Consider the following 562,424-nt stretch of genomic DNA (forward strand, 5'->3'; position numbering starts at 1 on the left):
CAAAGTATTAGGCGAGGGCAAATTAATACTAGGAAAGATCCCAAAAGTAAATAAAACTTATACAGTGATACCTCAATTTATTCACTGCTTCATTCAATCCAAAGAGCATTTGGAAGTCTACCTACATATATAATACATTCTGTTAGATTCTGGGCCTATAAAGGCAAAAATGAGATAATATTTTGCTTCAGAGGAAATTATATTTGTATGAATTTTCCTTACTCTGATGCATATTTCAAAACATCTACACCTTCTTATCTTAAAAGATTTTTGTCCTAACCATTATATAATAAAATACTCTCATAGACTACTTGACAAGTCCATATATGACCAAAAGTCCCTATTACAATATACTTAACAAATGAATGATCATAAATTCTCCATAGGTTGTGCTCCCAAGATTCTAGGAGCCTTTCTCTCATCTCATAACTTAAATGAATCTCAGTGAATAAGCAGGTTATTTTCAGGCTTTACTCTATCAATAACTCAATCACTATTGCTTCTTGGCCAACTTACCTTCTTTAGTCCTGAAAAGTTGCATTGCAACCTACAACATTCTTGAATATAGTGCAAAATAGAACAAATGCAATTGAAAAATATTTAACAAAATAAATGAAAATACAAAAGAACATAGATAACATTAATATTTTGCTGTCTAAGTCAACATGTGACCTACAGAGATTCTTGTAATAGATTACTGTCCCTGTATTTGAGTTTTACAATATTACTGAAAAGCATTGGATTGATTTAGTAAGGAAACTCTCTAAAAACCATTGAGGAATGAGTCTGCTAGTCATTATTGAAACATTAATTTAAAGCCACATGTATCTATCATGTGACCAATAAGATAAGGAGTTTTCTTTTCTTCAAACATCTGCAAACCAAAAACCTCGATCACAAAAAATATGCTGGAGTTATAGAATAACTCTAACTCAATCCATGAGACAAAATTACAAAATGATTTATTAAAATAAGGAGCAACTTTAAAAATTGGAGAGATATTGAGTTGTTATGGAAAGAACATAGAAATATAACAAGAGTTATATTGCCTTTTTAATAATAAATACCTAACAATAATGTAACAAAAATGTGTATCTCATTTATTGTGTCAGGCACTGTCCTAAGTGCTTTACAATTATTATCTCATTTGAGCCTCACAAAACCTAGGAGGTAGATACAACATTATCCCCATTTAATAGATAAAGGAATTGAGGAAGACAACAATTATGTAGTTCACATAAACTGGGAGGTGTTTGAGGCCAGATCTGAATTCAAATAACCTCAGAACTTACATTACTTAGGAAAGAAATGATTTATTAGATAAGAATTTCTGGGAAATTTTGGAAATAGTTTAGCAGAAATTATGTTTAAATCAATAGTATCAAAGTGAACTAGAAATAGATCCATATGTGTCACAAATGGACTTAGAAAACCAAAAATTAACATTACTTTATATGTTTTTTTAAATTTTATCTTGTTAAACATATTTGATAAATATGTTAATCTGAATCAACCTCATTGAGAATCTTTGGCAGCTATATATGTAGTCTATGGGCTATCAATTTGATGCCTCTAGTTAGACCAATATTTTATATCATTCACAATTATTAACTGAAAATCTATGCATAACTACAATATTCAAAATCACAAAAAAGAAGAGGAACCCTATTAGCTTTACTTTTTATAACTATAAGAAGAATCTTTATTTAAACAAGGAAGAGGAAATAAATCATTTAATTGAATTAAATTTGAGAAAATTGCATTAAATTAAATGAGTAAGATAAAAATGGAAGAGAATTGGAGGAAAAATTTTGTATCAAATATATCTAATAAAGACACAATATCCAAAATGTACAAAAAGCTAGGACAGTTATATTACACCAACAGTTATTTCCTCAACTGATAGTCAACAGAAATGAACAAATAGCTCTCAAAAAGAAAACACTTAACAACTATATAAAAGATTTTTCTCCAAATTACTAGTATTAAGAGCAATATAAATCATAGCAACTCTGAAATCTCACCTTCATAACCAGAAAATTGTTTTAAAAAATGAACCAAAAATGGGAATGGGCAATATAAGAAAGACAGGTTCACTAATCCAGTGTTGGTTGAACTATGATTTAAACCAATTTTACTGGAAGGCAACTTAAAATTATATTTTAAAAATTACTATGTGGTCTATTCACTTTGATATAGAGATCTCATTTCTAAACATGGACCCCCTAAAGATATATGATTAAAAAGTTAGGATTCCATATTCACCAAAATATGTAAAATATCTTTCTTTGTGATTGGAATGATTTGGGAACAATGTAGATGTCTATCAATTAGGGAATGTTAAAACAGTTTCTGTGCCATAAATGGCATGGAATATTATTGTATTTTTTAAAAAATAAAGAATATGAGAAATAAATAAAAGCATGGGGAAGCATATGAACTAGTGCAAAGAGAAGTAAACAGAGCCAGCAATATAAATGGAAAGAAGTTCAAAAATGATATTAAAAGCTATTAACTTATAATTACCAAACGACTTCAAAAAAGATGCTTTCCTCCCTTTACAAACACTAGCAACTATGGCTCTAGAACATTGAACTTGATACTACAACTGTTTAATATGTTGTTCAGTTCCCCCTTTCTGAATTACTTTTTGCTATAAAGAATGACAATTTGGAAGGTGGACAGGAAGTGAGTTATTAGAAAATAAAAGAAAATGAAAATTATTCTTAAGCCCATAAAAATTACAATTGTTGGGAGTCAATTGTTTGAGGCACGCGCACACACACACACACACACACACACACACACAAGAAATAGCCAATCACCAAGCATTAAACACCTACTAGATACAAGATTCCGTGTTCAGTGGTAGGGATACAAAAAATTAGTATGAAATAAGATTAGTCTTTAAGGGGCTTAATATTGTTATTGGACTAGACAACAGGTAATGATATGTGTATATGGAGTGTAATTAGGTAGTCCAGTGGAGAGAGTACCAGGCTTGAAGTCAGGAAGACCTGATTAGCCTCAGACACTTTCTAACTCTGTGTCCCTACTGTCACAAAACCCTATTTGCCCCAGTTTCCTCATCTCTAAAACAAATTGGAAAAAGAAATGGCAAACCACTCCAGTATTTCTTCCCATAAAATCCCAAATGGGGTGCCGAAGAGCTATACAGGACTGAAATGACTGAATTACAATAAAAATCAATCACTTCATGACATCAAGATAGTCTTCTTATAGACTGATATTTGAACAGAGTTTGGAAGGAAACAAGGGATTCTAAGAAGTAAAGATGTGGGAGGCATGTTTTCCAGATATATAGAAAAGCCAGAGCAAAGGCAAAAAGAAAGAAGGCAGCATGAGGCCCACTGTAATTTGACTCTAATATAGTCATGTTGTTTTGGTCCTCTTTGAGAATGAAGTACAGCCACCAATCAATTAACATGTGTATCGTAGAAAACATATTTCCACTATGAGCATAAAATCATAACAATACCAGATTTTAAAAATTTTACTAAATTAATTTGAAAATTAATGCTATATTAATCAAATTCTCATCTTATGGAGCCAAATGAAACAATAAATGACATTTAAAGGAGGGAAAGGATCTAGAATCTCATGAGAAATAATGGGAAACTAAAGGATTTAAAGAGGAAAGTCACTTTCAGACCTAACAGTAAATTACAAAGTAGTAATCATTGAAACTATTTCTTATTGGTTAAAAAGAAATTTGAAAAGTATACCTATGTCATAGAAAAGATAAGGAAGAATCAAAAACAGAGGAACTCAGTAACTTAGTGTTTGATAAAGCCTACAATATAACCTACCCAGAAGAACTTCTCTTTTCACAAATGCTAGAAAAACTTGAAAGTAATTCAGAGGAAAAAATAGGTTTAAACTATATTCCACAATAATTTCCAAATGGATACTTAAGTATAACAAGTCATATGACTTATTTAACAGAGGAAAATGGATGAGATATTTTTACCATTGATTGCTATGGAGACAATTCTTAACCATAAGGGATCATGAAAAATAAAAGAGATCATGTCAATTATGTAAATTGAAATGGTTTAGCAAGAATAAAATCAATAAAGATAGGATAAAAAGGGAAAACTTTAACTGAAAACATATCAACTATTTCTTATAAAGGTCTCATTTATAAAATTATTTATAAAATAAATATGACCAAAAACCATTCATTCACCACAGGATATGTGTTCAAAAAACAGAAACATTGAGTAATTAAAAGAATTATAAACTATTAATAACCATATAGATTATTCCCCAAATAATTAATACTAAGAAAACCTTAAAATGAATTTCCATTTCATTTTACATTCATCAAATTAACAAAGAAGAGAAAGATAGAAATATGAGTTACTGGAGAAATTAGGAAAATTCAAGTCCCTTAATAAGCTCCTGGCAAAGATGGGGATTGTTACATTAGAATTATGCTAAATACTATATTCTTTGACGCAGAGATCCAATTGTTGGGAATATATCTCCAAATACTGTCAATGACAGACTGATCTCACAGCCAATCAGGTGATATCAATCATGTCACCTTACCTCTCCCTTAAACTAAGTGCTAAAATATCCAAATAATCTAAATCATTGGAGTGGATTAATATTTAAAAGTTTGTGAAACTAGGGTGATATTACACAAGACTCTTAATAGGATAGACCAAGGAACAGGATCATACCATGGGCATTATTTATAAATTATCAAATGATCTTAGATAATTATTATAATAACAATTTCCAAAACATACATAGTATTTAATATATAGCAGGAACTGTGCCAAATTCTTTACAATTGCCATTTCATTTGATCCTTATAACAATCCTATATATAGGTATATATATATATATATATATATATATATATATATATATATATATATGTATGTATATATGTATATATGTATATATATATGTATGTATGTATGTATACATATGTGTGTATATATATATATATATATATATATATATATATATATATATATATATATACCTATAAGATAGATACTATCATATCCCTACGTAAAAATTAAAGAAACTAAGGCAACTAGAAGTTGAATGATTTACTCAGCAAGTAAATGTCAGAGATTGGATTTGAACTCAGGCTTCTATTACAAAACCTCTGATCTATATACCATGGCTTCACTTCACTGCCCCTGGAGGTGTGAAGTTCACTAAATGTTTGGAGGAAGTATGACATTCCAGTAAAATCCCTGAAGAGAAACCACTGGGTTATGAAGGAGGGAAACTGGAAGGAGATACCTCACCTTATGCCTTGGTCTAAGTTTGTTTCATTACTTTCCATTAACTAGAAGGTGGATTGTAAAAATTCAAATGGCCATGAAAATATTGTATTTCCCATTTTCCCATCAGTATCCTATTGGCACTGCTAGGTCAGCAATTGATAGAGTATGCTCTAAGACTTAAGAAAGATGAAGTATAAAGTCATCATTGATCTCCAAGGAGCCAAATAAAGTACCTATATCATGTCTTGTGGGAATGTTTTGAGAGTCCCAAGAAAAGGACAGAAGGTCTTCCAGCAAGCAGGAACTGTGAACCATCCCTTTACACATGTGCTGGGAAATTAAGCCTACTTTCTCCTGCAGTCTATGGTTCCAGAGCCACAGACACCTTTACTGTATCATTTTAGTAAATATATTTTTCTAAAAGTTACTTGAGTCTGCCTGACTAAAATGATTCTCAAATTATAACCTCGAGAGAAAGCATAAATGGAGGCCTGGGAGACGGATATTGGCAAAAGCTATTCAGAACCCCCCCCCCCCAGGAATACTCATAAAGTAAAGAATTAGATATATAGCCATGGTCTTGGAGTCTGAGCTCATCAGTGTACATCAGACAAGGTCAGATAAGATAAGGATGTCTCAGAGCTTACAAGGGATATATATATATATATATATAATTGGATATATATATATAAAATTGGTAAAATTGGTAAAAATGTTTAAGTATATATATATATATATATATATATATATATATATATATATATATATATATATATATATATATATACTAAAACATTTCATCACTTTTTATTTTAGCTAAAACCTAAAAACAAAGTAGATGTTCATCAATTGGTAAAAGGCTAAAAAAAAAAAGGAGGGAATGCACGATATAAGGAAATATGAAAAGTTCTGAGAAGCACTGAAAGATGTGAATTAATACAGCTTGAAGTAAGAACTACAAACAATACATCTAATGGATTCAACAATGTGAATGAAAACAACAATAAAAATGAAACTGAATAATGTGAAATTACAGTGATCAAGAGCAACCCCAGAGAATTGGGAAAATTTCTCTTCTGTGCAGAAGGTGCAGATTATGCATTTGGAATATTGTAATATTTTGGCAAACATAAATGATATATTGAGCATTTCTTTTTCTTTTTAAAATCTTTGTTATAAGATATGACTTATTGGTTGGGAATGGAAGAAGGACATATTCTGAAACAAACTTGACATAAAGACAGAAGCCATCAATTCAAAATAATTATTATTGGCATTTATGAATAGTCTGCTTTTTTAACCAAGAGCTCAGAAACAGAAAAGTCCCTTCCATTTTGAGTAATGTGGTTAATGTTAAAAGACCTAGACTACATTATGAGAAATACAAGGATTAATTTCACCCCAGAAGAAATGTAAGGAGAAGAGAGGAATCTGAAATTAATACTGCTTCCAATTGACAGATGCTCTAAATTTAATATTTGAACTTAGAAATCCAATGTTATTGTGCATTTTTTTCAAGATGTTATTAAGGTTAATATTATTAAATCATCCATTTTAGTACTGTTCTTTTGATTCAATTTTGGCTTTTAATACATTTCTCATTTATATATGAATGTAAAATATAACATGGCAAAAGGAAAGATCCCAAATTAATTAATCAAGCATGTATTAGCTGTGTAATACTGAACAAATCATTTAATCTCTGTTTGCCTCAGTTTCTTCAACTGTAAAGTGGAAACAATAGCAGTAGTAATGTTGCAGAGTTGTTGTGAGGGCCGAATGTGATAGTATTTATCAAATGTCTGGAAGATAGTAGATATCATACTGCCTTCTTTATTATTTTCCCTACTTGAGGCTGCTCATTCCAATTGTGTCAGCTTGAAATACCATAAAAAACTTTAGATCTTATCCTAGAATTAAGACAGACACGAGAATCTATTTAACAGGGTGGGGGTAAATAAGAGTCATATGGGCAGATCAGACTTTGAGAAAAAATGACATTGGTAGTGAAGAGGAGAATTAATTTGAACAAGCAGAGAAAGAGAGTTGAGACAAGAAAAGAAATCCAGAGACTTGCAATAATCCAGGCAAGAAATAATGAAGGCCTAAAATAAAGTGGTGATTTGGGATTAAAGAGAGCAGAACATGTTAAAATATATATATATATCATGAAGATCAAAATGAGAAGATTTAGTGAAAGATTTAGAGTAAATGAGAGTAAGATCTCAAGGATGACCCCAAGATGCCTAAATGATTGAGAAGGTTATGATTTCCTTGATACTTGTTGTTTGTTCTTTTTTCTTAGAAAACCATGACATCATGGAGGTGATGCCATGATATGCAAATGAGTTAGATTTAAGTAAGTGTGGGCTGTGCAAAATCACTTTCTCCTCCAGAACCATTTGGGGCCACTAATAAGGTATAGATCAAAAACGACTGGAGTTGGCCCTGGATGCAATGGGAGATTGGTCTTGATAGTAATAAGAAACTTTTAGAAGATGGGAGGATTTAGAGAGAAAGTTAATTGAGTTCTGATTTATAAATCTTGAGTTTGAAATGGCAATGAGAACATCCAGCTTATGATGTCCAAAAGGAAACTGATGATACAAGAGATTAGGGATAGACATGTAGATTCAGGAATCACCTGCATAGAGATGATAATTGAATCCCTGGGAGATGATGACATCACCAATAGAAATAATACATTTAGAGGGAAAAGAGAAATCTCAAAACAACCTTAAAAATATTCACAATGAGATTTCAGGACATGAAGAAAGAAGGAACAAAGGTTCAGTCAGAAAGGAGAGAGTAGGCAGGTAAGAAGAGAACCACAAGAGAGCATCAGCATGAAAACTCAGAGAGACTATATAAGGGAACAAAACATGATTGACAGTGTCAAATGCTACTAAAAAATTCAAGAAAGATGAAGAGTGAGGTTGCCTTTCTTTCTAGAAGTAAAATAAGTTTGGGGCTACCATAGAGTCATTCACATGGCTTCCTCTTTTCTACAAGGCTTCTCAACAACCTCCCAACCACTCATGAATCACAGGTATTCACAATAATTCATGCTTTCTGCAAATGCAGATTTAGGGGATTGCTGAAGAACCAATGTTCTTCCTAAAAGACTGCTATTGTTCAAATAATTCACTATAATAGCATGACATAGCAATGTCACGTTCCCTTGATTCCCCAAGTCATAATTCTCCTCCAGCGTTAGGGAAGCCATTTAGACTACCTTCTTGGTTTTCCAATAAATGCAAAATGTGAAGAAATCTTTTTCCCTCCCTAAAATATTTAATCCATAAATATTTGAATTTGAGATTTCCATGAGACAACCCCAAGACTGGCAATGCCCTGAAAAATCTTTCATTTACATATAAAGTCAACTTTTCTGACCATGTTATCTTTAAAAAACAAATCAAAATCCTGCCCTCCTTGGGTCAGGAATATGTTCAATAAAGTTTCCTCTTGGAAAGTGGATCTTCATGTGCTTGAGTGAATACTATTTGTGTCCCAGCTGCTATCTTATCCTTGACTTAGGAACTCCATTATCAAGATTTACATGTGTATTTGTAATCTTATCATCGAAAGTGGATCCATTAGTGATTCAGATCTCAACCTCTCAATGCCAGAACATCCCATGTCCACAATCTTCCATAGATCCTACACAAGAAGTCTGTCCATCATGCTGGCAGGAAAAGGTCTTAGACACTGAAGTCTTGTCTTGAGCTAAACTGTCAAGCATTCAAACTACTTAAGAGAACACACTCCAATGGGCAGGCCACATTATTCAAATGCCAGATATTTAGCTTAAAAAAAAATAATTTTAGAGAGAACACACAGAAGGCAAATGCTCACACAAAGGTAAGAAGAAGGAATACAAAGATACTCTGGGAGTCCCTCTGAAAAACTTTGGAACTGATTGTGAAACATAGGAGATATTGGCTCAAGATCGTTCATCATGAAATGTCCACATTAAAGAAGGTGCTTGCTCTACTCTGTGAGCCCAGTAGTATTTCAGTCACTTAGAAGAAACAGGAGATGTTTAAATTTAGAGAAACTCCACTCCAAACATTAATATGAAGTATATGTGTATGATGTATGAAAAAATTTGAGCTCATACTGGTTTGATCAACCACAGTTGGACACACTGCATCTTGACCCCAACATAGACCCCAACAATGGAAGAGAGAATTGTAGCCCTCATCAACTTCACATAGTGTGGTTTAAAAAAAAAAAAAAAAACTTCTCTGGGAAGCATCCCATCCCCTGGTGCTATTGTTTCATAGATTGGGGATCGAGGGAAAGAGTTTTCTGTTCATACCAAAGTAGTTAGTCATCCATGTATGTTTCTGAGTTGTTCTGCACAAGAGACAGGCAGTCAGGTCACTGGTTTGGTCCCTCAACTATTTAGTGGCTAAGGGGTCTTACCAACATGGCTGGAAGAAATGTGGATGAGATTATAGGTCTTACAATTCTAAAATACTGAATCCTCTTCAACCCATGAGTCTTGGATAAACTGTACCATCATTTTCAAGTTCCTTTAATTCTTTCTTCCATGATAGTCTTGAGGAGATTTTTGAGCCAAGTGACCATGTTGCTAGTATTGCTCATAAGAAATTGGTCCTCTTGAAGAATGAAGGACAAGAATCAACCAATCCTGATCTGGATCTGGACAAGTCACTGAACAGATCATCACCCCCCCCCCAGATTATCTATTATAGAATAGGAGCCAATTTGCTTTGGCAGAAGCAGTAAGCAGTACCCCACCAGAAATTCCCTATACCAAAAAAAAAAAAAAAAAGCTCTGGTCTAAAAATAATCTACAATGTTCTGTCACTGACACAAATGGCACAATCTTATGCACAAAGAAGAAATTCTGAAGATAAAAGGCAATTTCCATTTTACTGGGGAGTATAACAAGAGCAATGAAAATAATAACACCATCATTATAAGAAGTATTTACACAGTTCTTCAAGGTTTGCAAAATATTTTTGTATAGTATTTGATATGATTCTCCTAATTACCCTATAAAATAGAAGCCATTATTATTCCCATTTTGCAGATGAGGAGATTGAGGCTGATAGAGATTAAGTGATTTGTCTAGAATCTCATAATTGAATGTCAGAGGTATGATTGGAAGCCTCAGTCTGATTTCAACACTATCCATCGTGTGTCAGGTAGTTGCCTGCTAAAATCTATATATAGAGAAGTGATTCAAGGAAAAATTACAAAGAAAGAGATAGAGTACAGATCAAAAAAAGTTTCATATTGGAGGTGCCATAAACATTAATATCTAAAGAAAACTCAGGATTCTCAGAAGCCAGATAAGCAAGGTGGCCATTACAGGTATGGCAGGCAACCTGTGCAAAGGTATGGAGATGGGAGATGGGAGATTAGTTTAAATGAGTGCAAGGAGCCAGAACATAAAGGGTGGCAAGAAAAGTATAGTGAGCTAATTCTGGAAAGGTAAGTGGGAGTCAAACTGCAGAGGGCTGTGAATGCCAGCAAGATGAGCTGGAAATTCATCATAGAAGCAGAATAAATCCACTAAAGATTTCTGTGTGGGAAGAATGATGTGGTCAGAGAGCAATTTGGACATTTGCTCTTCCCTTTATGCTTTGTAGATCAGAAATGTTGCTCTTTCAAATGGAAATTATATTAGAAAAAGACATACATGCATATATACATATGTATGTGTGCATATATATGTGTGTATGTACACATTTGTATAAATATGTGTATATACACTCATATATGGACATACATATATTCTTATAAATGTAACACATAAATATGCTTTTTAAATAAAGAATTATTTGAGTCTGAATCCTTGTTGAATACTTAAGAAAGTAAACCACAGGGATTTTTGCAATTCTGCCAAATATTCCAGCAATACAGAATTCTTACCTCATTTTATAGTTTTGTCACATTTGTCACCTGCATGCTATATATATAAATATGTGTATATATATATGTATATGTATATGTAATATGTATATATGTGTGTGTATGTATATATATGTGTGTATGTATATATAGATATATACATATATATGTATATATATGTGTGTGTGTTTGTGTGTATATATATATATATATATATATATATATATGTCTGTGTGTGTATGTATATAGATATAGATATAGATGTATGTATATAATCCTATATGGCTTCCCTACCATCCTCCCAGGGGCAACAAGGGCTACCAAACTCATTAATTCAATCCAAGTCCCTGATAAGAGTACCCTTTGGTTTCCAGTATAATGATTGGGAAGTATTACTTCAGTAAAAACATTTCTATTTCTTCCCCACACATCCTAAGAACCACAGACATAATTTCCATTAACAGAAAGAGAAAGCATTTTCTCTGAACATTTTGGCACTCACCATTTCTTATCCATTTGATGAATTCAATCACAGAAATATGGAAAATGAGTTGAATATATTATGTGTATCCTGAATAGATGGTACTGTTTCTGGGAATGTTTCAGTCTGTCTTATTATCCAAAACAATTCCAATTCCTTCTCTAACTAGGTGTGCAAATAGTTTGGGGGGGGGAAGAAGAGTAGATATTTAAAATGTCAGCAAAAATCTGAGAACTACAGTTGTCTTGAGTGTGACTTGTAATAATTTTAAAATCCTTAAAAAATCACAGCAACCATGCCTTTCCACAAAGTATCAAATAATCAACCAATTAACGCGTATTTATTATGTGCCTACTAGATATCATGTAAGGTGCTAAGTATTGGGAATACAGAGACAAAAAATGAAATAGTCCCTCCTCCTGAGAACTTTTCATATATGTTTACATAGCCACATATGCATGAGCATATATCTATAGCCATATTTGCATGTTTCAATATACTTATATATATATATGTGTGTGTGTGTGTGTGTGTGTGTGTGTGTGTGTGTGTGTGTGTTTGTGTGTTTTATATGCTTATTTATAAACAATAGGGATATGGCTTGGGATAGCAACTGGACTTGTGATTTAACTGATATAAGGAATTCCCAGATTAGGAAATTTCCTCTGCCAATGCAGGTTGGCACACTCTCTACAATTAAAAATCTTAGAGTTTTGCCTAGGGAACTGAGAGGTTAGGTGACTTATCCAGGCTTGTTATGGCCAGTATGGTGCAGAAAAGGGACTTGAATGCTTATCTTTTTGACTCCAGGCTAATTCTTTCAGCCTTACATTACACTACATATATGTGTATGTATAGCAAGGCTTTGGTTGGCAAGAGCATCTGACATGACACTTTTCTACAAAGAAAAGCTGGGAAGTGTGCTTTGGAGATATTCTTGATGATGTGTAAGGAAACTCTTGGTAGGAAATGGAAAGTGCAGAGGTATTCTGTATGGCCTTTCAATCAGTTAATAACAGGGAGAAGTAGAGACATCAATGATGAGGGGCTACTCAAAAAATTCTGTCAACTTCTCTTTACCACATTTCTTTTGGGAAGGAATGCAGACTAATGAAGAGAGACAATTCTACGACCTTGTCAGTTTGAAAAATCCACAACTCTCTTCAATATTTCCCATTATTCCAGAATTTGAGTTTCCAGCCAACAGATTATTCATACAGCACCTTCCTCATCATCTTGGCACAAGGGATAGATTCTACTGGAGTCACTCAAACTCTGTCTGCCTCAGTTTTCCTCAACTGTAAAAAAAAAAGAATAATAATAGCATCTTCCTCACAGGGTTGATGTTAGAATCAAATGACATGATATTTGTTAAGTGAATTATATAATGCATGTAACATAATAAGAGCTTAATAAATGCTAAATAAATTTAAACATTTAAATATTAAAAGACTTTAATGTTCCATCAGTACAGCCCCCCTTAAGAAGTAAAGAGTAACATTCAATAGTAATCTTCAAACTGCCAGTCTAATATTAGGCTGGGTTCATACAGCAGTAATGTTCCCTCTAGACCTGAATTTAATAGGAGTCATACTATATAAGAAGTTGGGCTAAGATGATCCAGCTCCCCTGAGAGACTAGGGGGCATAGGGATGGCTCTCATGGTATTGGACATGGAAGAAAATGTATTTTGTTTTTAATATATATTCCTTTTTATTTTTTATTTATATTTTATTTTTTAAATTTGTATAAATATTCCTTATAAAAGTTATCCAATGTTAAGTGGTTAAATGGAACTAGGGTGATAGGCCCCTGACAAATGAAGGGAATACAACCTATTCAGGTTTTAGCCAGTGACAGTAGGGAAAAAAAGACTTTCCAATCCCCTTAGGATACCCTGGAACTCTACAGAGAATTGCCTGGAATTCTGAGGGAGAAATGTAACTTAGAGAGCACATACTATATATGTGTGTATGTATATCTATGTGTGTATACGAATATATCTAAGTGTATGTGTTTTATATATATATATATGTATATATATATATATATACACACACTACATATTCATATATGTGCATTGGCATCCACATGAGGTAAATCTTTAAATATTTAAAATGTAATTTAATTAATATTTATTTAATTTAAATAAATAATTTGGGTTAGTAGCTAGGAAAGTTCTCAGGAGCTGAGTTATATGGAACAGTGTTATCAGAATAAAATAAATACAGAGCAAGAAAACTGTTTATAAGGATTCCCATAGCTGCATTTTGACCTAGAAAACCACATATTAAAATTATCTACATTTTGTTACATTTTTTATTTATTTTGTTCAATATTTCCCAATTATATTTCAATTTGGTTGGGCCTACTCAGGAGCCCTGCAGCCTATAGACTGTGTATTTTATACCTCTGAAGTAGAAGATGATGCTTGCATTAAACTTTTAAGATCTACTAAAGATTTTAAGGGTCAAAGAGAAAAATTCTCAGGAACCCCTCTGCTTCACAATGTTGTATGTCTTGTTTGATTTTTCATTTTTTAACTTCTGAATGAAAAAATTGTTAGCAATTTTGTAGTGAAACTTTTTACTCCAAGTCATATTTACTACAAATATTTAATCTTGATAAAAAACGTAATGATAGTGCCTTCCCCGATTTCTGAAGCAAATGACATTAGGTTTGTGTCTGGAGATGCATCTATATGTATGGGGTAGAAGGGATACAGTAAATAATATTCTCTTCTTGTTTTCCCCTGCCTACTCAGAACACATCAAAAAAACATCTGTTCAATTCTATCAAATAGGGGTCGCTTCTGGGAGAGCCTTGATGGAGTGCCTTTCTATACAGGTGATCCCTGTCTAGCCAGGGGCACTTTTCCAATGACCAGAAGTGATTTCCCTTGGGATGTTTTCACTGGATATGAAGTTTTACTGAAATTAGTGCCCAATAGCCAAGGACACAGGAGGATAGTGTACCAGCAATATTTTCAATTCTTCAGGTGAACTCTTTATAGAGATAGTTATATTTAACCCACAGTCACCCCCTCAATCTATTAGAGATTAGTAGCAACTGAAAACAGAAGCTGGGGGAGTATTAGACACAAGTCTATATCTGAAGGATCTCATAACTCTTGCCTTTGCCTGCATTTCTTACAGAAGTTGCTTCAGGACAACCTCCAGGAAGCAAACCAGACACATGGTATTTTGGGCATATAGTCAAGTTAGTTCCTAGTCCCATCCTGATAAAGGACAGAATGAATACGCAAGTGCCCTCTGAGTGGTCCCCCAGACAGCTATTATTTTGCCTTGAAAATATTGGATGTTAGACATGTTCTAAGGATGAATGATGTGATGAAACATCCTTCCTTTATTTAAAAAGTCAGGGAGTCATGGGGGCAAGAGGAGGGGCATTAGCTTAATGAATTGGTTTGTTTTGCTCCTCTTTATTACAAGGGAGAGTTCTAGGAAGGAAGGGGAAGTAACTGTTCTATGTAAAAAGAAAATTTTAAAATAAAACTAAAGGACAATGAAATTAAATGATAGAGGTTGTTTTATTCTAACCCCTGTGCCAACATACACATAAACTTATGTGTAAATACATGCATGTATGCATATTCAGAGAGAAAGAATCATCAAATCAACAACAATGTAATGAAATCCATTCCAGAAAAGGAATCCCACTATGATATAATCAAGAAGTAGTCATCTAGTTTTTACATAAATACCGCCAAGGAGTGGGAGCCCACCATCTGTAGAGGCAGACCATTCTACTTAGGGACAGATTTAATTGTTAGTACTTTTTTTCCCCCTGACATCAGGTCTATACAAGTTTCCTTCCAAGGAACTGGAATCTGCATGTGTCATTCTGTTCATCTCAGTTCTGTTTCTTCCCATCTGTTTTTGCTTTTCTTTTCAAAGGCCAAGTCCAAGAGTGTAGTTGAGGTATATGAACTGGCTGTGAATCCGTCATCCTTAATGCAGGGTAAAAGAGGGAAGAAAATACACAGCCAAGAAATGTTCAAATAATCAGAGTTCATACTGTCTAGGGATTAACATCTCATTAAGAAGGCAGGAAGAATTTGGAAGGACCTAACTAGGTTGCTGCTGCATACAATTTTTACTTTTACAAAGCCAGTACCTCCCCTTTTGTGGTATAATTTTCAAAATAATAGGACTCCATGACCTCTTTTCAATCACTAAATTTTTTTCTATACACAGACATGTCTTCATATTCTTTTGTATCCTTCACATTTTTCGTCCTTCAAAAGTTTCTTTTTTAAAATTGGAGGGTTTTTTAAACTTTTGTTTTTTTTTTTGTTTTTTATTAATTAGAGATTTGATTACATTGGTATGACAAACTCACTAGTGAAGAAATCCCCAATATTAATACTGATCAGCATCACCAGCTCTGTAACCCAGCCTTAGATGATTTCCTAGGGTCAGTAAGACGTTAAATGACTTATCACATAGTCAGAGTGCATCAAGAATTAAAACTCAGGTCCTCATGATGCAAATTTTCCTCCCTCTCTCACACTACTTCTCTTTTTTTTAATATATATATTTTAATAGTTTTTATTTACCAGATATATGCATGGGTAATTTTACAACATTGACAATTGCCAAACCTTTTGTTCTAATTTTTCCCTTCCTTCCCCCCCCCCAGATGGCAGATTTGACCAATGACATGTTAAATATGTTAAAGTATAAATTAAATTATATATATATATATACATATATATATATATACACACACACACATATACACATGTCCAAACAGTTGTTTTACTGTAAAAAAAGAATTGGACTTTGAAATAGTGTACAATTAGCCTGTCTCACACTACTTCTAAGTACCATGTTGAAATAATCACATAAATTACATCAACTCATGAGTAGAGAAAAAAAAAAAAAATGATTGAAAGCTAGCTGAGTCCATCTCATGTAAAATAGTAATTCAAGACAATTCCAATAGACCTGGGATAGAAAAATGCCATTTGCATCCAAAGAGAAAACTATTAAGACTGAATGCAGTTCAAATCATGGTATTTTCTCTTTTTGTTTTTTTGTTTTTTGTTTTTTGGTTTGTTTGTTTGCATTTTCTTTCTCATGTTTTCCCCCTTTTGATTTGTTTTTTCTTATACAACATGACAAATTCAAAAATATGTTTAAAAGAATTTCACATATTTAACCTATTTCAAATTGCTTACTGTCTTGGGTGAGGAGGAAAGTGAGAGAAGGAAAAATATGGAACACAAAATCTTACAAAAATGCATGTTGGAAACTATCTTCACATGTATTTGAAAAAATAAAATGCTATTGAGAAAAAAATAAAATTAAAAACAAAAAAACCAACGGTAAGAAGGTCACTAAGACTTAGTTGACAGTTAGCTCATTCCTGGAGCCCCTCTGTCACTTGATAAATATCTAAACTTGGTCAAGGACAACTTGTATTGCCTCCAATAACTTCTCAGGACTCATGCACTAAGTCATCAGCATCAGAATGTAATTTGCTCCATTAGCAGAAATAGTTCCATATTTGAATTTTCCTGTTGATGAGTTCTCTTTGTAGCTGCACATTTATGACCAGGACTGAAAAGAGACAGACTTTGTTCTTAAAAGTTATGGGGCAACCTGGTGGCAAATGGAAGGAATTAAGAAAAGCTTTTTGGATGCAGTGAGAGGAGAGTGCCTGTAAGGATTCAGGGTCTACAAGAAGCAATATCTTACAATGGAAAGAACACCAAAAGTTGTACAACTTGAAGTGCGATTGCGGTTTTGCTAATGATTCCCCATTTGACCTTGAGTACATTATTTCACATCTCAAAGTCTCAATTTGCTTATCTATAATGATCAAAGAGAAATATTGCTTATTACTATAAAAGCACTAATAGTAGCATGAAAGAGTACTTGATTGGGAATCAGAAGAGATGGGTATGAATTCTGGCTTTGTCCGAATCTGTCTAAGTTGGAGCCAGTCTCTTAAATTCTTTAGGCTTCAATTTTCTCACCAAAGCTTCTTAAACTGTGGGTTGTGACCCAATATGGGTCACATAACTGAATGTGGGGTCATGAAATTATGATTCATAATCAATAAATGTTTGATTTATATACCTATTTTATATATCTCTTTCCCCAGGTCATGTAAAAAGTTCTCAGGTGAAAAGATGTCATTAATGGAAAAGGTTTAAGAAGCCCTGCATTAGAGAGCTATAACACTTTCTGTCTTGCTATGATTATTCCTGATTCTCCTAATCCTACTCCCCCAGTGCAACATTGTGGTGCAATTAATGTGGTATAAGCTCCTCTATTGATGCAGAGTCTGATGTACCTGATAGAGAGCTGACTTCAGAACCAAGATAGCTGAGATCCAGATCCCTCCTCTGACATGTACTATCTGTATGATCCTGGAAAATATGACCCTTAACTTCTCAGTGCTTTAGGCGTCTTTTAAATAACTGATTAAGTTGCAGAGAAAAATGTAAAATAGTACTCTTATAAGAAATTCCCATATCTTTCTAATCTTTAGGGTTTCAAGAGACTCACAAGTCCATTTCCTGTCCTTATATTTTTGTTGTTGTTTAGTCATATCTGACTTCATGACCCCATGGTCCATGTGTCCATGATGTTTTCTTGGCAAAGATACTTGAATGGTTTGCCAGTTCTTTCTCTAAATAGATTGCCAAAGGTCACACAACTAATAAGTGTTCGAGGCCAGATTTAAACTCAAGTATAACTGACTTCAGACCCAGGTCTCAATCCACTGAGCTATATAACTGAACTGTTCAATCCTTATATATTTTATATTTAATTAGTCTGCAAATACATTGAAAACCAGTATAGAATATAAGTTCCCTGGGATAAGGAGATTTTTGTCTTTGTACATATCCTCAGCACCTTGTTATTATAGTGCTTGTTTGTCCTTTGCTTTTGAAAATGACCAATGACATCATGAGGATGATGTCTTAACTTTGGCATGAATTGGATTTAACTGAAACAGAACTATGCAAAGTAGCAACCCTCACTTTCTACTCCCAACACCCAGAACAATATGTAATTTAAATTTGTGTTGATTGATTGTTTTTAGCATAATATATTGCAATCTATTGATAAAATCCACCTAACACATATGTTAAATCCACCTTTAAATTTCCCACATTGAAAATGTTATTTAATTCCTTAACAATGCTTGAAAGGTTATAAAAAGAGACAGGACATTAATCATTTCATAATCCTTGCCCTCAGTATGTACTTAAATACCTTAATCAATAAATTCAATTCACCAATTGCCATTAGGGGTTAAGCGATTTATCAAAACTTCCACATGAAATCCCCTGGACTCTAGACCTATAATTCATCCTACCAATTTGACTACACATCCTTAGATAACTGGCATTCACCCTCAGTGTACAAGTGATATTCTAATTATTCTTCCTATAAATTATGCAGATAAAGGTGAAGGTGTAAAAAAAATTTTAATGGAAATTGCAAAAATTGCAGTGTATATACTATAAATAGGGTAATCTTTATATCAGTAAACACAGAGAAATAAACCTGAATGGAGCATCACAAATACCACACACACACACACACACACACACACACACACACACACACACACACACACACACGGCATTTGTGAAACCTAATTATGGTCCTCATCTTATCTCAGTATTGTGGTTCAATCATGTCCAAATCTTCATGACACCATTTTGGGGCTATCTCAGCAAAGATACTAGGGTATCTCCATCTCCAGCTTATTTTATAGATAAGGAAACTGAGGAAAACAAGGTTAAGTGACTTGCCCAGGGTCACACAGCTATTATGTGTCCAAAGCTAGATTTAAAATCATAAATTTGAGTCTTCCTGATTCCAAATCTGGCATCCTAATCTCTGTGCTAACTAGCCACCCTATTAGAAGGATAGTAAAAAATAAATCTCTATAGTCAGAGAATCTCAGAGCTGAAAGGGAATTTTCAGGCCATCCAAAACCAACTTTCCTCAATATGGATCTTTTCCATATCACAAAGAGAATACGTTTGAGGGATGAAAGAAACCTTAGAAATTATCAAGTCCAAAGCAAACAGATTTATATGACCTACCCAACATCACATAGATAGTAAGCACCTGAAGATTTAAACTCAAATTTTCCTGACTCTAGGATATATCATACCTTCTAACTGACATCCATATACTAAATAATACCCAGTGAAATGGAACCAGTTATCTCCTGAGGCACCCCATTGCAGATTGAGATGAGTTATAATTGCTGTTTTTATTTTTTAACATACTTGAAATTTGCTTTTTTGCCACTTGTAGCAATTCACCGGTCCTAGCTCTGCCCTTTGAGGCCAAGCAGAAGAAATACAATCCTTATTACTATAGCCCTTCAAAATGTTATTCTGAAGAAAGAATGTAGCCTCTGAGGTCAAAAAGCCTGGATTCAAATCTCCTCTCAGAGACTGACTACCTCTGTGATCTTGGGTATCTTGCTGGCCTCTGTTTCCCCATTTGTAAAATGACAAATGTAGAGAAGGCTTCTAAATCCTTTTTCCAGAACTAGATCCATGATTATATGAAATATTCAAAAATATATAGCATGTCTCCCTAAGCCTTCTGTTCTCTAAGTTAACGATCATTAGTTCCTTTATCCCACCTTCACATGCTTTAAACCAAAGGCTCTTTATTATCCTGATTCACTTCTCTATAACCCTTGAGTTGGTAGGTTACTTATCATTCTAAATGTTCATAAAGAATGAAAAAGCATTCTAGGAAATACCTGTATATCTGATCAATCAATAGGAGTCCAAGGAGTGGAGAAGAGGAAAAGAGCAGGGAAAATTCCATTAAGTAAGTGACAGAAGCAAGCATGGAGATGAGAATGGATTAGATTTCAAAGGAGATGGATTCAAATCCTACACTGCCTCTGTGGTTTTTGGCAAATGACTCCCTTCTTTGAGTTTCATTGTCCTCATCAATGACATTAGGACTTTCTACTGATTAGCTTCTCAGGTTCCTTCCTATCTTAAATCTATAATTTTCTCTGATTAAATGTAGGTCACTTAATCTTGAAATCTAATTAAAATGAAGATCAAAGGCTGCCATGATCAATGGAATAAAAAATCTTAAGTAAAAATGTGTGTTTCAGTGAGCAGGGTATCACAAAAGTTAGAGTAATTCGTGAGCAAGAAGAACTGGACACCATGAGCAATCCTTACACATATTTCCTGCTCATGATTTGTGATATCCTGGGGAGACTCTGAGACAGGGTGGGTGGGAGTTCAGAGAGTTCTAGATGGGATAGGCAGGGTAGAGAAGGAGAAAAGCCTTTTGTTTCTTTCTTCATAGGCCCCAGGCTGAAGTCAGTTGCTGTTATGTCAAGAAAAAGAGCTAACACATCCCAGCCAGAAGAATTACTTTAGTGAGACCATGAGAAAAATATAAGGTTTTGATGTTGAAAAGCTGAGATTGAGGAATTAGATAATTGAATTCTGTTTAATTATGAAAAGGGAAAAGAAGGCGAATATAATTAGGAGTATTATTATCCCCATTTTGTAGATGGGAAAACAAACTATCCTTTCATCATCTGTAAAATTCAATAGGTCTGGGGTAGACTTGATTCTAAATCAAGATATCACCTATGATGTCTTTAGTCTTCATTAAAAATAAAGAATAAACAACAATGTTGTTTCTACAGTTAAACACCTTGAGAAGTAGGAAAATAGCTAACAGTTACATAGTCTTCTACAATTTGCAAAACATTTTATATATTATCTCATTTGATGCTCTTAACTCTGAGGGATGCACCGTTTGGTTGCCTTTTTACAGATGATAAAACTGAGGTTAAGAGTGATCTTTTGACTTGCCCAGGGTTCATAGCTAATAATAAGTATTTGAAGCAGGATTCAATTCCATCTAATTTCAAGTTAGGAACTATGTTCACACACCATGCAGGACTCTGAATATATCAACACTAAAATTAGTTCATAAAAATATAGGTGAGAACAATAATAATTTGGCCATGAATATACAAACTGTTAAGGAGCAGATAGGAGGCACAGTGGGATAAAATGCCAGGCTTGAAGTCAAGAAGAATTCTTGTCCTTCCTGAATTCAAGTCCAGCCTCAAACACTTACTAGCTATGTAACCTTGGGCAAGCCACTTAACCTTGTTCGACTCAGTTCATTATCTGTAAAATAAGCTAGAGAAAGAAATGGCAAACTACCGGTATATTTCTGCCATAAAAACCCAAAACAGGATCACAAAGAATCTGAAACAACTAATCAGAACTAATCAGAAACTCAACATCTACCACACCCCTTTGAGGTTTCTTTAGTAGAGAAGTAAATCCTATCACAAAATTTCTTTTGTTAGAACAATTAATACTGAATCCTGAGTTAGATAAAGCAAGAACCGGACTCAAGCCAACAATTAGCATATTGTTACACAAGTAATTGAGTGGAGCCAGAACAGAAGAGGTTCTTTTTTTAGACCAAGTTCAAGTTGTAGGAAAGGGATTCCACAATCAAATGTGTTGACCAATGCTTGAACACTATATATTAATCATAAAATCCAATTCCACAATTCAACAATCACCAAGCTTAGTCTATGTGCCAGACCCTGTCTATAAAAAAACAACAAAAATGGAAAAGAATCCTTTCTTTCAAGAAATCCCTGTTCTAATTGAAGGGAATTTGAAACTTTTTAAATCTAACCCAATCATTTTATAGATAGGAAAGTGTCACTTTTATAAAAAGACCACATATTTTATTTGACTTACACATGGAAATTTCATCCCCACGGCAATACATAATAGGTAAGGGGACGTTGATAGAATTCTGGATCTAGAATCTGGAATCTGTTGAGTTCAAATGTAGCCTCAAATATTTAGTAGCCACAGAATATTGGGCAAGTCACTTCTGCTTGCCTCATTTTGCTCAAATGTAAAATAGAAATAATAGAATCAACATCCCAGGGTTATTGTGAAATAAAATGAGATAATATTTGTAAAGTACTTAATGCAATTCCTTATACATAATTAAATAAATATTAGTTATTGGTATTCTAGTCTTTTTGTTTGTTTGAATTCAATAGACTGTTGAATTCAATGAATTAAACTGAATTGAAATCATACTGAAAAGTTTTCTTGATTTGTCCAGATCCTTGTTTAGGGTACTTCCTCACTCCCTACCAAAAAAAAAAAAAAAAAAATAGAATGTAGTCTAAACTAGGAAGTTTCTAACTAAACCAAGAAGCTTGATTGATTTATCCCTAGGACTCATTCCAGAGTTAGGGTATTAAAAAAATAGATGCTTATTAATACCTTTCAATGCTAACACATTGAACTGAATTTCAAGGTGTCCAATGATGTGTCTGCATAAGCAACTGAGGCAGGTGTGGTCTAATGGCTAGAGAACTGACCAGGGAGTCAGAACAGATTCACTGTTTCTTATACCTGTTGAAGTGTGGCTATGAACAAAAACTTAATTTCTTAGTGCTTGAGGCAATTCTTTAAGACTTTAAATTACAAAGCAGCTACTGAGCAGCCTGGGTAGAGGCTTTTTTTTTTTTTTTTTTTTTTTTTTTTTTTAACCAAACTTGCCTTATATCATTAAATCACAGGTCTGATTGAGAAAACAAACAAATATAGTAGTCTACAGGTGGAACAGTGGAAAGCTAAATGACCCATACGATATCAAACCTTCAGCTTTGAGGCTTAATGGGACTATTTAAACAAATTTAGATTAACTCTGTAATAATGCCTTTTGTTTTTATTTTTATTCTAAGATATTAGCACTCTGTGCCCAGCACATACATGCCAAGTGCTTAATAAATATATATAAATATATATATATATATATATACACATATATATGTATATGTAAATATATACATATATATATTGAATCACAATAAATCTGCAAAGTAAATTATATTATTATCCCCATTTTACAGTTGTCTATATTGTCTTTGTTTATCAGTAAGGAAGGGATTGGAAATAGATTTCCATCATGGCAAAGAACTAAAAAAAAAATACCCTTTCCTAAATTGACTTCACAAAAATAATGCACTTTTCAGATGTTTTGTTGTTTATAAAATTTGGAAATAGGCAGGTGATTGTGTTTGGTGTGTGTGTGTGTGTGTGTGTGTGTGTGTGTGTGTGTGTGTGTGTGTGGTTTGTATTATTTGAAGTTTGATTTTTTTTTTTAAATTTTTGACATAACAGCCCTTGTTTTTGGATAAGACCTAAATAATTTAAACTGCTAGATTAAAATATCAAAACCAGAAACAAAGTTCATTTTGGAGCAAGGGGGTCAGAAAATAGAAGGTGGGGTCCCAGAAACTACTTCTTTTACTATAAATTCTTCTTCTTTAACTAAGGGAAGGAATGGACTATGACACATCAGTAAAAGGAAAGATTTCCTCTCTTACCAGAGAGAGGAAAAGGAAACACATGCACTTAGTGTATCTGGGTTTGATCTCAATCCTTGATGTTTCTTCTGATTCATTTGTTTGGTAGGTCAGAAAGAAAGTTTTCTCTTGATGGAATGAATGTGTGACATGTGCAGCATGCCCCAGGCCTCCTTCTCCCCAACCCCTAGCCCAGCAAAAACAACATTAAAGCAACTAATGCATCTGTCCTTATCAGGGCAGTCAGGGAGTGTTTAGAGCACCTGGTGGGTCAAAATTCTGAGGAAGAGAATAAGAAAGAACAGATAACAGGCCTTTGCACTGTCAAGGCTTCCCAAGCTAGAGGAAGAAGCGGAGGAAGGAATATCATTTGAAGGCACTATCAAAGGCTTACACATTTTAGCCTCTTCTTTAGTCTTTCAAACCTTTTGTTTTGTTTTTTTTCTACCCAAAATGTTCAGAATCTTTTTTTCTTTTTTTTTGGGGGGGGCGTCCTTCTTCACCAAATCAGGTATATTTTAAAACAAAGAAAATAACCTCAAATAATACAAGAAAATGATGTATGTTGGGGAACAGAAAATATGCCCTTCCAACATTATTACTGCAAACGCTTCAGAGTGCTTAGATATAGGAATTACATTTTAGGATGGAAAAGAGAAATTTAGAATCAAGAAGAAGGGAATTTTTGAATTCTGTCTCATATTCTTATCATTTGAGTAACCAGGAGCAAGGCATTTAATTTCTCATGACCTCAATTTCTTTACCTGTAATATGGGGATAATAACAGCATTAACTTTGCAGATTTATTGTGATTCAGTATACAATATACTTAGCATGTGTCTGCTGGACACATAGTGCTAATATCTTGGAATAAAAATAAAAACAAAAGACTAAACTCTGGTCTTGAGGAGTTTGTATTCTATGGGAGAAGCAACATGAAAATAGCTATGTACAAATTAAAAACAAAATAAATTGGAAATAATGGAGAGAAGGTACTGGAAATTAAAAGAAAGTAGAAAAGACTTTTTGTAAAAGGAGATTTCATGGGGGCTATCAAAGAAGCTAAGGAAACTAAGGAATGAGAATGAAGAGAAAGTATTTAAAATGTGGGGAAAAGTTAATGAAAATAGAGGACAATATTATGTTCTTTGATAAAGAACAAAGAGGTCAATGTCACTTGATCAAAGAATATGTTGATCAAAGAATAGGAAAATTGGGAATGTGTTGGGAGGCTCAAATGAGTTAACATTTCTAAGTGTAAAACACTTTGTAAATTTCAATGCCCTACATTAATGCTAGTTATTATTATTAATATGGTAGCAGATATAAAGTATGAGGTAAGATGTGTCAAGTAATTGAGAAATTGATCAATTAACAAGTATTTAATAAAGGCTTCCTATTTCCTTTTTTTCTTTTTTATTAAAACTTTTTATTGCCAAAACATATGCATAGATTTTAACATTCAGCCTTGCAAAATCTTGTGTTCCAAATTGTTTTCTCCCTTCCTTCCCCCCATCCCGTTCCTTAGATGGCAAATAATCCAACATGTTAAACATGGACAATTCTTCTATACATAATTCCATAATTATCACACTGTACAAGAAAAAGGGAAAAATGAGAAATAAAACAAAAAGCAAGTAAACAACAACAAAAAAGTGATATTATTACATCGTGATTCACATTCAGTCCCCACAATCCTCTCTCTAGGTGCAGATGGCTCTCTCTAGAACAAGACCATTGGAACTGAAGGGAATCCTATTTTCTAGGCCCTATATTAGATCCTGAAGATAGAAAGAAGAAGCAAAAAAAGTCTCTGATCTTAGAGAGTTTACATTCCATTGGGGAAATAACATGTGCCTATGAGATTACAGAATCCTAGGCTCTAAGATCACAAGACCATGGAATCCCAGATCTAGAGCTCAGAAGGATTTCATAATTCATCTCATTTTACAATGGGGAAATTGAGATACAGGAAGGTAGTAAATTACTCAAGCTCACTCAACTGGTGAGCATCAGATATAAATAATGGAAATTTATATGTACACATATGTATATGTACATATGCATAATATATTTGCATGTGTTTATATTATATATGTTTATGTATATGTATGTATAATAATTTATAATAATTTATATTTATGTATATATGTATAATATTTATATGTATAAATATAGATACACAAATTTGTGTGGATGTAACAAATAAAAAGTATTAGTAATTGAGGAATTCAGGGAAGAATAAGAATGTGGCATTTGGATTGTACTTTGAAAGAAGCTGGTAGTCAACAGTAAGAAAGAGATTCCAGAATAAGACAATAAAAATACTTCTATGTGTGAACTCATCTAGACTGTGTCAACTTTTATGTCCTTAAAAAAAGGGGAAATGAAGGAAATTGGGGATTAGATATTTAATCCTTTATTTGGAACACCTAACTTTTGTTTTAAATAAATTCCTTTTTTTTTTTTACAAAGTCAGATTATAGAGGATGTCTATGATCTCCCATCATGACTGTTTCTTACACGTAATACTCCGTCTCCCTTTTTTGTACATTTTTTTCTGGTTGAAACCTATGTCTAGAATGTTCTCCTTCCTAATCCTTGATTCTTAGAAATTTCTAACTCAGCTCAATCAAAAGTTCTGGACTTTTTTGGTTACCACAGGAGATAATGTCTCCATCTCTGAAACTTCCTTCCATCTTCCTTCCATTATCTCACATACATGTGTTTATATTGTTTTACACATGCTATTTTCCCAATTTAAATATAAGGTTTTGGAAAGCAAACACCATTTTTGCTTTTTCTTTGTGAAACCAGAACTCTTTTTGTGACTCAAGCACTATGATCCTTGCGTGTAGTAAATGCTTAATAAATACTTAGTGGTTAATTGATCCTGATGCAATGAAACATTATTGGATTTGGAGCCAAAAGACCAGAATTTCTGCTTTCCTATTATCTATATCTTATTCAAGTCACTTAATATGTATAAACTTCAGTTTCCTTATCTATAAAATGGGAAGCTTTAGTTAGATACCTATATGGTCCTTCCTAACTCTAAATCTACCATTCAATGAATCTAGATACTTGTACCTGTTAAAGTGAGTTACAAAATTATGTATTGATTTGAGCATTGAGAAGACTGAAACACAGCCCATCACCTCCCAGTCATAATTTCCAAATATTGCTGATACCGTGTAATTGAGCAGCACCAATAGACCCTTGGACATTAGGAGATTTATTCTTTAAATAAAAATGTCATTTTTTCTAAACCGTGGAGGACCTCTGTATATATGAACTAACCCATGTATTCACCCAGCACAGTGAAAATCAATAGAATATGAAAGCACCATTTATGATACTTAATATGTTTGCTATAAATGTGACACCTCACTTGATTGAATGCATTGGAGTTTTTATGCTCCATTCAAGCCTGGGCTGACATAGAGGCTGTGGCAGCCCCTGCAGAAGGAGACATTTAAAAAGAAGCATCCAACCTGCCAGCCTCGTTGTTTAAATATTCATTGCATAATTTTACATTTCAATTGTTAACACACCTTATTTCCTTTGTCAGTGCACAAGAGACATTCTAATAGCCTGCCACGAGGTTATTGTGTCACAAAATTTCTGAGCTCAAATAAAAAAAAAAAAAAGCATCCACATGTTAATTTTGCTAGAAGATGCTAATTTTTATACCCACTGAAATCATACTTTTTGGGTTTGTGGTTGTTGTTGTTGTTGTTCTGGAAAATACATTCTACTTTTGCTGCATTTGGTCTGTTTTCCCAACTTATTTGGACAAGATGAAAGAGAAGGAAAGTAATGTAATTAAGTACTCTAAGTTCTTATATTTTAGGGATTATTCTGTGATCCAAATGTACTCTCCCAATAGGAAGATAATAGTTATATTCCAAAGAGTTGCTTCATTTGTTCTTCAGCCAGTGCAGATTAAAAAGGAGAAGGAGCATCAAATTTGGACCTACCCAATGAGAAAAGAGAAAGAGAACCTGGTGAATGGTTAAGGTTGACTCTACTCTGTCTACCAGAGACATCTCTAAACAATATCTGAGAACAATATGGCCCAGTCCCACCTTCCTCAATACATCACTAATTCCACCTTTCTGAAAGTCAGAGTCAATAAAGCTATTTTAAAGTTAATTTAAAATTACTCTCACTAGATTCATGCCAGTTGATTATTGGAATAGGATAGATGGCATGAAGAAAAAAGGAGGGAAGGTAAAAAAGAAAATCGTTTTTACCTCATACTTTACTCACCTACCTACCCATCAGTATCATTATGAAAGAAATGCTTTATATCTACTTATAACACATAAATGCACGCTTTTGCTATTACATTCATAGTAACAATGCTCTCAGTTTCATATGCATGAATGATTGCTCTAACTGAACTAAAAATCTTTGGTTACCTTCAAGTCCAAAGGTCCCCGTCCCTCCCCCCCCAACCAGAATTTTTACTCTTCAGGTATGTGGTAGCATCCTTTGGCAGTGAAGAAGAAGCCTTCTTCTCAGAATTTTCTTTTAATTCCTAATTCCTAAAAAGTACAGGATTACCACAGAAACCTTTTATGATGAAATATATTATCAAATTATTTAAAAATTAAACAAGTTCACATTAAGAACCTCTGTCTTATAGCAAGACTTTCCTGATTTTTTCCCACTCTGTACCTAGTTCATGCTCTAACTTTCTTCAAATTGTCCTGAGGCAGCTAAGTGGAACAATATTTAGAGCCCTACACCTATGGTCAAAGAAACCTGACTTAAAATTCAGTCACCAGGCATTTTCTGGCCATGTGACCTTGAGCAAGTCTTTTAACTCCTACATGTCTTAGTATAATAACAGGTCCATCTCCAGGGCTGTTGTGAGGATCAAATGAGATAATAGTTTAAAGCACTTTGCAAATATTAAGGTACTTTATAAATGGTATTAGAATATGTTATATGTGTGTCATGTATACATGTTATATATATATATGTATAAATTATATATGCATATATGCACACATATATATAACATGCATATATGTCATAATGCCCTAGGTATACTATATGATTAATAAAAATTTGTGAAACTAAATAAAATCAGGTTCATTAAAGAACACTTTGAGAGATTTTGCTTTATCTCCATGACCACAACTCCCATTCCTCTTGGCAGTTTATATACATGGAAAGACAGACAGACAGAGACAGAGAAAGACAGAGACAGAGACAAAGAGAAACAGAGAGAGAGACATAGAGAAAGAGATACTTAGAGAGAAAAAGACAAATAAAGACACAGAGAGAGACAAAGAGAGAGGGAGAGAGAGAGACAAAGAGTGAAAAGGAGGGAGAGAGAGAGAGTAATCACATTCTAGATCTCTAGCCTCAGTCTGAAATGTCAAGGTCAGGTGTCAAGGTCACTACCAGGTGGTAGTGAATAAATAGCAATCAGGAAGACAACCATCCCTTTTTATGGGTGAATGAAATAAATCACAGAAAGGAAAATAAACTAAGGTCACAAAGGTAGTAAGTATTAAAAATAGAATTTGAACTCAGATCCTCTGACTATAGTATCCTTTCCATTGAACCATGATACATCTTTTAACCGATATAAAAAACTACCAAGATTTATATTTTAAGATGAATATAAAAGAGAACAATTTTATTCTTTGGTAGTATGATGCTTCTTTGCATTTAAACAAACTCAAATTATTGTTACAATGTTTTTTTTTAAGTATGAAGTGACTACAATAAGGAATAAACTATCCTTTCTAACAGATAATAGAACAGCTTTGGGGAAATAAAATTATAAATATAATCGTTCCCTGGCCACACCAAGAGCACAAAAGTGAAAAAGAAAAAGCTATCTTTATGCAAAGTAAATCAAAGGGGAAAAGAACTTGGAAAAAGGCAGTAAAGGTCCTGGCAGCACTTAGGAGATTCTTACAAAATGTATCTGAAGATAATGTGTCAGTATCTTCCCTTTTTCCAAATAAGAATGAAGACTGCTACATCTATATATTATATAATTACTTCAATTTTCTGGAGATGTAAGTAAAGTTCTTAGTATGTTTAGGATATTAGAGAAATACAGCAACCAAGATTTGAAAAAAAGACTATCTTACCTTAAAAGCAATATAACAGATGAGATAAGTGGGTCAACCAGATTCCTTTGCTTTTACTGGATCCTGCAAGAATGGGAAAAAAGCAGTTGTCATTCAGATTATTTTTCTTTTTCTATCACATATTCCTTTAAGAGCATCTTTTCTTCTTCATAGTTTTAATCAATCACTCAATTAACATCTATTTATTTAGCACTACCAAAGTACCAGGAATTGTATTAAGTTACAAAGAAAGACAAAAGATAGTTGCTCTCCTCAAGAAACTCATAATTTAATGAGGGAGACAAAATGTGCACAGCTATGGACAAATAAGATACAGGATAAATTCAAACTAATTAACAGAGGAAGGGCATCACAACTAAAAGGCATTATTAGCAAAGGCTTCCTATAGAAGGTGGGACTTTAGTTAGAACTTGAAGGAAGCCAGGGTAGCCACGAGGCAGACGTGAAGTGGAAGAACATTCTAAATATGGGAAATAGCCAGAGAAAATGCTCAGGAATCAAGATATGGAGTGTCTTATTCCATAAACTTTCAGGAGGCCAGTCATAGAACCAAAAAATACATGGGAGGTATAAATTGTTGGAAGAATGAAAAGATGTTTATTGTTGGACAAAAAACTCAAAGCTATCACATTCCTCTCCACTTTTCTTTGAGTCATACCCATTTTAAATTAAGAATTTATGTTGATATATGATGCATAATTCTACAATACCAGGCACCAAATAATTGTATGAAAAGATTGGGTTTTGTTTCTGTGAAAAGTTTGTTTTTTTTTTTAAAAGAGGTTTATACTTTCCCAAAAGGATTTCATTTGGAGAGAGAAAAGCTTTTTTTTTTTTTTTTTTTTTAATGGCATATGATGCAATTTACATCTTTAAGTCTCTCACAAGTTAGTAAAGAGAATGTTACTTATTTATCAATATTCTATTTGAGATATTGTCATTACTTTAGATTTTCTAACATATGATTATCTCTGGCTCCCAAATCAGGCCAATTTGTTCTTTCTCAATGAAAATAAGGATGAATTCTAATTCCTGTTTTAACTTTGTTCACATGTGTCATAATCAAGTCCCTTTGTACACATGTTTTCCCCATAGCAGATTTTTGATACATCTTTAGTAGAATGTTCATGTGTTCTTTTCTGAATCAACTGTTAAGATAACTTAACTATTTTGTTATCCAACATAGAGGCATAAGTATTCCCACATTCACATGGACTGACAGGCAGTGTGATTAAATTGGATAGAATTCTGGACTTGAGCAAGAGATAGGTTCGTGTTTCACTTAGTAATACTAACTAGCTATGTGACCATGCCCATGCCATTTTTCTTTTTGAATGTAAGTCTCCACATCCATAAATTAGGGGTAACAATACCTCTGGTACCCACTGTGAGTGTGGGTATGATATGAGGATCAAATCAGATAATGTCTGTAAAGTACTTTGTAAACCTTGAAGCATTATATAAATGTCAGTTACAATTAAAGTTAATTATATATCTAGCCTTACATGTAGTAGATTCTGAATAAATATTATTTGATCAGCCCAATAGTAAATGTAAGTGATCCCTAAGATGGAAGTTTTTCTCCTTCAAGATGATTTTACAAGGAGTCTAGGAGGAGGAAGAGGGGAGAACGGGGAAATGACCATTTTATTAAAATTGATCTGGCGAAATGGAGCATAGTTTCATGAGACTCTTAATGTGAGCTCAGAAAGCTATGAAAATATTGTAGGGTGTACCATTAAAAACATAGCAGACATACTGAAAAATAGGAGAATTGAGATACAGTGATATCCTAATTGCACAAAAATTAAACATAAGGAATTGTAATTATGTAGAAAGTTATAAACTTATAGCACTCGAAATATATAGGAACAAGTACATAATGTGGTAATTAAAATATCCATTAAAACACATATGGACTTAAAAGTCTCACTGAAATTCCACTATTAAGTTTTAAAGAGTCTTAAAGCTGCCAGTTCAGCTGTTTAAATAATAGGAAGACCTGAAACAGGAACATATTAGGTCATTGTATTAGTAAAGCCTACATTTTATGCCTTTCTAATGTTATTCTTCCCAGTGCAGTCCTTCCATTTTTTATTTTATTTTATTTTGGTCATGGCATAGTCCTTACTGAGTGCTATTTCAATTACCAAAAGAAGTCCTTCTGAAATCCATGCAAATGAATTTGAGAGGTGCACAGCAGACAGGAGGACATTTAAAATATCTTTAAATCAAGCTGGCAGCCAGTCTCCTGTGATGCCTACTTTTTGCTCTCAATTGGAATTCCATAAGCATTCATTAGTGAGAAAAAGATCAAAGGGGTGTGCAGTGGTTTTCCCATAATGAAGTCCTTTACAGCAGACATTTTGGTTAATAGATGGAATGAAATTGTAGAGTAACCATTCTAAACCTCATGAATTTATTTCCTTCTGGTTGCTTATGTCTTTTGTGGTGAGTGAAATCCTGAACCAATTATTTATAGTAATTTCAAATTGTCTTCCCTTGGAGAAAACATTTCTCATGAGTGAATACCAAAATTTTTTAAGACTGGATTTTAAATCAAGAGACACCCATGTTGAAAATTTATTCCCATCACTTAATAGCTGTGTCTAATCTTGCAAAGTAAATCTATTCGAGCCTCAGTTTTCTCATCTATAAAATGGGACTGATGTAAGGAATAGCTTCCCTTATACCAGTGAGATGATGGCACATACATGCACACACATGTATACATATATATGTATAAATACAGATGTGAATATGTGTATACATAATATATATTCTAATTAAACTATTCCATTATTGTTCTATGATCATACAAAGTTTTCTTATTCTGTGTTGTTATTCTTTTGATCTAAAAGTTTTTTATCTTCTTGTGACCTATCCAAATGCCATTCATTCTCCAAAGACCAGGTCAAAGAAATATTTCTCTGACAATTCCAGGCTTTATAGATCTCTTTCTTGCTATGTTGCTACAGCAATTATAACTTTCTTCATTTGTATAAAAATCAGAAGAAGAGAAATTTATATTTATTTATGAGTTTGAAAATCATTTTATACATATAATCTCATTTGATTTCTACTCAGAAGAATCCTATAATTATTATTATCTTCTCCATTGTGCAGATTAGGAAACTGAGGGTGAGAAGAGTTAAGAGACTTGCTGAAGGTCACAAAACTAGTAAGTCATTTTAGGCAAGATTAGAACCCAGAATTTCCTCACTCTATATTACCTCAATATGCTGTTGTTAGGTCCAAATTAGATGATGTATTTAAAGTGCTAAGTAATTTTAGACTATTTTTCCTTTGTTTCTTCCACTATACCCATCATGGAAAAATTTTTAAATAATGGCAGTTGGTGGATTTATTATTTCCTAGAATTTTTCATATTGGATTTATACTCAAAATATAATATTGTTTTTCCAAACATGAATACTGTAAAATTTTGTTTTCTCATAAAAATTTCTATAGTTGCTACTTACTTTTTGACTTCGAAAAAGTTCAAGTCGACTTCACTTTCCTATTATTACTGAATTTACTAATTCAGTCACTCATTCAATCAACAAATTAGCATCCAGAGAAAGAATTTATAAATCGAAGTATGTACAGAGTGATTTTTACATACATACATACATATTTGTATCTAATGGTAGTTTACTCTAGGGCAGAGGGGGAGGAAAAGAGAGAAGAAAAAAAGAAGAAAATAAAATTGCATAATAACTTTATTTTAAAGGAATATAAATTGTATATAATACATTTGCAGTTTCATGTGCAATCATCTTTTTTCTATTCTACTACTATGGAAATGTTTGTTTTATTTCTAAAGTGAATAATATAATAAATTTATATATTTACTGAACATTTACTATGGGCCAGATAATTTTCTAAGCTCTGAGGATACAAAGAAAGTCAAAACCAAAATAAAACATAACAAAAACCACATAGATACTAACCTAACTCCAGTGGAGATGACAATGTAATAAAATCAACAAATAATTGTAAGCATCTACTATGGGAAAGGTGTTAAACATTAGCACAAGTATGAAAGAAGACATGAATCATGTATTCTTGGATCCTCAGTTTTAGTAAAAGAGATAATCATGAAAATAATAACTGAGTTGAGATATATAAGTTGAGATAAGAATCCATTAAGGAAATAAAATTGACAATTTAAATGAAGGTAGAAAGAGAAGGGACAGAAATTGTACCCTTCCTCTACGGCTCTTTCTGAATATGCTTTTGCATATTACTAGGGTTTTTTAAAAGTTTTGTATTTATTTATTTGTATTCCTTTTTCTATGTTGATTTTCTTTCTGAATGTAAAAGAGGATAAAAGAGGCAGCATATCATAGTCCTTAGTAGACAGCATTCTATACTTGGAGTCAGAAAAGATTTGAATTTATATTCCTGACTTGTATCTCTGGCTAAATCACCTAATGTGTTTGATACTCACTCTCCTCATCAGTAAAATAGGCATAATAAAACTTGCACTTGTACTTCACATGACTGTTAAGAAGTAAGTGTTTTCTAAGGTTCATGGTGCAATAAGTATGAATGTTTGCTATTAACAAATGGAAACTATGGTAAACAATCAACTAATTCCCTTTGAAGTCTAAAATGCTATCATTCAAAAGGTATATCAAAACTTTATTAATAAGGATTCAACTAATTTGAAGGTTGCAATAATTCATGTGGAAGCTATAGAGGCAGTCTGGGAGTAGGATAGTACATAGTATTAGACCTGGATTCTGGAAAATCTGGTTTTAAAATCTGCTTTTAATACTGGCAGGGTAATGATGGGCAAGACAGTTGATCTCTCTGAGATTGTTTTCTCATCAGCAAATATTTGAACTAGCTGGTCTTTAGGGCTCCTTCCAGTTTAAATTGATCCTAGGAACAGAATGCTACTTAGTAAGCCACTTTCTTAGAAATTCTACAAATCATTGTTATAAATAAAATTGTAAGGGAGAGGGAAAATGATTAAAGTATTAGAGAGAAGTAACTGTTTCAAAGAATAGTAGAAATTGCATCCCAAGAAATTCTGCCACCTCTCTTTAATGAATAGTATGTTTTATCATTAGTCCTCAGGAATCACTTTAAAAGACATTTTTAATGTTGTTATTATATAATTTTTTCTTGAATCTGCTCATTTCCTTCTTCATCAATTTACAAAAATCCTCAAAATTGTACACCACTGATGTTAGACAACATTTTCCTCTGGTTCTGCTCACTTCTTTCTCATCAGTTTATATAAATCTTAATGTCTTTTTAAAAATCATACAGTTCATCATTTCTTAGAGCATAATAACATTACATTATATTTATATTCATATACCATAATTAATTCAGTCATTGCTCAGTTATTGAGCATCTTCTCACTTTCCAGGTTTTCCACTATTGAGAAAGCTACTGTAAATATTTTGGGATGTAAAGACATTTTCCTCTTTCTTTGATAGCTTAAGTTATAGGTCTAATAGTGGATATAACTGGAGCAAAGGGCATGCATTATTTAGAAATTATTTCTGTATGTTTCCAACATCATCATACCCATTCACAAGTCCAGCAACAGTTCATCAATGTGCCTGTCTTCCCACAGCTATTCCAGAATTTATCATTTTCCTTTTTTGTCATCTTTGCCACTCTTATGGGTGTGAAGTACAATCCCAGAATTGCTTTAATTTGCATTTCTCTAATTAGTAGTGATTTGGAGCATTTTTCTACATAGCTATAGATAGCCTGTTCTTTTCTTTTCCCTTGACAACTGTCTGCCCATAACCTTAGACCATTTATTTATCAATTGCAAGATGACTATTTTTCTTATAAATGTAAATCAGTTACTTGTAAAATTTAGAAATAAGATCTTTATCAAAGAAATTTGCTGCAAAGATTTTTCTCCCCAGTTAATTGCTTCTCTCTTAATCTTAGTTTTATTAGAATTGTCTGTGGGAAAATTTTTAATTTTATACAATCAAAATCATCCATTTTATCTTCTCCAATCCTCTCTTTTTTGTTGTTTGGTCATGAACTTTTGTCCTGTCTACAGACCTGATAGGTAATTTTTTTTCGTTTTTCTTTAATTTGTTTATGATGTGACCTTTTATATCTAGGTCATACATCTTTTTGCAGCTTTTGTTGGTTTATGCTACACAGTGTTAAATTAAATCTAATTTCTTCCAGATTGCTGTTCAGCACATTTTGTCAAATAGTAAATCCTAATCCCAGTATCTGGTGTCTTTGTGCTTATCAGAAACTAAGGTATTATATACATTTGTTTCTATGGGGTATATAACAAATCTATTCCAATGACCAATTTATTCTTTAACCCAAACCAAATTGTTAATTATGGCTTTGTAGTACTGTGCAACAAGTAGCCTGAGGTCATATAGTCTATATGTTTGAAAGGTGAGTCTTCTTGACTTCAGAATTAGTTCTCTTTACAATATTCTATAGTCCTACATTCATTGTCTGATAAGTTTCATAATAATTAGAATTATATGGAAGTAAAATGAGCTGCTTCAAGAGGAGCAGTTTTTAATAAAGACTATGTCACCAAGTGAAATGTTATAAAGAAAGGAGTGAGAACTGGAAAAAAAAAACATTAAAGGACATTTACAGTTAGTGGACATAAATTGTTGAGTATGCTGGGTCAGAGGGAGAGAAAACTGATTTCAGATGTGAATTGGACAAGATAGAAAATTCTTGAAAATGTTGATACTTTGAAAAATTTTGAAATTCTGATTCCCTTCTTAAGGAAAATATTATGATTAGAAAAAAAGTGCCCCTCCCATCAAAGATTCCCTAGTGCCTAGCAAATAAGTCAAATAATTTAAAATAGTATTAAAGGTTTCCCAAAATTGAGCCTTTCTCATCTATCATAGCAATCTTTTCTCAAAACTATTCCTCTGTACATACTCTAGTTAGAAACCAAACTATGAATCATCCTTAAATAGACACTTTACTTTCTTCTTATAGAACATACTGTTCTATAAGCCTGAAAAGTTCTCATATAGCATCTCCATCTGTTCAAATCTTATACATCCTCTAAGGCTAAAATGGCACTTATTTAATGAATGTATCCCTGATGGCCCAAATTAATATCACACACTCCATCTCTTGTCTCCTTGTGCACTTACTTGATCTTAAAGCATTTCTAGTAATCTGCTTATTCTAATGAGCATTCTCTTATACTTGTTGACTCATAAAGCTATAAACAACTTGAAATTAGGGGCTACCTTTTAAGTTCATTAGAATTTGGCAGAGTGCCTTGAAAGTAATTAAAGAGTATACAATGTTTTAGAATTATATGGAATCATTCAGTCCGTCAATAAGCATTTGTAAAGTTGTTACTATATACCAGGCACTGTGCTAAAGTAAAGATACAATTACATATGAACAAAACATATATAGGAAAAATTGGGAGTGATCAATAGGGGGAAGGCATTTGTAATAATGGAAATCAGGAAAGGAAATGGAAAAGGGAAAGGATTTGAAGGAAGCCAGGAAAAAGCAAGATCTAGGGATGATTTAGGAGGGAATTTCAAGTATAGGGGATAGTTGGTAAAAATATACAAAACTGGAAGATGAAATATCTTGGGTGAAGAATAGCAAAGATAGAAAGCTACATGAGAGAAGAGTAAGGTATAATGAGAGTGGAAAAACAGGAAAAAGTCAGTTGTGATGAACTTTGAATACCAAACAAAAGATTTTCTAGTTGATCCTGAAGGTGATAGGGAACTACCTATTGAAGAACATAGAGAAAGATGGAGACACATGCACTCTTCCCTGTTTGGCATTCAAAGACTGTCCTAACCTGACATTTTCCTATCTTTTCACACGCAATCATATCCAATATATGGCCAAGTTGAGAATTCAATCTCAGGGTTGTAAGCCTTGGTGAAATGCAGGATAAGAGTACCCTTGATAGTAATATAGACGTTGGAAAGAAGAGAGGACATGAGAAGAAAAACAGTGAGTTCCATTTGGAAAATGTTGAGTTTAAGATAAATGTGGGCTATAGGATTTGAGATATCAAAGAAATCAGTGTAGATATGAGACTGGAGTTCATGAGAGGCATTAGAGCCAGATAAGTAGACCTAAGAATCATCAGCATAACATGACCATAGAATACCAAGTGAAATAATATTGAGGAAAAAAAGAGCCCCCCTACAATTAGGGAGCATGACTTAGATGAATAACTAGCAAAGGAGGATGAGAAGAATCAATGAATAAAGTAAAAAGAGAGAAAAAAGGCATCTACTATAGTTAACTTTGTTGAGATTTTTAGCTAAAAAGAGAGAAGAGAAATGTGGTAGTAGTTAGGAGACTTGGATGAATCAAATGAGAATTTTTTAAAGAATGAGAGAGACATGAAAGCATTTTTAGTCAACAGGGTACTGGTCTAACTTTCTCACTTTACAGATTTAGAAACTGAGGCTAAGAAAAGTTAAGTAACTGTCCCGACATCACACAATTTTTAAATCACAATCTCAGCAAATTAAGTCCAAAAGAAAAAAAAAAAACATAAAAGAATTTTAGATCAACAAAAGCTGAACCCCATTAAAAGCCTATCATCTCTTCAAATCAAAAGTCAGTCTGAATAGAGTTGTTTGATATTTCCTTCTCTAAATCATTTTACAGATGAGAAAACTGAGGCAAACAGGGGTAAATTATTTATCCATGCTCACACAACCAGGGTATCTGGCAAATTTGAATTCAGGTCTTTCTGACTCTGGGTCTGGCATTCTATATACTAAACCACCTAGCGCCCTCTCTCTAAAATACACCTGAAAAATATTCTTTTTTTTTGAGGCAATTAGGGCAAATCTAGGGTTACACAGCTAGGAAGTGTTGTGTCTGAGGCAGATTTGAACGCAGGTCCTTCTGACTTAAGGGCTGGTGTTCTATTCACTGTACCACCTAGCTGCTCCTACCTGATAATTATTCAACTTAGTCTTTGATCCAAGTTCTCTGGTAAATGCATATCTACTGATGTATATGTAGTCCCTATCAACTTGCTTGGCTACTGCAACTTCTGCACATAAACTTTGTTGGGGAGATGGCTTCTGGGAGACTCAGTTATTTTTAGAAAAAAAATGGAGAGACAACGGAACTTTGTGCATTCTGTAACTGGTTCTATGGGCTAACCACTGAGAACGTTAGAGGGAGGAACTCTATGATTGTCTACATGATCTTAGCTTTGGGAATTTTTGTGAACATCTGAGTAAGTTTTGACCTTCACTTTTTTTCATTTGCATCTTGAGGAATTTTGTGGCTCTCTGTATCATGATGTCCAAAAAGAGACCATGAAGTAAGGGAAGGCTTATTGGGACCTTCCCCCTCTGAGATCAACTGGCCCAAAGAAATGGAGTCTCAAATTATTTTTTCATTTTTTCCTATTTGAGGTGAGGGAAATTTAAAGGTGGGAAGGTGAGCCACACCAAGTCAGGAGTTGGTATCCAGGCTGGGTTTTGCAACCATTGCTGTATCAATGCTTTTACTGTGCTGTCATCTCCAGAGACTTCCGGTTGCTTTCTGGGAGGAGATCTGCTTGTCAACTCAAATCTCTCAGACAGATTCTTCTTCCTGTAGAGAGCCCTTGTCTCCAGACAGTTGCCGCCAATGCTGGTCCAGAGTAGAGAGTCTTCTTCCTCCAGAGAGCTGCCTCAAGTCTGGCCCAGACAAGAGACTCTCTGTCTCTTGAGTGCCACCCTCTTTTATCCTCCCAGAGAATGGGTGTGGGATAATGCAAGGGCTTCTGGGAAAAATTACTTCAACCAAAGAACTTGCTCCTCCTAAGCATGTAAGCTCCTCCCTAAGAGTTCACAAGTAAAACTCCCAGTAGAGTCCGGAACTAGAGTATTGTTAAGTACCGACTTAGCACTTAGTAAGAACCTAATATCTCATTATCTCATTAGCACTTAGTGAGAACCTAACATCTGCTCTGAGGAGCAAGGAATAACTTTATGAAACAATGGAAGTCAAATTGAAACAAGGACTTAAACAGCATAAATGATGCTACCTTTGGATATGAATTTAATGGGGCCCAAATGTGTAGAAACTGAACTAATTTGACAGCCTACCCCCTCAGAGATCAAGGTGCTCTAGAGGAAAGTGTGTCCCAAGATGTATTGGAATGTTTATATATTTGTTCTATATCCCTTTGTAAAAGCTAATAGATGTTAAATGGCCATATGGAACCGGGGCACTATTCACTAGTATCTAATAAATGGGCGAACATAGACAATGAGGATTTGAGCCAATGATAGCAAGTGAGAGACATCCTAAGTATTCCTCAGGGCACAATAAAACCTCCTGAGCCTATGTAGCCTCCTGTCCCTGAGTTAGTGGAGTCACAGCATCTCTGTTACAAAACAAATGCCAAAGTCAGCCTATTTCATTTTGGGACAGTGCTAATTGTCAGAAAGTTTTTACTTAAAGCAAGTCAAAACTTGTGTCTTTTAAGCTTTCATCCATCACTCCTGAATCTGTGACCAAATAAAAGTGTTTCAAGGAGTTGGAAACAGCTACTATGACCCTCTTGAATCTGCTTTTCAAGCTAAATATACCACAATCTATCCTGAGACTCTGCTCTTGAAACTCTTCATCACCCTGATAAAATTCAGAAACAGAAGAAACAAGACATAAATATTTTCAAAGCCACTTCTGCCTCAAAATGCATGGATATTATATATATATATATATATATATATATATATATATATATATATATATATATATATATATATATATATATATATATATATATATATATATATATATATATATATATATATATATATATATATATATATATATATATATATATATATATAGAGAGAGAGAGAGAGAGAGAGAGAGAGAGAGAGAGAGAGAGAGAGAGAGAGAGAAATCGAAAAGATATATTTCAGATTCAATATAATGGGAAGAATATTACCAATTAGAGCAATTCAGAGGCTGTAACGGGCTACCATCACAGATAATGAGTTCCATGGTATCAAAGGTCCTTAAATTGGAGCTGGAGTAATTTTTTGGTAATGTTATAGAGAGGTTAGATACCTTAGGTAATAGAGAACCTCAAATACCTCTTCCATTTCTAAAATTGCACAATTCTCTAAATAAGGGGTTCTCAAACTATGGTCCATGGCGAGATGTGGCCCGCTGAGGACGTTTATGCATCCAGCCCAGTTATGGAAAATGGACTGAGGGGCAGAGATAGAGTGTGAGTTTTGTTTTTACTATAGTCCGGCCCTCCAATAGTCTGAGGGACAGTGAACTGTCCCCCTATTTAAAAAGTCTGAGGACCACTGCAATGCATTCTCTTTGAAAAGGGGACCGACTTGGACTTCAAAAAGAGAAGGTATATTTATACTTTGAGTACACGTGAAGACATTTAAGTAGTCTACAACTATTGATAAATTATTTTGTATTTTTCTGTATGTTTACTATTTAGTATTGCAATAAATCTATGATCTCAATTTGGAAATGCTCTCCTCTGACGCAGAATATAAAACATTCAAGTTTTCTCATCCTATGGGACTCTTGCCCATGTTCTCCCATAAGTTTATCACAGATAGTCAACCCAACTTGTTTTCTCTTAACATTGTGAAGGTACCAGTGGAGCAGTGCAGTTATTCATTCTTGTCACATAAAAAGCCCATTTTTCTTCTTTTCATACAATTCCTTTATAATGTTTCTTGTTCCTGAACACATTCCATTATGTTTTCAAAAAAGTTTAAAAGGAATATATAGAAAAAGGCCACAACAGCTATAAATTGTCAGTGTGCTATTCTCCCCAGGGTCTTCACACTTTTAGCTTTATTTTTCACTTCAACATTTCTTATAAGCTTGCTGTAGTGAAAAAAAAACACACTAGTTTTAAAGACAGAAGACCTGAGTTCAAATTACAGCTCTGATACTTTTTTTATCTATATTTCCTTTTGACAAGTCAATTAACGTCTCCAAACCTCAATAATTTCCTTGTCAATAAAATAAGGAGTTTGGATTATGTCTTCTCTAAGGTCTATTTGATCTCAGTCTAAGACAGTAAGACTGCCATGAACTTCTTAAAAATTACAAGTCTAAGAAAATGCATTGGACTGTCTTTGTAAGCAATAAAGCCCTTCTTACCAAATATGTTCAAGCAGAGTCTGACTCAGTAATGTCAAACTCAAATAAGAACAGATCCCTGGAGGCCTTCATTACTTAAAATAACACAAATTAACCAATGCCATATTTTATTTTATTTATTTTGTTAAATACTTTTAATCTGGTTTTGTTGCACTTAGAAATTTGACACTTCTTGGATCCTATATAAGATGGAATGAATAATATTTAAGATTCCTTCAAAGCACGATGTTCTGGGATCCTGAACATTTCCTAGTGTGGCAGAGGACATAGATTTTCTCTTCATAGGATGGGAAAACTTGAATGTTTTATATTCTGCATCAGAGGAGAGCATTTCCAAACCTATGCGTTTTTCCATTTGATTCTAGAATCTAGATCTTCACTCATTATCATGACAGATTTTAAGTCAATGGAGGGGGCAATGCTTTAATATTTCACTATAAATTTATAGAATCACATCTCTATCATTAATTAAGTAGTTCTATCCCCTTTTAGAGAATCTTATTTTCTCATAAGTTTTTGCTCATCTCTCTTTATACTAAAACTTTACAATTGTCTAGAATTAAAAAATTTTACTAGCTATACAATTACCAGTATAACAGGCAAAAAAAAATCTAAGAACATAAATAATTATTTAATATATCAGCTTCAAAGAAGGTCAAAGTTAGAATTGTAATGTCCTGTCATCTCTAAAGTGTGATCCTTCTCTGGGAGGAGGTTTCTTTTCTGTATAATCTTTTCCTCTGTGAGCAGGTTTCTTGAGAGGTTTCTGGAGCCTTCCCCTCCAAAAGTGTGAGATTGCTGGACTTGAGAATCCACAGGACATCTTCTCTTTGACTCTATCCAGACTGCTCTTCAGACTCAATGTTGCCTCTTTTTATCCTCCCAGAGAATGGGCTTGTGAGTACTGCCAACCAATGAATTTGCTTGTTTGAACTAAAGGTGTGAACTCTGATCTAAAGAACTGTTAAGTATCAATTTAGCACTTAGTAAAAACCTAACACAGAATTACCTTTACTCATCATTATACCTCCTGACTTCTCAAATCTGGAAATATAATCCTACCATTCAGTTCTCTCCAGATACCCATTCTCTACCTCCTAGCTTCTTTAGCTTTTCTGGCTTCTTTCAAGTTTAAGCTAAAATTCTACTTTTTACCAGGCCTCTCTAAGTGCATTTCCTTTAAGATGACCTTCCATCTACCCTGTATATTTTTTATGCATTTTGTCTTTCTCTTTAGATTGTGGGCTTCTTGACAGCAGGGATGGTTGGTCATTTCTTTTCTTTATATCTGTAGCACTTTAATAGAGTGCCTGACACAGTGATTACTTCATAAATGCTTATTGACTTGACTTGGTCACTCATTAATAGTAATAAGATACTAGATCTGTTGGAGTTTGGGGAATATTGAAAAGTATTTTCTTTTATATCTTTTATATCATTTTTTAATATCTTATATCTTAAATTCTGAAATATTCTATAAATTCCATAAATATTCTATAAAATACAAATCACAAGAGTCTATGAAATGTATGGAAGAGTGAAACAGTAAAAAAATAGTGAAAAAGATCAAGTCTTGGAGTCAGGACCATTGGAGTTTAAATATTGCCTGTAACGCATACAGGCTGTGTGTTACAAGACAAATCAAGTCTCGCTATTCTAGTCAGCTCTGTAATCCTATAAATAGAAAATAGTTTGTCAATCTACATTAGTGGACTTGGTTTATTAGCAGTAGATTTTATATTGATGAAATCCCAACTCTCTTTCACACACAAAAGCTTTTATTACTCACGGTTTATAGTTACTTTTCATCTCATTCCATAACTTCTGCAACCTGCCAATTCCCAACCCTTAGAGCTCAGCTAGGTCTTCAGTTAGAATTGACCTAAACAAATAATTCATGATATGTCCCAGAAGTACTTTTATTATATAACATTATATAACAAAGAATCTTGCAAATGGAATGTCACTAGTGGTGGAGTCTTAAACAGTTGGTGACTAATGTATCATAGGGACATACTTCAAATTACAAAACTCAAGCAGCCTTTTAGCTTGTGGTAGATCCAATGACTGATAGAAAGAAAAAAGTAATTCTCCATTCTCTAATGCAAAAGCTGTATTATTTATCCTATGGTTAGAAAGGGTAAAATTGGGGCTTAACAATTCTGCCATTTTTTTACTAATTATGTAAAAATGGCTTTGCTTTTCAATCCCCCTATCTCCCTCCTACTTCAGATTATAGTTTCATTTAGCCCCCAATGTTTTAAAAGGATTCACATCTCACTACTACTTGAGAGAAAATTCAGACACTTTAAGATCCTATACTTCTTAAGATCCTATTCTTGTTTTGGTTCCATAATCAAACATTTGCAGAGACAAGGGTGGGGGGAGGCAAGATGGCAAAGAAAAGGCAATTTCTTGTTTGAGCTCTTCCCAAAGCCTCTCTAAACTTTACCTTTAATAATGCCATAAATCAATTCCTGGGAAAGTAGAACCCCCCCAAAGAAGAATAAAATAATTTTCCAACCAGGCAACTTAAAAGTCAGCAGGAAATGTCTGTTTCATCTAGGTAAGAGTGGAGCACAATCTAGCACAGACCATGCTAGCAAAATCTCAGCCCTAGCAAACCAGGAGCAGGCCTTTGGAGCCAATGAATTAGCAGCAACAGTGGCTATCACTGAAGCAGAACTCTGTTCCTTTAACCATACTCAAATGTAGATCACATTCTTGGGAGGAAGTCCCAGAGCAAGGAGGAGCACTAGCATACCAGAGGTTGTGGTCACAAGAGAACAAGGACCCTTCTCACAATTCCAGGGCGAAAAAAAGAATGCATGTGGTCACTCACAGACCATAGCACAAACCAGGAAAGTAGTAAACACACCTCTCCTAGATCTTTCTATCTTAGAAGATGGAACTTAGAAGAACTGAAAATTTACAGGTCCCTAGAAATATCTGAAAACAGCTATACAAAACCCTCAAGCTTGAAACAATGTACTTGGAACAAGCTTAGAAACAAAACTTTATTTTAACAAAGAATTAAAAGTCAGGAAATAGGCTGGAAAAGCGAGCAAACAACAGAAAAAAAAAATCTCTCACCATAAAAAGTTACTATGGTGAAAAGGAAGCTCAAAACGCATATTCAGAAGACAACAAAATAGAGCTTATACAGCCAAAGCTTGAAAAAGAGTTAATAAAAAAAAAAACTAAAGAAAATAACACCTTAAAAACATAATCAAACATGCTATAAAATCCCTTATGTAGTTCTGCAAAGCCTCCAGGAACTGGGGAAAAGTCAAATTCTCTATTGTTATTTTTAAAATTTTAAAAGGTTGGATTTGGAGATGAAAACTAAAAAGTTCAAAAATGATGTAGAGTACTATCTCCCTCTCAGGACTAAAAAGACCATTTCCCCACCTAAGGAATCTCTGAGGCATCTTCACTGAAGTGATCTATGATTTTTAAGAGACATTAGGAATTGACCGTTGAAATTCTCTTTTTGAAGATTTTTAACAGCTGATCCTTCCCTTCTTCTGTAGCTCCTTTTTTCCTTAAGAAAATGAAACTTTCTGTGCGAGTCATTTGCAGTATCATATACAAGCTCCAAATACTCAAAAGTGGAAAAAAATTAAACTGAGAAAGAGCAGGAATGTGGGTGGTTCACAGAGCAGCTTTGACCACTTGGCAAGGCTGCTGGTGAGCCTCAAAGTTCTGATTTAATCCATTGGATGTTGATATCTTGGAATCAGAACATCAAAAAAAGAATAAAAATCATTAATTTTTATTACAATAGAAACATGAATTGTCCATCACTTCAGTTGATGAGTTTTTCCATGGAATCTCCATTTGAGGAAATGCCCATCTCATTCGTACACACTACTTCATTCTTCTACTGGCTCTGCTTCTCTACAGATATCTCCACAAAAATCCCCACTAATCTACCCATTTTGCTCTTTTATGTTTTGTCCTCTCCAGTTATAATGTAAACTCTTTGAGGGCTGAAACTTTTTCCCTCTTTTCTTTTTTAACTTATCTTTGTATTCTCAGTGCTTAGCACATAATGAGTGCTTAATAAACGCTTTATCATCTGTCTAATCAGCTGTCCAGTTTTATTTTGACTGCTAATCATTTATTTTTATTAGGCTCCTAATTAGTCTCCTTGACTTTTTATCTTACCCCATTCCAACTCATTATTCACATAGTTTTCAAAGTAGTATTCCTAAAGCACAGATCTGACCATATTATTCCTTTGCTCAAGTAGCTAAGTAATTATTGCCTATGTGATGAAATATGAACTCTTCTAGCTTTTTAATTGCTTCACACTACTTTTCTAGGATGATACACGTTATACACTGCATTCCAGTCAAGCTGCCATAATTGCTGTTTGCTGCACATTATATTCTATCCTATTTTACATGTTCTTACATAAACCATCCTCTAATGCCTGGAATGCAATTCCTCCAGAGCTCCATGTCATAGAATCCCTTGCTCCTTCAAAGCTCAGAATGTGTCAACTTTTACATGAGGCCTTTCTTTATTCTTTTAATTGTAATTAAAATGTGATTGCAAAAGGTAATCTGATAATCATTCCTAAGGCAAGTCTGGTAGAAGACAAAAATAAAAGAATCTGTCCCCTAAGAAGGAATGATTCCTGTGAGGAAAAAATGGGGTTTCTATCTCATCTCTCTTCCTATTTACCACCAACTATAGTATCTAAGAAGAGACATCCTTTCCAATGGTCAGAAAGACAATACAAAAGAGCTTGAAGTACAGTTGAAGGAATTAATTTTCAGACAGACCCTCATACAAGGAGATAATAACATGATGCTGGAAGTAGCTTCAAAGACTATATATGACCTTCGGCAGAAAAAAAAAGCCTGAAAAGAACACAAACAAGATTAAAAGGGAAACACAAAGCTGTTACAGCCAGTGTTTTTGATAAAGGTCTCATTTCTGAAACATATAAAGAATTATGTCAAATTTATAATAATACAAGTCATTCTCCAAGTGATAAATGGTCAAAGGATATGAACAAACAATTTACATTTGATGAAATTAAAACCATCTGTAGCCAGTAGCCATATGAAAAAAAATGCTCTAAATCACTATTGATCAGAAAAATGCAAATTAAAACAACTTTGATATACCTGCTCAGATTATCTAAGATTACAGGAAAAGATAATGATAAATGTTGGAAGAGGTGTGGGAAAACTGGGACACTAATACATTGTTGGTGAAGTTATAAAATGATCCAACCATTCTGGAGAACAATTTACAACTCTGCTCAAAGGGTTATAAAACTGTGTATACCCTTTGACCCAGAAGTACCATTACTGATTTATATCCCAAGGAAATTATTTTTTTAACTAATTTTTTTAATTTAAAAAAATAAAACTGTCCAGACAAGGAAAATACATTTTGATAAAAGTTACAATATATAATGAAGTAATAAAAAGATTATAGCAAATTTCTCTGATAAAGGACTATTTCTAAAAAATATGAGACTAAGCTAAATTTATAAAAATGAAAGAGTCACTTCTCAATTGATAATGAGACTAAGCTAAATTTATAAAAATGACAGTCATTTCCCAATTGATAACAGGTCAAAGATATAAATAGGTATATATATATATATATGTATGTATGTATATATACGTATATATATACATACATACATATATATATTGCTATTCTTTAGTAGTTTATTATTTTTTTTAGTTATAAACATTTTTGTCAGTACATATGCATAGGTAAATTTTACAACATTATCCCTTGTATTACCTTCTGTTCTGAATTTTTCCCCTCCTTCCCTCCACCTCCTCCCCTAGATAGCAGGCATTCCCATATATATTAAATATGTCATAGTATATCCTAGGTACAATATATATGTGCAGAACCTAATTTTGTTGTTGTTGTTGTTGCAAAGGAAGAATTGGATTTGGAAGATAAAAATAATCTGGGGAGAAAAACAAACAAAAAATGCTAACAGTATACACTCATTTGCCAGTGTTCCTTCTCTGAGTGTAGCTGATTCTGTCCATCATTGATCAATTGGAATTGGATTAGCTCTTCTCTAAGTTGAAGATATCTACTTCCATCAGAATACATCATCATATAGTATTGTTGTTGGAGTGTATAAGGATCTCCTAGTTCTGCTCATTTCACTCAGCATCAGTTCATGTAAGTCTCTCCAAGCCTCTCTGTATTCCTCCTGTTGGTCATTTCTTACAATATTCCTTAACATTCATATACCATAATTTCTCCAACCATTCTCCAATTGATGGGCATCAATTCATTTTCCAGTTTCTAGACACTACAAAGAGGACTACCACAAACATTTTGGCACATACAGGTCCCTTTCCCTTCTTTAGTATTTCCTTGGGAGATAAACCCAGTATTAGCACTACTGGATCAAAGGGTATGCACAGTTTGATAATTTTGGGGGCATAATTCCAGATTGCTCTCCAGAATGGTTGGATTCTTTCACAACTCCACCAACAATGCATCAGTGTCCCAGTTTTCCCACATCCCCTCCAACATTCATCATTATTTGTTCCTGTCATCTTAGCCAATCTGACAGGTGTGTCAGATTGTATCTCAGAGTTGTCTTAATTTGCATTTCTCTGATCAATAGTGACTTGGAACACTCTTTCATATGAGTGGAAATAGTTTCAATTTCATCATCTGAAAATTGTCTGTTCATATCCTTTGACCATTTATCAATTGGAGAATGGCTTGATTTCTTATAAATTAGAGTCAATTGTCTATATATTTTGGAGATGAGGTCTTTATCAGAACCTTTAACTGTAAAATTATTTTCCCAATTTGTTACTTCCCTTCTAATCTTGTTTACATTAGTTTTGTTTATACAAAAGCTTCTTAATTTGATGTAATCAAAATTTTCTATTTTGTGATCAATAATGATCTCTAGTTCTCCTTTGGTCACAAAATCCTTCCTCCTCCACAAGTCTGAGAGGTAAACTATCCTATGTTCCTCTAATTTATTTATGATATCATTTTTTATGCCTAAATCTTTGACCCATTTTGATCTTATCTTAGTATGTGATGTTAAATGTGGGTCCATGCCTAGTTTCAGCCATACTAATTTCCAGTTTTCCAAGCAGTTTTTGTCAAATAATGAATTCTTATCCCAAAAGTTGGGATCTTTGGGTTTGTCAAACACTAGATTGCTATTTTTATTCACTATCTTGCCCTATGAACCTAACCTATTCCACTGATCAACTAGTCTATTTCTTAGCCAATACCAAATGGTTTTGGTGACTGTTGCTTTATAATATAGTTCTAGATAAGGTACAGCTAGACCACCTTCATTTAATTTTTTTTTTCATTACTTCCCTTGAAATTCTTGACCTTTTGTTCTTCCATATGAATTCTGTTGTTATTTTTTCTAGGTCATTAAAATAGTTTCTTGGGAGTCTGACTGGTATAGCACTAAATAAATAGATTTGTTTAGGGAGTATTGTCATCTTAATTATATTCGCTCAGCCTATCCAAGAGCACTTAATGTCTTTCCAATTATTTAAATCTGACTTTATTTTTGTGGCAAGTGTTTCATAATTTTGCTCATATAATTGCTGACTTTCCTTTGGTAGATATATTTCCAAATATTTTATACTATCGACAGTTATTCTGAATGGAATTTCTCTTTGTATCTATTGCTCTTGGATTGTGTTAGTAATGTATAAAAATGCTGAGGATTTATGTGGATTTATTGTGTATCCTGAAACTTTGCTAAAACTCTGAATTATTTCTAATATCTTTTTAGCAGCGTCTTTGGGGTTCTCTAAGTATACCATCATGTCATCTGCAAAGAGTGATAGTTTGATTTCCTCATTTCCTACTCTAATTCCTTGGATCTCTTTCTCAGCTCTTATTGCCGAGGCTAGTATTTCTAGTACTATATTGAATAGTAATGGTGATAGTGGGCAACCTTGTTTCACTCCTGATCTTACAGGGAAAGGTTCCAGTTTATCACATTACATATGATGTTTACTGACGGTTTTAAATATATGCTCCTTATTATTTTAAGGAATAGTCCATTTATTCCTATACTCTCAAGCGTTTTTAGTAGGAATCGGTGTTGGATTTTATCAGATGCTTTTTCTGCATCTATTGAGATGATCATATGGTTTTTATTAATTTTATTATTAATATGGTCAATAATACTAATAGTTTTCCTAAAATTAAACAAGCCCTGCATTCCTGGTATAAATCCCACTTGATCATAGTGTATTATCCTGGGGATGATTTTCTGAAGTCTTTTTGCTAATACCTTATTTAAGATTTTAGCATCAATATTCATTAAGGAAATTGGTCTATAATTTTTTTTTTCTCAGTTTTCGATCGACCTGGTTTAGGTATCAGTACCATGTCTGTGTCATAAAAGGAATTTGGTAGGACTCCTTCAATTCCTGTTTTTTCAAATAGTTTATATAGCATTGGAGTTAGTTGTTCTTTAAATGTTTGGTGGAATTCACATGTAAATCCATCTGGTCCTGGGGATTTTTTCTTAGGGAGTTGGTTAAAAGCTTGTTCTATTTCTTTTTCTGAAATGGGACTATTTAGACTAATTACTTCTTCCTCTGTTAATCTGGGCAAGCTATATTTTTGAAGGTATTCTTCTATTTCATTTAAGTTATCGAATTTATTGGCATAAAGTTGGGCAAAGTAGCTCCTGACTATTGTTCTAATTTCCTCTTCATTAGTAGTGAGTTGTCCCTTTTCATTTTTAAGACTATCAATTTCCTTTTCCTCTTTCCTTTTTTTAATCAGATTTACTAAGGGTTTGTCTATTTTATTGGTTTTTTCATAAAACCAACTCTTAGTTTTATTAATTAATTCAATAGGTTTTTTTTTTTTTACTTTCAATTTTATTAATCTCACCTTTTATTTTTAGAATTTCAAGTTTCGTGTTTGTCTGGGGGTTTTTAAATTTGTTCCTTTTCTAGCATTTTTAGTTGTAAGCCCAATTCATTGACCTTCTCTTTCTCTATTTTATGCAAGTAGGCCTCTAGAGATATAAAACTTCCCCTTTTTACTGCTTTGGCTGTATCCCACACATTTTGCTTTGATGTCTCATTATTGTCATTTTCTTGAGTGAAGTTATTAATTATGTCTATGATTTGCTGTTTCATCAATCCTTCTTTAGTATGAGATTATTTAGTTTCCAATTATTTTTGGTCTATTTTCCCCTGGCTTTTTATTGAATGTAATTTTCATTGCATTGTGGTCTGAAAAGGATGCATTTACTATTTCTGCCTTACTGCATTTGATTTTGAGGTTTTTATGTTCTAGTATATGATCAATTTTTGTATAGGTTACATGAACTGCTGAAAAGAAAGTGTACTCCTTTCTGTCTCCATTTAGTTTTTGCCAAAGATCTATCATATCAAACTTTTCTAGTATTCTATTTACCTTTTTGACTTTCTTATTTATTTTGTGGTTTGATTTATCTAATTCTCAGAGTGCAAGGTTGAGATCTCCCACTGTTATAGTTTTGCTGTCTATTTCTCCTTGCAGCTCTCTTAATTTCTCTTTTAAGTATTTAGATGCTGTACCATTTGGTGTGTATGTGTTTAATATTGATACTACTTCATTATCTATGCTACCCTTTAGCAGGATATAATGCCCTTCCTTATCTCTTTTAATTAGATCAATTTTTGTTTTTGCTTGATCTGAGATGAGGATGGCTACCCCTGCTTTTTTGGCTTCACCTGAAGCATAGTAGATTCTGCTCCACCCTTTTACTTTTATTCTGAATGTATCACTCTGTTTCAGGTGTGTTTCCTGTAAACAACATATAGTAGGATTCTGGCTTTTAATCCAGTCTGTTAACTGCTTCTTCTTCACTGGGGAGTTTATCCCATTCACTTTTATGGTTAGAATGACTAATTCTATATTGCTTGCCATCCTGTTAACCCCTGCTTATGCTTTTCCCCTTTCCTTCCCTCTTACTCCCCCACCCAGTATTAAACTTGTGAAAACCACTTGCTTTTCACAGCCCTCCCTTTTTAGTATCCCTCCCCCACCTTAAAGTTCCTCCCCCTATTTTACCCCTTTTCCTCACAATTTCTGTATTCCCTTTCCCTTAGCTTACTCCTTCCCTCCCACTTTTCAATGAAGTGGAAGAAGTTTTACCATAAATCGAATATGTCTATTGATACACACTATGTTCATCTCCCTCCTTTCTTTCTCTCAGATATAATAGGTTACCTTTGCCTCTTCATGAGATGTAGTACCACCACTTTTTTATGATATAATTTCCTTTCCACCTCTGATTTCTAGGACAAATTATGCATGTGTTCTTTATGTATATGTATATCTTTATGGCAAAAATATAGTTCTCAAGATTTCTTTTTACTTTTTTAGAAATCTCTTGAGTTCTGAATTTGAAGATCAAACATTTTGTGTAGATCTGGTTTTTTCATCGAGAATAGATGGAATTCATTTATTTTGTTAAATGTCCAATCTTCTTCCCTGGAAAAGAATGCTCATTTTTGCTGGGTAAGTTATTCTTGGCTGCATACCAAATTCCTTAACCTTTCAGAATATCATATTCCAGGCCCTTTGTCCCTTTAATGTGGACGCTGCTAGATCCTGGTTATACTTATTGTGGTTCCTCCATATCTGAATTGCTTTTTTCTAGAAGCTTCCAGTATTTTTTCCTTCATCTGATGGTTCTTGAACTTGGCCACTATATTTCTTAGTGTTTTGATTTTAGGGTCCCTTTCAGTAGGTGATGGATGAATTTTTTCAATGTCTATCTTACCCTCTTTTTCTAAAATGTCTGGGCAGTTCTCTTTGATAAGTTCCTGGAAAATAGTGTCCAGGCTCTTTTTTTCCTCACATTTTTCAGGGAGTTTGATTATTCTCAAATTGTCTCTCCTGGATCTGTTTTCCAGCTCTGTTGTCTTTCCAATAAGGTACTTGACATTCTTTTTAATTGTTTAGTTGTTCTAGTTTTGCTTGACTACTTCTTGGTTTATCCTTGAGTCATTCATTTCTACTTGTTCCATTCTAATTTTCAATGATGTATTTTCTCCATTCACTTTTCTTATATCTTTTTGTAATTGTTCAATTGAGTTTTTAAGTGAGTTTTTATCTTCTATGGTATTTTTTCCATTTCATCCATTTTATTTTTTAGAGAGCTGTTTTCTTTTTTCCAGCTCACTAATCCTGTTTTCCTTGGAGTTGGTTACCTTTTCTAATTTACTAATTTTATTTTTCAATGATTTGTTTTCTTTATCCACTCTGTCTTTAAATGTGTGGAATGATTTCTCCAGACTCTCTTGCCAGGCTTCCCTTTCCTTTTCCCATTTCTCTTCTAGCTCTCTTGTAAGAGCCTTTTTGATTTCCTCTATGAGAGTCTTATGTATTGAGGAGCAGATCATGTCCCCCTTAGGGGATTCTTCTGGAGACAATCTGCTTTTAGTTTCCTCATTTGAGGTCTGCTCTCTCTCCATATAGAAGCTGTCAATGGTTAGAGCCCTTTTAAATTTTTTGTTCATTTTGTCAGAGCAGGAATGGAAGAAAACAAATTGACAAGAGAAACAATTGGTCTGTTTCTGGGGGGGATGGGGCTGGATGGTTTACTGGGCTTTCTTTACAGACTTCGGGAGACAGCAGTGAAGCACTAACAAGACAGTGATGGCTGTGCTGCATCTGAGTTCTGAGGCTCTAAGAACGTGCTGAGTCACTCTGGGTGGGGGTAGGGGTGGCCGGGTCTGAGAGGTGCTAGCTTTTGGGGGTTTTTATTCTTTACCTCCAGTGTTTACACCTTCTCTGCTGCTCCTGGCTTGCTGACAAGATGGAGTATCCACACTGGGTTAAAGGTCGTTTCACAGAAATGGCAGAGATCACACCCCTCCCCCCTCTGGTCTGAGCTGTGTGAGCTGCCTGTCTCGCTCTTGCTGCCTGCCCTCAGTCTGAGCCCATTCTGTTTGTCCCCTTCCCTGAGCAAACACAGACCTTTTCTGGTGAATTTCAAGGATGTCTTCTGTTGGTGATTATTTGTGGGTTTCTTTTCCTGTCAAGCATTAATTCTGAGGCTTGTCATGAAGTTCTGAGAGAAAATGCAGAGCTCAAGCAGCTGTCTGCCTCCACGCCACCATCTTGGCCAGAAGTCCCCAAGGAAATTATAATGGAGGGGAAAGGACCTATATGTGCAAAAAAATGTTTGTAGCACTTCTTTTGTGGTAGCAAAGAATCAAAAAGGAATGGATGCCCACCAATTGGGGAAAGGCTGAGCAAGTTGTGGTATATTAAGTGAATGGAACATTATTGTTCTATAAAAAAATGATGAACAAGCTGATTTTAGAAAGGCCTGGAAAAATTTACATGAATTGATGCTGAGTGAAACAAGAAGAACCAGGAATATACTGTACATAATAATTGCAAGAATATACAATAATCATCTGTGAAAGACTTGCTCTTCTCAGTGATTCAGTGATTCAAGGCATTCCCAATAAAACTTGGATAGAGAATGCTATCTGCATCTAGAAAATGAGCTACAAATATTGAATGTAAATTAACACATGCTATGTTCACTTCTTTTTTCTGTATTTTTTCTCTCATGGTTTTCCATGTTTTCTTTTGTTCTGATTTTCCTCCCAACATGATTGATAAATAAATGTGTGTTTTTAAAAAGTATAACATGTATAACCAGAAAAAAATTAAAGAAACTAGTCTTTGTAATAAATATTTGTATTTCAAAGAGGACTATATGAAGAGAAAAAGGAATTTAAGTCCTCCCAGGACTAGAAAAGCAAGGAGCTTTGGTCATATTCCTTATTTATTGATCATACTCTTATAATGGTCTAAGATTATGTCCACTTATTCCATGAGTTCTCTGGATATTTGTGGGGACATGTGACAGTTTTCTGAATTGAATGATTTGTAAAAAATAATTTCTTACTATTCTATTTTAATTTTTAAAAAAATAATAAACAAAAGTCTAGTGGCTTTTACTCATCTTCCCATCTAACTCTGTAATTACTATCTATCAACTGGTCTATAAATCTATCTATCTTCTGCCTTTTCCATCACCAAACTGTTCAGTTAATATTAAAGATACAGAGTACCTTTATTATTGAGCTATCTATCTTTATTCAATTTATACTCAATAAAAACTCCTTGAGGGTAGAGACTATTTTATTCTTTGTCTTTCTATCCCCAGCACCAAGCACTATAAGCAGCACATAGTAGACACCTAATAAATGTTTGTAATATAAATAAAAAATTAGATATGCTTGGTTTTTTGTAGTACAAAGACTATTGAACTAAGTTTCAAATTGTAGACTTGACTTTCTCCTCTGACTCTAATGCAAGCATGTGAGGGTAACTTCAAAAAAATAGATTTTGAGCTACAAGAGATCTTACAGATCCACATCTTAAGCTTATAGATAAGTCAATCAAGTATCTGAGTTTTTCAATAACTTGGTGCAAGCTCAAGCAACAAAAAAAGAAAAAGAAAGGCTTGGAGTTTAGATTCTCTTCATTTCAGAACTAGGGTTCTTTCCACAGTATTTCTTTGAGACTTGGATTCCTCAGAAATGAAGTCAATATTTGTGCTCCCCTCCTTCCAGGTTCTTAAGAGCAAGTAATTTTTAAGCTATTATTATTAGCTTCATTAAATTCATAGCCATAATGTCATCAAAGAGGAATCATTTAATCCTGGCTTCAATCACTGTTAATCCTATACTTAATTGGCCATGGGTATTTTACTAGACACTAACATTTGAAGTCATGTATACAGAATGCTTTGTATGAAAGGCTGATGCATTGAAAAGGTGCCTATAAAGCAGATTTATTCATATTAAAATCCATTTTCATATTTATTTTCCTCATATACTTGGAAAATGATTTCTTTGGGAATAAGAGTGATGTGAAGATGTGAGGAGAGAAAAAAGAATATTGTGAATCAAAATAACAAAATAAAATTAAAGAATTTTATAATCTGAAGGGAGAATGGCAATCTAATATACTGAAACATATATTGAGAAAATACCTCTTCTACTATACATCTGACAAATGATCATGCAGCAGATGCTCAAAGAAATCTTATGAGAGGAACCCAGCACCTCTCAAGAGAGCCCATTCCAGTACTGGACAGCTAGAACGGCTTAGAGTGTTCTTAAATCAAGCCAAAATTTACCTTTTTGCAACTTCTATCATTATTCCTAATCTGTTCTCTGAATCAAGAAAATAAGCTTCATATAATTTCTTCCATATATGCATTAATATAGTTATTATTTCTCCCTTTACTTCCACGCCTTTTGCTCCCCTATTCAATGTAACCAGACAAAACATTCCTGGTTTCTTCAATCTGGTCTTTGTATGGAATGATTTGGAGTCCATTCTAGTTAACCCAGTCACGTTATTTAAAAATTTTATAATGTTTTCCTAATCTGTGGCACTAAAAATAGTAATATGGGTAAGTCTGAATAATAGAGTCTAGAAGCAACTATGTGGTTTAGTAGATAAAGTGCTAGAACTAAAATTTGGAAGGTCCAAATTCAAATCCAGTCTCAGACTCCTGCTAGCTGTACAATTCTGGGCAAGTTATTTAATCTCTGTCTGCCTCAGTTTCCTCATTTTTTTTAAATAGGGATAATAGTGCCTGCCTTTCTGAGTTGTCATGAGGACAAAAGAAAATATTTATTAAGTGCTTTGCAAAGCTTAAGGGGCTATATAAATGCTAGTTATTATTACCATTTCCTTATTCTTAGAAAAACAAATCCTCAAATATTTAAATGAATCTTAGATTTCACTGATATGGATATTTTGACAAAAGATATCATAGCCCATCCATTCCTCCTCTTATTCTTGTCTTACATCATGGTCATCAAGGACGTTCCACTTCCATGGCTGGAGCTTACTGAATTTCTTCTACTATCACTAGGATACCAATAGAACAATCACTGTGTCTATTTCACATTTCTTTCCCTCATTCGGGTGATCATTTTTTCCTATCAAATAATTCATTAATGATATTTTATTCATATCCTTCTTCATAAGAACATAGGTCTACAGCAGAAATGGATTTCAGAAGCCATCTGCTTCAGATTCCTTGTTTTACAAATAGAGCAACTGACACTGAAAGAAGCTATAACTTGCTCACATTTATCCTGATCGTTACATTTCCAGGCATGATTTGAAGTCCTATCCTTGGAGACATTGTTTTTCCCACTATACTGCAATGTTACTTTAAAATCACTCCATTATTAACTTGAAACCTTTGGTTCTCTTAATATAACCCAAGGAATAATAGTCTTTTCTTATATCCCTTATTATATTATTTCATTTTTATTCTAGGACAAAATATTTCCCTAAAATATCTAGTATAGTTTCTGACATATAATAGTCAATATATAAATGCTAATTGGTAGAATTATTGATTTATATTGAGTTTGACATCCACTAAAAACTTACAGTCTTTTCAGATAGACTTCTAAACATGTCTTCCCCCATCTTGCACTTCTGGTCATTTTTTTTAACTTTTAACATTTATCCCTATTAAATTTCATCTTATTAAATTCATCCCCATTCTCTAGACTGCCAAGATCTTTTTGGATTCAACTCTGTCATCTATGGAGCTAGATATCCCTCTCAGTTATATATCACCTGCAGATTTAATAATGATATATCACTTATTTAAAAACCCTACTTCAGTAAAATAGTTTTTAATGCTGAATAGCTGAATAGCAACATTCTGTCATCTTCTGCTTAATGTTTTTTGAGGTCTTTAATCTTATAACTTTGAGGAGAAACAATGACCCCAGAAATGGAGAACCTCCTATAAAATCAGAGTCTAGGACACACCACATTCCAGGATATCTTTCATAACACAAAATAGTCTGGGTCAAAAGTGTCTTGTCCATTGAGGTTTAACTTAATATTTGTAAATAGGGAGACCAAGAAAAAATTCTCTCTCACACAATCAAGAAAACACTGCCAGTTGTATTCAAGTGGGAATAAGCATGAAATCTAAGGCATAAATAGTTAGATAAATCAAAAGCCAAGAATGAAGAAAAAGAAACTGGGCATGATAAATATTTACCTTCTTTACTGTAGATAATAGGAAACATTTTTAAAAAATAACTAGATTATGAACACCCAAGATTTTCAAGTTTCTAATAACCCAAATGACTAAAGGATATATAATGTCAAAGCTCCTGGTGGTTTTTTTAGCATTGACTCTATAACAATATCACAGAGAGATAGAAGTTACCATAATGACAGAGATTGATGTCAGATACCTGAAGCTAAAGCTGAAGGTGGTCCATATAATACCTGCATATTCATCATATTCTAAATAAGGTTTTCATGCTTCATAGAAACAAATAATAATATATCACTAGTCATTACATCAACAGGCTACGTAGTTCTACTTTGAGTTCTTTTTCTTTAATTCTTGCTATAAAATTCTATCTTATGTTCTAAAAATGTTTCATAGAATATAAATTGATGGATATTAATTATATAAATAAAATGGCTATTTTTATAGAAAGGGATTACATTATTATTTGCCCTAGCCTTCCAATACTGGATTGTAAAATGAAGGGATTGAATTTGATGAACTCTAAGTTTCCCTGCTACATCAAAGGATTAGAGTTCTCTGATCATATTGATCTAAAGAGAAATTCTGATCTCCAAGGGCAGAATGATACAGCACAAAGAGAAATGGCCTTGAGCAAAAAAGACTTGAGTTTGAGTCTTTGCTCTGATCTTTAATAGATTTGGGACTGTGAACTGCCATTTCCTTGACTTTAAAATAGAAATAATTTGTTCTATAACAGAATTGCTATGAGAAAGAGGTTTGTAAAGTACAATGTTCCATATATATATATATATATATATACCTATTATTAGGCTAAACTGTCCACTTAGACAAACAGTATCAACAGTAATCCTGTAAATACTCTCTGTGTTGCCTGCTCCACAAGTGATAAAGTGATTTCACAAACCTTGTCCTATTTATCTTCACAACTCTGAGATAGGTAAGGTATTATTACTTTCATTTTTTAAATTGAAGGAATTGAAGATAAAAGGATTTTAGTGACTTGCCTAAACTCAGATATCTCATGAGCCCAAGATAGTCCTAGAAGAATACAAAATGATCAACCTAGAAGAGATGTTTCTGATAGATCAAAGCAGCATGTTAGGATAATAATTAGAGTCTTAGATTTGGAGCTAGAATACAAGCCCTTGATCCCATTTGCTTTCTAGATGTAGGATCATGAACAAGTGGTAATATAATATAATATAATGCAGTATTTATGTTTATTAAGTGCTTACTGTATGTCAGATATTATGCTAAGGAAAAGAAAAAGAAAGACAGTACTTGCCTTCAAAGACCTTACAATCTAATGAGAGAAGACAATACACAAATGAAGCTGAAAATCAAAAGGGGAATTTTGTAGGGGATCCATATTATGGACATGTTATTAGTGAAGTTAAAACCAAGCAGAGCAACTAGTAGAAAATGAAAAATTGCCTGAAAATTCTGATTTACTATAAAGGAAGGAATTGGGAGGATTTTTTTTTCCTTCTATTTACCAGCCCTCCAACTAGAGAGAGAGAGATAAACTGAGGATATATATGAAGTGAAGTAATCTTTGTCATGATAAGATTTCTGGTGATATGCTGATTTGGGAGGCAGCATAATACTGATGCAATTAAAATCAAACAGAAGAGGGAAATAAAGGCAGTTAATTTCTTAGTATTCTATAACCAACTCTTCAATAATATAGGTGGCAGAAAAGCTAATAGCCTGTATTGTCAAAGGAAGTTTTCTCACATATTATTTTCCTAGGCCACTGAAATCACAAATCCTATTCCCTAACCCAATTATCTACTAACCAGTATCTTCAACTATAAGGATATCAAGATTTAGGGAAATGAAGGATATAGCCTATGGTTACATCACTTAATGGCAGAAAAAGCATTCCAGCCTATGTATTCTAATTCTCATGCCAAGGAATATTTCATTGCACTAATTTGTCTTTTATGGGAGCCTGAATAAAAAACCCAAAATCTTCTCAATCTAAGTTCCCTCAACCTGAACTACCTATTGTAGTCAAAGATCAGAAAAGAGTTTGCCTAGACAATTTAACCTCAATTGAGTCACTTGATCAACAAAGATATTTGGAATTAAAATGATGGTTTTCTAACAAATTATTTAACAAAATATGTGGAAATCTAGGCAAGTTAAATATCAATATTTATTAGGTTGAGAATGATAATTTACAGATCTGGGGTCAAGAGAATGGCACTTTCATTGAAAACAACAGTACATAGATGAGTTGCTCAGCCTTTCTTAAATCCCTTTCCAATAACCTAAAGCAAGGCCACATAAAACATTCACTTACTCAGACCCTGTTTCCTAGTACTTTGTGGCATTTTCTGGTGTTTAGAAATTAATAGTTTGACTTGAGCTAAGGGGAGCACAGAAGAAGCCATAATTCAAAAGGCCAACAGAACATTTTTCTAGTTCATACACAACAGTAAGCAGAATAATAAAGAAGTATGTCTAAAATATGTCACCAAAGGAAAAAGAAGATTCTGTGAAATGAATCTTTGGGCAGTATATTACATAATTTGGACATCCTACATTGATATAATTAAATGTTGGCATTCAATTTAAAAACTTTTAAAATAATCATTGTTATCACTTATATTTCTTGTATAAGAGTTGTTATTTGCAATCTTTCTGAAGTATTCACATACCATTCGTTATACATATTTCTATGGCCCGAGAAATCTTCTCTAATTATCATTCATTATATTATATAGTATCCACAATCATTAAACCTTATTGTGTTACTGGAAGAATTTGTGGTATTTTGGGGTTTTTATTTAATTTGGGTAGGTTTGTGGCATGGCGGAGTGAAGTGAACCATTGGACATCAGTACCTACTCTGTAATTTATTGTTTTAAAAAAGCTACATAGGTGCACTTTGGAAGTCCTCTGCATATAATTCCCTGAGTCACAAAATAGATGTAACTCAAAGCCAAACCTTGAACTTAAGGTTATTATTTCTATATCTCTCATCCAGGTGGCTTCTGAAGAACAGAGTATTAACCTTTAAAGTGGAGAAATTTTGGGTTTAAATATTGCTTTGACCATTTAATAGCTGAGTGATCCTAGATAAGTTACTTAATGTCTCTCAGAATGAGTGTGCTAATATGGAAAAGAAAGGAAGGAAAGAAGGAAGGAAGGAAGGAAGGAAGAGAAGGAAGGAAGGAAGGAAGGAAGGAAGGAAGGAAGGAAGGAAGGAAGGAAGGAAGGAAGGAAGGAAGGAGAGAGAGAGAGAGAGAGAGAGAGAGAGAGAGAGAGAGAGAGAGAGAGATGAGAGAGAAGAGAAAGAGAGAGAGAGAGAGAGAGAGGAGAGAGAGAGAGAGAGAGAGAGAGAGAGAGAGAGAGGGAGAAAGGAAGAGAAGGAGGGAAGGGAACAAGGAAAGGAGGAAGGAAGGAGCAATACATCTAATATTTACCTCCCAAGATTACTGTGAAGATCAAACAAGAGAAATTTGTTGGGTTTATGCAACAACTTTGAATTCTAGTTTTATCCCCCAAATTAATCATTATACCAAAACTATACTAGATGTTGTCAATGTATGGGCTCAGCACCACTGACTAATAAAAAGGTTCCACATATATAAATATTATGGAATATTAGTGTTCTGTAAGAAATGACCAATAGGATGATTTCAGAAAGGCCTGGAGAGACTTACATGAACTGAGGCTGAATGAAATGAGTAGGACCAAGCTTCAACAACAATACTATATGATGATCAATTCTGATGGATGTGGCCATTTTCAACAATGAGATGAACCAAATCAGTTCCAATAGAGCAGTAATGAACTGAACCAGCTACACCCGGCAAAAGAACTCTGGGAGATGACTATGAACCACTACATAGAATTCTCAATCCCTCTAATTTTGTCCACTTGCATTTTGGATTTCCTTCACAGGCTAAATGTACACTGTTTCAAAGTCCGATTCTTTTTGGACAGCAAATGTATACATGTATTTAATTTGTACTTTAACATATTGAATATGTATTGGTCAACCTGCCATCTGGGGCGGGGGAAGGAGGAGAAAAATTAGAACAGAAGGTTTGGCAATTGTCAATGTTATAAAATTACCCATACATATATCTAGTAAATAAAAACTATTAATTAAAAAAAAAAATCCACATGGGCAACAAGCACTGAGACAATATTTTATTTAGTTCCAGAAAAACATATAATATGAAAGTAAGATCTTCTACATACTGTGAATAAATGTCTTACTATACATACATGCATTGTTATTTTTCAAATGTATGTATGTATATGCCATCATTATTTATGAACTTGTTTAGTTTATGGTAGCTTTGGTTATCATGTATTTTCTTTTTTGTATTATAGCTTTTTTATTTACAAGATATATGAATTGGTAATTTTTCAATTACAAAACCTTTTGTTCCAATTTTTCCTCTCCTTCCCCCCATCCCCTTCCTCCAGATAGCAGGTTGACCAATACATGTTAAATATGTTAAAGTATAAGTTAAATACAATATATGTATACATATCCATACAGGTATTATGCTGTACAAAAAGAATTGGACTTTGAAATAATGTCATGTATTTTCTTAATCTACTGATCATAAGAGAGCAAGAACTAACATGCTGCAAGGGCCTGAGAAATTGTGAAATTGCTTGAGGTTGAACAATGATACTCATACTCAAAAAGATGATAAAATACTGATATACTATAAATGATGGATTTATGCTAAACTGGATTTCTATCACTAATGAAATAGAGAAATCATTTTAATATATTCCTTCATGTTAAAAAAAAATTCTGAAATATTGATAACAAGAGACATTTTTGATTCCACCAGAAACCTCAACACCAATGGCTATTAATATAGCATCATGAATTTGGGGTATATATAGCTAATATATTGTGATTTCAAAATGAATAGCCTGGGAGATATGCAAAAGGTCAGGAACCACTTCTCATGGAATCACAAATTCTTAAAATCAGAATGGATTTCAGAGACCACCTAGTCCAGCCTATATATGACTAAGAATTCCCATGGCATCATATCTAGCATCCAATAACATCTATTTCATCTTGATGTTGTTCAGTTGTCTCAGTCATGTCTAACATTTTGTGACCCCTTTGGGAATTTCTTAGCAAAGATACCAAACTGGTTTGTCATTTATGTCTCTAGTTCACTTGGCAGATGATGAAACTGAGGCAAACAGGGTTAAGTGATTTTGTTAATGTCATACAATTGAGACCATAAAGTTGAGTCTTCCTGACTCCAGATCCAGCATTTTATCTAGCAGTTTCATCTTACAAGTCAGGAAAGTAAGAGAGTCAATCAAATATCTTAAATTAGAAAAGTAGGAGTTAACTGTATTTCCTTAGTTAGTTGATGACTTGGTTAGAGTTATCCTTCAATTTCTGATTTCTTCAAAATGGATGCTCCATAGCAATGTGGCAGATTCTAACTCATCTGTGACTTATCCTATTGAATTTTTTATCATATGTTCCCTCAAGTCCTTCAATGGCAATCTACTCCATATTTCAGAAACCTTCTTCTAGGTCTCCTAAAAGTTCATATGTACTAATCCATAGCATTATCTGTTCATCTATTATTCCTCATATTGGACAGAGAATTGATTCAACTTCTTTTGTAGAAATGCATTACCTAGACAATCTCTTTTATGCCATTTCTAGCATACAAGTCATCAATGGTGATATAGCACAACTGACTAATAGCCACAACAGGCCCTTCTATTACCCTTTGGGTTACCATTATTTTGATATTTCAAAGAATGTTTTAGTCTATGATTCTTGGTCATATTGTATCACTAGAAAAATGTTGATGGGCTTTTGAATCAGGAAGTAGCTTGGGAAAATTAGAAACCTATTCTTTTCTTCCTAGTTAAAGATGGATTAAACTTATACTTTATTTGCAGAAAATATATGGAGAATCAACTTAGTAAGCTATCCATATAATTACATACATAGACACATTCTATCTTCTACCTACTATAGGAATAGAAACTAGACATATATTATTATTATTTGCATAGGGAATTCCCAAATATGGAAACTCCCTCTATAAATGTAGGCCAATTCCTTCCTTCCATCATGTGGTCTAAAAGAATTGCCCAGAGAAGCAGTTCTCTATCCTTTTGGTTAGGAATGGTGTCAAATTTATAAAAATACAAATGATTCCCCAATTGATAAATGGTGAAAGGGTATGAACAGACAATTTTCAGATGACACAATTAAAGCCTTCTATAGTTATGTGAAAAAATGTTCTAAATCAATAAATCACTATTGATTAGAGAAATGCAAATTAAAACAACTCTAAGGTACTACTTCACACCTCTTAGTTTGGCTAAAATAACAGGAAAAGATAATGATAAATGTTGGAGTGTGGGAAAACTAGAACACTAATGCTTTGCTAGTGGAATTGTGAAAAAATCCAACCATTATAAAGAACAATTTGGAACTTTGCCCAAAGGGCTATAAAAGTATGCATGCCCTTTGGCCCAGTAGTGCCATTACTGGGTCTGTATTGCAAAGAAGTCATAAAGGAGAAAAAAAAAGACCTACATGTGCAAAAATGTTTGTAGCAGCTCTTTTTATTGTATCAAATAACTGGAAAATAGATGTCCATCAATTGGAGAATGGCTAAACAAGTTGTGGTATATGATGATAATGGAATATTATTGTTCTATGAAAAATTTTGAACAAACTGATTTTAGAAATGCCTGGAAAGATTTATATGAACTGAGCAGAACCAGGAATACATTGTACACAATAATAGCAAAAATGTTCAATAATCACCCATAAAAGACCCGATTATTTTCAGTGGTTTAGTGATCCAAAGTAATATCAATAGACTTTGGACAGAAAATGCCATTGCATCCAGAAAAAGAACTAAGGAAAATAAATGTAAATCACCACATAATATGTTCACTTCTTTTTTGTGTTTTTTTTTAATCTCTCGCATGGTTTTTCCCTTTTGCTCTGATTTTTTTTCTCTCTCAACATGATTCATAAAGTAATGTGGATTAAAAATAAATAAATTTATTAGAAAAAAATTACTAAGGGTTCTCCTCCCCAAAGAACTTACTTTTGTTAGTTATAGTCAAGATAAGCTGTTTTAATAACTATCTCTTTGAAATTTCAAGACACATTTTTAAATTTAATTTGAATTATTATCATTTTTTCTATCACATCATTAACAATAAACCAAGCCCTGGTTGATAGTATTTGTTGATTTCTGAAGTATACCTACTCAAGCTGAAATTTAACTTTCTAAAGCTGGCTATGACACTGCCTTGGTTATATCAGTCAACATTTACCATTAGAAATTAAAACGTCTTATTATTATTATGAAATTAGTTTTGACTTTAAGGACTTAACTGAAAAGGTCTCAGGCCCTATCCCCATCTATCCCTTATCCCCACCACCACCACATTTTGAGAACTCCTGACCTAGAATGTGGAGAGGTTAATTGTGTTGAACAGCTCATATAGTAAGTCTGGGTGAAATTCAAGACTTGACTTCATGGTTTCCTGGCTCCACAGCCAGCTTTCTGTCCATTTCTCCCCACTGACTTTCATATAGATATGTATTTCTAGATGCATTTTGCATTTATGTGTGCATAGAATAATAATATCTACTTCAAAAATTGATATCAGGATCAAAAGAAGTAATATATTCAAAGTGTTTTATAAGCATTTAAAGCAATATATAAATGTTAGCTGTTTTGTTTTTGTATATAGAAAGACAATTATAAGATAGATAGGTACATAGAAAAAAAGATGATATATGATGATTGATAGATATAGATAGATGATTGATACACGCAGAAAGAAGTATTGTATATGTATATAAGAGTGAGATAGAAAGGGAGAAAAGAAAAGGAGAAAAGAAAAGGAGAACAGAAGGAAAGAAAGAGATAGACAAGATAAATAACTAAGGTCTAGATTTCAGGATACAATTCAATACTGTCCATTTTTATAAATAGTTTGGGTTTCATGTTTTTAATTGTTCTGTTGATCAGCTGCACTATTTCACCAACATGACATGAAAGAGACTGGAAGATAATTATCTGGCAGAATTAGCAGTAAGATATCATCAACTTTTGGTCATGGACTAAGAATGTCAAGAACAGAGTCACATATAAATTTGCACAAGATTAAGAAGAATAGCAAGGCTTCAGTGTGACTAGATTTGTCCTGTTAGCATGAAAAGGAAGTTTACTTAGACAGCACAGCAGGTCAGCCTGGCAAAGGGAGGTGTTAAATAATTCAGAAACCCTGCCAGATCTTCAACATAATAATGGTTTTCATAGAGCTCGGTTACTTTGTTGCTGGATTCACTTAACCGCTTTATTCCATGTTCCAACAAAGGTCTGGACAGTAAAGAAAATCTGTGCTGTGATTCTAATCCCTCCTAAATGACTAATGGATTGAGATGGCTAGTGTCTCTGCATACTTAAATATTCAAAGGACAATTCTTTGGATACACACACAAGTCAAGGTGAAAACTGGAACAGGAGAAAATGTCCTTATTTGTAGTCTATTCCAGCAATGATGTCAAATTCAGGTTAGAGTGGGGGAGAGAGGAGCAAAATGGTGATTTTGGCTGTCAATATTGACAGGGATCACATAACTCTCAAGGTTGAGTTGGCTCACTGCTCATGTTCTACGTGAATATAGGTAACTGTTTCAGTTCCGGGGGCAATTGGTACAAGAATCATTCCAACTATTATTTGCCACTTGAGTATTCACAACTGGAATAGAAATGGACGTGTTATTTGTAAGACATCCATGAATTTCACCATGGGCCTTCCTACCGACATAGCAGCATCTGCGAATCAAACTGTTCCCCAGCTGTTCATTCACTACCTGCAGGTTCTTGTAGCATCAAGGCCTGATTAACACTGCTGCTTACACTCCACCCCTGATGGGTCCTTACAAAAGAGTTCCTCTTACAGTTCACTTTCATGCACAAAATCCCCCAAAGATAAACCCCATAGGATTCTTATTGGAGAAAAAAAAAAGTTCTTGCCAGTTTGAAGAAATATTGCCAGGATTTCAGTGGCAGCTCTCCATATTTTAATCCAAACCCCTATTTGTTCCCTGAGTCCTTTGTAGAAGGTCTTCCTTTCCAGGGAGATACACCCAGGGTAATTTCTCAAACAAAGAAGAGAGAACATTTCCATGAAAGAAAGATTCAAAAGTGAACAGGAATTTAAAAAAAAAAAAAAAAAAAAAAAAAAAAAAAAAACAGACTAATGTTGTTCTAGGCCTTATCTTCAAAAGCACAATTGCTTCAGGACTCCTGAACAAATAGAATTATTATTAAGGCTTTGGAAATTTTTATTCCTTTTTGTAGTGCCACATATAATGTAACTTTTAATTAAAACCTTCCATGATAATAGTTTGTATCATAGTCTCTTATTTGGGGGGGGGGGGTGGAGAAAATTAAAGACAAAGAAGGAGAGGGCAAATTTTATTTCTAAATCATTTACTAAAAGAAATTTAACAATTTTACTTTAGAAAATGTGTCTTAAAATGTTGAAAATAATGACTCTATTTACATTTAAATGGGCCTAGAAATGTCTTTAGAGGCAGCCAGAAGACCATTTAGATGGAGTGCTGTGTCTGAAATCAAGAAGAACTGAGTTTAAATATGGCCTAAGTCACTAGCAGTATGATCCTGGACATTTTATTTAACCTTTATTTGCCTAGAAGGCAACTAGATGGCTCAGTAGATAGTGTACTGGCCTACAGTCAGGAAAACATCAATTCTCATAGTTCTGTGACTCAGAGCAAGTTACTTAATATTGGTTTGTCTTAATCTGTTGGAGGAGGAAATGGCAAATCACTCTAGTGGTTCCAAGGGAATTATTTGGACAGAATAGTTTATGGGATCACAAATAGTCAAATATGACTTGATAGCACAACAATAAATATCTTTACCTAAAATAAAATAACCAGAGTTTTCTTGAATTACAAGAGGGAAAATATTGGATCAGACATTAGAGAGCCTGGATTCAAATCCCCTATACAAATTTGGTTGCGTAAGGAATGAAAATCCACTTCCCCTCTCTGGGCCCCAGTTTCTTTATCTTAAATTGAAGGGGTTGGACTAAATAGCTCCAAAGCCCATAGCCATTCTAGATGAATGAGAGATTCACTGAACTTTGGCAACTCATCAGGTCTCTAACTTTCAATCAAAATATGTAAGCTGTATACATAAAATGATCATCTCTTGTGATAGCTGAATTAAATGAGTCTCAAATAAACTTTCTTCCATTGATTCTTTGTGTTTTAACTTCCTATCAAATGTCCATGCCCATAAATCAGAAGATCATAAATTCAGGAAAAAAAAAACACAATAAGCTGTTTTTTTTTTCCTCAGTTCTCTGGAAGAAAAAAAAAATTAGTTGATCAAAACTGTAGAAAAACCTTCATCAAGGTATTCAATCTACATCAGCTATCCAGTGTTGATCTTTTAAAATAGACAATGTATTCTTAAATTATAAAAGAACCAAAATATTTATAATGGAAAATAATCTATTTCTTGAGGTAGGTTTCCCACAACAGTGTTTGGGTTATTATTTTCTTCTAGTGCTATATTTATGTTGTATACATGGGAAAGGCAAGCTAACACTAGAGACTCTTAAAAACATACCCCATACAACTAATAGCCTGGAGTTTCAGATAAGGCCAACTTTTTGTGAGTTATGGCAAATCCCTCTGCCACACACTTCTCTCACAAATTTATATCAGTTCATAACAAGGAATGTTTAGAGGGTCATTTTTCTAAATGCTTTCATTTGTTCACATATGCTTCCATATTACATATTTCTCTTATTTTCACTACTTCAAGAGGTGTATAAAAGTGAACTGTCCTAATCTCTTGATAGCTTTTATGCCATCAATTGTGCAATTAATGTCAAAGATGAGTCTCTAAAATAGCTAAGCATGGGCTTTTCTTTAGCATAATTTAGAGATAAAGAAGAGTATATTTAGAGCCTATCTTTATACAAGGTAGTTATTGCTTCTATTTTCAGAATAGGAAGAAGAAGGAGAGGAGGAGGAAGAGAAGGATTCATGGAAGAGGAAGAACAGAAGGAGAAGAAGGAAGAGAAGGAAAGGGGAAATGAAGAATAAAAGGAAAAAAATGAAGAGAAAAAGGAGAAACAGTGTAAGAGTAAAGGAAAGAAACAGACAGACAGACAGACAGACAAAGAGAGAGAGAGAGAGAAAGAGACAGACAGACAGACAGAGACAGAGACAGATAGAGAGACAGAGAGAGAAGGAGAGAGAAGGAGGGAGGGAGAAAGAGGGGAGAGAGATGGAAGAAACAAAGAAAGAATGGAATAGATTCTTCAGAATTCTTTTTCACACATAATGGATTAAAAGTAAAATCTTTAAGAAGAATTTAAAAAAACTGTCCTGCTTCCTTCCCATCTAAATCAATTAGGGTATTTAAGTCCTTTTCTCAAAGAATTTTCAAAGATAAAGAAAACATATTTGGCTTGCCATATGTGACAGCAGAAGGAAAAAAATCTGCACTGAGATCATATGTCTATTGAAGTATTTGAAACTTTAATGTTTAATTTAGAGTAAGAGACCTACTATGGACATGTTATAGGATTTGAGATTCAGTTGTCTTTGTTTAGTTAGTCAGTTGGTCAACAAGTATTTATTAAAAACCATGTACTAGATATAATATGCCAGGGGTGTAAATAAATATAAAAGACAGTGTTTGACCTCAAAAAGTTTACATCCTAATGTGAAACACAACACACGGAATTATGTACAACCAAGCAAGATCAATTGGAGATAATCAGCACTGAAAAGGCAGCAGAATTAGGGGGAGGGGAATGCTATTGGGAAAGACTTGCTATAGAAGATAGGATTTTAGTTAGGACTTGAAGAAAGCAAGGGAAGCAGTGAGGCCAAAATAAGGAAGGAGATTGTTCCAGCATGGGATCAGCCAGTAAAAATGTTCAGAATGGGAAGAGATGAAATATCTTGTGAAAAGACTAGCCAGTTGTTGTCACACAGAGTATATTTCTTATATTAATTGATGTAGTGTGGAGTGAACAGAAGTAGGAAGACAATATACATAATGATCATAATAATGAAAATGGAAAGAAACAAAAAAAAAACCTGAAGGAGGCTTAATTATAATGATCAAGGTTCACCCCAGAGAAAAGTTGAAGAAATGTATTTCCCCACCTTTTTATTAGAGATAGAGGATCATAGGTATAGAATGTCATTCAGAATTTTGTTTCTTCAATTTGACAAACTACTTTTTTGTTTTTTGGCTTTGTTTCAAAGGATAACTTTTTTGAGAGGAGATAGAGAAGACAGATTTAGAAATTAAGGTGGTATAAAAACAGTATATCAGCAAAAGTTATATGTGTGGATATTATTTATTTGACCTAGAAGAATTTATCTACTTCATTCAATAATTTATCAGATTTTACTTCTTGGTTAATCTCCATTTACTATAGAAGTTTGAGTTGATCTTTCTCTTATTAGTAACTGCACAATAAGGCAGAGTAAGGTTTAGATTGGATGCTAGACATGGGTGAAAGAGCTTAATTTTGAAGAACTTCACAGTCTAAATGGGGAAAACAACCTATTTTTTAAAAGTTCAATTATAGGAGAGATGGAAAAGTCCAGGAGTTTTAGATTACATAAGGAGGTCAAGAGATTCCTAACATACAGGAGAGAAAAGTCAGGAGGTTGTCTCCAATATTTTAAGGACCCATGATCTCATCAGTGTGAATGTTCTATCCAATGATATGAATAAATTAGAACCCTGAGATTTGTCAGTTCTTTGACAATTATTAGAGCCAAAATATGCATCAACTTGTGACAAACCTAATCTGATGAGTTTCTAGAAATTTACCTAGACTAGTCCTTGAGCAACATGTTGCCAATAAAGAATCATAGATTTTTAGCACTAGAAGAGTTCTCAAAGCCCATTGAGTCTAATCCCATCAGTTTATAGCTGGAAAAGGTCCATAAAGATTGAGGGGATTGGCCAAAGTCATATACATTGCAAGTAGGAAAAATAGCACTCACATCCAAGTCCTCTCTCCAAACCTAGCTTTCTCCATTTGCATAGTGCTGCTACTTTTCCATGTTCAGCACAAGGTTGACAGAACTGTAGAGCCCCAATCACAGAGCTGGCTCAAAGCAGGGCACCTTCCCCCAGAGTTCCACCCTCCTACCAGGGTTCCCTTTTCCCTGGTCCTCATATTATTCCAATTCCTCAGAGAAAACAGAATCGCCAAGTCATGCTAAGCCCTAAGCCCATTCCTCACTTGCCAATAGTGGTGATCCATTCAATAACTAGATGCAACACAAGGACTCCTGAGCCTTGCCATCTTGATCAACAATTGAACTCTTCTCTGTGTATTGATTCTTCCTGTTATAGTGTGAACTCTTTGACAAGATTGTCTTATTTTTCCTATATCTATACCTGAAAATTGTCAAAGTGCTTTGGCATGTAGTGATTAAAATGCTTTTTCATTGATTAATCCAATCATAATTTGTCATTGTCATAAAATGGGGTTTCCTCTGAACAAAGCAAGGGTACCAGAGTGCATTTTTGGAAAAAAGATATTCATAGAGTAGAGGATAGTAGGAGCTTTGGATGTCATCAGATCCAACTCCCTCATTTTACTTACGAAGAAACTAAAATCAAGAAAAGGAAAGCTGCTGAACCCAGGTTACTTAGGTAATTGTTAGAAATGGTCAAACCCAAGTACTCTGACCCTTAGAGCAAATATACTTTCTATAATATAAAAATTATCCCAAACCTTCTCTTCTTTCCTTCCCCTTCACTTCTAGCAGATGGTCTCACCTCCTACTTTACAGAAACAACTGAGAACACGTAATAGCTTTCTCAGCTCTTGGCCTCCATGTGTCTAAACCTCACAGAGTTTCAAAGTCTCAAAGTTCATCCATCATTTTCAAAGTCATCAAAGTTCAGGCATCAGCAATTTATAGCCAGAAGGCATGCCCTCTGTTTCTGTATAGTCTATGAGACAAGAATGATTTTATTATTTTCAAAGAAAATAAAACCTCATTTAGAATGTAAAAAAAAATTTTCTTAACTTTTATGCCATATCATGGTAGTCAGTTCCCTTGACCTCAAAGTAATGTTTTCCAATCTGTAATTCTAGTCCAGAACAAATTTGAAAGAGGATTGTCTTTATAACATTCTAGACAAGTGGTTTTTTATCCTGTTTGAAGAGTTCAGGTGAGGATAAATTCATGACCTATAGAAGCAGTTCATTTCACTTCTGGACAACTACAAACATTAAGAAGTATCTTCTTACATTAAAATCTTCCTCTTGGAAACTTTTTCCCAATATCTTCTATCCTGGAGCCAAGTAGAGTATGTTGAGTTCCACTAATTCATCATAGCTCACCAAGTAATTGAAGAAAGTTATAATTCCTCCTAATTCCTCCTGCCCCTATGAAGCTTCACTTCTTCAGACAAAAACAAAATATTGGTTGAAGTCAGAATTAAAGATGGTACCATTAGCATAACTCTGTTGCATGAAATCCACATTTTTATACAAAAGGGGAAATTTAGCCCATTGTGTTTGAATGTGTTCCTAAAATTCTATTCTGTTTTGTCCTTTCTTGTATTTCATCTCCTCTTCTCATTTAATTCAGCAATAAAAAAATTGTTGAGCTTCTATGGTAGTCCCAGCACTGTACTACAAATTAAACATTTGTGAGGAATACAAAAGCCAATAGTAGATGTGGTATAAATACATTTTGCTTTTTGATAAAAGACAAAATTAGGCACAACAGTTGGAAGTTTCAAGGGGAGACAAATTTAAGCTTATATCAGAGCAAGGAAAACTTCTCCCAAAAAGCAAAAAAAAAAAAAAAATCCAAATTTATAATGGACTGTGTCCAACAACAAACAGCAGGTTCTCCATCACTTGAAATGTTTAAGCAAAAGATGAATACCCATTTTTCAGATATAATATAAAGAGCTAACTGTTCATGTATAGGTTAGACTGCCTGGCTCTGAGGTCCCTTTCAACATTAATATTCTGTGATTCTGTGAACCTGGTACCAACCACTGTCTTCATGTTAAGAAATTTGAAAATGGAATTGAAGTTTTCAGTATCCAAATTGTCTACATTTATACCTCACTCTTAAGAATCTTAGTTGTATGTACTGCTGGGGCATTATTCTGACACTGTCCCATTAAAATATCCATAGTTCAATTTGCCAAGATTTGTTTTAATAGCATTGTAATAGAAAATCCAATACTCCTAGAATCTTCTCAAAAGGCTCCCATCCTGAGCTAAGCTCATACTTAAATAAGATCTTTGTCTTGACTCACAGCATAATGTCTAGTAGGATCTTTTGAATAAATGTACTGTTGGGGTGAGACCAAATTTTTGTAATATGAAGCATAGAATATTAGAATCTTGGAGCCATAAAGGATCTTTAAGGTCATCTTGTCCAAACCTTGCCCTATGCATGAATGCCCTTAATAGCATCCTCAGAGGCGGTCATTCTGCTTTTTCTTAAATAGCTCCAGGGAAAGCATTAGTGTTTTAACTTCCTAAATTATCCAATGTGATCTAAAGCTTGAAGATGCTATTCCAAGTTAAAACCACAAAATATGAACCATAAAACCATTTAAGCTTAATAGATTTTTTTTGCTGTGTAATAAGAGCCAAAGCAATGAAATCTTTTAAAATCTTTAAGCAATAATAGGAAATCATTGCTGATTTTCACTTAAGAAATAATGGAAAATACTTTATAAAGCATATATATTATCAGAAGGTAAGACTTGTCATAGAGCAGTAATAAAGCATTAGAAAAGATTGGCTATTCCCATTGGTATCTTGCTTTAGTTGGGGAGAGAAAGCAATAAATCTGAAGAAAAAGACATGGGAGTTTTAGTGTTCTATAAGAACACATTGAGTCAATAATATTATATGGTAGTCAAAAAACATTAGTAAGACCTTAGATTAAAGTCATAGTGTGCGATACTTAAAGACATAATAATAATTCAGTAGTGTATTCTCAATCAGATCATATCTGGAGAAAAATTCTGAGTGGTGCCTCAGGCAAAAAAAAAAATCATTGATAAATAAGAGATCATCAACTGATGAGTGACCAGATTGGTAGAAGGAATTGAGATTATGCTATAGGAAGAATGTTGGGGGGGGGGGACTGATATTATTAAGCCAGGAAAATAAAAATTATATAGGGAATATTATAACTGTCTTCAAGCATTTCAAGGTTGTCAACTGGAAGTGACATATTTATTCTACTTAGTCTTAGAGGGAAGAAAATTTTGTCTATCCCCAATAGATTGTAAACTCCTTAATAAAAGGAGTTTGTCATTGTGATCTTAATACTAAACCATTCTCACATCTCTAGTATAATTCCAACTTTGGGAATAAAATCTTTGTGGGATTCAATTCCAGGAAGATTTTTATTTTTGTTTCATTTGGTTTGGTCATTTGTCTTTGGCAATTCCAATATAACTCATACTATTTCTTTCTCTGTGACTGGATTATTTATGATTTTAATTTAATTTTCTATTAGTTTAAGTATTTTATGGTTTTTTTTTAAGTATTCATCTATTTTTGAGTTCTCAGTTTTCTTAGCATAGAACTGTGCATAGTGTTTTCTGACAATTCTTTTTATTTCTTACGTTGTGTTATTGTGATTTTAATTTTTTTTTACTATTTTGTTAATTCACTGTTATTTCCTCATCTTTTTAATAAGATTGACTAAATATTTATCAATTTCATTGGCCTTTTCAAAGAATCAGCTTTTAGCTTTGTTTCAATTTTTGTTTTCAATTTTCTAATTTTCCTCTAAATTTTAATATTATCTCTTTTGTTATTATATTAAAGTGGAGCTTTGCAATTCATTAAAAATTACCTCCTTGGTATAGTTAGGTGGCACAATGGGTAGAGCACCAGCCCTAAAATCAGGGGGACCTAAGGTCAAATCTGGCCTCAAATATTTAATACTTCCTAGCTGTGTGACCCTGGGACAGTCACTAAACCCCAATTGCCTCGGAAAAAAAAAAAAAAAAATTACCTCCTTGCTTTTTTTCTCAAACAAGACCCTCCATTGCCTGACTGAGCATTTTCACTAAATGTTCCCCATGCCCAGAATATTTTCTTCTTTATTTCTAACTCTTGGCTGAGCTTAGAGTTAGGATGATCAGAATTCAAATGCAGTCTTAAACATTTACTATCTATGTAATGATTGACAAGTCATTTAATCTGTCTATTTAACTTTCCTCAACTAGAAGGTGGGAATAACAATAGTACTATCTCCCAAGATTATTATAAAAATAAAATTGAACAATATTTGGAAAGCACTTAGTAGAATTCTTGGCATTTAGTAAGCATTTAAGTTCCCCACCCACCTTGTTTGTTCTTTAATCTACCTATTATTCAGAATTGTATTTCTAAATCTCCATTTTGGTTTGTCTATTGTTTGTTCTACCTGGGTTATTTACTATTTTCATTGCACTGTGGTCTGTAAAGGATATATTTGCTATTTGTCTTATTAGAAGTATCCCTTTGTCCTCACAGATACATAATTTTTATAAAAAGTACATGTGAAATTGAGAATTACATGTATGTATCTATGTGTATGTGTGTGTGCATGTGTGTGTTCTTTAGCATTCTTGTTGAGAAGTTGCCATGACAATTTAATTCTAGTTTCTCTAATAACTTGATAATTATATATTTTCCTTTTCTTAGATTTCTCTAAAATAGAAGAAAGGACATTAAAATCTCCTGCCTCTCTCATATTACTTTATTTTCTTGAAATTCTATTAACTTTTGTATTTCAAATCAAATACTAAGGTATTTGAAGCATATATTTAATATTGGTTTTTCTATGTTTCCCTTTAACATAATATATTTTCCTTGTTTATTTTTTTGTTGTGAATTTTTGTTTTTTCTCTTTATGGTGACTAGATTGCAATTCCTTTTTTTCTTTTTTAATTCACCTATTACATAATACTTTTTCAACCATTTTTTTCTTTTTGTAGGTGTGCCATTTATAAGCAACAAATTGTATACTTTTGTTCTAATCATCCAATTAACAACTTTTTTATTTCATTGGATCGATTAATATATTTAAATTTAAACTTATGAATGATAAGCTTTTATTTGCATTCAGTAGTTCCAAGTGTTGAATTTTTCTGAGTTAAGACTTTTACCCTATTTTATTATAAAAATAGCACCTTGTCACTTCAGTTATTTTAGCTTAATTTACTGGAAAACAACTCCATTTCCATTGGTTTCCTTATTTTCATTCTGAAGTCGCCCATTAGTTATTTATTTTCCTACTTCTCTCCATGTATCCTATGGGAATTTTGCTCAGTAGTGCCTTTTTTTCTCTTTATGTAGTTTTATATAGTTTTTTATGGAGTAGTTGATTAGTAAAAAGAAAGCCATCTTCCTCTTCTTCCCTTCAACTTGTTTTGTTGTTAGATTTTTAACTTAATTTTATGCATCTTTTTTTTTTCTTAAAAGTGATTGCTATTCCTCATTCTTGGGGGAATTCTGGAATTTGGTTATAATATTACTGGAAGCTTTCATTTGTGAATCTCTATCAGGAGATGATAAGTAGTTTCTCTCACTTTGTATTTTTAATTATCTCTGGTTCAAATACATGAGGGCAATTTTCTTTTATACTTCCTTGCAATATGGTGTCTAAACTTTTTTTGGTATCATGGCTTTGAGGAAATACAATAATTATTAAATTATCTGTCATTAATCTGTTTTCTAGGTCATTTGTTTTTCTAATAAGATATTTCATATTTTCTTATATTTTTTCATTCTTTTGCTATTGTTTTTTGATGTCATAGGGGTCATTAGCTTTCACTTGGCCAATTCTGATTTTTAAGAAATTCTTTTTTTTCAGTGAATTTTATGCCTCTTTTACCATGTAGCCAATTTTGGTTTTAAAATATAATTGTCTTCATTATTTTTGTGCTTCTTTTGTCAAGCTATTAATTATCATTTTATAATTTTATTACATTTTCTCATTTTTCCCAAATACTTCCAGTACTATTCTCATCTCTTTCTTTAACCCTTCCAGAAATTTTTATTGGCCTTGTGTCCAATTTGCATTTTTTGGTCTTTCAAGGTTTTGCTTGTATCTATTCCATCTTGATGTCTTCTTCTCAGTTTGCAACTTGATCTTCCCTGATCTTCCCTTGTATCCTTTTTTATGGAAAAGTTCTTTCTTGTTGTTTGTTCATTTTTCTAATCTATTTCTTGACTTCAAAGTTTATGTTAAAGTAGGTTCCTGCTCAGTTGGGGTTGAAAAAACACTGTACAAGTCTTCAGGTTTTTTCCCATTTCTATATCCAGAGCTAGTTCTGTTAGATTTATAAATCCTCAGGGATTCCACATTGGTGTTGTATTGGGAGATAGGTGGTCAGTGGTCGAAGGCATCTCTTATCTATTAATCCAGAATTGCATGTAGACAATGAAGTTACCAAAGAGTATATAGTCCTATACCCAGCTCAAGCTGCCAATGATGTGGTAGTTACCTCCAAGAATCATTATTGATGTTGCTGTCACCTACAGTCCAAATATCTCTCACTCCTGTATCACAGACTTCTCTTATTAACCTCTTCAGATGTTCTGGGTTGGAAAAAATGACTCCCCCAAACCTTTTGTTGGCTTTGCCACTCTGAAATTCTTCTTAATATGTTATCTTATGTGGTTTGGAGGGGAATTTTAGGGAATTTACCTGGGGTGATGCCTCTACTCTACTGTCTTCACTCTGCTGCCAATTATGTTTTCTTTCAAAGTTATTGCTTTTGCTTCTCTTCTCCCATTTTTTTCATTTCTGAATATTTGAATTACAATTATTCAATCTCAAAAAGGAGAAAGCTTTCCATTATTTCACTATGCTTTCTCTATTTCTTTATTTCTAGAGATGATTATAAAAATAACATAATTTATATGATATAATAATATAATGTAATATGATCTCATAAAATTAGATAATATAATGCAATATATATACACATATTTTTGTGCATATGTTCATATATGCATACATATGTTGCTTTTAACATTGTTTGCTATGTGTATATGTACACTTATATAGATATAGATATATCATAATTTAAAGTCCAGCACAGCCACTTGCTACAGATGTAACCCTATATAAATTGCTTTACCTCCTCAGACCTTAGTTTCCTCATCTGTAAAATAAGAAAGTTAAACTAGATGGCCTCTAAGATACCTTGCAACTCTAAAATTTAATATCTTTTAACTTCAAACACTATGATAATTGTCACAAAACTTATTCATACTAATGATGTTATTTCTAATACCATTATTGGGAGTGAATAAACAACATGTCTCTTGAATAACATAGATTTGAGGCCCCAAGCACTTATTGGAGCTTTCTAAAGCCACAGAATGGTATATGAGCCAACATTAAAACACAGCTTTCTTAACTCCTTGTAGTATAATCTATGAAAAACTGAGAGCTAATTGATCAAATAAGATTTTTTTAAAGAAACTGTTACATACCAGGCTGTGAGATAAGCACTGGAGATACAAAGAGAGAAAAAAATATTGTCCTTACCATCAAGGAACTAACATTTTAATGGAGGAACTTTTGTGAAAACAGCTATGTATAAACAAAAATATTTACAATATAAATGAAAGATAATTTCAGAGAAGGTATAGGCAGGCGGGAAAGGGCAGGATGCCATTAATTTTTAGAGGTCACCAGCTTATCATTATTTGCCTTGAATAAACAATTTTCTACATTATCCTGGTTCTCTAAGTGACTTCATGACAGATCCTTTCTAGAGAATAGTTTAGTATCCCTGGCTTATCCTAGAATCATGGGATGTTATTCACATGAAGTTGAGGGATAGGGAAAGGATGGAAATAATCTCATCCTTTTTCATTTAGTTCCCCTTCTTGTTTATTTGTACCATCTTTCAACTTTTATTGAAGGGAAATTATGATAATTACTAAGTTCAAAGACAAAAAAAATTTTAAATCCAGAGTTGTAGCATTATATACTTTAGGTGACTCCACATTTTCATTAATGAAGATTCAGAAGTTTCTTTTAATATTTAAAACTTTGCCATAAATGATGAAATTGAAATGCCTAATAATGCAGCTCCTGAGAAGGAGATTATTAAATATATTAATGCAAATTCACAAAGGATTTTTAAAAATCAAAATGAATATTTCTCCTCAATTTCAGCAAATTATTTTAGATAGCTATCTCACAAAGCAAGTAAGAAATATGATAGAAATCAATTTTATGCCAGTGTTGTCTTTATTCTTATAATGTTTCCCCTTATTTACAGGGTATAGTTAAATTCAAAAAGCAAAGTTGTTCAAGGCTTATTTTTTTCCCTGGGTGCAATTTTCAATGGGAATATCCATTCAGGTGTTCATGAATGCATGGAGGCAAGCAATAACACAGTTATGTATTTATTAAGTTCCTACTATGTTCAAAAATTTTTCATACCAAGAATATGTCATCTGGAGTTATAACTGGCTTATTCATTTTTAATACACATTACTTTATGAATTATACTGGGAGAGAAAAATTTGAACAAAAGGGCAAAAACATGGGAGAAAAAAAAACAGAAAAAGAAATAAACATTTTCTGTCCAAAGCCTTTTGGGATTGTTTTGGATCTTTGGACCACTGAGAAGAACTAAGTCTTTCATCACACATTGTTACTGTTATTATGTATAATGTATTCTTGGTTCTGCTTGTTTTGCTCATTATCAGTTTGTGTAAATCTTTCCAAACCTTTCTAAAATTCCATTCCCTTTATTTACCACAATTTATTCAGCTATTCCCCAATTGATGGGCATCTACTCATTTTCCAATTCTTTGCAACCACAAAAAGAACTACTACAAACATGTTTGCATATGTGGGTCCTTTTTCCTCCTTTATGATTTTCTTGGGATACAGCACTGCTAGGTTAAAGGGTATGCACAATCTTATAGTCATTTGGGTATACATTTGTTTTTCAGAAACATTGGATGCAACAATTTTTCTCAGCTTTGTACTTCTGTTTTAATCTTTTTTCTATTGGTTTTGTTTGTTCAAAATCTTTCTACTTAATGTAATCAAAGTTGTTCATTTTGCTTTTTACAGTGTTCTCCAGTTGATCCTAAATTCTTCCCTTCTCCAAATATCTCATAGGTAAATTATGCCTTGTTCTCTTAATTTGCTTAGTATCACACTTTATGCTCCAATCATATGACCTTATTTTGCTATCAGGTGTGACATATAGTGTGACAAGTTTCTGACATTGTTTTTTAGTTTTTCCAGCAACTTTTGTCTATTTAATCTGCTTGTTTTGCTCATTATCAGTTTGTGTAAATCTTTCCAAACCTTTCTAAAATCAGCTACTTTATCCTTTTTTAATTTAATCTTTCCCACTGATCCACCACTTTACTTTTTAGACAGTAGAAAATGATGTTGATGACTGCTTCTTTATAATATAGTTTTAGGCCTGGAACTATTAAGCCATCATCCTTTCTATTTGTTCCTTAGGATTTTCTATTAGGATTCTTACAAGGTGTTAAGTCACTGGAATGAATAGAGACAATAATTATCTAATTTAGTATGATTAATCTGATCCTACAAGGAGATGTTATGGGCCAGAACTTGAAATAAGGTACTAAGTGGAATTGAGGAGACAATGGTTAAATCTAATTTAGCATTGATTTAATCCTACAACAAATAATGGTTTCCTCTTATATAATGATTGGTGTAGACTCAGTGTGGAACATATAAGCAAGAAGCTCTTAGGACTTTGGGAGAACTTCAAGGGAACTTTGGGAGATTCAGAGTCAAGAGGACTTCCGGAGGGGACTTCCGGGAGAATTACAAGTCAGAAACCCACAATCCCAGACTCTTGGAGGTGGAGTCTGATTCATTCCCACTTCTACCTTTGTGCTGGCTGGAGATATTTGGACAAGAGCTCTCTGGAACCAAGGAGAGAGGAAGGCCTCCAGAAAACTAGCTGAGCCCCAAGTGAAGGAGATAAGACTTGGAAAGAGAAAATAAAGGATTTGGATTTTAACTCCTGGCTGCATTTGGAGTGATTATACTGAACCGAAACTTAGGGTGCTTCCAGAAGCTCCCCAAGAAACCTACCCTCAAGAGAACGATTACATTTAGAGAACAGAACATTACAGTTTTCATTGTGGGATCTCTTTCCAAAGGTGATCTATGGATTCATTCAATGACTATTTCTCCCTCTATTTCTAGAATATTGACCCAATTTTTCTTGATAATCTCTTGAAGACTGGCATCCAGTCTCTTTTTTGGTCTTGGTGTTCAAATAGGTCAATAATACTCCTAAGGTAAGAGGACAAGGTTTCCTGTGCAGCTCTGAGCCTTGGCTTTGAGCTCTGGCTTTGTGTTTGCAGGGGATATCTTTGCCTACTCTTTTCAGAAAACAACATGGTTTCCCAGAGTTTGCCTTCTGAGCTGGCACTGGAGACTACTTCACTGGTCTACTCCTTTACCTAGGCAGGACTGAGGATTTTACTTGCTGATTTGCTGTGATTAAGACTATCTCATTGGTTTTCCCAGACTCTGATTGAGCTGGGCTGAACATCCTTTTCACCCCAATGAGACTGATCTTTGTTGAAGTTTTTCAAATCTATCTTGAATTGGAGAATGGTTTCATTCTATCAGACTCTGTTCAGAGGCTTGGTTTCATGTGATTTTCAAGGAAAGTTCAAACAGCTTCCTGGCTTCACACTACCATATTGAATCCACCTTTGCATGTCAACTGGTGTATTCATTGGTAGATCCTTTGCTGTAGATAAATTTCTAATTACAAATTCCCAAATTTCATTTCTTAGAGATGTAAGGAGGAAGATATGGAAGAAGGGAAAAGACTAAAAATTTGCCCTGCTGAATATATGTATAAGAAAAGATTTTCTGAAAAAAAGAAAAAAAAAAAAAAACAAAGGAAGAAAGGGGGAAAAGGCACTAATAATATCTCTGAAGATGGAATTGCTAGTTATTACTTACCCTTCAAAATAATTATCTGAGGCAATCAAAGGAATATAAGAAAGAATGTAAAGGTGATATGGTTCATATGTTCCTAACAGAGCCTATAATTTTTTAAAAATAATTTGATATTTTATTGCCATATAATTTGTACTAGTAGCCATAAAAGTAACAAAAAAAAAAAAGTTAAGAAACCATGATCTAGTCTATTTATTTGAAAAGAAGATGATCAAAGAAAGTAATTGATTTGTTCATGACAACATGATTTCTTTGTGGTGAACCCTGAATTAGAACATAGGTTTGTGCAAGATATTAAAAGACACACTATTAATATCTTCATTGATTCTTTATTTCCATCTCTACTTTTTTTCTTCTTTCACTCCCTTCTTTCATACTGTCCTTTCCCCTCCTTCTTTTGTTCTTATTTTTTCTTTTCAAATCCCTTCCTTCATACCTCTTTCTCCTTCCTTCCAGATCCTTCCTTTTTTCATCTTTCTCTGTCTTATTTTATTTCCTGCTTCTCTTTCTCTTCTCTTCCTTTTTTTATCCTCCTTATTCATTCCCTCTTTTCAGTCCCTTTCCTATTTTTCTCTTTCCCCCAACACATGCCTTTTAACTTTTCTCCTGCCCTCCTTTCTTTCTTCTTTGCCTGCCTCCATTTTCTCTTTTCTTATTCCTTTTCCCTTCCTACTTTCTTTCCTTTCCCTCATCTTCTCTTCCTTCATTTGCCCCCCTCTTCAACACAGATCAGTTAAACCCTGGAATTTACACTTCAGAAATACCTTCATCATTATTGCTCCCCCTATCTGATTGGATGGCTTCTACCAGAACCTCCAATTTTTTTTTAAATTTATACTTTGTTTTATTCTGAATTTAAGAAACAAAATCAGAATTTACACTTAGAATAGAAAAAAGAGATGATTGCTCATGAAACTGCAATCTATTATGCAAAACTTGCTATTCCTTTTAAATATATAACAAAGTTATCCTTTCTTTTTTCCTCTTTTTTCCCCTCCATCTACCCATTTAAGAAGGGATCCCAGATTTGTCATAACTTCTGAACTAGGTACCTTCCTTCATCTCTTTTCAGCTTCCTCATTAGATTGAAGACAGGGATTGCCTTTCTTTTTGTCTTTGTATTTCCAGCACTTAACACAATGTCTAGCAAATAATAAGCACTTAATAAATGCTTCTTAACAGTTCCACCTCTTCCCCTTAAACAGACCCAATCTAGTAAACAAACCCAATCTAGTAAACCCAAATCTGATCCCCTAGTGATGCCCCAATCTCTTCAAACCTTTTATTTCCTCCAGAGAAGTGAAGCCTACAAGTGAAAAATGAAATAACAGTTGGAAAAACCTTACCCACTCCTAAGAGTCAGTTTTTATTCTAATAATCACTGGAAAAGTTTTTCACCTGGTTGTTCTAAATCAGATACAAAAAAGTACAGTGAGTATCCCCTGGAGCATAGATGGGCCAGTTAGTGCTGAGTTAATGAAGACACAACTCTGTTACTTTGGCAATATAATTTTGTTCTCTATCTTGTGAAAATTGAGTGAAGATTCAGCTCTACATTCTTTTCTCATTTGTTCCTAGATGATGCTTCATTAATTTTAGCAGCACAAGGATATAAAAGAAAGGCCTTGTTAACATTGTATTTACTTCATATCTGACTGAACTATCGATAGTCATTGATATAACTAACTTTCAGAATCTAACAAAGGTTTTCCTTTCTGTTGAAACATGTTCAAGATTACAAAGCCCCTGAATCCCTATTATTTCCTCATGAAATCATCCATCCTAGTACATCCTTGGAGGGTTAAGTATAACAAGAGATTTTAATATTGCAAGAGATTTACAGCTCACCCTTAGGGTAACTTGGCAACAGTTTCTTGCTACTAAATATTCAGATCTGTCATCATTTTTTACAATGTTAATTCAATTGTTCAAGATGGTGTCTGTCCACTTGGAGAAAGAAGGCATTTTCTCAATTCAGCTTTAAAGTTTGCCTCAACAATTTTCCCTTCCCAAGAAATTTTCCCTTATCTTAATAACCCACTAAGTGCAGTGTCTTTGGAAGCAAGTAATCAATTAGCATTTATTAAATACATACTGTGTTTCAGATACTATGACTAGATACTGGGATACAAAATCAAATAAAACCACTGCCTACCTTTAAAGAGTTTATAGTCTCTTGTATTATACAACATGGAAATATATAGTCATCCTCAACATTTGCTGGAATCAGTGGCACAGGACCCCAATGAATGTGAACTCTAGGCCTCCAAGCTCAAATCAAATCTTTATTTTTGATAATTCTGATGTTTATTTAAAATAAAACAAGTAAAACAACATATTATGCCCATAAAAATGTGGGTTTCTCCTTAAGTAAGATTTGTATATCACATACTATTCAGAGTCTTTACAAGCTGCATACAATAGCTTCACAAATTTCCGAGACAGAGACAGAGATGGACAGAAAGAGAAAAACAGAGATACAGAGAGAAAGAGAAAGAAAAAGAGAAAGAGAGAGAGAGAGAGAGAGAGAGAGAGAGAGAGAGAGAGAGAGAGAGAGAGAGAGAGAGAGAGAGAGAAAGAATCCCATCACTGAATCTGAATGGTAGAAATACAAAAAGGAGGCTTTCCCTAAGAGAGTACATGGTCTGTCATTCTTTGGCACACTGAAACATTTAGCAAATTTTAACTATTGATTATAATTTTTGTATAAATATTTCTGGTAGTAAATGATAAAACAGATTAATAATATACAATGTTTATGCATTTATGACTCTTTTTTTAAAGTTTTCTTTACTTATGCATGTTGTCTATGATTTTCCTAAATGTCCTAAAATTCCCATTTTATTGTTAATGATGAATCCCAGAAAAAGCAAAACCATGAATGTGAAACCCAATGATCTCAAGGCATCACTGTATAACTATGCTTCACTCATATGAAGGAAGCTAGGAAGTTCAGTGGATAGCATGCCAGGCCTGAAGTCAGAAAGATTCATCCTTCTGAGTTTAAATCTGACCTCAACCAATACCTATGTGATCCTAGGAAAGTCACATAACTCTGTCTCAGTTTCCTCATCTGTAAAATAAGCTAGAGAGGAAAATGGCAAACCACTCCAATAACTTTACCAAGAAAACTCCAAATGGAGTCTCAAAGAAGTAGATACACCTGAAAACAAATGAATAACTAACCCATACAAAACAGATAAAAGAATGGAAGTTACTAGGGTAGTAAGGTTGCTCAGTGGATAAAATGCTAGACCTGGTACCAGAAAGATCTGAAATTAGGGTAAGTGAATTTAATTTCTCTTTGCCTCAGTTTCCTCATCTGTAAATACTAGTACCTACTTTAAAGGATTACTATGAGAACCAAATGAGAAAATATTTGTGAAGCTATTTGCAAACTTCAATCATTACATAAATGCTAGTTGTTACTTTCTGTGGTTTTATTGGAAAGGTAAGGGGAAATTCTGTAACCAAAGCTCGTTTCATGTATCAGTTTTAGTTTTGTAAGACTTTATCACACCTTCGCATTTCGTTAAACCTTAACTCGAATGTGCTCCCTATTCACTTCCACTTGGTAGAATCACTAACTTTCTTGTAAATACCTCGAGTCATTTGTGTTCTCTCCTTGAAATTGCTTTACATTACATTGTTTATATACTACATTTATTTATATTATATTGCTTATATACTACATAAGAGATCATGCCCTATGATTCCAGTGCAATCTAAGTTTCTAGAAGTCATTTTTGTCTTTGTATTACCAAAATGTATTACCAAAACCTGACATATGGAAGGCATTTTTAAAAGTTTTTGGTTAAATTAACAATTAAAATTTTAATTTAATTTTGAATTGTTTTAAAATGTATGCCAATATTTTGTAATATGTATCAATGGAGTAACATATTGATTCATTAAATATCTGACAGTTAAGTTTTGCATATTTAATCTATGTTACAAGCTTGCAGACATCAAGACAAGGTATTGCTAAAGGTAAAACTGAGAATGAATGAAGATTTTTTTTAATATTAAAATTGGCTAAAACATAATAGTCTAATTTTTTTCCTATAATTTCATGTGAAAAAAGATAGAGTATTTTAGCACAAGTTAATCTCTAGGATCATTTTGTTCTTGTTATGTGATTAAATTCTCATCCATTTACATGTTTTGAGAACTAAATTAGAAGATAGAAAATTTTAGTTCTAGTCTTATATCTTCCTTTTTTAATGCAAATAAGTCTCTGTCTTTCTGGGCCTCAGTTACCTCATCTTTAAAATGCAGAATTGGTCATGATGATCTTTCTAGTTCTAAGTTATTGGTCCTATGAAATGAATTTGCATCATTTGCACTTCTTTTCCTCTGAAACTCACGATTCGAATACAGAAAAAGGCTTCATTTTGTAGGTATTGTTAGACAAAATACATGAATATTAAGCCATTATTTTAACATTAGCAAGTTTTCCCCAGGTAGGTTTTTATCATTTTAAGACATTTTGTTTTGTGTGTTACTCTCTTTTTGTCTAATCACCTCTAAAATTATGAACACTCTAAGAATAATACACCCTGAATAACAAAACAGCTTGAAATATTCATAACTAAGAAAGCAACTGGTAAATGTTCATAAACAAAGTTGTTTGGAGACTCCTTTATTAATTTTTAATTTATTTTCAGTCAATTCCTTATTACTTCCAAATTCCTGTAGGGGATTCTGTTAATTAGTCATGTGTAAAATATTCATTAAAACCAGCTTTCTATTTTCTTCTTTTATTGCAAATTTACATTTCTAATCTTATAACCAAAATAAATGCCATTGGGTAGAGAAGCCACATTAATTTTGATCCTCCACTTGAAATACAACCTCAAACAAAAGATATGGTAATATTCAACAGAGGAACATTGGGATACTCAGATAGAAGACATATCAGGTGGTTACCTAGTTAAACAATTGAAAATATGAATATCAACAGTGGAAAAGAATCATTTGGAAAGCTAGTAGAATTATTTAAAATAGAAAACACTAACCTAGCCTTGTTTTACTTGTTCTTGTAAGGGAAGTTTTAAAATTCTAATTCAATCCAATAGGTATTTACCAAATAATCACCAAAAAAGTGATCATATAGCATTTACTTAAAGATATTTCTTAAAAGGTGGGCTTACTTTACTACCCAAGGCAGCTTATTTCACTTTACATAATTTTAATTGCTACAAAATTCTTCCTTTTATTAAGGCTCAAGTTATACAAAGCTTCTTTTGGATGATCTCATTCAGCCTTTGGGGGAAAAAAGCCAAATCTATGAACTAAATGATAGACTTTTAACCAGTTGAAAATATCTATAACATGCTCTTCTTCCCCTTAAAAATATATTTTCTGGTTTAGGGGAATCATCTAAATATCATTGCACTAATCCTTAAATAGGTATTTAGACCCTTAAGAAAGTTGAATGGCTGGAACAGGCTTCCATGTCAGTGATGAAATTAACCCAAAATTTACTTTATTGGTTTGGAGTTTTCTTTATTAAGCCAATAGTTTTTTTATATTTACATTTTTAAATTAAGTTTAAATGATTGATTACAAACCAAATCTCAAATATCAAAATGATGAAATTTGCTTGGAAATTATTTGCATTTAAGTATTCTCACCATGTAAAAAGTGATATATTTTTATTGATTTCCCCTATTTCCATAATTTCCATAATAATTCCATAAGAAATCTTTTCTACCATTATTGCTCATTTCTTCTCTTACATGATCATAGTTAGTATAGACTTTGTTCTAGTTCTGTTTGTTACATTACTATTATTTGCTTCACATTATTTTTAGAGATCATCAAAATTTTCTTCATATTCCTATTATTTGCTAGTCAAAAATTGTGTGATGGGAATCAATCACATCAATTACAATGTTTATAACATTTAGGTTGCTTTTCATTTGTGTTACAATTATGAATAACACATGAAAATATATGAATACATAGGTCTTTTAACTGTTGCTTTTGGTAACAAGGATGTTAAAACCATCTTCATCACGCTAGACCAAATTGAACTGAAGTTTGACAAGGAGCATATTTGCTTGCACAAAAATGTTGTGAAATAAGCCAAAGAAACTTGGCCATGATTGCAGGACTGTCTATAGATTTTCAAATAATTTAGGAAAAAGGGAAGATGAGACTATGGAATTCTAACTAGCACTGCTTCACAAGAAGGGACCAAGTAGAGGCGGAAAGATACTTGACCATGTTTCTTCCTCCAGGTCACTTTGATTGGAGAAGGATCTTGTGATCTTCGTGAGTTTTAAAGCGTTTTGGACCCTTCATCTACACATAAATGGTAACTGTGGTTCAAATGATGTCAGTATTGAAACCAAAGGTCAACCGTATAGCAATTAATGATTCACAGAGTAGCATAAAAAACAAACCATATACTATGTAGAGAAACTCTTGCTACATATGGAGAAAAAGGCTTCAAGAAACCAGGAACCAGATTACCTTTTTGCCACATTTTCTCTCTAAATTTAATGCAACTTTATCCTAGTTCTGTATGTACTTTAGGCAAATGTATCTCAGACCTTGAAGTAGATGGTATTTTGTAACAGAAGTTTGTAATGTGTCACCTTAGTATATATTCCTTTCTGAAAGATACTTAAAAACAATTGAAGAAATGATCCTCAGATGATAATGGGGGAAGGGGGAAGTCCAACAGTGGAGTCTTAAGGAGATTACATTCAAAAATAACTTCCTAACTGCAGAATTGCTCCCTAGCTCACTGATCAAGAAATATCATGAAGTTCTTTGGATCTGATTCATCTCTGACAGCAGAATTTAGGATAAGGATGCCCAGATCTTACAAGAGTTTCAAAAACATTGATATAAGAACTAGTACAGCCAAATGGCACAATAGAGAAGTACTAGGTATAGAGTCAAGAAGACCTAAATTCAGACTTTATCTCAAGAATTTACTATGTGTCCTTGGACATCACTTAACCTTTGTCACGTTCTTCAACTGTAAAAATTGGGATAATAATAACTCTTAACTTAGGGTTGTTGTAAGAATCAAAGGAGATAATTTTTGTAAAGTATAAGTGCAATGCGTGGTACTTAGTTAGTACTCTTATCTATAAATGCTATCTTTATTCCCATCAAAATAATATTGAATGACAATCAAAGGTTATAATTACTTTTGTAATTTGACTCTATTTTCAAGTTATACATCAGCAAAAAAAACTTTTAAAAATTAAGCTTCATTAAGATAGACATAATTCACAAGCACAAATAATAGAGACAAAATTAAGCAATAATTTGTTTGAAAGAAAAATTTAAGAGATTTTTAGTTGACTTTAAGTTTAATATAAATCCAAAAGGCAATATGGGAGTTATAAAAAACTAATGCAATCATGAACTACCTTAGGGGGAGGAATATCTTGCAGGAAAAAGTGCAATGAAAATATCCTTGTACTATATCCAAACTAGACCATCACTACATATAATGTTCAATTTTAAGAAGCATATTTTAGGAAAGACATAAACAGGAGAAACTGCATTGTAGGGGTGGTAACCAGAACAATTAATTTCATGTGATATGTCAATCAGTTGAAAGAAATAAGAGTGTTTAGCCTAATGAAAAGAATACTGAAGGGGTACATGATAGTTGTCTTCATAAATATGATGAATGGTCATTCAGAAAAATAAATAGATATCTGTTCAGTTTGCCCCTGGAGGAAGAACTAGGAAAAGTTGAAAAGTTGAAAAGAGCAAAACTTAATTAAGGAAAATACTTTCAAAAAATGAAGAGTTATTTAGAATGTAGTAGATATTACTTCACTGGTAATATTCAATCAACAGCTGGATGACCACTTGTCAGATGTGTTATAGAAAACTGTGAAGGAGAGAATGATACTATTAACTTTGCACAGCTCTGCCTCACTTAAATGTAATTCATACACAAGTCAAGACATTACCTTGTGATGGTACTGATTTTCTTTTTAAATAAAAATGAGTAACAGTTTAGAAAACTAATTTTCTATGTATGAATTAAAATAGTTACTGGTTTAGAGTCCTTTCAATTCTTAAAATCAATATTCCTTTTCCTTTTCCTTTCTTTTCCTTTTGTTTCCTTTTTTCTTTTTCCTTACTTTCTTTGATTCCCTCTTCTTTTCTTTTCTTTTCTTTTTTGTTTGGTGGCTGGGTCTTTCTCATTTTAAAGTGTAGTGCCCATTCATTGGCCCAATCCAACTGCTGAATTTTTACCTACTCTGATTCTGACCTGGGCCAGCTTACAGATATGCACCATCATGCTTAGAAAAATGTATAACATTCAAAAAGATCTTATCATTTTGCAATTTCAAAAGCAATGCATAAGTATACCTGTTCTCTATAACCCTACCAGTATTGAATTCTGTTGTTTCTTTTAAAAAAAAAAATTTCAAATTTATAACTATAATTTAGTATCTCAAAGCCATTTTAAAAAGAATCTCTGATTCTTAAAGAAACTTTTTCAACTCATCATTAATGAGTTATATTTACTATTTTGAAATTTTTCATAGATTTTGAAGTTATTCTACCTTTGTAATTTTTAAAAATTCTTTATTTTTATATTATTTTAGAATTTCAATGTGAATTGTTTTATTTTTCTGAAGTTGTCAAACACCAATGAATGTGAATGTTTCTATGTGTAGAGAAAATTAGTAATAATACAATAGCAGCTAAATTTTACATAAAACTATATGCTAGCCATTCTATACACTAAGGACTTAATTATTTTATTTGATCCTCATAATAATGATAAGAGTAGGAACTATTGTCTCTGTGTTATAGTTTAGGAAACTAAGGCAAATAAAAATTAAATAACTTGGCCTGGGTTGTGCTTCTTGAATTTCAGGCCAAATTTGAATTCAGATTTTCCTGATTCCAGACTCTGTACTCTATGAATTGTATCAATGCTCTTTTTTCTTCCCTTCCTTTTTCTCTTTACCTTTCTTCCTCTTTTGCCTTTCTTCTTCCTTCCCCCTTTCACTTTCTTCCCTCCTTCCCTTCCCTTCCTTTCTCCTGAACTCTTTCCCTTCATTTCTCCAATACTCCCTTTCTAACTCCCTCCATTTTTTCCTTTTACCCTCCCTTTCTTCCCCCTCTCTCACCTTTCCTCCCTCCCTCTTCCCCTCTCCCTCTTTAATTCCCTTCACTTTCCCCCTAAGTCAGTTTTGTTACTTTTTCCCTTCCCCTTTTCTTCCAGCATTCTTTTCTTCCTTCATTCCATTCTTTCTCCTTTCTTTTCTCTCTTCTGATTCTTTCTTTCTACCTTGCTTTTTCTTTCTTTTCTAGAATCATGCTCACTATCCCTTTTGACACTTCCAACCTACCCCCATCTCTCTCTTGCTAAAATATTCAAACAAAGCCGTACCTTGCCTATGAACAAAAGTGTATATTTCATTCAGCTCCTCTAGAATATCTTCTTTCTGGTAAAAAGTAAGAATCAAACCTTATCATTGTTTTTCTGGAGTCATAGTTGGTCACTGCATTAATCAGAGTTGATAAATTTTTCATAGTTGTTTTTCAGAGTTTATTATTATAATGCTATAGTTATTACATATGTTATATGCTTATCATTTTGTACTACATAAGTTCACCCAAATCTATATACATTCTTCAATTCCATACTTTTATAATTTCTTAAAGTATAATTGTATTCCATCACATTCATATATCATCTATAATTTCTTAGCTATTCTTCAACTTCATTTTCAGCTTTTTGTTATAACAAAAAATTCTATTATTAATGTTTTTGCATATTAGTGCTTTATGTAAATCCTTTATACCTTTATGTAAGTTCATAACAGAACCATCACTGGACCAAAAGGTATGCATAGTTTGGTGAAATTTTGGAATCACTGACTCCCTTCAAAAATAGTTCAAATGTCAATTTCTCTAGGCCTTTCCTGATTCCCCAAGCTGCCAATGCCTTCCCTTCCAAAATTTCTTCCTATTTTATAGTATCTTGCTTTTATTTATGAATATATGTTTGGTCTTAGCCATTAAAATGTTAGTTTCTTTTGTGCAGAAACGGTTTTTGTTGTTTTTTGTTTTTGTTTTTGTTGTTTAATTCCTCATGACTAATAAATTTTCTGGTATAGAGCATGTGCTTAGAGTATGTGCTTTTTGGTTGACTGATAGTTCCAAAGTGTTTTCTGTCATGGATGGATCAATTTAGAGATTCAGTAAGTGTACACTCATGTGTTCATCTTCTCATGCTTCTTCTAATAATTGTGATTTTATATTTTTATTATTTTATAATATCTACTAAATTGATAAGTATAAATTAAAAGCACACCATTGTTTTAATTTTTATTTCTCTTATTATTTGAAGCATTTTTATCTTTGAATTTTTTTTCTTTTCAAAAGATACTCTTCATATACTTATCCATCTATCTATTGTATAAAACTTGCTCTCATATATTTTATCACTTCCCTCTATATCTTAGATACCACCTATTTATCAAAAAAAAAAAAAAACCTTGCTATAAAATATTTCCCAAGTAATTGTTTACCTTCTATGATTAAACTGATTTTGTTTCTGAAAAAACTCCCACTTTCTGTGATCAAAATTGGATATTTTATCTCTTCTGACCCACTTTTCCTCTCTTTAGAACATAGGAATTCCCCTGCCTATATTATATCATTTCTGGGTCCCCTAATTTATTTATAATATCATTTTTAATGTTTAGTCCATGAATCCACTTGAAGACTAATATAGTATATAGTATAAGATATTGGACCAAACCTATTTTTCCAAACTGTTTCCTAGTTTCCCCAGTAACCTTTGTCAGATAGTAAATCCTTACTGTAGAACTTAGAAATCTTTGGTTTATAAAGCATTATGCTCCTATGTTGGTTTATCTCTGCATTACTCTTATTATTCCCTGTGATTCTCACTATCTTCCCCAATTTTTCCCTTGATAAAAAAGAAAAGAAAAAAAGAAAAAAAAAAAAAAAAAACAATGTTCTCTTGGTTCTACTCTTAACTCTTCATTATTTCATGCAAGTCTTTCCATATATTTTTTTCTCTAAAATCATTGAGCATCTTATCTCATAGTAGTCTTCTGTCACAATTTTATACCACAACTTGTTCAGCCATTCCCCAATTAATGAGCATCTCTGCAATTTCCAGTTCTTTCCCATCACAAAGGGAGCTGCTATAAACATTTTAAAACATATAGATTCTGTTCCTTTTTTCCTTAATCATCTTTTAGGTGAATGCTTCTTTTATTCCACAGTCTTACTAGTTTTTAATGCCATATAACTCCTCCTTACAACCTGAATTCACGACCTTCCTGTTGTTCCTCTGAAAAGACACTATCTTCTCTCTCTAGGCAATTTCATTAGCTGTTCCACATACCTGGAATTTTCTTCCTTCTTATTTTTGCTTCCTCACTTCCTTGAATTCCTTCAAGCACCAGCTAAAATCCCACATTCTACAGAAAGCCTTGCCCAATCTCTCTTAATTGATTGCCTTCTGTTGGCTATTGTCAATGTATTCTGTATAGATCCTGTTTCTACATAGTTATGTATATATTATCTGTCCCATTAGACAGTCAGGTCTTTGAGAATAGGAACTATCTTTTACTTTTTTTTTTTTTTTTTTTTGGTGTGCCCAGTGCTTAATAGAGTAACCTGGTACATAGTAAGAGTTTAATAAAAATGTGTTGACTAATTTACTAACAATAAATTTTTTTTTGGATTTCTGCTATATCTGTTCTACTTCACTATCCTATTCCTATATTATTTGCCTAGTACCAGGTAATTTTCATCACTATTCCCTTGTATAAGTCTAGAGAGCAAAAGCACCTTCAATAGCATTTCCCCAATGTGTCCTCTGATATTGAGTATTTTAAATATTAATTTCTTTCTGAATTTATTTAATCTTATCAAGACAACCACTAGTACTTCATTTGGTATGTATGTGTGTGTTTATGTATGTAGTTATATAATTTTAAATATATATACATATATATATATGCTTTTGTGCACATGTATGAATGTTGTCATTGTTATCACAGTAATCAAACTTATTGAGAAACACCAAATGTCTTTTCAATCACATCTTTTGGTTATATAATTTCAGCCTGCTTTTGTTCCTTAAAGGTCATGTGCATTTTGGACAGTTGAATCCTCAAATATTTGGTGGGTTTTGTTGTTATACTAAATAAAGTTTCTCTGTTATGATCTTTTCTTTATCTTTATTGCTAGTGAATAAAATTTCAAATTGTTTTTAATGTTTTCATATTTTTCCTGCTATATTGATTAACTCATTTATTGCCTTCATCATTATTTTTGGCTGAAATAGTTAGATTTTCCAAATGTGCTATCAAGTCATTTGGAAATAATGATATTTTAACTTCATTTCCAATTTTATTCTCTTTAATCTAGTTTTCTTTCTTAGAATTATGCATATCAGGCCAAATAAATTTTTAGATTGGCTATAAAATATATCTTAACTGTTGGTACCTCATTGCAAGATACTTTCCCAAGGATTAAAGAATAAACCTATTATTAAAAGAACTAAATCATATTGATCTTTATATTCACAGTGCAAATGAAATCAGAAGACAAAAAGAAGTTTAAGCAAAGTGAAATGAGGCTCACACATTCTGTTTGGGAAAGAAAGGAAAGGAATTAAGAGGATAAGTTTTATCATGAAATCAAAGGCAACAAGAACTATCATTTCATGGGATACATTGTCAATTTATATTCATGATAAAATTTGAAAAATAATAATAATAAGTAATAACCATGAAAAACTACGTTATCAACCAATATCTAGTACTGATGATAAAGAGATAAAGATAGTCTAGAAAAAAACTCAATTATATAATTTGTGAATGTAGTGAAAGTTATTATTCATGGAGGAAAAACTTCCATATTAAGTCAACATCTTCTTTTATTCTCAGTAACTTTAATGCAAAGGAGGTAATAGATGAGTATAATGAAATATATATTATAAAATATGGAGCATAATGAATAATAAGGACAAAAAACAGACTATACAAAAATTTATCATATCTACATCATTGATAATAATCATAATCATAATAAATGTGATGGGTATGATATGGATAGTTTAGAAAGTTAAAGCTACTCCATTTTGTCTGATTTCTAGGATCTTTCCCTTGAATCTGCTGCAGCTAGTTCTTTTTGTGACCCTCCAATATTCCTATTTATTAGGGTTGAGTTATAAGAGATAGCTAACTCAAAGAAGATCTTTTTTCTGTTATTAGTCTTAACAAGGGAAATTCTACCCCTTAACCCTAACTTGTAATCCTCCAGCAACAGTTATTATCCAGTCAAGAAGCACCCATATCCATTTCATCTTCCACCCAAATTAAAACCTATATAATAAGTTTTCTCCTTTCATTCTTTTGAAAAGTCTCTGCCCAAAGATATTGGGCTTCCTTGCTGAACCCTCATTGGTGTTTCTATATTTTAGTTTTGGTTCCGGTTTTGATTCTAGTTTATTCCAGCATTGACAATTTTACTCACAAGTGCAGAAACCTGAAAAATATCATGAAAAAAAGAAATTGATTTCATGTTAACAGACAGGATATGGTATGTTACTGATATGAGCTACTGATAGATCAAATGTGTTTTTCAATCAGACAAACAACTTGCTAAAGTAAAAAAAAAATTACAAAGTTAGAAAAATAAAAATAAGACAAAAATAGCATGATGTTCAATTTTTAAAAAAAATTTTCACTGTACTATTTAAGCAATTTGTTGTGGGTAAAAGTGTTCAAGAAAAAGACAGAAACATGCTTTAATAATTTTATATAGAAGTTAATCCAAATAAATAAATAGTCAGCAGACCAAAAGAGCTCAAAAAGTGTCTTATCAGCAAAAGCATGTTTACTCACCAAAAATGCAGAAATAAATGCCCAAGGATGAATATCAGTTTAGAAGAAAGACTCATTTATAAACTCTTACATAAACTAAAAGGAGCATAGAAAGTCATAAACAGTATAACTTCATAAACAAAAATAAAAACAAAAGACAAATAGAATTCATTTAAATAAACTTTGGAAAGAGAAACAACTCAATCATCCCAAGAAATGCAAATCAGAACAACTCTAAGTTACCACTTTTTTTTTTTTTCCCTGAGGCTGGGGTTAAGTGACTTGCCTAGTGTCACACAGCTAGGAAATGTTAAGTGTCTGAGACCAAATTTGAACTCAGGTCCTCCTGAAATCAAGGCTGGTGCTCTATCCACTGCACCACCTAGATGCCCCCGCATCCCAAGATTCTTAAAGGAAAATGGAAGGAGGACAATAAATGGGAAAAAATAGAAAAGATCTTTATGTATTCTTGCAACAGATTTTTTTCACCTGCAAGAATAGTACAGATACCATACTTTGACTCTAATTGCACATTCCCATATGTCATATGGGAAAGAAAAGTGTCACTGAAGAAAAAAAAAAAAAAGACAGGAAAAGCAATTGGACTCAATGAAGTATTCATAAAGATAATCCATGCTAGAACTGGCACAATTTTTTAAAACATTTAGGAGCCAAGATATAAAGTGTCAGAAGTAAAAGAAAATAGTAAAAGCATGGGGGAAAAATTTGGACCATAATAATTCTGACAAAAATGTCAGAGAATATCAATATCTGCCCACTTAGATTTCTACTTTTAAATCTACATAAATAAGAATAATCTTCAAACAAGAGTATTCTTGATAAAGGTATTAGTAGAGAAAAAGAAGGTAATGTTAATCTCTATTAAATACATCTTAATTATCACAAAATTAAATGAAAGATGATCATTCAGAATTGTTCTAGTTTTAATGATCTTTAGTAAATGATCAAAATGTCTGCCCCACCCTCATGGAGTCACAGTACATGCCCATCTCAATGGGACTGGTAGTAAATCTGTATAAAATATAATGGCACTCCTGTACAGAAAGCTGTAAAGTTCCTAAACTTCTTCCAAAGACAAAAAGACTCACCTTTTTTTACCAACATACTTGTATGGCAGGAAGTCCTAAAAGATTTAAAATGTATATCACTCAGAGGACACTAGAAAGCTGTATAAAGTATTTGAATAGAATATGCATGTAACAAATCAGTAATTATAAAATAGAACTAGAGTAAGGATGTTATTGATAAATATATATGATCAAAAAAGATGGGAAATGAGCCATGTATCAAAAAAGAAATAAGTAGTAAATGAACCATTGGATCTACTGAGATTCTTGTGATATTAGATGGAACAAAGGAGTTCCTAGCTTCTGGTTTCCCATATCAGACATACGAAAGAACATTAACCAGAGTTCCACATGACTGAGCAAGGTGTATGGGGTATTCAAGGATGCCTGACATCTTTGATATGAGGACTTCTCTCTGTGTCTCTGTCTCTGTCTCTGTCTCTCTCTCTCTCTCTCTCTCTCTCTGTCTCTCTCTCTCTCTCTCTCTCTCTCTCTCTCTCTCTCTCTCTCTCTCTCTCTCTCTCTCTCTCTCTCTCCAGACCTTGTGCTATATATGTCCTGGGATAAAAAAACATCTCCTGCCCTTTAGGTGCTTACTTTCTATGGAAAGAAAATAGCACACAATGAGATAACTAAATGGAAAATGTATTAGTGCAATTTTCAAGAGGGATAATATCAGCAACTTGGGGTGATTAAGACAGTCCTAGATGAGCAGATGACAGGAGCTGAGCCTTGAAGGAAGGTCAGGATTGAATTGAATTGAATTTTGAGATCCTTGAATTCACTCTGGGTTTTAGCCTTCCCTGGCAGCATTATAATTGTACTTCTCTAGGCCATTTCTAGTTTATGAATATGCAATTTGCAAATATTTAGTTTGTGAATATTTCATGACTCTTCTAATAATATATATTACTGTAAAATGAAAGTTTTGAATAGATGATCTTGAAAGTCCTCTCCAGCTCTAGATTTTATGTTTAGATGATTTTTTTTATCAAGTAATTTCTAGAAAATAATGAAATGCCTATTACATCTGAAGGGTGAAAAATAGGTTACCTGGGAAGGAGAGTGAAAGGAAACTAATCAAAGTTGTTCCATTGACTTTTCTTTCCTCTTGTCTGTGTTGTCATCCTTTTCCTACATTTATCGCTATTGAGAACCACTGGATTGTCATAGTTCTAGGCCTGCTGCTAAAAACCCATTGATTTGGGTGTCATTAATGCCTTGATATCAAGATGACTTTGATCCTTCCCATACTCTTTGTGAGGCTCCACTTGTCCAGTTATTTACATAAAGTTTGAATACCCATACTCCTAATTATTCTCCTTTGCCTCCCTAATCTGTTGTTTCATTCATCACTATCCTTATTACATGAAGAATTTTTCTTCAATGTAGAAAAAATATCTTAGTAGATGTATATAATTATCCCTTCCACATCATGATGGTGAGGGGAATGAAATCCCTGTGATCTAGAAAGTCCATGTAAAATTGTTCGGCCCTTCCTTTATACCAGAGAATAAGTTTGAATTATGATAGTGTTAAATGATAAACTATGTTTACATTATATAATACTTTACATATATTTTATGTATTTCTGAGATTCTAAACTTTTTCTGTGTCAACTGCTGGCCTTTTCCTGTAATCTGTGGCTTCCACAAAAATTCACATTTAATTTCTTATGCCAGTCTATGATATATTGAAACTACAATGGAGAAAGTCATGATGGGAAAGGGCTAATGGTATATCTTTGAGGATAAAGCTGGGGGAGCTAGAATTAGAGCAAAGAAAAACCAGGTGAAGACAAAGCATTAGTTCTATCTTAAATTAGATAGATAGATAGATAGATAGATAGATAGATAGATAGATAGATAGATAGATAGATAGATAGATAGATAGTGTTTTGTAAACTGTAAATTGCTATAACAATGTCATCTTTGTTTTTATTTAGTTAGGTGACCATCCTAGCCCAGATGTGTGGCTATACTCTAGTTTTGCATAAGCATAACAGGATGTTTTCTGTTTTGTTTTCAATATGTTCCTGATGATGCCCAGCATTTTATTCTGTTTCTTGGCTGTAACTCCCATCTGGCAAGATTCACTTCAATTAGAGATAGGCTGGGAGCTGGACCAAGGAATAAGCTACAGAGTTTTTACTAAACGGTGCTATCTTTCTCTTGAAATATCTTCAGCTGTGATGGGACACACTCTTAAAACAAAACTGTGGAGCCTTTCCCTAAAATAGCCTGCCAGTATCAGAATCTCCTATTTAAGACATCACCATATGTATTATATTCTTATTCACAGAGATATGTTAGTTTGCCTAGCATATAAAGAAAACCTGTTATTTTCCCTTGTAAAATTTTGAAATTTGGAGTAAAAAGGTCAAATTTTAAAAGAAATCTCAAAATTTTGGAGTCTGATAGATATTCATCTGTTTCATTTTTTTTCCAAAAAATGAATTTTACAATATAAAAGAACACTTAGGAAACCAGATAACTTTATTAGAGTGTGACATTTTGGTATTATTTTCAGCCTCTGAAGTAGATTACCAGGAATACTTTATTTATTTTATTACCTTACTGTGCTCCAGAATCTTTTAAAATATATAGAAAATTGAGAATACTAAAGAAGTATAATGGATAGAGATGTGGATTTGAAGTCATACCTCTGACACATACTAGCTCTGTATTCCTAGAAAAATCATTTGCCTCTCTGAGTCTTAGCTTTCTAACAAAATGGGGATATCCAAACCTATAATATCTATCTTGTATGATTGTGATACAGCTCAAATGGAATATGTGTATAAAATGGGAAACTACTCTAATATCTTTGCCAAGAAAATCCTAAAAAGGGGTCACAAAGAATATAACACTACTGAAAACAACTGAAAAGCAAATCATCAAAACAGTCTGGCACTGACTAAGAAACAGAGTAGGTGACCAGTGGAATAAATTGCTTGTACAAATCAAAGTAGTAAATGATTATAGTATTCTAGTGTTTGATAAAAGCCAAAACCCAAGCTTGGGGGGGGGGACTGATCCTTTGACCAAAATTTCTGGGAAAATTAGAAAAAGTTTGACAGAAATCAGAATAGATAAATGTTTTAGATATAACATACGTAAATTAAGGGAGCATGGAAAAATATACACCTCACATCTATTGATAAGGGAAAACTTTATGATGAAACAAGAAAAAATTACAAATAATTTAGACCATATGAAATTAAAAAGCTTTTGCAAAATAAAAGTACTGCAGGCAAAATTAGGAGGAAAATAGGAAAATGTATAGCACGTTTCTCTGATAAAAGCCTCATTTCTCAAATATATAGAAAATTACATCAAATTTATAAAAAGAAAATTCCATGGCTAATAAATGGTCAAATGATATGAACAGGAAGTTTTCAGTAGATTAAATAAAAGCCATCCATTGTCTTGTGGAAAAAATGTTCTAAATCACTCCTGATTAAAAAAGTAAAAATGAAACCAACTCTGGGATATCACCTCATACCTATCAGATTGACTAAATATGACAGAAAAGAAAAATGATAAATGCTGGAGGGGATGTGGAAAAATTGGGACAGTAATGCATAGTTGGTGGAGTTGTAAACTAGTCCAGTTGCTCTGGAAAACAATGTGGAACTCTGCCCAAAGGATAATAAAATTTGGATACACTTTGACCCAAAACACTATTATTAGGTTTGTACCCCAAAGAGATCAAAAAACAGAGAAAAGGACTTAGGTGTACAAAGATATTTATAGCAGCTCTTTTTGTCATGACAAAGAATTGAAAATTGAGGGGATGCTCATTGTAATGTTCGGCTTAGCTTTCTATCATAGTCAGACTAAGTCTCATTCTGACCCTGTCTCCTCCAGTCACTCCTGATCCAGTCTGACAGTCTGACAGTCCCAACCAATATCCCTTCTGAATCTGACTAAACCCCAGTTTAAATACACTATTACAATTATATCATTACATTATACTGAATATGTGTGAACTAGAGAACCATTCCATCACCATGCTAAGTATTAAGTATATATGTGAACTAGAGAACAATCATCTCATCCATTCCACTGAGTTAGCACCTTGTTTCAAGTATACTTCTTTACAGTTTTCTACAGCTCATCAATTGGAGAATAATCGAACAAGTTGAATGTTTTAATACTATATGAAATGATGAGAAGAATGCTTTCAGAGAACCTTGGGAAAGCCTTATATGAACTTATGCAAAATGAAGTAAGCAGAACCCAGCATGCAGTACAATAGTGATGATACTCAACTGCCAAAGACTTAGCCACTCTGATTAAGAAAATAATTCAAGATAATTCCAAGGAATCTATGAAGTTTAGACTTGTTCATCCTTTGTAATGCCATATTCTTTCTCTTCAACTATTTGGCTTAATTGATTCAAAATAATTTTATTACCATAAGGTTTTTTTTCTTCTCATCTTTAATCTCCACTCCATTTGTTACCCTTTTCTCTAGTTTTGAAATTTTGTTTAAGGTATTAATTGCTTTCTCTTTCCTTTATATAATTCTCTTATTCTTCCTTTTTCCCTCAGTTAAGTAGGTAATTACATTCTTCATCTTCTTTTCAATGTCTTTCTTAGGGTTTTTTTTTTAATTTTTTACACCTTTTTCAAAAAAATATATTTCTTTTACCTTGTTCTCTTTATTGATCCTCTTCCCTGTTATTCTTTGATTCACTGCTCTTATATTTATTTGTTTTTAGTTACTTCATGGAATTAAAGGTTTTTTTAAATATTTAAGAATTTTCTCTTCTAAATAATTTCCATGCTATTACCTTACAGATCTATCTATACCTTTTCTTCTCTTATGCTTCTCTCTTAGAGTTATAAATTCTTTTAGAAGAGAGGATATTATCCCATAGTAGAAATTTTCCTGTGTTTCTGATTGTGTAGTTCATTTCCATACCCTTTGTCTTCCTCATGAGCATTTTCTTTCCCAGATGTCATGAGATTTCCTTTCTAGGTTCATGTCCTCCCTCGTTTCTGGATGGTATTTAGCTCCAGAAGCTCTGGTTCCTCTTCTATGTCAGAATTCTGTCAATAGGGCAGTGATATCTCTGAATACCTAAATTTCTGCAAATTACACATCTCCCATTTCAGAATATATCTATGCCCCCATGGTAGCACCATACAGAGATATATCCTACCCAACGAATTGAAATTTTGCCTTTTCATACGCCTGTTTTAAGCTCTCCTTTTGCCACCACAACCATTTTTCCAGGCTTTCTTCCTGAGAGACTAAAGGACTTATCTTCCATTGATTAAGAATGACTTGATTATATTCCATAGCACACTTCCTTAAGTTTTCTGAGCAACTAGGTATTATTGTAGAGAGACTATGAGACCTGGAATCTGGAAGAACTGAATTCAATATGGTTGCAAAAACTTACTAGATGTGTACAACCCAAAGCCAATCACAACTTCTGTTTAACCACACTTTCCTCATTTGTAAAATAGAGATAATATTAGCAACTACCTGCCAGAGTTGTGAAAGCATAAAAGGAGACAATCATTGTAAAGCATTTAGCACAGTGTTAGATGCACACAAAAGGGGCTATATAAATGTCAGCTATGTTACTGTTCTTATTATTATTGTCTTCTCTCTCTCTTTTTATGTGTACTCCAATTCTGAGATTTGACCCCACATTTATTTACCTGGTTTGGGGCAAAAAAAAAAAAAGAAAAAAAAAGAAAAAGAAAGAAAGAAAAAGAAATGAGCAAGCTTTTATTAGGTACCTTACTAAATGCAGGACATAGTAGGAAGCAGTTTACAAATATCTCACCTCTGGCACTTTAGGTCTATTCCTCTATCATCACTTCTATGTGAGTTCTACCTTCACATTTCTCTTTTCACCTTGTATTCTTTCAGAATAAAGACTCTTGATGATCCCTTTGTTGTTATTTGGAACATAATAGATTCCTTTCTCTTTCTTTTTTGCACCTTTTAATAGTCTCCAGAGATAAGGTAATTTATTTAGTTACTTATCTTTTGATTTTGGTAGCTGGGTTTATTTAACTTTCTTGTGTTTGTGTTGTCTGGGATGTTTGTGAAACAAATAAGCTGCTGCTCTCTTTTATTGAATTTTCATATTTTTCGTTAATAATTAGATTCAGATTTGCAGGGTATGTCACTTTGGTTTGCGTTTTGAATTATTTTATTTTTTGGAATATATTATTCATTTCCTTTCTTCAGTTTCTGGTAGATGTCAAATAGTTCTGTGTTATTTTGAATTTCCTTTATATTTGAAGTTCTTGGAGAATTTGTTGTTTGGCATTGGACTTGTTAATCACTGTATTTTTGGAGTTTGCAGAAATTTTGTTTGATTTTATTTTTTTCATGGAGTTAATTTATTTATTCTTTCCATTTGTACATTATTTTCTTCATTCAGAAATTCTAGATATTTTTCTAGTATTTCTTGCATTACAACATTCAGAGTTTTAGATTCATGTTTTTCTAGGAGACTTGTGATTTTTGGATTGTCTATATTCATCCTGTTTTCAAGATCATGATATTTTTCTATAGAGATGTGTTCTTTAACATAATTTCATTTTGTCTCTCTTCTTTCTCCTCTTTTTTCTTCCTATTTTCTCTCTGTCTCTGTGTGTCTCTGTCTCTCTTTGTCTCTGTCTCTCTGTCTCTGTCTCAGTCTCTGTCTCTCTATCTATCTCCCCCCCCCTCAATTAATTATTCTCTTTCACATCTTTGGAGACATTTGCCACTATGTATTCAGATTTCTCCCTTGTGCCAAATATTTCTACTATACAATCCATAAATTCTGCTTTTATGATTCTTGTTTTTCTCCTAAACCATTCAGAGATATTCTACTATGGTTCCATAATCTTTTTCAAGTCCATCTCTTTCTGTCTCATCTTCTGGCTGATCTCTTTTGCCTTGTAATATTTATTTAGAGATGTATGGATTGGTTTGAATGACTTGATGGCCACTTTCTGTTATGCTTTAACATCTTCTGCTTGTTTTGTATATTTGCAATTACAGATGTTATTCCTTCTGAGATCTTTGATAGTTTCAGACAGTTTTCCCTTATATTTTCCTATTGCTCACTTTCTTATTTCTTCCCTTTCATTATGGATACCTCAAGATCTGGCCCTCAAAATAATCTTAGTCTTTGCCCACATTGGATGCTTCTCTTTTTACCAGTCTCAGTCCCTGCTCTAAATGACTGACTTGGAGTCTGAATTGGAGACAGAATTAACTCCAGCTGATTATCCTTTTCCTTCAGGCCTGTTGTAGCCTTTCACATATGCTGGTATACTGTTCCCTATCTGATCAGTGGAGCATTTCTAAACAGATTAGGTTTCTAATTTCCCATATATCCACTTTACCAGAGGCTAGGAAGAATGAAGGATTGCTGCTTCTTAGCAGAGAATGGTGCGGCAGCAGAAGTACCAACCAGTGGATTAGAGTGTGTAACTTTGAAAGAACACAAGGGCTGGTGGGGGGGAAAAGTGCTAAATTAGTGTGAAAGGGAATATTAATCTCCTCTCCTCTTAATCACTTTGTTGCCTTGTTAAAAATCATTGGCATATTGGTCTGCAAGTGGCAGATGTACTTACTTCATCTATTATGCATAAATCTTATTTTGAGGTGTTTTGAGAATTGTGAGGAATAAAGAAAATGTCCAGGCTTCAATCTTGCTGGGTCACATGACCCACCTCATGACTATATTTTTTAAAGTTTCCAGGATTTATTCTAAAGAGGCTGATAAGATATTCAATAAAATCACAAAAATCTTCTCCACATCAACTAAGGTTGACTCTTGAATTTTGCAAGTGAATTTCTGCCATCCTATAGTTACCTCTATAGGTTAAAAAACATTTTGACAACAAATAACAAAGGTTATTTGTTTCTAAATTTTCAAAATAGCATATATTAAGAATCATAATTTATGTCCTGATCTGCACATGTCAAAATTGTTGTGACAAATAAAAAATTGATATTATTCAATTTTTAAAATTTTTATTTACTTTTAACATTTGGGTCAAAAAGTAGAGGAGATCTTAAAAAAGAATTTAAGATTAAGAATACAGAATTTTACCATGACAACTCTTCCTACATAATATAGTTCAGTTGCCACTCAAAAATATTTCATTTATAATTCAAATGTATCTCAGTATTTATTAATTTCCTGGCCCTTGTTTATTTAATGCAAAGTAAAATAATTATATAACCACTATTATACAGCCAGAATAAATAGTGTTAGTAGAGAATGCTAAATGGAAAAGACTTCTGCAGACAAAGCAAATTCCCAGCTCTAATCACAATCCATTAGGAAAAAAATTTCCTTAGAAATTGAACCCCATGAAAAACTGAAAGAACTACTATTGTCATCACCAATACCCAAGTATATACTCCCATACCAAAATATGATGGCCACAAATTAAAGAGCCAGCTCAAAAATGAGCAAATAATAGACAATTACATAGTACTTTAAGGTATAGAATCATTTAGCTGAAACCTTTATTTTAAGGATTAGGAAATTGAGGCCCAAAGAGGGGAAATGATTTATCCAAGGTGATGCATGTAATAAGAAATAGAAGTAAAACTGGATCCCTTCTGAGCTAAAGATCATTAGTCTTCCTATCAAATAGATTAGAATACTATTTAGATATTTGCATAATCTGAAATATTGCTTTTCAAATATGAAATAAGAAAAATAAAAGTTGATGGGCTATATTTAAATATTCCAAAATAGATTATTTCTATAGCAATTTGTAACACTTTCTATCTTTAACATATCTTGTGAGGTTCTACCTATAACTTTCAACAAAATCTACAAAGAAAATCTTTGGTAAAGATTTTAATTAGGATATTTTTTCTTCATAAAATTTTCCTTGAATTTTAAATGACACTTTGAGTATAATTAAATATAATTTCAAATATTTAATATTAATTTTTTACTCTCTTACATGGATAAATGAATCACATTCTACCTTTTTAATCATGAGGATAATTAATTCTCCTTAATTTACAGGTACTATTACAAGCAGTCTTTTTCCCCCAAAACCTACTCAATTTTCTCATTCACCAGAGCTCCTTTTTTCAGTAGGTCACATAAGGTCACTAAATATGTTAGAGAGATAATCTGGCATCCATATTCCTTAAACTCATTGTTTCAAAACATATTACCATCTTTGATGTCTTTTATATAATTTGCAATACTCAAGAAGAATATATATCACTTATATGTCATAGATTTTCACATGCTACATATGGTGACTCTTGTAGATTTCCCTTCATCCTGTCACATATCTCTGAATGCAAAAAAATTAATTTGAAATGAGATGCAGATAGGGGGGAAAAGACCACAGATTAAGCAAAAGTGAAGCCAATTTACCATTTCTTCACCCCATAAGTTCCGTTTACATAGAAAGTTCAGAATAACTTGAAGATTTTTGTGTTGTTGAGTGACAGCCAGTAGAGCTGTATCACTGCCAAAGGGTATGCTCATTAGCATAAAGACTGAGGAAAGATTGTATTTTTAAATCACCAAAAAAAAAAAAAAAATTCTTTGTGCAAGTTTGAAACTTCTTCTGGGCTGAGCCCTGTCTTAAATGAGTGAAAGAATCTGTTGTCTCGTTAGTTGAATTCCCTTTTACCTCAGAATGCCATGTAAGTATAAATCACATTTTTATTATACTCCATTTATTATCCAGCCTTACAACTTTCATCAGAATGAGCCTTGTGATGATTACAGCTTTGCAGGATTTTACAACTGCTTCACCTATCAGAGTGAATTGAAAAATATCCTAGTACCACAATAAACAAGCCGGCCTTCAAAAGCACTGGGACAAACCCCTCCTGTTGTTCTGTCAGGTGGCAGAATGAGCAAGTCAACTGTGGAATTTGAAGATTCCAGGAGACTCATGGGAATGGAAGATGGGCTTTCTAAGAACTCAGTGCAGAAGGGAAATTTGGCAGAATCCATGTGGAAATTCATTTCATCTGTTTTCATATTGCACTGTCTGTCATGTAGTTTTGATCATCATATGAAAAAGGAAAAAAATGATATTCAACCATATGGATCTAATAAATTTCATTTTAGCTATCAGGTATCCCACCTGCCATCATTCGCCTATTTGATGTATTGTCACCAATTGGTCCAATCATCTTCCTTTGTAACCTATATCATTTTAGAAAACCTTATTTGACTTTTGCAATAAATCCAATTTCTTTCCCATTTATAGAGGCTACCCAAGCCAACCATGTTAACAATTCTACCTAGCACCCACGTGATTGTAGGCAGGATTCTTCATGTCTTTAAGCGTCAATTTCCCCATCTAGAAACATGCAAAGTTGGATTTGCTCTCTAAGACCCTTTCCTGCATTACATCCAAATAGGACTTTATAATTCAAGATGTTTGAAAAATTATTTTATTTTTTTATCCAAATTAGTGTTCCCTGATTATAATGTTTCCATGTAACCTTCTGCAATTCATACAGCAAAAGCATTTAAGTACATAAGTGTGATTGTGGAAGTTTACAGAAAATCACAACCTGTTTCTTTGAATATAAATTGAAGACTAACTTGCCTTAATGTGGGTTTTCTTTGTAACCCCCAATGAAAATCCCCATATGTTTTTAGTTTAACAAAGGGAGAAGGGGTGGTTTTTCATGAAAAAAACTCAATTATATTAAGGGAATTTCAGAAAGGCTATATTTCTAATAAACCCAAATACTTCCCACATTTACTGACAAAGATTTTATTTCTTCAAAGCTTTGTAGGATTTTCTTCTATATTCATGTCCTAGGTAGCCTTCTTTAATTTAAAAATAAAAAATGACTTTTTATATGCATATATACACATATTGCAAGGACATTTCTACTCTGAAACTTGGCTCATTATTTCTCAAATCCATTTGCCATCTCATTCAGTCAGTTCTTTTGGCTTATGAATTTCAACCCATTTCTGTGGATCAGAGAAAGAGGAAAGGAGGGAGAGAAAAATATATAAACAGGAAGGTTGCATTATAGGGTATACAGAAATAGAGAAATTATTTTAAGAGCAACTGAATTAATTTAAATGCTTAGAAAGGAAGCATTTCTTTCAATGCATTTTTGTTTCTTTTGTTTTTAAATGTTGGCATTGAAATCATTATTCAGAGGATTGGTAGAACCAGTAAAAGCAGTGTGATAGAATTAAGATAGAAGAGACTCAGCTTTTCATCTTCTGCTCCAACACTTAATATGATGATCTTGAAAAAGTCACCTAATTCTTTCAGAGATGCAGATTCCACAAACTAATACAGCAGTAATAACAGTACTGCACTACCTTCCCTTGGAAAGGGAAGGGAAAGAGAGGGAAGGCAAGGGTAAGGGAAGGAAAAGGAGGGGAGGAGAAGGAGGGGAAAGGAAGGGAAGGGAAAGGGAAGGAGGGAAAGTGAAGGGGAGGAAAGGGGAGGAGAAGGAAGAGGAGAGGAAGGGAAGGAAAAGGAGGGGAGGGGAAGATAAAGGGAAGGAGGGGAAGAGGAGGGGAAGGAAGAGAAGGGAAAGGGAAGGGAAAGGAGGGGAGGGAAGGAGGAGAAAGAAAGGGGAGGAAAAGTGAAGGGGAGGGAAGAGGAGGGGAGGAGAGAAGCGGGAAGGGGAGCAGAAGGGACAGGATGGGAAGAGAGGGAAGGGGAGAAGATGGGAGGGGAGGACAGGAGAGGGAAGGAGAGGGAAAGGGAGGGGAATTGAGGGGAAAGAGAGGAGAGGAGGAGAGTGGAAGGGAGGGAAAGTGAGGGAAAAAGAAAAGAGGGGAGGGGAGGAAAAGGGAAGGAAGGGGAAAGGAAGGGAGGAGAGGAAAGAGGAAGAGAAGGGAAGAGAGGAAAGGGAAGGAGAGGAAAGGAGCGGAGAGGGAAGGGGAGGGAAAGAGGGTAGGAGAAGGGAAGAGAGAGGAGGGAAGGAGAGGGGAAAGAGAGGAGCAAAGGGGAGGGAAGGGGAAGGAAGGAGAGGGGAGGGGAGGAGAGAAGTCTGTTCTAATTCTCCCAATTGCTAGTACATTTTCCAAAAATGTTTATTTATTTATTTATTCTTAACACTCTTTTTAAAAATATTTTGATTTCCACATTTTCTCCCTTTTTTCTTTCACATACACACCCCATCCATTGAGAAGTCAAGCAATATGATATTAATTCTATATGGGTAATAATGCAAAATATATTATCTTTGTTGCGGAAAAAAAAGCAAGAAAAATTAAGTGAAAAAAGTATGCTTCAGTATACACTCAAATTTTATCTGTTCTCTTTCTGGAGACAGACAACATTTTTCATCATAAATCCTTTGTAATTATCTAGAATAAGTGTACTGATTACCGTAGCTAAGTATTTTACAGTTGATCTTCATTACAACATTGCTGTTGTAATATTATCCTGGCTTTGCTCACTTCATTTTGCATCAGTTCATATGCCTTCCCAAATTTTTCTGAAACCATTTTGTTCATCATTTCTTATAGCACAATACTATTCCATCAAAATCTTCTTTAACCAATCCCAATTGATGGACATATTCTTTGCCACCACAAAAAGTGCTGCATGTAATTTTAACCGTGGGTTAAAAGGTAGGAATAGGTTCAAAGTTCTTTGTTCGTGATTCCAAATTGTTCTGAAATGGTTAAACCAGTTCAAAATTATACCAAAAGTGCATCAATGCCCCAGTTTTTCCACTTTTACTCTAGCATTTGACTTTTTCTTTTCTGTAATGTTAGTCAATCTTATAGGTGTGAAGTGGTAACTTAGAGTTGTTCTGATTTGCATTTCTCTAATAAATAGTGATTTAGAGCCTTTTTTCATGTGACTGTTGGTACCTTTACTTTCTTCTTCTATGAACTTCCTCTTCATATCCTTTGACTTTCAATTAAGGAATGGTTCTTATTTTTATAAATTTTACTCAGTTCCCTAAATATGTGAGAAATTACTTCTTTATCAGAGAAACTTGTAAAAAAAATTCCCCAGTTTCCTATTTTCCTTCTTACTTTGACTGCATTGCTTTTTTTGGTACAAAAACTTAGATTTCATGTAATTTAAATTATCCACTTTACTTCACTTGATCCTTTCTATCTTGTTTGGTCATAAAATCATTTTTTATCTATAGATATAACATGCAAATATTTCCATGCTACAGTAGTTTACTTATGATATCATCCTTGATCTCTAAATAATATGCCAATTTTGACCTTATTTTGGTATTCTGTGTATCTATATTTTTATAAATGTATACAACTGACAAAGTGATACATAACCACTTAATAAATATAGCCCTAAGTCTTGTATCTATTCATAACACCCCCCTCCACTATCCACCCCTACTTAATAAACTCCACAAAAAAATCCTCTGGCATCTTTCCCCTTTCCAGTCTTCTGATACCTTATTGTATCACATCCAGAAATATTTTTCAATCCAATAATCCTGGTCTCCATGCTGTTCCTCGAACAAGTCACTATTTCTCAACTCTGAACAATTCCTTGAGCTATCTTCAATGTGTGAAATGCTCTCTCTCTTCATGTCTTCCTAATGACATCTTTAAAGTACCAATTAAAGATTAGCTGGTAAGATTCTTGAGGGAAGGTACTACCATTTGCCCCTTTTTATATCCCCATTGCTTAGCACAAGTGCCCAGCACATTTTAGGTGCTTAATAAATCTTTATTGATGGACTGATTGACTAAATGTAGTCCCATTTATAAGCTTTCATGGAGGATTTCTATATCACCTTAGGGAAAGAGGGGAACTGTTATATCATAGTTTTGGGAAAGAGAGATGAGATTTAAAAGCTGCAGAAGCTTGTTTATTTGAAGAGCAAATAAGGAATTCATCCAAAAGATACCATGCCTGGCCTGGACAAGAAAACTAGGAAAACAGGAAGAGACCATTTGGAGTAGAGTGACCAATATCATCTCACAGTAGGTTCACAGGACTATAGCAGCCAGATTAAATAGAAAACTCATCTTCTAGTTGATACAACTGAGCATAAGGGCTGATGGCCACCTACTTTCTCTTTCTCTATTTTCACTCTATTTATTTAGGAAAAGCTGAAAGAAAGAAAAAACCTATTTTGTAGTTTAGTATCATTGTTCAAGAATTTTATAAGTCTCAAATGTCTTTTTTTAATAAATTAGTTTATCTTCAATGTCTTTGTGAATATAGTTACTAGAGATCTGAGTGTGCAAGGATTCAAAGACAAAACCACTTATATATTTCACAAATTATCTACTTTAGAACCCTGAAGCACTGGCATTTGGAGGTTAAGACCTTCCTGGAAGCCAGCAATTCACAATTAGTATTATGAATAATCATGAATATATATAATTCCAAATTAATCCTCAAGAGCTTGATTTCAGGACCCATTTAAATTTCTGCTGGGAGAATAAACCATTGAAGCTAGTTACCAGCCAAAGATAAAGAAAGAAACATTTATCAAATACCTACTATATGCCAGAAACAGTGCTATGAGTTTTTATAATTATATCATTTGATCCTCACAACAACCCTAAGAGGTAATCATTACTAATATCCCAATTTTACAACTGAGGAAACTGAGATTAAATGATTTGCACAAAATCCTAGAGCTAGTAAATATCTGCGTCAGAAATTGAACTCAATTCCAGGCCCAGTGCTCTATTCACTGGGCTACCCTAAGATTCTTAGTTTTTTGGGTTTTATTTTTTTGTTTTTTTGTTTTTTCTATCTATAAACATGTTAACAGGCCAATGGAATTTCTGTGAAGGAAACCACCATATTAGCAGACCTTGTTTTAGCACCTGCCCTGGAAACCCTAATAATGACAGCAGAGGGCATAAAAATTCACATTGATACAGTGAGTATACTAAAGCCTTGGAAGTAATAATAAAAAATAATAAAATAAAATTCTTCTGATATAACCATTCCAGAATTCATAATCACATCACGGCAACTCCTGAAATGGAAAGCTACTTCCTAAAGTTACCCTGTATAGTTTATATCCCATGCTGTGAAAATGTATTGGGGGAGTGAAAGTGACAGATGTGAAGTACATTAGCCAAATGAACAGTCACTTCATCCCACCAGATGAAGCATTTCCAGCACAGTCATTTATCGTGAACGAGACGGTGATTTAAGAGGAAACGCTGGGAGTAGTACAGTATCTGTTGCAAAGGAGTAAGCAAGGTTAAAATTGTGATATTAAACATATCATCAGAAACCTCATAACATACCCAATTTGGCACAGAGTTTAAAATATTGATTTTAATTCGATGAATATAACATGAGGCTAAATGCATTAAATGAAATAGGAAACTAAGTCAATTATTTTTTAAATCTTCTCCCTCCTTCATTATCCAGGGATTTTAGGAGAAAGTAGGGGAATTGTAGTCTTTAGTTATCTGGATTATAGCTACTTTTTTGTTTTGTATATGTGAATATTAGCTCTTCTACCAGTTCTTTATAAATTAGATTGAGATTTTCTGTCTGAGTAAAAGATATCATGATACCTATTGAGTTCTAATATTTCAAGAGCAAGTAATGTCTATTTTCAAAGTCCAATGCCTACTATAATCCAACAAGATATCTATGATTACATATTATATATGTATATATTATATGTACATAAAAATATCCAAGTGATTTCAATATTATAATTCATGGAAACAGGAATATAATAATTTTGTTTTGCTCTTTTTCCTAGTCATGTATACTTTGGAATATCTTAAGAATATATTTAGTGTTTTTTGAACAATCATGGAGTTCCATAAAGGTGGCAAAAGATTGAAAAATGCAATCTATTTTGCAGAAAGAGATCACATGAGAACATGCTGGCCAGTCAGCTCACTTTTATAAACACAGAGGGGCAGTCCCTTTGTTTAAAGTCCATCCTTTGAGCCTCCATCAGCTTTCTATGTGTTCTCTTAGCAAACTACCACTGAGTATGCCCACACTTCTTGGGGAGATGTGGTTCACATCAGTTCACAGACTGTAAACTCATCAAATTGACTTGGGAACACAACAACCTGATGAAGATCTCTCCTAAATCAATCATCTCATAAATATATAGAAAAGGGAACAATAATATTAAGAACCATCATGGCTTCACCAACAACAACAGACTAACCTCATTTTCAATTTCTTTATAATATCATTAGTCTGATATAACAGGGAACAGCCATAGACATTGTTTGCCAAAATCTCTCATTATTCTTGTAGGCAACATGGAGACATGTGAGCTACATGGTTAAATGGAATGTCCTAATGTCCTTGGTTTTATGGTATAAACATCATAATCAATGTCTTAGATAAAGGCAGAAATGGCATATTGATCAGATTTATAAAGGACACAAGACTGAGAGAGGTAGCAAAATAAAGATACAAAATTATCTCAGCAGCTTTAATGTTGGGTCAAGTCAAATAAAGTAAGACTTAGACACAAATAGATGGCCCATGGGACAGAACATGCGGTCTGGAGTCAGGAAGATGTGAGTTCAAATACGGCCTCAGACACTTACTAGTTATGTAACCTTGGACAAGACACTTGAAAAGAGGTAAATGGCAAAAAAAAATTAGACACTAGAATCTTTGCCAAGAAAACTCCCTAGACAGGCTGGACCAAAGGGTCACAAAGTCAGGCATGATTGAAAGACTAAACAAAAAAAAATAAATAAAATAAGGAAAAATGTAAAGACTTACATTTGGATTAAAATTATCATCTTCACCAATATCAGATGGGAGAAGGCTGGCTACATATGTGTGAAGTCATACTAGATTTCAAGCTTAATATAAGTCAGCAGTTTAACAACTCTAGAGTGATGGAAGGAGGTAAATAGAGGTACAGAGAGAAAAGAAGGTCCAAGGTAGGCTCTTTAATTAAGGAGTTTTTTAAGGGTTCATAAATGCGAAAAGCATGTCAGGTTGGGGGAATAGTGAGAGTATAGTACTAAAAGAATTAGGGAAGTAAACAGTTGAGTATGGTATCTAGGAAACTAAAAGAGAAGTGAATTATAGTGAAGTATAAATTTAGGTGGTATATAAAGTATATCTACTGCACAACTTTGACTAGGATTAGCACCAAATATGAGCTCTCTATTCTCTTAGATCTTCCAGGTAAACAGAAAGTGGTCTCCAAGGGTACTCTGGTTCTCAAATTTAAAAATATCTTATGTGGTTGTGTTATGTATATGTGTATATTAACATAAATGTACTCATATACGTATTGTCAGTTATTAAGAAGTCATAGAAACAGATTTGGTGAATATTCATTCTGGGGTTCTTTATTTTAAAATAATATTATTGTGTAGCTCATGAAAAGGCATTATTTTAAAGGAAGAATGAATTTTGCAAACACTAACCCCAACCAGTAATTAGAACATGGAATGTTATGTCTACCTAGTGGGAGGAAAAAACTGTAAGTCATACTCGCAGACATTCTGATTTAATCAGTTCATTTTGAGGAGAATGTCAGGAATATGCAATCTCTTTTTCTCATTAAATTATAGTTGTATTGTAAAGCAACTCCATGTTACATCAGTTCAGCTTTCCTGACATCTAATGCTTGTCCCCTGTGGAATGATGTGGTGGATAGTGGGTATTTTCACCAAACATGAACAGTCATAAACAGAGTTGTTATCCTTGTCCCTGAATATCAAGATTATTATGGGGTCCTCTTGCATTCATAGACACAATATAAAAAGTGTTTCTGCTATTTTATTGGGATCCAGAATGGGCTGGAGGACCAGAATCAAAAATTCATAATAGTTTTTAATGATTCAATGTTATATGACAAGAGATCTCCAGTGGCATGCCTCTGAGTTCTGGGCTACTGATCATTTTTTAAATCAATAAGTTATTTGAAAGGATAGCATGTATTTTAACCAAATTTTGTGGAGTAAACTGAGGGTTAGCTAACATCCTCGATGACAATTAGGATCCAAAAGAAACTTGATAGCCTTGAATAACTGGGTCAAACCTAGTAAGTTGAAATTCAACCTATATAAATATAAAGTCTTACAATTAGGTAAGAAATGTCAACTTCCTAAATTAATGAGATGGACATATTTAAATAATAGATTTTCTAGAAAAAAATCTGACAAAAGCTGATCATTTGCCGGCAATGTGATTTGTCTAGTCCTTTCAGTTGTATCCATTTCTGTGTGATTATATTTTGAAGTTTTCTTGACAAAGATATTGGAGTGGTTTCCCATTTTTTTTCTCCAACTCATTTCATAGACGATGACACTACAAAGAACTGGATTAAGTGATTTGCCCAGGATCACAGAGGTAGTAAGTTTCTGAGGTCAGAACTAAACTCATGAAGCGTCCTAACTACTGCACCACCTAGCTATCCAACTGTGTGTGATAGAGACAAAAACAAAACAAAACAAAATAAAACAAAAACCAAAAATGAACTCAATCTTGGGATACATTAAAAGGAATATAACTTTCAGGAAAAGAAAGTGATAGTCCAAGTGTACCCTGCCCCATAAGGAACACAATGATCAGTACATGCGCATTATTACTTAAGAAGGACATTTACAAGAAGAATATACAAAGGAAAGTGAACAGGTGGATGGACATACTAGTGATCATGGTAGGGGATCAACTAAAGGAAAAAAAGACATCTCAGTAGGAAAACAAAAGCTGTAGTTGAAGGAAAATAGATTAAATGTGTTTATTTGGCCACAGAGAGTAACTGTATTGAACACTGTGCTGAAGTAGCAAAGAGAACAGTTTAGGAAAAACCAAAAGAATTCATGCCAAAGTAACAATCAAAAGATGGTGACTTCTCTCTCCTTGTATATATTCAAACATAGACAAGACAACCATTTCTCAAGTGTGTTACTATGATGTTTCTTTTCATGTAGGATTTGGACTTCATAGTCATTGAGGTCAATTTAAATTCTCCAATTCTTTTATTTTATTATTTCTCCCCAAACTGATTTTTCTTATTAAATATTATATATAGAAACACATTGTAAAGATAGCTTTAACTTTCACTGTGATAAGTATGTGTTAGATGCCTATCATATGTTAGTTTGTAGTTTATCATTCTATTTTAGCACAGATGAGGCAAAGAAAAAATGAGAAGCAGTGCTTGCCTTCCAGATGATTCTATTTTTCTGGAAGATATGACATGTCAACAGAAGACTAAGTAAGAAAGAATTTGAAGAGGAGAGAAAGAGCATTTTACAAAGAAGGGGATCAGGAAAGACTTCCTGTAACTCATATAGATGAGTTAACCCACAATTATTGAGCTTTGAAATAGTGTAGGGAGTAAGAAAAAGTTTCATACCTGATAAAGAAGAAATATTATCAGTGGATGTCAATAGAAATTAAGGTGATTAATAGAAGATATAAAAGAGCTTGTGAAGATCAATAAGTTTCACACAGCCTTTTAAATACATACCATTCTTATCTATAAACTAATACTACATCTTGATTGAATTTGAAAGAAAAACTAAACACAGAATATTTTTCTACCAATACAGCTGTCATCCAGTCCTGTACTTTGTACAATTCATCAATTACTTAGAAACCGAAAGACTGTCAATAAACCACATTGCTCCACTCAAACTCAGTTGATGGTGTCATATAAATGTCTTCTTTACAAGATAATAATGATTTCCGTTATCACTTAGCACACTCAGAGATTGTTTTCAAGTTTCTCTAATAAATATTATCTCATTTTTTCCATTACTCTGTTCCTAATCCATTAGTCACTAAATGAATTTAGCAAACTTTGGATTGAACAAAATTTTTCCAGACTTAAAATCTTTGAAATTGTGATTTTTTTTTTAATTTTTCACAGGATTAAAAAAAAAGGCCACAGCCATAACCAAACAATCAATAAACATTTATTAAGTACTTTTTATATACCACAGTGATAAGTGCTTCGAATACAAGGATGAAAGTTTTTGCAATCTACAAGGAGGTAGATTGTGTATATGAGTGTTCATGTGTGCACACATACACACATGTGCATATACATATATATATATATATATGTATATGTATATGTATAGTTGCTGGTGTTCCATCATAACCATACCACTACTATCATTAGCCTATAGACTATACCTAGATCTGCCCTTTTTGGTTTCTATGGATAGGAGCTTTGGCCCCTGCTGCTAGCCCAGTCCTGTAAGAACTTGGCATTTGGTAATGACTTAACAAATATAAGTAGTCTCAATTTGTGATTTCATAATGTAAAGATCTCCTAATATGATATTATTATTTACCAAAATAAATCATTGTTACTCAACAGAAAAGACCTAAGAAGAACCTTGAGACATAATTTGTCACTTCTAGAGTATCAGAATAGATGGCAAATTTCAGAGGTGAAACTTGAAGACTTTATCCTCTAAGCCAAGTACACTACCCACTATGCTATGTTGTCATATACATGCATTCATACATATATGTATATGCATATAGAACCACAACTCCCAGGATCTTTAGCAACTTAGACTTCACAAAGTTGCCAGTCCAAGTCTTGCTGAAAAACTGTTAACAACAAGAAAGTAGACATAGGGGCTGAAGGCTTGGGTGTGATGTAGATATACCGTTTTCCCTTCCACATGAGTTGGGGTAAGGGTACAACACCCATTTAATTTGGAAAACCCACATATAATTATTTGGTCCTATCTTCATCTGGGAAAAAAATCTGATTTTTTAATGGAGTACTTATAGTACCTTATTGTAAAATTTGGGTTAAGTATGTAGTCATAGACTCTGTCATCTGCTGGCCTTCATGTGCCATATGCAGCTTCCACAAAACTCCTGAAAAATTCCCATTCAATTTCTTATACCAACCAGCAATATGTCCCAACCAGAAGGGATAACTGTACAACTATGTTTCTCAATTTGGGCTTTATCACTAGACATGGATTTGAACTCAAATCATTCTGTCTCCAGGTCAGTACTCCATCAACTGAGCCAATTAGTTGCTCATTAGTTGAGACATAGTGAGTGGGAGATAGAGAAAAGTTAGGTCTTCATTTAAAATTAAAATAAAGTTTAATCTATGAAATATTCCAATTTTTAAATATATATATATATATATATATATATATATATATTTGTTGGTTGATTTAGTATCTTACAACAGAAAACAAAAAAATTTTTTAAAAAAAGTTATTTTTGATGTCAATGACCCACCTGTTAAACACACTGGCTGTATGATTTTTAACAAATCAATTAACCTCCCAATGCCCAAAGGCAACACTTTAAGAGTCTGATTAGAAAAGCAGCTATGGAGTAACTAGATGATGCAGTGAATAGACAGACTGTCAGGCCTGATAGACTCCGGTTAAGTCACTTAATCCTTTTGCCTCAGTCTCTCTAGTTGTTTAATGAACTAGAGAAGAAAATGACAAACTATTCTAGCACTTTTGTCAATAAAACCCCAAAAGAGTGATCTCTTTTAGGGTTTTCTTAACAAAGGTGCTAGAATAGAGAATAAAGAATGAGATATAAGTGAAAAAAATGACTAAACAATGACAAAAGAAAAGCAATCGTTTATCTGAATTAGTAAAAGGAGTTCCCTCAAGCTGAAATTCTCTATATCAGTATTTAAAAACCAAAATACTCATTTTATAAATAAGGAAATTGAGCTTCTGAATGTCTGAATTCAAATCTAGATGGACAATACTTTATGAGCTTTATAACAGAAGATATTCCTTTCACATTTGGGTTGGAGTAGAGTGATGCTAATTGCTTCCAACCCTCAAATTCTGTTGTGTGATTCTGTAGTCTGATTCTAGCACTAATATGTAGACCATTAGGGTAGAATGACTTTGAAGAGCATCTTCATCCAACTTAGAACATCATCAAATACATGCTTGATAAAAGTTTGTATTAAAGGATATATGTACCTGAAATTCTTTGTGCCTTGAAAATGGGTGAAATTCTTGGTAGAATTCTTCAAATTCTAATAGAATCTCCATCTGGGAGTTGACTAAAACATTTAGGGAGGATGAACCGCAGAGGTAGGTGGTGCAGTGGATAGAGCACCAGCCCAGGAATCACAAGGACTTGAGTTCAATGTTAGCCTCAGACACTTGATACTTATTAACTGTGTTACCCTGGGCAAGTCACTTAATCCTATTGCTTTATAACAACAGTAAAAAAAAAAAAAAAAAAAAGGAAGTTATAGTTCCAGCAACTTATTTTTACCCAATGCAAGATTCCCTTGGTTTTTACAGTAATATACTTTTCTTAACAATACAAAATTATAATTTAAATAGATTTATCGGTTGCCATTGCAGCCCTCATTATAGTTTTTTGTTACAAAGCCATAGCTGCAAATAGAATGTGAAGCTGCTCAGACTTTAAATTCAGTGATAGCTCATTGTTAGTATAGAATTCTATATGTATGTGTGTGTGTGTGTTTGTGTTTTAATGATAACCAACACTCAAGATTAATCCAGACTCGTGACAGGCTCATGAGTCTCTCAGGAATGGAACATAGAATGTAATGTATCCATCCCATTGACAAGGACAGTGAGGAAATGGAACAAAATTAGTACATTTGCATGACAACCTTTAAGACTATAATCATACTGTTTCTTTCAAATGTTATGGTAATGGACCTCGAGGAAAAAGTATAAACAAGACACATCACTTCGATCGGCATTGTACCCATCAACCTTATCAATCTGAGTGCTGAAAGTATAAGCAGAGCATAAAATTAATTTCAGACTACAAAAATTACATAGTCAACAGAGGATTTGTGACTCTCTTCGATTGTGATATGCTGTACCATGATATTCTAAAAAGCATTTTACTCACAAATACAGAGAAAAGAAAAACAACCATCTTATTCAATAACAGAAAATAGGAAATTAAAATATATCTGAAAAAAATTACTATTGAGAAATCTAATCTAATCTAATCTTATACAAGCATTTATTAAGCATCTATTGTGTGCAAACCACCATACTAGATTCTGCAGCTATATAGACAAAATCTACAAGTTGTCCCCAAGGAAGGAGTAGAGTATTCTACTGGGGGAATAAAACTTAAAAAAAAAAAAAAAAAAAAAAAACTTTACAAGATATTCTGATGAGAATGAGAACACTAGCAATAAAGGGGATAGTGACACATCTCTATAGGGTATTATTATTATTATTATTACTATTACTATCATTATTTTAATGGTTTGGTTTCTTTTGTTTTGGCTTAGTGGCAAAACTACTAAGCTAAACAGATCTCTATCAGAACCTTTTCCCTGCCTGCCAAGGGAACAATTCCATCAATGCTCCAGACTTTCTGCCAACCACACCCATCATTAAGGATCTCATCATAAGGGTCTGTTTTAGAGTTACAAGCGTATTTAGAGACATCTAGTTTTCATTTTACAAATGAGAAAACTGAGGTTCAGAAAAGTTCAAATGACTCACCCAGGATTATAGATATATCTTTTAAATTCAGGTTTTCCTGAGCCCACATTTTATGTACACTTTACTAAACCAAGTTACCTCTCAATTGCATAAAAAAGAATACAAAAGGCACACACATATCTTGAGGCAGTACTGAGTAGAATCTTAAGATTTAGTGCTAAGGATATAATAGACATCTATATCACTCTCTTTAATTTTTAAATGAACAAATTGAGTCCCTCAGAGAAGAGACTCATTTAAGGCCAAACAGTAGTAGGTAGATCTAAGTTTCAAACATGGGTCTTCTAACTCCAGATCAAATGCTTCCTTCAACTATCAGTTTGAAGCTAAAGACTGAGTAACTCAATTGATTTTAAAATGTAATAAATTGTTTGGCTTAATACAGATATAACCTACCTGATACTTTAAGAGAGTTTTTAATCTCATCTCAAGTAACTAGAGAAAATAAGAAATAAACATTTTAAAAATACAAAATGATTGCATGGACTCCAGCCTAAGAAGGTAAAATTCCTGATTTTAATTCAACTCTAAATCTCTACATTTATTCAATTAAACCCAATAGCATTCCAATTACATTTTCTTTGATTATATAGGCTTATATTTCTATAAAGGAAGTTACATAGGATGAATACCCTTGGGTTTTTTGTTCAGTAGTTTCAGTCATATGCAATTCTTTGTGACCCCATTTGGAATTTTCTTAACAAAGATATTGAAGTAGTTTGTAATTTCCTTCTCCAGCTCATTTTATAGAAGAGGAGACAGACAGGTTTAAGTGACTTGTCTAGGATCACACAGCTAGCAATGGTCCTTGGATTTACCCATCAAGAAAAGGACATGACAGAGTAGTATAATCAGTTCACCAGCATCGATACCAGTTCAGTTTATTTGTTAGTTTTCTTAATGGAGACACACACTGTTTCATCATTAATCCATAAACATTTAAGTGATAGTCTGCAATTCTGCAAAAATGAATGCTTTCATTTTCCAAGAGCTCATTTTAACCACTGACTTCCCTCTTCAGGAAACTCATTTGTTATTAATACTTATGAAAGTGTCATTAGAATTAATGGCATTTCACCACTTCCATCACTGACATAAAGGGCAGTAAAACACCCCACAAGTTGAAAGCATTCTATTATCAAGCTCCAATGCATGTACAACACAAAACTTATCCAAATGAGATGAAGCTATATATTTTAGACACAGTGTTCCCTAATAGTACAGTGTAGAGCAGTGGTCCTCAAACTTTTTAAATAGGGGGCCAGTTCACTGTCCCTCAGACTGTTGGAAGGCCCGACTATAGTAAAAACAAAAGCTCACACTCTGTCTGTGCCCCTCAGCCCATTTTCCATAACCCAGCGGGCCGCATAAATGTCCTCAGCAGCTGCATCTGGCCAGCAGGCTGTAGTTTGAGAATCCCTGGTGTAGGGGGTTAATTGTTTATGTTTCTTTGTTTTGTTTTGTTTTTTTATCACACAGTTACTATGTGATGTTAGGAAAATCACTTAACTCCATGTCACCCAAACGGTTACCCCTAGATCCGAGGATCCCTAAGTGCTCTGAGAAACAAAATCTAAGTATGAGTATGACTTAAAGGGGATGAACCCGTAGGAGAAATATACAGAACTAATTTCTAATGAGATGGTAGATAACAGACAGGTTGTGAATGGTTTCAAAAGCCCATCAGTTACAAAACCCATGAAAATCAATTAAACTATAAGGTCAACTAAAAATCATTTGTAAATAAGATGTTTTTGGTTTGTTTTTTTTTAATTGATTATCATAGGGATGGAAACTGTTTTGAGAAATAAGACAATGTGACTTAATAGAAAGATTACTGGCTTTGTGGATTAAGGGTTCAGATCCCAACTCAGATGTTTACTATCATATAAGTCCTTACTACTTTGGACAAAGTACTTAACCTTCCAGGTTTCAGTGTCTTCATTTGCAGAATAAGAAAATTCACCCCTGCAATGCCATTCAGCCCTAATTCTGTGATCCTGAATCTATCACCTTTTGTAATAGACTTTGAGAAGGTAAATTGTTCAGTTGTAAAGTCACTTGCATCCCATTGAATTTCAATGAAGGTTGTATCTGGTTTGGACAGAAATTATTTATGCTCATTATGTCATTAACTGGAAATATCAACAGGACCTGGTAAACATAGTAGGAAATATTTTTTTTAAATGAAGCGAATTAACAAATGGGACCCAGTGAATAGCAATTTATTTAGAACTTCAAAATAATCCTTTTATTTTTAGACAGTACCTTCCACAGAAGGCTATTAAGAAAACCTGTTATGAAAGGAGGAGCAAAATCCTGTCAGAGATTAAAAACTTGAGAGGAAATGGAAGTAAAGGATAAGACTAAAAGGATAATTCTCAGGGTGAACCGAAGTTAATAATGATGTTCTCTTGATATCAGTAGCAAAGACTCATGCTTTCAATAGCCCTTATTAATAATATGGAAGATGGGGGTGAATAACAAGGCACAGAAAGATGCTGACAGCACACAATTATAGTATTTATTTTAGTAAAAAATAAATAAATAAAATAAATGGAAGAACAATGCTGACAATTGCAAAAGGTGTAATAAACTGAGTGATTTTGGCACACGTTGGAAGATAAGATCCTAGGGTGGCAAGTTCATGATAATGGCTATTGAAAGAAATCATTTAACAGACTCATACACCCTGAAGGATTTCAAATTAGCTGGAACTTCTCCTGGTGCCATGGTGGACAGCTTAGTTCATAATAACAGTCAGGAAAGGGGAAAAGATGCTAGCAGAAATGAAGCAAAAAGAAAAAAAAAATGAGAAGGATCTGAAATAAGAGGTGATTTTTAAAAGCATGCCTGTTGTTACCCTTGACAAAATGAGGTCACCTTAATATTTTTTCTCCTTAAATGAAAAAAGGTTTTGAATAGGGTAAACAGTATGATAGAAATGAGAGGATCAAGCAGAGATTTCTTTTTAATGACATGCAACAGGAGTGAGTTAAAAAGCAGCTGGTTATTAACGTGAATCTGGGTATACTTCCAGGCAAATCCTGGCCCTCTGAGAAGGGATTGAGGCAAGAGCCAAGGGGCGCAGGCCAAAAGTCTGAGTTACCAGTTTATTAATCTTCATAATCCAGAACCAAGGAAGAAAAGAGAGGGAGAGGAAACTGGGAGATCTGCAGATGGTGAATGAAACCACAGAGAGGTTAAGTGATTTTTCTGAAGGTCACAGAACAATGGAATGACAAAGCTAGGGAAGGAACTCAGGTCTCCTCCCTTCCAGTCAATCAGCTGTAAAATTTGCCAGATGTGGTTTTTGTTTTTCTAAAGGAGTTTGGAGAATAAAAGCCAATTAAGCCCCCCTGTTCACCCTGTCTCCTGATATAAATGGAAATCTGGTGAGCCTGTAAAAAGATTTCTTTTTTATATTTATAAATAAAATGGAAATGTATGATAGACCTCCAGAGCTCACTTTTACTCTGCTCAGCAATATTGAAGCAATGTGTTTGATGGAAACTTATTTTAACCTCATCAGCCTTGAATCTTTTAAAGTTTCCCGTCTTTGGATTTGAATGACACAGGTCTGTTCTGATTTTTTTAAAAATCTTATTATTAGGGAAGTTCTGGTTAAAAAAAAAAAAGAAAAGAAAGAAAGAAAGAAAGAAAGAAAGAAAGAAAAGAAAAGAAAAGAAAAAGAAAGAAAGAGAGAAAGAGAGAAAGAAAGGAAGAAAGAAAGAAAGAAAGAAAGAAAGAAAGAAAGAAAGAAAGAAAGAAAGAAAGAAAGAAAGAAAGAAAGAAAGAAAGAAAGAAAGAAAGAAAGAAAGAAAGAAAGAAAGAGAGAGAGAGAGAGAGAGAGAGAGAGAAAGAAAGAAAAGAAAGAAAGAAAGAAAGAAAGAAAGAAAGAAAGAAAGAAAGAAAGAAAGAAAGAAAGAAAGAAAGAAAGAAAGAAAGAAAGAAAGAAAGAAAGAAAGAAAGAAAGAAAGAAAGAAAGAAAGAAAGAAAGAAAGAAAGAAAGAAAGAAAGAAAGAAAGAAAGAAAGAAAGAAAGAAAGAAAAAGGAATTGCTGGGTATTAGGGCAGGGAGAAATAGATGAGGAGAGGCAGAGAGAATGGACTCATGAAAGAAATATAAATACCTGTCCCTAATCTCCAGGAGCATACAATCTACTTGGGATGTTAGAATGCTGGAAAGAGTCTTAGTCACAGTCTTTTTCTTCAGGGATTCAGAGCTTCCACAAAGCAAACAAGATGTAAGTTCCTTGAGGACAAACTCTGAATTTTTTCTTAATCTTCATATAGCAACACCCATCACAATGCCTGGCCGGGGGAAAAAAAAAAAAAAAAAGATACTTTACAAATGCATGTAAAATTGAATTGAATTGAATTAAACAATAATACCAAAATCCACAAGTTTCTTTTTTTTATTATGGATCTATTTTATCTCCTAAGATGGCTTAGTAGTAATAAGCAGAAAACTTGGCTTTAGGAATTCAAATATTAGTTCTACTGTTTGTCATTTGTGTGACATTGAACAAGTAATTTCTCTTTGAGTTTAATTTCCTTTCATTCTAAAATGAGGGAATTGAACTACATGGTCCTTGAATTGCCCTCTAAATTGAAAGTTGTGATCCTACCTAGACCCAAATAAATACATCAGAAGCACCAATGAACTGTTATTATGACCAAGAGAAAGACAGAGATGGTAGAAAGAGAAAGAGATGATAATAAGGCAACCAGAGTGTTCACCTGATAGCTTCATGGCCTCCCAAAACTGGCTATACTTTTTATAGGGAACTTTTAGGAAAACATGGAAATGACAGGTAGACAGAAGTAGATTGTCATCTATACCATTAGAGGAGCTTCCAAGAAGATGATATGAGATCCAATTCATGTTTTTGATAAGTGCCTTTATCTTGGATATGATGATGATGATATCTACAATAATTAAATATCAAGAAAGCAATTAATCAGAGGCATTCATTAAGTACCTACTATATGCCAGGCTCTATGCTTGACAGTTGGAATACAAATACAAGGAATGAAACTCACTACTAGCAAAGAAATTATTCTTTTTCAAAATGTTATTTCATTTTTTGCAATTAAAGATAATCTCCTTCCAACTTAATACCTCCACTGGAAGGGGAAATGAAAGAAAAACACTCATAAACAAAATTCATAGTAAAAACAAAACCTATTCCCACATTGGTCGTGTCCAAAACTTTATGAGCATTCTGTAGCCTGAATCTATTACCTCTATACAAGAAGGTGGTTGGCATGCTTTATCATCTTCCTCTTGAATTATGGTTGGTCATTGTGTTTTTCAAAATTCTAAACCAAGGCAATTACTTTACATAGAGGATAGCATGCTGGGCCTGAAGTCATGAAGACCTGAGTTCTATGAAGAATAATACAAGTTCTGCTATTTGTCATTTGTGTGACATTGTACAAGTAATTTCTCTTTGAGTATTAAGTATGGGGCAGCTAGGTGGTACAGTGGATAGAGCATCAGTCCTGAAGTCAGAAGGACCTGAGTTCAAATCTGGTCTCAGACACTTAATACTTCCTCTCTGTGTGACCCTGAGCAAGTCACTTAACTCCAATTGTCTCAGCAAAAAAAAAAAAAAAAAAAAAAAAAAAAAAAAAAAAAAAAAAAAAAAAAAAAAAAGGGAGAAGAAGAAATAATTAAGTAAAATAGAGATATTAGCATCCAACTTCCATGACATTTATAAAGCATTTGGAGTAACTCCTGGCATATAGTAGGTGCTAAAAGATGAAAATGCTATACTATGATCCACATTCAGTCTCCAGAGCCCTCTCTCTGGATCTGGATGGCTATTTACATCACAAATCTATTGGAATTACCTTGAATCATCTCATTGGTTTTTTGTTTGTTTGTTTTTGGGTTTTGGATTTTGGCCATTGAATAGAGGAGTCATATGGTCAGATCTGAATTTAAGGAAAATCACTTTGCTATCATGAATTGGAATGGGAAGAAGGTTGTTGCAATAATGTTGGAGGTAGGCGATGAGGAACTAAACAAAGATGGTAGCCGTGTGAAAGAAAAGGAGTCAGATTGAAGAAGTGTTGTGGAGGGACAAATTGGAAGATTTCTTACTTGCCATGTTGGACAAGGGACAGTGAACAGTCCAGAATAATGCCAAGGTCAGGAACTTAGGAGACTGAAAGAAAGGTGAGTGCTTGACAATAGTAGAGAAGTTAAAAAGAAGGGAGGTTTGGGGAGTTCAGTTTTAAAGAATGTTGAGCTTGAGTATATTATATAGCAGCAGTCACCAAAACCATTTGGTATTGGCTAAGAAATAGACCGGTAGATCAGTGGAACAGATTAGATACAAAGGACAAAAAAGGATACATATATAGCAACCTAATCTTTGACAGACCCAAAGATACCAACATTAGGGATAAAAATTCATTATTCGGAAAAAACTGTTGGGAAAACTGGAAATTAGTATGGCAGAAATTAGATATGGATCCACACTTAACACCATATACCAAGATAAGATCAAAATGGGTCCATGATTTAGGCATAAAGAGGGAGATAATAAATAGATTAGAGGAACAGAGGATAATCTACCTCTCAGACTTGTGGAGGAGGAAGGAATTTATGACCAGAGGAGAACTAGAGATCATTATTGATCACAAAATAGAAGATTTTGATTACATCAAACTAAAAAGTTTCTGTACAAATAATACTAATGCAAACAAGATTAGAAGGGAAGTAACAAATTGGGAAAATATTTTTAAAAACAAAGGTTCTGACAAAGGTCTCATTTCCAAAATATATAGAGAACTGACTCTAATTTATAAGAAACCGAACCATTCTCCAATTGATAAATGGTCAAAGGATATGAACAGACAATTCTCAGAGGAAGAAATTGAAACTATATCCACTCACATGAAAGAGTGTTCCAAATCACTACTGATCAGAGAAATGCAAATTAAGACTACTCTGAGATACCACTACACACCTGTCAGATTGGCTAAGATGACAGGAACAAATAATGATGAATGTTGGAGGGGATGTGGGGAAACTGGGACACTAATACATTGCTGGTGGAGTTGTGAAAGAATCCAGCCATTCTGGAGAGCAACCTGGAATTATGCCCAAAAAGTTATCAAACTGTGCATACCCTTTGACCCAGCAGCGCTACTACTGGGATTATATCCCAAAGAAATACTAAAGAGCGGAAAGAGACCTGTATGTGCCAAAATATTTGTGGCAGCTCTTTTTGTTGTAGCTAGAAACTGGAAGATGAATGGATGTCCATCAGTTGGAGAATGGTTGGGTAAATTGTGGTATATGAAGGTTATGGAATATTATTGCTCGGTAAGAAATGACCAGCAGAAGGAATAGAGAGAGGCCTGGAGAGACTTAAATCAACTGATGCTGAGTGAAATGAGCAGAACCAGAAGATCACTGTACACTTCAACAACAATACTGTATGAGGATGTATTCTGATGGAAGTGGATATCTTCAACATAAAGAAGATCCAACTCACTTCCAGTTGATCAATGATGGACAGAGGTATCTACACTCAGAGAAGAAACACTGGGAAGTGAATGTAAATTGTTAGCACTAATATCTGTCTGCCCAGGTTACATGTACCTTCGGATTCTAATGTTTATTGTGCAACAAGAAAATGATATTCACACACATGTATTGTACCTAGACTATATTGTAACACATGTAAAATGTATGGGATTGCCTGTCATCGGGGGGAGGGAATAGAGGGAGGGGGGGATAATTTGGAAAAATGAATAAAAAAAAAAACACCCTTTAAGTATCTGGTACTGTATGCTAAGATTTACACAAAAAAAAATAAAATCATGGGTCATAACTCTGAGAATTTCTCATATTAATGGAACTATCTTGTAAGTATATATATATATATATATATACATATATATATATATATATTCTTATTGGCTGACTAACTTGTTGAATTAAATTGAATTGACTTAACACCAAAAAAAAAAAAAAAAAAAGAATGTTGAGCTTGTGATTTCTTTTATATCTAGGCTGAAAAGTCCCATAGATAAATGATATGTAATAGAAGCTCAGGTACTAATATTTAATTAAAGAGTGATGGCAAAGTTCTGTGGAAAATTGATTTATTTTTATTTTTTATATTTTCATTTGATAGTAATTCTAAGAAACCCCTAAAATTTTCTTTCAGGTTTTTTTTTTATTTTTGCGATAAATTTAAATTAAATCAAATAATTTTTCCATACATTTAAATTCAATTCTATACATTTCTTCTTCAAAAAGATAAATCAGAGTCAGGGTTTCTTAAGCTTTTTCCATTCATGACTCCTTTTCCATTACATGACTCCAAATATAGATGTATATAAAATACAAATCAAACATTTACTGATAATAAGTCATGATTTTTAACTTCCACATTATGAGATCCTATATGAAGTGCAAATTTTGATCAAAGTTTAAGAAATTTGGAGATTAATGATGATGAAGACACATAGTGACTCCCTTATTTCCTGAATTTTTATAAAGGGGATTCCGGGTGATTTTTATTTACAAAAGAGCAGTCTTAAAACTGAAAGCTTTTTACAAAACATTGTCTATTCATTCTGAGTCCTTTTTCTCCCCTTTGAAGAGAATTATGTTGTTTTTGGTAAACTTCCATCTGCCAACAAAAACAAGGGGGAAAAAATAGACCTGACTGAGAAATTATTTGGGATTAAGGCAAACATTTTCACTTACCTTTTAAACCCCCACCAAGCTTGTTTGGGTATGAAGCCTAAACTGAGTAGAATAAGGTATTTTATAGAATATTTGAATTTGAATTAGCTCTCTCATGTTCATTAGAGCAAAAGTATGTTTTAGGGCACAGGACTAAATGAACCATTTGGTAGTAGTAGAATAACTAATTAGCTATGCTTCCTATCCCCTGCTCCATACAAGACTAAAAAATTGTAGCTTCTACTTTAATAAAAGGTCCTTCTTGGGTCAACAAAATGTATCTTACATAGTTTCTACACCCCATAGTTTTATATGCCCTTGGCAAATGCCTCAACTACCTTACCCTTGTTACCACTGATAGTTACTCTTTATATCATATATGCATGCATGTTCTCTAGAGTCTTACAATCAGTTAGGAAACCAGTTTAGAATTTGGCTCTGTTCTTTGTAAAACAGAGACACTTAGGAATGTGCTTTTTGAAGCGAAGTTGTAAATGTGAGTATGTTGAAACTAAACTTGCTATGTATGTATATTTTGACTATAGATAAGCTATATCCCCTTGAGGTGGAGTCAAACCAAAATATGGAAAATGCTATAGCAGCCTGGAACAAAATTAGGCTAGTTGAATTTAAAATGAAGTGGTTAGTTATTTGAGTTTTAAACCAGAATATATTATCCATTCATATATATTCTGATGTTAGCTATTCAGTTAAAATGCTATACACATGAATGTTTGGGGAAACTATAGAAGCTGTCAATTCAATTCAACAAATATTTCTTAAACTACCATTACAGGCAAAGCAATGGATATATAAAAAGAGTAGTGGTGAGTGAACATCTTGTCTGTTTATATTATGATTGTATTATATTTATATATTATGTTGTGTTACATGTTGTGTTACATTACTTTAAGTAGTATAGATTATTATTTATATTGTTTATAATATATTTGTATGGTATTTGCTTATATTAGGGATAATACAACTCCTCTGTAAAATTAATACTTGATTTGCATACAAACTCAAGACTCAGTTCTGAAATTGAACAGCCTGTGTCTCTGGACAGGATATTTCACCATGCTGATCCTGTTCTCTTCTCTGGAAAATCCTTTTTTCCACTTGTAAAGCTCTAATTCACTTTTTGATGAATCACCCTCCCAAGAAGTTGGTAGCTGAATTAGGGAACAAACCCATTTTACAGATGAGGAGATAAGATTATAAACTGTCAGAAAGAAAAGATTGCCATCCAAATTTGGTCTCAGACACTTAACACTTCCTACCTGTGTGACCCTGGGCAAGTCACTTAACCCCAGCTTCGAAAGAAAGAAGAAAGAAAGAAAGAAAGAAAGAAAGAAAGAAAGAAAGAAAGAAAGAAAGAAAGAAAGAAAGAAAGAAAGAAAGAAAGAAAGAAAGAAAGAAAGAAAGAAAGAAAGAAAGAAAGAAAGAAAGAAAGAAAGAAAGAAAGAAAGAAAGAAAGAAAGAAAGAAAGAAAGAAAGAAAGAAAGAAAGAAAGAAAGAAAGAAAGAAAGAAAGAAAGAAAGAAAGAAAGAAAGAAAGAAAGAAAGAAAGAAAGAAAGAAAGAAAGAAAGAAAGAAAGAAAGAAAGAAAGAAAGAAAGAAAGAAAGAAAGAAAGAAAGAAAGAAAGAAAGAAAGAAAGAAAGAAAGAAAGAAAGAAAGGAAAGAAAGAAAGAAAGGAAAGAAAGAAAGAAAGGAAAGAAAGAGAAGAGAAGACTGCCATCGATCATAGATTTCTGTCCAGTATTGAATATACTAGGTGGGCTGGAGAGAAGCAGATGCTATTGTGCAATGGAGAGAAGATTCTGGGCTAGGGAAAGGGGGTTGCTATGTATAGGATTTGGGGTTAGGCCTGGAGATGCACAGTTTTGTTTGCCTTGAGGACTGAGAGCTCTCTGGGAGATTTAGAATCACAGGACAAAAGTTCAAATCCTGACTGTCTTACTCTCATGGGAGAGTCACTTTACATAGCCTGGCCTGGGAAAATGAAATTGATGAACTAACTGACCTCTAAAAACAGTGAGATGGTATGGAGAGAAGAGAGGGATATGGGAAGAAGCTTCTCCAGGAACACTAAGAGGATGTGCAAGACTTTGAGAGAAATAATGAACATTTCCAGACCAGGCAACAAGCCAGGCTGGGGTAGAGTCCTGGTGGCCGGACATGGGAGGTGGCTTTCGTTGTTTTCCCACATATACACATACACAAAAGGTCCGGGAAGTCTCTAAAGGAAGTTAAGAACGTCATTGCTCTAGCACACTGGGGCCTCCCCCCACCTCAGCTGACCCCCACCCCCACCCCAGCCAGCTGCATCCAGGGTCCAAAGGTAGAACCAGCTTTCTGCAGCCACAACTGGAGCACACAACCCTAACCCAGCGCAGCCAGGTCCGCTCGCCCCCTCCGCCGCCAATGAAACTGATCCCGCTTCTAGGTGAGTTTCTGTCCTCGACCCTGGGAGGGAGCAGGGCCGGCCAGCATTTTCCTGGCCTGCGATTTGGAGAGATCAATGTGACACCGCACCCACAGTCTGGAGTCAAAGATTCAGGACCGATCCCAACACTTAATCCGCCTTTGACTTTAGATAAGTGATTTCCCCTACCTGGACCTCAATTTCCCTGCTATAAAACTCAGTGAGTGGACCAAATATCCTCTTTAATTGGTTCGTAATTCCCTTTGGATCAGAAACTCCTTTGGGAATGTGGCAAGTCTATAAACTCCTCAAAATAGTATTTTGAAATGTATTTTTAAAAATGCAATTCCAAAAGAAACCAAATACATTAAAATATAGTTATTAATTTATTTAATTTTATTTAATTTTATTTTTTTGGTTTACAGATCTCAAATTAAGAATCTGTAAATTACATCCATAGTCTGGTTCTCTTCTGGGCCTCTCAACTTAAAAGCTGAGTCCTCCTGTCTCTAAAACTGAGAAACTATATCTTTCTTCCCTATCTTAACCAAAAAATTCCAAAGAGAGAAGAAAGCGTTAAATTCCAAGCCCTTGCAGTAAATAGGCTCCTTGAAAAGATCTTAATTTCAAGCCATAGAAACAAGCATGTGAACACCACTTTAAATGATGCTCTGTATGAAGAAAATAAATTCTTTGATGCACAGCAAATGGATTCTAAGTTAGATTTGGTCACATCTAGCTCCTGTGTAGTTTTAGCTTGGGAATCTCTTGCTACCAGATAAGGATAATTTTTCTTCTGACTTTTCTTGGAACAATAACATATAACTTATACCCATTCAGCCCCAAGTGGGTTTTCTGTGAGCAGCCTTCTTGGAACAACAATTTAAAAAAGTTTAGGGGGTGTTGGGAGGTGCATCTTCCCAAGAAGTTTTCTTATCTCTTCTTAACAGTCCACTAAAGATTATGTCCAACTTTATTTTCGTTCACTTAGAGATAAAGTTTTGCTCTGTCCTGTGTTTTCATTGTTTTTAAATTACTCCAGATTGTGCCTCTTTCCATTTCCTGAAGATTGGTCTTTGCTCTGTGAATAGTAAAAGCTGAAAATCTTAAAACTTGTGTTAATAGAAAATAGATGATTTGGGGAGAAAGTTTCCATAATTAATTGGACTACAGAAATTATGGTCTTTTTTTAAATGTGTGCATTTAAAAATGTCTGATGTTTTTTTCATATGTGAAATGCAGTTTATTGACTTTATATTATATGTCATGACTTTTTGAGTTAAGAAAAAAGTCCTTTAAAGTTTTAAGAGTTTTCAAGCATATTGTGTATATATTGCTAAACAGAAAAATGTATAGGAATTAAATCATTTTTCTTTAATTTTTAAAAGACCCAAAATGGAGGTATGATCACCTATGTGATCTTGGGATAGTCACTTTACCTGCTTAGGCCTTAGTTTCCTCCTTTTACAAATGAGGAGATTAATCTAGATTTTTCTCTAAGATGACCTTCAACTCTTAAATTTGCAGAGTATTGTAAAATGTAAATTCTATGAAGTTAGAGCATGATATTGTGTTATTTATATACCCAATCCCTACCTCAGAGCCTAGGATATCAATCAATCATTCAGCAAGCATTTATTAAGCACCTCCTCTATGTTAAGCATTGTTTCAAAGGTTGATAATCCAAAAAAAAAAAAAAAAAACAACAACAACAAAAAATAAATCAAAATAATAATAAAAAAAAAGGAAATAGTTCTTGCTATGAAAGAATTACAATTGTGGGGAGAGACAAAAACTTGATAGATAGATCAATCAATAGATAGATAGATGATAGTAATAGATAAAAAGAGAGAGAAATGATAGAAATGGGTAGATGGACAGAGAGGAATAGAATAGATAGATGAAAGATAGCTAGAACTTAATAAGTATTTGATAATAGACTAATTGGAGGTTCTGTGTCCCACCTGAAGAAGCAAGAAAATGTTGTTTTAATATTCTTAACAAAAAAAAAAATGATTGCAATATCTTGTTAGCAGTACCATTTATGGGAGCATAGGATTCATAGATTTAGAACTGGAATACCCGAGAGGCCAATCTTCTCACTTAACATTTTTGAAAACTGAAGTTTAGAAAGGTGAATGGATTTGCCCAATGACACGTAGATAATAAATATATCAGCATGGATTTAAACTTTTGTCCTCTAAACCTCACAAATTTTTCAATAACTGCAGTTATCTGATTTGAATTGTGCACTCTCCAATTGAATTTCAAAAAAAAAAAAAAGCAAAAGGAAAATGTATATTTTAAACGTCTCATTTCATTTAGTGTGCTTGTCCACTTTGCTGGATGGGGCCTTTGCTCAGAACTGTGCCAAGACCCACTGTAACCCAAAAGCAAAATGTGAGTTTCGGAACGGAGTCCAAGGCTGTTATTGTTTCCCCGGATTCACAGGAAATGGTATAACAATATGTGAAGGTAAGTATTCTCGAATAACTATTAGAATTGTTTTGGACAGAAGACTTGACTGCAAACATTGCTATTCCTTTGTTTTACCAATTGTATACAATATGTTTTTTTTTAATTGATCATCATACAGAAAACTTTTGACCTACTGAATATTGAATTTGAAATGCACCAGATCTATATCCTCTCCCTTTGAGGGATGGGGTAGCAGTTATAAGAGTGAAGGGTGTTGCCTGTATCTGTGATTTCACCCTTTGGGAAACTCCCTATGTAGAGACTCCCTTCTATTGAAAGTCTGCAACTCCCCTGTCATGAATTATTTTAGAGCATTGCCTCAAAAGCTGAGAATTCAGTGACTCACTTACTCCTTATTCTTCAGCTGGTATATATCAGAGACAGAGACAGAATTCAAGTGTTTTGGACATCAAAATTGCTCTGTCACTACATTCCTCATACAGATCTAAAGGTAGTTTATCACATGGAAAGAGACCTTCTTAACTGTGCTTAGCTGACATGAGAGCTGCAAAAAATAAAAAATTAAAAATTAAAAAAACCTTATAAAACCTTTCCATAGGATGGTGACATGCTCATGTGTTCCTTGACCACAATTTTACCTCCCCCCATAATATATTGAGATTGATTGTTGAGTCTTGAATTCCTTCCTAGAAAGTTTTCCTTCCTCACCTCTACATCTTGGCTTCCTTTAAGATTCACCTCAAATGCCTTTTCCCAGACTTCTCAGTTTTCAGCATCTTCCTCTTTGAGACTATCTTCCATTTATCTTGTATGAAGAATGTAATAATGAGACTTATGTGTATATTGTCTTCTTCATCAAAATAATAACTTCTTGAGAACAGGGATTCCCCTTCTCCTTTTTTGTGTATGTCCGGAGCTTAACACAATGCTTAGACCATAGTAAGCATGTAATAAATTCTTGTTAATTGATTGGTTGGTTGGTTGATTCCTCAGGCATCCATTTGAGAAGAACCTCTGGACCCCCAGGGATAGCAGAGAAATATGGGTTTTCCTTTGTGAAGCTAGCCAAGATTAATCCTAGTTATCAGTTTTGCATAGAAATACAATATCACATAATATATCTTAACAGACAGTAGGTAAGGTGGGAAAACTTCTGCATTTAATCATAGGATCCAAAATGGCTGAAATGTTCCTTCTTCTAGCAATAAACAATCATCATCTAAAATGTTCTTGAAAGTCCACCTCTTCCACTTCAGTCAACAACATTCATTTAAGCCTTTATTATGTGCCAGACACTATGTTAAGCATTAAAGATATGATGATAAAAGTGAAATAGCACCTGTCCTCAAGGAGTTTTTATTTTATTGAAGGAAATAATATAAAATCTCCCCAGTTTAAAAAAAGCAAGCAGGATTCACTTTGGGAATATAAATATTAACTATAAATAAATATAAATATTAACTAACATATCTTTTTGTTTAAATACAGTCCATATATAATTTATTATTCTAACATTTTTAAGGAATAATAGAAGGGTCAGCTAGGTGGTGCAATGGATAGAGCAGCTGGCCTGAAGTCAGGAGGACCTAAGTTCAAATCTGGTCTCACACTTAATGTTTCCTAGCTGTGTGACCCTGGGCAAGCCACTTAACCCCAATTTCCTCAGAAAAAAAAAAAAGAACAAGAAGGAGAAGAGAAGAGAAAGAACCCAGCCAAATCCACAACCAGGAACTGATAGAATGATAGAAACTCCCATGATTGATATGAATAAAAGTGTTAGCTTTGTTTTTTCTTCCTGTATATGTCTTTTTTTTCATGTCTCAATGTTCTGTCTTGACCACCATTTGCATGACAGTTACTACCAGCTAATCAGCTTATTACACTAGTAGGCTCTGTCTCAACATTATCCATTCTCCATAGGGTCAGAGGATTTAGAGCCAAGAGAAGTCTTATCTAATCCCAGAAGGATAATTTAACTGGCTAAACCCAAAGAACAAAAGAATATCTTGATCAGTTCAATGGTAATTAAAATAGGAAGAGGTAAAAGTGGTCCTTGTAGCACAAGCAGACCACAAAAGAAGGGAAAATTTTGTAACCTGGAGACAAAGCCCTGGTCATCTCACCTTAGTTATCTTTAACACAGTGTCTGGGACATAATGAGGGCTTAATAAATGTTTGTAGACTGAAGTGGAAGAGATAGGTTTTCAAGAACATTTCAGATGATGATTATTTATTGCTAGAAAAAGGAGCATTTCAGCCATCAGGTGGGCCAAGGGAGTGAACTTCAAGATAGCCACAAGCAGCTGAAGGAAGAGCACAGTAAACTTAATGGAAAAACATGGAAAGCAAATGAAATAAATAACTCCGGTAATAATCCCAATAGCCTTTACTTCTTTTGGTTTTTCCCAATGTCCTCTCAGTGTTTTCGGATGAAGGAGGGACAGGATCTCATTCTATACTGCCTGTTCAGTAGAGTTGCCAACGAATGGAATTTTCAAAGAGAAATTTTGGCTTGATTGGTAGGAGAAAAGCAAACAAACAAACAAAAAATAACCCTAACATCTTGAAATTTTACTAAAAAGGAATGAACTGCTTAGAGAGATGATGAATTGCCCTATACTGGATTTCTAGCAAGCTGAGGGTAGATGCTCACTTGTCAGTTGTATTATTGTGCAGGTTCCTTCTCTTTGTGTGAATTGGTCTCAGTGCCTGCTAGGGTTTCTTCTAACTCTATGTGATACTTGTGGTTCCTTTGAAGAGGTCAATAGACCAACTTTCAATAAAGAAAAAAAAAAACACAACCTTCCAAGTTATATAAATTATGTTTAAAATATAATTAAATGGTGAGTTCAGATGAGAACGGCACAATATTATACCTCTAAATGTATTTAAGACAACACTGAGGTTTTTCTAATTAAGCCAGTGTACTGAGCACTGTTAATATTGCATGTGTTTGCTTATAGCATAAACAAGTTGTATTGCGTGATTCAATTTGATAGGCTCTTAAAAAAGATTAAATATACAGCATAGTCAGGCTAAGCCTCATCATAATTAGTTTAATGCTTAAAATATGTAGAGCAAAGCTACAATGGCTTAATAGTACATTAGATCAAGCGTTCGCCTGCTCTGTACATGCAGCAGGAATTTGTAATATGCTGTTCTACAGACTCCACAAAATTCTTTTCAATAAATAATCTTGGATTTTTATGGGGTAGTTAATTGAATGGCATCATCACATTTTGATAGTTCAGTGACCTTCAGAATCGCCCCATCAATCATGTTTGCATATGTTTCCTCTCTAACCATTACTGCCAGGACAACATTTCTTAGTAAGCAGCTTTCCTACTTTGTTCTATAGGTCGGCGGCAACTGTCATAATTACCATTATTAACATCAATAATTTTTCTCCATTTGGACCTTTGCCAAACCAAGCTTTTAATGATGTTTTTAATAGTTTTTTTTAATACCTCCACCATTAACCAGGGTATATATTCTTCTTTCTTTTATTTCCTCTCTCTGTGTTGAGAACCAACTAAACAGCAGTAAATGTTTTCTATGGAAAAAAGAAAAATAGTTCAAGGTTCTTTGGTCTGCATGTTTTTCATGCTGTAAAACATTTTTAAAACATAAGAATATACCAGTTGTCAGTGATTTTTCTTTCAAGCTCCCATTTATATGCTTTAGAAAAATCCTTCGTCTTATCCAAAGGAACTTGCATACTCATTCATTTGTACAGTATTTTTACTGTCTGCTGTTTTTAACTTCCCCACTAAAAATGTCTGAATCTTTCTATTTAAAAAGGAACATTCATATTTTTAAAATATTATTTTAATCTTTGATTTTTAAATTTTTCATAAACACTTATTTTTTTTTTTGTATCTTTCACCTTCAATTCTATTTATCCACATTTTAAAAATGACAAAACAGATTCTGGAAGGTCAGGAGCATTTGGCCATGGTCACACTATTAATAAAATGGCATGTCTTCTACTACTAGCAGAGAATTCAAATTCAGATCTTCCTGTGTTTAACTGTGATATTCTATTCACTGCTTCCTACAAGCACTTTCTTTCCTCTTGCTGGAAGTTCAACTGCCAAATTCTGCATTTAAAAAATAGAGTAGCTACTGAAAATCCCTTAAAACTTCCTATTTCAGAAATCACATAAGAGCAGGGCCTCTGAAACTTCATACATGTGTGTGTGCAAAAAAATAAATAAATAAATATGTATATATACATATTTATGTTATGTGTGCATATATATATGTAGTGTATATGTGTGTGTGTATATATATATATATACACATATAGTTTTATATACACATACAGACACACACATATGATTTTCCTGTACCTTTTTCTCAGAATGTTTTAAAACAATTCATAATTGAATTATCAGTTAGAGGTGAATGATAATAAATGTTTTTTTTAATATCTATGTTTTTTAAGCCCCAATATCTGCCATGGAGATTGCAAAGAACTCCTGTAGGAAAGTACTAAAATCCATTAAAACTGACCATTTGAGAAGTCACAATTCAGAATATTCACCCTATGAAAGTGTCACATAGTCACATAAACTCATGCGCACTCATGAATGCTGTCTTCATCTTTTCTTTCTACTTCCTGCTAAAGTAACATTTGTTTACAGAGTAAAGAGAAAGCTGAACTTTTTTGGAAATTATATTACGGGGACTTGCTCCAATTTGCATAAGAAATGAAAAAATAAGCTTTGCTTTCTCCAATTTTTCTTTAGCTCTATCTCTCTGAGCTATGCAGAGATTAAAACTGGGCCCTAAATGTGGGACTTCAAGTCCATTTTAATCTTTTCATAGTTGGCAATCATAAAACTTGCTGGAGAGCTTAGGGACAACATGTTTGCTTCACCAACACATCTAATGTTCTGTATTTCTGAGTGTCTTGTATAAGCTTCCTGCCTTATCAACATTTTTAAGATTACAACTTATATTTTGTAGAAATAGATGATATTTGCTTTCATTTGGGAATGTCAAGTCCCAGGTTTTTAGGAAATCAATATATTCTATAGCCAACTCTTATTTCAGAAATTGATGACTTAATTTGAAAATTACCCAGTAGAAAACTTTTCCCCCTGCTTCTCCCTTCAAATGTCTGATTTTGGAGAAATGGTACTGCTCCCTAGATTTTTTGCTAAAGGATAGGTTAAAAAAAAAGTAAAGTAGGAAAAACTAATTTTTTAAAAAGTATATTTTTACTAATATGTTTCATCTTCATGTCACCAAAATTTACCAATATGTCCTTACTCTCATTCTTCAATAAAAAGCAATCTCTTATAATAAAGAAGAGGAACCAATATAATAATTTATTATAATAACAATTATAAAAAGGAAGGGAAAACAATGTAGCAAAATTAGCCTATACATCAAAAAAGTTTAAACTGTTTCCAGTGCTCATAAGAGATGGCCTCTCTTATATCTGTTTTTTGAGGACAAAATTGGTTGCTCTAATTTTACAATATTCATTTCCACAAATCACCCAATTTTAATATTCAGTTTCCATATTATGTCCTTCATCAAGGCTTCCTGATTGCCTCCTCTTCCCAATAGGTAACAGATTTTCTCAATCCAGAATCACACAAGAGTTTTATTGCACCTCTCTTATTCACTTATCTTTGGATTATTTTGTATCATAATCATTTGTGTGTTTCTCTCCCCAGTAGAATATGAGGTCAGGGACTATATTTTTTCTTTAAAAAAGTCATTATTGAAATTTTTTATTTGCTACATCTAGCAGACTACTCCTCAAATAGCTGACATATAAACATTTTTATTGGTGCTGATTTATTACTTTAGGCATCTTAGAATCAGAAGATTGATCAAACTTTTGGGGACGATGATGTTTTTGGTAATTTTGTTTATTTCATTTAACTTCTCCACACATAGATAATAGCTATGGGTTACCAGTCTTATTCTAAATTATGTGTAAGTGTAGGGATAATAATACTAATCACTCAAAATTATATGATCCTTTAAGATTTATAAAATGCTTTCCCAATTTTAAAATTAAAAATTAGAAATTATATGAGAACTGACTGGCATCTTGGCATTTGCAACTCGAAGGACCAAGCATTCCCTTCTCAATTCACAACAGTCCTTGAGCTAATTAATAAGACATTATTATCTTTCACTTTAGGGATGGGGAAACTTTGAGAGGCTTAATTGCATGCCTGCAACACAATTAATATTGTGTGTGAAGTATGATTTGAACCCAGGATAATTTAGCTTATTTTCAAGTGTCTGAGTGTCTCTTAACTTCACAAGAATTAGGCCAATAACATAGCAAGATAAAAGAATTAATTTGATTAAGTCCCTTCCCATGAGGATCTTACAGTCCAGAAGGATAAAATCAAATGTGTACAAAAATAACTAAAATGCCACTGGAAATATGAAATTGAATGACTACTTAAAAGTGCTAAAAGAGGACATAATTTCAATATGAATAATCCTATTGTGTGGTTGGCTGTATTGTACCTTGCTCAGACCATATTTGGAGTAATAAGGTCAGTTTGGATGTCAGTTTTAGTGTGTTCAGAAGAGGATCCCTTCTTCGGGTGGCAAAAGAATTAGAAAATTCATCATAATGAAAAAAAAAAAACTGTGTACTCTTAGCCTGAAAAAGGGAAGACTTATAGGGTAAGGGTACAGTACAATAATGACTTAGTCTATTTGGTCCTAGAAGACAAACTAGGTACCATGTGTGGAGATTACAGAGAGACACATTCAGGCTTAATAGAAGGCAAGGCAGAGTAACCATTAGAACAATTCAAAAAGGAAAATTGACTACTTCAGGAGCCTAGATCAAATCACAGATTTGAAGCTGAAAAGGGACTTTAGAAACCATCCAATATGTCTTCCTACCTTTCATTTTTGCAGATGAGGAAACTGAACACAAAGGAGTTACTCAAGTTCATATATTAATGTCTAACATAGAATTTGAATCCAGGAGATTTGCTAGCAGAAGCTAAATGTCCTTTATCAACTTACTAATTGACCTAGGCTTCTAGATATATACTTGAGATATTTAAATACCCTTTTTGTCTCCACAGTGTATTGAGAAAGAAATCAGCAAACATTCATTAACTATGTTAAGCATTGGGGATAGTCCCCCCTTTAAGGGAGCCCACAGTCAATGAACAATTATTTACAAACAAGATTGATGATAAATATACACACATATATACATGTATGCATATGTATACATATGTGTGTATGTGTGTGTATATATATGTATATATATATATATATATATATATATATATATATATATATATATATATATATATATATATATATATAAAGATGCATGTGTCTGTGTCTATGAGTGTACTCTTCATGGCTCCATTTGGGGTTTTCATGACAAAGATACTGAAATTATTTGCCATGTCTTTCTCCATGTCATTTTACAGATGAAAAAATGGAGGCACATAAAATTAAGTGATTAGCTTAGGGTCACACAACTAGGAAGTACCTGAAACCAGATTTTAATTCAAGAAAATGAGTCTTCCTGACTTCAGCCTCAACAATCTGTCCACTGTGCTATTTATCTGCCCGACAGTAAGAGACTCTTAAGTAGAATGAGCTACTTCCAGAGGCATCAGATTCTCACTTAATGGAAATTTTGAAGAAAAAAACAAAAACTTTATTACCAACATTAGAATTAGAATCTCAGATTTAGAAAAGACCTTAGGAACTATGTAGGCTAAAATTTTCACGAGCAGGAACGTTCTCATAACAGAAAACTAAGATCTCAAAGGGCAGAACCTATTTACTGTTTGTCCTTTTATTCCCTCAAAGCCTTATATATAATATGTTTATTGTGCTCTTCTTGAATTATATTGGATCTCATCTGAGAATCCAGAGACTAAGAGAACTGAGAATCACTAAGAACTCCATATTATTATACACATTTTACAGATGAGGTTAAGTGATGTGGCTTAGAGGCAGCAAGTGTCAAGGCTGGGATTCAAATCCAACACTTCCTCACATCAAGATCAGCATTTTATCTAACATGCCCCACTGGATATTAACATCTTGATTTCTGATATAGTATCTGAACTCAGTGCACCCTTTCCAGTGCTACAAATACAATCATAGATTCAGAGTTGGACAGAATCTTAGTGGTCATTAAATTCAATCTTTTTATTATTTTTGGTAGAAAAATAAATTAAGGACCAGAAATTTTTAAGCATCTTACTCAGAATCAAATAGCTCTTAAGTGCCTGAGAAAGTATTTAAGCCCAGATCTTATTAACTTCAAGTTTAAGACTTTATGCATTACACCAAATTGAGACTCATTCCTTGGTAGAAACTGTGCTATAATTGTGGAACATGGACACAGCTTTGCCTGGCCTCCTTGAATTTTAGTCTCCTTGTTACTCAAAAGCATAGACTCTTGTTGATCATATATTCATATTTTCATTGATTTGGTCTCTTAAAATATTATTCCTAATATATGGAATATTTCTAGGGACCTGCATGTTGCTCTCACTCAGTGTTTGCAGAATCTTTGTGCCTGGATGTACACTGTTGGAGGGAATTTTACCTCACCCAATTTTATATTATTTCTTAATCTACCCTAAGTTGGAGTCAGGAAGGAATGAAACTTTTTTTTTTCTTTATGGCTTTGAAAGGACTATTATTAGCATCTGACTACAACTAAACATGTGAATAGTATTGTTGAAAAAACCCATCCCCCAATCACAAGAGGGTTTCTGAAGGTCTAGTTGATTATTCGTATAGGGAGACTTATTTGTTTAATTAAAAATGTGTTTTAACCCATGCCAAGTGTTACTAACTTCCTTTCTTTAGGAAAATTCCTTTTCATCCTTTTCAATGACTCTGAAATCAACCAACAGATTACATATTTGGAGGATGTAGGAAAATTCATTTAAGAAGCTGTTAATATATTATCTCAGATAATGTTCCACTTTCTGTCTGCCAGAGATATGATTTTATATCCTGTGTTCCTGTATCAAACATAAAATTGGTCCCATGGCCCAGAAGTAACGAATAGATTTGTCTAATTTGTTAGGCAGAAATATGAAAAAGTATTGCACAAAATGGATTTCGTAGTTGTATAAATGTAGCGCAAATTTAACAGTAAATTTTGGAAAGGTTTTTACAAAATAAAAATGTGATTTGTTTTCAGTAAGGAAGGTATACTTCACTAAATAATAAAACATTATGGCACAAGGTTATTGGGATAGATTACTGACTAGCAATACTTTCAGCTATCTAGAGCCTTGCCATATAGTGAATTGTAAAGGTCTCAGGCTTTAAATCATCATTGTTATGCTTATATTTGTGAAGTCTAAGAGAGAAACTAGTAGAAAATGTTCTAGTCAGAGGAATTAGAATATGAAAAAGAATGTTGCAGAGAAGTGTAATGGAAGATATCTTTAGATGCAACTCAGATAGTTTTTGCATTAAAATGTGAATAACAAGTATTATTGGTCAGATTGGTTTCATTACTGATAGGTTCTATTACATGGATTATATTTAATGCAATTCGATGCTATTTTCGACTTCAACCATGAAGTTTCCTCTGTGTGTCTGTGTGTATGTGTATACACTCTAATATATCATTATATTACGTGCAGAAATATAACTGGCATATTTTTGCCCAAACTCTTTGAATATAATTGTTTAAACTTATACAATTTCATTGCCAGAAGAGAGAAATATTTAAAAATTGGTCAAATCTTATATATACAAAGCACCTTATGGAGGAAATTAACACTTGGGCCTTTACTTGCCATGGATAGAGATAATGACCTTCTTTAGCAAGATCAGAATCTAACCAAACATTGTATTCTAAATATAGAGCACAAAGCCTTGTGCCATTTGTGAAAATGCTATCAGGAAGAAAACCTGAGGACTGAGTTTCTGCACTGTATTTTTTAGGGACATAGATTTAATTTAGAGATTATAGTTTGAAAATAAAATTTACAGTATGAGTGTTTTTGGCAGATAAGAAATTGATTTTGTGACCTTGGTGTGCGTTAATTGAAATATCTGGCTCTGTGTCTTGACTAGGTTAAAGGAAACCATATATGCCTGGAACCATATTATTCCTTCACCTTGAACTCTGCAATTAATCATAGTTGTAATCACCAAGAGGAAGGAAGCTACTATTTTGCTATAAAAATGGAAGTTCATTGTCTAATGAATAGGATCTTACATAATTAGCATCAAAATCAGTTGAGTCACTCCAGTCTATGATGGATTTGATTTCATTTGAATTAATATTGGCATTGAATGTACATAGAATGTTTTCCAGTAAAATATTCTTACAACATTTTTAGATATGGAGAAAGGAGCTTAAAATTTCATATTTTTTAGTAATTTTGGTAAGAAACTAAGGCCTAGAAAATGTTTGACATGCATAACCAAATCTCCTAAGGAAATTATTCAGGATCATTTAGCTAGAAAGTGATAGTGGCAGGATTTGAACTCAGGTTTTTTAGACCCAAACACAGGACTCTATCCAATTTAGAGCTCTGTGACTGAATGATAATAGTTTTTGAAAAAGTAGACTCGATAAGGAATGTATAGTCTTCTGCCACTATTCATTCTGGAATTCGACTAAGACATCTGCTGATGAATTGTGTTTACATTAAACTAATTGTTTTGCAATTTTTTCTTCTTGTTGTTGCATATGTATGGTCAATTATTATTTCTTTAAGAGAGAGCTGTGTGTACTCCATGTCATAAAGGTTCCAATGTTAACTTTTCCTGTGCCATATGGAAGATGGCTTCTGAAGATTAATTCTAGGCATATAGTCAGAGAAACCCATTGAGAATACCAAAGAAATTAGAACAGCACTCTGGTGCATATGGAGTGCAATGCAGACAAGCAGATGCTTGATTATAGCTTTATGTTTGTTCAACTAATGTTATGTTCATTGCAGCAATTTTGTTATACACCAGGATGTGGAGGAGTATGGCCTATCAGATGTACTTTAGATTTAAATTTTTGAAACTGGTTTATTTGTAGAAAAATGTTTCTGAAAGTTTCCATCAGGAAGCAGTTATTTTTCTGCCAATAGGTTATTTTCAAAACTTTAAAGAAGTTAAATCACAGCAACTGTAAATTTTTTTTTATGGTGATGAAGTAAAGAGTGATTCTGAATTGAGTTTTGATCCTGTTTTTCTTAGTAAATTTAGACAGAAAGTCTGAATAGGTATCTAATCTGGGTTAACAACTGAAAAGACTTTGAAGTCTGCAAAATTTTTATGATCATCATCCCATTTGAACCTCACAACAGTCCTATAAGCTGTATGCTGTGGCTATTATTATAGTCATTTTACAGATGAGAGAACTAGGGCTCAGTGAAGAAGTAGCATGCTCATATTCACCCAGCTAGTAAAAGTCAGAGTTGAAATCTGAACCCAGGACTGCCTGGTCCTGAGACAGCACTTGAAATGACCATGCCATAAAACCTTATTCAATTCTAATTGTCAGTATACAATGATGTCCCATTGGATTTGTGTGTAGCTTTTGCTGTTAGCTTACATTGTTTATTTTTAAATGATTGTCCCAATAATTTAGTAGACATGCTTATACAATTCTTGGATTATACTAAATTGGATGAAAATATCAAAACATTGGAAAATGGAGGATAAAGGAATAATTCAAAGGGATTTAAAATGTTAAGTTATCCTTTTAAGCCATATTTGACTTAAATTTATAATTAATGAATACAAGATAGCAAATTTTGAGAAGCAACTCAAAAAAAAGGCTTACATTTTAGAAATTTAGGCCTCTTAAGAAATAGCCATTTATTGGAATTAAAACTGCTTTGATCTCACTTTTATAAATATAAATTCTCTCTCTTATAATTTTGCAGTATTTTTAAGTAATAAGAAGGACTCACTGCTTTCTGGGGTAGCCCACTGGACTTCTGAAATGGCAATCAAGGCTTGATAAATTTATTCATAATTATGAAATTTATATTTGATTGTAAGTTCTGATTAATACAGAAGAAAGACAGTTTGTTAATTTACATTGAGCAAATACCAAGTGAATACCGAATGCTAATGTTGGGCAATTGTATTTATAATCATAACCTCACTTACCTCCTTTTCAGCATATGTTTATAACATATTACTCTTTTCTAGTTTATAAATTGTTTATGTAGGTCATATTTTAACCAAATTAGATAATGTTAACATAGTTCTTTCAAGGGTATCAACCTGTTTGTATACAATAATGTTATAAGAAAGTATGACAGAAACTATTATCCCCACGTTATTGGTGGGGAAACTGAGAAGTGTTGAGGTTAAGTGACTGATTAGATCCCATAGCCTGTAAGAGTTCTCCAGGATAAAATTCCAGATCTTTTTGCTTCAAATAATAGGTAACATTTATTTAAAGTTTAAAGGATTTAAATCCCCAGTGGTTACTGTTGGCTTCCAGAATCAAATATGAACTTTGTTTGGCACTCAAAGTCATTTAATAGACCTTTCCTGTCTTTCCTGCTATACACTCCTCAATCCCATGACACTGGCCTCCTGGATATTCAAGGAGTATTCCATCTCTCAAAGCATTTTTCCTGACTATTTTTCATGCCTGAAAAGTTATTCCTTCTCATCTCTACCTATGGGCTGCCATGACTTTCTTTAAGTCCCAAAGAAAATCCCACCTTCTACAAGAAACTTTTCCCAACACCTCTTAATGTGCACCTTCCCTCTCTATATTATGATCAAATTATTCTATCTATACCTTGTTTGTAAATATTTGCCTGTCTCCCCCAATTCCAGCTCCAATAGTGTATATTAAAGTTGCTGCAGTTAAAAAGCTCGTAGTTTGATCTTGGGATCGAGCTGGTGGTCCACCGTGAGACAAGCCACTGCCTGTCCCAGCCCCTGCCTCTCGGTGTCCCCTTGATGGTCTTAGCTGAGTGTCCCACGGGCCCGAAGCGTTTACTTTGAAAAAATTAGAGTGTTCAAAGCAGGCCTGAGTCGCCTGGATATTGTGAGATCTTTTAGCGAAGGCCCTTTTTTGCCTCTTTTTTTATACCCAAAGCTTCACACAGTGCATTGCACATGGTGACACTTAATAAATGTCTACTGAGTAGCTACATTATATATGTCTCATCCGATTCTCATAAGAACATTGTGAGATAAGTGCTTTTATTAGAGCCAATTTATAGAGAATGAAACTGAGGGTAAGAAATGTTATGTGCCTTACCCAAGATCATTTAGTCAGTAATTATCTGAGGCAGAATTTGAAGTCAGGTCTTCCTGCCTCCAGGTCCACTGCTGTATCTGCCACCCAGCTGTCTAATGCTCACTGCTTTTTGAAGACAAAAAAGGAGGGGTCTTTTTCTCATTATTGAGTTTTTCCCCAAATCTCCATGTAGGACTAGATACTATTATTCTATAAAATTAATTCACAGAATGCTGTACTTGCTTGAGTTTCTCGTCTTTTTCCTGATGCTTGCTTAACTCATTTTTTCCTACAAATTCCATTTTATTTATGGCCTGTAGTCCTTGTAAACCTGTGTGATTGGATGAGTAATTCTGTCAACATATGTCTAAAACAGATCTTAACCTAGGGTCCATGGACTTTTATATACTTACATAAATAAATACACATGCACATATTCATATATTTATCTTAACAGCTATAGTTCAACATAATTGGTTCCTTTTGTAATCTCATGTGTTTTAATTTATACGTATAAAAATATTCTGAACAGGACCCTGTTTTACCATGTTATCTGAACCATATAGAAAAGGTTGAGTCCTTGATTTAAAAAGGCATTCATTTTTAGTGATATTTTGAAGTAGTAGTTAAATGATAGATAGATGGATAGATAGATAAATAGGTAGGTAGATAAATAGATAGATAGATGATATATGTATGTATAAAATAGATGAATGGATAGATATAGATAGATACATAATATAAATAGATGATAGATAGAAATATAGAAATACAGAGATATATACTGATAGAGAAATAGCTATGGGGGAAATAGAATAATAGGAAATAGATTAATAAATTTAATTTGTGATACCTTATTAAAAAGGAATGTTTCATGATGGACAGAGAGCCAACCTGTGAGGTAGAAAAGTTACCACTGACCATATGATTCTGTGTAAGTCATTTAGCCTCCTATTGGCTCTTGAAAAATCCCTGATACTATCAGCTGAAGAAAAGATATCTACCAACATTGCTAGTGATTTTCCTTATTCTGGAGTTCGTATACCTTGAAGTCACAGGTCCAGTTCCTTTTCCTCTCCATAATATTCACATCTAAAATTCAAATTGAAATTGTCATGAAAAGTGACACAAAACCAATATTTACAGAGATGTTCCTTGCAAAGAAAAGGCTCAAGAAAAAGGAAAAAGCTTTTGTTTGTCCTCTTATTCAAAATTATCCTTAATTTTTTTAACTGTATGAAATTCCAAGGATCTTCAATTTCCTCAGTTTTGGAAATTCCTCCTACCAAAACAGATTTTAGCTAAACTAGGACTCAGGTTTGACCTAGACAGTTGTTCAAGTTACATAAAGATTAAGTGGTTGCCCATAGTCAGTATAACTAGGAAATAATAGAATTAGGGTTTGAACTCAGTCTTCCTGAATCCATGCACAGCAGTTTACTCAAAGTATTGCTATACTGTCTCTACAGAAAACTAAAACTCTGTGCAATTATCAAATATCCCAACTTTTGTAAATATTCTGCTGTCTCCTTACTGTGATCCCAGTCCCCATTTAATTGTAAGCATATAATAACATTATTGATGGACTATAAATTTACTATCATCTAGCTTCCATGCCAAATTGAGAGTATATAAATGTTTTTTCTTTGACATTGTTCCCTTTTTGTTTTGAGATTTAGTTGTAAGATTACCACTGGGCATGTGTGGCAGTGGTCCTGAAGGTAAAGCATGGCCCCACCCAATGAATTATTGGCAAAAAAGATCTTTAAAAAAAGTTTCCATTCTTGAACTTCTTGGAATCACTGGAGTATATTTGTTGTTTAATATAATGAATATATGCCAAGAAAACTCTAAATAGGATCACAGAGAGTCAGATATGACTGAAAATGAGTAAATAATAACAATAGTAAATACAAATGAAGACTCCAAAAAGAAATTTCCCTCTATCTTGGAAACTTAAGCAATCAAATGCATGGATTTAAACTCTATAGAAGAAATTTAAATTTAGAAAAAATAGATTAAAAATTAAAACCCCTTGATACTTGAATTTTTTTTCTTCTCTCTGTTTATTTTTTACATCTCTGCCCTGAAACTATTTCACTTATTCAGTCTCCTATGAAATTATTAAAATATACTTTTAAAGAAAAAGCAAACATTTTGTAACAACTGCATCATATAAAGTACTTCACTTTTTTTTTGAAAGGTAGATTTTCAAACTCATAAAGCCCAGATTCTAGTGGGGTAACTGAGGTCTCTCACTATTTTGAACCTGGTTAGATGTGACCAAGAAAAGCACAATTTTCAGTGAGAATAATCCTATCATTAATGCATGCCCTTAGATATGAAAATAGCATTGAATAACCTTAAAATGTCAGAAATTGTGGCTGCATTTACTTCATCTATACATCAGTATTATAGCATGGTTTATGGCAAATGATGTGGTTCATAAAATAAAATTAGGCAGACAAAGGAGAACTGGTTATAGGAAGTGATAAGTATAAATTCAGATCATGGAATGTCTTCTAATTTATCTTTGAAGTCCATTGGATTTCACCTCCCCAAAAAAGTGAAGATGTCTTGGATCAAAGATCTAGAGATAGATTGAAGAGAATTTTGACTTTAAGAAAATTGGGAATGTCTTTTAATTTGATAAAATCATGTATTAAAAATCTGCTATAGTCAAAGCAGAGTGTTGTGTCTTTGACTTGCAAAGATAAAAATCATCAGTCCCATTCACCTTTAAAGAGATATCAATAACAAATAAATGCATACAAAACCATAGCAACTAGGTGGAATCTGGAGTCTGGAAAATTAATATTCCTGAGTTCAAATTGTGACTTTGACCCAGCAAATGATATGGAGGAAAAAATGGCAAATAACTACAATATGTTTGCTAACAAAGACCCCAAAAGAAGTCATAAACAGTTGAACCCCACTGTAATGATACAAAAACAACAACAGAAAAATCAGTCAGGCAAAGTATTATAAGAAGATCTGAGGTGGAAAATTATCTTTCTGTTGGAATAAGGATGAGAGAGTCTGAGAAGGTCAAGGAGGGATCACCCAATATGAGCCTTAAAAGAAAATAAATGATGTATTCAGATATCAAAAGAGAGCATTCCAAGCATGGATGCTCCTTTTATATCTTTGATCACTTTCAAGTTCTTCTTTAAGGTGTTGCAGAAATGTAAATGAAAAACATTAAATCAAAGGGTATTGAGGAAAGGGTATTTAGATTAGTAATGGGCCTGAGGTTTGTGCCATATGAGCATTACTTGAGGAAATTAAAGGTATTTAATTTAGAGAAGAGAAGAGTGCTGGTGGGGACAATGATGGTTATATTCAAGAATGTGAAAGAATATCTTCTAAAGGAGGGTGAAGGGTGGTACAAATATTGGTTTTCGGATGACTATGTCTATGGATTGGCTTTTGAATATGTCAAGATCCTGTTTCAACCCTTGGATTAGCTAAAGTGGATAAAGAAACTGGGTTATCTGGAATAATGGGTTTGGGAAAGGGCCCTAGAATAGAGAGGGAATAAAGCAGTCCATGAATATACAAGTACCAAATAGCTACCAATGTAAAATACTGACCTCATGGAACCACTATATTTTTCTTAAAAGTGAGTTATAGTTATAGTTTGCCAACCCTGATTCAGAATGTTATATCAAACAGTATATGTTTTTAAAACTGAATATATAGATATAGATACTATAAATACCATAATGTTTTTAATTGGATATATTGAACACATTTAACTATAGAGATTGGCAGCTTATTTTACCCTATTACAGTAGAATTCAAGCTTCCCGAGGACAAGAACTATAAACTTTTTGTTATTGTACATGCCAAGTTCTAAAATAGTGTCTGGCACATAGTAGGAGATTAACACATGCTTACTAAATGAAATTTAAATGAATTGCAGCTTCCTATAGCCATATGCTATGGTAAAGTCAGATAGGATGGCTGAAACCATTCCATCTGGGATGAAAATTTTACTATTAAAAGAGACACTAAAGGCTCCATCCAAATTTCTTAAAGTGATCAGTTTATGTTTGGTTCCCAACACATTTATTGAGTTTAATATGTATTCAAAATATCTCTTATTTTGGGATGTTTCCCTTTGTCCTCGTTTTTTGACTGTTAGCCAACCTTCTTTCTGAATATTTTTGCCTTCTACTTCTGACATCAGACTAATGTTTTAATTTAAAATCATTGACAATTATTTCAAATAGAACCCCAGCTGCTTTTAGCTCGTGACAAGTCAACAATTCAGAAAATGTTCGAATTTGTATTGCAAACATAACATTTGAATTTCAGTTTGATTGTAATAGTTAAAATGCCTGACTCTATACCATAAATTTTGAAAGTTGTGACTATAGAAGAAATGTAGGGAAAAATCAGGTTTTGTAGTGAAATGCTTTAATGAAGTAAGATTATAAATGTCATGCAGTACCAAATAAATTGATTAAAATCTTATAATAAGCTTATTTATGCAAATATTTCCTATATTTTTTATTGAGGTAGTTTACTTTGTTGTTGAGTTCTTTCAGTCATGTCTTCAGAACTTCATTTTGTGGTTTTTCTTGGTAACGATACTTGATTGGTGGGGAAAATAGGAGAAGTATCATTCCTTTTGGACATAGTAAGAAACTGTAGTACATAAAGATTTTATTTAAGCACCAGGATTGAATTTGGCTCAATACATATTTTTGTACTATTAGTGATGAGGAAGGGAACAAGCAATCATTAAGGGTTTACTGTATCAGGCTCTGTGCTAAAAAATGGGGCTTAGACATCAAACATTGGGGTTTGGCCACCAAATGATAGAGAATGTGGAATTTAACATAAAATATGTTGGGGTTTGGGTCAGTGTCCAAAGTATATCAAAATAATTTATAGGTTTAGACCTCCAAAATAGCAAACAAAAGATTTTGTTATGCTGCTAACAGTAGGCCAAATCCATAAGGGCAAAGAAAAGGGGCTTTGGCAAATTAAAAAGGAGAAAGACCCATTTCCTAGCAGAACTCACAATTAACCTGGGGGAAGATGCCATTAGGGAGGAAGATCCCATTAAGGACTAGCAAATTTCTAATGAACCTTCAATTCCATAAAGCAGGTTAAACCTAAAAAGGATTTAGGGTACTAGTCATTGTGATGTCTAGAAAGCAGACTAACCCCAAAAAGGAGTTAACCAGTTCATGAGGTATAATAAATTATTTTTTAGGGGAAATATAATCTCAGGGGTTGACATCATAACTTGGCCTTTTGATTAGAAACAAATTTTTATCTATGCAAGGAATTGACAAGAAACAAAAGATCTCTTAAGGCCCACATAATTCAGTGTTCCTCTCTCCTTGTTTCAGGAAGTAGCTTGGCTTCCATATTGTTTACAGTAATTTAGGGTGTCTCTGTCAACACCCCCTTAGCTACCAAGGATCTCATCTTATATTTACACTTGTAATAAAAGTACAAGAAAGACAGTTCCTGAAACTCAAGGATTTTACATTCTAATGGAGAAAGACAATGTAGAAAAGGAGGGGAAAAGAAGGAAGACAAATATTTGATGTAGGGGACATAGTTTTAAAGTCCAGCATTCAGGAACAGGACTGAGAAGAGAATAAATAATGGGCTTAATCCCTCCCCAAAGTAGATGCTCTAGAAGGAACTCCCCAAGACCGTGTAGTCCACATTGAGAAAGTCTCACAGTGGTTAAAAATTCCAAAATGAGCAGACCCCCAGGCATTGAGAAAAGTTCCATGATAAGACAACCTGATTTGGTCTTATCTTATATTATTTTAACCAGAATAAGACCAAAAAAGGAATGGATGTAGCTAATTACAAAGAAAAAATGGGAGGGGGAAATCCCTGTCTTCAAAGGGTTTGCAGTCAGGAGTGGCAGATAGGATGGAGAGGTGAGAGTTACAGTTTTTAAGGAGATATGGAAATTGAGGATAATTTAAGGAGAGAAATCTTCAAACTAAAAGATTAGAGCTCAGATCTCCCAGCCAACTGCAGTTTCTAGTAGACTAAGTTCCCCATCATGCATAACAATGAGTACAAAGAAAATGTCTCATTCAACAGCAAATGGCTTTCACTATTGTGCAGATGCTAGTTGGGATTTTTCAAAACCTGCACTATAGTTTAAATTCATTGCAATTACTTCATAGACCAAATTTTGCCAAAGACATTTATTGTTAATTATCCTCATAATTATAGGGCTATTCATTTAGTCCTTGTGTTAGATACCTTTATAATGATGCATTCTTAATATGCATTCTTATTATTTAGGATCCTCCATGAATTAATTTCTCTCTCTTTTTTCACTTGGATTTAGTTTTTATTTATTCTTTGTTATATGGATTTATGTGGATTACAATTTTCCACTTTGAAAATCAGCAAATTAAGCTAGGAATTTTACAACCCACACCTCCATTAAGTGAAAGAAGTATAAATTAATCCCTTCTCTTTGTTCTCTATACCTCCTTTTTGTACCTTTTCCAATAGATTTGCCCCCCACCTTTTTTCCTTCAAATATGTTTTCCCTTTTTATTTATTTCACATTTATTCTTTCCATATTGCTTACCACTTCTTCAAGGAGAAAACGTTTGTAGAGCCTTCTGTAATGATAATTCACTGTTATTACTATTATTGTTATTCTTATCTGTTGTTCAGTTCTGTTCAACTCTTCACAGCCCCATGGACTTGTCCATAAGGTTTTGTTGGCAAAGACACTGGAGTAGTTTGTCATTTATTGCTCCAGTATGTCCCCATTTTACAGATGAGGAACTGACGTAAATAGAAGTCAACTTGCCTAGGATCACATAGCCAGTTAATGTCTGAAGCTAAATTTAAACTTAGATCTTCCTGACTCCTGGAGAGGTATTCTATTCACTGAGCCAGCTAGCTGCTCTATCCTTTCTAGTCTACTTGTATTCTTTACTTTCTTTTTTCTCTTTCCCTACTTCCCTACTAGGCTGTCTTCTCAGCAGTCCCTTGCTTCCAAGACCATAGATGATATCTGTTATCTTTCCTCCCTCCCTTCAACTGCTGTCCAGTTCCAAAACTATAATCAAATCAATATTACCTGCTACTGAAAAGGATGAGTTACTTTACTCCTCTAAAGACTTTGTTTACTATCCCAATAACTTTCTAAAGCAAAACACTCCTCCCTAGCTATTGCTCTCCTTTCTTTGTTATGTCCCTATATTAGAATGGAAACTACTTTAAAGTTTAGGACTATCTCTTCTTATATACTTTCTGTCACAAATGTTTGTCACACTGCTTGACACGTAACATTTAATAATCATTCATTTTCATCCTTTCTTCTCTTCTTTGCTTCTACTTTCACCTTTTTATTTCTCATTGGCTATTTTATTCTTTCGTTTTTTCTTCTTATTTCTATAGCTAGTATATGTTTTTTAAAATTTTTTATTAAATTATTAATATTTCTCCCCAGTTACATGTAAAATAATTTTAACATGTCTCTACTTCCACTTATTCTCCTATGTTTTTTTCTTTCTTCTATTTATTTTTCTTTTCTCCTTTTAAATATATTTCTTCATTTTCAATTTCTTTTTACTTCATCTCTTTCACTCTTATTATGTAATCTTTTGCTACTTGTCAGCATTCTTACTGTTTTCAACAGCTTCCAAATGATTAAGAAAGATGAATTATTTCCTTTCTTAAGTCTCTCAATTAATCCAAATCCAGTTCACCAAATGATAGTCTAATTTCTGTTGTCAAACTGCCACTTCCTATTAATGGCTATCATTCAACTGCCCAAAAATAAAATGTCAAATTTATCTGAGAAATTATTTTGGTTTTGTCTTATCCAATGAAAAACCATCCTTTCTATCAAGATTCCACAAATCCATATATAGACATAGTAGAGATATATAGCTATAAGAGAATCATATGAGTCATAGACATAGCAAAAAGTCTTTCAGCACTATCTGTTTTGCATTTAAGTAGGTAAATCATTCCCATTTTTGCCTTTTGTGGAAGAAAAACCAAAAAGTAAGAACACATTGCCTTAGATTAATGAAATTATCTTCTAGCAGAATCATTGTTATTAAATTTATTTTTGAGGATTCTGAGAATTTTTTAAATCATCATGGGACATGGAAAGGGCACTGGAAGCTGGGCAGACAAAATTATGTTATTGATTCATAAATGTTTATTAAATTGAATTGAATTCATTTCATTAATGTTAGCTGTGCCATTTGACTTTTGGAATAGTCACTTATTTTCTCTGGATCTCAATCTCTCCTCATTAATAAAATGAGTTGGGTCAAACTAAATCATCTGTTATATCTTTTATACCTTTAAACCAAACTGTTTGGTTTTTTAAATTGCATAACATACTAACCATTACAAAAGCAAGATTGTGAATAGCATTCATTTATTGAAAATTAAGTTAATTATGCTCCTTGAGGACAAGACCAGTTTGTCATTTTTGTCTTTGTTTCTTCAGTGCCTTACATTTAGTAAGTGTTTGATATAAGGAATATTAAGTGAGAAATCTAAAGAAATGGAATAGGAAATTAAATCTTAGACATTATAATTTAATTTAAATGGTCTGCTATATAGAACATTATATCAAGTAGTGAAATCTATATAAAATTTTGATAGGATACAACTCTGACACTCTCACAAATTTTACATTCTTGTAAGGGAAAAAGACTGATTTTATATATATAAATATATATATATATATATATATAAATAAATATATATAAATATATAAATAAATATATATAAAAATATATATACAAATATGTAAATATATATATATATATATATAAAGAGAGAGAGAGAGATCTATATATATATATATACACATATATGTGTATATATATGGTTTTATGTAGATAGATATAGTTATATAGTTATATGATATGTTTAATATATAATATTAAAATATTACATGATAAATTATTTAGGGAGGGATAAAACAAATTATTCTAAAATTTGAGTGGAAGATTGGCTGATCTACTGAGGACACAGGAAATCCTTCAAAGCAAAGACAGCAGTTGGTTTGACCTTTAAAAAATATGTAAGAATTTAATAAAGAAAAAAGGATAAAGAACACTCTAATATATACAAAAAGATGTATGAATAGACAAACAAATAGAAAGATAAGTAGGTAGATAGATGTGTATATGTATATATACATATGCATTTTATAGATATATGTCTGTATATATTTATAAAATGTGTATATGTTCAAATACATATGTCTGTATAAAGAGAGAATTTATAACCCTTAAAGCATCATATAAATTATATACATGCCTATTTTACAGATATGGAAACTGAGGCCCTGAGGCTATGTGACAATGTGTAAAGAAGGATTTTAAATGAGGACTTTTAGACTCCCCGGTTGCTAAGTGGTGTAGTGGATAGCATGCTGGTCCTGGAGTCAGAAAAAAATCATCTTCCTGAGTTCAAATCTGACCTCAGACACTTACTAGCTACGCCAAGTAAACTATCCCTATTTGTCTAAATTCCTCAAATGTAAAATGAAATGGAGAAAGAAATAACAATCTTCTCCAGTAGTTCTGCCAAGAAAACCCCAAATGGGGTCATGAAAAATTGGACACAACTGAAATGACTCAATAAGAACTACTTTCAGATTCTTAATATAGCACATGTACCACCACAGTACACTAATGTGCCACCACAGAAGATTTTTTGAGGGAGAAGGAGTAGAGCCACATTATATAAGTTATTCAAATATTATTTAAATTAATTTTTAAAAGTTGACAACCATTGATCTCCATGCTCAAGATGATCAGCTTAGTTCATTTGTCAAGCATATTAGGACTTTAGTTTGTTACTGTCTTTCCTTTCTCTCACTAACTGATCCTTAGTGTCATTTGTTATTTCCTAGCAACCTGCCCATTGGCCTAGAGACTGGGTCATAATGTGCTGAAACACTGGTTTGCATTATACAAATGTAAAGAAACTTGTTAGCTGAGATACATTACTTTGATGCAAACAAGAAAAACAAGAAAGAAAATTGAGGAGCAGAGGCAACTATAAAGAAAGAACCTGAGTTCTGAGTTCAAAATTCTAGGATTAGGTAGAAAGAAATTAAATTAAGAAAAATTAAATAAAATCCCACATCATTAGTAAATCATTTGAAGTATGTTAATAGAGAGGAGATATGTGTGCAAAGAAGTTCAGTATAGGCTTATTTTCTTTTCAAAAACAGCATGAGAGTATAAGGGGGTGAGGGAATTCTATGATCAAGAATACGAAGGAATGATTGAATAGATCTATCAAAGAGGTGAGTTATAAATGAGAATTCCATGACAGGTGGAAGTTAAGGCAGATTGTATAAGGGAAGAAAAAGGAAATAAAGGATAGTAAGATGAGAGATGAACTAAAGAAGGAAATTAGATGCAACTTGAAGGTATTGGGGAAATTGAAAAATAGTTTTTAAGTATGTGGCAAGTTGAAGATTAAAAAACATGCTTTTCTTTTATTAAATTATATGATGTTTTGCTTACCTCTACCTGAACCAAAAAAAAAAGGATATTTGGTGACAGGTAAGCAATACATATTTGAAAATAAAAACTATTTATATAACACATTCAGAATTGGAGAACACTTTGCACTCATCATTTTGCTCTTCACATCAACCCTATGGAAGCTATAAGTATTTTATATTCATTTTAGAGATTATAAATCTGAGGTACAGGGAGCCTAAGTGATTTGCCAGGGAGTGTCACAGGATCTAAAGTAAAATTTCCTGACTTCAAGGCCATAACTCTGTCAATTCAAAGTTGTTATCTGGGAGACATCTACCAAATAATATTTTAAAATGCTTATACCACCCTTAAATGTAATGTGGGAAAAGTAGCTATCCCAGAAATCATAGCTTAATTTTTATACCCTAGAAATATTCTGGTAAAAGCAACAAAAACAGATAACTACATATATATATATATAAATGTAGATATGCATACATTCTTTTTGCTATAAGTTCATTTTCTTTTCTTGAAATCAGGCTTATAGTGGAATATCCAGGATATATGACTATATGGCACATTACCTGCCAGATGGTAAGCATTTAATAAGTGTTAGTTCCTCTTCTTCATTTCTTCCTGCCTTCCTCTTTCTTTTCATTCTGCCTTTTTTCCTTTGTCCCTTTATCCTTTCCTCCCGTCTTCTTCCCTCTTTTTTTTCATTGCTTCCCTTTCTCCTTCCTTCTCTTCTTTATTTCTTCACTCTCTTCTTCCCTTTCTTGCTTATTTCTTTTATCACTCCTTCCCTTATTTCCTCTCTCTTTTTTCTCATTTATCTTCTTTCTTCCTTTCATTCTTTCTTTCCTTGTTTCATCCTTTCATTCTTTTGTCCCTTGCTTTTCTTTCTTCATTTCTTTTTCTTTTTTCTTCTTCCTTTCTTTCCTTTCTTCCTTTCTTTTCAGATACAGGAGAGAAAAGCTATCATCAAATGAATTGTGAAAGGCCCTATTGAGAAAAGACTAAAGGCAATTAAAAAACTAACAAATACAATAAAAACAAACCAAAATATGAAAACAAAACAAGCAAGCAAATCATCACATCTTCATACTGAACAAACCAATGAACTTAATCTGTTCTTTTGATTCAGACACTTTAGAAATGAAATAAAAATAATTTAACCATTTTGAATGTAATGTGTGTAAAAGAGACAAACTGTGACACATTTGTAGCCATAACCTTGATGATAAAACTCTTAGAAAGAAGTGTGATTAATTGGTGAGTTAACCAAAGCCTGAATATAAGAATGTATGAATCTCCACATCAAAGAAAGTTGAACCAGAAGGTTAAGGCTGGCCAAAAAATGAAACACTGAATTGGACTTTATTCCTAGAGTTATCACAGTAGAGTCGAGAGAGTAAACTATACAATTTAAACTCAATCTTTCCATTAAGAAAATGTCAGCATACTTCCAACTGGGCCACAACTGAAAGCAGATTAATGAGATAATCTCTTAGAGACTGCCAGGAGAATAATACCCTAGTCAATATCAGGTACATTTTGAGATGCACTAACCCTTTTAAGTTGAATTAGCATTCATTAATTAGCCATGGGTGCACTCACTAATTAGTCATATTACCTGTGTGTTGTACATTTCCTTGGTAATCACCTGGAGATAAGATTACCTGGTGCTTTATACAAAATTACATTGGTACAATGCTTAATCTCTTCTTTGGAATGCATAAAAAAATGTTTATTTGAAAAGTAATCATAAATAGCTTAGGGAAACTAGATGGCACAGTGGATAGAGTGCCATGTCTACAATCTAAAAAACTAGTTTTTCTGAGTTTAAATCTAGCCTTAGACACATACTATCTGTATGATCTTGAGCATGTCATTTAAACTTTTTTGCCTCAGTTTCATTATCTATAAAATGAGCTGGAAAAGGAAAAGACAAACCTCCAGTATCTTGTCCAAGAAAATCCCAAATGACACCTAGTCACATATTACGAAAGTGACTGAACAAACAGCAACAATGCTAACTAGAAGAAAACAGAAAATCAGAAAAGCTGACAGCAGCGACTTGTAGAATTATATAGGAGAATAAAAATATTTATTGGATACCATAGCCAGTTGGTTACTTATGGACACAGAAAATTTCCTACTCAATATATGATATTTTTTATATAGAAAGTACTTCATAAATGTTCATTCTGTTGGTGATTTTTATCCAATTTAACTTACAAGCATTTATTAATCACCTACTATGAACTAGTCACTACTTTAAGCACTAAGTAAAAAAATACAAAAGACCTAGATTTCCAGTAGCTTTCATTTTCTTAGGGGATGCAACATGAATTCAAGGAAATAAATATGGGGACATTTTAAGTAAGAGAAAATACTAACTACCAAGGCTGGGGCCTTGAACAAAGTTGAAGGCTGGGGCCTTGAATTGCACTGAAACTCATGGTTTGGTTTCTAAAAGATGGGGGTGAAGAGAGAGAGCATTCCAGAAATAGAAACACAACCTAGGTAAATGCAAGGAGATAGATGAGCAGAGCTAAAGCTGAAAGAGATTTTAATGTCTTCTCCCATTTTATAGCTGCAGAAACAGAGGAAGCTTAAAAGTTCTCCCCAAGAATATATAGGTAGTAAGTAGAAGAGCTGAGATTAAAAGCTTTGGTTCAACATTCTTTCCATTATGCCCCTATCTCTATAATACTAGTTTTTCATGTAACTCTTTAAAGTTTGCAAAGACTCTATATATGTGACATTTTTTTAATCCTCACAATAAAACTGAGGGAAGCTGAATAGGGTTGAAACTTGCCCAGGGTTATATAGATCACATGCATGGGCCAGGAATTGAACCCAGGCCTTCCACATGTTAGGCAAGAATTCTACTAGTAAATCACTCTTATGAGATGGATCCACAGCTACTGAGTATCTGAAGCAAGATTGTGAACTTGAATTTTTTTGATTAAATCTATAATTATCCATTCTACTAACTAAATACATCTATGGTAGGTTGTGCTTGGGGTGTAGCTAAGAGTCTACTTTGGCTGAAATAAAAGGAAATAAGTATGGAAGTCAGGAAAGGTAGGTGTGAGTCAGATGGAAGAGGACTTAAAAATCAGACTGAGTAGTTTTTATTTTATCTTAAAGGAAACATAGAGCCATTTTGAGAATTTTTGTAGAGGATTGGTCTTGAAAATTTGGAGCCAAAATCTTTTGTTCCTTCATTGAGACAGAGTGCCATCATATATTGATTGATGAATATTTGTCTGAATGGGTACAAGGAAGAATCAGGTTCATTCAGAATCATTTATATTGATATTCTACAAAAGTCAGAACTCATCCCCAATGCTCCTATCATTTTTTTTGGGGGGGGGAGGTGTTTTCCATACTCCATTCAGATGCTGATCAAGAATTGAATTTAAAATAGATAACATTATTCCTAAAATAGAATGGTTAAGGTATACTTTATATATAATAAGTTATAGTTAAAAGACCTCAAGATCAGCTGAGAGTAATATTTTCTACATCTAAGAAGTTGGCTCCAATTCAATTAAATAAATATTAAGTTTCTACTTCTGTAGAAAACTATGACACAGCTTGGGAAGCATGGTTGGGAAAGAACAATATAAAGATTAAGGAAAACTTTGAGCCATTACCATCACAGAACTTATGGTCCATTTAGGGGATATAACAAAAAGAAAAAAAGCATGTATTATGCAGCACCAACACAAATAATAGTAACAATAATAGTGACAATAATAATAATAATAATAATAATAATAATAATAATAATAATAGAAATGAGCTTGCAGAAAATGAGCTTACATATCAATGCTTTTATTTATTTATCCCACCCTGCCAAAAAAAAAAAAAAAAAAAAAAAAAACCATAGTTTGCCTGCCCAAGAATAAAAAAAGTCAGAATTCTATTGAACTAAAATGAGAATGAGGCAATCATAATTACAGTACGTGGTTTCTGACCATGAGTCATGGAATACCAAAAATAATACTGTCTTTGATGCCTTTGGGGGGCACGGATCTAGTAATACTGTTACCTGGGGCTGATTTTTTTTTCTTTTTGTTTATTGAACCATATGTACTTGTTATAAAAAAGCATTCTATTTGGGATGGGGGGGAAAGAATCATGACTGATTTTTAAAAAATGAAAAGAACATAGGTTAAAAAACATTTTTAAAGGTAGCACATAAAAATAAATCATATATATAAATATATAAAAGTGTGTGTGTGAAAGAGTTTATAATGGCAAGGTAGTTAATAAGCATGTTCCCTTATTATTGTTTATTACAATGAGTATTTTGTCAGATTAATTTTCCACATATTTAGTTCAAATTAGCAGTTTTGAAACACTAAACTGTAAATCCATCCTCCTTCTCCTTCATATCCACTGCTTCCTTTTAACATTGAATTTGCAAAAAGTGAATCATAGATTTGATTTTATTTTGATTTTATTATTTTTAAGTAATTCTACTAAGTTGAAGTTGTTATATCTTTGCTTTTTTGTCAAATATTTCTAGTTACAGCTGGTTTATTTGATGAGGATGCCTCTGTCAGGAACATAATCTCCCAATTACAATATCGTCCTTATGGGAAAACAATGATTCCATTCTACAGCAGTTCACCTAACAGGTGTTCCAGAATCTTCTTGTGGGGAAAAGCAGAGACTGCTCCTATTATCCCTAAATTACCTCCTAGCTACCTTTAAGAACTCTACATTTCTTTGCTTAAGGGGGAACAAAATATTCATTTTTTTGTATTGGATAAAAAAGATTTTTTTAAAATGATACCACTATCTCCATTTCTACTAGGAGCCAATATTGTCAATATTTCCCTATCTTCATTCATTTTCCCCATTCTTTTAATAAAATTCTAGGATCATCTTTGGGAAGAATTACAAAGGGATTTTAAAGCAGAGAACTACATACAGTCAGGAAATTCTATTCTAACTTATTAAATAACTAGAATGCTTTGCAAAAGACTAGTGAAGAAGGTCAAGTTTGTGAGATTGTACTAAAATACTTGCCCAGAAGTGACAATCCATAGGTGATTGCCTCCAGTATGTTTAAAGATAGTCATTGAAAAGCCCATGCAAATCAGTTTCCCCAAGTATAAAAATTAACTGGATGAGCTTTACAGACCTTAGGGTAATTTATGTGTCCTAGCAAGTATGTATTATTAACATCATAGCATTCAAAGAATTGATATGACACTTTTATCCATAAAAATGTGGGACTACTATTCATATAAATAAAGAGATTGAAATTAGGTTAGATTATAATGCATGGTCATTCACTACTTAGCAATTTTGTCAGGACATGTATACATGTTTTCCAATAGCATTTTACATAGAGTTTCATAAGAAGATTAATATAGAAAAGAAATCAAGAAGAAATCAAAGCATATGAATATAACTGCCCTCAATGCTCTTTATTATTATTTTAAGATCATTTCAATAGCTATGATATTATATGTATGATATATACATATATACATGTTTATAAATATATTTGTGTATATATGTATATACATGTAAAAATGTGTATGGCATTACCCACTAAATTGTTAGCAAATTGAGGTCAGGGACTTCTTTCGCCTCTTTTTGCATTACAGTATTTAATACAGTACCTAACACTTAATAAATATTTAAGTGACTTGATCATGAATAGCAAAACTTTTTTTTTAATTTAATACACATTTTTTTAACCAGAAAGAAAATTTTCATTAGAAATGTTCATTCTCTATCATCTATATAATCTATGACATCAAAATTATTTTATTAAATTTTCAGTTGTGAAACTTTAAAAAATAAATTTGTCTATTGTAAATTTGAAAAATTGGTAAGCATAAATTTTAAAATATATAAGAATAAGAAAAAAGGATTGCATATGAAGCTGTGAACTTCTATTAAATATAATTAGGTTGGAGTTTTTTTTTTGTTGGTTTGTTTTGTTTTTAGTGTATTTGAATTTAACCATAGATGGATTGTGATCTGCATCATTTGAGGGCCTCTACAATTATGAGATCATGTGAGCACTTGAGTGTATTAAATTATACACAAAAAGTAACAAAACTGTCCATTTGACTATGTCTGCTAGTGAATTTACTTCTGTAATCATTGGTATATTTTAAGTGATTAATCAATGCTTTCTTTTTCTTCTCTTGTTTGAATTATTTCCATTAACCTCCTATATCTCCTGCCCTCCAAATAGAAGCCCTGCCTTATAAGAAATAAGTATAATCAAATAGAACAAATTTACCCTGCCTTATAAGAAATAAGTGTAATCAAATAGAACAAATTTACATTTTGGCCAGGGTAATGGAAAGTAGAGAAGAGGAGAGAGAGAAAATAGATAGGTGAGATGTAAGATAGGCATTACATGCTAGACTATACTAAGCTCTAAGATAGATTTACACTTCTCCTTTGGAACTCTCATAACATCAAGAACCATCTTCACACATAAGTGCCCAATACACAATGGCTGATTGATATACAGAACACAAAGTAAATTACCACATATAGTAAGAGCAAGATCCCTTGTCCCCAATAATGACTAGTCGATTGCCAGATCTTGTTGTTTGAATTTTCATAAAATTCTCCCAATTTGCACCCTCTCTCCACATATACAGCTACCAAGGGTTTAAACCCTTATCGTATGTCACCTGACTACTGCAAGAGCCTCCCAATTCACTTCCTTACCTCAAGCATCTTCCAAAACTAATTAATCATCCACATAACCACCTAAGTAATTTTTCTAAAACATATTTTTGTTTTTTTGAAGCTTGACCATTTTACTCCATTACTAAAAATTTAACAGAAGATCATACCACATCAAAGAAGGCACTGTGCTCTATAAGCAAAGGAGAATTTCACTAATTTAGAGACATCTCCACTCCAAATGTTTATATGGACTGTTTGTGCCAATCTGCAGTAGAGCCTTCTGAACTCATATTGGTCTGATTAACCACAACTGAACACATTATACAATGACACCAATATCATGATGTCATTTTGGTCCTCTGAGCATCAGGAATAAGCAACAACACTGACCTGTAGAATCAAATAGAAGCACCTTTATCTTTTTTGCCATTTAAAACACTTTCCAATGTAGTCTCAAAATGCTTTACCAACTATATTAAAGGAGAGTTCTCCTTCACATGTACTATAGTCTAGTCAATGTGGTCTTTTTGTATTTCCTGACCCCATGCCATTGACCTAACTGTCCCTCTCCACAATGCTATTTCTTAAAATCCTTAATTTCCTTCAAGTTTTACCACCTTCTGCATCAATTCTTCTGTTGCTATCCCCCTACCAAAAAAAAAACTTTTAGCTATGTTTCATATATCTATGTGCATAACTTATATGCACATATAAGTATTAAGCTAAACAATTACCTGCCCAAGAAGTGGGATACTCCAGTTTACTGTTAGTAGCCTCAGAACCTTGCACAATCCCTGGTATCAAATAGACAATAAATGCTTTGTTGATCGGTTGATCTAAAAGATATAAATAGTTTTTAAAAGAACCCCAGACTATCAACTACCATGAAAGACTCCTTCAAATGACTAATAATAAGAGAAATGCAATTTAAAACAACTTTGAGTTTTCCTCAGATTGACAAAGTGACAAAAGATGAAAATTGTCAATGGCAAACAGCTGTGGGAAAATAAGCACTAAGACAGTGTTAATGAAGCTGTTGATCTGGAAACCACTCAGTGGAAAACACTTTGGTATTAGGTGAGAAAAATCAATAATCTATTCATACAGTTTGACCCACAGATACTAAACATATATTGCAATAAGGTCAAAGATAGAAAGCAAAACCCCGTAGACAACAAAATATTCATTTGTGCATTTTTTACAGTAGTATTGTACAACATTGGTAGGTTCTAACTCTTCTCAGAGTCTCTCCCTGGAGATCATTCGTTTCTATTAAACTGTAAGTTTCTTAAGGGCAATGACTATTTTCCTCTTTTTATATCCTCAATATTTAAGACAGTATTGGGTACACAGCAGATGCAAAATAAATGTTGATTTATTTCTTCCATTTGCACCAATTTTTGTCAGATGAGGGTGATATCCTCAGAGAGGTCCCATCCCCAACCACTCAAATAATATTCAAATAACCATTCAGACTTTTATGCTCCCCAAGGTAACCTCAGTATGTATTCTTAGTGATAGTGACAAAGAAAGAATTACATGTTATTCTTCACCATTGTAGTTCCCAAGATCCCTATTGATATAGTTCCTATCTCCATTGATTTTTTTCTTTTGTCTAGGCTGGAAGTTCACAAGCTCAGATATCCTATAATTGACATGGAAGCATCTTGCTATATTTCTGAACTTGGCTGGTTCACCTTTTATTCCTATTTCTGGGAGTCACTATATTAATATCAAATAATCAGTAGCCCATTGCAGCTTTGAAGTTCGAAGTTCAAGAGATTATCCAGGTCATCCTCTCCATAGCAAAGATTATAAGCACAATACCACTATTCCAGACTATCCTGGAAGCCAGGTCTCTCTTTTTACAAGTGAGGCTGCTATTGTTGTTCCTATTTCATTCTCAAAGTGGGCCAACCATTTGAGCACCAAAAGTTTGAGTTTCCAAGAATGACACAGCTAGTGTCTGAAGTAGGATTTTTATTTCATGTACCCTATTAACTTCCATCTGATGGCTTCACAAATACATTCAGTAAGTAGCAGAGCTGGGATTCCTCCTCCACTCACTACCTTATAGATCACAAAGAATGAAGCAAGAGTTGGGTTTTGTACTTTGTGCTTCTCAAAGCTCTTTTACATGCATCTCTTATTGAATGCTTAAAAACAGCCTAGGAGGGTCATAATTCAATTTGATGAGCTTTACAGAGAAGTTGCATGGCTGAACTTAGTTGTGTCCCCATTTGTTCTTTTGGAAATTAGGAGGACATAAAGTGCTTTACTAATTTTTGTTTGGGTGACAGCTGTATTGTGAATTAATTAGCAAAGCAGCTACTATTATAAGAAAAAGTCATAATCTGTTTCTATTAGTAAGGACATTAGAACAAAGAAAAACACAAGAGGGTTGTTCACATTATAAAGTGTGAAGAAAATCAGAAACTTCCAAAACAAAAGTCTTCTTTGAATCAAGCATTTAAGAATTAAAAGAGTAAGGCTTCAAGAGAAATAAGAGGGCAACGATGGGGAAACTAGATATTTGAAAATACAATGCCAACAAGCTAGAAACTGGAGGGTACCACCTGTCTGGCTTCATTTACAATTCTAGCACATGTTTTCTTCATCTTCATTCTGCACAGTATTTGTGGCTGACAAGCCCGCACCTGGTTTGGAGTTGGCCACTGCAGGCAATTTTGTTGGTCTCCCAGATTCCTCCTTGTCTCTTCCCCTCGCCTTTTTTTTTCTTTTTGGTTAAGGAAAGTAAATAAAAAGGGGGGAAGTGTTTTGGCAAGCAGAATGTAACTATGGTGCAAAAAAAGTAGGTATCCTAAGCATTTTCATGACAATAATAAGCTACTGTGAAACATCTTAAAACTTGAGTAATGAATCTGGAGTTGGAGATATTTCCAAAAAGAAATAATAGGAGGAAATTAATGTCCTACATATCTAAAACCAAATATTCTACCCCAAACAATCCCTTCCACAGTCACACACACACACACACACACACACACACACACACACACACACACACACACACACACACACTACAAACTCCCAGAAAATCCTGCTGTAAGATAAAAGTTAGATCAGAATAAAATTGAAATGAACAGAGAGATAAACTCATGCTCTGAGCACAATGGAGAGTTTAGGTATTTGAATAAAAGCTCTTTTTGAAGATATGGGATATTTCACTTTTATGTTTGTGTCATTCACATCTAATACAGTCCCTGGCACATAGCCACTTATTAAAAGTGTGTTGGACTAAGTTGGAAGAATGATAGAGTGGCTAAGTCACTGAACCTGAAAAGAGGAAACCCTGGATTCAAATTCTACTTTTAAAATTTGCTGCTCTTGTGTTCTTTTAAGTACTAAAAGCAGAAATTGAACCTGGGTTGTGTTCAATCTCTTCTTCCCTTGGTTCTTCCTTCTAGAAAATAATTTGACTCAATGGCATTTTAAGGTCTCTTCCAACTTTAAATCTTTTGATTTTTCTCATGTTAAGTGTTTAATTTTGCAAGTCACTTTGGTAAATTCCATCTATCCTTATGTAAAATTAGTTGTTTGCATTTTTGATAAAGGGGAAATAATCTAGCCAGTATTGCTAACAAGTATTTATACTGGAATTATATAAGAAGGTATAAATTCTAGCTTCTGTTAAAATAAAGATTTGTTTATAAATTTGAGCATATTGCTTTTATCCAAATCAACTGTTAATTTATTTTCTTGAATTAAGTCATTAACTTGATAGAAGGTGAAGTTCAAGGGGTCTGGTTCCATAGTTTCAGACATGTAGGAACCTTCCAATGTGGAACTCTCTGGGAATGTAGATTAATCAGTCAATGGTGGGGGCATCACTTATTAGTCATTTATTGTGTACTATCACAGCTACCACTGTGCTAAGCACTAGAGAAAATTTTATTCTGAAATTTACAGTCTCATAAAAACTGTATGCATTAAGAGCTCAGAGACTGAATTTTTAAAAAAGACTTGACTTGTAGTCAGGAATCCCTAGATACCATGTCATCATACATTGCAGTAACTTGGTTTCCTGCCTTGGTGGCCTTGACCCTGCTGTTCCCATCTACATTCCATACATCTTATGTATGGAATCCCACAGAGAAAACAATTTTAGGGATGGAAATTTAGAAAGTTCTTTATGAATCACTCACTAACCCAAAGTTTTAGACTGTTGTTCAACAGAGTAAAATCATGTTAACCAGATATCCATATTGTTGCTGATTTGGCTTCTATCCACTTATGCCATAATATTTCTTATTATTAAGGCAATCTTTATTAAACAAGATTCCAAATCCTATCTTTCTCATACTAAGTTGATGCAACTACTGTCCTTACAATGAAATTAAAATAAAGCTGCTCTACTGAATATATACTTAATAGGATCTATATAACCACCAAGCATTGTGCTATTTTTTTTAACTGGGATACATGTAAAAACTACGTTTATCTCATTCCATCTGGAGAGACTAATATTTAAGTGCAAGTAACAGTTTTTAGAATCCAAAAATTGTATTACTGGAAGATACCATTGTTCATTTAATCCAACCTCTTAATTTCATAGAAGAGGAAGTATGGCATATTAGATAGTTAGACTCGAAGGCAGGAAGACTAAAGTCTGAATCCTGTCTCAGATACTTCCTAAGGAGTTGACTCTGAGCAAATTACATCATTTCCCTCAGACTCAATTTCCTCAATTGTATAATAGAGATGACAGCAACTTCTATCTCAATGGAATGCTGTGAGGCTCGAATAAGAAAATGTTGGTAAAATTTTTTACTATATTTAAAGAATTATTACTATAGTTATTTAGTACTCAGTACTATAGTTACTCAGACCAGAGTGATTAAGAACTTGTCCCAAATTCTACAGCTAATAGGTAAGTACCTAAGAAAGAACCAGAAACCAAAATTTCCAAACCCCACTCTAATACTCTTCATTCTATCATATCAGTTGCAAAAGAAGCTTATAACTACAATACAGGACATCCAAAATACTACAATCCATTAAATCATTTCATGCAATTATTGCAAAATTGATAGTATAATGTGATAAGTGACTCTTTAGTGTTTAATTCCTAAATTTTTCTGTTCTGATCTTCAATAAAAAGCCTCCTTAAAGATTAGAAAATTAAATAAGCCAATATGCTTGTCTACAAAAATAGATTTTCCTCTAGCCTTCAAGAAAAGCAAATGAAAGAAAAGAAATACTCTTTGTATGGTGAGATTTTGTTTTTATGGTAAGTAACTTATCAAAATTTAGAATTTTTAAAAAATTATTTTAATCTACAAAATGTTAGAAGCATAAAAGAAACATAGATTTGGAGTTTAATAGGATCTCAAAAGTTACCTATCCATCCCTTTAATTTTACAGATAATGAAACTAAAGCCTAGGTTTAAGAAATCACTTGTTTCAGTTGACATAGCTACCAAGTCTTTAAGACCAGATACTACCAATGTACTTGATTCCAAAGTCCAAAACTATCTTTGCTATTCCATGTTGCTTCTGCTGTTCTTTTGAAGGATTTTTCATATAAGTAGGATTCATTTCTAACGAAATGATCTTTTCCTTTTTAACTTTTGAGATTGAAACAATTGCCTTCATAGATTTCTTTCTCCTTTTTCCTTATGTGTAAGAAGTAAAACATTGTTAATGATTACTGAAATATTGAGTGATTATTTGTAAATAACAAAGTGATATAAATCCATTCACTTATTAGACATACTGTTTATACTGTTATAGGAAGAATCTCTGGCCTTCATAGTTGTTAATAATACTTTCTATTTTTATCTTTGTTACTGCTGCACAATTATGTCTGACTCTTCCATTTGGTGTTTTCTTGGCCAAGATACTAGAATGGCTTGCCATTTCCTTCTCCATCTCATTTTACAGATGAGAAAACTGAAGCAAACAGGGTTAAGTGACTTGTCCAGGATCACGCAACTAATAAGTGTGTAAGGCCATATTTGAACTCATAAAGATAAAGATGAGTCTTCCTGACTACCTGGCTGTTCTCTACCATTTCTATTGTGCTTTTACCAACTTAATTTTATGCTCAAAAACACCCTAGGAAATTGATGTCATATACTAGACCATAAATTATAAGAGGGAAAGGACTATTTCTTTTTCCGTGTTGTAACATTTACAGTGTGTAACACTTTCTGTGAAACATAGTAGCTGCCCAGTAAACTTTTGCTGACTGACATCCAAGGTATATAGGATTTTAGCACAAATAAATTCGAGAGTCCTTCCCCTATAGAAAAGGATTAAAATGACATGAACAAACAGTTTTCAAAATAAGAATTGCACCCTATCAAAAACATATCAAAGCTGGCACCCAATTACTAATAATAACAACAATATTATATTGCTTTAACACTAGAAGAACTAAAAACTATTAATATCTTGTAGTATCAGCTGAATCTTTTAGCACAGTGTATATTTTTATCAATAAGGCAAAGAAAATAGAGATGGTATGTTGAAAAATTTTTGTATCAATTTTGCCTAGTACCTTTGGTAGGTTCGAAAGTGCTTAAAATGTAGTATATTCTTTGAATTTAAAGAGAGAAGTGCAAATTAAAACACCCCTTAGGTAGCACTTCACAACCAGCAAACTAGTAATGATGACAAAAGGTAGACATGGAAGAAAGGCACACTAATACATTGTTAATTGGGACTGTAAATTGATCCATAGCTCTAGAAAAGAATTTAGAATTATAGAAGAAAAAGTCAGTGAAAAATGTATACTCTTTGGCCAGTGTGCAGATGGATGGGTGGTAGATGAGTGTAGGTGTACACGTGCATAAATATGTGTATGTGTGTGTATATATGTATATGTGTATATACATATATACACAGATGGATAAACAAATATACATACATATATACACAAGACACACTAAGGAGTGTAAAGACAGAAAATTTCTATCTACTAAAATATTCAGAATTATGAGGTAGTAAAAAATGGAAACAAAAATAGATACTTAACTGTGAATGGGGAATATGTGTTGTACAAATGTAATAATGAAAATGAGGAAGTTAGAAAAACATGGAAAGATCTATATGAACTGATGCAGACTTAAGTAAACATAAATAAGAGAGCAAAATGCATTCTGACAATAACAGCATAAATGAAAAGAACAATAAGATGTAGGTAACTACTATGGAATTATAATCACCAACTTTGATATGGAAGAAGAAATGAGGAATGATAGGTCTTTTTTCCCTAAAAGAGGTTTGAAACTATGATCAGCCACAGTTGCTGTACTGATTGGTTTTGCTAAATTAATTTTTTCTTTGTTACAAAGGAAGCCTCATTTAATGGAGGGGGAGGGAAGAATGTGTCTAGAAAGAATTGTGACAGAAAAACAAAAGACATACATAACATTTCAAAAAATATATTGAATTCATTTACAGATAAGGGTGCTGAAGAACAAAAGAGGACAGAATGAATGAAGCTTATTTCAATTGCCATAGTTGCTAGTTTCTCCCCAAATTATTTTTTTAATTTTACTAGTATATATCTTGTATTATTCTGTGTAGATGTCTTAATCTTGTAGAATTTAAGCTCACTGAGGATGGAGACTCATTTTTTTTTATTTTATCTCACTGCCTAGCATGATGCTTGGAACATAATAAACACTTAAATGACTGCTAAACAAGTGAAAATTAAAAAAACTAATAAATAAGCTAATTATTGAAATGAAGTCTCTTCTCAGTTTTTATAAATAAATTCTGTGGACAATGCATCAGCTATTGTATACCTCCTTCATCTAATCACTCTACTCCACCTTTACCCATACTAATTTGGTCCTATAAGTATCAAAGAACTAATTCAGTACTCTGGGTTTTTTGTTTTGTCTTGCTTAAACAAGGACTTTTTAAAAACTTTTTTACACAAAGGAAGAACAAGATTATGGACATACAAATAGATCTTATAGTGATATTCCCAACAACTGGAATATAGAATGTGGATGCCAATTTATAGTTTTTCTACTGTGTTCAGAAAAATGTGGTACAGAGTTGAAATGGTGATGTTCATGGTGATGATGATGGTGATGGAGGTTTGGAGGCTGTGGTAAGTGAGTGGTGGTAGTAGTGGTGATAGGATTCTTATAGTGCTTTGTTTTGCAAAATACTTTACATAAGTTAGCTATTTTGATACAATAATCCTGTAAGAAAGGTGGTATTACCATTCCCATTTTACAGATTAGAAAAATGAATCAGCTGGAGACTTCTATTAAATAACTTCTATTGTGTCACACAGTAATGATCTAAGGCATAATATGATTCTTCTTAGCTCTAAATCTAGCACTCCCAGAAAGATGAATGTGGCACAATAAAATATTAGAGAAGGAAATACAAAATTTGGGAGATTGATGAAGGTGTGCTTAGTGGGAAAAAGGAACTGAATTGCGATTGGAACCTTCTAGGAACAAATCCTACCAGTGAAGAGATGCTTTTCATTGTGCTGTCTCAGAGAGAAATTTTCCCCCCATAGGTGTACTTTTTTCTGTGATTTATTTATGCCCACTATACCCAAGCAGTTCATAGGCCTTAGCAGTGATGTCAAGTTTTCTAAGAGCATGACAAAATTAGTAAGGCCTACAATCTCAATTCCAGACCAACAAGATCTCCTTTCTCTAAGCCATATCTACACAAAGAAATTATTAAGCATCAGCACTGTCTGCACAGCTGCCTTTGAACACACAGCTGAAATACTCAATCCTGATTCCACAACATAACACATCACAGAAGGAGAAAACATCTATTTGAAGAGGGGTAACAATATTTCACCTAATAAATCGGCTGTCATCCCTGTGCACTGCACAGATAAGGGGGGATGAGGACATGTGGGTGCCCTTTTTGGAATGCCAGTTTGCAATTATCCTATGACAGAGTGCATCTTTACCATGATTGATGAAACATTTCAGGAAGAAGGAACTTAAATAGAAGGATTTTTATTGGATTTTAGAATGACATTGCTAACAGTACAGTTAGGGGAAAACAAAACCAAACATTTTAAATATATACAGGGGAAAGTAGTCAACTAAACTGCCTTGAATGTCCTTGCTATTTTCACTTACTTTTTGAATCCTGTGTGCGGTGTAAACAACCTTAATTCTAAGGTTCTTATTTTGACCTTTCCTGCTCTGTACTTTGATCAAATAGAGTGCCTGAAATAAAGATGAGATGCCTCCAAGACTTGAGTGTGGCTTGTCACAAAAGGCTGTTATTAAACATAAGAAGAAAAAAAACACAATGCAACCTTGGGCTAGAAAAGACATTGGGATGATCACGGGAGAAATATATCATCACCCCAAGCATATTGATTGTGAACACCTTGTTTTAAGATTGACTCTAGCACGGGCAAAGTTTTTGAGTCACTTTCATTTCTTTTAAGGACTTTAATATTAATATATAAAATATATTTCCCCATCCCATCCTGGGTCAGACCAGTGGTCCAGAAAATAAGGCATCATGCCTTTTTCCTGGGTCAGTCCAACTTGCAAAATTGTCTTCCCACAGCTAGCTGAGTGTACCTAACCAGTTGTATAATGCTGCAGAAATGATGGAGGAAAGCAATTTCCAACTGACCCCTTTAGGCAATTATTTTATGACCTGATGCCGCAATATTTGATTATCCTTAGCATCACTGTCGTTTGAATAGCAATAAATTAAATTACCCAGGCCTTTTTTGGAACAACAACAGTATTTAACTCAATGAACTCTTCCAGCAGTTGGGGAAAGGTCCATATGTTGATTGTATGCCCCATAAAGCAGTGTTTTTGTATTGTGCTAATTGTTTCTTGGAACCTTAACTTTATTGGGTGCAAGTTGATTTTCAGATTCTTTTGCAATTGAGCCTGATCTCTCCAGGCCTTTCACCACCCTAAGTTTTTGCTCAAAGTAAAATATGTGTAACACTTAGCTACCATGTTGTTAATATGTCCAATGAAGAGAATAAGTTTAATGACAAAGGGTTTTATGATGTGTCATGGAAATATTTATCAGAAGCCCTATGGAAAGGTTAAAGATAAGGAAAAAAAATCATTAAAAGGTAATCTAAGAAAAAATTTCAAAGGAAGATGTTTTATATCTATTTACATGAGAGACAATTATAACTTATAGAGGATCATAGATTTGAACTGGAAGATATTGTTGAATTTACCTTGTTCCAACAACCTCATTTTATAGATGAGCATCTTGCCTAAGATACTACAGAGAGTTAGGGGAAGATCCAAGGTTTTAATTCCCAAGTCAGCATTCTTTCCTCTGAGCTACAATGGCATAAATCCATCCTTAGAAGCATGAAGGTTTGGATTCATATTTTGGGTCTGATATACACTGGCTGGACAAAAACAATTTGGATTTATTTTATTCTTTTTAAAATATATGCATATACTTATATATAAATACACACACACACACACATATATATATACATATATACATATGTATATATATATATATATATATATGAAGAGAAAGAGAAACGTATATGTATACACACACATGGGTACAAGTCACCATTCTCTACTAGAATCTAAACTCCCTAATATAAAGAACTATTTCATTTTTGACTGTGTATTACCCAGTAATGTGCCTAGAACATAGCAGACACCTTATAAATGTTTGTTATTTAATTTGCTCATTAGCTACATATTCCCTTAGTGTTCAAGCAATTCCCTTAGAGATGCATTACAAAAGGAGTTTCAGGTATAACTGAGGGAGTTTTCTTAAAATATAGCACCTTGATGAAATCACAAATCCTGAGCCCTTCCCCAAAAACATTATCATAGGAAACAAATTGAAAAATGAACAGAATCCCTGGGAAGGCAACAGGGATAGTGAAGAGACATGTAGAGATCACCTAAAGGACCTAAAGATATTTAAACCTAAAAGGAGAAGACAGTGAGGAGAATTATGATAGCTCTCTTCAAGTATCTGAACACTTTCCAAGTAGAAAAGGGAATAGATTTTGTTTTTCTTAATCCAAGAGAATATAACCAGTAAATGAGTCCCTAGGATCCAAGAAACATAAGGATCAGAGATACAGGAACATCTGAGGTCATCTGGCCCAACTTCTTCATTTTATACATGAGGGAATTGAGACCCAGGGAAGATAATTGGCTTGCTCACAAAGTCAATGTAAGCTATTCTTCTTTACAATAAGAGTCATCCAAAAATGGAATGGTATGTCTCAGGCAGTAGTGAGTTGATCCTTATTGAAAGACCACAAAGAAAACATGACTGGACACTCCTCTGGTACATTATAGAAGTTTTTTTGTTCAAGCAGAAGGCCACCATGAGATCCCTTCCAACTTTGAGGTTTGGGGATTCCATAAATCACTATTATTTAGGATCCTGTATCTCATAATTTTTTTGTTAGCTAAAGAAATAGAAAATATCTTTTCAAAAAGACCTTTTTCTAATAACAAGCATATGTAACCATTTTATACTTGTTAAAAATATGTTATGCTATCCAAGAATGCCTTCTAATTGCGATATATCATTTGGTTTTCATTCAATCTATGTATTTTATGTGAAATAGATAATTTCTAAAAATCAACACATATTATATTAAAAATTAAATTTGTATTTTAAAATAAAATGTTGTGGATCTCAATTCCTCTTCATACTAATTATAATAATAATTTGTGCTTAAGATTCATTATCTATCAGTACTTCCAACAGCTCTTTTACCTTAAAATTATTTCAAGTTTCTTTGGCAGTTTTTAAAAATTTTATTATAGCTTTGAACATCTGTAAACTCAAATAATCCTTTACATCATGGCTGATCAACTCAGTTACTATTCCATCCAAGTTATTGCTAATCAACAAAGGACCTTCATGAGAAAAAAGAAGAGTAAATATATTATAATCTTTCTCATATCTTCCCCCAGACTTTCTTTATGGCAAAATGCTCCTACCAAAACTGTAGTAGTTTTATTTTTAAATATGTTGGCATGGGTGTTGCATTGTTTAAAAAAAAATCACAGCTGTGCATTAAACATTGATGTTAAGTATTCAATTTTAGAAGTTCAGGAGGACTGTCTTTGTAGTTTCATTTTTGGGTCTGGTTTTCAATATTTAGTATGGAAAAAATGTGATTCGGTAAAATCTTCCTCATTGCTGACATTTTATGAGGCTGTACATTTTGCAATATCATAAATATGCTATCCCTTTTAAGCACCACAACTACCTATCTCACCTAGGAGATGGGTATTATAAGCTTCATTGTTAGAGTAGCATATATTTTAAGTTTGATGAAATCTCGGACACCATCCAGTCAAATTTCCTGGTTATGCAGATTAAAAAATGAAGGCCCCCTGAGAGGAAGTTACTTGTCCAATGTCCTGACAGAAGCAGTATTCAAAGATGCTTCATTTGAAAGAGTATTAGCTCTGTAATTCCCCACATAGACATTTAGTGCTTATGATCCTCTCTTGCACCTTAGTTTCCTCATTATCTCTGAAATGAGGGGAGAGAATGAAATGAGCTCAGAAGCCTTTTTTAGTTTTAAATCTATGGTTCCATGACTTTAAATCTACTCCTCTTTTCCATTTTACCCCACTACCTTCAAATTTTATAGGTAAGAAAATTAACACCAAGAGAAATTAAGTAACTTGTTCATGGATATACAAATAAAAAGCCCAGGTCAGTGATGGGATTTGAGCCCCCATATCTTCTGGCTTCTAATACCAAAAGAAGGTAGTGCTACTGAGTAGTGGTGATGGGAACAGTATTTGCAATGAATACTTGGGATGAATGTCTCAATTTCTCCTCTAGTGAAACTGCCTGCAGTTAGCAAAAATATTCAGAAGAATAAAAGTTTTCACTAAAGCATGTTTAAAAAATAGTTGCCAAGACTATATTAGAAAAACCCTACAAAGTTTGAAAAATGAGTGTAGAGGGCAGGAACTCTGGACAAGTATACTTGAAACAAGGTATTAATTCAGTGGAATTGATGAAATGATTGTTCTCTAGATCACATATATACTGAGTATAGTGATGTAATGGTTCTCTAGTTCACAATACATAGTATACTGTAATGATGTAATTGTAAAAGGGTATATAAGGGCTAAGAAAGACTGGAAGAGAGACATTCTATGTTTGACCATCCTCCTGGTGGCTTTCCTGCCTCCTGTACTCCTGCACTAAGATCAAAGCTGGTCCTGAGGTCCTCCAGAAAGCTAGCCCAAACATTACAAATGAGGAAAAGAAATAGGTAATATCCTAAATGATGAGGGCTGGTCAGGTAAATAAAGGTATATGGGTTAGGTGCTACTAGATGTCTTCAGTTATCTAACCCTTTTGATGTTAGGGTCACCTGAGAAGTCTGATCCACTAGATATGCTGTGAAGGTGCCTATGGTCTTAAGCATGGAGAAAACAAAAAAGAATTAATTATGTTGAATTGTATCATAACATCAATGAAAAACCTGTCTGAGACTATACCTTTGGATTTGAGTAGTTATAGAACATCCAGACAAATGGACAGTTATATCCATTTATGCATTTTTGATATGTAAAGAAAATTCTCATTTATATGAAGTTTAGCCATAAAAATATTTTATATAGCTATTACTATCATAGTTAATATCTTAAATTACTATAAAAATGTGAGTTATTGTTTGTTTAATATAATCACACAAACTAAACTGCACAAAATACGTAAAGGGATTTTTTTTGCTAAAATTTGATATTTAATAATCTAATTTGCTAAGCATTGTACCCAAGCACTGGGGATAGAAATTTTTTAAAAATCATGTCTGCCCTCAAGGATCTTATATTCTTTAGATAGGAGGTATGAGCATAGATAAGTAACAGCAAAAAATATACTTTTTGTTTGAAGAAGTAGGCTTCTAATTTCATAATTAATTTTCTGTGAGATTCATGAGTGCTTTAAAATGTGTTATAGTTTGTACATATAAGTTTGGAACCACAAGCTTGGTCTGGAACTAAATAGATGGGAAGTGGGCTGTATTGTCTTCAAATATTTGTAAAGCAATGTCCTCTAGAAATTCCCAAAAAGAAAGGCCCATCTTGTTCATGGCACCATTCTATTGGTGTCATTGTACAGCAGCATTAGTTTTCAAATATTGAAAATGACAGAGAATAATAGGGATAGAATAATAGGATAATAGGAAAAGTAGGGTAAGAAAAAAAGAATGGTGAAAGAGGGAGCAACATAAAATTGATGAGTTTGAAAGGGAAAAAAGTGATATTAGGAAAATGTATGAGAAGAGAAGACCAACTGGTCACATGGTAATAACAAGGAGTAACAAATGGACAGCTGAGATGATCCACTGTATTCACAGGATGTCAGGAGAATGAGAAAGGATTCCAGAGGATTGGATGCATACCACTCTCTGGCAACTTATAATAGAACATTGGCAAAAGTCATGAGTCATGCAAGAGATACAGGTATGGATAAACTGAGACTTCCATCATTGGATTGCAAATCCTAATTGATAACATTGATCCAGTTCAGTGTTTGAGTATAAATTTGAAGTTAGAATCTTGTAAATCAACATTTTTCTCAAATAAGAGGTTATTTCTAGTGACCAGCATAGAACTGAATCCATATGTAAGCACAAAGTAAACTCTTAGGAATGGGCTTCATTACTTTCATTTGACTTCCCCAATATGGTGAACTCCTATGAGTGGAGATATCTTCTATCAGTGCAGAAAAGATTCTTTTCTAAAATTTATATTCTTAAACTCACAGAGTCAGTATATGTCAAAGGCAAGCCTTGAACACAGGTCTTCCATCACCTACATAGCTACTATTCACACTGGGTATATAAATACTATATATCAATATTGTCTGTATCACAGGATAATTATGAGGATCAAATTGACAGTTTATGTAAAATCCCTGGCAAACCATATAAATGACAATTATTATTTAAAAGTTATATTTACTTTGGATTTTTGACATGGTTGTTATCCTTCCAAGCTAAAGTCTGGAAAAATTTTAATTGAAACAGACTATTTTTTAATAAAAAGAAATGAAGTTGTAAATTAAATTTGGAGAAAAATGCAATCCAACTTTCTAAAAAGGAATTTTGGCTTATTAACATGGGCTAGTCCATAAAAACACAATTTCTGATATTTCTGCTATAGAACTAGTCTCTTCAGTAAGTACCATAAATATATCAAAAGCAGATTTTTATAGAGAAATTGAAAATAATCTAAAGCATAAAGTAACTGTTCCTCATATAAAAATTCATATAAAGAAAACAACATGAAACATCTCATCCTTAGCCTCAGTGAATATCTCCTACTTCTTAAGTGTTTGTAGTTTACTGATTATTACAGTGAGCCTATAGAATCTTTTTAAAATGTAAATCCAATGTATTCTGAAGGAAGTGGAAATCTTCAACATAAAGAAGATCCAACTCACTTCCAGTTGATCAATGATGGACAGAAATAACTACACTCAGAGAAGGAATACTGGGAAGTGAATGTAAATTGTTAGCACTAATGTCTGTCTGCCCAGGTTACATGTACCTTCTGAATCTAATGCTTATTGTGCAACAAGAAAATGGTATTTATACACATGTATTGTATCCAGGTTATATTGTAACACATGTAAAATGTATGGGATTGCCTGTCATCGGGGGGAGGGAGTAGAGAAAGGGGGGGATAATTTGGAAAAATGAATACAAGGGATAATATTATTAAAAATATATAATAAATAATAAAAGTCAAGAAAAACAACAATAAAAAATGTAAATCCAAAATGGAAAAATATTTTAACAATATAAATTTTAAATATTTTTCTTGCTCAAACCATCTTTTGTCGAGGTTCATCTTCCTTGAAGTTTCTGCTGCAATTTGAAGCTACTTACTCAATTCAACAAGAATTTATTATATACACTCACTATTTGCCAGTCAACACAGTGCTTGCCTAAGAAAATCATATATGTAAAGGAAAGGATCCCAAACCTCAGGAAGCTTACATTCTATGAGAGGTACATAAATAAATCAATATAAAATAAAAGATAGGGTGTGGACCCAATATTTATTAAGGCCCTACTATAAGTCCAGTGAGGGCAGCTAGGTAATACAGTGAATAGGAGTTAGGAAGACTCATCTTCCTGAGTTCAAATCTGGTCTCAGATACTTATTAGCTGTATGATGCTGGGCAAGTCACTTAACCCTGTTTGTCTCTTTTTCCTCATTTATATAATTAAATGGAAAACCATTCCAGTATCTTTGCCAAGAAAACCCCAAAATGGGGTCAGAGGAAGGTTTTAAGTCTAAGTCTTCATGACTCTCTAGCTCCTACACCACCCTCTCTAATTACATGTACATGTGTATTATGAGAAAATAATTTAGAGCTAAGAGGAACTGACTTACAAATGAATCATCCAATACAAATTTCAAATGAGATTTAATGATTTATATAGAAGGAAGATTTCTAGCCAGTGACTGAGCTAGGAATCTATCCAGTTCCTTCTTGCATCATATGCTAGCCTTAAAATAGCAAGCTCTTTGAGTAGCAAAGAAGATTCAGTGGATATAAAGAAAAATCTTTATTCAAAGATAATCACACACTATTTCATAGGAGAATGGGGAGGAAAAGTGATCATTTTAAAAGAAATCTGTCACATACAAATTTGTAGCTATAAGGTGATTTGGTCTTCAAGGTAGGCCAGCAAATGAAATTTATATTGAAGTCTGATAAGAGATAGTGGAGAATGAGTGGGGTGAGTAATTTTGGGGGGATTTTATCAACACAGTGTAAGGAAATTTACAATACTTGGCCTAAATTTTTGTTTCTTGAATAATGCCTCTAATATGTTTTCTGAAAAACCTAAATTATTATTTGGTTTACATCAATTGTCAGATAAAATAAAAATAGATCAGATTCTTAGAGTCCTTTAAAGTTTGGAAAGATCTTTGAAACAACTTGTGAGAAACATACAGGCCCACTTTATTCCATGTAGTTCCAAAGGAGTCTCAAACATAGTAACTGGTCCTCATCTTCAAGAACATGTAATATAAAAATTAATAAATTCTTTCATTTATCCACCTTTTGATGCATGAATTCAGTGAATGAATTTTATAAAAGCCCAAATAAACTGCAGGCTTTTTTCTGGTATCTGTGGAATACAGACAAGAATCATATTTGCTCCCTTGCCTTCAGAAAACAAAATTTATCTAGGAAACCAAATAATAACTGCATTAGAAAGTATTTTTCTTTGTTACTTTTATTCAACAAATATTTATTAATCTCCTCTTGCATTCAGCTTTGAGTGTTGCAGGTGCTGGGACCCTGTACAGCATAGATAAGATGATCTTTCCTCCCTCACAGAGCCTTTTGGTAACAATACCAATCCTCTACAAGTTTTCTCTATGACACCTTTTCTGACTTTAAACAAAAAAAACATATTTCTCTCCAATATATTCTCTACATTTCAGCCAAAATAGACCAAACCAAACCTTTTATCTCCCATCCCCCATTTCCATGTATTTACACAAGCTATGCCACTCATCTATATTATATCTCCTCAGATATGGTGAATATGCTAATAATTCAGAAGAATACAGAGAGAATGTGGTATGTTAGTTGGTCTAGAAGAAAAAGAATTCTGAAAAGCATATTCACCATTATTACACATATCCTGTGCTCTCTCACCTCCCTCAGACTATATTGCCCTACATATCCCAAGCCTCTCCAAATACTTTCTCAACAGAAATTTGTCTCCAAGAGCAAAGAATATTTCTTTTTTTGGCTTTTCATTCTTTGGATCTACAGCAGGTACCCTGTACATAGTAATCTCTTTTTTTAAAAAAATTAATTGATTTACTTGAGTTTATGTTATATGATGTTTATTTCTGAATTAAGTCCTCTACTCTCCCCTACACAGTTTCATTACTTCCCCTGCAAAAAAAAAAAATCTACTGATTCTGATTCCTTCACTGAACATTAGTCCACATATCTTCCCTTGATTCTCTGAATTGTCCATCTTAATTGTATCTATTGAATCAATAATATGTCATTATAGTAGTCTATTTCACAACTTGTTTAGCTATTCACCAATCAGTGGGTAAATAATACCTTTTTTCCCAGTTACTATGTTTAAGACTCCTTTGGCAACTCATGGAATAAAGTGGGCCTGTATATATCATTACAAAAAGAGATGCTATTGTCACTACAAAAAAAAGAGATGAATATTTTGATGATGAAAATGGGACTCCTCATTCTCTTTTGACTTCCTTGCTATTCATGTCCAGGAGTGATATCTCTTGAATCAAAGAGTATTAATCTTTTAGTCACTTTCTTCACATATTTTCAAATTTCTTTACAGATAGTATCCACTAATAGTATGTTGAGCGCATGATAGTTTCATGATAAATGTTTGTTGAATTGAATTCAGTTGAGTGTAACATAAAACATTATACATTAAAGATATTTGAGAGGCACAAAGAATATGTGGCATAGTATCCAAAGGGGTAATGGTACTGACAAACAAATGATTTTTACTTTACTCAGACAAAAGGGAGCAACTAGAAGTTTATTGAGTAGAGGTATCAACATGGTCAAATGTATAAATAAGAACAAGGGAAACCAATGACAAAATAAATGTCAGAAAGCAGTTAATTAGATTGCAAATGGGTAACATACAATATAATTATTATCTGACATATCATTTGGTCTTTTAATTATAAGCAAATTAATCAATCCAAAAGAATTAATTAAATACCTACTTTTTACAGGCATTTTGTTGAGTCCTAGAGAAACAAATATGAAGAATAAAATAAGCTTCACTCTCAAATCAAATCCCTACCCTAATTCTTGGATTTCAGTATTAGACAAAAATACCTGGGGCAGGAAAGTGGTGCAACAGTGCATAGAGTACCAAGGCTTTAATGAGGAAGACTCATCTTCCCAAGTTTAAATCTGGCCTCAGAAACTTACTAGCAGTGTGATTCTGGACAGATCACTTTTTAACCCTGTTTGCCTCAATTTCCTCATCTGTAAAATGATCTGGAGAAGGAGATGGCAAATCACCCCAGGATATTCACCAAGGAAACCTCAAATGGGGTCCCAAAGGATCAGACATATACTAAAACAACTGAACAACAAAATACTTGACATTTCAGGACAATATCTCATTTTTAAAGAGAGAAAAATAAATACATCTGTAAGTAAATGATTATGTGATGGTCCTTTTTGAATATACTCTCAGTTCTGCTTATGCAGCAGCAGCCAATCAAAGAGGGTCCTCTATATCACATGGTAAAGGGACCAGAACCAATGACAGAATTTCTGCATATGCTAAAAAGTTTTTCTAAGCCATTCCATTCCATGTCAGTTGAACTCACCTGAAAGTAAGGCTCCCTAGCTTTTCCATAAGAAGAATTACATCAATGTCACTTTGTACATGTTCATAAGAATTGGGCTCAGTGACCAGTCCCCCATTGCAAATGAGCAAATTAATGACTGAATGTTTAATTAAATCTAGATGACCTCAGAGGTTTCTTTCAATCCTAAATCCTATGTTCCAATAGAAAGGAAGAAATGAAACTTGAATTGGGCTTTATAATACAAAAAATATTTTACCAAAAAGAAAGGAGAGTGTGAATTCAAGCAGATGGGGAATGACATTAAGTGGGCTAATGCACCAAAGGGAGAATGTGAATGAATAGTATATTTTGGGGAACAGTGAGGAAGCAAGTTTGCTTGGAATATCTATGTATATGTATGTGTATGTATATGATTTCATATATATACATACATAGATATGTATATGTGTTTATATATATTACATATACATATCTATGTATGTATATATATGAAATCATATACATACATATAAACATATATATATAAACACATACAGCAAAATAATGATACTTAATAATGGAAAAGGCAGGCAAGGATAAAATTGTGAAGACCCATGAATGCTTGTCTAAGGCCTTTGGAATTAATCCTATGGGAGAATTCTGGAAGGAATTTAACATGAAGTGACATAATAAAAGATTTTAGTATTTTAATATATAATCCTATGAAGGATATATTTTTATGATAAAGCAGAAAGGATCAAAGCAAAAATGTGAAAACGATCAGTGAGCAATATGGAAAAAAGGACTAATAACATCCCTAGAGTCTGTTTTCCATATTCCTGCCTTAGGAGTTAGTCAAGTGTATAAAACAACAATAACATCTTGTCAGAAAATCACAGAATCTTCTATAATATCCCTGCCCCTTATTCAGCAGATATTTGTTTCTAGCATTGGGATAAAGCTGATGTGGTGTTTGGTACTTCATTCAACAAATGAAAAATGGAGAAACAGCAAAAACAGTCACAGACATAAAGAAACTTTGGTTTCATTATTTCTACTGCCTCAATTTTTAGTGTAGACATTTACCATTTCATTGATATGGAGACAGCTTCTTGATCAGGAAATTGCATCTAAAAATTAATATCAGCAACTATTTTATACCTTAGAATCTTAGAAAGTTGTATGGGCAATAAAAAGTTAAATAACTTGACCTGGGTTACATGAGTAGTATATATTTGAAGGAAGATTTGAAAAAAGATTATACAAAACTATAGAATGATGCCTCTATTTATACCACAGAAAATCCAAGTTGTTTTTGTCTCCCTAAAATGCACACAAAAACACTGTGCACATTGCACACATCCAACCATCCCCTTTTCCCAGATAAATATCAGAGGGAGTTTTATATTTTAAATGAGTTATAACACTTTTATAAATAAAAATACAACAATCTGGAATGGGATTTGAGCTGTAGACCTAGAAAGCACCTGAGAAATTTCAAAGAAACTCAAAGAAATTGTTTTTTAAAAAAACTGAGACACTTGTCCAATATTATGTAGTCAGTGAGTTTTTAAAAAATAAAAAATCAAACAATATTTGCTCAAATTGACTCCAAATTCCAATCTTCTTTCCATTACAGCATTTCACCCCCTTCAATATTTAGACTGTTGCTAATGCCTTTACTACAATAATATTAACATGTTTTGTGTTAGACTGTTGCTAATGCTTTCACTATGATAATATTGACATGTTTTGTGTTAAACTGTTGCTAATGCCTTTAATATTCACTTGTTTTGTGTTAGGTTGTTGTTAATGCCTTTACTGTGATAATTGACATGTTTTGTGTTAGACTGTTGCCAATGTCTTTACTCTAATATTAGCTTGTTTTGTGTTAAATTGTTGTTAATGCCTTTACTATGATAATATTGACATGTTTTGTATTTGTATCTGCATATTGATGTCACAGATAGAGTGATGGATTTGAGTTCAAATCCTATCGTGAAATTGGTTAGTTTTGTGGTCATGGGCAAGTCTTCATCTGAAAATATGAGGAAATAATCCTAGTACTATCTATCTCAGAGAGATACTATGAATAGTGTTTTGCCAACTTTAAATTGTTATATAAATAGGAGGATATGAGAGAGCCTGGATCTCTGGTTTTATTGGTATTAGAAAACCTTCCAAAGGGCATTTAGCTGGCATGGTGGACAAAATACCAGTCACAAAGTCATCTGAGTTCAAATACAGCCTCAGAAATTTACACTTCTTAGCTGAGTGACCCTGGGCAAATCTCTTAATCCTGATTGTCTCACCAAAAAAGAAAAAGAAGAAGAAAACTCCCAGATGAAGAAAAACCATCTACGAATGCAGGTTGAGATCTGTATTTTCGATTTATGCTTTTGCTTGGAGAATGAAGAGGTAAAATGGCATGTATGTTAGAAGCAAAATTTGAACCCATGGCTTCGCCTTTTGTTGTCTTTCCTATATAATTATGATTTGTGATTATTATAGTCAACCAAATCATTTCAGACATTAATTATATGCCCAGCATCACAAAGCTAGTGTCTGAGGTCACATTTGAACTAAGGGTTTTCTGACTACAGGCCCAGCATTACTACACTCCTAGCCTCCTCAGTACAAATAATTACTTTATTATTACACAATAATGTGACCTGTCTGAAATTTCACTTCATGGTATATGCCCCAAGGAAGTCCAAGACAAAAGCCAAAGTCATATTCTTAGTAATACTCTGGTAGGAAAGTACAGGAAAGAGAATGACTGTCTATCAAGTGAGGAATGATTAAAAATGAAATAATAATGTAATTGAATATTATTCAGTGAGAAATGACAAATATGAAGAATTAGAATCAGCTATGTATTTTATACATCAGGAAAAGCAACCAGTGTTCCTTCTGGTTATTTTACTCACAGCAGCCCAAGTAAAAGTGGTGTATGTAGATTTCAGTATTCTAAGCCCACATGCAAACACATGAAATATGCGTACCTTGAAAGAGACCAACAGATCCTAACACAAGGAGTCATGTTTGGGCTCCAAGGTATCATTGAGCCTTACTGATAAAATGGCTCTGGAGGGGATATCTTATTTAGAAGGAGCAGGATTCATAAAGCCTTCCAGGCAGTTTTGTCACAGGGACAATGTGTGCAGGGCTAATGGCACTTGTCAAACTCAGCAGCTTTTAAGTTGTTATGATGGATGTGAAAATTTCCAGTGGCATAACACTCACTGGAGAAGGGAGAGGAAGCTCATCCCATTTTTAATTAATTTTCCCAGTCTGCAGTCAATAGGTTGGAAAATGGAATACAAGCTAAATGGATGTTCAGATCCTAGGGTGCCAGTGTCTGATCATACTAGCAAAATTCAATCTCATCGTGAACAGAATCAAAGTACAATCACATATTAATGGTGATCACCCTCATGCTTCATTAGTATGGTTTGCAACTCCAATGCAAACTGCAATAACTTTTCCTGCTTTGCTTGAAAAGGTCATTCAGAATCTCATCCTTAATTTGGAAGAAAGTGTCAAGATGATGTGAAAGATAACAGTAATAATAACAACAAAAGGACTTGGTGAGGCGCACTATAGAGAGGTAGTGCTAGGGATAAGTCATACTTTTAAAAATTAATGCAATTTTTGTAAGGAAAAAATGTCATGCCAACAATGAACAAAAAATATAAAGCCAGTATTGGCAGGATTACACTGATATCCTGTTGATATGTCTGTGAAAATGGTACAATTTTGGTCAGTAGTTTCAGCCATGTCCAACTCTTTACAACCCCATGAGAGTTCTCTTGGCAAACTAATTGGAATAGTTTGACATTTCCTTCTCCAGCTTATTTTACAGATGAAGAAACTAAGGCAAGTAGGGTTAAATGATATGCCCAGGGTCACACAATCAGTGTCTGACACCAGATTTGAACTCAGGAATTTCTTACTTTAGACCCAGAACTCTATCTACTATACCATCTAGTTATCTCAGTTTGAATAATTACTTTTCATAGCTTTCTGGACGTGGATGACTTTCCATCACAAATCTGTTGGAATTGTTTTGAATCACATACTTGTTAAAAAGAGCCAAGTTCATCACAGTTGATCATTAAATAATGTTGTTGTTGCTGTGTACAATGTTCTCTTGGTTCTGTTCATTTCACTTACCATTAGTTCATGTAAGATTTTCCAGTCTTACACAAGAGGGTGATTCCACTTCATATCTTTTGAGCTAGAGATTTCACTTCTTAATATATGCCTCAAGAAAGTCAAAGACAAGAACCAGAGTCATATTTATTGTAATACTCTGGTAGTAAAGTATAGGGAAATAGAATTGGGGTTCATCAACTAGGGGATGATTAAAAATAGAAATCATAATTTAGTTGAAAATCATTCTAGTGAGAAATAACAAATATGAGATAATACATGTACATATTTAATACTGAAGGAACCTAAAAAATCATGGTAGAGAACATTTTGCCCCAAAAGTAAGTCAAGTTACTAGGTGGTGCAGTGGAGAGAGCACCAGCCCTGAAATCAGGAGGACCTGAAAACAAATCTAACTTTAGATACTTAATACTTCCTAGCTATGTGACCCTGGGCAAGTCACTTTACCCCAATTGCCTCAGGAAAAAAAATAGGTCAAGTTATAATGAAAAAGGGAAAATGTATGAAGACAAAGGTCAAAAACATGGAATATACCTATATGAATAATGTTAGTGTCTATATAACTAAATGTATATATGTGTGTGTGCATAATATATGGATATATATATATATATATAAAATTTCTTTACAAGTACATATATGGGACATCCAAGTAGTGGAGTAGATATGATCTACTTGGAACCAGAAAAACACAGTTTCAAATTCTGCCTCAAACAATTGCTTCCTGAGTAACCCTGGGAAAATCATTAATTTAATCAATTAAATTAATCATTTAATTTTTCTAAGTCTTAGGTTCCTCATCTGTTAAATGGTGATAACAATAACACTCACCTCATAAGGTTATAATAAGATTGAAATAATCTGTGTAAAATGTTTTGCAAATCTCAAGGTACTATAAAATGTACCTTGTATAAAATATATAAATGTATAAAATATATAAAATCATTGTACTTGAATACTGATGTTTGCATTGTGTTAAAACCCTTAGATACAAATTTGGGCAGGAGAAGAAACCTACTGCCCATTCCTGTCTCAATTTTCTAGCAAGATTGATTTGTTTTCAATCCAATTCAAAAACTAAAAATTGTCCCTATTAACTGCTATTATCCTGGATTTGACCCAGTATAGGTCAAGATATTTTTGAATCCTGATTGTTTCATCTAATATGTTAGTAACTCATTCAAGCTTTAGATAATCTTCAGGTTTGATTCACCAACTCTGTTTTTATTCAGATTGTTGGAGAGGGATGCAAAAACTTTGAAATTCTTTGCTGGTATCTGTCTGTCTTCTCACAACCCCGCCAGCATTGACTATTCCTATTTTTGGTCACCTTCAATGTGCCCTGTTTTGGATATTTGATATCAAACACTTAATAATGTTTCTCTTTGCCTATTGAACCCCTTTTTTATTTTACCCACTTAGTAATACTCTGATAGTCAAGTAGAGAAAAGAAAATGGGATTCTATCAAGTGAGGAGTAATTCTAACTGTTCTATGATAATTGCACGATGGACTTAATTAATATCTTTTTAAAATTTTTGTAAACTATATCTACATTCCCCTGATCTACCACTGTCATCTGGCAATAAAAGGAAATGAAGTTAATACAGTACCATTTGTTCTTAAAGAAATTGTTGGATGTTTCCTTTGATTCCATCAAACCCTTCATTTTATCATATTTACTTATAGACATGCTATATCATCCTGCATAGAATGTAAAATCCTTGAGAGTACGAAATATTCCAGGGCTTTACATCTCCAATACCAAGCAAAGTCTTGCACATAGTTATAAATATTTGTTGAATTTAGATATAAAATGCAGCAATTCTCTACAACCCCACATAAAATAACTGCTAAATGACAAGCATTAACATTTCTTGCCCTTAAGCATGTATCTTCTTAGCTAGCTAAAATTATTTTTTTAATGGAAACAAATTTCTTTACTGATCCAACATGTTTTTGAATACCTACTATATATAAGGTCCTATGCCAAGCACAAAGAAAAATACAAATATGAATGATATATAACCTTAACACAATGAGTTTATAATCTAGTTGATGAAATGCCATCTACACATATGAATTTAAAAGACAAGACCAGATGCACCAGGTGTCATTGCATAAGTCCTTACAAAAATATAAGACTAGAAAAAAATATATATATAAGACTAGAAGAAAGCAATATAAGATAAAGGGATCAGTCACAAAAAGGATTAATGAAACACTTGGCATAATAGTAAAAATCTGAACAGTTGGCACATTAAACAGGAATTGAAGGAGAGTTCAGATATTGCTAGGCAGAGATGATGCAGGAACACAGCAAGCAGAGGGGATGGTGAAAGATCCAAGTTCCAATGGAGAGGAAAATGTTAAATTAGCTAATTAATATTGAACAATCTAGTTTAGTTGAAATATTGAATACATTGTGGGAGGCAGGTGATAGTGAGAGGTGAGATATTAGTGAAGATTAACAACTGTCTCTGAAAATACATGACATGCTTTTAAGTTTAACCTGAATTATTGACATTTTCTCCATCACTTTTAAAATTCTATGCAATCAAGAAAACAAGTCAAGCCTTGAATTATAGCATTTACTAATTTCCAAAATGTAAATGGTCTTATAGAAAATTTCATAATTGACTCTTAAAACTTATTGCAAACTGACTCCAGCATGTTCATTAAGCATGGTCCCACTCATAGAAGACCATAAAAAAACCTCATAAGTGATCTTTAATTTTTCCTTGAAACAGTCGCTATTTCCATCTTAAAATAGTTTTTCTTACTAGTTGAATTACACATAACTTGGAAGTTTTAAATCATATCGAAAATACCATACTAAATTTCCTAAGTCATATTCTAATTGAAACTTTATTATCCTAGATTGCCACCAAAAATTAAAAGAGCTGTTGTAGAGATCTAGCAGCAAAACCATATGATTCAGGCTGGAAAACAGTAGATAAAACTGTGACTAAGGAATTAAAATTCCCATGTTGAAACTACAGCAATATAGCACTCTGCTGGAAATTTAAATATTTGAACCTAGCTGTTGAAAAAGTTAAAGATTTTCTGTAATTAGCAATTACATTTTTTCCCCTTCAAGACATCATTGTCTATCTGTCACTTTAAAATTAAAATTCAATAAGGAGTCCTCACTCAGATAAGCTCTATAGGTTATGGAGAAAAATGAGAAATAGACTATTAACTAATTAATTCACATAACATGTCTAGGAGGGTGGGAGGTAGAAAAGGAAAAGCATCATTAGACCCAATTTGTAGATAAGGGAGCTAAGAGGTTAAGTGATTGGCTTCAAATCACAAAGTTGAGGAGGCAGGGAGTCAATGACAGGATTTTCTTTCTCTTTCTTCTTCATTTGACTTTTTTTTTTTTTTTTTAGTAAGGCACTTAACCTCTCAGTATATTAATTTATTTTTATAAACATATTCAGTTAGGTAATGGAAACTGGTTCATTACCACTTCTTGACTCGGGAAAAGCCTCCTGAGACTTCCATCTCGGGTCTGGTTTGCATCCTTTCTCAGTATACCTCTTTTTTCTGTATATCACCTCTACAGGTGAAATTCACAGGGGATCCAATTCTCATCTTCCTTCATATTACCCATAACTGATCTGAGTGCACAATTTCTTTTAAAGTCAATTCGAACTTCTCCCAGGATTTTATTGTGAAATAACCTAAATTTAGGAATATATGGGAATGGATATGATATATATGTATATATATATGTATGTATGTATGTAATAAAACTATACAAAACTTTTCCAGCAATTTTTTTAATAACTCAATTACATGTTCCTATGTTAACTTACTTTTAGAATATGAACTCTGATTACAGTGCAGAAACTTTGTCTTTCTGATTAAATTTTTACTTATCTCTGGATAGAACCAAATTCACACTTGGGAACTCAATAAATATTTGAGTAATTGAGTGACTGAATCTATGCCCAATTGGAGTAAAATTATTTTCAGCTTCTGTTCAGTTCTGGAACTACTGGAAAGTTTGCAAATGAAGTAGTCACCTGATTTCTGTATAACTCAGTCATTTAGTGCATTAAAGTTTCTGAAGAGTTTGCCTTATAAAACTCTGGGAGGTCATATAGTTATTATTGTTCTCACTCTTCAAATGTGCTAGCTGAGGCTTAGGCTCTTGGAACCACTCATTCAGGGTCACCTGATCTTGAAACTGGAGGTGATTCCAAGACTTCTTAATAGATATAGAGATATATTTAGCTATAGAATTAAGTATAAAGTATGCATGTATATGTATGAGTATATGTATATAATGCATATTATATACATATAGTGTAGCCAATTTATATTTATATTATATACATATATAGTGTAGCCAATTTGCCTATTGTGAACCTGATGGGGAAAAAAAAGAATTTCTTGCAGATACTTTTTGGTCTGTACATATCTATATAAAGTTGGAGGGATCCATAGGTTAATAATGAATTGATCAGGTCAGAGGTAGTATGGATTAGTGATACAAATGCCTCAACAAAACCTCTCTCTAGTCCAAGATTTTCAGACTATATTTATACATTTAGTTTTTTAAATATTTTGATATTTTTATTTTGCTATATATAATTGGTTTCTTTATTCTCCTGTGTATTTTATTTTGTGAAGTTAAGTCCTTATTCTGAGAGGGGTCCCATAGGTTTCACTAGTCTCTCCATCAATTATTTCCTTTGCCAGCTCATTTCACAAAAAAAAAAAAAAAAAGAAAAGAAAAGAAAAAAAAGAAAAACTGAGGCAAACAGGTTAAGTGACTTGCCCAAGATCACATAGCTAATTGGTGTCTCAGGTCAAATTTGAACTCAGGTAGTCTTCCTGACTCCAGGCCCAGCACTATATGCACTATGGTGCCATCTAGCTGCTCCTATGTAAATGTAAACTATTATTATTACCACTAATTAATCCTCCAAACTTTGTTCTGAGCTCCATATTCTTTTGTTAACTTATAACACTATGCCATTTTTTGGAAGTCTTCTTCAGTCATCTTCCTTTGCTCCCATCTTGAGTAAACCTCCTTTTGCTTTAAATTTGAATTTGTTGAGAGATCTCTACTTCTCCCAAAGAAAAGCTATCATCATTCTCCACCAAAATACCTTTTCTTCCAAATCATAATCATTTGTGTTTGTGAGATCAGAATTTCACTCTGAGAAAGATCTATTCCATTCCTTTTGATCCAACTTCAACTTTACAATACTAATTCAGGGATTCCCACACTGTTCCTCTGAACACTCTAAAATCTGATATCCCCAAGTAAATGCCAATTTTCAGTTAAATGACTGCCATAAAATAGAGAGAAAAATTTATTTCATCTAAAAAGCTTGAGCATTATTATAGTAAAGTGAATTGCATATTATGTACTTTTCAGTGTGTATTTTGAATGCAGAAAAACAGTTTTCATCTCCACTATGTCAGTCACAGATAGTTTTCTCTTTCAAAAACTAAGAAAATGTTTGTATATAAAAATTGGTTTTGATTAGAATGTTTTGTATTTTTAAAAAAATTCTCATTATTACAGTTAATAAATTGGATCCAAGTTGATAAAATTAGTATCCCAATTTCATAAATGATTACATAATTAAGTTATTTTCTTATGTTTAAAGAAATGTATCCATGCATAATAAAATAGGAGGTGCTAATTGAAACTGAATTATAATAAAATAATCATTGTGCTTTCAAGTCCTGTGCAAAAAAACTTTAATTTACACCTAGAATAGGAATGACCTTTCCCTTTTTCCTAATGCTGTCCTTTCCCCATAAAAAATTAAAAATAAGGCGTTTTACATATAGAGACTTTGAATAGCCTGTTGAACAAAAATTTCCTTTGATTGAATGATTAGTTATTCATTAATTCTTCCCACATTGATATTTGATAGTTATAAATTGCATAGAAACTAAATATAAAATTTACATTTTAAAACATGACAAACATTTTTAGTGTTAGAAAATGATGAATGGCAGTTTAAATAAGATGGATCTCCTTACATTTATTCATTTATGTTTTTAAAGGTATAATCCTTTGTTATGTCAATTTAGATATCTCCTCCTTACATTGTGATCTAATATTAAATTAGGAATTTACCTTTTAAATGTTCCCCCTTTATCTTGATTTCTATGAATAATTTTGCAATTGCTTAATAACCTGAGTTCTGACTTTAAAACTAATTCAGATTTCATTCAAATCCAAAGCAGGGTTACTTGCTGAACACATTTCCCCAAGAGGAAAGACCGATCATATTCTCGGAATACTCAGAGGGAAAAAAAGAAAAGAAGGAAGGAAGGGAGGGAGGGAGGGAAGAAGGGAGGGAGAAAAGCAAGGAAGGAAGAAAAGAAGGAAGGAAAGAAGAAAGAAAAAAGACAGAGAGATGGAGGGAGGGAAGGATAACAGAGGGACCCTCCTTTTTTTACAGTTGTAGAAACCAATGCTAAGATTAAGTGACATGCCCAGGGTCACACAGCTAGATATCTAAACCAGGGCTCAACCTAGCAACCTGACTCACAAATTCCACTTTGTCTCCACCACTCTATGCTGCTGTTAGGGTCTAATTCTTCTTTCTATTGACTATGATGCCTAAAGTCTTGCCCTGACATTTCATAATGTTATTGAGGTGGCTTTTGGCTGTCATAGTTGTACAGATGGAATGTGAGCTTTGGTTAATCCTATGAAAATGTAAAGGCTTTACAGAAGGGTTGTCATCCCATAGACTCGATACCAGAAGTTTGTTAAAAATAACTCATGATATTAACTAGTAAAAAAAAATAGTGATTTTTTCTTTACATATAATTAGAAAAATAAAATATCATTGAAACTTTAAAGCAAAATAAAGAAGTTGTAGTTTTAAAATGCTTTGGTAAAAGTCAAAGTTGGAAATCTAGCTCAATGTCTTGCACTTTGAAAATATTTAAGAAGTATTTTTAAATGAAGGAATGAATGCCACTTTCAAGCCATTGCAATTCTTTTTTTTTTCCTGAAGAACAATGAGCATAATAGCACTGATTCAATTTAATGTAAAAATATTTCTTAACCCAGGAACTAGTTGGAATAGTATATGGCATATTGGACTTAATGTCAGAAAGGCCTGAGTTCAAATATATCTCAGATACTTACTAGTCATGTAGCCCTAGATGAATCACTTAACTTCACACCATCTCAGTTTCCTCATCTGTAAAATGGAAAAATAATAGCCCATCTTCCACAGTATTCTTGTGATGATCAAATGAGATAAACTATGCATAGTGTTTTGCAAACTTTAGAGTTACCTAAATGTTAACAATAAATATAATGTAATCATTGGGAATACAAATGTAAAAAAAAAATTTATCCCATTTTTGAGGTCCTGAAATTCTACTGGAGAATAAGACTTATTCCCAATTAAGTATGACATGACATAAAGCATGATAAGGAGAAATCCATTCAAAGTATTCTTGAAATTTTAGAGAAATAGAACATTTTTAATTGGGGAGGAGAAAGGAAAAGAATTAGGTTAGTAAAGAAACTAATGAGTAACAAGAGCCTGGCTTAACATGGAAGCTGACAGCCCCAAGTGAAGCAGAACTGACAAGTCAAAAGCTATCATAGAGGGTTAGAACTGTGGTGAGAATGAACTGAGTAGAAGCAGTGACAGTCCTAGATAATTATTAATTTTAGATTAATTACATTAGCATAGATAGTACTAATGGGAACTAACTCTAGTCTCTGTTTCCTTCTGAGTTTGAGTGGCCAAGACTGGTTCTAAGGATATTGAGAAAGAGCAAACTTTTTTTGTCAGGGGGTGGGGGGTAGCATTTTTTATTTGTTTTGCATGGCAAAAGGAGTTAATTGATTTACTCAGGATCACACAAGCTAGTGTCAAGTATCTGAAGCTGGACTTGCATTCAGAACCTCCAGACTCCAGGCCAATGCTCTATTCACTGTGTCACCTAGGTGCCCTGAAGATAGACTTTAAATTTCTAGATAAATACATTTTCAAAGAGCATGATAAGAATAGAAAACTTTAGGACTACATATAATTGCCTGGGGATAAATGTAGTTGTCCTTATAGTTCATCTTAATAGGACATCACAAGATATTATTTCCTCCTTTCTGCATTCATAGTAGATAACCAAATCTTCTCTTGTAGTGAGAAGTTCATCCTGAGATCCTCCAATCTCCTCTCTCTATAACTTTATAATTTTTTTCTTTTCTTTTCTTTTTTTTTGGCAAGGCAATCATGGCTAAGTGACTTACATAGGGTCACACATTTAGTAAGTATTAAGTATCTGGGGATGGATTTGAACTCAATCCTAAGTCTATAGTGGCTGCTCTATCCACCAAGCCACATAACTTTTCTATCTCTTCTTCCACTCTGTCTCTTTCCCATCTATCTGAAAGGAAAATGGAGTCCTGACCCTTGCTAAAAATAATATCTCAGTTTCAGTCTCATATATAGTCTTATTCTTATTTGTGAACATAATATAATCAAGTCTCCATCTCATCTCAGGACTTAGATTCCTGCAGTGGCTATGTTACAGAAGTTAAGTACTTGCCTTGTAGTTTACCTTTGATCATATCCATTGCAACTCCCTTAAGTCAGTCCTCTTTTTACACCTAAATTTAGCCCCCTTCATCTTAAAAATGACCCTTTCCTTGAGCCTTCTATCCCACCAAATTAGTTTCTAATTTACCTCCTTCATTTTTGCACCAAATTTATTTTAAAAGTGTTTTATGTCTGCTGCATCATGTTTTCCCAACCCATTCATGTCAACTCCTTGAATTGTTCTTTGTTTCTTGCCACTTTATAGAAATTGAATGAATAAATCTAAAAAAATGTTTATTAAATATGTGGCATGTGCTAAGCACTAGGCTATGTCCAAGCAGTCTATAAATCACTTTAGGTAGTATAGTAATTCCATGTTTTATATCGCTATGGCTGTAATGTGGTACAATGGATAATGTTGGTCTCAGAATCAAGATTTGAATTCAAATCCTGCCTCAAATGCTTACCCCCTGTGTAAGCCAAGTTCCTTAACCTTTCTTGGCCTGCATTTCTTTAATTTTAAAATGGGGATAATCACAGAGTTGTTTGGAGAATCAAAAGCATTTTGTAAATCCTAAAGGTCTATGTGAGTGCCAGAACAATTCTCCCCCCCTTCTGAGCCCTACTTTTTCATCTTTTTCATCTATTTTGGTGTTTACTTTAGATGCATTCACATAAATCTTACATATTTCTTGATCAGAAAGATCAATTAACTCTCAGGCATTCTATGCATTTGGTAATTCTACCTAATAAAATTTCTATTGTTGCTTTTTTTCTAGGTTTTGTTAATATTGTATGAAATACTAGTGATTTGTGATTTTTTCACTTTTATTCTGACACTTTACAGAAGCTGTTAATGATTTCATTTGGCTCCTCCAATATAGGCTTAGATTTTCTAGGTTTACCTTGTCTTATCTGCTAATAGTTATAATTTTCTCTGCTTTTTATTCTAAATTTCCAATAATTTAAATCATCTGATTAAGATTTTGCAAAATAATAAGGTATACTTTCAATTATATTCAAATAATATATTTTCTGAATTAAGAATAACGTGACTTTTCAATTGATATTTTTCCAGATGATAATGAGTGTGAAAACTCTACACAGCCTTGTGGTGAGAATGCCAACTGCACTAATACAGAGGGAAGTTATTTCTGCATGTGCGCACCTGGCTTTACATCCAGCAGCAACCAAAACAAGTTTGTAACTAATGATGGAACTACTTGTATAGGTAAGTTGTGTTTTTTTTAAATGATTTTTTTCACACAAGTCTTATAAGATAGATTAATTTGATAGAAATTGAGTCAGATCTTCCTCGTGCCTACTTGTAAAATATGTCAGAGATTTCCTATCAATATAGCATTGTTTAATAAAATTTCTAAGCTTTAAAAACACAGGAAATCTGGCCAGAAGGATACCCCAAATAACAGAAGTTCTTCATCTTTTATGGGTTATGAGTCTTTAGTACTTCAAGTCCTTGGACCCTTTCTCAGAATGTTTTTAAACAGACAAAATAAAATATATAGAGCTGAAAAGGATTTTTTTTTAAAGTTGATAGACCCACACTAACAAATTCTGCTATAACATGTATAACAAATGGCCATCCAACCACTAGATTTTAACAAAATGCTTGATAAAGTTTCTCATACTGGTCAAAGAGGAAGGGAAGGGAGCATTTATATAGCATCTACTATGTACCAGCCACTGTGCTATTGACTAGAGAACAAAGAATTTGTTGAATAGCTGGACTGGTCATGGTAAAGACTGATTGCTAATCCTTCAATCCCATGTTGACTAGAAGTCCCCAGTAAAGTGCCTTAGGGATTTCTACCTTGGTTTTTGTTCTTTAACATTTTTAAAATCCAAAAAGGCAATGATAGCTAGAGTACAGGGACGAAATAGGAATGAATTCATATTGGATTTTTGGGTTCAAAAAAAATCAACTTCATTGGTATAAGATGGAAGAGTAATGTCTTAACAGAAGCTTATCCAAAAAAGATTTGGGGATTTTTTTAGTGGACTATAAACTGAATATGATTCATCGCTGTGTTGTGGAAGCCAAGAAAAACTGTGATCTTGGATTGCATTAAAGAAATGCAGGCATAATTTCAATGAAGAAGGAGGTGATAGCCCCACTATTTAAAAAAAAGACAGAGAGAGAAGAAAAAGAAGCAGTAGGAGGAGGAAAAGAGAGACAGAAACAAAGACAGATGGAGATAGAAAAGTAAAGAGAGAGGAAGAGAGACAGAGAAGGGAGAGAGATGATATGTCATTTAAGTACTTACTCTAAGCTAGGCAGTGTGAAGGAAACAAGCATTAATTAATCACCTGCTATGTACCAGCTATAGTACCAGTACTTTACAAATATCATCTTTTTTGGTCGTCATAATCCAGAGGGGTAGATGCTATCATCATCCCCATTTTACAGTTGAGGAAATAAAGGCAAACAGAGGGTGAATGACTTGTCTCACATTATACAACTTGTGTCTAAGAGTGTATTTAAACTCATCTCTTGTTGATTCCATGCCCAGTACTATGTTTATTTCATTTAGCTGCCTAAGCACTGGAAATACAAATACAAGCCAAAAGAAAGACAACATTTACTAAAAAAAAGGAACTTACAATCTAGTGCAGGTAGACAACACAAAAAAAGGAACTGAAAAGCAGGAATGTGTGACAAAGTGGATAAGTTTGGAGAGTCAGGAGTGGAGCTAAGACGAGAGTGAGCATAGATCATTATGGCTTCTCCTCAAAAGGGGGGTACAGAGGCAGGGGAACTCACCATCAGAGGTGGGACCATGGAAAGTTGAGACACAAGTGTACAGGTAAATGTTTAACAACCAAGTCATGATGGGTAAGAGGAATGGTACTACAAACTTTTTATCTTCATTCACAAAATTAAAATGTTCTCCATTACTTTCTTGTCTAGACAATTAAATAACTCATAAATCAAGCCCTATTTTGTAACATTTGCCATTCTTTGAAGTGTAAGCCCTCACATTGCAAATTTAACCAACAGCTCTCCAGAGGCAAAACAAACTGGCTCCAGTACACCCCTGTGTGTAGGAAATTCTAGGATGAAAAAAGTGCTAGCAAAACATAGTCGTAGTAGAACCAAGAGAGGATATACTTTGGTCAGACGACATCTGGAATTTTTTGTTTTGTTCAGTCCATTTTAGAAAGTACAATAATAAGCAACGGTGTCTAGAAAATAACCAAGATGATCAATATATTTGAGTTTATGTCATGCAATTATGGTTGAAAGAACTGGTAATATTAGAAATGAATCAAGCAGAGATAGTTATCTTCAAATATTTGAAAGGCTACCATGAGAAAGAAGCATCTGAAATGTTCCATTTGGTCACATAGGACAAACCAGGAGTAATGATAAAAGACTTTAAATTAAATTCTAATTTAGTCCTGATGTCTAACAATTAGAGCTATTCAAAAGTGAATCTACTTTATTGGATGCTATCAAGGAAAGACTGGTTGAACGCTCCTTAGCCATGCTATAGTGGTGATTTCATTTTTAGTATAGGTTGGACTAAATGGCATCTTCAGTCTCTCATAATTCTTAAATTCTATGATTACATGAGAATTCTTGTAAAACTTAAGGGTGCCTATCATGTCCCCCACCCAAGTCTTTTCTCAAAAATAAATATCTCCAGTTCCTTCAAACAATCCTTATACTTAATAAGTTGCTTTAGAGTATTAGTTTTTCCAATGACTTGAGGAGTAGGAAGAATTTATGCTGTGAAAACCAAATCAAATAACATACAGAGAAAATAATTTTAGAAAGCTCTGAGGTCTAGTGGCCTAGGGTGCAGTTGCAACAAATTGAATAAATATTAAATTTGAAAAATTGATCTGTTATGCCCAAGAAACAAAATATATTCTGGTCACAAGTTGTTGTTCACGTTCGGAGTTTTGTAAATTTGTATTCAGATGTTGGCCCCAGTGGGTCCTGAAAAATATTCAGTTTCGATTTCTGTGTGGCAGATTCTCCCTTTTTTTTGCTACAAGCTTGTTGTTAAGTGACACTCCTATGGAATATGCATGACCCCATGGTACTGTTTAGTGAGTTAGTTCAGGTTCATGAAGATATCTTCTAAAAATATTTGATTTCCTATGAATAAGATAAATTTATTTCCTATGCCAACGGAAGATTATTCCAAACTTGTTTATAATAAACAGACTATCTGGAGGACATTGAAAATGTTCTTACACTGTAATTTGTTCGTTTACTGAAAATCAACAACTAAATTCACTAGGGGCTAGAGGTTTGAATTGGATTCTGATAGGGGAGGGAGATATTCAGGGATTTTAATAGGCACTGTTTTCAGAATCAAATTCTCTGGTGACTTTAATTCTTTGACCTTTAAAATTAACTTTCTTTTGGAACTTGAGAAGTTCTCATCAATCAATTTCCCACCATTTAGCAGCCCACAAGGTACTCAATGGTAAATAATGTAGAATAAAAGAATGCTAGAACTAGAAATAATCTTAAGAGTTCATTTGCTCTGTTCTGATTTTATTGATGAAAGAAACTGATGCTCCAAGATGTTAACTTGGCCCAACGTCATCCAGCAAACCAATGGAAGAGCTGCTCTAGCACCTGGGAAATCATAATGGAGAAATAATTATCTCTTGTCTAGCACATCAATCAATCCTTGAGCATTTATTAAATGCCTGTTATGTGCCAAAAACATAAGGAATTTAATAACCTTTCTCTGGATAGAAGTACAGTTTTTGGTGCCCATTGTGACATTCTCAGCCCTATGCTGGGAAATCAAGTTCTGGAGAATAGTTCAAATTTTCCTAATGCTTTAACATTTTTAAAGTGCTTTGTTCCAATGATCCTTGAGCAATAGGTAATGTAAGTATTATGATCATCATCTCGGAGATGAAGAAACTGAGACTCTTACAGGGCTAAGAGTTGTTTAAGATATGATTGAGGTGTTCTATTTGTTGACCAATCCAGCAATCTTCATTCCTCCATACTGCCTCACTTGTCCGTTTTTTTTGAGGGGTCCTAAAAATTTCACATGCCACTGAAAACAACTTGACGATAGCAATAGACAGTTGAATTGGTGAAATGGATAGAGTGATAAAATTCAAATTAGGAAAACCCAAACTTAAATACTACCTCAGATTTAGCTGTGTAATCCTGAGCAAATTGGTTAAACATTTTCAGCTTATTCCTTCATCCATAAAATGAGTATAATAATGGAAACTACTTTACAAAGTAGTTATAAGGTTTAAGTAAAATGACACATCGAGAACTTCACAAGCCTTAACGTACTCTATTGTTGCTATTATTAGCCAGGATAAGTATCATTATTTTCAATTTATAGAAAATAAAACAAGATTGTTATTCATTGTTCCATTATTTCAAACTCTTTGGGACCGCATTTGGAGTTTTCTGGAAAGGATTGCCATTTTTTTCTCCAATGGATTTAAGGCAATCAGAAGTCAATTGACTTGTCCAGGATCACACAAATAGAAAGTGTCTAAGATTAGACTTGAACTCAGGAAAAAGACTTCCTGACTCTCCACCAGGCAGTCTATGCACTATGGCTTCCTAAAACAAGATTGCAGGCTTCTAAAGCTGACAATCCAGATCCCTGACTCCCAAATCAGTATTCTTTGCACTAGATATTTTTAGATAGATAGAAAAGACAGACTGATAGATATACACACACATACATACATATGCATACATATATATGCATATATGTACATAGGCATATATATAATTTGCAATTTTAAACTACATCAGCAGAGTACTTTGCTTTTCCAAATAAGAACAAATATTTCAACTTTAAAAAATAAAAACCAACTACTTTAACTCAGAATTTTCAATGCATGAAATTCCTGCCAAGAATACGTACTGTATATCAACCAATTCTCCCTAGCAGATTATGATTTGTTAGTTTGTCATGAAAAAAGGCCTACCACCTAAAATGGGAAATTTGCTTTTAATTATCATCTACACTGTAGACATAAATGGTTTAGTTACAATAAAGAAGGAAAAAAACTCTTAATCACTAGTTTAATACAATTTTAATGCTGCTCCATTTCCATGTATATCTTGTTTCCAGAATACATCTTACTTATCTTCTGCTCATATTACTAAAAAAAACCCACATCACAAAGGACCATCTTATTCAGTCCTTGGTAATACCTTTCAAGGATAGAATTATGCATGTTTTCATTAGAAATGAGAGAGACAGACAGACAGAGATGGAGATAGACAGAGACAGAGATTTTTCACTAGGTAAGTTTAAAAGGAAGAACAATTATTTTAGATGTAAAATATTTATTTCAGAATCCATTATAACAATGTTGCTTTACTATTATTTTGTACAATGGCCCTAATACTTTGCAAATTATTTTCCCCAGTTCTACTTTAAATACTCTTTGACTTAGGACATTGATAGTTTATTGAAGTTCCATGCCCAACCCCCAAATCTCAAACTTCCACCTGTGTTTTGTTTGATGGATTATTTTTTGGATTACAGTGCAAAACAGGTTCTCTGGAAAAATGCTATTTCTCCCCAATTTTTGCTGTCCTTAAGGATTACCTTTCTTTACAGCCATGAAACTATTTCTCTTTTTCAATCCTATAGTAATTTTCTTTGTGTACTTTGATCATCCTCAGGGAATTTGAACAAAGAAATACATCTATTACCACCTTATACAAGTGTGCCTCTTTCCCCAGGATTTCAACTAATTCCAAATGTTGGTAGATGCGTAAGCTTGACAGGTCTGATAATTATAGTCATTAGAATCCACTGTAAATAGGAAATGAAAAACTCTAATAGAATAAGACAGGAAGAATGGCATAATTAGTGTTAGAGTCAAGAATTGGCTTTAAATCCTGCATTCTGGCTCATGCTACCTATGCAACACAGGCACTTAGGTTGCTCAGTGGATAGAGGGCCAGGCCTGAAGTTAGGAAGACCTGACTTCAAATGTGGCCTCAGATATCACTAACTGTCTGATTCTGGGGAAACCACTTAACCTCTGTTTGCCGTAATCCACTGCAAAAAAAAAAAAATAACAAATCTTTCCCAAAAATTTCATGGATAGTCTTGGAGTGCAATGGCCTATCCATGAGGTTATGAAGAGCCATACTTAACAACAGCAAAAGCTATGTATCAGATCGACAAATCAAGTGACCTCTCAGTATTACATGATAGTACAAGAATACAATTTCAAATGAGTATAAGGCTATAAATACAAGCTACATACATAAATATGTCTCTCAGATAGAGGCAACCAAGAGGTACCATGGATAGAGCACTGGAAATAGAGTCAGAAAGGTCTTCATAGTTCAATTGCAGCCTCAGGCATTTATTATCTGTGTAACCTTTAGCAAATAACTTCATTTTTCTTTGTATCAGTCTTCTCACCTGTAAAATGGTCATAATACTAGTTCCTATCTCCCAGGATTGTTGTGAAGATCAAATAATATGATAATTGTAAAGCACTTAGCATATGGGGAATGCTTAATAAAAGGTTGTTTCTGCACCAGAGGAAGGGAGCCTTCATATTAGAAATAGCCTACTCTAATGAAATCAAAAAATTCAATTTTGTGAATTTGTAGTCTTTCTAGATGGAATATGTATCTGTCTATATTACTGTATATTTCCATATCTGTGAAAGGAATTAAAATGATCTCTTTTTCTTGATTGTTTCTAGTACTTTGAATAAAAGAGTCATATAATCTGGCTAATATTATGATTTAGCAAAATTCAATCCTACATACATACATATATATATATATATATATATATATATATATATATATATATATATATATATATATGCACAGAAACACACACACACAATATTCATTGGCTAGAAAAGTCATATTGTTTAGTCTTGGGTACCATGAATGTTGTGTTTTTATTCCTTTCCTTTTTGTTTGCCTATCAAGCAAGATTATATTTAAAGTTTCACTCTCTGTAAATTTTAGGAACTATCTAGTTTATTTGGTTGTAAATCCTGGAAAATTCAGTTATTGTGACTTTTAGAACTTCCTCTACTGTGACACTGTTGTATACACAAAAGGATATTCCAATTAATGAAAAACATAAATGTAAACCAGAGTAAAAAATTATATTAGGGCTTAAGTTTAGTGATGATACACAGGCACAAAGGTTGAGTTAGCATAATGGAGTTGCTCTGACCACACACACAGGCAAAAGGTGTTGAATGTTCTACTCTGGCTGAAAAGGAGAATTGTACAGGGCTTCTCATAGGGCTGTTTCCTAGAGAAGGAAAAGGGAAAATTGGATAACCTTCAGAGAATCCTAGAGCTAGACAAAAAAAAGAAAACAATCTCTGGCTTTGAAGAGCTTATATGCTATTGGGAGATATTAGAAATAAATATAATATAATTTGTAGGGAGAAGTCTAAGTTCAATAAAACTCAATCATTCAATGTATGATTAATCTTAAAGCATAAATTACTTGGGAAAGAACTCCCTGTTTGAAAAGAAATATTGGGAAAATAAGAAAGCAGTTTGGCAGAAATTAGGTTTAGACCATCTTATACCATATACCTCAATGAGTTCATACTGTGTAAATGACCTAAATATTAATAATAATAATAATAGCATAAAAGTTTAGAAGGAAATAAGTTCAGTTACTTTTAACAACTATGACTAGGAGACTTCTTTAAAAAAAAAAAAACCACCATGGACTAGAGGTAATCATAGAAAATAAAATAGGTAAGTTTTGGTTTTGTGAAATCGAAAAGGTTTTATACAAATAAAATCAATGCAATGCAATTAGGATAAGAAGAAAAGATGTCAAATAAGAAAAAAATCTTTGTATCACATATTTCCAATAATTATTTAATACTGAAATTATATAAGGGACAAATATATATATATATATATATATATATATATATATATATATATATATATATATATATATATATATATATATATATATAAGATCAAAAGTCATTTCCCAAAAACAACAAAAAAAGAGGTCAAAGGGACATGAACAAATTGTTATCGATCATTTTTATTATACTATGTTATGGAAATGTGGGTTTTATTCTATAAATTAAAAAATAAAGGAATTTTTTAAAAGGAGATGCAAATTGCCAAACATGATTATTAGAAATAGCCATACAATAGAAATCAAAATAATTATCAAAGTAGCAAATACAAAAGATGGGAATATTCAAAGAGAGTAGCATATCAATATGCTTGAGCTGGATTATGAATATCTATAATATTCCATGGATATTCTCTATATCCATAATTCTAGAAAACAACTTGGAATTAAGCTAAAAACAGACATATATACACATACATATATATCCTTTAACACATGGGTGCCATTACCAAGTATTTACTCCAAGGAAACACAGGACAATGTTTACCAAATATTCATTCATAATAGTACTTATATGTAGCATAAGATTGAAAACAAAAGTTTATTATTGATTGGGAATTGGCTAAATAGAGTTCTATGGCAGTAATAGAATGTCATTGTGCCATAAGACATGATAAATATGAAAAAATCAAAGAACTATGTGAAGATATGTATTTATATCTATAGAGTCTGGCACAATGTGTAGAAAATATTAACTACTTAAACTATCATGGAATGGAATGGAATAGGAATATAGGCCTTTCAACAGATTGAGGACAAAACAGATGTAAGGTCAAACAAGGCAAACAGCAAGTCATGAACTTTTACAACTGAAACACTCATAAAACCATCTTCTGATTTATAGAAAGTTTGTTACCTGCATTGATGAAGAAATTGGTAGCCCATTGAAATAAGAACTATAATTGATCAAACAAGCAAGCATTTTTAAGTGTCTGCTATGTACCAAGCACTATGAAGGCACTGACAATAACAAACATCACCAAACATAGAGTAAGTGCTTAATGTTTGTCAGGTCCTATTTTAGTGCTGGAGATAGGAAGAAAAAAGGACTGTCTTTGTTCCCAAGAAGTTTAATTCTAAAGTGAGAGACACATAAGTATGACTGAATTTACTAGTCAATCAACAAGTATTTATTATGGACTTGATATGAGACAGGTACCACGTTAAGAGATACAAAGAAATGTAGAAATACATCCCCTGTCCCACAGTTTTATGAGGGAGACAGTATACAAACATATACATATGTTGTTCAGTTGTATCTGACTCTTTGTAACCCCATTTGGGGGTTTGTTGGTGAAGATGCTAGAACAGTTTTACATTGCCTTCTCAGGTTCATCTTACAGATGAGCAAACTAAGTACAGATGAGTGATTTGATCAGAGTCACACTACTAGTATAGTCACTCTGAGACCAAATTTGAACTCAGGAATATGAGTTTTCCTGACTGCCAGCCTGACACTTTATTCACTGTGTCATCTGCCTGCATACAAGATACATAGAATGTAAATGGCAAATAATTTTCAGAGGGAAACCCCAGCAATCCAAAGGGAAAAGAAAAATCTCTTGTAGAATGTGTGGTTTGAACTGAGTCTTGGGAGAAACCCGAAGGTTGAGCTAAGGAAGAATATTCAAGGCATGGGAGATAGTAAGTAAAAGAATCATGGAACTTGAAATAGAGGATCAGTGAGAAGGTTAGTGCAACTGCATCACAGAGATTATGGAGGCAGGGAGTAGTGAGTAAGAAAAGTAGGAAAAATTGAGGGGAAAGAAGACAGTTTGGAAAGAAAAGATTCATATCTGAAAATAAAATTCAATTTAAGAAGAAGAAAAATGGAAATGTAGGAAGAAGCCAAGTTATGAAGGGCTTTAACAGTCAAACAGAGGATTTTATATTTGATACTGGATGTAATAGGGAGCCAATGCTTTATAAAGGAGAATCACTTTGGAGACTGACTGGAAACCTCATCCACATACAAAAGCAAATGCAAAGTAAAGTTGAAGAGAAGTATATTGTATTCAATGACATGATAAAATTGTGATTTAATTTAATGTGACAAAATAACTTGTGACAAAAAAAGAAATGTTTTGAGTGAGATAAAGCAAACATTTTAAATAGTACTTTTCAGTGTTTGACATTAGCTGAAGAGCATGACTGATGTCTGAAGTACCACATTCAGAAAATATTAATGTGAGAAATCCTTGTTTATTTTTTTCTCATGTCACTGAATAAAAGAATTGATAATTGCTTTAATAATATGCAGAAAGCTTCATTTTAGATATCATTAGAGAAACAGCAGAAATAGATCCCTTTAAAGAAATAAATCTTTATTAAATTAATTTTAAAGGCATACTTTATATACAAAGAACGTCCTCAAACTCATTTCAGTCACCTGAATACCCGAATGCTTTTTTTGTGCTTAATCTTTGTTTATAAGAGGAAAGAAACACATGCATGTATTTGGTTGCTGAAACATTTTTCACTATCATATCAAAACTGATTGTTTAAACTAAATGTTTTTTATGTGCTCAGTTCTCCTTGATAGCATTTTCAGATGTGTCCCCATTACATTTGGTTTTCTATTTCCTCACTTTTTAAAAAACAATTTTGTTATGAAATGGCTAGCAGGATGCAGTACCATTATCAACAAGGTAGCAAGGTGTTAGTCTGTAAATACTTAATAAAAAATTCAATTTCTCACAATATTTGCAGATATAGATGAGTGTCGGGAAGCAACCCCAGGTGTCTGTGGGGATCATGCTAAATGTGAAAACGTGCACGGAGGGTATCACTGTGTCTGCAAAGAAGGTTATCAGCCATCCACAGGAAAATTTCAATTTAAGCCAAATGATGGTACTTACTGCCAAGGTAAATGATATTATAAAGGTGTCTGTGTTTTGATAGAATGACCTCCTCTAAAGAAACCACCACTGCTCCTTAGGGCCCCACTAAGGTTCATCAGCAAGAGAACCAAAGCACTGACATTACAACAATATGAGGATATAATTGACACGCACAATATCTTAAATCAAGTTTATGGATGAAAAGAAAATTTATTCTTAACATAAGCAAAAAAAAAAATCAGACATGTTGAAGAATGTGCTTTCTGTTTTGTTTGTTTTTAATAGTTTGGGGAAAGGATCCATATATCATTGGAAATTATTCAAATGTATCCAGTAAGCATATATGCTACTTAATAACTGGGAATTGAATTATTCAATAAACCATTTGTGGTATATAAAACAAAGTTACCAGATGGTGAATTTTCTTTTTCTACAGAAAATGTGAAGGCAAAACTGTCATTTAGATGATGTCTGCATTGCTGCAAATATTAACAAAACTTTAATTGAAGTAAGTAGAATGGTTTATGCATAAGCTTTTAAGATCATGGTTTATTTGAATTTGACACTTTTGTTTCTGTAAATATGCTTTCAAAATGATTTTTTTAGGAATGGGAGCCTGCAGTTAGACTTCTAGAACATTGGAAGTAGCTCACTTATTAAAATCTAAGGCTTAATTAGCTTGTTAATTTCCTATAATTTGTTTGGGTAGTATTAAAAATTTGATGAATTGGAAAATAACCAAACTGTTTCTGTTGCTTAGTGTGATAAATAGAGAAGATATGATTTTTCCACATTTAATTATACTTTGTGACTTATTATTTGGCGTGTTGTAAAATGTACTCAATAAAAAAATTGGGTACAGCTGACAAGTAACATAGCAAAAGCCTGCCTTATTTTGTCCCATTCAAAGGAGCACTTGTTAGGTTCACAGGATAATTGATTAAAGAGTTAGAAGGAAACTTAGAGGCCATCCTATCCAACTTCTTCATTTTACAAAAAAGGAAAATGAGACATAGAAGACCTAAGGACTTGCCGAAGATCACACAGCTAATAAGTGTCAGAAGCAAGATTTTTACCCAGGACTTTGCAGATCCAAGTCAGGAACATTATACAATCATATTTCCCCTTAAAGGTGCAAATTTCAAAGAAAATGTGACATACGTGAATATTTTCATAAGATAACCAGTTTCTAAAGTGATTGAATCAGTGAATCTCAGCCAGGAGCATTGGAATAGAATCAAAAACATATTTCCTCTATCACCAAATTTAAAAGAACTTCCTCGGTTAGATTCAAAAGTACAATTCAATGATTAATTTATCATTTAATATTTAGATGTGTACTTATTATTTAGAAAAATGATTTCATATTTTGAAAAATCCATTCATTAAAATAGGTTGGAATATATGTGTGTATATGTATATATACATATATACATGTGTATACATGTGTGTACATGTGTGTGTGTGTGGTGTGTGTGTGTGTGGGTATAAGCTCATTTATCTCATACAGCAGGAAAGAACTATAAAATACATTTTTGCCTTTGCATACTCCCTACCAGAAAGATTATCATCTTTGGTATCAGGAAAGTATGGATCCAAGTCTTGCTTCTGTTAAGTACTAGCTATGATCTGGCAAATACTCAGAGTCTGAGATAACTCTAAAACTCTAAGACTCATTGACCAAGTACTAAGAAGCATTAATGGAAAGCATTTTATCAAGAGAAGCTTCTGACTTTCCTAGTCAGGAATCTAAAAGAAGACCACAGATTTAGAGCAACGAAAAACCATAAGAAGGTCATTTCCTTCAACCCCACTTTTTTTTTCAGAGATTAGGAAATCAAGGTTCAAGGAAATTTACATAACCTAACCAAGGCCACATAGTTAGAAGGCAGAACTCAGATATTCTGACTAGTGATCCTTTCTACTGCAGCACACACATGTGGTATACAAAGGTCTATCAGTGTATCTATCCTGAAAAGATTGCTGTTATTTCTCAAAATAATTACCTCTGTTGAATTTATGCAGTTAGATTATGTTTATTAATCCCTGGGTCCAAATCAGGGTTTGTATTTAATACCATTATATTATTTACAGAGAGAAAGATATAGCAGGATAGAACTTCTTGAGTTGAAGAAGGGACTATGTTCAAATCCTACTTACACAGCACCTTCAGCTTTTAATGCTTTAACCAACTGTCTAAGTTATGAAGAAGGTGTCAACCTGTGTTATAAAGGAAATTCCTCACCAGGAGCTTCCTCACCAAGGAAATCACAAGTCTATACACATACATCACACACACACACACACACACAGTACATCACTGAATGTACATACTTTATATTAGCGTTTTATGTTAGTTTATACATATGTGTATGTCCATGTAAGAATGCAGATGTAAAAATGGGGTATCTATATACCACTATCCCAAATCAATAGAATATTTCTAGGGTAAAAATCTGTTATAAATTCTCATCTTAAAAAATATATAGTATATATTTTGATTTTCTTCCTTCCATCACTGCTACCCCTTTTTTTCTTCTCAGATTAAGCATATAAAGGAACCCTTAAATCTGCTCCAAGAAATCTACCAAAATTCTGGGCAAGCGCTTTTCCCTATTGATGTACTTACCAATGTTGAAGCATTGTCTACATTTTCTCATCTTTGAGTTTTATGAGTAGCAACATCTTGAGGAAGGAAGCACTTACTAATACAACTATTAATGTAAGTAGCCTGGGACTTGTGATTATATTTTCCTGTACTCCTGTGAATAGCATGAGATTCCAACACCCCCCAACAACAAAAAAAAAAAAAACTTGTTTCTCCCACCAATAGGTTTTCGTTAACACCGTAAACAATTTGGTTCAAAAAGATAAAATTACAATTTGGGACAAGCTGTCAGCAGATAATAGAAGAACAAGTCTCACCAAGCTGATGCACACGGCGGAGCAGACCATGCTAAACATGTCCCAGAACTTCAAAAAGACAACTCAGTTAGAGATTAATTCAAGCGACATGGGTAAGGAAAGAATCCCTCTTTGTGCAACATTCTCATTTTGAAATATGGTTTCATTTTTTTCCATATAAAAAAGCAAAAAAAATTTATGTTTATGCTATTTGTGTATAATGCTCATATTTCTCCTGAAATATTTTATTATAGATTTTTAATGTTTTAATTTCCCTTTTAGCATGATTTTTTAAAATTTTAAGTTCCAAGTTGTCTCTCTCCCATACCCATTGAAAATGCAAGTGATATAATGCCCATTGTACATGTAAAGTCAAACAAAGTATTTCTATATTAGGCATCAAAATTTATTTTAGCATGTTTAATGTCAAAATATATTAATCAATGGAGTAAACCTATTTCTTCCCTCCTAAATAACTCCTAAGTAACTCCTATTACTGTTTTGGCTTTGACACTATAATAGTGTGATATTTGTTTTCACTCATATCAGGAAAGCTGCACTTCTCCCCTTGTTCATTTTCTAGAGATTTTCTAATTAATAAAGAAATATTTTAACTAAAGTATTCTTTTTCAACATATACTTTTTATTTGAGAATGAAAACTTTAAAAATTATCTAAACATTTAAACAATAAATATCAATGATCCTTTCTTTTCTAGATTCTCATGTCCTTGAAAAGAGATTATCAATATGAAGTTATCCTTAGAATGTCTTTAGGGAGCATCATAGGAAAATTGGTCAAATTTCTGAAAGAACCACTGAGTTCTTCTGCTATACATATACCTTGATACATGTCAATATTGAATGATTCTGACATATTGTAAACAGCAATCAATTAAATTTCAGAAGACTTGGGTTTATATTTTAGCTTCACCATTTACTAACTGTTTAAGTTGGATATATCATTCAACTTCTATGACCCTCAGTTTCCTCATCTTTACAATGGAGAAAATACTATTCGAGCTCTTTAGCCCAATGAATTATTGTTAGGAAGAGAATGCAATTCTGTTTAGAAATATAAATACCAAGTATTATGACTTTTGTTATTGTTATTGTTATATTTCTATTAGTATTATATCAAACTTCTTTACAATCAAGGATTATAGAGTCATTACACTATATATGATTCTAATCACACTCCTGCATGTCCTCATAGAATAGATCAAACTGGTCTTCAAAGAAATGAAAATGGGAAAAGCAACTGGGTTAAACTCATAAATTGATGAGATCTGTGCTAAAGGAGACAAAATTGTAAGAGCATCCAGGAATTGATCCACAAGGTATTTTAGGGATAAAAAGATAGCAAAGGCATGGAAATGATCTTGGACTATATGTGTACTCAACAAAGGCAATTATGGAAACGACCAACTTTTATGTCTAACTTCATACACAAACACACACACACACACACACACACACACATACGCCACATATATAAAAATGATTTAACATTCTTTGGAAGATATAATAATAGAAATAACTTGTTTGATGACTCTTTGATGATTGATAACAGGTGAGAGATAAAATAAATATATGCTCCCCAAAAGTATTATTCACTACTGTGATAGATAAAATATACTGTTGAATTCAAAGTGAAGAATGAATCCTTTGGGAGGGGAAGTTCCTCCAGATGGTGCTGTTTTCAGATGATATCATTCTGGTTACATCACATCCCAGAAGAATGAAAATCTCACAGTTGAGATCTAACTATTTATGGTGCTTGGTCTGATGATATGACTATCCGACAGAAAAAAAAATCAAGTGAATTAATTATATCTGTTATTCAGATTATGATATTCAGTTAGATGGACAACATATCTCAGCCATCATTTTGTTCCTATATACATAAATAGATATGTCTTTATGTACACACGGAGCTTAGCCATCAGGATATGTAGATCTATATATATGTATATTATGTGTTTACATGTGTGTATATTATGTATGCATATATCTGTGAGGAAATTCTAGAATTACCTTTATATATGTATAACTAAAAATATATAGATGCATTTCTAAAGTTATAGCTCAGTATAGATATAGATATGTATATGCTTCTATATATCTATATGTGCATTTATATTGTATAAGTATATAGATATAGAGATTCAGAAAGGCAACCTATATGTGTGTATAACCACAATATATACAAACATACACTCATATATCTTTATAGTGTGTACAAGTTGTCCCAAAAGTTGTAGTAGAGTTTAAGTAGACTTAAAAACTTAAAAGCTTTGATTTAGCTTTAATAATTTAAAACATCATTAAGATTTTTAGGATACCCTATATATGTGTGTATATTTATATTTTTTATTTAGCTTTAATAATTTAAAACATCATTAAGATTTTTAGGATACCCTATATATGTGTGTATATTTATATTTGTATACCCTATATTTGTGTGCATGTATATATGCATGCACACAAATGTGTATATATGTACATCATATATATATATGTATATAGATATAAAATCTTGCACAAATAATATAAAATAAACAATTAATGAAACAAGATTTAAATAGATGAATAGATTGGACTGCCTCCTAAAAATTGCAAAACTGCTTGAATTTTGCCAAACCCAAAAATATTCCATCTTTTAAACACTGATATTATATCAGAGTTATTTCATTGCATGTTATAGAACAGTACAGTTGCTGAAAAATTATAAGTATCACTCAGAGAAAAAGAGAAATATATGGTTAAGGTCAACCTAACAAATAACAGAAATAAAAAATATCAGAGAAATGTATGGTTGATGAAGTCGGAGTATTCACAACTATGAGGACATGAGGACATATGTACATATATATATATATGTGTGTGTGTGTGTGTGTGTATGTATGTATATATATGTGTGTGTGTGTATTATATATATATATTATATATATATTTGGGAAGCATGACATGGATCTATATATATATATATATGTATATATATTTGGGAAGCATGACATGGATAGATAACAGAATTAGTAGATGTGGATAGGTTACAATCAGTATATTGGAGGGAACCCATATATAAATGAGTTCAAAATTACATTTAATTTTCATGTTTGTCATAGTTATAATTTTCATATTATTAGGACTTGCCATAAATATTAGGTGAAATATTATCTTATTATAATTAAAAATTGAATTTCTACATAATAATTTTGATATGATTTAGCATGTGGGAGATTTTCTACCTTAAATGAGAATCTATTTACTCACTATATTGTATTTTTGTGCCATCTACGGATGCCTTAGCATCTAAATATTAAGGTCAGTAAGCAATAGGGTTAGAACACCTTTTTTAGGTCCCTACTTTTTACAAATGAGCTCCACAGAAGTACCTGGCCCAGTATTCTTTAGGAAATAATATCAGAGCTGTGATTCAAAACCATCTGTTTGACTTGCTTTGAAATTTGGAAATGTTTAATCTCTTTGTAAAGTCATTATGCTTTTTATTCAATTCAAAATTCTAATTTCCTTATCTCATTTGATACATGGTAAATTAAAATCAGTATTTCATGGGGAAAAAAACCCTAATATTTTAGCCACAAATACAGGGTGCCCAAAAATTAAATAATTTTAAGCTTTAGTAGCCTCAAATTATTTTAGTTATAATGTTGATAATAATTAATAATTGATAGTTGAATAACTATGACATGACAGGTAGGTGACTCAATGGATATATTTCCAGTCTTGAAGTCAGGAAAACTCTTCTTTATGAGCTCAAATCTAGTCTCAGATGCTTACTAGCTATGCAACCTTGGGGAGATCATATAATACTGATTACCTTAGTTTTCTCACCTATAAAATAATCTGGAGAAGGAAATGGCAAAGTACTCCAGTATCTTTGCCAAGAAATCCCCAAATAAAGTCATGAAGAGTTAGACATAACAAACAATAACAATAAGCTACTAAGACTTAAAACTCCACTGAGACTTTTGATATACCTAATATATGGACATGGCTGTTAATATCAAAGTATATTGTCTTTATTGAAATTGGCATAGGTCATATATTGAAACATAATAATGTAAGTCATATTATATATATATATATATATATATATAAGTTCTACTCATGACAATATTTTAAATAAATATAAGAGTTGTATTGCTTTTTTTAGGTCTCAAATTATTGGCTTTTGATTCTCATCATATGAAACATATTCATCCTCATGTGAACATGGAAGGAAATTATATAAAAATCTACCCAAAGAAGAAAGATGAAAGTGATTCTAATGGTAGGAGAACTGCCTCCTTTTATTTGTATTTTATTTTTATGAGAGTCATATCATACATATAATATTAAATAAATATTAGTTCAAATAAAAGAAACCTTGTTAGATTATGTCACAAAAATAGTGGCCTCAGAGCCAAAAGGTTTTGATATATACTAGTTTTGTGATCCTTATCACTTAACCAATCTCTCAGTGCTCTTGACAACTCTCTAAGACTTTAAGTTGTTTAGAAGAAACCGATATAAATTATTTGTGGGAATGTTTCCTATGCCAGTGAAATCACTGGCGTGAACAAAATTATGGGTATGTTTGTGTGTGTTTGTGGGTATAGTATCTGGAATACTGAGCTGAATAAATATAAAATTGTGTGTATGTGTGTGTGTATTTGTGTGTATTCTTAACACATTATGGTTGGTTTTTTTTCCAAATTCAGCAAATCTCTTTTTTAAAAAATAGGGCAGTCAAGTAATACAGTGGATTGAGTGTCCAACCTGGAGTCAGGAAGACTCCTCATACTGAGTTCAAATCTGGCCTCAGATACTCACTAGCTGTGTGACTCTGGACTAGTCACTTAATCCTGTTTGCCTCAGTTTCCTCATATGTAAAATGAGATGAAGAAAGAAATGGAAAATCATTCCAGTATCTTTGCCAAGAAAATCCCAAAAGGGATCACAGAATGAGACATGACTGAACAACAATATTTCTAATAACTCTTCTTTACAAAGTACTGGACTGAATTTTATTCATATACATTTGTGTGCATATATGTATGTGTGTATATATGTGTGTGTATGTATAACCATATATATTGTATATAGGTATACATCATATAATAGAATGCATATATCTGTTGAATTTGTTGAAAAAGAACATCTATAACATGTATAAAGAATAATTATTCATTAAATTGTCACATATAAACATATATTCTCCTCTATGTTTTGCACATAATAAATGATTAAAAGTTTGTTTATTTTTCAGGGTTTAGCTCAATAAACATTTATTGCATTCTACTCTGTGCATGGAAATATACCATGAGGAAGATACCTACCTTTAAACAACATATGAGCTAATAGGGATGAAGATATATATATAAGAATAACTATAGTTCAAAGAAGCATATAGTTTGTCCTCCAATAGAGGTAGGACACTGTGAATGAACAGAATAATAACCCATTTTTCTCTCCCTCGTGTTCCTAGCAATCTCATATCTATATTCTGCTATTGCTAAAGAGCAGACTAGTTTGTTTGAAATCGCCTGTAGGTCCCTGGTCATAGGGTCTTTCCCATCATAAACCCCACAGTCAGTCATTTCCCTTTTAGGGCAGGTTTGGAGAAGGATCTGCCATATATCAAGCTCTATGCCCCATCTCTATTCACCTTGTTCAGCTATTATCCACTACCCAAACACTCATTAGCTAGGCTCTCAATGGTGTGCCTGTAGAAGAGATAGCTCAATACAGGTGATTAATTTCACTAGAGAAATGCACTGAGAATATCAAAAAATTATGAGGATGAGTTATTGGAAGGGTTATTAAGTTAGATCTTTGGGATATCAGAGGTTGTAAAGTTTCTTTTATGTAAATTTGCATTTATTCTATTAACTTGTATATTTTTAAAGATTTCATTGGGGACATACTCATTCCCAATCAGGGAAAGTAGGCAGAAATCAGTGCCTTCATCCTTGCCTACTTCACCCTTTGCAATATCCATTTTTCTTCTATAGAATAAACTTCCCCAGATTTGCATGGCAAATAACAGCTAAGTTTTCTAAGGAGACATTTCAATATTTTTACTTTAGTGGTTATTTATGTATTTTAGAATAAAAGTGTTCAATAGGAATATTAGTCTTTATACAAATGGATTAGACTTGCATGTATGTTTTTCTTACACTTAATATTTCCTTTTATTTAAGGTTTCAGAGAAAAAGTCCAGATAATTGCAATAGTCCCACCTCACTGGTCAAATTCCCAATTTATTGACTGTTTAGTTGCATTATTAGCAAACAAAAAGGGGAGGGAAAATCTAAAAAATGAAAACCTGGCAAAAATATTTAATATATATTAGAAAGAAAAAAAAAAGAAGCATCTAAAGGAGCCCATGAATTGCAGAATAAGGTTCTGATGAATTCATATTTTAAAAGAATGCATACAAAAGATCATGGAATCCATTGTAGAGCTGTGAGAGACTTTGGAGGCTGTCAAGTCCCCACTTTTTGGAAATGAAGAAATTGAAGCACCAGCACCCAGAAATTAAATGATTGGCTTGTAGTAACCCAGGTAGGCAGGATTCAAAGCCAGGTTTTTTTTTTTTAATCCAGATCCAGTAGCCTAGCCACTGTACCATGAAAGAGAAGACATGGTGTGTATAACCAAGAATTCATTCAAAACTGAGATATGAAGAATAGTACCTATAAGAACCAGAAAAAAAATGAAACTTTCAAAATTGCTAATAAAACAAAATGATATTTTAACTTAGAAAAGTAAAAAGATGGATCTGTTGCCTAGAGCAGAAGATATAATATTTACAGATAACAAGAAAGGATAAAGCTACTTAATTCTTGTCTTGATGCCATTTTCTCCATTGAAAAGAATGCTCTTCCTCATCTGAAACAGTGGAACAAACATTTTAAGTAGGACATTAAAGCCCCTTTTCACTGAGAATATGATGTAATATGCCAGTTAAATGGATTTGTGGCTATCTGAGCCTATTTTCCAGCCCTGGTCATGTGGTTTTGACTGTTTTATTCAACATTTTCCGTTGAGTTGCATGAGAGGAAATAAAGTATGCTCACAAAATTTGCAGATGGCATAAAATGGAGAGATGTCACTTTCAATTAAAGACCAGATTCAAAATTATCTCAATAGATTATAATAGTAGAACAAAACCAATAAATGAAATTTAGCAAGAATGAACCAATAAACCAACACACATTTTATTAAGTACCTGCTATGTGCTAATAACTTCTGGGGCCAGAATATAAAAAAGAAAAATCAAAACAGCAACCTCCAGATCCTCTCACAATAGAGTCTGGAAATGAACTCTAAAGCAATTCATATGAAAATTCTGGGGATTGTAATTAACCGCAAACTCAACATGAGCATATTGTAGTTACTAAAGAAGTCTTTGATTACCTTAATAGAGATATACTGTACTTATTAGAAACACTTCATTGGAAAAGACCCAGACCTGAAAGGTCCCAGTTTTCCCACTACTTTGACCCTGAACAAATGACAACCTCTTTGTGCTTTTGGTTTCTTTTATCCTCAAAATGGGCAGCCAGGTGGCACAGGGGATAGAATATCAAGTGAAGAGTCAAGAAGATTCATATTACCAAGTTCAAATCTGGCCTCACTTAATTTGAATGATCCTGAACAAGTCACTTATCCCTGTTATCCTCAGTTTCCTCATCTATGAAATGAGCTAGAGAAGGAAATGGCCAAACCCTCCAGTGTCTTTGCCAAGAAAACTTCAAATGGAGTCACAAATAGTAGGGATACAGCTAAAAAAACAATTAACCAACAAAAATTCTTAAAATAAAGTATTTGGCCTAAACAATATCAAGGGCCATTTCTATATCTAATAGTCTAAGAAGTCAGTAAAGACTTTCACTCCAAAATGCACTGGTAGTGCTTAAGATACATTTTTTCACAGGAACCATAACAAACTAGTCAGTATCTAGACATAATTTAGCAAGATGGTGAAACTTCTAGAAATGGTGTTAAATTAATACCCCTTGAAGGAATTAGGGATACTTAGCCTGGAAAAGATAAGACTAATGCTAAGATGCTTAAGGAACTGGCATGTGGATAAATGGATTAGACTAATTTTATGCTGCTCCAGAATTTAGGACTAGGATTAGTAAATGGAATTAAAGGGATGAAGATGGAATGTGCTATCCTTGAAAGTAAGTTTCCCACCACAGAAACTGCATGTTTAGAATCCAAAATGAGAATTATAGAATCATAGACATTAGAACTAGGACATTGTCTTAAAGATGATTTAGTTCAACTCTAATCCAATGCAGGAATTTCTTTGAGAAATGATCACTATCCTATGTTTAACAATTTCCAATGACAGGGAGCTCACTGAATTCCAAAGCATTCCATTTTTTGCTTGGCTCAAGTTGTTAACTTCATCTTCCTCACTCTGAACAGAAACCTATCTCTGTAATTTTCACCCATTGATGATAGTTCCATATGATATATCTAATTTTTCTTCCATATTAATGGATCTTTAGATATTTGAACACACCATGGCTTTCCTAAATCATGTCAAGAATGTAGACAAGATTTCTTCAATGACTGGGAAACCACAATAAGAAACCTCTGGAATTGCTCTGAAATTGTGGATTTTTATTTTTATTATTATAAATATAATTATAATTATGAAATTATAAAAAGATTCTCATATTATAAAAATCTGACAATTTTCATCCAGAACTCCCTTCTTTATCAAAAATGTGAATGAATGCAAATGAATGAATACTAAGCATGTAATTTTCCTATTTGCAAACTTCAAATTTTCTTTACATTATTCATCTTTATGCTGGATTTAAGGATGAAATAAAATAAAAATGTTTTCAACATATTCTGCAAGAAGTTCAGAGCACAATGCTTGGCACATAGTGAGTACTTAATGATTTATTCATAAAAAGAATACCAACCCTTAATCATGGGTGTTTGTGGATTGTACTCCTAAAATTTTTCTATGTTCCCTTTTCCTTTGCATGCCAGGTAAATGCCTGATGTATTCAATTCAATAAGCCTTGATTAAATACTTGCTTTATTCAAAATAAATAAATATTAAATAAATAAATAAATAAAATATATAAAATAAAAATGAAAATTAGTCCTTGCCCTCAAGGTACTTACATTTTACTGGAAGGCCACAAGATGTATACAGATAAATCAACAAGACTTTTTTTTCAGTTTGAAGCTTTTCCATTTCCTCGAAATATTCCATATGACTTTGCATGGTTTAATGAAAAGTAGAACATATTAGGCTTCTATCAAGATCTCATATATTGTTTTCTATGGAAAAGTCCACTAAATATGCTATTTGTTTAACAGGTACTGTTGTAGTTGTGTTTTTGCATTATAAGAGCATTGGAGCTTTGCTTTCACCATCTCTGAGTGCCTCCCAGGAAACAGAAAGCAACAATAGCCCTGAACAGGAAAAAATGGTGATCTCCTCAATTGTATCTGTCTCAATTAGTGCAAAGCCATCTGCATTCTACCAGCTTGAAAAAATCACATTTACATTAAGTCATGTAAAGGTAAGTTGCTGGCATCATGTTGGGGAATATTGGTAAATCTACTTATCTAATTTCTTTATGTAATTATAGCTATCCATCTATATATCAACTTAGAAATATGTAAGAGGAGGAGAAGGAGAAATGGAGAGAGACGGAAGGAAGAAAACAGGTGGAGATAGAGAGGAGAGAGAGATTGGAAGTATGGATGAAAAAAGAGACAGAGAAATACATAGGAGAGACAGACAGAGAGAGGCAGAGACAAAGAGAGGCAGAGAGAGAGAGAGAGAGAGAGAGAGAGAGAGAGAGAGAGAGAGAGAGAGAGAGAGAGAGAGAGAGAGAGAGAGAAACTAAAATTAAACAGACTTCAGTTTTGTGTTAAGGATCTTGTTTCCTTAGAAAGTCTCTTTTTCCTCAAGAAAATGTGTTATGTACTACAAGAAAATGTGAAGTCGTAGGGTCTAGTTGAAATATATCACTTTCATAGGAAGGGAATTCATGTGCCTTGTTTCCAATTGATATGTCGCACAGGACTTTCAAACTGTTTGGCCCTGGTTATAAATAAATTCACCAAAGAGATTAAGTAGCAGTAGTCCAAAAATGTTTCATTGGAAAGTTAGCACAAATCTTTTTATTACTTTCCTTTGAACTTTTTTAACCTCCCCCAAATAAAAAACACGGTCTCTTTTTAAATTATTCTTTTACATCTTGAGATTGAATCTTTCAATGCCCTCAAAATTACCACCTCCAGAGCAGACCTTGTTTGAGTATGTTGCTTACTTGCTCTTACTGTCTTTTTCCTAGGGATTCTGAAATGAGCTTCTTCCCAAGTCAGTAAATGCCCAATCACTTGAGATCTTCCAGAGAATTTTGTATGAATACTTGTAATTATGTTGTAGAGGGAATTGTTTAGGGACACATTGGACTGAATGATACCTAAGGGCCCTTGCAACTCTGAGATTTCTACAATACTACTATATATATAATGGCTCTACTGTCATTGATGAAGAAAATAGTTACAATGAGATGATTCAAGGCAATTCCAATAGACTTATGATGGAAAGAGCAATTGGCATCCAGAGAGAGAACTATGGAGACTGAATATGAATCAAAGCATAGTATTTTCACCTTTGTTGTTGTTGTTGTTTGTTTTCTTATTTTTTTTTCTTTTGCTATGTTGTTTTCAGCTTTTGATCTGATTTTTCACACACAGTATGATAAATATGCAGATAAGTTTTTAAGTGCACATTTAATTTTAAAAACAAAAGAAAATAGTTGTTTCCTAGACCATTCTTCATGAAGTCTATCTCCTATTCCCCTAACTTAAAGTCAACATTTACTAATGCTATTCTGTGCCAGGCACTAGGAAATACAAAAAAAACTTTTAAAACAGCCAAAAAAAAGGCATGCCTTGCTTCTGTGATTATATTTTCCCACCTAGCCCCACTCCATTTCTGGAACATGATCAAATCAACTGCTGTTGTTCCTAAAAAAAGAATATGAAGTGACTCTGTAGTCCCAGTGACCAATTCTGTAACTTTCTGGACCAGAGTAGTTGTACATGTGTTTGTTGTCTCTCCCTATGATTGTACAGTGAAGTTTCTTAAGAACAGACATTGTCTTTACATCTATTTTTGTATTCCCAGCACTTAGCACAATGCTTGGCACATAGTGAGTACTTAATGATTTATTCAGTTATGCATTCACACATTTATTTTTCATCTCCTTATTGTTCTATTCATTTATCATGACAGACACTAAAGGAGAGAAATGAACCAGACCCAGGACTAAATAGTGAGAGGATCACTGGATTCCTTTTGGGGAAATATGAAGAGACAATGTAAATAATAGCAAGATCAATAGATGACAAGTAATCAAATCTCGTACTCTCTTGGTTCCCTCAACATGTCAGCCATATTTCTCCTACAAATGGAGATAATTGAGTCAAAACATTTATTTTTATCCTTTTCTAATTTTAAATAGTAAACAGATCATTTAGAGCAACATATCTAGAACACTGAGTGGATTCATAGTGGAAACTTTATGGGAATACACAGATAAGGGGTAGATATACCATGGGAGGGAATAACAACATTATATTATAGATCCATTAAAATATAAAAGTTTCTTTTTAATGTAGAAAAAACACAACATGGAGAAAATAATGGAAATAACAGAAGAATCCCAACAAGACCCAGCAGATCATTATTTTTATACTTTCAAGATTTCATGTACCCTAAGCATGAATGCAGTGGAGGAGAAAGCATTGAACAGAGTTAGAAAATCTATTTTTGATCCCAGATTTTCCACTTACTTTATGACAATGGAAACTTCTCTGCTCTCAGTTTCTTTTGTCTGTAAAATGGTGTTGGATTGGATGGCTTCTAAAATCCTTCTTGGCTCTAGAAAAATTATTATCCAGTAGGAGCATTCCCTTTCTATCAGTGCACAATCTCATCTATAAAATGAAGATCATCCTACCTGAACTCTCTGCATCAAAGAGTTGTTTTAGGGATAAAATGAGATCATTTAGATAGCTATATAAATGGCAGTTATTATTTTTATTCCCCACTTCTCACATATGGAGTAGTTGAAAATGTCTTGATTTTTTTTCAGGAGTATAGTACTATTATAAAGGAACATCTTAGTACATGATTAAAATGTCTCAGTAAAGCCATATGGAGAAACTTGAAGTTGACCAATCATTTCCATACTTAATGGAGAAAAAAAATGCATTTGCTATAACAAAAGGGCCAGGCATGCCTACACACAAACAAAAATATGTCACTGTACAACAACAAACACATCGTACAGTGGAGAGAAACAAACTTGAGGAAAGTAAGTAAATAGGAATAAGCAACATTAAACATATTGTGGAACATCATGTTGAGAAAAAAAAAAGGTGTGAACAATTTCAGAAATGAAAACAGATTTTTCAGAAACAGAAAATCAGCCTATTTTCTTTCAGCAATAACAGAGTTAGAAGGAAACTTCAAGGTCAGTTGGTTTCTAACTTATACCTGAACAAAATTTTTCTCTTCTACTATCAAACAATCAAGGAACATTTATTATGCATATACTATATGCTAGCCACCACAACAAAGGCCACATATGTAGGTGGATAAATGGTAACCTGATTGCTGCTTGAAGACTTCTAATGATCTAAAACTCTTTACTCCCTATTCATTTTCTGAATACCTCTAATTACTTGTATGTTTTTCCCCTTAAATTAAACATTTTCTATTTGACTTTCCCACCTTTGGCTTCTGGTTCTGCCCTCTAAAAATTCAAATCCTTCTTCTACTCTAAAAGATATTTCACATGCACACACACATACACACACACACACACACACACACACACACACGCACACACACACAATTTTCTTCTTTGAACCAAGCATTTTATATGTTCAATTCTATGTGTCCATTCTATATGTCTATACATCATTCAAAGTATTCAATTCTCAGAAGCATAGTTTCAAGTCCTTTCACCACTTAAGTTGTTTTCCCCTAAGGTCTTTAATTTCCTTCTTGTGATCATTGATTTACATCAGCTATATTTCTCCTACAAATGGAGATAATTGAGTCAAAACATTTATTTTTATCCTTTTCTAATTTTAAATAGTAAACAGATCATTTAAATAAATTGGTTTGGAGTTATTTTGATTGCATTCAGTGTTTTCTCATCTTTATCGTGTCTTTCAATATGGTGGTAATTTTGTCCTTTGTTTTAATTAGTGGGTGATTTCACTGAAAAAGCTAATTCATAAGTGATTCCCACATCAGAAATGAGTAATTTCATGTCTCTTAATATACAATAAATTTTATTCCTTCTGATATGCATCCATGCTGGTCAATTCCAATCTACTCTAATTCTTAAACAAATACTCATAATATGCAGGCATGAGGCTTCTGAGTCATCTGCAAGTCTTTGTTTCTTTCATTTCTAATTCTCAAACCATTTTTTCCAACATTTTTTTTGTTCTCCCCTATGTTCACCTTCTCAGGGAAGGAAATTGAGTATCAAAGTATTTACTTGCTTAGTTTGGAATGATGTCCTTTAAATCCTTCAAATTTTGTTACCTTTTCAGTGACAATTGTTAGGGCACAATCTGCATCTTGCTAATGGACTCTTTTCTTCTTTGTTCCTCATGGCCACTCAGAGGGAAAGTACTTGATCATTACATGAACCAAGTTGTCTCCTTGTGGTACACACAAAGAATGAAAAACTTTTCTCTACCTCACAAGAATTTTCAAGTCACCCTTGATCTTGACTGGAATGAATCCATTCCAGTATTTATCTTAATATTGATAAGATATGTTTCTCAAAGAAATTCAAAGATTCTACAAGGTCTGTTGTGTCTGCCAGGCATAAAGAACTCAAAGTATTTTAAAAATTGTTTTCTGTTCTATAATTAAGCTAGCTGTGGTAGAGACTTGTCCCTAACAGGTTAGCCAACAGGTGATTAATTGGCCCTGGCCACCCTTAAACAAAAAGTTAATTTTGCATGGTCTCTTTCTGCTTATGTAGTATTGTATAGTGACATAGCAAAAAACAAATAGGAGGAGGGGGGAAAGGAGGAAAAAGAAGAGAAGGAGTAGGAGCAGGGAAAGAGAGACAGAGACAAAAGAGAGAAAAGAAAAAAGAGAAAGGAAGAAAAGGGGAGAGAGGAAAAGAGAAAGAAAAAGAAATGAAATAAAATAAAATGAAATGAAAAAGAAGCAGAGGGTGTGGTTTTAGATCCTAAAAACATTATTTTGTCTATTATTACTCAAAATGTGATATCTCTATTATTTTGACTATTATTACTCAAAATGATAGATATCTCACTATTTTTAGACTAGTGAGATGCTATACTATAGAAAGAATTGAATCACTTTCATATCAGTAATCATATAAATGAAACAAGAGATCACACCATCCATTTATTTGGCAAATATTTATTGAGCATATATTATCTTCTAAAAATCAAATAGATGCTAAGTTTAGAACCAGGAAGACTCATCTTCCTGAGTTCAAATCTGTTTGGCTCAGTTTCTTCACTTGTTAAATGAGCTAGAGAAGGAAATAAAAAAAACCACTCCAGTATTTTTATCAAGAAAGATCCAATTAGAGTCACAAAGAATTGAATATGAGTGGAAAATGACTAAACAACAACTATCTTACCACTGTTATTTATGATCTGGATATCTTTTTTATTAGTGTTCAGTTGTTTCTTATCCCAGATTCCTCTATGTAGCATTTATTTAGCTTATTTATAAAATGCTAATAAGGATGTAAAATATTTCTGGGCACTTGTACAAGATTTTTTCATCATATACACATGTGCATATATACATACTCACTCACACACATCTCTTCTTAGTAGTACCCTATAAGAAACAAATATGAGATCTTGAAGATGAGCTATTTTTTGCAATTCTTAGCATCTCTAATATATGGAATATCTCTTGCCACACAATAAGCATTTAATAGATACTTGTTGACTGGATCTTTAAAAATATTTTGTGTGTGGTCTTGCCACGAAATTCCATTATTATGAGGACTACTTGGTACTGAAAATTCCTACTGGTGCTGACTGTTGCCTTCTCTGCAATATTTAGTCTTAGAAAGTTGTTTGGGGTTCATGAATTTAGGTGGCTAGCCCATGATCACATTGTTAGTAAATTTCAGAGGCAGCACAGGCATTATTCATCCCACTATCACACTATCCACTATGCCATGTTGTCTCTTAGGACAGTTAAAGCTAGATGTTCTGTCAAATTCAATATTTCTAAAACACAGCCTAATATCTTCTGCCTTCCCACCCTACAATCTACTTCTCTTCCTAAATTCTTTGTAGAGCACCATATTTTTTTCAGTCACCCAGATTAGACATTTCAGAGTTTTCAGCCCCCCACTCTCCTTCACTCCATATATCCAGTCAGTTGTCATCTTTTAGTTTTGAATCCATCATTTTTTAATATATGCCTTGAATCCATAACTTTTTTCTCAATTCACATAGATACAAATCTAGTGCAGGCCATATTAGATTAATATAGATTATTAAAATAACCTCCCACTATTATCTCTCTCTTTTCTAATCCATCAACCACACAGTTGCCAACATGATTTTTCTAAAGCATATTGACCATGTCATTCTTCAATAAATTTCAGTGGTTCCTTATTATGCCAAAGATCAAATACAAACTCCTCTGTTTGGAATTTAAAATTCATTTTTTTCATGACTTCAATCTGTTTTCAGGATTATTTGCATTACTCTTTTTTACACACTTATTCTAACAAAACTCACCTTTTCTTTTTCACATAGAATATCTTTGATTTCTGTATCTTTGTACAAATTGCCTCATTACTTAGAATGCACTCCTTTATTTTCTGTACTTCTAATAAAACCTAGTTTCCTCCTTTCTTTCTTCCTTCCTTCCTTCCTTTCTTTCTTCCTTCCTTCCTTCCTTCCTTCCTTCCTTCCTTCCTTCCTTCCTTCCTTCCTTCCTTCCTTCCTTCCTTCCTTCCTTCCTTCCTTCCTTCCTTCCTTCCTTTCTTCCTTCCTTCCTTCCTTCCTTCCTTCCTTCCTTCCTTCCTTCCTTCCTTCCTTCCTTCCTTCCTTTCTTTCTTTCTTTCTTTCTTTCTTTCTTTCTTTCTTTCTTTCTTTCTTTCTTTCTTTCTTTCTTTCTTTCTTTCTTTCTTTCTTTCTTTCTTTCTTTCTTTCTTGCTGAGGTAATTGAGGTTAAGTGTTTTGCCCAGAGTCACATAGTTAGAAAGTGTCCAAGGTCAGATTTGAACTCAGGTCTTCCTGACTTCAGGGCTGGTGCTCTATCCACTGTAAGTCTTTTCTGACTCACTTATATCCTGATTTAGTTTTACCACTCCTCCAAAATAAATTTGTATTTATTTTATATGAATTTATCTGTGTATACACACTCAGAATGTAAACTCTTTGATGACAATAATTATTTCATTTTATATGCATGCATATATACATATATGTATGTATTCATAAATACATATCATTACAAATACATAATAAAATTTAGACAATTTGTCGAAGTACTTAGATACTTTATCTTAAGCACCTCACTTAATGCATAGTGGTTACTTAATAAATGGAGATTAATCAATTAATATTCTACAGAAATAAATTCTAATTTATTCTCACCTATGTGTCTAAAATACAACAATCCATCATAATATGGAAATCTTGCATAGAGTTCCGAAATCCCACACATTACCAATTCCACATAGACATGCACATACACACATACAAACACACACACACACATACTCTAGTAGAGAGTAAGAGTACAAGGACAGAAAATGCAAAGATAAAATATAACATTCAAGGATACCACTATAGGAAACTGACCCAAGTGCTTCAAAATTCAAGTCACAATATTATTAGCATCTTTGTGGGTCAAATGTCAGAAAAATTATTGGCAATGGAATGAACATCAACATGTAGACTTTGTATAAAATTCAATATTTTTATTTGTGCTCATAAGGAAATAGTCATCTTGCCTTGGTTTAGGATTCCCAGAGAACCTAATCTATTCAATAAGAATCCTCTTACATTCTGAACTCTGGGTGGTATATAATTTAGGAGTCCCTTTTGTAGATCTGATTCTTTTGACTTTCCTATATATGGAATTTTTAAAACGATATTTAAAATGTTTCAGAGTCCGTCACACAAAGTCCATGCAGCATGATTCTGAGCCAATTTTCTTCCTAAAACCAAATAAATTGTTTTTGAGAAATTTAATCAAAGAAGATTCTTTGATAAAAATAATCATGAGGGGCAATAATTTAGAAACTGGTGAGCAAGTTAAAGCATGAACAGAGAGTAAAAAGAACAGATGGACTTGGAAAGAGCAAATGTGTGATGTGAAACAATGCCTTAAATTAATCTTTGTTTAAACATTCACAAAATGTAATAATAATATTTAGCATTCTCCTTCCTCATCCCCCTCCTTGTCTTTTTTCTTTCTCTTCCTCTTCCTCTTCATCTGTATTCTTTTTCTCCATTTTAGTTGGTAACTTATCCCACTATTAATTAATTAATTTAAGATCAGGGTCAATTTCTTATCTGAACTTTTTAATCTGCAAGGCTGAATATAATAAATGCTTGATAATTATTTCTCCTATTACTTGGTGTCTTATTATTTTAAAAGATGTGATGTGACCAAAGGCATGTGATATTTGAATAGGTTTACTTATTCAAGGGCAACTTTCATGATGTAGATTTTACAAAATACTTTTTAAAGTAGGTCTCCATATTACCTAAAAGTCATACAAAAAGAGCAGGTGTATATGGGTCAAGAAATGTCCCAGTAGAAGAAAGACCCAAACCAGTGAAATCACGGCTTCATTGATGTCATAGAGTATATAATAGTGTTCCATTTTCAAGTGTGCCAACAGTAAATGAGAAATTTCTTTTCTTTCTCCCTCAATAAAACAGTACACTTCTTTTTCAGCCTAGAGAGAAGGATAGCAGTGAGTGTGCTTTTTGGAACTATTCAAGTAATACAATGAATGGCAGCTGGTCTACAGAAGGCTGTGAACTGATGCATTCCAACTCCACTCATACTTCATGTAAATGTAATCATCTGACACATTTTGCTATTCTGATGTCTTCAGGTGCTTCTATTGTAAGTGCATTTTAAAGTTTTACCAGTTAGTATCAACAAGATATGACTTGTAGGAGGTTGGGGGTTTTTTTGAGTGTTCCTAAAGAGAATATATCTTTTATTTCATCTGCCCTCTCTTCCTTTAGAAAATTTACCATGTAAATTCTACAGAACAAAAATAACCTTGCATTTAAACCTATGCATTCCTAGATCTTTATGTCCAGGATGTTTTTCGTCAATAATGTAATAACTTATGCCGGATTTCTTTGTTTTGAATGCCAGTCATATTTTACTTACCCTGTCTCAGTAAATTACTGCATTATACTAGATGCCTTTATCTTGGTATCTATAACCTAGTTATTTTTATGACTCAACTAGTGATTTCATTACTCTGGCAAAACATTTTCATTAAGGCAATATGATCAATTATTTTCATATGTAGGTGCGTATGTACATGTATATATATGCATTTAAGTGTGTCCATATGCATATGTACATATATACAAATACATAAACATACGTATCTATGTGACAATGGATAAGAGGACTGCATCTAGAGTCAGGAAGACCTAAGTTCTACCTCAGCTGCTTACTACCTGTTTGACCGAGTTCAAGTCACTTAACCACTCTCTGCCCCAATTTCCCCATGTATAAAATGGAGATAATAATAGCAGATTTGTTGTAGAATAAAATAAGGTAATATTTGTAAAGCACTTTGTAAATCCTAAAGTCCTATATAAATGCTAGCTGTTATTGGCTATTTTTATTTAAATGCATCTGAAATACTAATCTATGTACATGTAAATATGTACTAAATTATATACATATCTTTGCACACACTAATATGTATTATATTATTGCACATATCTCCACACACACATAGAAAGAAGGAACAGATAGAATGGGAGAGAAAAGGAGAGAAGAAAAGAGACAGGAGCATGCTGTGTGACAGAGTTATAAAGACTAGGGTTCAAGTCCTGTATTTGCCATTTAAAAACTTAAATAAGCATAATCAAATCACTTGATTTCTCAAGACTTCAAGTAATACTTTCCCACACAGTTACAGATGATTTATTGGTTTATAAGGAGGCAGGGAGTTTCTATATGGTGAACTCCCCCATACCCATGAAATTGCTACTTTGGTGGTCCCAAAATTCAACTGTAGGTGTGGAAGTGATTATATATGCATTCAAATAGTACTTTCTGATTCACAGATAAATATTCATCAAAGTTGGTTTTTTTTTATATTTAACAATTTGTATCATAACCTAAATTAGGATAAAAGGCTATTTCTGCAAATATTTAGAGTCTATATTTGGGTAAGACCAATTAAATCTATTTCAAAGGTTCTTTTTGTTAGATACCAAGTAGCCATAGCAACTTTTGGGATATATTTCTCTAATTATAAAAAAAATTAAACCAATTTCAAAGTCTTTGAGCTACACTAATTTTATTTAATATTCTGTATATTTAGTATCACTAATAACTTTATTCATCATGTTTTTAATGAATCATTGCTTGAAAGTTTTTGTAACACTTTGTGAAGTTAATTAAATTAGCAGCATCCTAGATATTTATTAATAAATTGTTTTAGAATTATAAATAAGTTATTAAAACACTAGCTTGCATCATATAGCTCTTGATTTACACAGTGCTTTATACAAGTTATTTCATTTGATGTTCTTAACCACCTTGTCAGATAAATGGTATTATTTTATAGATGAGGAAAATAAGGTTGAGGAAGATAAGTGAATTTCAGAGTCTCACAACAAAGTGTTAGTTGGATTTGAATTAAGGACTTCTTAACTCCAAAGCCAGTGTTCTATCCATTGTGCCACCCAAATGATGATAAAGAAAATCATTAATTCATATCAAAGGCAACATAAATGCAAACATTTTTCCTGAAGCTTAAGTCCTATGTGATTTATACCTGATTTCTACTATAGCAAAAATACCAAAATATTAAATCAATGTCTATTTTACACCTCCTGATCATTTTGATTAAGGTTTCATTTTTAAAAAGGAGATTTATTGTAGGATGATAGTCCAATAACAAGCTACTGAATTAATCTCTTAAGAGTTTTCTTATTTTTGGTCCTCAGGGTATTAAAGATTACAATATTCTAACAAGAATTACTCAGCTTGGAATAATCATTTCGTTGGTTTGCCTCGCCATGTGCATTTTCACCTTCTGGTTTTTTAGTGAAATTCAGAGCACAAGGACCACCATTCACAAGAATCTTTGCTGCTGTCTCTTTCTGGCAGAACTTGTTTTTCTGGTTGGAATTAATACAAATAGTAATAAGGTAAGTCTTTGGTATTTTCTGACTGTTTTTAACTTCCTACTAGCTATTGGCTATCCCCAAGAAACTACTATAAAATATGATTTTCCCTCAATTGACCCTTTCCTTCACAACCATAACTCTTTCCAAAAGTCAGAATAAAATGAGGGGAGAAAACCAAAATTGGTATAATTTATCAAATGATTATTATTTACTTCTTTAGCAAAAATCTCATCAGAGTTGAACATCTTTGTAATTTCAGTATACAAAAGAAAGCACCTTAACTCAGAGGGCTAAGACTGAAGGACACTCAAAAGCCAAGTAGTTCAACCTTATTATACAGATGAAAAAAACTGAATTCCAGGAACATTGATTTTAACGTAAAAATTCATTTTAATTTTTGCAAAACACATTCCATACAATAGTTCTGAGGGTAACAATATAAGTGCTATAATCCCCATTTTACAATTGAAGAAATTGAGGCTTTGAATTCTTAGCCAGAATCACACAGCTAGTGAAGAGATGACCAGACAGACATAGATTCTAGATACATACATACATATATACAAAGATGATAAATACATAGATACATAGCTGTGGCAGCATTAGCATCTAAGTCTTTGGGAAACTCAAGAAATGAAATTAGCATTCATAGGTAAAATACAATCCAGGTTGATGAGAATGTTTTTAGTTTCCACATGTCAGATTGCCTTCCCCTTTTTGGATCTAAAATTCTCCAGAAACAATTGAATACCTTTATCTTCTAATTTCTCTTTAACTCAAGCAGCACATCCAAATCCATCTATCTCCACCTTCTATTTGACAAATATGGAAATCTCAAAGGTCAAATGATTTCCACAGCATCACAGTTAGGAAATGACAATGCTATGATCTGAACATAGGACTATCAAAGTTAAATGACTTGCCCAGGGTTACACAGTGTCAAGTGTCTGGGGTAAGATTTGAACTCAGTCTTTCCAACTCTACAAAATAACTAACTTTTCTCAAATAATTAGTCATTAGTCATTATCTTTTTTTTTCTGAAACAAAATAACTAACTTTTCTCAAATAATAGCATTAGTCATTATTCCCTGAGAAGTTTATTTGAAAAGTCTAAATTGTTCAGTTGTGTCAGAATCTTCATGACTGCATTTGGTGTTTTCTTGGCAAAGATAATGGAATGATTTACTATTTCCTTCTCCAGCTCATTTTACAAATGAGGAAACTGAGACAAACAGGATGAAATGACTTGCCCAGGATCACACAGTTAGTAAGCGTCCAAGACTAAATTTGAACCCAATTGAGTTGAAGATGAGTCTTCCTGACTCTAGGCCAAGATCTTCCAAATCCACCAAACTGTCCAAGAAAAGTCTAACCCTGGGTCTAAATTTATTGTCATATCTTATAAGCATCCTCTATCCACAAGGTAGAGATTGTAGAGAGATGTTAGAAAGCAAAGCACAATCTTTATGGATTTTGGCATTTATATGACAGAAGAAAGAAAAGTAAAAGGACATATTTGACATTGCATAGATAAAAAAACAGTTAATGGGAAACTAACCAATCCATTAATCAGTAATAATTTTAGATCAGCTATTGTGAAATGTCATTAAGGGATTCCTTGAAATCTTTCACAATAATCTTGTTGACATGATGAAGAATTATGGGCTAGGGTATAATTTGTCAGATTTAGAACATGACTAAAGATTGACTCTAAAGAGTAGTTATTAAGGGGTTAATGTCAATATGAAGAGAGGTTTCTAATAGAGAACTCTCATGGGTGTCTCCTAAGTCTCATTATTAAAATTTTTGTCAGTGACTTGGGTAAAAAAATAAGTAATATATCAAATTGTTTAATGATGCAAAGCTAGAAGAAAAAAGTAACAACAATGAATGATAAAGGATCCAAAAAGATCTTGACAGGTAAAAATGATGGGTCACATATCTCTCTACAGAGAATACAGGTACTGAGAAAGGAGTGTGAACTATGTCATTTGAAAACGGACTGAAGAACTAGGGTTGATTGATTCTGAGAAGAGAAGATAACAGTGGCTATGTAATTGCTATCTTCAAGAATTTGGAGGGTGAACTTGGGAATGGGAATAGATCATTCAGCCTCAGAGGAGAGAAGGATAAACTATGGGTTGAAGTTGCAGAGAGCCAAAATTCAGCTCAATGAAAGAAGGGGAAATAAACAAAAACAAAAACAAAACTTCCTAACAGAATTTTACAAAAAATGGGATTGCTGACTTGACAGGTTGTGAATTTCCTTCACTAGTCATCTCAAACAAAGGCTGAATGACCACTTGTGAAAGATTTTATAAGAGTCATAATTAAGGTCAGAGATTGTACTTGCTAATCTCTGATGTCCTTAAACTGGAGAGTCTATGATATGGCTACCCCAAAACATCTGAACTCTATTAAAATCTATGTGATTTTAGGCAAGCCATTCCAACTCCTTGAGCCTCAGTTTCCTCACCTGTAAAATGAGGTCATTTAACTAGTTGGATATGGAAGTGTGTCGTAACTCTTAAAAGTCTTGAATAAGGAACACCTTGGTTTAAAATCTACCTCAGACAAGTAATAATGCTATGACCTTGGGCAAGTAGCTTCAATAACATGAGCCTCAATGGCTCATCTTTAAAATAGAAAATATAATGTCATATTCCTAATAGGGTTATTCAGGCAATCAAATGAGAAAATGTAATCAAATAGTCTACAAATTTTACAGAGGTATATAAATATTAATTACAATGATGACATATGACCCTAGTCAAGTATCTTAACCTCTTAATGAACTAAGCCATTCTCCAAAACTATGAATTAGCTGCTGACCTATATTGTTAAAGGGAGTTTTCTTATCTGGGAGTTCTCTATAATAATGAAATTGCAGGTTCAGGTCCTGTACTCAGCAGCACCAGTATCTCCTTTAAAATCGTTCCAAGGCTAAACCTTTGATCTTTGAATATTTTTACACGGTTCAAGCACTTTCCTAACTACTAAATTCTTTTTTTCACATTTATTTATTTTATTTTTAGTTTATGGAATAAAACATTTCTAGTTTTTAAATTCACACAATCATGCTGCCAACTGGTATAACGAGGCAATAGGGAAAGATATACTTTACAATCCGAGTGAAAATTTGTTTACGACTTCCTTTCTTTGGTTGATTTCTAGCTCTTCTGTTCAATCATTGCTGGATTGCTACATTATTTCTTTCTAGCTGCCTTTGCATGGATGTGCATCGAAGGCATCCATCTCTATCTCATTGTCGTGGGCGTCATCTACAACAAGGGATTCTTACATAAGAATTTTTATATCTTTGGCTACCTCAGTCCAGCCGTGGTGGTTGGATTTTCAGCAGCCCTAGGATATAGATACTACGGGACGACAAAAGTGTAAGTGATTGCTATTTCATGTAAGTGTTTGTTATAATCATTGTCCTGTTTTTGGGTGGGGGTGGGATGATTGATAATTTTCCTTTGCTTACTCACATTCAACATATTTACAATCATAAGTCAGCTCTAGAAATATGTTCTGATAAACCCAGCAAAATCTTTCTCCTCAATGGAAATAGCAGGAATGCTTGGCAAACCCTTCTGGGTATGTCTACAATTATAAATGTTGTATGTTATTTATTTTTGGTTTTCTTAGGATAGATACTAGACCTATGGTTTCTTTTAGGAACTTCTAAGAACAACAACTTCTATCAATCAATCAATCCATCCATAAACATTTTTAAGCACCTACTATCTACCAGGGATCCAAAAAGAGGCAAAAATAGTCCCTGTACAAAAGCTTACAATCTAAGAGGGGAGACAACATGCAAACAAATATAATACTAAACAAACTATATGCAGGATAAATAAGAAACTATTAAAAGATGGAAGGCACAGGAATTAAGAAGGACTGGGGAAGACTTCCTAGAGAAAATGAGATTTTATTTAGGATTTAAAAGAAGCCAGGAAGGTCAATAGTTGGAACAGAGGAGGAAAAGCATTCCAGGCATGGGGAAAGAGCCAAAGATAATGACCAGAGCTGAGAAATAAAGTGTCTTATGCACAGAACAGGAAGGCAGAGTGACTAGATGGAAGAGTAAGATGTTGGGGAGTAAGATTTTAAAAGAATGGAAAGAAAAGTGAGAGGGCACTGGGTTTGAATGACAAAGCATTTTATATTTGCTCCTGAAAGCAAGAGGAAACCATTGGAATTTATTGGTTAATAGTACAGACTAGGACCTACTTTACAACTTAGGGTCCTTCCTATATTCAAGGCCACCTATCTATCTCTTATACCATACTACTTTTCTGAAAAAAGTTTATCAGGACTTGCAGGAAGTACCAAGTATCTATATTTTTCAATGTCATACAGTATAAAATATAAGAAGCACATATATCTTGATCTATATCTATTTTTATTTTATTTTTGCTTTTCAGATGTTGGCTCAGCACAGAAAATAACTTTATTTGGAGCTTTATAGGACCGGCATGTCTCATCATTCTTGTATGTGTATTTTATTTCTTTTTTTTAAATATGAGTAATCACAAGTTTCTTAATAATTACTATCATTATCCTCCGGACAGTCATGTGTAAAAACAAAAGAAAAACAAGGATATTTCTGATCATTACTTATCATTCTGTCTTTTAAAGCTGCTAGTCAGAAAAAAAAGATATTTGACAAAGGTCATTTCATTTTATTTTTTTCCTTTCTTTCTTTTGAAGGGAATGGAATAGACAGGAGGGAATTATTTCTAGTTTATAAGGAAAAGCATTTTCCTGCTTTGGTATCTCAGCATTATTCAGGAAGAAATGGCTACAGGGAGTGTGCCAACTGACTGGTAATCTGGCATTTGGGATGTTACGTTACTTAATCTTTTATTGATGATCGGTCATCTCTGAAGATTAGACTGTCATCTCTACAGTTTTATCATTCCTATGTACCCTGTCATCATAAAAGCTATTTTATACTAAATTGCAACGTCAGAGACAAGAACCCGCTATTTCTCATGGGTAGACAAGTCATCTATTGATAGGCCTATTTCAGTTGGAAAAAGAGCCTTTTAATTCTTATTGGAAGTGGTTTCCAACCTGCAAATTTGGCAGGTATTATGTGTTCCATTCTAAATAAAGACATTTTATGTGTCTCAAGAGCATTTCTAAGTGCTGGAAGTTTTCAGCTTCCATTCTGACTATAATAGTCTGTCAATGAATGTGGGAAGTCTGACAATAATTAGGAAATGGAATGATCATCAGGGAAGGCACAGTGGAAACACCTTTGGACAACTTTGGTCCGTGTCTTTCGAAGTGATGGCTCTCTTATTGCATTCCTTTCTCACTCCCTCCACCCCTGTACCTTTCCATTTTGAGGGGAGAGGGATATGGGTAAGAAATAAGATGATAGTGAAATACTTTATAATTAGGATTTTTTTTAAAATGCAGCAAATATCACTTCTCAAAAGTGGCTATGTGACCAGAAATTCTGCCTGACATGTAGATGAGGGGTGAGGGAGGAGAAGATGAGGAAGGGAGATTGTCTAAACCTGTATTTTCACTAGTTTAGAGGAATCCTGATGTGGAAATTCCCCTCCTCACTGAAAATCAGAAAGTCTTCTGTAACCAACAGTCTTACAAATTTCCTGGAGCTTTAAGATATTAAATTATTTTAGCAATAGAATGGGATTTAAAGGTAGATGGGACCGTACAGACCATTTAATCCAATGATCTTATCTTGTACCTATTCAATGAAGGACCAAAAAAGCTCAAGATCCTACAAGCTACAAATAGCAGAAACAGGTTTTACTCTAGATCCAGTTCTCCTTTGGTTAATACACACTGCCTCCCTTGCTTAGACTCACACAACTTGCTTTTTTCAGAGGTACAAGTTTCTCTTGACCATCACACCAACAAATTTCTCTTAGTTCAATGCCTGAAATATAGGTACTTAATACTTTTTGACTGAAGCATTCTCATAGCCCCTTTTGGTTCTAATGAAGCTCATGGTCCCCTTCTCAGAATAGGGTTTTATCACCTGTGCTCATAATTGAAAGAAATACTCAAATTCAGTTTGGTGAAAATTAAGGTGTTGTTTTCCCCAAACTCATAGACCCTCTGAAATCTATCTAGGTTTCTAAGAACCTATATATTTGAGCAATTTTATATATTCATATATGTGTGTATATATATATATATATGTATCTATGTATATGTGTGAATAATATATAAACTATTGTTAGACCTGCATATACCTATAAATATACATGCATAATAATATGTATAATTTACAATTATATACTTATATGCTTTCAAATACTCAAATGGAAATATGTATTTTTTTATTTGAAAGTTGAATTCAAAAACTTTAAAGGCTTAAAAGCTTCTGTTTGACTCTTCAAATATTCAGTTGAACCAGCCTCTGTAACTTATCCATTTCTCTCTCCATAAGTTAGACACAGAGGGTCAACTCAAGGCATTGTAGGCTTTCCTTGATTTCAAAAAATCAGTGGAACATATAGTCTGCCCATCATCATTTTGCTATATGATCAACCTTCCTTTTTTCTTACTCATTCCCCTTTTTTAATACCTCTTATTCCAGTTACACTTTGCTATTCTTTGATTTTAACTGTTTCAAGAATTTTGTTTTGTTTTAGTTTTTTTTAGAAGAGCTAAGTGGACCTTGAAAGTACTCACCCTAAACATTATTCCAGAGCTTAATGTAAAGTGGGAGCAAAAAGGGGAGAAGATAAAAAGAGTAGGATCAAAAATATTTTTAATTTAAAGACCTTAAAATATATTTAAAAAGAAATGAATAAGAATGGAGCCTCTTAAAAGAAAAAGTAATGTCATTCTTCAGTGAACCCTAAAAGGCAAGGTAACCCTAAGGTTTAAATCAGTCATTGCTGGCATTATTCAAATTTGTGTTTTGTCTCCAAACTAAGGGATAGATGCCATGGACTTCATAGCATTTATTCATCATATGTAAAGGAACTGTCACACTACTACTGAACTCTCTATCAAATGACTATCATCATTTCTCAATAGAGTTTTCATTACCTCTAAACAAGAAGAAACAAACTTTGTAAATGGGACTTACTGGTTCTTATGAATGAATCCCTATGATATTTGCATTTGGGGATTGAAAAATAAAATGTTTTTGAAACATTCAACAGAATGACAAAGAACAAAGTTAATTTGTACTGATAGCTTCTGGACCTCAAAGTCTTTCCTTCCTACCCAGTTACCCCCAAACACCCAACCTTTCTTTAATCCACTTCAGTCACTAAACTCAAACTACTCCCATGTTCCCCATCTGGAGTCTAAGCTCTATTCTCCTTTGATTTCTTGAGTGGTAACCTTGCTTCCTGAGGTGTTTGCTCATTAATATGAAGGATCTCTCAATTCTGAAGTGTAAACCAGTAGCCCAGTTGATCCTATCTGAGAATGATGCCTTTTGTCATTTTAAGATTGCAACTAGACATGAAAAGAAGTGGGTCATGCATTTGAAAGATGGAGTAGAACAAAAAAGAGGTTTGTAAACCTTTGTAAAGCAAGCTGCAAACTGAAGATAATTTACACAATTTATTTCTTCCTTCTCATATTTCTAATCTTTATTAGTGAAACAATTTTAACTATACTGCCGATTAGATCAAAGTATAGAAGTGTGAAGAAATAGTTTATGAAAATAATTTAATTTTTAAAAAGAAACTGAAGTTTCTCATGGATGTTTTTAGCATCGAAGAACAGTATTTGCTTGACTGAAACAAACACTAATTAAATGTTGGCCAAAAAAGACTGTCTATTAAAAAAAATAAGCATTCTTTTAAGTCATCGCCTCTGCAATCGAATAGTTGTATCATCCTTATCCCTATTTTAACTCTTGATCTTGTAATTCCTTATACACTTCTCACAAAATCTGGATTCTTTCACTTCTTTTTCCATTCGGAGTATGCTGAGATCTAGTTAATTTATAAATGTGTCTGTCCATTCCCACTGCTTCTAGCTCTGTCTTTGTTTCAAGTATATGGCAGTCTTTTCATGGCCACTGTTGGCCATTGAGTTGATCTCAACTTTAATTCTTCAGAGATTGTAGTTTTCCATTATTCTCAGCCTGATAATATAACCAGAAGATGTTTAGAATGTTTATTCTAAAACTAATTAGAGCAGAAGCATTTCAAGGTAGAGATAGAAAAGACTGGAGCTAAAAGCTATCTCAGTGGTCATCTTATCCACCCTTCTCATTTTTCAGATCAAGAAATTGAGGCCCAGGTGTGTGAAATAATTTGTCCAAATTCAAGGCAGGTAGTGATTAGCAAAGCCAAAATTTGGTCTGGTTCCTTGAACTCCAAATTATGAGCTATTTCTATTATACTACTCAACACTGGGAAATGTTACTGACTGAATTCCCTAAAATATATTGTCTGCATTCTTGTTTTCAATAAATCACAGAAATAAGATGAAAAGAATTTAAATCATAGTTGATATATAACACAATGTGCATTGATGATCATATTAAAATTGAATTAGAACTGTTACCCACTGAAAATTCTTAAAGGTTATGATTAGCCACTTTAACATTTTAATTACATGTTTTAATTTAGTAGCATTTTATTTATTGAGAGGTTTGTGTGATGACCCTAATGATTCAGAATGCTTCAACATTCTTACCTTTCCTCCTCATATTTTGTACTTTCAATCAGCTCAATGCTTGATTTTTATGTTTTTTCCAATGACTGAATGACCCTGACATTTTATGATTTGCTCCTCTTTACCAATGATTCATCCCTTCTTAAATAATAGCTTGTTGGAATTGGAAAAAATAAGTCAAATAAATGAAAACTTAGAATAAATAATATTTTTGTAGTTTTTAATGTTTTTCCAAATTCATAGATGTTTTATAATTGGAAGAAATTTTCCTGATAAATTCTTTGGGATACAAAAAAAATAGTAACCTTATAAAAAAGAAATAATTTTGTGGAAATTAATTGGCTGAAGGATATAAGGAAAATCTCCATGAATTTTTTTTCAGTTCTGGGAGCTACATTTTAGGAAAGGAATTAATAGGTGGGAGAGTGTAGCGAGCTGTCGTCTCCAGACGCTGCCGGATCACTCTCTGGGAAGAGATCTGCAGTGTCTACTCAAATCTCTCAGACAGATTCTTCTTCCTGTAGTGAACCGTTGTCTCCAGGCAGTTGCCCTTAACTCTTGTCCAGAGAAGTGACTTCCCTTCCTGCAGAGAGCAACGTCAAGCCTGATGTAGGCAGAGACTTCTCCTCTTCCTGGAGTGCTGTCCTCAGCCCTTGTCCTTCCCCAGTCCAGACTGCTTTCCAAGCTCAATGTTGCCTCTTTTTATCCTCCCAGAGAATGGGCGTGGGATAATGCAAGGGCTTCTGGGAAGAACCACTTCAACCAATGAGCTTGCTCCTTCTAGGATTCCTAAGGTGTAAACTCCCTTTACAGGTCTGAGCCAGAGAACTGTCAAGTCAACCTGAGTTCTCACCTTGTAATTGTTCAGACAACCTGAGTTCTCACCTAGTAATCCTAACAGGAGAGCCTCCAATGGAAAATAACTCAGTATGATAAAGGGTCTTGAGATCATGCCCTAGAAAGTGCATTTTAAGGATCTGGAGATGCTTAGTCCAGAGAAGAGAAAATGTGGAGATAGGACCATGATAACTTCTGTTAGTTATTTAGAGAGTCATGTGGAAGAGGAATTAGATTTATTCTATTTCCCTTAGAGGGAAGAAAGAAGAATGATGTGCACAAATTAGAGAGACAGGTTTAGGCTAGATATATATAAAGGGGGAAATAAACCACCTAGCAGATTATCCAGAAATTGAAAGAGCAGCCTCCACAATAAGAAGCTGTATGATATAATCCTATGTCAGGTCCGGAATCAGAAAAATATGGGATTTAATTCTCACTTATTTACTAGCTATGTGGGCCTTAGAAAATACTTTCTATCTCAGGGTCAGCTTTTCTTCTATGTAAAATGTTGATAAAGGTGATAGCACCTACTGCATACAATTATTGTGAAGATCTGCTGAGGCAATGTATATGATGTACCTTGTCAAATTGCAAGCACTATATAAATATAAGCTATTATTATTAGGCCTCAAAAACATGAATGGTTCACTACCTCTTGGATATGTAATAAAGGGGATTCTTAGGCTGAACCTGAAAGAGTCAGAATGGTAAGCATGAAAAATGGCTAGTAGATGTCCTACATGTTCCAAGAATAACCAAAGGTATCAAGGGAACTAGAAAGACTTTTTCACACTGATGGCAGGTAGGCAGTCAATAATAAATACAGTCCTGGGCCTAGTGTCAGGATAACTTATCTTCATGAAAAATGGATTCACAACCAGAAGACATGGATTCAAATCCCACCTCTGCCACTCACTACTTCTGTGATCATGAATGAATTTTTAGACACTTAAACTTATTTAGATCTTAGTTCAAATCTGTTCTCAAACATTTACTAGCTGTGTGACACTGGAAAAGTCACTTAATTTTGGTTTGTCACATATTTCTCAACTAAAAACGAGAATCATGACAGCACCGATTTCCCTTGTTGTGAAGATCCCTTGTTTGTGAAGCCCCTAACACGTTGTCATATTGCCATCATGTCTGACTCTCTGTGATGCTAGTTGGGGTTTCTTTGGCAAAGATACTGGAGTGGTTTTCTACTCCTTTGTCTAGCTCAAGGAAACTGAGGCAAATGGGAAGAGTGATTTGCTCAGCATCACACAAGTAATAAGAGTCTGACACCAGATTTGAATTATTAATGCTTCTCCCTTCTCCTAGTGTGTGATTGGTTGTTACTTCAATTAAGTTTTATAGAGATATCATCCAAAATATGATAGAGAAGTTTGCCCTGTGTCATCTAAAGACAGCAAGAGTATTAAAGGAGTAGACCTATATTGGATGCTTCTAATTCCCCCTCCATGATCCCATTTCCTGAGCTCCCCACAAAACTCCCAGGTAAGTGCAGAGAGACACAGCAATTATAGAATGAAGCTTAAGAATAATTCCTATTGCTTCCATCATCTTTTTTGATGTTCTTACATGTTCCTCCAGTAACATCTAGTCTGTTACTTTCCTTAGAATAAATGTCAAGCTTGCTTCTTTCCTATCTTGTTGAAGAAAGAAGAAAGGGTATTCTGCTATCACATGTTCTCTTCTCAGTCCTAAATGAAGTCTTTTTAAAGTATTTGCCAGAAATATCATGCACACAACCACATAGTGTTTGCTAAGATCCCTAATATCCCTGTGAGCAGGCCAGCCAGACTTACTAATTTGTACATGCTCAGATCTTTCAAATATTCTCTTACCTGGTTTCTACTGGTAGCTACTTTTCAGAGCCTCTATTAGATTTAATTATTGAAATTCCTTTTCAGTTTTTTTTTTCATTTCTTTCATAGAATTCAGGTTGTAAAATGAGTTTAGCACTCCAGTTTTTTAGAGTTTCAATTAAATTCATACTACTTGTCATGTATTACTAGAACTATTTCTTTAGAGGGACTTTTATATCAAATTCCTTCCATTATTCTTAACAATTCTTTGTCAATAGTCCAGCAATTCCATCTACTCTATTGGTATCAATAGCATTTTTTCCACAACATTTAATAAACGCCTTACGTTCTACCTTTACCAAGCCATCATGGGATTGAGTACCCTATGATGATTTTTCCTGCCACCCAAGTTACTTCAGCACTTAATATGTGGCCTATAGGTGAAGTAGTAAATGCCACAGTGATCTCGTTGTGGGAACCATTGTCAGCTTTGTCTGTCATCCTATCCTACTTTTTTTCCTTCATTGTTATTAAGTCATTCAGTTATGTCTGACTTCTCATGATCCCATTCGCAATTTTCTTGGTAAAGATGATGGAGTGATTTGCCATTTTTCTCCAGTTCTCTTTACAATGAATAGACTGAATCAGAATCCAAATCAGTTATTCTTGACTCCAATTTCAGTGTTCTTACCTAGGAAGCCACCAAGTTGCCTTAGAGTAGAGGACACCATAAAAGAAATGAATAAAGGAATTTTGAATGCAACATTTTGTAGGGATGGATGTTATGAGCTATTTTTGCAAGTACTTTGAAAAAAAATAAAAGACTTATTTAAAAAAAGAAATGAATAAATGAATGAGCAAAAAAGGGAAAGGTTTAGCCATGTGGTGAGAGTTAAGATGGCTAATTGATGTCCTATATGTTCCAAAGGTAACCAAAAATTATCAAAGGAACTAGGTCTCCTACATATCAGATAGACTCCTTAGTGGATAGCTAGATGGTAGTATCTAGTCAATAGAATATTGGGTCTGAAGTTAGAAAGATTCTTCATGAGTTCAAATATGACTTCAGACACTTATTAGCCATGTGTTCCTGGCCAAGTCACTTAACATCTTTTAGCCAAAGTTTTCTCATCTGAAAAATGAGGACAATAATAGCATCTACCTCAAAAGGTTATTGAGAAGTTAGAATGAGATAACATAAATATGATACTTTGCAAACCTTAAAGTGTTATATAAATGCTAGATATCATCATCATCACTCTACTTCTCCTATGGAATTCTTTAAAATACTTTGAAACCTGTTTGTGACCATTGTATATCTCTCCATTGAACATGACCACATATATTTCATTTTTAAATAGCAGAAGACTCACCTTTGATATGTGTCCACTCTTTCCTTTGCTCCCTGTTTTAGCCTCACTTTGCGACATATACCCATCAAAAAAGGACATAACAGTTACAGTACAGCCTCTTTAGAATAATATTAATCTGAAAAGGAACTCTTGTTTTAGAAAGAAGAATGAGCCTTTTAAAAAACTGAATTGTTATCCAAAGGCAGCCCAGCTATTCCTTATGTTGCCATTATTTATGGGCCCAGCTACATTTCCATGTACAACAGCTTAAAGTTACTTTTTTTGCCCTAGAATCCTTTACATATCTGCCCAACTCAGTCTGGAAGTTCTTTGCCTGAAAGGGCTCTATCTCCCTTTGTATCTCCTTTGAAAAGTACTGGTTACATATACCTGGGGTTTTTGACAAGTACTTATGGAATTCATTTTTCCTGCTTTGAATCTTTCTTTCTGGGGATTTTCTTTGCTTGTAAAGATTTGTTCATTTTCTCAAGACAAAAAAACTTGTTCTTTTTTTCTTTCTTTTACCTTTTACATGACTTCAAATGTGATCTTGCCTTTAGCCAGTCTTTAAAGACCATGAGTAGACATAATAAGATCTAAGATCATACTAAGTATTGACTTATAAAGTCAATATTCAGTATATACTGTCTTCATCTCCTAAGTACCTGAAGATTTCCTTCGCAAAAGTGTACTTAGATTATGCTTATCCATTAGAAATATTTTTCTATCACTATATCTGTGCCTACTTAATGGCCACCTATTAAAAAGTTGATTGATTTTATTAATTGATAAGACCTAATTAAATGTCATTACCAAATATGTATCTTGGAGAGCTGAGTGGCCTGAAGAAAAGACTGGAATGTAAATTAAATGACTTTGTCGGTAATTCTATTGTTCTTACTATGTCACTTGGTAAACTTTATCTGCTTGATTCTTCATTTATAAAATGGAGAAAAGATGTGTTGTGTCTAACTTATAGGGCTATTGTAAAGATAAAAATTAGAAAATAAATATAAAAACATTTTTAAAAGTTAGAAAAAAATTTAATGTAGTATAGTATTTACTTTTATTCTAAATATAATTTTCTGTAGAACATTTTTGCTACAACATTTCTCATATTTTAATACAAAATTCTTTGATCATAGCTTTTTATATTGCAAAGTTGGCTTCATTAAGCAATACAAAATAGATTAGCCTCCTTGTGTATGCCATTGGTTTAGGTTGTTTCAAATGCTATTTTAAAAAGACATCCCCTATAACTGAAATTGCTCCTAAATTATGATTATTGTTTATGAATTCAGATATAAAATAGGTCTTAATCAACTATCTCCCACATTTATCAATATATATCATTGTTTTCCTCTTATCTCCAAGGTTTTTTTTTCATCACTTCCACTTCATTGTCAATTGGGAAATGAGTTTTCCTATTAATACTTTTAACATATGCTAACTCTTTCACTTTAATTGCTACCTTACCATCAACCTATGACTTCTTTCCATGTGCAAGGACAAAACATTTTTATGAATGAGCCCATGATATTTCTTGTGTCCACTAGATCACAACATCTTTCTTTTATACTCATTATTAGCTGCCTCTTTTTTTTCCAATTACTTCCTGAGTTGAATTTAAAGAGTTATTTTTATATTGCCAGTGCTACTATATTTTTTAACCCCACAATGCTATAAGGGCTGAGCAGCAGTTTAATGCCTAGATTATATACAAAGATTAAAAGATTAACTATATTAAAAAATAATATATCAGTTGTAGATATAACCTATGAGGATATCTGTCTAAGTGAGAAAGTCTGCTATTAATTAATGCCTTTCACTGCGGCCTACCTATATGCACAAGTTGATGATAAATAACCTCTCGGAGAAATACGTAAGTAGTGTTAAATTTTAAGTATTTTTAGGCAGCCAATGATATGAGTAAATAAAGTCTGTGACTTTGACCATTTCCTTAATTCAGATGTTATCAGTAAAGTAAAGATCACAGTAGCTTGGGCTATATACTCTTCATATACTCTGGGGTAGGGGGAATTGTTGTTAAGGCAAAGGGGTCCAGGGTCACACAGCTAGGAAGTGTCAAGTATCTAAGGCCAAATTTGAACTCAGATCCTCCTGACTTCAGGTCTGGTGCTCTATCCACTGTGCCACCTAGCTGCCCCCATATACTCTTCCCCCCCCCTTCTGAGGCTGAGGTTAAGTGACTTGCCCAGGGTCACACAACTAGGAAGTGTTAAGTGTCTGAGATCACATTCGAACTCGGGTCCTCCTGAATTCAGGCTGGTACTCTATCCACTGCGCCACCTAGCTGCCCCCATATACACTTTATTAGTACTATACTATAATAATATATAATATATAATAATATATAATACTATAATATATATAATATAATATACTATTATAATACTATTATGTAATACTATATACTATAATATATATGTGTGTGTATGTATATGTATATATATAATATAAAGAGAGAAAGAATACTATAGTATAATAGTATACTTCTAAAAAGAAAAAAAGGTAGAAAAACTGAAATTGGAACTAGATTCCAAAAGGTTTACAACAGTTAATGGATTTCAAAAATTAATGATCCATGATGAGTTTATTCATGAAAATTAAGCTGTTTGATGATCTCTATTTTTGTTCTAATGTCTAGGAAAGCAACTATAAGCTTCCCTAAAATGACCTTCCATGACATGGTCTGAGACCTTAATGGGCTCAGTCAGTAGTGAATTTGAATTCACTTTGGTATTTCCTGGATTTAAAATGGTTAGCTATATATATATAAGCATATCTAATACTTAGAATGTAATCTACATGAGGCAAACAACCAAGTCTTATCTACATTTTTATCTTTCCTAGAACTGACTACAGTGCTTTGGCTTGATGAATATTTATTGAAATGTTAATCTTATACCATCAGAGAATTGGGGGAGGAGAGAAACTCTTCCAAGTATGACCAAACTGGGCCAATACAAAAATACTGAATTGATTTTATGTTTCTGCCACTTTCTCTGAAGAAACATAAGGGGACTTTCCTGAACTCAGAACAATTTTGTGAAAGTTTTCTAGATATTACTAATTAGTGTGATTATGATGTATCGCCACATCCAAAAAATCCATCACCAATTGGCCAATCCTACTATTATTTGCTTCTAGGTACTTAACCAGATTGGTTCTTGGGAAAACACAGATAATCTGTTCCTGGCACTATGCTTGAAGCTTTTCAGAAGTCAATTTTGCATAACTTGCATTTCTCTGGCATATGGAATTTTTTAAGTGAAGTTTAAAGTCCTGTCTTCTAATCCAAAGCTTTTTTTTTTTTTTTTTTTTTTTTTGGCTGAGGCAATTAGAGTTAAGTGATTTGCCCAGGGTAACACAACTAGGAATTGTTGTGGTCATATTTGAACTCAGATCCTTCTGACTTCAGGGCTGGCGTCTACCCGCTGCACCACATAGCCGCCCCCTAATCCAAAGCTTTCTTAAAAACTTTCTTTGGTTTGTTTTTGCCTTTTATTTATTTTGGTGTCTTTTTGTCATTTATACTATTAGAGATATTAGAGATATTTTAATTGACCACTTCAGAATTTCACATTTTTATTTTTAACCTTAATTTGGATGTTTAATCTACAATTAGATAAAAAATGGCCACATTCCAACTATGACACTTCATGCTGACCTCAGATTGTCAGATGTGAAACATATCATATGGACTGTATTTATTCTGAATGGGTAGAGTTTGTTTTTTTCTCTGAGAGTTTAAAGACCCAAGAACTTATCCTGCCTACCTGCATACCTATAACCATATAGCAATTTTAAGAGGTTTTGTCTCCTTTATTGAAAATCTATCTCTTGTTATACTCTTTTGATATCAGTAATACTATATCAATTTATCTGCCTGCGTGGATTAGTTCAATTCAAGTTGGCAAACATTTAGGAAACCTTCCTGTATTCAAGGAAAGATAAAGCCTGCCATAGTGAATAAATGGCCAGCCTCCGTATCAGAATTATCCAGATTCAAGTATTACTAGTTATACATAGGACCTTTTGCAAACCAATGCAATCTTCCCATGCCCCAGAAAACTGTTAATCTTCATTAATAAAAGGAATAAACTCAGAAGTAATTTTTCACTTTATGTCAATGAAATCCCTCCTCCCTTTGCCTCTCTCCCACATTGTGCAATGTATTCTGGACTAAGCAGGGGAGAAAAAGATACAGGTTAGCTCTTGCCTTCATATAACTTACACTGTACTAGAGGAAAGGAAATCCCTCCATGTGTACTTCTCTGTCTCTCTGTGTCTCTGTCTTTCTCTTTCTCCCTCTCTCCATCTCCTTTTCTCCCTCCATTCTGTCTTTCCACTTTGTCTGTCTCTTCTCTCTTTCTGTTTCTCTTTTTCTCTGTCTGTCTCTCTCCCTCCTTCCCTCCTTCTTTCTCCCTCCTTTCTTCCTCCCTCTTCTTTAATCCTTCCCTTTCTCTGTCCCTGCCTCCCCCTCTCTCTCCTTTCTCTCTCCTTCTCTCTTGCTCTTTTCTCTTCTTTTTCGCCCCTCTTCTTCTTTCTCTCCCCCTTCTCTGTCTTTTTCTCTTTCTCTTTGTCTCTCAATTTCTCTGTCTCTGTCTCTGTCTCCCTCAATAGATACAGATATATATATACATACATGCATATTTCTGTACATATACACACAGAGAAATGTAGAAAGTATAAGCAAAGTTATACAAAGAATTTCAAAGGGAAGGTAAAAGTCCTTTTAACAGGAAGGATCAGGGAAAGGATGATGTAGGAGGAATATTTGAGCTATACTACAAAGGAGGAACAATGCCCCTTCATCAAACGTTGTATGGCCTTTTACACTTAGCACACATTTCTGCACACAGTAGGCCATTAACAAATGCTTATTGAATGAATGAATAATGTCTTCTTGAATGGAAGATTCTATATGGATAAGAATTATAAATGATTGAGTTGTTTATGGTAGTGGTTTTCTTTTTCCTTTGGACAGCATTTGTTGGTTATGATTTGTGCCAGCATTTTGGATATGTGTTTTTTTGTGTGTTTTAAGGTAAAATATAGGCATAGCCTAAAAAATAAATGAATAAATAAATAAAGGCCTGCTTGAAAATGTGTTCAGAAATATTGACATTGACACACTTGCCAATATGCTATGTCTAGAGCATAAATTATAAAGTTTCTATTAAATTTTCATGTCAATGCATAATTTTATGACAAAATTAATACTTATTTAGACAAGGTCTTAAATATATTTAGCTATCAAGTATTCATATTTTAAATTTTAAATAATTGAGATTTTTCAGAGCAATTATAATTGCAAAATCTCACATGTACTACTGCTGAGCATTTCTTTATTCTAATTTAATTTTTAGCGTCTCTTGCTGCTCTCCCCCAACCTCCAGCTTTCCAATGCTCTACATGACTAGTGCTGTAGCTAAAGCATTTACAGAAGCACTGCCAATTGGGAGGAAATAATAAGAAAAATCATACAGGAGACAAAACCGAGACGACTTGATTGCCAGCTTGTGAGCAATTCTGTGCAATTAATATGGCATAGTTTTTTAAAAATTGGAAGTTTAAACTGTTGCCTTGTTAACTGTTTAACATTATGGTACCCTAACTAAAATAGCACATTGGTTGAGAAAAGACCACTAATTCATGCATGTCTTTAGACAGGCAGACACAATGACCTGTATCTTTTGCCCTTGACAAAATTGGGGCTATCATAAATTGGTTAATTTCAAGATAATACGAGCAGTTGAGAAATATAGCAGTTCTGAACATCACACATTTCCAAGGGAGCCAGATTCCATCTGATGTATGTAAAAAATTCAAGCTTGCATCTAAAGGAGCAGCAGGAGAAATTTTCTCATTCTTTTTGGTGAGATCTGACATCAGCATATAGATGGCTTCATCAATTATTGAGAATGAGACTAAGAAAAGAAAAATGACTGATTTGGGGGGATTCATTTTGAAGTCTGAATTTGAAGTACTCAGACTGAATCAGGACTTGTATATCTAAATCTTTCAGAATTATCTTCTGCTTTTTCACTAGCTCTTTTTGCTAAATTTTCCTGTTCTATAAAGGCAGGCACTGAAAGAGCTCTAATACACTGAGTCAAGCAACATAGAATTCCCACTGATCTTCTGCAAGCAATATGCATCATGAAGAAGAGTGCAGATCCCATTCCATAAATAAATAACCCTAAAGTTGGAAGGGGGGAAATCAAGAGACTTAAATTGAATGATGACTTATTATCTCCTTTTAGAAGTGGTCTGTTTATTTGGTCTAGGTAAATACCACCCCTGTGTCTATTTCCAGTCTTTCCTGTGATGCAAAACATGGTGGGGAATACCAGAGGGTTTCTTTCTCTCCTTTTTCACACTCTGATGTGCATATTCTCCATAAGAAAGCTTTATAAGCTCTGGTGGTTGGTAATTCGAGGACGCAAAACAAATTGATTGTGAATTTGGATTCATTTCTAAGTCTTCATGCATCTTTAAAAACTCCAATGGGACTAGAGTAATAATTCTTAAGGCAGGTTATTTTCTGATTGTAGTATGGAAGACCTGACTTCAAATTCATTGTCAGAAACTAGCTATATGACCTTAGTCAAATCATTTAAGTGCCGTTTACTTCAGTTTCCTCATCAATAAATAATATAAGGGTGATAATAATAATAATAATAATAATAATAATAATAGCATCTCCCTCCCAGGTGGTGAAGATCAAATAAGGTGTTTTTGAAGCACTTTGCATACCTTAAAGCTTTAGATATATACTAATATATGAATAATATATGCTAATATGAACTATTTTATGGCATAAGTAATATATGTGCATGCATATATACATGCATTTATATTTATAAAATGTGAGTTGCATATATTATATAAATGGTGTGAATATTATACTAAAGTGCCCTCTTTGTACAAGGAACTATAGTAGATTTTGGAGGTAATTCTGAAATACTTAGCAACTCAGATCTATGATTTTGTCAATGTTGGTAATTCCTCCAATATTGCAAATTGCAATGTATCCATATATGCTTATCCCAGATAGGGCTTTACTATGTCCTTCCTTATGTATGCCACAGATGGTACACCCAACATGTGAGGACTTTTCCTTACCTTTCCCTATTATTTCTAGGATAATAAGAGAGCACACAAAATCCCATCATTCAGTATCTCTAATGCTTTTCTTCACAAGTAGAATGTAAATTTCCAGGAGACAGGAAATGTGCCATTTTTACTTTATATCTCCAACACCACCCATGGAATAAAGACAACACAATAATAGCCTTTCCTTCAAGAAGCTTACATTCTACTCATGGTGGAAAGTATTGGGCATATAGACCCTTTTAAAAACTACAAGCAATCTTAATGAGTATATGTTACCAATGAGATCTTTTTCAAATGTTCTGGTCTGTCTCCCTGATAATTTCCATTTCTTAAAGGCAGGGATATATTCTATACTTTTTTTGTATCCCATTACTTACTTAGCAGGTATTCTGCAAATAAATCCATCCTGAATACAGGGATAGTTACAGATATAAGGCACTGAATTCCAGAAGTGAGTGACTAGCAAAATTAGTTGCTTAATCTACTAAAGTCACTGAAGATTTCCAGATCATTGATGAGGAAAAACATAGGAGAAAAAAGTGAAATCACAAAAGGGAGGACTTTATATGGTTGTTGTTAGTGTACTTAGATAATTCATAATTAAAACTATAATCATTACATACATGTTAAAATATTAATAATTCATTTTCATTTTTCATTCTTATTGTTTTATTTCATTAGGAGAAGAGCATGATCAAGAAGCATATCATGTGTTTCCTCCTTTTGGGATTTTCTCTATACCAAAAATTAATGCTAAAGCTCAGATTGCAAAAATTTCATAGTCTGGTTTATTTGTCTCCTGATGTCTTCAGTCTGTTTTTTTTTAGCCTTGCAGAGTTATTCCTTCTAAGTTCCTTATATAACTGTCTCTACTACTAATTATAGGTGGATTTTTTTATTCTTCTTGTCTACTTCATCTTGTTTTTCTCTTTTCCTTATATTTGCACCTTCTTCTTCCAAATCTCTTCATCACCTTCATCCATAATGGCCTTCAGACTATCTATAGCTTTGATATTCTATGAAAAGTTCTACTGTTCAAATTAAGCACTAGTAAATCCATGTAATTTACGCTACATTAAAAAAGGTTAGGACATAATATTTATCTAGCATCCTAGCATTATAGATCTAGAGTTGGGCAGCACAGACAGAGAAGGGTATTTTTATTCCTTTCATCCCAGAATCTGACCATAAGAAAATAAAAATGTCACATTACAGAATCAAACAAATCACAGAATTTCTGAGTTGTCTGGCACTTTTTCAATAGACAATTCTAATCTGTGCTTTAAAAAGAATCCCTAATGTAATGCACAAATAACCATCCAATCTTCACCTGAATATTACCAGTGAAGAAGAATCCATTGGTTCTTTCAACGACCTAATGTATATTTGTAAAGTGCTGGTTGTGGGATTTGTTTTCTCTGAAGTCAAGCCTAAATCTATCTCTCTGCAGCCCTTTTACCTATTTATGACCTGTAGGGCCAAGTAATTACAAATCTAATTCCTCTTTCACATGGCAGACTTTCTAGTACTTGAGAACTGTTACCATAGTTTCCTTCCTTCTGGCTAAACATCCCTAGCTCCATCAACCAACCAATTTTTATAGGATTTGGATGCAAAGATCCTTCTGGTGGACCTCATCTAGGAACTCTTCAACTTAGAAATGCCTCAAAAATAAAATAATCCTCTATATCCGGGATTCTTAATCTAGGGCCATGATTTTTTTTATTTAACATTTTTTCACTTGTTTATTTTTTTAATTTTTTTTCCAAATACATGTAAAGTTAGCTTTCAAAATTCGTTTTTATAAGATTTTGAATTCCAAATCTTTCTGTCTCTTTCCCTTCCTTCTTCCCCAAGCAGTTTGATATAGATTGTATAGGTAAAATCATGCTAAACATATTTCTACATTATCATGTTGTAAAAGAAGAATCAGAACAAAAGGGAAAGCCAATGAGGAAAAAAACAAGAAAAGTGAAAATACTGTGCTTCAATTTGCATTCATAGTTTGTAGTTCTTTCTCAGGAAGTGGATAGCATTTTTCACTACGAATCTTTTGGAATTGTCTTGAATCACTATTATGAAGAAGAGTTAAATCTGTCATATTTGATCATTATATAATGTTGCTGCTACTATGTAAATGTTCTGATTCTGCTATATAGCCTCAGTTCATGTAAATCTGTGCAGGATTTTCTGAAATCCACCTGCTTATTACTTATATATAGTACAGTAGTGTTCTGTTATATTCATATGCCAAAATTTATTCAGCCATTTATCAATTGATGGGCATCTTCTCAACTTCCAATTCTTTTCTAACACAAAAAGAACTACTATAAATATTTTTGGTATACATAGGTCTTTTTCCCCTTTTTATTGTCTCTTTGGGATACCCAATAGTGGCATTGCTGGATCAAAGGGTATGCACAGTTTTATAACTCTTTGGGTATAGTTCCAAACTGTTCTCCAGAAATTGTATCAATTCGCAATTCTACTAATAATACATTAGTGTTTCAATTTACCCACATCTTTTCCATCATTTAGCAACCCTTTCCCTTTCTGTCATATTAGCCAATCTTACATGTGTGAGATAGTAAATAATGATTTAGAACCTACAGTCCATGACTTTATATATGTGTGGATAAATACACATACACACACACACACACACACACACACACACACACACACACACACACACACACACATATATATATATATATATATATATATATATATATATATATATATATATATATATATGTATGTATATTCCTTTGTAATCCTGTATGTTTTATTTAATGCACTTAAAAAGCATTAATCTGAAAATTGGTCCATAGCCTTCTCCAGAATGCCAAAGAGAACCATAACATAAAATAATGATTATGCCCCCTCCTCTGGATTTAGTCTCACTAGGACAGAGTGCACAAAGACTATTATTTCTTTATTCCTGGTAGCTATGTATTACTTAATATATTCATTTAACATGAGGAAGTATGGCCTCATGACAGATCCCAAGGGATTGCTTAATGTTCTCTCTGAAAATGGTCCCAAAGGGCATTTGGGTAAGAGTACATGAACAGCCCATTGTGATATATGTAGATTAAGGAAATGCCCTAAATATCCTTAACATCCCCTCAATATGTCATTGTGGATTTCTTATCCCTGAACTTATCAAAACACTTCTTGAATCTATTTCTATACTTTAGAAGTATGTAAAAATGTCTCCTAATAACAAATTCCATATGCCTACAACTCATATCATCAAGAATACAAGAAGCAATTGAATGAAAATGTTGGATTAGGCCCAATCATAAATAATACCATCAATACAGAAAAGCTTTCAAAATGAACACGTATGCAGATTTAGGGGAAAAAACATCCAATGATGTCCTATGTGAAATGAGAATTAGTTTGCCACTGCCCAGCAGCACCTGGTTTTTATGAGCACAAGAAGCTTTCCATTCCATATTGGAAAATGTAATTTCCAGGCCTGAGTTGTCCCTTGAGAGCATTGCATTTCCCTGTTCCCCAATTTTGGCATATGGCACAGGACTGCAAAGCCCAAACAAGTGAGCACTCCAGAGAACCCAAAGGGGTGTGAGCAACAGTTTTCTCTCCCCAGCCCAATCTATAGCTAGCTATATTGGAAGCAAAACTTGAGAAGTGCTGCTAGAACATACTGCAAATTACAAAATGTGTGGGTCTTTGGAACTGTTTTGAAAATTTTCATATTTTCTAGTTCCTGTTTTTACCAAGATAACCAGTGTAGCTTAGAATATCTCACAAATATTTTCAAGACATAAAAAATAACTTCTAGCATATTTCATGTGCTTTTTTAAAGCATTTTGCCTTATACAACATCTTTGCTGTCTTAATTGATTATGCTAGAAAGAGATGATAATCTTTTAGAATTCTGAAAACCTAGAATCAATATGGTCCAGGTCTTCTTACATTTTAGAACTGTGAAGTTGATTGGTGAAAAAAATTTACCTCTTCAATTCCACTAACTTTTAAATTAAATTTAGAGTTTCCTTCAGTTCAGTACAGGCAAGAGACATTATTTTGAGAAGGAGTTCATGCCATAAGAAAGATGAAGAGTCTCTGGGATAGTCAGGTTTTTATGATATTGAAAATTATTATATAAAAATGTTACTTATTTATCATAATAGTTACCTGAATGATGACTACTCAAATATCCTGTCACCTAAATTTATTTAAATCAATTTTATCTCCCCTCTGCAATTGTGAAAGGTCTTCTCTCTTCTTGATAGAGAAGCATTATTCCCATTAGAATTAATTAATGAAGTAATTAGAATTAATGGACATTTTCCAATATGGAAGAGCCTAAACCTCATCTTATATTATACCCCTAAGAATTTGCTTCCAAAGATCAACCCCATAGAGGAGCAACAGCACAAAATTCTTGTTTTACTGTTATATTTTAGCAAATACTGGACCTGCCCTTTGGTTGGAATTGTAGCATGCATAACAATTTATGAAATTTCCAACAACCCATAAAATAGATCATAAAAGAAAGGCTCCCAATTAATTTTAGTTCAGGACATAAAGACAATAAAAGCTTAACATATTCCCTTGTTATGATTAGCTTAAAAGTTATCTGGTCATTATCATTTTGTCTATAACAGTTTCAAAAATTAAAAACCATTGGAAAACATATTCGAAGCAAGTATAGTACTTAGAAAAAATCCTAGATGAGGAGTCAGGCTTTCCAATGGAATCATGGGGCAATCTACATTGTGTTAATTATTGTTAATTTGGCCATCTGTAAAATGGGTGCCAGTTTATTATCTTTGAGGTATATATATGCTTCATAGGATGTTATGAGATTCATGTTGGGGAATTTGTGTCAAAGTGAATTAAAGCCTGAAAATGCTAAATAAATACAAAGTACTAATAATATTTTAAGCATGAGGTATTTGACAAAAGAACATTGATATAAATATGAATTATCTCAATCTTATTACACAGCTGGAAGGAACCATATAGGACTTCTAATACAAAGCCTTCATTTCATAACTGAGGAAATTGAATACCAGAAACATTTAATGCTTTGTCCAATTTCTCTCAAAGTGAATGAGTGAAAGCCCTAGGATAAGAACTCAAATCTCTTCTTAACTCTCACCGAATACTCTTGACTCCACACTTTGAGGTCACTGTGTTCATTTGGATCTGAGTATTTCATAAAGGGATAAGTAAATAATTAAAGCAAAATGTTCTTTTTATCAGATTCCTAACCCTCCAGTATAAGCTGAACTAATTTCTAAAAGTTTAGAAAGACAAATAAAGACAAATATTTTTGTCCTCCAAACATATAAATAATAATAATTATCCCTTATTAAAATTTTTGAAAATAAAAATGATAGAAATGATTCACATATATTTAGTTCATGGTACCAAATGCAAAGAATTAAATTATAAGTAAGCATATGTTAATAGAATCAGAATGCCTTACAGAAAAAAAAAATACCTTATAAATATTTGAAGAGATTTTGACACAAAATGTAGGAAAGAAAATAAGCCCCAATCATCATATTGTGAGATTAATCTAGGACAGGATGAAGGGTAAAAAACTTCATGAAGTCTGATGAAACATAGGAATGACTTTTAATTCAATTAAACAGACATTTATTTGGAGTTTGATTATGTGTGGAGTGATTGATCGTTATTTATTAAAGGTTCCAGTTTTCTTTTAAGATTCCCCTTGTCTATTTCAAAGGAGAGTAACTATTTTTGTCAGAAAAGTCACTAATAGCATTCTTCAAGTAACCCTTGTAAAAATATAACCCATGTCATTCAGTAAAGGATCTATCAAAATTGTTTTCTAAATTATTCCCAAAGCTTTCCAAACCCAAAATGACCTCCAAGCACAGGGAGCTTTTGATGTTGCTGGCAACAGATGATATGCTGTGATCAATATGTATGATAGTGGGAAATCTGAAGAGCCTTTTTGGCATCTGCTTAAAATAATCTGCACTGGGAATAGGAGAGATTTACCAAAAAAAGAAATCAATAAACATTTGTGGCGATAATGTTAAGATTAGGTCGAGTTACAGATTTGCTTGACTCATGTCTATTAAAAGATTTTGCTTTCCTAAGATCTAAAACTGCTATGATTTTTTAAGGCTCTTTATAGTGTAATATTTTTATTTCTTTTCTCATCTTCCTCAATATACCTCTAATACTACCATTCAAAATTATTTCACAATCAATTGAAATTAGTATATTTCTCCAGGTAAATCTGCTGGCTTTTGGGGTGATCATCTACAAAGTTTTTCGACACACTGCAATGTTAAAACCAGAAGTTAGTTGCTATGAAAATATAAGGTAAGCTTTCTTCAAAGTCTCCTTTTGGGGGGATATTAGGTGCATGATACCAGATAAGACATTTAACTTAGCAAAACCTCAGTTTCTTTATTTGTAGCATCACAGAACCATTGTGAGGCTCAGATGAGATCTTAATTCAAATAATTAGTTATTTATTGATGCTTATATATGCAAGAAACTAGGAGTATGAAGACAAAAAGTCATTGACCTCAAGAAATTGTCATTCTAGACTTATCTAAGTGGCAGAATGGAGACAGAAAAGGGATGGGGTGGGCACAGAGAATCCTCACAGAGAGCACTGAGCCTGGTCAAGAAGACATGAGTTCAAATCCAGCTTCAGACACTAAGCATGTGTCTGTGTAAACCTGGGCAATCCATTTAACTTCTATTTGTCTGTTTCCTCAATGGTAAAATGGGAATCATAATAATAGCACCTACTTCCCAAAGTTGTTGAGAGAACATATAAGTTAATAACACTTATAAAGCTCTTAGCTCAGTGCCTGGCAAATAATAGACCCTACATAAATACTAGCAATTATTATTATTATCATCATCATCATCATCATCATCATCATCATCATACTAAATGGTGCTTAGCCATCCTCAAATTACCATATAATTAAACACTTCAATGAACCAGTAATTTCACTGATGTGTATCCTCCCTGAGCATGCAGATTACAAGCCATCAAAGCATCCCATTTCTCTGGCCACAAGTTGACCACAAGGGCTTCTCCCATATATATAAATGTTATTAATATGTGAAAAGTGATAGGGCTTGTGTTCAAAAAATCAAAGGTCATTCTTAGTCATTTTCCTTTTAGGGACAAAATCATTTAAAGATATTGGTGAGGGAGTAGAGAATTGGTCGTATTTTGCATGTTGCCATGATTTTCTCCATCAGCTTTCTCTCCTTAAAACTGATTTATTGAGACCTTGAAAACCGTTTGTGCAGGGAAAGCTGAAGTGTACAATAGGGAACATTGAAAACAACGTACTGTTTGTGTTGCTTAGAAACACTCCTGCAGTTTCCATGTGTTGCACCAGATTTATAGTTAGGATTTAGCTATTGTGTGATTGATGACTTTCTGTTACTCCTTCCCCTACACAGTCTCATGGAGGGAGCTGGTTTTAATGAAGTTGAAAATGATTCATTTTCTAAGGAACAGGGCTAAAAGATCTTCCATACTAAGGAGTGATTGGACTAAGAATGAATGAGAAAGCAATCATTAGTTACTTCATTTTCAAGGCAAGGAAAGTCATCAGTATAGTCAGTGAATAAGGCTGTATAATATTTCACCAAAGTCATAGGCGATTCTTTTTTTGTCAAAATGTGTGCACATGCACACACATGCACATATGTATTATACAAACATTCACATATATTATATGCTTATGATATACATACACAAACATATTATGTGCCTCTAACATAGAGACATCAACACTCTGACAGTGGAAGAATTGAGAGGCATTTGTGTTGTAAGATCAAAAAGAAGAAAATCTAGTTTTACATCCTGCACCCTTTTCTGTATCACATCTGAAAGGAAGCCAGAAAATTCTTTTGATGTTGTGCACATGGGCTGACCTATGAGCACACAACACATTTTTCAAGGTTTCTTGGGGGAAATACTTCATAACAGATATATGTTTTACCTTTGGGAATTACATGAACAGTAGATTTAAAATCAAATCATATTGGTCTGCAGTATACCAGAAGGGGGAGGTGGAGGGGGGGAACATTTTCAGATTAAGAAAGTCTCTTTTTAAAAAAATTATCCACTTTTTTAATGCTATATGTAACCTGCTTTTAGCTATGAGTTCTTGCAACAGTACAGCAGCACACCCTAAAGGCCACCCCATGTAACTATAGTAAGATTTCTTCTTTTTCATAATTCAAAATTATTTTCAATCTTTGTTAAAGAAGAAGTTTCTTTGGCTTGTGAATTTTCCACAGTGTAATCATGGAAGATTTAAAGGTGTCAAACAATATGCTGAAGCTTGCTTTGTAATATTATAAATATAATTTAGGTCATGTGCACGGGGAGCTCTGGCTCTGCTCTTCCTCCTTGGAACTACCTGGATCTTTGGGGTTCTCCATGTTGTACATGCATCGGTAGTGACAGCATATCTTTTCACAATCAGCAATGCTTTCCAAGGGATGTTCATCTTCATATTTCTTTGTGTTTTATCTAGAAAAGTAAGTATTTCATCTTCATTAAGTATCTTTTGATTATTATGCATGTTATAAGACTCATACTCCAATGAATGAAAATCCCTATTTGAAAAGAATTCCTTCCCTTGGCCCTTGTTTCCAAAAGATAGTGAATCTCATTGATTGCTCTCTGAAAAGTTTCAGATATGGATATTTAAGCATCTCAGCATGATAGTCTTATGTTGTCCTTGATCTGAAAATAGTATAAGAGTTTTTAGAAATGTATAATGAGAGAGTTCATGGAATTCTATAAAAGTGACTTTTGTTTGTCTTCATTTTTTCCAGATTCAGGAAGAATACTATAGGTTATTCAAAAACGTTCCTTGTTGTTCCGGATGCCTACGGTAGATAAAAGAACATTCCAATTCACTACAGGCAAAGAGAGAGAAACCAGACTTAAATGTTATTAATTCATGAAATATGGTATTGTGAAAACACAAAGTGACCTACTGGACAGTCAAACTTCAATTCAGTCATGCCATCTGCAGGATAGAAACTATCATGAAATATGCAATTCAACATATTCTATCCTTTGCAGCTACTCTATACAATTCCTACAAATCAATGTAAATTGGTGTCAAAAATAACAGACCAGATAAGTGGGGAGGATTTGAGTTCTTATTGGAAATAGAGCTATAACTATCAAAAATCTTATTTCTTACCTTAGGAATAACATGAAAGAACTACTTTTCCCCCCTTGAATTCTGCCTTTAAAAATGTCTCCCTCCCTAAGTTAGTAAGGAATTTCTTTCTCTAAAGTGGGAATGGAGAAAAAGAAGAATAAAAGATTTTTGAAATGGCTACTCAAAACATTCAGATGTCCTTCTGGTAAATTTTTCAACATAAATTAGTTAGGAAATGGTAAGGATAAAATAAGGACTAGAAGGAAAAAGACTTCTTTCAAAAACTTAAATAAATGTTCTGAAGTTACATTTCTATAACAGCAATTTATAGACCCCTCTTTGAGAAATCAATTTCTTTCTGTGAATAATACTCTAGGAGAGACTCAGTCACTTCTTAAGTTAATTGTCGATGGGCAGTTGTGCTCTGCTGATTCTTCACTTCTGTGCCTTTATGAGTTTAATTAAGTCAAAAATCAATGTTGGAGAAATGTATAACCTGATATAACAGTCAAGCTACTGCCTGCATGTGTCAAAGGCCCATTGCTATACATGCCATTAAGTGTAAAAACATTGTACATAGAACAGATATTTCTATTGAAATTAGTTTTCCTGAAATGAATATTGTCTTTGGAGGGCTGGTCTTTTTAGATGCTTTGTTTTTATTGTCTGAAGTCCTATAGAGCCCATTACCAGATTCCTCACATGATTTTCATCTGACAAAGGGCTTTGTAAATATGAAACTGTGCATAATTTAATTTTTCTGTTTAAAAAAATCCTTTTTAAAAAAATGTTATTTATAACAAAGAAATCACTAAGAATTCCTATCATATCTTCCCTGAAAACTTTTCTATGGATGTTTTGTTTGAACATGTGCGGGAAAATATATTATCTCCCTAATGGAAAAAAAATATCATTTTCCCCCAAAGAAATAATTACAGAATTAAATATAATGATTACTATAGTGTGAATTAGGTCAATATATGTAATATTTTGCTTTTACTTTAAAAATCATTTCCTTCATATTTAAGCTGAGTTCTACAAATGCTCCCCTACCAAATAAACTAATACCTGAAAGAAATTTTCTTGCATCAGCTTTTCTTAGTTTTTACCAAAGATGAAATAGAAATTCAGAAGCTTTATATATTTGAAGGGTGTCCTGGCTGGTCCTTTCCTTTCAGCTCCTCATCTCTTCTATGGACAGTCTGTGGTCTGTCAGAAACATCATCCTGCCCAGGTATTTATTAAGTGGCCACACATGCATGACCATGTGTGAGTTACCATCAGGCTGGCTGGCCCAGGAAACACGCTTTCCTACTGTGTAATGACTGCAGTAGCCTGGGTGATACAGAGCAAAGTAATTTGTCTGAGAACACAGAGGATAAGAAGCAATGGTGATGTTTATGTAATGACATCTCTAGGAGCAAGATCCCAGTCACAGATCCATATGGCAAACCAAAAACCTAGGATACTATATTCATCAATCCTCCCATTGATGTCAGTGGGAAACCTGGCTTCTAAGACAGCTGGGGGTGGAAGGAGTCTCCTCTGCCAGATAGAGAAAGCCCAGTATTTCTCTTACCAGGTTTCATATGGGGGAATTGAATGCCCTAAGAAAAATGGTTGGTTTGTTTGCTTATTAAAAAAAAAAAGATTATAAATCATATGTATGGAAACCTCCCATTTTCTGTGTTCCTGGCTCAAACACGATCAAAGTTAAACATTGATGCACTATCAGTAATTGTTTAGCATCACTAAAATGGTTTTCTCATCATGTTCCTCATTTTCAAATCATATGCTATTGCACTATGGACTAGTATTCTGCTAGTCAATCTTCAGGAATCATTTTATAAAATAGGAGTTCTATGGATTTTAGAATAATGAACAAGAAGCGACCTTGAGCTGAGTCAGATCAGAATAGTGCCAAGTGTGCTTGGAGTGTGCCTTAGGGGTTGGAAGGATCCTAAGAAATCCAAATGATCGATTCTCCTCATATGAAGCTCCAAAGAGAGCGGGTGACTTGACTATCACCCAGGAGAAGTGCGCTCATATCTTAGTACTGATCAATCTCCCTGCATCTCATCAAACCTGTTTCCTCCTCCGTAATAGAAGAATAAATAAAGTGTGTGCTCTCTACCTTGCAGAATGGTTGTGAGGTCAGCATTTTGCAAAACTTAGCTGTAAAAATGTAAGTTTTAACTATCATTGAGTCAGTTTTATAGGGAAAATAAAGCCATGCTATTTAAATATCTTTTACCCCAAAGTTAATGGCAATACCAACAAGAGAAAATAAGTATTTTTACTTTAGACAGGAAACATTGTAGCTACAACCAAAAGCAAAGAAGTTATGCATCAATCAACAAACATTTCTTAACATGTTCTTAACATTGTGTTAATCAACAATGCTACAGACAGACAGAAAATGCCTTGTCTCAAAGAGTTTACATTCTAATGAAGAAAACAAAATGTAAATAAATAGGTACATATAAGATACACAGTAAAAAGAAGGAGGATTCCAAAGTGCCATGTTTTCTTGCTTGAAACAAGGACAAAGAGATGTGTTAAATAGCAATGTACAGGGTTTGGGAGAGGGGCTAGCTCTGTGATTTAATTGGCATAAGGAACTCCTTTGATCAATGCAGGTAATTTAAAGTCTTAGAGTTTCTAGAACAGTAAAAGCTTAAATGTCTCATGCAGGGTCAGACATCCAGGTCTTGAATACAGGCCTTACTGGCACTCTGTATGTCACTAGTTTCTGTTTCTCTTTTGTATTGGTCAGGTGGATTGGATTTATGATTTGATCAATGCAATGAGCTCTTGATATAGAAACAATAAATCAATTAACAAGTATTTATCAAGCACCTATAATGTTCTAGACATTGATCTACACACTGGGAATACAAATATCAAAAGCAGTCTGTACACACAAGGAGTTCACATTGTACTGTGTTCAAGATAAATAAATTGTGTGTGTGCATATGCTGATATATGTAGCATATACACACACATATATATATGTATTATTGTTATTATATATACACATTTGTTGTTGTTTAGTTATTTTTCTATTGTATTCAACTCTGCAATTTCATTCGGAGTTTTCTTGGCTAAGATATAGAAATGGCTTACCACTTTATATTCTAACTCATTTTACAGTTCATGTCTGAGACCAGATTTGAATTCAGGATATGGAATCTTCCTGACTCTATGCCCAGCAGTCTATCCACTGTATCATCTATCTGCCTATGTTTGCATATGTGTATGTGATACAGATAGACAGATATGTGTGTATGTATTTTATGTGAACATGTATATATACATGTGTGCACGTGCATGCATGTATGTATACATATACACGCAAAAACAACAAATACATAGAAGGGAAGGGACAACTGATTGAAGAATTAGGGAAGGCTCCTTAGCAATTAAAATGAGCTCTGAAGAATAGCTTCATATTCCAAGAAGCAGAAGAAGGAAGAGAATTTCTTTCAGTCTTTGGAGTTAGTCTGAGCAAATACGTGAAATGTTTGTTCTTCAAGGAAATCTCCAAGTAGACCAGACTGGCAAGATCTCAGAAGGTGTGTAATGTGGGATTAGCCTACAAAGAAAGATTGGATTCAGATTGTGGACATACAAGAGGAGAAGCTTGGCAAACACTAGGAGAGACACTTGAAGTTTCTTGAACAAGGTCAGACCTCTCATTAAAAAATATCAATTTAGCAGCTGAGTGGAGGACCATATGCAGTTGGGAGAGACTAGAATCATGATGATCTTTTAGGAGTCTATTGTAATAGTTCAGACAAGAGGTGATGATTCCTGCCAATCAGTAGCCAAGCTATAAAGTAGTCTAAGTCTCCTGTGGCATTGAGAGACCTTAAGTCATTACCCCTTACTTTTTATTACTTTTATTACTATTTGGAAATCCATAATCCACATTTGCATAGATGGGCCAAAAAAGTAACTGGCCGGGGAAATTTTTCATTATTATACTAATAATATCATTAATACTAAATGCATTTTGCTGAATCCAATTCTCCTTTCCCCTCCTGAGGTGGATAGGTAAAATCTTAAGGGTGTATGGGAATCATTTGTGAAATGAGCAGTGATTTCACATTTATTATTATGATAGGCAATAAAAGGATTCATGAATAGATTTCATGAGCTAAACTTTTTTTAATGGAAAGAATAAAAGTGAAAGTATGAGGCTTGGTGATATCCTTTACAAAAGCTTACAATAGAGTGCTAAATATATTCAAGGGAATATAAGCTCCAGGAGGACAGGACTTAATTTTGTCCTTGTAGTCCCAATATCTGGTGCTTTGCATAAAGCAGCTATTTAACAAATCTTTATGAATTAAATTGAATTGATTCACAATTAATTCTTACTAGCAAACTGGTTACAGTTTAGTAGGAAGAGATTTATGAATAAAAATGGAGAATATAAAATTGTTTATAATTAAGTATAGATAAGATATCTCTTTCATGATATCAACTACTCTGCTCAATGCTCTTCAGTGGCTCCCTTTCCATCTGCACCAAGTTTAAATTCTTTAACTGGCAATTAAGGCATATATCCCTTATACTTCTGTGTTCAGTTACTTCTCACTACTTATTGATACACATTTTCTGATTGAATCAGATTAGGACCCATCCTGTTTCATAAATAGCCAGTGAGTCAACATGGATTTATTAAGCACTTACTGTGTGCCAGGCACTATTTTAAGCATTGAACCCTTTTTTGTCCTTTTCAAAAACAATCTTTCCACAATTGGTCTCCACAAATTATTTTCACCTCATTCATTTTATTGTCTGAAAGCTTATCAGTTTTCCTTGCTTTTTCTTTGCCCTATTCCTCTCCCTTAAGGATGAGTGTCCCATAAAGCTCTCCTCTAGAGCCTGCTTTTACTCTATATGTTTTGATTTTCTTTTAGTGATATTTTCAAAATATCACAGGTCCTATGTATCACCTCTACTCAGATGATTTCCAAATCTAAGTATCCATCCCCAGTATCTCCCATGAAGTCTCAACCTGCTTAATCATTTGTTTTCAGAATATCTACAACTGTCCTATCAGTATCTCAAATTTATTTGATCTGGTATATGTGTTCCCTAATGTAAATTCCTTGAAGCCTGGGGCTGTCTTTTTTTCCCTTTCTTTTCTTTTAAAATACATAATATCCCTATACCTAGTGAAGTGACTTACACATTTTAGTAATTAATAACTGTTTGTTGAATTTTTTCGAGCAAATCTCATGCTAAATCCCATCTGCACACCTCTATTCTTGCTGTCCCCCCTGCCTGAAATGGCTTCCAGGCTAGACATGCTGAGGAGGAAGCAGCTGCTTGTCTTTTAAGGAATGATGATGTATATCCCCAAATTCTGTCAAGTGAGAAGAAATCAAGTAAGGATCAGAGGAAAAGGAACAACAGCAATTGTATAAGTGAAATAGGATTGGATGTGGAGTCTGGAGATCTGGGTTCACTCTATTGTGAAACTTTTCTTAACTATTCCATCTTCTGATTCCCCCTTCTCCCAAATGCAGAATCACTCAATTCAAAAATAATAATAATAATAACAAAACAAATGTAAAATTTAATTACCCAATCTTTGCAAATTCCTTATGCAATTTGTGAACTGTTAACTTAGGAATTTTAATAACAAATGTTATAAGCATTGTGAGAGTAATCTTTAAACAATATTTAGTGACAAAGTTGATTGTCTTCTTTAGCTTATGCATATTTCCTTCTGTTCTCTTTACCTTCTTATTTATGGATACCATTTCATAAGATTATTTTTAATTAAAATGTATTATGTATATAAATTTGGTTTTAACTATAAGCAGTCATTTTCTATCATTATCTACCAAACATAATAACATTTAAAAGATTTCTGATAAAGAACTTTTTACATTTTATAATTGTTTTGTGTTTCATAGTAAAAAAGGATTGTGTTTTATATGTTATATAACAATGGGTTAAATAATATCTAGAATGTATAAGAATGTAAGTGCTTTATAATATATATGAGTATGTATATGTATACATGAGATACATAATCGTATTTTATTCTTACTATCACTCTGTAAGACATGAGCTAGTATTATCCTCATATTATATATGGGAAAACTAAGGGCCTGTTAGTTTAAATAACTTTTTAGAGTCACACACATAGTAAATGCCTGAAATAGAATTTGCCTCCACGTTCAGTGCCCTTATGCCAGTATGTTCCCTTACTGTTAAAGTAATCTGATAAATTTCACCTAGAAAACAATTTGAGTAGTGGAGGCTGAAGGAAAAGTACTGATAGCCATCTTTAAGCATTGGAAGGGCAATCATGGACAAAAGATTCTATGTGTTTTGCCCACTCTAGATGTCAGAACTTGAAGAAATGAGCAAAAGTTGTCTGGATAGAAGCTTTCTCCTCTATATAAGAAACAATCTTCTAACAATTAGAGCTGTCCCAAAATAGAATCTATTCTTTTGGGAAGTGGGTAGCTCCACATCTCTAGAAGCTTCAGTTTATGCTGGATGATCACTTGTTGATACATTTTGGATATTGGGTATGAATGCCCTGGATGACTTCTGAAGTCTTTCCTAACTTTGATATTCTGGAATTTAACTCTATTCAATTCACTTCAACAAACACTCACTATGTTCATGGTGCTATATTAAGCTCCAGGGCTACAAAGACAAAAAATATTCTACCTTCAAGAAACTTACTCATTCTAAAAGTATATGAAGTATTTTCTACTTTACAAAGAATGAAAAAAATCTATCAAGAAATAATTTATAACATGATGATTAAAAAATCACATTAGATAGAAACTTATGGAATTTCCATGAAGAATACAGAGATTAAAGAAGGAATAACTATGAGAGCTGCAAATCAAAGTATAAAAGTCTAGAATAGAAAATGAAAATAATTAAGAGAGAGAGAGCTGAAATCATTTTTAGAAGAAAAAAAAAGCACAATAGATAAAATTTAAAACTACCAAACAAGTTGGAGCAGAAACAAGAAAAGGGTGTTTTTACTTGATTGCTTAAGTAAGATGAGAAAAAAATAAGGGAAGAATTAAGTAACTAGGTAAAAGGAATTAATATATTAAACAATACTCCAAAATTAAGGAAAGGGTAACAAAGAGGGGAAAGGAATTGGAAGATGAATTAAGAGAGAGGGGTGAAATCCACTGGGAAAGGTTTACTTGCAAGTTTATTAAGCTGAAATAACTGAAGAGACAATGTGCTTTTCTTATAAATAAAGAGCAGAAAATGAATCCTAATTCAGAAAACAAAATATTCAAGGCAAATGGAATAAATTATAAACTAAATCCTCATGATTTTAAATGTAAATGGGTTAAATATTCCAATAATGTGAAAAATAATGGTTAATAAGAAAACAAAACCTTAGGATTTATTGTTTACATAAAACATATATAAAAAGCAAAAATATATACAATAAAAATAAGGTTTTGGAATGAAATTTACTGTGTATCAGATGAATTCAAAAAAGTAGAAGTTAGAATTATGCTATCACTCAAAGTTAAAACAAAAATCCATAACTCAAAAAAGAAAGTATTTTATGCTGAAATGAACCATAAATAACACATCCATGTTAGCATGAAATCTGTCTGCTTCAAGTTCCTTAGCTTCTAAATTTTTCAAGAAAAAATTAACTGAATTACAAGAAAAGATTCGTGATAAGACAATATTGGTTGGAGATTTTAATATTTTTCTTCTTTTGATTTTGGATAAATCTATAACAGAAATATAAATTGGAGAAAATATAAAACTGAATTAATTTCTGGAGAAATTATAGCTAAAAGACTAATGACATCTTCTAAATTGAACTACTAAAGAATATACTTAGCATCACATGGAATTTTATAAAAATTGATCACTGGGGGGCAGAGATGTTGCAAATAAAAATAAAAAGGCAGGAATAGTAAATATATCCTTTATTGACTGTTGTACAATAAAAATAGTAAGTTCAGGGAATAAAAACAAAAAACAAAACCAAAAGGAAACTTACTAATAAAATCCTAAATAATGAGTACATCATAGAAACAACTGATTTAGTATGTGGGAAAAAAAAATTCCAATGATGACAAAATACTAAAGTAGCTAGGATAGTGCTAAAGCAGTCTCAGGAGACAGAATCTCTGAAATGCCATCTATAGGAGTTTAAAAAGATAAGCGGGCAGAAAACTATAAATGGACAAAAGGCCTAATGTTCAAAGAGATTTTGTAAACTATAGATTTTTCAGTCTAATTCTAGTACTGATTAGCAGGGATTTTTTGAAAGGATTTAAGAAAAGAAATGGCAATTACTAAGAGTCAGCATGAGTTCACTAGGAACAAGTCATACCAGATTAAACTATTAACCTTTCTAATTAGCTCAGAGAAACTGTGTAGACAATATTCCTAGATTTCAATAACTCAATAATTAAAATCAACAAATATTTTTGAAGTCATTACTAAGTTCGCACCCTGGGAAAGATGCAAGGTTCAAACAATGGATAGTGTTTACCTTTATGGAGTTTTCAGTTTATCAGTAGGATCTGAAATCATTTTCAAGACTTTTATTCAAGAAGGTATTTGACAAAGAATCTCATGAAATCCTTAGAGATAGGGCAGAGGCATCAAATGCAGAGCACACCAGCCACAATGAGTACTCCTGAGTACTGCTGAAGCACATTAAAATTTAATTGGGAAATAATTAGCAAAATAAATATAAGATAGAAAATTGATAATGTTATTCATTTTTCTAAATCAAAGTATAATGCAAAGAATAGCTTAGCTGCTCCCATTTCTATTTCAGTTTGACATCACTGGTCTAAATAATAACCCAATTCATTGGATGTGTTAACTAGATGAAACATAACTTTATATTAAGAGTAATGATTGATTAGCAAATGAATAAATAATGATCCCTGGAAGAAGTTCTCTAGGGGAGTATTCTAACTTTCTCATTCAAATTTTTTGCTAATTATCTCAATGAAGACCTCATTCATCAAATTTCATAGCATTTAAGATGTCATTAAATTTGAAGTGACATGTATTCTGGCAATATAGAATCAGAATTTAAAATAATCTTGACACAATGAAAAAATAGTCTGAATCTAATAGATTGAGGTATAATGGAAACATATGGAAAGTTCTGAACTATGGTTCAAGAAAGATTTCAACTTTACAAGTACATGGCAATCAAAAATGGAAATTTGACTTAGGCTGCAGTAATAGAAGTCAAGTATTCAGAATAAAAATAAGGCATTCTTTTTATTTTAGATATTAAAAAAAACCATAATTTTATAGGTGAAGTTATTCGTTTTTTTTTTACCAATGTAGATCTTATTGCCATTCTTCAACTAATAATCTTTGAGAGTTGCCTGTAACACCCAAGGTCTAAGTAACTTGTGTAGGATCACAATATGTGTAAGGGATAGATCCTGAACTCAAATGTTACTGATTCCAAGACAGCTCTAACCACTATAGCATAATGTCTCCAAAGTCAAGAATAAATATTGCAATGCTGTTGTGCTGGAAGAAATGAGGAGCTGATTAATTTTAGAAAAACAAGGAAAGACTTGCATGAAATAATGAAAAGTGAAATTAGCAGAATCAAAAGAATGTTGGATACAGTAACAGAAATATTGCTTGAAGAACAACCATCAACAACTAAGTTATTCTGAATATTATAATTAAATCAACTTAAAAGGACCTATGAAGGAGACTCTATCTACATCCAGAGAAAGAAGTGATAAATAAAAATATACATAATAAGGTTTTATATTAATATAGTACATATATACAAACATATATGTTTCTGTTTGAATATGCATGTTTTGTGTGTCAAATTATAGCATCTCTAGTGTGAGATTGGGAGAGAGGGAAAGAGATAGTTTGGAACTTAAAATAGAACCCAAGAAAATATTTTTTTAATCTAAGTAAATACTAAATATTACACCTTTGTCTTAGTACAGTGGCCAAAAGAGGCCAATGGAGAGATAAAAGATATCCAGATGATATTCACAAGGGTATCATGTAAAGGAACTAGCAAATTTACCCAACAAAAAGAAAAAGATTTGGGGGCTTCATTATAGTAAATATTAATGCATTCATAGACCTGTGGTTCCATACTTTAAACATCACTACTGAAACTCCATCCCTCTGACTCAGATCATAAACCCTCTAATGCCTTCATTCTGGCATGGTGATAATTAGATGGGAATAATAAGACCTGGGTCCAAATCATATTTCTGATATTTAGTTCTCTCTCTCTCTCTCTCTCTCTCTCTCTCTCTCTCTCTCTCTCTCTCTCTCTCTCTCTCTGTCTCTCTCTCCTCTCTGTCTCTCTCTCCTCTCTACCTCTCCCTCTCCATCTCTCTCTCTCTCTCTCTCTCTCTCTCTCTCTCTCTCTCTCTCTCTCTCTCTCTCTCTCTGTCCTGTCTCTGAATCTATCTCTATGTCTGTGTCTCTCTGTCTCTCTCTTTGCAGCTCTTACTCTGTTTCTCACTGTCTCTATCTCTCTCATTCCGTGTCTCTCACTTCTCTATCTCTTTGTTTCAGTGTCTGTCTCTGTCTATCTCTATGTCTGTGTCTATGTCTGTGTCTCTGGGTCTCTGTATTTCCTTCCTTCTCTCTGTATCTCTCTGTCTCTCTCTATCTGTCTGTCTGCCTCTCTCTCTGTGTCTCTCTCTGTCTCTGTCTCTCTCTGTCTCTGTCTCTGTCTCTCTCTGTCTCTCTCTCTCTCTCTCTCTCTCTCTCTCTCTCTCTCTCTCTCTCACACACACACACACACACACACACACACACACACACACACACACACACACACACACACATTCTTTTTCTCTTTCAACTCCCTGATATTGAAGTTGTTCAACCAGAGATATTATTGTTGAGGAGATCCATGTATCAGGTACATGACTGGACCCCCTCAACTCTATGATTCTAAGTCACAGAAACATTTTGAATAGGACTAAAATAACTCCTCTTTTTCCACCTTCCATTTTTCAGTTATTGTAAATAACAGAGTCTCTATTAAAGTACAATTACCCTTAAAATTGTTCACATACACACAGAAAAAAAGAGAAAGAAAAGGTAATAACAGGTTTCTACTAAACTTGTCCTTGAGACATGTGGTTTTGTTTCCCTTTAGACTCAGAACCATATTGCAGTATCACAGTTACAAAGGTCTAAATTGGGCAGCATGAAAATGATTATTTTATCTTCTTTCCTTAATATATTGGAAATTGATTTTAGAGTATCCAATATATGTAGGAAAGAGATGAAAAGGGAGGAAAGACTGGCAAGAAGTAATTGCCCTAATCATCAAATAAACTCTGGAAAATCTAGGTGGTAAGAATGGAGCAACAAAAACTTACTCCTGACAACTGCTACCTGCTACAAGTTGTGAGTACTGCACCTTCTACAGGGAGAGATCATATGCTGACATATAATCTTTCTTTAAGTATTGTTCAGATTTCCCAGTTTTCAATACATTCTTCTTTTGGGTGTCTAGCATTGCTCCACAGGCTCCTTCACCTAAGCCTGTTTGGCAATCATAACAGCTCTTTTCTCACTCAACGTAATACAGTTGTGATGTTTTTTGCAAACTTGGGTGAGCTAGATAATTTTTCATATTCATCATCTCCCATTTTCAACATTCACCCAGTGCTCTGACTGGTTCTGTCTTCTTCCTCAAACCAATTTCTCATTTTTCTCTTATGAATTTGTAAATAGGTAGAATGACTCTCCACACTGATGTCTTTCTAGTATTAATTCAACTGCTTCTTTTAACAAATGGAGCTTGCTCATATTTCAATGTGTTTATGTGTATGTATGTATAAACCATGTGTTTATATGTGTGTATATATAATAATAGTTAACATTTATATGGCATATATTAAGTTCCAGGCACTGTGCTAAGCTCTTTACAATTATTATCTCATTTCATCCTCACAACAATCCTGGGGGAGGAGGGGGTAGAGAAGGAGCGCTATGATTATCATTTTGCAGATGAGGAAACTGAGATAAACAGAAGTTAAGTGATTTGTCCAGGGACACACAACTACAGAATGTCAAGCTGGATTTGCAGTCAAGTCTTATTGGTTCCTGGTCCAACTAATCTATCCATTGTATTATCTACTGGCTGAGATGGGGGGGGGGAGATTGAGAAAAAGCGAGTGGGAAAGAGAGAGAGGGAGGAAGGGAGAGAGGAAGAGTGAGAGAAAGGAAGTGAAAGAATTTGAGAAAGAGAGAAACAACACAGATGGGAAGGGATGGAAGAGAGAGAAAAGCAGAGTGAGACAGGGAAGAAGAAGGAGGGAGAGAGAGATAAAGAGAGACAGTCAGAGAAAGAGAAGAGAGACAGAAGAGAAAACCAGACAGGAAGGGAAGGAAGGGGGAAGGAAAAGAGAGAAAAGGAAGAGGAAAAAGGGGGAATGAGAAGGAGAGAGGAAGAGGCAGACAGAGACAGACAGAGAGAAAAGAGAAAGATAGACACACAAAGAGGGGGGAGGAAGACAGAAAAGGAGGGAGAGAGAAGGGAGATGGAGAAGGAAGGAGAAAGAAAGAGTGAAAGATGGAGAGAGAAGAGAAAGGAAGAAAAAAGAAAGAAAGAAAAAGAGAGACAGAGAGAAGGGGAGAGAGAAAGAGAGATAGGGAGAGAGAGAGACAGAGAGAGAACTGTGTTTAAATAATTAGTGAGTTTTAACTGCATTATCGGATAAGAAAAAGTAACCTAACCAAGTGAATTAAGTTAAGGCAAAATATTGGTTCTAAGCATTTTTTTTTCCTTTTCCCTCTTCTATCCTCAATGCCTCCCTATTATATAGTATGCAAATATCAGTGTGACTATCTTGTTTCTCTTGTGTAACTCAAGCTCTATTGTTGTCTCTATTAGATTTAATTCAGTCAAACAAACACTTATTAAATCATTAGGATCATAGAATGAAAGATTTATTTCTTTGTAAAGAACTCCTCTTACCAATGGAGACCTATGCTTTCCCTATAATTCTGCAGTCTTGAAGACTTCTCTGGGGCACTGAGAGGTTAAGACTCATCCAGAGCCCCACAATCAATAAGTCAATCAACAAGTACTTACTAATGTGCCAGGAATTTCACTTTTCACTGGGAATTCAATTACAAGAAATAAAGTCCATGCCCTTACATTCTAGTGGGTAACTTACATTCTTGTGGGGAAGACAACACATAAAAGAAGCTGATAGTAGGGAAACAAGTTGGAGACAGCACATCCAGAGGAGTGCAGCCTGATGGATAATAAAGAGATGGCCATTTTCTTAAATAGAAATTCTAGGAATAACTTTTGAGGGACTTCCAAGGAAGAGGAAGTGTAGGAGGATGAATTTGAACTTGATCCTCCTGACACTGGGTCACCTCTAGAGCTATTATACCACACTGACCAATCATTCTATTTGTAAGCAATATATTTCATATATTAATAATTGATGAGTTTATTGTTATGGGTACTCTCTTCAGAGAGGCCAATCCTAACTTTTAGATAATCATCCTTAATTGTGGTGGTTAAAAATAAAACCATCACTTGATTGTCCATTTTCTGGTGATAGGCCTTTTGGAATATCATTAGACTAGTCCTCAGATGTTAAGATATTCTATTTCTTCTATGAAGTTGCCTTTTTATCTCCCACAACAATTTTCCTTTTACTCTACTTATTTGCATATGTGCTATAACCTCTGTCTTCTCCTAGTAAAGTATCTCTATCTGGTAGAGATTAGATTTAGAATAATAATTTATACCAATGGCATAATAAATTACATAAACTAAAACTAGATCTGTGATCTGAATATTAAAGAATAGATAAAAGACAGAAAACATTTTATAAATCCCCTTATAAAAATCTTATATAAAATATGTTATAGTTATAGTTAAAAGGTTAATTCTTAACCAAACAATGTATAGAGGGATTAGAAAAATATAAGATTGATAAATTTAACATTTTAATTTAAAATAAATTATATTTAAATAAATTTTCCTATAAAACATTAATGTAACTACATAAATAAGGGGTCAAACTTTGAATGAAATTAAATAAATTGAGTAGTTAAATAAAAAGTATTTAGTGTCTACTAAGAACCAAGTCATTGTGCTAATGGTTGGGAATATGAAAACAAAAATAGAAATTTCCTGCCTTCAAAGAGCTTATATTTTAATAAAGGAAAACAACATATAGACAGGAATATAAACCAGGAAGCAGTAATTTGTTTGGTAGTCAGAATAATAATAAATGTAACCATATAGGGCTAGATTAGAATTAGCCTAATAATAGTAGTATTTATTTCTAGAACTCAAAGTCCAGTGATGAGAAAGTCATGGGATGTTAAGGTGGCAAGCTCATTGGAAAGAAAATTATCAAAGGTAAGGTGAATCAGAATTAGAGTCAAACATATATATTGAGTTCTCTGAGATATTCACCTATCAGGAATTTATCACTTATCTCTGATAAGGTTCAGAATCCATGATCCATAGGCAACTAATAAATATTAAAACCAAAAACCATTCCCTAATAGATAAATGATCAAATGACATGAAGAAAGAGTTCTCCAAAGAACTCAAAAAATATTGAGTTCCATTCTATGCAATATAATTTGGAAAGGGCATCAAAATGCTGGAGCATATAAGCAAGAAGGTGAGCAGAAAGGAGGATGGACCATGTAAAGAATGGTTGGAGGACCTATAGATGCAGAAAATTTAGGGGACAAAAGGTGATGAGATATAGTAATAGCCCTCCTCATTTACTTGAAGGACTAGTTGTGTAGAAGATGGATTAGGCTACGTATGCTTGGTTCAGCATACGCAGTACAGAATGGCCCAGATGGGATCTGAGATCCCTTTGTACTTTAAGAATCAATTGTTCCCTATGACTTCTGGAAGCCAACAGTCATGTCTTAAAAGTATGCTTGCCTTTTCCACAACTAATAGAAATGCATTTTGCAAAAACTCATCTTGCAAAGTGGACATGAATTACATATGCATGTATATATATATATATATATATACATATATATATATATATATATATACATACATATGCATCTTTCTATATGAATTTACCTTAATACTGAAGTCAGGATCAGAATGAAAAAAATACCAAAGTTAAAAAATCAATGACTAATTCCATAATTGCCTTTTTTATTTAATTGATGTGGCAAAAATCACAATTTCACTTTTTAAAAAAAAAATCAGTGTTTTAGAATATAGTTATCTAAAATCCTATTAAGTGAAATGTAAAAATTGTACTCTTCAAGACAGATAAAGAGCTTATAATTGAACTGTTTTAGGGACTTGTCTCTTAATACTTATCATATTTCAGACTTCTCTTAAAAGCATAATTAGTAATAATTGCCTGACTCAATCAGTTGCTTATTCATTCAGCAAACACTGATGGAATAGCTGCTATATTGGAGATACTGCACTAGGGTGCTGAAAGAATACATACAGATGAGTAAATTTCTACCCTTATTTCAAGGAATTTAGAGAGTAGTAGAAAGGTTATAACAATGTATTAAAAGCAATAGACTTGCTTGCTTGCCATACGTTGAAACCAATGGATAGATAGCCAATGGACAGCCTGAATGTTCCATTGATATCATTGTGATGCCAGTGAAAACAAAGAGGTCCCCATCAAGATGAGGGTTCCATGCCTCTGTTCATGTCAAATTTATTAGGAGACATGAATCAACACCTTGCTTTAAGCACTGAATGGATGATTGCCTCAGTCAAACTAAAACCTGTTAAAGTTCTTAGCTTAGAAAGGCCAAGGCTTCCCACTGCAACTAGAGCCATCTACAGTCATTCTGATGTGTGCCTTGGTACTGAACCCAGATGGTTCTGGAGGAAAAAATGAGACTGATGACTTTGCACAGTCCATCCTCATTTAAATCCAATTCACTTTTATGTCATGTCATCATCTCTCTGATATTGATGTGGGGATTACACAGAAGAAACCCCAATAGTAGTAGATACCCCAATACTTTTTAAGAAACTCCAAGAACACCAGGTCATGGATTCCCATGATGTTGGCTGTTGTCCTTCATTGTCGAAGAGGACCAAAATAACATCACTATATTAGAGTCAAGATTCAGTGTGTCTGACTGTGACTAATCAGAACAATATGAGCTCAAAAGCTACCTATGATGTCATTTATATATAATACATTGAAATCCTCTTTCAAAAATGATACTTGTGTGTCTATGATATGCCCAGTAATTTATTTGTTCCTTTGTGATGGCACCTTTTTGCTTCATAGGTAGAAATATTCCCAATTATACACACTGAAGTCCAACTAATGTCTGCCCATTATGATTGTTGTTTGTGCTTTGTTCTTGAAGAGGACCATGACATTATCGAGATTCAGGGATACAGAGTATCCTCAAAATATATTGGGTTCTAAACTTATAGTGTGAGTATTACAAAAGTATTTGGAAGGTTAAATAATTTCTACATCTAGAGGCAAAGTTTTATTATAATTTTTATCCCAATTAAAATGCCAGGTCTCCCATGTTAACCTTTAAGGTGGAGTTGGGAATATAAAAAAAGAAATGGAGCAGGGTAGATAGCATCATGGGATTAGGGTTAACATGACTGATGGAAAATTTGGCAATGGAGGCCAACAATGACCTTTCTTCTTTTATGAAACTAAGAAGTGTTCATTCTTTGAATCCAGGTGCAAGATAGTAGCTGAGATTTTTGGATAACACGCCAGACCTCCTTGAAAGATGATAGCATCGTGGAATAAAAATATCAGGTCCCCCCCCCATCCCTCCAAGGATGTGCCTCCAATAACTATACTCCTAAAGTGATTACATCACAGACACCCTAGAGGATCTCTCTTAAGAACTTTAGAATTGATTGTATAACATGGGAGACCTGGCACTGTCAAGTTCACTTGGGGCACATCCACTCATTTAGAAAGGTAACTGGACCCTATCTCTTCCTTTTACTAACCATGTGATTTGGGGTAATTACTTAGTCTTCTCAAAGTTCACTTTCTTTAAGTGAATAATCCCTGACTACAAGGATACTACATTCTTCTGCCTTCATTTTACCATCACTCACCTCCAAAACTCTACCACATGCTCTTCCATACACTGGCACTGGCCTCTTTACTGCTCCTTGCACAAGACACTCTTTCATTGCCTATTTCCTTATGCCTGAAATTCTCTCCCTCCTCATATCTGCTTCCTGGTTTTCTTGGCTTCCTTAAGGTCTCAGGTAAGAATCCCCATAACCCCCTCCACTTTTGCAAGAAGCTTTTCCTAATCCATCTTAATGCCAGTACTTTCCCTCTGTTACTTATTTCCATTTCATCCTGCATTAATCTTCTTTGCACAGTTGCTTGCATGTTCTCATATCACATACTTTGAAGGCAGGGACTTCTACCTTTTCTTGAATCCCCAGCACTTATAACAAATTAGGCCCTTAATAAATGTTAGTAGACTTGACTAGCTGACATAATGTTATTATTCAATTCTTCTCATCTTTATATTTAATAACATTTATATAGAAATGGTATCAGGACAGGTTGTTATTGTATTTTCATGTTTGTGGGGATAGTGTAAAGCAATAGAGAAGAAATCATTTATTTATAAGCCAATGAAATTATTGATGTAAAAATTCATCCCCTTTAGACTCAAAGAAAGTATTTTGGGGCAACTTCTGTAAGAACCAGAAAAACAGAAATTGGATATGCTTCTTCCTATTCCCAGATGACTTGGTTGCCTCTGCTTGGTCACTATATGTGAGAGATTTTTGCCACATAGTTGGGACATTAGAAATATCCAAAATAATGTAGAGCTCAGGTTGTAAAGGACAGAAGAAGTAATATACTGAGCTCCTATTTTACTACTAAGAAAGATTCAAGAAGCTTAGATAATTTTCCTAAAGTAAGAGAGTAAGAGCCATAAGTGGGTTAATCAGATTAGCAACATCTATTCCAAACATTGTTTTTAGACTTTTGTGGATGAATGTTCTAATCAGGTGGTTATGAATTACACTACTACTACTACTACTATTGTTGTTGTTACCATTATTAGTTTGCTTAATTATAACCAGACCAACAATTTAATTGCCCTAGGGAACTTCTGGTTTGAAAACCTCCCCACTTATAGATGACAATAATTCTTTTGCAATTTATAGTCTTCGAGAAATATCAAGGGCATTAAGATGCCAAGTAACTTGCTCATATTCACATAGTTAGCCTATACCAGCAGCACCGCATTCTCAAACTCCAGGTTGTTGTTATTCAGCCATTTCACTCAAGCCTAATTTTTTTTGTGATTCCAATTAGGGTTTTCTTAGCAAAGATATTGGAGTCATTTTCCATCTTTTTCTCCAACTCATTTTATAGATGAGGAGATTGAGGGAAATAGCATTGAGTGACTTGGGGTCACACATCTAGGAAATGTCTGAGGCTAGACTTGAACTGAGAGAGATGAGAATTCCCAATTTCAGACCCAGAACTCTATGCAGTGTACCTCTTAGTGACCCAAATTCCAGGTCTGACCTTCTACTCACTTTCAACTATACTGCTTCTCTGCAATGGACACAAGAAGATCAGAGATTTAAAGCTAGAAGCTAGGTCCATAGGATGCAACTTTTTCATTTTACAAATGAGGGAACTGAAATTAAGTGACTACCCCAAGATCACACAATTCCATTTTATATAATAATCTCAGCAAATTAAATCCAAGAGAAAAATCTTGGATCATCATTTTGGCTAAACGAACTCTGATGGTTAAAAAGCCTGTCTTTCCTTGAACTCAAAAGTGAGCCAAACAGTCACCTAAATTAAAGCACCTTACTTATATTTTCCAAAATATACCTTGAACAAAGTGATAGTTTCTATAATTGTGACACAGTGTAGTAAAAGGCAAACCCAGCCTCTACCTGATCAAGAAAATTAACATGAATTTTTTTCTAGGTGAAGTGAACAATTCTAGCATCTAACAAATGAGACCTGTTTCTCTTGGTTCCTTGTTTCATAACCACGGTCCATGGAAAAGGAACCAATGAGGCTATGTTTGAAGAAAAGTGAATTTATGGATTAGTGAGGAAATGAGAGAAGTTTCAAATGAAAGCAGTTTGCAGGGATGCCTCCCCTGAAGCTACACAAAATTGAAAAGGCATCTACCGCATCCTAAAGTAAGATTCGATGATATCTTCTATTTTACCCTTTTAATGGATGATTTGTATGCAACACTTCCAAGTGAGATGAGAGTATTACAGACTACTGAATCAGGCATAATCACCCCATAGACACAGCAGGGGAAGCTTTGGGATAATGGGGGAAGAGTGAAAAATCCCATGTTCATGAAATGTGTTTCTCCAAAATTACCCAAGCAATACAACCAAAGAGCGGTACAGCCTAGAAAATTATGTGATCTAGACATTCATTTACTCTCTTCTTTATTTTAAAGGGGTGGGAGATGAGGCAGGAAAACAGGGGCAATGGTAGCCTTGGTGCCTTTAAAGCTGTTCTTACAATCCATCAAATTTAACAAATATTGATTGGCATTTGATACTACAAAGTGTGCATTAACTTTGAAAGAATATGAAGAGATGCCTTACTTTAAATTCAGTGGAGTTTCATGTTGCTCATTTCTCTTACTTTCTTTTTTTAATATCTAGTTCTGTGCAAGAGTAATAGTTAAATCCTTATGTAAGAACCAAATATTGATTTTTTTCAGATGATACAAAGCTAGCAGAGATAGTAAACTCATGCCATAGTAAGGATCCAAAAAGTTCTGAACTGAAAAGAATATTGGGATAAATTGCCCAAAATGAAATTTAATAGAGATCAATGTGAAGTTTAAAATAACCGACACCAAAAGTATGATTGAGGAAGCATATCTAGATAGTCATTCTTATGAAAAAGAACAAGACATTTGTGGACATCAAGTTTAACATGGCAAAGGTATTATGTGGCAACCCCAAAGATGATGTAATCTTAGGCTGAATTGGGAAAGGCATAAGAATCCTAGATGTGGAAGTGATTTCCCCATTGTACTCTGCCCTAATCACACTACATTGTAAATATTATATTCTGTTCTTAGAGGGACATTTTTTTTGCTGAGACAATTGGGTTTAAGTGACTTGCCCAGGGTCACAGTGGGACATTTTAAGGAAAATATTATTCATCTGGAAAATACCAAAGAAAAAACAGCCAAAATTGTAAAGGTCATCTAAATGATGCTATAAATTGACATCGGTTATATTTAAATCTATTTTCATACCCTCATCTATCCTGGGAGACTTGCTTTGAGATAGAGAATGTTGCTTGTCCTTCATTCTTGAAGAGGACCATAACATCAGGGAGATGTCATGATGTGCAAGTGAACTGGATTTAAGTGAGGGAGAGATGTGCAAGGTCATCTGCCTCACTTTCCCTCCAGAGCCATCTGGGTCCAGTGGTAAGATAAAAATCAGGATGACTGGAGATGGCCCTGCATGAAATGGGCGACTGGTCTTTTTAAGCTAAGGTCTTCAACAGGTCTCAGTTTGACTGAGGCCATACCCATTTGGTACCCATTTTCCTCTTTCACCTATTCAAAAAAAAAAAAATCTAAATAAATAATTAAGTGGATGAATGAATCTGGGAGGGGAAGACCTCAAAGTTCCTGGCCAAATGACTGATGTTTACTATCAATCTGAATCAATGAAGGCCCAAATAATGACCAAATGGGGCTTGGCTTAGGACCAATTATTGTTGGCAAATTAGAATCAGACAGATTTTGGTTTAATGTATGGTCTTTAAGAAAGAAATATATCCAGAAAACCACAAGATATATTTTGATAAAGAAAATGCAGTCAAGTTAAACCGAACATGCTGACTGCAACTAACAAAAGCTTTTAATCTGGGATCCCAGAACTTGGTTTTAAAAAGATACTCTGATGACTATATTTTCATATAATTGGTTTCTTTTGGAACTCTATATTTCTTAATTATGTGCATTTAAAAGGGTCCATACACTTTACCAGACTGTCAAAGGTAGTCTGTGACTCCCAAAAACCAAGTGAAGAATCTCTAAAGTATTAGTTAAGGAATTGGGAATGTTTAGCCTAGGAATGAGAAGATTTAGTTGACATGTAATAGATATGTTAAACTTGAAAAGGGGTCTTATGAAAGAAGGATTCACCTTGTTCTCCTTTATCTGACAAGGAAGAACTAAGAACAATGAAAAGTTTAAAAAAAAAGTTAAGTTCACTATAAAAAAAACTTAATAACAATTAAAACTATCCAAGAGTGAAAAAGACTGCTACAGAGGTGATAGACTCTCCCTCACTGGAGGTCTTCCAAAAAAAGATTGGATGAACATTTATTAGCTATGTTGTTGAAAAGGATTTTTAAAAACTTTCTTCATTTTTCTTTTTATTGATGTACATTGCTTTTTATTTTAATTATTTTCAAATATATTATTCCTTCCCTCTTTCATCCAGTGAGCCTTAGCCTTGTAACAAAGCAGAAAAGCTATTTAAGCTAAGCCAAACCAACCCATTGACTGCAGCTAAGAATATCTGCAGTATTCCACATCTATAGTCCCCTATCTCTCCAACACAAGGAGAAAGGTATTTTTGCACCAGAAAAGGGATGCTTTTTCATATATGGGCTGACTTAAATGGACTCTAGCTTTGAAAATTTTGAATTTGATTAACTTGAAGATGGAAGAACTTGTATTCTGTGATGAGCAAAAGAAAAATGAGATCATTTTGTAACTTTAAAATAAGAGCTAACTTTAGAGAATCTTCAGTGTTGTTATTACTGAAAAAAACACTTCTTCTGTGTGGTAAAGCCAATAGTTATGCTACATTTCTTGTTATTTGAGATAACAACAGACAAAGAGTCAGATGAGATAATGACAAACTGTTTGGATTTCTGAATTATCAACATCACAAGAATTTCTTACAACATGATACATTACCTGTCCCCGAATGGTGGGAAATTTTGGGTTCCAGATGCCTTAAACATTCTTCAATTTGTGATTCACATTCTGACAGAAAAGGAGAAACTGCAATTCTCTCAATAACACTCAAAAATACACGTTTGAAAATCTTGTAAATATTGCCTGTTGCAAGTATATTTTTAAAGGAAATTGAAAAGTACTTGACTTCCTAACAGATTTTTCTTTCTTTTGAAGATAAGGATTCAAACTCATAACCTTTTGACTTTCATTGCCTTAATTAAGACAAAAATAGTCTCTCTGAAATATTTTATGCCACTCAAAATAGTGGGGAAAGTACTATTTTCAAAAATATATATATAATATCCTTTCATATATCTTCATAGCACTATAGTTGAACAACTGATTCTCTTCTTTCCTGTCTCAAGAATATTTTCTTCCAGTGGCCTTCCTGCCTCTATCATCCTGTTATTTCTGATTTTCATATAAAATCTTTAGTCTATTTCTAGAATTCTTGTCTTGTAGCTCAATTTATAGAACATATAGAGATAATAGTCTTAGAGGACTTTGGATGCAATGTAATGTCACTGACTCATTTTTCATTTTTGGAAACTTAAATAGACAGACTTACCCAAAAGAGAAAGTAACAGAATCAGGATTTCAATCCAACTTTTCTGATTCCCAATCTACTGACTTTTCTGTTGTCCAATTCACAATTTATCTAAAACATCAGCCCCTTGTATAATATCTCCAAAAGGTTATACCTCTTCTTGAACACTTCTGCCAATGAAGGAATTCCCTGACTCACAAGGCAATTGAGGATTCCATTTTAGGATAGATATGATTAATTAGAACTTCTTTCTTGCCTTTATTTCAGCTATAAATGTATTATCCTACTATCCTTAGCCATCCCCAGTCATCTGGATTCTTGTCTGATGCCTCTGGAAGAGAGAATGAGGCTGATGATTTTGCTTACATAAAGCACAAGACTGAATCAATAATCATTATATAATAACTAACTAGATGGCGTAGTGGATAGAACTCTGGACATATAGTTAAGAATACTAATCTTCATGAATTCAAATCTAGCCTCAGATACTTATTAGCTGTGTAACCTTAGGCAAATCAGCTAATTCTGTTTGCCTCAGTTTCCTCATGTGTAAAATGAACTGAAGAAGGAAACAGCAAATCTCTTCATCATCTTTGTTATGAAAACCTCAAACAGAATCACAAAATCAGACATGACTAAACAACAAAAAATGTCCCATTAAATTCAGTCTTTCAAAATCTAGTTTAATTCAAAATCTGTCATCCAGCAGACTAGCTCTACACTATATTTCATGTCATTTATGGAGATAATAAACATATTATGTTTGTGTTTATCTAAATCAGTGATTTCTTTTGGAGAATTTTCCTAAATCACCCCCAAGTATAACTGCAGTGGTTCAACAATTATCAATAATTACTCTGTATTCCTACAAAAATGATGGAAAATCTACTTCATTGTGTTTCTTTTTGTTGTGATGGATGTTTGATATTATTCATATACAAATGAGGAAACAGAGACCAATACAGCTGAAGTGGTTTGCCCCAAATCATGATACTAAGAAATTAAGTAGCTAATATATGATGCTAAAATAAATAAATAGCAAGGGTTGCATTTGAATATAGAACTTCTGTTTTTAAATCTAGTCTTCTGAAAGTCTATATTTGCAATTCTACCCATGAATAAAAACTCTTTAAACTATTTCAATATCCTTATTTTAAAGACTGGTAAAATAAGGCCTTAAGAGTTGCCCAAAGTTACAAAGTTTATAAGTGGAAGAACTGACTCATACAATAATCATACAATAATGTGTTTGCATTGCAACATACAATTTTTCAAAAGTGTAGCACATTATTTTTTTCATTTCATGCATATGTAAATGATAGCCTATTAAATCAATCAATCAATTTAGTCCCTCTTCCATTTAAAGTAACTAACAAGATGCTCTATACTTTGATACCTTCATCAGGTGAGAAGACCTCTGTTGAATCAATCAATTAAAGGCATAAGACTAGGAATGAAATAAGACCTTAATCAGTTTGGAAAGAGTAAAAACCGTTGGATGAAATCAAATGACACTATAAGTATGTTGGGATTGATTGAAGAGGTTCCATCATGGCCCATGCTGCTTAGATAATTGGACATCCCAGGAGAGAGCCAGATCAGATAGATACAACCAAATCTCTGAGAGAGAATACTGGAGCAGAGAATATGGCCTTGTAAAACTTTGAAGATCAGAAGACGTGAATAGATTTAATAGGAGTGTCCTCAGAATAGCAGTGACTAACAGTTGTGTTTTCATTGGAAGCTGAAGACAGTATAAACCTTAGAGAAAGATGGTTCATGATCCTCCAAAGAGTTCAGTAGAAATCTACAATATAACTATGGTAAATCTGATGGGGAGCCCACAAAGGGGAGGGCAAAGAACTTCCAACAATTAAGCATTTGTCATTCTTTTACCATGTGGACACTGGAGCCTTAGCCCCAAATTTTCTGGCAAATTACATATAGAATTTTTGAGATAGTATGTTCTCAGTATGGGGAAAAGAGAAAGGTTTTATACTAATTATTCTTTCTACACCACTTTAATAATTATTAATTTCTAAAAGCTAATTGATTATGACTAGCTTCTTGTTATGAACTGATCATCAGTATGAAAAAACACACCAGTGGGGGTTATAAACACTAGTACTAGACAAACACAACTAACCTCTAAGGATTATTCGCACAGCTTTGAAGACAAAAGTAACTAGCTGTCTTCTGGAAAATCAGATTGCCACTGCAGTGAGGGTTGGGCAAATTAGGACCCAGAATTTCTATTAAGAATGTTAGGGTTTCCTGTGGGTAGGTTCAACTTTAATAGGAGAAAGAATCTTCTCCCCCACACCAAAAAAAAAAAAACACCCAGAAAACAGGAATAATATGAATCACCTGCAAGAAAATGCATTCTGTTTATTTTTGTGGACTATTTCCTGCTCCCAAATATAACAATTAATTCCCTTTCTGTGTGTCTTTGAATGATCTGAGTCCCATTCCTCTCCTAAACTATACCTCATAGGATCTATCATTAGAGTCAACATTTTGAGCCCTACGTGAGTTCAGAAGCTATATCATCCAATTTTTTTCTTTTTATAGAGCAGATTAAGCAAGGAAACATCAGAGGCAGAATATGAATCCAGGTTATCTCCCCCCAGACCTAGGTTTTTTTTAAGTCCTTAGCTTTCTGGAATGCTCAGCTCCAGTGCCCCATCCTAGTAAAGATCTTGCCTAATTTCCCCAAATCTTTGTCCTCAACCAATGCCTCTCAAATTGTTTTGGTTTGGTTTGGTTTTGAGGCATGATGCTGTCATGTTTAAAGAGCTGACCTCAAAGCTAGGTAAGACTTAAGTACAACCTTTGATACACTTGGGTGAGTTATCACTTGATATCTCACTATTGTACACAGCTCTTTAAGAAGATAGAGAAAGGGCCAATTAAAAAAAAAAAAAAAAGCTCTTCCTTCTTGTACCAGTGAAATCAGAGGTCTTGTTGCTGTCCCACATTTTGATATATTAGGAATTTGTTTATCTTTGCATACACTATCCATACCATCACCACTACTACCATCTCATATACATGACCACTCCCACAAGGAGAAAAAAGCTATTTGAGAGAAAGGACTACTTCCCTTTGGTTTTAATACTCCTTGAATCTAGTACAGCATGTGGCACATAGTAGACACTGGATAAATTTTTGTGGAATGAAATTTATTTGAACTCATGAAGTCCTTCAACTCTAGTTTTCCATCCATTTTATCATTGTACTTTAAGAGTAAGTCTTTGGATACAACCTGCATACTATTAATTTTTTATTTTCTTTTTTATTGTGAACTTAAGCACAAACATTTTAATTTGAAAAAGGACATGAAGAGAAATATAAGAAACTGAACATATGTTATATAAACATATCACATACATATATATGACAGCAATGTAATAACACAGCTGCTCTATTTCTGTCCCCTTCTAAGCTTTTTTCTCTTTTTTTTATGTATTTAAATATGTTTTAATGATACTTTTTTCTAGCATAACTATTCCCTCCCACTGATCTACCCTTCCATTCTTCTGCCTAGATTAGAAATTTGCTTTTGTAACAAATATATATGTCACCAAAATAAATGAACATATTGGCTATATCTGATTATCCATACTCATTCTTCATCTTTAATCCATTACCTCACTATCAAAACATAGAAGGCATATTCCATTATCAGTCTTTGGAAAAAACTGTTGTTTATTACTTTGCTCAGAATTCTGAGTCCTTTCAAAGTTGTTTTTCTTCAGATTATTATTGTCATTTTGTAAATGGCTCTCCTGACTCTGCTACTCAATTCGTGTAAGTCTTCAAAGCTTCTCTGAATCTGTAATATTTGTCATCTCTTAGGACACATATTCCTCTAAGTCCATATACCACCACTTGGTCAGTCATTCCCCATTTTGTTTGTAGTTCTTTGTTGTTAGAATAACAGCTACTAATCCCAAGAGAACCATTGGGACTTTTTGTTGCTGTAGTTATTTGTTTGCTTGTTTTTTTTTTCTTTCTCATGTTTTGTACCTTTTGATCTGATTTTTTTCTGGCACAACATGATAAATATGGAAATATGTTTAAAAGAATTGCACATATTTAACCTGTATCAGACTGCTTACTGTCTTGGGGAGGGGCAAAGGCAAGGAAAAGAGGGAGAAAAATTTGGAACACCAAGTTTTACAAAAATGAATGTTGAAAACTGTCTTTACATGTGGATTTGGAAACATAAAATGATATTTAAAAAATAGAATAACTGCTACTTTAAATACTGTTAAACCTCTGGGTCCTGTTCCTTTATCTTTGATCATGTGACTCAATTTACAGTCATCCCAAGACTCGATTTTTTTCAAATCAGCTAAACAGAAGCGGACATCCCGAACAATTCACTGCAGGCACAGTTAACAGTGAAAAATGGTTGCATGCTCAGACAACAGAACTCTGGCCTATAAGACTGTTGCCAGCAACAAGAGCAAGGGAAAGCTGAACAGACACCAGAGCTGAGTTACTTGTCTTTTCTCCATAGGTGGTCTTGGCAGCTCTGGATTAAAATCGTCAGCAAAACTAGGTGAAGGAAGCTGGGGGCAAGGGGAATACACAGGGAGGGAAAAGAATCTCTACACCGTTCTATGCCTGTCTTTTCAAGAAATTTGGTGGCATGTGTTGCAATGATCTAGGACTCTCAGTGAAATTAAAATGAGCCCCCACCCTTTACACATCTAAAATATTCTTTTTTAGTGGAAGAATTTTGTTTTATTTTTTTTTCATTTTGTGAGTTGACAAGTATTATAACTCACCTGCCAGAAGAGAAAAAAAGATCTGCCAGTGGGAAAGATATATTTGATCTTTCAGTCATCTTTCAATTTATAGGATGTGCCCATCAAAATTCAACCTCTGTGTGCATTCATATTGAAATATTCCCAATTACCAGTTAATCTTAAAGTCCTTCCTCCCTTACTCAAACAAAATCATAAACAAACAGTTTGATTAAATTCAGCTACATGAATATTTATTAAGCACCTACTAAGTACAAGGCAGGGTGTGAGGCACTGGGGGATACAAGGCTCCCCCATGCCCCCCAAATAAGAATCCTACCTAAAGAGTGCCTCCTCTCAAGAAATTTACTTGGGATTTGGGGGGGTTAGGGAGTTGGTTCTTGTATTCAGTATGTACACAGGATGATAAATACGAAGTGATTTGAGAAGTGAGAACAACTAGGAGATGGCAGCATGCCCTCCAGGAATGCCAGCCAGTAAAAGGTGACACCTGAGCTAAGTCATAAATAAAACTAAGGCTTCCAAGATGCAAGAGTGAAGAGAGAGTGTATTCCAAGCTTGGTGGATGAAAAAAATATCTGGAGGTGGAACATAACAAATCAAGATCAAGAAACAATTATTGGTTCAATTTGGGCAGAGTGCAGAGTATGTGCAAAGACATAATGGCAGGGGGGACTTGGAAAAGCAGTTTAGAGAAAAATTATGGAGACATGGCTCCAGATTTTCAGTCTTTTCCCAAAGGTAATAGAACTACTTCAAACTTTTGAGCAGGGCAAGGATGTCACATGGCCCACTTTATCTAACCCCAGTCATGCTTCACTTTAACTCCTGCCACCTTCTAATATTTGTCCTCCTGCTACCTCACCTATCCTTTGTAGTTCTGGAACCATAGTCCAGTCAGTATCAAAGTTCTAGATTTTTTGCTTGGAATTGTGCAAACTGTGTCTGGAATGCATTTTCTCCTCACCCCTGTATCTTAGAAGCTTTCACTTTATTATTTATATTTTATATATTATTATTATTTATTATTTATATTTTATATATTATTTATTATTTATTTACTTCACTAACCTTTTACTGGCAGCTATTCCTTATCCTTCCCTTTCACAATTGACCTTCATCAATCAATTTTCCTCCTCTCCCCATCCTGATATCTTCCCTGCCCCAAACACCCTTCTTGACCATCACATAGGTGAAATTATCCCCTTTAGAGTATAAGCTCCTGAAGCTCAGAAACATATTACTTTTTGTACACATATCTTCAAAGCTTAACACAGTACTTGGCACATAGTAAGTACTTAATGAATTTAGTTTTCATTCATTTATTCATTCAGTCAGGAGAACAACAGAATGCTGAGTTTGGGGAATAGCAATTAGGCAGAATTGGCTGGGATATAGTGTGTGAATGGGAGTAGTGTGAAATGCGTCTGGAAAGGTAAACTGCAGGCAGATTGTGAAGTGTTCTGACTGCCAAGCTGAGAAGTTTATATTTTGTTCGAATGGCAATAGAGGTCAAGCAGAATAAAGTCTAAGAACTGGTCATTGGATTTAGCGGTTAAGAGATCATCAGTAACCTTGGAAAGAGCAATTTCAGTGGAGTGGTAGGGACAGAAGCCAGATTGCAAGGGACTAAAAAGTGAGCAGATGGTGAAGAAGTGGAGGCAGGGAGTATAGCTGATTTTGTTTCTCGAATTTCAGCTGAGGAAAGAAAAAGAGAAATAAGACAATAGTGATGGGAAAGACAGGGTCAATAGAAGGTCTCTGAAGGGTAAGGTTAACCTGAAAATATTTGTAAGCAACAGGGAAGGAAGCACTATATAGGGGGAGATTGAAATGGGAGAGAGTGAACACATGATTGGGGGCAAGATATTGTGGAAGTTTGAAAGAAATGAAAGCAAAGATTCAATTAAGCAGAGTAGTATATGGGAGAGATGGTGGGGGTAACTCAAAGTTGGAGTCTGGCAATGTGTGAGCAACAATAGAATAAAGGGTGGAAAGGATTTAAGAGTGGAGTAAACATGATTCAATTAATACTTATGAGACCTCTATTATGTTTTAGACACTGAAATAGTCCTTGCCCACAAAAAGCTTCCACCCTAATAGCACAATAACCATATTTAATTCAAACGTTGAGATCTACTGCTGAATCCAGAGGAATAAGGAAACCCTTTCACTCCTTCTTCTTGTGAGGTCCATTGGTACTCATGGTCCAGTTAGGTTCAGGCCTGGTTGAACATGTACCTTAATCCCCTCATTTCTCTCATTCTTAGAGTTATTAAATCCCTATAAGCAGTCCACTAGGGAAAAATTACTGAAAGCTTTAGTTTTAAGATCTTAGCCAGTTTTTCCCCAAAATGGACAGTTGAAATGCAGATGAATTAGGACTAGAGCAGATATTTGTTTCCTAAAAATAGAAGGAAACAGAGCACTCACAACTATGAATTTGACAAAAACAAATTTAAAAGATTGAGTAACTTAATCAGAAAACCACATTTACAATCTTTGGGGCAGCTAAAATTTAAATCTCAAGCAGTTTATGGGGTTGCTGATTCAGCATTTTGAATTTCATTTCAATTTTTTACTATGCAAATTCTAAGAATATATCCACTGGCAAAACAACTGAGTTTGGGCCAGTCCTCTTGTCAGTGGCTGGCTTATCTAATGTAGGAGGTTCCCTGACATTAGCCAGTTCTGTTCTTTGAACCCAGGACTTTTGGACTTTTTATGTTTTTAGTTTCATATCCAAATGTGGGCTCAGGAAAAGAAACAGTCATGTTCTCAGGTGCACATTTACCTTATTGAATCCATATTCCATTTTGAAAAATAGAAGAATGAGGGGAAATATGTGAGAGCTGGTGCATCCCCCACAATAACTCAAACTGAAATTTCCAGACAAGACAATTAAAACTAGAAGCTCATCCACAAACTGTTCCTTGTTTTAATTGATGAAGTATCCTACCTCAATATTACTGTCATGGCATGGGAGGAAGGACCAAGGAAACACTCACTCAATAAGGAAGTTAAGTGAGCTACCAAGAAGAAACATAAGCATTCAAGAATTACTGTAACTCATAAATATGCAAGTCTGAGGTTCCCCAACCATCTAATCCACTGGGAATTGCAGTTTACTGCAGGATGTACAGTTCTATTGAAAGCCCCAAATTCTGATTTTCCTGATATCTAGTTGCTATTGCTAACAGATTCACAGGGACTAAGGGGGAAGGAAGAAGTTATTAAGGGCACTCAAACAAGCAATATGATGATGACCCTACTTATTACCCACCACACTGTGAATGTGAAAGTTTGCTAAACTAATTATGATCAGGAGAACCTTGCACATGTTGTATTCTTGACTTAGATGAAAATAAACCAGTAATTGCATAAATAGGAACTTCCCAGAATGTAGGAAAGTTAAAACAATGGTCAAATATTAAGTTACTTCTTTCAACTAGGGCCTAGTAATAGACTAATTCTCATATCCATATCATATAAAAGTAAAAATTATTTTATTCTTTGCTTACCACAAAGCTGAAAGAAAATCTAAAGCTTCTCATCTCTGCTATGCCTAAGTGCTGGACACATGGTCAGTCAGATCTTGGAAGGTCAATTCTGAGCATGCTGCAAGAGATGACTCTAATTACATAATTATATCCATAATATATAAAAAATGAATGAGTAGCTAGGTGGATAGAGCAATGGGTCTGAAATCAGGGAGACTCATCTTCCTTAATTCAAATCTGACTTTAGACACTAGCTATGTGACACTGGACAAGTCACTTAACCCTATTTGCCTCAGTTTTCTCACCTCTAAAATGAGTTGGAGAAGGAAATGGTGAATTGCTCCAGTATCTCTGCCAAGAAAATCCTAAATAGGGTCATGAAGAGTCATACAGAACTGAAAACAAAAATACAAAATGAATGCGTTTGTTTGGGGAAGAAGTGCACTAGCAAAAAGAGTTGTTCAGGAATTTCAAGAGACAGGGATAAGAAGGAAATGAATTCAGAAGGGAGAGAGTGTTAGGCAAAAGCACAAAATGAGGAAATGGATCATCATATGTTCAGAACAGCAAGTAAACCAGTATTAATGGATTACAAAGTGTACAGATGGAAATGATGAAAAAGTGAGAAGAGGACAGATTGCGAAGAGATTTAAAAGCAAAACAGAGGGCTTTATATTTGATCCTAGAAATAATCAAGTATCATTTGAGATTAGGGAGTGATTTGATGTGATCAGAATTGTGATTCATAGAATGATCACTTTGAGAGCTATGTAGAAGATTGATTCAATGGGTAAGAGGCTTGAGGTAGGAAAATCCCATAGAAGAACAACAATGGTTCCTGCCAGAGGTTATAAGGATTTGAACTAGAATGACAGGTGGATGAGTAAAGAGAAGGCATATATGGAAGATGTTTGGAAGTAGAAATGACCAGATTTGGTAAATAATTTGCTATGTACAGTGAGAAAGAATGAGGAGTTGAGGATGCAACCAAGGTTGTGAACCTGAGCCACCCAATGCTTCATATAGAAGATGGTGATTAACCAAGTCATGAAGGAAATTATAAGATGTATTTTAGTCATGGGAGATAATCATACAAAGAGTGGTATGTGTGAGGAACAGCAAGAATAACAGTTTCAGGACTGGAGAATGAAGGAAATGAGACTATGTATGGCAAGACTAAAGAATCAGATTCAAGCAGATCTGTGAAGAGTATTACATCCCAAATACTAAATGGTTGAATTGGCAAATTCTAGGGTCAGGAAAATAAACAGAGGGAAGTGGATGAACTCAGTTTTTAGCAAGAAACTTATCCAACCATAGCACCAGCAGAGTAAGAGATAAAACCATGGTACTACTGTAATTTCCTAAATTTAAACTTGAATAATATGGGGGTGGCAGGGAGGGAGTAAGAAGATAGAAAGCAGTGTAAAGAGAGCCAGGTCTAGAGTAGAAAGAGAGTTGACTCGTTTTCCTAAGCTGAAATTCTTCCCTTAGATAGTTATATGACCCTGGGGAAGTCACTTAACCCTATTTGCCCCAGTTTCCTCATCTATAAAATGAGATGGAGAAGGAAATGGCATACTATTCCAGTATGTCTTCCAGAAAAAAACCCAAATGGAGTTCCAAAGAAACAGACAAACCTGAAAATGATTGAACAACTACAACCATGTGACAGGGATAGAAGGAAGACATAAACTGTGCACCCAAAGAACTCCACTAGAAGTTATAAAGAATGAGACAATGATAGAGATAAAGTTATAGCAAGCATTAAATAGTTGACTTTATCATATAGTTAACTCTTAGGCCATAAAATAATTTGTTCTTAATTGGCCAAGGCCAGAAGCAATATGGCTTCATGGATATAATGTAGTATATGGAATCTGAAAAACCTATATGTAAATCTTTCCTGTGATACTAATACTTTATCATAAGCCACTTAGTTTATCACTCCCAAGTATCAGTTTACTCATATGTAAAATGGGGGTAATAATAAAATATATTGTGTCACCTTCTTTAGATTGTCCTTTGCAAACATTAAGGTTTCTCTTTTTCTCTGTTTTCTTAACTTAGCTTTCAGAAAGAGAATTTACCAAGCAATTCTTAACAAGTACAATTGTTATAAAACAATCACCCCCAAACAGAGAGTCTACTTTCCCCTTGAACACTCATTGGGGAGAGTGAGATGGAACTTAAAACACAATTAATGAGGCACACATAAGGAAGCCACATGTGGGAGAAAGGTAACTCTTCAGTAGTGGTCACAGAGTCCTTCTGCTTCTACAGCATCCTCATAAAGTTCTTCTAAGTTCTCTGCCAAGCTATAAGGATTAGTGCCTTTCTAAAATCCATAACTTGCATTTCTCTTCTCAAGGGATCCTGGTCCCTGAGGCTACTTTTTCTTTGATGTGTCTGTCTCAGCTCCCAGTCCAGCTGCTGTGGTCAGCAAACATTGCTCCAGGGCATTGCCACAGGCTCTGGGCACTTGAGAATCATCTCTAAGATGATGCATTTCAGAAAAGTGCAAATTTGTGTTTGTCAAGAAACCTCCTCATAGTGTTTTCCTTTCACAGATGAAACCACCAGTCAGGCTAAAAACAAAAGCTAACTGCAAGGAACAGGCAGTCTGGTTTAAAGGAAAAGGAACTGAAAGCAGGAATAGCAAGGAGACTGTTGGAATAGTTTAGGGGATCAAGACATAAGGGGTTTATCTAATTAATGAAGGAATGGATGAAAAGGTATTTATTAATCAGGACTTTCTATGTGCAGAGCACCATACAACCCTAAATCCCTACCCTCAGGGAATTTATTTTCTACAGGGATAACACATATAGAGGGTTTCAACTACAAATCAGACAGAAAGGCTTCATATGAAATATGAAGTAACCAAGCTGATGATAATATGTCTGCTTTAAAGGTATTTCCACTGACAAAACCATATCCATTTCTGATGCTGAACCATTGGATGTTGCCAGGGACTATAGTGGTATTTTTTTTCTTTTCTGAGTCTTTGATAGTCATGGTGACTGGAGTGAGAGGGACTCCAGCATTTACAGAAGTTTTATCTTGAGAAGCAGTAATAGTGAAAATGAAGAAGGATATAGGAGAATGATATTGAATAGAAATAATTTACAAGATTTAATGACTGAGTATATATGAGATACAAGAGAGAATAAAGAATCAAAAAGTGACTTGGACATGCAATAAATGCCCTGAATTAGAAAGCAAATAAGAGCTACTCTCAATCAAAGGAAAAGTCACAAAGTCCTATTGAAATCTACATGTCAATAATGTAAAGGTTTAAAGTAATGGTTGAATAAGTGTGTTATATGACTATGATGGAATACTACTCTTCTACAAGAAATGATGAGCTTAATGATCTTAGAAAACCTTGTATAGTCTTGCATGAAATAATGAAGAGCAAAGAAAGCAGAACCAAGAGAACAGTATATACAGTAACAACAATATTGTTTCAAAAATGACTTTGAGCAAACAAGTTATTTTGACCATTATAATTACCAAATTAACTACAAAGGACATGTGAAGGAAAACTCCATCTCCATCCAGAGAAAGAACTGATAAATAAAAGTATATATAGAATAATTTTACTTATCATGTATGTATATATATTTATACATATATATATATATATACACATATTTGTTTCTAATGGTAGTCATCTGCATGATGGGAGACAGGGAAGGGAGGGGGAAAAGAGAAAAAGGAAATTTACAAGATAATTTTATTGTACATTAAAAAGGAATAATAAATTGTACATAACAGATTTGCAATTTCATGTGCAATTATCTTTTTTATTTAAACATTGTAGAAATGCTTATTCTAGTCCATAAATTAAAATTTAAAAATAATTAACAAGTAATAATATCTAATAAGCAAGTTGACAATAAGCAAGCAATAACCAGTTTCCATCTGACTTATAAATTATATGCCAAGACTAGTACTATATAGAGAGGGATATTAATAGTCTATAAGACACCTAGCTGCTGGTGTCTGCCCCTCTATCTATTTCATTTGTGTTCTGTATGTACATATATGTCACCTTCCTCATTTTCAGGTAACCTCCTCAAAATCAGGGACTTGATCTTTTTATATCTAGTACTTAGTACTGTGACAAGCAAATATTGTAAATTCTTACTAAATGCTTTTTGATTAAGACCTAGAAAAATCAGGACTAAAACACACAAAAAAAATTAAAACTCTCTGAAAATAAATCAGTACACAATAAATTGTCCTCCCTTACCTCAGTGCTAGTGAAGTTCCTTCCCTGGACATGTACTTCTTCCCATCCATCTTGCTACTGACTCTGTTGACAAGAAGAGTGGAGCATTAAGCTCCAAAAACTTTTCTTAATAGAAGGCTAGAACCTGGACTTACCAACCAACTCTCCACTTTCCATGTGCAGTTCTCTTGGTTTTATTTCTAGGGAACATGGTGCCTCTATTCCTGGAACCTTCCTATTTTCTTTCTTCTCCATCGTTCCAGTTTCCTTTTGTGTGTCAACTTCCTTCATTAGACTGCAAGCACCTAGAGGGCAGGGATCTATCTTTCTCTTTCTTTTTTGTATCACCTATGCTTAGTACAGTGTCTGTCATACATAGGAGGCATTTAATAAATATTTTGTATTATATTATATTCTTTTACCCATTCCAATGGATCAGCAATCCATTGGCAGCTAAGTAGCCAATTGTACCCAATGACTCACAATTACACAGGTTTTTTTAAAACAAAGTTGCATTTAGTGAGCATACAGAATTAAATGATACATGGATGACTTTGGGGACATTTTAGCCCAAAGACAAATATGCAAATCATCCATCATTAATAACAGCAAATTAGTTCAACCAGATAGCTACTTTGCATAAGGAACTTATCATTAATAACTCTGAGCAGTAATGCATAGTCAAGCAGAGAAGGGGGAAGGGAAAGTGAAGTCTCATTAAGGAAAGAAAATAGATACTTAAGATAGAAAAATCAAAACCGAAGGAGACTGACAAATGGTAGGTCTAATATCAACAGGAAGGTAAGACAGGTCACCAAAGATATACTTCCTAGAATCTAGTTGAATATTTCTTGTGAGTATTCCTTAGACCTCCTTAAAAGAGACTCCCAAAATCCCCTGTTTCTATCTTCCCTATGAGATCACCTTCCCTCTACTCTCTCTCTTGTATGAATATTCAATCAATATGATTTATTAAGCACCTACTGTATACCAGACCCTCTATGAAGTGCTGGGGATAGAAAAAGAAGTGAAAGACAGTCCCTGCCCAAGGAGCTCACAATTTAATGAAGTAAAAGCTAACATAATTATTTACCACAATCTAATAATTATTTACACAATCTTGTATAATTATTTAAATTCAGATTATGTTAGATTTAGCTAAATGTAATACAAGTATTTACTAATTGTTACCACCATTAGAATGTAAACTCCTTGAGACCAGAAACAGTATTTTGACGTTTCTTCATATTCCCATTACTTAGCATAGTGCCTGTCTTATAAGAAGCAAGTAAAGAAACATCAATTACTATGTGCCAAGTACTATGACAAGTACCTTACAAACACTATTTCATTTAATCCTCAGAACAACACTGGTAGGTAAATACTGCTCTTGTGACCATTTTTCAGATGAGGAACTGAGACCTGGAGAAATCAAATTACCTACATAAAGTCACACAGTTAGCAAGAGACTGTAACTAAATTTGAATTCAGACTCTAGGCCCTAGTCTTCACTCACTGAGCCACCTCCCTACTTAAATATTTTTTGACTGAGAACCTTTTTGTCTTTGGACAAGTCAATTTCCCAATGGTCAGTTTTCTCATCTGTCAAATGATGAGGTTGAACTAATTCATCTCTGAAGTCCCTTCTAGAGCCCTAGATCCATGATATGTGTACAGTTCAAACTCCTGATTATAAGAGAGAATCCAGAAGTTTTCCCTCAGCCATCGATGTGTTTCAAAAACCTCAACCCTAAGTAGGCCTTTTTTATTAATTTTTTTCTTTTAAAATGTAGATCAACTAAAGAATCTCTTCCTATCTATGTGCAGTCAGATCATCCACTGATGAGAGCAAAGGTCTAAGTAAACACTAAATCTGAAGACAGAATAAAGATGAAGAGATGACATTGTGCAATCACAGAAGCACCAACCCAAACTGTTTTTAAAAAGCTGTCAAATCTGAAAAATGGAAATTCAACTGATACAAAGCCATTAATAACAGGTGTAGGGGGAGGGGATCTGAGATGGGGGAACAAGCATAGGAAAAAACTCAGAAACTACCTCAGGCAGCAAATCTTGCCAAGTAGAGAGATATGGCAGCTGAGGACTACACTGATTTAAAGGACAAGTTCATTTGAAAGACATCCTGGCAGAGGATGATGGCAATCTACAAGCAATATCACCTTACAAGATGGTAAAAAGGAATTGTCAAGAAAATAAACCTTATGAGAACTTAGTGTGAGGTCCAGCTAAGCCAGATTATTCTAAAACCATTCATTAGTCAAGGGAGAATGATGATCCAAGGTAAAAAAAAAAAGGAAAAGGAAAAATAAACTAAAATAAAGACCTTGCTGATTCAATTATACTATCAATAATAGTGAATATTGGGCTCTGCTGTATTGGAGCTTGGAATGAAAGAAATTTAAACCTGCAAGTCCCACAAAACTTACACTAATACATGCAGAAGAAAGTCTTGCTCATAAGCAACACAACTTTTAAAGCAATACAATGTTTAATTCATAAAAAAGGATTAACTGTGTAACATCTTTATCAATAATGCCAATAAAGGAATGGATGCCATGAGTATCAAAAGTAAAAGCAACTTTAGAGAAATAGTTAAGAATAAATAGCAATTAATAGTTAATAATAAATTATTACAATAGCTATCATGTAGTATATGCTATATAAATGTTAGCTATGTTCACAAACTCATTGCATTTGATTTTTTCCAAAGGTCTTTAAGTCAATATTATGTGACTGTAATTGATGTTGATGGTACTATGAATTGGAACCTGAGGCCCTGGAAATCTCTTCCAGTTATGACATTTAGTAATTCTGTGATTTGTCTCAGAAGAACAACATGCAGCCATTAAGACCTTCTTCAGGAAAATGTATCCTATTCGTGAGTTTAATTTGTGTAGATGTGCAACTATGGACATAATTTGGCATCATTTTGGATGTTAAGTAAGGAACCATATATTAAGGTGCTCACCACATTTTGGAGGTTGTGTTGTACATAGTTCAAACAAAAGGATTCCCCAGTAACAATAGGGATTCCCTGGTAACAATAAAGTTTTCCAAATTGTATCCTGATTTCTATAAAGATTTTTCACTACAATATTCCATCTAAGTATGGGCTGTCCATTCAGCTATACTTCATATTTACCTAAACTCTATATTGACTACTCTTTCAGTCTAATCATCCAATCATTTCCAAATCCATTTGATCAGATTATCTTATAGCTTTCTTTTCTTTACTTCCAGACCCACAACAACAGGATGAAATACTTTATCAAAGTTATAAAATCTAAGTAAACTGTATTAATATCAAGTTTAGTAAATGTGAACGAAGTACAGCTGAATGGACAGCCATATATATATATATATATATATATATATATATATATATATATATATAAACTTTAACTTGGAAAGAGGTTGCCAATAGAGTAAACACAAGGATCTGTGCTCCAAGATTATGCACTGATAAACTAGCGAATGTGCTGAAGATAGTAAGCAGAATGGTGGAGAGTCTCAAGGGTAAGGACAATTAGATGAAGGAAATAGGGTAAACTGGAAGGGAGAAGACTTAAGGGATTTGGTTGTTGATAACTACCTTCAAGAGGACTTGAAAAGCAATCATATGGAAGAGTGATTAGATCTTTTCTGCTTGACTCCAGACCGCAGAATGAGAAGCAGTGAAAGTCATTTTAATTTTTTTTGTTAAAAAATCAAATATTCAAAGAAAAAACTTTTTAACAATTAGAATTCTCTCAAAATGAAATAGATTGCCTCTGAGAATAATGAGTTCTCCATCCATGGGGGACTTTATATAAAGACTGGATGACTGCTTGTAGCAAAGATTCTTTTTCCAATTGTTTCATTTATTTTCTTTTTATCCTTAGGACCTGGCTGACAAATAACTTAATAAATGTTGTTGATTGACTAGATGAATGCTTTTTTAATCTTTTCTATCACAAATTCTATGAGTTTATGAAAATCTAGACAATAAATTTAAACTACTTTGGTATTTGTTCCAATGTGAATATTTAGATCAATCTCTTCCTAATGACAGTACATTTCACCAGGGAGACTTGCAAAATCCAGAATATCATCATCAAAAAGAAATTCTTTTGTTGGGACCATGAGCAGAACACTTTCCAAAACAATGGCAAACACCTCTGATGAGCATATGAATCCTTGTTTTATGTCTCACTTAATGCCAAGTTATCTCTCTAGTTGCATATGTGGTAGAGACAGAAGCCAAATCAATATTCATTCATAAGCATGTATATATATATACATTTATATATATATATATATATATTGTGTGTATATATACATACATGTGTGTATGTACATAGCTGTGTGTACACATGTATACATGCATGTATGTGCATATATGTATAAAGATGACTATATGCCTATTATCTAATAAGCATTGCACATGTATATATATGCAACATATATGCATACAAATATATGTATGTGTACAGAAATATATATTTGTATATGGCTATATATACATAATACTTAATGGATTTGTGATCTTCATTCAGACTAAGGTTAAGATTTTAACAAATGAGTGCCTCTTTATCCTGTCAAGAGAGAAGCATTTATTAAGCACCTACTTATCAGGCACTGTGCTAAGTGCTCAGAATGCAAATAAAGGAAGAAAGAGAGTCTCTGCTTCACAGAGCTCTCAATCTAATGAGATAGATAATACACAAATAATGATACGCAAACAAGATATATACAAAATAAATTAGAGATGATGTCAGAGTGAAGATAGTAATGTTCAAGAGACCAAGAAAAGCTTCAGCAAGATGAGAAACTTCAAATGACATTTGAAAAAAGCCAAGCAAGCCTGCAGACAGAAGTGAAGATGGAGAGAATCCTAGTATTAAGGGACAGGCAGTGAAAATCCATAGAATTAGGAATTGAAATGTCTTATGTGAAGACCAGCAAGGAGACCAATAGCAGCATATATGGTGAGGCAATAAAGTTTAAGAAGACTAGAAAGGTAAGAAGGAGTCACATTTTGTATGACTTTAAAAGCCAAACAGATTCTTTTTCTCTTTATTCATAGTAATTTGGAGGTAATAAGAAGTCACTGAATTTAGTGAATAGCAAGGAATCAGACCTATACTTTAGAAGATCATTTTAACAGCTGAGAAGAATAAGGAGAAATTTGAGGCAGGAAGACTAAACATCAAGCTATTACAATAGTACATGTATGAGGTGATTAGGACCTAAACCAAGGTTGTAGCAATGTAAGAAGAGGGAAAATAGCAAGTGCATACAAGAGATATTACAAAGGCATACTGACAACTGATTGAATATGGCTGGTAAAGAGCCAATGAGAAATCAAGTTTGGCACATAGGTAGTGAGCCTGGGTAAGTGGGAAATTGGTGGTACTATCAATAACAATATGAAAGTTGGGAAGAGAGTAGGTTTAGGGGGATAAAGGATGAGTTCTTATTTTAGATACATTGAGTTTGAAATGATTATGGTACATTTAGTTCAAGATGGCCAACAGACAATTGGAGATGTGAAACTGGAGGCTGAGAGAGAGCTTAGGTTAATACAAATTAATTTTAAAAAGTATCTGCAGAGATATATTAATTAATCCATGGGATCTGATAAGATTGAAGGTGAAATAAGAAAAATGGAGAAGGGAAGGTAACCCCAGAGAGAGCACTGGAATTACAAGGCTCTCATCAAGCATGACCTGGTTGAAGATCCAGCAAAGGAGACTGAGAGTGGTCAGATGCAAAGGAGAGTCAGGAAAGAAAAATATCATGGAAATTTAGGGGGGAAAGAGAATTTCAATTAAAAAAGGTGACTGACAATGTCAAAGGCTACAGAGGAGACCAGAAGGATGATGAGTAAGAAAGGACCTTTAGATTTGGCAGTTTTAAAAACTACTGATAATTTATCTGTGTCTTCCTATAGATTATCCACTAGAGGTCTCCAAGTTACAGGAGGCCTTTTCATGGATTACTAGAATCACAAGGTAATACTGGAGAACTCTGATTGTCATTCCACCATTTCTCATTTTTGCCACCATCTTCATGGTGGCAATTCTATGATGGTATATTTTATTAGTGTTCATTTTCAGAGCTCCTTCTTGCTTATATATTGCAGCCTGCTCAAAGCTACTATTCACCTCTCTATTGGCTTCTGTGTGATATTCATTTTTATGTCTTTGGAGGCAAGTGAATTTCATGTATTACTGCAATATGCCAACACTGGTAGAATTTCAGTATTGAAAAAAGTGTACATTTGCTTTTTTCTATCAGCTTCCAGTATTTTTTCCTTTGTCTGATGGTTCTTGAACTTGGCCACTATATTTCTTGGCGTTTTGATTTCAGGGTCCCTTTCAGTAGGTTATTGATGAATTTTTTCAATGTCTATTTTGCCCTCTATTTCCAAAACGTCTGGGCAGTTCTCTTTGATAATTTCCTGGAAAATAGTCTTTTTTTTTTTCCTCACATTTTTCAGGGAGTCCGATTATTCTCAAATTGTCTCTACTGGATCTGTTTTCCAGGTCTGTTGTCTTTCCAATAAAGTACTTGACATTCTTTTCAATTGTTTTGTTTTTCTGGTTTTGCTTGACTACTTCTTGGTTTTTCCTTGAGTCATTCATTTCTACTTGTTTGAGTCTAATTTTCAATGATGTATTTTCTTCACTCACTTTTTTTATATCTTTTTGTAATTGTCCAATTGAGTTTTTAAGTGAGTTTTTTTCTTCTATGGAATTTTTTTCCATTTCATCCATTTTATTTTTTAGAGAGCTGTTTTCTTTTTCCAGCTCACTAATCCTGTTTTCCTTGGAGTTGTTTACCTTTTCTAATTCACTAATTTTATTTCTCAATGATTTGTTTTCTTTATCCACTCTGTCTTTAAATGTGTGGAATGACTTCTCCAGACTCTCTTGCCAAGCTTCCTTTTCCTTTTCCCATTTCTCTCCTAGCTCTCTTGTGAGAGCCTTTTTGATTTCCTCTATGAGAGTCTTATGTATTGAGGAGCAGCTCATATCTCCCTTAGGGGATTCCTCTGGAGACAATCTGCTTTTAGTGCCCTCAGTATTTGAAGTCTGCTCTCTCTCCATACAGAAGCTGTCGATAGTTGGAGCCCTTTTAAATTTTTTGTTCATTTTGTCAGAGCGGGAATCAAAGAAAACAAATTGACAAGAGAAACAATTGGTCTGTTTCTGGGGGGGATGGGGCTGGATGGTGTTACCGGCTTTCTCTACAGACTGCAGAAGACAGCAGCAAGGTGATGGCTGTGTTGCAGCTGCACTCTGAGGCTCTGAGAACGAGCTAAGTCACTCCAGGTGGGGGTGGGGGTGGCCGGGTTCCGAGAGATGCTGGCTTTCCGGGGTTTTAATCTTCACCTCCGGTGTATACACCCTCACGCTGCTCCTGGCTTGCTGCCAAGACGGAACATCCACCCTGGAGTAAAAGTCTTTTCACAGAAATGGAAGAGATTGTACCCCTCCCTGCTCCAGTCTGAGCTGTGTGAGCTGCCTGTCTCGCTATTGCTGCCTGACCTCAGTCTATGCCCAGTCTGTTTGTCCCCTCCCCCGAGCAAACACAGACCTTCTCTGGCGAATTTCAAGGATATCCTCTGTTGGTGATTATTTGTGGGTTTCTTTTCCGGTCAAGCATTAACTCTGAGGCTTGTCCTGAATTAAGTCCTGAGAGAAAATGCGGAGCTCAAGCAGCTGTCTGCCTCCATGCTGCCATCTTGGCCAGAAGTCCCAAAAGGTGTACATTTGCTTTCAGGAACACTTTGCAGTCAGTAAAAGAGCTCTGTAATTTCTCAAAAGCATCCAATCTTCCCTCTTCCTACTATTCAAATCTAGGCCCAGATCACTATCGAAGTGGATTGTCTATCCCATAAATGACAATAATAGGCAAGGTTTTTAGGGTGTCCATCCAAATGCATGTTAAAAAAAAAATCTGGGCAATAAACTATCTTCATCCACTTGTGATAAACAGGATAGGACAAGGTTATGCAAATTATATGTGTTTCAGATCTGACACACATCTCTCTGATTTCAAAGTCAGCTCTCTACTATTCCATGCTGCCTCTAATCAGCCCCATGCTATCCATAAAGAGGAGTATCTCAAAGACCTCACCACTTATAACGAATCCCACATCACCTCTGGCTCTGCCCTGAATCTCCTCTATCATAATAGTGAATATCTTTGATAAACATATCCCCCTTTCTTGTGGCTGAAGCGATGATTACAATCAGAGCATCATTGAAAAGGGCTATTTATATTCTTTTATCTCTAGAGAAATCTTGAATGATATTAATGGATAGATGGGATGTAACTTATTGTAAGAACCCACAAGGTTGTGTTTTATTCTGTGGAATTAAAAAAATTAACAATAAATAAATATAATATGATTTTATGCATTCCACCTTTCAATTAATTATGAAATGCCAATAATGTGGCCCATTGCTTAATAACATTTGTGAAAGCCTGCTTGCTCCAACTAATATCATCATTGAGGACATACTCAATTCATGTATAGATGACTCTCAAAAAGATTTTGTAAGGATACGAGAATAAGCATGCAGGCCAGTAGACATTGATGTTCTCTCTCCCTTGACTTTTTTCAGTATTAATTAAGATTTGAGGTTTTTCCCAATTTTGGTTATATTCTTCTTCTTCATACCTTATGTGTATCCATCAATCCTTATGTGGATTATTATGGACCCATCTTTATGTATCCATCAATGCCCTCACAATTTTGTTTGTTTCCACTGTGGATATTTTCTATATGTAGTGGTTCAATCCAGGTGCTTTTCTCATATTTGCTCTCTTAAATACCTTTTTCTACTTCCTGCCAGTTTCCTAGTGATCTATAGTTAGGTTAGATTATTGTTAATAAATGGAGAGAGAGAGACAGAGAGAGACAGAGAGAGAGAGACAGAGAGAGAGAGAGAGAGAGAGAGAGAGAGAGAGAGAGAGAGACAGAGAGAGAGACAGAGAGAGAGAGAGAGAGACAGAGAGAGAGACAGAGACAGAGACAGAGACAGAGAGAGAGACAGAGAGAGACAGAGAGAAACAGAGAGGGAGGGAGGGAGGGAGGGAGAGAGGGAGAGAGAGAGAGAGAGAGAGAGAGAGAGAGAGAGAGAGAGAGAAGAGAGAGAGAGAAAGAAAGAAAGAAAGAAAGAAAGAAAGAAAGAAAGAAAGAAAGAAAGAAAGAAAGAAAGAAAGAAAGAAAGAAAGAAAGAAAGAAAGAAAGAAAGAAAGAAAGAAAGAAAGAAAGAAAGAAAGAAAGAAAGAAAGAAAGAAAGAAAGAAAGAAAGAAAGAAAGAAAGAAAGAAAGAAAGAAAGAAAGAAAGAAAGAAAGAAAGAAAGAAAGAGAAAAAAAGAAAGATGAAAATAATTTTCTCTGCCCTCAAGGGCACAATTCAAAATGTTTTGAATGTGAAAGAGCTAATGGTCTTCTGGAATAGTCACAAGAACCAAGAGTCACAATGAAGCATCAGAGTACATCTTTGTGAAATATACTGATGTATTTTATACATACATATTATATGTAAATATATAAAATTTATTTAACATTTCAAGCTTTGTGAAAGCTGTTACACATATTTTCTAATTTGATCCTTATGATTCTGTGAAGTAAGTACTATTAATATACCACATTTTACCAATAAGAAAACTGAAGTTGAGAGAGAAGTGGAATAACTAGTAAAAAAAAAAAAAAAAAACTAAGAAATCTAGCTGCCCTATAAATATATGTAACTTGTATGCAAGCAAATATATTTTACACAGAAATTGATAAGCATATTCACATATATACATACACATGTGCCTACCCACGTATAGTATATGTGTGTTACATATATATTTACCTAGAAATATAGATGACTAGAAATATGAAAAGCAGAAAAATAAACAATAGAACAAAATTCAGATAAAAAGACAGATATAGATAGATAGATTGATCAATCAACTTTGTATAGATATTACAAGTTCTTGTGGCTTTGACACTAAGTAAACCTCTCAAGAATACTTTATACTTTGTATGTCCATGAAAACTTATATTGCTCACCAATGTTTTCCTAATCCTGACAGTGATTTCACAGGAGAAGACATTAATAAGTCAAGTGATCTGACTTTTACAGACTCCCATCTCATTCCCCTGGGGGTAGCAAGGTGCCACAGTCAGTAGAGTGCAGGGTTAGAATCAAGAAGACTCATCTTCCTGAGTTTAAATCTGTCCTCAGACATTAACTGTGTAACTCTGAGAAAGTCACTTAACCCTGTTTGCCTCATTTTTCTCATCTGTAAAGTGAGCTGGAGAAGTAAGTGGCAAACCACTCCAATAAGAAAATCCAGATGGGATGATGAAGAGTCAGATGTGACTGAACAACAACAAAATCTCATTTTTCCATTGTATCATTTCCATATTTTCTTTTCTCCATTGTTTTTCCTACCCCCAATATACCTTCCACACTCAAAAGAAATGACTTAACTTCATCCTTTACTGGAAAATGCAGGCCATATTATTTCCTTTGGGTCCCCTCATCTATTCATCTCAACTTCCCACTTCCATTCCCTACTCCTTCTCTTTGTCACAGACATAAAAGCAATGATATTTCTCACTAAGGCTCTCTGCCTGCTTGCGTACCCTCTATAATCCTGCCTGCTCTATCTGTGCCTTTGTTCCAGAAGGCATTCCCTCTCTCATATGGTATATTTTCAATCTCTTGCTCTGCATTTGGAGGCTTCATACTGTCAAGTGTAGATCTTTCCAATTCTAGCCTTTCCTTCATCTTGCTGCCCAAAACACTTCCCACCTCTCATCTCTATTCCCCATCACTTCTAAAGCACTTGCATTGTATTTGCATACTATATACACACACCTGTTTTCTCTTCGGTGTAATTATGTATATATAATCAGAGGATCCAGATAGTCTACAATTATGGGACCCTGAAACACAGAAAAATCAATATTTATCTTGTTACAGAATTTATCTCTATTGAGTTTCTGCAGTCTTCTTTCAGAAGGGATACTCATCAGTGGATAGAGCACTGACCCTGGAATCAGGAAGACCTGAATTCAAATTTGACCTCAGACACATAACACTTACTGTGTGACCCTGGGCAAGTCACTTAAATAAATAAATAAAAAGACAGTGTGAGTACTTATGCCTCACAATTTGATATATAAGACTGGCATCAAGATGACATTATGGTAGATAGATTGATGGACTTGGAGCCAGGAAAACTGGAAATCAAATATTACTCTAAAAAAAAACTAGGAAACACTAGGAAGTCACAACCTATCTACCTCAGTTTGCTTTTCTACAAATAGCACCAATCTTCCAGGGTTATTATAAAAATCAGATAAAATAATATATTAAAGAACTTTTAAAATGTAAAAGTCTATATAAATGCTGAATATTATTACTATCTTTCATATATTACATTTTTAAGTTACAACTTGTTTAATGCCAGTTACATTGCTTTACATATTAAGGTGAAGTTGACCACTTTATCTCTTTAGCACTTTGGATTCCTTCTCTTTCAGAGCCATCTGTGGTAGAAATGGAGAACAGTTGCTTATGCCATCCAAATAATAACCTTTCCTAACCCTAAAGATTGTTAATAAACACTGCTCTGCCTTCTCTTCTCTAAGCTTACTAGCCCCAGTTCTAGCCTGCCCACATACATCCCACTTACCAGGATTTTCATCATTTCTGTTACCCTCCTCTGGATCTTTTCCAAGTTCTATACTTCTTGTGTAAGTTGCTAAGTCCAGATAGAAATGAAAAACTTAGAAAAGCTTTACCAAAGTATTGTAGGTGAATTACTTCATACTTCCTAAAGATATGGACCTATCTATATATACTAGGATCCATTTATTCATTTAGCACCATTATTGTATTTCCCATGTATTTTTATTATATGTTAAAATGTGGTCAGTGTTGTTTCTGGTTATTTCCAAGCTATGCTGCCTGCAATCTGACCCTTGGGTCATCTGATTTCTTTAATGAGCTTTTATCTTATCTCAGTGTGTCTTGTATGCTGTACTCTTCCTAGCCCAATTAAATACTTTCTGGGGACCCCAATCCATCCTTCTGCCCTACCTTACCTCAAGCTACCCTTTATATATTGTTGTCCTCTATTGGAAACTAAGCTTCTTGGGAACAGAATATGTCTTTATTGTCTGTTTTTGTTCTCATAGTACTTAGCATGGAGCCTAGAACATGGTAATTGTCTAATAAATGCTATTAGCATTATTTATTCATTTATATAGCTATAAGATGTGGAAGTCAAAAACCACTAAACAATAAAAAGGGATATCACACAAAGAGCAATGGAATTCTACATGTGAGTATAAGTAGACTATAGTATATAAATTAATATAATAGACAGCATTAGGGAAATGTGTGATCAAAAACCAGATGGGCTAATCACATAGAAAGGATGAGAGATAAGATGTGGACATCAAGCCCTCCATTCGTGTTCTCACTGAGTCAGGAGAAATTGAAGGCTCACAGCATGTTGTCAAGTCTTTTTCTTGAGTTAACATATGGGAGGACATGGACTTTGAGGAGAGTAGGCTGGACAATCATGCATGGGTTGCTAATTGCTTTTTTGTAGGGAACATGCAAATTAGTGAAATCACACATCCATTTTATTTGAAATGCCAATGAGTCAACAAGAATTCATTATGTGCTTACTATGTACAGAAACTGAACTAAATGCTAGGGATACAAAGAAAGGCAAAAACATGACCCCTCCCCTCAAGGAGCTCATATTTTAATGGAAGAGATAACAAGTAAATAATTAGTAGCGTAGAAGATATATACAGTGAAAATGGGAAGTAATCTCAAAGAGAAAAGCACTAGAATGTGGGAGAACTAGGAATTGTCTGAAGAAGAAGGATGTAAAGTAAATTTTGAGTAAAGCCCAAAAAAATAAGACAAAGAAGAGGAAGAACATCGTAAGCATAGGGAACAGGAGTGCAAAAACAATGGAGATGGAAAATCAAGTGCTATATACTCATATTCTCAATTAGAAAAAAAATAAAGCTATCCAACTCGGTAGTAATGATTCTAAATTAGGATTGTTTTTAAATTTTAAAATTGTATTGTAGATTATATGGAGAATATATAGGAGGAGGTAAGAGACAAATGGGGACAAGTGTAATATTCCAAGAGGGAGGTGTTGAGGATCTGAAATAATGTAGTGACTATATGAGTGGAATAAAAGGGACATATATGAGATGTAAAAATAGAAGAATTTATTTTAAGCTATCATTTTCAAAGAGTCATTGAGACTCTATTTGAACAATGATGAGGAACCTACTACCTCCATGGTCAGGTCAAGCTACTTTTACATAGTTCTCATTGATTGACCAATAAACCAGTTCCATACTTCTTTACATTTTACATTACATGCTCCTAATTCTTCTCTCTAGGGCCAAGAAGGTCAAGTCTTGTGCCACTACCAAGTGGAAGCCCTTTAAATACTTCAACACCAGTTCATCTTTTCCCTATGTTTTCTCTTCTCCAGTATAAATGTATCTATTTCCTTCCATTGAACTTTGTACAAAATATTCACTACTTCTCTAGCTGTCTTGTTGCTTTCCTCTGTAATATTCTAACCCGTCCTTTTAAAAATCTTATATCTAGGACCAAACATTGTATTCCAGATAGAATTTAGAAATGACACTTTCTCTAACTGAAATCAAAATACCTTAGTAACATTGTCTTCCCCAAGAAAATATTTCATTCGTAAGTATGTCCCATTTCTCAGTACAGCAATATTCAGACATTCAAGTGCTTTCATTCCCCTCCCCCCATCTTGTAAATAACTATTATGAAGAATATATCTCTGTCTGAGAGATCCCATTTATTTTTTCCTTCTTATTGGGTTTAGGGCAGATAATAAGTATCAGGTAAACCTAGCTAGAAACGTCATTAAAAATCAAAGTCTTTTCTATGAGACAGGGAGAAAACAGATGGTGGTGTCTCACTACTTAAAGCACATCCCTCTCTGGACACCTCAATCTTCAATTTGCCTCAGCCTTCACCTTTGGTCTGTGGATTGCAAAGGGATTGAAGGAGTTTGCACACACAGGGTACATATATATATTTTTAGACATAATGAGTTCAGCAGACTGACTCACTCATGGAAAATAACTCCTTTTGAGGGATTGAACTTTTCAATTTGGGATATCTTCCCAATCATAAACTCTAACCTGGGAAACACAGCATGCAGAAGTCTTTACCTCCCATTATTCACCACACCAGTGGAACAGTTCTGATTTTTACTACCATTCTTTCTGAGCAAATGATGATGGCAGGAAACTGGAAGTTGGTAAGTATACTGATGTTTGGATAGGTGTTCAAGGTTCCCAGGTTTTAGTGTGAGAACTATAGCAAAAGAGTGTGCTGAGAAAAAAATAAAGCTATCCAACTCAGTAGTAATGATTCTAAATTAGGATTGTTTTTAAGGTTAACTTCAGATCATCCCTATTAATTATGTTAAATTTCTCCTTTGTTTGGAATCATTTGGATTCTAAGCAAAGCATCTGTCAAACAGTTGTCAGAGTGTGCTGGGTTTTTTCCTGGTGACCAAATGTTTCAGACCTTTCAAGAACATGAGTTGAGTGAGATTAAAAGTAATTGTTATATCAGGCAAATTCACATTTAAAAGGAATCATGGTCTTCCTTTTAAAGTCAATACAATTTAAAGGGACAAAACCAAATTTGGGAGCTCTGTCTTAGAATCAATAAAGTATGTTTTTTTTTCTTTCTTGTCCCTATTAGGATGTGTCAGTGACAGTCAAACATTGTCAACAGCCAATTTGTTCTACCAGTGAAGCTGATCATTACTGAAGAAGGCTGAGTTGAAAGGAATTTTGTCTGTTTTTTATTCCATTCAGAACGAAGAATAAAAAAAAGATTTTCTTCTACTATGGCAATTTAAAGCTATCAGCACATGAGGGAAAATTAGTTTCTTCAAAAGAAAGGAGTCTTTTCCTCCTTCTCTTTAAACCCAAACTACAGATTCTCCTTTCCATTTATCATGCATGCAACAAGCAATCAACAAATATTTATTGTGTGTCCAACAAGATCAAGGGTTGTGCTAGGCTCTAAATAAAAAAAAAAGGAGGTCCCCTGTGTTCCATATTCCTGATAGAGAGCTCCTAAGAGATGAGCTGCCGACTCCTTCCTCCTTATAACCCAGAACAAGAGCATAGTATAACGAGGACAGTATTTGCAAGGACAGAATCATGGCTGGCCTAAAAGGGCAAGAGGTTAGATGGAAGAGGCAGAGAGGTATAGTTAAGAGCCAGCAAGACCTGGGTTCAAATACTGCTTCAAGCACTTAGTATATATGTATCTAAGTCACTGCCTCTTTGAGTCTCAGCTTCCTCAACTATAAAAGTAGAGACAGGGTCAGCTAGGTAGTACAATGGATAGAGCACCAGCCCTGAAGTCAGAAGGATGTTATTTCAAATCTGGTCTCAGACACTTGACACTTCCTAGCTGTGTGACCCTGGGCAAGTCACTTAACCCCAATTGCCTTAGCAAAAAAAAAAATGTAGAGGCAATATCTGTAGAACATTTAATAAAAACAACAATAGTAATGTATTTTAAGGTTTGAAAAGCATTTTATAAATATAATTTCATTTGTTCCTCACAGCAACCCTGGGAGAGAAGTGATATCTTTATTATCATTTTACATTTGAGAAAAGTGAGACAAGTAGTGGCTAAGTAATTTGCCCAGGCTAACACTACTAGCAGACCCTTAAGCTGGATTTGAATTCTTGACTCAACGTCTAATACTCTAACCACTGAGTCACCAAGCTGCTTTTGGACTTCTACCAAAATGAGTTTGAGCAAATCATTTAACTTCCTCTGAGCTTTAAATCTTTTGTCTGTCAAAGGGGAAACTTGGCTAAGTAACTTTTAACGGCTTTTGCAGCAGTTCTAAATCTTTATGATGCTTTATGATCAAATGAGATCATGTTTATAATGTGCTTCATTAACCCTATTAGGTTGTTTTTTTTTTTACTCATTTATAGTCAAGAAGAACAGATGTGGTTAGAAAACACCATTTCCTATACTTCAAAAAAAAGTAAAATTACTTAATCTATGACCCAATAACAAAAATACTCAAAGCACATTCTATATGCCATCTCATTTGATCCTTAAAACAACCTACCTGGTTTTCATATAAGTCTTATAAAGTTTTGAAAGTCTGCTGACAAGGTAGATGCTATTACTATCCCTATTTTACAAATAGGAAAACTCAGACTGAGAGACTTGTTAGGAATCACACTATTTAATGAAAGATTCGGGATTCAAATTCAGTGCTTTCTGACTCCAAATGTAACACTAAGTGTACTAAGGTACACTATATCATTTGTTCTGTTATCCTCCTCCCTCCATGACACAGCTTAAAACATTTTTGACTCTGGAGAAGACCAGAACTGCAAAGATGTAAGAGGGGAAACATGAGCCATTTTAAGTATCTGAAGGGCTGGAGAGATTAATTAAGCTTGTTTCTCTTCCTTTTAGAAGGCAGAATCAGAAGCAATGGGTACAAGTTGTGAACAAGCCAATTTCCTCATGATAATATCCATCCAAAATTTAAATGAGCTATGCCAGGAAGTAGGGGGGTCCTCCCACTTTGGAGGTCTTCAAGAAAAAGTTGAAATAAGCAATTATCAAATGGTCATAGTGAGTACTATTTTGACCTATAGGGCCCACTTCTAAACCCAAAGCTACAGAATAGTAAGAGCATGTGTGTCCCTGAATAGAGCCAGCTTAACATAAGTTCAGGTACAAGTACCAAACTTTGTAGGTACTTAAAGCAAGAGTGGAGGATTAAAATATCTGTTGATTTAGCCATTGTTTATCTAGGCCATTCTCAACATCAGAGTATCTTCCAACAAAGCCTAAAAATCCTAAGGAAACACTGAAGAGAACCAGGTCTGACATTGGCATGAGGCCATAGAAGAGCCCCAGCAGTCCTGGCCCCAGATTTCTTCTAATTACCCAGAGCAACATGACCAAGAGGAGGGGAAGGAAAAAGATATGGGTCAGCATGAGAGGAAGGCTGGCTGGCTCTTCGTCTCCCTACATGAAAGGATTTCTTTCTTGGCATCAGAATTTTCCCAGCTGGAAGGGGCAGGGAATGTCTCAGCTGCATCCCTCCTATCTCCCTTGCCTTGGTCAGATGCCAGACCAGGGCTGTCAGTCAGGGACAGCTGGAATCCATGGCAGAACTGACATTTCTCCTTTGCTGATCCAAAATGATTCACTCTGGGGAGAACCTGCTTGTGAGAGGAGGAGCTTTAGCAGCCACAGGGAACCAGGGTGGCAGCTCCAAGGTGGTATTCTGAGGAGATACAAGGCTGGCTGTAACACTTTTTAGTCTCAGTCCAAGGCTGGTAAGGAGAAGGAGAGAAGCAGTACCTGAGATGCGGTAGGGAGAATATAAGCTCAAGCTGGGGGAAAAAAAGCACTTAACAATCAATTAATCAAGTATTTATTAAGTACTTATATATCCATATATTATGCTATATCCATCCATATATTATTCATATGTTACTAGAGATACAACTACAAAGAATAAAACAATCTCTGCTCCCAAAGAATTCTAATGGGAGAGAGAACTGTGTATTAAAAAAAAAACCAACAGTATAAATGTGTGTATGTGTACAAAATTAATTAACACAATATTTGGTATAGTGGGTAGAGCACTAGATTTGTCTAATAAGGACTCAGACATTTAGTAATTATCTGTGTGACCCTGACTTAACTTTCTTCAGCCTCCATTCCCTTATCTGTAAGGTGGGATACCTACATCTAACATATAGTTGTGAGGATCAAATGAACAAGTATCTGGAAAGCACTTTGAAAACCTTAAAATACAATATAAATACTACTATTATGATTCCTGTTAGGCACAAAATAGTTAAACGCAAAGTAGCTTGGAAAGGGAGGGTATTAGCAATTGAAGGAATCAGGACAGACTTCTTCTAAAAGATGGCTTCTGAGGTGCATTTTAAAAGAAGAGAAGAAAGGGAAGAAAGGAGTGAATTTTAGACATGGGGGCTATCCAATGCAATAGTGTGAAATGGGAAATGAATGGTTATGTGCAAGGAACTGAGAGAAGCCAGTTTGACTGGATTCAAGAATGCCAGAGGAGGAGCAATGTCTAATGAGGCCAGAAAGATAGAATAGACTCAGGTCATATAGGGCTTTAAAACCTAAACAAAGGAATTTATGTTTTATACTAGAGGTAATAGGTAACTACTGGAGCTGATTGAATAAGGGAGTTACTTGGACAGATCTGTATTTACTTTAGCAGCAGTGTATAAGATGGACTAGAGTGGAAAAAAGATTTGAGACAGGGAAACCAATTTGGAGGCTGCTGCAATAATCTGTAAAAATGATGAGGATCTGAACCAGCAATGGTTAGTTGTGTGAGTAGAAGAAGAGGTCAAATGTGAAAGATGTTACAAAAATAGATATGATAACATTTGGCCAATGATTGTGTATGTGGGAAAAGAGAGAGCAGAGCCCAAGAAAATGCTGAGGTTATAAGTCAGGAAGGTTGGAAGGCTAGTTGTACCTTTGACAAAAATGGGGTATTTTAGAAGAAGAAATGGGTTGGTGAGAGGAGAATATCAAATATTGAGAGTAAGATATTTTGGGAACATTAAGTTCTTTCAATAAGCAACCCTCAATGGTACTGAGGGTGGAAGTGTATATACAGAGCAGGGAGGCAATAGGCATAGAGCTAAACAAATAGAAACTGGTAAGTGTACTAATTTAACAGAGAAGGAAATAGTAAACCACTCCAGTATCCTGGCCAAGAAATCCTCATGGATATTATAGTCCATAAGGTCACAAAGAGTGGAATGTGACTGAACAACTAAATAATAACAACAAAGTTGGGCTGAATGTCCAGAGAAGACAAAAGCAGAAAGGATAGAACCTTGAAGAGTTAGGAGACATGACAGAGATCAGTTAACTGAGAAGGTAAATGAGGAGACAATCCAGGAGGAAAGAGTAGTCAGCAATATCAACTGGTGTCAAAGAACAGATGAGTTGATAAGAATTAGGACTGAGGAAAAAAAATCAGATTGACAGTTGGTGGGGATGTGAGTAGCAGAAGAATAAATTGCCTGTTCAAGATCTTACAATGAATAAGTTAGATCAAAGACTAGTCATCTTGTCCAGATCTCTCACTTTAAGAGATGAGGAACTGAATCCCAGAGAGACCAAGCAATTCCTGCCCAAAGTTACAGAGGTAGCAATAGTGAAATAAAACACAGGTCCTCTGGCTCCAAATCTAAAGAATGTTCCACTACATAGTGCTACCACCAGTTCTTTCTTCTTGGAAGTTAAACCTAAAATCGACGTTTGCAGTGACAAGGAACAGCTAGAGAAGCCCTTTGGGGTTGGCCAAGTTCCAATTTTGAGTGTCAGCAATCTAAGAAAGTCATTCTAGGATCTGGCTCAGAACCCTACTGACAGCTTCCCTAAACTGAGTATTTCACTGGAATAATAACACTTGGGGCTGTGTCATTTCAAACAAAATGTTCCCACCAAGTTCAAAATAGAATCACAACTACTATTCTCTCAGTTTCCCCAAATTTAATTCCAATACGTATTTTAAGCCCTTCTGGTCGATTCTTGTTCCAATGCATTGGGATTTGGGGATTTGCACACATCATTCCCATTAACACTAATAGGAGTGATCGTAAGAACAGAAATTCCCTTGTGTCCAAACTCGAGCATAACCATATGGATACTAATAAATACATTTTAAATTCTTATTTCATGCAGAATGAATGTAATATTTCATGCAACACTTAACAACAAACTTTTCTGAGAAGACTACATCCCTGAAACCTACCCAGCCTATGATGTACATTGACATACACACACAAACACACACACACACACACACACACACACACACATACTCTCTCTCTCTCTCACACACACACACACACACACACACACACACACACACACACACATACACACACACACACACACACACACAAACTTGTGCTTTTCTGGAAGACTATTGATTTCTGTTGAATGGCCGAGCAAGTTCAACTCAGCTCCTCCAGCCGCCTAAATGTATGCAGTGTTAGGATTTTTCAAGTACGAAATATTCTTTGCTTGCAAACATGCCTTCTTTCCATCTCACAACCTCATGACCTGTTAGAGATTTTTTTTTCTCCTAAAAAGATGACATTTCAGATTTGAGTTTTATAGAACTTGTACAGTATTTTACTGCCATCTGCTGGGAGAAAGAAAAAAGGGCCACAGAACTAGAATGAGCAGAAATCTGGGGGAGCTAACTCTTTCACCAGCTCAGTCACAATGATTTGATACAAACCATTAACATTTATGAAATGAGCTTCCTCTATGAGGAAGAGAAAGTAAAACAAAAACAATAGAAAAGGTAAATGGAAAAAAGGGGTTCAGGAGATGAAGAGAAGGCAAAATCAGCAAGATTTAATAAGGAAAGAATGGTTTGGCCTGTAAATGGGGACAACTGGGGATTTTGAATAATGAGAATGTGGCTTGTGTTCTGATGGAGGCTTATATTTGAGAACTGATTCCAAATGGCAGGTAATGCCGGCCTAGTTGTTCCATCTAAATAGAATTTAAAGCACATGTTATCCTCAGCTTTACAGCTGCTCATTTTAAATGTAAGAATACATTTCCCCATAGAAACCGTATTGAGAGTGCTAATTAAGTTCTAAAGTCAACCAATAGGGAAGCCTTTATAAAGTAGAAGTATTGTCTACTATGACAGCTAATAATAATAACCACCATACTGATTATTGCTGATTTTTAAGTAAAGCTTTAAGGTTTGCAAAAATACACACACACACATACATACATATGTTATGTGTGTATATATATATGTGTGTGTTTATGTGTATGTATATAGCTTTATAAACCATATATATTATGTATGTGGTTATGTTTTATATATATATACACACACACAAACGTATGTGTATACACAATCATACACACACACACACACACACACACACACACACACACATCCCTCTCATTTGAATCTTGAAAGATAAGTGCTATTATTATCCCCATTTTACAGATGAGGAAATTGAGACTCAAAGAAGTCAAGTGATCTGATTATAGTCAAACAACTAGCAAATGGTAGATGTGGTATTTTAATCCAGATCTCTCCTGACACCAGAATTCCTCCCATAAAAGTTTAAGGGGTTGTACTGAGGCTATTTTTCCTTTTCCCTTTGTATATATAGTGGCTAGCCTAAGGAGGTAAGAAAGTTAAGAAGAAAGAAGGAAAGAAGAAAGAGAGGGAGGAAGGAAAAATGGAAGGAGGAAGGAGAGAGGGAGGGAAGAAAGAAAGAAGACAGATAGGAGAAAGGGAAAGAATAAAGAAAGAGGGATAAAGGGAGGGAAGGAAAGAGAGAAAGGGAAGGGAAAGGAAAGGGAAAGGGAAGGGAAAGGAAAGGGAAAGGAAAGGGAAAGGGAAAGGGAAGGGAAAGGAAAGGGAAAGAGAAGTGAAAGGAAAGGGAAGGGAAAGGGAAGGAAAAGGGAAAGGGAAGGGGAAAGGAAAGGAAGGGAGAGAGGGAGGGAGAGGAAAGGAGGGAGGGAGGGAGAGGAAAGAAGGGAGGGAGGGAGAGGAAAGGAGGGAGGGAGGGAGAGAAAAGGAGGGAAGGAGAAAAGAAGGGAGCAAAGGAGGAAGGAAAGGAGGAAGGAAAGGAGGAGGGAGGGAAGGAAGGAAGGAAGGAAGGAAGGAAGGAAGGAAGGAAGGAAGGAAGGAAGGAAGGAAGGAAGGAAGGAAGGAAGGAAGGAAGGAAGGAAGGAAGGAAGGAAGGAAGGAAGGAAGGAAGGAAGGAAGGAAGGAAGGAAGGGAGGCAGGGAGGAAGGAAGGAAGGAAGGGAGGCAGGGAGGGAGGGATGGAGGGATGGAGGGAGGGAAGAAGGGAGGGAGAAACAAAGGGAAGGAGGAAGGGAGGAAGAGGAAGGGAGAGAGAAAGAGGGAGGGAAAAAGGGAAGGAGGAAAAGAAGAAGAAAGAGAGGAAGGAAGGAAGAGAAGGAAGGAAGGGAAAAAGGGAGGGAGGGAAGGAGGGAGGAAGGAAGGGAGGGAGGAAGGAAGGAAGGAAGGAAGGAAGGAAGGAAGGAAGGAAGGAAGGAAGGAAGGAAGGAAGGAAGGAAGGAAGGAAGGAAGGAAGGAAGGAAGGAAGGAAGGAAGGAGGATATTATTCATAATTTTTCCCAAGGGAAGTGAAATGAAAGTTCCAATAATATGTTGATAGCATCTCTCCCCAAAACACCAGCACGATCATCCATTCTCACATGCCAGTAGTGAGAATAAAGGCTCTCCCAGCTCCAAAATGCCAATGAGGATACTATAGTTGTGGAGGTTTCATGAAAGTTTTACCAAAGTATCTGGATTTGAGATGGGGAATCTGAGTAAAAAGGGGGAAAGCAACTTGTGGAGGAAAAGGAGATGAAAGGTAGAACTGGGAACCAAAATAAGAGGTGATAGACAAGAATAGGGTCTGGGAAAAGAGCACATTTGATGATTCATCTTGATGATTAATTATCATGCTCAGGCATAAGAACATAAGAACAGCATTTTAAATAGATAACACCATACCAGTCTCATATTCTCTTACTGTATGGAATGAAAAGCTTTCAAGATATTAAACCTTGCAGAACAAATCAAAACCGTGAGGGTACAAGATGAAGTGCCTATCCTCCCTCTTATCCTGTCTGTGGCTGGATTGGTCTAGAAGATGCTTTCAGTGAGCTCACAGAGGATGAGCTTGCATCCCAACACTTTTATTCAACTACAAAAAAGCAGTCATTTTATCTGTATATACAATAGTCTACAAAGTATTAAATACAAAAGAGCAAGAGCAACATAGTGACTAGTCCCCAGATACTTTCTTTCTGAACATCATTGAAGATGAGAAGAATGATTTTCCTGTGGTAATGATAACAGTTCACAAATGTGACACATTAAGGTTTTCAAAATGAAGAATGGGGAGTGGAATGGAGAAATGGTGTCAAAGAGGAGAAAGTATTGCTCCTTCAGTGCTTCCCCTCCTTCTGGTTGTCCCAGGACCTGATAGTCTAAAAACTTAAGTGTAATTATGCATCCTAATCTATTTCCCCAGTCACCATTTTTACTTTTCTTCTAAAGGGCCTGGAGAATAACCTGCCCACCTCCTTTTCCATTTTTAAAAGTCATTGAAACGATCTTTCTTTTTCTGTGGTCTGCAGCAGAATAGAATATGTAAGTTCAAAATTGGGTGGTACTTTAGCAGCCTGAATAAGAATTATGTTCTCAATATGATCAGGCTAGACTTTTCAAGATCAGCAGTGATGGGGAACCTTCTGGAAGCATTTATTTACACTTTGGGACAGTTCTAAATCTTAGGAAACCTTGATCGACCTCTTTGAAACTTATATCTACCACTCCTAGAGGCCAAGAAGAAAAGTCTATTCTTTCTTCCATGGGACAATCATTTAAAAATTTAAAGAACTATTCTGTCCTCTTGAGTATATTCTTCTCATGATGAAATATCCCCAGTTTATCTAATTTTCATGAAGCACAGACTTTACCATATTGATTGCTTTCCTCTAGAATCTCTCTAAGTTATCAATGTTACTAAAATGTAGTACTCAGAATTGAATCAGTTTTCCAGAGGAAATCTGACCAACACTTGAGAACAGTACAATTGTGGCCTCTTTAGTCCTAGGTGTTATGTCTTTATTGGATTAACTTTTTGGCTGCCATATCATAATGGTTAACTATATTAAATTTGGAGTACCCTAATTCTCCCAGATGTAGTACAATACCATTTTCACATTTGTTTAAGGAAAATTGTGATTGATGTAGTTTCCATCAAAACTCTGCTCAAGAATTTCATGTAGAAACTTCTTGATCTCTCAAGCTGTACATGTCCCCCTAAAATCCCTCAAAAATTATTTACAATATATCTATGTCATGTGCAGCTGAATGGAATAGTGACTAGAACACAAGGCCTGGAGTCAGGAAGGCTCATCAACTTAAGTTCAAACCTGGTGTCAGACACTTACAGTTGTGTGATCCTGGACAAATCACTTAACCCTTCATATTCGTCTAAAAAAAATGAGCTGGAGAAGGAAATGACAAACCATTATCTGCCAAGAAAACCCTAAATGGGGTCATGAAGAATTGATCACAATTGAAATGACTCAATAACAACACTGATTTGTTCATATATCTCTCCTGATGGAATGTAAACTCATAGGATCAAAAAGTTAGAGCCAGGAAAAAAATATCAATGGTCATCTAGTCCACTTCCTCCATATTATAATGTAGTTGAGGATCAGTAAAATAAGTTGACTTTCTCAAAGTCAAACAGTTGTGCAAACTCTCAGAGAGAATCTGACCCCAGCAGTCTTTCTGTTGTGCTACTCTGTCTCCCTTGACAGAAATTAGTTCATTTTTCCTAACACATAGTAGGAGGTGCTTTTTAAATGCTTGCTGTGTTGATCCATTCCAGGGTAGCTAAGTTGGAGATGCCATGTAGCCAGCTTGGATTGGTTAAAAATAAATAGAGATGTCCAGTAGTTCTGACCATTCATTGGGATTTAATAAAAGAAAATTCAGATATGAGTAACAGTGGTTTTGTAGAATTAAAAACATACTTAAATGAAAATAGGATTGCTGCTTTTTAATTAAACCTGCTGAATGAAACCCAACCCCATGCAGTATATCACTTACTTACTGAAAGAAAGTGAAAAAAGCAAATTTTAATAAGCTAAGGTTTCTCTTCACAGAGACAAAAATGTAAGGCAGCAACCCTTGAAAGCAACATTTATCCATCTTTGATCACTTGCTGACCTGCTTAACCACCTTTTGAAAAAAATTTAGTTAGGTAAAAAGTAGCTAACAAACTGTGTATGGAAAAAGCTGGCCCATTTACCCTTATCAGAAGAGATCAGACACCTAAATCTTTCTCCCTGGCCTGAACAAGGCAGCAGACAGTTTAGATATGAATACAAAATCCACCTCCCTTAAGATTCTCAGCATAAAAATCCCAATTCTGAAAACCTCTCTATTCAGAAGTCTCTCTTTAAAAACCCGATGAGTCTAAGGGAATTACAGTGATCCCACCTCAGAAGGCTGGTACTTATTGGATTTGAATATGAGGATCTAGTTTGTTTGATTTTTAAAAAAAAATTAAAAGAAGAAAGAAACTGAGGCCATTAAACCTCATTACACTAGGCTTAGTGATAATTATGAAGAGATAATTAGAACTTTATTTTCATTTTAATCAATCAGGATTTTATTAAGAATATTTTAAACGTATATTTTATCTCCAGGGAGCCAGAAATAGGAGATGTAAAAAAAATAAATAGACTTGCAACACTTACTTTTATGATGATGATAATAATAATAAAAGCAACACACACCACCTTGGAAAGAGAATGGGAGCATAGATAAAGAGTTCAGAGTTCATTTAGTCTAATCACTTCATTTTACAGACTAGGAAACTGCTAGGAAAATGAAGTAATTTTTCTCAAGGCCACACAAAGACTGAGGTGGAATTTGAACCTAACTCCTGACCTCTGGTTTTGTATCTCTGAGTAAACCAGCTATTGAGAAATTCAGCTTTCTTTCAGTAAACTGGGCCAATGATTATTGAAACTCCCTATAGTAAAAGGCAATAGAATCATCACAACAGCAATAAACAGACAAAAATTAAATATTTCCACCCCCAACTTTATGTGAAAGCTAATTTTCAGGAAACTAAGTTAATCTATTTTCTTGACCAAGAGAGATTGTGTACTATCTCCCCACGCCGGGAGCAAAGATAAGCAATAGGTAGATTTACCTTATTCCATTGCAGGCAGCTGCCTTTCCCAAAGTGATGAAAGTTGGTGGAGAGTTAAGGATGGTTGCTACAAAAGTCAAGTTAAAGTGGATACTTTTTAAAAATTAACATTTCAAGCATTTTTATATCTCTTCCACTAAGAAGAAATCTAATATTTTGAAGCTCTTTCTACATTCTAGGACACCATGTCATCTCAATGTACATGTATAGATTCTACTCATGCCTCAGGGTGACTCTATACATGTACCTTTAGGACGTCACCTTGAGCTAATTCAGAAAGCAATGTGGGATATGAGCCCCTAGATAAGCATTATTGTTGCATTGAAATGGATTAAATTCCCCATCACTTCACTTCATCCTTTCTTCAAACATCATGCAGAGATGAGCCTCAAAATGATCACCATATCATCTTGGTGTGAGAGGAAGAGCATGGAGGTAATTAGTTCCAATGCTAGCTACTCTTACTATGACTCATATCTGGGGTGGTATGAGAGTACATAATGATGGAGAGTAGGTGTCCTTTCATGTATCCATAGGACATCTTTCAGAAGGTGTTATTATTGAATTATTTCAGCCATGTAACCCCCTTTGGGGTTTTCTTGGCAAAGATAATGGAGTGGTTAACTGTTTCCCTCTTCAACTTATTTTGGATGAGAAAATGAGGCAAACAGAGTTAAGTGACTTCCCAGGGTCACACAATGAGTAAGTGTCTGAGACTGCATTTGAACTCATAAAGAGTCTTCCTGATTCCAAGCCCATATCTGGTATGCCACCTAGCTGCCCAGGAAGTGGTATTGGTTTAAATTCCTAGATACTAAGTATATAACTCTTCCCTATGGTTTAGTGGCATGATTGTCTTCCCTCTTCGTAAACATCCACATCATGTACCCCAAGGAAGTCTCCCCATCTCTGACCCTCGCCCTACAAGGGCACCAAGTCAACATCCCTCTCCTCTAGATTTGAAGGATACTTTATTATCCCCATGTAGCCTTCTCCTAAATGTCTACACCATATGCCCTAAGAAAGCATAATCCTTTCCCTCTCTGACATTTACTAGTTATGTAACTTGGATCCTTAAATAGTCTTCTCAGGCTATAAATTATGGGCTACAAGTTGTAATCCATACCATCATCTAATGAGACATATATAAAGTACTTAGCAAACCTTAAAGTACCATATAAATGATAGCTATCATCATTATCATACCAGGAGGAAGGAACATAATTGTGCCTATGCCTCCAAGAGAAATGGCAGAGTGTACTAGAGAGAGGATTGGTACTGGAGTCAGAAAGAAAGTATTTCAATTAAAGCCTCTGAAACTAACTAGCTGTGTGATCCTGGGCAAGTCACTGAACCCGACTGTACCTCAGGCTCCTCCTTTGGAAAATAAAGATCTAATATACAAAATGCTTTGCAAAATCTAAGAAACTTTATGTGAATAGTGCTTTAAAGTTTTCTGAACTTAATATAAATAATCTAGAATGGGGATTTTTTTTTCATTTGCAACCCTTTTGCACCAAAGAAATTTTTACTTGACATTGGGCATGTAAATATATAAAATATGTATACAACTCAAAGATTTACTGATAATAAATCACAATTTGTGATTCCCAAGATTCATTTGCAACATATGGAATTGAAAACCATGGTTTAAGATTCTGAGGTCTAGACAATGTACTTTTATTGCAAAGTTGACTGTAAATAGAGAAGTGTTTCCTGAAGCTGGTTTTCAATTCAATGAAATTCAATAAGCATAGAATATAACTTCTGAGGTCCCTTCTAGCTTTAAACTTTGATCCTATAATCACCTATTATGTGTAAAAAACTATATATTTATCTTAATATGTCATGAAATTTTGAAAAATGTGCTCACAGCAAAATTGGCTCAATTAATGCAAAATATAAATGCCTCCTTTGGTCTTTCTATCTCCCTTCCCTTTCTAATTCATTCATGCCAGTTGACATGACTATAAAGCACAGGTCTAACTATATCACCTCTCCAGCTCAAAAAGCTTCCAAGGTTCCCTTTCTTTCCCAGTATAAAATACAATTTGCTGTTTAGCTTTTAAAGTTTTCTACAACTATTCTTCAACCCATCTTTCCAAACTTTTCATATTACTCCACTTCAAAAACTTCACTTCCCAGGAAAAATGACTTTTTAGTTGATTGTTGTACAAAGAAATGTCTTTCCCTATCTTTGCCCAGGTTGCCCCAGCCTATAATCTCCCTCACTACAATCTCTTACAAAATCTTTATTTCTAGTTAAAATTTAGTTGAAGGGCAGCTTCCTGAAAGAGACCTTTTATTTTCTCCCCAGTTATTGATACCACCTCCTTGAATTTAATTTGTAGCTATTTTATATTTACTTATTTGTTTATATGTTTTACCCCCAGAAAAAAAAATAACACATTTTCCTTGAAGGCTGAGATCTGTTCTTTTTTTGTCTTTGTATTTCTAGTGCCTAGTATAATGCCTGGTAGAACATAGACTATGAATAAAAGTTTGCTGGCTTGGCTTATTAAAGTGAATTGATCCCATGCACCTTTTGGGAGAAAAGAGGAATAGGATATATCACTGCATGACTTCCTTCATTACAGTCATTAATATGCTTTAGAGGAAGTTTAGACTTATCTAAAGCCTTTACTGAATCTATAAGGCTACATCTATTTTTTAATTTTATTCTTCAAAATATCTTTGAAATCCAAATATTTTAATTTAGTTAACAAAAAATCCATTTTGTTTAAAAAATAGATTCCCTCACACATAAGAAAGGAAAACCCTTATAACAAAATTTTATTGTAAAAAAAATTCTCATAATGGCATTCCAAAAGTGTGTTACATTTTATAATATGAATTCATCATTTCTTTGTCAGAAGGTGGATAGAATTCTTTATCTTTGGCCCTCTGCAATTGTTATTGGTCATTGTATTGATGAAGGTTGTTAAATCTTTCAGTTATTTTTCCTTTGCATTATTATTGTTACTATATAAATTAATCTCCTGGTTCTGCTTACTGCATTTTGCATCAGTTCAAACAAATCTTCCCAGATTTCTCTGAAAATACCCATTTTGTCATTTTTATAGAATAATTATTTTCCATTGCATTGACATACCATAAATCTAGTCATTCTCCAGCTGATGAGTACCCTTTTAGTTTTCATTCCATTAATACCATACAAAGAGTTGAATAATGCTCCATCAAAAAGTTTGGAGATATGGACTTATATATGCAACACAGAAGCTTTTACAAAAGAATATTTACTTCCAAAATGTATAATCACAAATATACAAATGTGGAGGTCATAATCTCCACCTCTACACCCTCATCACCTCAATCACTGGGTTGGGAAAGAGGCATTAGCTCAGCAACTTGATTAGCACAGGCCCAGTTCCAAATCCAAAGTTCTTCTTGAAGACAAGTCCAAATCATCTTAGCTTCTGAGGGTTCCCATGCCAGACTGACTGATTAGACACTCCACCTGTGATCCTGGCTCTAAGGTTACCATGGCTTGAACTCCTAGGTCCTGGGAGAACCATCTCCAGCATCTGAATTTGAGGACAGACAAGAAAGTATGGAAACAAAGTCCCAGACTAGGGAATTTCTCATTACTGGGTTTTAAAAAATGAGAGAAGGGAAAGGAAAGTTCTCCCCTTTAGCTGTTTCAGTTCAGGGCATCAACCCTGGGCATAGCAGATAGGAGTTACTGAAATGGAGGTCATATTTCTTTGCCATTACCATATAAATATTTTAGAATATATAGATTGTTTTCCTTTGTCCCTAATCTTCTTTGAAAACAGACCTAGTATTACTGGGTCAAAGGTTATAGGCAGTTTAGTCACGTTTTTGGCATAATTCCAAACTGCTCTCCAAAAGGGTTAAATCAATTCACAGTGAAATATTGTCTATGATTGTGATAGAATGTTATTATGCTATAAGAACTGATGGATGAGGGGCAGCTATGTGGCACAGTAGATAAAGCACCACCCCTGAATTCAGTAGGACTTGAGTTCAAATTTGACCTCAGACACTTAACACTTCATGGCTGTATGACCCTGGGCAAGTCACTTAACCCCAATTGCCTCAGCAAAAAAAAAAAAAAAAATCAATGGATGAGCTTAGAAAAATATGGATAGATTTGCACAAAATAATGAAGAATGAAATGAGCAAGAAACAGTAATAGCAATATTGTTTTGGAATACCCTTGAGCTACAAAGTCATTTTGATGATTATCAACACCCAATTATAAATAACTATAAAGGACCTATAAAGGAAAATGCTAACTGCATCCAGAGAAAAAACTGATAAATAAAAGTATAGAAAAAATCATTTTGCATATATTCATATACATAAATGCATATATATTTGTATCTAATAGTAGCTCTCTCTAGAACAGAATGGGAAGGAAAAAAGGAGAAAAAGTTACATGATAATTTAAACATATATTTAAAAGGAACAGCAAATTGTACATAATAGAGTTGCAGTTTCATGTGTGATCATCTCTTTTCCCCTTTTCTACTATGATATGGAAATGCTTGTTTTATTTCTTAAGTTCAAAATAAAATAAATAAGAATAAGAACTCACAGATGAAAATGGCAGAAAAGAGGATGCAGACAAAAGATTCATTAAAAAAAAAAAGAGGGAACAGCTCACTCTCACCACTTTTAAAGATGCAGGCAGCCAATCCAAAGAGGCTCTCCCACCCATGTGATAGAGGACACAGAGGATCCATATTAAGAAAACTAAGCATGCTCAATGCCTGCTTGCATAGTATGGCTCCAGTTGCCTTTGCCATTTGAACACAAGGTATTATATTCACTAAGCCACGTATTAACTTTGTCCTGTGGGTACCTATTACGCATTGTTCCTCCCTTCCCTCTTCCCAAACATCACACACCCATCCATCCACAGTACTGATTAACTCTTATTACACGGACTTGAAAATGAAGCTGCATTACCCCCTCCTTTCCTTAATGATAATAGTTATTGTAGCTTCATGGAGACACTGTACATTCAGATATTCCTCTTAGGTCCAGCAATCCTTTTTTTGCACAATACATAATTCTTCCTCATTGTGATCTCTTCCTTTCTTCTCTAGTCCAATCCAGATAACCAGTCATCAGTGCTTAAAATGTTATTCTATCTCCTATGAAGCAAAGGGAAGGGAGAGAATAGAAAAATGATTCTAAAAACCTCCTGTTACCTTCCAGGAACATGTCCTTGGGCCTGTATAGTTCTCACCCAATCCTTAATTATTCCATCCTTTTGATAATTTTATCCCTCATCCTCCAGAACCCCAAAAAAGGGACTAAAATGAGAAAATAATGTTTTGGGGGGAGAAGATTTTAAATCCATGGCAAAGAGCTTATTGTGTTCAAGGCTGTAGTTATCACAGAAACAGAATTTCAGGGTTATATGGGAGCTCAGAAATCATTTAGTCCAAATTGTACCCAAATGAAATTAATTTTAATTCAATTTATTAAATATATATTTTGTTCCAGATACTGAGGATAAAAAAAAGAAATAAAAGAATGTTACCCTTATATAACGTATATTCTAAAAGGGGATTGGTACTACAGGGAGGAATAATATATACAAAAATAAATATATATGAGATATATTCAAAAGAAATTCAAAGAACTATTAAGAGAAAGGAACTTTTAAAATGGAGAATCAGAAAAGTTATCTTAAAGAAGATAGTTATTGAGATGATTACTGAAGCAAGGTGGGGGGTTCTATGAGACATAAATGAAGACTAAGAGAATTGTAGGTCTAGGAGATAGACTATAAAAAAAGAAGGTGGTGAGATTTAGAAGATTGTGTACAAGCAAGAATTTTGACAAAATAGAATATTCGGTTAAATGTAAAGTGAGATTTAATACAGATAAATGTAAAATCTACACTTAGATTCAAGAAATCAATTTTACAAGCATGATATGGGAGAGATATTGTTAGGGGTATTTGGAAAAAAAAAAGATCAGGATGTTTTTTTTAAGAAAGAAAGAAATAAGCATTTATTAAGTGGCTCCTGTGTGTCAGGCCCATTATAAATATTATCTCATTCAATCTTCTCCATAATGCTGATAGATAGGTACTATGATTATTACCATTTTGTAGTTGAAGAAACTGAGGTAGCTAAAGATGCAATGACTTGTCTGGCATCATCAATCTGAAACTGAAGTTGAAGTCATCTTCTTAACTCCTCCTGGGCAACTATGTGGTATAGTGAGTGCTAGGTCTTGGGTCAGGAATATAGATTTCTGAGTTCAAATCAGGCCTCAGACATTTACTAGCTATGTGATTTTAACATATCACTTAATCCTGTTTATCCCAGTTTCCTCAATTGTAAAATGACCTGGAGAAATAAATGGCAAACTATTCTGGTATTTCTGCCATGGAAACCTCACACTGGCTCATGAAGAGGCAGACACAGTTTAAAAAACACCAAATCCAGTGATATTTCTCCTACACCAACTATCTGCTTCAAGCCTTTTAGCAGAGTGAAAACTCAATATGAGTCAACAGTGTGGAACAAAAGCTCAGAATGGTCATTTGGTTACACTGAGAGGCATAAAGGAAAAAAAGGCGATAGCAACTGACCCTTTCAGAAACTTGTGGAATAGTATGTTCAGTTCTGTGCATTATATTGTAGAAGAACATGATAAACTGAAAAATCTAAGAGGAAACTAACTAAGAAGATACTATATAAGGTTCAACTTTTAAAACTGGGAAAATTTAGATTGAAAAAGAGAAGACTACTTATCTTTAAGTATTTGATGGATATCATGTAGAAAAATATTACTTGTCATGCTCTTTCCCTTTCTCTTCTCCCCCCTTTCATTATTTCTCTGCCTCTGTGCCTTTTTATATGTCTCGCTCTTTCTCTCTTTCTTTCTATGTCTGTCTCTCTCTACCTTTCTCTGTATTTTTCTCTGTCTCTCTTTTCTCTCTCCTTTCTCTGTTTTCTCTTCTCTTTCTTTTCTCTTGCTTTCTTTCTCTCTCATTTCTTTGTGTGTCTCTCTCTCTTTGTGTGTATATATATATATATATATATACATATTTCATATACATGTATACATAAATAATATATAGATAGAACAAGTCAAATGATTTTCCTTGAATACATATTTTCTTCACACACATATTTGACTTGATTTTTACAAGACAACCTGTCAAATACTGAAAGAAAGGTATCATGTCCTCCTAAAGTCTTTTCTTCTCTAACCTAAATATCTCCAGTTTCCACAGAATATACTTCTAGGTCACCATCCCCTCTGGATGCTATCCAGCACAATTGAAAATGAAGTTCAAAATTTCTCTAACATTTTCAGACAGCCTGAAAATGTTTAGAGAGATAGATATGTGTCTATACAAATATTTGTACATTGAACATAAATATATATATATATATATATATGTATATATGTGTGTGCATGTTTATATATCTATATCTATATAGTGCTTCACAATTAATTACAGAAACATAATAGTAACATTATATAAGAATTACTAGTGATCAAAAGAGGAGGTTTTTTGGAAGAGAACAGAATAGATATAGATACAAAAAAGATAGAGATAGTTAACTACAGATAGATACAAATATAGGTGTAGATACAGATAGATTAATACAATGTATTTCCCACACAATTGAATATAAATGTGCCTCCATTTTGTTTTACCATGCAGCTGTTTAGACCAATGAGGAGCTTTTTAATTTGCAGGGCTTGATGTAATTTATGAAGAAAATAATGAAGTAATGTAATACTATATACCTCCTCTCAGAAGAGGGATGGAAAACTTAAGCATTCAGAATGTTCCAGTAAACATTAGATGAGGGCCCTTTGTTGCTTGCATTTGCTATTTTATATTTCTTGGAGACAAAGAATGGTTTGATGAAATGATGGTATATTGGAAAATATTATAGTGTAGGAAAGATATCAAAAAACTCTTAAAGCACTCAAGTTATTGTTAGCAATAATGAGTGTTAATATGTCATTGGTAGACAGCCAATTTTATAGTCATGAAGATGTGGGTTCAAGTCTTGCCTTGGACACATGTTGTCTCTTGGAATTCTGGCAGAGCACACCTTCTGAGGGTCTACAGAAAACGGGTTGTAGAACACTCACTGATCTCTATGGCTGTTGGGAGTTTCCTACCTAAGAATCCCAGAAACTTAGGGGAAATCATGGATTCAAGCAAAAAAAAATAATAATGATAATTGCAGACTGAGACTTTTCATTTAAGACCTAGTTTTATAATGAGTATTTTATACTAGAATGTAAACTTAGTGGAAGAGAAGAGGAAGTTCTTTAATCTTTTTTTAGGTAGGCATGGGCTTGCTACCAGTCTATCTATTCTTCCCCCATCAGATATTGATGATAATTATTTGTCTCCATCAACAACTCTGCTTGGTTTCAACTCCAAGAAAAATCATGGTACTGCACTGGATATTGGCCTCTTTTAAGGCTTTTCAACTTCCTTTTTGTGTGTTGTCTTCCCTGTTAGATTGTAAATTCCTGGAGGGCAAGGGTTTTCTTTATTTTATTTTATCCCCAGGTAGTAGGTATTAAATTTTGATTGAACTAAATTGAAAATTAATGTGAGGAATAGCTCCAAATTACTTCAGTTTATCTAACACATAAGAAATAAGAGTATTCTTTCTAATGGCATAGATACAATATCCAAGATCTTCTAATTCTGTAACATGTGGGTTTCTCACTCAGATCCTTCATAAAGGAATGATCCAGTACAGAGGATGTTTTCCTCTAATCTTCTTAACATTCTGTGGTACCGCAGCATTTGGGCCATCTAGATTTTATCCTTGCTCTCAATATATAGGGACAGTTAGAGGATGAAGTAGATAAAGTGCTGGGTCTGAAGTCAGGAATACTCATCTTCCTGACTTCAAGTATGGCCTCAGAAACTTACTAGCTGAGTGGCCCTGGTCAAGTCACTTAATTCTGTGTGCCTGGAGTTTCTCATCTGTAAATTGAGTTGGAGACAAAAATGGCAAACTCCAGTATCTTTGCCAAGAAAACCATGTCTGAACAGCAACACTCAATATATGACTTCCACTTCCTTTTCTGATCCTCTGCAATATGTGCAAATAAATAAAATATCGTAAAATGAAGCAAAAAAAATCAAATAAAATTGTAATAAAAGTTTACATATTTCTTCAGAAATTAATTAAGTACTTATCAACATCTAACCATGTCACTAGCCTATCACATTTCCCAGTCATATATTTCATTAGCCATATTCCTTCTTGGTCATCATGCATTTATGTTAGTACTTAGTATAAACACTTGCAAAAAGCTGTCAGGAAAATAAATAGTCTGTAATTCCATTTTGTACCTCTATTAATTGCAATAATTACAATAATTGCAGCTTATGCATCAAATAAATTATAAAGAGGATATGGTAGAGCAATTCGATTATAAACGTGTTAAGTAAGGCTCTTCAAACTAAATCAATATGCACTCTGATATGTAGTGACTTCAAGGTACAGATGGCAAAAGGTGATGGTGGATAGAAATATATGGAGAAAATTAAGGGAAAATGAATGAGATAGGCCAAAAACTTGCAGATTACAGAGAAGCCTTATATTCTTGTATCATGAATATTTCCTTTCAGAAAAAAAAAAACTGATAGAAACTGAACACGATGAGTACCAAATGACAGCAAAAGGACATTGATTTTATATTTTTAACAGATAATCAAAGATTTGTTATTAATAATGGAAACTTTGTTTAAATCATCTATCTGTTTACAATCAAATTATTACACTCAAATTAGAATGAGAAGGGGGATGAGAAAAAGATAGGGTGTACAACTGAAACAACTTAATGTTGAACTATTTGAACAAATAATTAAAAGTAAAAATGGGAAGTGGATAAGAGAATGACATAGATGTCAACCCTAATAATTTTATCCAGAAATTTAATGTAAATTATGAGACAGAAAGAAGATCAAAAGAGCCCAGACAGCACATTTGTCAGAAAAAAAATCTGACTTATTCACCTAATTGAGAGGGATGGCTGCCAAAGGCTACATAGGGTTAGAATATAAAATCATTTGTAAAATCTTGTGGAAAAGGATGATGGACAATAATGAAAAAGATCATCTTATAAAGTAGAGTAAAGCAGTGAAGGGTAAATGCCATTTTGTATAAAACTTGGCAAGATAGTGAACTAAGCAAAATTATCCCAAGAGCATTCAAGGATAAAGATGAAATCACTTTCAATCAATTAATCAGTCAACAAGTATTTATTATATGCACACTATGTGCCAAGCACCATGTAAGGTGCTAAGGGTACAAAGAAAGACCAAAACAATCCTTTTTCTCAAAGATCTTACATCCTAATGGAGTAGATGCCATGTAAATGATTGATACTTACAAGACATAGAAGAGATAAATCATAACTTTAGAAGAACTAAGAAAGGCTTCCAGCAGAAAGTGACCATTCAAACATAAAAACAGATGGAAGTAAGAAGAAGAATTCCAGGAAAGAGGGGCAGTCAGTGCAAAAGCATGAAAAGAAAATAGACTAATTGTGAGCAACAGCAAGTCAATATGGTTGGATTGTAGAATGAGTATAAGGAAGTAAAGGGCAGGAAGACTGAAAAGGAGAAAGGGCAAAGACATTGGATGCCAAACAAAGGACCTAAGGAGCCACTGAATTTTACTGAGTGGGGGGTGAAAGAAGGTAACATTATGATTTAGGATAATTACTGAGGTTAGATATAAAGATCTATTAATGATTAGGAGAGGGATAATTATGAAACCAGTGGGTACTCACTAGAGATGTTAGAACAGTAAAAAGAAAAGGGGATCCAGGGAAGAAAATGAGAAAGTTTTTTTTTTCAAATCACTATAACAAATTTTCTCCGAAAAGAACAGTGGAATCACTACACTAAGACTCTATTGTTCCAAGTCCAAATATTTTAAGAAAAGGTGGTATAAATGGCACAAACTATTAAGAAGCATTTTTGTAGCTCTTCAAAGTTTGGAAAGTATTTCCCTATACTATCTCATTTTATCCTCAAGATAAACCTTTGGAGTAGGTAGCATTTTTATCCCATTTTATAGATGAGAAAATTAAGGCTAGGAAAAGTGAATTAATTTGTCCAATGACAGACACCATGTTTGCTAAATAGTAGGAGCCAATAAATGCTTGTTGGTTGATTGGTAAATTGTTTGGTTCTAAACTAAAATAAACTAAAAAGGAGATGGGGGAGAAACCAATCAAAACAGATGTTTTATACCATTTTCAAGGAAATAGGCCTCTTCACATGCCCATTACTCTATTCTTAGGGTTTACTTCTGGTCCATAAAGTGAAAACTCTATTTTTAAACTCAGTAATTCCTGAGTTGTCTGATGTTTGAGAATCATACATGTGTTTCTAAAGATACAACTCTTTTGGATTTGATTGGCTGTTCTGGTTCCCAGTATATAAGAGCATTTGCCAAATTGTGTTCTTTCCCCTCCTTTCTTCAACTTCAAATGAAGACATTCTTAACACAAGGAGCTTCTGGAATTTGACACTGGAAACTCCAATTAGAAATGATTGCTTAGGAATTGTTGCTTTTCTTCACTTCTTTTGTTTGCAAACTCTTTTCAAGACTCATTTTGTCATGGTGCCAATTTGTGAGGCTTTGTTTTTTTTTGCATTTCAGGAATAGAAATGAATGAGCCAAATTACATAACTAAGCCATGAAGATGAGTTCAATTCCCAAATGTTTTCAATGGCAAAAAATTGTGACTAATGTAACCATAAATAACTTTTAAGATTTGTGGTTTTTAAAAAAAAATCTATGGTGTTCAACGTAAGGAGTGTGTACTGTCCATATAGGTTTTGTGTGTGTGTGTGTGTGTGTGTGTGTGTGTGTGTGTGTGTGTATACATGTGAGTTATCTAAAGGGAGACATGAAGTTGTTTGTGTGTATATCTAGAATTTCTTTACCCTTCTCCATTGGAAACTTTGATACTTTCTTGGAGATGAATCAGGAAAAGGGCCAGGAGGTTAGCCTTCTTGCTTTTCACAAAGTCAAGATAGTAGACTAAAATTATATCTGCCTGGACCTTAAATATTATAAGTCTAAAGGAAATGATTATTCATTTCTAAGCATTTGGTTGCTATCCCTAAAAGGAAAGCTTATGTCCAAAGACATGACCACTTCCTATCTTATTAAAAGCAATCTACGTTAAAGACCTTCACAAATAGCAAATGGAAATGAAATTCATATATCCATGAGATTGTGATTGAGCAATAGTCACCCTACCAAATATACCATTATTTAGGAAGCAACTACAATCATGAAGTTTGGGAATAGACTGGGAAATTAGAGTAGAGGGGACAAAGAGAGTTTATGTTGGTCCTTTGATGTTCCTACCTCATTCTTCCTCACCATTCCCAACAACAAAGCCCACACAAGCTTTTCTAAGTCCCTCTCCATTCAGAGGTCCCCCATACTTTGATAGAGGACTTCCCATACTTCTCATACATCCCATGTAAGCTTTGTGAATGTAGAGAAGTTACAAAAGTAATAAATGGAACTAAAAGATTTAAGTATAAGGTGGAAGACTCTCAAGTAAAGCAGATTCAAGAACCCTCCATGATCTCAACAAGTAGTTGGTTCTTCTCAGGCTCATTGTTTAGTTTGAAAACTTGTCTATGTTAGATCTAGACCTCTAAACTGGGAAAACAGAGAGGAGTGGAGTGGTATGGAGAGAAGGGGAGAGGGAAGAAGAGACCTAGAAAGAAAGTCAAAGAGAGAGAGAGACAGAGACAGAGAGATCAGAGACAGAAACATAGAGATTAGAGACAGAGACAGAAACAGAGACAAAGAAACAGAAGGTCAAAGACAGAGAGAGATGTTTGTATGTGTATCCAGAATCTTGTCACCCTTCTCCATTGGAAACTTTGATATTTTCCTGGAGAAGAGTCAGAGAAAGGACCAGGAGGCTAGCCATTTTGCTTTTCACAGAGACAACATAGTAGACTAAAATTATATCAGTCTGATCACTAAATATTATCATTTGAAGGAAAAAAAATTATTCAGATCCACTGAATACCAGGCACATACACACATATATCTATCTATTCATATGTAAATATCTACACACACACATATATATACATACATACATATATACATACATATACATACAAATATGTACATATAATGTAGCTATATCCATTTATAGGCTTTTCCATTTATAAGAAACACATTGAAGAAGAGATATAATCATAGCATTTAAAAAAACAAGAATCAAAATCATGATTAGTAGCATAGTTGGAAGGAACTAGTAAGAGCAAATTGGGTTGGGTTATACTAATTTATTATCTAATTGTGTAATAAGTTATGAAGCTTAACAGAATCTTCTCAATTTACCAGGCACAGTAATTCTGGTGGGGGGGGGGGGGCACTGCATCACAACTTTCTGTGAATTTCTCCTATGTGAAGAGTTCTCTTTACCTATTCTTCCTTTATTCTTCATCATGCCCATAAGCACAGCTTGGTTTTATTTTCAACAAAGTCAAAACAACCAATGATTGAACCTACCATGTTGCAAGACCCTGGATCAAAGACTGGAACATTGTTGGTCAGCCTACTTTTTAAAAACACCAGACCAAAAACTACCTACTTAAGATCCCCATGGTCAGTATGCTTTGTTCTGGCTGGATTTTTCTGTTCAGTTTTGTTTGGTTCAGTCCATTGAACATCAAGCATTAAAAACAGCTGGAAAAGTTTGGTATAAATCTTCATTTTCAATTATAGAGAATCCTGTGTAATGGAATCCAGGAAACAAAATTAGAGGCTTTAGGAGGGTTGGAAGGTAGGATTTCCTCAGTTTGACTGGTCACATCACCGATATTTGCTAACAAGGTTGTAGGAGCCAAATCCCTTTTGGTTTGTGGAAGAAGGGAAGAAACGGGTCACACTGTGTGTTTTACTTTTAATTACCATTCAGTGATGGAACATTCATAAGTCAGAGGCAGCTTGAGGCAATAAAGGTCTTCCCAGGAACAAAAGAAACATCTGGTGCTGCTCACATTTTACAACCTAAAATCTATTTGTGCCAATTGAGTGTGGCTAACTTGTTGATATATTTCACTTCTCCTTTTTTCCCTCTATCCTTCACCTCATTGTTTGGTAGGTGTTGAAATATTGTTGGAAAGGCAAATAGCAAAACACTAGGTGATTGAGAATAGACATTTGAATAGATCCATTTGTCTGTAAGGTACTATTATTTTAGTACATCGAAGCATATTTGATTAGGTGGCGTGTTATTGATGGTTGGATTAGAAGTCAAAAAGGTCTGCATTTAAATCCTGCTTCAAACACTTACTCTATGTTTATAATGTCAGGAGCAACTAGATGATACAGTGAACAGGCCACAAAGCCTGAGTCAAGAAGATCTGAATTGAAATCTGTCCTTAGATACTTGGGAGCTGTGTGCTGCAAGAATTTAACACCTATTTGCCTCAGTTCCTCATCTGTAAAATGGGGACATACTGGAAAAGGAAATAGCAAATCATTTCAGTACCTTCGCTACAAAAATCCCAAGGACAGAATCTGCAGGGTCACATAGACTCAGAAGTGACTGAACAACTACCATTCAGTTAACCACTTTCAACCTCACTCTTCCATCTGAAAATGAAGATGAGAATAGTACCCTACTTACATGATTATTGTAAGGATCAAATGAGTTAACACATATTTTTCAAACTTTAAAGTATGACATAAATATTAGCTATTTGTATTATTAGACAATAAATCATGTAACCAGGAAGAGAGAATTTCTGCTTATTTTCTTTTGAGAAGAAGCTTTTCCTTAACTTCTTTAAGTTTTGAAGCATAAAACATTTTGAAAACCTCAAGATAATATGTATCATCTTTGTCTTCTCTACTGTATTCTTTTGAAAAGAAGCAGTTTTAGAGAAGGAGGTGGTAGACTAAATATCAGGTTACATCAATGAACCTTACCCCCAAAATAATGCATCTTAATTATGTGGAAGAATAAGAAGGAATTTGACATGACTACCAGCTGAGGCAGAACCAGGCTTCAGAGAAGTAAATAATACAAGTCTATGAAGGAATAGTTCCTGGATATAATAGTTTATATCATGATTTCTGAAGCCACATTACCTCTGCATGCAAATCTGAAGGCTACAGGACCATGATCTTGGGAAGAAATTCTAGGTCTCCTCTCCATAGTTGTTTCTGATAATTTTGGTAAATCTTAATATTCAGATGCATGGCTTAAGGAAGTCATAATTTCTCTGTGTAAGGAAATCCTTTAGGATCCAACTCCATCATTATCTTCTCTATAAAATCCTGTTTATTTCCTCAAGTCATTGTTGAACTTTCTTCTGTGGTCTTCTCTTAATTTTTTATGTCAGCAGTGTTAGTGAGAGGCTAAAGTTTCTCCTTTGTACTCATCATTGAAATATAGTAAAAAAAAATTTCTACTCTGCAACATCTAAAAGTTCATCAACAAACATTTCTAAGTGCCTACTATGAGCCAAATACTGTGTTAAGTGTTGGGGATACAAAGAAAGGCAAATGACAGCCCCTGTTCTGGAAAAGTTCATAATCTAATGCAATGGACAACATGAAAATAATCATATACAAAAAATATGCTTAATAAAGCTCAATATAGGATAAATTGAAAATGTCAATAGAGAGAAGGCACCAGAATGAAGAAAAATGAGAAAGACTTACTTTAGAAGGTAGAATTTGATCAAGGGCTTGAAGGAAACTGAGGAAGCCAGAAGGTAAGAAATGAGGAGAAAGCATTCTTGACATAGTGGACAGCCAGGAAAAATGCCTAGGATCACAAGATGGAGTGTTTTGTTTAAGGAACAAGGCCGTTGCACTAGATTGCACAGCAGAGGGGCTATACTCAAAATATTGAAGCAGAAATAGTATGTACATGTAGCCAAAGGTGGATGAGAAAGAACAGGGGAATCAGATGGCTGAAACGTGCTTTCCCCAGTGGGATTCTCATTTCAAAAAAGGCAAGTAGCCAGTTTGTTTAAAAAAATTTAAAAAGCAAAGTATCAGGGCAAGTGATCTGATTGAGAGCTAAAACTCTTAGTCTCAGAACAAGGGAATTCTTTTTGTGAGATTGAGATTTCAAGAAAAGTGCTTACTTGAAATAGTCCTCTTTACTTGGTCAGTGAGTTTAGCAGTCTTACCTGGAGTTTGGCTTGGTAGGTTTGATCACAAAAAGAAAAGACTGAGTACTTTTTCTATGTGTGTCAGGAAGAATTGGAAATTTTTTGGAACTCTGTATTAAGCTTTTTTTCCCTGAATAAAGCAGAATGGAACTGAATAAATCGTCTAGATTGATTATGGGTATCAGCCAAATATGACTTGTAAGTGAAGCAAAAGAACACAGAATCATAAATCTAAAACTAGAAGGAAGCTAAAGTTCACATAGTCCAACACGCTCATTTTGCAGATAAAGGAAAATGATGTCCAGAAATTCCAAATGATTTGTTCAGGGTCACAGAGGTAGTAATCTTCAGAAGCAAGATTCTAACCCAGGTCCTAACTCCAGAGTCAGTCTCCTTTCTTCTGTGCCCTGAATAACCTATGACATAAAATGAGAATAATTTAGCTCCTTCTCTGGTGATCCCCTTGATTCCACTTTCCAGAAATGCACTTTAAAAGAACTGAGATTTTCTTACCACATTGTGTAAACTTCTCCTGTACCCTTATTATATTGTTTATTATAACTAATTTTATATGAACCCCACTCACCTGTCACATTGGAAGCTCCATCAGGGAAGTAAACATTTCTTAATTATTTTCTAATTCCCTACAGAATTAAAAACACTACATTCAATAAAAGGTATATTTACCAAGCAATTGTTGGATGGATGAATGAATGAAAAAATCTGTCAGTGATTGGCATATAAGTGAACAATATTGGCATTGATTTCTATTCTTAATCTATTTCACATTCACAGTAGGAATTATAATAAACCAAAAATATATCTTTAACCCAATGATTAGATTTAGGTAGAAAAAAATAAATACCAACATTATTCATTTTTCTAAGATCAACAATGGCCATTTGATTTATGAGTAGATTTATAGTGATATCAGCTATCATTTTAATAAACAAGATTGAAATGATTATTAGATTGAAAAAGTATACAAAGTTCAGCTTCTGGTCAAAAATATTTCTCAGGGTAGGGAATGAATTTGATAATTCTTCTTTCTATATATTTTACATAAGTATCTTATTTTTCACCAGTGTCTTAGAAATAGCCAATCCTGGGGCATCTAGTAGCATAGTGGATAAAGCACTAGCCCTGAAGTCAGGAGGACTTAAGTTCAAATTCGGCCTCAGACACTTAACAATTATTAACTGTGTGATCCTAGGCAAGTCACTCAACCCCAAATAGCCTTACAAAAAAAAAAAGAAGAAGAAGAAGAATAGGAGGAGGAGGAGGAGGAGGAGGAGAGAAGAGGACAAAGAGGAGGAAGAGGAGGAAGGTCAGTGAGATGTAGATTTTCATCTACACTAGATGAAGGCTTTTGCAAACTTTGGTGGATCTCCCTTGCACCATAGGAGCTATAGAAGGGCAGGAGGTCATGGGTCAGAGTTGTACAAGATAAGAAAGTATGCAATTTTGCAATCTATACCAGTGAAGAAAATACCTATACTGAAGAGATTTTAAATCCATTGACTATCAAGTATGGAAATATCAATATGCAAATAAAAGACAGATTTTTAGAAGGATGAGGAGTAAGGACATGACTAAGAAATAGCAGTAGACAATGCCAACTACTCTTTTCAAAGGTTAACTGTGAATGGGGAGGAGAAATCAGAGATGACAGCTTGAAGGAGTGGTGAGGTCAAGAAATGTTTTTAGGATGGGAAAGGTGTGAATATATTTCTAGGTAGAAGGGAACATAGCACGTAGAAGAGTGTATTTCTTAATTTTTATCTTATTATTTGTGGCCTAAATCTTCCAAAGCAGCCTACTCAGGAACAATGTTAACTGAGATGGAAATTTTCCATGCTATCAAACCATTTCCAATGTTTAACAAAAATGTTCCCACAGTCATCCTCTTCCACATTCATCTGTTTCAGTGAAATCTCATTAGTTAAGTCCAACAGCACTCCTGCTCCCTGGGGCTTGAAAAAAATATTCTTACCTAAATCATGTTATGAAGTCTGACTGACAAGCCAATTTTCTAGAAGTTCAAGATTTCCTATTAAAGTTCGCATTCGTCTTTTTGTACTAGATGAGAAAATGTGCCAGTCTAGCTTACAAATATTTGTTATGTGAACATTACATCTTCTCTCTTTAGTCTCAATTCGTGACTTTTCAAATGATTGGCCACACTCATGAACCATTTTGGTCACTTCTTGGAGGGCCAAGTAGTAATTTTAGCAGCTATAATGGACAGTAAAACCCAAGGTCTGCAAATTTCATTTTCTTCTCTACCTTCTCTTTACTCAGGGCATCTCCAGACATTTCTGTCCTCCTCAGATCAAATGCATCTGGGAATTTGCAGTTGTCATTATGATTGACAGTAGAAACTATGGTGGGTGCTAAACAGTCTGAATAAAGTAGGTCAGAAATTTGCAGAACTTAGTTGGCTCAGTACTCAAGGAAATTTACATAGTGCATACAGTCATTTGCTTCAATAGTTCCTGTGCCCATCATCAGCTTTAAAATGAGAAAAGAAAAAAGAAAAGGATAGAATGCTTCTTCTCCTCATACTATGCTAATAAATATGCTTCCTAGTCTCTATTTAATCAGAGCATAGTGATCCTCATTGAATCTCTTCGCTATCTGGATCTGAGTTTAAATGAGTTAGAGTGAATATTAATGGGAAAAAAATTTGCTGAATGGAATGTTAGATCTGCTTTTAGTCATGGAGATAGAAATGCTTATTGGAGAAACAAAAACTGAAAATCCTAGATTAGAAACCCAAATGTTAAGTAATAGTTTCAGAAGAAAATTGCTATATTCCCCCCTAAAAGTTATTTTTCCCAATGACCTCTAGAAGACCCTCTATGATCAATATCTCTTATGGTTCACTGTGGCCAAGAGATGACCCTAACTTTTTAAAAATTATGACATCTAGGGGACAGCTCTTGCAGGTCTTATGAAGCCAGAGGACTTCTATTTCGGGTTTAAAAAGAGACAGGATATTGTAGTATAAGGATTAAGCTATCTAAATCTGGAGAGGTTCATCTTTAAGTTGATTTCCAGGTAATGACTTAGTTCACAATAGCAAAGTATGAAATCATGTATGAAGGCATGAAAGGGTATCCCCCAATAATCAATCAAATACCCCATGTCCTTGATAAACAGTTCTGAATTCAGTTATAATTGTTCTGAAGCCTTAGTTAGGAAAATCTTTAATCTTAGGTGAAAGTTGGGTTCTCTATCTAAATTTACTAACTTCTTCATGGTTGGAGCTAAATTCAGTTTACAGGAAACATTTAGGTAGCAAAACAGCAAATTATATAGGGTGCTTCAAAAGTTTTATGCATTTTTAAGCTATTGAAGTTCCAAGTTGCCCTAAGATTTTTGGGACACTGGGGAAAGAGCTGCCCTTTTCCTGGGACTTTCTTTCAGTCTGTAGGGCCATAATTCTTCAAAATCTCATTTATCTGCTACAACTCTGTTCTTTCTTTGCTTTTCAAATGCATATTGAAAATACAATGCTTGCTCCAACCTTTGGAATGCAGACACTCAGAAATCCTTTCCTAAATTCTGAGAGATTTTCTTCCTTTTATACAAATTGATTAGAGTGTGACCCAATCCCTCATATAAAGATTATGATGATAAATGTGTAACATTTACATTTATTGACTCTCCTCCCTCACAAAAAAAAAATGTACGCAACACACTTCTAAGTTTAAACTATATTAACATTTCTCCAACCCTTAGTGAAGTCTAGACAATCAGCAAAACAATAAATCAAGTCATGATTTGTTGCTTTTGCAGATTTCAGAGATGTAAATGTTCACAATGAAAATTTTAAAAACCATCCATCTCAAGTCTTTGAGCTGACTCTAGCACATCTTTAACAGATCCTGTTCATACTCAATCTCTGATTTTTTGATTTAGTTAAAAATCGTTCTGACATAGTCAAGGAGCTATAGACAAAAGGCAGTTTCAACTATACACTTACAGAAATCCATGTATTACAAAAGGCTATCACAAGCTCTGGTTACAAATAAATTTTCAAACTTATCATCTATATTAAAATTAACTGCAGATTTTTTAGTGCCAAAATAAATGGCAGTGACAAAGCATGACTTCACCCTTTCTTTTTCTTTCTCTTCCCTTCTCTTTCATTATTCCTTTTCTTAACTAACAGTTACTTTGAGTCTTAGGTCCCTGTCTGAAATTGAAAGAACTGACCTGAATGTTCTATAAGAGCCCATCCAGCTGAAAATCCTTTGTAGCAAATAACCTCCATAATTTTGGAAACCCTGTAAAGTTCTAAGTCAAACAAGATGAAAATATGATCTCCTCTCAGAAAATGGATCTGTCTCAAATCCTAAGATGAAATAAAGTATAACTTGTGTCTTAAGGCCGAAGTATAGTGGATAGAAGTGCTAGTCACAAAGGCAGCAAGTTTTGGGTTCAAATCTTGACATGAACACTTAGAGGTGTGTGACTCTGAATATGTCACAACTTCTCAGGACTTTAGCTTCTGCATCTATAAAATGAAGATAATGCTGTCTATCATACAGTATGGTCAAGAATAAAATGAAAGAAAGCATGTAGAATTCTTGGAGAAATGGAAAGCACTAAATAAGTGTGAATTATTATTAGTTATAATTCAGCTTAAGAATCTTGCCTGAAAAGATCTGAATAGTAGCAACAATAGCAGTAGTAACTCTATGCAAATAATTGTTTAAGGTCTAAAAAATGCTTTACAAATATTAATTAGTTTGACCTTTGTAATAACCCTATAAGTGCTATCGATGTTATCAGTCTCATTTTACATATGGGAAAAGTGAAGTTTAAATGGACTTTTGCTCTGAAACTTTCCATTATCATAGAATAATTCGTCTATAAAATGTGAAGAGAGGAAATGAGAGGATGACCATAGTCCTACAATAAGTGTATAAGTTAGGATTTGAACTGACTCTACGTCCATTGTTATATGATTTCCTTCCCCCTCCATTTTTTTTATTTTTTGGATCTCAGATTTTCAACAAAGGGGGATATTATAGAATATCTAGTCTAACCTTTCTCCTCCTCTTTTACTTAACAGATAAAATAATTGAGTCCTAGGGAACTAAATGATTTGCCAAAGCCTATATAGTGAGTTGAAGAAGATCTGGGCTATAAACTAGTACTCAAATTCCAAATTCAGTACCCTTTTCCCTATAGTAGATTTACAAGTTCACAGTTTTTTATTTTAAAAAATTATAAGGTCTTTGAAACAGTTCAACTTCATGCATTACTATCAGAAAGTCACTCTTTTCTAGTAACTTAAGCCCTTTTGGGTAAAGCAGATGATTGCTTTTTTATGTAAAAAAGCAAAACAGAACTGGAATATTGCTCCATATTCACTGACCTCAAAAGGAGTCTTTAAAAAGAAAGGTCTGTCTTCAATGGGAAAAGATCAGAACTGGATGCAAAATGAATGTAATTTCCCTGATACGAAACTTGGACTTCTGTTGCAGTGATATTCAGTATGTCTGCCATAGGGCTACAATATATAAAATCAAAATGGTGATTAACATACTAATTGCCTGTTGGAATGGCTTTGCTTTATTGTACAGGAATATTGAGGTTAAGTGACTGTAGGAACATCCATAAAATGACCAATAACTTGGGATTTGGCAGCCAAAGTTGGCTGCCAATGTGCTCAGCAACAGGATTCATGTTGCTGGAAGCAATTGGGTTGGCTCCCTCAGCTAAGTGCTCTGGGATAGATGGTGCTAATAGACTTTATTACCATCCATTAATATTTGCACCATCATGCAATTAGACTGATATTTCCCTTAACAACTTTGCAATGAATTCCTCTTAGATTCAATTTTTTCTAAAATCTAACATCATCCTGGCCAGCTTAACATTTGACTCACTTGTTATCAAATTCTAAACTTTTCATGAACTTGATGTCACCGTGAATAGTGCTCCTCTGAAACGAAAATGCAAATCTTCCATTCCTTCCCATCCCAACTGACCTTGTATCTGTTCTAACATAAATCTGTCATGAAGTCCAACTAATGCTCTGGAAGCCTTCCTTCAGAACTTTTGACATTGCATAGATGCTATTGAAATTTGTATTTTGTTTCTCTTACATTATGCTTGTGTCACCTCCTTTTCTAGTCATACATTTCTCTATAAACATATGCTCAATATGTTCCATCCTATGAGGAAAAAAAACAGTCTTTTATGTGCTTTAAGAAAGTAGAGCCAAGGAAAGTTCCAGTGAGGACAACTGGACCCAATATAAGTCGGACTTCTAACAGTGAAATTACACTTAAAGATTTGCAAAATATTTTATAGATATTGTCTCATTTTATTTTCATAACAGTCTGATAAAGTAGATAATATTATTATTCTTATTTTAGAAAAGATAGAGAATAACTGACTTGTCATGCCTTGTGTATATCTAGTAAATATCTGAGGCAGAGTTTGAAATCCAGCTTTCCTAAATCAAGTTCCCATTCCATCCATTGAACCACCTCGTTGGCAAACAAGAAACCAACCATTATCACTGCCAGAAGAAGAAACATGGAATCTGCTGATGCAATTCAATTTAATTCAAATCAGTGAAGATGTATTAAGCATCTGCAAAGAGTCTGTCATTATGATGAATACTGGATGAAAAAATCTCTGCCTGCAAAGAGATTATATTCTACTATTTTTGGAAGACAACATGAACATGAATAAATAAATACTAAGTCTAAACAAGGTAAAAATAATACATCAGGGATAGGGTTGGGGCAACAATTTGAAGTAGGGGAAAAAAGTCTTATATCAGAGGTGGCCCCTGATGAGGGCCGTTAATGGAGTATGGATAGGAACAAGGAGAGATAACATTCTATGCAATTAGAAGCCTGTGCCTAAATAAGGAGATGGAGATGGAATGTGGCATATAAGGGACAACCACCAAGCCAATAACAGAAACATGAAGCACATGCTGAGAAATAATAGAAAATAAGTTAAGGGCATTCCAGGGGCACGTGGATAGAGCACTAGTCCTAGAGTAAGGAGGACGTGAGTTCAAAGGTGACTTCAGACATTTATTAGCTATTGACCCTTGACAAGTCCCTTAATCCCAATTGCCTTACCAAAAAAAATGAAATAAATTCAGAATTGTCTGCATATAAGTAGGGCATTCCCATCACTCACTGTTGGTATTCAAACAGAAGCTGGATGTCTGCCAATGAAGGATGTCATGAAGACTAAACTGAACAATGTCTCTCTCAGGTTACTTCTATTTCAAAGATTCTTTGTTTCTGTTTTCAATCAACTATTTTGGAACCACACTTCCTCCCTTCTGCTAAATTTTAGAAGAGAAGCTAAAGATGAGAAAGTAAGGTTGGAATTTCTTTTAGTCAAATTTCACCTTGTTAGGATCCATGTGGAAGAAGGATCTTTTCTAATCCAAGAGGCTGGGCTGTGATTATGTGCAAATCACCATTTGGCTGTCAGTTTTCTTCTCTCAACTCAGTACCCTCCAAGGGGCCTTCAACACAGAAATCTTTCATCTTCATTTTGATCCATTCCACCAACAGATGAGCCCCCAAACTTTTCTTTTTTTTTTTGGTCTGGGGTCCAATTCTATTCAAGACTCCCTCCTCCAGAATCCAGTGAACTTGAAAAAGTAATCTGTTTTTGTTTGCAGCAATAGGGAGACCGGATGGGCTGTGCTCTCGACTCTTCTCTAGAAGATCATTAAAACAGCAAACCAAAGGGCCAAATGTCCTTGTTTTGATAAACAACAAGGTATGAGAGCTGAAATGAAAGAAGACAAGCTGGAATTCAACTCTGTCAATTTATTCTTCCTCAAAGGAGCAAGTGAATCTCTAGAGAAGCCTTGTAGTACAGTTCAAAAAGAATTGAATGACTAACATCTTAGGAAATCTGGGTCCTAACCCTGCTTTAAGAAGGTAATTAGCAATGGAACATCTGTTGTATGCTCCCACCAAAAGTTCCTTGGTTTGTCAAAGAATAAAAATTAGACCAAATTAATCATTAAGGTAGTCTTTCTCAGGTTAAACTGAAAATTGAGAGGTTAATGAAAGAGAAAAGGTATTATTTATTAATAATAATTATGGCATTTATATACTTCTTTAAGGTTTTTCAAAGCACCTTTCAAATATTATTTCATTTAATTCTTACAACTCTGGAAGGTAGGTGTTATAATTATCCCTATTTAACAATGAGGAAATTGAAGTAGACAGAGGTTAAGTAGCTTTCTTGGGACACATAAAGCTATAATAAAGTCTCTGAGACTGGATCTGAACTATGATCTGCCTGGCTCTAGATTCAATGACCTACCCACTGAACCACCTAGCTATCCCTGCTTCATATAACTACCCTTTGATATGACCAGAGTCATACTGTGAAATAACAAAAATACAGGTGAAGTAATGACAGGTGAAATGAGGTGGGGGAGAAATGCTAATACCTGAAATCAATCATTTTTTTTTCTTTTTTCGCAAGGCAATTGGGTTTAAGTGACTTGCCCAGTGTCACACAAACTCAGAGGATAGAATAGGGACTTATAGGCCTGGGACCAAGTCCTATCATCAATATTTTTCAACTATGTGGCCATGATTAACATTTAACTTTTCTCTAATCTTTGGCTTCCTTTTATTCAAAATGGGGATAAAAAGAACCTAAAATATTTATCTCTCAAGACTCCTATGAGATTCAGAAATGATAATGATGTATGTACATAACATATACATAATGCAAATGTGTATATGTGTATATAAACATATCCTTTGGTAATCCTTAAGCATTGCACAAATACTAATTGTCATTATAAGGCCTTTTGAATTAAGAAACTACAACATGATAATAGTTGCCCGAAATAGAACCTTTTTTTATTAACTGATCTGAAATGCAAAATAATGAAATATGTGGAATCGTACTTAATCTTATGTGAATTACATGGTAACTGTCATACAAGGAAGCCAGATGGCACAATGGATAAAGCATCAGGCTCAGAGTCAGGAAAACCTGAGTTCAAAACCAGCCTCAGATAATTACTAGTTGTGTGATTCTAGACAAGTCACTTCACATTAGTGAAGTTGCTTCAGTTTCCTCATCAATAAAATGAGCTGGTAAAGGAAATGGCAAACTACTCCAATATCTTTGTCGTGAAAACTCCAAATGGGGTCACTACTGAACAACACAACAGCAAGGACATACTCTTACCTACAGTGTCCCTAATTAAGTTTTAGGTTACCATGATGAATCCTTTCACTGTGTTACCTACTGTAATAGTCATATTTTTAAAGGACTTTAGCTATTCATTGAGGCAAAGCATGGAATTATGGATAAAGTGTGGAACTTAGAATTAAGAAGCCCTGGGTTGGAATCTCCCCTCATGGATAAATCAGTTTAATCCCTATGAACCTCTTGAAAGTCATCTACTGCATAATAGACTTGTATTAAGTCTATTAAGTCCCTATAGTGAATTAATCAATCTATTAATTATCCTCTCATCTGATTCAATGATAAAAGTACTTACTCACTGTATGATCCAAGGAAAGTCACCTACCTTTCTCGGTCTGTTACTTTAGCTCCCATTGCCAAGTGGGAGCTTGGCTTATATAAAATAGGAGTAATATGGTACCTTCCTTACTAGGTTGTTGAGGATTAAATTAGGTAATCTTCACAAACCTTAAAATATTATTTATTTTAATTAATACTAAATTACTAAAAATATATTCTATAACTATAGCACATTCTTTTTTCTTATTTATTATTATTATCATCATTATCTCATCCTTCATATATGATTCAGTGGAATTCAGACAGAAATATAATGAGATCAAGTCACTATGTTGGGCTACTTTTATATGTAATATTCTGGGGACTATTGCCCAAGTGCATGAAATGATGATGATGTTGATATATGTTAGTTACTCTAATTAGTGGATATTTGTTAGGCAAGCTTAGTTTCTTAATTTTTTTTGCATTTCTCAAGCATTTCTCAAATCAGTATACCCTTTGTTTTTATTAATGTGAAGTATTCTTCACTTGACATCAAGTTGTTACCTAAGTATTAGTGAATATACAACTGTAGTCTGCATTAGATTTTGAGCTCCTTGAAAGTAGGAACTGTTTTTCATCTTTCTCTGCATCTTCATCTGCACTTAGCACAGAGCGAGGGACACAAAAGCCACTCAATACATGCTAGTTGACTTATTGACAATGTGGATCCCTTTTTGCTCATTTCTTTCTTCTGTGAATGAATGAAATGGACACGTTGACCTGTTTTCATTGTAAATCTTATTTTTCCATCTAGAAAGAATATCCCATTCCTCTTTACTTTGAGTCTTTGGGGTTTCTCTGAACATGATGGTATCACTCTTTTGTGGATGGACTGTCAAGGAAATGCTGAAAGATTATATAGCCAATGCCTTCCAGTAAAATAATGGATCAGTAATGGCTTTACATCTGAAACTTGAACTTATCTTGACAACACTAAGCCTGTCAGAATAATCTACCTTTTCTATCCACTCTTAAGGAAAAAAGTCAGAACAATGCATTCTAGTAATGTATCACAAACCCATTAAAGTTGACAGACCTGCTTTCTGAATTCAACCATTATATGCTCACCTCCAAAAAAGGACTTGGAAATGATTCCCATAAGAAGTTGTCCAATAAATTTGAACATTGACATTGTAGTTTATTAAAACTCTTATCATTCTCCTAGTATATGTCTAGTGTTGAAAAGATAGTTTGGAAACTTGCTAACCAATGAATTATCTAGAAAAATAGATATTATGGATTGCAACATTACTTCAACAGATTTTTAATCTATCAACTTGACTTCCCACATATGGAATTTTTGTAATTCATTCAAGAAAAACTTGGTATTTGAAACCAAATCTTTGTGAAGATCTCATAGGTTACTACAGGAAAAAAGCACTATAATACACAGCAAAGGGAAAAATAAAATTTAGGAGTGGCATGATATCTAATTGACATTTTCAAGTGCTCAAAGGACAGCCATGAGAGAGAGGGATTATCTTGACCTGAGAGGTCAAAACTGAGAACAATGAGTGGAAGATGCAAATAAGCAGATTTCAATTCCATGTCAATGAAAACTTAGACACAAAATTATAGTCATGCATAGAACACATGCAAGCATACTCTGAAGGAATATTACTAATGATGCTTAAGGGAAGGGAAAGGATAATAATAAGCTTCCCCTGGATCATCTGACACCTCGAGTCTGCTACTAACACACCTGTGGACAAAATCATAGGAACTTGAGTTTAAGTTGTTACTGATTACAAGTGTCATTTACAGAATGACTGAAAAGTAGATATTCAAAGAATCACTCAACACATCAAGTGATGGAAATCTTACTACCCACAGAAGCCATTCCACTCTTGGACATAATTTTCTCCTTTATCTGGAGTCAAAAACAGGCTCTTGAGAACTTTCATTCATTACTATTGGTTTGCCTTCTTTTTCATAAAAGCTCCAATTTTAGCTAAAATGTAGTGTCTGTATTCATAGAACTTAAGTTCTAAAAGAGATATAACACAGATACACAGTTTATTATAGAGGAAAACATTTATATGCATGCATATTTATATATGTGCATATATCTCTCATGCATGATAATGTATGAAAAATACATTACAGAAATGTAAGATAAAGCACTACAAGAGGTCAATTACTAATAAAGAGGATGTAGGAAGATTTCCTGAAAGAAGTGGTATTTGGGTTGAATTTTATAGACTTGAAGTCAGGAAAATCTCAATTCAGATTCTGACTCCTACATTTATTGTGTATATATATATATATATGTATGTATACACACATGCCCCTGGGCAAGTCACATAACTGTATCTCTGTTTTCTCATCTGTAAAATCAGAGTGGAACTCAATAGCTTCTAAGATCCTTTCCACTAACTGTGTAAACTTGAGTAAGTCATTTAATTGATATCTTTTATGTCACTTCTTAGGCACAGTTTCATATCGACAATAGAGTAAAGACTTTTTGTAGCCACCAAGAATCACTCTGAGACCCTCTGGGTGACCTATAGTTTTGAAATTATTGTATTTTCTGGATCAAAGGCATTACTGCTTTATCACTTCAATATTAATATTTTTTAAAATACAGTTTTGTTTTGTTTTGTTTTTTTAGGGAGAGGCTCAGAATCCTTGAAGAAACTGTAAATCTCAAAGATAATTAATTCAATCTTCCCATTCTCTCCTATTTAATTCTGGGTGCAAGCCATTATCCATGTGCAGTAGTATCTGTCCATGATATATGTATTGATGGACCATCTTTGTGGACTATTCATTAATCTATGTGTTGTAGTTTGAACAATAAGCCTTCTTAATTCATCTGGTTATTCCTATGTGGATAGTTAGGCTAATCACTTCTGAGCAGTTGTGGAGATGGCAGGATTGCACCTAGTAAATATCCAAATTGAATAAAGATTTAAGGAAGGCAAAGTAATATTGAAGATTATGATCATTCCTTAAACATGGATAATAAAAGCCAAAGTGTTGCCTGTTGTGATTAGCAGTCCTTAAAAATAACTAGATACTGAAATCAAATGAGGAATAATACAGAAATAATTTCTTTACCTTTGTCACAATGTTTTGTTGATCTTCTAAGAAATTCAAAGGGAAAAACTGGAATCATCATGCACACACAAACACACACACATACACACAATTTTTCTTTAAATCAAGAACTGGTAAATATATAAAATATATTCTAAAATATCTGAAAAAAAGATTGTGGGAACATCCTGATTAGTATTTTACCAGATATTAAACTTTTATGGTTAGTTTGAATCCAGGAATTTAATAATCTTTTAGAAAGGTTCTATATACTGTAGATAAAGGATCCACACAGTTTTATATTTATGGAATATCTCAAAAGTCTTAGGGCATTTTTAAGCCATTGTATACAATGAGTATATATTCATACACACACATTTTCCCTTTGGCAAATAAGAATCCATTAAATTTAAAAAGATGTATTTATTTACTTAATATGACCCAAATTATATAGTTCCACTACAATAGACTCTGTTTTCCACTATTTCTTTTGAAAGCTTTTTTTAAAGAAAGAAAATGCTGGAGTGGGATTTAATGAAGTAGTTTTAATGAATATATGAAAAATAAAGCAAAAACACCAAAATCTACTTTGCTCAAATGATGCTAAATTAAGATTTTCTCCTTAATCAGAACAGCACTACATAGATATTAATGTGAATTGATCTCATTTCCCTCTTCTCTGTCCCCTCTTAGATTCTCTAAAGCAGCTAGGCTGACTGTGCCCTACTCCTTCTCCCATCTATGGCCATGATTCCCAGAGAAAATGAACAGAAATAATTGCACTCCATATGCTATAGAACCTTACAAATTCAGTCTACGATGATTATGGAAATGATCAATGTCAGATTATTAGAGATATCCAATTACTTTGCATTACTTTCATGTTTTTAGAAGACTGTGTTTTTAACTTTTTTTCTGGTATAAAATCAAGGGGTCTATTTATGTAAGTGGGCAGGAACATGCTCGCATCTCTCTTTTTTGGTCATAATTCAATTCTTTATCTCATTTTTTCTTTTGAACTGAAATAACCGTGACCTAGTGGTATCAGTGAAAGCCTGTCAATTCCAGGTTCATTTTTAATACATAGTAGTAGCCCCATTTACCTCCTAAGTTCTCATGCCTAGTATAAAGTACAAAGGAATTTTAGAATACTAGCATATGAAATAGATAAATTATCTGCCAAAAGATAAATGCTTGTGTTTGCTTTAACTAATTACAATTAAACATATTGTTTATTTTCCCTGAAATAAAAATATATTGCTACCTTTAACTTTAGAAACAAGAGGTAGCATGGCAGATGAGGTAAGAGTTCCCACAATAGAATCAGGGAGACCTAGGAATGAGTCTTGATTCTGATACTTACTTGCTGGATTGTCATGGACAAGTCACTTAACCTTGATGCAAGGTCCTAAAATTATAAATTGCTTCTGAATTATCAATTTGTATCAATAGAAACTTTTTCATACCAGTAGATACTTAGATTTCTGAAGTACTAGGCTCAAATTCCATTCCCCAACCCTAAAAATAATTGTAAGAATAGCGATTCTGTTATCACTCAGACTATCAAGGTTCTTAGGGCTACCCCTGTAGGATTAGGGTTCTCTTAACCAATACTATCAGCTTAAGCCACCCTTCAATGTTTTCTATCCAGTGTTAGCTGCTAGTAATTAAATTCTCACTTCCACTTAACCAACCATTTTTTGTAAAAGAAGATATTGCAAGTACAAAAGTATAAGTAATTCTGCCCACCAACACGTGGAGGAACATACTTTCCCTCATAACACTTACATCCTTTGGGAGAATGGGTTTAAACCCAATTAATTCTACAAAGAGAACATTTAAATTTAGCACTGTGGCTGGATGTGTTCCCATATCTGGGATGAATTCTGAAGGTCACTCAATGGTTTCAAGGCCTCAGTCTTGGACTAATTAATTGCAAAAACCACCTAGACTCAACTCCTGATTCCTCTCATAGCTCATTCTTTTTTTTTTCTATTTTGCTGAAGCAATTGGGGTTAAGTGACTTGCCCAGGGTCACACGACTAGGAAGTGTAAAATGTCTGGCACCATATTTGAACTCAGGTCCTCCTGACTTCAAGGCTGGTGCTCTATCCACTGTGCTACCTAGCTGCCCCTATAGCTCATTCTTTTGATCCTTAAAATCTCACAAAGTTATAAGTATCTTTATTCCCTTCTTATAAAATAGGACAGAACAAACACTGAGACAGAGACTTGAGTCCTGTATTAATACTTTACATATCTGCCTCTAATAGGAAAAACCCATAGTCTCCTCCCTCTATCTTTTCTCACCCAAATGGAGCCAAAAACAAAGCATTCAGATCAAAAGAAGACAGTCCTGGCTTGAAAGGGACTACTGAATGTGCCTTAGTTTCTGCTACAAAATTGCTTAAGAAGTTTCTCTTCAAGAATTGACTCTAATTTATATTTTAAAAAATCAAAACATTTTCCAATTGATGAATGATCAAAGGATATGAACAGACAATTTTCAGATAAAGAAATTAAAACTATTTCTAGCCATATGAAATGATGTTCCAAGTCATTATTAATCAGAGAAATGTAAATAAAGACAACTCTGAGATACCATTACATACCTGTCAGATTGGCTAGGATGACAAGAAAAGATAGTGCTGAATGTTGGAGGAGATGTGGGAAAACTGGGACACTGATACATTGTTGGTGGAATTGTAAATACATCCATAGCCATTCTGGAGAATGATTTGGAACTATGCTCAAAAAGTTATCAAACTGTACATACCCTTTGACCCAGCAGTGTTACTACTGGGCTTATATCCTAAAGAGATCTTAAAGAAGGGAAAGGGACCTGTATGTGCAAGAATGTTTGTGGCAGCCCTCTTTGTAGTGGCCAGAAACTGGAAACTGAGTGGATGCCCATCAGCTGGAGAATGGCTGAATAAATTGTGGTATATGAATATTATGGAATATTATTGTTCTGTAAGAAATGACCAACAGGATGATTTCAGAAAAGCCCGGAGAGACTTACATGAACTGTTGCTGAGTGAAATGAGCAGGACCAGGATATCATTATATACTTCAACAACAATACTATATGATGATCAATCACTATATGATGGCTCTCTTCAACAATGAGACGAACCAAATCAGTTCCATTTGTTCAATAATGAAGAGAACCAGCTATACCCAGAGAAAGAACTCAGGGAAATGAGTGTGAACCACTACATAGCATTTCCATACCCTCTGTTTTTGTCCACTTGCATTTCTGATTTCCTTCTCAGGTTAATTTTATCTTATTTCTAAGTCTTATTTTTCTTGTGCAGCAAAATAACAGCCAATTATCCACATATGCTCCAAATTTCTCTAAAGAACTTCCATTACAACTCTAGTGCCTTCCCTTTGAGATTAGTCCAATACACCAAACATATATATATAATATATTGTTTATTCATTGCCCCCATTAGATTGTAAGCTCCTTGGTTGTAAGCCCTTTTTTGGGAAGGAAGGAGGTATGCCATGCACATAATAGCTCACATACCAGCTCTAGATACATATATTGTATTTAACATATTTAACATGTATTAGTCTACCTGCTATCTGGGGGAGTAGGTGGGGGAAAAGAGGGGAAAAGTTGGAACAGAAGGTTTTGCAAGGGTCATTGCTGAAAATTTACCCATGCATATATCTTGTAAATAAAAAGCTATAATAATAAAAAAAATTTAATTTCTCTTCATCAGGTGGCAAGTAGACTGGAACCAGTTGCCAATTATCCACATATGCTCCAAATTTCTCTAAAGAACTTCCATTACAACTCTAGTGCCTTCCCTTTGATATTAATTCCAATTCACCAAACATGTATATATAATATATTGTTTATTCATTGCCCCCATTAGATTGTAAGCTCCTTGGTTGTAAGCCCCTTTTTGGGAAGGAAGGAGGTATGCCATGCACATAATAGCTCACATACCAGCTCTAGATACCAAATTGCCTAGAACACTTTGTCTGGAAATCCCCTTTGCTCCTATGAAATTCATCTTTATATGAGAATTATTCATGTGCTTGTCATATCACTCAGAATCATATAGAGCATTAGAAATGAAGACGTCTCAGTGGTTGTCTAATCCATTATATATTTGAATAAGAATCTACTCTAAAACATACCTAGTGAGAGGTCAACTGATCTTTGTGTTAAGACTGCCATAGAAAGGCAATCAACTCTGTCTTGAGGCATTCCATTCTTTGAAACCAGAGCAAGTTTAGGTCTGATTTAAGTACAATGAGCAATTTGGTTCTATAAAACATAAAAAATAAAGGACAAAACCTATTAAAAGAGAGCTTGGCAGGAGAGACCCAACTAAACACAAGTTGGAGACAGATTATAGATTTCCAGTGCTAAATATGTATTTTATCCTTCAGACAACAGGAACCCATTAAGGGTTCTTAGAAGAGGAGAGATGAGGTCGGGCTGGTGATATTAAAAAAAAAAAGTGAAAGATGGCTTCTAAAGAGGAAAAGATTATAAGCAGATACAGCAGGTAGGGGGGTTTACACAAATAGATTCCCATCATACCACTTGAATTAAAGGTCTATTAATACAGGGCAAGAGAGTGCTATAGGTATTAATTATATTTCATTCTACTCAAACTGAAGAATCAGTAAAAACTACTTCTGTATGGTGTCTATAAAGTTCATTTTATTCCATGTCAGTATTTGCTATCAATGACATGATCCTGGACCAAAAAATAACATGAATTTTTTTGAACCTTATATGTTTTTCTAGTATAATATGCTAGAAAGCACTAACCCCATGAAACAGCAGAAGTTTAGAACACAATCCTGGATTCAGGAAGACCTGGGGTCAAACATGACCTCAGACATATAGCTATATGAAAATCACTTAACCTCTGTTTGCCTCAGTTTTGTCAACTGTAAAAGGGAATATAATAGCACCTCTCAGAATTGTTGTGAGGATCAAAAGAGAATAATTTTAAAGTACTTAGCACAAGGCCTGGCACTGTATAAATGTTAGTTTTCATTGTTATTATCATCATAATAATTATATTATATATATTATATAACATAGATATATTATTATCTCCAGATATGTCCTACCCACCTAACAAACCCATATTTGTACATCATTGTACCAATTTAAATGGTAATCATGGTGATACAGTTCTGCCATTTCTGTAACAAAGGCCAATTAAAAGTTTAAAAATAAAATTAAAATTTGGGTATGGCTGAATGGTAACCTACTATTTGTCCTGAGGAAATAATGGGGAAATATGTCCCCCCTTTCAGTAGAGTCATGGGGACTTTGGTTGTACATCCATTGGCTTTACTTAAATGTTTTTGTTATAAGTATTTGATGATGGGAGGGAAAGATGAAGTTAAGGGCAAATTACAGTAGTTTAAGAGAAAAAGAAACAGCAAGATTTTTTTTAAATATATCTCTAGCATCCCTCTGACACTAAGTATGTTGCTTTCTGATCTCTGTGGCCTTGTCCCAACTCTAGGGTGGAATGGCCATCTGCTGCCAGCATCTCTGCCATCACAGTCTAATGTTGCTGAATATCCTGGTAATAAACAGCTCCAGGGATTAGCAAGGCAATAGGGTGGCTGCCGAGAACATGTACCGCTGGCTGCTAGTCTTTTGTGTAAGCATGTTGTAACTCTCTCTTTCCCCTTCACAATAACAATTTCAAATGCCAGGCACTTTATCAAGACAAAAGGCATTTGGGCCTGAGCCAGTATCCCTGCCTCCAAAGACAGCAGAGGGAATCATAAAGTTGGGCTTCTTTTCTTATTTTAATCTCTCCTAAAAATACAAAATTCACAGAGTTGGAGAAAGATGAATCATCCAGGGATTTTATACCATAGACTCAATTCACAATTTGACTGGAAAACATTTCCATCCCAACAAGGTAGAATATGGAAGTAAAAGTCATTTACAGGCTCTGACTACAGGATGGTCTGATGAAATTGTATTATCATTGCCTAGGAGCAATTTTGTTAATCCTTTCTTTTGTCCTTAAGCAGTATATTGAGTCTAAAAGTGCTATTGCTACACTATGATTCAGTTACGTGGGCCACAATGAGAATAGCATGCAGAGCTCTGTGTGGAATTTTTACAGTCACTTGTGTGACTATTGTATGCATTGTATGTATATAAAAAGGATGACTATTAATTTGATTCAGTCCAACAAGCATTTATTAGGCCCCTACTACATGCTAGATTCTAGGAAAATTAAGACAAAATTAAGTAAAAGGCCCTGCCTTTGTGAAACATAATTGACAGGGATGGAGTATAAATATTTATACAGAAATACATTTACATTATTAATATCTAATACCTATAAGATAATCTAAAAAGGAAGACTATAATAGCAGTTAAGAATATTAGAAAAAGCTATCCTTGATCTTCTGGAGATAATAGGGAAACAATGGAGTTTATTGAACAAGGGAATGAAATAGTCACATCTCTGTTTTGGGAAGATTACTTAGGTGACTATGTGGAAGATGTCTTGAAGAACAAAAAAGACTTGAGGCAAGGGAAACAATTAGGAGGCTAAGATAAGAGGGGATGAGACAGATATGTGAGTAGAAAGAAGGGGAAATATGTCAGAGATGTCATGGAGGTAAAATCTACAAGATTTGACAACTCATTGGATGTGTAAGATGAAAAAGAACAAGAAATCAAAGATCATGCCAAAGTTGTGAACTTAGATAACTAGAAAGATTGTGGTGCTCTCAGCAAAAATAGGGGAGTGAAGAGAAGGGGTGTGATTAGGGGAAAAGGTTCAGTTTAGGATATATTGAATCTGGTTATCCAAAGAGAAATAACCAATAGGCAATTGGTTATGTGGAATCAGAGTTCAGATCAGTGACCAGAACTAAATGATTGGACTTGAGAATCATCTGCATGTAGAGTATAGCCCCAGGGGAAAATTAGTTGGGAAGAGGCACAAAACGAATAATGATACATTAGAGTGTTTTTTTTTTCATTTCTGCATCTTAAAATCTTTATTAAAAACTGCCCTTAAGTGGAACCCCTACTTGAGTATTCAAATCCTTCTACCTGCTAGTGTAGCATAGTGTAGCCTATTATTTACTTAGTATGTGTAATAATATAATAATACCTACTTGCAATAATTCTCCCCTCATTGTCTATAAGTTCCTCAAAGTTAAGAAATAATTAATTAATGTGTTTTTACCAGTGCCTAACATAATCAATGCATAAGAGATATTTAACAAATAGTTAAAAATTGATGAATAGATGGGTGGGTGGATCAATATGTGGAATATTTCAGTCTCCAAAGATTTGAAAACTTTGTATCACTAGTAAGACAATTAAGCACATACAGGGCATGAGCAGGTTGAATAATTTAATAAGCCGGAGGAGTAATTATGAAGAAGTAGAGTTTTGGAAAATCAGAATTTGAATTCAAGAAGACTTGAGTTCAAATTTTACCAGTTTTGTAATCCTGGGCAAATCACTTAATCTCATAAGCTCTCATTGTCTTCATCTATAAAAATCATCAGTTGGATTTGATTGTATTTAAGGTCTTTTCAAGCCCTATATCTGTAATGTCATAGGGTGACTATGACTAGGGGATTAGTCATAAATGAAGAGAAGACCAATGGTTAGCTCATATGTTCTTCTGGTATCCTGTGAAGTCAACAAAAAGCAAAAGTGTGCTGGCTACATTAGGGAAGTTTGCTTTTGTTAACTTGTAGAAAGACAAAGATGAGAGTTGGTAAGTATAGCAAGACATGGTTTCAAAGTCCTTCATTGGAGTGAATAGCCATTTCTATGAGAGGACATGAATGTTTAACTAATGATTAAAGAAAATTATCATAAAATGAGTAGTAGAGAAATCATACCAAATAAAATGTGTAAATGAAGCATTTTGTATGGCAAATTTTAAAATGAGATACTTTTTAGGAAAACTTTATCTTGAATTTGGGAGAATTTCCCAACTAAGGAAATTATGATTGTATTTACATGACATCAATGCAACTATGCGAAGACTGGAAAATCTACTGCCCTCATGATTTATGCCCACCAAAATGATTGCTTTTCTTATTCACTACATTGACTTTGCTTATACTATTTGCGATATCTTCCCACATTTGTTGACTAGAAAAATCCAACCATTATTTTTCATGGTACATCTCAACTCTTTTTTCCTTCATGAAGCTTTTATCAGTAATTCCAACCAAGGTTGTTCTTCCCAATTTATTGTGCATAGTATGTAATTGAGCATTTGATGATAGCCAGTTTAGCACTTTAAAATCCATTATATATTATATTATTCTCTCTTTCATGACAGTTAATTAACAAGCATTAATTAAGCATCCTACTACATGCCAGGCACAGTGCTAAGCATTAAGGATATAAAGAAAGGCAAAAGTCCCTGTTCTCACAGGGACTCTAAATTGGAAAACAAAATGAAAACAACTATGTACCTACAAAATAAACATAGAATAAATTAGGAAAAATCAACAAAGAGAAGGCACTAGCACTAAGAAGGATCAGGGAAGGTTTCTATATGAAGTGGGATTTTAGCTGTGACATGAAGTAAGCCAAGGAAGCCAAGAAGTAGAGATGAAGGGGGCAGCAGTTCTAGGAATGAATCACAGCTAGTGAGTATACCTAGAGTCAGGCAATAGTTTTGGGCATCTACAAGTTTCTTTAAATCTTATCTTTACCCAAAGTTTGTAAACTTCCTGAAGTCAGAGGCTATATTTTATTACATGTTCTTGTATCATCCATCATGCTTTTTATACCACTAGGTATATTGGAAAAAATTCATAAATACTTGTTAAATGTCACTTTTGCTGTTCATTACATGTTGAACCTTGGAAACATTTCATCCCCTCTCTGAGTGTCAGTTTCTTCATCTATAAAATGATTGGAGGGAGTGGGAGGGGAGGGGAGAGTTGGATTAATGATCCAAAAGTAGAAAGAACTAATTCAATATTTATCAGTCTTCCAGTAAAGTTTGGGGAACTGCTTGTTGAAAACATTGTAGAAAGGACTCATGATGCTTTCCCTCCTCCTAACATGCATATACATTTAGATATATATGTGTGTGTATACATATATGTATATATGTGTATACACATGTATATATGTAATATATAATAGCTAGTATTTATATAGCATTTTCTAATGTTCCAAGTACTATCCTGAGTGTTTTATAAATATTATGTTATTGGATCCTGATATCTGGGAAGTAGGTGCCATTATTATTTCCATTTTACAGAGAGAGAAAATGAGGCAAAATAAAAATTAGTTGATTTGCCCAAAGTAGCATAGCTCATAAATATCTGAGACCTGACTTGAACTTCTGGTTCTAACCACTGCACCACATGGATCCTTATATTATATTACTTTCTTCATGTGAATGTGAGCTCTTAAGGGAATGGTCTGTCTGCTTGTTTGTATTTGTATTCCCCAGTTCTTAGAACATATTAATTGCTTAATGTTTTATCATTCATTCTTACTTACTTTCTTCTTTTCCTTTTCTTCCTTTCCCTTTTTTTTCTTTTTCACATTCTTTTTATTTCTTTCTGTCTTCCTTCCTTCCTTCCTTTCTATGAGATGTATGATCTTCCCTGTAACATCTCCTATAAAGAATAATTGACCTCATTAAATCTACATATGACAAAATATTGTCATATTAATATATTAAGTAATATAGGGAAAAGAAAAATCTGGGCAAGTCAATAGGTATTTATACCACGGCATCTTAAACTTTTTCCATTTATGGCTCCTTTTTACCTGAGAAATTTTATGTGAGCCTGGGCATATGGGCATATAAAATAGTACAAATCAAGCATTTGCTAATAATAAATCATAATTTCATAACCCACACATTCAATTATGAGAACCCATATAGGATTGTGTAACCCAGAGTTTAAGAAGCTGGGGTCTATACCAGTGGCATTAAACTCAAAAATAGAATCATTAAATAACTTATAATCATGCTTGCAGGAGCACATTGACTTTAAAAAAACACATATTAACATTATCAATCTTTTACTATGTTTTTTTCCATTTTGTTAAACATTTCCCAATTACATTTGAATCTGGTACCTATCACACTGGGGAATGTTGTGGGGAGCTTATGTTATGCTCCCCATTTTTCATGTAATTAACATTTCTGGTCCAGGACATCTTGCTCTTCTCAATTACTAATTTTGGTTATTCTCTATTTCCACTTTTTCAAAGATTTTCAGAATCTAAACAATGTAAAACTAATTTTTCACTTTAGTTCAAACAGTCTAACAGTGTGCTCCCCAGGGGGAGAGGGGAGAGAGAAAACCACATTTTATACTTTATTTTAGATATTTTTAAAATTCAACCCTTGTCTTTTCAATCTGTTTTTAAATTCTAAAGCCATTAACTCTGCTTCTTAGCAAGATTTTAAATTTTACATTTCTTCTCACCTTTAATCAAGTATACAGTATTTTAAATGATTAAAGAGCTCTTTAAGGAATATAATGTTATTGCTGATTATATGCTGAATCATCACATACTCACAATGAATATTTACCAACCTGAAAAAATCTGTAGTATGTTTAATCTAGTTCAGGTTTAATTAAAGAAATATGAAGGTCATAGAGAAGTGTCGAAGTAATTTTTTTCCAAAAAAGTATTTCTCCTAAAATTTATTTTCCTTTAAAAAAAAAAAAAGAATAGCAGACTACAAAAAGGTTGCAAGTATTGGGGTATAAAATAAGGTGAAAAGAGGGTTCAAATTCTGCCACATGACCTATATGATCTTGGGTAAGTCACTAAAATTCTCTTAGAGGGATTGGATTTAATGTGTCTAAAAGCCCTTCCAACTATAAAAATCTGATAACTCTACCCTATAACTATCATATTTCTTTCATATATGTCAAGAGACATCATGCATGATATTTTCTATGGCTCAGTGCCTGTATACAAGAGAAAGAGAATTCAAGTCAAGGGCTTTCTACTCATCTTCCTATTACATCCATCTATAGCTTCTTGTCTCAATTTTGACAGACTGCTCACTTCTTCCAATGTGGTATTATTGTTCAGTCATTTCAGTCATGTCCAACTCTTAATAACTTCATTTGCAATTTCTTAACAATGATACTACAGTGATTTTTCCATTTCCTTCTCTAGCTCATTTTTTACAGATGAGGAAACTGAGGCAAGCAGGTTTAATGACTTGCCCAGGGTCACAAAACTAGTATGTATCTGAGGCCAGATTTAAACTGAAGGGTTCCTGATTACAGGCCAAGTGCTCTATCCATGGTACCACCTAATGTAATAGCTATAATGGCTTGAAGAAAACATAAAATACAATGAAGGGAATAAAGTGTAAAAAGCCTGAAAAGGTAGAAAAGAAACAGGTGATAAAAGAGCTTTAAAAGCCAAACACAAGATTTTATACTTGATCCTGAAAGTAGTAAGGAGCTACTGGTGTTTATTGAGTACAGAGATGATGATGTCAGATCTGCACTTGAAGATTACTTTGATAGCTGAGAAAGATGAACTCAAGTAGAAAGATATTTGAGGTACGCATTAAAATGAAGTTGAAACACATCATGGGAGGCTTCAATACTTGTCATGGTGATGGTGGAAGGAGTACTATACAAGGGATTCAGGAAGCCCAGGGTTCATGTTTCTGTCTTGGACAGTAACTATGGAATTTGGCCATATCATATCATAACCATTCTGGACTTCAGTTTTCTCATCTGGGAAATGGAGAACCTACTTACCTAACAAGTTTGTCATCAGGCTGAAATGAGATTATTTACAAAAAGTATACAAAAAGACTGTAGTGTGCTTTTTAGAGCCCCCCAAGCTGGGGTGCCAAAATGTACTATGCTTTCTAGAGCCCCCATACTAGGGTGCCAAAATATACCATCCGGACTGGCTCTCTGGAGGACCTTGGGACCAGCTCAGGTCCTTGGTCTTAATGGAGGAATGAAGAAGGCAGGAGAGCCATGTGACTAGTCAAATATGGAGTCCATTTATTTCAAGTCCTCTCAGCCTCTAAATACTTTAGTACTATTATATCACTACAGCACATTGAGCATGTGCCAACTATAGAACCATTTCATCACCACATCACCACAGTACACTGTGCAAGTGCTAACTGCAAGCATCCTGCTACTGATATTTAAATGCTTCTCTTTACTGTAAATATCCCTTGTTTCAAGTAGAACACAGGTGGTCACACCCTCCCTGACTTCTCAGGAAGGCCGAGAGCCCTTAGGGGAGATGGGGAGCCAAACTAAACATTGTCAGCAGGTTCCTTCTGGGCTGAAGGGGATTATACCTTACCCAGAATTCCTGCACTATCTGTGGCCCTCTACAAAAGACTCTAGTGCTATGTTATCATTATTAAACCAGCTATTATTTAGTCTACAAAGTTTGTATTTTAAATTGTGGATGAGAATCATTAAAGATTTTAGGTCTGCAGAAAGAAGTGATTAGATGATTATAATTCCCATTAGGATAATTAATCTGTCAGTAGTGTGGAGGGTGGATTGATTCAATGCCCATCAACAAACAAATATTAAAAATCTACTCTGTAATCATATATTATGAAAAATGATAGAATCTCAGATGTGGAAGAAATCATTGAAGACAGATATTAAAACTATACCTAAATAAGAATCCCTTCTAATATGTACCTGACAAAGGATTTTTCTGTACTTGCTTGGATACTTCCAGTGAGGGGAAATTCACTATCTCCTAAGACACTTTGGGATAAATCTGATTGTAAATCCACATAGCACATCACTAACAGAGCTAGAAATAAAGCCCAGGTCTTACAATTCCCAACTCAGGGTTCTTTTCATTTCTTTGCATTGGGTTTTTTTTTTTTTTTTTGGCATTTTTTGCATTATAAGAAAAGGTTGAATGGCAGGATATGTGTAAGGCAACATTGGGAGATCTTATATTTTGTAGACCTATTGATTAGCAATGACTTAGAGGAAAGTATTGATGGCTATGTTTTATTCTTTTTTTTTTTTTTTTTTTTTGAGGCTGGGGTTAAGTGACTTCCCCAGGGTCACACAGCTAGGAAGTGTTAAGTGTCTGAGACCAGATTTGAACTCGGGTCCTCCTGAATTCAGGGCTGGTGCTCTATCCACTGCGCCACCTAGCTGCCTCTAGCTATGTTTTATTCTACCAAGTTAAAACCAACGAACAATAAACAAAATGGAATCTTAGATTACTTATGCATTCAAACAATTGTGTGACTATGGAGAGTGATCTACTTCAGGAATTTACTTGAAAAAGCCTAAATCTTAATTTCTTAAGTTTTCTTTCTTTTCCATTAGCAATCATTTTCTCTCTATCTCAACTCCTCATTTCACTAAAAAAAAAAAAAAAAGAAAAAAGAAAAGAGAAAAACTTGCAATAAATATTCAGTCAAGCAAAAACAAAACAAAACAAAAATAAAACTTTTCATGTTGTCCACATCCAAAAATGTACATCTCGTTCTATATCTTGAATCCATCACTTCTCTGTCAGGAGAAGGGAAGTGTCAGGAGATGGATCTCATGGATTTCATGGTTGGCCATTGTTTGAAGATACTTTAGATTGGGAATTCTTCACTTGGGGGTCTGGTGATAGGTATGAGTTTTAATGCGGAAAAAATACATCTTCATTTCAATATAATTTAATTCCTTCACAATCTATTTAGTTTATTTTATGCATTTGAAATCATTGTTCTCAGAAGGATTCTATAGGCTTCAATATTTATCAAAGAGGTCCATGGTCTAAAAAATGTTGAGAACACCTGCATTAAATACATTGTACATCTTTGTCATGAAGATTTTTAAATGATTTAAATGGTTCAATGGTTATGACTTATTAAAAGCTTTTAAAAATATTATTTTTGATTAAAAAAAAGTCCAGATTTGCTATCCTTTATCTTTCTGTAACTCAGATTCCTCACATAAAATACAGAGGTTGGACTAGAAAGCCTCTAAAGTTCCCCTTTAACTCCCATTCTCAGATCCTATTCCCTTTCTCTTCCCCTTATTATTTAGCACCTCCCTGTAATTTAGAGATTCTGACACTTGATTCCTTAATGTATCCAAAGTTGTTACTGTTATGATAGATTTCCATTATGTATATTCAGTTTAGTTCATATTCTCAAAGTCCATTTTTACTTATTCATATAACAGTTAGGGACTACAGTGTTAAGAGTGCAAATGTGTGGGTTGTTTCTTTATTGAAGATGAAAAAGAATGTTTTGTCATCATATGTAATGGTGATAAACTAGAACCTTTCCCTGTAAGATCAGGAGTGAAACAAGGTTGCCCACTATCACCATTACTATTCAATATAGTACTAGAAACTCTAGCCTTGGCAATAAGAGCCGAGAAAGAGATCCAAGGAATTAGAGTAGGAAATGAAGAAATCAAATTGTCACTTTTCGCAGATGACATGATGGTATACTTAGAGAACCCCAAAGACTCTGCTAAAAAGCTATTAGAAATAATTCAGAATTTTAGCAAAGTCGCAGGATACAAAATAAATCCACATAAATCCTCAGGATTTTTATACATTACCAACACAATCCAACAGCAAGAGATACAAAGAGAAATTCCATTCAAAATAACAGTCGATAGTATCAAATATTTGGGAATATATCTACCAAAGGAGAGTCAGGAATTATATGAGCAAAATTACAAAACACTTGCCACAAAAATAAAGTCAGATTTAAATAATTGGAAAGACATTCAGTGTTCTTGGATAGGCCGAGCGAATATAATAAAGATGACAATACTCCCCAAACTGATCTATTTATTTGGTGCTATACCAATCAGACTCCCAAGAAACTATTTTAATGACCTAGAAAAAATAACAACAAAATTCATATGGAAGAATAAAAGGTCGAGAATTGCAAGGGAACTAATGAAAAAAAAGTCAGAGGAAGGTGGTCTAAGTGTACCTGATTTAAAGCTATATTATAAAGCAACAATCACCAAAACCATTTGGTATTGGCTAAGAAATAGACTAGTTGATCAGTGGCATAGGTTAGGTTTACAGGGCAAGATAGTGAATAAAAATAGCAATCTAATCTTTGACAAACCCAAAGATCCCAAATTTTGGGATAAGAATTCATTATTTGACAAAAACTTCTGGGAAAACTGGAAATTAGTATGGCAGAAACTAGGCATGGACCCACATTTAACACCACATACTAAGATTAGATCAAAATGGGTCCAAGATTTAGGCATAAAGAACGAAATAATAAATAAATTGGAGGAACATGGGATGGTTTACCTCTCAGACTTGTGGAGGAGGAAGGAGTTTGTGTCCAAGGGAGAACCAGAGACCATTATTGATCACAAAATAGAACATTTTGATTACACCAAATTAAAAAGTTTCTGCACAAACAAAACTAATGCAAACAAGATTAGAAGGGAAGTAACAAATTGGGAAAAAATTTTTACAGTTAAAGGTTCTGATAAAGGCCTCATCTCCAAAATATACAGAGAATTGACTTTAATTTATAAGAAATCAAGCCATTCTCCAATTGATAAATGGTCAAAGGATATGAACAGACAATTTTCAGATGATGAAATTAAAACTATTTCCACTCATATGAAAGAGTGTTCCAAATCACTATTGATCAGAGAAATGCAAATTAAGACAACTCTGAGGTATCATTACACACCTGTCAGATTGGCTAAGATGACAGGAACAAATAACGATGAATGTTGGAGGGGCTGTGGGAAAACTGAGACACTGATGCATTGTTGGTGGAGTTGTGAAAGAATCCAACCATTCTGGAGAGCAATCTGGAATTATGCCCAAAAAGTTATCAAAATGTGCATACCCTTTGACCCAGCCATACTACTACTGGGCTTATACCCCAAGGAACTACTAGAGAAGGGAAAGGGTCCTGTATGTGCCAAAATGTTTGTGGCAGCCCTTTTCATAGTGGCTAGAAGCTGGAAGATGAATGGATGTCCATCAATTGGAGAATGGTTGGGTAAACTATGGTATATGAATGTTATGGAATATTATTGTTCTATAAGAAATGACCAACAGGAGAAATACAGAGAGGCTTGGAGAGACTTACATCAACTGATGCTGAGTGAAACGAGCAGAACCAGAAGATCATTATACACTTCAACAATGATACTGTACGAGGATGTATGCTGATGGAAGTGGATTTCTTCAACATAGAGAAGAGCTAATCCAATTCCAATTGATTAATGATGGACAGAACCAGCTACATCCAGAAAAGGAACACTGGGAAATGAATGTAAACTGTTATTTTTACCTTCTGAATCCAATTCTTCCTGTGCAACAAAAAATTCGGTTCTACACAGATATATTGTATCTAAATTATACTGTAATATATTTAACATATATAAGACTGCTTGCCATCTGGGGGAGGGGGTTGGGGGAGGAAGGGAAAAAATCTGAATAGAAGTAAGTGCAAGGGATAATGTTGTAAAAAATTACCCATGCATATGTACTATCAAAAAATGTTATAATTATAAAATAAAATAAAAAATTAAAAAAAAAAGAAGTGGAAAAAAAAAAGAAAAAGAATGTTTTGTTAGAGGAATGCTAATAGTTCTGCCTTAGTTATCATTTAAGTTTAAACTATAAATGTGTTTACTATGATTAAAATATCTATAAGAGCTAGAAGAATCTTCTGACTTAGCTGGGACTCACACCAAGCCTTAACATTGGTTTTTACTCTCTATGTCTTCAATATTTGGTGAGGCAATATTGCTCATAATCTTCCATCTTCCTCATATATAATATTTTACAAATTCTAAGGTGATAGTACTTTTGGCTGCCATGTATCTATGATTAGCAAAGAGATTATGTCCTAGTTAAAATGATTTCTGGATTTTTTTTTTTTGCTCTTTTGGACATGATAGCTATAATAGCCAGGAAAAATGTATTTAAATCACTCCAAATGAAATTTTCCAAAGAAGTTTCCATAATAACAATATAAAAATTGTAATATCTTTCATGGATAGGACATTCCTTTGTTTACTCAACCTAAATTGCTCAGAACTTAACTACTTATCTTTTATATCAGTGAGGAATATAGAAAATATTAGATCACAAGGTAAAATAGAACAGGAATTTTTTGGATTACTATTCATTACTTATATCTTATGAAAGTTCACTGGTATCATTTCCTTTACCCTATCCTAGTAGTATTATTTTCCAAGTCCTAAACAAATTCTTCAAACATCCTTAAAGTACCTAGTATTTCTAAAGTACAATGACACATACTGGGTATACAAAGACAAAATAAGAATCAATTCCTGCCCTCAGGGAACTTAAATTCTAGTAGGAAATGTTATATCAAAATATAAGATACTTTGAGAAGGGGCCAAACACTAAAACTTGGGGATCAGGAAAGACTTTAGAAAGTGGCACCTAAGCTGAGTCTTGAAAGACACTAAAACTTTTAAGTCAAATGTAAGGGAAGAGTACTCTCCAGGTGCAGGGGACAATGTCTGAAAAAGCACAGAAGTGAAAGTTTGAGTGGGGTATAAAGATTGTAAATCAATCAATAAACATATATTAAGTGACTACTTTTTGTCTAACACACTAGGATACAAAAAGAGGCCAAAGATAGTCCCTATCTTCAAGAAGCATACAATTTAATAAGGCATAAAACATACAAATATATACAAAGCCATTTATATACAATATATATAGAAAATAATAGAGGAAAGGAACTAGAATTTAAAGGAGCAATTTCAAATATTTATAAATATGTGTTTGAGCTAGCTGTTGAAGGACCTCTAAAATCAATATTTGAATTACCTCTTTGGCAGTATCCCCAGGGTAGACTCTGTTCCCATGATTGAGAGGAATATAGAAATTTTAAGAAAGAAATCAGCAAGTCTAATAAGAGACTAGAAAATTTAGAAATAAATGAACCCTTGATACAATTAGATTCTGTGAAAAAGAACAGCAAAATTAGAATGCAAATATGTAGAGAAAGAAGAAATTTAATAGTAAAAAAATTTTAAACAGGAATGATGGTGCAACCACATGAATTCTAAAAAACAAAAACATCTAAATGTTCAGATGGAATATTAGGGCATAAATTCAAGGCTTATATATCTGCCAGGAAAATATCATTTAAAAAAGAAAACCTAAATATTGTACTTTAAGAAATAAAATATAAGATATTGCTTAGTAACCACAAAAGCAAATGACAAAGTAAAGATTTGGAAAATTCATAGAATGTCAATAAAGAAATCACAAATTTAACTCTTCAAGAAAAACTTTAGCTTTACATCAGCAAATAACAAATTTTGAAGTCAACAAAAAAAAACTTTCACATTCCAAGAAGAACCAATCAGAATAGCATAACTACTCTATTTTATAAGAAATTGAAGGAAGAATTAGAATATTCTAGAAAGCAAAGAAAAATAATATTTGCAAAACTGAGTCCCAGGACCTTCCCATGAGACCATATATCAGTTTCTGATTCAGGCCACCCATTCTGATCTTCTCATATTCCAGAGGGAATCAGGTATCAACCAGGGAGCCAAGCCACTCACCTCCCAGCCTCTATCTTCATCTTATGACCATCAAATTCTCTCTGTCACCTTTTCTAAATAACTCCTCCTCCTTTAATCTTCACATTATCCTAATTTATCATCAAATCCAAATCCTGGTAGCTTTTGTCAATACACCTTTCCCTCTCTCTAAGTCATTTTTTTGTTCCTCAGTGATTTCAATACCTGGCTCAAAATATTTCTTCCCTCCCCATCCTAGAGGATATCAAAATAAATATTGATATCCAATCAGATGCCCTAGCTTCCCTATTACTCAATCTAATCCATTCTCAAGACCTACTTCTCCAGTCAACCTCAGGTATACAAAAACAGTGGTCAAAGTCAAATCCTTGATCTGCCATAATCCACAAATTTTCCACTTCCCTGTTCATGAAATTAAAATTCCTTATCTAGTCATAATCTTTTATAATGCTAGCTTTGCCTCTGTCTTGTATCCCCTAATTCTATTCTTCTTCATTGTGATCTCCAATCCCCTATTCCTTAATTCCTTCCCAGATCTTTATCCCTATACCAACTATACTCTTTTCTCTTTTATATCTTGATCCCTTGGTGAATCAGCTACTCTGTACATAGATATAGATATAGATATAGATAGATAGATGGTAGATAGACAGATAGATTCTTTATCTTCTACATCTGAGCCCACAGCCCTTTGTTCTATGCTCATTCATTCCTTGCCAATCCCCAACTTTAGACTACTCCTACCATCTGCTTCCTTTACTCTTATTCATGAGCTGTTGAATGAAGTTGGAAAACATCCCAAAATTGTTCTGCCTGAGCCCACTACAGATTGATGTTATGTAGTCTATACTAGCATCCCACTGCAGAAAAGCAATCCTATTATAAATACCTAATTGACTCCCTATCAACCTCAGCATAGAGGCTTTGCCAAACCTCTACATCTCTCCTTAAACTTCTCATGACACTCCCTCCAATATCTCAGCTTAGGGTTTGTTTCATAATTCTACTAAAAAATATTGAGAGTTCCTGAGTGTTCCTTTTTCTTCCAGACTCTTAAATTTACCTTAGTTTCCTCATCTAGAAAACTGGAGAGGAAAACTACAAAGCAATCCAGTATTTTTATCAAGAAAACCCCAAATGGGGTCATGAAAAATCAAGCATGACTAAAAATGACTGAACAACAATAAAGCATAAACCTCTAGTCAAAATTTTTTACATTTTCTCTCTAACTCTTCGTTCTTTTACATCCTAAAGTCTTCGTATTTCTAGTTTTCACAAAATCTCTCACATATGGATGGTTCCCTTCTCTCCTCTGACACAGCAGCCACCCTGAGGCAGGTCCTCATCCTTTCATACCTAACATAGCCGTTTTTCTTAGTCCCTCCCTTCCTGAAGGTCTTTCACTCCATATCCATCCTCCATTAAATGCCCAAAGTTATTTTACTAAAGCACAGTTCTGAGGATCTCATCTCTCTCTCTCTCTACTCTCTCATCTTCTCTCTCTCTCTCTCTCTCTCTCTCACACACACACACACACACACACACACACACACACACACACACACAGACACCAGTCCCTCAATAAACTCCAGTGACTTTCTATTACCAATAGGATAAAATAAACTATCCTTTTTCCGCATTTAAGAGACCTTTAACAAGTTGGCCTTTTTAATACCTCTGTCCAGTATTCTCAAATCATGTTTCCTTTCATAAACCCTGTTAATCCAAAGACACCAAGCTGCTACTAATTTTAATACAAAACACTCCATCTCTATGTTCTGTGCATTTTACTTCCTATCTCCTATGTTGGAGTGCCCTCCATTCTCCCATCTATCTCTTGGCTTCCTTTGAGACTTAGCTCACATCATACTTTCTGCAACGTATCTTCTCCAGATCTCCAACTTCTTCATAGGTAGTGATTTCCCTCTGAGATTACTTCTAATTTACCCTCTATGTAGCTTACATCTCTATATTTTTTTTAATGTTGTCTCTCATTAGAATGTAAACTTCTTAAGGGAAGGATTGCATTTTTGCCTTTCTCTATAACCATAGCAGTTAGCACAGTGCCTGGTATGTAGTAAGTACTTAATTAATCCCTGTGACTTACTGAATGCCTGACTGCTTAATTGATAGCCAAACCAGAGATTGATAATGCAGAGGAAAATAACTATAGAGAAATCTCATTAAAAATATTTATACAAAAATTCCAAATGAAATTTAGATTATTACACATGATTCTCACATGTAGATTCAAACAATATATCCATAAGCCAGTTCATAAAGATTAAGTTAGATTCAACTTAATGGGACATAAGAATATGTTAATATTAGAGAAATAGCCAAAATAATTAGCTATATGAGCAACAAATACTATAATCATCCGAACAGATGCAAAAATAACTGGCAAAAATCGTGCTAATTTATGCTTAAAACATTAAAAATCATAAGCATGAAGATTTTCTTTTCTCAATAGTTTCACTCTTAAGTATAAGAATGGGAGTGGAGGAAAAGAAGAGTTCATTTAATTTTTTTAACTTTTATTTCTAAAATATCTGTGATTTAATGAGGGAAAAGGTATTTAAAAAGCATATTATATGCAGAATGTTGGGGGAGATGTGTGAAAACAGGAACACTGATACATTGTTGGTGGAATTGTGAATACATCCAGCCATTCTGGAGAATGATTTGGAACTATGCTCAAAAAGTTATCAAACTGTGCATACCCTTTGACCCAGCAGTGTTACTACTGGGCTTATATCCCAAAGAGATCTTAAAGAAGGGAAAGGGACCTGTATGTGCAAGAATGTTTGTGGCAGCCCTCTTTGTAGTGGCCAGAAACTGGAAACTGAGTGGATGCCCATCAGCTGGAGAATGGCTGAATAAATTGTGGTATATGAATATTATAGAATATTATTGTTCTGTAAGAAATGACCAACAGGATGATTTCAGAAAGACCTGGAGAGACTTGCATGGACTGATGCTGAGTGAAATGAGTAGGACCAGGAAATCATTGTATACTTCAACAACAATACTATGTGATGATCAATTCTGATGGATGTGGCCATCTTCAACAATGAGATGAACCAAATCAATACCAATAGAGCAGTAATGAACTGAACCAGCTACACCCAGCGAAAGAATTCTGGGAGATGACTGTGAACCACTACCTAGAATTTCCAATCCCTCTAATTTTGTCTACCTGCATTTTTTATTTCCTTCACAGATTAATTGAATACTATTTCAAAGTCCGAATCTTTTTGTACAGCAAAACAACTGTTTGGTCATGTATACATATATTGTATTAAATTTCTACTTTAACATATTGAAAATGGGGGGCAGCTAGGTGGCGCAGTAGATAGAGCATCAGCCTTGAAATCAGGAAGACCTGAGTTCAAATCTGGTCTCAGACACTTAACATTTCCTAGCTCTGTGTGACTCTGGGCAAGTCACTTAACCACAGCCTCAAAAAACAAAAAACAAAAACAAACAAAAAAAAAACATATTGAAAATGTATTGTTCAATCTGTCATCCGGGGGAGGGGGGAAGGAGGGAAAAAATTAGAATAAAAAGTTTGGCAATTGTCAATATTGTAAAATTACCCATGCATATATCTGGTAAGTAAAAACTATTAAAAATTTTTAAAAAGGCATATTATAAAAATAGATATCTCAACAACAAAAAGAAATTAAGATTCCGATTCTAAATATTATCATTACCAAATAATAAAACTGACTCATTATTTTCTATTATGACAAAAAATGGATGAATTAATGATTTACAACTTGAATGGTCCTTAAAGAAAACTGAGCCCAGCACTGAATAAAGTCATAAAGTATTTGATGCACCATTTGAATCCAAGTCTTCCTAACACAAAGCCCAGTGCTCTATCCATGATGTCCTATTGACTCAAACCTAAATTACCCTCCCCCTGTAAAATGAGGGACCATGTCATAATGTAAAAAATTTTATGAAACTTTTAAAACATTGAAGAGAAAAAACCCTAAAATATCGAACTAGTACTCTAAGTCAAAAGTTTCTACATTTTTCATAGCAAAAACACAATTAACTCAGCAGGACTACATAATATTACTTTGGCAGCTAAATTATATCATTGATTGGTATAATAAAAACACAACAGGGAAGCAAGAAAGTGACATAAAGAATTCTTATTAATATACATAGAAGTCAGATTTGTCAAAATAAATACAAACATATGCATATATATGTACGTAAAAAAAGTAAAAATTGAAACTTGAACTAATGCCTAAATTAGCTTTATGGTTTTTAATTAGAAAATTCATTACTTGGTCATGTCTTGAGCACTGTTGCTCAAGAAGGAATGTTACTTTTGAAGACAATTCTCTATTGTTTGAAAATGCAGAATGAGACTCTCCTAGGAAATATTAAAAATAGGTGATACACAAATAAGCCCATCATTTAAGCACATTATCTCTTAATGACAGACACATGGTTATGCAACTATTCCAAAACAGTCTGGACTAATGAACCATAGATCTAAAGTTAAAAGCAATTTCTGAGATCAAGTTAAATCCTCTTCTAACATAGACAAGGGAAGTGCTTTATCCCAGGTCATACAAGTAACAAATAGAAGAGAGAAACTATGAATTTAGGCTCCTAATTCCAGATCAAGCATCTTTCTCCCTGAAGCAGATGGCTTCTGAATCTAATTAATGAACTTGCTAATAGTAGCAATCAATCAAACATCTATTACACACCAGGTAAATGAGAGGCACTTTGGTGGATACTCTGAATACCAAGACAAAAATCAGAAAAAAAATCAAAAATCAAAATCTATTAGAGGAAAGCATAAACACACACACACACACACACACACACACACACACATACACATACACATATACATTCATATGTATAAATATGTGTAAGACACATCCAAAACAAATAATGAAGAACACACAGACTATGTTCATATATAAATAAGTACAAATAATATACATACAAAGGAGACCCAAAGACAGCCTTGGATGGGGAGGCTACAGCAGCTGAGGAGCCAAGAAAAGATATCTTGCAGAAGGTAGCATTTGGGTTAAGTCTTCAGGGAAGTAAGGGATTCCAAGAAGCAGAGATAATATAGCACATTAGTCCTTAATGAAAGGTTAACAGTGATAAACTATTCCATACCAGTATAAACAAACAAATAAAATAATTATTATAGTGTGAAAATACTGCTGAGATAACATGTCCATTTCCCATGAATTGCTTTTCTATAAAGATGAGGCAGACATGGAATAAGCACCTCAAACTGTTCTAAACCAGCCTTATGGTCAACTATTGCTCCAAAGCATACTGCTTTTATATCCCACCTGCTCCTGGAAAGAAATGTCCACCCTAACTCTTCCTTAGATCCTTTTCATTGTGGTTTTCAAGCATAAATTACCCCCTGCCTCTCTTAGACTGTAGCTTTCCTTGTACTCTGTATTTGTCTAATTTTATTTATAATAAAACCTTTCTGCTTTCAATTTAGCTTGGACTCCTCTGTATTTGAGGGGTGGGCTTTGCCCAGTTGACAATAGCTAACTATTATTAAGATCTTATCATAGATCTAAAAGTGGATGAGATCTTTCAGAAAAGTTAGCATTTAAGGCATAGGGGCTGAGAAATGGAATATCATATATAAGGAAGAGCAAATAGAGCAGGATGGCTGAACTATATAAAATGCATCAAGGGGAATAATGTGTAAGGACCCTAGAGAAATAGCAATAGACTATCCAATGAAGAGCTTTAAATGACAAACACATGAATTTATACTTTATTCTAGAGAGAGTCACTGAAGTTAACTGAGTTGGGTGGGGAAGGTGCCATGATCAGTCCTAGACTTTAGAAAAATCACTTTAGGGACTATGAGGAGGATGAATCAGAAAGGGGAGAGGGTTGAGTCAAGAAGTGGTGTGGTAAATAAAGTACCAGGTTTAGAGTCAACAACATTCACCTTCCTGAGTTCAAATCTGACCTCAGACACTTACTAGTGGAGTGACCCTGAGTAAGTCACTTAATCCTGTTTGCCTCAGTTTCCTCATCTATAAAGCGAGCTGGAGAAAGAAATGGCAAACTACTCCAGTATCTTGCCAAGAAAACCCCAAAGAATTGGGCACAAATGAATAAACAAGAAATAGTCAAGCTAGGAAAGATGAGAGTCTGAATGAGGAGGGTGGTTGTGTGGATAGAGAGAAGGGGTTATGTGGGAAGAGGTTTTATAGATATAGAAGTAGCAAGATTTGGCAACTGATTAGACATATAAGAATTGGAAGTCAAGCATGGCAATGAGGTTAAGAAACTGGAAGAGAGATCATACCCTCAACTGTATTAGATATGTGCAAAAGAGGGTTTGGGGAGAAAAGAGCATTGTTTAAGATCTGTTGAGTTTGAAATACCCAGAGAATAGTCGGTTTGAAACACCCACTAGTAAGTTGCTAATATAAGATTGACACTCAGGAGAGAAATCAGGGCTGTATCAGGGAGTCATCTAAATAAAGATTATAATTAAACTCCTGAGAGTTATAAAATCATTAAGTAAGCTCACAGAGGAGAAGACTCAGGACAGTCTTGGGACATACACCAACCATGGATATGAAACAAATAACCAGTAAAGAATTCTGTAAAGGAATGGTCAGATACATAATAGGAGAACCAATAGAGAGCAATGCCATGGCAACCAAGAGAGAAAAGAATACTTGAAAGAAGAGAGCTATGATGGGATCACAGATTTAAAGCAGAAAGGAACCTTGGAAATCAAAGCTGTCCTCTTCATCAAACATATACTCAATTTTCAGGGGATCCATATTCCATCTCCTACCCACATGGTCTCTAAAGAAGGACCACTACTCATTTTTTCAGATTTCTTGGGTATATTTGAGGTAAAAGAAGGAAGGAGAAAATCTTTGAGAGACCAAAATCAAAGCACTGTCCCCCCTCTTCCCCAAGTAGTTCTTCCTTCAAGGTACTGCTGGAATCTTCATACCCCCAAGCTGCTTTCATTCCAAACTCTACACTCCTCTCTACTCTGTTCTAAACTGGCCTTCTGTGTTAGAGAGGACCCACTAAACCCCTGGTTCTGCTGCTAACTTAATGCTATGACTTTGAGCATAGCATTCATTTGGTCAGAACTAGTTTTGTGTTCCCTAAAACTCACAATGTTATTAGGAGGACTAAATAAAATGATGATATTTAAAGTCCCAGAGAATTCTATTACTATAGTTTAAATGCTATAAATATTATTTCTTTATCAATATGTTATTTGGAATACATCTCATTGTATATTTAACAAGTAACCAGAACTGGAGATGAGAGAATATATGAATACAGAAAAAAGAGTTTAATTTTCAACTATATCTTAAGCACTCAATGGGATGACCTTTTCTCAGTCCTCATTTTTTCTTCACTATAGAATTTCATGTCATTGACAATCTCTTCCTTCTGGATACTCTGGCCTCCCTGGGTTTTCAGACATTGCTGCTTCCTGGTTTTCCTCCTACCTGTACAATGGCTTCTCTTCCATCTCCTATGGTGTATCATCATGCATGTTCTGTCCCCCTCCCAATGGTGGGTGTCCCCCCAAGGCTCTGCATGCATCTGTTTCTCTTTTCTCTACAATCTCTATATGCAATGATCTCATCCATTCCCATGGGCTCAATTAGCTTCTTTCTGCAGACATCTCCAGCATGTATATACCCAGCCCTAGTTTCTCATCCACATCAACAACTGCCCGTTAGACATGTCCAACTGGATGTCCTGAAGGCATTTCAAACTCAAGACGTCCAAAACACAACTCGTTATTTCCCCCCTAATCCCTCCTACCCCCTCCTCCAGTTACAACTGACATACATAGAGCTCTTTACATTTTGTAAAACCCTTTACACTATCTTACCTTATTTGATATAACAATCCTATAAGATAAAAGCTACTATTATCCCCACTTTATGGAGAAGGAAACAAAGACTAGCCCAGAATCACACAATTACCTGTCTGAGGTAGGATCCAAACTCAGATTTTCCTACAAACACCAAAACACACTGCTCTCCAAACTTATCTGTTTCTATTGAGTATATCAGAAAGGAAACAAGTATTTATTAAGCACTAACTGTTCACCAGGCACTACACTAAATGCTTTACAAATATTGTCTCATTTGATCCTCACAACCCTCACAGGTATGTGTGACTATTATCCTCATTTTACAGTTAAGGAACTTGAGGCAAATATGTTAAAAGTTCAGATCTGCCCAGCCCTTACTAGCTATGTGAACCGACTGGTCCATATTCACAAAGCTTGTAAATGCTGGTCACAGGATCAGTGCTCTATTCACTATGACCTTAGCCACCTCCAAATTATCCCTTCTGTCAACAAGTTCACAAGCTGAGTGTTATTCTTGAATGATTCCTCTCTGACATGTTCCCTCATATTCAATAATATGCCAAAGCTTGTACAATTATCTTTCTACAGTATGTCTTGCATCTATCCACTTCTATCTACTCATAGATCTACCACCCTAACTCAGACCCACATCATCAGTTACCTGGATAATAACAACACAGTCTTAGAGAAATCCATTCTCTTCTCTCTCCAGCCTATTCCTCACTCAACTTTTGAATAATTCTCTTAAGCCCAACTATGGCCACATAACTAACCTGTTCAAGAGCCATCAATGATTCCCTATCAATTCTAGAATAACATATAATGAATCTCTTTAGGTTGGGATTTAAGGATCTTTACAATTTGTCCCCAAGCTTATGTTTCCAGGTTTATTTCATTCCCTTCAGATGCTCTATATTTCAGTGAAGTTGATTTCCCTCTTCTCCAAAACCAACTTTCTATCTTGTCCCTTTAAAACTTTGCGTAGGTAGTACCCACACTTGTCACATTCTCCCTTGTCCTCTTGAGTGCTTAGAATCCAGTATTTCTTCAGCACTCTTCTCCTCTGTCATCTGCCATGGAAAACTTTCCCTGAGTCCCCTAGTTGGAGATTGCTTCCTTCTCCTCAAATAACTACATATGTGGTTATTTAAGATAATACAGACTGTATTCCCATAAGGGAATATAATCTCCTTGAGGGCCGGAACTATTTTTGCAAGCTATCTTTGGATTCCCAGTATCCCACATAAAACCTTGCACATAGAAAAAGGTTAATTGTTCTTCTTAGAATTAGATTAGGTTCCACAGACTCATGCTACATATACCAGCACTCATTCTCTGCAAGATTTTATTTAACAATCAAGAAAGCAGAATAGATTTTTAAATCATCATTTTAAATGTTTTTGGGGAGTTGTGTTTTTGGTTTTGCTTTGCTTATGACTGAGAAATGGAAACAAATAGAACACAAACTACCTAAGAATTTTTAAAGGAAAATGGTTACTTGGATTTCCATCTGTCCATTACTTGATCCCAGGTCAACTAGGTGGCACAGCGGACATAGTGGCCCCAAGTAGAATTAGGAACATCTGATTCAAACATGGCCTCATAGATGTGAGAGTTGTAAAGATCAAATGAAATAAGTATAAAGCACATAGCATAAATTAAAACGCTTATTCTCCTTTTCTATGGTCACTGTTGAGATTTAGTCTTTTTCAATAATCACAAAAATAGGAATCTTGTCAGAACTAGTTGCAGAACTTAAATATCTATTAGAAATTATTCAATTATCTTATCTTAGACACTTAAAAATTTGTCATGCAACTCTACTATGATTTTTTTTGCTCTAGTTTCCATAATTAGTCTGCATTTTTGTGTCCCATTCCCAATTTCCAAGCTGCAAAACCATTCTTCTGCTGCTTTCTTTGCCTGGTACTTCCCTTAGCACTTCAGATCCCCTGGCCTTGAAAGAGCCAACTACCTCAGTGGCATCCCCAACCTGAAAGGCCTAGTCCCTTCACCTCTCAAAGTGTTATTTCAGAGCTCCCCACAACAACTATTCAACTCCAAGGTCTGTTCTTGACTTTCAGACTATAGCTCCCAAATATATGTATATGTAAATAAGCACTTATGTGCTACATACTCTGCTAGCAAATATACATATGGTTACATATGTGTGTATGCACATGTATGCATATAAATAAAATTGAAGATTTATATATTAATTTTAAGGCAAATATATACATATATATGTTAACACATTTTGCTAGGTCCCAATCAGCATGAATAATAAATCCTATGAAATGATGGAATTGTATTTGAATTAACATCATTCAAAGTGATAATTATGTAAAATATGGTAATTGGTTCCAGACCAGTGGAAATACGCAATATGAATTTGAATAAGGGGACAAGTTCAGGGGGATTCATTATTTGTACTAATCTAGGCCTTGATATACACATACATGTGTATGTTTCCTAGTTCTAAAGCTTACCAATTGTGTGAATTTAGATAAGTCACTTACCATTTGTATTTCTTCATCTATGAAAAGGGAATAATAATATTTGTAATAAGTACCTGGCAGTATAGTTTTGAGGAAAATGCTTTGTAAACTATAAATGGTTATAGAAATATGAATTGTTGTTGTTATGACTGGAATTGAACCTGCAATTTTTTTGGTATAGAGAACTCCCAGCAAAGGAAGCTTCCTTCACCTATGTGAATTGTAATTGTAATCAAAGAACTGCCTAGAGCATTAAGTAAGTGATGTGCTCAGGATGACACAACTAGCATATTTCAATCAATCAAGTCATCAACATTTATAAAGCATCTACAATGAGTCATGCACCATAGTATAGATTAGGGATATAAAAAGGATCAAAAGACACTTCTTGTCTTCATGAATCTTGTAAACCGATGTCAGAGGCAAAATTTCAATCCAAGTCTTCTTGGTTCTGAGACCCTCCTTTGCTCATCCTGTGCCACACTGTGTCATGTTATATTGTTATGTTATGTTATATGCATATGTGTCTATAAATATTTCTCTGATTCTTTTTCTTCTATGCTATTGGACCACAAGCTTTAGAAGGTTTTTCTAATGCAGATTCTATGATGAATTATGTATGTTTCATTCAAGAACCAAACTTTGCTCAGTTGAACCACAGAAAGCTTCTTCAGGTTATTATATATGCATGTGGGTTTATATTAGGATTTTTACAAGGTACTTATGCACTTAGTTCACACCTTTAAAGGAGTTCAAACCTTTAAAGGAGTTTACACCTTTAAAGGAGTTCACTCATTGGTCCACACATTAGATTCACACCTTTAAGAGAGCATACTTTTAAGGAGCTCCCACAAGCCCAGGGAGTATCCACAAGCCCATTCTCTGGGAGGATATAAAAAGCAGGATTGAGTCAAGGGAAGAATTTCAGGGAAGCTCCAAAAGATTCAGAGCCAGGATTCAGTGGATTAGCAAATCCAGGAGATTCACAAGTCTAAAGGAGAAGTCTGTTCATGGACTTCTAGGAGATTCAGAACTAGGATTAACTTCCAGGAGATTCACAACACAGAAACCCACAATCCCACACTCTCAGAGGCAGAGTCTGATTCATTCCAACTTTGACCTTCGTCCTGGCTGGAGATATTTGGACAAGAGCTCTTGGGGATCAAAGAGAGAAAGAGAGGCCTCTAAGAAAGCTAGCTGAGCCCCAAGTGAAGGAGACAGAACTTGAAGGAGAAAATAAAGAATCTGCAGATAAAATTTGGAAAAAGACAGGAAAGGACTTTAACTCCTGGCTGCATTTTGGGATTATTGAACTGAACTGAAACTAAGGCTGCCTCCAGAAGCTCCCCAAGAAATCTGCTCCAAGAGAATGATTATATTTTAGAGAAAAAGAACATTACAGGTTTATGCATTATGAACCTGTATGTAGCCTGACTGTTTCACTTACCGTATGACCTTAAGTAAGTCACAATACTTGTGATTCTCAATTTATATTGAAATCAGTTTTTTAGCTCCCCTCTACTCTATAAATCAGTTTGTAAAGTGACAAAGAGGTAGAGGTCAGTGGAGGACTGATCACTTTGAGGTGACTGCAGTTATCATCAGCATCTTTGTCATTAATATTCAATATGTATATTACCCTTTAACATTTGCAAAATGTTTAAACTTCTCAACAATCCTGTGGGGAAAGTACTATGGCTATTATATTTCCATTTTTCAAATGAGGAAACTGAGGCAAGGAGAAAGAATGACATTTTCCCTTGATCAACCAGCTAATAATTTGAATCCAGTCTTCTCTTCCATTCTAACTGCATCATTCTATTCACCATTCAATTACAGATTTTGAAATATTTAGGTAACTATGTATATATGTATGTGTATGTATGTATGTATATATACTGTTGTATATAAGGCAGGATATATACATGCAGACCCTGCAAAAAGCCTTTCTTTGCTCCTTTTCATGCTATTTACTGCCTTCCCTTTGAGATTATCTCTAGTTTGTCCTCTATATCTTGTTTATACATGATTTATTGCATTCTTGTTTCCTCCATCAAAGATAGGGACTCTGGTTTGCCTTCTTTTATAACCTTAGCACTTAGCACAGTGCCCACCATACTGAAAGAGCTTAATGTAAGCACTGTAAGTGCTTAATAAATACTTGTTGACTTAATGACCACCAGATTGAGGAAAATCACCCTTCAAAAGTACCATAACCCAAGCAATGATAACTTCTTATTACAATGATACTTCATGTTTATGTAACATTTTATAAACTAAAGACAAAGTAATTTCATAATTATTATTTGAGTTGAAAATTATAATGGTCCTATAAGTCAGAAAAAGTTGATATTATTACTCCCTTTTTACAGATGCAGAAACAGAGATTCAAAGGAAGGGGAATTGGCATGTATATACTTGCTACTCTATGAACAGGCATTGTGTGCTTTTTACAAATATCATCTCATTGTTTTCTCACAACAACCCTGTGAGGTAGGTACCATTATCATACCCATTTTGCAGTTGAGGAAACTGAGGCAAATAAAAGTTAAAGAAATTGGCTAGAATTTCTTACAAGACAGTAGACATCTGAATTTGTCTAGATTTGAACCCAAGTATCTCATAAGATGAGAAGTACCTTGCTTAAGGTCCCACAGCTAGTAGATAGTGGAGATCTTTACTCCTATTCTATTTACTTTATACTATACTATAATTTGTAGATAATTTAAATTATAGCTTCCATAATTTCCATGATGACTTGGTAGGTTTTAATTATGTTTTATGAAAAACTATTAGAGATACAATATAAATGAGGGTCTTTTCGAGATTTATTTTTTAATTCATCTTTTTCATACCTGCTACTAACAGTCCTATTATAATTTTGTCACTTTTAGAAAAATCAAAAATCATTTGGACATCAATTATTTTTCCTCTAAAATTAGGAGGAAACTTTCTTTATTGTTAAATATATATGTAATTTTTTTTAAATCTTAACCACAGGTGACTACAGTTGGAAAATACATTTTAATGCAAAAAAAAATCCTTCCAAACATTTCATATTCAGGAAAATAGTGATGTTCCAAAATATTTCATTCAAACATTTCCTGTTCAGGAAAACAAAGCATCAAAAACAATAATAATAGAAAACATTTATATAACACTTTAAAGTTTACAAAGTGGTTGATAAATATTATCTCATTTAAGAAAATAAACATCTATTTTCCTATCCAGGAGGTCTGTTGTGTAGTAGAGTAATACTGACTCTAATAACATGCTTATTCAACCCAGTTTAATTTCAAAATGACCCTGTGGTAGGAAATCTATTTAAGAAACAGCTTGGACCACTGACTTCACTGACCTTACTTACATACTTTCATGATAAGGACATTGTCATATTCACTACAAAGAATGATGAGAAGGAATATGATCAATCTTTAAATCCAGCCTAATTTCCAGGTGATTTTTTTTGTTTAAAACTGAATCCTCTCTTGGTTATTGCATCATTTCTCAACATAAGCTTTAATATCATCAGTAGAGACCTAATAAATCTCTAGGAAATTTTTCAGAGCATTAAGAAGGAAATTTGAAAGGATATTTTGAATTGCTCCTTAGAATAGAATAGGTAATTACTAAGAAACTGAAATTGACATGGAATGTACATTACACTTAACAAGTTATCCCATAATATATTATATCAAATAAATGATCCCTTTTAATTTTACTTAATTGCAGGATTTCCTGTCTTTCAGGGCTTTCATGGAGTCAACAACTTAATTATGTTAAGTATTATTTCTATCTCAATTATAATTACAGCTCTAATCTAATTGTAATATAGTAGAAGGGGCGTTCGAATTTTAACCACCAGAGTGGAAATCCAAAGGTAAGATGCACAGAATATTGAATATGAACATTGCTTTTACAGCTGCCAGCTTCTTTTACGTGTAATCCCATAGGGAACAAGAGAAGATCCATTATTTAAAGCTGTTACTCCAATTGTAGTAAGTAAAACTGAATTTCATCCCAGTGAAAGAACTGCATTTTATTTTTCAGAATTTAACTTTAAGGAGGGCAAGATATACATATATAGATATAGATACACACACACACACACACACACACACACACACACACACACACACACACACACATTAATTGAAAGCATCCTTTTAAGTGAACTGCCTGAAGAGAGATTGGGAAGAGTTGGAAGAAGACTGAAAAGTTAAGTCAAAATCCATGGCAGAGGTCCAAAATTCAGTCTTATTAGGATAAGAAAATGTATCCAATTTGAAAGTTGAAATTACCTTGCTAGTAGACTTTTTTTTAAGCTTTGGAGAAATAATTAAGTTTCTAACCTGTGTTTTGCTTACTCATGCAGAATGTAACTAACACTATTATTTTTTTAATGCAGTGCCCTAAATTCTATTTCACACTTTTGCCAGGTAATTCTCAGCTCAAGCTAACCTTGGATTTGAGGGGTTTCTTATGCTTTGTGCTCAGAGAGACAATAGAACATGATTTCAAGTACAGAGCCATTCATTACCAGATCAATTCAGTTGTTTGAAAACTTTACAGCACAAGATTATTTAATCAACTGATTCTATAACCAGAAAACAAACAGGAATGTGGAACAGAATTGATTGTATGTCACTTGATATTTGGCAATTAATTTCTGGATGCTCTTTTTTCACATGGTTCCAAATTACATATATATGGTGTGCATTTTAGCTTCATAATTCTGCAAATAAATTGTACTCATTATACAATGATATTAACATTTTTCTGACTTGATATATATCATTTCACATTCAATCTCTGCTCTGGATGTAATCATTGGCTTATCTATCCCTTTACTCTCTAATATTCAAGATATAAATAGAGGGAGGGAGGGAGGGAGGGAGGGAGGGAGGGAAGGAAGGAAGGAAGGAAGGAAGGAAGGAAGGAAGGAAGGAAGGAAGGAAGGAAGGAAGGAAGGAAGGAAGGAAGGAAGGAAGGAAGGAAGGAAGGAAGGAAGGAAGGAAGGAAGGAAGGAAGGAAGGAAGGAAGGAAGGGAGAGAGGGAGGGAGGGAGGAAGGAAGGGAGAGAGGGAGGGAGGGAGGGAAGAAGGGAGGAAGGGAGGAAGGGAGGAAGGAAGGAAAGATGGGAGGAAAGAGGGAGGGAGAAAGGAATAGAAGGAAGAATGAAGGGAGGAAGGGAAGGGAGAATTTTTTTTTAAATAATGAGTAGATTTTATCATGTTGGAAAAGTTTTGAGTTCCATTTAATGGTTTGGGGAGTTCATGACAATGATCCAAGGACTTCATTCTGAAAAAAAAAATGTATAACAACACCTTAAAAATAGATAATTATAAAGAACTTAATATATTTAATTGTCCTAGGGGTTTGCAAAGTAGTTTTTTTGTTATTACTTTAATTTTTATTAAAGCTTTTTAACTTTTAAAAGATATACATGAATCATTTTTCAACATTAACCCTTGCAAAACATCTTCTTCCAATTTCCCCTCTTCCCCCACTCCTCCCCTAGATAACAATTAATCCAATATATGTTAAACATGGTAAAAAAAAAAATATATATATATATATATATGTTAAATTCAATATATACATATATACAATTATCTTGCTGCACAAGAAAAATCAAATCAAAAAGGAAAAAATGAGAAAGAAAATAAAATGCAAGCAATTTTTGTTATTACTTTAAAAGGGTTCATGGAACAAAAAATGTTGAGAACCATGGACCAAGGCAGTAGAGTACATCAGTTTTCCAAGGACCAGCCAAAATAAAGATAGGCTTCTCTGGATAATAAATTTTTTGGCCATGACAAAACATAAAGATAGGTTACTATATGACTTGTAGCTGAGAATATCCAAATCCTTAGAAGAATCTGAGAGCTTAATTATGTTGCATAGACTCTTTGAGCCCAAGGAGGTAAATTAAGAAGGAGGTAGAAATTTACAGATATTAAGTAAAAAAGAAAGATGATCATTTACTTAAAGGAGAAAATGTTCTACTTTATTTCCATCTTTATAGAGCACTGAATGGCAAGCAAATCTCAATTATGTAGCCTCTTCAATCTAAAAGAAACAGCTGATTTTAGTTCTAGTAGCATTCTGCAAGTTTAGTTGGTTTATTGAGCCAAAACTAGAACATACTAGGTAAGCTTAGCCTTAGAATACTCCAGTTAGGGGTCATAGTAGAATTTGCTCCAAGAGCAGAGACAACTGATCATAGGATCTACTACTTAACAAGAATAATTCATTAAAATAGATAATTAGCAGATGCAGTTTCTTCCCCATGGTAGCCATAATCCAGTGAAATCACCTCAATATAAAGAATCCATGTACAATGCCTTATGTTTTCCCTTAGAAGCTGATTTCCTGGGATTTCTCCTCCCTGCCCACAAAGGAAAAAAAACCAACAGTTTGAATTGTTGAACACCAATTGGACTGCATGTTTAGTGCCTTGAACTCCAGGCACAAAATATGGTACTTACAACTCTGATGGATGAACCTAAAATAGTGCTTAACTTGATTTACTTCTCCATTTTATTCCCCTATTTCTCATAAGGTAGCACTGTAGTTCATCCTAGTATAGAGCAAAAGATCTCTTTAAATTAACCTTCCAAAAATGCAATTCTGGGGTTCAGGAAGACTCTAAATGACTATTTCAAAACCAATGACTTTCTTCTAAGTTCTCCTGCTTGTTTTTGCTCAGTCATTTTTTAGTCATGTTAGACTCTTTGTGATCTCATTTGGAATTCTCCTAGCTAGGAGACTGGAGTGGTTTGGCATTCCTCCAGCTCATTTGATAGATAAGGAAGTTGAGGCAAACAGGGTTGAGTGATATATCCAGGGTCACACAGCTAGTGTCAGAGAACTCAGAAAATGAGTCTTCCTAATTCTAAGTTCAGTGTTCTATCCACTGCATTACCTAGCTGTCTTCTACAACTTGAGGTTGGGTTAAAAAAAAATTTATCTACTTCTAAAGCCTGGGGAAAAAATTGACAATATCCAAAAGAAATTTGGCTCAGTGTTTTATTTCCCATTGTAAAACTTGCATTGTATTGTTCTTTCCTAAGTATACTCAATGCTCCTTTCAGAAGCTCACCCCTAGTAGTTGTTCAGACTACTTTTCAATTAGCATGAATGCTGAGTAGAATGGAAACTTGGGCTCATTTGTTCACTAATAAAGTGAGGGAATTACAAAAGATGTTATCAATGTCTCTTCTATTTCTAACATTTTATGATGCTACTGCTTTACAAGTTTTATAAATAGCATTTGATAGTTATCATTATTGTTGTTGTCATTGTCATTGTTATTGTTATTCTAAGCAACAGACTCAAACAGATCTGAAACAGAGACTGATGCTAAACTAATGGACTTCTCTATCTCTGTGGATATGAATGTTAATGCCCCTACATGGAGTCCCAAATTTTATCACAGACTTGCTTTTCTTTTTCTTGAATAAGACAGAAAAAGTTCTTTCATTGCTTGCAAGAGTTTCATCACAAGCTTTTAAAAATTCTGGGGGATTTGTTTTCTGCAGGACATGAAACCTCACAATTGAGATACAGGCCTGCCTACCATAGTCATATGAATTAACATGAGAGGAAAGTTTACATATATTATTTGAAGGTTGAATTAGCATCTTATGGATGCTTTCTCTTGGAATTCTTTAAGAACTATAGAAATATGAGCAGTGAATGTTAAGCTCCATTTCCTTTGAAACAGGGTAGGATTCACCTCTTTAGCATGTTTTAGATGGCCCTGCCCCTCTTTGAAAGGTTTGTGAAGTCTGTGGACCTACCTGAGGAATATTTTTTTATTTCATAATTGAAGGAAATACTAAATTTTAATTGATGGTTAATAAAAATATTTATGTCATTTATTCTGTCAACCAAGTTTACAAATCTCATGAAATGTAATTCTTAGGGATCCATGGATCCCAAGAAACCCTACTTTATTGTATATGACCTTTCAAGTCAGTGCAAGGACATATTTTAATGCTGTATAAATGGCTCAGCAAAGTTAGCCACTGGAAATTCCCAGTCCACTGCTTTCAATCCTATTCCTAATCTGTACAGGAGTGAAGAGTGACTAGTTGCACATTAGTTGGATGAGGAAGGAGAAAATGAGTGGTAAGAAAAATATGGAATTAAAGAATATATTCAAACCCCCATTTTTCTTAAGCAAAATTTCCCTCTTAACCCTGTCTCCCTCACTCCCTAAAAAAATCCAGCACATACTTTTAAGATCATGTATAAAGTTAGTAGGATATTGTCTTTTTTAGCTCATTTTTATATCTTTTATTTTAATTTAATAATCAAGTAGTTTAAACTTTTATTTCAAGATGTATCATCCTCATCCCTTTACCTGCCCCCTTGCCTCATCACAAAAATATTAAAAAGAAAGAGGGGGAAAAGCAGTTTAGTTAGCCAATCAACACAGCCACCAAGCCTGATAGTATATGCAACATTTTGTACTGCTACTCCCTCAGCTCTGAAAAGAAAGGTAAAAGGCAAATCCTCTCCAGGATTAGCCAGGCTTGGTTATTATAATCATACAATATTCAGCCTGGGTTTTTCTAGTTGTTGTTCTTTTTTGTATACTTTTTTTTGTAAAGGTCATATATTCTTGAAGCCCTCTTGCAGGGTAAGGTGGGAAAGAAAAAGAAAATCTCATAGGACTATGAGATGTTAAAGTCTTTTCTGGGAGGAAGGGCCTCAATAGCTAATGGGTGAAATTAAGGCTGTTTAGATTTTTTCAGTCCCTATGATGACCTGCTGTCTTTTTGCAGACTGTTCCAAAACTATCTGTGTCACTGGGCTTGAATTCCTTGATCTTTTTCCAATTATGTTGAAGCAGAGGCTTAAACTTGAGAACCTCCTGCTGGTCACTGGTGATTACATTTCTTCTATGATCTCAGGAAAGACTAAGAGCAGCAATTTCCACTGTCTTTCCTTCTTTTTTCTTCCCTTCTTTCCTTCCTTTCTTTCCTTTCTTCTTTTTGTTTTTCCTTCCTTTCTTTCTTCTTTTCTTCTTTCTTATTTCCTTCTTTCTTTTCTTCCTTTCTTTTGACCTTTTTTCCATCTTTCCTTTTTTAATTTCTTCCTTCTTTCCTAACTTTTTTCCTTATTTCTTTTTTTTCTTTCCTTCTTCCCTTCTTTCCTTCCTTCTTTCCATTCACAAAATATACTGCATCTCTAATGGATGGCTTTAACATTTGATTCACTTACTAATGTTATGACACAAAGATCAATAAAGAACTGACCCTATCCCTAGAGGATTTTTCAACTGGAAGAAGAGGGAGAATGATCAAGAGCTAAACAGCTAAGAGAAGTTCAAGATAAGCTCATACAAGCCTAGATTGAGAGATAAAAAGAATTTTAGACATTATCCAGTGCAGTCCTTTCATTTTACAGATGAGGAGGCTGAGACCCCTAAAAGGGAAGTTACTTGCCCAAGTATAAATAGTGTAGGAAGAGAACTCCAAGAGTAGAGAAAGAGAAAAAGCTCCTGTGACAAGGAGGCCCTACACATAACTTGAAGAGAAGCAAAAGAGATACCTCTAACTTCTTCTTTCATAACTCTTCTCTAATTAAGACATTTATTCCTGCCACAAGCAATAAGTTGGGGCTAGAGGCCTCTCTGCTCTTCTCAGCAAAAGGAGGCTATTGTTCAGTCATTTTCAGCTTCCATTAGGGGTTTTCCTGGCAAATATACTAGAGTTGTTTGCCAATTTTTTCTCTGGATCATTTTATAAATGGGGAAACTAAGATAAACAGGGTTAAGCAACTTGCCTGGGTCACACATCTAGTAAGTGTCTGAAGCCAAAGTTGAATTCACAAAGATGAGTTATTCTGACACCAAGCTCAGCACTCTATCCTCTGTACCATCTAGCTAACCATAGAGAAAAGGGGTACTAAGCTAGAATTATTCCCTTAATTACTAGTCTGGGGGATATGATTGGGTTCAGTCTAACTTCTGATTACTCTGCTATATTATTATTGGGGTTAGGAGGAATCTCAAGCTCTATATCTAAGCTTTGGCCTCTTTCTACAAAATAGTAGTTCCACAATGAACAAAAGTAAAAAAGTTAGGAAAGAAAACCCATTTACCCAAAGAGTAGCAAAACAGAAATCAAAGAATATATCTCAGATAATATAGAGTGAAGGTATTCTCCCATTAAAAACAAGATAAACTCAATTGAGAGAAAGTCTTAAATCGCATCCAAAAGGAAACTCCCTAATGTCTCTGCTGTAGCTAGGAAGGAGGAGTGACATGATAGAAGGAAAACTCATGTTTTCCTTGAGTCCTTTCCTTTAGCAAGCTGAAATGGGTTTGGCCACTTCCATATTTTCTATTGAAGCTAGAACCTACAAGTGCCCAAACAACTCTCCTACTTCAAGAGCCCCAGAGGGAAATGAAGAAGGCTGGAGCTTTTCAGTTTCTACCAGGCAGGACTTTCATTTCTACCAGTAAAAAGAGAATCCCATATCAAGGGGTGTGGGGGGACACATTTTATAATAGGTAGTAAGAAGTAAAAATATTCCTTTATGAAATAGTATTGAAAAAATATTCATTTAAATATTTCTCAATAGCCTCTAAGAGAGGGATCACTTGCCTGTTTACTCTTGGGAGAAAGGAGAAAATAAATGTGATAGTGTGTGTGTAAAAAAAAGTCCCAAACTACAGATAATCCTTATGTCATTCTTCCCTATTAATCATGATAAATAATAATAATATCAACAAATACTTCAATAGCGTCTACTAGGCACAATGCTAAATCCTTTACAATTATCTCATTTGTTTCTTACAAGTTTGGGAGGTAAGTGTTATTCCCCACTTTACAAATGAGGAAACTGAGGCAAAGATGAAGGATCACACAGCTAGTAAATGTCTTAGACCAGATCTGAACTCTGCATTTCTTTCTGATTTCAGATATAATTCTCTATCCTCTACCATTCTATCTCAGCATCACCTAGAATACCCTTCTTACCTAAATATATAAGGGATAGAGTAATGCAGGAGCACTGTATCTAAATCAGAAGACCTCATTTAAAGCCCAACTCTACTATTTAATTGCCTGTGTGACCTTAAACAAGTCACTGAACCCCTCTAGGCTTGAATTCCTTCATCTGTACAAATTGGAGGCTAGACTTAATGACCTCTGAGGTCTTTCCCTTCAAGCTCTAAATCTGTGCTCTTTAATGGGTTTTCAACTTTTAACCTTTTCAAAGTGAGGCATTTATATTGAAGATGTTGGGAAAGTGATAGGACGTTAAAAAGCATCTTGTGTGAATGTCCTGATTTTATGAAGCCTTCCTATGAAAAGGGAATGCTGAAAATATGCTGTTTTCCAGTTGAAAGAACTGACCATAATGGACTATAATGGTAAATGGCCAAGAGATACATTTGTTCACTCATCAAACTCACCTAGTTAGTCTCTGGCAGCACAGTCTATACAGCCTATCACTTTCAAATACAACACTGGCCAGATTGGAAACATTTATGGCTTAGTCTCGGTGTCAAAGGATGTTCTGAATATTTATAAACATATACTGAACATATTGGAAATTACCATCAAAAAGACACAAAAACCCTACAGTTTGCAGGAGGTGAGTGTATTGCCTGCATTCCTGAACTTGTAACATAACCTGAGCCAGGTCTTGTTAATTATACTGCACATCCTTGCCAGACATTAGGGTAAATCAGGAATTTAATTACAAAATCAAGGGTCTCACATTCTTCTTTCCCCTAAAATCAGCCAAAATTTCCTTTTGTCTCCTTTCTACAATGCTAACAACTAAGGTACGGTTGTAAATGAACCTAAGAAATCCTTCATCCTTGGATTCCTGAGATGAATAATGTTAGACTTTTGCTTTTAAATTACAATGAAACTAGGTCAGGACAACAGATGAATCACAACATTACCTAATCAAAGAATATGACTTACTGGAAAGATCACTGATGTGGAGTCAGGAAAACCTGGGTTCAAATTCCACATCAGATACTTATTATTTATGTGATTCTGAACAAGTCATTTAACTGCTCTGTGCCTCAACAATGAAAGAGAAGAGTTCATTTCCAGTCAAGTTGGCTGTCCAAACAGGAGTAGACTGATCAAACTATCTACTCCAGCAAAAATCCTGAAAATTGCTTCTAGACTAAATGAGAAATAGAATAAGTAATTTCTTCCACCCTAGAATTTCACCCAAAAAAAGTGTTCCAGAAGCCCAAAGGAACTGGGAAAGGGAATCAATAATAAAGTCAATGATAACAAAGACAAATAAGCCAGTATTCCAGTACATGGAATAAAGTCCCAATTCAGGAACTAAAGTTGAAGAGATTAGAATCCTAAAAAACATACTTACTAGTACAGTGAATTATTGCACATCTAGAGATATCCCAAAAGAAGGCAAAAGTAACTCCAGAAATTTGAAGAGAAAAAAATAGATTATCTACAAGTACTATTAGAAAACCTGGGAAAAATAAATCAAGGGATTAAAATTAAATAAAAACTCTGGAGAAAAGTATTAGAACAACAAAGACCTCTGAAAAGAAAATTGTGAACCCTACCCAAGTTACAAAATTCCTGACAATTGAAATAGAACAAACAAATCAATGACACCCTGAAACAATAAGAAATATTAAAACAAAATCAAAAGATGAAAAAAATGGTAAATATGTAAAATATCTGATATCAGAAACAACTGACTTGGAAAATAGTTTGAGAAGAGTTAATTAAAGAAACTTTGGGTTCTCTGAAAACCAAAATTTAAAAACAAAAAAGCTGGACACTATATTTCAAACAATAAAAAGGAAAACTTTCCATGTATTTTAATTAATAATAATAACAATAATAGTGCCCCAAAAGTGGGGGATGAAGGAATTGAAATATTTTTAAGCACAGGAAATAGATATTCAAAAGGAACCCAAGTTGACCAATTTTGAAAAGAACAGGGAATTTATTATATAATTTTTTAAGTAAATGGTATTAAATGGAAAGTCATATACAATCTTCTTTTTTTGAATGTGTTTTGCTGTATATATGGGAATATGGGAAAGGGGGTTAGACATTTAAGTTCAGAATCTTTTTAATTAAATGAAGGAAACAGACACAATAGTTTCTAAGGTTCCTTTCAACTCTAAATCTATGATACTGATTTCTTGGAATAAATAGATATTTTGATTCCACAAGAATAACACACATTTATTAAGTCATTATCTTGGAATAAGAAAACCATGGTTCCTGGCTCCATCAAAATCACAGATTTTTGAGAAGGACCTCAGTGGCCATCAGGTCCAATTTATACTTTAACAGAATCTTTACTTCCCTGACAAAGTCATCCATCTTCCCCTTATGCACATCCAATAAGTGGAAATACATCTCCTCAAAAGAGGTTCTATTCCATTTTGTAGATGTGTGAACATGGACTAGTAGTCACTAACTGCAAATCATTAAAATATTTAGTTTAAATTATTATGGGGCAATTAGGTTGCTAGTGTTGGGCCTAGAGTTAGGAAGACTTCAAATCTGACCTTACACACTTACTAATTATATGAGTATAGGCGACTCATTTAACCCTGTTTGCCTCAGTTTCCTCATCTGTCAAATCAGTTGGAAAAGGAAATGACAAATTACTCCAATATTGTTGCCAAGAAAATTCCAAATGGGGTGATGAAGACTTGTACACAACTGAAAACACTTCACAACATCAACACAAATTATACCTATACCACTATAAATAATTATAATAATATGAAAAAGCATGAGGAAATAGTCACTAGAGTATTAGTCTTAGGGTCAGTAAGACCTCTATTCTAAGCTTACATTTTTATCATATGATTATGTGAAAGTCATATAACCTCTCAGTGTCCTACTCAACTCTTTTTAAGTAACAACTATGGTACTAATTGACATCATTGAACTGAATTTTTTAGAAATGGAGAGTTGGCCTTAGGTTTCTGTAGCAGTTCCACATATATTTCAGATATCAGAAATATCTGATGAAAATTTTCCTAGTTGATTGCCTCCCTTGCTAATCTAGTTGTATGGGTTTAATAATGTAAAATCTTTTCAAAATACAGTGAAAACTATCAGTTTTACCATCTGTGATTGCCTTGATCTCTGATTGATAATTATTTCTTAAAGGACAATAGATAGATATGGAGCTAGAAGGAACCTGATAGGATAAATAAATACAGTCTCATTTTATAGTTAAACGGAGAAACAGAGATATTAAATTATTTTCCCAAGATCACAAAGTCAGTGATCATCAGTGGTGAAACCAAGTCCTCTGACTCTGGAGACAGGGACTAAATCTGTCTCTGATTTTTTTATGCTTTTTATGCTTGTGACATTTAATAATAAAGTTGTTTAGCCATTTTGAACTTATTGTAACAGACAATATAAAATGCTGATTTAAATCTAATTCCAGCAAAAATTGCTTTCTAATTTTTTCAAACAGTTTCTGTCAAATAGCGAATCCTTCCTTGCAGTAATATTATATCTAATAATAAAAATAGCTAACATTTATATAGCACTTTAAGATTTATGAATAACTTTATTATCTCATTAAGTTCCTTGAAGGTAGTATTGTTTTACTTTTGTCTTTATATACATAGCACCTAGCACAGTGTCTGAAACATGGTAGGTTCTTAGTATTAAACATTAGACAAATTAAATTGAATAGAGAAAAACAGAAAAGAATCTATTTTTATTCATGTTTTTACTTGAAAGAAAATCCAAAATATAGGCAACCCAATTTTTCCACTTTCCAACATGTTTGTGTGGAGAAGAACTAGGCCAATCTTGTTTATAGAATCAACCAAAGCAATATTTTTCAACTTTCTTCACAAGTGATGTGGAGACCAGTATTGTTTAGTCCCCCCTTTCAATTATGTCCAACTTTTCATATTACTGTGGCCTTCTGTCCACAGAGGTTTCTTGGCAAAGATATGAGAATGGTTTGCCATCACTTCCAGAAACAGAGATTAAGTGACTTGCCCAAGTTTGCATAGCTAGGAAGTTTCTGAGGCCAAATTTGAACACATATCTTCCTTATACCAACCCCACCCTTCCATCTACTTGTGGCACTCAGCTGAGACCATTAACCAGATTAAAAAAAAAAAAAAAAGGTCTAGTAAGCTGATTTAGATATCAAGATAGATGAAAGAATTAAGTCCAAACTTTACACATTTCACTATAGCAAAAAAATGAAAGTCAAGGTGATTACTAAAGGAAAATTAGATTTGAAAAACAATTATCAGATATTCAGTCTAGGCTGATAAATATCACCAGACAATTATACGATACTCAACTTCAACTTTTCACTACAGAATCAGACTAAATTGGATTCCCTAAATAAATTAAACTTTACTTTCTTGATCCCATCATAATCTTGCCTTACTCTATGTAGTCAAATTTTGTTGTTATTACTTCCAAACATAATACATTCACTCCAATCAGGTCAATTTCCTTGCTGATTCAATTTCAAGCAATAAACTAGCATTTCCGAATTGCCTACTATGTGCCAGGAACTATGCTAGGTGCTGAAGATATAAAGATGAAAATGAAATAGCTCCTGCCCTCTAGGAACTTACATTCTAACATGCTCATTTCTTCTAACACTATTTTTAAAATCACACTATATTTATACTCATCCTCAGTTATCTGTGCTTACTGAATCTAAAGCAAATTCCCATGTTATCCATTGTTTTTGTTTTTAGTAAAGTATAGTTTTTATTCTTTATGTAAATTGTTTTGAGTCTTGCAAATTTCAATACAGAATGTCTCTATTCTATTGGATTCTCCTGATCTTTCTTCTCAATTCTTTGCTGAATTTTTTTTCTCCCAAACTCAAGGGCATATATCAAACTATACTAGCTTTCTTCTCTTCTGTCAGAAATTATAGGGTTTGGAAGCAATGAGATAGCTCAGTGGACAGAGCATTGGCCCTGAATTCAGGAGAAATTATTCGATTATATCATTACCCAACAAGATTAACATTATTTCATCCCAGCTATGTTCTAAATTCCTCCCTATATGAAAGAACTATATTTGGAATATTTTCCCCTTGCTGCTTCCTCTACCTTTTGAAGGACGAAATTATCATCTTCTATACCTGATACTAGGGAAGATGTAAACTAGTATGTAGAAAAAATGTAAAGTTTAAATAAGACTTGATCTCTGTCCTTGTTGAAATGCAAAGTCCAATAGGGAATAAAACAGAAATACAGATGTTTTATCACAGAATCATCTCCAACCCAGAATGTTTATTGATCCTCACCAATTAATAATTCTCTCTCATTCTTCAAATTGCTTTCTATTTTCCTTTCTGTGTAAAGCATAAACTCCCTGAGGTCAGTAACTTTCATTTTTGTCTCTATATTCTCAGTTCCAATCATGATTCCTACCAAATAGTAGTTGCTTAAAAAGTTTCTATTAAATTCAATTAATGAATAGAATTCTATAAAATTCTATTGAATTGAGATGAGCTTACAGGCTCTTTTCTCTTCCCCTTTTTGGAAATTGAGACAATATTTGCCCTTTTTTAGTCCCACACATCTCTTCTCCAGTCTGTTAAAAATCATTAACAGTGACACATCAATCAAATTTACTAATTCTCTGAAAATGGGAAAGATAATTCACAAGGGCCAGGAATTCTGAATTCATCAATTTGTATCATATTATATATTATATTGTAGTCCTTTACTTACCTTGGCTTTTTACTCCTTATTAATCATTTATGTTCTGGTTTTTTTTTCAGGAGAAAGATTTTTCACTTTGAGAAAACATAAGAAAAATAATAACAGTTGAGCTACTCTGTCTTTATTCTATAATTAGTTATCATCCATACATCTATCGCAAGTAAGAGCTTTAGTCTTTGTTTTTTCTCCTTTTCTTCAATGCAGCTAAAACCAAAAACATTGTTTTGCTATCCTTAAATTTCCTTGCTAGTTTCAGCTCATTCTGAGCATCAGCGTTTTTTGACATTTTTCTTAGATGTCTATTAGTGCCTGGCCAAATGAACCATAGTCCAAATTGTCCATATGGTTCTTTCTTACCAGTTATCCTGATTAATGCAAACTGAAACTTAATCAATTGTAACCTGATCCAAATCAATCACTGGGGAACTTTGCAGTGACCTAGACTAAATGCTTTGGTCTGGTTGTTGTTTCAAAGAGACATAGAGAGATATCATCATTGAAAGTGATCAAGGAACCACAATTTAAATTATTAAAAAAAGAAATCATGATATAAATAACCCTAAATAATGGAGAGATTAAATAGATGAGTAATCTGATCTCCTTGGGCCCAACCAGAAAAGAACTAAAATTAATTCTCAGTGATGATTTCTTCCTTGTCTTTTCTCCAAACCAGGAGAAACTCTTAGATCACTTCAACTTCATATACATACACACACACACACACACACTACACACACACATCAATATATATATATAGTATATACATACATATGCACATGTAAGAAAATAGAACAGAAGAAATCAATAAAGACTCCAGATAGAGGATGATTTCTCTGATAAAATTTCTGTGTTTCTTTCCTATCTTCCTACTAGATTTTATTTTTCCACAGGGGTAGGGAATATTTATTATTGTTTTATTTAAATTTTGCATCTTTAATTAAAGTTATTTCTAGTCATATGAAAAATTGTTCTAATCACTACTGATTAAAGAAATGCAAATTAAGACAACTCTGAGGTACCACTTCACACCTCTCAGACTGGATAATATGATAGTAAAAATAATGGTATATGTTGGAAGAGATATGGGAAAACTGGAATGATATGCTGTTGGAGTTGTGAACTGATCCAATCATTCTGGAGAACAATTTGGAACTATGGTCCAAAGGGCTATAAAGCCGTGTGTATCATTTGATCCAGCAGCCTCTCTACTAAATTCCAATAGACTTCTGATGGAAAGAGGCATCTGCATCCAGAGAGAATTATGGAGATTGAATGTGAATCAAAACAGCATTTTGATCCTTTTTGTTTATTTGTTTATTTTTTTTTTATTTCTCGTGGCTTTTTCCTTGTAGGTTTGATTTTTTTTTTCTTGCACAACATGACAAATATGGAAATATATTTCAAAAAATTGCGTGCATTTAAAAAAACAAATTTTAGCTATTTTGCTTTCCATAATGTCTAGTTTCTGTAATTCTACCTCTTGAAATAATATATAACTTCTTCTTATAAATATAAGGCTATAGTATTAAAAGAAAAAAAAAGAATAAAAGTTCATCGTGGACATGAATTGTTTCATACTGGATCCTGGACAGATCACTTTATATCACAGTGCTCCAGACAACTTCATGTTTATAACTTGTAGAGAAGGTGGTAATCTATATTGTTAAAGGGAGTTTCATCACTTGGATGTTCCCATACCAGTGATATCCCAGGTCCAGTCCCTATTTTATTTTGAATTTCCAGCATTTAGCAAATGGCTCATAGCAAGCATTTAACAAGCACTTGTTTGAATTAATTCAAAAATAATCATAGCTATTATTTATAAAGAACTATTAAGATTTGCAAATTGCTTTACCTTTATTTTCTCATTTTATTACTGTAATAATCCTGTGAAGTTGTTGTTATGGTAATTTGTTCTTCATTCTCAAAAAGTACCAAGACATCAGAGAGATAATGCTGTGACATTCAAGTAAGTTGGATTTAAGGGAGAGAGGGCCGGGCAAAGTCACCAACCTCACTTTGTGCTCCAGAACCATCTAGGTCCAATGGAAAGATATAAATCTAGATGATTGGAGATTTAGGTGTTATTACATTCCCCATTTTACAAATGTAGAAACTGAATCTGAGAGAGGTTCAGTGACTTTTCTGGGGCCACACAGTTGGGACTTGGCTGAGACAGGTATAAAACACCAGATCCTTCTTAATCAATAATCTATACATTATGAATTCCTATCTTGTAACTTGAGTAATTTAGCATTAAAATTAGTTGGGAAGGAAGGCAGTCAATTTTGCTTTTCCAAATCTTTTTTTCATTTTTATTTTTATTTTCCTTTTTCTCTTTCATTTTTGTCAGTCTTTGGAGTAGGTAAAAAAATTTCAAATCTGACCAATTAGGGTTGAAATTTTTCTCTCTCTTCAAGGCTCAATTCCTCCATAAATCCTTCCTTACCACACTGCCCCCATGCTCAATGCACAAAAGCTAAATGAAGTATTTTCTTCTTCCTCAGATTTCCCATTTCTCCTTTACCTTTAATTATATATTATTTTTTACATAAACAAATACATATATATGCAAATGTATATATAGAAACCTATGTATACACATATATACACACACATATGCTCTTTGTAAATTATAGATCTTTTGAGAGAAGGAATTGTATGCCTTTGTATACTAGTGTTTGGTATAATGTCTTGTACATTTGAGAGTGGAGTTGGAGAGACACAATACAAACCTGTGATTTCAGTAGTGGAGCTTCTGCCAATTAAACGCTCTCTACCAATGCAGTCCCACAAACTTCATTGTAGTTAAAACTTGCCAAAGAACATTAAAAATGTAAAGGGTTTTCTCATAGTTGCACAGCCAATCTGTCCCAGGCCTTCATAACTGCAAGTTCTGCCACCTATGCACTACAAAAATAGATAGATAGATAGATGATAGATAAGTAGATGATGATGATAGATAGATAGATAGATAGATAGATAGATAGATAGATAGATAGATAGATAGATAGATAATCACCTATCTTCTATCTCATTTTTTTCAGTTGAAAATTTGAACATTTTTCCTTTGCCTCATTTTTAGGTGCTTATTTTTAGATACAATCCCTGCTGTGACCAGAATAGAAGACTAGGTGATTCTCAAGGTATGAAATTGAGAAGGAAAAAATTAAAGAATGGGAGATAGCTCAGACTGCATTCCTGAACCTAAATTGCTGTGGTGTCTTCCTGGAAGCTGTTGACAAAGCTATAGCTTTGCTTTTATTTTTTCTCTGATCTGTTTATTTTAGAAAGATTCTGAAAGTTTGGGAAGTACTCGAAAAGTTTCTTCTGCCCTCAAGTAAGACCCCAAAGTACTTGTATTTCTCTCTTTTATATAACACTTAAATACAAATGACTGACCTGGACCCTAGTCAAAAAAAGAAAAACATTCAGAAGTACCAAAATGTCCTTCTGGTCACAGTCACTCCTGATAAGAACCAACCTTGGAGTTATTTTATCTCCATTGTGCTTCAGGATGACACCAGAAGCAGCCCTGCAGCTTGTCTTGTAATTAAGTTAAATCCCTACCTTTAAACCAGTTAAGCAAGGGGATGAGGTTGCTAAAGAAGTCCTCAGATAACAAAGATTTCTTACCACTTGGATAATACTGTACAAGATTAGATCTGCTTGAGGTGAGATTAGGAAAACTGTTCCAAATGAAATGAAAACCAGAATCCTATTTTGAAATGCCCATTCACATGCACATAAAATCAGAGTTCTTTTCACATAAGGTGCAGTGACTATGATAATAATAATAGTTATCCTTTACATGACACTTTAAGGCTTGTAAAGCACTTTCCCAATATCATCTCATTTGATTCCCACAACAACTCTAGACAGTAGGGCCTATTGTCATATGTATTTTACAGATGGGAGAACTGAGGCAGGCAGACTTCCTTGTGGTTATACAGATGCTAAATGTCTGAAGCCAAATTTAAATTCAGGTCTTTCTATATCCAGATGCAGTATTCTACCCACACTAAGCTGACTCAAACTCAGATAGTAGAAAATTGGAAAATTTGATTTCCTATGGTTAGATTTCCATTATGCCAAAAGGCTATTTTATGGGTCTATTCAAAAAAAACATAATCAATAGATAAACATTTATTAAGTGCTTTCTGTGTGCTACACACTGTGCTAATCATACTATATAATTGATTTTGAATCTTTTCTTTTGGATCAGTGATTTTATATCAAAGAGGATTCATCTCAATCCTCTGTTTCTCTTCTTTATATAAGGAAAAATCATGTTAGTTGATATTTTGTAAAATTTAGGTTAACAAAAAACATTAAAAATAAAACCCTGAAAAAGAAGTCATTTTACATATACCACTACTTTATCCAAGCAGTTGTCTGGCACATAATTTTTACCACTGAATTACCTAATTGTTTGAATAAATTAGTCAAATCATGACTTTTTAGACAGGATCATATTCCAGATCAGAAAAGATCTTAGAGTTTATCAAGTCTAACTGACTTGTTTTAAAAATGAACAAGTAAGGCCCAGAGAGATTAATTTAATTGCCAGGGTTACACAGCTATTAGCTATTTGAGAACATATTCCAAACCAGTTCCAGAATCCATTTCCAGTGTTCTTGTGATTATCACAATGCCTCTAGTACTCTTAGAATGACAGATAATAGACTAATAACAACAACAGTGATAATAATAATAGCTAGCATTTCTATAGCATTTAAATCTTGTAAAGTATTTTAGATACATTATCTCACTTGATCCTCACAACAAAGAGAGGTAGAGGGCTATTATTATCCCCATTTTACAGAAAGGGACAGTGAGACTAAAAGAGACCAAGTGACTTGCCCAAGTATTAAGTATCTGAGACAGGATATGAACTCAGTTCTTCCTGATTTCAACTCTATCCACTAAGTCAACTAGCTATGATACTAGAAAACTTGAGACTCTAAACCAAATTGACTATCTCGGGCTTTGTTCTAGGGAAGTGGATTGAAGATACTGACAAGATGCTTGAGACACTTGAGATACAAAATACCTTAATATACTTGCAGTATTTCAGCCTAGTTAGCAAGAATAAGATTGGGCCAAATAGGGAGACCAAATGGCTAACTGAAGTAAATTCTTTCCATCTTGTCTAGCCATGTTGCACTCTGCCCCACACACACGCTTCCAACAAGAACAAACAATGTACTTCCTCCTCCTACATCCACCCAACAGAGAAACTTTGCACCACTTAAAATAGATTCAAAAATTCCTAGTTATATCTGGAGATAACTGTCATTTTTTGAGATAATTTTCTCTAACTTCCCTTCCCTAACTTCTCTATGGTATACCAATCTTTTCTAGTTTCTTAGTAATATCAAAGTTATTATATAGTGCTTAGGAGGAAGAGAGGAGAGGATGGGACTTTCTAATGAGCCATTCTAATGCAATAAATTCTTTCTGATCAAGAAATGATAATTTTTTTAAATAAAATTACTGTCTCTGCAATGAACATGCCATTATTTTTGGTCATCATATTTCCCCTTACTGACTTTCAGTTGAAAAGATGTACTGGATAGATGTCAGAGAACAAGGTATCAGGATCAACATGCCTACAGTATTATTGCTCAGCTTTCTGTGCTTTGAAATCTCTTTTTGCAGCCCCTTTAGCTGATCTGGTATTTTGAAATCCATAAGAAATGAAAGATATGTAGCCAGTTTAAATCAGAACTGAAAGTTCCTACCCGGCTTTTTGGTGTCCCATCAGAATTCTGATTCTTGCTGTTACATCCATATGAAATCATCCAGAGAAATTTCAAACAGAGATTCTAAATCTCTCTTTTCAAAAACCAAATTAGATCCCAATCTTTTACAGTAAGATACTCCTCTGTATCAAGCTTTAGACATATGTTTATATTTAGAATAAACATTGTAAATTGCCCAAGATCATTGTTATTTTGGTACAATCTTCTTTGATTCAATTCAATAACTATCTTTTGAATGCCAACTATGTGCAAAAAAAAAAAAAAAAACTCATGGATAAAGCTAGGGTTCTTAAGTTGAGACTCACAGACTGCTTCCCCAAAAGGATCTCTGGGGAGAGTTCAGAGAATCCATGAATTTGAAAAGGAAAAAAATTACATCTTTAATTTCAATAATCTCTAAATAAAATTTGCCATTTCCTTCAATTATGATTTTTTTAATATTCTGAGAAGAGGTCCATAACTAATCCATTCAATCCAATAAGCACTTATTAAGCTGTTATTTTGTTTCAGGTAGTGTGCTAAATTCTGGGAATGCAGTTAATAAAAAGACACCAGTCCTCAATAAGCTTACAGTCTAAAAGAGGAGATAACACACAAAAAGGAAGCAGAAAAGGGAATGAAGTAGATACCAGAGGTTATCTTTTTCATTAGAATTGAAACCAGACAAGGCAGTAGATACATAGTAGAGTGAGCTAAAAATACACTTTGTGCCCTCTCTAAAAGAAGGCATTGGAAGGACTTTGGTATTCCACCCTTCAAACTGCCAATCAGAGGGGAGAGAAGGTTGAGGGAAGTAGGATCAATATATGGATAAGTAAATAAATAGATGAGAGATAGATGGATGGATAGAAGCTAGATGATAGATAGAAGGATAATTAGATGATAGACTGATCAATAGATGAAGATAAGTAGATAGAGGATAGATAGATAATAAATAATAAATGGATAGATGATAGATAGACAGATTTGTAAGCTTACAATTTGCAGCGCAAAAACTGACCTACATGTATGAAAAGAATTTCTCATCCAGTTATTTGCTCTACCAATGAAAGCAGAGTTGAATTTTGTTCATTCAATCCTACTTCTGATACTTGCTACTAGTCTGATCTTTGGACAAACCACTTTATCCTTTAGAGGCTCAGTTTCCCCATATATAAAAATGAAGAGTCTGTATAACATGATTTCTCAGGCTCCTTTCAGCTCTAGAACTCTAATTCCATGAGAGTCAGGAAGAGCAGCATAAAAGATAGCAAGCTCTTTGAGGATAGGCACTACTATCTTTAAGTCTCTTTTTATATCCCAGCACTCATCATATTGCAAATGTTTATTGATTCAAAACTGAAAAAAAAGGCGAAATGACTTTTTTCCTGGTGAGAAGAGGGATTTGGGGAAGATTTCAGCATCTGCTTAAGCAATGAAGAAGGCAGGGCCCCTTAAGAAGAAAAAACCTTCAGCAGTCGGGGGAAAAGATTTTGTTCCAGGTATGGGTCTCCATTAATGAATAAAGGCATGGAGCCAAGAGACAAGAGCGCTAAGATGAGGGGTGGAGAGTAGCCTAGTTTCACCAAAAGATAGACTACATCAAGGAGAGTTATATGAAATAAGACTGAGCAGGCTATAGACAGATCATGGAGAACCTTCATCAGGAAGAGAGTTTAACTTCCTTTGATAAACAATGGGGAGCCACTGAAGATTTTTGAGTAGAGGAATGAGATGATCAAAAGTCACTACATCAATAGGCTCTTCACAGCCTGGTCTCTTCCTACATTTCCAGTCTTTTTTACACTTTACTCCCCTTCACATACTAAATAACTGGCCTCCTTCCTGTTCCTGTCACTTGTCTCTGAGCCATTATACCAGATGTCCCCCAGCCCTGCAATGTTCTGCTCCTCACCTCCTCTCCTCTCTTAAGATTCCCTTAAGCCTTCCAAGAGTTCTTCAAACCTCAATTCAAGTCCTACCTTCTGTAGGAGATTTTGGCCTATTCATCTCTCCTCCCCAAGAGCTGCAAATGCCCAGTAATTATGAGTTGTCTCTCCCATTTGAATGTAAACTCCTTGAAGGCAGAGACTGAATTTGACTTTCTTATTAGCCTCAGTCTCTTAGTATGGTATCTGATACATAGTTGGTATTTAATGAAGATTTTTTTCCTGAGGTAATTGGGGTTAAGTGAGTTGCCCAGGGTCACACACCTAGGAAGTGTTTAGTATCTGAGATCAAATTTGAACTCAAGTCCTCCTGATTTCAGGGCTGGTGCTCTATCCACTGCACCACATAGCTGCCTCCTAATGAATGCTTTTTGAATGACTTGAGGAACAGCGAGCATTAACAGGGATTAGAGTCTCTCTGTCATTCTAGATAAATTTTAGAGTTGCCTTAAACTTAGAAAAATTAAGTATCTTGTTTACCAGAACAAAAGATAGCAGATGGCGAAGTGCAAAGAGCACTGGGCATGGAGTCAGGGAAAGCTGAGTTCAAATCCAGCTTCAAACACTTACTAGCTGTGTAACTCTAAACAAGTGACTTAAACCACTATCTGCTTCAGTTTTCCTATCTATAAAATACTTCACAAGTAGTTATGATAATAAAAGGAGGAATATTTGTAAAAAAAAAATGTTTAGCAGTGTCTCATACATAGTAGGTGTTTAATAAATGTTTATTGTCCTTCCCTACACTTTTCATAGGAAAATAGCTAGTATTCAGAGCAGTAGAGCTTAAAATCTGAACAGAGTTCTTCCTGACTCCAAAAGTATTCACTATTCCATAATGTCCCACTGACATGAGCATAATGAATAAAGATAATTAGATCAGTTATGTGGAAGAATACATTGAAGAGAGGATAGATGAAGTTAAAAAGCCTGGTTAAAATTATCCAAAGAGACCACAGGATAGATTGGGAGATGGAAGTATCCATTGAATCCAATTGTCCCATTTACAGAGAGGGAAGATGAAGCCAAAGAGGTTGACTGGTCACACAGCTTATAAATATCTGAGCAGGAACCTGAACTCAAATTTTCCTAATTCAAAGTCAAACCCTATACCCACTACACAATATTCTTTCCTTGAAGAACCACTGAGGTCCCTCTCTCCTTATTCAAAATCCTATGATCTTCTTCCATTTATACCAATCTACTGTATGCAATAGCAGGTGATGTGAAATTGCTAACAATATTGAAACCCTTTGCCATATAATGAGAAGCCACTCCTGTGACTCAATATTTTTCCTGGTGATATAATCAGGAATCATAAGCAATTTGTGATAAGAGGGGGATATATTCCTCTCCCACCAATCCACAATATGATGTTATTAGCACCCACTTAGGCTAGATTAGGATGATAGACCTCCTCATATTGTGAATGAGGAAATTAAGTCCCAGGGAAGTGACATGATTTGTTCAAACTCACACAGGTAGAAAGAGCCAAAAATAAAAATGAAAAGCATATCCAGATAGAGCTGAAGTTTTTTCCACTGTAAACTAATGCTTCCCTAACAGTAGATGTTTATCTTCCAAGGAGGCTGCCAGTCAGATTAAAGAAATGAAATATGAAAACTTGTCATCATTATAAGAGGGCAATTATCTCTTTCTTTTTTCAGCCAGAGCCAAATTGTTTAATTCACCATTGTGAGTTTGTAATTTAATCATTAGAAATATTAGTAATTTCTTTAGTATATAATTTTTAATCTCTTCTTCTAAAAAATGTATTAGAAGTAGAGGTGGGAACATTATAGCATTAGTATTTCAAGAACATCTATAAACATAACAAAGGTAGAAGATCCACTCTCTAAATCATAACATTAAGGGTCATTAACGTGAAAGGCTAAGTGAACTATGGATAGGAGTTGATTATATATTAACTGAATAAAAGAAGTTATTATTTACCAATTTTGTTAAAACACTCCTTTTTCAGTTGGCATTTTGACTATGACCAAGAGGCTGTGATTTCTTGAGGTTTCTTTTTGTTAAAGATAGATGGATTCATTTTATCCCTAGGCCACTGAAAATCAACAGGCAGTTCAACTAATGTGGTTACTGTATTTTAAGGTGTTATTTATGGACAAAACAAGACAATTCTTGAAAAGTGAAGTAGTGAATTGAGGCAATGTCTTAATGCAAAGGAAAAGTAGACATACAAAACAACAATAAACCTCATTGATTTATCTATCCTTCTAATTAGGAAAGCAAAATAATTAAGGAAAGCAGCTTGCCTTGATATTATAAGCATTGGACAAAGGACTTTGATTTTTGATCTGTTCCTGCTAATAAGTAGTTATGTGACTTTGGACAAATGTCTTCACATCTCCAGGCCTGTGTTTATAATAATTACTAAAATTTATATATCACTTTATAAATATTATTTTTGAGCCTCATAACAAACCAATGAAGGAGATATTATGGGTACTTTTATCCCCATTTTACAGATGAATTAACTAAGGTTTAGAGAAGTTCAATACCCTATGCAGAGTTCTATGGCTATTGAAAATCCAAAATAGAATGCTTAATGCTAATGTTAAATCCCTAGTCTATCAATGCATACATGCCCCTTCATCTATAAAATAAAGATCTGGGATTCCATCTTCCATTCTATAAATTTCTTCACCTTTTAATGAAACTCTCAAGGTAATTACCTTAACATTCTACTCCCCTTTGTTAGTATAAAGTTAGCCTAAGTGTAATTAATAATGCATCAAATAAAAAAAAATAGCTGGGATTTTACTTGGTTCTTTTTCTGTACCAAGATGAAACTAATCCATTGATCTTTTCAACAAAAAGGGAGCCACTAAAGGAAATCTTTTCACATTATTTTCAGCTTTTCCTTTCAATCCAAACACCTCATTCATGTGACCTTATGTAAGTCTATCAGAGCAAACCAATTATCTGAGGTTTCTTGCATGCTTACATTTTAGGATCAGATCAATGAAATGAACTGGTCACAGGGTAAGTTTATAAGGGGATCAAAGTTCTCAATAGATTTTCCAATGAAGATGGTTTCCAGGAGGGTAGACCAAAGTGCTCGATTGAATGCAATTCTATAGGAAAAAAATCAAATAGAACTACAGTCAGATTTAATAACAGTGCAGCTATTAAAGTTTGGTGAATGGGGTAAAAGTACATTGTCAGGTTACTTAAGGACTATTGGAGGAGGTGTTCCAATTTAAACATTCTCATAGTTTTAAAGAATATAAGAATTTGTAACTTCTTACAATTTGAATTAGATAAAAACCAGATTTTGCCCAATAAGATGTTTTTTAATTATCAGCTTGTTTATAAGACCACCTTCACACACACACACACACACACACACACACACACACACACACAGTGCTATTTTAAAAATTTTGTTTTTCTAGGTATGAATACTATAGATAGAAGAAAAGAATTATATAGCCCAATTCTCTCTTTTACATGAAAAATAAACTCTCTTAAAGCTTTTGTTAGGATAGAAGGATTATTTGTACATAATAGGTAGAAGGGGATCAATATAGGTTTAATATCTCAAACAATGAAAAGTCAGGAAGTTCTGGTCAGAAAAGGACTAAGGGAGGATGGGGCTGTGCATGATCAATGTTCGGTAATTATTTGGCAACCCTACATTTGCAAAATTTGAATCTTAATGTTACACTTATGGATGATAGGGAGAACACTCAATAGGGAAATGAAAGAAAGGAAATAATCTACTATGAGCAAATATTTTACAATATCTCATTTGCTTCACAGAACAAGTCTGAAATAGACCTTATGATTATCCCCATCTTACAGTTTAAAAAAATAGATTTAACTTGACTTGCCTGAGATCACACAGCTAGTAGATGGTCTTCTAACTCAAAGTCTATCCACTGTGCCACCTAGCTGCCTTCATTACAAAAGAGAACTAGAGAAAGGAAGAATGAAGAATTTTCACACTAAAATATAATTGCTAATGGTTAATTATGCATGCAGAGAAGGAAAAAAATGTGAGCATTTTGTAGTGGTTGGAAAAGGAAAGGGATACTCTATGAGCTTGGAGAAGGAAGAATGGGAGTATTCCATGATCTTTTCAATGATGGAGATGGTTGAGTTGGACTTGATTCTATATCCCCTATATAAGACATATCACTGAGTTAGGAGTCAAGCAGGATAAGATGCTTGAATAGAGAGCCAGGGATATAAGAAAGAACTGTGGGAGTCCTTTCTATCTTGTCTCCATTTAATTTCTTTTGCAATTTTTTTTCTGAAAGGAGGATCACTTTTCTTGCCATATTTCTAATCTGAATGGAAACTCAGGCCAAGTCCTGGCTTTGACACTATTACCTATGAGATCTTAGATCATTAACCTCTCTGGACCAATTTCCTCATCTCTAAAATGAAGGGGAAAGTCTAGATGAACTTAATTCTTTTCTATTCTAAAATTTTGATCTGTGCCAAATCTAAATGCATGATTTATCATACTACCTCCTGGGATTTTCAAGGGCCACATTACATAACTTTATTTTTAATATGCTTAAATATCATTACAGGATCATAGATTAAGAATTTGAAGGAGCCTTGGAGGACACTGAATCCAGTTGCCTCATTTTATAGCTGAGGAAACTGAGGCTCAGAGAAGTGAATTAACTTATCCAAGGTCACACTGGAAATAAGTGTCTGAAGAAAGATTAAAATTTAGATATTATTGGCTTTTTAAGTCCTGTTCTCCATTAATATAATCATGCTTCATCTCCAAGTTAGAGGGTAATTTTAAATTGTGTAATTATGATATTAATATTTTTTAAGTTTTGGCAATTGAACTTGTTTATTCTCTTCATCTTTAAAATAAGTGTATTCCTAAATTTACCTCAACAGAGGTGAAACTCCAATAAGATAATGTAAACAATGTTCAACATCAGATACCATTGGGAAGCAAGGACTCTGGAAATATTAAGTCAAATTATAGAAAGGATAAATGGACAATATAGTCCAGATGTGATCTAAGCAGAACAATGGTTATATTGCCTCTCATTCAAATCTACATTGCATGTTTCCATTGGACTGAAACCAATTGCCATATTTTATTGTTACTGTTCAGTCATTTCAGTCATTTCAGTCATGTCCAATGTTTCATGACCCCATTTGGGATTTTCTTAGTAAAGATACTACAGTGATTTATCATTTCCTTCTCTAGCTCCTTTTACAAAAGAGGAAATTGAGGTAACAGGGTTAATTTTTGCCCTCATTAAGGTCAGATTTGAACTCAGGAAGATGAGTCTTCAGACTCCAGGTCCAACACTTTATCTACCGTACCACCTACTTGCCTGACATATTTTACATAATTAAAACTTTAAATAGCATAAATTCAAACTTACATAACCGCTTCAGAGAATTCATTATTTTACACTAATTGGAACTTAACTATTAGTCTTTGATATTCCCTTAGATTTTGTTCTAATTGACAAGAAGTCCATATTTAAAATAATAATAATAAATTTCTCTCAATACAACCCAAGGTGACATTGGCTTAACTATATGCAATAAATTCTTCTTTCCAAGATCCAGATCTTAGTTTTTCCTTTCCCTATGTGGTTAGTTATTTGATTATTCTCCCTGAGAAAATAAATGGAAAGAATTTGCATCCAGGTCCATTTCACCTCCCAAGAAGGGGTAAAGGAAATTAGGGCTTTCAAGTGCTTCCTGGAAAGTATTTTTCTCTTGAGCAAAGGAAACTCCAGGTTGCTTTTCAATTCCTCTGTAATAATTTAACAGCTGACCTGGCAATGGGAGATGACCAGAGCAGAGAGGGAAGGGAGACTTCTCTAGGAAAGTGGAGGCATTTTTGCATTGCCAAGTGAGTTTGCAGCTGCCAGTCTCCTCAGCCCAGCAGTAAGCCTAAAACAGATTCAGCTGTTGTCTATTTTTAAACATAATCTGGAACCTTCTGATGATCTAGATGGGATTTTCCAATGTGTAACCAATAACTTACTCTAAAACTAGTGTTTTAGATGTACCCTTTTCAGCGTTATCAAAAGATAATTTATAGCTTAAAAAATATTTTTTCTTCCTCTCTCCTACCTTTCTGTGTCTCTGTATATATCTCTCTGTCTCTCTTTTTCTCTCTGCCCCTGCATCTGTGTGTCTCTCTGTCTTTATTTCTGTTTCTCTTTCTCTCTCTTCTTTTCTCCCTCCTTTTTTCTCTTTCCTTCCTCCTTTTCCCCTTCTCTTCTTCTCTCCCTCTCTCCCTTTCCTCTTCCCTCTTTCTTTACCCTCCCTTCCCCTCTCTTTCCCTTCCTTTCACTGATGCAGATTTTCCATAAATTAGAGACTTAAAGATAGTCCCAGGGTGATTTATCCATTCTTATATAATTAAGAGTCATGATTTGAACCCAGATCATTCTGACTTTCAAGGCGACCCTCTAACCACAATACCACCATGTTGCTTCTCCAAAGTGACAAAGGTACAAAGCTCTTGGAGATTACACCTCATTATCCTGGCATTTATTTAGTTATGAGCTCCTTGAGTGTGAAATTTATATATGATTTCATCTCTGTGTAATCTTGACCAGCACACCACATAAGTCAATATTTCAATGACTGTAATTTCTTGAATGTGGGCAACCATTTTGCTGGTATAGATGGCAACCCGTCCAACCAGGCCAAATCATCTTGTATAAAGCTTGTTGATGATCTCTCCAATAGCATGGAGAATTTCTTCTAGGTCTTGATATCCTGGAGATAAACAAGTAGTATGCAGGCTATCCATCTCTTATCCTTCACTCATGCTATATGGTTGTGAGTCTTGGAACACTAGAGTTTCCAAACAATAAAACATAAATTTCACTCAGAGAACCACAGAGAGAGAAATCCATGGCATATGTAAGCAGCCTGCAATACTTCACAAATAAGGAACTAAGAACTAATGTATATCATCAGAGAAATAGAAAGGAAAGAACTAGATCTTGTGATATCATTCACATAAGGAATACCTAGATGAGGGTGTTTTTACCTTCTCTCAAGTATGAAGTTCTAGACAGTTACTAAGGCACTGAGAGATTGAGTGGCCTAATGGCACAGAGCAAGTATGTGAGATTTGAACACATGGCTTCTTGGCTCAGAAACCAACTTCTTATCCATTATTACACATTACCTCTTTCATTAGAGAAATAAAAGATGGACTGCAGGAGGAAATGAGGGATGGACAGCCCATTTGGTCCACTAATATCTTTGTGATATCAAGATAAAATAAAGAAGGTCCATTGTTGGAACCCTCTCTTCCCAGAATCAGCCAGAGTCAGGATAATCAAAAGTCTTTATTCTTGGTCTTTTGTGGTCTCAGTCAGGGGATTAGCTGTAGCAATCTCCACATCTCCTTCCTCTCTCTCCACCATCAGGAGAATGCCTCAATTTCCTCCTCTTACTCCACCCACCCATATCACTTCCCCTTCTTTGTCTATACCCACCGATCCAGCCAGCACAGAATAGTTGGGGAGGATCACCCTTCAAACATGTTAATAGAGAATTGTCCAATTGGCAATTAGTCTCACATGCTCCATTATCCAAGTACATTTGCTCAGTTCTAGTTCTTTACATCACATTGGTTAGGGCACCTATGAAGACTTTATGGGAGGACATGTACAAGAGACATATGTATAGAGTAGACATTGGTGAGTTGTAATAAGGAAATACCCATATAAATGATATTAGAAACGTGATCATCCCATTGAATTTTTGCATATGTTTACACAAGGGATCCAGAAGGCAGCTTATTAGCTTAGAAAAACCACATATTAACATTATCTAAATTTGTTTTTTTTTTAATATTCTACTATGTTGCATTGTATTTTTATGTATCTAGTTAACCAATTACATTTTAACCAGTTAGGACTGAGTTTGATACTTAAGCTCTAGACACCTCTCTTAAGATTTTAAGTTGCAGAGAAAATAACAACCTGATTTGGAAAAGAGAGTTTACTCATCTGGGAGAATCAAGGCCATAAGAGGTCTAGTTCCTGTTAGGAAGACCTGAGTTCAAATTTGAAAGAAGACACTTAAGAGCTATGTGATGATGTGATGATGCTGTTAGTCACTTAAGCTTTCTCTTCCTCAGTTTCCTCAGTATCTCCATAATATGTGGATAATAAGATGAACTACCTTTCAAGGATATTGTGAGAACCATATAAAATCATATCTATAAAGTTTTTAACATAGTGTTTAGCCTACAATAGGTGTTTAATAAATGCTTTTTTTTCCTCTTTCTGTCCTTATTTCCAGAGTCTAGTGCAATGTCTTCTACAGAGAAGGCATTTAATATAAATGTTTTGGATTGAATTGAATAGTATAGGTAGAGTCTCATTGTATCAGACACTCAGTGAGAATATTCATTTTACCTCTTACCTCTGTTTTCATTTTTAATGCAACATTTCCATTTGAACAAGAGTAATGAGGCTATTGGTTTTTATGTGAACCATATGCTAAAAATGCTCCACATTTAACCAGAACCAGGGGTGTTGAAGGTCATTCATAAAAATGCAATAACAGAAACTTTAAAAAGAGAGGCTTATTCAAGTTTCACTCTGTGTTCACTGGTTCAAGAAATTGCTCTTCATGTATTGCTCAACATTGGTGTTCCTCCCCTAAACAAAATAGTTCTTTATCTGGTTATATTGGAAACAGTGTGGAGGAGGGAAGGAGAACAATTGGAAGCTTTGGACAAGACCTTTCTGAAAGATTACAGACTGTAAGGGAGTGACTTTGCCTATTTCCAAAGGAAGGCGGCTCTTGGGAGAAGCTCAAGATCCATAATTATAAAAGACATCCTGGAATTGGTTAATAGATACTAGCTATTTGACTCCAGACAAGTCACTTTAACCTCTGTTTGCCTCAGTTTACTCATTTGTCAAATGGAGATAATAATAGTACCTACCTTCGAGAATTGTTGTGGGGATCAAATGAAATAGTAATTGTAAAGCACCTAGCAGAGTATTTGGCATATAGTAGTTGCTAAATATTAGATATTATTATTTAGAAAATGTTGGAATGATGATCCTTGACCATTATTTTGTCCTATGTGTTTCTTTTCTCAAAACTAGTACTTAGACATCTGATGATTTTGACAACAGCAGCCTTAGCTATAAAATCAAGAGTTTAGCACCTGGCAATATCCAGGTGAGGCCTTCTTTGTACTCCAATCCTACCCACTATTGTCCATCATTTTGTTGATGACATCCTACCATTGTTAGGATGTCTCAGGCTCTCCTTCAAAGGTTTGTTACAAGGGAAAGGGCTTGATGTAAGTCCAAAAGCACCATCAGATATTGTTACCATAACTTTTATCCTTACCCTTGTAGTTGCTCTTGTTGTTTTAAAATGGGTCAACCCAGGTAAGACTAATACCATTGCTAGATCCATCCCAATCTTGCTTTTCAAAGAACTGGAAATCCATACTGCTCTTGAGCATCCAGAGGGTTGTCATGAGACAATAATCAATCAATAAACAAAGGTTTATCAAATGCCAGGCATTGTGCTAGGTTCTGAATTACAAAGAAAAAAGGCCTCATGGTAATTGCCTTAAAATGAAGGCAGCAATGTACTTAAGTGCATTCAGAATATAAAATGAATAGCAGCCAATATGAATTAGAAGGCATCTATAATAGGAAAGTAAAAAAAGAATTCCTGTTGACAAGGATGCTTAGACTGAGTTCTTTTCTTTTTTTAAATTATTAAACATATATTAAATACCAACTATATCAGTCACTGTACTGGATGCAGACATGAAGGGCAAGCAAATAAGCAAGAAACACTAATTAAGCTCCTACAATATACCAGGCACTGTGCTAAGGACACAGAAGAGGAAAAAAAGAGTCTCTGACTTCAAGGAGCTCATAGTCTAATAGAGGAAAGAACATGCAAATAAAGATGTACCAAAAAAAGAATAAAGGAAAAAATGATATACCTAAATATAAATATAAATTGTATATAAAATAGGACATAATTAAGAGGAAAGAGTCTAGAATCAAGAACATTTGAAAAAAAATTGGATTTTAGTTAAGACTTGAAGGAAGCCATGGCAGCTGAAGGCAGATTGAGAAGTGAGAGCATTCCAGACATGGGGAGCAGCTCAAAAAAATGCCTAAAGCTGAGAAATTGATAGAATGTCTTATTAAAGAAACAGCAAAGAGGCTAGTGCCACTGGATTGAAGAATAGGAGTAGAGAGTGAGTTACAAGACTGGAAATGTAGAAGAGGGCTAGGTTATGAAGGATTTTGAAAACCAAATGCAGTGAAGGATTTTTATATCTGGTCTTAAAGTCAATAGGGAACTCTAGAGTTTATTGAGGGAAGAAGAGAAGAAACTTGGTTGGGCCTGTGCTTTAAGAAAATCACTTTGGTGGCTGAATAGAAGATGGTTAGGAGTTGGGAGAGACTTTAGGTAGACAGAATCACAAGCAGTCTACAGCAATAGTCCAAGAATGAGGTGACAAGGGTGATGATAGTACATCAGAGATGTTGCAAAGACTAATTCCTAACTCTAATTCCAATTGACTTTCATAACAGTTTGGAGGGGAGATGATTAGAGAGAAAGAGGGAGGAAATAAGATACTGAAGAGCTAAGAACAGCTTCTAGGTTGAGAGTCTGGAAGACTGGGAGAATGTAACTGGGAAGACCAGAGTCATCCTTTCTAACTGGCCATAAATCAGTATCAAGTTCATCAATAATTCATGCTAATATCCATCCCTTTGATATATCAGCAAGCTCTGCTAAGGACACCATCTATTGACCAGATAAAAACCACTCATCAGAGGAACAGATTAGACAATCTATCCAAAGGCACGATAGTTCAGAGAGGAAACTTTAGGAAGCTTTAGTGCCAAAGATTTAGAACAAGAAGGAGTCTTGGCATCTAGTCATAGAATCATAGACATGAAATGATAAAGATAGCAATGGGAGGGATCTCTGTGACTAGCCTGGCACACAGGAAACACTTAAATGTTGATTGATTGCTCAAAGTCTTATAGGAAGTAAACATCAAAGGTAGAATTTGAACCTAGGCCTTTATTCTGGAGAATCAATCCTCATTCTAGATAAATAGAATAATAAATTTGGAGCTAAAATGGACCTCAAAGTCAATCAACCCTGTTTCCTCATTATATTTAGATGAGGCCCAAAGAGCTTAAGTGATTTTCATATCATACACAGAATTTCAGAGGTAAGATTATAACTGAAGTCTTCTGATTCAAGAACCATTGCTTTTCATAAGTTCAAATCTGGCTTCATCAACTACCAGATGTTCAATCTGGGGCAAGTTACTTAACTCTCATTGGCTCAGTTTCTTTATCTGTAAACTGAGCTGGAGAAGCAAATGACAAACTATTTTACTAAGAAAATCCAAATATTGAACCAATTGCTAAACCTACTGGTGAATGTTATTTCTCCAGGATGTAAGGCAATTAAGTCAAGGTGAGATCAAAGATCAGAACTCCAGACTTTCTCATGTTTTAGTACATTTTCAATTTCAGTACAGGGATGGAGAGGTATTGTATTTATTTAATTACAAAGCTGTGCTGATGATATTTTCAGTATTACTATTAATGTTTTGGAGCACTAGATAAAAGTTAGCTATTATAATAATTATTAAATTTACTATCAGTATCCAAAATGAACTCTTTTGCTTATTATCCATTCTTGATAATAGAGAAAAACAAGAGTTCAAATTCTGACCCTGATTCATATGAGCTAAGTAACTACAAGTAAATTAATCTGCTTCCCTTTGTCCCCTAGGCAACTCTTAAGACTTTAAGTTAAACCAGCTTCTGGTCTGGGGCTATGTTGATTGTTGGGCCTTAGCCACATCTAGTTTCAGTCATGAGACCATGATATTTTCCTGTCATGTTGCAGGTATATACCTCCCCACCTATACCCATTCACCCACATCTTTTCTCCTTTTAATCTGGGAAAAATCAGATCAAATCAAGACTACCGTGGATTCCCAAGAATATATATCAACAAGCAATTGCCGTATGACTCTACTCTTCCCTGGTTATAACTTATTTATACATATATATATATATATATATATATATATATATATATATATATATATATATATATATATATATATATATATATATATATATATATATATATATATATATATATATATATATGTATGTATGTATATATATTCTCCCTTGTCCTTAAGCACAGAAACAGTTTCTCTTTTACATTTTTATTCCCAGTGCATAATACTCAACACATTTTTTCACTCATTTATGAGAGAATGATCTGTATTACGAAGAGAGTATCCACAGTGGAAATCCTTATGAAGCCATTGGTTTAGAATCATCTTCTCTATTGGAAATTCCTTATACAAGTGAAAATAATATTTCAGTGGCATTCTTGGGAATGACTGGGAAGTTTCAAATAAAGTGCCTAGGTATCATTTGTGTAACTGGATAAGACAGATAGATAGACAAGCAGATAGGCAGATGGGTGGATAGAGAGAGAGAGAGAGAGAGAAATCCATGTTAGCCAGACTAATAGCAATGATTTTTCTGATATCTTCAAGAAAATGCAAGCTCCCAGAAGAAGAGCCAAATTTATTCTTTGTATTTGTATTAAAATAAGGGCAACTAGGTAACACCATGGCTAGATCACTGGGCTTGGAATCAGGAAGACTAATCTTCCTGAGCTCAAATCTGTCCTTAGACAATTACTAGTTATGTGATTCTAGGCAAGTCACTTAACTCTGTTTGCCTCGAAAACAAGTGCAAAATGTATAAAATGAGCTGGAAAAGGAAAGCCATTCCAGTTTTTTGTTTTTTGGGGTTTTTTGTCAAAAAAAATCCCAAAAGCAATATATGACTGAAACAACTCAATAGCAAACTTGTATTCCAAACAGCCATCACAGACCTTAGAACATAGTGGGCCCTAAATAAATGCTAGTTGATTAATTAATCATTTACTGCCCCCTGATCATTTCCCAATAAACTATCTTTATAAAGGAGTTCAACAATGGGGACATTTGCACGTGGGTCCATTCATGTATAATATAAGAGATTTGTGTGTGTGAATTACCCTAATATAGGAAAAGTAATATAATGCCACAACCAGTATACATCAGTTTTCAGAAGGAAACCTTAGAGTTTTTGATTCTAAAGAGAGGAAAGTGGCTTCTGAAAATAGTCCACACATAAGGCTAATTTCTGGAAAATCAATAGAAAAGAAAGGTCATTAAAACCCTTCCAAAACACCAAACTAGCATGTTCAATAGAAGGCAGTCCCACTCACTAGTTTCTCACATTTGGTTTCATGGGCTTAACATCACCATTTAATCTTCTCTTCAATAAAAAATAAATAAATCAAGAACATGCCACAGAAACCACAAGAATATATGATCTGCAGGCTAGCTCCTTCAGAGACACCAGGAGAGCCTGGTCATAGAAATACAATTGCCAATATGTACTAGGAACTTTTATACTTTTTACAATGCATTGAAGGTGAGAAGCATTTTCCCCCATGAAAAGCAGCTATGTCTAAGTCATTCTGGGAGCTCATTTCCTTTTTCCTGCTAATGCCTTAATAGAAATCTGTGTGTAAAAAAATGAAAGCTTTGGAAAGAAGGGTGATAGGCCATGGTTTATGGGGTGAGCTGTTGCTCTTCATGTTGAGGCCAAAAGAATGCAACAAACTAGTGAATATTGTTATTTTTATGGGAGTTCTGTTGGCAACTAGATGATTCACTGGCTTAACATACAAACCCAGTACTCAAGAGGTCATATTTAAAATCTAACTTATGTGAAAAGCAACTCAGGGCTTCTCATCTCCAGCTCAGAGAACATTTGTCTACAGCATCAAAATCTCCTGCTATAACTGAAGGATCTTGTGGGAGTCGACATTTTGCGAGTCAGTCAAAAGAGATTGACGAAGAGCTAGGAGAATGTGTTTAGTAGTTCCCATTAAAGGGCCAAGGTAGGCTACCAATCTCATTGCATGCTCAAATTACCCTGCAAAACATTTTGCAATATTAAAGAGGAGATATATGATTGTTCACATTTCCAGGAACAATATAAAGTGTCACAAATTGATATCACACATCAACTCGATCTGTAAGGTCTTTTGGAAGGCTGATGGGAAAGCAAACAAATATGGGAAACTATAGTAGCCTGAAAGGCTAAGATTTTTACCAACTTAAAGAAACACATTTCCTTAAGATATACAAAATTTGATTTCTTGCCTGCATTCAGAGAAATTCCCAGAAAGCCATGACATTTTTTTCTAAACTTTACAGGCATTTCATGGCAGAAAGTAGGTACTCATGCAGGCTAATACTCCAAGTTGTAAACTTTAAGTGAAGCATTTCAGCAAAAATAAATAGAGTTAAGAATTCTAGAGCTAGAGCTAGAATCTCTAGTCCTACCCCTCATTTTCCAGATGAGGAAATTGAAGGTTGAGAAGAGGAAATTACTTCCCCAAAGTCACATGTGAATTAAGCATCATGGGATCAAATATTAAAAACTGGAAGGGAACTTTAGAAAAATTTATTTAACCCATTTTTACAGATACATATATACAGAGGCATATAACAAGGCATAAAGAGATTGGATGATTTGCCTAGGTTCACATAAGTAGTAAGTATCTGAAGTAGGATTTGCAGCCAGATCTTCCTGATTCCACTAATCCCATGCAAATTCCAATTAGAAAAAAATGCAAATTGAAACAAATCTAAAGAAATGACTGGTCCTATGTCTCTGACTAAAGGGCCAATGCTCTCTCCATTTGAAAATGTTGACTTTTCAAGTCAGAAGACAGCTCTTAGCTAAAGGAAAATGTAGCAAAAGAATAAGTTCACTCTGAAAGCTGACATAAGTGATTGAAGAAGAAAAGGAGTTGGTGGAATGGTAATTATCAATCTAAAATAAATAAGACTAGTAAAATAGCAACAATAAGAGTCTTTAATTGAGATGAGTGAATTGCAATTCAGACCACTCAGCATTGGAATGCTGACTTGCTAGGAAGGGTTAAGGTTTAAATACTCTTCAACAGAAGTCCCTGGGAAGCTGTTAGATACGTTGTTTTACAAAATAGCCTGAGACATAGAGATGACTGGGGATGTTCTAGGAGTGGTAACATCTGGTCAGAATAAGCTCCCAGGTACAGTAACAAAGTTTCCAGAGAAACTACAAGACAGTTCCAACTGGTTTGAACCTCTTCCAAGTGTGGCCATTAGGGTCAGTTAGCTTTTCTGTTCTACATTCACAATATCTATAACTTGAAGGACTGGCATATAGGGGAAAGGATTTTTTTATACTTAATACCACAGGAAAGAAATTGGAATCATGGATTGAGAATTTCAGTTCAGTTCGGTGTAGGGGGAAAACTAAAACAATATATATTGTCTAAAAGTTAAATTTGTTGCCCAGAGTAGTAGCAGGTTCCCCATCACTGGATATATTCAGCTGAAGGTTCAATAACCATTTTTGCAATACAAACATTCCCAATCAATAAGGACTTACTACATGCCTTCTCAATGTACTGTGCAAGCACTATAGATACAAATATAAAAGGAAAATATGTACTAGCTTGCATTCCACTAGGGATATGCAATACACAAACATAGAAGCATGTACATGACAATTTAAGGAGGGAGAGAGCTGAACTCCTCAAGCTATCAAAGAAGATTTCTCATAAGAGGGAAAATCTAAAGTGGTTGAGCTTTGGAAAAAGTAAGAGATGATAAGAGGTAGAAGTGGGAATAGAGTGCATTCTAGGTAAGGGTGATATATATCCTGTGAAAAAACAGAGAAAGGAGATAGAAAGCTGGATTTGTGTAGTAGCAAGTAGAACAGTTTGGCTGGAAGAGGGAACCTACTATGCAGAGGAAAGTGACCTGTCTCTGGAGAGAGAAGACCCAGGTTTGAATCTTCCTTTAATGTTTACTACCTGTGTAACCTTGAACAAGTCACTTTAAAACACGCACATACACAGAAACACGAGTATTTATTGTTTACTATGTTTCAAACACCAAGTTTCAGATATTTCTCATTTAATCCTCACAGCCACAGAAATTGCTACTCTTCTTTACAGTTAAGAAAACTGAGACATGGGGCAGCTAGGTGGCGCAGTGGATAGAGCACCAGCCTTGAATTCAGGAGGACAGGAGTTCAAATGTGATCTCAGACACTTAACACTTCCTAGCTGTGTGACCCTGGGCAAGTCACTTAACCCCAGCCTCAGGAGGAAAAAAAAAAAAAAGAAAAGAAAAGAAAACTGAGACAGACCATGGGATTTGTCCAAGATCCATTAGCTGATATTTGAGACTATATTTGTCCAGCACTCTTATCAGTTGTCTCAATCTTTATATAATGGACTAAATGGCCTCAAATCCTAGAAATTTCCCATCAAGAATTATGTCTCTATGTCCCCAATTACAATGTGGGGTATCCCTTTTCAATCTGAAATTCAGTGATTAGAATCTCTTATTTTGAATCTGAAAAAAAGTGTTCATTAATTACACCTAAACAATGATAATTACCATTGGAAGCTCTTCTAAATAGTTTGCCAACAATTGTTTTTCCTTCTGTACATCAGAATTCTAGTATATGAGAGAACATGCTCTTCAATTTGACTGTATGTTAGAGTCCTTTCTTCCCAGATAGTTACAATGCTTCATTTCACATTATCAATATACCCCCATTGGTAAGTATTTCCCCCAGCTATGTAAAAATATTTGGTGCTAATGAAAATAAGACAATTGACACAAACAGATAGAAAATATTTGTGTTTCAAGTCAGACAATAGGAAATAAGCAGGGTCTTCCATCAGATAGGACAGAACTAAGGAGCAAAATGGATAGCAGATTCCTGTTTGTACAAGACCTTCAAAAACACTTTCTAATGATAGAATATTTATCCAAAAAGAAGCCTCTGAGAGCTAGATAAGCATTTTCTTATCTAGATAAGTGAGGTGGATTACATCATCCTCATTTTCTAGATGGAGAAAACAAGACTCTAAAGATAAGAGACACAGACAGATATAAAGGCCAAGGGCAAAAGATTTTTTAGCCTATCCAGTATATCTCAATTGATTGTATGAGGACATATTGCATAAAATTCAATCTGAGAAGCAGGCATTATTGTGGTTGGGAAGGAAGGGAAAAGAAAGGTGCTGATTCTATAGAAACACTATAGGAGGATATATTTGATTTCTAATTATCCCCTATCATATTGATTATTTATTAGTGTTTTTTAATCATTTGACTCAATGGACAAAATGAAATTTTGAAAACTTTCCTCTAAGAATGGACCATATATACATTAAGCTATGACTCTGGAATTAACTTTTTTCAGTGGCCCATGGTATATTGGCATCTATAAAATAAGGTTGGACTTCTGTGGGATCACAGACACATAGAATCATTGATCTAAAGCTGGAATGAATGTTGGAAGCTAAGTAGGGCAACTCATTTTATAGGAGAGAAAACTAAGGCCTAGGGAAGTTACAATATTACTTGCCAAATGTTCAACAGTATTAAAAGCAGAGTTTGAAACCAAGTTCTCTGATTCTTTCTATTATTAAATAGGAAACAAATGTTCCTGAATGGTGTTGACCATTGTCAGAAAGGATGCTTTAGGTAAACTCAAAATAAAATAATCTATGTCAGTGGTAAAGTTTTCCAAGTGCTATTATTATTCATATGGTTTATTAATTACATGGAGCTCTACCATACTATTGCCCAGTGACATCTAGAGCAACACATGAGCAAAACAAAGTGGATGAAAGAAACATATTGCTCAGACTACAAATAGTAGTCTGCAAATAGACAGGTCACTAAAGTATTCTATATAGAGACACAGAGATAATAAAGATTGAAATAAAGAAAGATCGAGGTAGATAAAGAAATGGAAAGAGAGAAAGAGAAAGAGAAATGAATATGGAATTTGGAGATGTGTATAGATATCTAGTTGTATCTATATCTACATATATGTGTTTATATGTACAAGTGAACAAATACACATATATACAAGCATTGTTTACATCTGTGTTCATGTACGTATCTAGTAAGTATAAATAACCAATCATATGAAGTCATTGCACATATTTAAACTCATTCTATTTTAAATTATGATATATAAAATATGGGAAAATGGCCTTGAAGATTCAAGATATATTCCCTGTGAGGAAATAATGAAAAAATACAAACAAAAAGGGCACAAGAAGGAAGACATTGAATGATTTTTCACTGTACCAAAGGAGGCATCCATCAAAATATCAAAATATAAGTATTTCCCTCAGTCTTATACAACCTTCTATATAGTAAGCACTTAATAAATGTTTGTTCAATTACTTGAACTATATTTAATCATATTCAATGAAATTTCCAAAGTTATAAACACAACAGCTAACATTTATATAGCACTTACTACATGGCAGACATGGTACTAATTACTATTTTGTTTGATCTTCTGAACAAATCAAAGTGATTAGTACTATTATTATCCTCTTTTTCCAGCTGAAGAAACTGAGGCAAATAGAGGTCCAGGGTCACACAACTGGTAAGATTTTGAGGCCAGATTTGAATCAAAGTCTTTCTGACCCTGGAGAGGGCAGTTGGAAGGCACAATGGATAGAGAACTATCCCTGAAGTCAAGAAGCCTGAATTCTAAATCTTTCTTAGAAACTTATACTAGCTTGTAACCCTGGGCAAGTCACTTAATTCTGCCTCAATTTCCTCATCTGTAAAATGAACTAGAGAAAGAAATGGGAAACCACTCCAGTATCTTTGCCAAGAAAACTCTAAATGGGGTTGTGGAGCATTGGATACTACTGAAATGATTTCACAAAAAAAAAAAAATTCTAGCCCAGTGTTCCATCTACTGCCCCACCTCAACCAACATAACATCAAGGCCCATTATAGTCAAAAGTGGAGTTTCTAACTATATCCATGATGCAATTCACACACACACACACACACACACACACACACACACACACACACACACATACATACTTACATGAAAGCTCTCCCCATTCAAAATATCTTATCCTCTTCCCCCTTGATATCTAGGATTCTTCTAATGGTGGTGATTCATAGGACCACAGTCTTAGGAATAAAAGGGATTTCTGAGATTGTCAAGATCTAACTAACTCATTTTACATATTAGGAAATTGAGATTAAGAGAAATGAACTATGTTTTTAAGGTCATATACCCAATAAGCTGTGATTCAAAACAGAATCCTATCCCTCCAAATCCAGTACTTTTTCTACTGCTCAGACAAGCTCTTAAATAACTATATGGAGTTAATCATTGCATCTTCCTTAAGGGCCTTTTAAAATACAAACAAATACTCAAGAGAAGAATGAATCAATCATCAAGCACTTATTACAATCCTTCTATGTGTCATTGTGCCAGGCAGACACTGCACATGTAAAACAAACTCAAAACAATAATAACACATTATGTTATTTACTCTTTTGTGCGACTGAATTTTTCAGAAATTTTTCCACTAGTTGGCATAGTCTGATGGACTTAGGGAGTATTGGCTATGGAGGTGGATGAGAGTGTGAAGGAGCCAGTGAGAAGGTAAAGGATTAAGGGCTGCAGCTAAGCTAGAGTTTATGTCCTTGATCATTTATTCAGGTCAAGTCTACCATAACGTGGACCCATCTGAATGCCTTCTTTTGTTTGCTTGTGCTCTGTAGTCAGCAAGCATGGAGAATGACTTTATTCAGTTCTTTCCTTTGCCTTGATCCTGAATAACTCTGTATGATTCCTACCACTACTTATTTTTGGAATGGACTCCCAGGGAACCTAGTTGGGGGTATCCAACATAGGGCCCACCATGTGCCTCCTCAGCTGCTTAAACTTTGGGTAAACATTGTATAGAGTTGCTCCCACAGGGATAGAGAAGAGTTGAACAATATTGAATGAAACTCTTTCCAGAGGGAAACATCCAAGTGGATTAACTCATCCCAGGAAGTATAATCTCACATCTGCCATACTCGCAATGCAGAATGATTTTGCAATTACAAAATATCAAACCAGCAAACTTGCCCTCTATTGTGAACCTTGACAAAATAACTCTACAAAGCTCATTTCAAAACTCAAAGACTTTCAGCATGTCCCTATAAAATTAGACCAGAACAAAAAAAGAAAGAAGAGCAAAGATATACATATTAAAAGACATAAAGGCAGAATGCAGAAGCATCTCTGAGTTGTAGGCATTTTATGTCCATCTCATTTGCAATGTTAGAATAGGTGTAGGTGACTTTATGAAAGCATCTCAATATAACTCATCATCTAATAAAACACTGCATCATCTGGCCTCCTCCTGTATGACACCTACCTCAGTTTTCCCAAACTGATACCAAAAGAGGGCTCATTTGTTTCATAACCTCATCCCCTTTGTCACCTCCCATTGACTGATATCTTATTAATGTAACTCAAGAGTCAACTTTAGAGATTCTGAAGAGATGTAAATGATCTAGCTGGCAGGACTGCAAAAATATGATAATTGCAGGCAATGAACAAGGGGCTTGTAATTTTGCCCATTAATGGGACAAATATGCAGAGTGTTCTGTCTGTGATGGTTTAATGGCATCGGCTTTATATGTGGGATTTCTAGCATTTCTCATTTCATGCTGCATCCGTCATATTCTGCAATTAGTCAATTGACCCAAACTGCACTTGGAGGTTTTAAAAACTAACGAGTTTGTGCTGAGCAGCATGCTTCTGGTCCTCTCTAGATTCTCTGATGGCAGGATTTACCCTTAAATATGACTCAATAAATGAGGCAGGAAGCACATTTTCAACACGGGTCATTTCTACATTAAAAGTAAACTTCCTTGGAAACAGAGCTGAAATCTGATCATTTCAAGAATTTCTAGAGTACGCTAGGGTTGGCAAAATGCTATCCATGTATTTATCTCTTTGGGTCCTGGGCATTAGGTACTATTATTAGTCCCATTTTACAGTTGAGGAAACTGAACCTGAGAGAGATAAAATCTGTTTCCTCGTTTGAAAAATGAGGATAATAGCACTGACCTGTCAGAGTTGAGATCAAATGACAGAATAGTTCACTTTGCAAACCTATAAGTGCTACAAAAAATTTTATTATTAAGTGACTCGCCTGAACTATTATTCATAACATATCTAATGTCACATAGCCAGTTAGTGTCTAAGTGAGTTCTTGAACCCAAGTTTATCACTGCTGATTCCAAGTTTATCACTCTATGTACTGTATTACCTAGCTGAGTCTGGATAAATAATTTCTCTCTTTTTAGTCTTGGATTTTTTCAATAAAGATCGGCCCATTTTGAGCTTTTGGTAAAATACATTCATCCCTTTTTGGCTATAGTATGTAGCCATATATTCCACAAATGCTGGCAATACTCCTGAATAAAAGATCTATCCAATAGTAATTCCTATATGATAAATGGCATAAATGACTTCATAAAAATCATAAAGAGCCAGCATTTTTCTATTTGGTATAATCCATATTTCAGGGGTGCTATTTTTATTGACATCTTCTCATCTCATCATATCTAGAATGGAAGTCAGTCTCTTCTGATAAACCCCATTTATCTCTGTATGTGATGTTATTGGAACAAGCACATTTATATATTGGACTTTCTAAACATTCACTCGAGATAGCAATTCAGATATCCTGGGGATGGATACTTTCATTGGGCAACAAAAGCTCCCTCGGGGTATTATCATTTACACTATTCTTTCCTGTCCTCTGCAGTTACTTTGACTTCTCCTGAACAAGGATCACAACTAAATTCCTTCCAATATCTCAGGACAATGCAATTGTTCATTAGTAGGGGTAGCACACTATACATATGTATATAGGCATACATGCAAGCTATTGTAAGGAATTAAACATAGATGTAGTTGTTGAGGCAGATTAAAAAAAATACAAGATGATCAGGAATAACAATATATAAGGATAATATGTATATAGTTATTTTCAAATCTATTTCAAACTGTTATATAAAAGTGAGCTCTTATGATTAAGGTTGAGGGGGGAGGTTGGATTAGATCAGAAGTGGCAGAGATAATGATACATAAAAACATCACTCCTTAATGCAGTAGAATCAGATTAAAATATTTAATAAAATAAATTAAAATGTAATAGAACATAGACAGTGTTAATGCATGATTTTCTAAATTAATATGGAGCTAAAAGGAATCTTTATGAATGTTTAGTGCCCCTCATTTCTATTTGAATATAGCAGTGAATTAGATGACTTATAAATTCCTTTCAGCTCTATGATCCTATCATATTGCTATTATGGTCTTTGAGAGCTCAATAAAAACCTCCAGAGAATGGGTGTCTTGCCCAAGGTCACAAAATCTGGGAAAGTCACTTAATCCCTAAAAGCTCTAGACAGATCTCTAAGAGGACTAGTTTCAAAGAAGTTTTTAACCCAATTGTCAGTGAGAGTTCCTCACCAGAGAGCTTCTTAGGCCAATGAAGTCATAAGTCTAAATACTATATTATTGTTGACAACAAAATGAAATACAGAAAAGATTGTATTTGTAATACAAAATGTAACATATATATATATATATATATATATATATATATATATATATATATATATATATATATATATATATATATATATGTGTGTGTGTGTGTGTGTGTGTATATATATATATATATATATATATCATTTATTTTTTAAGATTGGGTTTATTTTTCACAGTTTGGAAGTATAGTAACTAATGATGAGATAATCTCATTACTAATCGGCATAGGAGCCATTACTTGGACTGATTTGCCCTTCCTTAAGCAATCAGTCTGATAGCACCTATTCCCACTGGAATTACCATTTTAGTGACATACTCTAAGCCTATTGTAAACACCTTGGTGCAGACATCTGATCAATATAGCCCTCTGTACTTGGTGTAGACACCTCATCAGCAAAGCCCTCTGTAGCTCAAAACTCAAGAGATCTGCCAGCCTCAACCTCCCTAATAACAGGGACCAAAAGCATTTCTAAGCACTTCTTTTCAATGAATAAAAATCTATTTTCTCTCCCTCACACCTTCACTTCTCCCTTTGAACAAACAAAAGAAAATCTTTTAAGCAAATAATCCTAGTTAAATAAATAAATAAATTCTCACATCCTATATCTCTCTTCATCAAAGATCATCAACAGGTTTTTAGAGCTACAGGCCATGCTTATTCTCTGTGATTTAAGACAGGAACTTAGTGTTCCAAGTTGGCCTATTAGACTGATCATTTTTATGATTAGAGGACTTTGGGGAAGACAAGAGAAGACTCCAAATAATCATAAAAACCCCAAAATGACCTCCATGTTCAAAAGAAAAAAGCTTTTTTTCTCAGAAACCACATTATCACACCAACCTCCTTTGCACAGCCCAGAGAAAGAAATCTTTTATTATACATCTGTGATGGGCTTAGTTGAAAACTCTAGGAATGGTAATTAAAAAAAAAAAAAACTGGAGCATGACATGGCATATTTATAATACTGAGTCACTACTATCCCTTTCTTAATGACAGTAAAAACTTAGATCTTGTTCATTGTTGTTGTTGTTGTTATTGTTCAGCTCAATAATCCCACTTGGGATTTTCTGGGCAAAGATAATTATCTGCAAATTTTAAAGGGCTTATTGGATACCAGCATTAAAATGCATCTAAAGATAAGCTCAAGGTTAAGTGTTGTTCACATCCTTCCATTGGACACAGCCTTTCAAATGGCATAATCAGTATTTGTAACCTACATGGCTTGTTCTATTTTTAGCATTATAAAAGAAATTATTGATTTTATCAGAGTTAATTCACACTTATTACAAACTTGACTTGAAAATTAGCTAAGAGTTAAAAAAAAAAAAAAAAAAGGCCACGTGGATCTGCACTTAATTTTGAGACAAAATATTTCAAATCCAAATATCCTGCAGTCACTCAGGAAATTGAGGTTGTCTTCATCAGGTAGGCTTGTTTCCATGAAGATATATATATATATATATACATATATATATATATATATATGTATATATATATATATATATATATATATATATGTATGTATATATATATATATATATTCACAGTTGGAAACATTATATATATATATGTATATATATGTATGTATATATATATATATATATATATATATATATATATATATATATATATATATATATATATATATGAGACAGCAGAGACAGCAGTAAAAAGAAAGGCAACTGTAAAGCAAGGAAGATATGAGTTCAAGTACCACTTCTAAGACATTTTGTCTATATGACAGACCCTGGATTAACATTCTCAATTCTACCAAAGCAAATCTCCAGGTTGCAATAAAGACATTTGTCCTATATTAATAGAGGGAATTTGTCCAAAAATTCCCTTTTCAACTAAATTACATGTCCATTACTATCATCTATAATATACATTTCAAGGAATTTTTTAAATCTCCTGAGTGTCTTATATGTGCCCTTCATTGAGCTAGGTTCTATTGCTTGGTTGGGTCCTTCATTCTCAAAAAGAACCAAAATGGTATCATGTAACTCAATATTTCTGACTGTGGCTGAAGAGACTAATATGGCTTGCGATACTCTGCCACAGGTAGGATACACATAGTCCCTATGAATATTTGGGGTGCATTCTCTTAACTTTTCACATCTTGTTTTTCTTCTGAGCTGCTTCAATTCTGCTTTTCTCATATAACACAGCAGCTGCTTCTCCGATAAAGGCATACCATGCCCGGTGATCCTGTGCCAGTGTCTCCTATGCCATGCAATCAATTCTAAAGTTCTTAAGGGAGACCTTCTGAGTGTTCCTGTACAATTTTTTCTGACTACTACATGAGCACTTGCCCTGTGCAAGCTCCCTATAAAGTAGAGTTTGAATACTTTGCAGTTTAGTTCAAGAAAGGATTTCAGTGTCTGTTATCTTACCCCTCTAGGTGATCTTCAGAGTCTTCCTAAGACATCTGTCAGAAGACAAATGTTGGAAGATAAATGGAAGTGATTCTATTTCCTGGTGCAGTGCTGGTATACTGTCCAGATTTCACAGGCATACAACAATGAGATCAGCACAAGAGCTCTGTAGACCTTCAGCTTGGTAGTCAATCTAATACCTCTCCTCTCCCACATTTTCCTTCGGAGCTTCCCAAACACTGAGCTAACTGGCAATACATGTGTCAATCTCATTATCAGTGTGGACATCCCTGGGAAGTATACTGCCAAAGTAAATGAACTTAATCATAGCATTCAAAACTTTTCTATTTGCTGTCACTGATGGTTGCACATATAGATGATGTGGTGCTGGCTAATGAAGTACCTGTGGTTTTTTAAAGTTAATTGTTAGGCCAAATAAGCTCAAGCAGCTTAGAATCAATCCATCATTTGTTGCATCTCAGTTTCAGAGATCAGCTACATCCTGCAGGACATATAAGGATGTCCTTTAAGGGTAGAAAGAGATGATCAAGAGAGAAATTGACTTTATTACAAGTTGATATTATAAGATCTCATGAGATGATGATCATCCCCAAATGAGTGGTACAGGTGATAACTGTCATGAGATTTCTGGAGAGGAAATTACTTCTGACTAGAGTAGACTTGAAAGATTTTATGGAAGAAGTAGAATGTAGGCTATACCTAAAATCAGAGAATCTTTTTTTTTTCTGCCAAGAGCCATTTGAATATTTATAACATCATTCACAGGCCATACAAAATTATCAATTTAAAAATTCAAGCAATAGGAAGTTGTTGTACCTAACTTTCAGCTCATCATTACCTTTGGTTGTGTTGGCAGAATCAGACAAAATTATTTCACAGGCCTTATACAGCCCATGGGCTGGGTGTTCCCTGTCCCTGTCTGAAATGATCACTGGAGAAAAGCCATTGGGATTAGACAATTCAAAATATTCAGACATTGTTGACAGTCTAGGAACTAGAAGCTGAGCATAAGGGGAGAGAGCAGATTTTAAAAGAAGGTGCTATAGTCCTTTTCAGTTCTATGATTCCATTTGCTGCAAGACACATAAAATCCTAGCAAATTATCCATTCTAAAATATTCAGGAAGTACAGGTGTGATATTCAGGACAGGTGTCATCTAATCAACAAGCAGTTATTAATAACTTATATTCCAGGGGACTCAACAGAAAAGCAATTCCTTTCTCAAGGACCCTACATTCTAATAGAGGGAACAACACATACAAAGAAAGCTATATTCAAAATGCAAATAGAGTAAGTATAAATTGACCTTTAGAGCAGGCACTGATAGCTACTGACCAGGAATAGCCTCCTGCAGAAGACAGTGCTCAAGCTGATTTTGAAGGAAACCAAGGATTATAAAGGCAAAGAAACAGAGCCAAAGACTTCTAGGCACTGGAGAAAGCAGTGTAAAGTCACAGAGGAGAAAAAGTAACATGGGTAAGTAAACCAGATCAGCTTACCAAAACTTTACTATTCAAGACTCAACTGAAATAACCAACAAAAAGAAAACAAAGCAGGTTTTAGCAGTTGTCTTCAAATACTTTAGGAATGTTAATTTTAAAAATCTGAAACCTATTCTGAGTAGCAGCAGAAAACAGAACTGATTCCAATAGATCAAAACTATATATTTCCTAGGGAGAAATATTTTTATTTAAAATGACAGAGATGTAAGGTGCATATATCCCATGCTGAACCTGGAATCAGGAATCTTCTTTCAGAAACTTGTTAGCTATGTGATTCTGGACAAGTCATTTAACCACTTTAGTTTCTTCATCTGTAAAAAGTCAAGATAATAATAGCACCTATCCTCAAAATTGTTTGGAAGAGAAAATAATATTTCTAAAGGGTTTTGCAAACCTTAAAACACTATGTAAATTCCACCTATTACTATAACAATAATTATTATTATTTGTTAATAGAGTTATCAAAAAAAAAAAAAAAAAAAAGCAATGAATTCCCTCAGGAGGTAGTGAGTTCTCTATCATTATAAGTAGATAAGCAGAGGCTGGATGACCTTTCCAAGATCTCATAAAGAAGATCCTTTCAAAGACTAGATGTTTGAACAAATTGTACTAGTCGACCTCTAGATCCCCTTCCAACACTATAGTTCTATGATTAAATATTAAAGAATTGAGTTAAAAGTCATTTCCATTCTGGATAGACCCAGATTTGTCTTGTGGTGAACATAAATGATCTTATAATTATATATATCTTTATGTTTGGTTTTTGACCTGGGGGGAGGCAAGATGATGCCTGATATGATCTCAACATTTGACTTTTAAATAAATTTTAAACAGATGAAATAGAGTCTCTTATTTTCTCAGGACCTGGTTCTAATTCACTGTACACCTTCTTTTGTGGCATGCTGAGACTCTGTTGATTTCAAAGGGACGCCTGCATGCTGATGAGAATTTAGACCACATTGCACAGTGCAGAACTGAACTCCTCATCCATCTTACCCAACAGGGGAAGGTTTCATTCAGCATAGTTGAGAAAAGAAAACACTAACAAATATTATAGAAACCAAAGGAACAGCAGGTAAAGAAATTAGTCATGCTTTCTCTAGAGTATAACTTTGTATGCTTCCAAAATACTGCCAAAAATACTGAGTGATTTAACACAAGCTGAAATCCCAGCTTATTTTTAAATATGTATTTCTGAGGTTTCTATTTTTTAAATGTCCCTGTGTTTTCTTGACCCCATAGACCCGATTCCAGCTTCCTTACACATTTGCAAGGGGTAACATTTTTTAAATGCCATATCCACATAAGTCTTATTGATGTTAATAGGGACCACACAGCAATCTCCCACCACCACTGCTCACCAGTCCTTTCTTTGAAAAGGAACATGGTAATTACAAGTCACATTTTTATCTACCCCTGCTGTACTATGTGAGAGACTTCTCTCTATAATTCAGTTTGATTTACCTTTATTGATTACTATTCATAAAATAGTCTGATTGAAATACTTTAGACTTTGGGGAAAGGGATCTTAAGTAAATCTCAAGCAAGGGAAGATAAATCCAATCTAACTGTTTGTGTGTAAAAGAGAAGGAAGGAAGGAAGGAAGGAAGGAAGGAAGGAAGGAAGGAAGGAAGGAAGGAAGGAAGGAAGGAAGGAAGGAAGGAAGGAAGGAAGGAAGGAAGGAAGGAAGGAAGGAAGGAAGGAAGGAAGGAAGGAAGGAAGGAAGGAAGGAAGGAAGGAAGGAAGGAAGGAAGGAAGGAAGGAAGGAAGGAAGGCTTTAATACTGGCAAAAAAAATTTTCACTATCCTCAAAGTCCATTGGAAAGGTGACTGACATAAACTACAATGTCATCTCCCTTAATGTTATAAAAACTGGCATTCCATAAATAGAAAAGTAGGAAAATAATTCAGAGCTTGACTAGTTGAAATGAACATTCATAGCTTCATGATTCTGGCCCTGTAATGTAACAGTTTAGTCCATGCTTACACAGACACATGAGAAAAAAGTGGTGAGCAAATTATCTGCTGAATTTCAATAAGATATGGCCAGGCTGGATGGTGTCAATAAAATTCAGATGGAAACAAATAATAAAATGACAGCTGAATTTAAAACAAAATCTACTTGTGTGTTCCTCAATTTTTCTAAGTCTAGGCAATCTATGCATTTTACTGAGTTTATATAGTCTGGGTTTGCACCAAATTAAAATAATGAATCAATTCCATCCATTCAAACCAGTTATAGACTAACAGAATGTTAAAGCTGAAAGAAATACTAGAACTAATTGACTTCAACTCCTTTTTTGCAGATAAGTGATTAAGTGAAACTCAGAAGTCCAGTAATTTGCTAAGGATCATAAATCAAGAAAGTATCAGCCTCAATTTAATTTATTTTAGCAGTAATTCATTTAATATTCATTTTTTGCAAAGAATTGTACTAAGCTCTGTGGACAAAAAGACAAAATGAAATAGTCTTGGCTCTCAAGGAGCTTACAATCAGTAGAAGACTCAAAATCTCAGCCTAATTCTCTCTTTTCTCATCCATGCTCTCTACCCATTGAATCTTCTAATAATAATACTAATAGATGTCATTTAAAAACCTCTTTAAACTTCTCAAAACATTTTACTTGCTTTGATATTTCTGTCAATCTATGATCTCAACAATATGAACATTTCTTCTAACAATGGAGACCATAAATCAGCCGTTCCCACAGACTCTAAGCAACTCTCCTCCTTATCGATCCATAAATCTACAATAGAGTATTTATCCAACAAGCCAGGGGCCTAGTCCACCCTTGCAATTCATGATGTAGTCATAATTTCCCTGATGACATCTTTTCTTCTATTTCCCTTGCCTAATTTTTAATTGGTAACAAGTTGCAGTATTCTCAGCCCCTGTGATTCCCCATTGTGTGCCCATTTGAGATCCTAAGACCTCTCATTTGTATCTCACAATAATTTTATGAGGCAGGTAGTATAGGTATTATTATTTCCATTTATTATTGGCTTACCCATGGTTGAGCAACTAACAAATATCAGAGATGTAATTCAAACATTGACCAAGGCGACCATCATTCTTCTATTCACTCAAATTTATAACCCTAATCATCCTCTACTCTTACTTACCTTCCATATCCAATCAATTCCCAAAGCTTGCTGATTCCACCTTCTCAGTATCTCCTGTATCTAATCCCTACTTTTCACTTACACCTCACCAACCCTTCTTCATGTTCTCTTCACTTCATTAAACACTGCTAGGAAGAATAATTATTAGGATCCTAGACCCAAAATCAAGTAGACCTGGGTTTGAATTCTGCCTGTAATATTTCACTAGTTATGCAGTATGAAATTATAGGGTAAATCATTTAACTTCTCTTTGCCTCAATTTCTGTACAATAAGGATAATAATGTATATATTTCTCAGAGTTATCATGAGGATACAATGAGATATTTGTAAAATACCTGACAAAAATAGGTGCTTAATAAATACTTATTTTCTTCCTTCCCCTGGACTATAGTAATAGCCTTCTAATAAGTCTCTAAATTAACCTTAAATCTATCATTCTTTCAAGTTTCCTTCTGGTTTGCCTATGACACTATCAAGGGCACCTTGCTTTGACATATTTTGAATATATCCATACATGTTTACAAGATTTTACTGTAACTTTGAAGAAATTATAAAACTTCATAATACAATCTGAATCTTAAATAAATCTAAATTCTAAATGGCCTTTCCTAATCCTCCCTCCCCAAGCTGTTAATGCAGTTTACCATCTTGAAATCACTTTATATTTACCTTTGTTCAGACTTAATGTTTACTTATCTATGCACATTATTTATCATCTCAGGCAGAGTCCCCATTTGTCAAGTGAAGGGATTTTATTTTTTGTTCATTTAATTTATTTTTGCTTCTTGTTTTTCTTTATGTTCCCAGTCAGGAAAACTGTAAATCAAGTACCATTTCTGATACATATTGATTGTATGACCCTGGGCAAGTCATATTACTGAGTAGCATAGGCAGCTCTCTAAATGTTTGGCACAGTCTCTGGCATATAGTTACCATAATATAAATCTCATTTATTATTATTAATATTACTATTATTATTCAAAGAGTATAAATTTCCAAGCAGTATCAGTTTGAATTAGAAAGGGTGTTATCTTACAAAGAATTCCTTAATCTAATGAAATCACAGATCTAAAAAAAGAAAAAAATTCCCTAATACCTAGCATAGGGTAAAAGGCTAGATCTGGGATTTGGTTGAAATAGGGAACTCACTGGAGGGACAGCTCTCTCTGCCACTGCAGACCAGCTCAGTATCTATAACCTACTGTCTTAGAGACCACCTAGTTACTGAGAAACCAAATGACTTGATCACAGTCATACAAGCAATATGTTTCAGAAGCAGGACCCAAACCCAACCCTTCTTGACTTAGTGACCACCTCTTAATCCATTACACTATGCCATGCAAGGCCCTTAAAAATTACTTGCTGAATTGAACTACACTAGTCAATATGTAGCATTTGAGACAGAAGTAGGGAGCTATCATTCCTGGACCTCAACACGATAAATAGTCCCATTAGTGCTTATAAAAGAATGCTAAAGAAAACAAATCTGGGAAATGTAATCAGTTTAAACAAACATGCTTAGAGTCATAGTAGAAAGAATATAATAGTGAGAGTATCAAGGCAATAGCAGCAAAAAGAGAAGAATATAACAAAAGCAGAGAAGTTAGGGAGGAGATCTTGAATGTTATTAATAACAAAAAACAAAAAAGCACAATCACTAAGGTAAATAAATCACTAAGGTAAATACCTACTTTTCTATCTACATAAAATTTTTATGAGAATTACCTACACAAGTATTGAGGGCATCTTATGAGAGATTATTAGTAAGAAAAAGTCAGACTTTTGCAAAAGGTACTCCATAGCAAATCATATCTTGATCATCACACAATTAAATAAAAAAACCTCACTATGCATATCAAGTTGTTGAGCATAAAAAACCATTTAATTCAATTCCATATTGTGAAACAGCAACTTATAGGCTCTTTTTGAATAAGGTGTGTCTATCAAATTAACAACAAAGATAAACTTATAATTATAATAATAAAATTATAATAAATTTTATTGTTTTTCAGTCATGTCTGACTCTTGTGATCCCATTTGGGGTTTTCCGACAAAGATTCTATAATGGTTTGCCATTTCCTTCTCCAGCTCATTTTACAAATGAGGAAATTAAGGCAAACAGGATTAAGTGATCTGTCCAAAATCACACAACTAGGAAGTATCTGAGGTCACATTTGAACCCAGTCCCCTTGCCTCCAGGGCTGGCTCTCTAGCATTTGTGCTACCTAGCTACCCTATATGATTATAAATATCAGATAAGGAATAAAACATGATCAACCAAAGTATTTATTTGCCACTGAAACAGTGGAGATACAGTACAGAGTCCAAGGTCAAGGTGATTCCCTCTAGATGGTAAAAGCCATCCAGATGCTCCTGTTATGCAGCGTTAAGCCCCAGAATATTTCAGAACTTCCTGGATGATGCCTATAATCATGCAAAAGAGTTTGGCCACACAGGAAAAACCAAATGAGTGAAGACCTTCTAGTATCACAGATTCATTTAGGCAATTAGACAACCTATCAAGTTCATTCAGACATTAGAAATGGACAAGTTGGACCCAGAATTAAACAGGACAAAATGTGGGAGCTAGATTCCCAATGGGAAATTGCAAAACCCTTTACATGTTGTCTTCTCCAGTTAGGATATAAGCCCTCTGAGGGCACGGCCTGTCTTGATTTTTGCTTAGTGAAGTAATTCTTTGTTGACTTGACTTTCAATAATTTCATACTTCTTCCAATAACCAAGGATATTCTTTTTTAAAAAATACTGACAGACTATCAGTGATATCAAAAATACTTTGGAAGCAGGGATTGTTTCTTTCATTAAATTGATCCCCAGCACTAGTGCATAACACTACTAACAGCATTCCTAAAGCACAGATTTGACCATCCTATTCAATATACTTCCTAATTTATAAGAGCTGTTTATAAAATCTACTCCTACTCAATAGCTTCTTAATATCTCTAGGATCAAATATTAAATCTACTGTGTAGCATTTAAAGCCATCACAACCTAACCCCTTCTTATTTTTCAAGCCCTTTTTTTTAATTTACTCCCTTCCAAAAGGGACCTGTATGTCCCATAATGTTTGTGGTAGCCCTTTTTGTAGTGGCTAGAAACTGGAAATTGAATAGAGCTCATCAGTTGGAGAATGGCTGGATAAATTGTGGTATATGAATATTATGGAATATTATTTTGTAAGAAATGACCAGCAGGATGAATACAGAGAGGCTTGGAGAGACTTACATCAACTGATACTAAGTGAAATGAGCAGAACCAGGAGATCATTATACACTTCAACAATAATACTGTATGAGGATATATTCTGATGGAAGTGGATATCTTCGACAAAGAGAAGATCTAATTCAGTTCCAATTGATCAGTGATGGACAAAACCAGCTACACCCAGAGAAGGAACACTGGGAAATAAATGTGGATCACTTGCATTTTTGTTTTTCTTCCCAGGTTATTTTTAACCTTCCTGAATCCAATTTTTCTCATGCAAAAGGAAAACTATACAGATGTGTACACATATATTGTATTTAAGATATATTTTAATATGTTTAACATGTATGAGACTGCCTACCATCTAGGGAAGGGGAAGGAGGGAGGGAAGGGAAAAGTTGGAACAGAAGTGATTTCAAGTTACAATATTGAAAACTTACCCATGCATATGTTCTGTCAATAAAAAGCTATAATAAAAAAAATTACTTCCTTTCACATAATGTACCATCCAGCTATAGTGATTTGTTCACTATTCTTTAAATATTCCATCTCTCATCTCTGCTTTTATATGAGTTCTTCCCAATGTTGGAATGCCCTCTCTCCTCACCTCTGACTCCTAGTATCCCTGGCTCCTTTTAAGACTCAATTCAAATCCCCCCTTTTACAGGAGCTTTTCTCATCCCTCCTACTCCACTACTGTGTTGCCCTTATATATTGTTAATATCTCATATGTACCTAATTATTCACATGTTGTCTCCCCCATTAGAATGTAAGATCATGAGGGATTTTTTTTAAATTCCTGGCACTTAGTACACTGTCTGGAATATAACAAGTGCTTAATGAATGTTTGTGATTAACTGACAGTTACACATGGATGGGTTATGATCTGCCCCGCTAGAGGCAACATCATTGATGAGATAACAAATCTATTATGTATAAGGGGAAGGTTGAAACTACTATGTACATAAATCAACTTTTTAAATGTCCATTAATTTTCATCATTTGGATTGACTGTACTAGTAATACCATGTTATCACCATGTGTATAGAGCCCTCTATTATTTTGTTTGATTGTATATGAGATAATATTTTTTAAATGCTTAGCGTAGTACCCGACATATGCTAAGTTTTTAATAAACGTTCATTTCCTTCCAAGAAGGGCTGAAATATGGCAACCTAGGCCGAGAATGATCACTGAAAAATCATTGAGATTAGTCCAAACAATGACCCAAAAAAATATCAATTAGGAGAAAAACAATAGTCTGGCTGGTCATTGGGGATTATGAGCCCCTTTAATAAGGCTATGAGAGTCTTCCTTTCTCTTTCCTTTTCAGTCATTTATCTTGATGCTAAAGCCAGGAGCAATTGGCTATACTTTCACAATCTTCCAAAAAAGAGAGGGAGGAGTAAGGCCCAACTGAACCATGCTAACAAGGAAAACAGGAAGCCCAGATCACAAGATTTTAATCAGCCAAAGTACCCCAGCCTGAACACGTTCAACCAACGTCCCCATGAGGCAACACACTTACCAGTCCCCTAGGTCCCTTTCAGTGCAAATTACCCACTGCACTTAAAATGCCAGATGGAAACGAGAAAACGTGTTGCAATGTAATCAGGCATCAAAGTTAAAATGAATTTCATAAACAGCACTAAGCCTCGCTTACATTTTCAAACCTCTCTTGGCACATTGCTTTGGTCTTCTGCATTCATTTCACCAGCAGACGTCCACTTAAAAAGTCCTCTTTTAAATGTAACATTTGCAGAGAATGCACTTATGTAAATAAACCTTGGGAAAACGAGGCTGTTATGATTAAAGCATAAATGTGGGCAGATGCCATGGAATATACTGTTCTTTTAACACATACACACACGCGCACACACATACACACTATGTTAAGAACTAAAAATGGGAATATATTAAAAGTCAACATTTTTATACTTACATTCAACATTGTGGATGCCCAGATTTCCAACTTTTCAAAGGAGCTGAGAGGTACACTCCTATACATCGATGAGAAATCTCTCTCATTTTCTACCCAGGGTGGAGATCATAAGGAGTGCACATTCTTTTGTGCCATAGCTTTAGGCAGTCTTTGTACCAGTATTTTTTTTTTTGTTGTTAAAATGCCAGAGTTGTCAATGGCTGCCCATTTTTACTATGCTGTATAATTCCACAGACGTTGACATGTGTCACCTGTGAGGCAGCTACATTTTGCCAGCTTTCTGCACTCGACGGGGAGGAATCGATCGTCGGCTTTCATTAGGTGGAAGAAGTAGACCATTGGCATACAAAATTATTAAAAAATAAATAAGAGAGCTTTCTGCCTGGGGACTAGACAACTGTCGTTCTGCAGTCATTTAAATTATTGAATGGGGAAAATAAAAGCCATTTCTAGTCATCTCTTTTTGCCCAGATGAACCATTTGAAATTCAAGTTGATTTTTTTTTTTTTCAGATTCTTTTATCTCCGTGGCTTGTTAGGATTTATCCTTGAATGTTCTGCTCTGTGCACTCTGCAAGGAATGTTGTCGTGTACTTATCCAACAATCTTCTTCTCTTTAATAGAAATTTTTTAAAGAAAATAAAGCTCACAATATTTGCCAAACTATTAAACACAACATGCAATGTGAGCCTATATATGGAACAGGGAAGTTCATAGAAAATGGAAACTTTGTCATTTCTGTGAAGTCTCTCATTCCTAAGAGGTCCTTGGAAAGGCTTTGTAGAGCGGGTCTAGTGGGGGAAAATCCACCAAATGAGAAGTGAAATTTTTTTGTTTCCCTATAGTCTGAGGAGTGGAGGAATATTGAAATTATTGACCAATGAGAGGATTGGTTTAGGCTGGGGTTTGGGTGGGTTTTTGGTGGAGAAGGAGGAAAGTGTTTGTTTGTTTTGATGAATAGGAAAACCTGATACAATGGAAAGAGTCTTAAATCCAGACCCAGAAGGCCTAGATTTGATTCCTAGCTCTGCTGCTCACTAACTGGCTGACTTTAGTTCTACTTATCCAGGCTTTAATGTCATCACTTGTACAATGAGGGAGTCCTTTCCTATTCTAAATTTATAATCTATATCCCCAAATATGTGGAAGTTCAAATACTATCCATGTTTATTAACATGTCCATGAAAAAATCCTATTTATGTAGCAAAACACAAGATCATGGATTTAGAAGTGAGAGAAGTATGAGAAGTCATCTAGACCAGGGCTTCTTCAAGTTTATCCACTCACAACCCCTTTATACCCAAGAAATGTTTTATTTTATTGGACTACTTGCCATCTAGGGGAAAGTATGGGGAAAGAGGGGGAAAATTGGAACATAAGGTTTTGTAAGGGCTAATGTTGAAGAATTGTCCACACATATGTTTTGAAAAATAAAAAACTTTAATAAAAAATTTTTAAAAAGAAATGTTTTATGTGACCCTGGGTATATAGTATATAAAATAGGAAAACAAATTAAATATTTACCGATAATAAATTATAATTTCATGACCTCCATATTCAGGTCTGAAACCACAATTAGGAAGCTGGGAAACAGATCAACTATCACCATGTTGTTATTGTTGTTGTTGAGTTAGGCCCAACTCCTTGTTATTCCATGGACCATAGCACACCAAGCCCGTCTATCCTCCATTATCAAAGTCTGTCCAGGTTCATGCTCATTGTTTCCATGACTCCATCTATCTATCTCATCGTCCGCCAACCCCTTTTCCTTTTGCCTTCAATCTTTCCCAGCATCATGGTGTTTTCCAATGAGTCCTAACTCATCATCTTAAAGAGAAGGAAACCAAGGGGTAGAATGGTATCCTCTTATTTCACATGGAAAAGTCAGTCAGTCAACAAAAACTGATTAATTACTTTAGTTAATAACTCACTTGAAAAAGATTCACTTTCATGAAAACTAACCCCATGTATCTATAGTTTGCTGAGGAGCAAGATTGGCACTGGAAAAAAAAATAGGATTTTTTAATAGTCAGAAGGGAATCTAAAGGTCATTGAGATCAATTTCTTCAATTTACATAGGAAAACAATAATGCAACAGGAATGGTCCCAGGATCATATAGCTCATAACTATCTAAAATCCAAAATCATCAATGACAATCTCATCTTCTCACATTTAAAACTCTCCTATCATTCCCCCTTCATTCTCTTGTATCTGCCCATTTTCTCACATCTTCAATTCAGACATTACTAAGCGTATCCCAGAGAAAAATAATGTTGGGTTACTTGGCATCTGGGTTGAATTAAGAACTGGAATAGCCATTGGATTAGAAAAGAAAAGGGCATATTTGCATCTAGAATACTAATTTATTCCAGAATACCCACATACACAGAAAGATAAATAGATAGCTAGATAGACAGATAAGTAGATAGAAATATATATATAAAAGGCCAATTGTAAGAAAAAAGTCCATAGTCAGAGATAGTAGAGACATTCTTCAAACAGAGAAGGAGGGATTATTTGTCTGGCACCATTATTGAATCCATCATGTTCTGGGTTATGTCTTTTTTTAAACAACCTTTTAGAAATGGGGCCTTAAGTTAATGTATATTTTTAGTCCTATTTTACATATTCAGAAATTGTGACCTAGAAAAAAAAAATAACCAATACTGAAAAAAAATTAAAAATAAAAAAAAACCTTCATAAAGGAGACTAACCCAAAAGAAAAGTAGTTTCAGTAACTAACACCCCATACAGAGTAGGCACCCAGTGAATGTCAAATAGCGGAATGAGTGAATGATACACAGAATCTTCTAATGACATAGTTCACAGCTGACAGATTTTACATTCCATGTCACAACTCGTATGGATGTGAATCAATTTGAAAAGTGAGAAGTTTGGTGTTAAGCGTATTCAGCAAGATGGGTGGAGGAAGTATTTTGTTTAAAAACTACTTGTGGGTTATCCTTAACTTTCCCCTATAATACTGAGGTTTATACCCTTACAAGCAATATGGAAGATCTATCATCCACTAAAGTGAGCCCACTTGTTGACCTTGATATAGTTACTAACTTATGGAAACTGTCACTCAATGTCATATCACTATGGAAAGAGCTTGTAAAAAAAAAAAAAAGGGTGGGAGAGGGCAGGGAGAGTGACAATGTACATTTGAATGAAATATTGTTTTGCTTTCCACAACAGAGTGCTGAGCTTGGAGTTGGGAAAATCAGGGTTCTAGTCTCCCTGTTGACAGAAACTGGCTCTGTATTTCCCCTCCCCCAACCCAAACAACTCCCAAAGGCTTTTAGTTGTAGAGAAGATTCATTGATAGAGAATATTAATTCCTGTGCATTAAGAACATTTCTGCAGCCTATGCATATTTATTAATGAACTCTATACATGTTCTATTGCATTAATAATTATACTTGTTACAAAGCTTATTATATAAAATTCAAATTTCGAAAGGATGAGGTAAAAATGATTTTTTTTTCATCCTAAAGTCATAAGGATCCAATAGTGTTTTCTTGTATAGGAGAGTGATAAGGTCAGACCTGTATTTTAGGAAGGTCACTTGTGACTTCACTTTATAAAAGCTTTGTGAAAAAGAGATGGACACCAGGGGCTTGAAAAAGGTTAGCTAATTAGAAAGCAATTTAAAAGTCTGGAGAGAGTTGATGAGTATCTGAAATAGGGTGGTGGGTATGAGAATGGAGGAGAGATACATTGTGGAGGTTAAATCATCATGATGAGAATTAGATAAGGAAAACCTAAATGAAATTAAGGTTAATTGCAGTCTAGTGGTAAGTTCAGGGTATAGGGAGTCAAATAGAGCTCCCCTGCAACCCCTTTGGATTTGGCTCAAGGATACAGAGTTAAATGAGGTTTAGTAGCAGTGCAGGAGTTCTTTGTAAAGGAATTTACAGATGTGAAAACCTAGATTAATAAAAGAGGTTTATTGTGAGGTTTGGAAGTAAGATTAGAAAGTAAAAAGACACCAGGGCCAGAGCTTGCATTGGTGGGCAGGAACCCTTGACATGGCCAGCGTAAGGATGCCATGTTAGGGACTCCTGCAAAGAGTGGACTCCAGGGTTTCCTTTTTATCTGAAGGGGCTTGTGGGTGGAGTCCCAGGTTGGCTCCTGGTTAGGTTTCAGCCAGGGTTAGAATTTGAATAGAATTCAATGGGTTTTTACATAAGGAACTGTTTGTGCTTCGGGTTGGGGTTGGGAAACCTAAGCAGATCATTAGAATGAGGGCTGGGACAGCCCAAGTTGGCTTAGATCCGATGGGGGCTGGGAAAGCCCGGATATCTACTATTGGAATTCATGGGGATTGGGAATCAGAAAGGAATCTTAACCCACATTAATCATGACTTAGCATTCATAATTGAATGGATGTGACAAGGGGGAATGAGGAGTTGAGGATGATACCAAGAGCTTAAAAACTGTAAAACTGGAAAGAGAATTTTAAGGAGAAAGAAAATGGAATAAGATCTGTGGTACAAATAACAACTAATCTATAGCTGCTCATCCTATGGAATTCCCTCTGTTATGACCAAAACTAAAGAGAGAGGGGGGAGTGCCATTGAACTCTACTCACCAATTATCAAGAATCCATACTACTACCCTTGCACTACCTACAAATTGATCTAAGGGGCAGGGTATGGATCTGCTGGAGGCAAGGCATATTTTACCTAAGCAGTTGATGCTGCAGATAATAATTAAGTCATAAAAGCCCTGAGGCTTCCACACCCAGATGAGAATGAAAAAAGTTGGATGTTATTATGGTCAAGGAAATGGAACAGTAAAAAGTACCAAGTAAGGAATTATAGAGTGAGATCCCTTCCTAAAGAGTTTTCTATTCAAATGAAATCAACTAATTGGTCTCTTTCTTTGTCCCCCCCCCCCCCAATCAAAACTCCAATAGAAACTATATTTTTGGTTATGATTATTAGCTGGATGGTTTAATTTACAAATTTAGCACAGGGTTGTCTTAAAAGTCATAGTCATTATGAACTTTTTCCATTTAGTTTTTAAATTTTCCAAGATATTATAAGCTGCTGTGTGTGTATATTTCTCCCCATTGTATCTAAATTTTATGTTAAAATTGTAGTGTGAAGTGCAGTAGTCAGATAAACTACATCTCTCCCTTGGGGTTCTAAGAGATAACTAGGGCTGATGCAACATATCTTTATCTATTGTCACTGATAGAGCCCCCACTGATTGTATTCTATTCACCATTCAGCCCCAGTGATTTTAAAGAAATGATTTTTTTAAAGAAATAATTACTTCAATAATATAGCAATGATATACTTACTTCTTTCAATATTTTAGGGGCATACTCTTTCTATATACCATCTCAAGTGCAGGAAGGGGGAAGAGGGAAAGAAAAGGAAGGAAATAGATTAAAGTTAGTTCAGTTCCTACATAGTTTTAATTTCCCTAAGTTTATGTCTTTATGCAGCATGACTACAAGAAGAGTCCTCTCTTCAGCTTCCTCTGCCTGGATCCAGCATTTTGCTCTTCAGTCAGGGACAACTGTATTGACTACAAACTCAGATTTTGGAATACAGGGATGCTGGGGTGCCCTTTGAATATCCACAACACTCATAATGTCATGGAAGCTATATTCGCTATAATGAAAATAAACAAAAACAAAGTCCATGGACCAAAGGCCCTTCTTGGGACCAAGTGAGGAAAATGCCCCTTATAAGAATGAAATCTCTCACCAGACTTCACCACAAAGAAGTTACTGAAATCTCCAGAAATAAATGAGACAAAGAAGGGATAGCCAGAGCTGGCAGGTCCTTTGAATGTCTCTGCATTCAAAGAGCCTTCTCTCCACCATGTAGTTAGGCCCATCCGAACCACTTACACAATACTTATAATTTCTCCACATTATCTTCATGGCTTTTCCCAGGCTCTCCATTTGAGGAAATTTTATCAGCTGAGCAAACTAACTGGGTCTTCACTATTTGGTTACAAAAAGAAGGGGCAATTATTTATATAGCTTGGACAATAAGAAATTATCATATATTTAAGCCTGGTTTTATAAGCATGATACCAAGAACACTAGGTTTGAATCCTACCTCTGATACAGCCATCCTTTGCCTCATCTTTAAATTGAGAAGTTGGAGGAAATGACCAGTGAAGACTCTTCCAGCTTTAAATCTGTGATTCCATGAATCTGTGCTCCACGTCAACAGTAGACCATCAGAGATATATGACAGACATTCAAGAAATGATAGAGAAGTGATATATAACTAAGGAAATTTTAAATCTGCTTTAGAATAAATTGTACCTTAATAGTACCAGATACCCAGACACATTTTCTAGGCAGATAGGTAATTTGAAGGTCTCTGTTCTTCAGTCTTCCATTATCCTCTACCCAATCCAAGTGATTTGTCTTAAAACTCATTCTATTCACTTCACAAGAGACCCTTTTCATTGAAGCTTCATTTCTCTCTTTTCCTCCTTTCCAGGATCTGTTTGTTCTCTTATCCTAGAATGTACTTCTTGCATATGTATAAGATAGAAAAATTTTACTAAAATTCATTCTAACACTGATTAGAAGCAATGCAAACAACATTCCCTAAATCTTATTCAAATTCTGTACTAACTAGGAAAAAGTGACTAGAATTTTTTTTCCTCAGCACCAAAATTCAGAGAGAGAAAAATGTAAAATAATGTTTTTAAACACTATATAATTTTAAATTGTGTGCCATTAACCTCTTTATGTAGCATAAAAACAACTCAATTTAACAGAGCTATAAATATGATTTGCTAAAAGAAGAAGCTACATTACGGATGTTTTCTCTACCAGACAGGCATACCCAAAGTGAATTACTCTCCTGCGCAGATCCAACCTCTTTCCCCTGAAAAATGGTCTCTGCAACAGCATCCTCATGTTGTTAAGAAGTAACATGGAATATTTGGGAAAGAGCTTGACTTGGAGTCAAGAAAGCTTGGGTTAGAATTCTGCATTGGACATTTAATAGCTATATGAACCTGGGCAAGTTACTTAAATCTCACTAAACCTGGTTTCCTAACAGTAAAAAGGGGTTTCAAAATATCACAGGATTATTATGAGAATCAAATGAGAATATATACATAAAACCCTCAATTTTTTCTTTGTATACTCTATGTTTCTCTCAAATTTGCCTACTTTCTGCTTCCTGTCTATAACAGTCCAGCTCTTATCTCCATTTCTTTTACCATATTACTCTTCTGAATAAAATGTTCTCCTTTCTCATCTTAACCTCTGGGAACCCCTTTATTATTGTTGTTCAGCCATTCAGTTGTGTCCGATTCTTAATGGCCTCATTAATTTGTCCATAGGGTTTTCTTGGCAAAGATCCTAGAATAATTTGCCATTTCCTTCTCCATTGTATTCCCAGATGGAAAACTAAGGCAAATAGGGGTTAAATGATTTGTCCAAAATCACACAGCTAGTATTTGAGATCACATTTGAACTCAGGCTCTTCCTGACTCTAAGCCCAGTGCTCTTCATTGTAACAATAGCTGCCCTCCTTGGAACCCCTATGTACCTTCAAAACTCAATTTAAGTAGGCCTTTCAAGAGTCCTTTCCTGATTTTCCCAATTATTTATGTCCCACATACATAGCAAAATCCTCAGGTATTTATTTTGGATATTCCTTCTATACTGTATAGCCTGCCCCAACAGACCATAAATTCTTAATGTCAAGGACTTTCTCATTCTTGTAGCACTTAGCACAGTGTCTATATTGTAGAGTATATACATAAAGGGTATAAGACAAAATGGAATAATAAATAGAATCTCTGAATCAGGAAGCTGGTTTCTAACCTGACTTCTAACATACCTGAACCTGGGGAATCACTTACTTTCTGAGTAAACCAGAAAAGTTTTCAATACTATAAAATTCAGGAATTGGTAAATTAGAAGCAGATAAATAATAAAATTGATTGAGTATAGGACCTGCAGTATTCCTGAGGTCATATCCAGCCTCAGATACTTTAGTAGCTGTTATTCTGGCAAGTCACATTACTTCTGATTACCTCAGTTTCCCCATCTGTAAAATGGGAATAATAATAGCACCTACCTCTGAGAATAGATAATATTTGCAGCATGCTTGGAAGACTTTATATTGCAATATAAATGTTAGCAATTATTATTACAAATGCTTGTTGATAGATTGATGTGAAAATTTTGTAAGCATGAAGGTGTTAGACAAAGTTTAGTTAGTGTTGTTAGTGTTCATTTGGGAGGTCAGTGCTTACTCTTCACAAACATTTGAGGTAAATATATCACAAACTTCATAAAGCAATCTCTGAATCTAAGATGCTGTTTCAAAATAGTATTCAAACATTTACAAACATGCATTCCCAAGTTTAACTTTGTAAAACAAAGTAGAATAATAGATAAAAAGAGTCTCTGAATCGGGAAGCTGTGGTTTCCAATCTGACTTCTAACACACCTCAACCTGGGTAATCACTTACCCTTTGAGTAGTCCAGGAAAGTCTTCAATACTATAAAATTTAGGAAAAGTGAAACTCTGAATTCATTGGTAGGAGTTTTCCCATCAAATCAAGTAAATAAGCATTTATTAAACAGACACTTGCTATGTATCAAAAACTGGGCTAAGCACACATCCACTTAATTTTTTTCATTTTACATGTAATTTACAAGCAAAAAGAAAGAATTTGTGCTCTCAAGGAGTTTACTTTCTAATGAAGGGGAAAGTGGAAGGTATCCAAAGGTATCCTGAGTCCCGAGGGTGAATGGTGGCTGGTCTGGTTAAAGGTGTGCTGGTAATCATTTAACAAGAAGCTGTGGAAAGTGGGAAATTTATCAATGACACACTTTTAAGTTTGACCTGCACTATTAACACTTTCTTAAGTCTAGACCAGAGCAGCCAGCTGGCAACACTTCTGAGGGCTTGAGAACAAGAGAAAAATAAAAGTACAATAAAACTTGAGCAACATTAATATGTGGTTTTCTAAATAAATATGAAGCCTGAAAAGTTCCTAATTTTCTAATTTTTTTTCAGTCATTTCATTCTGACTTTTTGTGACTCCATTCTGGTTTTCTTTGGCAATGATATCAGGAAGATGATGCCATGGAATGACAGTAAATTAGATTAAAGTGAGGGAGAGCTATGCAAGGTCACCAGTCTCACTTTCCCCTCCAGAGCCATCTGGGTCCAGTGGCCAGATACAGATCAGGATGACTGGAGATGGCCCTGGATGCAATGGGAAACTATGGAGTGGTTGGAGCTGGTTGGAGCTGGCTCTAGCACACCCCTCTCTAGCCCTTCCTCAAAATGAAGGTTCCAGGAAGAAATCCTAGTGGAAGAATGGGGGTCACAAGGCTGGAGGGTAAAGGCAGCTAAAGCATGATCCAGACAAACATCACTTTACTGGAATATACTTTACCATGGAGATGACAGATCTAGTTTGAAAACAAAAAATTAAAATTAAAAAAAACCTTGGATTTGGACTATATGCATGTGGTTTGAAGAAAAAAATCATGTTGACTATTAGAGATTTTTTTTTAAACTAGCTAGATGACTTTTTAAAAAACTATCCATAATGATTCAACTGCAGCTGGTTGTTTCAACCAAGTAGATACTCGCTTGATCTTTTTTTTCTTTGTTCAGAGTTATGGTTTGGCAAATAATGATCTGGATTTGAATCCCAGTTCTGTCAAGCAGTACTTGTGTGGTTTCAGACAAGTCATTTCATCTCTCCTGACCCTGATTTCTCCAAAACCAATTTATCTCCCTTAGCTTCAGTTGTGTTAACTGTAAAAGGAGGTGAGATAATTTCATAACCATTGTAGTTTCTTTTGGATTGAAATCTAAAATTCTATGAGTTTTCAGCAGAGATTTTTTTTTAACTTTTTCAATCCTGAAAAAAAAAATTCTATCTCTTATTTAGTGTGTTGAATTAATACTTTCATTCCTTGCCTTTTTCCTTATTAGGCATTTGTGTTCTCTTAAAATCATTTTATTATGTTTTTAAATACTTAAAGGAGAGTATAAATCCTTTTTGTTAGGAACAGCAATTTGTCCTACAAGATATATACTGAAGTCTCCCACAGCATGAAGATAAAATCAAGTGAGAACATTATCAATTAAGAGGTTGGTTGTCATTCAGTATGGTATCTCATCTATAGTAAGTGCTTATTTATTTAAATTGACAGCAAAAAGAATTTTGAAACAAAGATCACAAGGCAAATAAGCTTATCTTTGGGCAATTTTTTTTCTATTGTCATGAAGTCTTAGCCTGAAAGAAAACAATCATTGCTAAAATCCCACTAAATTATTTTTAACCTTTTTTCCAAATAATTCTGGGGTTTATTTGGAGGTCCAAATGAGATGGTAGCCTTTTTTGGTCCTCTAGTTTTAACTACTCTCCCCAGATTGTGACTTCTTTCATACATGAAATTGGCTGGAGCTTTCAGCTTTGAGGAATAACAAAGTCCAAGATATTGTATTCCATCTTTACAATGAAATGCAGATTTCCTAGGAAAAGCCAAATGTTATACTTGAAAACATCCAAGATGCTACTTCAAAATTATTCCAGCTGGTAACATTTAGGAAGATGAGAAAGTTTCATATGGGAATGTGCTCTATATTTTTATTTATTGGTCAAGTATTTTTTGTTTCATTGCTAATTGGGTAGACTGATTTACTTCATATTATGCTCTTGATTCTTGCTATTAAGTTTAGAAATTTCCAAAAATGTGTTGACAAGTATGTGAACTTTATTAAGATAGCTTTCTCTGTGGAAGTCAGTCATTTCATTTGTGAACCACAAGGCAAATGTGATCTTGACCTTTTTGGCCTACCTTTAATGGCATGCAAAAAATGTTCATATTTTTCTACATTATTTGCTTTCACAGAACAACCTGGCTTTCTTTTTATCACCTTATTAGCTATGTATTTCTCACCTTTGTAATCACAAAATCATGGCATATTTAAGTTGGAAAGACTTTAGAAGTCATCATGTACAACTCCTTATTCACTGCAATAATTCCCTCAAATTATTACAGAATCTCAGTACTGACTTCAAAAGCTATATAGTTCAACCATTACTTGAAGTTCATAGCTTGATATAAATTCTCTCTACTACATACCTTGTAAGTGGTTAGAGATTGATTGAAAACTTCTAATGAGGAGGAAGTTGCTATTTCTGGAGGCAAACCATTCTACTATTGAATACCTCTAATGATATCATACCTAAATTTTCTCCTTAAAACCTTCATATATTTTATCTAGTTCTGCCCTCTGGGACCAAATTAAAACAAGAATAATCCCTCTTCCACATGAAAGCTCTTAAAACACTTGAAGAAAACCATCATATTAGCCATCAGTCATCTGTCTCTTCTCTATGTTGTATGTTCCCATTTTTCTCAAGTGATCCCCCTATTATACGTACTCAGAGCTGTTCACCATCATCAGTGACCTTATCTGAATATCCTCCAGCTTATTGGGGTCATTTCTAAAGGACATTTTGCCCAGAAATGATTATAATACTTTTCTAGATATGATCTGATTCAGACAGGCTATAATGAGACCATTAGAATCCTACCTTGGACACTGTGCCTCTGTCTTGCCCAGGATAGTGCTAACTTTCCTGATTGCCATATCAAACTATTGAGTCTGTTCATTTATACTGAGTTTTCAGTCTTCTTAAAACACCAGATTTTTTTTCAAATAATGTGATTATCAAGCTATGTCTCCCTCATCTTGTACTTTTCTTTCAAAATCCTGATTCATTCATCCAGTCTATTAATTTTCCCTCCCAATTTTGGATCCTCTGAAAAAATTGGTAGTGTGCCAAATTTCATTGGTTAAAAATATTAAATACGGGGCAGCTAGGTGGCACAATAGATAGAGCACCAGCCCCGAAGTCAGGAGGACCTGCGTTCAAATCTGATCTCAGACACTTAACACTTCCTAACTGTGTGACCCTGGACAAGTCACTTAACTGCAATTGCCTCAGCAAAAATAAATAAATAAATAAATAAATATGTATTAGATCATATAAAGATGCCTAAAACACTACACTGGAGACCTCCTTCCAATCTGAAAGCAATTAATTAATTGCTATTTTAGTCTAGCCAGTCAACAAATACTAGATCAACTGATTATTCTATCATCAAGTCATCTCTCCACCATTTTTGTAAAAAAAATATCATGAATTTAAAATTTTTTTCTACATATATAGCAAATCAAGGTATCAAGTAATCTAAGTAAGCTATATCAACTGCATTCTCATAACCATTCCCAGAAAAAGGAAATTAAATCAGTCTAGTTGGACGTATTCCTGATAAACTACACTGAGTCTTTGGAATCGTTATTTCCTTCATTGGCCATTTAGCAACAAATGTTTTAATAATACTAGCTAGAATTTTGACATGAATCAAAATCAAGCTCACTGATACACAGTTTTCAGATTCTATTCTCTTTCTTGGAAATTGGGGTTCTTCTTCAGTACTAAAATAGCCTTCCTGATCTCAGAAATTTTTTTCAGATCACAATCATGAACTCAGATAGTACATGTGTTAGGTCTTTTAAGTTCCTGAAGCCATAAACAACTTGAACCTGAGGCCTTGAACTCATCAATAATATCTAGGTGATTTTTAGTTATCACTTTACTTCTCTAGAGTGTAATATTTTTCCTTTAGCCTTTTTTGGTATGTCCTTTCCAGACCAAAGAGTCATTCTCTCTGGCAGAGGAAAATGAGGCAAAATAATAGGTAAACAACTCTAATTCATGGAGTAGTTGTCCCCAAAACTTTGGGGAATTGAAGAAAAATTTCATTGTGTTAATTAGCTTTTTTCATAGACATAGGTTCTCTCCCAGTTGGAAGCAGTAATATAATAATAATATTTATATAGTACTTTAAAGTATGCAAAGCTCTTTATATTATCTCATTTAATCATGACAACAACCCTGAGAGATAGGTTCTATTATCTTCATTTTAGAAACAAGGAAACTGAATTAGACAGGGGATGTGTCTAAGATTATACAATTAGCAAGTTTCTGAGGCAGGGTTTGAATTCAAATCTTCCTTTCTTGGGGTCCACACGTCTATCAACTATTTCACTCAGGTGCCTGGAGGTGCATAGGGGATGATACCTACTTACAGCATGAATTCTTGCTACAATATTGCAGATAATAATCAATCTACCTCTTTATCTCCCCATCTTCAATAATGGGACACATTATTGTTTCTTTTGGATGAGTTTTAACTATTTTTTTAAAGTTATACTTGTATCAACTTGTCTTCCTGTCTTCCATATGTAACTTCAACCCCTTTAGAGTCTAAATTGTATGATTGCAATGATCATAACTTCCTGAATTATTCTTTTCCATATACAATTCCTTAGTTCTTTCATTTGATGCCCGATTTTGGTTCCCCTCTTCATTACAATTAACCTTCTTTAGAGATACTTTGTCTTTTGTCAGCTGTAGTGTTCTGGTTGGTTTTCTGGAGGTCTTTGGACCACCCTTCGTTTCAGCAGAGGGATCACTATGAGAATAGCCAGGGATAAAGTCCAAATTTTTTATTATCTCCTTCAAAGTCTTCTCTCCTTACCTGGGGCTCCGTTAGCTTTCTGGAGGTCCTCTGGAATGTGTCTTGGTTTCTGTGGAGGAAGCAGAAGGACCACACATGATGGTCTTGAAGTCTGTCTCACTTAGAGAGCTTGTGCTCCAGCCTCCAGTCCTCTGTCTTCCCCGAGTCTGTTCTAGTCCCCCACCGAGTCTGTCTCTGGCTGAGTTTGTCCCAGTTTATATTTAGTGTACTGAATATAAACCATTCATTATATCACTAGGGAACCATTATTTGTTACAAAATTAAATCAATCATACTGAACTACAGAACTATTAATTACCATGCTACACTAGATAACTATTGTCTTATCAATTCCACTTAGTTAACACTTTGTAAGAATCCTGGTTTCAGAGTGCTGGCCCATTACACTCAGCTTCCCTTCAAAAAATGTTACCTCTAAATCCAAATGTAATCATCCAGATGTAATATGATCAAAACATAGTATAATTATTGTAGCTCTGACATGAAAAAATATACCATTTGCAAGCCAAATGGCTCCATCTAAGGGTCAAAAAAAGGGTCTTTAACTACAGAATCATAGCTTGACCATACTCATATTTGGTCCAGTAACAAGTTTTCCCCAGCAATTTATTTCCTGCTGAGGTTTCATTTTCTTTACATAAGGCTAATTTTTTTGCATGTGCCATTAGAAAGATTTTCCCACCTAGTTTTACAAGAAAGAGAACACCAAAAAGAAAAAGAAAAAAGAAAGAGAAAACCAGACATTTGTTCTTTTCATTTGTAGATATTGGGTGTCATCCAACAGAATTGTCCTTTCTCTCCCCTAAACATAAAGCCTTCCTTCTCTTCTATAGAGAATGGTCTTTCCTCGCCTGCCCCAATAACACCATCTATCACAACTCAGGGGAAAAAAAACTAGTAATTCTATGCAGCCTTAGTGCTTTAAAGGGAAAAACCAAGTTCCCTAGCAAAGCCTGATTCTCCCTGACTTACAGCAAAGACTTTTCGCAACATTTTACAAAGGAGGGTACAGTACAAAGTATTATAAAAAGTAGTACAAAGGTGAATCCAAAAGGGAGGCCAAAAGAAAAGTTCATAGTTTTCAGAGCAAAATGGAGACACCTAGACAAGGAAAGAAGCTAAGAATCAATGACGCACAAAGTAACAAAAGAACCCAAAGGAGGGAGGTATCATTACTCATAGTGATACCCTGAGTAATTTCTTTTTTACCAAAATATACAGCCCTCCAGAAATTGTTCCATTGTATTTGCAAGACGAAATTGGTCTTCATCCCTCAGTTTAAAGATTACCATCCCAGGGGAACAATTTATACTATTACGACATTGTAAAGATAAATGACTTTGAAGGGTTTAATAACTCTGAACAATTCAGTGAACAGCCACAATTCCAGAGAACCTATGATAAAGCATGCTAAGCTACCTCCTGACAAAGGACTCAATTGCAGACTGAGACATGCTTTTTGGACATGGTCAATGGGAGAGTTTGTTTTGCTTGACTATGTTTACAATTTGTATTTGGTATAAAAGTTTTGTTTTTCTTTTTTCTGCAATGAAGAGAGATTGAGAGGACAAGAAAATCAATTTTGTTCATTGAAAAAAAAATTAAATGTAAAAACCAAGATAAAGTGACAATTCCAAAAGCTAAGAAAATATTTTCTTGGTAATAATGTTTGTACAAAGAGACAGAAGGGCTTTGTGGAAAGAGAGATGGCTTAAGAGTCAGGAAAACCTGCAAGTAGTTAAGTCACATGATACATAAGAGTGCTAAACCCTTCCTGACTATGTGATCCTGGGCAAGTCATTTAATCTCTCTCAGATTTGTCTTCCCCATCTGTAAAATGAGGAGGTAAACATGACTTTTAAGATTTCCTCCAGCTATAAATCTTTGATTCTATGAGCTGTGTTCACTGATATATACTGGCATATTCTTCTACTTCTTCAAACATCATGAAGGAATCATTGGGATGCAGTGATTATAACAGGCTCTTCACCTTTAGAGTTTCTCATTGTTTATATACTTTAATATGCCTACATCCACCATGTACCTCTCCATTGCCTTCCGTATGATACTAATTTTTAGTTCTTTAAAATCAGTCGTATACAATGTCACACTGTCCTATATCAACAATGGTCCCATGATGCTGCTGAAAATGACGGCCCTTTGTTTTCATGGGAAGCTTGTGGACAGTAAATTAGCTTTGCAGTTTTCTGAAGGCTATACAGCCTACCTATACAGCCTACTGCACTCTTGCTGTTCAATCCTGAAACCAATTTATTGTCTAGTTGTTCTGTCTGTCCCAGTTATACATAGTGATGACCAGCCCTATAGAAACCCATAAAATGCACATTGAAATCTGGGCAATAGACAGTGTTCATCCGCTTCGTCTTTTTATGTGAATAGAGACCAAACTCTTTTGAGTTATTACAGATTTCTTCCAAAAATACTCTGCTATGTTCCAGGACTCAATTCAATCAGCCAGAAGTCACCTATATACAAATGACTCTGGAGTATCTCACTATTCATAGGCAATTCTTCCCTGACCAAGACTCTTGAGATAAATTTCCTCCACAGTGGTAAAAATCGTTGGTGAACATACATGTCCCTCTTTTGTTCTTTACCTGAAATTTATCATCATCATCATCATCATCATCACTGAACATATTTATTTCTGTTGCTATAGTTTCTAAGGAATCTTGAATGCTTTTGATATATAAATCAGAGATTCCTTATCACAAAAGAGTCAGTAAGAAAATTGCTAATTCTACCAAATCAATTTTTGTGATATTCATCAACAATAATCTCACAGAGTAATGTTATCTTGTGTTTTCTACAACTTTCAGTTAATTTTTTTAAATATGATTTATTGTTGAATACTGCTTACAAAAACCTACTCATTCCTAACTAATACCCTTATAAAGAATGTTCTCAGTTTGTAGATAGATTTGTATAGATTCATATATAGGTTATTATCATATCATATATATTATCAGTTACATGTAAATTATTCTACAGAGTAGCCATGTAGATCTATAATTATTATAGTTCTCAGTCACTTTTGGGAGACATGGATAAGGAGATTTTTTTCCCCTTTTTTATCTCCTCCTCCTCCAAATACTTAATTTATCAATCAGTCTTTCACTCAACATCCTCATGATTTTGTTCACTCCAGCACAGGTCTATTTCTAAATATATTTGGTTGGATTTTGCTGCTTCATCCATCTTTCTTTTTTTTGTGCCATTTCTGCTTACTCTATAAGCAAATCTGGAGTTGAAATGTTACAGTTTCATTGTAATTGATGTTTGTTGTAATTTTTTGTAAATCTTTTCGATTTTTCCTCTGCTTGTTATCATATCTTCATCCATCATTGCCCTTGGCTTGACTTTGTTAAGGTAGCTATCTTGCCAAGCTTCCCCTGAAATTGTTTTACTCTCTACTGTTTCTCTCTGATTTATGAGTCTATAGTACCAATCATTGTTTATCATTCTTCCTAAGAGTTTACAAATGAGTTTACATTATAATCTATTGAAACCTTTAATAAGTAAATCTGATATCTGCAAAGTTACTTTCTGAATCTGTCTCCTTTTTGTGACAATTAACCAACATTAGTTAAATGCTTGAATCTAACTCTTAGAGCTGTTAATATCATTTCTGTTGCCATATCTCACTTTAGTTTAGCTAAGTTAAGTTTTTTTTCATTTCTTCTTGGTATCTTCTTCCCATTTTCATTATTTCTTCTTCTTGTCTTTGTATATACAATAAAAGCCATTCTGCTGATCATTGTTTTGCCTCTCCAGAGAGTTAATCTTCCATACCTTCAACTCTCTTTTTTCCTCCAGTTACATGTCAAGATCGATATAATTCAGTTCTGCCAGTGATGTTTTCTTGTTAGTCATTGAAGAATGATATTACAGAAGAAGTATTGCCATCTGTTTTGTTCCTGCACCCTTTCTTTCTAACTTGTTGTCTCTCCACCTGCCATTAGAATTTGAGCTCCCTAAGAGTAGGGACTCTGAAACTTTTTCTTTTTGTAACCCAAACTTAGTTCTTTATGCATTATTATTGTTGGATCATTCAGTCATATCCAACTCTTCATGATGCTGTTGACCATACTGTCTATTGAGGTTTTCTTGACAAACATTCTGGAGATTTGCTTTTTTCTTCTCCAGTGGATTAAGGCAAATTGATTAAATGACTTGCCTGAGTATCAAGTGTTAAATTTAAATAAATTTATATTTTAAACACTAATTGCTAGAATATTCTGCCCCTTCTCCTATCACTCTGACACCAAAGCTTCAGAAACCAAAAGGGGCAAAGAAGCATTATTTTTTTTCTTTGTTCCATGGGTTGCAATGAGAAAAAATATATTGTCAGGAGGCCAGGCTGCTGGAGTGGTGCCTCTCCACAATTATAAAGGTTAGTCCTTCACAAAACAGACTCAGCTTGTTGCTGAGTCAAAACCCAAGCTTTTCCAGCTTGGTAGGACCTCATATACACACATCCTAGCTAATGGTCTGTGACATAGCCTGCAAGAACTCAAGGAAACCTTGATGCTACAATGAGGCGAACAAGTTAGGGCTTTGTTTAAAAAAAGGCAATTCTAAAGGCAAATAGCGTCTTTTCCTGGGACTGCTAGAGAGAGAGAGAGAGAGAGAGAGAGAGAGAGAGAGAGAGAGAGAGAGAGAGAGAGAGAGAGAGAGAGAGAGAGAGAGAGAGAGAGAGAGAGCGCACAGTGCCTGGCCATTAGTAAAGACTTAAGAAATGCTTTTTGCTATTTCATTAACCTTACCATAAAAAAAGGAAATGTCAAGTAGTGATAGACTTGATTGGTTATTGAATCCCATCTCAGATATTTCTTAGAGGTATAAGACTGGGAAAGTCACAAAACATCCATGAGACTCAATTTCTTCATCTGTAAAATGAGAACAATAATATCACCTGCTTCTTTATAGATAAAATGAATGATGAATGAAATGAAAATGTATTCTTGAAGCATCATAAAAAAAGATGTTCTTATTTTTTTATTTGTGTAAAATATAGGACTGGGAATCAGGAGACTTGAGTTCTAGTACCAAACTTGGCAGTAGTGTATAATGCAATCTGCCCCAGAATCATTTCTATATGTTATGATCAAATATTAACTAAGATAAATTAGAGTAACAGTAATAATAACTCAGATTTATATTGTTTTTATTCAGTCATTTCTGACTCTTTGTGACCCCATTTGGGATTTTCTTCGCAAATACTGGAGTAGTTTGTCATTTCCTTTTCCAGCTTGTTTTATGGGTGAGGAATTGAGGCAAACAGGGTTAAATGACTTGCCAAGGGTCACACAATTAGTAAGTGTCTGAGGCCAGATTTGAATTTGGAAAGATGTCAGCTTGATCAGGCACTCTGTGCACTATGGCACCACCTAGCTGCCCCTCAAATTTATTTAGCACACTATAAAGTTTGCAAATCTTATTTGATACTGAGCAAAATTACAAAGCAGAAAAATTTCATTTATCATGTCTCCTACCTTACCTTTAATACACTTCCCTCCCACTAATACCCTTTCATGCTCCTATCTTCCTCCCCGGGTACCCTGTACATACAGCAAGTCCTTGGTTTATATTATGAACCACAAGCAGGACAACTTTTAAACTATCAGAGGATTTTTAAAGACTGAAAAACCTTGCATGTCTAAAGGAATGAACAAAAGGTGACATGTCAGAAATCAGAGGAAGATATTTTTTTTTAGTACGGAAACTATTTTAGGACATTGATAAAGTAGAATATTTTCAAAAGTGCCTTACCACCACCTTGAGTACCATCTCCCCCATACCTGAACAGAGATAGATCAATACCTGAATCCAAGAACTTTGAGGATAGCAATGCTTTTGAGCCTTTGGTTACAGCCATCACCTGGCAAGTGACCCCTTGTGGAGATGCAGCCTGGCAACTCTACCTACAGGTACCAGTCACAGCAAGGGACCCAGAAAGGGAAGTTCTTGTTACCAAAGTCATTAGCACTTTCAAATGGCTAGATGTCAGAAACTGGTATTATTTTATTAGCAAAAAATGATATTACAGAAGAAGTATTGCCATCTGTTTTGTTCCTGCACCCTTTCTTTCTGACTTGTTGTCTCTCCACCTGCCATTAGAATTTGAGCTCCCTAAGAGTAGGGACTCTGAAACTTTTTCTTTTTGTAACCCAAGCACTTAACTTAGTTCTTTATGCATTATTATTGTTCGATCATTCAGTCATATCCAACTCTTATGATGCTGTTGACCATAATGTCTATTGAGGTTTTCTTGACAAACATACTGGAGATTTGCTTTTTTCTTCTCCAGTGGATTAAGGCAAATTGATTAAATGACTTGCCTGAGATCACATTTGAACTCAGGTTTTACTAATTGCATCCACTAATTGCACACAGTGAGTGCTTAACAAACACACACACAACATTCTTTTATTCATTCATTCATTCATTCAGAATTGACTCCCAAACTGGCCCTCGATAGAATGGATCATTCTGTCCCTGGTTAACAACTGTGTTAAACAAGAGATCAACAAGAACAATGAGGTGAACCAGAAACTGAAGAAATTGAGAATTTTTAAGCTTTGAGAAGAGAGGAGGATATGATAGCGACATTAATATCTGAGGCAGCATCAGGTTGATCTTAGAGTCAGGGAATCCTATTTCTGACACAGACTGGCTCGTGGCCCTGAGTAAGTGGTAGAATTATAAACGGCAGAGAAATTAGCCATCTATGTCCATAAAGGAAGTTTCTAGCTAGGATGATCCTCACATTGATGAAATTTTAGGTTTGGACCATGAAATGAACCAAGAACATTCTACTTGGAACTAGAGGACAGAAGAAGGAACAATTCATAGGAGAAATATTGAAGCTGAAGAATAATCTTTAAAACTATCTAACATTAGAACAGGCTGCCTTAAGAGGCAGTGAGTTTCTTTCACCTGAGGTATTCAAACAGAAGCTGATTGATCTCTTATCAGAAATGTCATGGAGTGGGTTTAACCTCTATGATCTCTAGAAGTCCTTTCTAACTTGAAAAACATTTCATTTAATTCATACTAAATAGATTCAGGGCTATAATGAGATAAGGGCATTTGAGAATGTTGCCCTTGTTAAAAACACTGGGCCCCAATCCAGAAGCCTTCCCACCCAATTCCTTGCATTTTTATTTGCCAGTATCTATCCCTTGGTTCCCATCAGTTTACCCCTTTGTAGGGACTTATCCAGGCATATCGTGGTTCATTATGTTGGCTCAGGTCCTAATTGCTCTGTTGAATATTAAATTACTCAAACTTTAGTGTCCTATTTAGGATACTAAAAATTTACCAGCTTTAAAACAAACTTTCTCTTTTTCTTTAACAGGAGACACAATCTTCAGAAGTCATTTCTAAAGAAAATCTATATCCAAAAAAAAAAAAGTTATACAGTCAGATCATCCCATCTTTTAAAACAGTTTGCTTTGATATGAGCACCTTAGGATTCTAGGTTTGCTTTGAAAGCATAAGTATCATAGCTACGTGCATGAAAGATGTTCCCTTCAGTGATATCATTGGGGAATATTATATTAAAGTGACTGCTCAAGAAAGTAAACATGGTATTTGTTTTATGTATAAAGAAAAAAATATCATTTTGACTAATACCATAATGCAATATAGAACAAATTCTGAGGAAGTTGGGCCATTAGCCTAAAAAAGAACATTTAAGGCAGGTATGATGGTTGTACCTGAAAGATTATTGTATAGAACAGAAGAGAGACTTGTTTTGTTTATCTCCAGAAGGCAGAGCCAAGAGCAGTGGGTGGAAGATGCAAAGAAGCAGATTTTGAATGATGTTAGGAGAGAACTCCCTAAGACTTGGAGTCATAAAAAAGTGAAAACACTATTTAAAGAGATAGGACAGAAAGGTGGTACAATGAGTAGAACACTGGCCATGGCACTAGAAAGAGCTGACTTTAAATCTGACCTCAGACACTTCCTAGTCATGTGATCCTGAGCAAGTCACTTAATCTGTCTGCCACAATTTCATCATTTGTAAAATGAGAGTAGTAACAGCTCCTCCTTCCCAAAATTGTTAAAATGTTAAATAAAATAATGATAAAAATTATAAAATAATTATAAAGTGCTTAAGAGCTATATTAAAGTTAGTAGTACTATCCTTGAGTTTTCCCCCACTGAAAGACTTTGTACAGAGATCACCAGTTCTCAAGTGTGTCGTAGGGGATCATTAAGTGTCATTGATTTAGAACTAGAAAGAAGTTTTGAGATCATTTAGTGCAGCCATTACAATTTACATACACATAAAGATTTCTTGTTCAGGTCAATATTTTGGTCTCTTCCAATTTCCAACTCAGATTCTGTGATTCTGTGACTTGGGATTTTTGCTCAATAGTCTATTTCTATTTTCCCATTGTACATATCAAATATTAAGGTAAAAACAAGTAAATAGAATACATTAGGAACAGTTTTTCCATCATTACAGTTGCAACAGAAGCAGCAATTAAGAAAGTACAAAGAGCAATTCAGATAGTTCTGCAGGTCCCAAAAAAAGGTAGCACTGTTAATGAATTTTGAAATTAAGGGGTTTTTTGTCAGAGGACAAAAACACAAGTAAAAAAAAAACTAAAGGAAATTCTTGAGTTGAGAGAACCAAATAAGGTTGCTACTCTGATTTGTAGATCATCTAAAGAGTCAAATGTGTCCATTGGAATTTCTCTGAATCTCACATGTGGTAGAAAGAAATTCCCCTGCCTTCTTGTTCCCCTCAAATCTCATAGACATAGCATGAGATTCTCTAAGCTGCCCTCTCTGAGCAGCCCTTTATATAGCCTGAAGGTTGTAGGATCAAATCAATTAAGAACATACTTGTGCATAGTTTTGTTCTGTGCCTTCATAAAAATGCAAATTAAAATGTTGTGTTTTATATTTAGGAGCTACTTTGAAGGGCAATGTTTTAAGTATACATCAATACTTCAAAGATCTCTAATTTTGACAATATGACTACTTCCTCTGCTGATACAGATCCCAACAGCTCTAGGCCTTCAGTAAATTGCCTTGATGAGTCAATGTGGACAAGCAATAAGCAGCAAAGTAGTTTCTTATAAAGTATATGTCCCTGAATGGACAAATAGCATCAAAGCCTGTACTCCAGAGTAAACAGTAGACATACATACCCACCAAGGCTTCAGGAAGAAAGTGGCATTTCATCTTAGGCTTAAAGGAAACCCAGAATCCTGAGTAGTAGGGTTTGGGAAGAAAGACACATCAAATAAGAAGGAAAGTCAATGCAACATCTCAATGGAGATGGGAGTGCTATTTGGGTAGAACACTAAAAAAATCAATTTGATGGATTCATATAGAGGAAGATCAGGAGAATCACATGCTGTAAAACTGGAAAGGTAGATAAGAGTCAAATTGTCAACATATCAATAAGAATATAAAATCTTGTTGTGTGGTCAACCTCATGATAGGGACTTCTTTGATATCATCTATCCAATGAAATGTTTGGATTATGACTGACCTCTGAAGTCGCCTTCAGTTCTAAATCTATAATCCTATGAAACTCTAATTTTATGACCAATATTCACAGCTTTTTCCAACTTAATAGGACTCTTCAACTCCCATACCCCACTGATATGGTTTTTTAAAACGTCAGTTCATGACCACCACATAATAAGATATTAGAGAAGAATCTCAAGAGATATTTCAATACTTGAATAGATCAGTGATCATCAGCAACACAGGTCACCCCTAACAAAGACATAGAAAATAATGTTTGTCTGTGTTCTTCATAATCCTCCATATGGAGTCTACCCAACTGGTTGAAGGCCTTCCTTTGGCTTTCTTAATCTTACGGATTTTAATATCTATCTGGAAGGTTATTCCTTATTGATGCTATGAAAGCAGCCCACCTCTTTCTCTGTTCCTATATTTGTGTGATGACAACTTTTAAGTAACTTTCCTAGCACAGTTTTTCATTAGTACCATTTTACAATCTTCTCATTTTGTCCTTAAACTCAGGGCAGCTAGATGCCAAAGATGGTAGATTATTGGGACTGGAGTCAGAAAGATTTGAGGGCAAATCTAGCCTCAGACACTTTCCAGCTTTGTGACCCTAAGGCATCACTTAACCTCTGTTTGTCTCAGTTTCCTCCATTTTCCTCAAAATGGGGCTAATAATAGCATCTACCTCATGGGGTTATAGTAATGAAATAATAATTATAAAGTACTTAACACAGTGCCTGGTATATAATAAGTTCTATGTAAGTGTTGGCTATCATCATTATTATTAAAAAAATAAGGTAGTTCATGATTTTAGCAATATAGCAATACCAAAAGAATGTTTTAGTTGACAAAATATTTCTAATAAAGATAGAAGCATAAGGAATCCCTGAAGCTTCCTGAATAGGGGAGTGACGGTCAGATTTATGTTTTAGGATTATCAATCGGGCAGTCATGGGGGACTGGAATGGGAGAAAATTTTCGCTAGATCATTCCATAGATGCCTGGAGACATGAATCTCAGAGCCCCTATAGTGCTGTTATGAGTCACTATATAATATGACCGCTCAACTAAAGGAGAACTTGTAAAACTACCCCATACATTACAGTGCCCATCTGTAGTCAGTGCAATTCAATATAACAAGCACTTACTAAGCATTTACTACTGTTCTAGGCCCTGGGAATAAAAAAACAAAAAATTGAAATACTTTCTAACCTCAAGGAACTTACCTTTGGCTAATAGGGAGGCCTTTCTCAAATTTATTTTCCTCACAGTATAATATTATACTGTGCCTTGAGGAACAGTAGTATTCTGCAGAAGCATCAATAAACGCATGCACACATACATTTGGAAATGTAAGCTCCATATTATTTCCCACACATATTACCCAGACTGGGCACACCCTTTGAGCACAGCTGAGCACAGAGAAGCAAATAGCAAAAATATATATACAAAATATTGGGAAAGGAGGGGATAGAGAAGAAAGTAACAGCTAAGCTATTCCATGAAGGAAGCTGGGGATTCAAAAGAGAGGAATAAGGAGGAAGAGTCTTCCAAATATAGGAGACAGTTTTAACAAAGGCATAGAAGACAGAGACAGAATATTATGGTTGGGAATAGCAGACAGCCCAGTATGGCTGAAATGCTGAGTGCATAAAGGACTGTAATATAAAATCAAGTAGTCTGGGGTCAGATTGTGAAAAGTTTTTAATGCCAAAGACATTTGTCCTAGAGGCAAGAGGGAGCCATTGGAACTTCTTGAACAGGGTAGGGGTATGGTCAGACATGTGCTTTAGGAATATCAGTTTGGTGATTGTGTGGAGGATGAGCTGAAAGGAGAAGAATCTAAAAAGAGGGCACCAATTGTGACAATATTCAAATAAATCAAATGAGACAGATTATAGTATCCTAAACAGAGTAGGGGACCAGGGAGTGAAAAGAAGAAGGATGCAAGGAGAATTATGGAGGTTAAATGAAAAAGAATTATCAACTGATTTTATGGAAAAGGTGAAGAGGAGAAAAAAGTCATAGTGAAATCCAAGGTTTCAAACCTAGGCTATGAGAAAGAGAGAGAGACAGAGACAGAAAAAAAGAGACAGAGATAGAAGCAGAGACAGAGGCTGAAAAGAGAGACAGAAAGACAAGAGGACAGGACAGGAGAGGAAAGGAGAGAACAGAAGAGGAGAGGAGAAGAGAAGGATCTGAGAGGAGGGGAGAGAGAGAGGGAGAAAAGGAATGGGGGGGGGAGAAATAGGAAAGAGAAGTAGGTTATAAAACTAGGAAACAGAAAGAGCCATTAACATAGATTAATAACTTTTACTCAGTTCCTTCAGAAAACCATAGTTAGAATCAAATGTTTCAGTGAACTTTTCATTGGGTTTCATTAGTGTCCCTCTTTTTTTTTCCTTGAGGAGAAGATATTGGACATGTCAATTTTTCCGTAAAAGTCATACTGGTTAGAGCTTCATTGGTGAATGCAGAGTCACTATGGAAGCTGCAGGTGAAATAGATATTCTAGATTAATGACTAGAAAACTGTTTGTGGGGGGGTTTAACTAAGTTTGTGGAGAAGAGGAGAGCATAAGGTTATGCTACTTTTTCAAATTCATTTCATTAAAAGAAAGTGTCTCAGAAATAATTAAAAATGTGTTTACTGAGACTCTAAAACTGAGTTTGTTTCTTAATTAATAGGAAAAAAATAGTCTGCACCAAACTGTGCAGCAAATCTCTTGAGGAATTCAAGTAATATCATAAAGCACGATAACAAAGCTATGGTTGTTTACTACTCCCCGTGCTGCGTACATTCATGTTTGATTACACTGGTTCATAAACAAAGAATTAAAGAACAGAGAAACGTGTCTATCTTCTCAACGCTGCTAAATAACTCTTTGATAAATGAAGGACAAACTCAACAGGAAACAAAAAATAAATAAAATAACTTTGTTTAATGTAACAATGGGGCTTCTCTCACTCTCTTTTCATATATTGTTCTCCATTTTTCTGAAGCATCCTCTTTGGGGGCTCTGAAGGAGGAAGACTTCTCTTCAAAGAGGCTCCGTCCTTTCAGTCCAGAACCAAACACCCTTGACTTTGAACTCCTTCATCACCTCAACAGACATTCTTAGTCTTTCCTCCAAATTTGACCAACTCTTCCCTTCAAAATTTCCTGAAAAGGTCTTTTGTCCTCCCTCCTTCACCTCTGGTTTCTGTTATTTCAGCATGGCACAGTCTATAGAGGGCCAGCTTGGGAGTCAAGAAGGTTTACTTTCTTCCTGAGATTTCCTAGTTGTGTTGATCTAAGAAAGCTACAGAATTTTCTTGTACCTTAAGCAACTTTCTAGAGTTGACCTATTAAATTATAGGCAGATTTACCTCAGAAAGATAAAAACTGTAAAGGTAAAAGACAGATTAGAAGGTCACCTTATCCCTTTCCCACCCACTCACATTTTACAGATAAGGAAATAGGTTAAATAACTTGTCTAAGGTAACATCCAATAATAGACAACTGAGTCATGATTTGAAGCCAAGATGTCTGAGTAAAATGTAATGACACATGCATGAGCACATGTATACACACATACACACACGAGTGTAAGTTTGTGGACAATATAAATAATCTTTATATCTTTATATCTTGCCTCAGTAGCTACACAATTCTTTGCACAAAGTAATTGCCTAATAATTTTCAGTAAGATACACTGGAAAGATCCCCTTCCCATGACCCACTCCCAAGGTTTAATTGCAACTCCATTGTAACACCTCTGCAAAAAAAAAAAAACATGATAAAGAGTTTCTATTCAGTAATGATCTTCACTTCTCCTTTATTGGAAACAGGGATAAAAAAGTCAGGTTGGACATCTTTCAAGACAAGCAGTTGCAGTGACAAGCAAGAGCAATGACAGCAACAGTGGCGACAGCAGTAAGAGCAACAAAGCTCTCCTTATGTTTTTTTAATTATTTTTAAATATTTTTAACAACTCAGGAATAATCTGAAGGGAAGGAGGCATCTGCTAGCAGTAAACAATGAAAATCAACTACTGGGTCTTAACAGATCGTGAGAAATATAGACCCCAGTGAGACATGAAGTCTTAATCATCATGTTCAGATGGTTTTCTCCATTCACAATTCATAACCATGTTTGTTTTCCTAAATGGATTTTGTTTTATGTGAGTCCAAAAGGATGAGAAAGCTCAGGAATGGGCAATGAAGATAATAGCTGTCTATAAGTTTTAATAGGGCCACCACATAAGCCCCAGAAGATAGAGCTAGGATTAATGAGTAGAAGTCACCAATAAGTCAATTTAGACTGAAGCTATCCTTAAGCAGAACAAACAGCTGCTCCCCTTCTCTGAAAGTCTATAAGGAAAGACTTGGTGATCCCTTGTTGGATTTACGAAATTTTTTATATCCTATCTCACTTAATTCTCAGAACAACCCTCATTGCTATTGTTATCTTCATTTTATAAATAAAGAAGAAATTTAATGACTTGTCCAGGATCACACAGCTACTAAGACAGGATTCAAAGGACTCCAGGAGTTCTATCTGCTATCCCACAATGTAAAACATTTATATACCTATTGGTCACAGGATCATTAATCTACATTAAAACACCTCATTTTACAGATGAGGAAACTGAGAAACAAGAAAGTTAAATGACTTTCTATGGAATCACGATTACTCACAACAATATACAGCCAACTAGTGAACATTTACTTCTGAAATTTCTCTCATAATAGGCTTGAAGTAGTCCATACCACTTCTGGATAATTCTAGTTACTGGTGTTTTTCCCTTGATATCAAGCCTAAATTCATCTTCTAATTTCTACAGAGTTTTTGTTGTTGTTTCTCCATTATTTCAGTCATGTTCTACCCTGCACGACCACTAGAGTGATTTCTTTCTCCAACTCATTTTATAGGTGAGAAAACTTGAGGCAATGAGGGTTAAATGATTAGGAGAGAGTCGCATGGCATTTGAGGCCAGATTTGAACTCAGGAAAATAAGCTTAGGCCATACATTTTATCCATTGGGTCACCTAGCTGCCCTTCCACAGAGTACAAACTATTATCATTCTATTCCAATCTCCTATTTTACAGATGAGGAAATTGAAACCTACTGAGGTTGAGAGTCTTAAGCAAAGTCGCAAAGAATAGATCCTCTGATCCATGTTCTTTCTAATGTATTCCACAGCCAGAAAAGAAAGTCAGCCACTAAAGGAAGAATCTGATTTCAGAGCAATATATGCTGCTGTGGCTAGATGCTGCCCTGAAGCTTGCTCCATGTCAACCAAAGAGGATTCCTGGGCTATTTCAGCCCTTGAAAAAGGAAGTCCTCTATCATCCAACAAGCACATACTACAGAGCTCAGTCACTAGGCTGCTCAAGCGAAAGACTAATTTTGCTTTGAATCTCTTACTTCTCTTCCAGCAGTCAAAAGTAGTCTTAGGAAAATATTTAGTACCCAGAAAGAAGCAGAGAATTGAAAGCTGGAAGAGACTTAGCAGCCTTCATATATAACCCCTCTGATTTTATAGTTGAGGAAATTCAAGATGTTCATCAAGATGAAATGACTGGCTCACAGTCACACAGGTAGTAAGTAATAGCTGGGATTCAAACCCTGGTCCTCAACTGCCAAACATAATGATTATACAGCTCAACTCCCCCCCCCCTTTTTTTTTTTAAACAGATCCAAAAATAGGAATCCCATTGGATGCAGAAACTGGGTCATGGTCACACAGAGAGGAAGTAGTAGAACTGGGATTCATAGGATCCTAGAGCTGAGAGACCCTCAAAGTCATCTAGAGTTCATCCAGTACAACCTGCTCAGTTTATGGACAAGGAGTCCAAGAGCTCAGTGACTTTCCCAATGTCACCACCTTTTAAATGGCAGAGGTGAGAAATAAACCTACATGCTCAGACTCCAATTCCAGCCCTTTTTTCTGGTATATGACTTTCCTTCTGATGTGATTAAATTGAGCAGAATCTGGATTCCATTCTCATAGAAGGAACCACGCCAATCAGGTAGTAGCTGTGGCCAGGATGGCCTCCCTTAAGAAAAACAAAAATGGGGGGAAAGGGGATTGTCAAATGCAAATATTCAGGAAAAATGGTTCTTTTGCAAAGCAACATTTTTGCTAAATAAAGACTATTCACCTGGGTGCTAACAACAGTGACTTCCTGATGGATAGCCAATGTGTGAACTTGCTGAAGACAGAATTCGGGCAGAACTGCTGGGAGAGAGGAAGCCCAGAGGGGTCTGGCACAGTTACTGAATTTTGACTTAAAGTTTTAATTCAAGGTGAAAATTGGCACCTGGGACTCAGCCTGGGAGAAATAGTTGGGGCTCTGTTCATTCGTTTCCCCTAAACAGGAAATTGGATTTCTCGATCTCTGGGCTTTTAACTACAGTATGAATGCAGTTCATTACCATTTTTTAAAATGAATGTATCTATTTATAAGGAGCATATGAATAGTAGGAAGTGGCAGTTAGAAGTGATTAAAAATAATAATTATTACAATGATTCCTCAAGCTCAGTCCTAATATTTGCTATAAAATATCAATATTATGTATAAAATATAGTCAAACTATGTCATTATACATAGTAATAGTTTTATATCTTGCTATATATGTATATATTATATATGTATATTAGGATGCCCATGTGCTCATGTGCCCCTTCATATATATTTGTATATCTATCTATATATGCACATATATATAAACATATACATACATATATGTATGTGCATAGGTATACATATACACATATAATTGATGGGCTTTTCCAAATATATATGTGCATATATATATAAGCAGACACATATATACATATTTTTCAAATCAAATACCATTCATTATTCACATGTGTCCATATATGCTATATGTTAACAAATATACCTAAAGACACACTCATATATAACTCTTTATATGTATTACATATATATGTACACATATACAAAATTTACACATTCATATGTATATTTGCATATTTCCAATCTCCCAATTGTATCCTTTACTCCAAAATAATCTTTGATGATAAGAAACAGGATATTATAGATGTCAGAAAACTGGATGCCACTTTATTCATGTCCAGAATAAACGGAGTCTGCACACTCTTACTAAATACCTAGAAACATTTACAAATATGTTTAATTGCATATAGATATGAATCTACAGGAAAAAAAATTATTCATATATACATATATATAACTACTTATATATGTTTTGTACATGTATTCAGGTCCTAAAAATCCTAGAGCAGGTTTAAGCTACATATACTTTAAATGATTAAAGTTTAAATTTGCTCTAAGATTTTGGGATACCATATATAACTGATGGAGCATGTGAGGTGTTCCTAATCTGAAATCAGGATGTAGGTAGAAGAGAATCCTGATTAAAGCATATCTCTTAGGAACTATGCTACAAAAGCCAATTTATCAAGGCTATCTAATTGCTATTAATTGGTTACTGAAATCCTACCAGTCTTTCTTGAATGGCTCATAAGGTATTCACAAAGCATTCTCTGTATCTTTAGAATACACCCAACACCTGCCTGAATCTCAGTAATGATCACACACCAAAACAACTACCAAATCAGTAGGACACAGAAATATTGATATTTTTCCCTTTTATCACAAACTCTTTGAAATGCTTATAGTCTTCCATAAACTAGACTTCTCTAGCAGAATGAATGGTGTTGTGTTTTTTTTTTTTAAAGTTGAATGCCAATCTTAGTTCTGAGTGAGGTGAGCACTAAGGTGCCCAACAGTGGACAAGCCAAAACCAATTTTCTTTTTCCTTGAGAAGCATTTTTTCTACCAACATCTGGGTAATCATAATCATAATAGTTGAAAATGACATCACATTTGATATACATACTTCATTTGATTCTCACAGCAATCCTTCTCTGATAATGATAATGATCCAGCAATCGCACTTGCCAGTTTGTCCGATGAACTGAGTCAAAATTCTCTTAAAATCACTGAGGTTCTGCCCCACACACCAGCTTCACCCAGATTATGATTCGTTCTCCTCCAGGGTGCCCCAATGCTTCTCCCCTAGTCCTCTGGCCAATCAGCTGCTCTCCTCAGAGGACTTTGTGCCATCATGAGACAAGGCCACTTTCCTCCAGGTCCCTCTCCCACCATATTCTGCCTTGCACATGCTGGTGAAACCAACTAACCGTGTACTTTTTCTTCTCCTTACCTCCCCACCACACATGATTCCTCCCTAGTCTCCACCCTTTAGATCCTTTGTGGTACAATCAGCTTTAGAATTCATCATTACAGTGAAAAACAGCAATTGCTTTGATTCAAAGAACCTGAATTCAAATCCTACTGTTGACACTTCTAAGTATTATTTTGATCAAATGACTCAATCTCTCTGGGTCTTTATTATATTTAAAAATGATAGGGTTATGGCCTCAGACACTTAATCCTTCCTGGCTGTGTGACCCTTAAATGCCTCAGCAAAAAATAAAAAAAAATTTTAAATGATAAGTTTAAACTCAATGGATTCTGAAGTTCCCTTCAACTTTAAAACTATGGACCTTTGAGTCTGAAACCAAAATTTAATTCTATCTCAGCAACTTACTAGTTGTATGACCTTTGATAAATCACAGTACCTCTCTCAGCCTCAGTTTTCCCAGTTGTAAAATAAGGCAGTTATTGTAGAGATCCTCTGAGAATTTAAGGGGTTAAGTGACTTGTCTTTGGTCACAGAGTTTTTGTCAAAGTTTGGGTTTAACCTCAGATCTTTTTGAATCCAAGGACAGATAGATCTCTATCCATTTTTACCACAGTGTCTCTCAGTGAGCTTAGCAGATGCTGAGAAGCAGTAATATCTTAAGCTCCACTTTATCTCCATTATTATTGTCCCATCCACTCTAAGGAATAATATTCTAATATTCCCTCCATTAATCCTTCTATTCGCTGAAATATACCTTTTTAAAAGTTCTTAGCTTTCATTATCAGCATAAGCTTTTTTTTTACTTTAACAGTCCTTGGTACTGTGCTTTCAGGACTTCACCACACTTTTATGTTGCTCCTGTATTACCTGCTCTTGCTTTCATCTTTTGAACATATTTAAGAATTCAAAGTTCATTGATGAGTTCCTGTGCATCCAAATTCATGTAGATAGATCCCTTTAAGCAACTCCTTCTCCAGTGAGGATCCATTTAATAAAATGGAAGTCTCCTTCTGATGCATTAAATATTTCACTAACATCGGTGCAACACTTGGTTTTCCATCTGCTCTAATCCAATTTTATGCCCAACTCATTTACTATCTTCAGTGCCTGTCTAAGCTACTGATAGTTACTGTCTAAGCTACTGACAGCTTCCTTTGTACTGACTTTTAAGATTTACAAAGTGCTTTCCTCACAACAACTCTGTGAGGTAAACAGTATTATCCCCTTTCACAGATAAAAAAACTGAGGTTAAATGTTTTGCCCAGAATGACTTAATGCCAAAGCCATGAATTAAACTCAATTCTCCTTACTTAGAAAGCCACACTCTCTCCAATATGCCATGTCACCTTACAAGTATTGTATACTGGAATAACTCAATGGGCTCCTATTCAATTACAAGTCATCATCTGCAAACTATGAATTTTCATCTACTTGTTTTCTTCCAATGCAGATGATTAAACTGATCTCTTATGAATAACCCTGGATTTCACTGAGGATATTTGGTAATGTTCCAAAGTTGGATGCAATTAATGCAATTTCATTTGTGCACAGGAACATTTGGAGAAAATTGCTATCAACAGGGAATCCTATCTGGATCATTCAGGATTTCCTCTAATGTACTTACAATCACACTGGGTAAACATGCCTCTTCATTTTATATCCAATAGAATATGAACTCCTAAGGAAAGAGAGAGAGAGAGAGAGAGAGAGAGAGAGAGAGAGAGAGAGAGAGAGAGAGAGAGAGAGACAGAGAGAGAGAGAGAGAGACAGAGAGAGAGAGAGACAGAGACAGAGACAGAGACAGAGACAGAGACAGAGAGGGATGGTGAAAGAGAGGGAAAGAGATAGGGGGAAAGATAGAGAGAGGGAGGAAGGAAGAGAGACAGAGACAGACACAGAGAGAGAAGAGAGAAGGGGAGAGGAAGAGAGATAGAAAGAGAGACAGAGAGAAAAAAGGGAGAGAGGGAAAGAGGGAGAAAGACAGACAGAGAGAAAAGAGGGAGATAAAGGGAAGGAGGGAAGGAGGGAAGGAGGGATGGAGGGATGGAGGGATGGAGGGATGGAGAGAGAGAGAGAGAGAGAGAGAGAGAGAGAGAGAGAGAGAGAGAGAGAGAGAGAGAGAGAGAGAGAGAACGAGAACAGTGTTAAGTATTATTTCTCAAAGTGCCGGGATACAAAAAAAAAAGAAAATAAGGTGATTCTTCTCAAGAATCTTACATTCTATTAGAGGAAGAAAAAACATAAAGGAGAGCTAGATGAGAGAACCAGACCTGTGTAGTGAGTGAAGACTGTGGCTGGCTTTTTTCTAGGCAGGAACTCAGCAATCATTGAATTGATCTCAGGATGGATTTATTTTGAGGAGCCAAGTAGTCAATGTAGAGATTGAGCAAAATGACATGATGGTGGGTACCACAGGCTGGAGGTTGAGCAAAAAGTGGAGTGCATACCAGGGATTTTTGCTCTTTTTTCTGTCCCTAGCATTCGGCATGGGGCCTGGCATATGATAAGTGCTAAATAATATTTGTTGCTGCTTTTGTTAATGAAGAGGAGAATGAAGAGGATGACAATGATGAGTGAGGATGATGACAATGACAAAGTTGATGATATGATGATGATGATGATATTGACTGGTCCTTATGCTCAAGAGATTGTCAGAGATCTGTAGATAATTCTGTCTAAATCTCGCTCTTTTGACATATCGAACAGAATTGTAATAATATAAATGGCATTAACATGACACTACGTAGGTTTCCAAGAACTCTCTCATTTGATCCTCACAACAATCTTGAAAGACATTATCATTCTTTCTCATTTTGCAGATAAGAAAAATGAGGCTTGGAAAGGATGACTTAGGCTAGTTAATGTTAGAGGCAAAATTCAAATCCAGCTCTTCTTGACTTCTCCGAAGGACTCAAGTCCAGTGTGCTCAACATTATGCCTTTAATATTCAAATATTGACTTTCTTTCTGAGGAGAGACTCTAAAGGTTGAATTTTGTTTGACATCAAAAAACAATAGACCCAGTGGGATCATGGATTTTCTACAGCTTTCAGACAGCTGTGTGACTCTGATCTCCTGTAGAAAATCACCTAAGAGAGCCTGACTTTTCTTTTCTCATGTTTTCATTAAAGATGCCATTGATATTAATAATAACTGACATTTCTAAAATGTTTTAAAGCTTGCAAAGCACTTTACATACATTAGCTCATTTTAGCCTCAATAGCATAGTGAAGTAGATATTACAAGTATCAAGATCCTCATTTTAAAGATGAGGGAACTGGTATTTAGAGAGGTTAAGTGTTTTAAACATGGTCACACAAAAAGGGTTAGAGTCAAAATTTGATTCCAAGTATTAGTGACTCCAAGTCTACTCTATTCACTAAAACTCCCTGCTTATCCTTTATAGAGATAACTTTCCTTTAAATATTTTATAGAGATTAGAAAGTAGATATATAAAGAGCTAGTTGCTGATATCTGCTCATTCATCTTTTGAGGAGTAAAAATAAAAGCACTTTCCATGACTTTTTTCCTATGCTTTTGGAATATTTTCCTCATTGAGGTAACTTGAAAATCAACTCCTGAGAACCTTAAGGGTGTATTGCTTCCAGAATATATTTCTATTTAATGTATTTGGTCCAGTCTAGAGATACTTTTCACCATTATATCTTAAGTATTACCATCATTTTCTCACACTGTACAATATGGCATTTCCACTAATGCCATTGATGAAAATAAATCACCACAGGAATCCTAAGATCTTTCTCCATCTTTGTCTATTTGCCTTCCTTCTGATTTTGAGATAATCTGGTTTAGCTAGACCTCACACCAAAACTTTATTTTCTCATCAGCTGCTTTTATAATTTTTTGTTTGTCTGGGAGGAGATTCAGAAGGAGATAATTATATTTCTAATTATCTTCCATATTTCTCCTCCAGAATGAGTATGTCTTCTACTCTAATGTCACCTTCAACTGCTGTATTCTCTTCAGATCATGTTATTTCATGCTAAGGTTATTTGGGGGTTTCTTTGACTTCTATTGTGATTATTTTACATCTACTAATAATATCTTTTTTAAAAAACCAGTGAAGGGACAGCTAGATGATGCAGTAGATAGAGCATCAGCCCTAAAGTCAGGAGGATCTGAGTTCAAGTCCCTTCTTAGACTGGACACTTAGTAACTCTGGGTAAATCACCTAATCCCAATTTGCTTTGCCAAAAAAGTTTTTTTTTAATGGTAGAATCTAAATTTTTATTCTTGTCCACTTTCAATTTAAATATATTTTATTAATGTTTTTTGTCTTTACAACAAAGTATGGCAGTTTGACTTTTCTGTATATATACCAAAGAAAAACAAGCAAGAACATTTCATAGAGTAACTCTTATGTTGTTATAGTAGCCTGTCCTAATAGTACCCCACATCTTTTCCAGGTGGAGGGAGATTTATAATTTTGTTCTCTCTTCTCTGAAAGGTAGGTAGGTGGCTGAAATGGAGAAAGTGCTGAGCCTGAAATGAGGACAACCTGAATTCAAATCCTACCTCTAGCATTTACTTAACGGTGTACAAATGAGCAAGTCATTTAATCTTTGTCTGCCTCAGTTTCCTCAACTGTGAAATAGCACCTACCTCTGAGGGTTGTTGTGAGTATCAAAAAAATATACTATTTATAAGTTCTTAGCATGTGCCTGGCACACAGAAGTTTAATACATTTGTCCACCCACCCTCTTCAGATTAAATTTAATTTGTAGTGTTTTTTTAATTCACATTGCTGATGTCAATGTACATATTGCTCTCTTGATTCTTCCCATTTCACTGCATCAATTGTCCCCAAACTTCTATGAATTCTTTTCATTCTTTAGGTCTTACTATATAATAATGTTCCATTACATTCATATGCTGTAGGTTTTTTCTTTCATTCCCTAATCAAAGGATACCCTTCATTTCTATGAAACCACAAAGAATGCTACAATAAATATTTTGGTATATTTTAGGCCTTTATTTCTGTCTTTGACCATGTTGAAGTATATGACAATAGTGCATTAAGAGATCAAAGAATATGGATAGTTTTGTCATTTTTCTTTTATATTTTCATAGTGAAATCTAAAATTTTTGGATCAATTTAAAGCTCCACTTAGTGCACCAGTAGCCTTCTCATATACCCTCCCACATTACCATTCTTGTTTCTGCCAACCAATAGTCATGATGCAAAATCTCTGAGATGCTATAATTTGTATTTCTCTTATTATCAGTGATTTAAAGCATGTTTCTATAGGGCCATTTATAAGTTGCAATTTTTATTTTGAAAACTGTTTATTCATCATTAGACTATTTTCTTTATGTTTGAAATGCTTCTTTTTTTTAAAAATTTTTTTTTGTCTTTTCATCAACTAGATTTCCCCTATATCCTTCCATTTTCTCCCATGAAAGGAACCATGAAGTATAACAAAGAATATTTTTAAAATAAAAAAAGAAAATGAGGAATAAAAGAAAATTTGACAAAACTGATTTTTGTAAGATATGAAAATATATGCAATGATCTATTTCCTACTTCTTCCTAAGATAGTAAGGAATATGTCTTCTTATGTCTTTTATTTGGAATCATGTTTGTTCTTTGTAATTTTGCAACATTCACTTTTGATTATTTCGTTGTTGCTTTGTTTTAATTTACATTATTGTACTCATTGTGTAAATTGTTTTCTTGATTCTGCTTATTTTGCTCTGCTTTATCTATTAATACAGATCTTTCCATGCTTCTCTGTATTCATTATACTCATGATTTTTTACACCTCAGTAATATTCCATTGCAATCATGTGCCAGAATTATTCGGTTATTCTTCAATTAGTGGGTTTCTAATTTGTTTCTAGTTCTTTGTTACCACAAAAAAAAAAAGTTTCACCATAAATATTTTTATATATAAGTGGACTTTTTTCTTACCAATGACTTCCTGAGAAGATAATAGAAGAATCTCTTAGTCAAATGATATGGACATTTTAGTGACTTTATCTGCATAATTACAAATTGCTTTCTAAAAATGATTGTCCTAATTCACAGCTCCACCAACAATATACTACCATGTCTATCTTCTCATAACTTTTCCAACTTTGATTCGTTCCATCTTTTGTCATCTTTGTCAAGTTTCTAGGTGTGAGGCAAAACTTCCAGGTTGTTTTGATGCACATTTCTTTCACATTAATAATCTGGAGCACTCTCTCAAATTGTTGTTAAGAGTTAGCAATTTTTTTATTTGAAACCATGTGTTCATATCCTTTGACCTCTTTTGACTAGTTATTGGTTGGATGATCGCTCTTGGTGATATCTATTTGATATCCTTGTATCCCTGAATTCCTTGCACATTTTGTATGTTACATTTTTATTAGTGACAGCCAATGCAAATATTTTCCTGTTCTACTATTTCCCTTGTAATTCTGTCTTCATTATGTTTTTAAAGCATTTTAAATTTATGTAGCAAAAATTGCCCACTTTATTTTTAGGATTCTCTCACTCCCTGTTTGGTTAAAAATTCTCCCTCTAGCCATAGTTGTGAAAGGTTTCCTGGTCTTATTCTTTTCCATGTCCCATTTTTCAGGGTTGACAGCCAGTTTAAATAGGTCAGGTTGGAACTGCCGTAATCTCGTGCAATGTCTTCTCATATTTATCAATAGTATAGATTCTGGTCTTTGTGCTAACCAGTCAATGATGATCTGAATTCACACAGACAGCTGATTCCAAAATGACCATTGTCAGTAAAAAATAATTTCTTCTTTGTCAAAATAGAGTTCATCATGTTTATTATATTATTAATTGGTATTTGCCAAATCTATAATTTTTCAAAACTTTTTCTGGAAAAGGTATTGATGATATATAAGTATGAAATTCTGTATTTGGTCTTTTCCTTTTTTTTATTGCAAGTTATATTTTCCAACATTGTTTTTAAACATCCACTCTGCATCTAACTTCAATGAGTCAATGAGTATTTGTTGACTGAATTTAGAGGATCTTGTCAAATCCTTTACAAAATACCACTACTTCTTCATGCCTTACATAATAGCAGAGAGGCAGCCTCCCATAATGGATAGAGATCTGAATTTAAGATCAGAAAAACTCTAGTCAAGCCCTTCCACCATCACATACTGACGGAATGACCCTCATCAAGTCATTGGCCCTATCAATGTCCCGGGCATATCTCTAAGACTTCAAGTTACAGAGTTATCTGCTAAATGGAGGGTCTTCATTAGATCAAAAACAAATGCCAAGAAAAGTGGCATGAGGAATATATTTTAATTTCTTTGAAAATGAACAGAACTTCTAGTCTCTAAACCAAAAGACATCCATTAAAACTACCAAGAATTAATGGCCAAGGGGAAGCTAAGTGGTGAATGGATAGCATACCAGAATTGGAGTCAGGAGAACCTGAGTTCAAATCCCCCTCAAATCCCAATTTACTAGTTATATAATCCCGGGCAACTCAATAGCAATTGTCTCCCCAAAAAAGGGTGGGGAAATAATTAATAGACAAGAAATTGAAAAAGTCTGAAAATATATGCAATGTATTTCATAAGATTGTGAGTTTCTTGAGGGCAGGAACTAACTTTTGCTTCTTTTTGTATTCCCAGTACTGTTTGGCTATCACAGAGTCTGGAACATAGTAAACATTTAATAAATATTTGTTGACTGACCAATTGATATAGAACACTTGTGCTAACTTCTGCAAAGAGGTACAATGATAAATTAGCCTGATTTTTTTCTCTCTTCCTTTTATTTTCTTTTGCATTCTTAAAAGAATACTATTGGTTTTCTAGGATGATTCTCTGGGAAGAAGAGAGGAATACTGGGGGAAACCATGAGGTAATATAAAAAAAACTGAAACATCAATTAGAATCTTTTTTAATGAAAAGAGATAATAGTCTAATAAATGCATGATTCTTACTACTCTCTCCCTGTCCCACCCTTTTTTAAAATTCCTTCAACATTCAGTATAAAAGCATAAAATTGAGGGTTACCTTATTCTTTTTATCTGTTTCATGCTGCACTGTGACAACCCCCCCAAAAAAAATTTTTTTAAAAACAAGCATTCAAACCTCTAAGTGATCAGTTTCTGCAGAGACAGCTAGTCAGATATAGTCTGTAACCACACCATTCTGAAGCCTTATAGTTTGGTGGAATCTGACTAAGTATAGTTCCACTGTCATGCTACCAAACCCACGTCTACCTTGAAGCTATAAGGAGATATCAGGTAAGGAAGAGCCAAAACTGTTGAACTTCCTCCATTCCTTGAGATTTTTAAAATGTCTTTCCAGGAGTCTGCAATAGCTGCCCAAGATATAGAGATTTTCTATAATCTTGCCAGACTTCTTCTGGCCCTTGATGACATAGGAATACATCAATATAACAATAAAAGAAAACAAGATGACATGGTAGATAGAATACTATCCCCAAAGTCAGGAAGAACTGGATTTATGTCCTGTCTCAAATACATACTAGCCACGAGAACCTGGCTAACTCTTCTAACTTCCTTATAAATTACCAATGAGTTTCCAATCTACTTTGGTAAAAGGAGGTTCAAGACCTTAAAATGATAAATTACAAGTGTAGGTGAAATAAGTTTAATAACTTAAATGTATATAATACTTTTAAACTTTAAAGGAAGAGAAGATAGATTATTTGCAAGATCAGGAATGTGCACCTAAAAAAGATACTAACAATTAATTTATGTAACTTGCAAATAGTTTAATATATATTATCTTCTGAGGAAGCTGAGTCTCAGAGAGGCTAATGGTACAGATGTATGCGTCCTTTTGACTCAAGTATTCTATTTTATCTATTTACAAATCAGGCCAATTTTCAAGATCAAGAAACCTCCCAGCACTGACACTCACAGAATCAAAGAAGCTCAAAATTAAAAATAATTTCAGGGGTCATTTAATCCATCTCTTGCCTAAGATGTGAATCCAATTTCTAACATCATCATTCGGCTTCTATTGGAAATCTTCAGTGATGGAGAACACGTAGCCTTTAGGACAGTTGTTTCCAACTTTGGGCAGCACAAATTGTTAGGGTATTTTTCCTGACAGTGGGATAAAATATTATAATTCTATGGAACAGGTAACTGAAGAGAAATACAGAGGAATACAGACCTAGAGATATGGGGATAGAAAAAGAGAAATAGATTCACCAAGCAGTATTATAGAAAGAACCTTAAACTTCTCTAGGTGCCTTCTCTCATATAACCAGGACTCAGGACTCATGTGAACATATTTCAGTTCTGGAGGAATCTGCCCTCCAAAAAACAGGATCATGCTCTTGTTCTCATATTCTCTGACTTATTATTTGAAATCCCTAGAAAATTTTGCTTAAAAATTAGATTTGGCTCATGTAGGCTCTCCTCAAAGGAACAAAAACATATTCACTATATAAGGTAGACCTCAATATAGGAAGCTATTTGTTTCCTGTGCTACAAAAGAAATGCCTAATGCACAAAAGATTCAAAATGTATATTGTTAAATAAAAATCTTGATGCTATAATCTAAAACTCCTATTTTGTTCTCCCAGAATTTATATTTAAAATGTAAAAACAAAAAACACTTAACAAATTTTGCAATAGACCCTTCACCTTCATGTTGGTTCTGCATTTTCTAAACAACTCCCCTAAGGTTCATGTGTTTTGTCAAATCAGGTCAAGATTTGGACCCAGTCTCCTAATATTTTCCCAAAAGTATCATGAGAATGTCTATCACATTGCATCCAATACTAGCTAGAAACCCAAGAGCTCTTAAACACACCACACATACACACACACACACACACACACACACACACACACACACACACACACCCCTTCTCACTTCATTGAAAATGTCAGAGAGAGTTCCACACCATAAGTTGTAGAGAAGAAGAGAGCAAGAACAGAAGGTATCTAGAACTTTGAAGCTTACTGAATAGGTAAGTTTTTTGCCACATGAGATATGCACAAACTTTAAATACCCAAGAGGAAAACCTGTTATTCTTATTCTTGCTAATGATACAAAAGCAACATGAAATGGCAAATAGAAAGATTGCCTCAGGTTCAAGAAGAGCCGGGTTCAAGTCTTATAATCATGACATATGGACTGTGTGACTCTGGGTGAGTCGCTTAATTTCTTAGTGACCCAAGCAATTTTCTAAGGTTTTAAAATACAAAAGAGTCACTAATTCCTAAGAGGAGAGGGAATGCTCATTCCAGTTTCCCTACAGCAGAAAAATCACATATCCAGACCAAAAATGATCCTCACATCAATGCTATACATCTAATAAGGAAGGTAACAGAGGTATCATTATCTCCATCATATCGATGAAGAAACTAAGGCTCCCATAATTTAAGTGATTTGCCCAAAATGACAGAGCTGGTAAACTCAGAAATCAGACTCCAATCTAGGTTTCTTCCAAGTCCAAGTCAAGTGGTCCCTAAGCAATGATACTCAGAGCAATCAGATTGATTGATTAGTTGGTTATTGTGCTTCCTTCTCAAGAAGGACCAAATGACATCACCATGTTTAGGCCAAGTTACAGTGTGCCCGACTGTGGCTGATCAAACCAATATGAGCTTGGAATGGTCTACCACAGGAGGACACAAATAGTGGATGTGAAGTGGATTCTCTGGCTTTGTGCATCTTACATTCCTTTTGAACTAACTTTGGTCTGATAAAGGAGTTGGATTTGAGTGACATCTAACTAGATGAGAAAGATTCCTCCCATTATAATTAAGAATAATATCTGAGCTTTGTCACTGAGAGTAGGTTGATATGGGGTTTAGAATGTCGGGATTTCAAAACAGAAGCTGAGATCTTTATGGACCAAATTCAAAGAAATCAATCTTCCAAGTAAAAGATAATGGAGAGAACTTCCATTGCACCTCAAGACTATTTAAAAAGAGAGTTAAACACAATGCTTTGATGCGTCATTTCATTTTTGCTATGTTCTAAGCTGTTGAGATCTTCTGGGACCTTAATTCTGTTGCAGTTTTGTGGTTTCTAGAAATTTGATAAGTGCACCATTGATTAAAAATTATTATTGATTAGAATATTAAGCAGCATGAAGCCAATCAGAGATCCCAAGGGCACTTTCCTGGAGACCCACCAAGTTGGCATTGAACCTTTAATGATTGATTTTAAAGTGTAGTCATTTGACTGTATTTTCCACAAGAATGGTGGGAAATACTAATCAACTGTTGTGATTTACCAGTTTAGCAACCCTATCCAAAAAAAAAAAAAAAAAAAAAAACCAGAAATGTTTAATCTGTTCCAATCTATTGATAAAACCATGCTGACTCTCTGTGATCGTGGTTGCCTTTCCAAATATTCACTAATTATCCCTTTAATGATCCATTCTAGAATTTTGTTAGGGAACTAATTCAAGGTCTTGGGCCTATATTTAGCAATGTCTCTTCTGTTCCCTGAAAATCAGGCCATTTGTCCTTCTGCAAAGTTGCAGTATTTTCACATTTCTCCAGTTTTTCAGCTATTACTGACAATCACACTGGGCCATTTCAGTGCCCAAGAAAGCACTTCATCCATAACAGATGACCTGAACTCATCAAGGGCAGCTAGGTGCTCTCTTACCATCTCTTTAGTTATCCTGTGGATCTACTTCACATTAGTCATTTTTGTTCAGCTTTTTCTAGTTCATAGGTCTAGTTGTCCTTGGCAGAGAAAACAGAATCAAAATAAAAATTGGGCAACTCTGCCTGTTCTCTGTCACCATTTAACCCAACCACTCTTAAGAAATAGCCCTACCTTTTCTTTGATAATCCCCTTTCTCTCACTATAGCTTAAAAAAAATCTTTTATCTTTGACATCTCTTGTCAGCCTCAGCTCATTCTGAACCTTAGAAATTCAGTCTTGTAAAGACAGTGCCACATTCATGTTTATCCTCCATTACCTGTCCTTCATCCATCTCCCTTCCCTTACCTCATCCTCCCCTAGTAACAAGGATTACAGATATCTGTTCTTTATGTATCCATTTAAAAGATCTATGTCGTCATTATCTGGATATCAGGCATCTCCTTTTTTTTCATTTTGAATGGAATTATTTCCCTTTATGTCTTCAAAATTTCATTCTTGAGAGTTTCTCTACCCCCTTGGACCAACATCCCTGGTAGAATTTTAAACAATGGTAACTTATCTGATTCTTCTGAACCCTTTAAAATCATTGGTGGTATGAGTTTGACTTTCCTCCCCTCTGTCACAAACTCTAAGAGGGGGTGGTCATTTCCCCAGGAGTTTCCCATCATTTCTTCCTCCATCAGTTCTTCCATATAAGTGAGAATCAGAATAGCGTCTGTCCTACTGATTCCTCCAACTTTGGGGAGATAGTGTTATAGCTAATCAAGATATTATTAAACACTCTGATTTTTAGCAGAGACAACTAGTAAATATTTCCCAACACTACTGTATAGCTTATGATCTACTTCCTGAATTCCTCTCCTATTTCTGCTTCCTGTTCATCAGTACTCTATTTTTGCCTTTGCCTTCAGTGATCTTTGTTTAAATGGCTTATACAATAATTTTTATTTAATTGGGTCTCCCTATTTCACTCACACTGGAAATACAATTACTCATGCCTAAGTCCAATACTGTTTGGATTGGAAAATTTAACCCCAGAAAATTTATCCTCCATTACCTGTTGTTCTTCCATTGCTTTTCCCTTGCCTCATCCTCCCCCAGTAGCAGGGATTGTTGATATTTACCACCACATCTGCTCCTTATGTATCATTTTAAAGATCTTTATTGTTGTTATCTGGGTATGAAGCATCTCCCGATTTTTTTTCCTTTTGAATAGAATTATTTCTCTTTATGTCTTCAAATTTTCACTCTTGAGAATTTCTCTACCCTCTTGTTCTGACATCCCTAGCAGAATTTTAGATATATTTTTCCAACTAGGCCAGGTTGCTCCATTTTTAAAAATAGCCTGGTAGCCTCCAATACCCAGCTGGAGTGCCCTGCCATATTGGTGCTCAGCTTAGGGCAGACATGAGTCTTAGCCCTACTGTTGCTCAGAACTACAGAACATTATCCCCCAGTAGCAGGGATTTAGATACATACCCACATATCTGGTCTCTATACCATCATTCTACTTTCTGGTTCTTAGATGTCCTTATATATACACATTTTGTTAAAAATTAATTTTTATATCTTTCATTTTTACATTTCCTACATTTCCCAATGTATCCCTGCTCTCTCCCCTTTCCTACAGAGACATTCTGTGTAACAAAGAATTTTAAAAGACAAATGTACACGTACAAGACTGCCTTCCCACTTTTACCTACCTGTCTTTTGAATAAGATATGAACATGTAAAGGCGCATTGCATTCTTATTTTTCAATCTGCTGAGTCTCAGTGATAACCTAGGAAATTGAATTTGCATCCTAGTGTTAAGAACCCTATTTTTATCTTGCTGTTACTTATACTTTAGGCATTGGTATGGAGATATTTGAGACCACTGGTTTTACTACTATCTTTTTTCTTGGATTTTTTTGTTCCTCCTGTGAACCTCTGGGAGTTTCAACTATTATTCTTCCTACATTATAAACTACCTTTCTCTGTTATGTAGTTTGACGAATATAAGCAGTCAGGTTTCTCCCTCCCTCAGCTTTTGCTGTTAAATCTCCTTTGATTAAAATGGCAAAACACCAGCAAATACATTCTCCTCAGCCCTTGTTAGGTGCAATCAATCAATCAAAAATCATCTGGAACTTCCTGCTCTTTTATTAATATTTGGGATACTAGTGTCTTTACACTGGAAGGATTCTATTCTAAAAGAACTCAATGTGTTCACAACAAGAAAATTCAGAATACAATTAAAGTTAAGGCACAGTGGTTAAATGCAGGGGGTCCTAATAACTAAGGGGATCAAGAAAGCCCTCTTCAAAGAAATGGCACTGAGGCTAAGGTTTGAATGGGATGGAGGGAGAGGAAGGAGCAAGCAATCCCAGGCATGGGGGAATAGTCTGAGCAGAGGCAGAAGGTGGTGACAGACTTATCTGTCATGTATGGAGAAGAGAATGTAAGTCAATTTGGCTGAAACATAGAATGTGTAAGGGGCTATAGTTTGTAATCACATGACACATTGGGACACTGCATCCCAAACTGAGAGCCATCCATTCCTATATCATAAGCCATTACCCACAAACCCACAAATCCAAATCTCATCTCCAGGCACTGTCTTCTGAATCAATTGTTCACTTCTTTAATCACATTGTTTCGTTCTGTTCCCTTACTTTTCATGAACATCAGTGTAAAAAATATCACCTGTGACCCTAACTTCAGTTACCCGAGATGGCCCTACCTTCCATCTCTTGCTCATCCATGTCCTGTAGAAAGATGGCAAGGACCAGACTGGGTCAGATTCCACAGTCTCCAAAGCAAATTCCCCTAGTGCAGAGAGAGTTCCCCATCACCATCATCTCATCTCCAGCCTCAGGTGAGAAGATTTATTACCTAACCTCCATTCCCTGGCCACCACCACCTGATTCTTTATTCCCATCCTCCTCAACTCTTCACTCCAAAGTTCCAACTCTTTCTATCTCTCAGACTCACTTTTCTAGTCTTCTTACATTTTATTCCCTTTTTAATCCAGAACAAGAACTCCATCTCTCTTGATAGCATTTTCTCTTTCTGTCCCTCATACCTGGATTGTGCTCCCTCCTCAAACCTACTGGCTTCCTAAAGTCCCAGCCAAAATCCAGTCTTGTACAGAAGTTCTTCCCAACACCTCATAATTCTAATGCCTTTCCTCCCTTAATTATTTTCTATTTTTCCTCTATACAGCTTGTTTTTACATATTCCTTTACTCATTAACATCTATTAGATTGTGAGCTCCTTAGATGCCTTATTCCTTTTTGTATTTCCAAAGCTTAACACTGGATCTGACACAAAATATGTGTTTAATAAACATTTATTGACTCACTTTATTATATGGATGGCTATCTGATAAGGGTAGTGGAGGAAATTATTCTAATATAAAAAGACATTTATAAAAACTCTGATTTTTCACATTTAAGTTTACATTGTAGCTTATCAACTGTTTTTGGCAATTTGTAGATACTACAACAAAAGCTTATAAAGAGTAAAATTCACCAATAATTAGCAAAAAAGTGGACTGTGATTAGTTTGAGTCTTCTAGGCATAATTAAAGAATTTGTTTACATAATTGTTTCCTTTTCTTAAGGCATAAAATGTTTTTGTATGTTCAAACATTCACTCTGGCAACAAGGCTAAATGCAAGTATAATTTTTTTTTCATTTCTCTAAGCTTAGAAAACAATCTTTAAACTAAGAGCTCCCATAAAAGGAAAACAGCCATCAGTTAAGTAAATAAACACGATGGTGAACAGACAGCATAATCTACTCCTGTGTTGATCACTACAGAACTTCATGCCAGGAGCTAAAGTACAAATGAAGCACCCATGTGAGAGAATGAATTTTCATTGTTACCTGAGTTGCAAACTCCTTACCCATAATGCAGATCTCCCTTTCTGTGCCATTCAGAAACTGAAGACTTTAGAGCACTTTTTTTCATTAGTGAACTAAAATTCATTATTCATGATTCGTTTAGTGTGAAGGATTGTAAGCATGAAATTCTGCTCAGTACCCTTAGGCCTTGAAGTTGTAGTCACTCCATGACAATTATAGAGTACCTTGATTGAATAGATTGATTTCATTGAGAGTTCTGACTGCAGAATTTAGATTCTTTGCCTCCAGGGAATCCACAAAGTTTTTTTGGACGTTAACCATGTACTTACACATATTTAACTTGTTTTCAAAATCACTGTCTGTGAAATCAAATTTATCTTTTTTTCTCTTAAAGGAGAAAAAAATAAATCTATCCATCTACATCATGGAATCTCTATATCGTTGTTAAGTAATGTCTTAACACTTTGTGACTCCATTTAGAGTTTTCTTGGCAAAAAAACTGAAGTGATTTTCCATTTCTTTCTCATTTTACAGATGAGGAAACTGTGGCAAACAGGGTCAAATGACTTGCCCCAGAGTATTTGAAGTTGGATTGGAATTCAGGAAGATGAGTCTTCCTCTCTCTGGGACCAACATTTTATTCATTTTGGCACCCCCTTGCTACCCAGAATCTCTATATACCTTTGGATAAAATCTTTTCATTAACAATTAAAGCTGAAAATGAGACAAAAAATTAATCTGATTCCCTTTCATATAGTCAGTCAGTAAACATTTATCAAGTTCCTCCATGCTAAGAGCTGTGCTAAGTTATGGAGATATAAATAAAGACAAAAGACAGTCTTCAACGAGCTTGCAATTTATCGGTGGGGGGAGCGAGTTGGAATGGACAACAAACAAATAAACATTTACAAACAAGCTCTATATGGCCTAGATGGAAAATAATACTGAGAGGAAAGGCAATGAAATTAAGAGAAGTTGAGGAAGATTTCCTATAATGGGGGAATTTTAATCAGGACTTAAAGGAAGCTAGAGAAGGCATTAGGAGGAGAAAAGGAGAGAGAGCATTCCATACACAGGGAACAGCCAGAGAAAATAACTGGAGTTGAGAAATGGAGTGCCAAAAGGCATCCTTATTTTAGAGTATGTGAAAGAATATAGTATAAGAAAACTGGAAAGATAAAAGGGGACTACACACTCAGCTTACTAGAAACTTGGTTTTATAAAAACAATGTTAACTCTCAAAATCGTTTTTACCTAATTTTAATTTGTCAAGCTATATTTAAATCTTCAATCATAGCATGATCAGCAATTTAACAGTTGATACAGCTTGAGCTTTGGACCAAGAGTGAGGAAGTCCAGACTTCAAATACTGACTAGCTGTGTGACCCTGAACAAGTCCCTTTTAACTCAGTTTGCCTCTGTTTACTTATTTGTAAAATGAACAGAAGGAAATGACAAACCATTCCAGTATCTTTGCCAAGAAAACCCCAATCACAGACACAACTGTCGACAACAAACCAAAGCAGCCCAAAAAACTTATTTTTAAGGACATACCTGCTTTGTATTAATGTTTAATTTATCAATAGCAGGTTAATATTGGGATATAGATAATATTATATTGCATCATAATATATGTGATATATACATGATGTTGACACATAATTAAGGACTAATGATCTTAATGTGGATTGTGGTCCCTTTAAGACTAGTCCTTTCAGACTGATTTATTCCTTTCTGATTCCCAACCCCTCCTTGCTGAAGAAGCTAGGACTTTTGATGAACAAATCCTGGTCAAAAGTACACTTTTGAATTCTAATAGGAGATATCTGGGCTCTCCCAGCCCCCATCAGATCTGAGCCAACTTGGGCTGTCCTAGCCCCCATTCTAATGATCTGCTCAGGTTTCCCAACCCCCACCTAGCAAATTCTAAACTTCACTAAAACCCAGCCTAGGAGCCAACATGGGATTCTACCCACAGGCTCCTTTAGCTATAAAAGAGCCAAGCTGGAGTCCTCTCTTTGCAGAGGTTCCAAATATGCCAGCCTTAAACCTGGCATGCCAAAGAATCTCTACCCACTGGAATCCTGGTTCCAAATGCCCTTTTATCTCTACCTTCAACTTTACTAATCAGACTCTACTTCCAAACCCCATAATAAACCTCTTTTATCAACCTAGGTTTTGGGGTCTGTAAATTCCTTTACAGGGGACTCTTGCACTGCCATTAGACATCATTTAATTCTATATCCTTTCATCTAATCCAAAGGAGTTGCAGGGGAGCTCTATTTGACTCCCTGTACCCCAAACCTGCCACTAGACCTCAATTAAAACCTAATTTCATTTAGGTACTCCAATTCTAAGCCTCATAAATCTGAATTTGAACCAAAATATCAGAAAACTCCCCTTTGAAGTATTAATCTACCTTAAATTTTATAAATGTATTCTTTTATTTTTGACCTTATTAATTATGACCAATTAATTATTAAGATGGGGATCTTAGTATTTAGTCAGGATTTTGATTAGCATGAAACATTAGCCACCTTGTCTGGCTAATGTCAGATTTAGCCAATTTTTTTGGCTCTAGCCATAATATACATAACTTGGTAGGAGACATGAATTATTAGAATGAATTGGAAATGACTGTAATTGGTTTCTTTATTCAGTCCAGCAAGTGTTGCATATTCACAGCCATACTTAACAATTTTGAGCATTTAATTTTGTATTATCAAATATTATTGAGAATATTGTTTCAGCTCCCATCTGCTCTGTACAGAACTCTCTTTGGGTAACAAACAAACAAAAATTTGCTCATGATTCTCTTCTGTTAGTCACAGACATCAAACAGTACTCTTTGGGGGAAAGGTCATTTGAATTTTGTCTTCTCTAGCTTAAACAAAAGGTGCAGTCTAGAAAGGGAGAGGGGCCAGCTCCCCCTCCAAATTTAAGCTTCAATAAATCCTTATATACCAGAATAAAGCATTGTGCTGGAAATTTATGGGTTCAAATACAGCCTCAGACACTTACAAGCTGTGTTACCTGGAAAGTCATTTCATTTCTGCCTCAGTTTCCTCAGCTTTAAAATGGGGTTCATAATACTTCAGAGAGTGGTTGTAAAGATCAAATAACATAATATTTATAAAACACTTAGTATAATGCTTGGCACATAGCAGACACTTAATAAATATTTCTTTTTTCCCTTCCTTTTTCTTCCTTCCCTTCATGAAACAAAGACAAAGATGAAACAATCCTCACCATCTGGGAGTTTACATTCTATTGGGAATATAATTCATTCACAGTAAAGGAAATATAATGAATGCTCAAAGTGATACAGAAAAAAAAATCCCAAGGGGTAAAAAGAACTAATAACTAGAGGGTTTGGGAAATGTTTCATATATGAGAAGATATCTGTGTGGTGCTTTGAAAAAAGCTAAGGATTCTAAGAGGGAGAGGTGAAGACAGAATCTACTCTGGATGAGACAACACTTTTAGGGTGGGGAGGTCAGAATTGGGCTATCCAGCAGAAAATCAGGAATTAGTACAACATTAAATTGTGATAGCATATCTCAGAACAGTCAGTTCTACTATAATGGGACCACATTATGCAAAATCATGCAATAAAAACCACAGGACTTATGGAAATAATGGAGTTAGGGTCACAACACTCAAAAACTTAATGACACATTTTTTAAAAGATAAGAACTTTAAAATGGTAGCATGGTTTTATACAAGTTATATAGCTAAGAAATAAATAAATACTATAATAAGTACTAGAAGCATCCATAACCTCAGGCTGCTGCTTAGCTTTACACCATCTTAGTTCCCAAGGGCAGGGACTGCCAAAGTCACAACTGTGGATGAGAAAGTATCCTTGTTCAACCACAAAACTTCAGGACCCAGAGACCTCAGCCAGGGCACGAGATAAGGGAGATGGGAAGGTAGAGGGGTAGAATTTGTGGGTTCAATCCAATCTTCCTGCACACAAAATTTCAACTACATTAGCAGATAAATAATAAATATAGCAGTATGTCTTTTAAAAAGACCTGAAGCTTGCTTGTGGGAGTGAGCACTGGCAGGATTGCAGTTTGTGAGTTATTGTGAAGGGATATAGTTTTGTATGTTCTCCATCTTTCTCGAGGATGAAAATGCAAATTTCAAGTTATGCTCAAATTATTCCCTAATATATCAATTGTGTTGGAATAAGTTTACATTTGCAAAACAAGCATTATAGCAAAACTGGATGCAATTTCTTCCCAAAACACACCAAATTCTTTTTACTATCACTGGGAGTGTTTCATATTTAAAAAGATAATCAAAATAGTAAGGAAAAAGTAAATCCAAGGAATGAGTGACTGGTAGAAATGTTTATGATTCAATTACTTGCCAAAAATGAAATGTATCTAAGGGTTTTGTGTTTTTTTAAAGACATTAAAAATAAAATCAGTGACTACTAACACTCTTCCCAAAAGCAGTTGTGCTAATATTTGAGAATTTTAAAGTAGTACTTAATTTTCTTAATCTTCTTTTTTAACCGTCTACATTAAAATATACCCCAAAAATGGGATCAATATTCTATTAGTGTCTGAGTGCTAGAGAATTTAGCATAGAATGAAGGGGAAAATCCCATTATTATCTAAGTCTAGCTTACCTTTCCAAAATTTTCACATTAATTCTCTAAGTGTATTTATGCAGCCAAAATGGTCTATTTCCTGATCCCCTAAATCATCATTTCATAAGATATCTCCATGCCTTTGTATAGAGTTCCACGCTTTCCTATCCATCACAGAAGCTAGTTAGGGATCCCACAGGTACTGGCAATCTCTGCCAATCCTTGTCCTCCTAGGTATTCATTGACTCTCTTCTCAATTGGGAAACTGTATTCCCATTGTTTCATATTCCTGAGGACCAATTCACATCATCTAATATTCCTGAGGACCAACTCTGTTTTTGACTATTCTACCACTCTCTTTCCAATGACTTCCAGGAATGAAGGTCTTATTTGCCTACAAGAAGGTCTTGTTCGTCCGCATTGCTCATACAATGAGAACTTTTCAGTTCTTGATACAGAGCTTGGAAGCCTGCATGTATCAGCTCAAACCATTGGGGTCTGGGAGCTTAGAATTCCAAGCCATAAATTGCAACCAGTCTAGCTTGGCAGCCCTGAGAAGCCAGAGTCCTAGAATGCAAGGTTAAAGTAGTTTGGTCTTGGAATTTGTGAGATTATTGCTAATCGGGACTGACAAACTATGAACCCAATTCCCTTCCACTTCCCAGACACTGAGGTGAATATTGTCACCTCCCTTCCCACTTCTATATTTGGGAAATGTTTGTATGTTTATTAAACCATTTTTGCTTGTATTTTGAAAAATCAAAAACTATTATTATAAATATTTCATCTAAATGGCTAAATGGGGCACTGAGATCCTTAAAATTGGAGGAATGAAATAGATTGGGGCTTCAGTGAATGGCAGAAAAAAAGACACCCTTCCCAACCTCCTAAGTGTGCAAGAAAAGCCTGGGGGAGGAAAAAATTGTAACTAGAGAATCCCAGATGCTCCTGCTTTGTTTGAATCTTTGCAATAGGGCAGTTTATTAGTTGCCTCCATTCAGCCCCCATCAGTCTCAGTAGGCTCTTTTCTTCTCAGTGCTTTCTCTCTATATAAGAGAATATTTGCCTCTTGGCCAGCCTGCCCTCTCTCTACTGCTTTTTCCACTGAAGCAACTGCTTCATTAAGCTTATTCTCTATTGATCATGTGCTCAGGGAGAAGGAAGATGCCAAATACTTTTGGAGATTCCCACAAGGCTCTGTGCCAAAAGAAAGAACCTGCAAAAAAAAAAAAAAAAAAAGTCAGCCACATCCCAGACATTGTCTTGCCTAGAAGGCAAAGTATTCACAAATTGATTGGGTGCAAAAAAGGCACCCCCTCACACATTGGCCAACTGGAACTCAGAGAGTCATTCTTATATCTCCTGGTCATTAGGAAAGAACCCATAAAGGCCTGGAGTGTCCTTTTAGCACATGCCCAAAATTCTGGCTCAGCAACCAATTAAAGGAGCCCCTTTGGCCAATAAGAAGGATCTCTCCATCATTCATACCCAAGAGGAGCCTCTGCCTTATGGAATACTTAGCTTCCTGAAAGCTTCAAATTAATTGCCACCTCTTATGGAAATTTTTTCCTGATCCCTATAACTGTTAATATCCTATACCTCCTCAACTTATATTTTCCTTCTGTACCTGGGTTCCATCCGTTTAGTAAAGTTTAAACTGTTTGAATGAGGACAAAGTCTTTTTTTTCTATTTTGTCTTATACTGTTTGGTCTCGAATCTTTACCTAACATACAGCAGATATTTAATAAATTATGGTTAAATTGAATTAAATGGAAAACAATTTATCCTTAGAGATCACCATTTCTTCATAGATCAAAGAGAAGACCTGTGGAATTTGTGGGAAAACCAGCTGGGAGGATCACAGTGAACTGGAAAATACCAAACAGAAGCAGACACATGATAGCACTGCTCTTTTATGTGTTATTTTTAGTAAAAAGAAAATTGAGACAAAGGTTAATGCATTTTTGAAATAAATAGCAAGCTCAGAAGGCTCAAAGTGAAGATTGTTAACATGAAACCAAGATGGAGATGAGATTTGAGCCAAATATCTCCAGACTCTTTACACACACACACACACACACACACACACACACACACGTGTGCGCGCACACATGCGCAAAATCTTCCCATATTTAGAAATCATCTAGCTCATACCATGTAGACATACCTTAAAAGTCTTTTTTAGCCAACAGAAATGACAGAATACACTTCAGGAAGAGCAATATCTCTTATTTCCTAGCATTTTATTTGAGTGACACCCCTGATTTAAATTTCTCTAAAGTCAGTAAGATTTTGTAAACTCTTATTATACTTTCTTTCTCTCTCTCTCAATAGTTCTTACTTGTCGTCCATTTCAATTTTCATAGCTTTCCACTCATCCCCATTCTTTTTTCATCTTTTTTGTACCATTTAATATCTAATTTTTCTTTCTTCTCTTCCATCTGGATCTTGAGACTGCGTTGCTTCCTTCCTTATGATGGCTTTGTCCACGTAACAACTAAGCCTGTCTTAAAACTTTCTATAAATTGAGTCTTCCTCTGTTTATAGTCTTGTTTCTTTCTTTAGTCGATCCTAGTATCTTTTCTTTGCAAATCTGTTGTTCAAATAGTCCCAATGTTGTGATTTTTATTGTATACCACTCCTATCACAATCATTAACCAACATAATCCAAACATTAAGAAATAACATTTCCATTACTTTTGGTGAAAAATGTTCACTGTTATTACTACATACAGTAGATGTGGTTTAGTGGATGGCATGGTAGGTTTGCAATCAGACAGATATGAATTCAAATCCTGCCTTGTACCCTTATTAGCTGTGCATCTAGACAAGCTCCTTAAACTTCATGTGCCTATGATAACTCCCAAGAACTTATCTAATTATAAATTATTTATTAATTTAGATTTATTTTTATAATTTTATATTTATATATTATATAAAATTTTATAATTATATAAATTGTTAAAAATTAGTTATTTGTAAAGGAAGTTCCAAGTCATAATAAACTTGGTAAAGGAAAATTCCCTTGCTGATGGCATTACAAATTCTTCATTGATATTGGTATTCTATGTCTAAAGTATTTTGGCATTGTAATATTGAAGCAGTCTGATTGGAAAAACAATTCCCTGAGTTTGTTGAACCAAAATTCAGAATTTAAAATCGTAGTCATTCAGTCATTTTCCATTATATCCAACTCTGTGAAACCCTATTTGGGTAGTGGGACATCTCCTTTTCCAGTTCATTTTGCAGATAAAGAAACTGAGATAAACAAGGGTAAGTAACTTGCCCAAGACCACTCAGCTAGTAAATGTCTTGAGTTGAACTCAGGAAGATTCATCTTCCTGATTCTAAGCCCAGCTCTCTATCTACTTCATCACCTAATAAAGTAATAATAAATAAAGATGTCACCTAGTCCAACCCCTATTCAAAACATAAATGAAAAGATTAATTTTGAGTCACTAGTATTGTTATTTTCTTCAGATTGCTTTGGAAATTCATCATTCATTAGACATAATATGTTTTAGTCATCTTTTCATTGAATTAACTAATTGCATAAATAGAACACTGGGCCTGAATCAGGAAGGCCTGAATTCAAATCTAACCTCGAATATTTACTAGTTGGAGACCCTGAATGCCCCAGTTGCTTTAGCAAATTGTTTTAAAAAGATAAGTGCTTGTAAAAGCACTTAGCACACAGCCTGGAACATAGTAGGATCTCTTTAAATGCTTATTCTCTTCTCTTCCCTTCTATAATCTGCAAAAGCCTCAGACAATAAAGCAAGAACACTCAAAAAGTTAGCTCTGGCTTTAGAAAGAAAAGAGACAAAAGGTCAGCTTCTAGTCACTAAAAAAGGCTGATAGAATACAAACAAGTTCCAAAATGATTCCTGCCATCAAGGCCACATGGTCTCTAAGGAGATTATACCCAGATGGTAGCTTAAAGCAATAAGTAAAAAGGCCTTGACATTTGGCTAAGTAATGCTTCTGATAAATAGTACATAACAGAGAAAAAAGAAAAAAAAGTCAGTTGAAGACCAGAATACTAGCAGCTTGTTACTACAGAGATTTCTAGATGGCATGAAAGAGATAACTGTAACATGAATGCAAAATAAACTAAAATATAGAAAAGGAATCTTTCAAATCATATAAGAAAGCAATTTCTATGACCCCAAAACCAAGAGGCTCATCAAGTCCCATACCCAGAGCAAAGACTAAAGAAGGTTTGATGTAATGGGTGAAGACCTTATCATTAGCATAATTAAAATTCTAATTTTAAAAATCTCCTAATATTAAAATTATTCTTCAATTTATTGTTGTCATCACGTTTTCACCATTCCAAAAGCTTCGGCATTTCTCCTAAGTCAATTAAGTAAGGTACACACTGGGTAGTCTGGAGTAAACTTTATTATCTAAAGGATCTCATTTTTTTTATTTAAATGAAAGAATTATGACTTTGTAACAGCTAAACTTCATTTTGTAAATGTTCCTCTGTTACATATCATGACCCATATAATGACAGTGAACCATCTACTTCTTAAGGTCATTGAGATGATCAAATAACTTAATAGCTGTGAAAGTCCTCTGTATGCGTAAACACCAAGTATGTTCAAATCATTCTCATTAAAAGGGAAAGATCCTAACTGAACTAAAGCCTAATACTCCAATATTTAGAGTAGAGCTTCTTAACTTAAGAGCTATTAACTAATTTTTAATATATTGATAACTGTGTTTTAGAAAAATTTGGTTTCCTTTCTAATATTAAATGCTGTTTTTTATGCACTTAAAAACACTTTTTTCTGAAAAGGGATAATCCCTAGTGTTCACAAGACTGCTAAAAAGATCTATGATGATAAAAACTTAAGAATTCCTAATTTGGAGCAAGAAGGTACTATAGATAGAGGACATTTGACTCAATCCCTTCATCTTACAGGTGGAAAAATTGAACCCCAAAATGGTTAAATGATTTTACCCAATGTCATAGAGATAGACAGAGACTGAAGTGATATTGGAACTCAGGTCCTTCATCAAGCATTCTTCCCATTTTGAGAAACATTTTTGATGAGTTAATAATTAATAATAATCCATTATATATGATTTTTGTTTGTATTTAGCTAGAAAAAATCTAGAATAATAAAAATTGACATTTACATAGGGCTTTCAAATCTGCAAAATGATTTGATCCAATTATTTCACACCAATCCTATTAGATAACTACCACTACAATAATTATCATTCCTAGTCTACAGATAAGGAAACTGAGGTATCAAGAACTAGATGAGCTCATAGCCACAGAGATATTGTCAGAAATAGAACTTGAACCTCAGTCTCCCTAACTCTGAATCCAGCCTTCCATGTTCTACATCTCAGGGCTATGCAAAGATTCAAGTAACTAAGGCCATTCATTATTCCATTAGATATAAAAGTACTTTATTCCAAAGTTAATTCATCAGGAGCTGCCTCAGCAACATGGGCACTGAATTAATTAATATCAGACATTCCACCACTCCCAAATAGGTCACTGATTTTGATCCCTCCTTAAGCCATCTCGTGTTCAGTACAGGATATTCATAAGAATTATATCTTGGGGGGGAAAAAACTCAGCCGTGGGTCTTCTGTTGAAAATTTCTACTTACTCTGCTCTGTAATTTTCTCTCTCTGTCAAAGTTCCTGCATTCTTAATTTTTTTTTTCCGGGGATCATTTTGTAGAGGGAGGTAATTAATTCTGATGAAGAAGGCAGGGCATTTTAAAATTTCTAGAAGAGGAAAGCTAAACTGTTTGGAAGGGCAGAGCAAACTGGGCCCCCCCCCTTTTCATCCCCCCCTCTTCCCTGGGGACTTTCTGAAGTATTGACTCAGTGATTTAGCACCATCTTGTGGTTTGAAAAAAATCACTTTTGAGAATTATAGAGAAAATGTTGGAGATCCCCTGTGGATTAAACCCTAATGCTCCATCTGATTTTCCAGAAACGCAGGACTAGGATATATAGAGTTAAGGTGATTCAAAAAGCAAAACAAATGGTGATACATCATGCAGGCTGCAAATCCTCACTCCCCTCCTTTACTAGTTGTGTGACCTTACGTAAGTTGTTTAAATTTTTTGAACTTCAATTTTCTCATGTGTAAAGTAAAGATCTTGAAAGAACTTAACACAGAATGGTATATTAAGGATTAAATGAGATAATGTATGCAAAGGACTTTGCAAATGATAACAAACTATATAATCATCATCTATTACTGTTTAGAAGGTGCTAATATGCCAGATGGTGGAAGTAAAAGGCCAACATATTGTTTGGGTATTTGGTAGCAGAAATGGTAGAAAACATTTTTTTAGAAGGGAAGATAATATATAAAATAAGTTACTTAAGGTGTCTTTTTCTCCCAAAGTCTCTCTTCATCCTACACTTCTCTCCTGGTGGTTCATCCAGTTCACCGCAGAAAATTATTGTGTTCACTTTCTCTGAGGCATCTAAGCAATAGGGATAGATTTCCTATTTCAATTAGGAAGCTCAGAGAGTAGTGATTGATACATGCCTTAAAGTATTTGAAAAACTCTCATATCTAGGACAAAGTCATCTTTCTGCTTGGTGGAAAGGGGAAAGAACTAAATAAAATAAAACTTCAGAAGGCAGTGGGATCATAGATACAGATTGGGAAGAATCTTAAAAGCACTCTCGTCCAAAACCCTCATTTTGAAGAAATTGAAGTCCGGAGTATTTATTATAGCAATATAGTTATTACATATTATTATATAATAGTTATATATTGATTATATTAATATTATATATTTATTACATGATTTGGTCTAGGTCAGATAAGAGAGACCCACATTGGCATTCTAGGTGCTCCCCAATATGCTATGATATAAGCTATTTATTCATCACTAGAGAACTTAAAGAAGGCTGTGGGTGACCATTTGCAAGGGATGTGATCAAGTAAATCCCTATTCAGAAAAAGATTGGACTATAAGGCTTTTATGTCCCTTCTAATTCTGACATTTTAAGATAACCTTTCTGTCAATTTCTGTCAATCAAAATATGCAAAAATAGAACCTAGTTATGCCCTAAATAAACAAGCTTTTATTAAGTGCCTACTGTACGTCAGGCACCTTGCTAACCACTAATTTAAGGTACAATCATTGCAAAAGATTGAAAAACTTTCAACATTTGACAAGGAGAGGAACAAATAAAATTGTAGATATCATGAAGGCAGTGGGAGCAATAATTTTGTGACAGCCTTGCTTCTATCAAATCTTATGACACAAGAATCTTGCTCCCTTTAAGACTAACCCTGGTATTAAAAGTCCATGTAAAAGGGGATACTCATATGAAAGAAAATTTAGCATTTTCATGATCAAAAGATTGCCTTTCACTGGATACTCATAAAACTTGCCCATCAGTATATTTACCTTGAATAGATTATGTAGGTAGATAATAACTGGTTCTTGAATAGAAAAGGAAGATAAGAGGGAGGTGGATGCCATTTGAGAAATCATGTTGAACTTTTCTAGGTTTATTTGGATGAATGAATGAATGAAAAATATTAAGGTGATAGACACAGAAGTGAAATAATCACTGCTCTCTAGTAACCTTTGTTCTAAAAGGAAAAGACAACATATTGAAGAATAATGGCTAGGAAGAAAGTTGTTTTGTTTTGTTTCTGGAAAATCACAGGAAAGATGATGAAGGAATAGTACAGTGACATTATATCCAATAGTAAAGGTAATCTTCTTTACATTACAGCTCCCAGAGAAAGAGATGAAAAGAAAGGTTGGGAAGTACTCCTAGGTGTAGGTGGCAGTGTGCCCAAGGCAAATGGATGTGAAGCATATCCTGGGACAAGCAGACAGAGTAGATTAGGTAAACTTGACCTACTCAATCACCAATCAAGGTAGCTTAGCTCCAAAGTAAATCCAGTGCTGAGTGGATTCATTCACCCAGGGAGAGAAATTTGATCTCTGGAGTAGGGAGGATAGGTGGTAATAAAGTCATGAACTTCTTCAATATGCTCCCAATTCATGAGATTACAAATATATCAAAATATTTAATATAAATTGTAAATGGGGAAAGGGGTTTGAGGTAAGAAAAAAATAAGCAGCCTCCGTAGAAGGATCCAAAATAGATGTATTTTTTCTTTAGAGAAATAACAAATGCTTTTACTGAAAAGAAAAGTACTACAAATAGCTGTAGGTCCATCCAAAAGGTAAGAATCAAAGATCCTTTACATGAATGTCACTGGCTGCCTGAACTACCAGTCAGTATCAGGACAGCCAAGTGGTTTTAATTAGTTGTTTTTCTGTTGTTCGCTGACATGGTGATGATTGACAACTCAGCTAATTGGTGACAGGAGAAGCCAAAAATACTTCTAGGTGGGAATTCCCTTTTCCTTTTTCCTCCTTCACTAATTCAGTGCATGGAGATGGCTCCCCGCAGCAGACCAAAGATGAAAAGTATATACTGCTCCTAAAATATCAGAGCCACAGAGGGCACAAGCATCTTAAATCATCATAGCATTTCCCTCCTTTAGCATTTTCCTCATAATTTCATACGTTCTGGTGGTTCCCTGCTGTCCATAAGATAAATTACAAATTTCTGTTTGTTTTCTTAACCCTCCACAAGATAGCTCCCTTTCACATAACTCCCTTTGATCTATTCTGTATTCCAAGGTTGGCCTGCCATCTCCAATGTCATGCATTCACATGGGACAGTCAGCATGTTTAGTGTGTATTTTCTTCTCATCTCTCCCGGGGAAAGCCTTCTCTTCCTTCCAGTCTCGGCTCAAGTGCCAGCTCTTAATTCAGCGTTCCCCAAACCCCAATACTTTCATACAAAGCATTCTTTCACTTCAAATTTCCTGGAGCCCTTTATTTAATATTCTCCTTTCCCTCTCTTATTACACTTTACTTTAGCTTTAAAAGGCCCAAGGTCTCCCGCTGCATCCAGGGCCAACTACAGTCATCCTGATCTACATTTCGCCACTGGACCCAGATGGCTCTAGAGGAGAAACTAAAGCTGGTCACTTAAATCCAATTCACTTAGAAGTCATAATATCACCTTCCTGACACCATTAATTAACTTTAAGAATGAAGGACAAACAACAATGATACTTTACTTTACACTATCCTTCCTTATTCCCGTTTAATTTCCCTCTTGCTATAATGTAAGGGGAAGGGGGCCATCTTTTTTTTTTTCCTACTTTTCTATCTCCAGTGTCTGAATAGATACTATTCCTTGTGGGATGAAGACTCTAACATCTTCAAGTAGAGTGGGTTTTATGTGTACAGTACTTGATATATTCACAAAAAATTTATTGATAAATTAAGAGTCAGTAGGTTTTTTGTGGTGACCCAAGGGCCTTTCTTGTGGAATAAAATGTTTGGGCATAGTAACAGTTATTTGAGATTCTCTAAGCCCTGTCTTAATTGCTTCTGGGATTGTGGCTATGTGTGGGATTTTTACAAATCTAAGCAGGAATGATTCTTGTTCATAGCATCTCACCCAGAGGGTGTACACAATTTAATGTGTTAATGAGACTAATCAGCATTGAGGCATTGCCCCCAAATTTGCCCCTTAAGAATATAGAGGAAATCCTGAAGGCAACGACAGTGCCTAATAAACTCAGAGAAATGGTAGCATAGCACAGTAAAAAAAAAAAAAAAAGCTACCAAACAAGAGGAAAAATTAATAATTAGAAGCTCAGTACAATTAATCTGGACAGAAGTGAGCACTGAAGACATTGTAATTGATGAGATCACCAGAAGAAGGGTCAAAGATAGAGGGGAAGAGGAGGAAATGTAGTCATCATCAGTAGAGACAAAAAAATAGTCACAGATGTAAAATACAGGAATGTGGTACTTGGTAGGTGGAAGCCAGATGGAAGGGCAGGACTCGGGTTGAGAGGTGGGCCCCCAGACAGAATTGACATCATCATGGTTCAGTTGCATTAGGCAACTCCCAGGAAAATGCAAAGAGGAGAATGTCTCACCTCCTTGGAAGAAAGGAGCAGGAAAGTCAAATGTTCAGAAGTAAGGCAGGACTATGTCAGAAAGAGAGGAAGATGCTTGAGGTGCTTCCAAGAATATGTCTAAAGACCAGGAAACTTGAGAATGAGATAGAGAAAAAAGGTATCCCCATATCCTCAAGATGTTGATACTCTCAGACAAAATGCTAGTGATCTAACCTTAGTTATATTACTGTCTTCCCTTATCTAAGATATATAAATGTAGATATAGGAATAGAGATGGAGATAAAGATACAGATACAGAGACAGACACAGACACAGATATAAAGATATAGATATTTTGAGTGGCTAGGTGGCACAATGTATAGAGCACCAGATCTGGTGCAATATGGAAGATTCCTATTTCTGAGTTTAAATCTGGTTTCAACACTTACTAGCATGTCCCTGGTCTAGTCACTTAATCTTCATTGCCTCAGTTCCTCATCTGTAAAATAAGCTAGAGAAGGAAATCACAAACCACTTCAGTATCTTTGCCAAGAAAACCTAAGATATGGTCACGAAGAGTTGGGCACAACTAAAAACTAAATGTGTCTGTGCTTCTGTGTGTGTGTGACAGAGAGATACTCAAGTGTAAATACTCAAGTGTAACTGACCCTGCATTGGCTACCTGCAAACAAAGAGCTCCCCTTTGTCTTCCTAATATTAGGTTATGACTTGACATATGAGATCTATATCAGGAATACTGATTTAGCAAACTGAAATTGGGAAAACTGTCAAGATCAAGGCTTATGGCAGGCAAGGAGCCTCAAGAATCCTGATATACCTTGGCAGTGAGTTTCAGAAAATTGGGGTGGGAAAGGTCTCTTCTCACTGAAAAGGTGCCGGCATGATCTGACAACTTGCATCATTATAGGTTTTATCCCACTGTCAATGCCTTTGAGAACTAGCAGGGACCATGCTACGACTAGAACACAAATTAAAGAAGAGAAGGTTAAGGAGCACTGGTAGAATCCATACTCATGGTCTTCCAGACTGCTCCTACTTTCTTTTTCTAATAAATCTTTAATAGCAAAGGGAACAACCACCATACTGGGGTAATTGGATGTTTGGCTATTTATCCAGACCTTTGAGTGGAGTAGGTCAGGAAATTCTAAATCTCTGGATGAATGCAGCTGCATTCAGATTTAGTGAACAAGTGACTTTGGGAAACCTGAGCAGAACTGTCTGATTTTGAATACTTGGAATATTTTTTAAAGTTCTTTGTAAGTCATAAATATACTTCTCATGAATGGAAAAACAGAGATAAAATTAGGGAAGCTTGGCACACTCATTATGCAAACTTAATCTAAATGGAGACTCTAATACTCTTCCTCATTCCATGATAAACCTCTGACCAGCTGAGAATTTTTATTGGGAGGATGAATCATATTATTCCATTTAGATTATTTCGGCATTAAAGGATATGGTTTATTCATGCTGATGATAATAAAACCATGTGGTCAGGTTAAGGCTAACACTGACAGTATAGTGCCAGATTGGAGCATATAGATGGGAAATTTTAATTAGAAGTTTACAAATGCTAGAAAATCCTCCAAAAGGCTTATCCTTCTGTATGAACTTAAAACAAATATAGAGATCATATATTGGTTAATATGCAAGCAGTAATTAAAGGAGGAATAAAGAAGTGGCTGGTACATAAATCTACAAAATGGTTTCATTCTTGAGACAAGAAACCTTAATGTTTCCTCAAGTTCTAACTGGAGGTTGTCAGACACCTTAAATGTCAAAAGTAGAAGAAACTTCAGTCTGTTGAGTACAACCCATACCTGAATGAGAATTCTTTTTTACTACAACATCCACAAAAAAGCACCTTCCAGTCTCATCTTAAAGATCTGTTGTTGCTGCTGCTGCTGCTGCATGCTGCTGCTGATGATGATGATGATGATGATGATGATGATGATGATGATGATGATGTTTTTCTTCCTTCTTAAAAAGGACCAAAGCATCAGGGAGAGGATGCCATGACATGCAAGTGAATTGTACTTATGTGAGGGAGAGCTGTGCAAGGTAACTTGTCTCATTCTCCCCTCCGGAGCCATCTGGGTCCAATGGCCAGATATAGATCAATATGACTGGAAAGAGGCCCAGATATAGTGGGAGATCTTGGCTTCATTAAACTAAAGTTTTTGACAGTCCTCAGTTGGGCTGAGCCAACACTCTAATCAGTGATTAAGGCTAGGTAAGAAATGAGTGGGAGAATGGACTCTTTTACCTGATCAAACTATATATACAAACATATATACACACACACATACATATATACAGATATATATACATACAAATATACAAATATATATACATACACACACATATATTTACGAAAATTTGGGAAGGAAAGACCCTCAAGAGTTCTGACCAAAACAGAAATAGTTGCTATCTACATTCATTCTGAGCCAATCTTTAATAATGGGAAACCATCACCTCCCACTATAGCCCATCCCCTTTGGGGACAACTCTAATTATAAAGTTTTTCCGTGTGTAAAGTTAAAATTTTCCTCTTTTTTTACGGTCACTTCATTGTTCTCAGTTCTGCTTACTGAGGCCATGGGGTACATTCTTGCCATTCCGTTCCTCCAAACCCCCCCCTCGCTTATTGCTACTTTCCACTTCTTGCTCCAAGAAAAGTAATTAAATCAATATTACCACTGTTAATGGAAAGATTATGACAATCTCCTACCCTGTGGGACAATCCTATGGCTCCTTTCTCTGATTAAAATCCAACTCTGTGTACTATATTCCCCTACTACAGGGGTTCCTTGTTTTTGTTTTTGATAACTATATTTCATCATAATTACCTTTGTAATCCTACACATTTTATTTAATGAATTTAAAAACATTGTTCTGAGAAGGGGGATCTATAGGCTTCATCAACCTAGGATATTTTTTAAAAAGCTAAATTCTATTAGAATATAATTCTTGAAGGTGGGCAGCTGGTTCCCTTTTGAATTTGTATACAGTGCCTGACACATAGTAGGTCTGTAATTAATGGTTGTTGATTGATTTGAATTTGTATACAGTGCCTGACACATAGTAGGTCTGTAATTAATGGTTGTTGATTGATTACATAAAACAGACTGTTAAATACTTGAAGATATTAAATACTTGGAAATAACTTCCATGTCCCTTTCTAAATCATCTCTTGCCCAACTTAAACATCCCCAGTTTCTTCAGTCAATCTTTGTATAGTATGATCAAAGTGTAAGTCCATCTTGGTTTCCCTCTTTCACATATTCATCAAAGTTATCAAAGTCCTTCTTAAAATGTGACAACCAGAATGAACACCATACATACTACAGATCTGAACTGCCCTGAACAGAATATAGGAGGATAATGTCCCTCCACTCCACACTCCCCCTTATCTGCCTGTGCATAATAGTCATCTGAAATTGGCTTTGCATTGTGGACTCTAAGATACTATAAAAAAAAAAAAAAAAAAAAGATTTTAAGATGAGTTAAATTTCCTGCATGCTAACTCATCATGAGCACAGTGGAGAGCATTTCAGGTCTGGAATCAGGAAAACTCATCTTCCTGAGTTCAAATCTGGCCTCAGACACTGGCTAGCTGTATGACCCCCAGTAAATCACTTAACCCTTTTTGCCTCAGTTTCCCATCTTTAAATGAATTGGAGAAGAAAATGGCAAACTATTTTGTCCTTGTCTAGAATTTTTGTCAAGAATCTAATATCTTTGTCAAAAAAAAAAATAAAAAACCCAAATGGTGTCATGAAGAGTCTGAAATAACTAAATAACAACAATTCATGGTATTTTCTGATGAATTTGTCAATGACTTAACTCAATAGAAATACACAAAGCATGATCAAGGCGTGGCTGAGAATTAAGTAGAAGCAATAGATGCTGTCTGAGACCAGTTACATATATAGTGCCCAGTGTGACACGTGATGTTTTTCCTAAAGATGCTAAACCAACAAATGCAAGTAGTGCCCAGGTTACAAAGGGAAGAGAAGAGGTTCAGAAAGACTTTTTTTAGCATACTTGAAAAGACACATAAGCTAATGCATTTCCATAAAACCTAATGCATTATGTACAGTTTGTTTCTAATAAATGTGTTGCTCATTAAATACGCATTCACAAGTCCTTTTTTCCTTATCAATAACGCAATCAGGCTGAGTATGAGATTATCCAGCAATTCTGCTCCTTGCTCTTCAAATGCGTAATCATACCCTCCTCTCTGAAAATGATGCTTGTTGAGAGATAAAAGGAAAGAGAATCTTAGTTACCTTTAATAATGCATTGTACAAAGTGGTTCCTATTTAGGCATACTAAAAAATGTTATAATCATGTGTTGTCTTTCATGTTTCCCAGCAAGGAAAAAGAGAAAGGATGGCCATTGAGTTGTTGGGGGTGGGAAGAGGATAGTGCATTTTCTATCACTAATTCTGGAGCAAATCTTTAAAAAGATTTGATAGAAATAGTGGTTGATCTGTCTAATTATGAGGAAAGGTAGATTGTGTCAGAGGAGAAGCTAGGGAACCTGCCTAAATATCAGGAAGACCTGGATTTAAATCTCACCTCTGACATAACTTTTTAATGCCATAGGCAGAGAAGTAGCTCAGTAGCATGGTAGAATGCTGCATCTGTTATGAGGAAGATCTGGATTTAAATCCTGCTTCAAATATTTACTAGAAGTATGACCCTGGCTGGGCAAGTCATTTCTGCCAGTAAATTAAAGATAATAATAGTGCCTATTTCCCAGGGTTGTTGTCAGGATTAAATAAAATAACATTTGTAAAGCACTTGGCACAGTGCCTGTCACATAGTAAGTTCTGCATATGTTTTAGCCATCATTATCATAATTATCATTATTGTGGTGATGATGGATTAACTTATTCACCATTAGAAAATTATTGAAAAGACTATACTCCCTTCTGGTATGAAACTTTGATGCATCATTCACTGTGTTCTCAGGGAGTTTACTCAGTCTTCCTGGAGCTCAGTCCTAGAGTTTTGACCTCTGGATGGGAGGTATTTTCATTTATCAGCTCCCATCTGATTAACAGCTAATTCTTTCCCTACCCAATCATAGTTCTACTTCCATTAGTCTCTTTAATCATAGTCATGGTAGTTGTGGTCATGGTAAGATTAGCACTAGTAGTAGTAGTGGTGGTGGTTATTTTAATAGAGTAGCAAGAATAATGGTAGCAGTAATAGTGATGGTCACAATCATAGACATGGTAGTGGTGGTAGTAGTGATGGCAATACTTGCAATAGTAGTAGTGGGAGTGATAGTAGATAGCAGTAATAATAGTAGTAATAATTATGGTCATAATCATGGTCATGATTATTGAAGTGACAGTAATGGTGATAGTCATGGTGCTGCTAGTAGTAGTTGTAGTAATAGTAGTAAGTAGTAGTCCTGGCGGTGGTAGTAGTAGTAGTCACAGTGGTTAGTTACTACTACAGTGGTAGTGGAGTAGTAATAATAAATAGTAGTACTGGTGGTAGTAATGGTAGGAGCAAGAGGAGGAGTCATTAATTAAAATAAAAGCAGCATTAATATCAAAAAGAGAATTAGCATGATGGAGGAGATGGAGAGCCAATGTCTGAGACAGAAGAACCTGTGTTCCAGCCCTGCCACTACTTTGCAGTATGATGGGCCCTGAACAAGCCCCTTCCCCTCTCGGTGCTCCTGTGATCTGCCAAGCAGCTACAGATCCATATTGGTGGGGAGCTCCCTCCCTCCCGAGGACCCCACACCAATGAATCATAAGTCTAGTCCCTATCCCTATCTTCTGAAGATGAAAATTACCACTATTATGACCTTATAGGTGTATAACAGATTGAAAAGGAGCTCTGCTAAGAGTTAGAGCACAGAAACTGAGGCAATGGTGGCAGACCATAGCGAAGTTGCATATAAGAATAGTAATAACACTTATGTATTAAATTCCTGCTGCATTAGTTATGAGAGAAGATGCCAGCTTCAGTTCAGCTCCTGACCGACTGTCTTAAGTCTTAGCTCTCCAACCTTCTAGGGGCTTTGACCCAGGGCCATGCTAGAGCCTTTCAAATAGATTCCAGAGAGCCAATGGTTAAATTTTCAGTAAAAAAAAACATTTATGCCTTGAAAATCATCAAATATTACAAATCTGGGCTTGATTTTACTAATTGTCAAAAGTTAAGAAAGTAACAGAGAAAGTGTTAATAATGCAGATTAATCTTGAAAGTGTGTCACCCATACATTTTTCTGTGGAAAAACAATTGTTAAACATATAATAACACATCCCTGATGTGACAGTCTTCCATCATTCTTTTTGGGGGGATGAAATATGAAGGATTGAAAGCCATGATCAAAAAGAATGGAAGTTTACATGTTTTAGAAACATCGGTGAAAATAACAAAGGTTCTTATTTTTGGCCTTTGTTCTTTGTAAGGAACTCCCATTGAAGTCAATGGGGTTTTACATAAAAATCAATGGCAAATTATGCCCCTTAATGAAAGAGGAAATTGTAATTATAGCACGGCTGGTAGCATCACTCTAGTTAAGGCTGAGCAGGCTTTTCCATTATCACTTATCAGGATTTAATAGCTCAGCTGTTTGGAATCCTACTTGGCTGAGACGTGGTATACAATCCGTCAGGCTGGCTGTAATTAGTTATTATTATTATTATTGTTATTACATAAACAAAGGTTTTAATCAGGAAGGCATTTTTTAATTATGGGGCTTAAAGAGAATATTTCTTCTTGGTGACAGGTGCTTTGGGGGACGCTGAAAAGGAGAATGCAATTCTTTTGCCAGAATGAAATGTGGCAGGCCTCTAAATGGGAGCAGTTCATTTTCATTTGACTGTGGGCACTGATGTGGCCTCCTGTTGAACAGAATTGCCCAGGGAGGCGATGCTCTTGGCAAGCTCACAGACTATCACTGACTCGATCTGCTCAACTCTTTTGCTTCATTCCAGGTCAGGCGGGTGGGCCTGTGATCCAATGAAAGGGTAGCAAACCACAGATCTCTCTAGGGCACCTCAGTCCCATCTCAGGGAGGTCAGATCTGATTTGCTGTGGGTCTTTGTGTGGACAGTCCCATATGCTTGTAGAAAACCTACTACTCTAATCCTCTCCGCATAATAACCAGGTGTGGTCCATTTCCTTTCTCTTTCAGTGTTCTTTTGCTACCCTTAAGGGGATCAGGGTGTATTTAGTTCCACTGATTCAAACTCCTGTGTTCTCCCAATTCTAGAGAGCCAAGCAACCCAATTTCAGTTGACAATTAACAACAGGAATAGTTTTTACAAAGTAATATTTACCTTAAAGATATAGCAAGAACAAATATTCAAACATCTCCCCCCTGGCCCAACATTTGGTCAGGGCACAATCTCCCTTGGGCCCCCTCAGTCTCTGAGGAGGAAAGAGAAAATCGGTTTTCAGTTTACGTCAGTTCCTATATAGTACAGTCCCGCCAAAATACAAATCCAATGTCCCCCAAGCTTGAGTTCCAGAATTCTGGCTCCTTGGGGCATCCATGCTTGCCTGGCAGCAATATCCACTCTCAGAACCTGGGTCCAAGATCATGATTCTTTGAGATCATAATCTAGGACTCAACTTTCTGCTTCTTATTGTTATTATTCATTCAGTCATGTCAAACTCTTTAGGAAGTGGGCCCTTCCACTATCTCCCAAAATCTGCCCAAGTTTTGATTCATTGCTTCCATGACACAATCTCAACCCATCTCAACCTCTGCTATCCCTTTCTCCTTGACTTCAATCATTCCCAGTGTCAGTCTTTTCCAACTTGTCTTCCCATTATATGGCCAAAGTATTTAAACTTCAGCTTCAGTATTTGTTCTCCCTTCCTCTTGCCCCAGTTAATTGTTGTTCAGTCATTTTTCACTCATGTCTAACTCTTCATGACCTATTTGGGGTTTTCTTGGCAAAGATAGTGTAATGTTTTGCAATTTCCTTCTCCACAGATGAGGAACTGAGACAAATAGGATTAAGTGACTTGCCCAGAGTCAATTAGTAAGTGTCTAATGCTGGATTTGAACTCAGGAAGATGAAATTTCTGATTCAAAAACTAGTGTTCTATCCACTGAACCACTTAGCTGCCCTTGGGGCCATGAAGAAGAGGGAAATTCACCTATTCTTTTGTAGTTTAAACCCCTCACCATATTAAATAACTAATATTGGGGTATAAAAATAACACCTGCCTTACAAGCTTAGTGTGACATAAAATGTTTAGTGTTTCTCCCTTCCCCTCTCTCTCTCTCTCTCTCTCTCTCTCTCTCTCTCTCTCTCTCTCTCTCTCTCTCTCTCTCTCTCTCTCTCTCTCTCTCTCTTCCTCCTCTTCTCCATCCCTCTCTCTGTTTCTCAATGTCTCTTTCTCTCTCTGTCTCTCTCTTCCTTTCAACTCTCTCTCCCTTTCTCTGTCTTTCTATCTCTCTTTCCATACCTCTATCTTTATCTCTATCTCTGTGTGTCACTCTGTGTCTCTTTCTATCTGTGTGTGTTAGATTTCTAATAGCAATGGCTTTAGCTACACTTTGAAATCAATGGAAATAACAATGGATTTGAAGTCAAAGAACTTGGATTCAAACCCCACCTTAACTGCTTCTTACCTCCATAGCCCTAGATCTTTGGCTTCAGTTGTTGCATCTGTAAAATGGGGGAATTGGACCAGCAGATATCTTAACTTAATTCTAGCTCTGTTTCTGGCTCTTATGACCTTGAGTAATCACTTCACTACTTCTTATCTCAAATATGAAATGAGAAATTTGATGATCTTTGGGGTCCCTTCCCATTCCACATCTGTAAGAATAACTTGCCCCATTTTTAAATAATTCTGCTGTGTTCAAAGTGAGAGTAATGATGTATAAATCTCTATGAAAAAGCTTTGAAAATACATCTTCAAAACAAATAAAAAGGATTTTGGATTATCTCTCATTTTGGTTAATGAAAGCTGGTAGGACAGAACAATCTGGCAGTAGTTCGGTTTGTGTTTTTTCAGTAATCAGAATTATTATTATTGCTGTCACTACCCTCCATTAGCATGGATAATAGGATTGAGAATTTAAAGCTGGAAGGGGCCTTAGTACATGCTTTCTTCATCATAGATTAAGAAACTGAGCTACCAACAAGGGAAACAATTTACCCATTCACACAAGTCCTAGAATCATAGATGGTACATTTGTAGCCAGAATGAATCTCAGATATCTTCTATTCAACTTTCTTTTTATGGATAAGAAAATGGAGGTTAAAGAAATTAAGCAACTTGGCCAACGTCATACAGAAAAGGAGGTAGTATTACTGATATGTGAACCCAAGTCCTCTGCCTCCAAATCTAATCAAGCCAAGTCAAGAAGCATTTATGAAGCACTTACAATATACTGGCACTGGGAATACAAATGCAAGCAAAAAGAAAAGTAGTCTCTGCCCTTAAGGATTCCCACAATCTCTAGAGGGAAAGATACACTTTAAAAAAGCTGAAAGGGTAGAGCAGAGAGAAAATTTCTGGAGAAAATCCAAAGGGGAAGGAGTAGAGCTCAGAGAGGAATCTAACCAGAGAATGTGCTGGAGCCAGGTTGTACCATTTTGAGAGAGCTGATGGTTCAATTTTCAGTGTAAGCACTTACTCCTTGAAAATTGACAAAAGCTACAAATCAGGGCTAATTTTGTTTTGGGGTTTTCTTGATTAGTCTTAAAAAAAGTGATGAGAAAAATTTTGATAGTTCAGATTAATTTTTAAAGTATGCCATGTAGGGCAGCTAGGTAGTGGATAGAGCACCAGCTCTGAAGTCAGGAAGATCTGAGTTCATATTTGATCTCAGAAACTTAACTCTTCCTAGCTGTGTGACTCTGGGCAAGTCACTTAATTCCAACTGCCTCAGGAAAAAAAATTAAAAATAATAAAATAAAGTATGCCATGTAACATTTTTTTCAGAGTGCTGCTTGTTAAATATTTACCAGCATACCATCAAATATAGCACTCTTTCTACTACACTACAGACTAATAATAGAATTCATTCATTCACAAAGATTAAGACTTAAAATGTACAAGTCATTGTCCTAGGTCCTAAGAATGCAAAGACAAAAATGAAATGGTTCTTGTCTTTGAGGAACGTATGTTCTACTGGGAAAGTAGAATTCTCCTAAAAGTTCAAAAAATATAAAGACTTTCTAACAGCAACTTTTAATCTATTTCAGAAAAAAATAGTTTGATGAGTTCTATTTTTCCAAAGCAAAATCCAGATAAAATGGAATTATATCTTTGGTTTACATGTGGGAAAACAGGTGTCCAGGGAGACAAGGGTTCCTTTCCAAATGAGGTTTGAAGTTATCTGACTGCAGATAAGGACCAGATGCAGATCTGATATATTTATGTAGATATAAAATATCTCATGGTCAGCAGCCCCTCTGAAATTTGCCCCCTAAAAATATGATCCAAACCTAAGAGTCCCCATTTCTGACATGCGTAAATGAGAAAAGAGAAGTAACGACAAATCTTTGAGAGTGAAAGAATGACATTATGGGACCAATAATAAAAACCAGTTATGTTTTTACCATGTTCTATAATCTTCAAAGTGCTTTCATTATATTATAATCAAACAGATGACAGATTTTAAGCTAGAATTAAAAGAGTAGAAATCATCCAATCCAACCTGTTTATTTTAAGATGGGAAAATTAAGGCAAGGAATAGGAAAATGACTTCCTTAAAGTTACCACCCAAAATCTGCTCAGGACCATTGATGATTTAACCATCATCCGGGTAATGGTTCATTGTACATAACAGATGCTTCCCAAATGGTGGGGGAGAAAGGTATATAATAAAAGGATGCTGGACTTGGGATCAGAGGAACAATATTTTAATCCTTTCAAACTATGTAAATTACTTTAGACATCATTTTCCCTCTTTGGGACTCAGTTTACTAATCTGTTATATGAAAGTCAGATCCCATGATCCCTAACTCTAAATTTATGCTTCTTGATAATGAGAAGGTAATCAATGCAACTAGAGAGCAGTTCCCCAGGGCTCTGTGTTTGGCCCAGTACAATTCAACACTTTGATCAGTGACTTGGATAGGGAGCCTGCTCAGCAGATTTGCAGATGACGTAAAACTGGAAATAGTAGTTAACATGCCAGATGAGAGAATCAGGCCTACAAAAGTGGTAAGCCAACAGCAATAGAATGACTCTAATGAGATGAAAGTCAACAGTGTCATTTGGTAGTCAAAAAAGCTTATGTGATCTTGAGGTATATTAAGAAAGGTACAAAATGCAATAATAAAGAGCCCCCTTGGTCCCCTGCCCTTATAATAACACATCTAGAATGTTGTGTTCCATTCTGGAAGCAATTGTTTACAAAGACAGAAGCTGAAAACTGTTCAGAAAAGAGTAACCAGTATAATGAAGAGATTTGAAGTATTTTACATAAAGACAAATTGAAGGAACTAAAGAAGAATTAAGGGGGACAGGATATGATAAATGTCATCAAGTAAAGTATGTCATTTGGAAGAGGGAAAAAATGTTTTCTCTTGGAGCCGAGAAGTCAGAACCAGGAGAAATGGATTGGAGGAGCAAAGAAATAAATTGAGGCTTGATGTCACAAGAAACTTCCCTGTAATTAAAACTGCCCCAAAGTGGAATGGCACACCCCAAAAAGGGGTGGTTCCTCTTTGGGCATCTTCAAGTAGGGGCTGAATGACCACTTTCAAATATGTCATCATAGGGATTCTTAGAAGATTATAGGGTGAAACATGTGGCCACTGAGATGCCTTCTACCAAATTTTGTGATTCTATATTTTGGATTGAGTCTCAGACCTTAAGTGGTTTGCAAAAGGCCCCAGGGCTGGTGAACTGCAGACCTTGCAATTCCTTCATCTCCTCAATCTTGGACTACCTCCACCCTACTACATTAATCCTCCAGGCTTCCACTAAGCAATGGCAGTACAAGGGATTAGTGCCTCCAAATACTTAGAAACAATGAGGTGTTTGACTGATTTTTTAAATTTTCACCCAAATGTTTAGCTTAAGCTGATTTAAGGGGCAGTTAGGTGGTACAGCAGATAGAACAGCAAGCTGCAATCAGGAGAATCTGAGTTTAAATCTAATATCAGACACTAACTGTGTCACCCTGGGAAAGTCAATTCACTTCTTTTGCCTGTTTCTTCATCTATAAAATGAACTAGAAAAGGAAATGGCAAACCACTTTAGTATCTGCCAAGAAAACCCCAAATCCTGTCATGAAGAGTTAGGCATGGCTGAAAAATGATTGAACAACAAAATGTTGACTTAGCTGCTGCAGCTCCTTGCCCTGAAAGAGTGGACCCCAAAATCATTGAATGGAGTAAGACCAGTTCTAAAAAAGGAAAGCTATTTTATTTCCCAAATAGTTGAGGAAAGGTAAAAGAATTTCAGAGAGGAGGTGAAACAACTTACATGACCTCTTGATCAGCAGCTAGCACTGAGGTTCCCAAATAGAATCATTACCTGGAATCATCCTCTCCTTTCCATTTTTTTTTTATTTTTATCAGTGCAGAAAAAAAAGGAATAATGAAGAGTATTTTAGACTCAGAATAATCTTAAAGATCATCAAATTCAATCACCTGAATAAGAAAACTAAAAGCCAGAGAGTATAGGAATTTATTAAAACTCATCTCATGGCATTGTTCATAATTTACTTTCATTATTACATTTATATAACTTTATATACAGTATATAATTTTAGTCTCATAATAACCCTAAATAGCAGGTATTGTAGGTTTTATCATCACCATTCTACATATGAGAAAACAGAGGGCTGAAGGTTAAGTGTCTTGATTAAAATCATACTACCCTGTTTTATTTCTTCCTCTATATGATTTCACTTGATTATTTCATCACCTCCCATTATTATTTCTATGAAGATAACTTCTAGATCATTATATCCACACCTAATCTCAATTCTGAGCTCCAATCTCAAATGCCTATATTAGACATCTCAAATTTGATTTCCCAAAGTTATCGCTTTATCTTTCTCCAAAAATCCTCCCAAATTCTTATTACTGTCAAGAACACTACCATCTCCCTAGTCACCCTCTAGGTAATTGTTGAGTCTTCACTCACACTCACCTGACAAATTCAATTCATTGCCAACTCTTTTTGTTTCCTACCTTTCCACCATCCTTCATACACATTCCCTTCTCTCTGCTCAGAGTTAGGACCATCTCCATTCTTCCTGATCTGTATCTGACCACTGGATCTAGAAGGCTCTGGAGGAGGAAGTGAGGCTTATGACTTTGTTCAACCCTCCCTCACTTAAATCCAATTCATTTACATGTCATAGTATTACCTTTCCAATGTCATGGTCCTCTTCGAGATCAAAGGACAAAAAGCAATAACTCAGAGCCTCATTCAGGAAAGCCTCATCATTTCTTATCTGTATTTTTTCAATAGCCTTCTAATTGATCTCCTTGCCTCCATCTTCCATTCAGCTACTAAAGTGATTTTCCTAAAGGTAACTGTTACCATCTACTTGAATGGCCTCTTTTCACCTTGAGGATCAAATATGAAATTTCTTGTTAGCCCTTTAAATTTCTTTGTTCGTTTAACAATGAATCATGTCTGATTCTTTCTGACTCCATTTTTGACAAATACTGAAGTGGTTTGTCATTTCCCTTCTGCAAATCTTTTGAAAGATGAGGAAATTGAGGCAAATATGATTAAGTGACTTGCCCAAGGATCATATAGCTAGAAGTATCTAGGGTCATATTTGAATTCAGATCCTCCTAACTCTAGAGATAGCACAGTATCTACTGCACCATCAAGCTGCCTTTAAACTTCTTAATAACATGAACTTTTCTGTCTCCAGGCTTTTTACACTTCACTCCCCGCCCCAAAACTCTGCAACCAGGTATACCAGTCTATTTGCCATTCTTACCATATTCCACTTTCTCTCCAGATTGTGCCTTTGATTGGCTGATCCTCCCCCCAACCTGGAATTTCCCCTCATCTTTGCCTCTTAGTTTCCTTGACTTCTTTCAAAATTCAATTCAGATCACTCCCCTTCCTTAGAAGATCTTTCCCTGCCCCTGAGCTGCTATCACCTTCCCTTCTCAGATTTCCATCCTTCTTCTTTACTTTGTTATCTTATATGAACCTCGTTAATTATATGTCTGTCTACTTCACTTGAAGATAAGATCCTTGGAAATAGGCGCTTTTTAAAACTTTTCTTTATATCCCATTGTCCGGCACATAGCAAGCCTTTAATAAATACTTATTTACTATCAGAGTTAGGATTCAAATCTTAGTCTCAGATTTTAAAGTATATCATTCAGGAAAATGACAGTTGACTTTAAAATGACTTGCTATGTTACAGTCAGAGATGGTACCAGCTGAAAATGCCAGGTTTATCATAGATTCAGAATTGGGAGGGATGGTTGTATCCATCCACTCCAACACTTAATTTTTAGATGAAGAAACAGAAACCCAAAGAATTTAAGTGCTTTGCCCAAGGTCAAATGAGTAGTAAGTGACAAAATATAGGAGTTGAATCCAGATTCTCTAATTCCAAATCTATGATACCTCCCAATGTACCATGTTCCTCCTCTAAAGAGGCAATAGAAAATTAGGTATATCCACAAATCATATAGTCATAAGGAGTTATTGAGGGAAACTAAGATGTTTGGGATACTTTGAAATTCTCTGGAAATTGATGTCATATAAGACAACCTTCCATTTGTCTGACTAACAAAGAAAAATAGAGTAGGATCATGTGTTCTTAATCCAGAAATAATCTGTTCAGTATTGTTTCAGCAGAACTCTAGTGGCCACTTTCAATAAAAACAATCAGCTTTAGCTCTGGGTGCATCAACCCTTTTGAAAAGGTTTATGCTGACCATCTGCAAGGAACCATCCAAGTCTTTGGGGCTTGCATTTCTTTTCAGGATTCTTTTCAGCAAGAGAAAGCTAATTGGCAACCTAGAATCAAGAATGAGTTTATCCCCAAACAACAAGAGTTTTGAGTATCTCTGGGGGAAGATAGAGATATGTAGAGTAGCTACTGATCACTGACAACCATGGTAGAAACATCTTCTGTTCCCTTCTTGAAGAAGAAAAAAAAAAAGAAATTTACATGATGACTTTATTATATATTTTAAAGAGACTGCAAGTTGTATAAAATAGATTTGCAGTTTCATTGCCATCATCTTTTTTATTATATTATGCTGTGGAAATGTTTGTTTTATTCCATAAATCAAAAATAATTTTTAATCCAAAGCTGCAAGGGAGCCTATGAGAGAAGAAAGTTAAAGGGACAAGTAATTCAATATATAAAATTGGGTTTTTGTAATCACTCTATCCATATAAGTGAACTTCAATGATTTATTCTTCAAAGGCATTCTGTTTTCTCACTGCTACTTTTATTTTGGACAGGGCCTATTATTTCATAGATCTAAAGATCTCACCTCCATCCCACGAGAGGACCCTCTCCAACAGCTGACTGATACCAGTTCTTCAACAAATAGTCTTAGTTGTCTGGGACAATGAGAGGGTAAGTGAGTTGCTTGCTCACACTGATAGTATAGATAAAAGGTAATATTTCAATCCAAGTTTTCCCAAATAAAAGGCTAGCTCTTTTTCCACCACACTATACTATACTGCCTCTCAACTGTCTCCTAATGAAGGAAAATAAAGGAAAAAGACAAGGTAATCCAGAGTGAAAGGGGAGAAAAAATAACAGTAATAAACACAGTCCTCTGAAGATTAATGCCATTATATCTGGTCCTTAAAGTCCTTCAAGGAATCATGTCTAGGTCCTTGTAGAAGCAAGGGCAGGAAGTGGTAGGGTAAAAGAAACCAGACCTTAGGAGAGAAAAGAAATAGGTTTGTCCTTTATTCTTAAAATATTTTTCCATGCCTAACCTGACTTATTTATGCCATCTACTGGCCTTTTTAATTACTTATTTTCCTCTTTTTAAAAAAATGCCGTAATATCCTTCTTTCCTGGGAAGTTTTCCAAGATCTTTAGAAGCCAATGAGTACTTTTTTTTTTCATCTGATGCCTCAATTTATTGTTAAAAGTCTCCTCTTGGTAAATTAAGCATTTGTCCAGCAAGTTGGTCAACTTAGAGGAGGGTTTTGTTTGTGGAAATAGCAAGAAAGAAGTTTAGAGAATTATTTTTTTAGCAATAGACTTCTAGCCAATACAAAGGTCCTATACCCAGCCTATTGTGGAGGGAGAACGCTTTGTCAACTTTGATGTAAAACCTTACTTTGCATTTTCCTGCCCCCAAACAAGAAATTAATTCCATGGAGGGGAAGAGAGGAAGGATGAGATAGTGGAGTTTTCTTTTCAAGCCCAGACAGGCTACAAATGCAGCATTTTTTCATTTCAAATAAGAGTTCAACAAATATTTGTTAAGTACCTATTATGTGCCCAGCAACGGTCTAGAGATACAAGGGAAAGAATGAAGTGAACACTGCTCTCAAGGAGTGTAGAGTCTACTGGGAAGATGGAGGATGAAAGAGCATATGTACACAGATGAAGTAATATTTCCTAGATTACAAATCTAAGACAAGTTGAAGTTAGAAAGCAGACCTCAGAGTCAGGCACTTAGACTTAGTCAGCATAGACCATCACTTCATCTCTGGGGCACTAAGAAACTCACTAAGCCTCTAAGTAGCAGAGGTGCATTCCTGCTTTAGGAGAAGTTAATAAGCAGATTTATTCTTTCCATGGCTATATATGTGCAGACCAATAGAACATATACCTCTCTGGGTCCCAGATATCAATCAAGGGCTAGTCAAGAATCACTTATTAAGCACCTGCTGTGTGTCAGAGCTTGTGCTAAAGTCGGGGAACACAAAAAAACAAAAATAAAGATAGTTCCTTCCCTCAAGGAGCTTACACTCTAATGAGGGGGCAGGGTAAGACATGAAGCTGAGAATGAGATTGAGGGGAAAAAGAAAGTACCTGGGAATGAAATGGGGAAGGGGACCATGATGGATTCCAAACTGTGTGGTTCGGAAATGGTGAAGGGTCACCATTTAATAAAAAAGCTGGAGAGAGCTCTAGAGAAAAGCAAAGTTTATTGTACATTCTCACGAGAAGGGCGTCCCACTCTTCGAGTAGACTATCGAAGAGAGGAAGCGCCTCCTGTGGGCAGGACAGCACCTTTAATCCCTAACGCAAAACGCCCCCTCCCACCACTGACCCTCATCCTCATTGGCTGAGAGTCTTACATTCTAAACGCGAGATCTACCCATGAAATTGAACTTGACCAATAAGTACATAGTTGCCCATATTTGGATGAAATAGGGAGATGTCATAGGAGGGCAAGGCAATGCCCTTCAGAGTCCTTCAGGCCTACTCGAACTCTGAAGTAGATGAAGCCTTACTCGATTTTCACAACTGTCTTGAAAGATCTCACCTCATCTCATTCAGTCCCTCCTCTTATTTTGTACACTGAGATCTCTTCAAATTTTTGTAACATAATTTCACATTCCCTATGAATTCCTCACTTCCTTCTGGTTTCTGTTGGCCTTGGGCCACCGGCTCCACCCTTACCCTTTTAACAGCATCCATCTAACAGACCCTTCAGCTTTCTCTTCCAACCTGATCATTCCAGATGATGAGTTTTGGACAATTCTGGTTATTAATCTGATCAAACAAGGGATGTAGATAGGGAATAATATAACACCACTAAAAGCTATAAGGCCCAACCAAAGGAGCTGCTTCCACCAGCTTCCCAAACCAGGACCATCAAGAAGTATTGAACAGTGAGGTCCAAGTCTGTACAGGAACATGAGCAAGTTTCCTAATGTTCTTAGTGATTTCCTTCACTAGATTACCATTGTTACCAATCTTTATACAACATGTGGATAAATTTAGTTTAGCACAAACTCTCCCTTCCTCAGCCAACAAATAATCCAGCACAAGTCTATGTTGTAAAATAGCCTCTCTGGGTTGAGTAGCTTCATCAGCCAAAAGATGTAGTGCCTCAGCTGTCTGATTGGTGATAATCTCTACAACTGCCTGAAGCCTAATTATCCTGTTCAACATGTATATTGGAGTTCTATATCCCCAACTTCCATCTTGAGCCCAGGTCGCTGGCCCATACTCTTTGACTATTCTTTCTGGAGGCCAGGCCTCACCCCAACCATTTGCATCTCCAGTCCAAGTGATGGAGGTATCTAAACTCCGTTTCTCCCTTCCCAAATTATCATACAACTGAATCCCTAAATATTGGTTTGCCTGTTCGGGAAGAAAGAAAACTTTTGGCCTTATTAGTCCAATATAACAATTCCCTGTCCAATTGAGAGGCAGATGAGTATAGGCAGTTAAACCACAGATCCAATAATGACCCTTTAGAGCAGGTTGTTCCCTTGGAAATATGTCTGAGCTATTCCTTGTAAAAGGGTAATATTGTTGGTCTCTCGTCCCTAGGGGGCTTCTCCCCACAAAGGGGTCATACTGGCATTTCCATAAACCTTGCTCTTTTCTCCAACTACAATTGGCAACTGGCCACTGGCCTGTTAGATTAGAGGTACTCCAAAATGTGGAAAACAGAGTCCCATGTTGCCCGGGTGTCCCTGGGGTGACATTATACCAACCCCATTGGTAACTGTACCCAATGTATATGTTCCCTTTCCTCTTATTCTCTTTTATACATCTCAATACATCCCATTCTACTTCACTACACTCAGCAGTAGTGACTTGTTGATAGCAATATCCCTGCTCTCCTATTTCTGGGAGAACATCCAAGGTACAGTCTTTCTAGTCCTTCCCACACTTCAATTGAGGATTCCTCCCCGTATCCCGCCAATATTTAGACATTTTTGTACAGTCAATTGTCTTTGGCCTCAGGTCTGTTCTCGAATAGGTCCACTCACAAACACTATTTCCCAGCTTCAAACCTCGTCCTGTCTGATTTAAGCAGTATTTCCCTTTCCTATCTTTGGTCAATGACCACTGATGTTTCTCTTCTAAATTCCAGAAACCGGTCCCATTATGAATTTGGGATCTGTTGCTAAGGATCCAGGCTGGGCTTAGGGGGACAGGTACCCATGGCCATTGGTTCAATTGTTGGGATCCACCACAGATCCAACAATTTGATAAGTTAAATGTCCTCCCTATATTCTGCATGAGCAGGAGAAATTGGTTCTCATCTCTAGAAGGTCATAAGGAAATAGATAAACCCAAAGCTTAGGGAGAGCCTCATAATGTTCAACTATTATAACACCGTGAAGTTAAGGTGAACTTCCCAAAGGAAAATATATCAAATCACAAACAGGCAAAGAGACCCAAAGTAAGAAAAGTCATACAGTTACAATTCCCATTCAGTGGAGGTCCCCTCCTCTTATGTAATTGGAGGTCTCCCCTGTCTTCAACTGTCCACTCTGATAAAGGTGGCGCCACAGGTCCTTTTGTCCTGGTGTGGTGTGTCCAGCCTCGTTCCTGGGTGCGAATCGCAGTATCTGAGGTCAGTATCACTTGGTAGGGTCCGTCCCAGCACGGAGTCAGCTTCTCGTCCTTCCAGGAACGGATCAGCACCCAATCACCAACCTGAATTCTATGAACAGGGAAACCTAGAGGAGGAGTCTGGGCTATTAGCCCTTTTTGTTGAAGTCCTTGCAAATGTTCCAGCAATGATTTAACATATCTCTTAACAAACAAATCCTTAGTTTCTAAAATAGGGTCCCAGTCTCCCTTAGGATAAGCCTGGAAAGGATGACCATACAATAATTCATAAGGTGAAAGCCCAGTATCTCTACGAGGCTTGGTCCTGATTCTAACCAGAGCGAGAGGAAGGCATTTCGTCCAAGGTAGTTGTTTTATTTCTTGGTTCATCCTTTCTACGTTCCCAGAAGAGGGAGGATGACAAGGGGTATGTTGATCCCAAGTGATTTCTAAGGCCCTAATCAGATTCTGCAATACCTGGGCAGAAAAATGTGTTCCCTGATCCGAGTCTATCCTCTCCACCATTCCATATCTAGGAATAATTTGTTCTAATAAGACCTTACTTACTGTCGAGGCAGTTGCTCGGCCTGACGGGAATGCCTCCACCCATGAGGTCAGATGGTCCACTATGACCAGCAAGAACTCGACCCACTGGTGGCAGCTCAGTAAAGTCTACCTGGATGCTTTGGAATAGTCTGATTCCAGGAGGTCGTCCCCCTTTTGGAAGCTGGCGTTGGGCAGCCCTGTTAGTCCTTCGACAAACAAGACAACCGTCCACCAGTTGTCGAGCCATAGTATATAGGCTGGGGGAAACATACCTTGTCAGTATAGCATCACACAGGTTTTGGACATCCCAATGACTGCCCTGGTGCAGTTGCTGAAGGACTTGCCTCATACTTGCTTTGGTCAGTACCTCTCTGCCATCAGGTAAGAGCCATCATCCTTCCGAGTTCTCAACTGCTCCGAGAGTTGAGGCTTTCTCTTTTTCCTCCTGAGTAAAACTAGGAGAGGGTAGACTAGGGGGAAGTACAGGTATCAAAGCCATTATATGAGAGATTTCCTGATCTCCGGCTCCCTTGGCCTCCCGGTCTGCTAATCTATTTCCCCTTTCCTCAAAAGAATTTCCCATCTGATGTCCCTTTACATGTATTACTGCTATATTCCTAGGAGTCAGAATATTTTCTAGTATCTCTCTGACTAGTGTATGATGAACCAGTTCTTTACCTTTACTGTTTACATATCCTCTTTCCTCCCAAATCCTCCCAAATACATGCACCACACCCCTGCCATATTTAGAATCAGTATATATATTCCCATCTTGGTCACGCAATAATTTTAATGCTTGATTTAAAGCATACAATTCACAACAATTCACAAGTTTGAGCCAACTAATGGGCAGATAGACTGCCCTTGGTAACAGTGGAAGTTCTAACAAACCCATTTCTTTTCCCATTTACCATCCTAGAAGAACCATACATAAATTCTAAACAAAATCTAACCCTAACCTTGTGTTGATAACAATAAGGAATTTGTCCCAATGAGTTTATATCCAAGTAGATCTTTCATAAGTGAACATTATTCATACAAATCAGTTTGTTTTTAAAAAAAAACATCCAATGCAAATACAATCATATATACAGAATGTCTAATGACACACAAGAGAATTCAAGAAGTTTTGATAAGAGATTCCCATTAACTTGTAATGGGAGAGACATTCTGCTATTCTGAAACATAAGGTCTTATCAAGTATTCTGATAAAGAGGCAGGGGGGGGGGGGGTTTGGCAGAACTAAGAGGCAAGGAAACTGAGGCAGGACTGAGTCAGGACAATAATTCAAAGTTAAAACATAAGCTAGCCAATCATAGTCTAGCAAATTTTCAGCTAGAGTCCCCTGTAAAGGCCTTTTGTCTCTGCAGCCTTCTCCAAACCCAGCATCTGCTAAAATCAGGTGTGTCTAGCTAGTGGACAGGTAAAGAGCTTTTTCAACTTTTTGCAGCCTCTCCCTTATCTGTAGAGACAAGAGAGCGAGACAAAAGGAGACCTTTTGTCAATCGCAGCAATTCTTAAAAGAATTGTGCCGAGCATAGAGCTCTAACAACGATCCAGGCCAGAAGCAGCCTGGATGTCCGGTGCAAAAAAAGAAAAAAAATCTTTTACCTTTTCCAGAGTTCCATTCAGTACCCAAATTATGTCTATTTTCGAGGTCCTTCATCAGGGAACCAAAATGATGAGGTAAGCAAAGAGTAAGTAGTTTCCAATTAGGCCTGAACTGAAATAAGACATCAGTTTTTCCCAATTTTCTGACCAGTTGAAATCTCAGTTTCCCTTCCCCCCCTGTTTACAGAAATTATCATATTATACACAACAGACTAGTAAATTTCCCAAAATAGCAATAGTCATACAGTTTTATACAGCAATAGTTCTGTTCTCCAGGGGACAAAAAGGAAGCAGGATTAAAATTTTTGCAAATAACCCTATCAAATTATCAGATCAGATTAAAATAATCTTTAAACAAGGAGACTATCACGCATGTAAATAAATATTGAACAACTTGTTTTCAGAAAACTTCAGTTCCAACTCCTTAGAACAGTTATAGACTTGAAAAATAAAAATAAAACATTCAGTTATCAACACCATATAAATGTAGGCTTTTCCTTTAAACAGTAGAAATAATTAATATCTAAATCAGCAAGGAGGTGCAGTTATTAAAAACAAAAAAACCCCACTATACTTAATGGGAGGGACCTCTCCACGTGGTCACCCTTCCCCCACACCACCATGCTTCCCGACCCAATATATCATAGCTCCATTTAAACTATTAATTACTTTTACAAATCAATCTTTCCTGTCCCGCCTTTAAGTAAATATATATGTATATATTTTTAAACTTTACACTTCAATGTTTGCACGTAACTGACCCAAATTTCATAAAACTTAAAGGTTTCTTTCCCCCGGCCCATGTGGCCCTGCTGCAGTCAGGACTCGTGGGAGGAAGAGGAAGGAAGCCACCATCTTCACTGACTCAATCCCACATACTTCCCCATGTACAGGGTTTCTGATCCCAAATGGGATCTACTAACAGGTATTTCTGGTCAGCTGGAACGACCCCTGCTTCAAAAGACCTAGTTCTCCTCCCCGCCCGAAGGCCCCTGGAAGGGCTAATGGAATTAAATCCTCTCAGGTCCTTCCTTTCAGGTACCATTTAATCCTTTTGGTACCACCAGTCTGCAACAAAACAACAATACCTTATCTTTTTCTTGCTTTTTATTTTTCCTCATATTTTGGCAGTTTGTTCCAATTACTTAATTTATCTCCCAAGGGAATATCTACCGGTATTTTCTGATATTTTTCTCATTTCTCTCCGCGAGGGCTGGCTGGGACTAGGCCACACCCATTGAATTTGGAAGGAGTTTAACAGACTCCTAAACGCCCAAACACGCTAACTGTCACCAGTTAACCCAGTCACCCAGGAAGGCCTAGCTCTCTTCCTGTCTACCGTCTACAGCCCCCTCCAGAATCTATAACTAGACTCAAGGGGCTTCACAGGACGCTTACCTCTGGGTTGCTGCGCAACAAATTACTTGACTGATCTGTCCTCCACCAACCGGTTGGGATTTTCACCGCGGAGTTTCCGTTGCTTTTCTCTGAGTTTCTCCACTTCGGGTCCACTCTACGTCAGGGAGCAAGGAGAAGCCCCTGGATGCTGGCGGGCTGCCTAAATCAAGGCAGGGCGCCATCCCACTAGCACCCAGGAGTTCACTTACTCACCGAGTAAAGGATCCGGACTAGCCCCCAAACTGTGTGGTACGGAAATGGTGAAGGGTCACCATTTAATAAAAAAGCTGGAGAGAGCTCTAGAGAAAAGCAAAGTTTATTGTACATTCTCGCAAGAAGGGCGTCCCACTCTTCGAGTAGACTATCGAAGAGAGGAAGCGCCTCCTGTGGGCAGGACAGCACCTTTAATCCCTAACGCAAAACGCCCCCTCCCACCACTGACCCTCATCCTCATTGGCTGAGAGTCTTACATTCTAAACGCGAGATCTACCCATGAAATTGAACTTGACCAATAAGTACATAGTTGCCCATATTTGGATGAAATAGGGAGATGTCATAGGAGGGCAAGGCAATGCCCTTCAGAGTCCTTCAGGCCTACTCGAACTCTGAAGTAGATGAAGCCTTACTCGATTTTCACAACTGTCTTGAAAGATCTCACCTCATCTCATTCAAGACCAAGGAGTACAGCTGGTAGGACAAGAAGAGTTGATTACTCTGAGAACATTCTTTAAATGAAGACCTGAATTCTTTAATAAGCAGCTAGGCATCTCAGTGAATAAAGCCCTGGACCTGGAGTTTGGAAGACCTGAGTTGGAATTCAGCCTCAGATACTATTGTGTGACCCTGGGAGAGCTATTTAAGCTCATTTGCCTTAATCTACTAGAAAAAGAAATGGAAAACCGCTTGAGTATCTTTGCCAAGAAAATCCCATAGATAGTATCATTGATGGGGGTCACAAAGAGTTGGACACAATTCAACAACAACCTTGCTCCATCCTCCAGACTTCCAATCAGAGGAGCTTGAGGGTACTGATAAGCAAAACTGATGCAGTCTCACAGAATAATGGGTTTCCTGGTGATAAAATATCCCTGGGGAATGATCATGAAGTCCCTGGAGTTCAGCTAATGGAATTTGAAGAGATGGCTGGTTTGGGAGCCTCTTTTTACTTTTTAAATGGAGGTTTTAGGAAGAGGAATTCTATGCTTGAACTATGTATTGGGCATGAAGAACTAGCAACACTATATGAATGGTCTCCTTGGTAGAGAGATCTTGTACTTTTGGGGTAATTTCACTTTAATTTAATGTATAAATATTAGTAAGTTTCCAGAGGCAGATCAAGGTTAAATGACGCTTCCAGGATCACACAATTAGCAAGTATTAGAGGTTGGGATTTAAATTCAGGTGTTTCTGAGTCCTTAGCTAGTATTGTTATCGCCTAATCTAGGCAAAGGGGCCAAGACAAAAATAAAACATTTGGAACTCAAGCAATTTACACAGCCCTACTCTTTGGCTTAGTCTTCTAGAACTGTTTTCCCTTGGAGATGAATCTCTGAGCAACCGTGGTCTTATTCACAGTTGGATGGATATTATCACTTGCCATTATTACCTCAGTGCCATTTTCCCCCCTGTCTTTCTCTTTTAATTTCCTCGTTTATCAGTGTATCTTCCTTGGCTTAACTCATCAGGGGATGATGAATATCAGTATTTCTTAATGCTGCTTCAGCCAGACAGCCAGACACTTCATTACTGATGATCCTTCCTGTACGTGTGCAGGAATCTATTCCAATCTTACTCTGCTTCCTAAATAGAAGTCATTCATTAGCAAACGCAAAACTTCAAAAATTAAAGCTTATCATGTGCCATGTTCTCTTCTTTGCTGGAACAGACAATGAGTCATGCATAATCATTGGTCATTCCTGCTTGAGGTCTATAGCCTTAAAGAAGGCAAAGAATCAAGCCAGTTACTTTGGGGAAAAAAAAAAACAGTATCCACCAACTAGACTAACAAAGCACAGATCTACAGAACCTTGGAGACAGAAGGGATCTCAGGGGCTAGCTAGCTCACCGTGTACCTGAAAAAGAGTACTCTCTACAATATGCCGGACAAATAAATATACAGTCTTTGTCTTAAGATCTTTAATAAAGGGAAATCTCCTGCTTCCCAAATCAGTCTATTCCACTTTGTCATGCCTATAATCACATATATGTTACATATGTATATGCATGTGTATGTGCATATATGTATGTATTTAAACACACATGGATATGTATATATGTGTAGTGCGTGAACATGTGTGTGTGTGTGTGTGTGTGTGTATAGTGGAATAATGAATATAGACCTAGTTGTAGAATCAGGAAATTCTGTGTTTGTCTGCACTGACTCATACCAGTTTATGTGACATTGGACAACTTATTCTCAGTATATCAGGTAAAATTCTCTAACTCTATAAATTGCAAAGTAGGTCACAAACTATATTAGTAGAATGCTTACCCAGGAGCAGTTCCCTATAGCAAGTAAATCATAGATCTAGTTACATACACACACACACACACACACACACACACACACACACGTTTATGTGACCTTCCCTGTTTAAACCACCTGCTATGAGAGTGTGTTGGAGGCAGCATTTGCAAACTGTCTTTCTGACTCCACTAGTATTCTTCCTACTATACCATCCAATGTGCATGTATTATATTGCTTTCTGATTTATTAAATGCTTTTTAGCAATGAATTTATACAGTAGTACAATTAATTATTACAACTATTCCATAGATAAACAAACTGACTGGAACATTAATCAATCAATCCAAAAAACCATTTATTTAGAGCCTCTTATGTGCCAGGCATGATGTTAAGTTCTGGAGCTACAAAAAGAAGCAAAACACAATCACTGACCCTTAAGGAGTTTACAATCTAATTAGAGAAACAACATGCAAGCAAATATGTTATCTCATTTGATTTCCACCATAACTCTGTAAGGTAAGAAGGAAGGAAATTTACTAGCATGTATTAAGCACCTACTATATACCAAGCACTGTGCTGAGCACACCCAAGAAAGAAGATGCTATTATTATCTCCATTTTGCAAACAAAATTGGAAATAATTAACAAGAGGAAAGTACTGGAATTGAGAGGGGTTGGGGATGTCTTCTTGTAAAAGACAGGATTTGAGCTGGGACTTAAAGGAAATCAGTGAGATCAGTGATCAATAGAGAAGGAAGAGCATACCAGGCATGGGATGCTACCAGAGAACACATCAAGAGCTAAAAAATTAAAAAACGGAGTGTCTTGATCATGGAACAAGTAGAAAGCTAATGTCACTAGATTAAAGAGTAAATATTATGGAATAAAATGTAAGGAAACTGAAATGGTAAGAGAGGGCTGCATTAAATAATTTAACTTTAGTCATTTAATGTTAGTAAGTATTAAAGCTACTCAGATTGATGCCTGGAGTTTACAACTCCAGTACTCTGTTCCCTGAATTATGCTAAAACTAACCTAGCCAATCTGGTGGTGAAGACTAAGGCTGATGGATTGAGTTGAGCTCAGGAGTTCTAAACTACATGAGGACTAAAGTCCAAATTAAGTACAGTCCCAATAGAGTGAGCCTCTGGCAGCTACCAAGCAGCCTAAATAAGGAACAGAGAAAGTCAAATCAGTCTAGGTAATCTTGGGCAAATGACAATCTCCCTGAGCCTCATTTTCTACATCTATAAAATCTCTATAAAACGAGAGGCTTGGTTCTGATCATTTTAAGCTCTTCCTTGTCAGAATCTTTCCACAACTATCTCACACTGATCTCAAGTCCCTACATCAACATGGGTTGCGTTGCCCAATGAGAAATATTAAACTAAGTTCCTGAGCTTGTCTCTCCTTTCTAAAACTGATGACCTGCTGGAAACCTGCAGAAATCTATGAAATGATCAACAATCCCAGGATCTAAGGAGCATTCATGGAAAATAGATGTATACGAGGCTGTTTGAGGTTACCTGGGGAGGGGCAAATCTGAACAGCAAAGAAAATGGTAGAGTTCCCCAGTCAGGATTCCAAGCATTCATCATGGCTTCAAATATTCCTGTTATAAGCTCTTTACCACCCTCTGAGTATATTAATCTTGTAGTTGTATTTTGAGAAGTTTTATGAATAACAAGATTCCCCTTTCACAAAATGCACCAAAATCTTGTCAACTTTTTCAATTTCAATTCATAAAGAACTCTTTCCTGTTTAGTTCTATCATCCTTGTAGCCTAATGAGTCCTCATGTTTTTGTAAATTTTTTGGAGAGTTAGAAGGAATGGTTCTATTTCTCTATTGGAACATCATCATCTCTGTTCAATCCAGGAAAATACAATTTGATAAGTAACCATGACCATAGCATTTAAACAGAATGGCCAATTAAAGATCTTCACAGCTGGGTAATGTTATTGATGTTTTATACCCTTTAATAATGTATCCAGAGGCTCCAATCTTATAATTACATTGATATATGCAATTTCCAGTGTGGAAATTCCTACATAGATTGGAAACATCCATAATTTACAGTTTTCGAAAGTTGCCTGGAGCAACAAAAGAATGAAAGACTTGCCAGGGTCACACAATCAATATGGGTCAGAAATAGGGCTTGATTATTTCTTCCTAATTTTAAGACCAGTCCATTCTACGCTATACCATGTTACCTCTCATATTAAACTTCAATATTGGCAAATATTTACCCCGGAGTTCACATCTGATCTTGACCCATGACTTCAAGAACGTGGGGTTATTTCTATTTCTCATAGAATTTGTCTTCAGTCAATCAATACACATTTATTCAGTATTTAGGATGTGCCAGACACTATATTAGATGGTCTAGGATGCAAAGACAAAAATGTAACCATCCTTGCCCTCAAGGAAATGACATTCTGTTTGGGGAGAGAATGCTCACACAGGTAAGTAGATACATAATAAATATATGCAAACCCAAAAGTTAATACAAGGTAACTTTTTATAGGAATCACTAGTAGAAAAGTTTCATGTAGAAAGTGAAGTCTGACCTAAACTTCAAAGGAAAATTGATATTCTAAGAGGAGGAGGAGGTTGCCCTTAAGAACATCTTCAGGAAACATTTATTTTCCAAGTTATAATCCTGTACTAGGTGGTGCAATGGATAGAGCAACAGGCCTGTAATCAGAAGACCTGAACTTAAATCCAGCCTCAGATACTTATAATTGTGTAACCTTGGGCAAGTCATTTAACCCTCTTTGCTTCATCTGTCAGATGCTAAGGAAATTGCAAACCACTCCAATATCTTTGTCCAGAAAACCCCAAATAGGGTTACAAAGAATCAGGCATGACTTAAACAACTAAACTACAACATATTACTAAAGATATTCTTAGAAATGGCATTATGCTTTGTAATTCTAGCCTAGTGGCTCCTATTTTCCAACCAAATATTGGAACCTACCCCCTGATCATCTAATTAGGGATTGCTTTTTCTTACTCTATGATACATCTCTTTCATCAAAATGTTTTTGATGAGCCTAAATCTTTGTTTTTTGCCTTGATTGATGCTTAGGATCAGAAGGTCATTTAACAGCATTATTTCTACTGTTATATCTTTCATGGAATCTTGAATGATTTAGACACATAGAAGACATCTTGATTGAAGAGGTCTTTAAAGATAGTGTTTTGCTTTGTTGAATCAAATGCTTTTTCTTAATCAACAAATAATAAATGCAGCCATTTATTGTATTCGCTACATCTTTCAATCAATTGCTGGCTGGAAAAAAAATGTAGCTGAATATCACTTGTGAAAGTCCATCTGTTCCTTACTAATGTCCTGGATCAATATATAGATGATTCTCATAAAGATTTTGAATAGATGAGAAAATAGACAATGAGGCTGACGTGAGTAATTGAGAAAATAGACATGCAAGTTATTGAGAATCTCACAGTCACCTTTTTTTCTGTCTTACTGAGGTCTGAGATTTTTTGCATGCCTTTGATATCTTTCTTTCCTTTAGATAGCTTGTTTTTTCTTTCAAGCTGAATGACCTTTGAACTGTTAAGAATAGAACAAAAATATCTAATGGGTAATAGAATCTTAAGAAACATAGGGAGATAAATAAATTGCTGTCTTTTAGTTCAAATCATCAGGCATTGATACCAAAAAAAAAATTGCAGATGTGACTACTGAGGCACCATCAATTTGAAAGATTATGGAGAATAAAAGAAGTACTATGCGGTTAGAGAAGAATAGCGTTTGTCCCAATTTTCAAAAAAGGGAAGAGAAAGAAATATGGACATTAGAGTGCAGTAAGTGTAAGTTCAATTACTAGTAAAATTCTGAGAGGAATTATTAAAAGGATGCTTAGTAAATATCTATAAAAGGAAGCAGTGATTATAAAGAGCAAACAATGCTTCATTAAAAACAGAAGCCATATGCTAGAATAACCTCATTTTCCTTTTCTAAAAAGATTGCAAGATTAGTAAATCAGAGGGATAATATTGACATAGCTACCTAGATTTTGGCACTTCATTTGATAATGTTAATTATGTTATTCTGTGAATTTAAAAATAGACTACATAATGATAATAGATACTGATCTTAGAAAACCTGAGTTCAAACCTGGATTCAGATATATATTTATGTCTCTAGGCAAGTCAAGAAAAGTAGAAAGGAGGGCAGTTAGGTAGCACAGTAGATAGAGCATCAGCCCTGAAGTCAGGAGAACCTGAGTTCAAACCTGGTCTCATACACTTAACACGTCCTAGCTGTGTGACCCTGGGCAAGTCACTTAACCCCAACTGCCTCACCAAAAAATAAAAAAGGAAGAAAGGAAATGTTGGAATGTCAGACCAAAGAGTAAGTACTATTGATATATATGCAAAAGTAAAATATTCCTTGCCTTCAAGAATCTTACATTCTGCTAAGGGGACTTGACATGCACACGGAGTAGTAAATACAAAAACAGACATTTAGGAGTCCTAACATCAGTATAAATTGTGCCCCTGTTGATTCCCATGGTATTGAGAAGGAATCCCTAAATTGGAGTTTGCAGTTCTTCCACTGGTACCTGCACAAATCCAGATTCTCTTTCCTTCTTGGTGCAGCAGTACCATAGCACCTGAATTGAGAAAAGGGATAATAATTAGAGAAGTTAGGAAAGGCATTGCATAAAAAGTGACAAATGAGCGATATCTTGAAGGAAGATGTTGATTCCAATAGATGGTGAGAAGGGAGTAAACTGTAGATATAAGGAAAACCTCTCTAAAGTTATGGAAATAGGAGATGCACTATTGAATGTAAAGAATGATAATCAGTTTAACTATAATGTGTAGAAGGCATCAAGAGGAGAAAGATGAAAAAATGTTGGAAATATAGATGGAACCAAATTGGTAAAAGCCTTAATAATCTAGATTGAAGATGGTCCAGTGGATTGGCCCATAGATTTCTTCTGGACCTTGTAATGCTTAACAGTTTTATCAATAACTTGGCGAAAGCCATAGATGGCATACTTAACACATCTGCAGATGATACAGTGAGATAGCAGGCACCAGATGATGGAATTAGCACTTGATGAAATCAAGTAATATGAAATTTAATAGGGTTACATGCAAAGCTTTACATTTTGATGAAAAAAAATAAACAAATAATAGCTCACAAGAGCAGCTAGGAAAAGATATTGGGAATGTAATGGATTGAAGGTCCTGAATTCATCCTGTGACTCTGCTACGTCCTATAAAAATTTGAACTAGTCATTTAAACTCCATGGATCTCAATTACTGTATCGATACGATATGATAACTGAATTATATGATCTAAAACTATATCCAGTTCTAAATCTAGGATTCATTATATTCTTATGTGTATGTATGTGTAATAAAAAAGCAATTCTCCTTCTTTACTCTTGAGTTATGACTCTTAAGTAAGACATAATGGATATCCTCAGCAACTTGACCTCTGACCTTCATAATAGCTTGTATTTTAGAAGCTTAGACAGGTTATTGATGCAATGACTGGTGCCAGAATTGACCATATAAGGAGACCACTGAATAAGTGATATAAATTAATAGACAAGTATTTATCAGGTAATTTCCTAGGTATACAACAGTAAAAGTTAAGACAGTCCCTCCCCTCCAAAGGTATACATTATAATAGTATTTTAATAAATAGTATTTTATAATAGATAAATAAAAGAGATAATATACATACATAATAAAGCTATATCATATATAAATAATTGAATATATTTTTAAATAGTATTTTAACTGCTAGGAAGAGAAACTATAAGATCCTCAAGAGAGGGATTATTTCATTGTGTACTTGTGTTCCCATAGTATTTGAGACATAATTGGCACTTACTGATGCTTATTGATGTAAGGATAGATTGAATTAATATTTCCTAAATCCTCTCATACCTGTTTGCGTATTGTAACTCACAAATATCTCTCCCAAGAATATGTCACTATTAAATTTTAAGAACTTTTTCATCATTAGATTGTAAACTTCTTGAAAATAGGGATTGTATCATTTGTTTTAAAGAGTATCCCAAAAGTCTTATTGCCATTTTAAGTTTTAATAGCTTAAATAGTTTTAGCAAGACTGAAGTAATTTAATTAAGACTTAAATTTTACTAGCTTGAGCGTTTAAGACTACTCTAAGACTTTTGTGACTGATATACCCAGTGCTTATCATAGTATCTGGCACATATTAGATGCTTAATAAATATTTGTCAAATAATTGATTAATTGAGTTTTTTATCCTTATATCCTTAAGGTCAAGCAGCAATTTTTAAGAGATTTCTCCCTTAATTTTCCCTTTTGTTCTAGTTATTGTTCCTCTTTTTGCCCTCTGAAGTCAAAAAAATTTCTCAACCTTTCAGATAGGAGCATGTTATAGGAATTTCATAAATGTTTGGTCCACTGAATTATATAAATAAGCAAGCTGAGGCTAGAAGAGGACATGGTGACACAAAGCATTAATATCAGTAGTGGTGCTAAAGTCTCACCAGCTAGTGCTTGGTCCTTCATGACTAGAACCCCAGCTCTGCCATCCCACTTTAGAATCACATAAGACTATGTCTGCAGACTCCCACAGACATTTAGGAGTCCTAACATCAGTATAAATTGTGCCCCTATTGATTCCCATGGCATTGAGAAGGAATCCCTAAATTGGAGTTTGCAGTTCTTCCACTGGTTTCTGCACAAATCCAGATTCTCTTTCCCTCTTGGTGCAGCAGTACCATAGCACCTGAATTGAAAACCCTGCCCATCCTGACCTATGTAACCTCAGGCAAGGCTCTTCACCTCTCTAGGCCTCCATTCTGTAAATTGAAGGAGGTGGGCAATATGCTTACTCCGGTCCCTTCCAGCTCTAGATCTGAGCTTTTGTAATCCACCTGTGTGTGTATCCAGGTATTTCCTCACAGACACCTGGGAAGAATACAGAAGATTATCCTTTGATTTTTGTGGATATTTCGAGGATTGTTTTATTGTGCACCTGTGGGTTTTCTTATCTTTGATTTTTTGTGAGGGACTTTGATTGCCCTCACGTGCCGTATAAGTTAATAAATGATGATTAAAAATAGTGCGTGGGTTAGAATTTGCCCTGGTGAGTCTTTGTCTTACCAGCCTGTATATTTATGTGAAATTTGTGCAATATATCCCCAGTAACTGTTGTGAAGGGAAATCAACATAGTTAATGGATTTTGGTTTTATGACTTATGTTTGCTCTTAACGCAAGCAATTCATTTTGTAACTAATAACAAAGGAAGAAAATAAAGGAAATTGCAACACAAAAGTGACAGTTGCAGAAAGCGCCCCAGAGCCCCCTCCCCATAATCTTCATTTTACTCTCAAGACTTGCTTCCCTTTAGTAATTTTTCCATTTAACATTTGAAGCATCATAGCTACCCAATACTCCCAGTTCCTTTACCAATACTAAGACAGCATGATCTTAAAAATTAGAAGTGACCATTGAAGTAAACAGTAAAGGTATAATCTTTCTTGGACAGAAGAATAAACAGAGGCCCAAAAAATACAGTGACATTGAACTCACATAATTGAAAAGGAGAATTTTGTAGTTGGAAAGTATGTCAGAGGCCATCAAAACAACTTGTACCCAAAGAAAGATCCTTCTAAGATATATCTGACAAGTAGTCATTTCTATTTTAATTTCTACTTTAAGACTTTCAGTGAGGGGGAGCTCATGAACTTCTAGGGCATCCCATTCTACTTATGGATGGCTTTGATGATTAGGACATTTTCCCTGACATTAAGCCTAAATTTTCCTTTCTGCAGAGAAGATTCTTCCCCTTCCTTATTATACTGCCTCCTGAGACCAAAAAGAAAATGTCTAATTGTTCTTTCACTTGATAGTCAAATACTTGAACAAATCTACTGCGTGCCTCTGCATTTTCTCTATCTCCAGACTAAATATTCCTAGTTCTTTCTAATAATCTTTACTTGACATAATCTCAAGGCCTTTCATAATCTCTGGCTAGTCAATGTCCTTCCTAAACTGTGGTCCCTAGAAGTGAATATATCATCCTGTTCTTTGACTCAAAAATCCAAAGTTCTTTTCCAGTTTATCACTCTGATTCCTAAGGGCATACAAATGAGAACAAAAGGATTAAATAAAGAGGGGACCTAACCTCCAAAATCCTCTCTAATTCAAAGATACACATTTCCACTTAGAGAATACTTCTATTTCTTCAATACTCTAGGAAGCTCTGTGAGTTGCCTAGACATTATCATCCAAAGTTAGAAATATAGGGACAAAGAACTAGAGTGAGAAAAGAACTTTAGAGATAATATAATACAATTTTCTTCATTTTGCAGATGAGAAAATCAAAGCACTGAAAGGTTAATTAGCTTGTCCAAAGTCACACAAATAGCTGCTAACTCAAAAGCCAGTACTTGTCATTGGAACTAGGAAATCCTGGCTGTATCACATAATGCTTGTTTTACCTGAAACAAATCATTTAATTTCTTGAAGCCTCAGTTTCCTCACCCGTAAAAGGAAAGGGCAGCACTAAATGAGCTTGAGTCCATTAACAGCCTTTCATTCAGCAATCAATCAACCAGTGACTATCCTCTTGCTAAGTACTGAGGGTAAAAATAAAGTTAAAAAGGTGAAACAGTCCCTCAAGAAGCTTTTGTATTAATGAGTGGAGAAAAAAGCATAAACTCTGTACATAAAAGTTGTTGTTAATGTTTGTCCTTCCTTTTTTGAAGAGAACCAATAACATCATTGGGTGATGTCTTGACTTGAGCATGAATTGGATCTAAGTATGGCAGAGATGCACAAAGTTAGCAGCCTCCATCTCTTGTCCAGTCATCAAAGTCCAGTGGCAAGACAAAAGTTAAGATTACTAGCAATGGCCCTGGATTCAGCGGATGGCCTCAGCATCTTTGATAATTGACCAAGCTCTAATCACTCCACAGCATCTCCTTCAATGACCTTCATGATCGTTGGACAAATTTTTCTTACCTGCTCATTTTAATGAGGGAAAAGTCTTTACATGCTTGGGGTAGATTACCACCCCCAACTCACAGATAGATTAAGGGCTATCAATTATCCTCATATTAGTTCAATCTGTTTGCCCAAGACAGTTTATCAAGGTACAGCCACTATCCACTCCACAGCTTCTTGGAGCCACAGGTAAGAGTTGGGTGAATCAGATGAATACCAAAAGTGAATGAGTAGCCCTTATAAAAGGTTCAGTAAGCTCTTACACCAAAGGTGTTAGTCCTACCTAAACACCCCACTCACCCTACATACAAATTACATATACAGTAGAGGGGAAATCATCTTAAAGAACAAAGCTCTTGCAGAGAGGGGCATTTGAGCAGTCTTGAAGGAAGTCAGGAAAAGGACAAAGAACATTTCAAGTATGGGGGACATTCAAGACAAAGGCCAAAATAGGAAATAGTCTTTTATATACAACAAGCAATAAGAAAAAAATTCATAATCCTAGACTGCAGTTTTTTTCATTGTTATTGGTCCTTTCAGGAACATCTGTACCACATGAATCTGCTTCTATTCTCACTGCTTGACCATTCATCCTCACCACTTTTTAGCTGGAGAAATCCTTTTCTCCTAGTCTTAAAACTCTTTCAATTAATCATCACCCTTACAAGGGTATTGGGAAAGTATTAGCTCTTAATGTGAATAACAGTTCTCTTAAAGCCAGATAAATGCCAAACTAACAGGCCACTCCAGTAAATTATTTCCTCTCTAAGATACTACACTCTCAGAGCAGAACAGAACTCATAAGCAATATTCTTCAGGTTTACCAAGCAGCAAGTTTCACTTTTCTATTCGATGGATTGAGGGATGGAACTGGGGCCAAGAAGACAAGTTCAAATCTGGCCCTTAACAATAATACAAGGTGTGATGATCAAATGGAATATTTGTGAAAAGCACTTGATGTTTCTGAAAATTTTAATTTAAAGTTTTGAGTCCCAAATTCTATTCCTTCTTTCATTCCCTGAATGATAAGCAATCAGATATAGGTTATGCTTGTGGAATTATATAAAACATTTCCATATTCAACTTTTTTATATAAGAAGACTCAAATAAAAGGAAAAAAATGAAAGAAAGAAGTAAAAATTAGCATGGTCAGCGTATAAACACAATCAATATAAGTTCTTCCTCTGAAGGCAAGATAGCATGCTTCATCATTAGCCCTTGAGTGTTATCTTGGATCATTGTATTGTTAAAAATAGTTAAGCCATTCACAGTTCTTCCTCAAATAATATTGCTGTTACTAAGTACAATGTTCTTCTGGTACTATTCACTTTGGTATGCATTAGTTCATGCAACTCTTTTCAGGTTTTTCTGAAATCATTCTGCTTGTCATTTCTTACAGCAAAACAATATTATATTATAATATACCACAGCTTGTCAAGCCATTCCCTATTCGATGAGGAATCCTTTGATGTCTTAGATACCACAAAAAGAGCTGCTATAAATATTTTCATAAACATAGTCTCTTTTTTCTTTTTTTCGATGTCTTTGGGATACAGATCTAGTAGTAAAGTTGCTAGATAAAAGAATATAAACAGTTTTATTTATACTGGGCCTGTTCCAAATTGCTCTCCAGAATGGTTGGATCAATTCATAACTCTATCAACAATGCATTAATGTCCCAGTTTTCCATATCCCTTTCAATATCTAATATTTTCCTTTTTGTTTTATTAGCCATTCTGATAGGTGAAAGGGTACAATTTGCATTTTTCTAACCAATAGTGTTTTAGAGCACTTTTTCACATGACTATAAATAACTTTGATTTCTTTGTCTGAAAACTGCCTGTTTATATCCTTTGACCACTTATCAATTGGGGAATTTAAACTTGCTTCCGTTCTCTATATATTTGAAAAATGAGGTCTTTGTCAGAGATACTTGTTTCAAAATTTTCCCTAGTTTTCTGCTTTCCTTAAAACTTTGATTGTAATGTAAAATGTAAAAATGTAAAATTTTATTTGTTTAAAAATTTTTAATTTTATATAATCAAAATTGTCTATTTTACATTTTATAATGCTCACTTAATCTTCTTTTTCCTAAATTCTTTCCTTATCCATAAATTTGACAAACTATTCCATGCTCTTAATTAATTAAGCAACATGCTTCATCTGTAAACCATGTATTCATTTTGACTTTAATTTGGTATACAGTATAAGGTGTTGGTCTGTGCCTAGTTTCTGCCATAGTGTTATCCATTTTTCCCAGTAGTTTTGTCAAATAATGAGGTTTTTTTCTCAAAAAACTTGGATCTTTGAGTTTATCATATACTAGATGACTATGGCTCTTACTATGATGTAATTTGTATCTAATCTTTTCCATCCACTAAAGATGGTTTTGATAATTACAACTTTATAATACAATTTGAGATCTAGTAACAGCTAGAAGTTGTATTCTGAAACTTTGATAGTTATTAATAATTTCAAGTAATTTTAATTGACGCTAGGATTTTCTAAGTTAACATCATATCATCTGCAAGAAGTAATAGCTTTGATTATTCTAATTCTTTTAATTTCTTTTACTTCGCTTATTGCTATAGCTAATATTTCTAGTACAATATTAAAATAGTAGGGTGAATCATGGTTGCAACCTTGCTTCACCTCTGATTGTATTGAGAAGGCTTCTTCAATGAATTGAGCATGCTACTAAAAAGCTAGGAAAAGAACAAATTAAAAACATCCAATTAAATACCAAATTGATTTGATTAGAAAAAAGACAGAAGAAAATCAAATTGTTAGTATCAAAAATGAAAAGGATGAACTTTCCACCAATAAGGGGGAAATTAGAACAATAATTAGGAGTTATTTTGCCCAACTGCATGCCAATAAATCTTCTATTAATTTGGATAATCTTTGTTTTTGTAGAAATTCCTCCATTTCATTTAGATTGTCAAGCTTATTGGTGTATAATTGAGCAAAATAGCTCCTAACAACTGTCTTAATTTCTTCTTCAATTGATGATGAATTAACCTCTTTCATTTTTGAATTAGTAACTTGGTTTTCTTTTCTTTTTTGATCAAATTAACCAATGGTTTATCTATTTTACTGGATTTTTTATAAAACCAGCTTCCAGGGTTTTTTTAGTTCAATGGTTTGCTTTCTTCTGATTTTATTAATCTCTATTTTGATTTTCAGAATTGGGGATTTGATTTGATTTTATTGCTGAGGCAATTGGAGTTAAATGACTTGCCCAGGATCACACAGCTAGGAAGTGGTAAGTGTCTGTCATATTTGAAGGTGCTCTATCCACTGCACCACCCAGCTGCCCATTATTGGGGATTTTTGATTTGTTCTTTTTCTCTTTAAGTTACATGCCCAATTAATTGATGTGGTTTTTCTCTATTTCATTAATATATAATTAATATATTAATAAAAATTTTCCCTAACTACCATTTTGGCTGAGTCCTCTAAAATTTAGTATGTTGTCTTGTCATTTTTCTTAATAAAAATATCGATTATTTCTTTGATTTGTTCTTTGATCCATTCATTTTTTTAGGATTAAATTACTTAATTTCCAAATATATTTAATCTTTCCATTGTCCATTGCTGTATGTAATTTTTGTTGCGTTAATGTTATAAAAAAAAAAAAGATCCATTTACTATTTCTATTTCCTTTATTTGGTTGTGAAGTGTTTATGCTCTAATATATGGTCAATTTTTGTGTAGGTGTCATGTACTGCTCAGAAAAAGGTATAATTTTTTTTTTCAATTCCAGTTCAGTTTTCTCCAACAATCTGTAATATCCAACTTTTTCAGAACTTTATTCACCACCTTAACTTCTTTACTATTTATTTTTTGGTTAGATTCATCTAATTCTGAGAAGGGAAAGATGAGGTCCTCCACTAATATACTTTTATTATCTATTTCCTCCTGTAATTCATTCAACTTCTTCAAAAATTCAAATGCTATTCCAATTGGTGCATATGTTTAGTATTGATATGATTTCATTGTCTATGGTACCTTCCAGCCGTTATTGTTTCCCTCTTTATCTCTTTTGATAGATCTGTTTTTACTTTTGCTTTTCCTGAGATCTGATTGCTACTCCTGCTTTCTTTGCTTTGACCAATGCATAATAGATTCTACTATAGTCCCTTATTTTTTACCCTGGGTATATCTCTCTGCTTCAAATGTGTTTTTTTGAAAACAGCATGTTGTAGAATTCTGATTTTTAATCATTTTGCTAATTGCTTCCTTTTCACAAATGAGTACATCTCATTCACATTTATTGTTACAGCTAACTGTGGATTTCCCTCCGTTATTTTTTATTTATTCCCCTTTAAACTCCATCTATTCTTTTCTCACAAGTGTTTTACTTTTTAACATTGCTTTTTCCAAAAATCCTCTCTTTTATCAATCCCCCCTCTTTCTTTTATCCTTGTCCTTTTTACTTCCTTATAGAATAAGATAGATTTCTATGTCCAACTGAGTCTTTTTGATGAGTCAATTTTGATGAGAGTAAGATTTAATTTAAGCTTTGCTCACGACCCTTTCACCTTCCCCTTTATTCTAGTAGCTCTTTCATGCCTATTTTATATAGGATAATTTTTCCATTTAGTCCTCCACTTCTTCCAGTGTAATTCTCTTTCTAACCCTTTTATTTTGTTTTGGAGATATCATCCTGTCAGAATCACCTTATATTCACACCTTTTATCTACATATAACTCCTTCTAATTGCTCTTTTAATAATAAAATATAGTTACAAATATTATCTTGCCATGTAGAAATATAAACAGTTTAACCTTATTGAGTTTATGTTTTCTCTTTCTTGCTTATTTTTTATTTTTTATGTTTCCCTTTTGTTTTCCATTTGAAGGTTTTTTTATTTTTCAGCTCTGTTTGTTTTTTAATTAGAAATACTTGAAAGTCCTCTATTTCATTAAAATCCATTTTTCCTTTGAAAGATTATGGCCAATGTTTCTGGATATGTGATTTTTGGTTATAGTCCTAATTCCTTTGCCTTTCAATATATCATATTCCAAGTTCTCTGGGGTTTTTTTTTGATATGGAAGCTACAAGTCCTGTGTCATCCTACTTAGCTTCGTGATATTTGAATTGTTTCATTTTGACAGTTTGCAATGCTTTTTCCTTGATTTGTAAACTCTGGAATTTGGCTATTATATTCCTAAAAGTTTCCATTTGGGTATCTCTTTTAGGTGGTGATCAGTGGCTTTTTTCCATTGCTATTTTGCTCTCTGGTTCTAATATATCAGTGAAGTTTCTTTGATAATTTCTTGAAAGATGTTGCCCAGGCTTTTTTTTTTTAATGTGCCTTTCAGATAGTCTGGTAATTTTTATATTATTTTATATTATATTATATTTTCTGGATCTATTTTCCAGGTCAGTTATTTTTCCAATGAGAAATTTCACTTTTTTAGTTTTTTATTTTGTTTTATCATATCTTGATGTGACATAGAGTTATTAGTTTCCTCTTGTTTGGTTTAAATTTTTAAAGAATTATTTTCTTCAGTGGGTTTTTGTAATTTCTTTTCCAGTTGGCCAATTCTATTTTTAGAGAATTATTTTCCTCAGTAAATTTTTTTACATCTTTTCCAAAGCTATTTACTTTTTTTTCATGATTCTCTTCTATTACGCTCATTTCTTTTCCCAATTTTTCTTCTACTTCTCGAATTTGCTTTTAAAAATTCTTCTTAAGCTCTTCCAGGAATTCTTTTTAAGTCTGAGACCAAATTACATTTTTCTTTGAGGCTTCACATCCAACAATTTTGACACTTGTCCTCTTTGACATTTATACCTTGATCCTCCCTAACACTATAATAACTTTCTATAGTCAAGCTCCTTTTTTATGCTTTGCTTTATTTTTTCTGCCTTTTTTGTGAGTTGGTGTTTTTATGTGAGAGGAGTTCTGGTCCTTCACTGTTCCAAGCTTTTTTGTGCTGGGACTCTGGATCTTATTGATGGCTTTTACTGGACTTCAGAGTGACTGCTTGCTTTCTTTGGAAGGTAAGCTTCCCTTATGGCTTGCATTGGAGGGTGGGGCCTCCTTGTTTCCCTTCCTTAAATGTGGGTTTCTGGCCTGCTCCAGGATTGGGATCTTGCTGCTAGATTGCTGTAGTAATAGAGTCTTTCTGGTGGCTAGCCCTGGAAGAGGAATTTTGTTGCTGATCTGTCCAAGAGATATTGCCCTGCTGCTGGGTTGCTAGGGAAAATATTGTCTCTTTGTTCCTAGGCCACAGGATCAGGATCTCACTATTGGACAGCTTTAGTGCAAAGATTCAATAATGGTCACCAGTGAGGTCAAAGTGGCTTGGGGTCACTGAGATAGGGCTGCAGAGACTGCTTAATTGCCTAGGGGGCTGCTGTTTTGCAGGAGGGTAGACTCTCATTGGTGAACTGATCCAAGCTTGAAACCTTGCTGCAGACTCCTTGCTGTAAAGCTGGTTAAATCTGCTACTCTTGAATTTCATTCCCTTTCCATCCCAGTAGGACAAATTTTTCCTAGTGAGCTGGTAAGCTGTTTCCCTGATCCTAGATCATTTCTGAGGTGATTTTCTAGCTATTTGGGAAGGAATTTGGGAGAGCTTCAGAGTTTGCTGAGCTTCAGAGTTTCCTTCCTGGAAGGAAGTCCTCCTGATATATAGACTCTATAAAAATGTCCATACCCTTCCCTTCTCTGACTCTTAAAGAAGAAGGGCAACAGCTGTCATTAGAACTTAAAGATAATGATGTCCATTCAGTTTAAGTAGAAGTGATCTGATCCTAAGTGCTGTTTGTGCCAGTCCTGCTGAGAGGGACTTCTCAAGTTCTCCTGTCCTTGCTTCTTTCCTTCATAATGTCTCCTGTCATTTTCTATCTTGTCTTACATGAAAGTTTCTTGACTTTCAGTGACTGAACTTTTATCTTTAAAAATACAACTTCCCAGGTTTCTTCTCTTAAATCAATATTCTTTAGTCAAGCAAATTGAAAGTTTTCAAACATCTGGATGATTTTTACCCTTTTTGGTCATAAAACATGTATATATCAATGAGCTGAGGTGTCCTTCATGTCTCAGCTCTGGAGTTCTCAAAAAAGTCTCCAATCTCTTTAGTGTTCTTGAAACAGAATTTCTTTACAAACATATTTCTCTAGTTTTTAGTAATTATTTTATCTTTCTTTGATTATTCATAGCATCAAACTATCCCCATGCAAATGGAGAGGCAGCTGGATGGTGAAGTGGATAAAGTGCCAAGTATATTTCATATACACTTGTCTCCTCCACTAGAATATAAATTTGTTGAAAGTACAGGTGATTTGAAAACTAGAATAAAAGAAAAACAATGAAAAAGTGGGGGAAGACAAATGGTTTTAAATTGTTTTAACATGTAATTGGGAATAAAATACACATTTTTAAAGTAAAAATGTTGTCTCTAGAGTTGGTAGTTTCCCCTTCTTGGAGATCTGCAAGCAGAAGGAGGATGATAACTTATGATATGTTATAACCTAGCTTTTAACTATGGTTTGCTACCCTCTTGAGGCCTCATAACTGAATATGGGAGTCACAAAATTATGATTTATTATCAGTACATGTTTGATTTATTTACCTATTCTATATACCATATACCCAGGGTCACATAAAAATGTCTCAGCCAAAAAACGATCATAAGAATCCCTGTACTATAGTATAAATTCATTTATATAGGGGTTAGATCAGATGGATGGTTGCTGAAGTCACTTTCATGCTCAAATTCTTTGATTCCAGGTCATGTCTAGCTCTGGTCCTAAGATCTCTAAAAACTTTTTTTTTTTTCCCAATGCAGCATGTTAGCTTTTTTGGAAATGAGGTCATATCAGGTAAGAAAGAGCCACAAAATCAGAATTGAAGAATATTAGTATTAGGAGAAACTTTAGAGATCACAATATCCAACCCTGAATTCCCTACTCATCTAAAACCCTCCTTTTCCCAAATAAGACAATTTGCCCAAGTTGGCTCATTCATTTTCCTCGCCTTCCTTCACAGCTTCTGTCATCTTCCTCTCCTTCTCTACCTCTTTCTACCCAGGTTTCCAATGCCTCCCCTCTCACTTACCACCTTGAGCACATTAAGTTAACCTAGTTGAAATGATCAGGCAGCATTCATCCTTCTCTGGACACCCTGTGTCATCACCAAAGTCCTCAGTGTGACAAGCAGGTCCCAGTTGCAGAAATCTTATTTGATAATTTTAAATGATGTATGAAAACAGAATAAACATAGATTGATTTTTATGAACTGCTTTGATTCTACAGGGCTGTAAATGGTGATAAAACTTGTTTTGAAAGGAAAACTAAAGGAAGGTGAGAGAGAAGTCAGGGAAACTCTTGCTAGCAACTTGAAGGCTGCCAGGGCTTTTTAAAGGGAATGTTTTTCCCCCTCTCATCAAGTATCCTTTTGAAATAAAGTTCTATCACTTACAACTTTCCACCTTTTTGAAATTGCATTTTGTATTTAAATTTAATAATGCTAATGGAACAGAAACTGGACCTGTAATTTCATTATTATGAGGAAACCCTCTATCAATAAAGGTCTGCACCTTCTCTGAAATACATAGTCTTAGAGAATTGACAAAGATCACTGAGAGTTTAAGTGATTTGCCTAGGTTGTCCTGTATAGAATGTGCCAAAAACAAGATGTGAAGCTATATATTCCCTAGTTTCTACTGTAGTTTACAATCCACTATTTATTAGCTATTATTATAGTGAACATTTACTTATAGCTCCTACTGTGTGTTAAGCACTTTATAAATATTATTTGATCCTCAAAACAAAACTAGTAAGTGCGGGCTATTATTATCCCCATTTTACAGATGAGAAAACTAAGTTTTCTAAACAGAAGTTAAGTCACTTTCCCCAAAATCACACTGTAAAAATGAGGTCAAATTCACACTCAGGACTTCCTGATTCCAGGAAGTGGAATGTGCTCTATGCACCATAGTGACACAGCTACCATTATTGTCAATATGACATATTATCTCTCAGTTATAGTAGTTATTCTGTAATAATCACATTATTTCATATTATATTATTATTACATTCTGGAAGAAGAATAGTATTCTAAGCATTTTTCCATAAATCCCTTAGTCAGTATAAAGATTGTAATCATTTCATCTGCTGTTCTATGCGGCCTCCATTGGATTCATATAAATGTGTGAAGACCAAGTTAGCACCTGGATACCTTAAAATCAACTGGAATCAGGAAAAGCAAAAGTCCTTGGTCTTTATTCTTGGTCTTTAGGGGTAGAAGTGAAGGGAATGGACACAGGATCTCTGCAGCCTTCCTTTCCTCTTCTACTGCCACTTACTTACTTAACCCCTTAATCCTTCCCATAATTCTCTGCATACACCAAAAGATTGAACCAGCACAGAATAGTGGGAAGAGCCATTTTCCAAGCATATGCTAATAGAGTATTGTCCAATTGGTAATTAGCCTTAAGTGCTCAGTTGTCCGACCTCAATGCATCAACTCAGAGTTTCAGCCCTTTACATAAATGACCTTAATGTCATAAATTATTCCTGTGGGATTCTAACATCATCCATTTGTGACTGCAGCACTCTTAGGCAGTTGTGATAAGCTTCCCCTAAGAACCCCATTGTGTGTTCAAAATGTATTAAAGGAAACTGTAATAGATAGATAAAACAATAGGGAGAGCACTAGTTTTGGAGAGACCTGAGTTTGAATCCTGCTTCAGATTACTTATTCAGCTACATGCCTACCTCTCTATATATCAGTTTCCTCATCTGTAAAGTGGGGATAATAATATCATCCACCTCACAAACAGAACAATGTTGTTTTGAGGATCAAATGAGTTAAAAAATGCAAAGTGCTTTGCAAAATTTAAAGCACAGTTATGATGAAGATAAAGATCATGCAATATAAAGAAATATTTTGAATGCCTAATGCCTAGTTACTATTGAAAATCTTAAACTTTATAGCATGAGTGTAGATTTCTAACTCTCAGGGGCCCCGTTGTGCTTGCTGATCATGGTTTTAGATGGTGATATTGTTGTCACAGAGTATTTGACCCAGGAAGAAGCTTTTGAAGCAGCTATGTGGATAAAGTACTGGGTCTTGAATCAGGAAGACTCATTTCATGATTTCAAATCCAACTTCAGACAACTGTGTAGGCTTAGGCAATTCATTTACCTCTCTTTGCCTCAGTTTCCTCATCTGTAAAATGAGTTGGAAAAGAAAATGGCAAACCATTCCAGTATCTCTGCCAAGAAAATGCCAAAAGGAATCACAAAGAGTCAGACACAATTGAACAACAACAATAGTATCTAGGCTTTAGGAGGCATAGTTCATATCATTCCATTTAATTATGGCTGCCATGTTTAAAAAAGACAGACAAATGGAGGGAGAAGGGTAGCCAGAGTGTGAAGAACCTTGAATTCATTTCATAGAAGAATCAGTTAAAGGAATGAGTGAAATTTAGCCTAGGTTAGAAAAGATTATGAGAGACCATTACAGTTATACTCAAATGTAAGAGAGATGATTTAATTTAATCCAATTCAAATTAACCATTCTCTCTCACAGATAAATGTGGCAAAGTCCTTTGAACTGTAATGGTGTGGCAGAAGAAATGTTTTTGGATAGACTAAGGAAACTTCATCGTACTAATTAATAGGTCAACTATAAATCACCACACTTGATAGTATCACATTCAGTCAAGAAATTGGAGCAATCATTCCATTCTAGAGCACCTCCAAGGAGGATGGGAAGATAAATGTGACAGATGAGGGAAATGTCAATAAAGGTCATTTACCTTACAGGCATTTCAGAGCAGGAAACCCAGGCTGAAAGAAGTCCTGAGAAAAGATCTTGTCTCAACTTCACCTACAGACATTGGGTGGCATAATGGGTAGCACATCAGGCTTGGAGTTAGAAAGACTTGAGTTGCAACCTGGTCTCAGACATATGCTAGCTGTGATCCTAGGCAAATCATTTAACCTCTTTCAATTGCCTCAGCAACAAAATAAAGATAATAATAGCACCTATTTCAAAGAATTGTTATAAGGATCAAATGAGATAGATAATAGTTGTACTTCACAAACCTTAAAATTCCAACTCTAACATTCTACAATCCTGTAGTTTTATAATATTATTCCTAACTGGTCCTGAAAATCCAGGAGGTCATCCAAGGTCAGTTCAGAGAACAACACCCAACAAGAAAAATCCAAGAGTCTTCTATACCTCTAAACACAAATAAGAGCATTCAAAACCTGACAGTCCCTGGGCTACAGAACTCAACTAAGAAATGGTCCTCATGTCCACACTATGCCAATTTCCTCCTCATTTGTCAAAAATGGCCTACATTTGGCGGGGAGGAATCCTCAGAAGTCCAATACTGGATTGAGTTAAATTCTGAGCAAAGTTTGGAGGTCACTTGGTGGCAGGAGCTCAGGTTATGGACTTATAGTCTAAAAAACCCTAGCTTCAAAATCCACCTCTTCATTTTCTCACTTTTTGCATGACCTTTAACTTCTCTGAGCCTCCATTTTCTCATTTAGAAAATGAGATGGTTCAATAAGAGGGTCTCTACAATTCCTTCCAGCTTTAAATCTATGGTCCTAGGTAAAAACAAACAAACAAACAAAAAGGATGACTTCCTCACCATCCCCTTCCAGCACAGCTGTGAAAAGGAAGTGCTTATTGGAGGAAGAAAAGAGATCTCTTGAATTCTTCGTGCAAATTTATGCAAAATATGTAATCCAGTCACATCCCCAGATTAATGGAAAACATCTGGTACTTTTAGCTTCAAAACGATGAATATTATATATTTAAAGGCTAATTTCTTTCAAGCATTCTGTCATTTCTAGCCATAAGAATGCTCCAGGTAGGACAAATCCACTCTTGCTTTCTAGAATACATTTAGGTCCTGCCCTAAACATTTCCCCTCAGTTTGAAATGCCAGTGGTCTTTAACCAGATATATTGTTTACCTACCTCAGTTTTTCTTCCCATAAATCAACAAAATATTGTTTGTCAAAATAGCTCAAGATGTCTTCTTTCTCTTTCTAAATGTCAAGAGGTTTGTTTGTCAAATGGACAAAGAAAAATTTCTTAAATGTATCTTGAATAGTTTAAAGATAAAATAAAGACTCCATTCTCTTTGCTCTCATGTTTTAACCCCTTCCATTGATCTGGGAATTCATTACCTTATGACACAGTCCATTCTATTCTATATAGTTTTAATTGCTTGAGTATTGTTCCTTACCAGTGAGATGAAGTCTGTCCCATAGCACTTCCACACAAGTATGTTAGCTATGACTCCTGAATTTCCAAAGAATAAAATGTGAGACTTCTTCCTCATTCTAATTCTTTCAGTATTTGATGTCAAAAATCAATCACATTTCTCTTAAACCTTCTCTTTACTAGGCTAACTGACACCAGGTCATCCTAATCATTCCTTCCTCTTCCAGATGCATTCCTCTCTGTGTGTATGTCTGTTTTTATATACATATATACACAAATATGCATATGTTTCTATAAGTATAGATATAGATATAGATATCTATAGGTATAGGACAGTTAAATGATGTCATTACACATGGAGAGCACTAGCTCTGAAGTCAGAAAGACACATCTTCATGAGTTCAAATCTGGCCTCAGACACTTATTAGCTATGTGACTCTAAACTGTATGCTTTATAGTTTCCTCCTTTGTAAAAATAAACTAGAGAAGGAATCACTCCAGTATCTTTGCCAAGAAAACTTCAAATGGGATCACAAAGAGTCAGACACAAGTATAGTATAGAGGAAGAAGAGGACCCCAGGACCAAGCTTTGAGTTATGTGTAATTCATTGAAATATTTGTTGATTCCTGGTTAATTCAAAATCACTAAAAAGAATCTGAAATGAGTTTTCAAGCAAAATGTTTCTGTTTCCAAGTTTAATGATCTCTCCAAGACCCAAGATTGCCTCTGAAAATGGTGTTTTAGATATAGTCTGACCCAAAGGACATTATACCTGAGATTTCCCCTCTTCTGACTCTTCTGAATCCTGTGCTTCTAGTAAAGGAGGCTAAGGTTTAATTAATGTTTTTGGCATTCACATTATATCATTGACTCCTATTCTATGTATAGTGGATTATATGTTTACAGAATACTTTCCCATAACTGCAGAGAAGTGAGTTCTCCTTTAGTTTTTCTTAATTTAACCTAAGCAGGGACTCTAAACCTATAGTTACCCAATTTCATGTTTCCAATTTCAAGATCCAACCCATTTTCCAAATCAGTGTAGATCTTTTGGGATCTTCATTCTATTATTTACTGTGTCAGGTAGGCCTCCCAATTTTATGTCATGAATACATTTGATAAACATGTCAATATGTTTATTCAGATTGCTCAATGATCTTAGGAAAACATGGAAAAAACTTATATGAAGTCATGATGAGTGAAATGGGCAAAACCAAAAAGGAATGTAGATAGTAACAGCAATGTTGTTTTAAGAATAACTTTGAGGTAAAATACTTTTTAATATTACTGGTATTCATGGCCCCTTTCCAAGGTGTAGGTTATATTTTCATTATAAACAGCAACCAAAAAAGCATTCAAAAATGACTTTGAACAAAGAAGTCATTTTAACTTTTATAAAAATCCAAATTAACTATAAAGAATATATGAAGAATGCTAAAAAAAAAAAAAAAAAAAAAAAGTTATCAAACTGTGAATGCCCTTTGGCCCAGCAGTATTTCTACTAGGCTTATATCCCAAAGAGATCTTAAAGGAGAGAAAGAGACCCACATATGCAAAAATGTTTGTGGCAGCCCTTTTTGTAGTGGCTAGCGACTGGAAACTGAATGGATGCCCATCAATTGAAGAATGGTTGGGTAAATTATGGTATATGAATGCTATGGAATACTATTGTTCTGTAAGAAATGACCAACAGGATGATTTCAGAGACACCTGGAGAAACTTACATGAACTGATGCTAAGTGAAATGAGCAGAACCAGCAGATCATTGTACATGGCAACAATAAAACTATACAATGATCAATTCTGATGGACATGGCTCTCTTCAACAATGAGATGATTCAAACAAGTAATGAAGAGATCCATCTACACATCCCATGGGATACAGCATTCTCACTCTTTTTGTTGTTGTTTGCTTGCATTTTGTTTTCTTTTTCAGGTTTTTTTTTCCTTCTTGATCTGATTTTTCTTGTGCAGCAAGATAACTGTATAAATAGATATACATATGTTGGATTTAATATGAATATTAACATATTAAACATGTATTAAACTACCTGCCATCTAGGGGAGATGGTGGGGGGGAAGAAGGGAAAAATTTGGAACAGAAAGTTTTGTAAGGGTCAATGTGGAAAAATTACCCATGCATATATTTTGTAAATAAAAAGTTTCAATAATTTTTTTAAAAATAATATATGAAGAAAGATGCTTTCTAAAGAAAGAAGTGATAAACAAAAGTATGTATAGAATAATTTTACATATATATGTATATATATATGCACATATATTTATATACCTATTTGTTTCTAATGGATCTCAATCCCTAGGGCAATGGGAAGGGAGAAAAAAGAAATTTATATGATAATTCTATTAGATATTTAAAAAGAAAAAAAGTTGTACATAAAAGATTTGTGGTTTCATGTATAATCATCTTTTTATTATACTTTGTTATGGAAATCTTTTATTTATTTCATAAAAATTAAAATTAAAAATTAAGAAAAAATGTTGAAAAATACGTGGAACAAGACAAAGCCAAAGATAAAAATCCCCACCACACCATAAGGGACTTTTATCCGTGCTGAATATATGACACATCTCTGACCAGCAGTGTGGAGAATTCCTGCCCCTCATGTGAACTGCTAGATATACAGGGGTAGGGGCAGCTAGGTGGCGCAGTGGATAGAGCACCAGCCTTGAATTCAGGAGGACCTGACTCTTAACACTTAACACTTCCTAGCTGTGTGACCCTGGGCAAGTCACTTAACCCCAGCCTCAGAAAAAGAAAAAAAAAAAAAAAAAAAAAAAAAAAAAGATATACAGGGGTATTCAATGACCTTGCCAAAGACACACAGCTGCTAAAGATAAGAAGCAGAATTTGAAGCTGGGCTTTACTGACTTCAGGCCTAGCACTCTATTAATTATACAATGCTACCTTTCTCTTTGTTGGAACTAACCCAGTAAATAACAGTTTAGGGGTTTAATTCAATCAATTAGACATAATACTTCTTTGAGCTTATTCTTTAATTTCCACTTGAAATTACCAGATCTACCCTCAATGTATTTTGGATTTGTCGCTCTTGAACCCACATCCATTGTGCTCCCTAAAATCGATTAGCTAGCAAAAATTAAGAAGCATTTAAAGAGGAAAATTCTGAGATGATATAGTAAGAACAATTGACGTACAAAGATACCCCCCCAAAAAAAGTCTGAAATGTAACTATATACTGACTCCAAGTTAGAGAGTAAATGTGGCAAAACTATCACTTGTGAGGTAACTCACAGCTGCGAGTAGGGTATAAGTTTATTTCTCTCTTCCTAGAGTCCTTATGAAATTCTCCTGAGGTGTATATAGCTCTTGGCTGGATGGACTTTATAGAATCCTAAAGTTGTACTTCTCTTTGCCCTAAAATGTCTTGGTCCTCAAAGATGTACTAATTTATCTTCTTTCAGTTCCTAGTAGGATGCATTGTTTGTTTCCGGTTAAGTCATCTCTCTAAAAACATGGTGGCTGAAGATGGAGATTTTCACACTCCCTCTAGACCTAGTCCTCATTCCCACCTCTACTAAATGTCCTCTGCAGAATTCTGGGCTTGCCTATCAAAACACTTCCTGGAATGCTCCTGCTAGAATGTCCTTGTCAGATAGATAGACAGACAAATAGATAGATAGATAATTAGTTGGAGAGATAGACAGATAGATAGATGGATGAATGGATGAATATTTGTCTCTGTGTGTATATATATATATATATATATGTATATCCAAAACTATATCTAATACTTTCAACTTGCTGTTATCTGATTTCATCCAAAATTCTGGAGAACTTCAATACTCAACCTACTTTATACCTTGAATTAATTGATTCAATAGAGATATCCAGGAATGGTTCACAACTAATTTATACATTGGAATGATTGATTCTGTTATTCAAAGAAGCATTCCTATCTGATAAAGATATCTATTACATTCCTTGGCGCTGAGGAAGTGTAAAATACTCTGCTTCTATATGAATCTTCCTAACTGTCCTATTATCCAAATCATACTTCTGAATCATATTCATGGAAAATCTAATAAATTATCAGGCAATTTGTTAAAAATCTAGATCTGTCAATTTATTAATCTTATTTAGAAAGGAAAAGAAAGGAAAGAAAAGAAAGAAAGAAAGAAAGAAAGAAAGAAAGAAAGAAAGAAGAAGAAAGAAAGAAAGAAAGAAAGAAAGAAAGAAAGAAAGAAAGAAAGAAAGAAAGAAAGAAAGAAAGAAAGAAAGAAAGAAAGAAAGAAGAAAGAGAGAGAGAAAGAAAAGAAAGAGAGAAAGAGAGAAAGAGAGAAAGAGAGAAAGAGAGAAAGAAAGAAAGAGAGAAAGAGAGAAAGAGAGAAAGAGAGAAAGAGAGAAAGAAAGAAAGAAAGAAAGAAAGAAAGAAAGAAAGAAAGAAAGAAAGAAAGAAAGAAAGAAAGAAAGAAAGAAAGAAAGAAAGAAAGAAAGAAAGAAAGAAAGAAAGAAAGAAAGAAAGAAAGAAAGAAAGAAAAGAAAGAAAGAAAAGAAAGAAAGAAAGAAAGAAAGAAAGAAAGAAAGAAAGAAAGAAAGAAAGAAGGAAAGAAAGAAAGAAAAGAAAGAAAGAAAAGAAAGAAAGAAGGAAGGAAAGAAGGAAAGAAAGAAAGAAAGAAAGAAAGAAAGAGAGAGAGAGAGAGAAAGAGAGAGAGAAAGAAAGGAAAAAAAAGGGATAAATCTGGCAAACCACTTTTCCCTATCCTCTTTCTAAATTTTCACAAGCCATTCTTATAATAATGTATTTTTCAATTTTGTTGTTTTTGTACATTAAACTCACGGGTCTGAAGGTTGAAGAATCCATCTTCCCCTTTTGAATCAGTGATATGGCTCATCCTCATTCCTAGAGTACCTCTTCCAGGCTCTAATATTCCTCCAGTGGTTCAACAATTCTGCCCCATTTGCTTACTTTGGCTTTTAAGTGCCACTTAACCATTTTTTAGTCTAAAGATCATTCTTCTTGAAAAAAAAAAAAAAAAAAAAAAATCCCAAAATTGATAGGAAGTGATTTCTGTTTGGGCTATTCTTTAATGTTTTCCCATTTATCTCAAGTGGGACCTTATTTCTTCTTTTTCTCCTTCCCCTTAGTATAGATAAAAATTAAAAGAAAAAATAAATCTTTTTATTGCCCTTATTTTCCCTAAAATCTCATGGATAAGACCAAAGACTATCATTAGAGAAAACTATATTGAATGGGATCTTGATTTCATTGGTGTTCTTATCTCTCAATGAAGTGATACCCTTCTCCCAATACAGATTAGCAAGTTATGTGTGATTTATCCTTTTAGAAAGTTGTCTAGAGTAAATAGCTTCCCAGGGTCTTATAGCCAGTATGAGTCAGAGGCAGAATTTCAATCCACATTTTCCTAAGTTCAAGGCCAGCCCTCTACCCCACTATATCTTAAAATTGTCTTTATCACAGAGTTTGGGGTCTAAGAAGCCTAATTTATTCAGATATACATCTAACTTAAATGCCTATAGCCTACTGTATAAGTCAAGGGATTCAATCTGGAAAACAGCCTAAATACAGGCTTGCTTATGTCAATATGACTTCTGAGTGAGTTGTAATTTTCAGATGAGAATATATTTCTGTAACCATGCTTCCAACCAAGCCTGAGGCATTTTGCAAGGCTCTGTGTATGCCAAAGGAGATGTGACTTAATTGGAGAAAATGAGATAATCCTAAATACTTGTATAAAGGGTAGAATTGGTACCAAGGGAAAGAGTGTGTCTGTGTGTGTGTGTGTGTGTGTGTGTGTGTGTGTGTGTGTGTGTATGCTTGGTGTAGTTAGGTACTCTTTGGAAGAAATCTGTATAAAAACTTTGGAAGTTTCAGACATTTTGGGAGAAACCAGCCCCTTATTAGAGCCTTGATTTCCACTTGGCCTCTTGGAAACTTCAAAAACTTTCCCTGTTGAGTGAAACAAAGGCCACTCTCTTGATTTAAGCAGAAATTTAATTTCATTCCCAGCAAAGATTCAATAGTCTTGTGTAATAGTTAGAACTTCTGCAATTTCTGTTAGCTAGGGTTTTTTTTTTTAATAAATGAATTGACTAGATATAGACCCTAATATACCCTTTGCAATGATCTTTTGTATAACCAGTATTTGGGAAACTAGGGAAAATGAAGCTGAGGACTACCCTCCCTTTTAAGACTGACCAAAGAAGTGGCTTTTATTTTGAATCCTTAGCAACAGTTGGGAAGGGACAGATAGATATCAAACTAGCTTCATATTCCTCTTGAACATACAGGATCTCCTCGTTGTATCAAGGTAAATATGACATTCTCCCTTGGAAAAAGGTGGATCAGATTCCATACCTATCTATCCATGTCCTCCTTAGAACCCTATCTAAATACTTAAACAATCCATGTGGACATTCATATTTCACATGGGCATAAATATCTTACATATCAGCAGTATTTAACAACATAATTATTACTTACCAGATAAACAACCGTGCATAAAGAAACAAAGAAAACTTTAAAGATTTTAAAGTTTTATTTATAATTTAAAATCACATACTTTTTCCAAATTATTTTATTCTGTTTTTGTTGAAACATAAATTTACTTCTATATAAGTATGTGTATATACAGACATTTATATTATATTATATTATTGTGTGTGTGTGTGTGTGTGTGTGTGTTCACAAAAGGAAAGAACTTCAAATGGATAGAACTTGTAGAAGTACAACTGTTTAATTTTATATACAATATCACCATCTGGTGGCAATTACTTAAAATTACAGAGAGAAACCACAGGGAAATAATTCTACAAATCATAGATTTAAAGCTTAGCCCCTTAAAAGAGACTGAGTCAAATGCCCTCATATTATAGCTTTAAAAAAAAAAAAAAACAGAGGGGTTGTCTTGCCTAGTATCATATAGCTAGTAAGTGTGTAAATGGAAATTTAACCCAAATCTTCCTGACTCCAAATTCAGTGTTTACTGCACCACTCTTCACAGACAATGATTCAAATGTCCCAGCTGCAATTAGTTGAGTATAAAAGAATTACTCTTGACCAAAACATTTAATTCCATGAAGACACAATATGTGTAGTAGTAATTTTCAGTTTTGTGCCAGCAGGAACTGCCTTGAGGCATGAAAGTCCCTGACCCTTTCACAGCTTCATTGACAGACAAAGTGGACAACAGGTCTCCCTCAGCCCATTCACAGCATATTAAAGGCTCAACACACAGTTGTTGAAAGATGAATGAATACATTAAAGAGAATTCCCAAGACTTGATTCTTCAAGTCCATGCCATATGAGAAACACTCAAAAGAAATGGGGAGGTCTAATGAGACTGTACACTTGAAAATCCTGGTGTGTTTTATCTTGGGTTCTGCCACTAAGTTTTCTGAGTACATAGTACTGTATTCTTCAAGGATCATGGCTCAGGCCAAGGACTTAAAATTTTTTTATTAGGCTCTCTAAGTCTTATGAAAAGCGCAGTCTTATATCTGCCCTGCTGAGCTTGTCAGACCAAAGTTGGGGTCAAAGCAATACAGCTGTAGATTTGCTTCCAGGGTGGGCCTCCAGAAGAGAGATGAGAGCCTTGGCCAGTCAGAAGGGCTCTAAAAATTCAGAAAGAAAGCATGGCCTGTTTACTACTTGTTTTTCATCTATGCGTTATCCAAGATCCTGTTTTAATATCAAAAACATAGCCATTGTGCCCTACCCCTATTTTAAGTCCATGACTTGAGTCAGAGATCCATTAATACTATGGCCTTGTTCTGAGTCTTAGTGGCTGAATCAGGGATCCCATCCCTGTCCCACAGTCCTGACTTAGTCACTTGCCTATGAGTTGAATTTATGGTCACAGACTCAAGGAATTTCCGAGGCTTCTCCTCAGATAGTTGTGGGGAGAGTTGGATTGTGCTGGCTTCCTTCTACTCCTACATCTTGGGTATTTTCTTTGAGAACTGTTTTCTCTTAAATGAAAGATAAGTTACTAAAAGATAGAAGGCTCTCATTTAATCCACTGAATTGGAGAATAACCTGACATTGTATGCTGACATAAGAACTTAAGGAAAAGAACTAACACAGCAGGGGGATGAAAAGCTGCTTCTAATGGAGCTGTGTAGTAGGTAGAAGCAGTCAGCTAACAGGAGGCTTCAGCTATTTGATTCCTAATTGGTGACAGAGAGCTGATTTCATTGCCCAAAGATGACAGTGACAATTGTTGCTCTTCGGCATCACCTAGAGATAAAGAGAGGTAAAGCTGTTCAATGCTGTCAACTCAGGTTTGATAAGGAAAAGTGGAGGGGAATAAAGAATTTGCAGCTGCTTTGTGCTCTGGTGAGCTGGCTAGATGTGGTTATATTGCTTAAAGAGTAAAATCAAATATAGACTGATCAAGATGGTGGAGAGGGAAGAAGCAGCAAAGCCCAGTTCCCCCAACATCTACAAAATTTCAAGAATGTCAGACAGTAGGAGTGATCAGGAAATCTAAAAAGAAATCCCAACCAGTCACCTTCCCAGCATAAGATCATAAATTTGATCCATGGGCAAATAACCAGAGAAGGAATTAAAGGACAGGAGTAGATTGGGATTGTGGACCCAGAACCCAGGCACAAAACAGGGACTCAGAGCTATTTCTATGATCCAGAGAAGGAGTCTCAGACTCAGACACTTTGCAGAACAGGGCTTCAGCCTGTTCTCCAATCCAGAGAAGTGATCCTGCTTTCAGGTCCTGGAGCTAAACAAGGCTCTGACCAAGAAGAGATTATAGATTCAGTCCAGGATTTAGAACAGGGCCTCAGCATTGTCAATCTGACACCAGAGTGGGACCTAAACCTAGAACAACAGGGTAGGCTGGCAGTGGCTGAATTTCTTGCCTGATCCCAGAGAAACATTGTAGTCTCAGGCCCCAGGCTCAGAACAGGAGTAAAATGTATCTCTGAACTTGCTGAACCTTCAGTTTAATGACAAGGGTTGGGGATAGCAACTATCTATTGAGCTTCCCTTGTGAGAAAGTATATAGTTATGTTGCCTAGACACAAACCAGGATTTGTATCTTGGAAATCCCAGAAGGAAGGATATTGCCTTTTATCGTACCATATAGAAGTCACTGAAATTTTTCAGTGACTTGGCCTGAGCTGCCCCATCCTTCAAGAACATTATGTGTGTGTGTGTGTATGTGTGTATGTGTAGGATATCCAAGAAAAAATTCGCAAGAAATTAATAACTCCAAAACATCTATATACAAAACCTCAAATACAAACATATCTTTACCATTGGATTAATTAGAAACTAAAATATAAAGAAATTTTCCAAGAAGAAATGAAAGAATTTTTAAAGAAATTTAAATGATGTGTATATATGTGTGTATACATATATGTATGTGTATATATGTGTGTATACATATATATGTGTATGTATATGTGTATATATACATATATGTATATATATATTCAGAGTTCATAAGTAGAAATCAGTAGAAATGAGAAAGGGGTTGGGAGACCAAAATTAAACAAACCAGATGATGGGAAAAATTCAACTGAACTGTTTTGCTGTGAGCTCTATTTTTATTGGACAATACAAAAAGTCATTTTGCAATTCACTTTCATATTAACTGGTCAAATAAGTATAAGACATGGACAGAGACAGAGACAGAGAGAGTATGCTTAATGCAAAAATTCATTCAATTCAACTGGAAAACAAGAGACAACAGGGAGAGAAAAGGGGAGTGGGACTAAAGAAATAGTTGACTCAGAGAGGGTTTATTCATAAAAAAAAAAAAATCTTAAGGATGAAGTAAGAAACATGAAGAAATAGCTTAATGGAAAGAAAGAAAGGATAAGATTCTGTGATTGATATATGGTCAAAGGGAAGAGAAAATAGACAGGGAAATAGAATCTGATTATTACAAGCATAGAGCATCAGTGTTAAACACACTCCTTACCCATGACCTTCTTTATGAAGAGGGTGAAAAAAGCAAAGAGAGGGAAAAAAATGTATATGTAAGAGAATAGGACAGAGAGAAACATGGGATGGATGATCTTAACTGTGAATGGGATGAATTTGTAAAACAAAAGAGATTAGCAGAATATATTAAAAAACAGAATTCAAAATAACATTGTCTACATAAAACATAAAGACTCAAACAGGGTTAAATAAAGGGGCTAAAGCAGAATCTATTATGCTTCATCTTAAGTCAAAGAAGCAGGGGAAGTAAGCATGATCCCAACAGAAGAGTTCATTCAACTATATACTTTCTCAGAGTTCTGTAAAATATATTTATTTGTTGTGCTCTTTCAGAAATTTTGTGGAAAAAGAATCAAGCCTTAGATATAATAGCTGGGGATCACTCCTTTCCCATTAAAGAATAATGATCAGGATCTCAGCTTGAATCTAGAAATTATTTCCCTTAAATTAGCAATACTTAGGAAGGCAGGTAAATGTAATTCAAGTCTGAAACCATTTTTCTCCCAAGACAACAATATAGCCAGCCTCTGACCCTAATCTCTTGCTTCAACTCTGGTCAGAAATCAAAGTCTCTCATAGAAAAGTAGATGCAGAATGCTGTAGAAATAGTTATTCATACCTCCCTATGAACTACAACTAGACAGATCCATGTGGACACATACGGACATGCATGGGACTTACACAGGCAACATATACCACCCCTATTATATTTGCATTTATCTTTTTCCTAGGTAAACACACCAGATGATGGGGAAAATTCAACCTGAATTGTTTTGCTGTGAGCTGTTATGATTGGACAATACAATATAATACAATATGCAGGGAATGAATGGGCTGGGCTGGGTTGGACTGGACTGAGTTGAGTTGGACTATGCAACCTAGAGGTAAACAGTTTTGGTGAGCTTTGAAGTTCTTTTATTTAAAAGGAATTGCTATTCACATAGAAAGGTAATAATTTCTAAATATTCTTTTAAGGTTGTTTGTAAGTTGAGTTTGTAAATACAAAAGAAGAATAGAGAAGGGGGGAGCCTACAAATATGTTGTAATGCAGTTTCTTGTAGAGCATGTATTCCTAAAGAGACAAACAGCATCAAAAAGTTTATTTCAAAGTAGCAAATTATCCCCCCAAAAGCTTCAGACAGAAGGCAATAACTAATCTGATCTTGAAAAAAGACACAGGTTTCTAAGGGTTAGGGTATGAGTCAAAAAAGAGTGTTTATCAAGCTGGGGACCAGTCAGTGAACCAGTTTGGAGATATGAAGACTCATAAAAGGGTCAATTTGATTTAATCATAGAATAAGTGCAAGAGAGTAATGAATAAGTCTAAAAATGCCATTTAGGCCCAAGTTGTTAATGCATCAGTATGAATCAACTCTTAAAAAAATGATCTAGAACAGAGTCTCTTAAACTTTTTCCACTTGCAACTTCTTTTCACCTGAGAATTTTTATGCAACCCTGGGCATATAGGTATATAAAATAGGTATACAAATCAAACATTTACTGATAACAAATCATAAAGAATTTTATTTTAAAACAATTCTTTGACATACATATGATTTTACCATTAATTAAAGATAAAAGCAAATTTGCATACTAATAAGAAAGGTGAACTTTATTTTTACATAAATAATTAAATTTTGATGGAATATTTGATACTTTTTACTGTTGTCAAATGTTTCATAATGTGTGTAACTTTAGTTAGTACCTCATGTGGGGTGGCCAATTTAAGAAGCTTTGATCTAGGAAATTATTCTGCATTTTAAAGAGTAAAATAAATAAAAAGAATTAGAATCACAATTAAGTGCTAATTGTTCCAAACACTAACACAGTTAATCTCATCTGAATTAATCTCATACATCCTTAGCTTTGAAATTTTCCATAGAATCTAGGTTGTAGATTTCAAGCACTGTATATCAACTCCAACTGTGGCCTTTATCCTCCCACTAAGTAGCCACAGTCAAAAATTAAATTTATTGAAGCTTACAAGACCATATTTGGCCACATTTATTGTTTAGAAACAGTGAGAGGAAGGAAGGGAGAGAGAGAGACCAGAGACAGAGACAGACAGACAAAGAGACAGAGAGGTCTATATAAATATGTAAATTCTACTTTCAGTACAGTCTACTTTCAAGATATTTGAAGATACATTTCCCAGAGCCAAGACCTAGAAAGCTGGCCGTATTTTTTTTTCAAAAAAAAAATAATGATATTCTAAAGATCATATTGTATTTTTACAATAATCTTTTAGGCTCTGGACAATCTCACCCTCTGGCAAAAATATATTGCTTTGACAGCACCAGGTGTTCACTGAGAGATTTAAGGTTTTCATGTTAATCAATAACTGTTTAGATTCATTGGTGCTCCCCCTATTTCCCATGGACCTAAGGATCAATGCGTTACATATTTCCTACAGCCACCCATCATATTTAAGGGACATTGATTAAATATTTATTATATCTCAGGCATTGAGACACATACTGTGAATTCAGAAATACCCAAAAAAAGTTTTGTTCTCAAGGAGTTTCCATTTTACTAGCAAGATACAACATGCCCATAGATAAATACAGAATATATAAATGTGTTAGGTTCTTACTAAGTCCTAAAGAGATAATGAGATATTAGGTTCTTACTAAGTGCTAAGTCGGTACTTAACAATTCTCTAGTTCTGGCCTTTAAAGGGAGTTTTACCCCTTTGAATTTCTGGGGAGGAGCTTAATGTTTAAAAGGAGCAAGTTCATTGGTAGAAGTAATCTTCCCACAAGCACTTGCATTATCCCATGCCCATTATCTGGAAGGATAAAAGAAGACACCATTGAGCAAGGAGAGAGTTTTGTCTGTGCCAGAATTGGGGTGGCTCCCTGGATGAAGAGGAGTCTACTCTAGGTCAGAGTTGGTGGCAGTTGAGACAGCAGATCTCCTCCTAGAGAGCAATCGGCAGTTTCTGGAGACAACAGAACTTTACAGATTGGTGCCCAACATGGGGCAAGGGCTTTTGCTTATCCTGACAAGGACATATTCTGAGCCCTGGACCTTCGCAATTTGGCACCCGAACAGGAACCCTTGTACTGACAAGATCCAGATCTCAGTGGAAAAGCCTCCAATCCAAATTTCAGTGGAAAAGTCTTCCCGACCCAGAAGCAGGTCGTCTACGAATGATTTAGCACCAGTGCCCCACGAACAGGCGCTGCGCTCCGGGTGAGAGGCAGCCCCCCTTCACAGTCGCTCTCCAGACCCCAATGTGAACAGCCCTCCACACCAGGCCCCGACCCCCAAGGCCCCCCCCTCCCCTCACTCCTGCGGGGCCCAGCCATCCATGGCCCCCGTCACATTAGGGGGGATTCTGACTTAGAGGCGTTCAGTCATAATACCACAGATGGTAGCTTTGCCCCATTGGCTCCTCAGCCAAGCACATACACCAAATGTCTGAACCTGCGGTTCCTCTCATACTGAGCAGGATTACTATGGCGACAACCCCTCATCAGTAGGGTAAAACTAACCTGTCTCACAACCAGAAGCATGATGAACGCTTGGCCCCGTTTCCTTAGTGGAAAAGTCTCCCCAGAAGCATGAGTAATAAGGAAACTTTGTTAAAGAGCCAAAGTAGAATTTCAGTGAAATGGGGCAAATGCCTTCTGTTCAAGGAAAATGTTTAGAGAACATTATCAAGGTTATGAAAAGCCAAGGATTGATTATAATTATGGAGGAGATTACTGAACTTTTAAAAACTATGCAGGTCATATGTCCTTGTTTTTCTCTGGAAGAAGAATAGGATCTAGATGAATGGGAATTAGTAGGAAAGCAATTAGGTGAACACTACAATTCCAAACCAAACTTAATTTCCAAAAATTAATAGGAGATATCCAATGGATGCGTCCAGTGTTAGGCTTAACTACCAATCAACTGCAACCTCTATATGACATTTTAAGGGGAGACAGTGCTTTCACCATGCCAGCTTACAAAAGAAGCACAAGAGGCTTTGAGAGAAGTTGAACTGGTTTTATCCAATGCTGTTGAAAGAGTCACTCAAAAACCCTTGGAAATATCAGTTTTTGCTACAAAAGAGGCACTCATTCTTCCCTTCCTTTAGAATTGGAGCAAAATGGGAAGATGTCAACTAAACTAGCTTAAAAAGGATGAATCAGATAAGAATGAAGTTAAGTACAATTCTGAGCAACAGGTGCATTTCCCATCTCCTCCCTCGATTAACCCTTCAGGGGTGGAGCAAGAAGGAGGAGGGGAAGAGGCAGAAATACAAACAGAATCACCTATTAAGCAGCCTATGACAAGATTAGAAAAGGCATTGGTTAAAGCTAAGAGAGAAGGACAGGATAAAGTGATTTTATACATGCATATCCTGTGATTGAAGATATTGACTCTCTAGATCAAAAAAGGAGAAGATAAACACCTTTAGATTTGAATAAAATTAAAGATTTGAAAAAAGGTTGTACCCTTTATGGGGCTACATCAGCTTATGTTAAAATGTTACTAGATGGTTTGTTTTATGAAGTCCTAACCCCGAATGATTGGAAATCCATAGCAAGGACATGTCTAGAACTTGGACAAAATTTGTTATGGCTTTTGGAGTTTCAGGATTTATGTAAAACCAAGTCAGATGCAATTTGGAAATAGGAGTTAACACACAATTCACTTCTGAGCACTTAGCTGGTGAAGGTCAGTATGGAGAGAATTCAGAACAGATTAATTATACCATGACAATATATGAGCAAATTGCTAAGGCTGCAATAAAAGCTTGGGGTGTCCTCCCTGGACAGAAAGATCAGGGAGAGGCTTTCACTAAAATAGAGCAAGGTCCCAATGAACCTTTTGCGGATTTTGTGGGACATTTGCAAACTGCTGTCAAAAGAACTATTGGAGAAAATGCAGCTACAAAAATAATTACCAGACATCTGGCTAAGGAAAATGCCAATGAGATTTGCAAAAGAATTATATGGGTGATTTCATTCTATTCATATTCTCAGTTATGATTACCAATTGTGTACTTCCATCCATTCTTTTATCCTCCTAGGCTATAAGAAATAATTTTGATAACTATATCACTGGAAATATTTACAGGGCATCCCTAAAGTCTTCAGCTATTAAAGCCAAAATGAAACTTCACTAACACTTTTGGGATACCCAGCATATGTCTCTAAGTTCCAAAGTTTGCTTTCTTTATCTGCTCCTCTTTTGTTGATGTAGAGTTGTTTCAATTTCCAATAATGTTAGGGACAACCTTGCATCCCTAGGGGGTAACAGGGAAAAGTGGTAGAAAGAGTAGAAATGGTCACATTACTCTCTCTCCCTCCTATTCTACTTCCTCCAAATTTTTAAGTGGATACTATGCAGGATACTTTTCAGGAAAGAAGGATATATAATATTAACCATTGTAATACATTCCAAGTGCCCTGGAAGCACAGAGATAAATATACTCGTAGGACATGATTAAGTAATAATTTAAAGCAGTTCACATGTATAATGACTGTCAGAACATTACATAAATGAATGCTGACAGTCATTGTACATGTATAAATAAGCATGTATATATAACACATATTTACCATTTAGTAAGGAGAGCTTCTTTTAATTGACTTAGTGAATAAAAAAAAAGCTGCATCTTTAAAAACTGCTGAAAGGAGACACTCACTTTCTTTCCAACTACTTACAGAAAAGATGAAAATTCATGCCCCAAGGCCAGAATGAGATATTGGATCCAAGTTATGAGAGTGTCTGATTAAGAGATTATGCAGTTCAGATTCACTCCTGTAATGTCACCACTTTTAGCTAAATAAGATAGTTTAATGATTATGATAAAAGTGGAATAGTACAATTGCAACAACAGCA

The 562,424-nt window shown here is 34.5% G+C and overlaps 1 protein-coding gene and 1 long non-coding RNA gene across 2 annotated transcripts; one reads left to right on the forward strand and one right to left on the reverse strand.

The window, feature by feature from the left end:
• Positions 1 to 131,795: 131,795 nt before the first annotated feature.
• Positions 131,796 to 261,965, forward strand: ADGRL4 (adhesion G protein-coupled receptor L4). The gene is given in 18 exon segments (XM_074266434.1): positions 131,796 to 131,931; positions 134,236 to 134,385; positions 197,831 to 197,983; positions 208,380 to 208,535; positions 208,947 to 208,960; positions 208,962 to 209,018; positions 211,054 to 211,165; positions 211,168 to 211,232; positions 211,344 to 211,527; positions 215,593 to 215,709; positions 220,779 to 220,984; positions 229,432 to 229,605; positions 231,687 to 231,890; positions 235,044 to 235,264; positions 236,303 to 236,369; positions 257,900 to 257,991; positions 260,022 to 260,190; positions 260,491 to 261,965. Coding segments are annotated over 18 exon segments (2,226 nt in total). The 5' UTR covers positions 131,796 to 131,909; the 3' UTR covers positions 260,554 to 261,965.
• Positions 259,754 to 375,729, reverse strand: LOC141541855 (uncharacterized). The gene is made up of 3 exons (XR_012481919.1): positions 375,680 to 375,729; positions 360,095 to 360,213; positions 259,754 to 260,544 (listed from the first exon to the last, which is right to left on the reverse strand). It is a non-coding gene; the product is annotated as an uncharacterized LOC141541855 (long non-coding RNA).
• Positions 375,730 to 562,424: the final 186,695 nt, after the last annotated feature.

The sequence above is a fragment of the Sminthopsis crassicaudata genome, chromosome 4 (genome assembly GCF_048593235.1).
Source record: "Sminthopsis crassicaudata isolate SCR6 chromosome 4, ASM4859323v1, whole genome shotgun sequence".
NCBI lineage: Eukaryota > Metazoa > Chordata > Mammalia > Dasyuromorphia > Dasyuridae > Sminthopsis > Sminthopsis crassicaudata.